The sequence below is a fragment of the Pagrus pagrus genome (assembly GCF_965226575.1).
Source record: "Pagrus pagrus genome assembly, chromosome: 1".
In the NCBI taxonomy this organism is placed as follows: Eukaryota; Metazoa; Chordata; class Actinopteri; order Spariformes; family Sparidae; genus Pagrus; species Pagrus pagrus.
In genome coordinates, this window is record NC_140185.1 from 32,225,222 (window position 1) to 32,801,937 (window position 576,716).

The window sequence follows — 576,716 nt, forward strand, 5'->3', positions numbered from 1 at the left end:
GGACGGCTGCCGAAATGATTCGTGTGATCTATGTAACTACCAATAATAATGTGCACCCTCCTCCTCTGTTTAATTGTTAAAAGTTGGTGCAGTAATGACACCCCAGTACTGATGCATTTCCCCAAATGACAGACAGTCAATAGATAGAAGATCCCTTAATGTGCATCTGCTGCTGAGACACCCCTGCTGGAGGAAGACCAAAGCTCAATGTTTTCCATCTTCCCACATATTAAATGGCTTCTTCTACACGTTTTCCTCAACAGTCATTTTAATTAATGTAACTACATAACCCAAGCTGTAATTATCCCAAATTTGGTGTAAAAGTGGCCAGAGGCGTAGCTGTTATAAAGGATATCTCAATCTTTGATAGCTTAAGAGCTTAATACCTATCATATCATTAAAATAAACTATTATATATAATTAAAAATGGCACATTTGTAGTAAATTAACTTCAGTAAATAGTTATTTCACTGTTAACAAAGCATTGATATATAGTATAATAATACTTGTATGTAAATGGTTAATAAATGTAGTTCATTTATGAACTTTATATGATGGCGATTAGAGTTGAAACTGATGTTTTTAACCTTTACAATTGCTTAATAAATGTTTTATGAACCATTTCATTGATTCTAAACAGTGAAATTACTGAACTAAATCTAATTAACTACAAATTTACCATTTATTAATGATAGTTATTGTCAAATGTTATCCATGTTAATCAGTCCTTTTAGCATAGATGTAAATTTAAATGTTTAATGAATTTATGTAAAAATTGTCCATATGTGTTCTTATCTTTGAGTCCAGTCCTCAACAATGTGCTGCCACTGATGTTATTTCATATGTGGTTATTGGTCCTGTCAAAATGCAGAGATTTATACTATAGTGTCTAAAAGGTTCTCGATGGATGGGAGGGTGTGTGGGGCATGACCTCAGTATTTCTAAAATCCTGGCTACACCCATACAAACGCAAACGTTGCCTGCTCCATTTTTTTCTTGCTTTTCCATCCATCTGTTGAATGCAGCGTGTTAGTCATCCACATCATCCTCTGACAAAATGTGTCCAAACATGTGCCGCTGCTTGTGGAAGTGTATCTCAGCTCGTTAGGACTGGTACATGGATTATCATTCTCTTTTGAACTACACATATTTTCTCGCCACAGGCAATGCTTTTTCCATGCTGCCAGACAATCCAAAGTTTGTCATTTATTGTAAATCAGTGAGGTGGGTCTACAGCTCTGTAAATACATGTTGTCTTCCCTTTCCTATACAAGCAATTTGTGGTGTCACAGTCTGTGAGGATGTGTCTGTGACATGCAGGTAGACAATCAATCTTGAAATTACCTAAATTCACATGCACCATCTCCCATTGGGCCTGCCTTTATTCTGCACTTCTTTTATTTATGGGGTGTTTAACACCCATATAACACATATCTGTCAATTTAACTGCTTTTGCAGTTAAATATTTTCATAAAACAATCCTTTATATATGTGGGAGTCCTTAGAGAATATAGAAAAAATGGTGATGTATGTCAAGATTTTGGATGCCCTCCCACTAGACTGGGATGTATGAGTTATGAATCAAGGGGCCCTCGTGGTGTGCTAGAAAAGTGTTTGAGGCAATACCTCCATCTAGTGATGAAAAACAAGATTACAGGTTTAAGAGGTTTTTTTTTTCTCCAATCATATGCATTAAGGTACATTTAAGTACCTTATATTGATTAATGAAAAAACATGTGCTTTTACCATGAATATTAGGTGTAGTTTTTCACATCATTTATATTGAATTGATTTTACATTTTAACAACACATTCAAAAATGACACATTTCAAGTACTCAGCTAATGTTGCTACAGGCCTACCGATACCATACCTTTATACAGGTACAAATAAAAGCAACAGTACCAGTACTATACATTAAAACATCATCATTATTATGTCATTTCCACACAACATGAGCACCAGAATCGTTGTTGGAGGTGCACATCACTGTGTTACTATACGTCCTCGACATGATTAGATTAATGTCATCACAGAACCAGTCAGCTGTGGTATATCAGCCGCAAGCAGTAACTACAGATGTAATGTTTGTTTGTCCATTGCAGACAGCTATGTCACAAGTGTTCCCAAGGAGGATTCATTCTGCTGTTATGATAATCAGCTCGGCCAGGGAGATGGCAGACAAACTAAATCCTTTCCCCAGACACAACTGCCTCAGCCATAGAGGCATTTAAATCTAAACATTCAAACTCTGCAACCAAGATCAGACAAATCAATCTTGCAAAGATACTCCTCAAATTATTATTTACGTTGCAAACACAAAGAGAAAAGAAAACAATCATCATATATTTTTTTTTCCTGTACTCCCTGTGACCTACTGTAAAGGTGCACTCTGCTGCGTCCGTGTCTCATCCCACTGTGTCCCACTTTGCTCTCACCTGTTCGCAGCTGTGTTGGTGTTAGCACTGCTGCTTCCACTGCCCATGATGCTGTCTCACCGGCTGCTGACAGCCTCTGCCTGGATCCACTCCACTCCACTCCACTGCCTGAGGCCAATGGTCACACCTGTCCAGGTGAGGGACAGACCTGACGGCCAGTCGCCCTGTCCACTGGCCAAGCCCCTGGCTGTCAGTCAGTATTAATGGCTGATCACCCCTGGGCCACGAGGTACAGTTAAGACACTGTGGGAATATGCTCAGATAAATCTTAGAGATGAGCTGGTCGGACGACCTAATGCTTTTAAATGTGAGTACAGCAAGTGCTAAAAGGGAGAGACAATCAATACAATGCAATAACTACAACAGCACAGTTACATATGAATTATGTTGTCATAATATAACAAAAAGACAAACACAAACATGAAATAACATTAATTGGGACCATTGGTGATGGGTAATATCCATAAGAAATCTCTCATGTCATCAAGGGGGGAAATATTTGAAGATGTGTAACTATAGCACATAATGTAATGCTGCAAAAAGAAACAAAAACAAATTAAGACAAAGGAATTTTTGCTTTAGTGGTAAAGTGTATACAAAGTGTGTTCTTAGCTTAGCAAACATTATATACACAGCATATTTACATTTTTGAGGGACTCAACTGTTGATTTCTTTCACAAAAGAAGAAAGATGTTGTAATTCAGACAGCTGAATTATTTAACAATCTGCATATTCAGCTGCAGAAATAACACATGACTGTTGTTGTACAGTTAAGAACAGTTGGACTACAAGTGGAAGATTGTACCCAGGCTACTGCTGTAGTGAACGCTTGATTTGTACCTGGAACACCTTATCATTTTAGGGGAAGTACCAGGCAGTTTAGCTGTGCATGACGAAGCAGCTATGGCATGATGCCAGAATGTTTTCCCATATTTATATAGTGCGGTTAGTTCCTCTTTTCATTTCCTGACTACAGCCACACATCGAGCAGACGGATGGCCGAGCACCTGTTCATTAATCTGTCCATTCTTTAGGTCAGTTCTTAAGTAGATACCTCGAGATAATTAGGGTAAAGACTGATTAGCTCAAAAGCCTAATGGCCATTATCTCACACACACAGACAATGACAGTGTGTCACAGACGCAGAAATGTTTTCTGTTATATTATTTTTTTAAAAATGTTAATGAAATATATAATATCATTTGAATATTAGATTAATTCAGCTTATGCTTAGCTGCATTTGTACAGCATGCAGTGCAGGTCAAGTGTGAAGCACAAATGGAGCGAGCACATTTGTGCCTTCTCTCTTTCTTTCTTTCATTTTTAAAATAATAAATAAGTTTAGACACTTGAATATCAACCAGAAGCTGCTTCCAGAGCATAATTGCACATAGTCACTGACTTAGGCATCCAGACAAACACAAAACACACACACACAGGCAGACGCATATACATGGGCAGAGCCATTTTCCTCCATTTTTCCTCTGATTTCTCAGCAGCAGCAGTGCAGTCAGCTGCAGGTCACATGACCGGCTTGCCTGATCTCACTGAGCATGCTCAGACCCCTCAGTGTTGTCAGGCAAAATATAAGACAGCAGTAGGAGCAGAGAGATCTGCAATAGATAAACACACAGACTAACACACACCAGCTGGATTGCTCGCAGACACACACACACACACACACCATTAGCACCAAGAGGACAGACGCTGAAGAACTGGATTGTGGGCTCTGGTTTTCTCTAATATCCTATTTTAATGGGCTTATTGTCATCTATCGTTTCAGCGGAAAACAGCCACCGAGAGAGAGGGGCAGGTGTGCCCTTTAAGAGGGGGAGCAGCTGAGGCAAGGACAGCATCCGAGTCTCCATCCTCTGTGGAGGTAAGTGTGGATGGATGGGGTAGGGGTGCCGAGCGTGGGGGGAGGGGAAAATCCGCCTGACTGCATCTGTGTTTGTGTTGAATATTATCAGAAGGTGGAATGGGGACGGTGGTGGTGGACGTGGGGGGGGGGGGTTGGAGGGATGGAGGGAGGGAGGGAGTCAGGGAGGGGGGGCACTTTGTCGCCGACTGTTGGTATGTGAGACGACAGAGGCTGTGGGAATGGCGGGGAGTGGGGGAAGCAGAGGGGTGTAGATGCTAGCAGTGTTGAGGACATGGCAGGGCAGCAGGCACATAAAGAAGACCAGAGGAGCTGGATTGGAAGACGTGGTAATGAGGACAGATCTGCGTTCAGTAGGGTGCAGTTGATGTCTGGAAGGGTTTTTCAAGACCAGAGAGGAGCCAGATCGTAACATTAAAAAAAGGAGAGATAATCAGGGAGAGAAAAACACAGTGTTGTGATTATTGTGTACAGACATGCAGATAACGGCTCAATCTAAGGAAGGGTTGAGCTCAATGCCTTGTGTTGAGTGCAAGAAACCAGGAAGAAATTAATAATCTGTGTTCATTTACTTCTGTTGACCTAGAAATAGCATAGATGCCTTCACGCCTGATGGTTTTGTGGAGATCTTGCAGCACCAAGCTTCGTTTCCATCCAGTCTTTGTCTGCACGTCCTGAAAAAATATTAGAAATTCTCATTCTTCTCATTTTAGTTCAATATGCACCACACTATGTACATTTTAATGTGTGCGGTGTCAAATGTGCAAGTCTTGTTAAAAGGACACCACGCTCATTGTTTACATGTCTGACACAAAATGTGATGGGTCGCCATGAAACACATTGTGCTGTAGCTGCCTCTGTTATATCAGTCGTGTTGTTTACCCTCGCTGCTTTTCTTCTGATTTTATCATAAATTCTCTGTATTTTTGTCGTCATGACACCTAATATTACTACTTTTTTGGCAACCATTATTCTGTCGTGTTACATTCTTGAGAAATGTCTTTACTCGACACCCTGTTGCCACCGTGTGCTCTCCTCATGCTAACCCAGGAAATTACGTGGCATTTCAAATACATCCTTCCATTTTTTTTTTGCCAGGCAAATGAAAAACGTCAGTCCAACAATGCACTGACATCAGCAGATGCGCTGTTTTCTCCGTGCGTCTATGAAGGTGCGCCAGCCTTTGGTGCTTCGATATTAATAGATGAAGTTCCTGGAAAAAAAACAAAACAAAACAAAGAAATGGAGACATCCTGGGTACCGAACGTACAGCACATATCTCCCACACATTCTCTCCACAGTGATTAATGCCACTCTGAATGGAGGCAGAGATGGCTGTTGCTAGGATACATGGCAAGGTGAAGTGCAGACCATTTAAAGAAAAAGAGGAGGAGGGCACCATTTACAAAGCATGGCATCACTGGAAATGGCCTCTTTGTTTCATGTTTTCTTCCTTTACTGAACCGCAATTTCTGTTTCCTTTAAGGTTTTTGCGGTTGCGAAGCGTGCGAGGAAAAAGAGGCGGTCGGTCAAAGAGGCGCTCTGGTTTTCTGTTTTCGTTCCTTCCGACTGGAAATAGGCTGCAATGGTTGGCAGTATTCAAAGGCCTAAACCTGTCTGAGTGAGCTCTATGAACAGCAGACCCAATGGTAAGACAGCGACGATCCTATTGCTGTAATCCCTGAATACGATAAGGCTTCGTCAGTCATTCATGTTTTGCTTTTTTTAAGATGTAGAAAATTGTGAATTTAATAAATTAGGAGTGTAGACTTTGCATAGAAACTAAAATGTTGTACTGGCTTAATATAAGTTAGATACTGTACTGTTTATGCAACAGGATCTCCAGGCTTCAGGCATTGCTCAAAATGACAAGAGCTGACATGGCTATTTTTGTAAAAAAGATATTTTTATTGTCACATCCCTTTTAATTGTCAGTACTTCTGACGGGTTCAATTCAGACAATATCCTGTCTCTTTGAAATTAATAGAGCCTTTTCGGTTCTCTCTCTCTTTGAGATGCTATATAAAGCAGTGTTTTTGAAGCCCCTTGAACGAGAGGCTAAATAGGGAGATGTGAGAAAGGATGCCGAGATGAAAGGATGATAGAAAGAGGTTGCATTTTCTTTCCACTCCACTATAATGGCCTTTTCACAATGTGTGGGCCCACAGGACATCAAAGGCCAGTGTTGGACAGATGAGGAGTCGGACGGGGAGAATGAGTCGGAACAGTTCCTGTATGGCATTCAGGTAGAGCAGACTCTATTACACTTTCTACAGTCAATCTATATGTTTAATATGGTAGTGCATGATACTGAAATGTTGTTTTTAAGTGCTGATGCGAGCTAGTATCGTTATCATCTTTCAAATTTCAAAAACAACACCACACCATAATTAAAAAAACATAATAACCTCGGGACTCGGTATGAATATTTTATTCCCTAACAAACAATAAAAGAGCTTCTGAAAGGATGTGTTTTGCTGACTTGCACATCCTACTGCTAAAATTTGTTGGCAGCAAAAGAAGCACATAAGATTTTGAACATTTACTCATGAATAACACTTCAAGGTTCAAAGAAAACAAGCAGTTTTTTTAAGATTGCTGGTCAAGGGGAATTTCTTTTTACCTAATTGTGGTGCCAGACAATAAATCAGAGGTCGCCAAAATCTTTGGAATCATTCTATTGGGGATTATGAATATTTAGACCAAATGTCATGGCAATGTGGTGAATAACTGTTGAGATCTTTCTCTGGTAGGGCAGAACAGATGGACCAGCTCACTGACATTTACATCCTAATGTCTCGCTGCTAGCAGGGCATACTTAAATCCATCTGAAGCAGGATATTCTATTAAAATGTGAGGGGTTTGGTCTTAAATATGATTTTTTTCTCAAAAATATGACACTTGCCACTAAAGTACAAATCAGTTTTAGTACTTTCACCCTTTGCAATCATTTGTAACAAAGCCTCCCCAGCAACACTGCCAAATCCATTTCTGTGGCTGCCATTTCATGTCCAATGCTTCAGTTCCATAGAAGATCTTAATCTGTTACTCATCCTTTTTTACTGTTATCTCCCAAGTCTTGTGATTGAAATGTAAATCCAGTCTGGGGACTTAAAGCTCATTTCTATGCAGTCAGAGAACATGAAAGCAGCATATTGAAGATAAGGATGAAAGCATTAGCTCTGTTCTACTCACTCAGAGCTGAGGAGATGAGAGTCTGACTTCAAGTCTAGACACCAGGAAAATGTAAAACAAACTTAAGTCAACTGTTATTATTAATACTTAAAAAATGCTATGTACGGAGGATAACAGATCTGGTGAGGTAACCCCAGGACATATGATATGAGAGGGTGTAAAACCATCACTGAAAAATAAAAATAAAAAATATAATACAAGAATGAAAAACAATGAAAATTCACTCCTGCTGTTTGAGATCTTGCTAACGCTAACTCATCTCATTCAAAGAAATTGTCATTGCTCACTTTTTTTTGTCCCTGAACAAAATTCTTCCATCGAACATCGTATTTTGTAACTGCAAATATAAAATGATGATATAACTTGATGTTGGATCAGAGCTAGGGAAGACCTGGACTTTCTAAAGGACAGTTCTGACATTTTTCAACTGGGATGTTATTTCGTGATGTGATGATCTGGTCTGGTCTGAAGTGTGTGTTGAAGAAGTGAAAGATGAAACTGCTCAGGTGATTTAAAAAAAAAAAGAAAAGAAATTGTATTTATATAGTGAGTCAGCTGTAACACCATGAGACTATGTGTTGGGATTGAGTGTGTTGAAAACCAGTAACAGTAATAGATAGACAAATAGCTAAAATTAATGTGTGAATGATGGAAATAGCTTTAAAATTAATAGTTACTCAATGTGCTGCATAAAGAGTTGTAAAGGTTAGGCAAATGTAATGGATAAATATCTGAAATAAGCAGCTAAAAGTAATAGTTAACTGGTTCAAATAGTCAGCTAGCTCAAGCTAGCTTGTTAGCTAAAATAATGGATGGTTAAAATAGCCAAAAATAATAGAAAAATGCTTCAATAGTTAATAATAGTCAACACAGGTTGATTCTTAGCTAACAGTCTTAGACAAATGGTGGAAAATGATAGCTTAAAGTAATAAATAAACAATCAAAAAAGTTAGCTAAAGACATGGATAGTTGATAAAGCTAAAAGTAATAGATACATTAGTACAGTTGAAATACAGTTTTTGTAATACAGAGCTAAAAATAATGGATACATAGATGAAGTAGTAAGCATATGGTGATGGATAAATGTTTGAAATAGGGAGCTAAGAGTAAAAAAAATAATTAATTAGCTAAAAGTAATGGATGGTGGAAATAGCTACAATATAGATAGATGCTTGACTATTTAATAATAGTAAACACAGGTTTAAAATTGTTAGCTAACAGTCATAAATAAATAGTGGAAATTGATAGCTTAAAGTAATAAATAAACAATTAAAATAGTTAGCTAAACACATGAATGGTTGATAAAGCTAAAAGTAATAGATAAACAGTTGAAATGGTAAGCCAAATTCAATGGATATGTTTTTGTAATAGAGAGATAAAATTAATGGATAAATACTTTAAATACAGTCGTTAGCTTATTGAAATCGATAAATGTTTGAAATGGGTAGCTAAAAGTAGTAAATAACTGGTTTAAATAGTTAGCTCAAAGTAATGGACGGGTGAATTAGCTAAAAAGAATAGATAGATGCTTGAATAGTTAATTATAGTTAACACAGGTTGAAAACGTTAGCTGACAGTCATAGATAAATGGTGGAGATAGCTAAAAGTAATAAACAATTGAAATAGTTAGCTAAAAGTAATGGATAAATAGCACTACGAATGCAAACTTGACCAACCAACCTAGAAACTTAGTTACATTGAGTGCATTATTAAAAAAAAACCATAATTATTTAACATTATAAACATTATTGTGTCAGAATCCACTTTAAGTAATGAGCTGTGTTGAATAATATCTGCTTCCAAATATTTTTTGTAAATCAGATTAACATGCTGAGCGGTGTTGAGGTATCTTGAATTCATTTGACAAAGCTGTGTGTTTAGGTGAGATAAAAAACAGAGCCACTGCTCCGTAACCTTTCATGTGCTGTAACTGTGAACAGTGCTGCTTGTTACAGGGGAGCTGTGCTGCCGACCTGTACCGCCATCCTCAGCTGGACGCAGATATTGAGGCAGTAAAAGACATCTACACCGACAGCGCTGTCTCTGTTAGGTACAGTACTGACACACACACACACACACTTAAGTGTTTAACAGTTTGTTTTGATCAATTTTGTGTGCTATACAGTACTTCTTCATTTACCACACACTATACAGAGGCATGACTCAGATATATTGTGTGCTAATTTCAGCTGGGCGGTGTCTGGCAAATTAGGAAAAAAATAACCCTTATTTTTCTCCCTCAAGGGATAATCAGTTGAAAGGGTTGGAGTGTAATGCATCCCATTAATTATGATAAACTAACTTTATCTGTTGTTGTGTCTCTAAACAGGGAGTATGGAACAATTGATGACGTGGACATCGATCTTCATATTAACATCGGTTTCTTAGATGTGAGTCAGCAATCCTCTCTCCATGCACACACCTCCTCCGTCTTTGCCTATTACTATTCGAACGTTGACATTTTGCAAAGTAACACGTCATTTATAATGCATCGTGCGCTCATAACTTATTTATGTAATGAGAAATGGCCCTAATTAGGATGCTAACTCTGTATATTTGTGTGTATGTGTGTATGTGTGTGTGTGTCTGACTCAGGAGGAGGTTGCGACAGCTTGGAAAGTTATCAGAACAGAGCCCATTATTCTGAGACTGCGCTTTTCTCTTTCTCAGTACCTCGATGGACCTGGTGAGTAAAGATGTCAGTGTGGATGTTGGTTTTCTGGGAGGGACTTTAGGTATTTGTGCCACTCACTGAGCGTAGGAGGTGAGTACAATATGTGCAATACAAGAGGGAGAGTGAAAGCAAGCGCGCGCGTGTGTGTCTGTGTAATAATGTTAGTCATCTTTCCTCAGAGCCGTCAGTGGAAGTGTTCCAGCCCTCCAATAAAGAAGGCTTCAGCCTGGGCCTGCAGCTCAAAAAGTAAGTCATGTCACCTCTAATGTTTCACAGGGAAATTGTGTATAGTAGATTTCATCGTTTGACCTAATTTTTCCCAGAAATACAAATCACAGATTACTCACTTTGGTCTGGATAGATGCATAATAGTAATCTTCACTCAAACAAAATAATAATGCACAACAACGCGTTCACTGGCGCTCCTCTCTGCCTTCATACAGGATCCTGAGCACGTTCACCTCGCAGCAGTGGAAGCACCTCAGTAATGAGTTCCTCAAGGCGCAGCAGGAGAAGCGGCACAGCTGGTTCAAAGCCGGAGGAACCATCAAGAAGTTCCGCGCCGGGCTCAGCATCTTCTCCCCCATACCCAAGTAGGTCTCTCTCTTTCTCTCTCTCTCTCTCTCTCTCTCTAATGTTGTGTATCCTTTTCAAGGCATGGATACAACCATGCCTTTGTTTTATACACAGCATGCGGCACATTTTGGGCTAGTAACCGACACTCCAGTCAGGAGTAAATGTACGCTGTAAATCATCACTTGTAACATTTTCACATAAACAAATGTGCATCCTATGTTGTATATTGACAGGATACAGTTGTAGGAATGGAAGATATTGAAATTTTTGACGATATCTGATATCTGATACACTGATACGCTACTTTGGTCACCAGATGCAGATGTTTAGGTCCACCTGTGTGGTTCACCTGTGACTATGACTGTGATGCTTGGCTTGATAATTAGGTCGTAAAAAACACAGTTTTATTAGTTACTGTTCTGATTTCTTTGTAAACACTTCACTGTTTCCTAGTGTCTGCAATCACTCAAGGAGGAGAGCACTGATTAATTTTGCTTAAGTGTAGAAAAACAATTGTAGCAGTTGTGACTATTTTAGCGTTATGTTGGCATAATGTTTAGTTATGTTTTGCATTTCTCCACAGGAGGTAGATTTGAAAGTGTTCCTGTAACTCAATGTAATGTTGTCACAAGCGTTGTAAGGAAATGACAAAAGGCAGATTAATTTATTAATTTACAGTTGGTTGGTAATAATCATTTAGAAACGGCCTATTATTGCTTACGGACTGTTATTTTTAAGAATAAATCATATATAGGTGTAGGGTTTCATAGTTTCATGTGCATCCCTAAACTTAGAGACGTCTGTATAAAGAAATATCCTGTTTTACACGTAATGATGTGAATTTTCGATTCAGTTTATTCAGTATTTTCTATTTTATAAATAACTTCTAGATTGTCTATTTAATATTTTTCTTTTGTCTTTCTTTTTCACTCTTAATCTAGAAAAGTGCAACGTAAATGAATTTTATTGACGTACACACTTATACAGCGAGATACAAGATTTCTGAGGGAAAATAATGAAAATAATGAAAATAATAGCAGTAATATGTTTATTTATGTAGCAGCTTTCAAATGTAGACATCACTAGGTGCTTCACAGAGGAAAAAAATAAATAAAAAGCAAATAAGGGACAAAGCAAAGGACATTTAAGTCAGACAACCATCTAAAACAGGAGGCAGAACAAATACAAATACGTATTAAACAATCAGGTCTAAACATACAGGTCTTGAGCTGCTTTTTAAAGGCTCCAAAGTTAAAAGCTACAACCTTAAAAGGACTTTTGTCTTCAGCCTGAAACAACCAACAAATCCCTGATCAGAGGCCCTCAGTGTCCTGCTGGTATTATATGGCAGCAGTAAGCTCTTCGATGTGGACAGGTGCCTGAGCATGCAAGGCTCTGAACGTTATTACAAGAATCTCGAACGGGATGTTGAGTTTTGGTGTGAAGACGGTCTAAAGACATCACAATTGGTGTGATATGAGACCTTTTGGAGGAGTTGGTCAGAAGCTTGGCAGCAACGTTTTGAGACACTTGTAAGTGGTTTATGGGCAGGTGAAAAGGGAGTTGCAGTAATCAAGATAGGAGGAAATAAATGCATGTGTAATCACTCCATCTCAGCTGTGGACTATGTTTTTCAGTTGGTAGAAACAGGAGCGAACAAATCAGTACAGAATCAGGGTAAAAAATGCAATCCATCTGGTCAACTGACTGCAAGCTGTAAGGATAGAAATACTTTGTGAAGGTTGTATCTGCGAGAGATGAACTGTAGCAAAGAAGACAAGCGAGGGAGAGGAAGCTCTGACACAGCAGACTGCAGATTGACTTAAACTCAAAATTTGACACACTCAACCGATTTCCCCAGGGGGGAAGTACTCTTCACGGACTCTGTCTTTCTCTGGGATTCTTTGACAGTTATGGGTGCATGGGGATTGAATCCCGGCCCGCTCGATGGAGGTCAGCTTCACTAACTACTAGGCTGTCTTGACAACCTCACAACTTGACAGGAGTCTCATGTCAAGAGTGTACATGGATAGTGTACTGAGGGTCACGGTGGAAGTGAACACTGGTTCTTGTATATTAGCAGTGAGTGACATGAGCTGCTGCCCAAACAGATTCCAGTTATCTGAGATAAAATAGGTGTAGTGTGAGTGTGTAGTCTCATGCGAGAATACACACAGCTGAGCTATGTTGCTAATACAATTGTATTTCTAGAAACAATAAGATAATAAGCTGCATTTCTGTTTTTGTTTTGCCTTTGAAGCCAAACCCTCCTCTGTGTCATTTTTACAAAAACACCGTAAGCACCTTCTCATCGTAGAAAAATAACGGCTGGTGAAGTAATGCACATAAATTGTTCCGCCTTTTTTCTCTCTAGGTCTCCAAGTTTTCCTCTGATCCAAGACACGGTTTTAAAAGGGAAGCTGAGTGTCCCTGAGCTGAGAGTGACCCGCCTGATGAATCGCTCTATCTCATGCACCATGAAGAACCCTAAAGGGGAGCTCTTCAGCTATCCACCAAACAGCCAGGTGAGGAGCCAGTCTGGACAATTCAGCACCCGTACATGTCTCAGATTTGGAGTCAGATACCATTTCTGATTTTTACACTCCTCACACACACTTGAAACAATGCTGATATAGAAGCTCATGATACTATGATAAGTGCTTCAAAGTCATCCACAACTCTGCCAAATCTTGATGGTAAATGCTGCTGTATCATTCTTCTCTGTTTTAATCCACTGTGACCCTCTTCTCAGTCACCCGCCACCCGCACTGTTCCCACCTGAGCCTTTCCTTACCCCTACCGTAACATGGCTGCTGCGCCGTTTCCCATAATGCTTTGTCTTCACTTGACCCATCAGACTGTGGCTGTCCCGGCGGCCAGGGCCCCAGCGCAGATTACCACGAGGCAGCTGATTGAATTGTTTTTCTCATCCCAGGCGGGCGGCCACTGCAAGAACATCCCTACCTTGGAGTACGGCTTCTTAGTGCAGGTTAGACCCTCCAGGAGAATGAAAGAAAGAGTCCACTTATACAGCCTGTCTTTTCAGAGTCATTTCTGCAGTCCAAAACATGACGAACAATTGTGGTAACTGCATGTGTGTGAGCAACAATAAAAGCCAACCTTACAATCTGTTGGCTGTATTGTATTAGCTGTTTATACGCGGGGGATTGTGCATCTGCTGGTAGCCAGCAGGGACAAAGGGTTGGGCCCACAGTGCATTGTTGTGCTAGCACCTCGTAAACAAGTTAAGACAGCCATAATTGCAGTACACATTTGTAATTTTGTCACAATTCTGCTGCCAAACTAGTTCCTTTATATGGTAGTGCTGCAGGTGAGAGTGATAACAGGGGACACCACTGTGCTTTTCTGTTCACAGATAATGAAGTACTCAGAGCAGAGGATCCCCACGCTCAACGAGTACTGCGTGGTGTGTGACGAGCAGCACGTCTTTCAGAATGGATCCATGCTGAAGGTATCAGAGAGGAGGAGGAGAAACAAACAGTATAGATTAGCTAAAAAGAAATCAAGATGAACAGCACGTACATGAAGTTTTCTTTCTGTAATTTCACAAGTTATATGATCTGTAAATTAATTTTCCGCCATTGTGAGAAGTTTCCAAGATTGTGTACTTTTTTTTTTGACACATTTATGTTCTTGTATGTTTATAAAGCCGGCTGTGTGCACCAGGGAGCTGTGTGTGTTCTCCTTCTACACTCTGGGTGTGATGTCCGGAGCTGCTGAGGAAGTGGCGACCGGAGCAGAGGTGACAACAGATATATTGGATTATTTGTATCTTTTGCTCCCGCGGTGATTCATTGTCGTTTCTCAAAGATTCCCTTTGGTTTTAGATTGAAAAGTAACACAAAACACAAGCGCGTCAAGCAGTGACACGTTAGACTGTAGCGGAAGCTGTGATGATGTTCACTTCTGATTAGTTTATCCTGAAACTGAGACATAAAATCCTTTTCTCCCCAGGTGGTCGACCTGCTGGTGGCTATGTGTCGAGCTGCTCTCGAGTCTCCCCGTAAGAGCATCATCTTTGAGCCCTACCCATCAGTCGTCGACCCCAATGACCCCAAGACGCTTGCCTTCAACCCAAAGGTCTGCACCCTCACTGCTGAAATTGTGATTACTGATTGAATCAATAGATAATCATTCCAGGATGACACATACATTTGTAAATACACTCTGTTAAAACCACTGCTGTGTACTTAATCACAAACTAAACTAAACTACAAACATTTTCATAGCATGGATATTACGAGCTTTTATCTCTACAAGTGATTTTAGACGTCTGTATGTTGTTCCCACTCTCATTGCATACAATGGATGTTTGGCTCAACCGATGAACACAGAAGAAGAATTATGAGAGACTGCAGAAAGCGTTGGACAGCGTCATGTCCATTCGGGAAATGACCCAGGTACAAGAAGGAGATGGGAGGGAGAGAAGGAAGTTTTTTTTAGTCCATGTGACATCATCACTCTATGTTTCACTGTGACTGTATTTAGTTTAATATAGCTTAGTTTAGTATTTACTTTAGACTGTGGTGTTCAAGCTGCATGGGTGGGGTCTTTGTTTTATCGGTGTCAGTTGCAGATTAGTTTATCGTCTCTGTGCTTCCACACTCTTCTTTCCATTGTTGCGTACCCACTGTGGCTTGCCTGCATTTGTACTATGTATTAAAGGAATCATGAGTCTGTTTTTAAACACTTGCTCATTTGACTTTGTGAAAAAAAAAAAAAAAAAAGAAATCTGTGGAAAACCAGAAACGAACTGCAAACAACACATGCTTGTGTTTTTATTTTTTTCGCCCAGGGCTCATATCTAGAGATCAAGAAACAGATGGACAAACTTGACCCTCTGGCCCACCCTCTGCTACAGTGGTGAGTAGACAGGAGCGGCTCGAAATATGGGCTTACTCTGCTTTGAATGTTAACAGGATTTAATTTGATTCGAGAATCTAAAACACAGCACTGCTCATTTGCAGAGAGTATATAAATGATCGTGGACAACATAGCAATGTTAATGTGTTTTTTCATTGAAGACATAAAAAAAAGTAATGTTGGCCCAATTTCATTTAGCTGCATTGCCACACATTGTCATGGCTCACTGGGACACTTGAATTAAGCGGAGCCTTCGTTACATAGTACTACTGTATATGTGAAACAGTAATATATTTGTGTATATAAGCTGCATGTAATCTGATAAAATTACCTCCAGTGATGTCACTCAGTGGTTAAGTTGCATTGTGGTTAATGTAGGTGCCAGGTTTTGAAACCCAGCCCACTTGTTTAGCATTGCACTCCAATAACACTGTTAGTTTCCATCACTATCCATCCAAACTATTCATTATGGACAGTTTAAAAACAAATCATCAAAATCGATTCAGCAGAACCAGAGACATCACCTTCGGAAGTTCGCCCTGATTTCCTCGATTAAAAGCCAATGGGATTTTGGAATTGGATTTTGGATTATTGCCGAAAATAAGCTCACACAACACAAGCATATGATACTTACACGTTTTGTTCAGCAACATAATCTTCACAGATGAACACCACTTTTGTGATTTTGGAAATGTAAATTAAAACTCTACAAGTAAAAAGCTAATGTTAGGCTATAAACAGACTACATTGCGGTCGTATTATATAAATGTCACCGCCACTAAGCGTCTTACTACAAATGACTGTACACGTTTTCTTTAAATCGATCAATCTACAAGTTGTACAGTTAGTAAGAATAGTTTGTAGTTAAAGTCCTGTAAAGACAGAGTAGTGAAGAGATGAGTGTCCATGTCCGGCATGACGACATTTAATATCCGTAACAACTTCTGTAGTCTCATTTAGCCACTTGCTGGCAACCGCATTTTTTAAGACACATAAGCATTTTTTAATTAAATTGTGGGACATTTATTGCCACAAAACAAAACATGCAAATATCTTAAGCCTGTGGTAACCACAGACCTTATGTCAGGCATTGAACAGAAAACTCATTCAAAAAAGCCATTGACTTTGAGACGAGGGAACCGAAGTGCACAAATGCTACCTGATTTCCGGGTTTTATGACTACAGCACTCTGTTCCATGCATCCATCTTCCTTTTCGAAACCTGGTGCCTTCATTACCCATAATGTCACTGAATGACATCACTGGAGGCATTTTATCAGATTACATACATACTTTTTTTCTCATCAGAAGCTCCCCAAGACCTGTAAAAAACTGTGTAAAATTGGTGGAGTTTAATGTCTGCTGTGAATAAGGCCCATTGTGGTTCAAGCAAAGTGGCAGCAAAATGGCTGGCGCTCTAAATTCTGTGTCACATTATGTTATTTATCTTTTGATCCTCTCTCTGTCTTTCTGCAGGATTATTTCCAGTAACAGGTCCCATATCGTCAAGCTGCCTCTGAGTAGGGTAGGGAACCAGAATGTCATCCCCTCAAGTGTCCTCAAATGAGTTTTTAATGCTACATGATGTAATTTGAAGGTTCATGCTCATTCTCTGTCTGTTTGTCTCTCTCTTGCTCTCACTCGTCTCTTATGTCTCATTTTGGTAGCAACTGAAATTCATGCACACCTCCCACCAGTTCCTGCTGCTCAGCAGCCCCCCGGCCAAGGAGGCTCGTTTTCGCACTGCCAAGAAGCTGTACGGCAGCACCTTCGCCTTCCAGTGAGTCTACCCGTTTCCTCTCATTAGCTGACGCAGCAGTCGTACAATCAAAACGCTTATGTTTTTATTGAATGGCTACTTTGAGGCTTAAAACCATTCAGACTGTTATAAAATATCAGAAAATAATTTGAGGTTATTTTATTGCCGAGCTTGTGGCTGTTGGGCACATATAACGTGAGAAATCACTTTCTGTAAATAATTGATCTCAAATCAAGCATAGTGACTGAAATGCATTCATAATTTAGCATTACAGTAATACACTCATGTCAAACATGAACACGTCTCAGTGTAACACCTGGTCATTATGTTGCGGATGGAGGAACCACTCTAGCAGATTTTTATGGAACCATAACAAACAACAGCACAGAGCAGTGGCCATTCTCTTGGACGGAGAAACCACCTCGCGAAGCCAGCACATGGAGCCAGCACTATCTGTGAGATGGAGATTTGTACTGTAGCAGATGGGGCTTTGCTGAATATTTTAGATACACACGGCCCATCTGGGCACTCGCAGGGTACAACTAACTCGTGAGCAGTGCTAACAGTCTCTCTTTGTGCTGGTTAATGCTGAAAATTTAATAATTCTCAGTAGTTAATGCCAAATTTAAATGTCAGCTTGGCTGCCATCATTTTATGTTGATATAAATAGAATCGCAGGAACTATAAATACACGTTCAAAGTCAGTTTAATGACAATCTGTGAGATTTTGAAGGGAATCCATAAACGGCTGCTTTGCGAAATTACAAACTTTTTCCCTGTTCATTTATTAGACTGTGGGAACAAGAACTTCTGCTTCAGAACTAGTTAAATATAACAGCATTCATGACACCGTATTTTATTTTAAGACAGTCCAGATACTGGAGATGGATTCAACAGACAACGACAGCTTTCATCTTCATCTTTAAATACTTTTTTTTTTTTTGAAAGTGATTTAAATTTAGATGACTTTGATGATGTAATAGAATGTCCCAAAATATCCTCGAACACATTTTATAAATAGATGACCACAGTACCTCTTTGGTTGTTGGCAGAAGAGAACTCTGGTTCTTCTCCGTTTTCCAAAATACTTTTTTTATAGTAAAAAAGTAAAAAGACTAATATAACAAATTATAGACTATCTGCAGTCATAAATCATGACATTTTCAAAAACAGTAAATAATATAATAATGAATGAACTAATAGTGAATGTCCACTGACAAAATGTTATCACAACATTCTTGAACAGTATGGATCTGGCCACTACAGGTCAATGGTTGCACACTGAGATCCACGCCATTTATATTCACACAGCACTTTGTTATATCTCTTTTTTCCCATCTCTCCCTCTCTCTACACTTGCTCTAGTGGTTCCCATATAGAGAACTGGCACTCTGTTCTGAGAAATGGACTAGTCAATGCCTCTTATACCAAACTGCAGGTACGTAACCCTGGCAGTCGGCTGGAATTTACGATGCATCTCCTCTCGGACAGTGAACCTGCTCTCGGACAGAGCAGGCTCGCTGTCCGGCTGATTCATTTTTGCAGTTAATGGATGCCAGCTTCCCTTTCGTCAGCTTTGCAATTGGCATTTTAGCGAGCGGGGCACACTGGGAGATTTTCCTGGCCGATGTCGGCCACCTATTTCCCTCCTTCGCCGGCAGCAGCGGACAGCACGTCCCTTCCTGTTGCAGGACAAAGGGAGGGGGCTGTGGTGTCGGCTGTGATGTCAGGAGGCTGCCTGTGTGCCCTGTTGGGGTTAACCACCTAGAGCACTGAGTAGGTTAGGTCTGAAGCTGAAGGATGCAAAGGACAAGCTCCATGATAGTGAGTATAGACTTCCTGTGGGTGATAAAGGATTGATCCACAAAAGGTCAGTAACTGGCACCACTCATTATCTTTTCAGACCTGGGTCAAATAGTAGCGTCAGTCATTCAAAGTTAATTTAAACCTTAAAGATACCGTATGGGTACATTAGACCGAATCGGGACCATAAAGATCATTTCAAGGCCGAAGCAGAAACATTTCTTTCAAATGTATTCCTGTTCGACTCAGGTCTGCATCCATCTGCATCTTTATATTTTTCTGCCAGTGTTTGTGTTGCACTTTGTGACCCAGGCCTGCAAAAAAGATAAATAAATAATCATACCAGAGAAGAAAAAGTGAGCACTAGAGAGCGCCAGATTGTCTCTTTTGCACAACGCAGCTGATAATGACTGCTGGGAGATACACCGCCGTGTATGAAATGGATTAAACACATTTAAATGTGAAATCTCAAGGATCTTTGAGACTTTGACGCCGGCAGTGATTGCTCTATCATGCTGATGTGTTTCATTTACGCCCCCCTTTGTTCTCCAACTTTTGAACTCTCCATCTTTGATCTCGCCTCAGCGCTCATCTCTCTCTCCCTCTCCTCTCCTTTTCACCTTGAGCATTGACACCACCCCCATCCTCTGTCATTGTGTTTCACAGGAGGAGGACTGAGTCTGCCTCCAGCTCCAGCCATCACACAAAACCCCTCGTCTATTGTTGCTTTTGATTTCTTCCAGATGTGCCACGTCCTGACCTCCACCTTCCTCACATTTTGTTCCCAAATTCTCAAGTCGCTCTTTGTTCTTCCTCTCATTTCTCCTCTGGTTTCACGGTGGCGCATGAACACTCGTCCACGTCACACCTGTGGTCCTTTCGTTTTTTTTTTCCTCATTCTGGACATTCTTGTTTGGAGGCTCATCATCATTATCAGTCATCCTCATACTTCTTCATCATCTTTACCTTCAAGTCAGCGCACATGGTCTCATTTCTCATCAGCACTGCTTGAATACCTGGACATTTTTTACATCAAATTTAAGAGCATCACACGATCTTCATTGTGAAGAGAAAATATATTGGTAGCTTAAGGTGTGACTGTGGAGACTAATGGAGTTTTTCCAGATAAATGGAATAATAAAACTATCTTTTCTTTCTTTGGCTCTTTACCATCCACCATCTTTGGATTTTAATGTGTGTGTGGATGTGTGTGTGTGTGTGTGTGTGTGTGTGTGTGCTTGGTCACCAGGGTTTGCCAGGTAAACTGTCACAGAAATATATAAAACAATGACTTTTAGATAGGGCTGGGCAATATGGCCTTAAAGGTGCAATATTTAAGCATTATGGTTGAAAATATTCAAGACTTGACTAAAATTATCAACAGCATGTGGAGGGACAACAGTTATGACGTCCATGTTTTGTGTTGCAATGTTTAGCATGCTAACCAGCTAGCCCTGGTCGGTCCAGGTCCAAAACATGGTGGTGGTGTAAGCACCAACGCTTCCCAGGTGCTCAGAGCTCCCAGCCCGGACCGCTAGCTGCGAGTATGAATTCAACAAGCGTCCAATTCTTACATATGGCACCTTTTAAAATAATATCTCGATAATATAGAATCTCAAAAGCACTACATAAATGCTAGGACCAGGCGACAAAATCAAAGTATCATAACATTTTTGACCAAATACCGAAATATTGACTAAGTAAGTAAGTAATGACTATTTGTACTCTCACAAAATATTAACCCAGTGAGATTTCTGATCAATAATCATTAGTAATGTGGATATAATGACTAAGTGGGTAAAGACATGTAGTAGGACAAGTTGAACAGTCTGGTAAGTTCATAAAATGACACCACATAACTGTAATGCAGCCGATATAGCGTCTGATATAATGATAACAACATAATATCAATATATTGCCTAGCTCTACTTATACATGCCTTTCCATGATTTATCTAGAGTACGACTGGTATGTATGCACTATGTGTGGGAGTGCATCCGTGTGTGTGTGTGTGTGTGTGAGGTTGTCCTGTGCAACTGCTCAGTGACCCTTCCTTCCTTCCTACTCTTTTCAAACCCAAGCTGCATGGGGCAGCGTACGGAAAGGGCATCTATCTGAGCCCCATCTCCAGCATATCTTTTGGATACTCAGGTAGGAACGTTTCCTCCGGCCCCCCACCCTCTCCTTTTATTTTCCCACCGTGTTGACTGCGTACGCTCTGTGTTTGTAACATGGCCTGATTATAATCGTGGAATACTTCATTTTCACCTGTGGGAGCTCTCCATGCAAACCTATCGTCCTGCTCTGTGTTGTGTGTCCATTGTTGGGGTGCTGGGCCTTGGGCCTTTTATCTGAGCTTGTGTGCCACCTACCATACCGTACATTATGTTGTGGCTGTGTAAAATGGGGCTGTCAGTGGATCTGTGTGTGTAACTTTGTACTTTGTTGGCTTTTTATATTGTTTTCTAGAACCATGTAAAAACACTTTACCTTACTTCTCCTTGCATAATTCTGTTGCAACACAATTTCAGAGGTTGGCTTTTAGAGCCGGCTATGGTAGTCTGTGTCTGGTGCTGGTTACGTGGACAAGAGGTCAGCCAGTTGCCAGAAGGACACACTTAAGAGCACTATAATCAAGCCTCAAAGCAATGGCTTCTTATGAAAAACCAAGAAATAAATACTTAAGTTACTGGGACAAATTATGGAAAAAATGATAACAGCGCTACCTGCTGTATCTCCTTTTTTTCTCTCCGTACTGAATGTTGCAGTTCATGTTGAAATATTCAGCAGTAATTTGGGACAGTAACCTTCATACGAAGGTTAGCACTGTGGGTAATAATTTGTCCGTACAAGGAGCTCAAGACCACTAGAGGAAGGTTTTTCACAGCTTGAGTGACTCGAGTTAAGGTCGTTCTGACTCAGGGTTGTTTGCTCTCTGTGTGCTACTTCTTGCAGGAATGGGGAAAGGACAGCACCGCATGCCCACCAAAGATGAACTGGTGCAGCGTTACAACCGAATGAACACCATACCACAGGTGAGGGAAATGGATGTATTACAGTCGCACATGTACTGGATTTACAACATAATAGAAATACTTTATCCTTTAAAAAAGATAGTCGGGCTCCAGATTCACATTATACACAAAGAAGAAAATGAAGGAAGGAATAGAAGCGCTGAAAGATATTGGTTTCCAGTTGAGGACAATTTTTGTAAATTGAATCGAAATGTTTCTTACAATCACTGCGTCTTGGTTCTGACGGTTTCAGCGTTTGTGATCATTAGAGTTAGATCACAGTCTTTACTGCAGCTGCTCTGTGGGACTTAACTGTTGCCTCTTTTTTTCAATAGAGCCGTCCAATACAATCAAGGTTTCTTCAGAGTCGAAATCTGAACTGCATCGCTCTGTGTGAAGGTAATAACGAGCAGAGGGTATGATACATGTTAATGCTGAGATAATAGATACAGATAATGGATACTTTGGTCTAGTCAATAATCCCGTGTATGCTAAGAGCAACATATTGGTGGAGTTTGCGAGGCAATCTATCATAGAAAAATACAAAACAGTTGTGTGAAAGCTGAGATAATAATGGATATTAGGGCTGTCACAATATCAGATTTTCACAGCATGATTATTGTGGCGTAAAGAATTAATGATAGCGATATTACCACAATACCTACAGAAAATATATATATAAAAATAAGGCTCAGTCAAATTCATCTTTAACTTTGTTTATTATCTGTTTTTTGGCAAATGAATAACACTAAAATACAAGTCCGGTGAGGTGAAGTGAGCATCTGTGGCAATAAATGTACACAATTTATAACAAAAAAACAATTAACAACCGTTTTATGGCAGGTGGCAGCCAGACTTAAGGTGCATCACCGCCACCTACTGTCACAAAGCAAGAAGGGACAGAAACTGAAATGATTTAAGAGGCGATGTATATCTACACAATTTTTTCACGTTTATTATTAGCACAATATCAGTATTTCGTTTTTAAATATCATGATTGTCACAGTATATCGCAGCAGCCTGTATGGATATGTGTCTATTTAAAACAATTTTATGCTGTGTTTGTGTTGTCTCTGAACAAATAAACAATAAATTAAAATGATCAGACATAATGTATATGAGTTAACAACAGTTATTATAGAACAATTATCAGTCTCTTTCATCAAATTGGAAAAAAAAAAAACAGTTCAAAAAGCAAAAATCTCAACAGGCGAAAGGTGAAAAACACCCTAACATTAGATCATAACATTTTAAATAAAACTGGGTAATGTGAGGAGTGTATTAATACACAATAAAAACATGTATACCAGTTATAACAATTATAACAATATAATCATCACCGTAACAGGAGAAAACTATTAAAAAAACAAAACAATAACAAAAACAGGTGAAATAAAGGACATCACTAAGGATAATAATTGAGTTTTAGCACGTAAGGTGTAGTTTATTTTAAGTTCGGTTAGTGTATAATACCAAAAACAACAGCATCAGTGCTACTACAACTGAAAAAAATAATAATAGAAAGTACAATAAAAACGTATTTGATACTGTTGTTGTGTAACATGTGTCTCTCCTTTAAACAGTTATTACATCGAAGGATCTGCAGAAACACGGCAACATCTGGGTGTGTCCAGTGTCCGACCACGTCTGCACTCGCTTCTTTTTTGTGTGAGTGTCCCCAACATTCACTTTCATGACTCCCACGGACTGAAAGTATCATTACATTAGGCAGGAGCTGGTATAGCAGCCAGTAAATCTTAAGGTCATTTTCACGCTTATATAACGCATTGTTAATCATTTTAAAAAATGATTGTATATGCTGCAGTTGTCCCATGTCACCCATCATCATTTAAAATTAGCAGTGAGTGATTTGTGCTGATGGGTGAGCGGTGCTGGAACTGCACTCGAGTGGGTCCCTCTCAGGTCATAGCCTTTCAATATGGATGTTTAACACTGTGTTTTCTGGCTCAGCAAATAAAACATGGCCGCTGATGTCCAAGCTTTTGGACACACACTCATTCACCAGATGGCCAAGTCTATTATTATGTCCACTGCTGTCTTCTGAGTTGGAAATTAGATTTGAGATGGCCCGCAATCAAATTTAAATCACAGCTAAATATAATCTAGTTCTGAACTTGTGCTCAGTGTGTGGTTGTATTTTTCAGTTGGAAGAATCAGTTGATATGGTTAGAATAAAAACAAGATGATTTCATGTGTCAGACCTCACGATGCCTCCTCTAAAATTCACTCGCTTCCCGGATTTTGTTGATGAAAGGATGAAAAGACACCGTATCATCATGTCAACTCAGTTGTCTTTGTGTGCAGGTATGAGGATGGCCAAGTAGGAGATGCCAACATCAACACCCAGGAGCCTAAGGTGCAGAAGGAGATCATGCGCGTGATTGGGACCCAGATCTACTCCAGCTAATGGAGGTTCTCCATACGTCTCTCTGGCGGAGGCACACAGGCAGGCAGACAGCGAATGTTTGGGCGAGCTGACCTCAGGCCTGACACTGAAGGCCGAGGAAGCTCTAGAGCACATTATTTCTAAAGTCGTTTTCGTTCTGGTCCTCTCATTTTCCTCTCTCTCCTTTGTTCCTCGTCTCCAAGTGGTTTACGCATTATATGTTCATTTGACCTTCGTTTTGGTCTTACGTGGTTCAAGTCAGTCTGCTTTTCTCAGTTCATGTCACTTTCCAACAGAACTGTAAAACACTGATGAAGAAAAAGGGAAGTCACTGGTGTGGCTCTCCAGGCATACACACACTTTCAAACCCAGGGTCGACTGGGCTTTCTTCTTTCCTGCTGCACTTTTACTGATCCTTTGGACTAATTATCTCTATTTATCATTTCTCTTTGTGAATAGTAAAAAAAAAATTCATTCCAAGTGATAATTAGATCCCTTTGTGGAAAATAAGTGATGGATTTACATGCACATGGAAGTTTGTTCTCTTATTGTGTTTGCAAAGGCATTATCTCTGATCCGTTTATTTAATATTCTTTGACTAATGACATGAATTGCGACGTGGTTATCTGAGGGGCGAGCTCTGCTCTGTCATTTTGTCCTCGTTCGCTCGATGGAGCCACCAGAATCCAATAAGCGAGGTGTGGCTTGAACTCAAGTTACATACACTATAGGCACTTTGTTTTTTGATAACATTATCAAGTGTAAAAATCCAGCCATTAACAGTGTTATGATTTTTATTACAGAACTAAAATCGGTTCTGATTGATGATGCACTTTCAAAACCTCACAACCCCCAAAGGTTAAACAGAGCGAACAGAAGTATAAAAAGGAAGGGTCAAGAACAAGGGTCATACAATTTCCTCACAGTTCCTCTCAATGATATTTCTGGTGTTAACATTATTGAAATTATGTTCTGTGAGGCAAAAGGGCTGGTAGTACTGCTGATCCCACTGCGAGTCAACACTCACGTCTGAAGCTTCTTGCAGTCACCGACGCTTTAAGTTCATTTTTTGGTGTTCGCAGTGGTTTGCTTCTGTTTGTCTGGCCCAAAAAGCTGAAATACGGAACTGGAGTACTACGATTTTCTCCATAGTTTGAGCAGTTTGACATTTTGAAAACGATAAAAGCAGATAAAATGTTGTCGTATCCATCAGCTGCAGGGCTCATAATGTTTTGACTGTGCGTTAATGTTAAACATTCACGAGAGCTGCGGTTCTCAAACGCTGCGAATGAAAATGCATCAAGGCCCAGTCGCAGTGTGTTTGGTGTCTCTCTGCCCCCAAAGCTGTCAAAAATTGCTTAATGGAGGATATTTCAGGCCAACATAAACTGGTTTAACCCTCAACAACAGCAATACAGATAAAATATCAAAATTAAATTATACACATATGACCATCTTCTTACTCTCGCTGAAAACAAAAAGAAACAGAAAACAGTGGATTTGATTTAATCCGTGGACACGTTACATCTGTTGCTTTTGTTTTATGTTCTAAAAAAAACTACCACGATCTGTCCTGTGCGGATATTTTGTTCATCACTTTTTCTTTAAGTGGTGAATATCTCATTTCAAAAACGAATCGCTTTGTGTATGAGCAAACACTACACATTGGATTCACAACCTACAAAAATCCACTGTACAGATAATCATGGACAATTTCACCAAACTATCTACTGACAGTATCCAGTCAAGGAGCTCACATCCTCCCAGGCCCTGACTAATGGACACTGGATGATATAGATCTGCATTAATGTGCAACTCTCATGGTTTCACCTTGGAGAATTGCAACCTTGTATAGCTAATCAAGTTTATCAGTTAGTCATGTACTGTATGTATGTATGTACGTGTGGGTTTGTATTTTCTTGACATTATACTAGACATTGCACTTATTCAACGTTTGCCTAAACTGGAGAAAATGGGCTGTCCTCGGACCTGCGGCAGACGAGTGGTGGAGGAAAATGGAGAGAAAAAAAATATTTATGGAGTCAGTGAGACTATAATATCCAACATCTTAACCAAGTCTGTACTGAGATGGGCTTTCAGTCTCCTGTCTCCTGGAACTAAAAAATTCTGACTACTGAATGGACTTTGAGGCACTGAAAGAGAGCGAAATGTAAATAAGGACATTGGAAAAACTCTGTTGAAATGCATTGCCCAGAAAGAAATGGACATGTACAGCTTACTCATTGTGTTGCGGGACTGTGCTAATAGCTGATGCCTGTTTTTGGCAAGAGATTTGAGCAGCGTGTCTCTTTGAGAATCCATTCCCCCAGCTGTCTGTCTCTGGTGAGTAATGTTTTTCGAGGACGATGTTGACGACAATGGTGGTGATTATGATGATGATGGTGATGATGATGAAAAGAATAAAGCCTGATTTTGCACAGTTTTATATACAGTCTCCTTTTCTTTGATGTCTCTGTGGATAACAGTTTGGCCATTAAATGCAGGATTGTCTTTTGTGGATGAGGCTTTGTGCTCACATTTTGAGCAGAAGGGGGCACCATTACTCCACCAACACATACACGAAACCACCTGAGTCCTCTATTCTATTTGATGTCTAGACTGAAACTCAAACCAGACTCTTTCTTTCTTTTTCTTTTTTTTGCATTCATAACTCTCACATGTATAATTACTTGCGAAAGTTGATGCAATTATAAGTGAATTATAATGTTCTGAGTTCGCAGACCTTTTCCACGTGAATCAGATTTCCTCTGAAGTTCACGTGGTGACGTAAATCAATTATCTGCAATCAGCACTTCTATTCATAGAGGCATTGTGTCCTGCATTTAAAAAAGATTTGACTGAAACGTGCTTCAGAGATATAATTCACCTGGTTTGTGTTTGTCACAAAGCATGTTGGTCACACATAACAGAATATGCTGCTTTGGTGATTCTCACCTGAAATTACTATTCCTCAATGCATGAAGAAAGACAGAATAAAAGTGGGATGGATAATAATCACAGCCTGATTAAAAACACAAAATGTCTGCCCTGCTATCACCACATACATTGTTAATATATGTCCTGTGCAAATGGGAATTATAGGGAGAGGTGCTAGTGGATATAAACACTGAGGTGGATAATATACATTCGTCATACGAACTTGAGCAACACGAAGAATGAATGGTTATTCTGTCTATACACCACATCATACTAAACATTTTTTTAAGGATAAAAGTAAAAAAAAAACAAAAAAACACATCACAGTCTTTAAGGTTGACACCGCAGGTCAAACAGATTTCTCATTTCAAAACGTATTGATTTCCGTCTGGAGGAAGCGGTGCAGGACAGACCGATATACTGCCATGTGCCGCGGCACCTACGGGCTCGCTAAAAACTACATCTGAATGTTTCAATTTATTGCATCACAAATTCATCCAGGTTTACATTGATTCCTTCTAATCTCTCCTGGTTCAAATATGGCCTCAAAGAGAGCAGATCGCTAACAGTTGTTGACCAGCCCTCCGTGCTCACTCCGCCCTCCCTCCCTTGCCGTCTGTCTGTGTCTCTGACCACAGAAACGCTCTCCTCTTTCAAAACCAGCTGAACACATCTGATCTCACTATTCTGCTGCAGAAGTCCGGTCTGATGGCTGTTTTGGCACGGGAGGCCCCGTCTGTGTACCGACAAGTGCTGGGTGTGTAGAGAGCGGGCATAATCACGGGGAAGCTGGAGCACTCATGGGCCCTTGAAAGGCACTTTATGTGTGTATTTGTGGCGACGGTAATTGGGCCCCTCCCTTTGTGAGCTGACCCATTTGACAGGGCCTGTGGCTGGGGCCCTTGTACTGATATCTGTATATGTGTGTGTGACTAGCAGATGATGTGTATGGTTCACGTGTTACTATGATCTCTGAAACCCGGCCCTCATGTTGGACACGGTCCCCTGGTTTGGCTTTGTCCCCCATTACCAAAGCCAGCTGGCTGGCGGCACACAACTGCACGTCGTTCAGATCCGACCTGGGCTTTTTTTCTTGTGCAGTTCAACCGTCCACCACTGAGGGGAGCTCTGGTGTTATTCTACTTTGCCTTGTTTCGACGGCTTTCTTTGCATACTTAACACACACACACACACACTGACACATACGCACTGGGCATTAGAACACACACACACACACGCAGGTAAACACACACTACACAGTGGTTGTTTGGTCAGATAAAGGACTAGTGACGGGAGGGCAGGGGGTCATTGAGGGTGTCTGGCCCTCGGCGGAAGCGACTGCTCTCAACCTCCCTCTCTCCTTCCTCCGTAATAAGTGTGACCGTTTGATTTCTGCACAAAAGGAGCAATTACAGGGAGTTGTTTAATCACCCACACTTTTATTGAGCTTGGGGTCTCTTAGCTTGCAGCTCAGGCCCCCGTCGTCGGCAGCGGCGGGCGACAGGAGTGACAGAGAAGGTCGGTGGTTTAACGGGGCGCGAAGGGGTCTCGTTTGAGTTAAGACTTCGCAGGCTACTCTGCACGCTGCGGAGGCCCCCGGGACAGAGACAAAGAGGTAGACGAGACCAGAAGACAGGCTGGCCAGCCAGGCAGAGAGATAGATGGACTTAGCGGAGAGAGGGAGACTAAAGGGCAGAGTTTGGGGGACACATCAGAATCAGAATCACTTTATTCGCCCAAGTAGGATGAATGTGCAGGAGTTTCTCTCGGCGCTGTTTTGCGGCGAGATACGGCGAGAATTTATGCGGTGACTCGAAACAAAAGAGGTATTCAGGTACATGACAGTTGCACTTGTTGAGCAGGAGGTGTAGTGAATTCCCAGGAGTGCAACAGAAGCAGCGTCTAGTGATTTTAGAGAATACTGCTTAGAGTATGAACAAAGCCCAGATATAATTTCTGAACCTTACAAGCAGTGCAGCATGCGTGGACTTGTGTGTGGACATTGTGAAAGCAGGGAAGGCATACAAAAATGTTTTTTTAACAAAGAGAGAGAAGAAAAACAACAGGATTCGATTTTCCTACTTTACAGTCAGCCCAGAGCCCCAGTAAGCCCAAACTCCCATTCAAAACAGTACCAAGCACTGTCAGTGTCAGTGCTTTTTATTGAATTTTCAGCCCGGGTGTTACTCTATATTTGTGTGCATGCGGAGTGCCTCCTCCTCCTCCTCCTCCCTGGATATGAATGATGGAGTACAAGTCCTTGTCTAGTCCCTCAGAGATGGCAAGGATGGTGGTGTGAGGCGAGGAAGGCGAAGGGGGTGGCGAGGGATGGAAGAGCTTATGGTGGCAGTGTTTTTGGGGGAGACGAAGGAAGGGCAGGGGAGGAGGGGGGAGGGGGTTGGTTTTTTTTGTTTTTTTTTAAATGGCACAAACTGGGAATGAACAGCACCGCTCTGTGGTGACCAAGGGGAGACGGGCGTGGGTGAAGGGGAGGGAGGGCTGCGAGAAGAAGAGGGTAGAAAGAGATAGAGAGTGGGAGAGGATGAGAGGGAGAGGGAGGGAGGAAGGGAGTACACCATTGCTGCTCATAAAGCCAACAGCTGTGTGGGTAATGTTTTGTGACACCGAGCCTCTCCGAGCCCTTCTGTTTCCCAGAGAGCTAGGAGACGCCATATTCCGTCGTCACAAATGGCTCTGTCATTCACCCCCTAAGTCTTAATTATCGCTCCCGGTTTTTTGGCCACGTTTTGCTCAGGCGTATGGATCCATCTGCACGCTGTATAATTCCACTCCGCAATTTACAAGTGGCATTTATTACAATGGCCTCCGCGGCATCTCCTCTTTAACACCGGCAGCCCTTTTCCAGAAAGACGAGAGGGGGAACAAAAGAGCAGTGCAATCTGGCAGCAACAGTGCCCACCCTCAGTTCCCTCAAATCTCTCTCTCTTGTCTTTTTTTTTTTTTTTCCATCTGTACCCTTGCTCTCTGTACGACTATCTCTCTCCACCCCCGTATTACTAATTTTTTCCGCTTCTATTTATGTGTGTGTGTGTGTGTTTTTTCCCTTTGTTATTAATTTAATTTTTATGGGATTCAAAGTACTCGCACAAACCGCCCCCTATCTGCCTCGAAGCAGAGGAAAAGGAAATAGCTGATGTTGATTTTTTTTTTTTTTTCCTCCTCTCCCCCTCTTCGTAATTCATTTTGGATTAATTCCCCTGTCTTCAGAGACAATCCTAATTCTTTATTATTTCCACTTCACAGGCTTCATGACATCCCCATATCCACATATCATATCCAGGGGAAACTTTACACCCTGCAGACCTCCCTGTTTTTCTCCTCTCTCTTCCTCTCTCACTCCCCCTTTCCCACTCACACCTCCCTTAATTTTCTCTCTCTCTCTCTCTCTCTTTCTATCCATTCCTCTACATCCTCCCAACTCCGTCTGGCTCACCAGAGTGAACTTACCCAGCTTCTTACCCAAGCCGCTGGGCTCCCGTCTACAGAGACAGGGACCCAACAGAAGTCGGCTGCCTGTCTCACTCACACACACACACACACACACACACACACACACATCTCCTTCAATCCATATCATAATGTTGACATGTGTGTGTGTGTGCTGCCTGCTCATGTCTCCCTATTCATACGGGAATAAAATGACACAGTGTTCATTGCCATTAAAGTGCCACCGACAAAAAAAAAAAAAAAAAAATCCACATTCATTTGTCACTTGTCTTCCTCTCCTCGTGTCGCGCTCTGCGCCGCTTTTCCTTTGACTCCCCCACAACACTCACTTGTCAATTTCCTCTGCTATTAGAGATGCTCATTGGCAGATGGACTCTCAGGCTCATCATATAGCAGCTCGGCTTCGCCTCCGTTTCTTTGCTTCTCTATCTTTTCTCTCTCTTTGACTCTCCCGGTCGCTCTTTTCCCCTGCCGTCCCTCTGTCCCCTCTCATGTTTTTTCTGCCACTGCATTTCATTTTTTTTCCCTTCACACAACCTCTTCTCCTTTGCCTTATCTCTCTCCCTCTATGCCTTCCTATTCATCTGCATCATTTTTTCTTCTCTGTATGCATCTGTCTCTCTTCTCCCTTTGTCTTTCTTTTTTTCTTTCTCTCTGCTTTGTGATTCCTCTCTCTTTTTTTTTTTTCAGGGTGTGTTTCCCCCCCCCACCCTGCACATGTCAAGTAGTTTTTCAAATAAGCCTTCTTCAGATTTTTAGGGACCATTTTTGCTGCTGCCATGGGCGCCCTCCTTTGTCCCACACCTTTCGAGCACTCACGCACAAACTCATACCCAGACACACACACACACACACACACACACACACACATGCGATGCCCCATCTCCAATTCACTATTAAGTGGGCCCTGAATTTCCCCTGAGCTCTGGTATGGTGGCGGCCGCCTCTGGAGTCCGGCTGTGCTAGATGTGTTGTCTGCTCCCTTACCATTCAATTACCCTCCTGTAATCTGACAGGCTCCTCATGGCCTGCACTGGGACAATCACGAGTGTGTGTGTGTGTATGTGTGTGTGTGTACGTGTGTCTATTTCTGTGTGGATGTCCGCTGTTATATCTGTCTCTGTGAATGTATCCCTGCATTTCAGATGCACACAGAGGCGAGGGGCGCGTTTCACATTGTCTGCTTTGCTTTTCTGCTTCTTTCCTTATTACTCCTCTCACTCAAAGTCTCCTCCAGATCTCCGGCCCCGAAGTCACTTGACATCCTGCTGCACCCGTAGAAACACACACCGACAGAATGAAAGTCTTGGAACAAACGGCCAAAGCCAACATTTTGCTCTCTCCTCCTCTCTGTTGTTATTTTGCCGGTAAAACCTACCTCCACCCTCCTTATCACTCTCTTTCCTCCCCAACTTCGTCGCTCTCTCCTTCTCCATCACTTTATCATGTTCCCCCCTAATCACTGTCCCCATGTTTTCTCTTTTTATCTTCATCTACTCCCTGTGTCTCCCCGCCGCCCCCCTCTCTCTCCCTCTGTCTGTGCGAGGCAGGCTGGCTCTCGGTGTTGACCTGAGAAGGACTGACATTCAGAGGCCGGTCCCCTGCCTGCAGCACTGACATTTCTGCCAGACTTTGATGGTGCCTTTGAACAGAGATGTGTGGAGGGAAGAGCTGCCTGTCTCTCCGCCTTCCAGCAGCTCTAGCTCTGCTTCTCCACCGCTCAGAGTGAGATGTACCGAAGCGGGGCTGCTCTCCCATCACGCGTGCAGGCAACACAGACGCCTTCACGAGCAGAACTGCATGTACACGCACACCTGAACTCATTTACTTAGCCTCGTTTACACAGGCGCTCATTTTCTCACGCGCGCAAATCGACGTTCTCGCATGCACGCATCTGCATCTGAAATCTATGCACTTGTATGTGAAAAACACACACACACAGATGCACAATCACACACCTCCTGCTGGGACGCCTTCAAAGACCTCTCATTGCCCCCCTCCGATAAAACTGGCGCGGGGAAAGAGACAGAGGGTTTTGGAGGGGGACCCGGTTATCTCTCCCACCTCTCCCCCTATCTGCCCAACCCCCTCCACCTCGCCACCCCCCCTGCTGTGGGGCCTTCAAAGACACCCATGTCACTCTGCTAACCCTGTAGCTCCGCTCCTCCTCCTCCTCCTCTTCTTCTTCCTCAATGCCTTCCAATCTTCTCTAACCTCTCCTCCGTGCACCACACTTCCTTTGTTACCGTCTTCTCACAAGGTTACAAAACACAGAGGAGGAAAAAATGAAAAAAGAAGTAGAGACAGGAAATTGCTTGATGGGGGTTGCTCTTCTGACAATCAGTACGGCATGATGTAAAAATGGCGCTCTGTTCCGTTATTCAGTGAATGCCAGTTCTGTGCCAAACTGCCTGCTTTGGCAGATCCCCTCCTCGCTCTCTCTCTGCTGTCACTGAGGGGAATGGGATTTTTCTTTTTCATGTGTTGGAGGTAGGGACCAAAGCATGTGGTGCTGTGTGAGTCTAATTAAAATGACTTGGCTATTTTGCCATGCGATGGTGTCTCAGAGAGGTGGATGAGAATCGAAATACTTAATTTTGTTTCGCTTGGTTCTTCCTCTCTGTGGAGTTGGACTGAGCTGAGCCTTGATGAGAGTGCGGATTTGACAGCTGTGCATGCATGCGGACGCAAATTTGTCTCTGTGTGAGTGTGTGTGTGTCTGTGTGAGTGTGAGTGTGTGCGTGTGTGTGCACTGGCAAAATTTTAATAAGTCCCTTAATTTGTATTCCGTCCTATAGTCATAAATAATTTAACGTCCAATGCAGGAGCATTAAAATGTCCGGATCACAAAGTGTAGAAATTGTGGTGCTCTTGTCAGGCAGTTTATCAGCTGAGTTTGACTTGACTCATGTCTGCTTTATTGATGTTCCTGGAAAGAAGCATGAGACTGATTTCCCAGACCCCCTGATGAAAGATATACTGCCAAAAAAAGTCCGTCTTGTATTATTTCATCCCATTATCTGTCTTTACATCAGTCGTCTTGTGCAGTAAAACATTCCAGCTTTTGTGAGATGAATTCACTTGTGTCTAATGCAACCCAGCCACTTTCAAATGCCTTCTTGAATTAGCTGACATTTTCTTGAAAAGCTCAGATTAATGGCTATCTTTGAAGATGCTCTCACTTGTTTTTTTGAGGAAAACTCTTAGCCAGGCAAAACTGCATGAGAAACTATCTCTGAGAGATTATTGCTAAACCGGAGTTAAAATCTGCTCCTGGCAACTGGGCTGGCAACCCACCTGCAAGAATAAATGTTAGCTAAGTAAGTTTCTGCAGAACCACAGATGTTCAAGCTGTACAATTTGCTAATGTTGCAACTTTAGGTTTGTCTCTTCTCATAATGCTCTGCTTATGCTCTGGTCAGGTTTATGCCCAAAAAACACTTGGTTATGGGAAGGAAAACATCATGGTTAAAATACTTAAAACACGACTGGAGATGATCCGACTTCCTGTGAAAAACACCTGGTTTTGGTTGCCACAAACGCAGCTGGAAGTGTCCCCATGTCTTCTTAAAAACACCTGATTCTGTCGCCACGAACACAGCTTGAGATGGCCCAACTTCCTGTGACAAATATCCGGTTTTAGCCACCACAAACCTGGCAGAGTATGTCCCAAGGTCTCCTTAAAAACACCTGGTTCTGTCACCACAAACACAACTGGAGATGGCCCCACTTCCCGTGACAAATATCCAGTTTTGGTCACCATAAACGCGACTGGAAATGTCCCCAGGTCTCCTTAAAAATATCCTTGAACTGCGGTCGCCCCTTTGGCAGCCTCGTCGCCTGTAACTCTGTTTGAATCAAGTTCATTTGTGAAACTGAACTGCCGATTTTGAAAATGGTTGAATAAATTCTGAACTTTGTACATTTTACATAATCAAACTTCTTAAATTGAACTTTTCTTCATGCCAGCGTTCACACAGAAGCCCAGCTTTCATTTCCTAAGTTGGAGTGGAGGGCAGCGTATTCCTCGAAGGTTGCTAAAAGTGCGTTAACACTCCTCACTAAGTGTGTCGATTTTATTAGCCTAGTTGTCCTTGTTTAATTAAGAAAAGCAAGATTTGAAGATTGAGTTTGCGGACAAATTGTGCCGCGATGCATCTCTTCTTGTGTGTGGAAAGAGAGGAAGTGACAGGTCCAACGCCTTTAAACAGCCCTCTGGCCCAGTGGCATGGCATGATTCCACCTCAGCCTTTCTTGCCAGCTTAGCTCCATCCCCCTCCTTCTCCTCTCTCCTCCCTCCAAGCTGGGGGCCCCAGGGTGCCTGCAGCCTGCCTGCGCTGGGCTATTGATTGGGAACAGGGCTGCAGCTCACCTGCTAATTGAAAGCCGATTGGGGCCCTGGGGCAGAGCTGTAAAACAGGCCCCACGTGGCATTAAAAGCTGAAGGCTGACGGGCCACTGTAAATCCAGAGCTGCTAATAGTGGTGGTGTATATCCATCTGGGTTAGGGCTGGATGAGTGCGTGTGTCCATGCGTGTGTGCTTGTTTTTGTTGTATGCGTGCGCACGTACATGATGTTAATGCATGTGTGGTGCGTGTGTGTGCATCTTAATGTGTGCACATACATGAACTGTGTGTCTTTAAGTGCACGTGCTGTTTTATTACAGATGTACTAATCACATGCATTAAAATTGTGCGTGCAAGTTCAAGTGGGTACATTGGTGTGTGTTTGTGTGCATGTGCTCATCGGCACCACACACACACACACTTGCGCACACTCGTACACAGGTGGTTCGTGGTGACAGTCTGGTCTCCCACGGCACCAGGAGAACAGTCTCGTCTGTAATGGACACATCCTTCCTCTTTTTCAATCCTCCTGACAGCAGCAGCAGCCACAGCTACTCATCCCTGCCTCCCCCCCCACGTCTCTCTCCCTCCGTCACTCTTTCCCTTCCTCTTCCTCTCTCTTCTTCCTTTGTCTACGCACAAGTCACACCTGTGATCCTCCGCTGAGACATCAGCTCTTGAGCTGAGCTTCATTTTTTTCCTTCCCCCTCACATTATTCCTCTATTTTTTTCCCCATGACTGTCTGTCTCCTTTCTCGTCTCCCTTTCTCTCATTTTCGGTCCATCTATATATGTCTATATGTAAGGATGTATCATGGACTCGCATGTGGTGTCCCAGATCATCTCAAAGGTGTGGGATGAGTTGAGGTCAGCCACACAGTCAGGTTTCTCCGACTTGCAACACCCTTCCTTCATCGATCTCGCTTTGTGCACGGGGGCGTTGTCGTGTTGAAACAGGAAATATATTCCCCAAACTGTCTGCCAAATGAAAGGCGCGCTATTGTCTAAGATATGTTTCATTGTACAAAATTAAGCTGACCCGAAGCGTAAAAAGCAGCTCAAACCGACATAATGTGTCCACATACTTTTGGCCACAGAGTATATATCTATCTGTCTATCTACAGTATCTTTCTCCCCTTCGGACTTAGTTTTTCTTCCATTAAATCTCACTCTGCTCTTCACTCTCCCTCCTGCTCCGTCTCTCTGTCTGTGTCTCTCTGAGCAGTGTGATTGAGTAGGGAGGGGTGCTGGCCGTCCTGCAGCATGGCGCATGGAAACAGAGGTTAATTGGATTGTAATTAGAGCGGAGGTGATTAATTGATAGCATCTGTAAATTTGGATGTTTCCATTGTAAATGTGACAAATGAGAGCGTGGCAGGCCGGAGGAGGAAGGGCAGAGAGAGAAAGAGGAGAGAGAGAGAGAGCAAGACACACATGCATCGGAGGAACGGAGGAGGAGGTGCCGAGATGTTGGAGAGAGAGAAAGGCAAAAGAGTTAGACAGAAAGGTTTATTTTTAGTTAGTGGTAGAAGGTGGGGGTGACATGATATAGTAATATATTACTTTTAGGAGTAACAATGTGTTACTAACAGGATTTTGGTAATATACTATGTAGGATACTGCCTGAAAGTGTTTACTGCTTTTTTTAAGAATTAATCCACATTGCGCCACTTCCGCCAGTGTGCCGCCAGAAATAAATCCCCGGAGGAATTTCCTGTTGCTGTTGAGTCAGACTCTGTGTTTTTGAAAATGTTTATGTTGTTTATTTAAACGTACTAAAAGTGTTTTTTAACTGGATTTATGCAACAGTCTTAATGATGTCTCTATATGACCTACATAAGTAAATAAGCCCTTCAGCGAGAAGATTGGCTATTTCTGTACAGCTATTATAGTTATTCTTAATGCCACCGGGTTGGATTTCAACCGATACAGGTTGGCTGAGTCATTAAAATCTAAATGGTTTTTCATGGTGGGGTGGTGACGATGAATTGAGGAGTCACACTGTCTGAGGAAAAAGCTGCTGGTGGTACGTCTCTAAAACAATGTTTACTTTGTTTCACATTCATGAAATTACAGTTTTTACAAAAAGATGCATTACTTCATCGCTGTGTATCCTGCAAAGAACTGTGTCCAAAAAGAAAAAAATAATATTAAAATATGTTCAATGCGGTGGTGCTCGTACCAGTTTTGTCCACAGGGGGCGCCAGGATCAACAAAAAATAACGTTCCTAGTAGCTGCTTTAAAAAGGTCTGGGCTATTTAATTGTTCTATATCATTGCCTATCACTGGATTTCTCAATATTACCCACTTCCGTTTCATAATGCCTAGTCCTACTTCTGCAGTAAGTAAAGTAATGCAAAAGTATAATAGTGTAATCAGTAAAGCATACTCTACACCTTATACTCTATACTCTAATATCATAAAGTAACCTGAGGTTTATAAATCTGACTGAATGCTTGTGTGATGAACTTTATCAAACGGTCAGAAACATTTTATTTGATGTTAAGGAAATGGTAATGCTGATGAGTGTTTGAAGTGATGGTGATCTACTGCTAAATTATATTCCTCGACTTTTATACTCAACTTTTAGGTTATAGATGCTTAAAGCAAACGTGTTTATTAACTTCCTACCTGAGAGTTAGTTGAGAAGATTGATACATCATATCTGCACACTAGATATAAAAACTACTGCCAGTAGTAGAGTCTGTTTAAGGGAAAAGAGTTCAACCTGCCATCACCTCTAATGCTAACAAATTAACACAAATGTTTAGTCATGCGAGGACATCCACATGTACCGCCTACGAATAACGTAGTCGTCCTTACCAGGAAAAGCCTAATGGCAGTTCTGAAAACAGCCTTTCAATTACTATCTGGTCAAAGTGTTGTCGACTAAAACAAGACTAAATCTATGAGTAATAAACATGACTAAAATGTGACTGAAACTAATAAACATTTCAGTCACAAGTCAAACTAATAAGACTAAATCTAAAATAGCTGCCAAAATTAACCCTGGTCCACTCCTGTGCATACAAACTGAGGCCCTGTCCACACATACACAGGTATTTCTTAAAATTTAATGTTTTTTTTAATGCATTTTTGCTTTTTGTACCCATGTCATAAGCGTTTTAGGTCACTGAAAATGTACCTTTTGGAAACTTTTAGTGTTGACGCCTATGTTCACTTCCTAATTGGGTCTTATTGAGGATGTAGCATCATGGGCAAATGCAAAATCAGAGTATATGTTATATTTTGAGTTTGTACACTGACGTTCGGATGTTATATTGTCTATATGTAGAAAGGCAGAAAAGGACGTTGATTAAACAGCGATGGTAACGAGATGAAAACGGCTGTTGACAATGTTTGATAGAAACAGCATTATCCAGGAGGATTCTGAGTAGAGTCACATTCAGTCACCTTTCCCTGCCTCGCTCATAGTATTTTCTGTAACTAAGCAACCAACTGCAGAGTATACAATCTGCTTCCTGTTACACAGCCAGTGTACATGAATGGCCATGAGATATGCGTTTTTGTGTGGGTTATGTGGATGGAGATTATTTCAGAAATGCTCGTCTGGGCTGAGATCATTTCTTTAAAAACAACCCATTTTTAAAATACCTGTGTTCGTGTGTACTGTAGGCCTGAACCTCCTCCCTGGACATTAAATGGTATTTATCTTACTGTATATGTTGCATTTGAAGAGGTTGGTGGAGAGGGTGACTGTACATGTGACAGAGACATTACACACCTTTAACGGCGCCTCTTTCACACCTTCTCCATATGTTACATTTTAGCGTCCATCACCATGTGAGAAATAGCATGAGTCATAATATTATATAAACAGCAGTAAGAGCAGTCAAACATGACTGAGGGAGCAGCGCATGTCACAATCCCACACAGATTAGAATGATTCAATATCAAGGGAAAATATAGCATTTTGACAAAATATACATTTTTCTTTAAAATCGTGTTATCATGTTTTTTTTTCTGATTTTAATCTCAAGATAAGTGCAGTTACAGACATAAGAATGCCCTTCTGTGAGAGGAAGAGACAACTTACAATGTAAGACAAAAATAGCACTGACACTAGAACTGGTACAGGACAATTCATTTTTTGGGAGGTCGCCCAACAGTGGATTTTTATGGCTGGGAATGTGGCAGATAATGAATAGTAGATGGCAGAAAGCTGACATTTTGTGGCATCAGAATTCAGCTGAGATGTAACAGGTGTGATTTATATAACAGAATAAATCATGAAACTCCTGCAGGCTAACAGATATGTTAACTACAGACCTGATTTTGTGCATAAATCAAAAAATTCACAAAAGTTTCTCATGAGTGAACCACTGGCTCGTATATTAATACTCTATTACTGTAGCTCAATGGGATTTTTTTAGTTTAGTTTAAAGCTGTTACATGTATCACACGTAAACCAGTGTTGCTGTGTGAAATCCAATGATATGATAATGCATGATTGTGATATATGTTGTATGAATTATTTGAGTGGGAGGTTACATTAATAGTAAAATCTGTGGCCAGGTGATCAGATAATGTATTAAATATGATCCAGAAAGTCCAGGTTGAATAATACATCCATGAATTTGAAGGCTTTTGAGAATCCAAAACACTATGAGGAACCTCACAAAGGAATCTCTGTAGGAATTTGCCCACGCAGTGCACTGCTTGACCACCTTGCATTGTGTTTATTACACTGGAACCCCCACTGCATCAACAGAAACAGACTGCAGAACAGTCTCGTTGACATGAATGTGGGAACAGCATTTTTTGATGGCGCTCTATCTGAAAAGAGTCTTAGTCGGGTCAACTAGCTATTATGTTCGAGATTATGTAAACTCAAAATCACAATCTGTACTGAATGTGTATATATAGGTCTGATAGTTCTGATGTGCACATTATGTGAAACTGTTACATGGGCAGTACTTGCCATCAGTAAGCAAACGTAAGCTTGATATCAACAATTCATTTAACATAGGGCAAAAAAAGCGCAAATTTTAAATGGGAATGTCTGTTGCTAGATTTTTATATTGACCTTGGCTACACCGACACCATACCCAAACTTAAAGGAATAGTACATTAACATTAACAGTACAGTAACATTTTGGGATATAGGTGTACACATGCTTTCTTACAAAGAGTTACAGAAGATTGAAATCAATCTCATATGTGCTAGCTAGCTTAGCTCAACCACAACTCTTCATTGAACATTAGGACTTGCAGTTAAGTTAGCTCACTCACCGTGGCATTAATAGCAGGGTGTTAGGCTACGCCTTCAGCTGTCTCTTCAGGTTGTTTGTATTATTTCTACTTAATCTATAGCCACAGGTCGTCTCTCAGTCTTCCTTTACCGCATTGTGTTTTCCTTTTTGCCGAATAATAAATAAAGTGTGTCCATAGATCTATTCTTTTTTACCGACCAAATGCCATCATGTCATTTTCTCTAACTTTGCCGCTGGTTTGGAGCAGCATCAACTAGGACTCTGCAGACGCCGGTCAATGAGAAGGATGTATAAGTTACGTACATTTTGACGGACCGCGTGACGGACTTGTGTGAAAAAATCTTTCTAAGATAAATTTTTTAGCTCTTCATTGTCCCGTCTTAGTCGTGGAAAAAAGGTAGTTGATGAACGTTTTTCGTCACAGTTTCCGTGTGCACCCACAGGTTAACAATATTCATAGTAGGGCCCAAGAGATAACACCAAACTAATGCAAGCCATCAAATTAAGGCGTCATCCAGGCATACAGAACTGAACAACCCTGGTTTTCCATCATCTGAACACAGAGAAATTAATAAGGCTGTACTTTTTACAGTCACAATTTCTCAGATCTAATTTCTTGAACAGGTGTCACAACTATGAAAATCTTTTCACGGAGCGTACGGACGGCTCGCGTGGTTCGTTGCTCAACGGAACAAATTGTTCATTAACTGTGGGCCTAATGCTCTAACAAATGTTTCAGGAATATTGCTGCGGAGGTCCACACAAGGATGGAATTAAGCTAATCAAATAAGCCTCCAGTCAGGTCCTATCAGACAGCACCAGACTGCAGCAAATGAGCCCACGTCGCAAAATTTACATTTCATCTTCCCCAGGGGACAGGTAGGGTCCCACCTCGCCACCACTTTTCCCCCCAATCAGCATCTGGCTCGTGGAGGAAGACAGGGGAAATGGGGAAAAAGAGGGATGCGGTGGTTCCTTGCCATGCCATGAAGCTGCTGAACCTCTCTTGCCACTTCCTGGGCACGCTTCCGATGAATAAGGGAGAGAAAATAGAGAGAAGATGACAGCAGGGGAAATATTTGCTGTTGTGGTTGGAGCGCCGCTCAGATCCCAAGAATGAGGGCCGGGCATATTTGCGCAGCTGTCCTTCTCCCAAGCGCTGAGTGTACCAGTGTGTGCCCGCTGGAGTCTATTTGTTTGTCAAAGTCACTATGCCTTCACTCTGTAAGTTATTTGTGCCTTTGGTTGTGTATCACTTTATATATGTGTATATACAGTACATGCGTGCATGGGCGTGCATGTGTGTGTGTGATTGAGTGGGTATCCAGGGAGAAGCAAATCCATCTGTCTTTCTCGGATAAAGATGCCAGAAACAAGGAAGAAGGAGAGAAGAGATCCTGCTCCAAGAGAGGCTGGGGAAGGAAGGAGAGCCAAACAGATGTCCTCCCTATAACTCCTAACTTGTCTCCTTGTCACCTTCCTCCTTCCAGATGTTCAACTTGTCATCTTCCATTTTTATGTGGAGTCCTGGCCCTACAGTCTCAAGAGAAAAGCCACGCGCCCCATGCAAATGTGTTACTTTCTTAACATATTTGGAACTCGTATTCCTGCATTTTAAAGAGACAACTGGAGAGACAGAAAACCAGATGAGTTAAGACCCGAGGCAAACATGCACTTCTCGCTGTTTCGTGGTTAGAAAAGACAAAAAAGGGGCTCATAATAAACATCTTATTGTGTTGTGGTGAACTCGCTGTACTGTAATTTTAGCCAGCTACAACTAGAAGGTTTATGTTTCCCTTTCCAACAGCTTGCTTTCTTCTCGAATTGATTTTCTTGATGTAAATATTGATTTTTACAGTCTCCGAATTGTACAGTGGGGTTTTGTGCTGCTTAAATTTCCATGCCGGTAACCCGACGACCTGCAATCTCAGGTGTCTGAAACAGTGCCGCGATCAAACGACATTTGATCATCATAGATCCTCTAATATATGGTACATTGAGGATTGCGTAGTTAAATAATTCATCAAATGTTTTCAACACTACAATAAGAGTTAGCTTTAAAAAGGTTAATAAATTATGCATTAAGCTTTTTTTTTAATGTATAAATAAAATAAAAACTTTTCTTTCAAAGTCGTAAGCTCAGATTTATGTGAGGGTTTATACTCTCTGCCAACCTTTACTTTTCTTTTGGTCGCTCTTTAATCAAAAGGGACCCTCCTGTGTACTGCTTGGGACAAAAGAAAATACGAAACAAAGACTGACTAAAACTTTTTACTGCAAGGTTGATGGCTTTTTCTAGAGTGAAAAAAGGTAGCACCATTTATCACTGACTCACTCACATTTATAACAGCAGACTTTTCACTTATAAAAGGTTCTGTGGGTTTGTCACTTTTACAATAGGACATCGACCATTAAAGTCCATTAGATGTGAACTCATAACCTGCCAGTCCAAACATTCAACAACTTGGTAACTCAAACATCAGACTAGCCTGTATTTATGGAGTGAAACAGCCTTATTGTTAAGCAGCGCTGTAGGCAGTAACAATTTTCTGAAAATGCCACGGGGCGGTGAAGGTATAAGATGATTAAATAATGGAGCAATATACAATATACGATGCTCGTTTTGCTATAATGGGGCTCATCGCCTGCGAGGAGGAGGGTAGGGGGTTTAATGCGTTGACAGTCGGGCATCCTTAACGGGTTGACTTATGTGTTGTGTAGCATCAACATGTAAAGCAACATTATGTAGAAATCGTTTGATTTGTTGCCCCCCACAACACCAGTCATAAAAATACAAACCCAGGTCAGTAATAATTTGTCAGACGTGATATAGGTGCTAACGACAAACAAAACTCATGACGTCATAACAATGTCATGTTTTGGAAACTTGTATCTTGAAGTAAACGTGTGTAACGCTGTGATCTTACCCTCTCACTGGAGTTACGTAGTGCAGAAACAAGTGACAGAGACACCATTCACCCTATTTCAAGACACAGTACCATCAAAATGATTGTGAAGCTGTTATTCTAAGGTTAAAAAGTTACATTATGTTGCTTTAAATCCAATAATACCTAAAGAAAAGCATATGATTAAGGAGTGTCCCAGTATTGGCTCCATAACATGTCCATCAAGAGCGACTTATCATAAAGGTTAACATTGTACTTGGCTTCCACTAAGCTAATCTTGCTGCTAAGCTTGATGAGAACATTTGCATATCAAAGACAAATGACCCATTATCAAGTTTAAATATGTTAACAGAAGTGTGATAGGTTTGTGCTCCCCGAGGTGTCAAAACTGTGTTTGGCTTTCCCCGAGCACACTTAACGCTATACACACACCTCGTGTGCTGCGAAGCAAACTTGAGACTCGACCTACGTAATCAATGCACTCTGCTTCGCTCCCTCACTCTGGAGCTTGTTAACTTTTCTCTCTGCAGGACTTTTACTTTGAAGTGTAGGGGGTAAAAACGGCCTCACGTTGAAAATGCTGCGCATCCGAGAAAAGTTATATTTATTCAATGTGATAAAAAAAAGCAAAAAAGATATTTCCACCACTATTAATCACAGCTAGAACAATGAAAAATGGCTCATCACCTCTGTAAATCCTAATGTAATGCAATGTATGACCTAAGATTAACGCCATCCTTACTGTTGTTAGTAGCCGTAATAGTGTTTCAAAGTGCAGAAACAGCCCTGATTCCCCCCCAAAAAGTTTGGAAGTTGTTAAAACTTCATAAAAACAGAATGCAACCATTTGCAAATAAACAGTTTTTAAACTTTGGACTGTTTTTTTCAACAGAGTATATTTCCAGAAGGATTAGCAAAATATCACATTCTGTTTGTTTTATGTTTTACACAGCGTCTCAACTGTTTTGGAATCTGGGTTGAACATTGTGTGTTTTATCCAAGTCAGATGTAGACGGTTTTTCTAGGTAAAGTGCCTGTAAACAATGGCACTGAACACAAGGCATTAGGCGCAAATCATGTGCTGCAGATTCGTCCAATATGGACAGACAGTAAATCCTTGAGAGACTTTGTCTCCAAACAAAACACTGAAACCACAATTACCATCGAAAACAACAAAGTTGTCCGCCACTTATTGTTAACAAAAAGCATGCTGCTAATGGTTTGTTGCTTTTTTGGGTGCTGTGTTTAAGTTTAAACTGGTTTAAAATGTATAAGTTGCCCTTTTGATGCAGGTCGTTTGTGACTGACTGAGTGATAAACACCGCTCTGAAGGATAGGTAATAGTTAAGCTGTTGCCTTTGCATTGATATCACTACCAGTGAGCATCTCACACTCATCTCACGCCAAAAAACTATCCCTGAAAGCTTGAGCGGAGGTAGAGACTCTAAAGGGAGCTGTACTCCTCGCTAACATATGACACATGCAGCTTAATTTCCTTTCCTTAAGTTAAAGGACATTGGTGATATCACTGGGACTCTGTAATGGCTTCCAAATGTTTGCATTATCTGATGGACGTGAAAAGAGTCATGAAATATTTTCCCCAGGTTTGCTCAATCTGAGGAAGGACTAATATCACTCCTCCAACTCCTCTAATTTTGGCTGCGGACCTCCCTTTCCCGTTCCCTAATTTGTTGAATCGCTTTGGGCTGATTTCTTTGCACACTCTCTCTGAGATTGTGTCACATATGAGGCTCTGGTCCCCTTGATGGTATTCCCAAATTTATTCAGCGAGGGTTATGAGGGCTGTAGGCCCTGGTTTGCTTTTCTATTCAAAACAGCCCTCTTTCATCTGGATGTGTTCCAGATATTTTAGGAGGGAGTGCTGAAATGGTCTGACCTTGATACTTACGGTAAGTAAAAAAGAAAAATTAGACCAATTTTGAAACAACCTTATATTTCAGACAATGCCGCACAAAAAACCTTGTGTCTGAACAGCTTTTGGAGGTGTTGAATACTGCTTAGATTTTGAGGATTTGTTTTTGTTTTCACATATTATCGATGATTTATTGATGATGAATGATTATGATGAATGATGATGATGAAGATATTGATAGTTTATTCATGAGATTGCACCATGTTGGTCTTCCAGGACCTTAGCACAACCTTTAATACTATTGATCATGCTACTCTAATCAACAAATTAAGACAGTAGGTACTTCTGAGATTACCTTCAATTGATTCATGTCCTTTTAGTCCAATATGAATTTCTCAGCTGATGCTGGATCACAAGAACAGGTCTCTGAATGGTACCTGTTCCTGGTTGATCAGATGCTGCTTTCATCATTCACTGGAGGAAACGGTAGTCAACCTGCAACACAACTTACCCCTGGATCTATCAAACTATCCTAACATCCTGGATGTCATTCAGAGACAGTAGTCAGATACTGAGAAACACAGTCCTCACGGAAATAGACCACAAAAAGTGGTCCACACTAGTAATTTTTAAAACTACATCTTTACTGTGATGTTGCCGCCTCCACATGGCATCAATGAGGTTAATCTGGCATAGTTTTGTTCTGGCAGGGTACACCACAAGCTACAATTTTTTTTCTTTGAACTCTTTCCTTAAAATGTTTCATTGTGAGCCCTATTTGCATGGGACTAGTATTACCAGGGGACCTCATGGGATTGAGAGCCTGCACCACACCTGTGTTTTGTGCAGAGCATTTCCACGGGGTATGTGAAGTCTGTATTTTACTCAAATTTACTGACATTATCCCCCCAAATATGATGTCAAGGCTCCGTGTCACATCATTTTCCCTCTTTATGCATGTGTTACAGGCATAAATACACACTTGTAGCTTGTCTGGATAAAGCAGCAGATGCTTTGTGGCTGTACTTGAATATGACAACCTTTTGCTGCTCCTACCCTTCTGTCATCAACGATTTTAAACGTCAGTATAGACGACAATATCTGTCGACTGCTGCTCGACGTGCTGATTCGCAAAGGATTATGTCATTAGTAATAATACATGACCTCTGCGTATGGTGAAATGTGTTAGGTAATCTGCAGTAAAACTGTTACTTACAGATTCGCGAGATTGCAGATGACCTCCGCAATTATTACAAATTACTAGAGGTGCCCACATAAGTGGGTTATAGACAGGTATTTTGAGAAGTTGCACTTCTCTGTTGTAAGCTGTGGTCAAATCTACTAGTGACATAACTAAGTTACATAAAATATGGCCAGTTGTCCTATATTGTAAAAAGTTATGTTGACAACTTTATTGCTCAGACCCTTTCGATATTTTGTTGTGGGGTAAGCACATAGAAAGTTATGTGACATAATAGGATAACATTTGGCTGCTGAAATATATGAAACATTTGTAGAAAGGAGTTATATGAAGACACGTTTGTGTGACATGAAACACCCTCTTCAGTATATGGTATTCACAGGCTGAACTCTTCTCCAAACAAATGCTGCAGTGAAGTGGAGAGCTGAAAGGAAACCATCCTGTCACCGACTTTGGTGAGACATATTGTCTCTTCGTAATACAGAGAGAATCAGAATGCTCTTACATCCTTGCATACAAAATTGTGCAGAAACAATACTATCGACACTAAGTTTTTTTCTGGTGTTGGATTATCAGTGAGTCTCTAACATTGCTGTCCTCAGAGGCCTCTTGGGTCGACCAGTTTACCAGTTTTCAACCTTGACTGTTCCGGAGTCAAGGTTAAAATCAAGGGACCTTTTTGATTTGATTGAGGATATAATTTCATGGATGATCATCAGCACAATTTTAGAAACGGTCAATTTAGAAACATATTCATCTGTTCCAGTTACAGCACTTAGAGGCACAGAGCGACCTCGGAGTGTAAATGACACCGCTGTACGTGCTGCTTTTAAATATGTCCCCAAAAAAAGATGAAAACTGCAAGTGTTAATACATAGAAAACTTTGGTACAGCCTTTAGAAAACACTGGACAGCGTGATGATTGTGAGTCTTTTCACGAGGACAGCTCTTTCAAAGTTTCTTCGAATGTATGGCACGAAAAGAGAAGGTATGTGGGAGGGGGGTGTTGGGCTGATGTGACAAAAGGTCAAGGTTCGTCCATATATGCTCAGTGCTCAAGTGCTGGTTCATTCACAGTCTTTTGTGCCGAACATCCTTCTTTCCTTCGTCCTTCTTTCTACATGACTATATGATGGCATACAATATATTCTCAAACACAAAAGACAGTTCGACATGAGGAAAAAAGTTTAAAAATTAAATAAAATTTAGTCAGATCCCTTCAATTATTCACATCCTCAAACAGAAATATCCAGAAGGGTCAAAAACTCTGAGATTACTAGTCAAAATACTTCTTGTTTGCATTTGTTAGGAATGAAACACTATTTTATCTTTCCATTACAAATGATAATATCAGCTAAACAGTTTGACTCAAAACTTTAATCTTTAATTCCCCCGTTCTGCTAAAGGTTACTAAGGAGGCAGTGAATGGAGCTCTAAAAACACTTTTCAGAAATCAGTTGTATCCAAAGCGTGACCACACCATCGCAAGATCAATACCTTAATCTTAGTTCCCCGAGAGGTAGAAAAGCAAAAGATACAGAATTTGCTAAAGAATAAATAAATTAAAGACAAACAAAATAACGCAAGACTCCAATCAACATTCATCCTGTCGAGTAGCCCTTTCTAAACCACAGCTCATGAGGTGAAACAAGGCCAAATGCTTGAGGTGGACTAAAAAAATACTTAAATTTCACAGTGGATGACTGGAGAAAAAAAAAAGCCCTATTTACTGATGAATCCATGTTGGAGATTTATGCCAGTAACAAGAGGGTGTATGTAAGGAGAGGAACAGGAGATAGAAGTGTTTTAAACCAACAGTGAGTCATGGTGGTGGGAACATTTAAGTCTGGAGCTGTTTTGCCTCCCCTGGAGTTGGACACCTGCACATAATTGACTCCACCGCAACCAAGGAGTTTGATCTTTGTGGAGAGGGATTCAAACACACCTCGAAGCTTTGACAGAACTACTGGAAGACCGAAGAAGAGCGAGGAGTCCTGACTGTCATGGACTTTCCTCCACCGTCACCCGACCTCAACCCCAGTGAACATTTCTGGGGGCGTCTGAAGATTGAGAAAAAGCCAAGCATTCTGTGACATCACAAGAGGCTTTGTGGAACACTGTCAAGTCGTGCTGGGATAACATGAGTCAGCAGGTCTTGAACTAACTTGTGGAGTCCATGCAAGGTCGACAGCATGCTGTCGGGGACATAACAAATACTAAGATGTTCTGAAATTCATGGACATTTTGCAAAGAGTCAACTTTTCACTCAAAAAAAAAGAGAAAAATATATTATTACAATTGCAACAAGTGTAAAACAGAAGTATTTTGACCTTGTGTCAGACTTTTTGACCCTAGAAATGTAGAGCATTTTTTAATTGTTATTGTTGTGTTGTGTCTGCACTTTGTAAAGGTTTGGAGCTTTTACCTTCTAAAAGAAACTGACTTTGTAAAAATAAAAACTGGTTCTTGATTGAGCTTTAAACATGAGTATTTTAGCTGTAATTGTATTAAATATCTGAAGAATACCTCTCAAGACATTCCTCAGGAAGACAAAAAAAAAAAAATTAATGGCCAACTCGAAACGATCACAGTACATCGTAGCATTACTAATTGTATACATGGAAACACTTTGTGCTTGCATCGTTAACTGCCTGTGATGGTTCCTCACTTCATTACACTTGAGGAAAGCATACACTCTAATGACATCCCGCGCATAACCATTATGCAGCAGTTGTAAATATTTGCACCTGAAAAACACAGATATACCTCATTAGGCTGAACTTAGAGGGCAAAGGACGAAGGAGCTCTCATATCAATAATGTAACGATTGTGTGTGTTTCTGCATTGATATTCTGCTGTGTGAGCGCTGGTGACAGTAGGCGAGTGTACGGATGAATGGGATTATGTCTTTTGGTGTATTGAAATAAGCATTATTGGATAGTAATTCAATTCTGACACGCGTTACAAATTCTTCATTCCTGCTCTATTAGTCGTTATAATTCCTCTCCAAGCAAGAGTCTCTAGCTCATACTAAAAGTGAATACTGGTTGCATGCACAGACACACAGACACACAGACACAGACACACACACACACACACAGTTTATTCTCTTTTTGATATATACATACACACGCAGCCCAAACAAGCCTGTCAAATGCACAGCAGCAGAAGTCCCTCACCACATACACAGTGTGTGGCTGCGGCGGCTCCCCTCATCAATCACGTCTAACACTCTCCCTCACTTGTCCATTTGATATTTGTTTGGTTATTGCCTCTGCTATTATTGTTGCTGTAGTTTGATACATTCCCCGACAGCTCTTATTTCCATTATAAGTCATCAATTAATACAGAGAAATGTAATTATTGTGACAAGGCGTCTAATGCGCGCCGCGGAGATGAGAAATGGATTGTGACGGGGTGTGCTTCAAGCTGTCACACGCAGCGGTGAATTCTCGCCGACCCCTCCTTACAGCACCACTTTTCAAAAAGTCCTGACCTATTACGGAGCAACATCTTTCTAGTCTGCAGGCAGAAGCCCGTCTATCTTCCCGTATACTGTATGTGACTGTGTGCTCATGTACAATGGAGTGAAAAAGGGGGAACATACTGTAATAACAGATGAAGCGAATGAAATTGAGATTTTTTTCCCTATAGTATCTCACACAGGAGAGTATTTACCTGCGAGACGTGGCAACAAAATATAGTTATGTTGATACTGAGATGTGGTTAAAGCTACATGGCTATTACAATGTGCAAGTGGAGAAAAAACAGAATCAATAAACACCAAAACAAACAAAGGAATAAAGCAGAAACATTGCGGTTTGAAGGCTCTTATGTTCCTGAGCCAACTCTCAATACGAAAAGACATGAAAGGCTCATTTGAACGTTTTTTCTTTTACAATGATAACAGGTCCAAGACGTTAGAGCGAGGTTGGGATTTAGCAATAAGCTATTTCTTAGACCTGAGCAGCAATCAGCGCTGTACCTGGCATGAAATGACAGATTTGCTCTTTTTTTAAAGATTTTGGGGGTGAGTGTGAGATTGATTCTTTCTTTTAATCCTCGTTAATTTCCCTTTCCCTTTCAACTGGTCATATTTCTTCACAAGAGCACAATCGTGATTTCAACCACCACCAAATGTGTTAGAAGTAGTCGCTTCATCGGCTATTTTGATGCCTGTGTGAAGTTACTTTTAAGACGCCATAAACATAATTTCTAGACGGCGTCCTACAAAACTTTCTGCCAAAGTTAGAACAGTTTTGGTGAAATCACATCAGAGACTTCTCTGATGTATTCGTGTTTTTGTTCTTTTTATTTTTCACTGCTCGTTTATTTTGATGTCAATTACTTAAACCAATTGAGTTTAGCCCCTTTTGAATCAAAATGTGAGGTCGTTTGCTTTTGTTGCCAGAGGCGCAGTGTCAGCAGAGGCAAACTAGGCAACTGTTTGGCCGCCCAACCCAAAGAAATCTGGTAAAATGGGCCCCTGATGGCCACTCATATCGGCACATTTTGCAATGGCAACTATAAACCCCCTCAAATCTCCCATAAAGGCACTTTACTGCTGCCTCAAAATCAATCCTGTATGTGCTGGTGATCACTGGCTTTGTCAGAGTTATTTGCAGTCTGACAATGTTGGAGTTGTTTCGTTAGTCATTTAGGTTTTAATTGTTCTGTTTTTCACATTTTATGTGTGTATGCAAATTCTACTAATGTCAACATTGGAAACTTTTTAAAAAGTTTTAATTTCATAAATTTTTCGTCGGTGTCAGATTATCTATATCATAATGGTGATGGACGGTGATTGGGAGGTCCCCCTGGGAATTTTTACCTTGGGCCCTAATGGACTCTGGGACCACCACTGTGCCAGACTGACAAAACTGGTGAAACCACATCCACACAGTCCTAATGAAGCAGTTTTTTGAGTTAAAGTTTTTTTTTTTCTTTTTTTTAACCTGAATTTTAATATCCAGTGTTATAAAGAAATACTTAGGGGGCTTGAAAGTCACTTTTTATATGCTTTTTTGTGTAATAAATGTGAAATAAAAAGAAGTACAATAAGAAAAAAAGGGATACCTCTCCTGCAAATGAAAAACTAAACTCAACTGCGGTAATATTATACAATATTATCATTATGCAGAGAGAAAGAGAGAGAGAGCACAGCCTTGTGTTTAGACAACGCAGTGAACTGTGTCTAATATGATTACATGACATTCCTCACATTTCGCACCAGGCCCAGGGGCCATTGTTTGCCCTCATGTTGACCTCTCTTCCCTCAGATGCCCTGGCCTTGACTCCTGCATGGCTCAGTTGCCTTGTCCCGTGCACTAATTCTTCGACTAAATTCACATCTTCCCTTCCTACTCATGCATCATGCTGCATCTATCTCTTTTTATCCCTCTTGCTTAGCCCTGTCCTCTCTTGTTTCATCTTGCCTTATCCTGCCAATCTCATGTCCTTGTTATCCCTACCTCTCTCTCCTGCACACTCCCTCCCTCCCTCTCCTCCCCTCCTTCCTTTCCCCTGTCTGTCTCTCCCTCGATTTCCTCCCTCGCTCCCTTCCCTCAGCTGTGGAGGTCAGGTATGATGCAGAGCCAAAGAGCTCGCCCGTGTTTAATTACATTAATAAAACACCCTGTGAGGTAGAATGACCTCGCACCCCACAACCCTCTCCATACCCTCCACATCCCTCACCCTCTACCCGTCTCTCCCTCCCCGTTGTTCTGCAGGCTTGGGTCTATTGAGGCTCCCTGCAGGCCCAGTCCAATTGGTGCCAGGTTGCATTTCATGGCTGATTGCGAGGCATGTGTTTCTCCCTCTTCGGCATTGGTTCCGCCCCCAATCTCCAGCAGTTCCCGACATGCTCACTTCACTGGAGGTCATGTCAGAGACTTCTCCCTCCCTCCCCGACCTGCTGCAGGTGGAGGACGCAGAGGAGAGAGCGCTGGCAAAACGAGACCCCTCTCCAAACAGCTGTAATGAGGGACATGCCCTTCCGGATGAGCTCCTCGGAGATGTAAACCATCAAGATCACTCTCCTTCCGTTTCGTTCACATGTAGCCCTCCCCGACTCTGTCAACAGGAAGGCCACGCGTTTCCCTCTGCATCTCACAGATTCAATTCGGGGAGGGAAGTGAAACATTCATTTCGAGAGGAGCTTCTTGTTGTGCGCGCCAGGTCTTGGTTCACTTGGCATTGGTGGAGGCTCTCCGCTCCTTGCGTCATAAAGCTGAAATCGGAGGCACACTAAATGCCCCGTGGGCCAGAAGACAATGGTCCTGTGCACATAAATTATGGCAGAAGCAGGATGGCATATGACAAGCAGCAGTAACTTACTATTATTGCCTGCAACCGATGATGACAATTCCCGTGGTAGCCAACAGGTCGGAGCGATGTAATATGCATAGGATTCATGCAAATGGGAATGCCTCAAACATGTGTCAGAAATATCACTGCCACTGGGTAGAAACCTTGTATCTTTGAAAAGCAGCCCTATTTTCACACTGACAACCATGCATCCTTATTGTAGTTTATGAATAGATTTTGTAGGCCTCGGGGTCACACAGCTGGCACTTCCTATAAAGAACCACATAAACCTTCAGCTCAGGTAGAAACATGGAAATTACTAGTTGGACTTACGAGGGTTTCCTGCAACAGCAGGAATCTAATCTCCTACAGCCACCTTCATGATTTTCATGAATAGTCAACAGCCTTACCATAAAAAAGTGGCATCATCTTCCCCAAGAACATTACAGCTTAATGTAGACACATAACTTACATTTCGCCCACAATGGGGAATCCTAACCTTGTTGTGCTCTTTTGGTTATGCTATTTACGTGCCAAATTTTTCCTCTGTGTGTGTATGTTGATACCGTAGCGCCGCCGTGGCATGTTGCTGCCAATATATTACAGGCTAATGGCAAAACCACAAGGGCACTCCGGCACCCTAATGGCTTTGATGGTTGATGCTTTCAGTTAGATTTTGACAGCAAAAAGTAGTTAAAAGCGTTAGATGCTGTGGGCATTGCTAGTCTTCTCAGTGTCAGAGAGCTGTTTTTCTTCCCGCAGCCATTTCTGTTCTCAACAACAGCATTCATCCAAAGAAAGGACAGAAAATCTGTGAGAGCAGAACATGTTGCTCATGTTTATTTGATAAAAAGCCATCCAATGATGAAATGAGATCATTTCATGTCCCCCTGGGTCAGCTTCTTAAATCTCTTCCTAAAACGTGTTTCACAGAAAGGCTTTTTATATTATTTGTTTTAACCTACCTTATCTTTGCTATAAATGCTCATTTTATTGATCTCTAATACCTTCCTCAATTCACAGCTGGCGTTTTTATTGTTTCTCCTTGTGACTTTGAAATACAGTTGGTTCACTGTCTGTGAAGTATTAACTGCCTTTAATAGTTATAGCTACAGTGTTTATTATTATCATCATTTCATATATTCTCCTCCATGCATTTCTCTCGTCCCTTTGTTCTACTTCATACACTCTTCACTGTCTGCTTTGTTATTTGTTTGGAGGGTTTTCATTAGATTCCCCGACTAGCAATTAGTGTTCCTCTCCAAAGCGAAGGCAGAGCAGTGGCACTCAGTGCCCCATCTCTTTATTGCATGGTTAAGTACCCTTTAGACTCACATGGTTATTAATAACATCATTGCTAAATCACACAAAAAAGCAATGCAGCTAACTAGGTTACCGCACTGTTTACTTTGCCTCCAAACATCAAGTTAAACAAATTTACCTTTCCCCTCTTTCTCTCCCTCTGTCCTCTTTCTCTCCCAACCTCTCTTTCTTTCCCCAGTTTGAATGTGGGCACAAAGAGAGGCAGAGAGAGGAAAGTTAATTAGATAGACGTCCAAGGAGGGGGGGCACCTGGTAATGGAAAGGGGCTGTATGGAAACAGATGGCCCAGAATTTATTAACTTGCAGGAGCACTTCAAGGAAGCCACTGCGACCAGACATTAGGCCAGTCACTGTCTGGGTGGGGGCTCGCAGGCGGCTGAATACAGGTAGAGGCTGTCAGAGCCCAAAAATAGAAGGCAGATTTATCTCTGGATTGTTGCAAATGATCCATCAGAGGAGAACAATGGATGCAATCCAGCTCACTGGTTGACGGTTACACCTAATGCCTTTGAAGGCACTCGGTAAGTATACGCGACCAGATAGCAACGTTACAGAGCTTTATGTCAGACATATGTTTTTAGATTTTTCATCCACTATACTGTACACTCCAAAAATAATATTATTAGATTAAATAAGTATTATTATTACCTGTAATTTTTCCATGCAATATTACTGGACAGGAACAATGACAAGGGCTTCATTTAAAGGTCCCATGTATAAAATATATAAATACTGTCGTCAAGCTGTCAGGACTTGTGATGCCACAACTATACAGTCCCCTCCCTTAGCGCCGCACACGGCACGGCGGTGGTAGATGTGGAACAATGGTAGGTGGTGCCTGCTCAGGCCTGTGAGAGCTGACCAATCAGAGCGGACTGGGCTTTTCAAGAGGGGGCGGCCTTAAAGAGACTGGAGCTAAAATGGAGCGTTCAAACAGAGGGTGAATAGAGGTGCTGCAGCAGTGGACAGTATGAGAAACATAATGTGTCTTTTAAACATTTAAGCATGTAAACACACTTTCTAGACACCCAAAATAAAAAATACAAACCTGAAAACTAGCATAATGATGATGTTGAGTCAATGTGTACATATTAAATAATTAGAATTAATACTTGAATAAATTTGAAACTAAATGTTTATGTAGATGTTCCTCCATACCTTTATATGTAGTAATTGAATAAACACATAAGGTTCATGTTTAAGTCTGCATTTATTTAATTAAATCAGACTAAATGTATTTAATTTATTTACATTGACTCAACATGAAGACTTTACATAAAATGTTACCCATACATTTTCTTCAACTTCAAGTCAATGCAAAGACACAAAGAGACACAAGTTTGCATCTATATGTGCCGGAAGACGTGACATTAGCAAATCACTCACTTTGCACAGGGCTTTGTTGAGTGCTTTGTGGAGAGAGCTGGGTGGAGCTGCTCAGAGCAGGCGAGCTGTGGAGGAGTTTAGTGCAGAGCCAGACCCTCTGAAGGAATAAACATCTAGAGTTACATCAGATTCTGCTCTGGTCAGGAGCCATTTACTAAAACTCCTGTTTATCAACCCGACTGCAGCAGAGATACACGGAGGTGACCTCCATTGTGTACTGTGATGTTGACTGCTGGCTTGAGCTGGAGGGGAAACGTACTTAACTTAATGACATAAATTTACAGAGAGGAGCAGGGCGTCAGAAATCACTCTTTTTGACACTATAATTCATCATATAATAAAATACATTAACATCCTGTTAATATGAAACTGAAGGCGATTATCAAAAAGCCCAAATCCTTGTGCTCTCTTCTACACTATTCTGAAGTTTAATATGCTCAGACATATGGGTGAAAAAGAAAAAAACTCCTCTTGAGAGGATAAACACAGGATAAAATACTTTCAGTTAATTGAACTGCAAAAGTTCAAGGCGGCTATCTGAAGAGAATTCACAGCAGCTTGCAGTTTACAGATAGCTTGCTCACCAAAATAATAGCTGTTAACTGTACCCACTCAAGAAACATAATTGTAACTAAATGTTATTACTAATGTAGTTTTAGCCCAAGGTCAACATTAGCAGATTAGTTCATGAAACACTGAATGAAACAATCTGTCTCTAATTTGCTGCTCAAGCAAAAGCCTCGATGTGAGAACAACAAGAAAATAATTCAGCAACACTTGGGTGACAAACGGAGTTAAATAATAATACAGTATGTTTCTCCTCTGCAGTCTTCATCAGGGTTACATAATATATAAAAAGTGAAAACGTTTCATAAAGAGTAAAATATATAAAAGGTTTATGAACTGAGACATCCAGCAGTGAACCTTTATTTGTTCCCTGTGTCAGTGCAGTTATACGGTATTCAATGTCCAACCTTGAGTGCTTGGAGACACAAAATACATCCTTTAGACTGCAAAACAAACATATCCTGTCCTTCCAGCACAATAAACAGCATTATATTGGGTGGAAGCACACTACTGGGAATGGAACATTCTTAGAAAATAAGTAGAAAACAACAATATTATATTGAGCCCCTGAGGTCCTCAGACATCTTAAGAGAGGTGGGCTTCGATTCTGCCACATACTCAGGCTGGAATGTGAATCATATAGACACACACTTAGATATACACTCTGCCCTCAACATATGTACCTCAGCTGGGAAATGGAAAAAGATTCAGCACAAGTAAAGGAGCAAACACAGTTACAGGTGCAGAAAAAGTGAAAAGTATTTTACACTTTTGTGTGACCATCATTTATTTTTGCCTCTTCTTGCAGTGTATTTCTACATACTACCAAAACCCATAATACTCTGTTTCTTTTGTTGAAGCTGTGAATTATGCACATTTTTATTTATTTTTTTCAATCAAATTGCCTCTTCGGCATATGTGTTTGCCTGTGTTTCCTATTTCTGGACTCAAACACAAGAAAGGATCCTCCAAAGGTTTTAGGAGTTGTAAGGAGATGTAGGAGTTTTGATGTGTTGAGCCAAAGCTCTAAAGGCAACACTGCCGATATCAAACAGCTTGCACAACACAGTGTTAAAAAGCTAATGAAAAATAGATTTAGTAGGGAACATGTTACTTTATTTCAGTCTATCCAAAGCGGCGTGATGGAAGGCAACGTGTGCCACAGAACAGCTTGTGTACTAGTTGTGTGGGTTCTGTGAAGCAGCGCTGTTTGTGAGTCAACGATGTGAGCTTCAAATGCCACGCTGCTGATCCTGCCGGGCCTCCACCAAAGTAAAAATAGACTGTGATGACATCTCTGTGGTGCCATAAAGACGCCCATTAACAATGTGTGTTTCTGCTGCTGCTGAAGGGAGAACCAGATCAGCTCACCTCAAGCTGTTGAAGCAGCCTACAGCAAAAAAAAAGAACACAACTGCCCTCCTTGATCCATCAGTTCCTACTGCATATAAGATAAACAAAATCCAACATGACAAAATGCCCAGTCTTTGTAAACAGGGGCTAAAGCAACTAACAAGGTTTGACTGGCTGCAGTGCCAGACTGTGTGTTACATCTGATGGAAACAGAGTGCAAGCTGTTGGTGTAAGGCATGGCATCGAGCCTGACAATAGCTGAGTGCTGTGTAAGCTCCACTGTGCTCTTTCTGTCGAGCTGCACAGCATGAGGATCCACTATGTCCTCGTCTGACTCTCAGAAATATAGGATGAACTTGCGTGGGCACCTCTTTGTGAGAATTAAAGGGCATCATGTCATGTAGATGTGGGACGGGTGACAGATGAGGTTAGAGGTACTGGAACAGGCCCAGGGCTCCTGGACCAGACCTGTGAATTGAGTGAATGTTAACATTTCTTGTTGGAAAGTCCGTCAGACGACTGGAAAGAGACACAAAATGACAACAAAGAGACAAGAACAAAACAACTGCAGTGAGACAACAACTACAAAGACATGTAAAACAATAACGACATATAAAACTACTACAAAGAGACACAAAACACCACAAATCACACAAAAAACGACTACAGAAAAACAGGAAACAACCCCAAATGAGATGCAAAATGACTACAAAGAGACACAAAACAACCACAAAGACATGCAAAACAACCCCTAATAACCACAAATGAGACGCAAAAACAAACATGAGACGAGATGACAACAAAGACATGCAAGGCGACATCAAAGAGATATCAAACTTCTACAAAGTGACACAAAACAACTACAGAGAGATGAAAAAGTGGCCACAAATAGATGGAAAACCTTGCACGAATGACATAACTGCATTGTTTGTGGTTGCTTGCGTCTCTTTCCAGTTTGGCAACTGTGTCCAGGAGCCTGTTGCTTCATAATCAGTCGACGGATATTTGGAGTTACAAATAGCGGCCACACATTGCTGCAGTTTCATAATAGAATTATTTATTTGGCATTCATGTATTACAGCGAATAAACAATGTAACTATCGATGATGTGCAACTAATTTTTGCCAAGAACCAGGGCTTTAGGTTTGAGTCTTAACACATTTTAACTCATTTTACACATATGCCCCCCCTTCCTCCTTAAAACTGTGCAGCAGACAGTGATCTATTGCCGACTCATTTGGATTTCCATCAGTAACTCAGTGTAACCCCTGCAGGTTTTTTTGTTTTCTCCCCTCCATTTTAATACATGCCTCTTTCTGTGGACGCGTGTGTGTCTACGTGAGAGTTTTTCATTTTGTGTTGACTTTGTGTCGACTTTGTCATTTGCACAATCACTGACTAAGCACGATGGTCCAACTTACCAACTGCACTCTGGTCTCATCATCGCTGCTACTGAAGTTACTTAACAGATGTGGGCAGCCTCAGAGTAGGCAGTGTCTCACCGATGCAACTGTAAATCGTAATGTTTTATTTTTGACTATGCTCTGTTTTATCCGGTCTCCTTGCTAATTTCTTTACTCTAGAGGTAATCTATGCTGAGATATTTGTATTCTGCTCTCTAAGGTACATATTTCATTGTCTTGTGCGTTGGTTCAGTTGTCCTTGTATCATTCTTGTCTCAGTATGCACTGTGAAACGCTGTGAGATGTCACTGTCTCGGCGCCAATGCCACTAAGACAAATCCCTGTACATTTATTTGCAGCCTACGTCTACTACGATCCTGAAAAATTGCTGCCACCAGTGAGAACATTACTTTTTTACCATTAAAGCGAGAGGGCAGACTCTTTATTGGCATTTTACTGAGCTAATCTTTCAATCATGCTACCTCACAATTAGATTTTTTATTGTGTCATGATGATTATGAACAGATAACTGATACTAATTTCCCTAATGTTAATGGTTTCCATGCTTTCAGGGGCCCTTCCTCGGCTAGGTATTTAAAAAAAAATGTTGATTTGAATTCCAAGGACACTGCGGTACATCTATGCTTCAGTCTGCTCTAATTGTATATATACAAAAACATCTGTCAAACCATGCTATTGCAAATTGAAACAGCAATTTCAGTCTGATGTTTTCAGATGCTGATGACATTGCACTGATGTTATTGTTGGTAATGACAAGCTCAGAGGGGTGTTTATTTTAAAGGCACTTATGAATACAGCTCTGAAAAGTCTTCTCTTTCCAAGCTGTTGAAATGCCAATAACTTTTTATAGTCTGTAGTCATTATGTTGTCTCTGCCTGGTCTATAAAATATAGACGTTTTTAATCTTCAAGTGTCTATTTAGTCAAATAAAGGTCATTGGTAGCATGGTAACAGATACCACTAGTCATTACATCCAGATTTATCTTGCCTCCATTGTCAGGCACGTCGGAGGCTGTATATATTAAATGCACATATGGCATCTGCTGTCTTTACACTACAGCCCTTCCTTTGGCACTGTTTTTCAGCACGGTCTTTGGAGTCATTGTATCATATGTTAATGAGTTTTTGTTTCATATCGGCACAAATGCCACTGAGACACTTTCATGAACTTTTTTGAAAGAACACTGCCTTTTTTCTGCTGATAGATGAATAGATCAAGGGCCTTCTGGCGTGGTTCTAAAATCGGCAGGTATTATGTGCCATTTTTTGTACAGGTTGCTGTCCATAAGGTTCATTATCAGCTGCAGGTCTCTTAGTCTCGCATGTTATCGTTATGGAATAGGGGGGAAAAATGCTCTGGTCCAAGACAATCACAATTGTCTTGGCCGGGTCTAAACCCAGGATGCAACGGTGGTGCCCCTGCAAGATATTGTCGAGGTGAACTGAGCCTTGAAATTAAAATGGCCCAATCCCGACAAAAGAAAACATAAGAGCTGCTAGCTTGTTTATAGTGTTAATGACAGTTAGGGTTAGAATAACTTGCCATTTTCAGGGTGCAGGTTGCTAGCTCGGAGGTTGTTGTTGTTCCCTGCTGCAACAGGGGTTTTGAAAACAGTCTCACAGAAGAGGCGCCCAATGGCAAGCTTATACCTCCAGTCTACATCCGCTGAGTCAGACTAGCTGCTGGTTGGATTATCTTGCATAACGACTGGAAACAGGGGGCAATAGGAAGTCTGTAAACAAAATCTGATGATTGATATATTTTATAGAATCTTGTATGTCCAATCCATACAGAACCAAGGTGTAAAAACGAGAAAATTCAGAATTTTAGTTAGTGAGCTTTAGAGATGTTAGTAGACAGATTCTGTTACGTTTGGACTGAGACATGCTACAGTAGCTGTTTCCCTCTGTTTCCAGTCTTTGTGCTAAGATAAACTGATTGGCTGCTGGCTCCAGTTTCATATTTACTGCGCAGACGAGAGTGGAATCGATTTTCTCATCGAACTCTTGGCATGTAATTCACAAAATGTTGAACTATGCCTCTAACATAAGGAACAGAGACTAGGCCTCTATGATTTTTAAAGTTCTTACAAAACTCCCCCTCCCTCCCTCTTCTCTTGACTCTCTTTCCAAAGTCTTCTCTCCTGGGGAACCTCGGGGGTAGCCTGAAGACTCAAAGCCGAGACGTTGCCGGCACCCTGAGCCTCGGAGTCGGATTCTATCATCCCCTGACCTCACCGTCTCCACTCACCAGTCTGCTTCTCTCCGCCATTTGTTCTGCAATAAAGCTTTCCACCACATTCTGCTGATGCATGGTCTTTGGTAGTTAGTTAACTGCTGTGTAATTGTCCTGCAACTGTCTCTCTAGTACTGAAGCGTGTGTTTCAACTTTCCGTGCATGCAAGCAGTTTTTTTTTTTGTCTGGGGATATACGTGCGTGCATTTTGGTGTGTTCAAACTTTTTAAAACATCTGCAAGATAAAAAAAAAAAAAAACTAGGTCAAATTATCAAAGTAAGGCCATGAAACAGTACCAGTTCTGGAGTGGCTTTGATACATTTTACATCAAAAGGATGCACTACAATGATATAATAAACCCCTGACACATTATTGCGACTTCCACTGTTATGGTTGAGATAAATGAAAAAAGGGATTTGGTGTAATGCTATTATAAAACACAGTTACTTTATGTGTGTGAAAGGACTTTTAGAAATTATGAACTGCTGCTGCAGATAATGTGCTTAAACAGCCGTAGGTACTTTTGTAATCCATATCAGAGGAATCTAGGTTGACTGAAAAGTGACATCAGTTTTACAACAACAGCCTAAGGGAAGGGGGGAGGAGGTGTGTGCACGCATGTACCACATACTCGCACACAATACACACAACACTTATATTGACACAGCTGCAGCTGCACAGGAGTATTGTAGTTTACTCTTGGACTTAAAAGATTTTTACCCCCAAAACATGAAAATTCAGTCATTATCTACTCGCCCCCACGCTGATGTAAAGTCAGGTGAAGTTGCATTAGTCCACAAAACATTTCTGGAGCTTCGCAGCAAAACAGTGTTGCAGCATTCTCCTTAACAACTGAAGTAGATGGGTAATTGTTTTAAATATAGTTATAAAACATAAAACAACAGGAAAAAAAAGCATAAAATGGCTCCATACAAGAGATCTGAGATCCCAGATTAATTTGAAAAGAGGTTATTGACACAATGGATGGTGGTTGAGCTCGTGCACCCACCTCTAAAAATGGTCTTAATAATATATTTTTTCACTTTTTTTCATTTCTTTTTTTCTTATGTTTTAAAACAGGTCCCCATTCACTTCAATTGTTTAAGATAATGCCGCAATGCAGTTTCGCTGTGAAGCTCCAGAATTGTTTGTGGACTACAAAACACTTGACTTTCCATCGGCATGAGGGTGAGTAGATAATGACTGGATTCTCATATTTGGGTGAACTTATGCTTTATGTGTGCACCTCAGCAGTATTCGCAATCTTAGCAGGAACTTGCAACCACTCTCCGAACACTATGTAGGTTTATTTATATATTTAACTTTTCTTTTTTGAAGACTGTGAGATGACCTCAGTGGCATCAGCCCACTACTGGGTAAACCGCTTTTTAAAATCTTCTGTGAGATCGTTTCAACGAGGGAAAAGTTGCAGAGTTATAATATGCATGATCTACAGCTACCGCCTAACAAAAAGCAAAATGCTGCAAATACATGCAATGGAATAGCAATGGTAGCACCAGTAAAAATCTGTGTGAATGCACTCAGGGGAGGCCTGCACAGAGTATTCTGGGATTCATTAGCTGCCAAAAAGCGGATGAGTCATTGTGGTCTTCCTGACCTCTTATTTGTTTTTCTCTCATTTATTCCTTTCCCTGCGTCAGTGGTAAACTTAAACATGCAGCAAGATGCCTGCTTATCATTCAACAGTACATCAACGGCAGCACAGACGAAACATCTCCCATAAAGGGAAAATAGAGATGTAATCTACCTTTTCAAAATAAAAATGAACAAACCTTAATTTATCGAAAAACATTGTTCAGGCAAGACCAACAATCACTTCTGCATTTCCCCTCCAGCACAGGAGAAAATGAACTGGCAAGAAATTGTGTTTTAAGAGAAAATTATGGTTCCTGAGTGAGTGGTTCTTTATCTTGCAGAGCCTGTGTGGGGGGAACAGTGCGCCCCTCCCTCAGGCACAGACTGCAGTTGAGGTTTGAGGCTGCTCTGGTATTACCATATACACTCACAGATTCACAAAAAAATACTGTCACACCTCATCCCGGCTGTGCCATGAATATCAATGGTGGCTCTTCTTTTGGGCTCACTCGACAAAACAGACAGTGAAAAATGTTCATGCATGACTACGTTCCACCTGGCCCACTCCATATATCCAGTTTAATGGGATAATGAACACACAGTATAAAGGAATTGTGCATGACACCAAGCTGTTATGCACAATGCATGACTTATGTCACTGATTTTTGCTCCTTCAAGGGACTATATTTTTGGTAGCTGTTTCAAGTGGTGTGTCTGTGACATTCCAACAAGTCACCTTGACAGCGGTGTGAATAATTTCGGTGATAAAAACAGAAATGGCACTCACTCAGGACCGGAAAATAGCAGCAATGTGTGAAATACTCTGAGTAAATATTTTTTTGCATTAGTCTGGAAATTATTTTGCTGACACATTTACCACATCCACATCCCCCACAACCCTAATTTCAGTTTGAAAATGGCCTAGTGAGAGGAAAAATCCTCGCTCATTGCTAATGGGCAAATACAGTTTCTTTCCAAAAATAATAAGAATATAATTTGAGTGAAATGTGTCTCTAGGTGTACACGATCCTTGAGGGACTTCTTTTCCTCTGCGTTGCTCTTCTTGCAAGTTCACTTCACAAACACAGCTGGAACTATTCTGGCTGCTCCTTTGTCTGAAAGGAGAGCAATCGGCAGAGGTGCCCTGTGCAACCATCCAGGTGCTGAGCTTGGCACAGACAAGAAGAAGAACCCTGTCAACCTTTCTGATACGCTTGCCTGTGTTCGAACAAAGAGGATGCTTACACACAGGCATAATTGAAGAGATCATGCAGTACCTGCATTTCCTCCTGCCAGGCAGTTTCCAAGTCTTCACAGCTGTGCAGGCAAACTATCCCGCAGAGAAATGACAAAAAACAAGGAAAAAAGAAATCACAAAGCCAATAAGCAGCACTGACACTAAATTAGCTATGTCTTTGTGGGGAAGAATGGCCCTGATGGTATTGACAAGGGAGACCCCTTGTGTTTTTGATCCCAATTCAGAGCAAGAAAAAAAAAACAGAAAAAAAAAAACTGCAGGATTTTTTTGAGATGGTCTACAAAGACATGATTAAATAGAAAATAAATAAATATTCATAACAAAACCAACGCAGTGCCAGATGTTACTGTTAGTTCCTCTCAGAATACTACCATCCCCGAAGACTGTTCACTCTGACAGACATGAGGGGTGAACACACACACACACAACACACACACACACACACACACACACAGAGAGAGAGGCCTGCAAAGTGAACAGCGCATAATCCATCAAAGCTGACTTCTCTACTACCTAGTGACCAGAGAAGTTCATCGGGCACACTGTGACACTCCCCACTGAGGTGACCCACAACAAATGTACGTGCTTATCATACTGGGAGATATTTTCTGAAAAAAGGTGGCCACCCCGTTGCCTATTCACGATAGATAAGACCGTCCCTCTGATAACGTAAACACTAAGCAGCTCACCGAGAAGGCGTTCAAATGTCAAATTTGCATCATTATCGGGGGGGAAAGAAACTGGTCAGCTCATTTACTGACTCATGGGAAATGCTGTTTTTTCCGCTCAATGTTTCAAGATGTTTTCAATCTTTAAAACGCCTTTGATGAAGATAGACAGACAGATAAGGCAGCTGAAATGTTAAATATTCTTAGGAGGCAGCTTTATGCTACTAATGAGCAGAAGCAACAGAACAAACTATTATGTAATTACATCTTTTTTTCTTTCTTTTTTTTTTTTTACAAGCCAATTAATTTTGACCTAACAGAGGTTAAGCATGTCGGTTGAATGCATTTCACGAGGAGACACAAAGTTTTTTTTGTGATCCTCCTCTGATCCCCTTTTCTCTCCATTTGCCAAATTCCACAAGGGGATCAGAGGTCAGGCTCGGTTACAGAACAACACCTCTGGAGGTGTCAGAGACTTCACGTCTTGCTCAAAGACACTTATGCACGACAGATCTTATTAGTCTATATGCTGCCGCGCAGCCCTTATTAGCAATCCTCGTGATAAATTTGCCACATCCTGTACGGAAGAATCGATTATCGACACACGATATGATCCACATAAATGCCGTCATATCAAGGATAATTACTCATATCAGTATGAGCCGGACTGCCCTTGTATTGATGTTATATTCCCATCTGCACTAATTAGACCTTTCGGTGTGCAGAATGCACTGCGCGAGCAAAACACAACACAGGCAGCGCACAGGCTCACTTGCATGAATAACAAAACTATTCTGAAGAGAGTGGCGTTGAATTCATCATTCCCTGTGTGAACTAAAAGGACAGACCGCTTTGCAAATTGTGCAGGAGGCCATGGGAAAATTTGTAGTGCAAACATGTACTGTTAAAATTGTAGCTCCAACAATCTATTTCACGGTCTCTGAATGGCAGCGTTGATTCAGCACCATGGACAGTGACACAAGGCAGCGCTGAATCCTGAGCTGACATCACTCCAAACGACAGAGTTTTATTCTCTCCTTCCTCTTCCCTCTCCATCTATCCACACTGTCTTCACGTAGAAAGAGAAAAGCACGGTTGTTTTTTAAATAGTGCAACCCTCCAAAGGCGTATTGCATTCCAGCACGCCGTCATCTTTTTAATTATTCACCCAAATACAGCTTTGATCCGAGCACCTGACCAAGCTTCCATTTTCTTTCCAAACCGTCCTTTAAAATTAGGTTTGAAAACCGTTGAAGAACACTCTCGGTATCTGAAAAAAATACCAGTAAGGAAAATTCCTGCTGATACATTGGAGAAAAACATGAAACATGGAGAAAGATCATGAGTAAGAAGACTCGGAGCAAATGTGAGAAAGATGTTAGTTCTTGAGGGGCAACACTTCGAAACAGAATCTGCTACTTAGATACTAATATACAATTCTCATCTTTTATTGCTTACTCTAATGTTCTGTTTAGACAAAATCTCAAACCCTCCATGATCTTTGTCAATCGTCTGACGTTGCACTCTGAGTTTCCCTGATCTCACTGTGTCGGGACTTTTGAGCTTTTATCCAAATGCAGGTCTGCTCTATTGCAGACTCAGTCTTTTTATGTTGTCTTTATTCTGGTATGGGTCTGAATTCTAACAGGTATTTATACATAAAATGCCTCCTAACTATACCATGAAAAAATATATAATACATGAGACCAGTTGAGCTCAGGTCCACAGAGCTGTGGTTCTCTGTAACCTCAGGAATCACAGCTCTGTTGGCTTTCCACCCTCCTGGATAGTTAATAGCATTCACCTGGCATCCCCAGTGTAAAATAGGCCCTGTTAGATGGTTCGAATGAAAACCAGCAGGCTCCTGGCTCCTGAGGACCAGGATTGAGAACCGCTGCTGTAGAGAACATTTCTACAAGGCTTCACAGCAGTGTCTTTCATGACTGGTCCTCGGGACTTACAGCCCTGCTGGTTTTCTTTCTAAACATCTGACAGGGACTTTCATTATGCCCAGTGTGCCAGATGAATGTGATCATTTACCTGAGAGGATTGGGGAAAAAAAGCAACTAGCACACCTGTGTCCAGCAGACCAGAAGTGTTATGAGGACAGGGGTCTTTAGTTACATACTCTACATACTGTAAATCCTCCATGGTACAGTGTACAAGAATTACAATTCATTATCTCCGCCAGGCTGGAGGGGATCATGTGTGTGTGTGTGTGTGTGTGTGTGTGTGTCTCACATACTACTGGACCCATCAGCCTTATATTTTTCTGCACATTTTTGACTGTACCGTGATGATTTACACGTTTTGAAAAACGATTTTTATTGACTGTTCTGTTTAATATCATTGTAATGCTGTATACTGCTGACTCCTCACTCTTTTTACTGTCTGGTGAGGGCAGCAAGTCATCAACAACTGCTTCAAGAACCTTTTCACTTTCGAACACTGTGCCAAACTTCGGTATCTCAAGAATCGGTTGTGTTAAGAATTCAAATAAATCAAGGTTGAAGGTTCAAGGGGATTTATTTGTCATAATAAAAGTTTCTAAACTCCTTCATGCCACACAAAAAGACATATATATACACAATTATATATATGCACATATACATAAACACATGGTGGATTTTTTAATTTGAGTCTAGGTGTACTGTGTGTAAATCCATCCACTTTGACAGCGTGTAAGCACCAAGCATCAAGGATGTACACACAGAGTCCACCGCTCCTCGTCCCACTGTAGTCCTGGCACTCTGTCGGCCGCCCGTGGAATGCAACAGCTTGATCCAGGATGTAGAGGTGGAGACAGATCTCTGTAAAGATCTGATCCATCTCCCATCCTGGATCTCTCCGCTCTCCTCTGTAGGGCAGTCCGGCTGGTCAGGTTGGATGGTCGAAAGATCGGAAGTGATCAACTTAAAGTTTGCTTCTCTTTATGCAAAATCCACGCTTTCTTGAATGTATTTCTGTCATCATTTGTTACTATAGTGATACATGTTGAGATGAGTTTCCAGATGAGACCATCATAACGCTTAGACTTCTTGTCTTTTTGGCAGTATCTGCCATTTCACAACATGCGTTACGACATAGCCAAAGGCATTTCGGCCAACCAACAAGGCCACCTGGTCTGTTGCATGTCACATTTTAGCCTTTGTCATGGCTCAAGAACTGACATCAGATGAAAAGTTTGGTCTCATCTTGAACTGAGCACCTGTAGATTAACTCCATACCCAATATGTTATGATTCACTAAAGTTAGGCATGATGGAAGATGGAATAAAATCCCTGTTTTTGTTTTCTTTCTTGACTGTAAGTTAAAATCGCATATCAGCAGCACAAATAAAGGACAAATTCTTTGAAAAACCAGCATCTCAAATGTGAATTTACCAGCTCATCTGTTCCTATTCCTGTTGAATAATTATAACTACAGGTGTATAGCATCACAATGAGTTTAAGTAAGGTGCATGAGCTGCCATTACAAAGCCACCTTTGCCCCCCCCCCCCAAAAAAAAACAACCCCAGTTGTGCCTCGTCGCTCAAACGAAACTAAATGAGCTCACAAAGGCAGCAGAAGTAGCAACGAGCGCTGCCTTCGCACCCTGTGAAGTCCCAAGCTTTCCACTCTACACAAATGTTTGCATTCTTACTCTGCCCTGCGGGGCCCCTCAGCCATCCCGCTCTCCCATTGGCCTGGGCCTGCGCTCATTATGCAAATTAGGCGGTGGGCGGGGCCTATTCGTAAGAGTACGATTCGACGTCACGGGCAGAGAGTGGCATGTGAGGTGGTGGTGGTGGTGGGGGGAGTGGAAGGAGGGCTGGGGGCTTTAAAAAAAAAAGAAAAAAAGAAAAATGAAAACACATACAGAGCATAAGAACAAATAAATGAGGCTGATCCCAAACAAGGGGGCTTAAAAGGAAGAGGAGAGAGCAGGGAGGGAAAACTGTGAGGAGGAGTGTGGGGAGAGAGGAAGATATAACGGAGGGGGGGAGTGTGTGCACTGTGCAGAGAGAGAGAGAGAGAGAGGGAGAGAGGGAGAGAGAGGGAGAGAGAGAGCAGCTCGCCGGCCCATTGAGGAAAGATGGCTACAGTCACTGCAAACGGAGTGCAGCAAGAGAATGGATTCAGCACCACGAACAGCGCCGGCAGGATGAACGGGCTTACCATCGGCCAGAACACCATTCCAATGAAGGACCACGACGCCATCAAGCTTTTCATCGGGCAGATTCCCAGAAACCTGGAGGAAAAAGACCTGAAACCCCTGTTTGAGGAATTCGGAAAGATATACGAACTCACTGTACTGAAAGACAGGTTTACGGGAATGCATAAAGGTTGGTTATTTTGGCATCCTCACTTTTTTGTGCTGCTTCAAGGAGGGAGGCGGGGAGGAGGAGAGGTGTGTGTGGTGGCGGTGGGTGGGGGGGTGGTGTTGGTGTTGGCGGTGGTGGTGGGAGAGAGAGGAATCAAACAGCGTCCCAGTTCAGTTTCGGGGGTGGGGGGGTGAGGAGGTTGGAGGGGGGCCAGGCATGAAAAGTGTGTTAATTTTTGCAGATGTTTGGGACAGAGTGGGAGCCTCCGCACGAGCCCTTCAGACGCACGCATGCACATATATGAGAAGATTTTTTTTGAGGGGGGGGAACACGTGGAGGTGAATGGCTCGCGAGTGTGCAGGGGGTTAATTGTTACCGCGTCCAGCCAATCCACGTGAATACTACAGCTGAAAACGCCTTTGTGTGTTTACATTGACTCTCATGTGCTGCCGCTGCTGAGCATCCCAGTCAGGGGGGCGGGACAGGCAGGCAGGCAGGCAGGCAAGCGCTCGAGTCGGTGGTGTGTTGTTCCTGCAGCTGCAGAAATATCTTCACAACTACAAAAAAAAAAAAGAAACCTTCTGTTCTGCATCACAGAGTCCATTTGCTGCATATTGTCAGAGAGAAATAAAATGCTTTCAGGGGAGCGGAAAATGCGAACCATTATCAGGCAATCAGCAGCGGTGATTAAGGTGGTGCTGGCATGCTGCTTTGACCTTTCAGCGGGGCTATTATGTCTCCCGACTTTTTTTTTTTTTTTCGGACGTCATTAGCTGTGGAAAACACTATTTACACGGGCAGCTGTATTGTTGTGCCGCTCCGTGGGCGGGTTTGCAGTCAGGAAGTACAAAGCAGGATAATAGTAGAGGCTGAGATCCAGCATGCGTCGTCTTCTCTCACCTCCCCTCCCCTCCTGACACCCACCACCCCTCTTTCCTCGTTGTCCAAAAAAAAACAACGAGCGGGCATCAGTGTTCACTTTGTAATTAGTCAGGCAACGGGAAATCAGGGATCGATCACTTCTAATGATAGTTATAATAATGAGTGACTGAGTGCGTAAAGGCTCGGAGGCTCTTTTAGTGACAAAGAAATCATGTCCAAGTCCACAATTTCAAAGTCCAACACAACTTGTGCACTATTTCTATTATATTTGTTTTATATTCAATGTAAAAACAAGTGTGGCAAAATGGGCATTTTAATGTAATTATAACAACCCTTATTTTGAAAGGTACTGTCTATTTTCATTAAATAGGTAATTTTTCATTACAAGCTTTGAATTGCAGCAGGTTTTTATTTTTTTATTTTTCTTTTGTGGCTGAGGGAAATCTAATAATCATCCGAATGTAATGAGAAAGTTACTATTAATGTTTAATTATTGCTCTAAGTGCATTTTTAAGCTTTTATTTTGTGAGGTTTTAAACATTAATTTTATTGAAATCCAAAAGAAGGTCACACTTCCTGTTCTATCCCTGTCATCATAAGATGACCGTACAGAAGCTGCAGTTTATTATCAGCTGAACGACGGTGTTCTGTAAAACAGTATAAACGTGACGCTGCTGCTGTTATTGTGATTGATTTGTTAATTCAATTAAAATAAGATATGATTTCCAATCACACACACACACGCACACATACGCACATGTACCATTGAATTCACAATCAGTCCACTCCCAGTAAAAATGATCTATTCGCAAGGCGGGCAAATTATGTATGATATGTAAGTCGGTGGCTACAGTTCATGATCTTATCGATCAGCACTAGTACAGCGCTCTTGTGGGAGAAATGAGTGTGGGGCTGAGCGCTGCTTTCTTGTGTGTGCAGCCCTGAAGGTCTCCATGCACCACCTGTTCCTCCAGCACACGAGTCGCCGGCGCTCAACCTGCTCCTCCTCTTTCCGGTGTTCCTTCTCCGGAGCCCCGATGATCGATTAAAACAATATTTCTGATGTTCGTGTTGTTTACGCCTGTCCTCGACCATCCCTGAATGTCAACACTCTGGAGGATGGTTGCCTCGGGACGGATAATCCTGTTCCAAAGCCAGACCGTATGCCCGTTCAAATCATCCTCCACCAAGGCCACTCTGATGTATGCATTATGCCCACTTCATCCCACATGACATTCAAAGTCACTTTGGGAGCACAAGCGTGCACTTTTAATAAGATTTCTCCAATGCATTATATGGATGAGTTTTTCTTATTGGCCACTCACCTAAACCATGTTCATGCCTCCAGCTGCGTCGATATGTGATACCTGTGGACCGAAGCAAGACAGTACAAGAGTAAGAAAATGGGATTAGTGTCGTTAACAAAACAGAAGTAGGTATAGTGTATCATCAGCCGTGTCACTCAAGGAGAGCAGTTTTAAAACACTGACTGAAAGCCCGTTCTGAAACCGACCAAAGCTTTTGTGGGAGAGCTGGAGGTAAAATTAATTACTTAACTGTGAAAAGTCCTTCAAAATGCTAGACTAAGTTTGTTCAAACTGAATTGCGCTGTAAACAACACACTGAGGTCAGCGCAGGCTTCTAACTTTTAAATTAAATTGTGATTTAATTTGACAAACAAACCCATCTCAAGGCCCACTTACTGGCTATTGTCTGGAGCTTTAACCGTATCACACCAACTTCATCAATGTCACATGGGATTGTTTCAGAAACAATGCCAGGATGTGCAAAAGACGTCGTAATGATAATAACAAAATAATAAACTTGCTCTTGCTGAACTGTTAAATATTTTCCTCCTCATTTACCTGCTGCAATTAATCTTGATAGCGAAGTTTATATTTGTGTAAAAGTTTTATTTCATCAGTGTGCATGTGCTCTCTATATTTGCAAAAAAAATAAAATAAAAAAATAAGAATTATTTTAAGGCATTTGGACATTAAAGCAGCAGAGTTATGGAAGAGTTGCATTGTGGTTGGACAGCATTGCTCATTAAAACTCCCAGCTGGATCAAGACTTAACACTCAACATCATCAGGTTCCTCCAGTTTATTCAGCAAGTAGATATCTAAGAAATCAAAGGCATTTCACTGCTTCAGCATTCTGAAATTAACTAAATTAATTAATTAAATATATAGTTAAAGTGATTTTAATACATTTTGAACCCACAGATAAGTATTTTGTGACTGCAGCCCCTCACAGCTCTACGGAGCCTTTTTTTTAGCATCTTTCAGCTCTTTGTTTTGTTTTTCTGGCTTCACTCTAAACACTCTCATTGCGTCGATTTTGTCTGCAGTAAGCACCTATTTTCTGTGCAATAACTCTAAAAAACTAACTATACATTAGCCGCCCAGTCGAAAGTCATCTTCCGACAAAGTTATTGACTGGATGTTGGACGCACTGGAGCATTTAGCAGCTAGAGGTCCATACATTTCCCTTGGGAGATGGTGGAGACCAAAAGCAGAGCTTGAAGGAGAGTAAATACTGGACTTAATTTCATCAGGTGGCCAGAAACCCTAAAAAGGCTACCTCTAATTAATGCTAATGCCCGCTAACAAGTTTGTAATCAACTTAAAGCGTGATAATATGTCTGTGTAGTATCCACAGTTTGTTTTCTATTGCTGCCAAGTGCCAAATAAAGAGAATTATGGCGGGGTTTAAATAAGATCTCTCAACAGTGAAATGATTTTCAGCTTGCTGGTAGTCCATCACAGTAATACAGTAATAATGATCGGTGTGTAATAATCATATTTGTCCAAAACACAGATTAGACGAAAACAAACCTACTGTACCCTCGGCTGAGTGTTGAAACATCTTCAAAACTTCACGGATCTCTATAAAGAACAGTCTAGTGAATGGTTTTAGTTCAACCTGATGCCGAACCGCCTGGATGAATGGGATTAATATACACAGACAAGACTGCTGTAGCTGTATAGACCTTGAGTCATTTCCCCCGCCTCTACACAATATAAGGTTTTGCGGTAATCTTTTATCCCCAGTATGTATTTCACAGTGATTTAAAAAGTAGTTTGTGCTCTGTTTGCTTTTACAAAAATGCATAATACGTGAATGGATAGTGGCTTGCTATTATGTCAAAGCCCAGGAGGCTCCCAGTGTTGTAACGCTGTCACAAATTCAATCCAGATTTTTATCATAAACAGCAACACAAACATTTTTTTTTTCAGCCAGCAGAGCAACAGAAGACTGGGGGAGGATGTAATCAGGCTTGGCTCCATGATCCCTAAAAACATAAAGTTCATAAAGATTTAGTGCTCTGCCATAAATTTAGTTTGACTACTACTCTGAAATCCCTCTTTGAGCTCAGTTTGTGGTGGAGAAAGATTTGATTTGTTTCGGATAGATGATGTATATGGCTGTTGGCATCAGTTAGTAAAGCGTACCTAATGGATGATTTGCAGCACTACCTTTTTTTTCACAGCCCGAGTCCTGTGACACGGAATTGCACCATAATTATGGATTTAAGGGCAGATCAAAATATGTCACGTTAGCTCATGACTAATTCATGTGGATTGTACTGCATCAGTTGGAACAGATGTTTTGTGCTTTGAGAATTATTTCTTCAGGCATTTTGGATACCTCGAGGGACTTACTCTGAATATCTGGGGAATTTTGTATTTTGTATTTTCATGTACACTTCAGTGGATTAGCGTAGGTTTACACTGATATCTATTCAAAAGGTGTTTTTTCATCTGTATCCTCTAGCAGATGATTATATCCTGCCTCCGTAGTTGTTAGACACTGTTGCCTTTAGTGTCGGCGTGATAGTTTGTGTGTCGTCAGGGAGCCTTATACAGCGCGTGGGATGACTTGACACTATTGGCGGGCACGGTGCTCGTCAGTGCGCGGTGCAGCCAGGTCGTGCTGTTTAACATCCATCATTTCGCTGAGCACTACATTATCATAATACTTAGTGTCAGTGCCAGAACGCATGCATTGTTCAGACATGCTGAATGTTGGCGGGGGGCAAATCTTTTGCTTGAGTAGCGTTATCTATCAATCCGTCTCTGATGCTGAGAGGAGGGACTCTGAGCTGCACCACACAGTCAGGAAGAAGAGATACAAAGAGTTGTTAAATATCCTCATCCATTCTCCTCTCCTCGGTAGGTCCATGCAGTGTAATTGGCTATAAATAGCCTGCCAAATTGACATAAAAACCCCTCTCAGGCATTAAAATGTCAAAAGTAAACCACAGTAGGGCACTAATATCTAATTGCAAATGACTCATAGAATGTTACAACAAATCTTTGAAAGTGTCTTGTCAAATCATGGACAGTTTTGTGGTTTTGTGTGAAATTTTATTCTGTTGCTTTTTATATTAAATAGTTCAAACGGCCGTGAGGAGTCACAGATCCATGCTAGTATTGGGTTTTATCTATCAGTGCTGTAGAGGAAGTGTTAGGACAGTGATTGACAGTTAGCGTAAGTTGAGTGACAGGTGTAGCTTAAGTCTACAGGTGACCTCTTTGATCATTAGAAAGAGGGCCGTGTGTGAAGCCGACAGCTAACCCACTCTGAACGGCTCCGCTCCAAATGTAGATGGATGGAACGGGCGGAAGATAGAAAGACGCTCCGCAGGTAATAGTGTGGTTAACAAAGAAACATGAAGCGGCGTTCGAGTACTCGCATCATATTTGGCTCAGTACCCATGAGAGGGTCAGGCTGTCGCATTCAGCAGCATCCAGTTGTTTTACATAATTTATTTATTTATTTTTTTTGCTTTTTTGGAAAATTAATTTGCATTCTTTTCCCCACTTTAATGAACATTCTTGGATCAGACGTGCGAGGGGACTGAAGGAGAGCAAATTGCTCATGATTCATGAATTCGGTGCTAATGAATTGAAATTTTATACAAATTTGTTCTGGAGTTATTTCAATTACAGGTATCTGATGCCTTAAAAAAGCACAATTTACTCTTAATGCCTGGATGCATGCAATTGTGAGCACACACTAATTTCCATTTAAAAACAAACTGTTTGAAGTAGCGTTACAGGGGGGAAAGTTCTTTAAGTAATTACCCGAAACGTGTCTCGCAAACGCAAACGCAAATGCAAAGGCACATTTCACATTTCCTGCTTTCTCTTTGAACTAGTTTGCAGGGTTTACTTTTTCATTTGCTTTAAATATAATTTGTTGAACTTTTGTCCCTCACTGAAATTATAGTGTCGTAAATTGTCTTTGATTACCAAAGTATTATTTTCACCCCACTTAACCTGCTCATCACAGGAAGCCACCAGTCCTTCTGTTGAACCAGCACCAAAGCTTTGCCCTTATTTTGCCCATGTTCTCCTGCTCTTCTTCTTCTTCTTCTTCTTCTTCTTCTTCCCTTTTAAAGCATCTTCTCTCCTCCAGTCTTTGGTTCATCTTTGCTTTATTCTAACTTTGATTTACAAAGGGAGGTTGAAATGTTATCTGAGTTATTTACTAAAAAGCGAGGCTGTAGGCTACATTTTTAAGCACCAGTCCCATAACGGTGGTGTGAAGCGCTGGAGCATTAAAGGACCAAACCAGTGTTTTCTCATGTTTTATCCTTTTAACTACAAATAATCTGAAATTAACATTACTGCAACAAGCTTACCAGACGTACTTCAGTTTCCTTCATTACAGTTGGTAACACATCATAGGGAACATCATGTCTGCTTTTCAAAGTGTTTTTTTGTGGTCAACCAGTTTGTATATTCTGCTGAATGACCACAAACCAATGAAGGCAGTATGTTTTTTAAAAAGTCCATTTACATGATTTCATATAATACCAAAGGGACAACGATATGGGATAACTTACAAGTATGAATGTAATCCCATGCCAATTAGTCAACTTAACATTTTAAGCTGACAGCCCCAACCTGCTACCAGCTGCTACCTCCTCGTTACCTCCCCTTAAACGGTATCACTGTACCTCTCCTCGTGTTCTCCGGGCTGAATGCTCATCTGTTCCACAACTGGCTTTCTCAATCACTGACTTCTTTGAGCTTAAGATGTCCCCTGAGCCAGGCTAAAGTCCTGCAGATCTTCCACCACCGCAAAGAAGCCGAAGCAGCCACGCAGCTGGCTCGAAACATTAAAGGCTACAAGGCATCAAAGCCCAGTTTAACAAGTCATTTGAACTAATGGTATCAAACGCTATTTTTTTCTTGAAGCGACGAGACAAATGTGCCGTAAGGGGAAATCGCTTCACTTGGTTTTGATGCTGTTTCACTCGCTTTGAGGATGCTCCTGGACAAGCTGGATATCATTTAATGAAGTATAAAAAACAGTTACTCCAAAACTATTAAAGCTTCTGCACTGGAATAGTTTTAAAGGTGCAATATGTAAGAAGAATAAGTTGGGAATTCTTTCTTATTTTCAACAGAATAAGAAGAAATTACAATTTCAACATTATGTTGTCTATGTCTTTCACTACAGAGATATCGGCCCATACGGGTCCAGCTAATAGCAGCTGCTGTACAGTTAGCAGGAGTTAGCGGTTCCTCTGGGGATATGCTGCCCCCTATTTGTTTTAAGCATGACTTCGACAGGTGGCCAGTTCTTACTCATGCAGCTTTAAAGTAAAAGTACAGGAGTATTTGCAAACATATTATCATTAAAGTATCAAAAGTAAAGGTAGTCATTATGCAGCGGCAGAAATGTGAAGCAGTTTAAAATCTAAAAAAGTACCTCTACTAGTGTAAATATACTTTGTTACTTCCGATCACTGAAACAAAACACATTTTAAAGTGAGGAGAAAAGTTGAAAAGATTTTAAAAATGAAAATATTTCCTGAAATTATAAAATTATGAATTGAAAACGTAACTGTTTCAGTTGGACACTTTTTTGCAGTGCATGTTTCATCGAAGGACCCGTGAGTCTAAAGCTACTTTCGGGAGAGGACAATGGTCAAATAAAACTTTACTGGTAAACTTTGCTGCATGAGTTTCATGAGACGTTTTAAAACTCAAACTACAGTAAATCATGTGGTGAGGTCTTGTCACGCTGTACACTAAACTTCTTGGCAGAATGCAGCAAAGCAGCACAATGAAAAATGGCAAAAAAAAAAGGTTAGGGCAGTGACAGAAGAGTGTCAGCAACAGCCTACGATTCCCAAAAGCCTTCGAGACCGTCTGCCCCTACCCCCACCCCCCTCGGGAGGCCTCGGCTCATGTCCCACAGTTTTGTAATGTCACAAAGGATGAAGAGTGTTTCCCCCAGGCTCCCAAACTTTTCTGCTTTGCTGTGTGGCATGCTGTTTCATCAGTGTCGTTTAGGTGATTTTTCCTCTTGACTAACTGCCTAGTTGTGGAGGTGGGTGAAGGTTGTCGTGAAAAGGGAGCTCTCTCTTGGCCGGGCGCCAGAGTGTGTTGCTGGGTTTTCGGGGGTGATGGGTGCTATGTGCCGCATGCCGGGTATCATCTGTATGTGTGTGTGTGTGTGTGTGTGTGTGTGTGTTTGAGTGTGTGAGTCTCTTCTCTCCCATGGGAATCCTTGGCAGCAGGTGTGACATGTAGTAATGGGAAATTATGCTGCACAGTGCAAAACCTCTTCTGAACGGGGTCACCCACTGTCAGCTCTGCCAAGTGCGTAACAGAGCAAGCACACGCCCTTTAATGAAAGCTGTCACATTAAAGTTAGGGACTTATTTGTTGATGCATATTCATTCTGTTTTCTGGAATTTTTTTTCAACCTGAAGAAAAGTCTCCAGATGTGTGTGAGGGTTTCAGCCCCTCATTAAAGGTTTTTGATTACATGGCAGCACATTGTTTGACTTGACTTGTTCTTGTTTAAAGGTGCACTCTGTAGTTTTGGGGAAGAATGATTGAATGATTTTTTTTTTTTTTTTATGCATAAACAAACTAAATAAACAAACTCTCTTTGTTTCCATGACTGAATAAACTGAATTAAAAAACGGATATTAAAGGACAGCACAGTCTCATACGGTTTGACTTTTTTAAAAATAATTGGCGGACCCTGCCACCTTTCTAGCTTCAAACAGTGTTCTGGGGACCTTATTTTCCTCTGAGAACAGCTTGTTTATTCAGTTTGTATTTTTACCTCATTTATATTGCAAATATTAAAATCACAAGTTTGAATTTCTTCTCCAAAACTACATAGTGCCCCTTTAAGTTGGTCCATTTCCTTCCATTTTCACTGCTTTATCTATTCTTCAAGTTTCATTATTTAACTAATCTGGCTTTTTTATTATTTATACTTTTTTATACCTTAGTTTCTTTTTCAAGTGTCTTGATGTCTCAGATCTGCAGTCTGTTTTTTTTTTTTTTATGAAGTCTCTCCAGCAAAGTATTTTTTTCCCCGAGTTTAAATAAAAGGTTGAATAAATGAACGAAAGACTTTTTCCTCCTCCTTGGTTCAATAACTATGAAAGTGATCATTCATCAGAAAGCAGTATGCCGTTTTTTTTAGTAATTGAAAAAATAAAATAAAATACACTATCTGGGATGACTAAGCATTTTCCATCACCTCTCCCTTTAAACTTCAGTAACACACCAGTTTTGACACTTTTGCTGTTTCATTACGCTCACTCCATTTTATTATATCAAACTGAATGGGGGGGGGGGAAATGACAGACAACAATGTGGCTACCCTTTCATGCTCATAAACAGTGAACATATGCATGAGCTCAGTAATTCTCATCTGAAGGGGTTGTCATATATTGAAAAAAAAAAAAAAAATGTGTACAAATTTGAATCTTATTTCTCAACCAGCATGTTATTTTCTCCGAGGGTACAAAGCTATTAACTTCAGAGAGCCACATTCCAATTGTCAGCCGAGTATATGAATTCCATTTAAATATAATACATGTTTTTTTGGCGATGGCTTGTAAAAACTCTAGTAAGTCTTGCATTATGGCTGGCGTAGACTGGAATTACCTCAGTGAAATCACAAATCTCCGGGTCCATTCAGGAGGGCACAATGTGGTTTTTTGGAAGTCGGCCGCAGGAATTCTTAATCCCCGAACAAACATCGATGGAGAGGTGTTAGGCTGGCCTCACATGGTGCATTTAGAATAGACTTTAATGGCGGAGTTATCCGATGAGGGTTCACTTTGTGCAGTCTAAACGGGCTTACATAAAGATGATGGAGAAAGTTAAAGTTCCTTTAATCCGCTATATGGATTGTGCTTTTACAATCAGTGTTTTAACATTTCGAACATTGTATTTGATGGATACTAAATGCTGAAACCCCTAGATCATCAAAATGACATATTTATGATTTTATATTCTTCAGTTTTTATGTTTTGTGGCCTACTATAAACTCCTTAAGACTACTTAGCATCATAAAAAGCACAACATAAAGCCATTAATTCTCTGTCGCTGCAACACTTTCTCTTCTTTCTGTTATAAATGGTGGTGTGTAGCTGTGAAGCCATTGTCTGGTGGAATAAGCCTATCTCTCTCCTGTCTCCCTGTCACTGCAGGATGTGCCTTTCTAACATACTGTGCCAGAGAGTCAGCACTGAAGGCCCAGAGCGCCCTCCATGAACAGAAGACTCTGCCAGGGGTAAGTGCCCCCGATCTGCCCTCTGTCATAGGCTAAAGCCCCTGGGGCAGCCACCCGGCATGGGAACCTACATTAACATAGGAATTATCTCACACATGTGCACACACACATGCGTGCACGCGCTGCCGAGGCACATGGGGACACGGTATACATTAAGACACACATACAGACGCACACAGAGATGGAAACAGATGGAACGAGTCGCTCAGACTTTCTCAGACTCCCTCTCTCTGCCTCTTTCTCTTGCTCGCGCTCACACACTCTTTTCTTGCTCACTCACCTACATACACACACACACACACACACACACACACACACACGAGCAGCCATACTAAAAGAGCGCGAGTGGCCTATCTCACCTTGCAGTGTCTTATTACACTAATCACCCCGGCGGAGATATTTGATAAGCGCTCCTTCATAACAGCCCGTGCCGTCCTTCCCCTGTCCTCTCACAATATGGCTGCCGCAGACACTAATTGCCTTGAGGAATCCCGCTCTCATTATCACATATAATCAAACAGTAAGTATAAACAATCATTTTTACCATGTATATCAACATCTGGTGTTTTTGTTTTAATTCTCTCCCCGTTTTTCTTTTTTCCTCGCCGTCTTCTATCGTTTTTTGCCTTAGGCGGCCGGGTAACTTTTTCAATTAAAATAATGGCCTCTTCAAACGACACAGGTAAAACGTACGCAGTAGTGGGCTCTTAAGCCCACCCAGGAGGAGACCCTCAGTCAGGGATGAGCTTGAGCTCGTGGTGTCTATCTGTACTTGATGTGTGTGAGGGGGGGGGGGATTCGACTCTCACATCAGGGGAATTATCGAGGTGTGATTGAATTATGCCTGCGGGTCCCTAAGAAGGAGAAGCTGTTCTAGTGCCCAGGCTCCTCGCTGCCCCCTCCACCCCCCTCCTTTTTTCCTTTCACCACATACCAAGACACCCTCTCAGGTAGGGGCTTTAATCAGAGCCTTAGGAGATCCATCTGAATCTCCAGGGAGGGAGAGAGGGGCAGAGAGACAGGGAGGGTAGAGACAGGAAGTAGGAGAGGAAGAAAATGGGGAGAGGGATTGGTTTGACAAAGGGGGGCAGAGGTGGTTGATTGTCTGGAGGGGGGGCTTTATATTGTTCCTCACTCTTGGGTTAATCAGTTGTTTGCACTTCACTGCATTTCATAGGTACTTCACTGAATGTTAGGCACATCGGTACACTGCAGAGAAAGAGCCCCTGAGAGACGGGGCTCCCTGGCTCGTTACTGCCTCCCGCAGCTTCATAATGAGATGATTGTCGTGATGGTCCTGGATAGGTGTTCCTGTCTTTATTGCCCTCATGGAGGGACATTCTTGTTTGTCTTCTATCTAGAAAGAGGTTAATGGCATGTTCTGTGGGGTTTGGGTAAACATTTCCCCTGTACAGCTCACAGCGAGGGGTCAGTGCTGCAATCTCAGGCTGAGCGCAGCCTGCATACAGAGGGCTAATAAAGATGTTCTGCTTTCAGTGTGTGTGTGTGTTGATGCGTGTATGAGACAGAAAGAAAGAGAGAGAGAGAGAGAGAGGGCGAGAGAGAGAGAGAAAACAAGTAGAGTTGGAGGGAGACAGACACGGACACTGGCCGAGAGAGGTGACACTTCTGGACAAGCCTCATTGTCATTGTCAAGGCCTGATGGTTCGAGATGCTCTGTCGTATAATGTTGCCCTCTCGGTGGCTCGTCCACACAGCGTTACAGACATGATTGTGCAGTCCGGTTGTGGCTGTGTGACTGTCAGGCAACCCTAAATGCAAATTTTGTTCCAGTAAGACGTCTGGCATTTAAATAAAAATATCAAGTCGTTCTGACACATGAAACCAAAACATGATGAAAATCTTTGGTGAGCAAAATAATACTTAAAATGAATTTGACGATGGTAAATATCATTTGCACTAGCTGCTTCACAGTTATGTCATACAAGGTTAAATGCAAATTAGAGTATGTGTGCGCTAGAGGATCTCTGATAGTCATCATCTGAGTGTGTTTATCCTTTTCCCTATACAGATGAAGTTACATCAAACTGTTCTGTCAATCCGTATTACCAGGATGGAGTCCTTGTATGGCTTCACGAAGGCCTAAAAGTCTGTGTACCTTTCTTTAAAGCTCAGAAGCACAAAGAACGCTGGATTTTACTTATTTAGCTCCCAGCTTTGATCCAGCAATTTACAAAGGTTTCTTCAAATAGAGTCTGCAGATGCGGGCGGTACTTGAAAAACAAAGCAACTCAAAAATGAAGAGGCTGGGGGAAAGGAGCTGTGTGCATGTGAGTGTGATGAACTTTTGTCTTGCAGAGGTTACAAAGAGCCTATTCTTGTCCCATGTTCCAAGTTTTGTCACTTGTCTGCCACATTAGAGCCTCCTGAAGCTCGGTCGGTTGAGTGAAAGAGACAACAGACCGAGGGAAAGCACTGTTATAATGTCTTAAGTATCATTAGCATGAGATGAATGGGATAAATGGAGAGTTCAAGGGCGACTGAACAGGTGAAGCAGAGACTGTGAGCACTGATTTTCATTCAACATGATACTGCATAATTTGACCATGAACATTAATATAACAACACATTATGCTAATTGCTGTGATTGCTAAAAAGTAGGTTGCATAGAGGTTCTAGGTGGCTAGCTAGCACAACAAATATAGAATGATTTATTTTTTTGCAACAACACCATAGGAAACAATATGCAGTTGTAGCCAGTCCATTCTCACTCCTAAGCAGCTTGGTTAGTGGACCAACACTTCAAACTATGATGCTACAGGTAACCCTCTAGCATCATTTCTAGAGGCGCCCCTCGAGCGTTGTAGTATGGAAAGCGAGACAATTCCACATCAGGAGTTGGCTCGAAGCAGCCGGATGGGTCAAACACAGGACTAACATCCAGGAAACCCAGTTTGTGTGCAAGCAAAAGTCAGAGTTGACTTGTTGTAACTCACATAATGTCAGGTAAGTTACGTAACTGGACTTAGGTTCTTATGTTAGCCTGGATTATGATGTGTCCCTAATCCTAACCAAACTTAAAAGTCCTAAAAGTCATAATAAGTGAAACTTTTGTAGGTGAGTTTTATTTTGAAAGTCTAACCAAATGTTGCTAATTTATTATTGCCTTGCACATGTTAAACTGATGCTAGAGCGTCATAGTTTGAAGCTTAGGGCAACCAAAGCAGGCGTATTTGATGAGATGGGAGTGAGCACGTGTTATTGTTGTGTATTATAACAGCACAGATTTAGAGGAAAGAATAACTCATTTGTGAGCTCAAAGTATTAATTTGAAGGTACAAAATGTCTAATTACCTCCTCTTCTAGTCTGGCTACCTGCGTAAAGTTGTGAATTACAATCAGCTTTGAAATTACAGAATAAAATTAGATTAACATTGCTATCACTGATTATGATTAGTTTTTGTAGTTTAAGAAATGTTCGAGTTCCCTCAGTATACGTTTTCTCCTCATTGACTGAGCCCAGATCATCACAGTTGAAGGAACATGTACATGCCCAGTCACGCCAGTATCTCAGTCAGAGCTCTGTATTTCGACTTACATCCGTCATGTAATACATTCATTGTTACAAAGCGTCTTTGTCTCACTTCTCCTGCACAGTGCAGATATTTTCACATTCGCACACTGTGTGCATTTCACAGAAGGGGGAGACTATAGGCTTAGCAGTGAGACCGCGAGGAGGCGCAGATATGTGTGCGTGTGGTCTCTGCAGGAAGCTCCGACTCTTACATCATCTCCAGATTGGCTGTGAATCTTACATTTTCCATAATTCACATTCCTTTATTTACTAAGTCTTGTACTGTGCAAAGCGCATCTGAATTGCCACCAGGGAATCTGGCTCTGTCTGTTGTGGCTGAAGAAGCGAGCTTTGTTTACATTGTTTGATTAATTGCATATAAAGAGCATAATGAGCTCTTGATGTCCTGTGCATCGGATCCTGCTGCTACAGTTTGTACAGTAAATGTAATCAGAGATGCAGCCTCTTGCCCTTGGTGAGCTCATGGTGCTGTTGTGTTTACGTGCGCATTCAGCATATTCCCCCGATGTAGGGCAGCATGGTACTGCGTGTGGACAGGTTAGGTCATGCCAGTGAATGATTTCTCCCCGGATCTGATTAATTCCTGGGACATTTACATGCAGACTTGGGGCAAATGGTACTTTATGAACAATACATTACATTTCCTCTCTACCTCGAGACAATCTGTCTAGCTGCAGGTAAGGTGTTGATCAATTCTTAATGACCAAATACTTTTCTCTAAATAAATATTATTTCTTGGAACACCGCCTGGCAATAAAGACAGCACGACAGTATGAATAATATTTGCAATTGCAGCACCAAAATGTTTTTTTGTTTTTTCACAAGTGTTTGCCAAATAGCCTCCCAACATGCTGCTATCGGAGCTGCAAACCTTCAAATGAATCCTGCTCTCTCCGTTCAGGGCCACGCCACTTTCTCCTCTCAGGCCAATTAGCTCCTGGTGCTCACATGTAACAAGCATGCTAATTGGGTGCTACTGAAGCTCGAAAGCCAATTAAAAATGTCTAGGAAAAAAAGATCCAGCTTCTCTTTGTCTCTCATTCACTTGTGCTCTTCTTCCTTTCCTACCCTCCCCCCTAGTGCCTTCTCCTGCCTAATCATACCTCTACCACTTTTACTCCCCCGCTCTCTTTTTCCACACTTTCTCTGTGGAATGCGCCAAGTGCGGGGTTGGCGGCCCAACCATATACTTGTCATTTACGTAGAGGTTTTCTGCGGTGGGATCGACATTTTCTGAGTGAGGGGAACCAGCGGCACCTGACCCCTGTATTGATGACGAGGCAGCCAAGCGCAACAGTGAAAAAGATAGGAGAGAAAAAAAAAAAACGCACCAAGTCGTTCTTTCTGAAGTGTTTCTCTTCAAATTTGAAAGGGTAAGCTCGAGGGTATCGGCTTCCACCAAAGTGAGGAGGAAAATGTTTGGGCTTCTCACATTTTTTTTTTTTCTTCTTCTGCCGTGCATGAAAAGTGCAGAAAATTGACTTCAGCGCGTGTCACACAAAAATGGGTCAGGGGAAGATTGTGCAATACCAGTATTATGTGTCACTAAGCACACTGCCATGGACCAATGCATCCGTGTTCTTGACACTCTCTCCTCGCATCACACCACAGATGCGGCCACCGTAGACCTGCCATATGTCTGTGTCTGTGTCTCGCTGCACGCTGAGAATAAGCAACCGGCATTTTTCCCCCCTGTCATTTTTACACATGCCTTAGATAGGCAGTGAGCACGAATGCATAACCGAAAAAAGTTTAATTTGTTTAAGTGTTCTCCAACTGTTATTTTAGTCTTTATTAAAGTAGACTTTTGTTTGCAGAAAAAGTGACTTCTCAGGGGAGCTTACGAGGTGTTAAAAGATGCAAGCTCGCACATGCACACAAATAAACACACTCACACATCCGACTGCACGCCCCGGTATGTGACATTTGCACTAACATGCCAAATCCTTCCATTATTCCCATTTATCTCGAAAATATGTTAATTGAAATATTCTGTAGAAAGAGCCGTGATGAGTATTCGAGGTGAGAGTTTTGTACGATGCCGCATTAGGGCGTCTTATCAGAGGACACACTGAGCCCCTCTCCAGCGGGTCCACTCCTGGAAGACATGCTGCAGTTTAAACTAATTACTCAGGCCACACAGGGCCTTTACCCATTCTTTTAAGGGACAAATTGCGTTCTGTTGCCGATCAATTTGTCCTCTGTGCCAGATTTGTCAACCTCCAGTGCCCCTGAGCGGTTGCCATTATGAAGCAAAAAAAAAAAAGGCCTGGGCACTGGACGTGAGACCTCTGCAAAGGCTCCCCCTGCTCTCCTCATCATCAATTACGTCTATATCATTTTCTTTCTGCTGCCCGCTTTAGAAAAGAAATTAAAAAGGGCCATTGTTTTTCTAATCCCCCTGGGATGAAAGCATTTACTACGCTGCTGCACCGTGCACGGCCATCCTGCCGATTAGGGAGTGAATGGAATCACAATCGAGGGATGCACTCGGCATTGTCTCCTATTATGTGGCTGGTGGCCCTGAATATTGTGCAAAAATTAATTTCGTTCCATCTGATGGGATTTTCAACCTTGGAGAGTACGAAATGTTAATCCTGGCAGGCAGGCGGGTGGCCATCGTGGAATGCCTGGCTGTTTTACTGGCGAATGTGGACAGGGCACAAACATAGTTGATTGTGTGAGAGCCCTTAACCAGCCCATAAAGATGGCAGGCCAGAGGCGCTGGACAAATGAGCAGGAGAGATAGTGCTTTTTAAAGGCCGCAGGGCAGGAGAGTTGTGGTGGATGGCAGCAACCAGGTCCATTTGTCCTCTTGATCTTGAACATATACTGCAATACAGTATAACAGGCTGGTGCCCAGGTTGTTCAGGTGAAGAATCTCAGCTTCTGCATTTATTGAAAGACGGGTTCATGAACAATGTTGCAGTCACAAAAAAAAAGAAAAGCGAGTCTTGTTGACTTTTCCAAGTGCATTTTACTCCTGGAAGTAAGTGTATCCATCGGATTAGGGTCTGTCTATCATCTGTCTGGTGTTTCATTCAATCTGGAAAACAAAACAAAACGAGTGTGTTTTCCTGTTTTCACCTGGGCTAATCAAATGAAACAAGAAATCTCAAAGCTGAAAAAAAACCCAAATCTTATTTGTGTTTTGATGTTATTCTGTTTTGCGCTGCGTTTCTCCGCTGAGCACGTGCACACACTTACCGTGCACTTAACTCGCGGGAACATAACGAGTCAAATGTAATTACTGTACATACAGGCAACATACAAGGGAAAAAAAGTGATAATGTGTGAAGGAGCTGAGACTATTGCTGTTGTTGATTCTCCAACATAACAACGATTAACCTCTCGTAGCCTTTAACTATATATTGCTGATATAAAAATGCCTATATAATTATTGTGCAGGCTATAGGTTGTCTGGTATCTGTCATAAACACCAATCTTAGACGGAAATCATTAAAATGTCCAATAATATTCCATATTTTGCATCACTTTCAGCACACACAGTGAAGACTGTGAGTAAGACTTGCATTTGTGTTTTCTTGTTTATCTGATGATTATTGATTCACTTGAAAACAGAAAAACACCGTTTTGTTTCACCGATGATACACGGACAGATTAGAAAGACCCTCCCATAGGTCGCAGGTTTTTATTGACAAAAATGAGAAACCTTTACAGGATATGATTGCCTGTGTTATAAAATATTGAAAGATGTACCGCAGGTAATGATCGTGGAAAGATGAGTGTCAGCCTCAGTGGGTGCGTTTTGTTTTAATACGTCTTGAAAGCTGGTAAGCCGAGCAGCTCCTTCACACCCTTCCACCTCGTCGACACATTCACTATCTTTCCCTCGCTGACAGGTGGAGTCAGACTCCGCCGTGCATGCTCTCCTGTGCTAATTTATCCACTTCTTTAGCTGTAATGAGGCAGAACTGGTAAATGTGGGGACAGCATTGTTAACATTGCTGCTTCACTGGGGAAGAGGAGAAGGCTGACAAATAGTGGAGAGGGATGGAAATGAGGCCTGGGTGCTGTCATACCTCCAAGACTGATGCTTTTAGTCTTTTCCAGAGGCTGGATTGCTGTCTCGTAGTTTGGCGGCACGCTGGAATATGTCATTTCCTCAACCAATTAAACATCAAAGTTTCTGCTGCATCAAGATCAGGCTGTTTGGCAATAACAACTGGAAGGAAAAATCAAAAACAAACCAAAAATGAATATTTGAGGATGGGATTTTTTTTTTTTGTTCCTCAAAATCATGAAACATTCTTTTTTTGGCTAATTAACTACCCATCCTGTTCAATTTGGAAAGATCAATTTGAGAGGATCAAGGTGTAAATCTAGCTTTTTAGTTGTGTGACGTTCAAAGGATGTCTCTGTCTAGTTTCAGACAATCTGATGTCTCAATGGAAACAGGTGTTGACACCCCACAATGAGCTGGCAACAGAAAAGGTGACAGCTGCGTTGAAAACTGAACAATTGCTTGAGTAATTTTCCTTATCCCCATGATACATTTGTGCTTTCCTTTCCTTTCCTTTCCTTTCCTGTCCTTTCCTTTCCTTTCCTTTCCTTTCCCTCATTCTCCTTCCTGTCAAATAAGTTAGCGGCCTTTCATCGCAATTCACAACTCTTTCTGGCAATCACAGAAGACATCCAGGCAATCTGCATGTATTTGTTCAAAGACAAAACAAGGGGTGAAGAAAACATGCTGTTGCTGAGTTCAGCAAATCACTCTTGCAGCCTGACTTATCAAACACTGCAGTTAATCACACGTGGACCACTTTAAAAACTTGTGCTGATTCGAAAACACACACACACACACACACACACACACACACACACACACACACACACACACACACACACACGTGGTGACACATAAGCAGAGGACCTTGGCGGCACATTTCAGGACTTAAATATGTCATAGGACGTCTGATATTTTTGGGAAGGGATGGAGTCATAGAACGAGGAGAGCAAGAGAGGAAAGAGATAAACTGATGAGTCATCATGAAAGAGAGAGAGAGAGAGAGAGAGAGAGAGAGAGAGAGAGAGAGAGAGCACAGGAGGAGATGCATTCTTGCATAATTAACACCCGAGCATCACCAGGACAAACTCCTCCATCAGCGTGTCCAAAGGATTAACTACGCCACGCTCCTCTTATCTCCCCCATTTCGTTTAAGAAAGAAAATGACCTTGCGCTTGTTTACATGCTGATTAAAGACAGGAGGGAGAGAAGGAGACAGCGAGAAAGTCAAACTGTAATCAGAAGAGTTTGTTAAGGGAAGTATTTTCGGCGCTGGTGCCTTCTCAGCAGATACAGCGAGCCGCTGCCAGACTGTGTCACAGGAGCAACGCAGGAGAAAAAAAAAAAAAAAAAAACCTCAACCACCTGATGTAGCAGCTAACGAGCAATGAGTGGGCTGGGACAAAAAGAGTGTGCGTGCGTGCGTGCGTGCGTGCGTGCTCAGTGCGTGCATGCGCGTGTGTTTGTTTGTGAAGGTGGTGTGTGATAAAAAGTATGTTTGGTGTGTGGGTGGTTCCATTAGTTAGTCTGCCTGTTTTTATTGCACTGGGAATAACTGCTGTTTCTGGGCTCCTATGAGTCAGTCTATATACTATACTATATGTGTGTGTGCCGTGTGTGTAGTGTGTGTGTGTGTGTGTGTGTGTGATGGGAGTGCTCTTGTAGTTTTTTCATGGAGGAACCGCTGTGAATTTAAGACCTTTGAAGTAAGAGCATTTGTGCAGACTCATTTTAGTTTCTTCAAGAGGCCAGTTTAGAGTTTTTTCCTCTGGTTTGGGATGAAGGGAGCTCTATGTTCAGTGTTTTTACATTGCTGTCTGTAATTGTAGTAAGTGTAATTTGTTGGTAAAATCGCCGTAAAGGGCTAAACCAGGAGAGACTTGCATCTAGAGTACCCGAGGTACTGCTGTGGTAAATATTCCAAACATGAAGGCCACTTTTCTCACAACCTTTCTGCCTCTGCTGTTTGTTTCTCCTTTTCCCCCCTAAAAAGTTGTCTCTTCTCTTTACTACTGGAGATAACTTTGTTTTATCATTTAGCACTGGGAAAGCTGCACCTCTTTGTGCCATAAAACCCTTTGTGCAGTAAAGCGATAAAATCAGAGTACCCACAAAATCTCAGTGGAAAAGACTCGATGTGAAATGCAGCATATAGGGGAATACGAGGGTCTCAAGGTAGAAAGGAGAAAGGGCCATGGTTAATATGCTGTAATCAGTGGTAAATGAAAGGATACGTTCATATTTTGTCAAGTCTGTCTTTAAAGGAGACATATTATACTCATTTTTAGGTTAATAACTTTATTTTGGGTTACTACTAGAATAGCGTTACATGCTTTAGTGCTCAATAAACACACTGTATTCCCCCCTCTGCCTGAAATGTTATGTTTTAGCTCCCATCTCTTAAAGGCCCCTCCTCTCGAACACTCAGTCTGCTCTGATTGGTGGGCTCACACTTGCCTGAGACAGCATTGATAACAACAACAGAGCAGCAGTGCTAAATCAATTATTACATGCCAAACTAAACCGCAAACGCAAATGTGTGACTCTGTGATGAGTGATGTCACAAAATCATGTGTTGTAACATATATAACACTTGAAAAATGAAACAAGCTAGGTCTCCTTTAAACAACAGTCAGGTGCCCGTATATGAACACGGAGGGCTGTAATTATTCCTCGTTTATTCCTTTCCTTGAAGAGCTCCTTTTGCTAAATCAAGTGGGCATCTTCCGAAGCTTTTTAAGTATGAAATCCTCTTTTTGTGTTACCATTTGTACAACTACAAAGGGGGGCACTTTGTACTAAAAAAGACTGAAGATTCACAGTTTGGTTGATTAACTGTGACTTCTGAAGTCTCATGTTAGCTTCAGCTGAACTTTAGGATTCACCCATCGCTGTCTGTCTTTCTTCCTTTTTTTCCTCTCCGTCTCTCTCATTGCGTAGTCTTTATTGCTGTCATCTCTCCTCCTTTCCTCATGTCACTACAGTATTGGTCCTTTATCCTCTGCAGACTGTGACTCACACAAGCAGGGAAAGAAAGTCCTCTGCGTGAGGAGAAAAAAAAAAGTGATATATTGTAAACATACAGCATATCAATCCCTCTGCTAGTTTTTTATCCTTCTTTTTCTCATATTATGTTTGTCCTACTTTTCTAAAGGGCCTATTGGACATCTACTGGGGACTATTTGAATTACAGCAATGGGGACAGACTGTTTGCTTGATAGGAACAAGTATTGCATCAGCCTCACTTCAGGCTTTTACCATTTCATGCCAGGCTTCTCTACTCCAAACAGAGATGTATCTAAAAACCAGACACAACTCATTGACTTACTCTTTAATAGTTACAGTAATGTGATGTGAAGCACACAGTTTTTGAAGAGGGATCAGTCATGCAGTCATGAATGATCTGGGGCTTCTTGCTTTATGGTGTTTTTACTGTACTGCCTTACAGTTTGTGTCTTATATTGTGCTGTGTTTACTTGTATATATTTATTGTAGAGTTTGTCTTTGTATTGTCTTGGGTATTTGTTGTTGAGTTTTATGCATTTTAAAGGCCTATCCAGGGACGGGCATTGCAAAACTTAGGCTATAAATGCTGCAGTGTGTGGCATCAGTTTATGCTACACACTTGTCCCTATACAAATAAAACTAAAAGTGAAATATGTAAAGATTTTGAACTATTATCAACAGAATGTGAAGTGCTAGCAGTGTCAACATTATTTCAAAGATGTCTATGTATTGTGTTGCAGTTACCATGCTAAGAAGCTAGCTCCTAGCCACTTTGTACCTCAAGATGTGATAGTCCGTCTCAAGACCATAACTCACCTGGTGCTTCAAGCTCCAAGTGAGGGCAGAGTCACCTAACACGACCCCTAGCTGCACGGTTACCTAAGCTCACCAGCTAACAGGAGCTACAGTTAGCAGCAGTTAGTGGTTGCTCTGGTGAAATGCTGCCCTCTATTTGTTCAGAGTATAAATTCAACAAATCGGCGAGTTCTTACATATTGCACCTTTAAATAAATACATTCTGTGGGTATATATATACTTTTAGAGACTGCAAAAGGTTTGGGGACATTGGTCATGAAAGGCAAAAAAAAAATCCATTATAATAACCATCATTAATAAATGGGAAATGTATAGTAAATTAAACTTTAGTTGATAGAAATTTCCCTGTAAACAAACAATAAAATGCTTTGTAAACCACTTATGAAGCAATTGTTTATTGTAAAGTTGCAGCTGATCTTTATAATGCATCTCCAAACATCAAAATCATTCGGATGGCCATTATAAAGCTGTAACTGATGTCTGTAAATCTTTGCAGCTGCTACATAAATGGTTTAGTGAGCATCTCATCTTTTGTTAACAGTGAAATATCTATTAACTAAAGTTTAATTGACTATAAATTTTTACCATTTATGAATTGATTTTTTTTGGTGGTTACTGAAGTACACGTTTGTGATTAATGAACTTCATATTTGTTATATTTAAAAACTACAACATAAATAACAGAAAACTTGTCTACAGTATTTGAAAATAGTGCACCTATAAAAGCTAAACTCTCAATTTAACCCTGTATTAAACACATTCATTCAAAGGCTTAATTTCTGTAGTTTACTCAATTGGAAATGTAGGATATAAGGTGCAGCCGTACCTGTAAATAACAGCTACTCGCATAACATTTTCTCATCACAGACGGGCAGATAGTAAGACGGAAGGAATCTGAAGGCGAACAAGGTAAGCGATACAGAGGAGTGAAAGGTGAAATGAGGGTGCACAGGCCCCCGCTAGTTTCCGTACAGTCAGACCCGCCACTGCAGAGGAAGGCTCTGACAGTGAGGTGTCAGAAATAGCACCAAGGCTAACACCTCACCTCTTGCTTATTAATGCATCGCTCTCATAGCTGCCTCCCGATCACACACACAAACACAGCACAGTGCCACAAGCAATGTAACACACACCAACAAACTTCGCACAGCACAGTCGTGAGCACACATCTCACCCAAACACACACCCGTGCGGGGACACACACACAGACACATACACACAGACATAAACACACACTCTACATTGTCAGATCAATATTGCATTACTGCAGTATGTTCTCTTCAGAGAGGTTACAGTGATAGGTGAGGGGTGTGGGTAAAAACTGTCTCTTCTGCCTGTACAGTGGCCAGACACATGGGGCAGATCTGAGGAGACTTCACAGCTCTGACAGCCAGTTTCACCTTCTGGCTTCAATGCTGTCGCTCCTCGGTCTCCTCCAAGACTCTACCTGGGGCCTATGATCATCTATACAGCATCTGTAAGGTTTAGAGAGGTGTGTGTAGGTGTGTGTGCTGGTGGCTGATATTCTTTTAGATATTTCTCAGTATCAGAAAGCCCTTGCGTACGTTAGATGACTATGGATTTTGTATTTTCTAATATTCACCACAAAATCTACAGTACTTTTAGTCCATTGTTTTTTAATTGTTTTTTATTGAAGGTTTGGTTAATTTGGATTAAGATTGGGGTCAGTTATTTGAATTAGTCAATGTAAAGATGAGGTGGTTTTGTCCCGATTTGTGCAAATAAGTCAGAAACTTCTGTGAGTACATGTTTCTGCGTGCCCGTCTAGGTTTGTGCATGCACATGTGTCGTCCTGAGGGAGTGGAGTCCTTGATGCCGACTGAAGCCGCAGCTTTTCCATTTAAACTGTATCATTAAAACGGGCAGAGAGGCGAGGGAGACGGCCCCTCCACACCTCATAAAGTGTGAGTGCCATGCCAGGCGAAGTGCCACGCACCGCTGCGTTTACGGCGAGCCAAACGCACTTTTTACACACCTTGTCCTCTCTCTCTCTCTCTTTCTCTCAAATCGCTTTCATTGCTATCTGTTTATATCATATTACTCACTCTCTGCTTTTCCTACTTTTCTGGTTTGCCCCTGCTAAGTATTGACCGGCATTTCAACTGCCCCCTTTAGATGCCTCGCTCTCTCTCTTTTTTTTTTTTTATGTCAAATTTCTCCAACAAGGAGTTGGAGCGTAACATTGAAAGGGTATAATCAATGGAAAAGCACCACTTAGGGAGCCCATTTGATGCATACTGTAGGGCAGAGTTGATTCAAGGGTGTGGATTGAGTCAAGCCTCATTTCGTATCCTCCCCAATTAGTCATCCAGCTTGTGCCCTCTGTAACCCCCTTTTCTGGAGAGGCACGGGGCCAGACGGGCTCTCGTTTCACACTAAACTATGGATGAGTTAATTTTTTTTTTACCCTCTCAATCCCAGCGCTTTTTCTGCAAGAAGATAGAGCCACTTCTTTTTTTTTTTACTCTCTCTCTCTCTCCTCCCTCCCTCCTGCTTCTCACCTTTTCTGTGATAAGCCCAGGCAGACTCCCCTCTCCCCTAACCTCTACATCTCCTTCTCCACCTCCTCCTTCACTCCCTCGCGCTCGCACCTCTCCAACTTTTCCACCCGTCCGCCCATTTTCCCTCCACTATAAATCTCTACCCAAATCCTACTTAAACCCGCATCAGCAGCTGTCCTTAAAACTCCATTATCTACAATTACTTCAGCATTAGGGAGCCAGAGCACACCTGCCCCCACATAAAAGTGCCCTCGCCTAAAAATATTAAACCTGCCCAAAAGGGATTTGTGCTATTTTTTTCCTCCTTTTTGTTGTACCTGTGGTGAGGCTTTGAACCAAAAAATGCCGTCAGTCTGGATGCATGCTCCTGATTAGTGGGTGGGTGTGTGGATGCGGTCTGTGCGCACAGTATTTAGAGTTGGGTGGGTTTCCCAGCGTGATCACAGGTGGGAGGTCACTGGCCCCGCCTGATTGGAGGAGAGTGCCGGCGGGCTGGAGTGTGTGTGGTCATTTGCATTTGAGCCATTGACTGTGCAGCCATGACTAACATTGCACAGTGTTTTTCACGGGTTTCTGCTATAGCAAAAGCAATAATGACACCTATCCAGCCACTATGGACACAGGCTTTTTTACTTAGGCGAGGTGTTGGAGGCTTTCTGTAAGTATTAGTCAGGAAAATTTAAATAATAATAACAGAAAACAATTTAAATGTACTGATGATGCAGTTGAGAACAAAAACGTTCATTATATTAAAAAATGACCTAACTCAACTTAATTATGTTGATGAAGGTTCTCAGTCATCCAGGTCATGGTAATTCTGAGCGAAGAACTTAGAATCAACTTAATTATAGAACAACCTTCACTGAACGCTCTTTTAGACTGAATTAACCCAAGTGTCCCTCATCAAAATATTTAATACATCAATAAAAGTTATAGTTAATTCATCTGGTTTCTCATTAAAGTGAGGATTACAGGGTCATCATTACTGTGAAACATGATGATGGTGAGGTGAAAGTTTGTTATGTTGTATCAGCCGCAACAAATATATATATATATATATATATATATATATATATATATATATATATAATTTTGTATGGTTATTATGTTGTTTTTTTATGAATAAAATTGACAAACTTCTTTTCACTGGTGAGCTCGCAATATACGTACAGTAAATGGTGATTGCAAAAGAGCGTCTGTTTGCTGCACCGCTCGCTGAATTATTGCTGCTCTTTGGCTCCGTTCCCTTGAGGAAAATTCTAATCAAAATCAAATTTCACCCTTGTTTTTGCTATGAGCAGGTTACAAGAACTGATCTGGTAATTAGCTTGTAAGGACGTAGAGTTTAGTGGTCAAACATGCTAATCAGGCTCCGACAAAGGAAGGGGTTCGGGTGTTTGTGGTCACTGTGCCAGACAGATGCCAGAGGAACAAGCCAATTTAAGGCGAACTCGCACAAAAATATGCTGGTGTTGATGATCCTAATAATGGTCCTTATGTGTACTTGCATGTGTGTGTGTGAGATGTGTGAAAAATGCTGCAGGCTGGGGGGGGTGGGGGGGTGGGGGGGGGGTGGCATGGTGCGAGTGTTGGTAACAGACACATAGGGAGGCCGGTCGGCGGGGGCAAGGAGGAGGAGGGTGGTCGAGCGGACTCAGCTGTAGGTAGCCTGATCTGCTCTGATTGACAGTGATGGCAGATAAGGTGCTTGTGGAGAAGGGAATGTGAGCAGAGCTGCAGGCAGAGATAAGGGCCAAGATTAGCACCCTGCCACGTCACACACAGAGAGGCAGAGAGGCAGAGTCCAGCAGAGAGTGAAAGATTGAGATGTTGACGCCGAAAGGTATTGGCTACAGTGAATACAATGGGCAACCAAGAGTAAAGACTGAGTTTATTGTATGTATGTGTCTGAATGAAGACTGTGTGTGTGTGTGTGTGTGTGTGGTTGTTCATCAGACCGTGTCCCAGGTAGCATGCACACACACCCTGTTGAGTGGAGGCAGCTCAGTTGGGGGGGCTTCAAGGAGGAGGGCAACTAATCAGCTCATAATCCAAGCGGCTGCCGTTTCCAGGGCAACGCTGCTGTACATTCATGCGTGGCAAACAAATACACTCTCTCCCTTTTTTTTTCTCCCCGTCTCCCTCTTTATGTTTCTCTCCCACCTCTTTTCTCGTTCTCCTTTGCTCGTCCTCTCACCCCGTTTCTCGTTGTTTCCTCCTTGGCATTGCCTGTCAACGCAGCTCCATTTTCACTTTCTCCTTCTCTTCCTGTTCCCTTCAGTCCCCTCTACCTAACCCCATGAAAATAGACTCATATATCTCCCTCTCCTGCTAATTTTCTCTCCTCTTCACTGTCAACACAACATCCATCCATTCTCCGTTCTACGTCTTCACTCTTTCTTTCTGTAGTCCTGTCCTTTATATTCTCACTTCCTGTCTCTTTAATTTTGGCCTCCTCCCATTCCCCCCCTGTAAACACAGACCCCCCGTCATCCCTCTGCTTTGCCTCTGCTCTTCACTTTTTTAATTTCCTTTTTCTCCCCCTCCTTTTCCCCCTCTCTCTCTTTTTTTTATTTCATCCCTTCCTCCCTTTTTTCCTGTAAACACTCTTGTCTTCACCCCTCCTCCCTCCCCTCGTGCCAGGGGGTCCAAGGTTGGTGTATTTGTGCAGTGATGTTGGAGGCCTTGATGATCACTCTCTAGGAGATGATTATGTGGTCAGGGCCCTGCAGCCTCCTCTCCTGCCCTGCACTGCTGGAGCTCTGCTCTGCTTCTGTGTGTCTCCCTGTGTGTGTGTGTGGGTGTGTGTGTGTGTGTGTGCATGGAAGTACACACCATGTGGATATATGATCATGTGCTTATTTGTGTATGTGTGTGGACATTCGTGCATGAATGTACAGTTCATCTTCCTCTCATTAATCCACTAATATATGCCGCTAATTAATACGCATGTAAAGACTGTTGTATTACTTGCCATAAAAAAGCACGTCTCCTGCAGACCAAAGCCTTAAAGAATTCATGCATATTTCATGTATTAAACATGTTTAATTTCATAGAATGAGGATTTAAATATTGATGAACTGTGCTCATTTTGTACATCATTTTCTGAATAGGTCGTCTGTGTGTTGGTTTGCCTGTTGAGTATGCGTGCAGCCTCTTTGTCTAAGTGTGCGTCGGCCACATGTCTTTCCCCTTGCCGTCTGTCTGCCGTGAAGCTGAGCGCTCCTCTGGAGCAGTGATGTAAATAACACATAACTGTAAATAAACAACACATAACGGTAGCACTCGCTGGCTCTGTTTGCTCCCTTGCTGCTATCTCTTTCACCACCTTTTTCTCTCCTTCTTTTGACCTCTGTCTGTTTTTTTCTTCTTCTTCAGTCTCCCTCCAAACTGCCGAGCCCCACCCCAAAAGCAAACACAGATGCCCGGAGCCCCTGGCATTTTGACTAGCTGCTATATTTTTACCAGAGCGGGGCTGTCTGATTGCTCTGGTGTAAGTGCGAGAGAACTGCCGGTCATGGTGTTCCAGCCAGCCAAATCACCCTCTATCTCTCTCACTCACTGCTGGAGCAATGGCCTGACTGCGCTCATCGCTTTCACCTAGGAGCACAAGCAGAGGTTGGGCTGCGCCTCCATGCCACAGAGACAATCGATTGCTTTCATAAAATAAAATGGTGGACATGAAAGGAGCTTGATAAATGACGGGCTATTTGGCCCTAATTGCAACCCTTTAAAATGTCTCGGTGATGATTTGAGCAGGCTTCGACTGAAGTTACCGAGATCAAAGTGAAGAGAGAAAGATTAAAACGCACTGACTGGCTGCGTCTTAACTGCATGTCTCCGACTCGTGACCCCACATGGCCTCCAGCTCGGAGGAACGGCCGATATTCTGCACCTTACAGCCAAATAAATCAAAGTCTCCACAGAAAGCTGTCTTATCATGAGTTACGCCAGTTCCTGGATCCTGTTGCAGTTAATCATCATCCCTCAACCTCAGCCTCATTATGGCTTACTAGCTCTGAATAAACATAGAAGGATGGTAGTCGAAGAAAAAGTGAGAGTTAGGGTCTTGGAGGCTCATGAGCAGCGCATTTAAGGGAGGCAATCAAAAGGAAGCATTTAAGTGTCAAACACATGAGCTGCAAACACAAGCAAGCCGAGAGAACAAATATTAATAAAGACAGATGGCTGTCAAAAAAACGGGTGTATGATTGGTAGAATCGGGAGGTAGTGTGTGTGTGCTGGGGGGGTGATGGAGATAAATGGGGTTAGATCAAAAGGAGCCATTAGGACGATGGAGGGGAGCAAAGAGGGGGGGAGCGGAGAGGAGAGCGGGGAGCCGGTGCTGGTCTGCCAGGCATCCCCTGAGCCGACTCAGAGACGATGTTTAATCAGGCCTGTGAACCTACGAGACTGAGGTCACCCCGGCACACTCATTAGACCTGATGGGAGCACTGTACCACGACAGATGAGTGCAATCTTTACTCCGTTCATCCATCTCTCAAAACACACACATATAATCACCTCGCACCCCCTCGCGTGGCCCTCCCCATCCTCTCCTGCCCCCGAATGCCTCATCTCTTCACCCTATTATTTGTGTCTACGTACGTGCACACAAGGGCACAAGTATACACATACTTACACATCACGCACGCGCGCATTGGCCTCCACTTTGTAGCTTTGGCCGTTACACGCTGTATGTAAGCAATAGTTGGGCGAGAGCCAAGGATCTCCAGGAAAGATGAGCCTCAGAATTGATAAAGTGGACAAAAGGAAATGACTCTGTAATGGATGGCAGGAGGCTTGTAGGGAACAAATAAATACAAGGCTCCAAATGCGCCATCGGATTAATAGCAGTCACTCGTCCAAAAGCTTCATTTGCCACGGCTCACCCTTAAATACATTCATAAAAAAAACTAAACGCAATGTTCAATCAATGCGGTCTGCCACCTGGAAATGACGATTACTCCTCTCGGACCAAACATGTTTGGAGTCGGGGGAGTTGATAAGGGTTAGATGGGGATGTTTGCTGAAGCTAAGCACACAGCCCTGTATGCTTCCCTCCACCTACATTAAGGAGCAGAGATTTATTACCATGCAAATGACAATCCACGGTGCATGCCAAGGAGTTAATTACATGCCAACCTATCAGAGGAGTTACATGACAAAATAGATTTGGCATTGGCAGATTAGGATGGAATCGGGAGGAGGAGGAAGAAGGAAAAAAATAGAGGGAGAAAAGGTGTTTGCATTGGTGCTGTGTCAATTCCAGTTGAGAGCATTCCAGTTGTGGTCACAACATTTTAGAGATTGTCTGGACACACACAAACAGCCCCAGAAAAATAAACATCAGACAGGTTAGCCTGCAGTATTGTTATTGCATCCAGTATTACAAAGAAAGACAATAAGTATATTGTCTGTCTTTTATTGCCTCTGTTGCCTCTCCCTCACTTCACCAGCCCGCCAGTTGGAAATATCCAAACTGTTTATATTACAGCACTTCTTTTGCTGAATGTTGGTTATTGAAACTGGCAAGGATGAGAACTGTCAATATAATGAGACAATATTCACACCCCGTGCACTCGGTATACAATACAGAGAAAACAGCGTTGCATAGACATCCCAGAGCAAACAAGAATTTCATTGCCATTGTGCAAAAGGAAACTTACCTCTGCAAAAGAAAAGGGGGAATAAAGAGTACTTTATATTTCTCTTACAGGAAGAGCAGAGAATGTCCTATAAATCCTGATCGTGACAGCCGTGTAAATATTTATGTTCACAAGCCAGACTGAGACTAACAGCAGAGGACATTGTGACTGGGGAACTGGGAATGTAGCCTACCCTGCTCGGCGCATTAACTCAATATTCATCTTCCTCCCTCGCTCTATTTCTCCCAGTATCTTCCCTGCTGCAGACCACACATGTATATTCATTACTGACCTCTGACTGTCTCAACTGTGGAAGCCGTGAGCCCTGAAGGCCGGTGTGACGGCACCGTGAAGCCCATCATGAGCGCGCAACGGCGGCTCAATGAGAGGCTTTTGTGTGTCGCAAAAAATGAGAGGTAATGAATGCGGATGCAAGTGTGAGCTGTCTGGAGCGGCCATTTGTATCTTTGTTTGCTTCACTGTAGTTCTGCCAGCTCTCTTTAGGGCAAGTGACTTGTGCTGTGGGTGGACATAGGAGGGGGTGACAACATGGGAAAGGACATGACTCGGTAGGCTGCTGGGGATGCTGCTGGGGAATTTTCCAGTGGCTACTGAGGGGTGGTGGGTGAGAGAGAGGGTGGCAGTTGGTGTCAAAGCCGCTTTTGTCTCATCTTTGTTTCAAAGTGTGCAGATAGGTATCCTTGCGGATAGGACAGCGGCTTTGTGAGGATTAAAACATATAATTTACAAGCAGTTGTAATGGTGTTGATATACTGTAAGTAGAGAAAGATGTCTGGAAGGCTTGTGTGAGGGGCTGGGTAAAGTCTGAAATTATCTGATGCCAACATAATTCTTGGGTTTCCGTACCAATGACCTACTGTATTTCTCTGGCACTTCACATTAAATAAATAATGATGTGTTTTATCTACGGCCCACGACTTTGTCCAAGAAAGCCACATTGCAAGAGGATTGCTGTTAAGTTACGTACCTAAGTAATGCACTCTTTGTCCCCAGAGGATGAATCCTATTGACTTTAGTGATCCCCTGACTTCTCCTCGACCATCACCAGCAGGCAGACATTTTTTTTTTTTTTTAAGCGAAAACTATTGAATGAATTGCCATAAAATTTGGTGAACACATTCATGTTCCCCTCAGGATGAACCCTGCATATGTACATGTGATTGTTGAACACACAATTGTAAGATGGTGCAGTAAACATTAGACCTTCTAAACATCAGCATATTATCACTGGCTGCATCTGATATTTCATACTAACGTGCTATTTAATATGCTTAAAAAGAATGTGAGAGTTTTGAGTATGTCTGAAACCAATAGTGTCTGAACTGCATGCTATTTCTGGTGCATGCTGAGTATAGGACACTACACGAGCATAGATATCCCACAATGCATCATGGTAGTGCCAACATAACAGACAATGACCAGGGTAGCGCTTGCATTACATCAATAATGCTTAAATAAGTGTTAGTACAAGGTGTCACTTTGTTAGGGCAATACATTTTTTTATTTTTAAATCAGCTCATCATTCATTGGCTCTCTGGTACCGGGCAGTACGTCCCAAAAGATACATCATTCTGTTTACTCACATAAACGTATGTTGAACGACAGTGCACCTATTGAATATGTAGTGCATGGTATGCTGTTTCAGATGAAGCGACTGTCATGTTGTGTGCATGTTAGCATGCATATATTAGCATTTATCCCCAAAGCCCAGCGAGCATGGCTGTACACTCTTTGTGCTTTGCTTAAGAAAGATAAGCAAAAATCTCAAATGCACATTTGCATTGTATAAAAAAACTTTGTCTAAATTAAATACAATCCAAAACCAGCAAATTATTATTCACATCAGGAAAAAATCTTATTAAAGAACAAGTAAGCCAAGACAAGAAATCTGAGGAAGCAACACAAAAACTTCTGAAGTTTGGGTGTCAAACCCAGCTCTATATGTGTGTGCGTGTGTCCTTGTGTGTCTTTGCGCAAACATTATTTCTTCATTACCACGGCAGGAATTTGAAAACAATCCAGTATGTATAGTTAGTGTTGGCAGAATGTTAGCGCCTTGCGTATGTTTGTGTGTGTGTGGGAGAGAGAGAATACGTCTATATGTGTGTGGGAGATGAGGGGACTGCTGTGGCCGCTGGGAGACAGGGGGTCTAACGAGGATGTATGGCTGTTTCAAAATCCATCTGCAGACATTTTTCTACCGTCATTCACTCCTTCTGTCTCCCCACAACACACCTCATCCCACCTCTTCACACACACACACACACACACACATATATACACACACACACACACACACACTCCAACAACAATCCTCTGTGTGCCATTACGTCCACTATTACAGCATTCTCCCAGAGCTGACAAATCGGAGGCGTGCTTGGAATCCAGAGCTGCAGTGGCCCGAGCCTCGTCTTAGCCCCTGTAATGGAGGTAAAACCTTTATCAGTCTTCTAAGCTGCCCGGGTCCTATCTCTGCCTTACCTCCAGGTTATTTAGATCCACTTTGGCTTCAAAAAATTCCAGCATAGGAAAAGGTCTCGCTATCATCTCATTTCTTTTTGCAGCTGATTAATTAGCTGATAGTTTAATTTTCATTTAAGAGGGGGAAATGTATGTAATGATTGAGCTTCGGTATAGGTCTCGGTGCTTAGAATAATAGTAAAAGGTATAACGATAAGACACGTACAGTCAAAGACACTCTGAGGGATCTTATAGGAGAGTATTTAAACACAATTTTATGGACTATTGTGAAAGAAGCTGCATCCGAGTCAAAGCAGATTTTGCCCTAAAACAGGTCATCTTTATTTTTGGAGTGTCTGAGTTTCCTTCTATTTACATCTTTCAGTACAGCATTTAAATTGGCTCTCTGCAGTGCTGCAGGTGTTTTTCAACTGATGCAAGAAACAAAATCAATGATTGACAGCCTATTTGTTTTCAAATGATTGCAATCCCCATACATTCAATATATCCCTCTCTGAGCTTGTGTATGAGCAGGAATATACGTCTGCATTTATTTTCAGTTTGCGGTTTTCTTGGATTACCTCTGAATTGGAACAGCTGTACAATAACACCCCCTCAATGTGCAGCATGTTTTTTTCAAAATTATTTGGATGGAACAAAATCTTTAAACCATTTTCAAATCATCATGCTCGTTTTATAAAAAGCCATTTTTTTCCCACACATCTGTGAAGCTCCTTTAGTACCTGATGCCATTTTTAGGATAGGCAGGAACAACACTTGGCAGCTGAGCCTTGTTCTCTCATTTCACCCACAGAGTTAAATAGGAAAATTAGAGCGGAGTGCAAACTGTTTAAGTCATTCATGTCAGTGTTTGAGCAGGTTCCTGGTGTTTTCAGGCAGGTTTGACAGCTCAGACACTTGTTGATTTGCACTCATTTAGTCAGCTGTTTAGTTGTCCCCAACACAGCATGGACTGATTTGGGAAAAAAAGTGAAACAAAAGCTTTCATAATGTACATTTACATGTAATTTATGTTTTTTTTTCCTCTTTGCAGTGTGAAAGTTAAGTAAAGCCAATTTACTTATCTAGCTTTGATTCATAGCGTAAGCTGTTTTCATCCACCTTCACATCGCCTCCCTAAATACCTTATGCAAACATGAATTGACAGACTATTACCATGTAAACAGAAATTACACAGACTGCAACACTGACAGCAAATTGGATAAAATGCTTACTTGACCCAGCTGCACAGCTACTGCTGCATATCCCAACTATATTTTGGATGCTTAAAAATTAAGCCACGGCTGTTATTATTAATTTACTTAGATATGAGAGGTTTGTGGTAATTCTTGTCTCTCTCAACACAGTTAGAATAAGTACATGTTTGTACATGTTTTTGATAAATAAGTGCAAAAATATTCCAAAGCTTGAAAACTAAATGTGTTGGGATATATTTGATTGATCACATATTTGACTAATTTAATCTCCAGGTAGCACCAGGCCACTTTCCACAGAACAAGCAGAAACTCGGTGAACAGAAACGGACCATGGCGCACTGATGTATACTACATACCGGAGAATACACAACATTGCACGCACACAATTAATACTTTTTTTGGAAGGTATTTTAACAACCCAAGTGGCACTTGGAAATAGAGAGGATTATATGAAAGGTCTGTAGTTGTTTACCTGTTCACTTGATATAGCTGAAAATATCTGCAAATTAAATTTCACAGTCTGCGCTTAAACCTCAGCTAATCCAAATATTGAGCTGAGGAGCGCATTTTAATTAAAAACACTGGGATCACAGTACAGAACTAGTCTGATTCAGGTGAAAGGTAAAAATCACACTGGAAGACGGCATCACCCACATCAGACGGAGTCCTCCGAATCAATAAACAGTGAGACGGGCTGATTTGCATCTACTGTACAAACACGATCGGTCTCTTTTACTGTTTGGGAAGAGGAGTGCCGCGCCTCTCATTACTCATAATAATGCAAGTTAGCATATTTTATCAGCCAAAACAATGCAATCCGATTAAAAACAAATTATGACAGCACTGTTTGTTTGGAGGACTAAGACATTAGGCCAACTTATTCAGCTCAATTACTGTATGACTTGTCTGGCTTAATGAATGAAATTGTCAGAGACCAAAACTGTCGGTATTTGAGATGAATAACTCACGCGGCATTAATTTGTCATATTGAGTTTCTTTACCATGCAGCGATCTTCTCGTCTGACTAAAAAGTCAGCAGGCACCGTTAGATTAATGAGGAGTTTTTATCCCGGATACAAAGTAATAAAAGCAAAATGCAGAGACGTGACATCTGAAGGTAACTTCTGATCACACATTGCACTGTTTTGGTGCAACACTTTTGCCTCGCTGCCTTGGTAATAGGTACTCAGCTGCACCTTAGCTGGGTGATGTCATTGTCACCGATGGGCCCGGGGTCAGCATGTTGTGTCAACCTCACAACTCTTCTGTCTTTTCCCTCCTTATCTGCTCTCCCAGGTAGCTGTCTAATCCACCTTCCTCTGCATGTCCGCTTGCCTCAAACTTCTTTGTTCCTCTTCTCTTCTCTTCTCTTCTCTTCTCTTCTCTTCTCTTCTCTTCTCTTCTCTTCTCTTCTCTTCTCTTGCCTTTGATCCAAATAGTGGACAAAGATAGACAGAGGAATAACTGCTCTTCTTGCTCTTTGGGCAAATGTCAGCATGGAGAAGCAGCACACCTTGCCTGATATTACAGTTTTCACTAGATTTCCCCCCTGCCTTTTATTCCCTCTCCTCTTCTTTCATCTCCTCCTCCTCCTTTTCCACCAGACAGTTTAGATTCATTTCTCTCTGATGGCTCCATCTAAACCTGGTGGGGTAAAGGGAGGGCAAAACAGAAACAATAGCAGAGGGCTTTCCTGAGGTCTTTCACAGATGCCAGGTTGAATCAAACAATATCAGCATGCAAGTGAATCACCCCGGACTATAATGTAATATTTGTCACGCGCTGTTCATGTATTCACATAGACATATCCCTGAACGCCACACAGGCACACACACACACACACACACACACACACACACACACACACACACACACACACACACACACACACTCAGCCTCTCAAGCCCCTAAGCTTCTTGCACCCCTGATGGGAGACAGTGCCTTGCTGGTAGTGGTGATAAAGCATTTCCAGGCTGTTCTGCCCAGCCCTAACCTCCTGCCTGTGTCTCTTCCTGCTCCACAAACCCAAGCCCCTGCTGGTTAAACCTATCGATCCCCACAGCCACACAGCTACACCCAAGACAAAGCCTCTCTCTTCCCTGCTCTCTCTCTCCCTGAGTCAGAGACAAAGCTGAATTTTCTTCCATGTTTATTCCCTCTGGTGTGTCAGCAGTGTGGATTTGAAAGATTTCCTGTTCTGATGTCAGCATGCGAGCATGCGTGTCTTGTGTCGATCATCAGTACAGGTCTGACACATTTTTTTCCTGAATGCATATGTTTGCACACACACACGCGTGTCAGTTTATGATGGAAGGCCAGGGCCACGTATATGCCCTCAAAGTCAGCTTGCAATTAAAAGGCGGGGGGAATGACTGTGTTAAAATGGCACTTAAGGAGCCGGGAGCTCAGCTGGCTAGACCCATTTCTGTTAGAGTGGCCGCTGACGACTCCCAATTCTCTCAACCAATTATCTGAGCACTCATCTATGCACAGCGGGGCCACTCCCCTCCCTTGACCAATCAGAGACCTGAGTGCCCGAGGTTAGTCACCATGGCAAATCAGTCCAGCGTCCCAATACAAAGTCAAAGACAGTCTGGTGGACAAGAATGTGAAATCGGTCAGCAATGTCATCACACAAGTATCATTGTTCAAAACACGTGAATAAATAACATTCCAACTTCACAAAAACAAATTCTTGCAGACTCAACTCGATGGATGGTGTAAATGAATCCACTACAAAGTAGTGTCCTACTCCTCTGTCCTCCCCTGAACCCACCAGTCTTCATCTTTACCGGGGTCAAGAGTCCTGGTTGGAGCCACAGTGCATCACCTCAGTATTGTATGTATTCCTAATGTCTCCATCTGTCTCGGTTCGGTGATGATACTGGGGGGCTGCTGAGCCCAGAAAACCTCCTCCTTCCACCAGCAATCCAAAGCTCCTCTGCTAGCTAGTGGTGTAACTGCACGGCTAACTGAGTCAACTACCTGCTACAGTTTTAGCCCTGATCTTTCACTTGCCTACCGTTTTTGGATATCGCTGGTAAAAGAAAACCCAGATCAGGGGCAAATCGGCATGCACTCCTGTGAAAGACGATCGGCATGTGTGAAAGGTTTTGAGCTGTTTTGGGGAGCCAGGAATGAGCCGAGGCCAATGAGGATCAACACAACTCTCCTGTCTCCCTCTCTCCTCTGCTGTAATTCCACAGTAGCTCTCTGAACCCAGTTATATCAGGCATCTGTGTATGAAGCAGACAAAAGCCTATAGACTCCGTCAGAAAACGTACACACAAGCATTCCAACATTTGTAACAGTGTCGTCCTTGCTGAACCACACAACGAGCAAGCAGTTTTTAGTACAACACTAATCCTTGTTGCCCAAGCATCCTAATCCATAATCTAAACTGTATTGTTTTCTTTTTCTTCCTTATCTTTTCGCTGCAAATCAGTGCCCAAACAACTCAGACCCCCTGTCGCTGATCAGTCATGTAGCGTGCAAACCACAATGACAACAAGTCTCCCGACTTCAAGGCACAAAGTTGCGTAGTGTGAACAGGACAGCGATCTGACGGCTTTGAGAGTCCCGTTGCGTGACCAAGCCATTAGCAGCAGCTGGTGACTTCAGTGTTACAAGAGAAAGGGTCCATGTTGAAAATCGCCCCCCTGATACTTTCATCCCGTCCCTAACGAAAAGCTTTAGCTCCTGAATAGAGTGTGAGGTTTGTTTGTTTTTTTTTCCTGTGACGGACTAATGAAAACTCGGTGGACTGAAACTTTTTGTATCGACAGACAGTTCACCAAACTAGATCTACCATAAAAAGCAAAACTAGAAATTGAGGTGGTATAGGAGGTAGAACTGAAAATGGACCCAGAACAAGAGCTGGAACTAGGAAAGTAGAATAACAACTGGAATTTACAATTTAACTAAAACTAAACTTGAAGTAGAAATATTGTAATCACTATAGGAGGTAGAAACAAAAAACTGCAAGTTAAACTACAACTGTAATTAGAACTGGAACTAAAACTAAAATGGAAATAAAATCACTACAGGAGGTATAGAAACATTAACTAGAAATGAAACCAGAAGTTAAAGTTGAACTTGGACTGCTTCTATGATGCAGAACTACTTATAGACCTAAGACAGAGCTAGAACTAGATTGTATGCCGGCAAATTACAATAAAATGTCTCCTTTTTCTGTTGAATACTGAAGAATTCAGTGTTTTGGATCGCTGGATATGTTCAGCTAGGCTCCCTCAAACTAAAAACACAGAGGAAACAGAGTGTGTGTATTATTAAAGTAGATGTTTTATGAGCATTTCTTTTGTTAAAGATGGATTATATTCTAGAAAGTAGCTGCATTATTGATTGAGGTGTTATTAATACAGTGGCTCATATGTACAGTGTTACACAGAGGTGGTGTTGAAAATGTAAATTACTGAGCGTTGACAGACTCCAGTTATGGAGAAAAAAAACAGGTTGGAGTTCACAGCTGAGAGCCCATGGCTAGCTGTCAGATCAATAAGAAGCTTCCACATCATCTCCTCACTTATAGCATGTGAGAACACACCCACTCATATCCGCGGTGCATGTGTGTAGCGCTCACATGCACCATACACTGTCATGCAAATCCTGAAACATTGAGGGGTTATTTCCACATTATATCCAGGGCATCCATTTTATTGGAGGCCTGGAATTAAAACTTCATCCACTGGCGAAGAGGGTTCTGTGAGTGGCAATAATTGAGGGAATATTGCCTGTCTCGAAGAGCGAGCCACGCTTTTACGTGAGGGCCCAGAAAGTCATTTCATTTTTCTGCCCATTACTTTTTCCTTCTTCGTCTTCTTTTTTCTTCTTTTTTTTTTTTTTTTTCTCCTTTTTTTTAATCAAAGCGATGTTGAGCTGGTGCTTTGAGACTGGGGGATAGAGATGGAACATGTGTGGCGGTGGGGCAGATGGAGGAACGGGGGAGAGAAAAAGCACGGAGAGATGAGTAGGACTGATGTGACCGAGGGAATTACCTGAAAGAAAGATGGGGAAAAGAGCGGGGAGGGGGACGTTGATGGGAGTGAGCGGGTGCCAGCATCAGAAGAAGATGGGGCGAGAGTGATATATATGTCAGAGTTGTGTGTGTGTGTGTGTGTGACTGTGTGTGACACTCTCCCCATCTCATCCCACCCAACATGCCTCGCCCTGCTCTCTCCACTCCTTTCCCATCCACTTTCACCCCTTCCTCTCCTCTCTCTCACCCCTTCTCCCCTTCCCTCCTTCCCCCACTGTTTACGCTGACAGTAATTTGACAGGCCTGGGGTTGACAGACTTGAAGCCGGCAGGGTAAGCGATTGTCAGGCCTGGCGTTGTTGGGCAGCTGCTGACTGGCTGAGGAGCTGGCAGTGAGATCGGGAAGCTGCGACTGGCCAGGGGATTGATGGGGAGGCGAGGGAGAGCTGTCGCTACAGTGATGCGATGGAGTGGGATAGACGGCCCTTGAGAGGCCCAGAGGGGGGTTCGGGGGGGGGTGTTTGCAGTGCAACCTCAGCTCAGCCCAAGACGTGCCACCTCTTTGATTACTACTCTGCAATCTTCTACAGACAGGAGCGAGACACCTCTCATACCTCGGCCTTCACGCAAATACTTTTCCCATCAGTCATCAAACTGCACAGGCATATGGACAGTTGCAGTTCTTATTTATTTATTTTTTGACCACATATTTGAGCCAGGCTGGATTGAGTAGATACCATCTATCCAGGCGTAACGACAGACAACCTCACCATGAAAATACGGAATGAAAAAGTGAATTGTTTCAGCAGCTTGTATCCGCTAAGCCCCGTTAGTCACCCCAGTTAAGACTATCTGGAGAACAAATAAATCAATTAAAATGAAGAAAACAAACAAAAAAAAAAAGAAAAAGAAAAAAAAATTGTGCAACTGAAGGAAGAGATAAATAAAGTCAGTTTTTTTTTTGATGGAGTTGAAAGGCAAAGCTAGGAGTGGGGAGCAGAGTGCCAGCTGGACCTGGTGCTGGGGAGTCCCCTGAAGGGTTCGCACGTACTTATGTAACCCGTTGAGATATAGCCAGGTGGGCACACACACACGCATACACAAACATATACACACATACATACATACATACACGGGACACAGTGGATAATCTGCGGGGTCCAAGCGTTACTCATACACATTCATGCAGACTCACACTAGTAGCATACACAATACAGCAGATGCCAACCTGGCTTGACTTCACGAGTGGACAAACAATCTAAACACACACACAAACACAAACACACATGCATATTGTATACACATACATGCACACACACACACACACACACACACACACACACACACACACACACACACACACACACACACACACAAGCACTCTTGGCAACCTCAGCAACCCAGAGGAAATCAGCATTACTTAGGATTAAAACAAAGGGGCCTAAAGCTTTGACGTGATGTGCATGTTTTCTCATCCATCCTAATCTCTTTTTCTTTCTCTGGCAGTCTGCAATCTTTATGGCTTCCTTCTCTCTCCTGTCCTTGCCTCATCCTCAACTAGCACAGTTATTGGATGAGCGAGGGGAAGAGCTCAACTTGTTTTCCTGTTGACGTCAATGTGTTTGTAAAATTGTGCCATGAGGTTTAGTCGGGATTCAAAAGACTACGGCTCATAAAACTCACTCAAAACTTAACTGTGTAAGCTTTCACTTCAAATAAGGAAAAGAAAAAAAAATACCGAGCACACAGTTACGTGGTTTTTATCCGCCATCAGCAATAACCTAGTACGGCTGTACCTGTGGACACATCAGAGGGGTTTATGGGATCTTTATTCCTGATTGCACCCTTGTGAGCTGACAACGGCATAAATCTCAGCGGTGCTTTAAGCAGCAGCATATGCAGCTATGAAATGCTCAGGGAGGTTGTTACAGTGAAAAAAGAGGGAGAGGAAAAATCTTCCTTACATCAGTTCGGCCTACGTGCTTCTCTGGAGACTCCCCCCCAGATTCTACACTGCAAAAAAAAAATGTCTATATGAGATGTTATTGAACTGCATTTGATCATTAAATCTTATTGGTGTTGAAATGAGTGAACCAATTGGGTTGCGGGGTGACATAACTTTAAACTTCCAATGCAATCACTCCAGTAGGTTCAAGGATTTTATTCTGTTAAAAACTGACAGGCTGATCATCATCAAACTGATTATTAGATTGGAATTACGTCGAACTTTCTTTCTGCCCTGTCAGAAAGTTTAAAATTGTTATGTAAAGTTGCTTCATTTATTCATAGACGTAACTTAATAGAGAGTTTATCTGAAGGTAGGCTGTTTGCTTTGTAACCACATTCATCTCTGCTATAGACCAAACAGCCGTTATAGTCACACAGTCGCATCCTCATATCAAAACAACTGAATAGGTCGATTGTCAGCGACACCCAGAATGGCATATATCACTCTTCTCAACACATCATAACCATCGTCGTACGGTCACAGTTTGGTTAGGTTTAGGCAAGAAAACAACGTGGTTAGGTTTAGGAAAACATTGTGGTTTGGGCTAAAATAGCTTCTTCTGTAACTTTAGTTACAAATTTACCTACGATACCGAAGTAACTTAGGTTACAGTACGAATGTGACATATCACTGAACATGAACAGCGTCTACTGAATGAAAGTCCTGTCCCGTCCATCCCCAACCTCCTCCCTATGTGGACTTTGCTAATAACTACCGCGGACGCTTGAGGTCGCCGCCGAACAACAAACGTTACTATGGGTCGCAATTAGCTGCTTTCACTGTCACTTCATCTGTTTTTGTTACAACAATTCATGCAAACTGATCATTGAAAAGCCAAAAGGTTCTCCATGTGATGCAATCAATCCCATTTACATACTGTATTAAAATTACATTTCCTAGTAAAGGAAGCTAATGCAAAATAAATAAACATAACCAATATATGATGTGTGGTTTGTATTAAAAGTAGGTTGAACAACTCCTCTGCCCTTTGCTTTTAATACAACTACGCTGTGTTGATGGTGCTGTGATGAATCACTCGTTAGGGAGGACATTTTCTGCAGCGTACAGACTGACGCTAGTCAACACCGTCATCACTTTGGCTTGTCCCAACCTGCACCTGCTGCTCCTTTGCTAAACAGAGCTGAAACCTATTCCCATCCCTGTCTCTTAATCAACACTGAAACGTCAAGTAAGGCTAACTCATTTTGGCAGAGGTGCCAGGGCCCCATGTTAACATCCTCCCCAGTGTTCAATTGAGCAGAATTCCTCAGGCCTTTATCCCTCCCTTACCTCGCCACGTCTCCTTGCTTTGCTAACCAAAAGCATTTTCTCATATAAGCCTGTCATGAAAGCACGGAGGGAGAAGGTAGGCGAAATTATGTCAAACTAAAGGTAGAGAGGGACTATGGATTTTGAAGAGTTTGCAACAGATATGAAAAAAAAAAAAAAGGTATGAGCTCAGATTTAAGGTGGTTCTTCCAGCAAGATTGCTATATCTTTCGGGAGGGAAATGGAGACATAATCGCACTAAAAATGGTGAAACGAATTATACATTATTTAATTAAATCTTCATATATTCGTTTTTGCTCATCTATCGGACGGTCTCTCCACGCAGTGGTGTTTCTTTAACGAGGACTTTTCTGTAATGGACCCTTAACGAGGAGTGAGCCTCCCTGCCTGGCCCAGCATCTGTGCTCTGCCTTGCTGGGTAGATTACGCCGTGCTTCAGCCAAAGTGCCCATCACCACTCCCTTGCAGCCTGTTACTCCATCCCTAATCCAGCCTGCCGAGATGCTGCACTTTCTCGACTCTCAGGCCATATGCTCACCCAAAGATCAACTGAGATGGGAGGGTGAAGAGGCACAGCTTGAGCCGGCTGCTTTCTGACTTTAGGGTGCAAGCTTTTCCAGAGTGAGTGAGCTCTTCTTCGCTTCCTTGTGAATCTCTCTCAGTGAGGGGAGTGAAGGAAAGCGAAGGCTGTTAATTCATGGCAGCAGATGGAGACGTCAACTCTTATTGTTCTCCTGTGCGAAGTCTGAACAGGACTGGTAAGCCACTGTCGCTAATCACAGCCCTGCACATGGTCCCAAGTTGATATGGTGATTACTGGGGATATGGAGATGTCTGACATTATGGATCCTGCATGCTGGGAGACCAGACTGGGCTTGGGGCGTCGGGGAGCCTACTGGGAGGCAAGGCTGCTCTGGGGCCCAGCATAACCTGGATGCAGAGCCTGTTCCTATGGAGGGCAGCGGGGGAGAGGCTGCCATGGACCCACCAGTGAGCTATGACCTTTCCATAGCCTCTGTCTGATCTGGTATACTGGTGAGATGTACAGCCCTTGGAGGAACAGTAGAGGAGGGGAGGGGCAGGAACAAAGGTAGAGATGGCACAGGAACTGAGAATGAGCCGAGGATGATGAAATCAGGCAAATGATAGCAATTGACCAACATAGAGGTAGCTGTAGTAGAAAGAAAAGCATGCTAACATATTATATTACTATAATTTGTTAGTGTTTGTCTAGTCTATATATTCAATAGAGAAGAGCCTTTAGCTCCTGGAACATCTTGTTATGTGATTAAGATTTAGGATAAGATAACGCTGCCTTTAATTCTATTTTCCAGCAAATCCCAAGAAAAGACCAAAACCAACAGAGTATCAGATTGCTGCGACTTAAAGGTGCAATATGTAAGAACTGGCCAGCTGTTGAATTCATACTCCCAACAAACAGGGACAGCATATCACCAGACTGCCTCTTCTGTATTCTATCCATCCATCCATGACTGTAGCTCACTGTTAGCTTGTTAGCTCATTTAGCCGTTCAGCTAGCCGGACTACCTTGGGTGTGTTGCTGTTTACACCGCTAGTGCAGGAGCTTTGGACTGCTGGGAAAAAGAGGATTTTCTGACCCAGGGCTAGCTAGTTAGCATGCTAACTTTAGCAGATATCTCTGCAACACTACACATAGAAGTTTTTGACGTAACGTCAGAACTTTTATTTTTTCACATTCTGTTGATCAGCTTTTTATGTTTTACACTAAAATTCTTACATATTTCACCTTTAACTAATGATGGAACATGACATACAGAGCAAAGGTGATGCTTCGACAACACTGCTGGTCTTTCACTGAAACAGACATTTACTTGGATTCATCGTGGACTGGGATTTGTTGGTAAATAAAAAAAAATACTGAATGTCGCCAATGCACAACATATTAAATGCACTGCATCTGAAGCACTATGCAGCTTTTTCTCAAATCTAAATACAGATTTGAAGTGATGTACACGAAAAATCTGCTCTTCAAAGTTGAATTGTATCCATTTTTCTATTGTCGTTAGGGAACCAATTTCAGCTCTTGTGAAATCGTCACCATTCATCTTGTGTTCAGCATCCTTGCCTTACACTGGGGTGACTGAGTTTGAGTACCTAGCAGAGCCTATTAGCTCATTGTGGCTCACTATTTGTTTGTCTCTAAATAAACAGGACACTCTGACTGGGAGGTCAGACCTGGGAATGCAGGCAGTGTCAGCTTCCATTATAGCTCCCCTCTCCCTTGCTGCACAGCCACTCGGTTACCTGGCCCGTATCCTTTCTTAGGGAGAAATTCTCACTTCTTTGTCTCCATCGTTATATCGCTCTCCCATCTAGTCCCTCCCTTTACTCTTTCCAACGTTCTTTCTTCCTCCGTTTTTATCTCGCTCTGCTCATCAAGTCATGTTGAGATGAAGAAATCCTCAGATGATTGCAGCACTTGCGTTGGAGGAGAGCATTCAAAAGTATGTGTGGTGGGGGGGAGGGGAGGGATATGTGGAACATTTTTAAAGATTGAAAGGTCAGGATGGTAAATTGCCTCTCTGTACATGAGTCTCACTAGTCCTTTGACTATAATGTGTAGGATTAATCCATTCTTCTGCCCTTTGTGCACACAGTGAGCAAGAGACTGTGTTATATGTGATGGGCTGATTTTTGGAACATTCTGTGAATGTTTTCCCCTCCCTCCTAAGTGCTCTTTCAAAGAGTAGGCTTTTCAAAGCTAAAGCAAAGAGAGATACTGCTTTGAAAGGGCTTTTAAAGAAAAAAAGGTGAAACGAAAGTCTGTGTTTATGTCGGTGTTTGATTTTTTTTTTGTAAGAGAAAAATATCAGTTTTGAAATATGGCTGTAAATGTATTTGAATGCCATAGAGATGCATATGGATGGGTCTCTTTTCTGCAGATGCTCCTGCATATGTTTTTTTCCTTCCCTCTCACTTTTCTGTGAACGACCGAGGCTGATATCTGTGGTGGGCTTCATTTTCATATAATTGAATCGAGGCCCTTCCCACTGCGAGGCAGGATTTGGTTAAGCTGAAAGTCCTCCTTGACTGCTGTTACCTCTGTGCAGATTCGGTTACAGCTGTTACCACAGCAGCAGCCTGCCAGGGCCTGTCTCCGCGGATACCTCCCCTAATTACTGTGTTTATTGGAAATTAAAGATATACCAGCTAATGAAACGCGGCAAACATTACCGCCGATGCAATGTCATTAATTCTAGCCTGGCTCCCATCTCCCATGTGAGGCAGAGGCGGAAAGAGGTGCTGCATATTAGCATAAATATGAATTTTAGTCAGCTGGAAAGCACTTGAATGAAGAAAAAAAATAATGAAAAAGGTGTGTTTTCATTTCCCTCTTTATTTTCAGGATCAGGATAAATAAATAGATGATGGTGGACTGGGCACGGGAAAGGAAGTGGATGCAGATAACATTGTGAGCTTCTCTTTGTATACGGGCACTGAGCTGTATGGATGTCTGTCAGGAGGAGGATATGGAGGAGGGCACTGGAAAGCCTCCCGGTATCAAACCAAAGCCTGTAAGAGACCAGCCGGTCCACCATGTCAGTGCCACGTTTTGCCTTGCCTAGGCATTACAAAGTATACGTTGTTGGTCAGATTAGCAAAAATAAATATTCAATGTCTAGTTAGCATTTCAAAATAAACATTGCTGAGCAACAATCAGGTGATGATCACAGTTTGCTTAGGTTTTCGCAACAAAACTAATTGGTTAGGTTTAGGAAAAGATCATGGTTTGGGAAACAATCAACACTGAATGGTTTCACACAGGAAATTAACCCCAAACTCCTGTGTGAAAGTCGTACATTTGACACATCTATTCCCGACCTCCTCCCTACACAGACTTTACCGATCTTTATACTCTGCTCGTCTATTACTTTCGTCATTATCGTCCCCTGCTGGTACTACACCTTCATAAAAGTGTGTTCTTTTCATGTCTAGGCGAGCCAAAACTTGACATTGACATGGTATCCTCTTGTGGATTGGCAGGTCTATTACATGCTTTGGTGTGAGTACAGGCTTTGGACAGAGACATCTGTGTTTGCACCCTCCAGTTATGCCCCCAACCCCCTCTCCAAGGCAGCAGAGAACACATATAGACTGGAGTGCATATATCATAAACACCCTCGGGTCTCAGGAGATGGCATTGAGCTGCTGCCTGTTTGGGTATTGGTAACGTGCTAGCACTTTAACAAGTCTATATTTATGCCTGTCAGCTTCACAGCACAATGTTTTTTCCTTCAGCCGCTTCTGTATATTTTGCATGTGATAATTCCCTTTATGTTACCTTTTGCGTTTTGCTGTCTCAACTGTTAACAATTTTAATCTTTAAATTCAAATACAAGAGCCGTGAATGACTGTGGGTGCCTCATATTGCCTGATATTTTAAGTTATTTTGACTTTAGTTCATTGCGTTGTGTGTCCAGAGCAGAACATGAAGTCTGAACGTGTGAGCATCAACTGTTTGGGTCTAAGCTACTGCTGGCCGTTGACTGTCATGCCCATTGCCTTGTAGCCCCTGTTTAATTCCCAGCCTGGATCCTTTACAGCACTGTTTTAGTGCTCTATCCAATTGATGTTGATGCTCCTATGGCTTGGTCTGACAAGGCTATCGACCTCCTGCTCCAATGCACTGCATCTTCCCTGATTTGGAGTCGTTAAACCGCTATCTGCATTAGCAGAACCCTGTTTTTTGTGTTCAGAGGAGTAAATAGTACAATAATCAACGACACAGACATGCAGTGAGGCAGGGTGTAGATAAACTGAAAAAAAAAAGAGACATTAGATGGTTACAGCCTTATTCTCTCCTGAATGATCTAATTTCCGTCTTGTTTTTGGATAATGATGTTTATAGACTCTACATTTTATGCAATCAAGGGACAGAGCATATGAAGAATCAACAGTTGAGAGCTTTTAGCATTTCTAGCTAATTAGCCAGCGAGGACCCATCATGCCCCATATCTATTTAATGTGTGTCCTCCTGCCCACCCGCCTTTACTCCCAGGGACTTTGAAATGACAGGCTTTTTAGTTTCCGCCACTCCCGTCCATTTGCAGTAAAGCTTGTTCATTCATGGGTCAGCGTGGGTCACTAGACGGGTCCCTCTCACGCACTCATACGTATGCAAGACTTACACACACATCCACACTTTGGGGAATATTAGGTTTAAGGGCAAGGTTGTACTGTAGGCAGCACATTAACAAGATGTTCCACTTCCCTCTGTCTGGCTTAGCTGTTTGTATGAAAACAGCCCCAGTGCTCCCCCGTTCACGCTCTACCCTCTCTTTCCACCTAAGGCTGCCTCATTTTTCTCTGCTACTCCTCACATGTTTTCATTTGCGTGTTGCTACAAAGAGAAAGAGAAAAGCCAGGTTTGTGCCAGAGGAGCATCAAAGATGCGAGAAGAGAAGAAAGCAGGAAAGTGTTTTCAGTTTTCTTGTGTTTTTTTTTTTCTTTTTCTCTCTCCTGCGCCTCGTGAATGGTGCCTCCCCAGAGATCAGGGCTGCTGGTGTGTCATTCAGAGTGGACACAGGAACTCTGGGGACTTTCCCTTTACTCCCAGGGAAAACTTGTGAAGAACTTTATTTTTTAAAATCAGACTGGCCCTATCGAGAATCCATCCTTTTCTCTTGCCTTTGTTTTTATTTTGAAAACGTGTAGATGGTGGTGTAAAGAGAAGAGATCAGAGGAACGTGAGAGACAAAAGATGCAAGATCTTTTTGTTCAGTAAAGATACCGTCTCCTCGCAGAGAGTTCAAGGATATGCATCAGAGGCAGTTTCATGTTGGGCTCTTTGTTGTCTATTTGACGCTTCACAGCTAATTACGCTCCCCGTAGAAAGTTATAGTCTCTCTGCGTCTTTAAACAGTAAACACAACCATCCTGTCTGTACATCGCTGTAAGCTAGCCTCCCCGCGGTGGCTTGGGGGGATTCCTCGCCTATCAGTTTTGTCCTACACACATTTCCTTGTGTGCAAATGTCCTCTGCACACCTTGGAGCTGCACTGTAATATGATTAACGCAGAAGTCGTCCCAGCAGTGGCCCATGCTCCTGCGCTCTGTGCCTGCCCTTTGGACTGTCTGCAGCTGCAGTGATGAAACCAAACACATTTATCAGCGCCACTGATATTAAACTGCACCAATTTCATCATCCTACTGCCAGGCACCACACCCTGAAAAAAATAAAAATAATAACAGCGAAATCCAATTTGATAAAGCAATAATTGGATTTACAAACATCTGAGGAGAGATGTGATCCCAGATTATTTATTTAATGAAGTCTTGTGATATTGGCCATATGTAAATTGTTAACCATGGGAAGTGTTTTTAATAAATCCCCTGGTACATTTGCAGGGAAGTAGTGAAAGGAATACATTATTAGTGTTTTGTGTTGGTGAGGCAATGCTTGTGTGGACTGTCAGTGTCGTTGGGTGTTTGATAAAATTATCAGCTGACTGATGGTTATGAAGGATGGCCTGCGTGAAAAGGAAGCCGAGGGGCTGAAACTTAGGTCTGTTTAAATGCTCCCAGTCAGTCAGCTCATGAGTGAAAGCTCTCAATAAATAAGCAGGCCAGGCCAGCTATCGTGACAGCTCTCTGAGGTAAAGATGGGCAGAGGCATGTAGAAATGTCCTTTTTTCCCTCCATCCATCTTTGCCACTTCTTCACTGTTTAATCCCTCTATCTCATCTGGGAGGAGTTGAGATTGCACGGCTCCTTCGTTCTTATAACTTAACTCCCAATGAAACTTGTCCCCGGTGACTGTCGGCTCCTCACAGGCTTTGATTAAAGCCATTCTGCCTTGGGATAGCCAGCGTCTATATGATGATGGCTCATTCTAAAGGCAGGCCTATAATGGCACGAGGACTGTGGACTGTATGGGGCCCTCAGTGCAGAATGCATTAATCGCCCTGATGGCAGAAAACATAGACGCCTCGCGCAGTTTGACTTGTGCGAATGGCCTAGAGGGACTTCTCACACGCCCTCGATGGCATGCTGTCTTGGAGCTCAAAGCTCGTCAAAGAGCACGAAAGTGAAATTTTAATGAGGTACAGTATGCATTACCCCCCTGTGTGATTTTATCCATGTGATTTTAAAAGTGGATGCCTGTGGATGCTGTCATTGAAATTAACAGCAGTGCAGAGAGCTCAAGTGCTCAAAACAGCGTCTGACCTCTGTGTAATGGCACGACGGGACCAGAATTCTGTCCTTTCTCAGATTCTTCCCTACGACTTCTCATCCAATCTCCCAGCAGGTCGAGGATGATGGACAGACAGACACATCCGTCCATTTCGTCACCTTGCTGCGGTAACCTCGCTGCCATCCTCTCCGGCTGTATATTCGCAGTGTGACCTATTTTTATCAACACATCCCTATCCCACCTCCAGGCCAGATGCGGCACCGCTCTGAGGGACATGGAAGGAAGATCGGCTGTTTACCAAGCCTCCGTCCCCTCCATGTCTTTAATAGAGGTCGCAACAGCATGGTCCCTCTCTTTCCAACACACAAACAAGGACACATTTATACATGCTGAAGAACCGAGACGCACAGCTCCTCAACATGAATTAAGATGCAGACTTGTGCTTTTTTATTATTTTTGAACATGAATCTCTTAAAAGCAAGCCTTTCTTGCTCACAAGCTGAAAATGGCATGACACAAATTAAATTGTTACAGTTTATCAACCCCTGTAGCCACAATATTTGTCTGTTTTGATAGGTAACTACCACAAAGTAAAAGTTTGCCTCCCTTTAAACTTATCTTAGTAAATATTGTGACGCTTATATTCGGATCTCAGAGTGAGAATCTTCCCATTTAGCAAATGCCCTCCCATCCCATATTCAGGCGAGTCAAGTGATTAGCCTCTCTTCATGCTCAACTTATTTATACGTTCCCAACAGATCTTGTTAATTTGTGGTTACCAATTTCCCAGTTTGTAAAAGATTTGTAATTCTAAGAAATCTTGAACAAAAACACTTATATCTGAGAACTGAAACATTTTTTTTTTTTTCCATCAACCTCTCCCACCACACAGAACCCGGCCCTGTGGTCCAGTGCCTCAGTGCCGAGACCGAAGCCGGCACGGAGACAGGCAGAGGGATGAGTCTCACTTTGTTAACAGTCCCTGGCTACAGCACAGCCCCTGTCGCCTGCTTTTGGAGGGTGATTTTTCAGCCTCCAGGTGTTTACCTGCAGGATACGCATCCCTCCTGAGAAACACATCAGTGTCACACACTAGCTGTGGGCAGGCACATCGCTCAGTGCTGAGTGAGCGAGTGAGCAAGACGACGAGGGTGGGGCTGGCGGTGGCAAACAAACAGAGAATCGAGGGCAGCGCTGCTTTGTGTGCAGCCCTGCTGGAGCTCAGACTCATTAGGTATGAAGCCATCTCAGAGCAGGCATCTGTATCCTGTGAGAGATCCCACCAGAGACTGCACTGAGAGAGCCATCAGATCTTCTACAGCAGGCCCCTTTGAACACAAACTACCAGCCCCCCCTTCCCTTCCCTCATTCCAGCTCCCATCTAAACACAGAGACAGGATGGAAATTTAATGAGAATTCTGTGCTGCTTAAGCCTGCTGCAGCTGCTGCATGGAGCAGAGATAGGAATGTTTTGTTCACTTATTTTGCCCTCCGTGTGCAGGCTGCGGGGTGAAAGTTGCAAATGGAAGGGGGAATAATAGATGAGTATCTGCTTGCATCTGATGAAAGGTCTAAGTGATACAAATGTGTCCCATTTCAGTGATCCATCCAGCCCTGTGTCATCGCGGTGATTTGTGGGAAAGGTCGTGCAAGAAATGACTTTGGCTGAGGAGGCGAATCCCCTGTTTATGTTTGTTGTGCCTGGTGCGGCGGCCCGCAGAGCGATGGGATGGGGAGATGGGCGTCTGGTGCAGGTGGTGTTTTTGGAGGATAGGGCTGATATATCATTTGCCAAGGTCGTACTCAATTAGGCTATTTGTTGAGCATAGCTGCATGAGGTTGGTTTAATCAACCGAGGAATGGAGACAACAACGACAAAAGAGGAAATAAATTAGGCATGGCCAGGCCACACTCTCAGGCACGCAGCAGCATGCTGGAGAAATGCTCCATTTAGCTGGCCATCTCCTTTCCCAGAGAACCCACTGTCCTCACACTAACAGGAACACACGCACTCACACACACACACACACACACACACACACACACACAGACGTACCACACACAGGCATACACACCTTTCATTTCTTCTGTGACTTTCCAATGCGATCGAAACAAGCTCTTTGAATCACGACAGGCTCCCCACAAAAGGTCAATTATACCAGATGGGCACATTTAGTAAATAAATTTAAAAAAGATTCGGGGAGAAAAGTGGGAGTGACTATCGCTGTAATGTGTGGCATACATCAAACAAAGTGGCACTGCCATGACAAAGAAACAACATTTGTTTACCCTGATTAATCCAAGACCTTGAGGGGTGCTGAAGCACCTGTGTAAGTGGGTACAGCCCTGGAGGAGAGGAGTCAGACTGTGTTAATAGTGGAGCAATCAGCGGCCATTCAGGTTAATGGGCTTTCAGCTAGTCGGCCCTGGCTAATGTGTGATTTGGAGGGTCAGCCCATAGCTCAGCAGCAAACACCGGTCACATTCAACCTCGCCACACGTTGCCAGTGCAGGCTTTAGCTTTCCCACCACACCCTCAGGCTCCTCAGCTGCTTATGACAGTAAATATTTGATTAAATAAATGAAGGTTGATTAGCTCTCAAATGCCCGCCAATGAACTGCATTGTGCTCAGGTGCGGGCGGCTTGGGTTTCAGTTTCTTACTAAGGGACCGTCTCTAAATTAACGTCTCCGTTGTCATCTGTTCGAGCTGTAAACTAAGTTAAAGGGTGAGGGGGAGGATTGGAGGGCAACGGCAGATGATTTATTTGATTGTACAGAAACTCCACAGATAATGTGACAGCCTTGCTACAAAGATAAGGAGTAATTCATCGATCCCGTCGCTGAATTTCCTCGCACATACCTGTACCTTTTCTTTTCTGCCTCTCTCTCTGCCTCGCTCTTCCTCACTTTGCTTTCTGCGAGACCTCTTAAGCTGTGACATTTCCGTTTCCCTGGAGACAGAGCGTGCCAGGCGGTTGCTATAGCAACTCCCTGCTCTTTAAGGCCCGCACAGCATTAGCCCCCCCAACCCCTCTACCCCATACCAAGGATGGGGAGGGAAAGGGAAGGGGGGTGGCTCCAGAGAGAAAGCACACCTGCTGGCTTCCTGCTAATTGGCTATTTCTCTTTCGCACTACTTCCCCGTTTCTGCTTTAACTTTTTACCCCCTCCCTGGATTGCCTCTCTCTTTTTTTTTCTTTTTCTTACCTCTGTATTGCTCCCCCTCCACTGTGGATATGCTTTCTCACTTTCACTTCCTTTAACTCTTCCTTGCACTCTCTTTGAAATCCACTCTGGGCTTCTTCTCCTTCTTCTTCTTGTAGAGCCCCACCACAAATCTAGCCTCTAGCATCTGGCATTTATCTTCATCTGACCCTGTCAGTTCACTCTTCCTCTACCTCTTTATTTCATCGTCTAGTGCAACTCTTTCATATTGTCATCCTAGGGCCCTGTCACTGTGGTTCTGACCCTTGCATGTACCGTACTTATTACCAGTTACTTGTCATGTTGGTGATATAACAATTTAAGTTTACTCTGATAGGTGGCCCTGGCTCAGAGCGTCAGGCAAATGTAAAAGGTTAAATGTAATCCTTTGTCCTTCCACCCAAGCATCCTCTTAACATCTGAAGACGGGGATAAATCTCCCTCGCATGCACATCGTCGTGCATTTCACCTTCATTCAAGCTCAGTCACGGCGTGGGTGAGTGTAAATTACCGGTGGGGGTGTGTATTAGGGCTACGGTTAGTTGGTTAGGCCCATCTCCTACTGGTGACTGATCCTCTCATTCTCGTGAGACGGCCATAGATTAGAAATCATCATCTCTGTCTCCCTCACACCCGGCCGTGTCTCCGTCCTCATCCTCATGGATCTTTGTGGCTCCTCTCCCTATGCACACCTCCATTTGGCAAACCGCACGGCCAGTATTTCTCATCTTTCTCTGTATGCCGTGCTGCCTGAATGCACCCACTGATTGAATGACATGTTTGCAAAGTGATGTTTATGGTGTGCAATGTATTGTTTGTCCTGCTCTGACCGTTATGTTCTCTTGTTTCTGTACAACATCTGACTGAGCACATTTGTAACTCTGCAAGTTGATATCATAAAGGAAAACGTGCACTGTTATAGTAGGTGAATACAGAGATGCTGGTGCTCATTTCTGTGCAGGAGTCTGTTTTTAATGCGATGCTCAGGGTGTTTTCTTCGGCGGCGCTTGTCACGGGGAGGCTTGACAGGTGGCCAGACCAGCCTGTCACCCCATAGACTGGTGACATTTGAGCGATATGAAAATGACTTTGCTTGCATGACGCCGGGGTTCAGCGATTACTATTCAATTAAGTCCATGAACAAACCTTCTGTGTTTTCCTGCTGATAAAGTCATAGCTATTGACTTGTGAGCAACGCGAGTGACGATTATGAAATCTGTTTGCTGCCACACAATGAATGTTGAGCAGTCTGCTTGTCTATTTGCCAGGAAGGAGGCCAATAGATGGTTATATCAGTGAAATGGGAAAAGGGGAGATAAAACAATAATAACAAAATCTAAAGGCTAAACCCCGACCAATACTGCTATAAATGCCACATTCTGGCTGGAGGATATTGGCTGTCATATTCTTTGTAGAGGTATATTTTTTACTGCTGTCAGTTTCTTCACATCATATATGTTGCCTTGGGCACATTTGATTCAATGGGACTTATTAGCGCTGAGCCGTTCACTCCCATAAAGGCAAATTTTGGTGGGCAGTAAATAGATTTGAAACAAAAAGGACAGAATGTGGACACGAAATGCCCCGTGACCTTTTTTCAGTTTCTTTCTGCCCAGGCCCAGTCCACCTGGCCCATTTAGCTCCAGCACCTGGAGCTCACGATTACACTATTGATCCATTGACTTGCTGGGCTTCATCTGTCCAACCCATCCACCTTTGAGCACTTCAATTATCAGAGCCATCACAGCCACACTGCTGCGAGTGGCAGCTTGTCCAACACTGTAATCTGTCAGGGAATGAGATTCCGACCGCAACGTCATAGCGCCAGACGCTCCCCCATAAGTCACCTTGATCATGAAGGGCCGTCAGCGGCTGACAGGGTTGTGAAAGGGCCCAACTAGCCTTAGAGATCACTTCAGCTCAGCTTCAGCTTAGCTGCACAATCTACCCAACCCTACAGGTGCAGATTTCAGAGTCTTAGATACCATGTTGGCAACCTCAAAGGTGTCATGGTCAGTAATGTACTTCATATGTTCTGAAATGTGGTTTGGTAGCTAGGTTTGGCCGTGTTTTGTGTTTCCCTATACTAATGTTTATTGTTTGTTTGCTTATTGGGTTTGTTGGGCTCATTGGAAACCTGACGTTGGTAATAGAAGCCTTGGGCCATTGTTTTGTCTCAGATTTGGTCTTTCCCTGAGGGAATGATGGAAATGTATCTAATTTAAAGTATTTTGTTTAGTCTTATGTGTCATTAACTTGATCTGAAAGTTTTTATTTAAGATAAAACTGTAACATTTTATAATGATCATCATTAAAGGGGCACTATGTAGTTTTGGAGAATACATTTAAACTAAGAATTGTAATATTTACAATATTAATGAGGTAATAATACAAATTCAGAAATATGTATTATTCCCATTACTGAATAAATAAGCCTTCCTCAGGGGAAAATAAGGTCCCCAGAACAATTCAAAAATTAATTTTAAAAAAAAGTTTGTTTATTTAGATTGTTTAAGAATGAAAATCAATCAGATTTTTCTCATCTGATTAAATATTTCTTACCCAAAACAAAATAGTGCACCTCTAATGAATGGTATATTGTATCAAGCAATTGGCTTGAGATTAAATATAGTATTTAGTCACATTTATTTAAATGTTTTAATTCATCTTAAAAAGTTGCTGGGGTTGACTTATAAGTACACTTTTCACTAACGTTTAAGGTACATGAGCTGTTGATCAGTTAAATTAATTTCAAATACTGATAATTGTTTTGTGTATTATTATTTTTTTTTTCAGAGAAAATGGAAATGATTCCTAATATTGAACAGAGAACCTTTTATGTGAATTGTGCAAGATATGAGTAAAAAAGTAAAACTATATTCTCTATAACTGCTCTGTATTCATAGGTCGAAAAATGTCCAGTGTGCCAGTTTGCCTTCAGACACACACGGACACAGTAAATGTTCCACATACAGTACAGGCTCTCTGTGAAAATATTATGGATTTTGCCTCAAGTATACAAAGCAATTTTCATGAACAGCTGATGAATGTTTTCTCTGCAAGTAATTGTAAAAGTGGTTGCCAAACCATTTGCACCTGCTTTGTTTGACACTAAATATGTCCTGGTTCCGCTCCGGGTTTTTCTTGGTGGAATAACAGAGTTATAAGCCAGGACAGATTTGGCTCTAAACATGTACAAAATCTGTGAAAAAGGTTTGCCAAAGACCGACAGCCTATCACCAGTGTCATATCGGAGATAATTTATTTAGTGCTGCCAAAAAGCCTATGGTTACTAAAACAACGTCCAATCATTTCCTAGCGAGGTTTCATGCTCGTGCTACAATATAATTCATGTGGGGAAAAGAAAGAAAAAGGCGACACATTTTACCACACAACAGAGGAGCAGACAAGGTAATGCATCACATCCACATTGGTGACAACGAAAGGTAAAACCAGACAAAAACCAACAAGACCCAGCTGAAGAGGCACACAGTCCATGCTCTTCATTCAGCACTTGTTTTTGTGACTTGTATGTTTACATATGTATGCACAAGACTTTCATACAATTACTCTTATGCGTATTCATATCAACAACCAACATTGACTCACAAACAATAGGCATGCATCAGACCCTTTGTTTTTCAAGAGAGACGGCAGACGTGATACCACAAGGACAGGTTTTCACAAGCAGTCTGTCCGGCCTAAACTAGCTGGCCGGCGGGGGACAGGATATTGATCTGAGATCCAGTCTGAGCTGGGTGAAACAGCACGGCCATACCACCGCCCACGCCAACACATAGCCGCTCTATAAAAAGATCGGATTCCTGGGGAAAGTAAGGCTGTGTGTGTGTGTGAGAGAGAGAACGAAAGACAGAAAGACAGAAAGAAGGGGAGAGAGATTGTGCGCATGTGTGATGGTGTGAGAAGTGGAAAGAAAGTGTTTGTGTGTGTGTGTGCATGCATGTACATGTACGTCTGTGTGTTTGAACGCCCCCCTGCCAGGGTGACTCTTGCTGACAGCCTCAGGGTGGAGGTTTGTGACTCAGAGCTGCAGTAATGGACAGAGCTAAGCTGGAAGCGAGGCCAAATGGACTGCATTCAAGGCAGAAATTAGTCACCACACGTCTCTTTTTGAACACAACACAATGGTGCTACTACTTTTTTCACAGAAAAATGAGTAATGCCTGTGGTAAATCTGCAAAGTACAGTTTATCCATTGGAGGTTTCAACTACCTATTGACCCGAGAAGGATTTGTAAAAAAAGATGTTTGTTTTGATATTTGAGGAGAGGAAAGAAAGAAGTTTGTTCCAGATAGGTGGAAGGACGTCTCACCTATCATCACACTGCTGGCTGAGTGTTTATTTTCTCAATCTTTCTCCATCTGGGATGTCACAGATTTCCCTGGGAGGAAGCTCACAACAGTTTTTAGTCGATTAGATTTTTTTTGTGTTTTTTGCTTTGATTTGAATTCAGATCAAGCTGTATTCACTCTGCTGAGATTATACTAACTAGAAAAATACGACATTTTCCCGAGTGCATTGCTTTGCTGAAACTTTGGCCCATTCATTTGTTTCATCTACATAATGTCACTGAGCTGTAATTACCATAACAAAGATTTGATGTCCTCCGGTGACATTGCTCGGAGTACAAATTCAAACTCAATAGCTCTCAAATAACGTCTAATATAAATGAGAATTGGCTGGGATGTTGACAGCTTGATGATATGTAGCAGATAAGGTGGAAAATACACTGGATTAGAGCTATAATCATAGCAAAGTGCCTCTTAAAGAACCACAGAAGCAGAGAATTGACAGACTCATCTTTACACTGTAATTCCAGTTAGCCTTGTCCCTCTCTAAAGGAAAGGACTGAGTGTTTGAGTTTTTTTTGTTGCTTATTCTTCCGCAGTGTACATTTATCACATTGACTGTAAAAGTTTTCTTTTATAGATTCTCCAAAGTGGCTTGTTAGTGTTTTAGAACTTCAGTGGATTTGTAATCAGAAGGAGACTCGGACCATAATAATCCTTTTTCACATACACAGAGGTTACGGATCAGCTCCTATAAATGTGAGTATAAACAGCAAAGAAACCATTTTCTGACTGCCCAAATGAAAACAAGTTGACAATTTTTTTACTCCTTAGAAACTTAAGATAAATGTGTACATTACATTTCATGAGTTCATTTCATTTTTGGACAGCCATATTGCTATGAAGGTAGGGAGAAACCTTTTTCTATGGTTTTTGTTTGCCATGCATGGTACCTAGAATAATTTTAATACAGGACATTATTTGCAAAACTGACCACAATGACTCAAAGTCTTATCTATCAATCCAAATATTAAACACCCATAGTCATTCATTGTATAGTAGTATACGTAGGGAAACAGTATATAGTGAAGCAGTAATGTCATTACTGTATGCATCAAATGCTAACCGCCCACTGCTACCAATAGCACAAGCATCTATACCCTGCACAAGTTCGTGAAGATATTCTGTGGTTAAAAACTCAATTTCACTGAAGGTTAAAAAACATACGATAAATGCCAGGGACAGAAAAAATAACCAAGTCAATGTCAAGAGATCAAGTAATTCCTTTAAGTCGTAAAGCTCGAGTGACAAGGCTAAGAAAGGAATTATCAAGATGAGCCTGGCCCTACTTTGCCCCTGTCGTGCTTAAACAGGCACTTTGCTGTGGAAACTGCTCTAAGCCACTGTATTTTCTACCTTATCTCCCACGTATCATAAAACTGTCAACATTCTACCCATTTTCATTTATATTGGATTTTATTTGAGAGCCGCTGAATTTGAATTTTGTTCTGTAAGGGTTCAAAGTCTTTGTTATGGTAAATTCCATCTCAGTGAAATTACAAAGGAGGGGAGCACGGTGGCTCAGGGGTTGGCACAGTCGCCTCTCGGCAAAAGACGGTGCCCCTTTCCTTTCTGTGTGGCACTTGTAAGTTGTCATTGTGTTTGCAATGGCACCTCGGGGTACTCTGGCTGACGCTGACGTGCAGTTGTTGACCGTGTTTGGATCGGCTGTGTGCTTTCCTGCCTTTGTGGATATGATTCATTCCCTTTGGGACCCTGAATTGAAACAGCAGTATTGCTTTTTGTTTCCTTTTTAACATGTTCCTAACAGTGTCATCTTGTCTCGGATCTGAGTGATGGCTGACAATCACTTGTCCTGCCTGTGCCATCCGTGTGCCCTCGCAATGCCCGGTGCTGTGCCCTGCTCAGGTGTTGCAATAGATTGTCCTCGTTGTGTCACAGGAGAAAGACTCCACCGTGCTCTTCTCTTTCAAAGTAATGCAGGGATTAGTATCTGTGCATCCTCTCCAGCCTTTATATCCAGAGCTAACACCTTTACCATGACACCAGCCACACAAAACTGACACCGGCTGAGCCTTGTAGCACACACGCGTGCAGCACGTTCCACAACATGGGCACTCTGACTGCGCCTGGGTGTCAACACTACCCAACTCAATTACTTTAGTCTGTAGCGCACCACTAATCCCCACCCCCACCCCTCCTCTACCCCGCCACCATTATTCCTGTACATCAACAGATTTGCATGTACTTTCACGCCACTATTTAGTTTGCTGTTTATTTTTAGAAGCCTACGCCTAATTAGGGGGAGCTGGTGTAGAACACAAGCATAAACGGCAACATTAGTGCTGGAGCTAATGAGAGAAGATATTGTGGGTAAAGCTCAGTAATTTCATCCTGTACTCTATTATTATTCTTTCATTATCATCTCAGCGGATGGCTGACCTCTCTACCTCTCTTGCTCTCACACTCTTTATCTCCCTCTCTTGCTCTTGGCAGAGTTGGGCTCCCTCTTCTCCCAAATGAGTGGCTGTTCAGGTATATATAGTAGCGTGTAAACATGCAAGTGTGTTTGCTCATGTTGGCATGTTTGTGTGCATGCTTGTGCATGACAGGCCCTTCTGACAAAGTGCAAACAACAATGAGCCACGGGGAGTGATGTGAGAAAACCACTGAGTCGTCCCCTGCACACCTATTTGTCATACCAGCCATTATATACAAGCCCTCATCTCCAGTCACCCTCCCCCATTGTTCACCTCATTGGGAAAAGAAGACACAGCAGAGAGAATCAAAAGTAATCAGTGTACGTCAGGGACGCTTCATAAACCCTATGCCTGTGTTGCGGCAACGATTTTTCCCCAATCATTGGCTGATTTACGTCTCTCTGATTTTATTTTTTACCGTGATAACACTCATCAGTTACCATAATGCACCTGGGCATGCTCCATGCAGAGGCTGATGATTTTTTGGTGCGGGGTGGTGCGATTAGATGGAGTGGTAGGGTGAGGTGGAATGGAGAGGTATTACGCAAATTATCCGTCACACTGGCAATGTGTCCACGGAGGCAGAGCAGGGGATGCATTGCTCTGGGCAGTCAGCTGTGCTGGGCTCGATGTGAGCCAGACTTGTCATGGGCTCATTATCTTTATCAATTTGCTCTTACCATAGGGACAGTGGCGAGTAGACAGTGTTTTAGAAGACAAATCACTCACAAGTATAATACACTGGCGCCTCTATTAGTATGTAAATACATGCATTAACTCTTAGATATTTTCTTGCCTTCTGCAATTTTGCCTCATGCAGAGATGAAAGAACCTCAGATCCATTTTTCCGTTGTCATTGTGACCAATCTGGCGCAAACTCGAGAGTTGTTTTTCACAAAACTTTATCCGATCAATGTCATTTCTATCTGTTTCACAGTACTTTATTTCTTGATGACAGTGGTGGTACCCAAAAAACAGAGAGGAGGAAAAAGTTTCCACCGGATCATCTTGTGCGCAACAGAAGATGGTCTGTGAGTTGTCATCGGTTACCTGGTCAGTGGTGGCAGGAAGCTGTAGGGCTGTGTGCCGTCACGCCTGTCTCCCCACCGGCCCTCTCGGGCTGGAGCCCCTCTGTGCTCCTCTGCCTAATCAGGCTGCTCAGTATGCAGAACAACCTCCCTGACGGCCCCAGCGCTCAGCCCCCAGTCGCTGACCTCCCCTAAAGCTATGGAGCCGAGCTGGGCTGAGCTGTGCCCAGTCAGCCGCTGCCAGATGTCAGATGGGATGGATGGCAGAGATAGTTATGCAGAGGAGGAACAAGCAAGCCTGGATCAGGTAGCTTTGGCAAATACTTTTTTTACAGTTTGCCTACCGGGGAGCCAGATGGGTGTTAGTTGTTTGCCATATAAGACAACAAATGAGTGTCAGAATGTGGAAACATCCACAGGAAATTGTCTGAAAAGCAGTCGATAAATCACCACATTTACTCAAGCTCTGCATTTATATAAACAACTTCATATAAAAATGACCCTAGAGAGGGAATGATTGGAATAAACTACCAAACTGTTTTTCAAATAGTTAAAACCAGCAACGCCGCCAACAGCTACAACAGTAAAATCCTTTTTAATTATTAATATCTAATATTTAATAATAAATACCTTACACAGCCCAATTTTCTGTGAAACAAGTACATTTATTTGGTACTTTAAGTTAGACAGCTGCGAAAACTTCGGTACTTTTACTGAAATTTGGATTTAAAAGCTGGAATTTTTTTTTTTTAACTTGTAATGGCATATTTTTAGATCTTGTATTGTTGAGTAAGAGATCTGAGTATGTCTTTCACCTATGTTCTCCTTGTGTCTGCTAAAATACCGCAGCACTGAACCATTGCAAAGATATTTCAAATACCAGATCTAGGGTCCACTTTTTGCAAGTTCAATTAAAATTAAAAAGAAGTAAAAGTCTTCTTCTTTTTGCTGAAACTAAAACATACACTATTAATGAAATATTCTGTTTAATGAGTTAATGAAAACTTGCGTTAGTCCCAGTTAACACTGAGAAGCAAATGTGGTTCACAGCTACGGAAGCAGCAGGAGTCCTTTTACTTTAAAAAACAGAAGATGGACTGAAAGATGGTATGAGCAGCAATAGCCGCCATACAAAGATAATTGCAGCAGCTACAGAAAGACCAAATCTAAAATAGAAAATATAAATTATAAAACAGAATACTCACAAGCAAGCAAGCGTGTGAAAGATAATGCAGGCATCTCTGATCCAAAACTTGGACAAACATCAGAATTACTCTTGAAAGATAAAAACTAGGCTTATTCCAAGTTTTTTTTAAAAAGAGTCGAGGAGTTGCCAATGTTGCTCCTTTATGTTTGAACTGTTTGGTTTTACTACTGTGTATTAGTGCATTGCATGAGCTGCAGTCAGAATTGACTTGACTCTTTAATTCTGTGTAGTTGTGAGCTGACTAGGCTGTTGCTATTGATTATCATAGATTTGCAGATTTGTTTTTTTTGATACATGTATCTCCGTAGACATGTTAGCCCTGAAGTGCTGGCTGAAATTCTGTTGTTCTGTTAATTGTAGTTGTTTCACTAGCCTCAGTAGAACAGCCATTTGTTCGGCGACTTACCTCAGAAGGTGTGGTCAAAGTCAACAAAATCCAAAGTCATACACCCAGGCCAGGGATTCAGCTGATTAACATTGCCTTAAGTACTTTACGCTCCTCTGAAAGACAGAGTGTGCTTTTAAGAATTACGCTGGTTTGTTGAGTGTTCGACTCAAGTAACGACACGCAGGTCACATTATATGTGCACATATTGAACATGCACAGTCCCTATCATTCACACACCCTAATGAAGATAGGGCTGATGTAATCCAAAGCAACACAACGCACATAACCACATACTGATGTTCACACACTTGCTATATGTCAGCCAATTTCACCAGAAAATCACATTTAAAAAAAAACACACAAAAAAAGTCTCCTCCCTGGGAATTCAGAAGTAGATTTCCTTGTCTGCCTCTCAACATGTCACACTTTAAAAGGAGTCTGGGTATTGATCTCCAGGAAGAGAGTCTGTCAGACTTGCCGTGTGCCTGCCCCCGGCTCCCGGCTCAGCCAGAGCCCAGAGAGGATGTTATCCCCCGGGGCTGATTAGAGGCATTTCGCTGGGAGACTCCCAGGTCACTCTTTAAGCTCCTTCCCCCCTCCTGCAAGCCTGCCATGTCAGACACCCGAGACTCGGGGAGATGACGCCTGAGGAAAATGACATATTTTTTTATAGCGGTTACCTTCCAGTTACTCCTGTTTTTAGCCATTTTGTGGTGTGTGCGTGTGTCACAGAAAGGTCTGAATTAATTACTGCTGTTAGTCTCAGGTTTCCTGTGTGCGTGTGCGTGTGTGTGTATGTTTATGTGTAATCTTTCACCCGTCGGTACTCATTGTGACCGCTGTGCTCTGATTGATCACATGGTCTGATTCTGTCAACACGGCTACCAACCCCACTCACTGCTGCGAGAGAGAAAGGTAGACAGTGAGAGAAGGAGAAAGAATAATCTGTTTTCATTGATATTACATTGTTTTTTTTTTAAATTTGACAATGTTATATGGATGAAAAATGCTTACTTTTGGAAGAATTTGCTATTATCAAAGCAGCCTCTGAAGTCTATTTTATGTTTCACAGGCAAAATGTAATCTATAGGAGAGAGAGAGAGAAAGCAGATTGAGAGAATGGTGTTGATATAACGTGTGTGAGAAAGAGGGATGAGTTATAGGTGTGAGATGAGTGAGGGAGGGGGTGGGAAACAGAACGAGGAAGGCACAGAAAAAAAGTCTCTTGGCATTTCTGAAGCACTCAGAACAAGTTGCTCACATTTGTCTGCATCTTTCAACTGAGCAAACATGAACAGGCAAGACTTAGGTAGCCACAAACAGTTAGAGCAAATGTGCCCTTGTAAAATCTCTTTATTCAGGCAATAAAAAAAGAAAATAATTACTACTAAGGTTTGTCTAATCTTAGCAATACAAAATGTGGACCAATAAGAACCGAGCCTCTTTCATATTTTTCTGTGCAGTTTCATCTTAAAGTTGCAGTAGTCCTAATTTATCAGTCTAAATTACAACGTGGGGCTGAAACAGATAAGAGTATCAATAACTAGATGAAAATTAGGTATTACAAAAAAACTTCATTAGGTTTCAGAAAAGTTAACATGTTAAATATCTGATGGAAGTACTTAACATAAATTAAGATAAATTAAAGGTATTTGTAAGTCACGCTACCTAAGATTACATTAATTTACAATATGTTAATTTTATGTAATGTTTATTTAGGTGATTAGATAAGCTACACCAACTACGAATGGCTCGTAATAAAAACTCATTTATGCTCCCTTTACGTACAAAAATAGATATGTCCGTTTCAAACAATATAACCGTCACTGCCCACGCATTTCCATGCGTCCTTCACGTTGACATGGTTGTTAGGCAATGCAACCAATAGAGGGCGCTGCTTGGAGTCACACTGGTCTCGCACGGACATCCACTTTTCCTCCGTCACCATCCAGCCTTCTCCCAGTTGTTCTGTAGTTTTTCTGTGCAAAGTGAAATAACATCATACAGATGTTTAAAACTTGCTTGAACTGTGTCTACACTGCTACACTGCCCCCCATGTCTACCAGAGGTACTGCTCCCTTGGTCCGCGTCTGTAAGCTTTCAGAAAACGTGCAGAAATATGGACAAAATGAACGCAGAGTACGGACAGAAGGCTCCGCCCGTATCTGTATGCATATCTAACATTAAGCATAAATGATTCTTAAGCTGCTTGTAAAGACAACCTGTGAGGCTGTTTATAGAGGACAGTATGACTATCCTGACACCGTGTTACATGAATAATTCGTATCAAATTTCATTGAGGTGTTGTTGCCACTCTGTGCTGAATTTAAATCGTCTAGTGCAGCTTTAAAGCCATGGGAAAGACACCACGCTTTGAAGGGAGTTTGTAACTGAATAAGTCTTGATGGAGCCTCCATCAGAGGCCCTGAGGTTGTGGTGCCATGCCTTCTGTCTCTCAGCAGGTCAAAGCAGGGACAGGGCGTCTACCCGGGGGGCAGACTGACCTTTACCTTATTGAGTTAAGCGTGATGAGATTACCGAACAACCTGAACTGCCAGGCCCATTACCACCCTGTTCTCCATTAGTGACCTCTGGCTGAGACTAAATGTATACAGTACGTGCATCCGGACTACACAAAGACACACATCCACACTCGCGAAGGCAAGGTTACATGTAATGAACCAGACACATGTACACACAAACACAAGCATAACCAGGCGTGACCACTGAACACATACAACTACGTATACACACGGACACACACTTTGGTTTTGTCCTTTAAAATGTATCTACAGCATGTATGAAAGGTTGAAGTGCATGCATACATGTATGTATTTATGTATTTATGTGCCCATGTAGGTGAGTGTTTAGTTTAGTATGAGTACAAGTCTGTATTTAATGTGCAGCAGAGCCGGCCCGCGGGGCGAGCATGCTCTCTCCTTCTTTCGCCTTGTCGCGTTTGTCTGTTCCTATCTGCCTCACAGCCTCCTCTGCCTCCCCCACACTCTGCCTGGGGAGTGATTAAATCAGTGTACGCCTGTCCACAATCCAAAGAGATTGGCATACACACACCAAGCACACACACACACCACAAACACCCGCACAGTCACCTAAACAGACACTCGCTCACACACAGTGAAACAGTACAGACCCGAAAATACAGACGCATATATTTACCTACATCCCTCAGACAAGCATTTCAACACAAAACCTCAAATATTTATTCAGTCTTAAACATGGTCTGCCACAAGATCACATTCTCTCAGCCTGTCACACTTAGAGCCAGTATGGCAGCTAACTTGCTGTACTTACAGCCGTGTGAGTGTGTGTGTGTGTGTGTGTGTGTGTGTGTACAGAGCCATAATTAAACATGTCCATATTAAGTCATGTATGATCTGTCCATGTATATCTCTCTTGCAGTTGGGAGGATCTCAAACAGGTTGTGTATGCGTGACAGTATGTGATAGATATATTCCATCTGTATATCTACGCTCTGTGATCACACCGGACCATTTTGCCTCCTTTGTATGCCTGGTTGAAAGTGTCTCGATAACCTACTGTATGTGTGTGTGTGTGTGGTGGAGCATCCTAATGTATGTGTATTTCCATGTGTGCTTTTCTTACAGGAGGGTTCGCCCGTGTGTGTTTTGCGCGCGAGTGTGTGCCTCCATGCGTGAGCGTGTGCATGTGTGTGTGTGGCAAGGCGTCCTTATGATAAGTGACTCCCAGGCTGATTAAAGAGAACTCTTTCTCTCCATAATGAACACAGGAGATCCATCAGCCATTGCCTTTGAGGAAAGCCTGGCGCGTCAGCAGCTAAAGTGCCTGTGATCTCTCGGATTTCAACCAACGTTGATTAACTTGGCAGCATATTAAGTGGAAAGGTATTGAGCTGGCTGGAACAGCAAAAAAACACATCACCGAGAGTTTGTCTGCGCTGGTATGAAGTCATATTTGCATATCTGAGTTGAGTTAAAGTGCTTATGTTTGGGAATCAGTGCAAATATGATTAGAGTTTTTCGGGTCAGCCGAGTGGGTCAGAGTATTATCAGGCTTATGTCTGTTCAGGTCTAATGAAGCAGGGGGAATGTGTACTTACATTCGCACAGAGTTTGCCCGTTTCACATATTTAACAGCACATTTACACATATCTTGCATTTTGTAGTTTTTAAGGTTAAAAACACTCTGAACTCTAAAAACACTGAATTACAGGATATATGGGCTTACACTTGGAATGAAGGATACAACCATCATTATAAGTGCACGTAAATGTCGGTCCCATTGGGTTAAATGATGCAATATTAGCTTAGTGCTTATAAGGATTTAAAAAAAAACAACATGTTGTTTAGGGCTTTACCAAATACTCCAATATTACAGCTTCCTCTAAATTGCATATGTTTCAAGGGATTAGTTGTGTCATGAAAGAGACATCAAGTGATGCACGATAGTGAGTTTATTGGGGTAAGAAATGTTGCTGAAATATCCTCTGATGAAAGGTACATTTGAGATTGCATACATTCATTTGATTTAAATTCTGCACAGCAACACTTTATCTACACAGAGAGTTCAAAACAAAAACAGAATGATTTCATTAAAATTCTCCCATCACATGGCTGCTCACACCCATCCCTGGACGAGTCAGGGGGGAATAAATAGCTCAGTATAATTAAACATTTCCCCCATCAGTGCAAAATGAAAAAGTTCTTACATAGGCAAGAAGCTATGTCACTCATAGGAAAATTAGTCAATCTACAGTAATTAAAGAGGGTCTGGTTTCCTTTAATCTTGGGTTAAGGGCCTGTGAAGCAGCACTTAGGAGGCTTCAGCTCAAACTGCCCTCCAAAGGGAAAAACTACGTCATGGATTTCCGATCTCTCTCTTCTACAAATACTCAAATAATTCACAAATAATTTCGAAAAAAAGGTCTGCCCGACTCCAATACTGGTTTTAACCAAACCTACTGCTCATTCTGTGTCTGAAGAGAATCAGAAAACAGCAGGAACAAAACGTGTTAAGAACTTAATCTCGTGCCTGGAAAACAAATACTTTTTGTCTTCATGGAAATACAGTAGTTTTCTATCAACAACTGCTTCTGGATAGTTATCCTGCTCAGCTCAGTTTGATCTCCTTTATCTTCACCGTGACAAAGGCCAGTCAGGTAGAACATTTCTGGATGTGTCTGACGGTCCCCAGACTTCTGGAGGGGTGATGCTATGAGTTAAAAAATACAGGGAGGGCAAATTGGGATTCAGTGTAACTGTTCAAAGGTAAACTTCAATAAGGCAGCAAGGGGACTAGTCCTCCTCTTTTATCATTTATTGGCCAGTGCTCTCACAGCCTGCTGGGAGTTGTCCCACTTATTCCACCATACACACCCTGCCACGTAGGTGAACCCTGCTAATATGGGATAGGCCCCTGCCTCTCCTGCAGCCTGCCGCCTGATCTGATATCAGGCCAGTGGGAAGGTTTGCTCGCATTTCCACTCCAACTACATTTCCCAGAAGGTCTTACTCTTGGCTATGCTGAACCCGGGGGCACGTTGATAGAAAAAGGTCCTCGAATCTGATTCAGAACTAAGTGGAAAAACATGAGGAATGAATCAGCCTTTGTGCGCACTCATATTTCATCTCCAAACACGTCAACTGTAGCAGGCTGTCCTATTTTGAAGCCGAGTTGCGAGAGAATTCTTAAGAAGTAGAGGCATTCAAATGTCTCCAAGTCAATTTCATCCTCCTTTTCCTCTAGTCAGTCATGGATTGTCGCTCCCCTACCATCGTGGGTAATTTGTTTCCTCATGTTTACAACATCAGACATGGCTTTTGATTATGAATTTTTGTGTTTGCAAATGAACTCATCATGTCAGCTGTAGATGACATTAAACTGAGCCCTTAGCTTGGTGAAATGGACCTAGATGTTGAGCACTTTTGATCGCTCTACAAAGTGACCGACTCTGTCTGACCTCTGGGAGGAAGGGTGAATATTGTCATGTTGTATAGCGCACATCCAAATCTCCTTTTCCTTTTCAGTCCCTTCTTGATAGGCCTGAGTTCGCCTTTGTTGTGTGGTATTCCACTGACACTCTCACCCTGGATTAAAATCTTAATTAACTTGAGTGTCAGTCTGCCTTCCTGTAGTTGAAAAGGCAAAAAGGGGGAGACTAAGGAGGAGAGGGGGCAGTGGTACATGGGATCATGGGACACTCAATAGTCTATTGGAGGGGGCACCATTAGTGTGGCTGACACTGCTGCTATATATGCTTCTGTCTGGTGTGTCCCTCCCCCTCTCAACTCACTCTGTCTCTCAGTTTGTTTCTGCCTGTCTCCGTGATGAGCCCTCATAAAGGAGAGGTTAGGCTATGGGAGAGGGGAAGATGTAGTAAAACAGGCTTTGGTCAGACACAAAAACAGCAGATCTCTCTCAGGGTATGACCTCATGTCGTGAGGCTGACATGGCCAGAAAATAAAACATTTCCTGCAGTTTTACTTGGGAGGGTGGACGGAGAGAGAGAGAGAGCATGAATGCTAGCCATCCGTCGTTGCCACGGCCGTAGGCTCTGGCCAGTCGGCATGGTCTGATCGTGTGGGTCACCTTCGTGACAGAAATGACACGCCTGATCAAAGGCTGGCCATTTGCCGCTGGGATGCTTCAGTCTTTGCGCCCAGCTGTGCCCGCCTGCTTGTCTGACCTTGGTCTCGCATCGTGAGGGTTTGTGTGGCAAATAATGGCTAATCTGGCCCCAGCTAGCGCTCCTTTGGTGTCCCCTTCATCCCTCGTTTCATCTTGGCATCCTGTTTCACAAGGCTATATGAGCTCCGGGCCTTTCCGGGGAGCCCTGATGAGGATATGTAAGCACGGCTGATTGGAGGATGGACATTCATCTCAGAGGTGGCCAAGATGGGCGGTGGGTGGTGTTTGGGTAAGAGGCAGCATGGATGACAAATTATATATCTGTCAATCATAAGCTGTTAATGACAAGACGACAGCTTGACTCAGCCTGAGTCCCAACTCTGTCGCTTCTTCTGTAGAGGAACTGCATGAAGGGCTTTGCCTGAAGGGGGCGCTACGCTGGGCTCTCATGCTGAGCCGTCTGTACAGCAGCCATCTGCCCATGACGGCTGGACCTGCCATAGACATTAGCAACATCACTGCCACTTTGACAACTCTCACACCAGCTGCCTTTATCTCAGCAGCTTTGTTTCTTTGTCAGTGTGAAATACCATTTGAATTCCAAATGGAGCATAAACAACCCATAATCTGAGTACAGAGAATAGTGTTTTTTTTTCCTACCCTAGTATGACAGAGCTTTTATGTGCTGGGGCTATTCTATCAGCATCCTATGAAAGCCCCAATGTTTTTTCTCCTCTAAGCCCTCAGCAAGTGATCCAATGGGCCTCCCACTGTAAATGGCAAATGTCTCTTCCCATGTAAAGCGCTCATTGCTCTTTATTGAGGATCATTGCGCTGGCAGTATCTTTTCAGCCAAACATCAGCGTTACCATTCAAATGCTGAAATTAATTCTGCAGCCAGGGTAAAAAGGTGAACAGTCATAACAGTAAACTCTCTCTCGCTCTTCTCTCTCTCTCTCCATTTCCCCCTTTTATATAGCCAGGAGCAGTTTTTTTTTTTGCTTTCTTTTCCTTTTTTTTATGGTGGGCGAGAATGTCTTTGCATCTGAAATGTGCATTAATGCACCGCTAAGGTCAACTCGGCTCATTTAAAAAACAAAGCATTCAGTGAGTTGTAGGTCCACAGGTCTGCTGGCACACAGGAAAGATTTATTGTCTGCCCTGTACTTGTGCTGCCGCTCCTCGTTACCAGCCAACTCTGACCCCGTCCTGCCGACACCGCAGAGACACTTAATCGCCACGGACAACTTCTGTATGAATACATTTTAGTCATTGTGGTGCACCATGGTGCCCGGACTAGTGCCCTGGCATGGGTTGACACCACACACAGCCGGGAGGGTTGGGGAAGAGAGGCACAGAGGGAAAGAGAGAGACATCTGCTCTGGTCACCCACCCTGCTATGCTCTATTGTACAGGGACCCGCAGCATCCCTGTGGTTTACTCCACTCTCTCCCTGTATGCATGAGTGTGTGTACTGTTGGAGGAGAGTGGAGATGGAGGGTGGGCTGGAGAGCACACGGGAGTAAGGGGATGCTTTGCCATATGGCCGATTCCCTGCTCGGGTTGAGAGAGAGAAGCAAAGAGAGTGTGGGCACGAGAGACGAGCAGAGAAGGCAGTGGGAAAAATGTCTGTTTTTATACAAGCCATTTAATCTTTCACTGGTTGGGATCTTATTTTCCTTAAATTCGAGAGAAAAACCACCATTGTTGCGAGATGATCTGACTTGATTCCAATGTAATCCAACTTTTTCTCTGGATAAGCTGACATTATCCTGCCACATTTCAATATGTAACAATATGAGCTCCTGCAAGTTCTTGCAATCATATTAAACTAATTGGTAAACAATTGAAACACACTCAATGGGAAAATAACCAGTGGGGATTTTTTTTTTTTCAAACATGGCACGCCAGTTAAATTGAATTGTTAATAGGATTATTTTTTGCAGTGTGGGCACGAGAGGCAAGCAGAGGGCGGGAGCCACAAAAAGACCTTTTATCTTGCCATCTCCCCCTCTCTTCAAGAACGTGCCTGGAAGATGTAATGCCAACCAAAAACCCTGCCTCTCTATGTAGGCCAACAGCAAAGCAATGGAGCTCTGGGGACAGGGACTCAGAAGATTTGAACTTTTTAAATATATGGTTGTTCATTGTGTGAAAATGGACAGGAATACAACCATAGGGGCTGAACTGTCCTTAGTAGTTTACCAGGCAGCATTTTCTGATTTCTAACAGGTGTTATCAACGGACACAGACCAAAATACCTGTAGACGCAAGAGGATAGACCTACAACCGATCAGATCAAGAAAATGCGAGACATAGAAATACGCTTGTTAACATGACAGCAGAAAATGCACAGCTAAAAGCACAGATTAATAGTCCAGCTCCCACTGGATCACAGTCTAGGGAAGTTCCTTAGCTACTTATTTTAAGACAAAAAGCAGCAGAAAATCACTGCCTGTGTCTGTGTTTGTATTGAGGTTGTTATAATGATGTCATCTCAGCACTGCAAGCAAGCCAGCTTCCATCCACGGTAACCACGGATCCAGTCGGCCAAAAATCCCTTGAAAGTCAGAACAAACTTTTAAATGAGGCCTTGTAGATCTATAAGATTCAGCAGCCCAGATAGCAAAATTGTACCAGACACGTACATCTCGTCAGCATACCACGTGGAATGACGGCACTTGGCCGTTCCACTCCTGTTTGCCACACCTAAGCCACAAACCGGCTGCACCGTGGCCCCATGTCAACCAAGAGTGAACAGAATAAATCAGGTCTGGGCAAGATCCAGCCAGAATAGAAAAGGAACGCCAGGATAGAAATTAACTTTGCTATCTCTTCCTCAAACCCCATGACGCTTGAGGTAATGTTTTAAACTAAAGTTAGGAAGAAACAGGCAGAGGTGGAAATAAAACAGTGATGGTCACATAAAGTAGTGGCAGGATTGGTGGACGAGGAACGGTCTGTGTTGAAGGAATGACTTCCAATTTAATAGCTTCAAGAGGGCTCTTTGGTCTACAGTATATTCTCCTTTAAGGACACTAAACTGGTGAAAACATTCTCCAGAGGAGTGTTTCATCTTTTGGACTTGGTACAGATCAAAATAATGGTATCAGACAGTGCTCCTACAACAGTGTTCAAAAAGACGATAGACTCTGCTATGGCAAATTATAAACTTCACTCGGTGGTACTTGTTTGCAGCCTTTTTACCAATCACATGTCAGCAGAGCAGAATTATTTCTTTACCCACAATGACATTAGGCAGCTTAGCTTTGGCTTTCCATCGTAATTATTGAGCAGCAAAAGCAGAGCAAGACAGCAAAGCAGCCATTCCTATTGCTCATGCTGTATGATCTGCTGCATTTGAGGTCAAAGTTAATATTACTGAGTGACATGTTTCATCATTTTAATAAACTTGACAAGAAGTTGCGGGGCAACGTTGGAAGTATCTTAAAGAACTCATTGCTTTTCAAAAAATAGTGATGATGGGCTTTTTAGGAGGGGCTGAAAATCAACTGCCTCTTGATTTGAAAAATTTCAGCATCCCCAACGAGATGATGAGGCTGTTAAAGGACCCGTTCCCCGTTGATGTCGATGGGGAATTTGCTGTGACAGCAGAGCAGCTGATTCCCTCACTTGATGAGGCTCACGACTTTAAATAATTGACATTCAGTCATCAGATAGCTTCAAAATCACTCTCTGCAGCTGCAGCAGGGTCTGAACAGTTCTGGATCAATGAAATCAGCAAAGACATTTTCGTGTACAGGGAGGGTTACGTTTATCCAAATGTATACATTGCTTCATCCCATTCCTCATGATTGGATGGCTATGTACAGAACTTTGTAAGTTGTAGCCTAGTTTATTTAGTTTATGATTATACTGTCAGTCATTCAGTTTTTAAGAAAATATAAATTGTTTATATATTTTAAAAGGATTTGAAAGCATTTAAACTGGTCTAGGACGCAAAATAAATGATCGTAGTGCAAAGTAAGAAGTTATTATATTGGGATTTTTCCTTTTCCTTGAGGGAAAATGTTATTAATCCAAGATTTTACAATAAACAAACCGCCACCAACAATAAAACTTCGCTCATATCTTATACTGAACACATATGTTCAGTATGCTTGAAACAAATGAAGTCAAATATCAGAGTTTCTGATTTTGAAATGTCAAGATACAGTTTCTTATAGACATTTTAGACATATTGCTGATTCACTAACCCAGACTTACAGCAAGTGCACCCTAACCTGACACCGTGACATGTAACATTTGATGCTGCTGTGCACTGGAAATATTCTGACTGTAGAATGATCAGAGTGAAGGACAGACACACAATAGATTTTTTTTTTTTTTTTTTTTTCTGAGAGCAGCAAGGTGAGAAAAGAGACAAGGAGATTCAGTTGGGAGAAAAGACGGAGACATTCAAAGAGGGAGAAGCCAATGATGCTGCTCATGCATTGGGATCGCCACGCCCACTGAGCAGCCCGGGGCTCTGGAGTGAAGGAAGGATTTCATCTGTTTTATCTCCTCTGTCTTCTTTTTTTAGGTTACACAGAGCACGTCCCTTTTTTTCCCTTTTCCCTGCTTCAGCGAGGCAAAGATCTTAATCGCCCCTGACCGTAATCTACCAGAGTGGAACGCTTTTCTTCAATAGACAAAAAAGGAGCTTATAGATGCTGCACCCTGCAAGGGTATAACATCACAGGGTTATCCTCTGGCAAAAGGGGAGGGATGTGTAGTGTGTGTTTGTGTGTGTGTGTTTTGTCCCATCGCAGTGACTTGTCAGATGGCGGACGGTGACAGGCGTGGGGAAAGAGAGGGAGAACAAGGAATATGTCACAAGTTCATACAACTTCTCTTTTCCTTTCTTTTGTCTTCATTTTCTTTTGTACTTCAGGAGGGAAACAATTAGTTGTGTGCGCACCGAAGATCATTTACAATCATCATTCCCTTTAAGTAATGGTGAGCTTGGGCTTAAACACCAAACAGATGCAACATAATGTTGACACTCACAGCAAAGTGGAAATGCTTGCGACACAAAGGACAAGTGTATCAGCAACCCAAAAAAGTTGTGGATGATTTTATAGGACGCTTTTGTTGACATTTCTTCAGGCAATACCGTTGGATGACAGCGCTGCGATACACAGCCGAGTGTCTACCTCTAAAAGCCAAATATTTGTTTTGTTTTAATCTCCTTGCAGTCTGATGGGTTGACATGTGACAGTTTAGAGCGTTTGAAAAGTCAACTTATTTCTTTACAGTTGACAATTTAGTATCTTTTTTTTTCTTCTGGCATCTGATTCTTCCTTATGTGGAAAAAAAACATCCATCTGGTGCTTGGAGCAGACTAAAACTGACACTATATGTTATTTGCAAAGCGAACTGCAATCACAGAGAGATCGTTTTTGTTGCCACTGCCAATCCCCCTTAAAGTTTCTCTCTCTGTCTACTACTGTGTGTCCTCGCTTCTCTCCTTTCTCTTCTCTCTTTTTCGTCTATTATTTTACTTTCGACATGCCTTGTTTTTTTTTATTCCTCTCTTTCTATCCGTCGCCTCATTTTATTCTCGTTGCCTTTGTCACTTTCTCCTTCTCTGTCTTGGTCTTTTCCTGTTCTTTTGTTTCGTTTGTCACTTCCTCTCTCTGCAGCTTTTTTTTTTTTTTGTCATTTCTTTCTTGGTTCTTGTCTTTTCGCACACCGTCACACACACCGACACACACACACACACACACACACACACACACACCGACACACACACAAATACAGACATAAATAAATCCCCTTTCTGTGAAGTCCCTGAAGTCAGAGAAAGAATATGATTTCCAAAATCCACAAAAAAGTCACTTGCACAGAATATTCACAGTGCATTATTTCACTTGAGAAGTAACACTCGCCCACCTAGCCTAGAGCTGAAAGCTGGCACATCAAACTTTCCAAGGATTCATCTGAGGTTTAGGCACAGTATTTAGGCAGAGGTGTACATAATATGTGGCTCCGGTGGCTCTGTGAAGCGGGGCTGTTACATGGTGAGGAGAGAATTTTATCCCAAGAGCTTTGTGTAATCCTTATCTCAGTATACATATTGTCTCTTTACTGGGATGCTTCAGTTTGCCGGCCTCTCCTGAACGCTGACGTGACTAAGCAGTGGATAATTCAGTGTGTATCTTTATGGTATAGTCTCCGATATTAAAATTTGAAGGTTACTTAACTTTGCATCAGGAGTGTGTTTGTACCTGTCCTGCTGTTTGTCATTGTTGCCTTTAGAGAAACAAAGATTTTTATCATTCTTTTGTGTTTGTTACACAGCAACACTTTGTTGTCACATTCGTTTCGGCCAGCGCTGAATCGGACATCGCATGCACCACGATGACGAGCCTCGCTGTGATACTTCCTTGTTAAGCGCTCGTGTTGTCCGTGTCTCTGTGAACAGTGTGGATCGGCAAATTGGATAGAATCTTATCAGGCGTAAATAATGGCAGCTATCTGTAAATAGCGTTGGAGCAGGGGAGCAACAGATGCTGCTCCTGGTGAAGGAGAAAAGCCTGCTCTCCTCCACTGAGCCTGCTCCCTGCACGCTGCCACTCACGTATTTGGCTCCCATTTACACTGATCTATATTAATTCCTTGGAAAAAAAAAAGGGATGAATAAGGAAGTTGATTAAGGAAATGAAAATCTATTATGCTGAGCCGAAGCTCAATGTGTTCCAGTCTGTTTCACACTCTGGGATTTTTAAACCTTAATGGCTATCCATTTAGTCACAGATCAGCGAAGCAAAGCTGGGGTACAATGTTTATTTATCCATCTACTTATTCTTTTTTTAAACATTTAACCTATGGCCGTTAAGACCGAAGACTTATCAGCTCCCGGCTATCGAAAAAAAAAAACCACTGATGCCTGAAAGACTGATGCCATATCCCAACTCCTAACCTTTCATGTAGGTGTAGCTTCTCCGTTGTTGGGAAGTAATGGATTTCATGTAATTGAAATTGCATTATGATATAACAACATATAACGTGTAATTAGATTATAGTAACACTGTGAATGACTACCTGATTACACTTTTGATTAAGTCTTTAAAGTTTGGTGACTTTTTTTTAACATCATGTGTGTTGCGTGTTGTGTTGCATAACATTATGTACGTGACGTTACTTTAATACGTTAGTAATTTAAAGGAAACCACCGTTGACTTCTGGTTTCACACTGGACACGAACAGCGGTTTAATGAATGAAAGTCCTGTGCTTCATTAATCCCACCCTCCAGTCTCTTCAGTCTTTATACTACTGCTCCTCACGTCCTCCATTGCAGCTGTAATAATTTGGTCGCTGTTGAACGACAAAGGGAAATTTGGGTCATAATAAGCTGCTTACATTTTTTTCAACCTACATGGTTGTTTTTCTGATGAGGCAGGCTCCACAGTACACCTGTAGTATTTGTAGTAGAATGTGTATATATATATATATATATATATATATATATATGCAAATCAAATTTGTATGGCTTTGTCCATTTTTCAGTATACGTGCAATGTTTTCACTGTTTGATTTGGAAAAAGTCCAAAAATGTTCATATTAGATTTTATTTTTGCTATCCAACAGATTATAATAGCAATTACAATAACGTACTATGTTATTTGTATTCAGTGACTGACTACATTATAAATTAATCTGACCCGACCCCGAGTCTCTCTACAATGGCACCCTATCTCAAATTCTGCATGAGTACAGTCAACAAAAACCCAGTGAGCTACAGTAGTTTGATGAAATGTACCTGGCATTCATCAATAGCTGGAATGAAAGCTAACGCCTTCCCGTGTCCACCGAGGCTTGTATCCTCCCATTGATTTCTGGCCAGGCATTTGCTCACCCCAGCCAAGGTCCAAATGCAATTTAAGTGTTGTGTGGGGACGCATTTCTACCGTAGAACCTGACATGGTGTGGTCAATAGCCCCAGGCAGTGAATGAGCTCTCAAGTGGTATACAGCAACAGCGAGACGCATTTCCTCTTCCAGCTCACCTCACGCCTCCTCGTCAAATTAAACAATAGAGACTGGAGGGCTTTCTGGAGGCCTTCAGCATGCTTTCACCCTTCCATCTCTAAGAGGACAAGGCAGGCCAACGACAAACACGGCTGCTCACACGCGCATGGAGGAAAAAAAACACTTCAATTATTCCATTTAAAATGGCATCTGCTCTCGACCCTCTACTTCAGGAAATTAAATTTCTAAATGGACCACAGTTATGGCAGCAAAACAAAGGCGTTTGATGATTAAGGGTGGATTTTAATAATGCCAGATTTTCTACACAGGTCTGCAGAATATGGGAAATGAATGTAATAATTTCCAGGTCTCGAAAGGTTAGCGAATTGAACAAAAAGCCCGGAAAAGTATGGAGAAAAAACTTTTCAATGATCGTATCTTGTATATTTAATGGGGTTTTTGGAGCCGCTGTCATGTTCTAATATCTTCCGATGTTTTTGTGTTGTGTATAACAAGATACTTTAGAGTGATATGGCTCGTATAACAAACCGTCACAACAGCTTACAAGGATTTTGGCCACTGATGTTAATACCAAACGTATGCCAACATGAGCTGCTACTAACATAGGCCGGGTTGAAAAGTCTCACAAAGCACATAGACATGTTACAAATTACACATCCTTTGTTTGAGTGTGTAGACAGGCACGAAGGCCGTCACCAGCCTCAGCATCCAACCCCTCAGCCGCGAGAATAATTGCCCGAGGAAGCTGATGGACTGTCAGGAGTCACACGGGCTTGTTTCCTCTGTTCTCCTCTTTTCTTCCCCTCTCGCCGGGTGACACAGACAGACGCTACGGAAGCACCTTGTGTTCGCCATGCATGGAGATAAACTGCATATTGCATTCTGTTTCAAGTGTTACAAATCTCTTGCAATAATATAATAAAAAGATGTATTATTCATTGCTTCTACAGTGATGGGAGGGGGGATGAAATATGCATATGGCGCGTGCGCTCTTTCAAAACGCCGGGCGACATGTGACGGGTGATGAGGGAACATCACATTGTGTCTCTGGTGTCATCAAAAGCTGGAGAGGGGAGATTAGTTGAGGGAGGACAACATGGGCAGATATAGGGCCACTTCATGGCAGGCAAAATGGCAGTGATATTTGGAGAGCGAGGAATGCTGGTGTAAATAAGCATAAATTTTCAATCTACTGTATGATGAGAATCCATTTGTGGTCCCCAGGTGTGACAAACAAAAGGTTTGGATGTGTTTGTTCCAGATCTGTCTAAATGGTTTTGCTTTATTTCCCATTGAGATAGGGTACGCGGGGAGTGTGGGATTGGGGTGCTGGGGGTGCCAACCAAGTAATTTCGCTGCCTACACTCTGCAGAGGGTATAATTGCAGACCTTAAAAACACCCATTCTGCTTTGGCACGTGTGAAAAGCTGGGGGGATGGAAAGGCAGGAATTGTCGGTCATGTGGGCACACGAACAGAAGGTGTGTGCGTACGTAGTATGTGGGACAAGCATGGTTGCACATTAGAATGAGATGTTCATAACGCATATGCATGAGTAGTACGATACATATACAGTATATTATTGCAGAGGAGTAGTGGGGGGAAAAAAATGCCTCCATTGTTTCATTCCAAGAAACCTCATCACGACAGAGTATATTTATGAGGTGGCGTAAAATGCACTAGATTTTTAGGGAACATATTCTATTTTATGTTGCTGATTTCCAAGTGTTTTCCTGTTGGCCTGGGGGTCTGTGTGAATGAGTAATAGACAGAGTAATGGCTTCATCCTCGCCTGGCTAAATTTGTTTTTCTTCCTTCTGCCCTGCAAATACAAAAAAAACTGCCAAAAAAATGATAAATAACAGCCACCCAATTACTCTGGCATCACCGTATTCAGGAATTTATGTTTACATTATCAAGATGTACCACTGCTCTGCATGACAACACCTTGCCACAGAAACAAATGGCATTTACATTTCCTCTGGGTGGTAGCTATGTGCAGGTTCCTATTCATTTAGCCAGTTTGCCTCCTGAAGTAATGGGAGGCCCTGACCTAGAGCCTCTCTGTCAGCCCATTAGCGAGCGTGGAGAGCATTGCATCGGCGCCTCTGCTGTTCTGCCACTCACAAACACCCCCTAGAATCAACACAAACAAGCCCAGAACGCTGCCCCTCCTGCTCACACACACACACGCACACACAAACACACACACTCACAGCCAGGCAAGATGAAGCTGGGGCATTGATTTTATAATGATGCCCTGGCTGCTTCCAGCCATGGAGGAATTGAAGCTGGCTGAGCTGAGCTCTTGGTGTGTGGAGAGTTTTTTGGATGGGAGCCCTGCTGTTTGCTGGGACTAGTCCGGTGGAGAGGCTAGGCTACAGACGTGTGCAGTCGGTGGATCCAGAGCATGTAGAACATGGAGAGGCAGCCGTGCCCAACTTTACAGAAGCACCCCGAGCCAAGCGTCCCTCCTCAGCACACACAGACCTGCAACTGCCAATCAAAGCAGCCTCGGGCGCTGCCACTGCCTTGTGCGCATAAATTAGCATGTATTTGCATAAGAATCCACTCGTTTAGCAGACCCACTTGGCTCTCCCCCCAAATGGCATTTTCTCGCTCCCCCCCTCCCTCTATCTCTCACTTTTCCTCTCCTTATCCCTTTACAAGCACCGATAAGAGCTAGAAAATAGTGTGTTAACCCTTTTCATACCAAACCTCTCTTGACACAAATTACACGTGTGCATGCGTGATTGAATGTGTGCATATGCTTGTTTGTTGTGGGTTTGCAAATGAGCAAATTGAGCCAACAAATGAATCAAAAAACAAACAAACAAACACAGGTACGCCAACATATTTCAGGATTGTACAAAGTGCACTACAGTTTCTTCTTCTGAAAATTGCTTTGGTTTTAACTCTGAGAGCCCTTTGTTGTTGGAGGAAAAGTTCTGCTTTAGCCATTACCGGCACCTTTAAAACGTCTTGCTTGTGTCACATATCATTCACCAACATGGCTGCATTATTCAGCAACAACTCTAAAAGCCTTGTTTCACACGCCTCAGCCTCGATAGCCCACGGAGAGCAGTGGTGCATGCATACCCCTCTAAATTACAGCTTAGAAGACAGGAAAATGCAGTTACTGGTCAGCAATGGTTACAAGGAGGGTGAGCCAGACAGACGAAGACAATGAGAGGACATAAATTTTTCACCATGAACAGTCAATCAGGACACCATACAGCAGGCCTGGCAGGGATTAATAAGTAAAGAACAGAGCGCTACCCATTGCCCTGAGCACAAGTTTTGGGATGCAGTAATTGGCTACGATTGTGCCTTCAGAGTCAACTTGAAGCCGCGCACATGAGCCTAATGAAGGTTTCTCTGACTTTGTTGTACTTTTCTCGCTCATTCTGCTTACTTTAAGCGTGCTCCACAGATCTCATCTGGTAAATTATTGAGCGTGGTCTTTGGTCCGTAAAGCTGGCCAGGGTTGTTAAGTTCTTTGCTCCCAGCTATACTCCACAGGTGATTAGTAACCATGGATGTATCAAACAATGAATGAGGTATTCAAACATTGTGCCTCATTCATCCTAATGAATACAGCTTGCCAAGCACATACAGTATAGTACGCTGGAAAAATTAATCCTGCTCTCGTGCCTGTAATGCATGCGCTTTCTTTGGCTTGGTGCGGCCAACAACTCGCCCACATAACTTGCATGAAAAAATCTTGACACGGTTGTCAGTGGTTTTTGAATGCGTGTGGTCATCTGGAAAAAGGTATAACTCTGACCACAACATCCACGTTGCCGCACAGAGAAGCACTATCCCTGCTTTTTTAAACAGGCTAGTCACAGCAAACGAGGTATTAGACAAGTTGATGCAGTTGCAGCAAGCACAAGGGACACACAAAGCATTAGCTCGGAAATTAATGGGAATGGAGATTGCTTATGGAGGCTAAATTGTGTCAACAACATGGACACTTCTGCCTAATCAATGTCACAAACACATCAGAGGTTTAATTGGACGGTGATTTCTTCCACCTTCCACACAGTCACACACATTTGTGACTCTCATTTAACTTATGAGGCAGAAGTTATATAATGGCAAACACGTGCATCTGTGTGAGAGGTGGTATTATTACACACAAATACACATTCACATGGCAGCTAATGTGAGTTAGAGGTGTGGTCAGGTGTGAATCCATGTGGTAGGTGGCACAATATGGAGGGTGTTTGGTACCAGCTTCCTGCTTGATAACACGACAGGAGTCGGTCTCTGCAAGAGGTATTCTGTATCACAGACGCCAGATATACGTGCGTGCATATGTGCTGGTGTATGATAATTATAAAGTGATAAGATACAGCGCACTTTTAAGTTAGGGATATTTATTCCCTGAGGACAACAGGCACATTTTAGCTCAGTCCATGTGTTTATTTGTGTGTCTGTGTGTGTGTGTGTCTGTGTGTGTGTGTGTGTGTGTGTGTTTTTCATTTCACGTCCAAACAGCAGCTCAAACCCCAGGAGGTTGTGCAGTCGCTCAGGGGGCCGCTCTCCCTCCCCGTGCTCCCTGCTGGTCCAGGCAAACGGCTGAGCTCCCTGTCACCATCTCCAACCTGTGTTTCCTTCCTTTCCTCATATCTAATATGAGTCACACACACTCAAAGAAAACACACACACCCAAAGGGCTTAGACTGCCCTGTCTCATCCCATTTCCTCAGTGCCTTTGATCCCCAACCCTCCCAAAAATACATTGCCCCCCTTGCAGTGTTAACTTCCTGCCATGCTATTTAAGCTTCCTTGTCTGCCTGCAGCGACCACAGCTTTGGCGCTAGCTGCTGCTGTCTCCTAATGACAGCGGTGCAACAAGAACAGGCTGGGGGGTGTCGGACAACAGGAGCAGGACAAAAGGCCCTGAGGTGCACCACAAGATAAGAATGGCTCATTACAGCTGAGGAAGGGTTAATGTTCACAACCGGCTCTGAAGGGCCCCTCCCCAAATGCTGCTGCTTGTTATGAGAGCTAATGATGTCAGCGGAGGGCCCTGCTTGTTGATTAGCCTAAATGGAGGACTAATAGAAGTGCGTGAGCGTAATTAATGACTGAAGGGGAGCCTAACGAAGACGAGAACACACCACTGTGGTCGTGGGTGTTCCCGGGTTAAGCGTGTCCCCGGACAACATGGCAGGGCACCTTATCAGCTGGCCGCGCTATCCCCATGCCATCCCATGCCATGCCCTGCCATGGCATGCCACGACACCCACTCCAGCACCCAGACAGGCCAGCCTTTGTGGCCAGGCCTAATTAGCTGTCACAGCAGGTGGAGCAGGGACCAGGGACTGCTCTGTGGTCTGCTCTCTGACAGGACAGGTCCCCGCAGAGCTCCCCCAGACACTGACCGCACAGGAACAATGTGTGTATGTGTGTGCGGGGGGCTCGGAGTACACGTGCACGAGTTTGACAGAGACAATGAGAATAAAAAAAAAAGACATGGGGTGATGGTGAAGGGTATATCAGGACGAGTGTACACACACTCCCTCACAGACAAGCAGAGGGAAGCTCATTTTATTGCAAATGTGGGTAGAAAAGGTACAGTGTAGGTGTCTGTAACCGGAAAAGTTTAATTACATTTCAGTTAAGTTTTGCCCAGCACTTCTTTAAAAGATAGTTGGCCTTCACCTTAGCAACTGCAGCTCCCAGATTAGAGCACAATAGAAACAAATAATAATAATTCCATGTGATGGAAAAGTAAAGTATTTCTCTGGAGTTAAGTAAGTAAGTAAAAAATAAGCATGTGCTGGCGGTTGATTTGCATTGGTAATAATGAGAGAAGCGCAAGAGCTTCTCTAGAGGCAGAGTTCGGTTTGTCCATTTCTGCCAATGAGTCCCTCTAAATTCAACACACTGGACCTTTAAAAACGGTGGTTCGACCTATCTGATGCTTATTTTATTTACCGTGTTGTCTGCTAGCATCTTTGATAAACACAACTTACCCAACAGTGACATCTCACTGCCTGTTGGACTAACTGCTACTGCTAGCTTTTGGTAAACTCAAGCTGTCATTTTCTTTAGTCCGTTCACTTTTGTCAGTAAAAGTGTTGTATGACAGCATCAAACATGCATTGTGCTGTAGATGAATAAGATGTATACACTAAATACATGTTTGTCTACAAGTTATTGTAGACAAACATTGTGATTGGTGCCATGCAGAGTATGAAAAGAGGAGCTAATACAATGTCTGTCAGAGTGCATAACAAACACATTAAAAACAATACAGCAAATAAAGACAAAACGACACTGTCATCCTCAGTGACAGATGTGCAGGTTGAAGCAGATGTGTGTGTGATTTATAGCACATGTGAATTAGATGCAGGAGAAGCCTTAGATACCCTGGAGACTGAACATACAAAAGGTAAATAACTAATCTTAGGTGCAAAGATGTTTTCTCTGGGCAGATCTGTGGCCATAAACAATCGTTCAGCTTTCCTCTCCCTTAATAGCGGCCCATTTACACGCTTCCTCCGAGTCTTCAGACCCCTGTCACCTCCCTCGCAGCACAATACATTACTTAGTGTGTTTCCCTCCAACCCCCTGCTGCGCTTGTCCCTCTTCTGTTGCTTTGTGCATGTGCATGCAGGGAAGATACAGTGCATTCTGATGCTCCCTTCTGTTTGCTAAGGCCTGTGTAAGCTGCAGTAATACTTCTTTACTGATAGCTCCGCTCACACACGCACGCACGCACGCACGCACGCACGCACGCACACACACACACACACACACACACACACAAAGCAGCTCTATACACTCGCCTGGTTTAATCTATTACCATTTTTATGTGGCTCAAATATTCAGGCCGTGTTAACCAATGCATCATTATGAGGCGTATAACTGCAAAAGCCAAAGGATTTATGGGCTTAAATAAATTATGTGATACGATAGTGCAAGTTTTATGAGTAGCAACTTTGCAAATATTCTTTTAAATAATAATAATAAAAGAAAAATATCCTGTTGCTGGAAGATGTGAGAAAACGATTCCTTTTCTCTACTAGTTAAAGCCCGCCTTTAACTGCACATCTATCCAAAGCTACTCACACTATACCTATTCTTTACAATCATCTCACACACATTACATGAATTGATGGGTTCATTTGTGGCATTTAAGCATCATGTTTTTTTTGTTTTTTTCTCCTTCTTGCATTGCCGCCGCTATCATTTCCCTCCGTGTCGTACTTGTGTTCCCTTAATGTATCCCAAATCATTTCTATTGAGCAAACTCATACACGGTGATGGCTAACGTTACACTCAAGCACACACAACAGCATACACAATGATGTATTGTGCATTCGCAATGTAATATGTTTCACACATGGTCACTATACATCACCTCTGATGTTGTGTGAGTAGGTCTATTTGATCCCATTTGGCAGATGGATCCAATTGTCCGGGCTGATATTGGCCCGTGACAGAAAGCAATCTAATGGCAGGCTCATTGATGATGATGAGTTCTGTTCCATTGCACTGAGATCCAGTCCAATTTCAAAAGCAAATTCAGCCATTCATCTTCCAAATAATTGTGGCACTTTATCAATTGCTCCCAGTCTTTTATCTATCACTTCGATTGATGTGATCATTTTCACAAACAGCCTTCTGTGCTAACGGCATCTTGGAACACACTTGCAGGATTGTGTGCTTTTGTGTGAGTGTGTGTGTGCTTGTCTGTGTCTAAAGGCATCTCTGCACAAGTTTGCCAGAATGTGTTTTTGTGTGTGTGTGTGTGTGTGTGTGTGTATAAATGTAGGCATTCTCTTTGCAAGTATGCATCAGTGCGTATGAGTCCATGTGCTTGGTGATCCACATGCCTGCATTTGTGTGTGTAATAACAGTCATGTATTGCACATTACAACAATACATCTGCTGTTCCATTATTATTATATTATTTCTGTGTTTGTTCTGCTGTGTGCATTTATGAGACCATTTAACTACGACAGTGTCTGTTTGATGAGCATCTTCATGCTCGCGTTTACTATTACTATTGGCAGCCAGTGAGTGTGTGTTTGTGGGCAGGTTTATGAATCCGTCGTTCCTTTGTGTGTGTGTGTGTGTCTTGTCTCATGCATGATGAGTGTGTGTAATACAATATACTTCACTGTGAGTGTGATTATTGTTGGAGGATTTTTTGGTTCCTTGGAAAAACATCTAATACTGAGACCTAATTAGTCGTGATAGTAAGAAGAGCAAAGACAAAAATCCCCAAAACACCTAATCATACCGTATTATAATGAAAATTAGTAGAAGACTTAAGTGAGTTAAGTAAGCGCAGCTCAGTACAAATCAAAACAAAACTTTGTTGAAAGTGTATCTGTTAATTGTGCAGCAATTCAAGAGAAGACAACTATCATATTAGAACATTAAAAAAAGATACATTTTTAAGTGATATATATTGCAGCATTATCACTGAATTGACCCATACACATTTCTGCTGTCGAGGTTTTTTATTTTTTTTTGTTATTTTTGACTTTTTTTTATCATGATAGATTGACTTTACATGGAATACCAGCTGGTTCTGCTGTTTTAGTACAATTTGCACGTTTACCTGCTACAATTGAGAGCGTTTTCGTTGCGGTGACACCGTCTCTCAGGTAAACACAAGAGCATTTGTACATTATTAACCCAACTCTACCCCAAACAACGTGCATCTGACACACTTTACACTTACTCTGAGCCAGTTCTTGCAGTGATCTGACATGGTTGATCTCATCTGATGTAATATGAGGCACATCTAACATACTGGCAGGCAGCTTCATGTGTTAATGTATGTGTTTATGTGTATGCAAATGTTTGTACCACTGCGTATGTGTGTCTTTGATCATACTGTCACTTGTCACTTTTTTTGAGTGGGTGCCTCTGTTGTTGGCTGTCAGGGTCTTTCTGTGTATGTGTGTGTTGATAGTTATGTGTTAGATGGTTGTGATAGCTTGTTACTTGTGTCACTACATGTGAAAACTTAACTTTACCCTACATTGAGAGACAAAGAAGTCTACTCTCAATATGCATAGGGCAACAACAAAAAAATCCCAAATGCACAAGGCTTATTTTCCACAGACAGGAGTGTAAGTTACAGTTTATTCCTCGCAGTGTCCACCTAGTTCCACCTGAGATAGGTGGTACAGCCTGTAGTGCTGTATCGCTGACACAACATCTTCGTCCAATCCATCACTCGTTGTGCGAACTTTTCCCACACAGTTGATTTGAAAGAGGATCCTTTCGCTCCAGTGTCTAATTTAACTCCAGTGTCTAATTTAACCCATAGTCACGCCATCTTCTTCTTCGTCGTCTTCTTCTTCAGAATGCGGCTCAGGCGGCTCTGACCCAAGCCTGACTCAGTTAATGTAAGATGAAGCACTGGGTCCTGACAGGCCTTGATTCAGGTTGGGTATCCATGATCTATTGTGGATCAAAACGGTTATACCCTTCGCCTATTGATATACGCCCTTGAGCGAGAGTCAGATGTATTCTTTGTATCATGCATGCACTGAACCGTGACGGTCCGGGACAAATACATGTACCGTTACACCCCTAATATGTATTAAAAAAAAAAAAAACAACATATTGACAACAGACTGTTCTCATTCCCAGGTCCTCAAACACCTTACTCTCTTTTGTATCTATTTATTGAAATATATGGTTCACAGGCTCGCTCCTCTGAACCTGTCCTCATACCTGGTCCGAAGCCACACTCCACTGGCTGCCTGTTTGCTATACACCCCTCTGTGATTTTGTGAATTTTTGCAGGCCATTTTAAAGTGTGTGTAACTGTGTGTGTGCATGTGCTCTGGGCCCTCAGTACTCAATTGTTGGATGTGGTCATTGCCCACAGCAGAGCGAGTCCAGCTCCAATTCTCCCCTTCGCTCTATGCTCTGCGATTGCTCACCGCTGACTCCTCTCATCAGCATTGTGGTGTGTGCGGGCAGGAGCGCCGCCCCAGCCGGCAGGTATATGAGAGGTGGTGAGCAGGATATACACTCATAAATCTGACAGATGCATGGTGTGTCATTACCTTCCACTTATTATTATTCTCCCACTCCTCTTTATACTGTGAGCCACTTTAGCTGTTTTCCCGGCCCGGCTCAGGAACATTTGTACCGTGGCCTTGCAGGGTGATAGATGCTCCTCAGGAGGTACCAGGCTATTGGTGCGATTCGTGCTCTCTGTTTGTGTGCAGGGCTCAAGTCTGGCCATTTAACCTTCTATGTTTGGGCGTATGCATTGTCGGCAATGTGTGTGTATCACTGGGGTTGTTTTGTTTTCACTCAGATCTCATATAAATACACAAACATATTCTGTTTCTCCTGGAATAGTTGGAGTTCCACATAATCTCTCTATTAATTAAGGGACTGCCCAATTGATTAGCCACCGATTGTTACTGGCAAATATTTGTTCTAAATATTTTAATGGGTGGTCTCTATAAAGGCTGATCAGAAGAGCTGATCAGAAAAAACATGGGAGACGGTGCCTTTAGGCGCTGCTAAACTGACAATGCACTGCAAGGCTCTAGACCAAATACCGCCTCATTGTCCCCGAAAATGCTGCTTGGGAAGAACTGACAATTGCTTAACAAATGACAAACTGAACTGACTACTACTGTCTACACTTAAAACAACAGAGCACATCTTCTCATTCTGCTCCCATCTCTCCACAGTGCTGTGTCAGCTAGTTATTATCTTCTCACTGTCACTTTTGATGAAAATTTGGGTGAAGTTTTGTTTCCTGAACAACTGAAGTAGATGCAGACTTGTTTTAAAACTTAAAAAACAACTGAAAGAACATAAAAATGGATCCATACAGCTCAAACGGGGGTAATCCAAGTCTCTGGGAAGTTTGAGATCCCAATTTTATTTGAAAACATGTTGCTTACACCTTTTTTAAAATCTGAGCTGTAGGTAAGCTCAAGGTGTCAGCATACACCCCGTCTCAAGTACTTGCAAGAACTTGACCAAGAGCCATTTTATTATTTAGTCCCCAGCTACTTAGGTTGTTTGGAGAAATGTTGCAACTCTATTTTGCTGTGAAGCTTCAGAAATGTTTTGTGGACTGTGAAAAACTTCATCCAACTTTCCATCGCTGCGGAGGTTAGTAAATAATGACTTAATTCTCATTTTTGTGTGGAACTCGAATTTCAGCTGAATTCAGGGTAAAAGTACTTTGAGTTTGGAGTTTCAGACACTTCACATCATTTTACTAAACTTGTGTCAGACATGGCAGTAACCAGGTACAACCAGGTGTCTGAGTTGTGGCTTTAGGGAACAAAGACCTTAGTACAAACACTGAGACAACTGAGACTGAGACAGAATTTCCCCAAAGTCTGTGAAACTAAATTATGTATCCTATTTATTTTTGAAATTATATACATTATATTACAGTTTACAGGTAACTTTTCATTTCATTTTAAAGGTATGTCTTTGAATCTATCAAAATATAATTATTTATTTTTTAGCTTAACATTTTGATGACGTTTTCATCAAAAAGTCCTTTTGATCAGCAATCAGTACAGCTTCCAGAACAACCTTACCTTACTTATTATTAAGTCTGAAGACAAGCAAAGGTTTAAGAGTGACTATTACGTCATGACATGCAAAATGAAAAGTAGAACATAGCTGAACGCCTGCGCTCTTGTTTTTTAATCCCTGAGACTCTTGCATCCATTATTTCTCCCTCTTTTTCTAACTTACACTAATTTCTCCCCCCTTTTTCTATCACTTCCTTCACTATTCTCCTTTTTAAATGCACAAATATCTACCACACACACACACACACACACACACACAGCCTCGGCATGGTGTCCCTGCGGCCCACAGAAAGAGAGAGAGCGACGGGGAGAGGGGGGGGAGCAGCAGTCGCCTCACAAGAGCAGACCTCATAAAACTCCCTGTCACTTTGACTAATTTGTTAGTCTTGTCTCACTGTGTCGAATCGTCACCCCCCCTCTTCCCCCGATGCACCTCTACCCCGACTCTCCCTGTCCTTCTTTCCACCCCCGCACCCCCCCTCAACCATATCCACTGGAAGAGGAGGGAGGGAGATAGGGAGGAAAAAAAGGGGGCAATAAATGTAATATAGTGCGCTGGCCATTGGTTGCAGTGATCTACACAGCAATCCATCTACAGTCAAAGGAAGAACAGAGGCTTTATGGAGCAGAGGATAACATGATGGCTCGATTTCTCATCCACTTTCTGCCTCTGTCCCACCTCGAGACGAGGCCTGCTCGGCACCCGTGGAGTAAAAATAAAAATAGGAAGTGGGAGTGGGGCTATTATGGATGCAGGCTGAGCTACAGTCCACCAAGACTCGATTGGGTTGGACTGGGCCAAGTGAGGTGGGGCGGTATAGATTGGTTCAGATGTTCAGCTGGGCCTCTCAGAGGACCCAAGAGCCAATACCGGATTCATAGAGATAAATTAAAAGCCAAAATCCAGCTCCAGGGGGAATCAATTGCCAGGTAATTATGGAGAACGGGACAGAGATTACAGAGACAAAACACAAACACAGAGATGTTCCCCTATGACGCTGGAGCATGACACCAGGGAATACTGTGTTAGCTGAAAACAAGCAACATTTTTCTGCCGTTGCTGCCCCCCCTCCCCTTCTCAAACCGACCCCCGGTACCTAGTCTTTAAATAGGAGCCCGGGCTCAGAGCTAAAAATAGGTCGCATTTCACCGCCAGCCACCCTCTGCTGAGCTGTCAGCGCCCCTTCTCCCTCTTCTTCACAGTGAGGCAGACACAGCCCTCCTTCATGTGTTTTCGAGGGAGACAGGCAGTGTGTGATCACTCCAGCTCGAAACGCATCTCCTCCAACACACGGCAGGCCCAACCTCTCCTGACTCGCTGGCCTCACAGGGAGGCTGCTGTGAACTCACGCACCAATTTGAGAGAAAGACTCATTCCCGCTGCGCTGGCCCTGTTTCTCTTCCACACAGAAACGAGGGGCAGGATGGCCTGACGTGTGAGCGATGGGTGATGGAAACAGTAATTTGGACTGTACAGTACAGGCTGTGCAGGATCTGGGAGGTTGCTTGCCAGTGAGATAGGTCTAGAGTGAGATAATTGTATTTCAAAATGCAGTTTTTTTTTATGCAGAGGGGAAAAGGGGATGACATTACCTGAATGGATCCTGATTATATTAAAAAAATCTAATCTGGACAAGTGTCAGGAATGTTTCTCTTCGTATACATTTACTGGGGGGAAATTGTTTTATCTTAAATTAAAAAAGGAGACACACACACACACACACACACACACACACACACAAACAAAAAAGACCAACAAAAACTAATTACAGGCTTACCATGACACCTTAAAGTGAGTACTGACAGAAATGCTAATTCCATTCAATGGAAAAGAATACTCTTAATTCCCCAAACCTCCGAGGGGATGGATAAAAATGACAGGGGTCGGGGTGGGTCACTTATCGTGGCTGCACAATGTTGAAAGCTTTACGGTTTTAGCGTCCCTATAGCTCCATTTGGAAAGATGTTTCTTTGTCTCAGCCATCGCCACCGGCTCTGCGTTGGCTCTTTAAGAAAAGTCAGTGTGCATTAAACATCTTTAATTGAGCTTAAAAGGCTGTAAATGGCATCAACAGCTCCAATGAATTCACTGACGGCGAAACCACAGAATGATAATGAGAGGCATCAAACAATGGATGACTTAACAAGAGAATGGTACCTGATGAGACTGTGTTTGATTTGTGAGAGGAAATGACAGGAGGTGAAATGAAACACTAGCAAAGAGAAATTAATTAACAGTTATTGTTATTACTTTTTCTATGTAGTTATTTGTAACTTTTCACGATGGAAGGTCACTTTATTGGAATTAATGTGTCCACTTAGCTTAACCGTTATGAACAAGTACAGGTTCTCACCAAGCCTCAGGTTACAGTGGGGCAACAGCAGCAAAAACAGTACTGTATCCTGTGTTTCAATACATTTCAAATAAAAAAGAGGGCTTGATTTGTAGCTGTGATGAACCACATGATGTGGTAGAGCAGGAATGTTCGTAACTAGTTCACTTAAATTCACTTTAAAATTCTACAATTGCCACAGAGAAGTCACGTAAACAGGATTATGGGGGGGGGATTGTGAGGTTATGCAGGACATCAGACAGCCGAATGCTCAGTCACAGTTTTGGCACTTGTGGCTTTGTTGCAGCCAAAACAAAATGAGTGTAACTTCATTAATTTTCCAAGTAGAACAAACTAAAGGCAACCACAATGACAATGTGACACTTTCTATGTTATTTTAAACATTTATTGTACTGCAGAGTTACCATTCACATATTGTTAAATGAATCTGTGTGAATCTGTGAATTGTTACAGATGGAAAAAAAAATGTGTGACTATACATACAGAATCTCCACAAACATATATTCATCTTAGATAGGATCATCATCTGCCTTCGGCACCCTATTTATGGAGACAAACATTATGTCTGTGCCTTTACCACTCCGCAGCTCCGGGAGAAGAATATTTCTCTATGTAGACAAACTAGTCTTGACTCTTTCCTTTCTTTCCTTCATCTGGTGAGACATATTCGTCATGTGCATCTGTGGCACAGCTGTTTAAAGGTTATGAGATGTGTAATGCGACTGGCTGGGAAGGTAATGATTCATCACCACACCCTCCTATAAATATCCCACTTCACCCAACACACCTGTCAGGCATGAATGTTCATTGACGAACAAAAATAGCAGGTGTGCCCGGATATGCTGTTAATGTGCATCATGTGCTCATGACAACACTTGAGCAGATAGCTGTAAACGTGTAGTTAAAATATGGCCCAATATGGCAAAGTTATCATAATCATCTGTTGGTTCATTTAAATTGTACGCATTTAAGTCACTGTCTTTCTGACTCTGTGACTTGACATTTATTGCACAAGCGGGACCTCAAGTTCTTTTTGTGAGTTTAGGCCAGTGCTCACTTTATCAAATAGCTGCTCAGAAGATAGCATATTGTCTGTTTGTCTCTGGTATAATTAGTTCTGTCTGATGAATAAATTATTACAGCATAAGTGTTCAGTAATCACAGTTGATTAGCATGTCCCTAAAATAAATAAGTACTGCATGAACTAATACGTTCTGACGCTTCCAGACTTGTGTGTGAATGAAATGAAAGGTAACAACTGACACTGAGTCACAAGAAAAGTAAACACATTTGAATTCACTCTACTTACTTACTTGAGTTTAAGTTCAAACCGGATAATGCTAGTCATCTAATATTAGATGATAGATTAAAACCATTTTTGCATATTTCTTTAGCACATAAACCAGCTTAATTAGGTGATTGACTCTATTTCCCATTACCAGAAGAGTGCCAGAATGAGTTTTTTTATTTTTTTATTATCAGATTTGACATCACAAATGTGCCAAAAAACAAGGAACAGTAGAAAGCAGCATGGCTAGCGACTATGTTACGGTGCTTACTTTTTAATATCTTTTGCTTTTAATTACTCTCTTTCAAACTCAGCGCCAATTGAACGATTTTCACAGAGGTCAGTGGAAAACTAATCATCATGCATCATAGCATCATGACAGAAAAGGGGCGAAAATTAACTTGTCCACCCGGTAGTCATGTTTCCATCACAGCTGGTCTGAGCTGGAGCTGATAAATACCTGTGACTACTTCAGAGTCATTTCACTCTGGAACGAATGCCGATTGTAGCCATTCCCATTCAAGACAAAAGACAGATGTGAATAGGGTGAAAGTGTTAAAAACATAAAAGATGTTTGTGAGTAACAGCCAAAGAGACTCAGGAGTTCACAGAGTGCTCCTACCTTTTGTTCTGAGGGAACATTTTTCTGTATTTAGAGTGGCTGGTAGATAGCATTTCTCCTCGCTTGCTTTGTGAGCAGTGGTATTCACAAAGCATGGTCAAACACGGTCAAAGGCCAGCCGTGTCCTTGTCTCCCTTTCTCCCCACTGCACTGTTATCAATCAGACAGACTAGCCAAAGACAGATGAACTCAAATGCATCCACACACAAACACACACACACACACACACACACACACACACACACACACACACACACACACACACACACACACAGACATACACTCTGAAACTTACACAAGGTCCTCTCCTGGAAAATCTAAGCAAGTTCCTCTCTTCCAGACTGTTGGTTCTCCACCCCTCCATGACTTCAGCTGACTTTTATTCATCGTAACAGAATGAAAAATATAGATTTGCCTCTGGAGATTAGAACAAAGAAAAAAAAAAATGAATGTATGGACATAAAGGAAATAGAGCATGAAGGAGGGGGGAAATATGAAGAGGAAAAAAAAGTGAGTGAAAGAAGGAGAGAGATAGAAAAAAAGGGGAGAGATGAGGAGAAAGAGAGATGGCCTCTCTAAGTGCAGCAGCACACAGGCACAGAGCTGTGAGTTCCCAGGCAAGACAGCATGAGCTGCCTATTTGTCAGCATTGATCAACCCATTAAGGGGCTGTGGTGGGAAGCATATTGGTTTTGGAGGCCAAAGGGGCAGAGAGAGACAAAGATAAAGCAAGACGGGGGGGTGTTGAACTCCTTTCAGCCTCGGCAGCCACACGTCTGCAGGATGAAAAAGCCTGTAGTCTTCCCCATCCAATGTCTATGCAGTTCATTTTGCAGGGCCCAACGGGAAGGTGGTAGATGTCATTTGTCTTACAGCATCTCCAGAGGCACCACTGTATGTGTTATCTTAGCTTTCTGCCGCTGCAATGCTAATAAGGAACTAGCTTTTCAGACGGACAGAATGTCACTTGTGCTCTTCCTTAGTGTGTGTGTGTGTGTGTGTGTGTGTGTGTGTGTATGTGTGTGAGCAAAGGGTGTGTGGTGGGGTGGGGGTGGGTCCTGGCCCTAGGGGAAAGCAGGCTGCCTCTTCGCCCAGCCTCTGATGAATTCATATAATTAACTCTGCCTTGATCTGTTGGCTAATCCTGCACTCAGTAATAAGGGATTAAAATGTCACCTAAGCCACCTGCTGTTATTGAGCCCCTAGACTTTTTGTGCCTGTGTGTGTGTATGTGTGTGACAGTGAGAAAGAGAGAGAGGAAGAAAAAGAGAGAGAGAGAAAGAGAGAGAGAGGATAAAAGTAAAGTGAAAGATTTCTGAGCTAGAAATATTTCCTGTTTGCACAGGAAACTGTATGTAGAGGACACTGTAAAGTAGCTCAAAGAAGCAGACATCTTAACTACAGCCATATGCATGCAAGTGCTATTCACAACTCCATAGTTTGGCATCAAGCTGAACTCCATAATTTGGCAGGAAGCTGGAGCAGAAGTTGCAGCAGACTCGCTCTGAAAACTCATTGTCACACTCACTAAAAAGGGACATGAAAGTGGGACATGCTGGAAGGTGGGAGTTGAGAAATCTTTTTTCCTCCCCTCTCACTATGACCTCCTTGGACCAAGTAAAGGAAAAAAAAAGAAGAAAGAAAGGAGTGCCAATTGGTTGGCTAACAGCCCGCAGACCAACGGCCAGCTTGCCTCGCCTGCCTGCCGGCCACCTCCGCTCGGTTGCTTAGCAACCCCAAGTGTACTTTTGGGTTGTCTAATGACTCTTGTTGCTGCAGCGGCTCAGGGGCTACTAATGAAGCCTCCTGACCAATCGCTGCTGTTTAAGACCTGGAAGCTGACTGATCACTGGACAGGGATCTTGGGACTTCAGGCTACCGTAAACCTCTTATGTGAGACAAATTCTGCCCCCAAACCGAGCTGCTGTCAAGACACACTCACACACACACACTCACAATATGTGCACACAGCACACCTTAACTTACTGCTCGCAATGCTCCAACTGACCTTAATTCTCTCCACTGCACACTCACATACATCAATGCCTCATCCTACTTGAACTTTACCTCAGACTCACATGTAAACATAGTCAGTGCATTATTGATGGCTGTTATCTAGCCAAAAATAGCAGGAAAAAACTGTCTCCGTCTGGCTCAGGCCATACAAAGATGAGAATAATGATCCTACATGTAAGCCCCCCTTTAGCCCCTGATTTACACTATAAACGCAAACCATCGGGACTCTGTGTGCACTCAGTAAGCCAGTAATGGCTGTAGCTCAAACATCTGGATTCACAATTGGAGAGAAGTATCTGTCACCTCTGCTTTACTTTTATTTTAATCAAACTGTTAAGGACACATTAAATGTGTTCTTGCTGTTTGGCATTTTGATGTTCACACAGAGTGACTAATAGTGAGTCAGCAGGTTAGTGCCTTTCTCAGTGATGCTTCAAACCATAAAATATCTATCACCTTTGTAGTCCATTTCACATGTACAGTATACGAACAACAAAAGGTCGGTTTTCAGCATGACAGGCAACCAGCTGATCAGTGACAGATATATCCAATTCTGTGCCATTCAAATTTACATACATGCCCCCCCTCTCAGTTTTTACATATGAGCAAAATACGTCACAGTTTGCATTCATATCTGTGTGGCAATAAGTGTGTGCCCATGTCCATTTGCCTGGGCATGACTGCGCCTGTGTCTGTGCGCATGTGTTGCGTCTGTCATCTCTCTAAGCTTTGTTCCAGTGTCACAGCATATTGCCAGACGAGTACATTACATCCCCAGGGTGTCACCATGTATACGCTTGTCTATACATGTCCAGCAGTCTTAGGTCTATATTTGGCCGTGGTCAACTGCTGTCAAGTGCTGCGTCGCCTGAGGGCCCAACACCCACTGTGCTGCCCTAGCTGACTGATCTGAGGGGGCAGTGCCGTGTGCCATTCACTGGCACTCACATGTTGGACCTGTCCATGTGGCCTAGTTAGAATGATAGTCACCATGCCAAATATAAAATACAATCTCAACACCAACCCTTTTCACCGAGGAAAGAGGGGATATTATTCCGGTTTCAGTGAAGGCACAAGATTGAGTGTTTTTCTGTTTTCATATTCAAACTCCAGGGAGTGAGAAAAAACGAAACTATAGACAGGGGAGCAAAAAGAATCAGGGGAGTTTTTATTCACGGCAGGCAGTTTTTAAAAGGGGTTTTTTATGTTAGCTTGGCGATGTTTTGCTTTCACCTCACTATAGAATGGATCTTCAAAGGTTGTTTATCGATTCCCTACTGTTAACCTTTCACAAGCTGTTTCAGAGCTACACTGTTCAGTGGCTCTCAATGGCTGCCAGGAGGAGGAGGAGGAGGCTGGGGCAGGGTGGGGTTGGTTGTCCAGACCAGTGGCATATTGGTTGTGAGCTGCAGAATGGGGTTCTGGGCAGAGAGGTGAAAGAGAGGAGGAAAGAATGGAGGCAGAGAAAGAGGGATTGCTGAGGGTCAGGGATGAGCAGGATATGGCTGGTGACTGGGAGTCTGGAGCCAGGAGGGGACAGGAAGAGCAAGGGCCAGCCTGAGAGGACCTCTCCCTGTGGGGCTGGGAGTGGCTGATGTAATGGCATTAATCTCCAAGTGCCATCTGACACCCAGTGTGGCTCCGTCATTGAAAAGTGCTAATTCTGCTGAACTGTGAGGGGAATTCAGGCATCTCTAGAGGCAGTGCCCTGGATTAATTAAACACGCTGGCATGGAGCAGTGCACAGATTTATCTCTTTTACGGCATCGTCACTGTTTGATTTTTGCGTTAACTCACAGAGCAGGACAAACTCAGGACACTAACGTTAGGAACACTGCCACATTTCACTTGTTCTCTTCCCACTTCGCATTGTTGCAGTTTCTCCTATCGTTTTGGTGCTAACCTGGGATTTCCCTTCTCTTCATTCTCTCTTTCTTTCTTTCATTCCCTCCATCTCCCTCTTTCTCTCTCTCTCTCCAGATGAACCGGCCCATCCAGGTGAAGCCAGCCGACAGCGAAGGACGAGGAGGTAATTAACCTTCTCCTGGTCTCCATTGCACACCCCCCTTAAAAAACACACACGCAAACACACAAATACACTGGAACAGCGCACACGCAATCCTTAATATTCTGCTCTCACTTGAGACACACTGGGAGTTGGTAGAGTAGCCCGTAATATAGGTCACTTGCTTCTATTGACTTCCCATCTGTGCCAGCAGAGGGGCTGTCTCAGGTTCACAGTCACTGGGAGTGGTTCAAAGACAAGACAGAGATACATGGAGCGAAAGAGAGAAAAATAAAAGAGAGAGAGGGGACAGGAAATAATGGGAAGTGGAGGGTCTTTATCCTTCATACAGTAACAGTAAAGTCTGTTTACAGGTGAGAAACAGTGGAATATGTCCCAAACATACAAAGACACGGAAAAGGCAAACACATGCAAACTTATAGAACTCCCCAGAGCTATTAGTTTTAGTAATTTAGTATTCAATGATTGAAGGGAGGAGACTGTCTTATACCACTTTTACCAAAATTAGCGTGTATTTGCGGGTTTACCCGTTTTGTTTTTGTTTTACTTGTGTGTCGCGCTCGGCTCGCCATCACAAATGCGCTGGAAAAGCAGGGAACAGTAGAAAGCAGCAGTTCATATAGCTTACCAGACTACATCCAAAAGATGTTACAACGTCTTTTGGAAAGTCTTAATCAATTAAACTCTAGAGCTGACAATGGAAGTTGCCAAGGAGTAAAACAACTCACTTCTTTCTCAACACTCGGGTGTTGTGTTTTCATCACAGTCGATCAGAGCTGGAGCCTTTAAACCGCTGTGACTATCGCAGAGTCAAGTGACGTGGGATGTAATTATACACATTCACACTGAAGACCAAAGCCAGATTCTAGTGGGTGTTAGTGAGTTTTTCTTCTCGTGTGAAAGGGGTATACGTTCAAGTACGAGTTTGGAGCCTCTTTGTGTGTAGACACAGTATTTGTTTTTGTCTAGAAATAAGAGCACAATGAATTGATTGTCCCTGTTTCACTTCTCTAAAATCAACACACATATGTGACCACTGTAAAAACCTACCTACTTCTGTCTACCTACAGATTGGCGACAAATTAAATGAACAACCTGAATGAATTAGTTGAGAAACATAAACGGAGGCTCTTATATGCAGTGGGGAATTTTTTGCTGGCATGGTTTACGTCCACTTGTCGCATTGGATCTGGGGTTCCATGCAAATCAATACAAAGTTGTACTGAGTGGTCATCTTTATCCTGTGATGACACATTTCTAACCTGATGGGAGGGGTCTCTTCCATGATGACAATGTCCCCATCCATAGGGCACAAGGAGTCATTGAATGGATAGATAAGTTTGAAAATAATGTAAATCATATATGCTACGGCCTTGCAGTCACCAGATCTCAAACTAATTTATCACATACGAGAGACTTGGGAACACAGTGTAAGACACTAGCGCTCTAGAGATTTGTTAAATCAATGCCAAGGTGCACTGGAGCTGTTCTGGTGGTACATGTTGGCCCAACATCTTACCAAGACAGTTTATGTTTGTCTGTCCTTCAAATCGTCACCTGTTTAAATCTACCTTTTGTTCCGTCTGTTTCATGAATAGTACGGTCACATGATTACACTGGAATTATATCATTGAGTATAGATTGTCAAGCCACCTACAAGTTATCTGAGTCAGTTTCAGTCAGATTCATTGTCTGACGTGAGACTTACAGTTGAACTCTACTGAGATAATGTATATGTATGAGTGGGTGCAATTCTACAAGTTTAATTAGATCATTTTTTATTAAAATAAAGAAAAACCTGTCCGTTTAAAGCAGTGAAATGTGCTTTGACATTGTACCAACACTCTTGCACAGCCGCCCCCCTTCATCTTTAGTTTGACTGACATGGTGATTGACTAGATCATTCTGAAGCCATTTGTGACTAACATCACTGAGGTTAATGCAGATTAAGCCAGTTAAAGATTTACATGGGTGGAATTGGATCTAATTGGACTGGTCTGTGTCTGCCCCATGCTTGCATTTCAGAGTGGTGATTTAGACTGCCTAGGTCAGATTAGACTGAGCCACTTCGTTGATTTATGTGGTCAAGTGTGAATCAGATGGCCCATTTCTATTGCCACACACACCCCCATGTAGATCTTATTTTTTGTCGTGGCAGCACTTTAATTAACGGCCATCTAAAAACAGGCAAAGTCTGACCGACAAGGCCTGGGTGAGAGCCAATCGGCATTCTCACCAAGATAAATTGGATCTCTGGGCTTAAGAGGGGAGGATGGATGGGTCCCAATATCAATTACTACCCTTTTTCAGCAGAAAGAGAAGGGAGATGAACAGGCAGTGTGAATGAAATACAGAGGGCTCTTAGGCTGGCACAGCCCCTACTAGTCTGTCAGATGAACTTTCTATATGGGAGGACAGGATAGGACACAGCACAGAATGAAATAAGACCAAGCAGACAGGCCCCAACAGAGATATTGAGCGTTAATGGCAACAGGAAGTCAGCAGACAGGCCAGGGAAGTAAACCACAGTCGCGGCTGACAATGAAATGAGATTTACTATGAAGGCCTGTGGTTAAAGGAAAATAGACAGCCCAGCGAGGGCTGGCTAAAGGAGAGAAAGTAGCGAGGGATTCATCTGGGGAAGGCTGAGGACCAGTCAGGTACACCAATCCCAGTGGGGCCTCTAGATTGTCAAATTCAGGGCTGAACCGGGACATTTGCACCTCTAGAAAGGAGTCACATTTATCACTACCAAGACATCAGCAATTATCTGTCATGGGAACTTGTGCAGGGGTCTCGATTACGTGCCTGTGCAGGCATTAGAGCCCATTACTCCATTTGGGGGCACTAGTAGCCCCTCTTTTGTTCACCATGTCCCTCAGAGACATCCTCTCCCCAGGGACATAGGAGTGTCAGGAGGAGAAGTTAAACTAGAGCTCAGAGAATGACTAGGGGGGCCCTGGCGTTGCACAATCCTGACGCTCGGCTGCCATTGTGGATCACCGAGCCGATTCTCTGGCTGTCTATTACAATGACTCATGTCTTATTTTATTTTTTCCCTGGATTATCAAGAAAGAATGGAGCATGGGAGGGGTGCTTCACAGCCTTTAAATCTATTTCTGTTCCTTGAGTCAGCCGACCTCTTCCCCGCAAAGTCCACATTTATCTGATGTGCTTAACACCACTATTTTTTTTCTGCCCAGTTCTATCAAACCATGATTTCAACTTGGAGATATTGAGACACAATTGAGGCATGAGTCTTGCTGCTCGCTCGCTCTGTGGTCAGTGCAGGAACAGACATGCTACTATATCTCCACTTGAAACCAAAGCAATTTTCTTCAACTGTAAAGGGACAGAAATGAGGAAAAGTAGACGTCTCTTGCGCTCTCTCTCTCTCTTTCTACTGCTCCCTTTCTTTCTCTCTCTCTCTCCCTCTTTCTGTCTCATTGGTACTGCAGTGCAAAGGGAGAGATGAAGCGAGTGATAGAGAGAGAGGTGGGGATTCAGTACAAGGCCCATGGAGGAATGCGAGAGAGCGAGAGATGGAAGACAAAAAGAGCGAGAGGGGAAGAGACGACAGGATGAGAAAGTTAACGGAGGGTGATGGAGGCAGCTGAGTGAATCTCAGCAGTAAATCATCTCAGAGCCGCCCCATCCCTATCTCCTCCTCGCCTCGCCAGGAATCTTTTTCCCCCTGACCTTGTCTGCCGCTGTGTCTGTGAAGAAAAGATGGGGCCAGATTATCTATGATTGGAGATGGCCATTATCTAAACACAATCTTGGAGCTAGGTCCCACTCCTCGAGCCACTGCTGTGAGACTGGAGACCACACTGATGAGAAGAGAGATGATGGGTCAGCCGGCAACACCCTCTCCTTTTATTAAGTCTGATAAGATGGTTTCAACACTCTCCCGAAATGCCCGGCAACCTCCATCAACATCGACTTTTTCACAAAGTGCCACTCTCAGTGCATTTGTCTACGCACAGTCTCTTTACCCTACTTGTTTATTAGCTCCCCATACTTTTATTTTATAGGATACTTATACAGTGCCAGGAGCATTTCAATCCCTGCATCTGATACTCAGCAGCCCTGTATGAGCCTTTTTAATATCTTGCCTGTTCCTTTTGTCTGTCTGGCTGAGGGGAGTCTTTGTGAATGGGTCATGTTTGTCCTTGCCAACCTGCTGCTCTTCAGAAGGTTGACCCCAACCGGGCACAGAAGAGATTGACAGGGCCTTCAGATGTTGCGCCCTGTGCTGTCATGCCCCACCCCAGCAGGTAGGGAAGAGTGAGGGCTTCTTCCGGCTGGCTCAGTCTGGCAGGCCACAGGGGAGGGGCTGTCTGGAGGCACCTCACACCCACAGAAGAGCGCGCTCCACTTTACATGCAAATGAAGCCAAAAGATCCCTCTGTGCCTCTGGACACGATCGCGCAAAACTCTGAAAAGTCAAGAAGAACCCTGGCAGCGCTTCATATGTGTGTGCTGAGAAATACACACAGAGACATGGGGACCTATGGACAGACAAAAGAATTCAGGGATTTCTAACAGTGACCATTGCAGAGTGGTTTTAAATGTTTTAAGATGTTGATTTAAATTATACTTTGGCAGAGCTCCATTAATGGGCCTTGCCAATAGAGAAGATATTTCAAATGTCGAAGGGCTTAAAATATTTCTCAAGTTCTCTTGATTGTTCTGATTCGGTTTATAAAGATGCATACCAGAAGGTTTAAAGCTCCCCCGACTCCCTTGGGTAAATGGATGTGACAATTCAAGTGGTATAAGTAATGCATTTACAAACACAGAGCTTGTATCCTCTCATCGTGCCTGATACGCTGACAATTTGAATGTTTGTTCTCCTCTGATTATTCCATTTACCACCTCAATATACTGGATAATCCACTTGCATACATCAGATTGGGACCAGCAGCAGGAAGGTTTAGTGTGTGGTTGCACATCATTGTCACTGGGACGGGGTCTAATTACTTTTGTTTGCTGGGTAGGAATTAAACACGAGTTAGAGGTAGAATTAAGTAGTTGACGGTGTAACGCAAAGGCAAAGTGAATGCTTGAGGGGCTTGAGAAATGCAGATACATATATCATGCAGGTTGTTTTATAATCACCTCACTGCCATTACTTTACACTTTCTACATTGACTGAAGTGAAGTGATTTTTGAATCCCAACTTTATATCAAGTCTAAATAAAGCTATTACTGTTGCTACACTAAAACAGGAAAATGGTTAGGTGGGTGTATAAATATGAACTTCAGTAAAAACTGTATTTAAATCAAGCAATGTTTCTTATCATTAATACTAAATCAAATGTTTTCCTGTAAATGAGAGTTGCTTATACTGCCGATCCTGGTGAAAATGTAAATCCCACTCCGCAGCCATTTTGCATTTGTGGGCGACTGGTTATAAGCTTTAAATATTGATGTAAGTGCTAACAAGTGATGTTTTTAGCATTACTTAGTATACATCACTGAAACAACTTAAAAATGTTCTGAAACCCAGCTGACCATCTGGCAACCTCTCTGGTGCACCTACTAAAATCACCACTTACAACATGACGTTCAGAGATCTGGATTTGCTTTGCTTTGTATTAAAACTGCTACGTGGAATCTACGTCCCACTCTTTAAACTGACTTCGGTAATATGGGCACAGTTGATATAAACGTCAAACAATCCATAAAAATGTACCAAAAATTTTACTTTGAACAACACTACTTTGAAATATTGCACTGGCTGAAATCATTGGCGAGACAGCAGAGTATTCTCTCCATGGAGCAATTCCCATAGTAAGGAAAGCTTGTGGACATATTTCCAATACTGACAAGTAGTTGCACAATGTGAGACACATGTCTATGTTGTGTTAGAAACTTTCAATGAAAGTGCTTCTATTCTTCTTTATGTTATTTTACTATGGTTCAATGTATGTTATGTGGTTAAGTAACTGTCCTTAATTCACTATGCATTCAAAGCCACTCACAATCTCTCTCTGCTTCTAATGTGAAGCCAAAAAAAATATGCTTACCGTATATTTCCCAGATACGACAAAATAAAATTATTTTTCCAACACACTTAATGATCAAAAGTGTTATTCCATGAATTTTCATTCCGTGATCTGCCCGATCTGGTACTGATTTTAAATAAAATTTAGCATGTGCTGTTATTTAAATATAAACAAATGTAACGATATATTGATCCCTTAGAGGAAACTCAGTTTGTTGGTGTGAAGCAATTTCTTCTGATTTTTGAGTCTCTGTTTTTGAAGCAGTGCTATTCATGGCACTTTCATGGCAAATAACATTTCTTTCACTAATAATTACCCTATTAATTATTTAGTTTTCTAAATGATTAAATAGCAGTGACTTTCAGTGATTGCTTGTCGAAATAATAACTGATGAACTGTTTTAGGCACTATTTATTTCACAAGAAAGATAATGATAATCTTTTAATGTATCCATAAAAAGTGGCACGGAGGTAAGGTTTCTGTGACTAAATGAGACTTGGGGGAGGTGAATTATCCCCTTAAGTTATTTAGGGGAGGGAAATTAAGTCTAAGTTGGGGACATTAAAGTGTTGTGGCCAGAGAACTATTAACTCCAGCAGTTATAACAATGCTAGATAAAAAAAGAGCAGAGCATTATTATTTTTTTCACTCCATGCTGTGCAAATGTCTAATGCTCGTTATCTAAAAAGACCTATTCTAAAAGCAAATGCACCTTTTGATTCCACACAGATGCTGCATTCACACAACTTGAACATAGAGTAGATGATGAAAAACAAAGTCTAGCTCCACGTTAAGAAGCCGCTCCCAACATTTTGTACACCCGGTCTGTACGCCTACATGTGTGAGCGTGTCTGGTGGCGGGCCTCCCAGGCAGCAGCGCACCAGCATCAGGCTTTTCTAATGAGACCATAAGAAGCACAACTTCTCTGTTGTGCTGCCTGGAACATTACTCTGCATTTGAAATGCACCCAGCGGCCTAGCAGGCATCTTTTATCGTTGGATGCAGCTGTCCATGCTTTCTGAACACTTACTACTACCAAGCTTCCCTGACTACTGCCAGCGGGCAATAAGTGATAGAATCATGAAAAAAGAAAAAAAAAAATATATATATATATTTACCACGACACAGGAGCGGGAGAGTAATTCTTAAAAGAGAATATTCCCATTATTGGCAAACAAAAGCAGAAACTTTTGAAAAGTACACTTCACAGCAACTGATTCTTTGCTTGGAGAGAAAGAGCGGGGTGAGGGATGACAGTTAAGGGTAAATAGAAAGATACAAACAGAGCAATAGGGAGACAATAGCAGAAGAAAGGGAAAAGGAAAGCACAATCTATATGCACATACCGGAGCCTACAACACAAGTAGCACTTTATTCCATGGAGAGAAGCATCAATCTTGACAGCATATGGCGGCTGTGCAAAATCCATTAATTTTTAATATACCGGGCGCTGAAATGAAAAGGCTCCCTGAGACAAGCAATTGTCAGATGTCAGTAGTGTTTTGATAACTTTTTTGATCTCCCTTTTTTTATTTGCATTCATAAAACTGGGCTGTCCACATGCCACCACAGTTTGGACATGGCTGGAGACTGACATGGAACCATTTTCCACACAATTGCTCTCACCTCCAGTCAGGAGATGAGGCACAGGGGAGGGCACAAAATACATGTGGATTACTTTGCATGCAAGAGAGAGCGATTGTGCAACGGCTAAGGCCTGACAAAAACTTTATATGCCCTCACACAAATGTACAGTACGTAGGCGTTGGTATACTGTATTCATACACTGATCAGCCACAATGGTAAAACCATTGTCAGGTGAAATGAATAAAAATGATCATCTCGTTACGATGCAGTGTTCTGCTGAGAAACCTCAGGTCCTGGCAGATACCACTGGACAAGCACCACCCACTCACACACCAAAGTACACCCCATCATGGGGGCCACGCCACACAGCAAAAACTTCTCAAAAATGGCCGTAGGAACATAATAAAGAGCTCAAGGCGTCAACCTGGCCCTCAAACTCCCCACATCTCAATCCGAACGAGCATCTGTGGGACACGCCAGAACAATTCCAACCCATGGAAGCCCCACCATGGCTCAGACTTGGCACTGACCCATCAAGGCATGGAGACAGAACCTTTGGGGGTGTCCATTATTGTCTGGCATCAGGGTGTTGGTGGTAGATCCTTTGACTACTGAGGGTTGTGAGATGGAGTCTCCGTTGATCAGACTTGGATGCTTGATCGGATTGGGATCTCGGGTATTCAGAGGCTACATTTAACTCTTTGTCACATTCCTTTGGACATTCCTGAGCCATTTTTGCAATGTGGTAGGGCCTTTTAAGGTCTGTGTTAGGTTTTGGGTTTCAACAGTCGAGTGGCATCCACATGAATGCCAGGACTCAAGGTTTCTCAGCAGAACATTGCATTATAACGAGATCATCAATGTTACTAACTTTACCTGTTAGTCATTTTAATGATGTGGCTGTGTATACTTTACGTTTGGGAAAAAAGAAACCATGTGTTGACATACCAAAAGAAAGAATGTCTTTATTTTCACCTCCATACACCCAGACCCATTTTTTAAATAGCCTCTGTTTCCTTGAATCTGCTAATTACATTTTAAAGTATAAGGAAGAAATGCTCCAGAGGTACATGCATTAATTAGTGGTGTTTGAGGATGTTATGATACAAAAAATCTAAGTGCTGTTGCCAGGCTTTTTAACTACCACACACACACATACACATACACAAACACACACATGCCCACACATTATTATTTTAAAGTAGTGGCAAGGTTTGAAAGTGCAGATTACAAAGGTCTCTTCAGAGTAGAGCAGAGAAGTGCTGTAGAGCTCAAATGTTCTCCAGCTGTGTGGCTCAGCTCCGTTAGAGGGATAAGATGAGCCCCTCTCAATGAGAGATAAGTACAAAGAGGTCAAACAGTCAGTTCAATGAGTTTTGTCATACTTCTGTATCCTCAGTCAGTTCCATAGGAAGGTCCTCACCCCTCTTAATGCAAATACATGACTATACTTGAGAAGAGTGTTCTTTTTTTCCTCCTCTCCCCACTTTTAATGGATAACTCTTTGGAGTCGTGCAGTCATCTCCTTCTGCAGAGGGTGCATTACGAGATATTTATTCATATTCATAAAATGCCAATTTAACGCTTGCGAGTGGCCATAGGAGATGAGCGGGAACTGGCAAAATCCAATAAGAGCTTCTATGGAGACAGGTGCAAAGCGGACTAATTAATAGCAATCTATACTCTGGCCAGGGCATGCAGTGGGCCGACTGAGACACTCTTAGGTCAGGCAATGAAAAGATAGCAGCTCCAAATTCATTTTCTCACCGTGGCTCTCCCAAAGGAAGGCTCCCAAGTACACTCACACTTCCTTTAATGCCTTCACTGGGGTGTAATTTATTTTTGCGTTTGCCAGCACATTTGGAAAGTTCATTACTTCGCTCATGGCTCGTTAATTAGCCTTGTAAAGCCGCCATTAGATCTCCTCGGGCCAGGACCAAGATGAGACTTTTGTCCCAAAACATTAACACACTGCAGGAGGCCTGTAAAACCGCACTATGCCCATTTACGTCGTAACAGTGACACCTCAGTGAAAATGAGAAAGATGGAGTGGGAATCAAGGCAAAGTCACATGTGCTCTGGATGGGCTGTTGCCTCATTTCATGTTTCACCTTTTCTGCCATGGACAGGGGTCAGGCTCATTTCTCCCGAACACCTGTTCGGGGCTGACTTTACAGCGACGCAGCTCCTCCGCTGATGCCCACCATCCAGCTAGATGTCTGTCCTCCTGTCGCTCTTTGCTGAATCCCAGTCGACAGCATAAGTGGCTGTGTCTGTGGCGATCTCCTCAGGTTTCTCGTTCCCTTCCAACCAAGGAACTCCAAGAGAGGAGGAACAGTAATGAGCAGTGGTACCAGGCTCAGCTGGCAGGTTTGAAAATTCCTGCTGTGTGAGGCGTGACTACAGGAACATAGACTGACACCACAGCTACAACACCAGCAGTAGAGACCAGGCAGCATGGCCTTATTGATTATGCAGGTGCTCATTTGTGTGGCCAAGCGGGTAGCAGGCACGTGTCTCATTTGAACTTTACAGGAATGGAACAGGATCCGATTTCCCCGCTGCAAAAAGGAGGCCCTGGTGCTTTATTTTTAGAACAGCTGCGTCTAATGGGGCCTGGCAGGTACAGGAGGCGTCACATCTGTCGAGGCCCAGGTGATGCTCTCGCCCTCCGCTCCTCCACGCTCCTCGCCCGCTCCCTACCAGTCAAATGACTCACACTGAAGATCAACAGTGTCATTTCCAATAAACTCTTCTTCCTCTTCCTGCCACTTTCCATCAGTTCTGGCGATAGGTTCTTGCTAGTAGCCATTTCATTCCACAACACAGCGGAATAGGGGATGCATAATGTAAAAGATGTAAAGAAGATGAATGCTCTGTCTAATGCCAGGGCACTGGGATGATTAATTAGAAAAATCCAGCTTTCTGACTGGCCGGAATTTAGTGGTATAGAGCCCATACATCTGTGCCAGAGTGCCCCCGTCTGGAGCCAAAGAGGATACTATGATATACAGTAGCAGTGAAGATATTGGTGTAGGTAGAGCTGCCCTTCAAACTTAATGAGGAGCAACACTGCAAACTTGAGTATTGCTTGGGAAATTGGGAAAAGACAGCGCTCAACGTCAGTCCAGATGTTAAATCACACAAGATTAATCAAACATATAGACTGTACATTGGAGACTGCCTTCTCACTTAACTTTCCTTGACCACTTACCCACGACCTTTCCCTATTGATAAATTTACAGAAAGCTGTCAGCTTGGTAGTGAGAATGTAGCCCAGTCATACTTAGAACTGAGTTTAAGTTAACTTATTTTACAGTGTCTCTAGTCATACGCAAGTGGCCAGTAAAAGCCCAGATATCAAACTTGTCTTGTCCCAGATCTGGCCCACACTTGATACGTTCATCCGGCCCACAAACCACATGGAATGATGGCACTCTGGCGGTCTACTCATGTTTACCAGACCTAAGCCACATGTCAGCCAAGAGCAAACCGAAGAAACCAGAACTGGCCCAAATCTTGGCGACAGTTCTTTCCATTCTTGTGGGCTGGATCTGGCCCAAACTTGGACCAGTTCTGGTTTATTGATCTGATCTCCCTCCAAAGCATTTCACCTCTCCAGTCATTTTTGACTATTGTTGTCACACACACAATGAGGTAATTTATTCAACTAATCAAACTACATATTCATATAATAAAAAATGTATAGCTTTGTCATTCTTTCATTACAAAGCATAAGAACTACATCTTGTAGCTTTCACTGATGCAATGCTTTGCAATACTTTTACAGTAGAAACACTGTTCTTCATCACCTGGCTGTAAAAGAAATCGGTTATGGCCATGGTTACTTTGGTTGTGTCGTGCAGAAAAACAAATCTCATTTTAACTTGGATACAACTCATATTGAATTATGCAGTGTGTGCACAAAATAGTGAGAAGACAAATTCTTTCTCTGAATTGCACTATGTGAAACTAGCTCGATTGTAGTTATTTATTTGTTGAAAGTGTTGGGAGTTGAAAAATGACTAATCTGCAGACCTTTGGCTGATAATTATCCTCAAACAACTTTTCACTGAAAAGCCTCATCTGCTATTTCGGGACAGCCAACATTGGCCGAAGAACAGAATCATATTCATTCTTTAATTCTACTTGACTAATTTTGCAAAGTCACTGTTCCTTGACTTAAAGTTTCCCTTTGGCACTCATACTGTAGAGTTGTGACATTTTGTCTCTATGCAACATATTTTAGATATTATAGTCAGCAGAAAGTGGAGTGGATGAGAAAGTATAGACTTACACTGGCTAAGAGACGCTGTCTGGCTTTGTTACTTTTCTTGAGTTTATCATTGGATAGAATGTGGTGCAGAGTTTACTCTTGCTTATTATAACTCCTGCTCCTTTAGTAATGAGAAAATGTACTACCATGTTCTTGTTCCATGTTCTCTTTCAACTCGGTGACTTAAGCATCCAGACGATCTAACAGTTTGTCTACCTGTGCAAAATATTCCCGCTCTCTTTCTACCTTTCCCTGAAACCCACTGCGCTCCGAACATCATCTCTATCAAACGTCCCTGTGGCAGACTTGAATAGCTCACTAGAAACAGGAATACATCTCCCTCATACTAGGGCGGGGTGGCACACCACACAACAGTAAGATCAACAACAATAACAGCAGCAGCGGCAGCTAAGGCTCAACACAGCAGACTGCTGATAAAAGTTCAGCTCAGCAGAACGGTGCCATCAGCTGTAGCATTTGTCTGTTCTCTCTTCCACACTCCCTCCTTCCTCCCCCCTCTTCTCTCCCCCTTCCTCTCTTCCCATCCAGAAGACAGGAAGCTGTTTGTGGGAATGCTCGGCAAGCAGCAGAGCGAGGACGACGTCCGGCGGCTCTTCGAGACCTTCGGCCAGATCGAGGAGTGCACCGTCCTGCGAGGGCCTGATGGGGCCAGTAAGGGTCAGAGCCCACACACCTCCCACTCTTTTCTTCCCCCTGTCTGTCCCTCTTGATCCCTCTGCCTGTCTGTACGTGTGCTGTCTCTCTTTCTACTCTTCACATTTTTAGAACCATGCCTCACACGCTGCGCACTCATTGACATCGTCTACGATCCACTCTGCTCTTCTGAATAACTCATCCTCCCCTTCAGCTATTCTGTTTTTTTCACCACCTCTTATGCGCCTCGCTCGCATTTCTTTCATACCTCATTGTCACTGTGCTCCGACACCTCCTTCCTCTCACTTTCCCTTTTCTCACTACTTTCTGCATTTTCCTTTTTTTTTGTTCTCACCCTACCTCTCAATTCCCTCTCCTTTTTTCTTTCCTTTTCCGAACTTCTACTTACGTCGTCTCTTCATCATGGCAGCTCCTCGCAACCTGGGCTTGTACTCAACAAATCCATCACACAACACTTCTTCTTTCTGTTCACCCCTTCAACTCCCCCCTCCTCCCCCTCCCCCTCCCTCTCCTCCTCCTCCTCCTCCTCCTGTTATCTGAAAAGCGGAGGGGTGTAATCATGTTTGTTTCCCACATTCCCGTCATCCCTCCCCAGAGACACCATTGGACGATAATGTCCTACTGTAAATAAAGCAGCCAGGCTCTGGGTTTTGCTGCTGTCACTCACTGTGCGGCAGATTTGCCCGCATTCAGGAACAGCTTAGGCATTCATGTCTGTGGCTTATGTGCTATTTAGTTAGTAGAGCGTGGTCAAATTAAAGATGGCTGTGAAATGTGCGAAGCAGGTGGGATTGTTCTGAGGCTACCCCATCATCCTTTGATGGGGCTCACAGCCATATTTGGAGCGATAACGCCGATGATATTGCTCGGAACCTCAACCTTCCTTTCTCTCCGTTGACTGTGATTTATTCTCCTATATGAAGCGTCTGAATGTGTGAAAAGGATGTGTGGGAAGGCAAGGGAGAGGGATGGATAATGTGCGAGCCTTCCGAGTATATCAAAGAGAAAGGCTGGCTATACTGAACCACACACCTATCTGTGTCAACATCTGTTCCTCTCACTGTTAATCCCGGGTCTATTGCTCTGCGTCGCCCCACCGGCCCACTACCTTTCTTTCTCCCTGGCCTGTTTCCTTTTTTCGCTGTCTCCTGCTCCCGCTCCGGCTCCCTCTCTTCCTGTCTGCTCAGATGCCTCAAGCTGATTGACAGCACATAAAATGAAATAAGGCCGGTGCTGTTGTGTCAGACAGAAGCTAGTTTTCTCCCTCATTCGCACTTTCATTCCTTTTCACCCTCCTGCACCCCGCACACCTCATCTCTTTCCCTTTCTCCTCTCTTCACATGCCATACGTTTCCTGTGTTGGTATTTGTCTCTATCATAGCTGGCTTGATCATTACCTCTTCTCCAAGTTTTCACTGATATGAAACAGAACAACTGTAGAGCAATGTTAACTATGAATGCTAGCACCAGACAAAGGTCTCACATATAGGTATCTGGTCCTATCACTCGCTGTGCAACAGTCCCACGCAATCATTACGGGATGTTACGGCAAATTATTTTGCCAGCCGCCTCGCTTGGGATGAGGTTCGCGTAATTTGAATGAGACAGACCTTGAAATTGACAGTGCTATCTGTTCCATGATGGAGGCTTTGTCCCCTGTTGATGTAAATTTATGCTACTCAGAGGCTTTTCAGCACCCCTCTTCACCCAATAAAAAGGCCGAGAAGTTTAACATCCATCTCTCTATGGCACTGCTCCTCAAAGTACTTTCAAAGTGCAACACTTGCTGCCAGAGTTGAATAGAGCCCCGAATTGTCAGGAAAAATAGAGAGATGGCTTTTAGGTCTATAATTAAGTTGTGTTATAAATGTCACCCATCCAGCGGGATGGAATTCATGCATACATATTATTACCCCGGGAATTCAAAAGGCAGTGCAGATCCTCGCGCTTGAAAGCAATACAATCTCTCTTTTTCCTTTTTCCCCCAACTCATTCTGAGCCATCAAATTCAAAAACTCAAATGTGCACTATAATTTATGAGGCTGTAGCACTTCCAATTCTTTGGAGATGTTGTGCTCCATGTCCCTTAACTTTTTTTTTCTGGGTCAGGAAAAGCATGAGTACAACATTGGTTTTTTGGGGGGAGAAATTGGAGGACATTGTATGTTTGACATGACTTTGCCACTGATGGTGTATGCCAAACCCTGTAGTTTTGAGTGTCTGTCTGGTTGGGTTGAGCTGCTGGGGTCACCAGGATTCTGGCACAATATCTGATAGCCTTGTTAAGGAACCAACAACAAGTTATGTTGCCTTACAAAACCAAAATGCCTTTGCAAGACCAAACTGCCCCTTTATTATTTCAGCTACAAAGGTTAAATGTGTTTGTTCCTTCAAAGACAAAGTCGCAGTCAAATGGCACACAGTAGGCCAATACATTTCAGCTGGACAAATGAAAACCTTTCCGGCTTCTTCCCGGAGGGGTGTTCAAGTGATGTAAAAGGGTGCTTAGAGTGATGTGACAGAATCAAAGTCTTCTTTGACTTATCTGTTTGCCTCTGTAGATCTATACGGCTTTGAGGACATTTGACAGTACAGAAAACACATGGCCTTTACTACTCACATTTCTGCACGAATAGTTTCAGCTGCTCACCCTTTTATTGTGTGGCTGGAATGTGAATGAAAAGCCTCAGGTGAAGGTGGAAAATTGTACTCCATTGATTGTGCACATACTGCGTGTCCCTCCATTTAATGGTTTTGATTTTGTTAGGGAATTACTAATAATTTGTTTGTCTGGGAAGCCAAGCTGACTCCTGAGATGTAGATGTGATTGGGTCACTACCAGACACAGAACATCTCCCGAGCCTATCAATCAGTAATTGTTTTTTTCAATGAATCATCGCGAGTCCTATGAGAATATTGAGTGAAATGTATATGAACATGTGACTGTTTTAAATAGGTATCAGCAGTTCTCAAGAAAGCAGGGATTGAACTCAGGAAAATCCTGCCTGGTTCTAAGACACTGGTGCTACTCGATTAATAAAAAGGGGCAGAATTAATCCATGAGTTTGTTAATTAGGTATCTCTTGACTTAACACATGAGCTACCTGAAGGCAAGGATAAGAATAGGACATAACAGAATACCTTGTGCAGTCTATGACGACCATAAAGCTTAGAGAAATAGCTCCTGTTTAATTTAATGGCTTTTGGAAAATTACCACATTTCAGTTCCACTGTATTTCAGTCCACTAGCTTTCTCTTTATGTTTTAGTGGTTTAATGTCTGTCCTTACCTACACACTGATGCACTATTTAACCATGTGATTAGGATATGTAACCTTCCAAAAAAACATATTGCTCATTATTATTATCTACTTAAATCATTTTTAACATCATTTGAAATGTTAATGCAATGAGGCTCCAGAACACTGCTGCCAACAGCCGTTCCCTTGTCTTCCGGCCAACTTTTTATGTTGACTTTTCCTTTTGTGCATTAACTACACAACAGATTTAAGATGATTTGAATGCCCCTTGAGCAAAGCCCCCCCTCCATCTGAAATTATATGCGAGCAAAAGATTCGGTTAGATAGGCAGATTATAATACTATGCCTTTGTCATCATAATCTCTTTTATGAGTGACTGCACACAAATCACAATGTGTAAATATTAAACAGATTAATAATCACAAACAAGTCAGGATAGTAAATGCCTTGGCTCTATGCTCCAAAGTGGAGGGGGTGGAATTAGAAATGGGCGAGGGACAGGATGTTCCACGCAGCTAATGCCTTCACTACAATTAGACTGATTTATTCAGAGTTATGCGCTGAACACACAAATGGCAGAATATATTTACAAACCAGATAACATGAAAACAATGGTAATGAATGGTGTTTTCCCCCATATTCAAGGCCATCTCCCTGACGCTGTACCCCTCCCTTCTGTTTCTCTTGTTTTTCTGTGTATACAGGCTGTGCCTTTGTCAAGTTCTCCAGCCACGCAGAAGCGCAGGCCGCCATCAACAGCTTACACGGTGGACAGACTATGCCTGTAAGTAACGGACTCTAAAAACACAGAATTAACTTTAGTGTCAACTTTATTTCAATGCAGTGGCAGACTATTGCTCTTCCTCTCAATGGGGTTTTACAGAAAGTTTTGCAAGGGATGTGATGCCACTTGGGTGTTTATTCATGCCACTTGTGTTGCCTTTGGTCCTGTTTTTTTTCTCAAATGTTTGAGGTAGACTTGGATAAAGTTTACAGCAAAGGTTGGCAGACTTTTGGATTCAGTTTTCTGCCCTGCCAAGAGGCAGACACTGACCAAGTCTTCTTTTTAAAGTTTTCTATTTCACAGGCACATGCCCACTGGAGGGTGTATGCTTCCTTTTAAAATTCAGTACTGAATGTGTTTGTCTCTGGAAAAAATCTCATACATTGAAGACAGTAACACACACACACACACACACACACACACACACATACACATTAAAGACACTAGAATATCTTTCTATCTTTATCTATCTTGCTTCTTAATATCCATTTATGTCTATAGCATGTCGATACAATATACCATATAAGTACATATATACAGTCACCACAGCAACTCTTTTCAAAGCACATCAAAGCTCCACAGTCTCACGTACATTCTCGCTGTGTGTTCTCGCACACAAAAGATTCCCACAGTCAGCATCCACTACCTTACAGTGCACAGCTGCATATTTTGTATCTGTCTTTTCACTCAATATCCATTTCCTTCTCCTGCTACTGAGGCTACCTTGACAGCAGACAGATAGAGAATGTTTACATTCACAGTCTTATAAAGAAATGATTACTTTACAGTGCACAAGAATCCTTGAATATGTCTTTGAGAGATACGTTGGCTGCATATGTAAATATAATTCTATTTATGTATAAGGTTGAAACTAAGGCCGTGGAATACTGAACAATATAGTTCAAGGATAGTATGTAATGCCAGGAGTTATGGTTGCATTCTACATAGTATTTCCATATGCTTACTGTAAAGATGGTTAAGGAGGAAACTCACAGAGAGCCTTAAGATAATGAGATGCGTATATGTGTGCCAGACAACAATCACCCAACTTGCATGTCCTGAAGAAAGATGGCATCCCATTGGAAAACTTTTTTCTGGCCAACTGCAGACTGAAGGTTCAATATTCACAATATTTTAAAAATATGAGAAAGAGAAACAAAAGTAAAATAATAACTGAAAGAATAAAAGTTGAACAATTGATTTAATTGCAACGACATAACATTAGCTTGAAGGAGTCCTGTAATGATTTGATGTGTGTATGTGTTAGGCAGGTTGTTCATAATCTAGCCAGAAGAATTATGGGATGCAGCTTCGATAATATTGGGTAAAAACTCTCTGATACAGTTGAGTGTAAGACAGGTTACTTTTGTGCATGTAAGAGACAAGAGCTAGACAGAATTTTTGAGCCATGTTGTAAACCAGAGCAAACTAAAGCATGGATGACCATTTTCTGATTGCTTATAGATTGAAATATTTCTCACTGCATGGGGAAATAGTCCTCTGTGAAAAGTTAATAGTTTGAACAGCACTCTTAACCTGTTCCTGAAAACTGAAATGAGTGTGAAATTAGTGGCTTTACATTGGGAGACAGTGTGTCATCTTCATGGTGGAGCAATTTAATTGTGGTAGTCGGCACAAAAAGATTATTCCAGAATTGGTGTAATTAACTTTTGACACTTTATATGCTGTTTAGTAAGTGTGTGAGAATGGCTCGACAGGTAGTGTTACCTACATATAATATGTGTGTCATCAGCATAACAGTGAAACTTATTCGTTTGCTCTAGATACGTCCAAGTAGAAACTGGATGAATACTGCAAATGTCAAAAAATTAAACTGGATTGAAAACCCAGAATCTCAACTCTACTGAGGCTGAGGATGAAGGGTAGATATTGCTGTAAATATTTTCTAAAGGAGGAGTAGAAGTGGGTAAAAACTTTTTTCTGAGACCAACTGCACGTTTAAAAAATAAATAAAGCCAGTGGTCCCTATCGCTATAGATAATAGATAAGATTCTTACATTGAGGGGGACAAGTGTCGGCCTTGATACACATGACAGCCTCTTCCAGCATCACAGAAAGAAAATGACTGAAAAACAGCTAATTGCAGTCGAATTATTAGCAGTGACAGTTTGGCCCCTGTCAGGGGGCTACTTTTTGTTAAAGAATATTAAACATTTAAAACGCTTGAAAACACTTATCAAGGGAGGCCTCATTACAGTGACTAGAAGGAAGGTTAACAAGTAAGTCAATAATATTGAAAAGCACCCTAGAGTTAGGATGGATCTTCAAAATGAGGTCAGATTAATAAGCCACATTTGCTTCCTTAACTGCTTGCCGATATTTCAGCATTAAGTCCTTCGTGATATTGTGAGACACTTGCAGTTTATCAGCCTCCCATTAACTTTTAGCTTTTCTACATTTATTCTTCATAGCCTGGGCATCACCTACCCGAGGCAAGGGTATTTATCTTGATATGTTGTGGAATAGTGTTGAGCTGTAATACCACTGCTGCTCACCCCAGTTGTAATTCAGACTGCATAGGAATCACTTCGTTCATTTTACAGACATAGGACGCCGCTGACGATATTGACCATTACACAGAATCGCAGGACGAGTCTTCACATGCAATGCAAGAAAATGATGCAAGAATCACTCTGGGCAACCGACTGTATTGCACTACACAACAGATGTACATTTAAATGTGCTTTTGAGTGACGTGGAATATAGTGGAGCAGTAAGATAGAAGGAATTGCAGAGTACCGTAGGTAACAGTGTGTTGGTCTAGCTTGATATACAGTGCTTGAGAGATGCATTCGTTGGTGCTGATTTGTTTAGTTGAAGAATGAGGCCATCAAACCTGTAACTCTTGTCAAGCTGCAGTTAATTACATACTGAATATGCTTCTTTCAGTCTCGAACAAGGCCACCAAAAAGGCTTAAGTAAAAGAAATGATGAATTACGAAGCATCTCCCTGCCAGTGCTGTGTGAGTGTGTTGAGTACTGCACAGCTGGACACACACATGAGCACACACTCTCTCTGGCAGACATCCGCACCTTCACACACTTCACTGATGTTCCGCAATAAATATTTACGGACGCTTCCTGGCAGCCAGATAGTGTCCTGGAAGCCAGATGTAATTTACACATCTTTTTGATGCCGCCTCATTTTGCATTACATTGAAGTAGTGAGGGAGGGAAATAAGTGGTAGAGTCAGTTTAACTTTGTGTGTGGTTGTTGTTGTGCTCAGTGGAGACCAAACTTTTTGGCTTGCAGACCGCAAGGGTCAAAAACAAGTGGGCCGCGAGCCAAAGAATAATCATGTTGCACACTGATCATGCAGAATCATGGCAGGCCTCTTACTGAAATTTGATTATAATCAAGATATTTACCTTCTACTCAAAAGATCTTGTTGACTCAATCAACAGAATATGTTTACATCCAGGGGATTTACATAATTGGACTCCTCTGGGGCTGTTTTTGGCTTCCTTTTGCAGATCAACATTTGGCTCATGCGGACTACTTTTGCGCACTTTGTGTATGTTTGTCGTGCTGAAGCCCTGGCACAGTTGCATTGAGTGGAGCCATTGAGCCACCTGAGGTCTGCTGCGGATGAACTGTCCAATGCAACATACGGAGCCTCAAACAGACCTGGGGCGTATCGAGAGCCATCCAAAAGTTCATTAATAATCTATATTATCCATATCTCTCTCCCTCTATCCCTGCACCTGTTATCCTCCTCTCCCCAAATCCAACTTCCTCTCAGATTAATAGGCAAGGTGGCCATTAGTACCCAACTAAGGCTTTGGTACCAATGGGGGATGCAGTTAATTTGGATAATATCACTGCCACATGTCGTCAACAACAGACTAACAGGAGGCAGGATTCAGAGAGTGGGCTGCTCTGCTCACTGCCTGCTGCCAGCTGTGAGGTCTGGATGAACCTTGAACAAAGAGTTGTCTCTCACTCCCTCGCTGTCTCTCTCTCCCTCTTAATGTTCTCTCTACAGCATCTGTGTTACCTGGCACACACGCTCATGCCATAAATAATACGTGCACCAAAATATGCTGGCCCAAAATGAAAGGCTTTAATGAAGCTTAAGGGCAAGGGATGCCACCGAAGGGCATGTGCTGATAGATCGGGTCATAGCTTTAATTGATGTTTATTACAGATCGCAGGTTGTTCCAAAATTAACTTAAAAGGCGATTGGGCACAGAACAGGCACTCTCACTGGTTCAGTTGTTGAATTACAGTAAGGCTGCAGAGGCACAGGTGGCAAAACTTCAAATGGCAGGGCCGGGGGCAGGCAGACAACACCCGGGCAAATTGCAGACATTGTCATGTTCGGTGTCACAGCATGGCTGACAGGGTCTGTGGAGCTCGCCGGTGTTGGCAGGGACAAGAGCGTGCATGTGTGTGATACTATAGTTCTGGATTAATGAGCGATAAGACCAAGCCAGAGAGCATAACGCACAAATTCATCAGACACCGCTTGAAACTTTTGTAGAATCTCTGCAGGCTTGCAGCTGACATACTACATGGAGTGTTTTTGTGCTCCTTAGAAAATTAAAATAAAAAAAAAATGTAGTAAACACACCAAGTGCAAATACCGTTATGAATGACAGTATTCTTCTTCTGTGTCTTTTGGCTCGATGCAGCATGCTCAGCAGCTGCAGCAGTATGTGGTGGACAGCAGGGCCAGACCAAGACAGCATCATCCAGTGCTAATGAGAGACAGTCCTCCCATGAGGCTAGCAGAGATGTAGCAAGGTTCAGAAAGTTGAATAAGAAGCCCACAGGGGGTTCATCCAATTACCAAACAAACTTGTTATGGTGTATTCAATTAATTTCTTACAGATTTTTTGATTAGCACCTTTAGAGTCTGTAAGTCTGCGGAAACCGGAGACAACTTTGAAAGTTTCATTTGTCATTTAAAAGTAGCAGTTACATATTTGCTGAATGGGGGAGGAAGAAGGTTCTTATCACATTTGTTGTTAATCAATAATATGCTTTTCGAAATGACAGTTTTCCCTTCAATGAGCGTGCTGTTAAATTATATTGCTGTAAGCCTCTGTCAAGGATAGAAGATGAGTGTCTGTTTACCTGTTGGTACGTACTTAACACCAGTGTCTTTGTATCACAGTAATGCAGAGATAAAAGCATAATGCCATTTCACTGGTGTAGTTGAGTTCTAATCCCTCAATTACCGTTGTGTATTTTCCCATCTACACATTTTCGCGGCCTATACAAAATCCAATATGGGAGATTTTCACAAGTCAAGTGTGTTGTTCAAGGAATTAGATTAGTTTCTGAACCCGTGACAAATTCCTTAGTTGTACCTGTCAAAAGTGAAGGCTCCCTGTTGGCCCTTATCAAATTCAGCAAATTCATTTTCTCTCCAGGTATGGGAGTCATGCCGGTGGAGGTTATTATTCTGTTTGTTTGTCAGCTTGTGATTTTCTGCTACCAGTGAGGAGTGGCTGTTTTGCATCCAGTGCCTGTTGTCTGCTGCCACCTGTTCCTTCATTACCTGGCCACATATTACTCTTTCTATATGTGGATAGAAACTCTTGATCCGTGTGGGGGATCACACTCAAATCTTTCGCTGCTTACGCCTTGGATCTAGTCAGAATAGATGAGATGCTTGAGATGTGAGGATATGAAATTCTCCTGTTCAGGGTCGAGGATAAGAGAAGATTCTTTTTTATATTTATTTTAGAGGGGATATTTTGGCTTTTATGTTATGAAAGTCAGAAATTCCCAGCTCTGACATGAGTGGCAGTGCTGACAACACCTGCAGAGGCTGTTGTAGTGCTTTAGTGCTGCTGCCAAGTCTGTTCAGTGTAGACATGGCAGACTGGGTCTCCTCCCGTGTTGTCGTCTACGGCAGAGCACTCTGCTGGGAGAAGCCAGACCAGGCCAGGCTCTTGAGTCATGGTGCAATGAGTACAGGCAGCCTCCGGCTTTCATGGTCCCAATGCTCACAATGCGTGTTCTTCATGAGGTATTAAATGAATGTAAGAATACACAGATACACAAAGCAGAAAATGAATGTGATCTAAATGCCAGGCCCCCATGCTGCAGGCAGGCTTGTGCAACAACGCTAGAGGAAGATGTTTGCTCAGCTCCAGTCTCATTAAATCCAACAGCCCAGTCCTGTCGACTGGCCCACAAAGTTGAGAAAGAACTGGAAAAGGTCTGGAGGTGGGATGAAATTAAATTAGAAAGGGAAGAACTGCGCCGTTAACGCCGCCACGTCGGAGTATTGATTTAACTAATTGAAATGGCATCGAGGGAGAAACACCAGATGGGTCTCCTCTGGCCTGAGGTGGGGTGCTGGCTGGCTCTGATAGGATCCCATCTGAGACACACTGTCCCTGGGGTCCAGGCTGATGCCTTCGTTCATTCCCCTGCCTCTTTCTCACACTTATCTACAGCCAACACACTCTCTCGGTTGTGTTAATAGAAGGTTTGTTCGACACTTTTCACATGGGTTAGTCGAAAAGCTTACTTGCAAAAACTCTGAACGAGAACTTATTTCTTTTACTTTTTTTTGCATATTTTGAAAGAATAGGGAAAAAAAGAACAACAACAGTAGCTGAGGGAAGAATAAGGCTTAAGAAAAATGGTGACTGATGTTAGGGTAATGTAGAAAAAAATCAACAAAACAGGTCAGGTTTTGGCAGGATATTAAATATTATGTAAGGTTTGTTGCAGCAGCCATGACTAACAAATGCACCAAGCACGAGACTCCTCTGGCAAACTGCCCTCTCAATGGCACTATCCCTTAGCTGTTCCTGTTTAAAATTTCATGAAGCACTTACAAAAATAGGACACACATTTTGTATGAATTACTACAAAATAGCATGAAGTAAGGCTGCACAACAGCAAGACTGGGACTGTGTTTGTTCAGTGGCTGAATTTACACTCTCTCACTGTGCGGTTGCAATATTCAGCTTCACGGGGCATACGTTTGTTTGCTTCTATGATTTTCTGTTTGGATAGCTCTGCTTTAGTAATGTGCCACCTGTAGGTAGCACTCGAGCTTAAACTTGGACCTGTAGAGCAGCTTGGTCTGGCTTTGTTGACTTCAATTTCTTATACAGAGAGTAACATAAAATTGTGCTCAAATAAACAGGTGTATGCACTATCACTCACGCCCGTCAGCCTCGAGTTTTTCTGTCCGTGTTCGCTGTAGTTCACCCACGTTTTCGATTCGTACAACCAAAGAAAATACAGAAATCTAAATCAAAGCCTGAATTTGTACCGACCCTGTCAGGATGAGACATTTTGTGAAAGATGAATCCAAGTTGTGATTATGGAGTCCTTTTCTCCCCATGTCTTTGCTTTTATGATCGTACTAATCATATCCTGACTGCCCCCTGGCTGCCTGTGTCCTTCTGTCCTGGTGGTGCTCCGTGCTCTTTCCCAGCATGCACTGCCTGTAATTAAATAGGAGCCTGGTCCTCTTGACAGTGTCTGTGGCTGCTTTCTCTGCCTGGCAGCCTCCTGAGCCCCTCTCTCTCTGTATCTATCTCTCTGTCTCTCACTCACACACTCTCGCTCTCCTTGCCTGGATGTCACATGAGGAACTGACTCTGGACTCTGTCTCTCAAATGATTTAATTGGATGCAAACTCAGGAGCGCAGACATCAATACGGAACTATATCTGCCATAAGGCAAAGCCATTAGTCAATACTTCGCCCTCCACATGCCGAAGGCTTTTGTCAGACCTAATTACCCAATGCTGTATTCAGTGGAGCTTCACCAGTGGGGGACTGGGACTCCTGTGGGATCTGGTTAGGATCACAGTTCACTCCCAGTGTATACAGTGGAGTTGGAAAGTTCACAAAAGCAAATATCACTCACTATTCTCTTCCATTTAACGCTGACAGCTAAATGACTGCAGTCATAAGAGGTGAACATTCACTTATAGAGATATTAAGTCTTGAAGGCTGCAATGTTGTGTACACTGGACATCAGATGACAGCAATACTCACCACTGATTCTCCTGTTTTGGTAGTATACTCACACTTGTTTTTTTTTATTAAAAGGAGGTTGATACACTGGTACAGATCAGCTCTACATATTTTTATTATGGATCCAACACGTTGTTGTAGGTCATTTCCCAAGGGAAACACACACATTGTGAGGAAGCTATTTTCAGCTGCACTTTAAAAGATGCTAATGTAATGCATGCATCCAGTAACCTTGTTTCTAAATGGGTTATATTTAGGTTATGGTCAGATTGATAGTGTTCGATATGTTAATATAGCTACACACTTCCTGTTAAAGCATCACATATGTAAGCCAGTCAGTGGAGTTAGTATTGATGAGATCAGTACTTTGACTTTTGTTTTAGCTTTAGGAAATTCATATGAGCTTTCCAAACTGCAGTAGTTACAGAATATGCATTAGTTTTTCCCAGTATATATCTGTTAATTCAGTCCAGTTAGCTGGCCGGCCAGTGGCAGGTGCAATCTGCAAAATGCTGCTGATTGAAGAAAGTGTGTCAGTTGGATAAATTGGTATTATAAATTGTCCTACTTTGTTGAAACTCTGACTGACTGGATTATTCTTTGTTTATTTGCTTTAGTTAATCTCCAGACAGACATTAAAAAGTGTGATAACACACTGCAGTGTTCATATGAATAATAAAAAAAGAAACTGAAAAAATGTCTCTATCCTCAAAACTTTGTGTAAATATGGAAGTTTAGTTATATTTTACTAACCTTGTAAATGTACATGTCTCCGCAGGGTGCCTCGTCCAGTCTGGTGGTCAAGTTTGCAGACACCGATAAAGAGAGGACCCTGCGCAGGATGCACCAGATGGCGGGCCAGCTCGGCATCTTCAGTCCTATGACCATCCAGTTTGGGGCCTATGGCGCCTACTCTCATGCTGTAAGTCTCAGCCCGGCGGGGGAGGAGACGGTGAGCTTTAAAAAAGAAATGAAAAACTGTTGTGATTTGAGGTTTGAACTCACTATCTCTCCCACTAGGCATGCAACACTCCCGGCGAACGACTCCTTAAGTGATTCACGCTTTTAAATGGCTGTTGGAGTCCGAATTTGCAGAGGCTTTAGAAAAAAATGCTGCACTGCTTTTTTGTATTGTGTCTTTTTATCCCTTCATTTGTCCAGGGAAGCTGCTTATCATGTATGCTCAGCGCTACACTGTTTTACTTTCATACAGTTGTAAGCACCCATTTCATTTTCCCTTTCCATTCCCACATTTCCTGACATGGGCTGTGAGTTTAAACTGCCAACCTGAGCTCTCCTCTTTAACATTTCATCTATTTACATATACCTTTACACTCAAAAAGAGGAGCAAGTCATTACCAAGAACCCACATCCCCTAGCCCACTACCCCTTCTCCCCCACCTCCCATTTCATATTCACACATGAAAGTCACAGCCTGGGTTAGGAGTGTGTGAGATTTTGCACTCACACAGTAGCTAACAACTCACCCTGACAGGTGAGAATCGCCCACTCACGCACAATCTCTCCACCAACTCTGCACGCAGCCCCCTTTTTTCTCTCACACGTATACATCCATACAGATAAACATAGTCTGTCTCTGGCTTGCGAAACTCATCTCACCGCATAGCCTTTATATTGTGTCAGTATAATGAGCACAAGGCCAGAGTGGTGTTACAGAATCCGGGAAGCAACGCTGCAGGGCAACACAGACCACTCTGTTCAAGAACAAGGCATGGGCCAAGCAAACAGAGATGTGAGAGTAAACATGCTCTGGTCCTGCGGCTATTTCACCCTCCTTTTCCTTCTCTGTCCTTCCCTCCATCCCTCCCGCCATTCGCCTCTCTCCCCACTGCTCTTTAATCCAACAGCAGATGATGCAACAGCAAGCAGCCCTGATGGCAGCAACACAAGGGTCCTACCTGAACCCCATGGCAGCCATCGCTGCCGCGCAAATGCAGCAAATGGCAGCTTTCAATGTCAACGGCCTGGTGGCTACTCCCATGACACCGTCCTCAGGTATATACGCTAATGGGCACGAACTAACTGGCACAGGTGCAAGAGCAGAGGCACATGCAAACACGATCACACACATGCAGGGCTTCTCTCTCCATTTCTCACTGCTGCCCTGGAACATTTTCATCATTAGCAAGAATTATAGAAGCAGTAGTAATGTATTCATTCAAGGCCTCTCTGCCTTTGCCCTTGTTACATTTTTTAAGATGTGGGCTCAATTTTCTGAAGAAGCAGACATTGCCAGTGTTGAATTAACAGAAGCAGGAGTCGTATATTGAGTGAGGCATGATTGGAGAAGATGTACAGCATTCCTTGACACTCATTGGCAGCCACATTATAGTCCCTCTCTCTCCTCCTCCCTCTCATTATCTCTCTCTCTCTCTCTCTCTGTCTGTTGCTCTCTCCCTCTGTGTCTCTGTGACAGTGTGTGTTTTCTGGGAACACAGCCAATCCGATGACTTTGGATGCAGAGTCCTTGGCTTATACAATATAAGAGCAAAGATTTGTGTGAGATAATCCTGAACCCCAGTCTGAACTATCTTTCTGGCCCTTGTCATGAGGAGCTTTGATGGCTCGACACTAAGTAGGCAGGCCGCCTGAAGGCAGGGTCATTGCAAATGTATTAAATAAAGTGGCTTGACGCTGTACCTGGCATTTGTAATCCACAAGTCCTACATATACCAGGTAATGCCTATCAAACATAATCCTACATGACTTAAATGTCCTTCACCTGGATTAGACAAATAATAAAAATCCATCAGTACAAAAGGGCACTGACAAGGTGACGGACTTGGAATGTCAGCACAAGGAGGACGGGCGGTTAGAAGAGGCCCTGCGTACAATATACTGAACACTGTGGTACCTTCAAACAGACAGTTATGTACCCAAAGTAGACTAACAAAAATATTCCTCTTAACAAGAGTATTAGAATGAGGAAATATTCAGAAAATCAGAGTGCTACCTTTATTATGTTCTATTATGGAGATGGATGAGTGCTTTTGCCCCTTCAACACCCTTACACCTTAACCAGTGTGCCACCTTGACTGATTTTAGTAGCTGTACCATTAGTTCAGACAGAATTGGTATCAAATTGTACCAAAATACACCCCATCGTGGGTCAAAGGGTACACATTTTTGCTCATGAGGGCCCATTACGCGCCTGTCATACATTTGTAGCACATTTGTGAGAAAGTGACAAAATATATCTCTCTTGTACCTCTATTCTGAGTGTGCAGCATGTGAAGCAAGCCCCCTGATGTTTCCATAATGACTCTGTTTCTATATGCAGGCACCAGCACACCCCCGGGCATCTCTGCCACAGCCGTGCCCAGCATAGCCGCCCCTATTGGAGTCAACGGATTCAGTGCCCTCCCGCCTCAAAGCAACGGGCAGCCCACTTCTGAGCCCATCTACACCAATGGTATTCATCCATACCCAGGTGAGCCGATGGAGGTTTACATAAAAGGAACATGAGATATCTCTGTAGTGTCTACTGTCATGACTCTGTTGCTTTGATCTTGATACTTCGGATTAGCTGCTTCTATTGTGATTTATGAATGTTTGATTATTCTAGTGTTGCGCTCGATCTGAAAAAGAACATCACCTACTTGCCACAGTGCAACTTCAACATGTCGGTTGTGACACGTTGAATTATATCACTGCTGGGGCGGCTTAAAAGTTGACAAGAGTCCTATTTTACTTCACACTCTCATTAGATCTTTGTCTGATTTGAACTGAAGCGTTTAAGACTTGAGGGTCAATCAACAGTGTCTTTGGCAGATTTCTGAGCAGCCAGCCCTAGTATCATGATGAATCCATCAGTTCATCCATCAGTCTATTATGGTTAATTTGATGTGTCTCAGCCCGTCCTCAGCTTCTTAATGTTGTCTGGGTCTGATTCCTGAAGAATTGACAGACACACACACTCCCCGTTTCTGCATTATGCAGAGGCAGCTGCAATTGTAATGAACTACAAAGTGGTTTGTTTGGCATGTTGTTAATATTTGATGCAAACATCTGGGGCGAACAGGCATTTTGAAGAACTGAGATATGACAACCCAAATATCTCCCACTCCCTGTGTGATCTTACCCCCTGATGGTTCTCTACCGCTAAGCCAATTTCTGTCGTGCTCTTTAACATTCTCTTTCTCTCTGCGTCTGTCTTGACCATTCTCCGTCCTCTCTGTCTCTTTCGTTTTCATTTTCCTCTTTGTCACACCCCCTTTCTCTGTCTCTCCTCTCGTCTCTCTGCAGCACAGAGTCCAACGGTGACCGACCCTCTCCAACAGGCTTATGCTGGCGTCCAACACTACGCAGGTGATCCGTCTCTCCTACCTCCTGTACTCTCTCACTTCCTCCATCTGTCCCTTTCCCTCTCCCTTCTCCCGTTCTGTTTGTCACATCAGTGGACACTATGACAGGTAGAGATAGCCGGACCAGCCAATTTCCTCCCGGATTAGGCTACTTTACATTAGGATTGCAAAAGGGATTTTCAGTTGACTTGATTATACACCCACACACAAAAAAAATCTTAATTCCAAAAGCACACCGAGAGCTGAGGATCTGAACCTGCCATAGCCTCCTACATGAGAGATGACATAGACCTCTCATAACCACTGCTCTCTGCCTGACATCAGCTCTCGTTAACACGGTGTAAGTCTCCCTCTCTTTCTTTTGTGTGTCTGCTTAGTCGACCCGCACTCCACTCCCCTTTTTGCCATACTCTTTGTGTAGTGATCTGCAGCCAAATGAGCCCAGGCTCCCAGTCATAATGCAATTTATTTATGCAATGTCTAGAGGACGCAAATGAACAATGGAATAATGATTTGAGTTTTGTTGTGTCAAATATGAAAATGGAGATGTGAAAAATTCCACTCTGGTTCTCCCTTTGCAACAGCAGCCTACCCTGCCGCCTATGCGCCAATCAGCCAAGCGTTCCCCCAGCAACCAACCATCATTCCCCAGCAACAGAGGGAAGGTAAGAGCGAGCAAGCGCGCCCACCCAAGATAAAAGGTGATAATTGCCATGTTCCATTCTAATGTAGCTGCGCTGCTTTGAATTAGCGAGGGAGGGAAAAAGCTGGCTGGGGAAAATGTGAGAAAAAGGCTCCCCATTTAAAGAGAAGAACATTAGCAGTGAGATGGAAAGTTACTCTGTCATTATTCAAAAACTGCACTAATTCAAACTCGCAGCGTTGGACTGCTTAATCAGTCCATTACAATGTGTTTAAGTGGTTATAAATATTCATAAGATTAATTAGCTGCATGCATAATCATTTATTACCATTCCTAGAGTAGTGTTCGTTCTTATGCCACAGCATCAGATGTAATAAAGCATAGGATATACTGTGAAGGTAAATCACTCTTTTTGACGCCATTCGTCACTCTCAATTATTCATCTATATGATTGTATGAGACAGTGTAGAGTGGCATGAATATTCAATATAGGAACTCTGAAATTGAGTGTTTCCAACATTGCCTGGAGGAAAAGTTAGTTTATGTTTGCAATTTTTTCACTAGTGTGAGTGCATGCCAGGGTCACAGCACAGCACTGTATGGATTAAGTACAGACAGACACAAACTTATCCCCACATGTCAGCAGCTTATTGGCTTTACATGCAGGCATAATTTCACACTATATAAAAACACACAGTTGTTAAGGACGTCCCATCTCCCACTGCTACCTTGGAACATTTTAATCATTAGCAAGAATTATAGAAGTCCGGGTAATACATACACACTCAGACACAGCCACACGCACTGTCGCTCTCACACACATACACTCACTGACACACACATACACACATACAGAGCTATTCTTGGTTGAGCCAGTGGCCTGTCTGAGTTCTGGCCTCCTCTGGGTTTTGGCTGCCTTCCCAGCCTGTCTCAGTCCACTGCCACAGTCTGCAGCCCTGCCATTTAACAAGAGACACCTAAACCTGAATAAACAGGCACAGCCAGGCCTCAGCTTCAACCTCCCTCTGAAAGATAGAAATTTCAACAATACAATCTCTCAGGCAGTGTCTGCTTGCATCAACAAAGAAAACCAAAAATATTGATAATACAATTTTAACCAGATAAATATTCATTGTGTTCTTTCAAAATATGTGTCCTTCTCACATCAGCAGATCATCTAACAGTTGGCAGCAAAACTATGTGTTATGTTACAAATGTATACAGCATCACATTGCTGTCAAATGTTTTGTGAATTAACTTAAAAAAAAAGTGCTGCAAAAATAATTGGGTTCAGTACATCACCAGTGACTGTAATTTCATAAGCAGAATCATTCCTCAGTGTGGCACGAGTATCATTTTTTCTTTCAAAATCTGGTGCCTACATTACCCACAACGCAACTCTAACTGCCAACAACTCAGTTGGCGATTGGTTTGTTGTGCTCATGGCTGCTAATGTAGCCTCGAGCCAGTAGCCTCGATCAGAGATGAGGAGCAGGCAACAAAGGTCTGGTAAGATCACTTCTATCCAACTCCATGCACCAGAATTTTTTTCATATTTAAACTTTAGACTCACTCACTTGAATCACTTTGTCAGATTTCACACATCTCCCTCTGGAGCCACAAAAAACTTTATACAACTTTATCTACATATGCAGTAATACTCCCAAAGAGTTGCAGGAGTTCCCTTTTCAAAATTGAATACAAATAATAAATTATGCATACGTTAATCATATCAAGTTAATTGTCATCCTAAATTGTGCATGCACATCATGCAGCCACGTGTCTGGTATCAATAATGCAGCCAGATCAACTTGTCAACAAGCACGTCTTGATCGTTTAAGACTGTGCATCCGTTTTAGCACTTTCCCGAAAACGACCAATACATGATTTTCAGGGCCGATGCTGACAACGATATTACGGAGTAAAAAAAATCCCTTTTCTACATTCAATACATCGGCCGACATAAACACATTTCTTGCAATGATTCCCCAAACATGGTTATCAAACACTTGTGACAAAAACACGTAAGAAAGTCGGGATGTTTTGCAGTTTGACAATATGCTTTATTGTCTAAAATGAGATCAGTGCACTCAAACAGGAAACTTACTGGGAACTTAATAACTATAAATTACCCCAAGCATATTTTTCTGCATTATACCAAAAAACAACAACATATAGGCACATATCGCACAACATATATCTGTGATAGGACAATATCCGCCAATAATATCAGCTGATTGATATATTGGTCGGGCTTTACTTTTCATGGCCATTCTGTAAGAGGTTAGTTAAAAGTCTTCATTGCAACATTTATTAATTGACAACCTTGTACACATAACCCAAAAAGTGAAAAATGTTTGTTTAAACATTTTGTGCCACAAATTCCTTTGCTTAGAAACTGCCAAAAGCTCAACTGCCCTTTCCAATTAAAATAACAAATAGCAAAAATATGAGTATTTAAGATTCAATAAATCTTAGTTGAAAAACCCAGTGTTTGCACAAGTATTCTTTGTAGGGTAAAAGTGCAAGAGGTCTACAAAGTGTATGCCCCTATACCCATGCTTTTAAGCAGTAACATTGTAACTGACATGCAGCAAAAACAGAGGAACATAATCACCTCTCTTCCACACAGCTGAATGGACAGGTTTGCGATTTTTTCATGTAATCACCAGCAAGTGATGTTTTGTTTGTGAGAAGTTTAGTGAACAAGTTTGCAGCAAACCCAACCTATCAACTGTCTTTACACACACCAGTTGGAGACATTTCTTTCTCAAACAAATCACTTCTTTTCAAAGCTTAAATTCTCTAAGACACCTAAACATAAACAGACAGACCTGAAATTCAGCCTTTAACAGCTAAAAAAAAAAAAAAAAAAAATCCTCATTCTGTCAACCTGTGTGTTTGTGTGTGTGTGTTTGTGTCCTCTATCTCGCTGAGGCACTACAGCCAGCCACCACTGCAGCCCTCTTATCAGCCGTCTCACCAGCCCCAGTTCATCTCGTCATGCTATCACCCTGAGCAATGAGACAGGAGAGAATGCAAGCCAGGCTGCAAGCATACTGTCCCCGAGTCCATCACATCTCTCTCTCCTTCTCTCTCTCTCTGTGTCCGTGATGATCTCTCTCTCTCTCTCTCTCTCTCTCACTCTGTCTCTCTCCAGTTCATTCCTGTCTTTATCCAGATTGGCCTGTACAATATGTGGCAGCTGGGTGGATGAGTGTGGAGGGATGGAGAGAGATTGGAAGACAGTCCTACTGTCACACAGTAATTGGGACAAAAACTTGGCTTATACTCTGCCTCCTCCTCCTCCTCCCCTCTCTCTTCCTCTGTCTCAGAGTTTCTCTCTCTCAATATAACCTTCTTAATCTTTCTCTTTCAATCAACCTCTCTGTTTTTTTTTCTTCCTCCTGTTGTCTCTGTTTTTATCACTGGCTGTTTTTCTCTTTTACTTCTATCTCTGCCTCTGTGTGGCTGCATTTGTGCTGCTATTGCAAGCAAATATTCTGAGACAGCAGTCAAATTTAACTGCATTCGAACATTTATTTAAGTTCCACCTATCTATACATATATATATATCTATTGTATATCCAATTATATTCATACTGTATATGAAATGGTGTTCTTGAGAGGGTACGAATGGAAACCACAAAAAGTCAGGTCTTTTTGTGGTTTCCATTCGACAAGAGCTGGTCTTTTGAGAATGGACTCACACATACACACCCGCAAACTCAATATGAAGCCAAAAGCGTTACTTATGACACTTGAATAAAGAGATTAAGGTGTGCTGGCAACACTTTGTAATAACCATCATTAAAGATTTGGGAAAGAAAGTTGAATCAGAAGAGAAAGATCTTCATTGACAAACTAAATAAATAAACTCTCTTTGTTTACATGGCTGAATAATCAAACATTTCATACTGTTTTACTTTCTTTATATTTGGCAGACCCTGCCAGCCCTTTGTAGTTTCAAACAGTTTGCTGGGGACCTTATTTTCCTCTGAGAACAGCTTGTTTATTGAGTTATGGAAAAGATAAATATTTATATATAATATATTGTTTGTATTATTACCTCATTAATATTGTAAATATTGAATTCTGAGTTTGAATTTCTTCTCCAAAACAACATAGTGCCCCTTTAATAAACATTACATTTATAAAACAACTAAACAGAAATATTTTGTTAAGAAGTGTGCAAAAAATCTTCAACTTATCTGACAATGTTGGAACCCAGAGAAATCTGTAATTGTATTTAATGGTGAGTTTAATTTGGTTGTCTGTCGCTGTAACTTCCAGGGAAACATTGGATGATACATCAGAGAGCGAGGAAGGAAGTAATCCAATAAAACGAGACTTAATGTGAATTAAATTTCAATATATATGACTTCATCCATGCACATTTCTGCCTGAGTCACGTAGATAGGCTTTCATTGGCGATGGTGGTTGTTAAACAATGAGGAAAACAACTCCTATGATCTCACTCTACTTCACAACATCATCAAACTCCATCTTTTGTTTTCACTTTTTAGATTGAAAGAACTCCTGGCTGCACATATTGTACTAATACAAGTGCCACAGGTGACATGAATAGGTGAATTTTGTGTTTAAATGGCTCCTGCGTGTCTTGGGTTGTTATCTTGATTGCTTTATTGAGTCATTTCTCCACCAATGTTATTATGGTCAGTCTCTTTCTCACTGGGCGTCCCTGTTTGTGCTCCCATGTAACCCTCCTGTTGTCTTTCTCTCATCACCAGGGCCAGAAGGTTGCAACCTGTTTATTTATCACCTGCCCCAGGAGTTCGGAGACGCGGAGCTCATGCAAATGTTCCTGCCTTTTGGCAACGTCATCTCTGCCAAAGTCTTTGTGGACCGAGCGACCAATCAGAGCAAATGTTTTGGTGAGTCACAAAAAAATCGACAGCGAAGAAAAATTGAAATTAACAGAGCGACGCACACACACTGCTTCACACAGGCGTATCTAACAAGGATGGTGGGGCTTAGAAGAGAGAAAGAAGGGGAGTGTGGTGTGAGAGGGTGGCCGCTCTAATTGCTTAAAATCAAACAGGCCACAGCCACCATGAATCCTTCATATACTTACTGACCCAAACATATTTCCATTTGCTCTACCCCCATCTCCCCCCCCCCCTAAGTTCTCCAGCTGGGCAACCCAGCAGCATCCCGCCACCCCTCCCCTCCTATTCTCTCGCCTCCCACACAGCAAACCAGTTCATCAGGGTGGAGGCGGTGCAGGTGGAATCCATGGGCTTAAAGAGATAATAATAGACTGGTGTGGGCCTTGCTGTTGATTCAGTTGGACAGCAGCACCCAGGAGACAGGCAGGCAGAGGGAGAGAGAGAGACTCCCAGCATTGGCTTTCTTTCACTTTCTCTTCAACATGGCATGTCTATGAGGCTTTCTCTTCCCTCGTCCACCGAGCAAATCTGTCCATCCCAGGACCGTCTCGCTCTCCCCCTTTGTGTGTTCTCCACTAAACATATGCCTCTCGCTATCACTATCCGTCAGTCAACAAGGGGGAAGGACAAAGGGGCGGTGACCTCATCAGTCTCACCGGCTTATTTTCCAAGGCTAGTAATTAAGATCTTGGCTGAAAAACAGCAATTTAACCCATGATTCTTCTGTGGGTTTTTTTCTCTCTCTTTTTTTTTTTTCTTTTACTCATTTCTCCCTCCTTTTTATAGCCGAGGCCCCAGGGCTCTTTTGTAAGACGTTAACAAATTAGGCAGATGATGCTGTGCATTAAAGGGGATAAGTTATTAGGCCTCCAAGAACTTGGAACGCTTCATCTTAAGAATGTGTGAGTTTAGCCTCGATGACGTGGTTAATGTGCACCGTAGACTCATGGACATGTGTAGATATACTATCTATACACAGTATACAAATGTAGAAAAAGGATAGATGGATGGACTGATGAATTGTACATCGTAAAAATGAACAAATTTGGCTCGCACAAAACTTAATTTTCTCAATATCTAAAGCATTGCAATGATGGATTGTAAATAGACAGCATTAAATATGAACTAACAGAAAGCCAATGACCCTACTGTCAGCTTAATAGATAATAAAGACCTGCAGTGTGTATTCAAATCGGACAAATTGAAAAACCAATATTACAAGTTAATTATTCATATCTATAACACAACAATCAGGTCCGTAATCGAGCATTTATTTAAGCAGGGTTTTAATTTCCCAACTCTCCTTTGGACAGCAAAACAGCATATTTGAATTTGATAGTCCACTCTTTTTCCAATTAAAGTAATAAAAATAATACCTGAAATTCATCTCATCTAAATACAGCTTACATTCTGCAAAAAATGTCCAGGTTGTTGGTATAAAAGTTCACTTATCTGCCATACATATAACAGTATCTGAGTAGGTACAGAAATGTTAAATATTTAGTTAATATTATCAACATTTTAAAACGAAATGCTTCCGGCAAATCACTTGCCACAGCAGAATGATTCTTGTGAGTGTCAGAGTCATTTTTGCGTACATGCCGTGATATCTCTGCAGCACAGGTGAACTACTTTATAGGATTTTGAGAGGAGATAATAAGACATCACTCTTTGAGATGGAGTGTTTACAGAGAAGCTTGGAAATTTGAATATGATGAAAAGGTCACTGGAGGAGCATGTTCTTATAAAGGATGTATTTCAGGAGTAGGATTTGGAGTATACTCTTAAGGGATGCATCACTGTCAATTGAGACGGATGTCTGTTTAGTTGAGTAAATGTATTTCCACTATGCTAAAATGGATACGAATGTGTGACACGGTGTGATATTAAGCACTCCTGCAGGCGAAATGAATGAAATACTTGGACTTACTATTTTACCTAGAAACTACTAAAAAAATTAAGATGACAAGAAAGCACAAGTGACCTGGGTACGAACATAGTGTGTGATGTAAGATAGTAATGCTTAATTGAGTGAAACATATGGCAAATGTGTAAACCCCACAGACAGACAGTCACTGTTGAAGAGCTATATGCTTGTGTTTAATTCAACCTGGGACTCTATGGATACAACATTAGTCTTAATCCTCTGCGTTTAGTCACTCAATATTGACTTTTAAAAGTGATCAAAGCTTACCTTGTTAAGTGGAATTAGCTGGATTTAGCTTGAAAATGAATTTCAAAAGGTCTTCTGAGAATGGACTCGCACGTACACACCCACGCACTCAATATGAAGCCCAAAGCGTTTAAGATATGATAGAAAAAATATAAACAAAGAGATGCAATTTACCTGAAGGGCTTCTGAAAACACTATATAACTATTTTCTGCTGTTGTTTCTCTTCTAAAGCTTTTTTGTTCTTCACCTCTTTCAAGTCAGGGCAAAGTTGCCTCTGCGTGTTTTCTTTCAGCAGCACATTCATGCATATTTACTGTGCACGGATTCACCATCCTCAGCTAATTCAATACTTTTAAACAGACCTTAACTGCCACCATAAAGCCATGTCTTTTCTATAAAAGAACAAGCAAATCTCCTATCAACGCTTGCAAATGTTAAATAGTTGTTGCAATAAATAAATGAATAAAAATGTATTGAAACCATAAATATGTTAGCACGGGGACTTCCCATGAGAATTTCTACCCACTGAGCAGGTTCAATTGATCACCTGGAGGTTGACTAACTCGTTCAAAGGGAGTTCAATAGTTGAAGCAGAGAGGGGGATGTTCAGTTCTTTCAGTCTAAGAGGTATTTGAACCAGGACTTCACCCAAGCATTATTGCAAAAACAACACTACATTGTCACTATCTTTTTAGGGCAATGTGCACTGCAGCATTCTCAGCTGCTCAACCTGGTGCTCGACTTGTAGTTTCCCCTGCTGTCACCCAATACAGTTTGCAACTTTGCGTGTGTTTGCATTAAAAATGCATAACTTTACAATGTGTACAGACATTCTGTTGATATGGATGGCTGCGGTGAGAGCCATACCTCAAACACTAGTAGCGCTCGGGGTATTGAGTTGCACAGCCCCACACAGTCATGCTGCATCAAAGATATGAAACATCAGCCAGTCACTGAGTCTCGAGAAAACAGCTTAAACTGGAGACATGTTCAAATATCTCACTCTGCTTTTCAATTATTTCACACGGACTCAAGCACTCAGACTTTGCAGCGCTGTCTTTGTCCTCTTCTTCCTCATCTTGACCCCTAGCATCCTATCACCCTTATGGCATGTGGATGTAAATGTGAGGTATGGAGATTCGTTAAAGTCAGGGATAGCGAGTGTGTGTGTTTGTGGGATTGGGAGGGGGATCACTGCCAACTGACAGGCCCTTCCCTGCTCAGTTTGTTTAAAGGGTTTGTAAAAGCAGCAGCCTTATCTCACCCGCACTGACAAAAGCCTGCCCTCTCCCCCCAAATTAAATTGGACCCATAGCGGTGTGATCAAATCAGCTGGCAGGCGGAAAATTCGGGCCGTCAATCACGGAGGTGTCTGATAAGAGCAGGCAAGGAGTCCCGGCGTGGAAAGCTGTGGGCTCATTCCGCCTCGACACCCAGGTGATAACTCAGAGCAGCAGGCACCTCCGTCCTACACACCTTGCTCCTAGCATCTCGTCACGACCCCCATGCCCTTTACTCTTTACTCAGATACATGCTCAGTCACACACGTACATGAAAAAACACACGCGCGCGCACGCAGAGCTGCCAGTCTTGTATGGCTCAAACACTCAGGTAGCGTTTACAGACACCGCTTTGCTCTAAAAAATCCACACACAACATGAGACTCACTTTTTTCTCTCTAATCTTTGAAACACCTTTTCATGTTTTTTGTTCTCTGTTCAAGTCTAACTCGCAGTTTCTAATAGCTCTTCCCCGTTTGATTTTTAATATCTGTGTTATTAGCCTTTGTGGTGTTTTATGTAATCTTTTTAATTCAGAGATTTTCAATTAATCTGCTGAAAAGAGAAAACAAAGACCTATTGTTGTGTCATTGTTGCGAGTTAAAAAGGGTCCTCTTTTTTTTTTTCTTTCATCTCGCCTGTCTTTTCTCCCTGTCTCTTTCCCTCTCCCTTTCTCTTCCTCCTGTTTCTCTCTCATCTCTCCCCATTCTTCTCCCTTCATGTGTTGTTCCTTTATACCCACTTTCCCATTTTCCTCTGCCCCCGTCTCTCTCCCATTCTGTGTTCTTGTCTCAGGCTTTGTGAGTTTTGATAACCCGTCCAGTGCTCAAGCCGCTATCCAGGCCATGAACGGCTTTCAGATAGGCATGAAGAGGCTGAAGGTGCAGCTAAAGCGGCCAAAGGATGCCAACCGACCTTATTGACTCGTCTGCTGTCCATACCCAGGTATAGTAACACCCATGCCAGAACACACAGTGCCTTACTATGCCAGGGCATGCCAGTTCTCAAACCAAACTGTCCACTTCACTTGGATAGTTTAGTTATTGTTGCTGCAGTGGATGTGAATGTCTGACAGTGCACTGCCTCAAACCTCAATTCAACCACGAAGCAAAAACTACAGATTTGCAATTCATAAAAACAACAACAATTGTATGAATAAGAATTGTTTAACCATTTATAACAGGATTTCTAAACGCAATTAAAATAAACAGCAACTTTTTAAAGTGTGGACTTCGATTTCCAAAGAGGAACAATTGACTACACCTACTTTCCAGCCTTCCTACCAGTGGAAAACCTCAAGACCAATAATTTTTATAAGAAAATTTGGATATTCATCAATATGACTCCACAAATTACCTAGTTGAGTATTAAATGTGGTCGATAGGAAAGCAGTTAATATTCCAATTCTTATTACTTTGTCCCCAGGAGCCCTGATATGATTTTAAATTTGTATTCTTTCAGGTCAATGTGTTTTTTTTTTTAATTTAAATTTTTTTTTAATCTATTAACTGTGAAAGTGTCTTGGTGCTACGTAGTTTCCCGACTGTACCGGCCCTCCTCACAGAATCAGCCCTGCTCCGTTGAATTGTTTTTGTTTCTTCTGGGATTTCAAATCTAATTTGTACCTGCAGGATGCTCCACTGCAAATTGATGACATCATCAATACCCAGCTGTGCATAATTACCCGTCCACTGAGGATGGCGTTGAGAATCGATGCGAGTTGTTAAGCTACAAATTCATAAAACCAGATAGCAGTAATTTCTCTCCAAAAATAGCTCAGCATAAGGTTTCTGTCAGCTGCTTAGCAAAATCTCAAGGTCCTTTCAACTGAACCTTTACTTATTAGGAATATTTACTGAGGGGATGCAAAATAATACAATAGAGATTTATAGTGCAAACAACTTTTTATAAGACTACTGATGAGCATGATGAGTAAATGCAGGATGTTTGAGAGAAGAGTCTGTGCTCACAAAAAATAAAATAAACAAAAATATGCTTAATGGAAAAGCACTTACTCACCCTACAAACTGCAGTGGCTTGTATAACGGTGGAGAACAGCACCAATTCCAGAAAGCACCATTTGGTTCGTTCAAGTGACACTTCACCGATCTGTTCTCAACCGGAACATATTCATATTCTGTCATTCTTTGTTTGCAAAAAATAGCAAAAACACAGCCTTTACCATGGTTATTCTGCTCCGGACATTTATTCTTCATTAAGTGCATATCCTCATGTGTCATTTAAATAAACTGTAACCTTTTGGCAAAGCAGCACTGACTATGATTTTATCATGCATAATAGAAATTTACACAACAACATGTTCTTTGTACATTTTTAATAAAATGTAAATAGATAACTGTTTCATTCTATTTTGCATAAGAAATAAATGTTGACAATCATTTTAATGCCTAATTTATTCTTTAATAACTACTCTATTCTATCTTACTACTACTTTTATCTTATATTCTGCTCTACGCAGCTTAGAGAGATTCTTTGCTGTTTCGTTGTTTTACACAATGACACTGAAGACTTGAATCTAACATTCATGTTGGACATTTGATGTGTGTCTCTGGGGAAAGTGTTCAAAACTATATAAAAGTGTTATAGTGCAATATGTAAGAATTGGGCACCTGTCGAATTCCTACTCAAAAATCATATCACCAGAGTAACCACTAATTGCTTCTAACTGCAGCTGCCGGTAGCTATTAGCCGAGATGGCTGTGCAGCTAGCTGGACTGTGAGTTTGGAGCACCAGGGGAAAGTTGGTGTTTACCCCTCTAGGATGGGAACTTTGGACCAGGATGGGCTGGGGCTGGTTAGCAAGTTGACTAAACTAGATATTATTTCTTCATATTCTCTGAATAGTTATAATTATTTTTTTATGTTTTCAAATAAAACTCATTTGAATCTATTCCAGTGTTTACAGATCCGCAGCAACAGAGCTAATTTAACATTGAACACATTAAAATTGAATTATAAACTGCTGAAATGAAGATAACCCCTCATTGAATAGATGTGAACTATGCCCACATTTATCTGTTGTTGGGGTTAGGCTCATTAAAATGTTTTAATGGTGCTGATTTTAATTAAGTGTGCCCTCACAAAGTGGAGCAAACAAGAGATCCTTCAAATGTATGGTACCTACTTGTGTTGATAGTATATCTGCCGCCTGATATCTTCAATAGCCAACACTTCCTCTTTTTTTGCCCTTAAAAACTAAGAGCTTTCATGCAAAATAATAAAAAGATGCTTTACTTAAAGTGGCAGCCTCCTTCAATAACAACTAATTTCACAGTGTCAGGCTTGATTCAAAGAATCATCGCCCATCTGTTACAAAGTGCAGCTGCCAGTGCAAAATAATATAGATGCATGCTCTCTTCGCCCAATTGGCTAGGCAACTTTTCATTACAATAACATAAGCCTAGATTATATCCCTCCATAAATAAAAGCATGGTAATACCATTTGTTTGTTTTAGATTTGACTCCTTAAAAGCCACAAGATGGCATTAATGGAAGGTGGTGTGCAATACAAATGATAGATGCTCCCTTTATCCCTCGCCTGATAGCACTTGAATAGAGCTGTGTCCTGCTAATTGAAGAGAGGCTTTCAAAGCAGACACCCTGAGAAAAGGGGGGGCGGGGGTGGTGGATGGGGGGGGGTTGATTTAGCACATCAATGAGGTACAAATGGAAAATATCCTGCAACAGCACTGAATGACAGGACAGTCATTGAGATGTACTCAGAATGTCTCAAAGTACAGACATTTTCCACAATAACATTCTGTCACTTTATCAGGACGTGTGTGTGTGTTTGTGTTTGTGTGTGCATGTAGGTGCATGTGTGTGCGTGTTTTCATGTCCTCCTTCGTCTCTGGTCTGGTTCAATCCACCTCTGTGTTTCTCTTCTGTTATTACACCACTTCTGCTGTTGAGTTAAGGAAACCCGATGGACCAAAACCAAGAGCAATCCCATGAAAACATTAAAGAAAAAATACGCCGGTGGGGCCTCTCAAGCCAGCTCCTGGTTTATAGATTCTTAAAATCACAAGAGATCTTATATTAAAAAGAAAAAAAGGTTGTATTTGAAAAATTGTACCAATCTACTTCTAATTTCTTTCTTTCCATTTATTGCCTTGTATTGCGACAGACAGTACATTGAGTTCTTTAGCAAAAGACCGAAATACAGTAAGTGAAGTTCAACTGTAATTGCTTCATTTTCTAAACTCAACTACATTATAACGATGAAAAACTTTGATGAAACTTGAATTATGATTTTTTTTTTTTCTGTGTTCCTTGGGTTAAAACTTCAGTATGTAGATAACTTCAGGAGCCCCCCTCCTTTTTCTTTTCCTCTATAATACTGACGACTTCGCTTTGAAGTTGAATTAAAAACACGATCAGACAGCATTCTCCTCCGCTGGTCTCAGGAGCCCTGCTACTCTGAAATTGCGTTCTGTGTCTTAAAGATAAACTTAATGCAAAAAAAGCTGAAGCACTCACTGTACGGCCACCCTCATAGCAAACAATGCAAGGCAAATCCAATTACTGTAGACAGGACAAGTTTCTGAAATGTGCATTTCTGCCTTAAGGGTTATCTTTGTGAATATAAAAACATCAATTCAACCTTTTAACCTGCAATGTTGTCAGCCTGAGAATATTTCACCACCACACTGAAGCGCAAGAAAAGCCCTTTTTTTCGTGCTGTGTTGAGGAGTATTTGTTCTGTTATTTCTGTTTTACATGTCAATTCTTTTCTTTTCACTTTTTATGGTAATGACCATAATAACCTCATTTGATTTGTCAGGCACAATAAAGTGAGAGTGTGGAACAAATATGGAAAGGGTGCTTTGAATTCTGACTTAAGGAAAAGAAAATCCCACTGTTTCTTTCCTTCTTTTGCACCCCTACCAACCTGGCAACCTGACACGGCCAATCACAGTGTGAGGTGGCCTTTCTCCGCTATAGCCACAACTCCCCCCCACCACACCTGTCATGGGGCCAAGTTCCCACAGCTGTAAGTTGAACCCATGGTGTCATTTTCTTTTGGATGACGTCATGTGGTGGGACTGTGACTGCGTTGCATGACGTGGCGTTGATTGATATCTCTAAACTCTATCTTTACATTCTGCCCTCCTTTTATATCTATATATTTATATATATATACTGTATATTGTATATTGGCAGTTTGTGGAGTGCAGTATAACGATGCCTTTTCTTGGCTGGTACCTGTTGTACATAATGTAACTGACGTGCTGACTGGTTGGTTGATTATAACTGGAAGTGGCCTTTAACCCTTTGTGCTATTGTACCGTGTGCCCTTGTGATGTTTTACTTTCTCTTGTGGGGTTCATGTGTATGGATGTACTGTACTTTCTATTTCTCTATTTCTTCACATTTACATCAACAGTGTTTTTTTTGTTCTGTTTTTTTTTTTTGTCCAGCAAACTATGATTTTTTTTTTTTTTATGAAAGTCTGAATCTTTGCAAAAAGGACCTTTTTCTGCTTCCAATCGACAGCTGTTTAGTGGAGAGATGGCCGAGATGACCCTATGTTTGTGCAGCCAATTAAATCTCCACCGTTCACGCAGAGAGCACAGGCAAATGTTGACACTCCACTTCTCCCCTGATTCCATCTGCACAGGGAGTACTTCTGCAAGATTGTTTTGTTTGCCTAACATGAGAATCACTTCCCATTTATTTATTTATGAGGGTGCAAACCAATTACACCGTGATAGCAGAGCTGCAGGCAGCGCTGCAGACCCGCATGGCCGAAATCTGTCCACCATACATCCATACTGTGCACATAGATGTATAAGCAGCATGCAGAATAGAACAAAATACAAATACCTGGGATGAGTATTTGCTGCTGCCTGTTGTTTTTCTAGTATGATTGCGCCACCAGATAAATCTTGTGTTTCTGTTGCTTGTATTTAAGATAATTGTTACTTGGTGGGTAAAAAGAAAATGCAGCAAACAGATTCAGAGTGAAAAAGGTCCTTTCTTTGCAAGTGAGTTTGTTTCTATCCCTCAAGGCCAAACCCTGATAAGAGTTAGTCGTTTTCATCGAACTCGTTCTGCCCTATTCTTTCAGAAGCCCTGCAGGCGACTCGCCCTCCCGTAGTCTATCTATTGAACTCAGGGGGGTGTCTAGCCAGGCAAGCCGGGAGGGATGAGGTCTTTCTGGCATCAACTATGCCTCTTAACTGCCAGGTGTCTTTTATGGTGCCATCTAAGTAGGTGGCAGTGTTCGGGGGGGGGGGACAAAAACGGACAAAAACGCTTGCAAAAAAACAGAAAATAAATTCTTTATCCTCTGACAAAGTTGGGGGGTGAAATTGCTGTGATGTTTTGAAAGAAGCTGTTTACTTGGGGAAAAAATAGCTATTTTAAAAAGCCAACGTGTGATTCTTCTGCTCCTGTCTGTGGTAGACGTATATAGCAAGAATCACTAGTGGCTCATAAAAGAGGGCATCTGTAATCGCGACTGTTAGTGCTTCATGCTGCTAATGGCTCAGCCTCGCTTTGGCACACATAAGAAATAAGTTAGAATCTCCGCTCCCACATCTAAAAAGCAGATCTATTATGAAATGGTAACAAGCTCATTTACAGGAATGGAAAGGTAGAACAAAGAGCGTCTGGGCGCGTGTTCTCGACACAAAGTCGGACCCTTTCATGTTCACTCCCAGAGAGTGATTTGCTGTGATTTCGTAGCCTTTCTTCACCCACATCACAGCTCACAACATATTAGGGATGATAGGCTGTAAAGTAGATCTTTTATATCCGAAAGCTCGCCAGCACGGACACATTTAGTGACAGAGCAGCATTTTAAGTCAACACAAAGGCAGGTGAGGTGCTAGGTTGTTTTTTTTTCATGAGATCCTAATTAGAGGCTATTTCTTTAAATATGTACCTTTTGTTCATAATGGACAACCATCAGTTTTTCTGTCATAATCGTGGGCACGCACACTTGTCACGTTTTCTTTACGTTTCACTCTAGTTCTTTTGGTAGTTTGTTTTCAATGAATTAACAATGAGATGAATGACGGCAACATCTCAGGCAACATTCAGCAGTGCTTTTTCTTTCATGCAGGGAGATGTAGTCAGTTTAAATTAGGCCTTCCTTGGATTAGCGCTGTCACAGTGTAGATGTCTGTTCCATATGGTTAAAACACAAATCTCCCACCCCACCTCTAGCCCACTTATTTCTGGTTTTGATTGACACACTCCTCTTTTTTTTTCTCTCCTCCCCGTCTGTTTCTCATGCTGTTGGCTGTGCCTGTCAGTCTGTGTGATAACCGGGAGCCAGCAACCCTGAGCATGTTTGCCGCAGCCTCACTGAATCCACTCTCCTTATTCTCCCCCTCTCTCTCCCTCTCTCTCCCTCTCTCTCTCTGTCACAGGATGAAGGGCCACAACACCTTATTTCCACAAGTGCAGTAAAAGTACAAAGACTTCTTGCTCTGCTACATATCATGAAGGAAGGGTGGTCCCTTGATCCTGCTGGAAACCCGCCGAAAGATTGGGTGACTGAGAGAGGGATCCCAGAGTTGTTTTATTTTATTTTATTTTTTTCTTTCTTCGCAAATGCCTCTTTTTTCCCTGTTTTGCTTTGGCGTCTGTGGAAGAAGATTTTTTGCAGAGACCAACTTTTTGCTGCTGTTTTTTAGACATGATGGGGAAAAAAAACCTTTATAGACTCATTATGCTCAAAGCATGCATACTGACACAGGATATAGATAAACACACATACACACAGATAACAAACCAAACATACACATTTAAGGATGCTACACTTCAAAAAATTGAAAAATGAAAAAAAAAATCTACTTTGTACATGTATAAATACGTGCAAATGCCAACTCAAGTACTGAAGCATACACATGCGTGTGCGCGCACACACACATACACACAAACACACACACCAGCCTGCTGCCATTTTGGTTTTTGTGCCTACACAGGTGTTGTGCTCTGTGACAGGGCAAGCTCTGGATCAAAGAAGAAAACGAGAAGAAGAAGAAGAAGAAGAAGAAGAAGAGGAGAGAAGAGAAGAGGAGAATCCAGGATAATTTACATGCATCATTCCTTAGGAAATAGGGACCAAAGGACTAAACGCTTTTTAAAAGAATATAAATATATAAATATATAAATATATATTTAAAAACTCATACCTTGTAGCTGCAAGTATTACAATTTACTCGTAGTCAAAAAAATCATTAAATCAATATCCAGTGGCCTACTGTAAGTACGAATAAAAGAAAATGGAAATAATGTATAAAAAAAGACATGGAATCGTAGTATAGGGGCTGATCTTTTGCTCTGGATGCTGATTTAGCACCAGGTTGTAGAATAGTAAAGTAGATTAGTAAAAAAAAATGTAGATTTGCTAATTTTTGCTGTTGTTTAAAAAAATACTTGAAGTCGTAATGAAAAGGGAGGCAAAAGGGGGGAGGAAAAGGAAAACATTCATCTTCCCCTGTACGCAACGAGTCTCTTTCTCTTGGATGTTAAGGTATCAGCCACTGGATATCTCGCTCATCATGATGTATAAGTCACCGCACTCTCTTACAGCTATGAACAGACTGTTGTGGAAGAAAAAAAAAAGAACGAAGAGAGAAAAAAAAAAAAAGACTGAACTTACTAATGTCTGTGCTGGACAGGGTGCAGATGTTTGAGGCTCTCACTAGCCTTTGTGTTCAAGCGACAATCCACTGTAAAGACCAAGCGAAATGGACATGGTGTGTCTTTTGTTTTCTTCTTTTCTTTTCTTTTCTTGACCTTTTGTATTTGCAACAAGGAGCGTGAGTTATGAAGCCACAAATTGTTAAGAGGAGATGGTTCTACTAAGAGAGACGGACAAATGGATGGTCATACGAGGGGAACAGATCAGGAGGAGGAGTAAGGTGACAGCTACTGAAACTGCCAGCAGAATGAACTCAGAATACAAACGAATTGGGCCAAGTGGCGTCAGAATTCTGTCACAAAACAAAGTATGCCCGTTGTAAACAACCAGGACTTATATAAGTGACATGCCAAGGATATGCGAGTCCACTGGAGCTGCTGCAAAACTCCAGATTGAGAAAAATTGCCTCGTGTCTCTTGGCTGATACAGACAAACAATTCTCTGAAGACAAACTCAATTTACTGTATTGATGGCAAAGGGGTGCAGGCTTTTAGAGCTGGTTTGAGCTCTGTCAAATATAATGTAAATTTCATTATTAACATGTTCCCTGACCTGCTTTCTTCATATATTATACATAGAGCCTATGGAAAAAAAAAGCTACAGCTTAAACAGACTATATCTAAATTAGATTTAACAGTCACTCTTTACCATATTTCAGCTCGCTTGTAGCCACTCTGACACTGACGCCAGGCAGGACAGAGCAAAGCACTCCAGTACTGTCATGTCTTGATTTACAGTCCTGTAGCCTTTATTTTTGACTGTTTTAGGGGCTCTAGATACGGGCTCTTCTCTAAAAGCAGATCAATATGTTTGGAGTCTAGAGGGAGGAGCGATGCTGTTTCAATCAGTCTGAACACTTCCCAATTTTCTCTGTCGAACACCAGCTCACATCCGTACACCAGCCCTTTGAGCACTGACAGCTGGCAATGAGAGGCACGGCTAGGCAAGGAGGAGAGAGGGAGGTGAAGAGAGGATGTCAACAACCAAACATGACATTGAGATCCTTTAAACCAATGCTTCTAAAACGACTTAATGTGTAAAATTAGATGCTGTTATCAAGCTCTTGGTGACACACACTAGGTATCTGTGCTACATGCTTTCAAAAAACAGGATTAAAGTGTTTAAATGGGACTGGAGTGTGGTAACTTAGGCTCCAGTCCAACCAGTCCCTTTTTGCGACTGAGAGTCTTCTCTTTGCCGTTTCCTCCCTCTTTCTTTAGAGAGAAAAGCAGAGCAGACTTATTTCATATCACTGAAGGGGAGACTGATAAAATGTGCCAGCAGATTCAGTGTACTACAACATTCTTTGTCATTTAGACAAGCAGAAGGTCTTGATTTGAGCCCTTGATATCAGCGTGCCATGCAACCCCCTCTCTTTCCCCTGGCCTGAGAGCAGCCATGCCTTTCCAAAACCTCAGCCCAACTGTTCAGTGTCTCTCCCCATGGAACAGCATTTTCGAACCTGGCTAATGTCTGCGCTCACTACCCTTCAATTATCTCCTGCACCGTATTAGACATGCTATTTCACCTTTCCCTCTAATCACACTGTAATCACCAGCCTCTATACATTAGCAGCAACCAAGTGAAAAATCACTGGGATAATCACTTGGACCAAATGACGGGAGAGATGGTCCCCTGCATGCACATGGATGACAGAAGGAAGATTAGTGAGAATTATGTTTGTGCCTACTCCCTGGCAAGTCTGCCGACAGCTGACCTGGCACCAGTAATACTGCCAAATTTACCCGAAGAGGCGACGGAGGATGTGGAATAAAACCTTCCGTATGATAGCAAGGTGTTAATATTGCAAAGTAGATTGACGTTACCAAAAATTACAATAAAAAGGTGTATGGTAAAATTTCTGAAACCTTTTATTCCATTTAGCACAAACCTTGCAACAATAGTTTCTTAAAAGTGGGTCGAAACCATCAACTTTGCTGGAAATCCTCAATTCTGCAGAAGCAGCTGCTGAGAGGACTGTTATTGTGCTTCTTCTTTCAGCATGTAATTGTGTCTCAACTATCTCTACAGAGAGGCCACAATTTTTTAGCAAAATAACTTGCTCTACACTTCTTTCTTTTCCTTGCTTGTATCCCTGCTGGGACACCTGCAAAGCACAGTATTGTTCAAAGCCTGAAAGAGTATTTGTGAAGCACAGTAGTTCTTCAGATTCAAAATGATGCCCGTCAAAATGACAGCTTTGTTAAAAAAATTGCCTTCAAGTACAAGTAGGGTAAAACCCAGTCGTCCCTCCTCAGCCCTTACTCGGACGTTAGGTGGAAATGCGGTGAGCTACGTGAATTGTAGTGATGTGAAGTAGGTCAAAACAAAGCCATGTTCTGCAAACCGTGTGTGCTCATTACTCATGTGAAGCTGAACTAATCGATGGGAAATCTAATGTTCCATGAGCAATGAAATTTCCTGCGCTTGTCTCGGCCATCTTTGGAAGACGTTCTGCCAGTGAGGCTCTGTCAGGCTGAACATGAACCTTGCACGCCTGCTCCGCTGATCTCCTCTGGCTTGTACCAGATGCTGTACTAGTTCCCACTGCTAATGGCAGGTTGAGTCCCCGGTGAGCCAAAACCCAGCCTAGCCTAGTATCCTGCTGCCTGCTTGGCTAACAGTGCAGTGTTCATGTAGCATCTCTGCTATGCCAGGGCTAAATTAGGCAATGGGAAATCAGCACTTCAACACTTTTAACAAGGGTGCTCTTAGTACTTTTACACCCCGGGGATGGTGTTACTGAAGTGACGTGCATTAAAACCAGAAATAGCTACGAAACACACTCCGAAAGTACTAGAACAAGAAGAGATTGTATTTAGATCTTTCAATTCCCCCGTTTTATTGACAAGACTCTCTCCCAGCCTCAGTCTGGTCTGTTTTTTACCATAGTCCAGGCCATGTTTCCCCTCTAAGAGCAATGACAAATGTCAACCCAGCAGGCACTCAACAAGCTGTTGCCAAAATTTGATATTTGTCCTCTAATTTACAAAGAGAAAAATGTGACTTGGCATTTTAGCCGAAAGGAATTAGTATGAATCTAATTAACTGTGAGAAAATAATATTTAGCACGCCCGGCAAAAACCTACAAGGACATGTCAAAAATTATGCTCGTACCCCCAATAGCTTTAGCTTTCTGTGGCAATGCTGTTTTTATTTGGAATCTAAGAATCCGGTATTCAGTATACGGTATACCCAGTTGTATTACAATAAGCATTGAAACCACTTGCTTCTCTGTTGCTGATGAACGTACCCACTCTAATCATGCATCATTAAATTAAAAATTGGGGAGTATATACTTTAGTTTACCTATTTCCTCAGTTACCACTACACCACTGCTCACAAGGTCAGTACTCTAGACGAGCATGCATCCTTAGAGGGCCCCAGCCAATGGCGGGGCCATGCAGAGAACTGCTAGAGCATGTCTCCAACCCCCTGGGTGCATAACACTCACCCTAAAATAGCAGTGATTGTCAAGGAAAGGAAGTGAAATGTAATTGACTGAAAGTGGAGAGATAATTAAAGGAACCTGTTGGACAGGAGGGAAGAAATTAATGCCTCTCATTTAATAGCTGCTTTGGGAGAGAGATTTTCCGTCATCTCACTTTAGCGCAGAAAAAAGGGTTTTTGCTGTGGAAATGGGATTTTGTATGGGAAAAAAGGTGGAGGTGGAAATAGGCACTGGGTGGTGGGGGTGCTGTGTGCTAAACTGAAACTCCACAAAATCGCTCCCAATACTCAGGGCATCAGGCGCCATGATGTCATGATTAGTGGAGAGGTTCAGAGCCTTGCCTTACCCCTGGTCCCGATTGAGGTCGAGCAGAATCACAAACATGAGGGCAGATCGCATTGCAGGGAGTGCTGAGCCAGCAGAAGGGCTGATGAACCACCTAAATTGTGCTTTGGATTTATAGTACCATTATCCAATTCCAAGAGTAACAAGCAAACAAAAAAAAAAGATACCATCGTCCACCTAACAACGAACAGTGAATCGCTGGAGGTGTGCGATTATGTTTAACAACAAGGCTGACGGTAATGAAGACAAAGACTTTTTTTATTCCTTAATGTAAATAGCCTATAAAATACAAAAACAGAGGAAGGTTGTATAGCAGCTTGTGTTAAGAAGCCCAACTCTGTGGGACAATGATGTCACTATAAAATGTATCCACAGCAGTGCAGGGATCTCGGAGAGTTTTAGTCATTTTTAAGCCCCTTAAGTTTGGGCTCCGAACATGCATCCAACAACCCTAAGTGTCGGACCAAGGCTTAGAGAGTTTTTGACTTAGTGTCAAACCTAAAGCCACGGCCCCGAAGCGATCCGTTAATTAAGATTCTGTGTACACAGACATGTCATGATTTTTCTGACAGAAGAAAGATCGCCTGTGCGGTAATTGGATTAGTCCAATTGGAGCTGATGAACAGATATGACAGTGACAGTAGAGTTCATCCATCTGCATGCTTACCACTTGTCAGTGTGACAACAAAAGCATCAGCCACCATGAATCTTTTTCAAATTCTTTGGAAGTGAAAGTTTGGGCTCAACAACATTCAAGGAAGTTAGTTTTACAAAATGAAACTCCAGGTAACAGTTTGTTCAACATGTACATACGTCATTATTTAATACCCACATGTACATGGTTAGGCTGAGATTGGAGGAAGGGGGCAAACAAGAGTGAGATTATCGTAGAACCCAGCAGAAGCTCCCAGCCTGCTTGGCCCAATCTGCCACTGCTCTCCTCTCCTGACCACACAGCTGCGTTATTCCTGTACATACAATATAGCTTATTTTTCAATTCTGTTAAACCTTCTTTATAGGCCGTACAATAGATCATGTTCAAACGTTTAAAAAAAAATTAAAAGAATAGTTAATATATTTCAGTGAAACTAAGAGAAGGAACCTATGAAATAATTTATCAAAAACAGAAGATAAAATGTTATTTCTTGTATAGTGAAGCACTGATGTTCAAAAATGGGATTTTATACTCATGTTAGTAAATGGCTCTTTATTTTTCTCTCTTTTGTTTTGTTATTATCTGTTGAAGCTGGGATAGACCCATTGTCATGAGGTTTATTCGTATATGCTTTGATCATTACTCTTTTTTTTTTTTTTTTTCCTCTTATTTTTTTTGGCAGCACAATCCCTGTACGAAATCCCTCGTGGACGGGCAAGTTCAAAGAGATTTTGCTCACTGAAAAGCTCTTAAATCAATACAAGAATTAACAAACTGCACTGTAAAAGGGTGATTGATGGTTCTGGTCATGTGGATTCAGAAAAAAATGAGTCCATTGCACAACTGAGTTCAAATGAATCAGCATTGCATGTTCAAAAAGAATCTCATTTGAGGCCTTTTGTTGTTTTGAGAAAAAAAGACAAAAAAGGACAAAAAAAAATAATCAAACTTTGCAGTCAGATTGGTTTTGAGACCTATGCTGTCATATCTCATTGTCTTTAAGCCATGAAGGGTTCCCTGTCTTTCTTTGTCACAATGTCATTGTGGTTTTTTTTCTTGAGTTTTTGAAGGATTCATGGTAATCATTGACATATCTCTGATTGTTTTATCTTCTCTGTTCTTACCTATGGGATGTTTCTTCCACAGTTTATTATCAAATGTGACTCCATTTACTGACAACATTGTACCAACAGTACCAGCCACATTACTTTCCTCCAGTCAGGCTCATTTGTTCATGTGAGGGGGGAAATTCTGCCTTAAACCCAGCCTGTTCTCTCTTACATTACTACCTGTGAACAGTGCTCAGACACACTGTATTCTGGGGATGCCAAATGCTCTATCTTCAAAAGGTCAAAAATCTGTTGTGAAGACAAACACTTTGCCAGAGTCAGTTTTGCCTCAAGCCCATTCTGACACAAATAAGGACGTGGTCATCCACCTCCATTTCCATTGGTTACAAGGACCAAAATGTAAACAAACTCAGCTAACTGAGCAGTTTGCTCCAATCAAGCATCCAATGAGAGCCTTTAAAGAATTCACATTTTATCATAGGTAATTTTGCACCGTGGATCTTTGTATCATGAATCATCACATTCCCAGCTTCACTATCTAATTTCATCCTCTTCAATTGTACTCATGCAAAATTCATTTATCATAATATATTTGGGTATTTATATTCACAATGAATGGAATGATCATTTCCTTTGTTACTGGACTTGAACAAACTGATTTACTGTTTTCTTTTTGTTCCAAACAGAGATGTAATTTGAATAAGCGTTGGCTCGGGTCCGTTTCCCTGATTCGGGATGATATCTCCCATAGTGCTCCTGAACTCTGTAGTTCTCTAGTTCATTATATTCTGCTTAGACTAAAATAAAGCACAGTCCTGTAGAAGATTGAGCCTGCTTTGTCCTTTTTATCTATTCACATAGCTTGATTAAATAATTCCTGAAGGTTTGGATCTATGGTGGCATGCATGCACGACCCGTTTGCGAAGATGTGAAGTGTTCGGTGTCCTCTTGTCACTTGGATTGTGGAGAGAATGCATTTAGGACATGTCATTGTATTAATTGAGCTAACAGCGCTAACCATATCCGAATACCAAATTAGATGAGACGGTTAGTAGAAAATCGTTTAAAAAGGGCGAATAATGCATAATAAATGGAAGGGAGATTGGAAGAGGGAGGGGAATAAATTGTGAATTGATTAAAGGGAAATGGATATTCAGCTCTTGTCTCAAAGAGGTGTTACAGTGGAAACAAAATCAGGTGCAGTGGGTGCTGCTGGTTAACGTCTGTGAATAAGAAGCAGGAGGTCAATCGATTAATCAGAGGTTTTCCTCCTGCTGGGTTTTATCGACAGAGACGTTACGGTAAGGCGGGTCAGGTCACATTGAAGCCTATGGTCAGTGTCCTTTTTATGGCCCCGAGTCTCCTCCTCCCTCATTAACCCTCAGAGTCAGTCAGACGCCTCAGAGCCCATTAGAGTGGGTGGAAAAACCCATACGATATTGTGTCCCACAACTAACCGAACCCCCCTGTGCACTATGGGTGAGATAATTTGTTTCTTCAACTTCAAATCAACATGGTTCAACAATTTCCAGCAGCCACAACTGTCCATCACAACAGAGGGAAAACATCAAAACCCTCTGACAGTAATTGTTCCCTGAGCAGAGGATGACACCCCAGGGAACATCAACGACCACGCCATCCCAAGACACCAAACATCATTTCTTGTTTATGGGCCTCTCTGGTAACGTCCGTGTAGCAGCATTGGTGTGGAAACAGATTTATGGTTGCTAAATTTGCAGGTGATAAAAAGGCAAAGAGTGGCCAGTCGGGGCACTAACTCTTGGCTATTCACATGTTGACTCCCGTGCCGAGTCTCCAGGGACCCTTTCTCATTGTGCGGCAGACACTCCATGATTCCACATGACAAACTGGATTGTTCCTCGAGTGAGTCCTGCTGAATTATTTTGGTCCTTTCGATTGCATCTCCCACCCCTGAGATTTTCCTCTACTGTTGCCTTTGAGCCATAAGCCTCGACAGCCACCGTTGTCGATACTCAATCTGTTCTGTAACCCCTAAAGCTAATGAAATGTGCTAACAGGGGTTTGTTTGTTTGTCTCCAGGAGGGGGGCCAAGGGAAAGAAAATGGAACAACAAGACTCTTTTGACAGTTCCATTTTTTTTCCCAATGTTTTGGAGTGAGGGATAATCATGAAGTATGGATTGGATAGGGGAAAGTTATTACATTTTGTTGTCTTTATCCTTGTTTGAGTTGTAAGAGAAAAAAAAGGTCAGATTGTTCCAAACATGATTCTTTGCTGTACTCGGGTTTATCCTCAATTCTGACTCCTCTACTCTCTCAGTGTGGGAAAGGAAAAATCGTTTTTCTCACTTCTCTCAACCTTGTATCCCTGTAAATCTTCAGTGTAAATTTGACAAGCACACAACCTCGTGTCCGGCTGGAGTGTTTCTTGTGTGTATTTACTTTATTGGTGATGTTGATTGGGATGGGATGGTCTTATAAAGCTCAAATATTGCAGCTGACAACACGGGCACACATGAGGGAAAAGAATGTTTAAAAGATCCGTTTCAATTCTTCTATGGCCCTCAAACAAGTGTTTTCAGGATTTTAGAATTACATCATTCAGATCATCAACAAATGTACTGTGTGTACAAAGGGCAATGTGTACATTTTTGTTTTTTCATTTTATTAAAATTAAAAATACTTTTTTTTTTTTTTTTTTTTACCTGAACAGGTAGCCAAAATACTAATCATTAGTGACAACAAATCTGCAAGTTCGGTTACACGTCACACATCTTTTGAAACTGTACCTTTAATTAGAGGTAACGTATCCGCATTAAAATGTCTATAAATCGCCTAGATCTTTGTGAGTTGAGTACTTAGACTATTCCACATTGTTTCTGACAATGTTTACTCAAGGCAACAGTGCATTTAATTTGGTTGCCTTTCACTATAACTTCCAGGGAAACATCACATGATACATCGGAGATTGAGGACGGAAGACGGAAAACATGACTAAACGTAATGTCAATGAAACTGAATATATTATCTCTTCTCTTAACAGTCTTAACAGTTCTGCCTGTGTCACGTTACTTAGATTTTTATCACCAATGGCTGTTTGCTGACAATAAAAACAACAACTTCCATGATCCCACACTTCTTCACGTCATCAAACTACATCTTTTCTTGTCACTGATTTAACTGAGAGACCACATAGCGTCAGGAATAACATGCTGTTTGATTAAAGCTGGAAGTTAAAAGTATTTACTCTTTTTCCTCACATGGAATGTTTGATTACATTTATGATGAAGCAAACCAATTTGATCATGTCTGCCCTGTTCTTTAGCAGCTGACACTAATATATACAGTAATGGAAAGAAATGCACTCACCACCATTACTTTCATACACTTTAAAATTCATGCCATGCGCCTCATTATACCAAGAGATGGCTTGTCTGTAGGTAATCGTGAATAATGGCCTTTCAACTTCTTAACTATGTCCTACACAAATATTTACCACATTGACTTATCACTTGTCACTTACCATGCATTTAGCATTTGACTTTTATCGTCCATTAATCTATCAATGCATCCATTAGGGACACTCAAGCATTCGGGAGACTCTGCACACTCCAACGGGCCTATTAGCATGTTCTTTAATGAAAAACATGCTGCAAACACCAAGTATAAGCTACGCCACTCAGAAACCTGAATGTGCTGTCTTTAAATTGCAGATTTGCATAGTACAGCCTTTGTGCCTCCTCTCCTCCACTTCTTTTTTAAATGATTATAAAAAAAGAAAAAGGTTTTGTCCCTGAAGGAGGCTCTGAATGGCTATGACAAAGGGTGGCAAATTTCGATTCCATCCCTCTTAACATGCAGATTCCTGAATAACAAAAGACTATAACTAAATGAAAGTGTGAAGAAGACCTGGGTAAGCAAAGCTGCACAATCCCTTTGATCCTATTATGTATTACAAAAGCTTAATCAATATCTAATCAAGGGGAATACAGCATGCCATGTCTTACAGAGCTCTTTGCTGTCAGAGGTGAGGTTGCCATGGTAACTGGACAGGTGTGGAGAGCTTAGGCTGCAGTGGTATTGATGGAAATTAAGAAGCATTGATGAGACTTGAAGATGCTGGGATTGAAAAGGGAGATAATTAAAGAGAGGGATGCAGTGGGAGATGTGGAGGGACAAAAGAGATTCGGGTTGGAGATACAGAAGGTGATGTAGACAGGTGTAACTCTCTGTTTTCCACTGGAGCAGCAGGTAGCGCATTCGCTAAGACTTCCTCCCCCTACCACCTGAGACAACAGACAAACTAGGCTTCAAGAGCAAAAATAATGTCTTATAGGTGAAATTAAAGTGCAATTACATGGATTCATTTCTTCACTTTAACGGGTGAACTGCAACTCATTTGTCAAGAGCAACCTGACAAAGGAAACCACACACAGCAACAATTTCTTAATTTGAGATAGCGTGTCCCTCAGAGGTACCGTAAGGCAGGAACTGCTCAATAGAATACCACTATAGTCACTACTGTTTCCCACTGTCGCTCTGACGGCAACTGTCTCCACTCACCCTCGACATACATCCCCATGCCGCGTTTAAGAGGTCTTTATCTCTGCACCACATGACAATAACTTAGCTGTGTTCAGCCTAACAGCTTGAAACAGAGTTAGACGTCTAGGTATACAGAGAAAGCAACAGCACTGCTGTACAGCAGCCCGCAGAAAAGAAACACCACTGCCACCAATGTAACAGAGTGCCTTGGGTTCGCCTAACTAAGCTGGTCTAATAAGAAAATAAAAAACGGGACACTGAGCAGCAAAAGACTTATTTTCATTTTCTCTCCCACGTGTCACGAACACCAACAACTCCTCATATAGCAACTCCAAGGTGACGAACTACTTTTTGTGCTCTCTGGTGGGGGGCCTTTTAAGCAATCTAACAATGATACAGGGCGTCAGCCATCGGCTATGGACGATGACGCCAACCTTTCTTGAGATATCTTTTTTTTTTTCTTGATCAAGCCAGTTTAAAGAAATATATTAAATCCAGGACACCACATATAGTGTTAGTGCATTATGCACATTTGGAAAGTAATTTCATTCCAAACTACTATCAGGAACTCAATTTAATGTAGCGGGCCTTATTCCTCTTAAAACCCCTGGCTTATCCAACGTCTAATATACCTCAAGGTTAACACAGTTCCTCTGAATTTAACTTTACCAACTGCTTTTCTTTCATAAGTACGAAATGAAATGGGAACACATAGAGAGCATGCACTAGCCTCCATTTCTATATATCAGTTCCCTTCTCTCTCATTAGAACTAATTCACAGGGTGGTAAAACTGCAACACAGGAAGATAAAGCAAGTGCAAACGAGTGCATTTAAAAAAGGCACCAAAACATCTGAGTCATAGACGACCTGAGCAGACTGAAGATGATGTCACCGCGGCGCACAGACTGTGCTCCGGAGGGAAACTTGTCGAGCGGCGCGTCTGCACTCTGTGTGCTGCCCAACCCTTGACTCATCCGAGCGGCAGGAGTCCAGCCAGCTCTGTCCATTCTGGCCCTCAGCCCTGCCCAGTCCCACAGAGAGCTGTCTGTCAACACCTGATTAACACTTGAGATAATAGGTCATTAAAGTTCCCCTTCAATCAATGAGACCAATCGAGTAATCAAGGCCCGAGATTGAATGAACCCAAACCAGCGTGGAGCCCGGTGGGAGCGGAGAGCCTTTAATCAGTATTGGAGAGAGTGCTGCTTTCATCTGTAGATGTACGCAGAATAAAACTGTTGTGGTTAAAGCCACGCAGGGGCAAATTTTGTGATTCCTTTTCTTCACTAGTGTGGAGATAGAGTTTCATGATCCTTGAGCTGTCAAAATCTCTTAAAGATCCAGGGCATCATTTCAATAAAGCAAGCATCAAGAGTACTTTCTTCCTTTTTATGTGGGTGCTCGTTTTTCACCCATCAGAAGTAAAGTACAGTAACCTTAACATCCCGTCTTGTCTAAAAAGGTTTATATGTCCCCCAGGCTCCTCATGCTGTCAAAAGCTCCGCGACACACACATCCCACTCCCCAACCCCCTCGTTTCACTGATGAATTAGCTCTGGCCTTTGTTTAAATCTCTCTTGGTATTTGGCGGGTCAGTGTTGTTTAACCCGCCACCTTTCAGCTGTGTAATTTCATCCATTCTCATAAATCAGACTGAAGTGTCATTACTTTCTGATTACTGTCTTAATCACACAAATACACAATTAATGCTGCTGATAAGCTTCCAAATTACCACACATGGATAGTTACTCATTTCTGAGACATGATATACACACATGCTTGTTTTATCGGACTATTGTATCACATGTTTTTTCACAGTTTGCAATTATGTACAAGCATGCATACAACCTTCGACCTCGGATATTGTGTGATTGTCAGTGTGAGTGTGCATCACGCGTGTGCACGGGCACTTGAGTGAGTAGCCAATGTTGGCTGACAGCTGAGCTGAGCTGAAGTGAAAGCACGAGGCCCAGTGACAGAGAGAACAGAGGGATCAAGCATTATCATCAAAAACGACTCCAGTGCTCCCTACTGCGGCCTCACAGCTTCCTCCAGTCAAGCTGTTGGTTTGTTTGTTCGTTTGTTGTGTCAGTTTGAATGGTCCATCTTTTTGAATCAATGCACTTTTCAGCTCCTATTATTCGATGGGGAAAGAGATGAGCAGAGGACGAAAAAAAGGTTGAGATGAGAACATAAAGGTGAGGACATCACCTATTTTTCATCTTTTCACATCAGTGTTCGGATCGCTGATCCTCATTAACATCTTCATTCATCTGAATGTGAGAAAATCCATCAAGCCAGAATCACATTAAAAAAACATCTACATTTAACTACTGCTCTGCTATTACGTCAGCTCAAGAGGAATCGAGGCATCCAGACATGTTATCTCTCCCAGTAATTCAACTGTGGTTTGCACCTGTAGGAACTGGCACACATGATGCCAGTGTGGTTCATAAAAAGACATATCACTGCGGGGAAGTGTGCCTAATTCTGCTCTGAGAGAAGCTCTCGTAAAGAGACATTGTGGCTAGCCTACTAATAGAGCTGTGAGGGGAGAATGATGCAACTCGGAGGCAATGCTTTAATTTGCCCTTGGTTTCGCACACGCGTCTAGGAACAGCCACTCTGTTCCAAAGCTGATTGGCCCGTTTACCTTTAGACATGGGCCAACCAGTAGCCTCCGAGGTATGAGGTAGCTGGATTTAGCAAGTGTTCAATTTTGTTTTTCTGTGTTCCTTTTCGGCCTGGGTAGGTCAAATGCGGTAGATGCAATCACGATGATTGTAGGTGTAATGCTGCTGGAGTCTTTTCTTCCTTAACATTCTTCAGTGCATACGGGGCTCCTTCCCTTCCACATTACTTTTAAATGTTTAAAGTTCATTCTTATCAAAAGATGTTTGCGGTTCAGTCCACTGGGTCCAGGATGCTATTTGTGTCTATGCAACCTGTGCAGCAACAGAGGAAGATCAGAGAAGCTACTTATTAACCTGTTGCTATGACTACGACGGTAGGCAATAACTCAGAAGATGCTTTAACCCTTTCTGCCACCCCCGATCAACAGACGGACGGATAATGTTCAGAACGTTTGGATGATGGAAGAATCAAAGCCTTCATAGTTCCTTTCCATGTGTATCTGATTTAATCTCTTTTTTCTCCAACTGTATTTAACCAAGTGCGTGTGTGTGTTTTTGTGTGTGTGTGTGTGTATGTGTGTGTGTGTGTGTGTATTTCTGTGATACATACCCAGCTGAATGTGTTTGCTCCACAAACCAAAGGAAGTCATAACCCGTGCACCATCTGAGTGACAACAGAAACAAAGAACAAACACATTTGTCCTTTTTGTTCCCTCCTTCAAGTATTGAGAATGCTTTATTGCATATGCATAGATGTAGCACATTTGAAACAAAGTCCCGCAAGCCCAATCAATCTGACGTACCCACGTGAAAGGGTGCAGATGTTTTTCATTTTTTCTGCATACCTCCAAACAGGGACACTGAGCAGTGACAAATGCTTTCCGCACGCAGGTTGAAGCATGAGTGTGTGAACTGATTTGAATTGATGTTATTCCAGGAGAAATCAATGCATTTCTTTAACAGCTGCAATTACGCCCCTCACGTCAATTCATCAAGAGATTTGCATGAGGTAATTGTTGGCGCCACGTCTACTGATGCATTTTTATTACGTTTCAATTAGGAATTGAATCCAATTAGGGAAGTCATTCCAATCAAGCAACAGGGGTCTCTCCTCAAAGCAAAGTGTACTGTATAAATATGCTGCTGAGCTGAAGGACAGATACTGAGCCAGAGGTCCAGCTGATGTTTATTCCAAAACTATTTGGAAACTATTGCTCACAACGCATTTTTAATAAAATGAACTGTTTACAAAAAATGGAGCAAAGCAGTCTCTTGCCACCCTTTTACTTTAACACTGATTATTTTTTTCCTAATTTGATTCTTTATTCCAGGGAGAAAGTGCAAACCACAAACTAATAAGCAATTAATTTCTCATGTTTTATTTCATTCCTTTTGTTTATGTTTTGTTTGGCTACATAAAGACATCAAAGCAATCACGCAAGGCAGCCAACAATTGAGATTTCAAATTCATTAACGTTCATTAATAATAACAAATTGAAGAACATTTTAAGCACTTCTTACAACTCTTATGATTATTAAATTACTTTGGTCCTGGAAGAAATGAAGTAAGACGGAGAAATGAGGCTACAGACGTAAAACTCAACCAACTCTGACAAAATTAGGTGTTTGTGAGCTGCAAATATATTTCAACCGCTGACAGTGGATGAGTGATGTAGATGGCTTTTCAACTCAATGTAAAGTGTTGCTCCTGATCATCTGTAAACCCTCTCAGATGAAGTCTCAAAAGAGATCAAAAGCTCAACCTCTAACTAACCCTGATATTTGCTCCCTCACCAGATGACACAATATCGGTGAAATACACACACAATAACCAGACCTGAAAGGAAAATTCACATGGGCTGTTGCACACTGTTTATTTGCTTGGGAGAATTATCTTCCTAATAACACTGTCAGAAGCAATGGGCACGGCAGAGCTGCACTACCTATTCAAAGCAAGCTGAGAGAGCCCTGCTTTCCAGTCATTCTATGACATCATGCTAATATCTTTTTTTTTTTTTTTTTTAAATAAAACTGCTGAAAACTTGTCCCGAGGTCGACAGAAGAGAGGGCGATGGTGGCTGTTTTGGCTTGCAGAGGCACTGTGCCTTTGATCTCAGAGCAGAGCAGAGCTGAGCGAAGTGAGCCGAGTGGCCGTGTGCACGGTGCTACTGCCCCCTGGGGGAGAGGCGGGGGATTAATCGGCACTGGGAGCGGCAGATGGCTCCTGCAGCTTCAGCACCAAAGAACACTCTTTCTATCCACCAACAAGGAAACTCGTGAGAAGTAAGCGCTCCCATGGGTTTCTATCATCACCATACTAATCGGATCAGAAAAAAATGACAGCTTGTACAACTTAGGTGCTTTTATGGCCATGAGTACCAATAAACAGAGAGCTGTTACTGTCTCTGTATACAACATCTGTGTGAACACATCCAAACAGAATCATACCAGTTTCAAAATGACAAAACATATATTTTTGATCTAATGTATTAAAAAATAGCGAGTATGACTTTTCGTTTATGTCCGAGAGAAGACACCTAACTCAGAACTGCTGGCCACACTCAAAGTTTCCTTCTTATTAGATTTTTTGTTCACATTTTTCCTCACTCCCGAAGAAAAGAAAAGCCTGCACACAAAGGATTCAGTGATTGAAGTCATCAGTGCACTTTTTTATATTTCTTTCTTTTAGCATAATAGCAGGTTTTTCACAGAGTCAAAGTAGATACCTCATCTCCCTCTCTTTTCTACTGTCACTCTGTCTTTCACATGCAGCACAAACACACACGTACAGAAACAGACGCACGCGAAGACAGACACACTAAAAATGTAGCTGAAGCAAATGGGGGTGCGCAGATTGCCCACTTAGACTGTTACATTATCCTTTTTGTGTTTACTTTTCATTCTCTGCTCTCATTTTCAGCCTTTTCTTCGGCGCTGTCTTTGTGCAGCCTCCGCTCGTACAGCCTCTGTCAGGTGTGTGCGTCTATTTCCTCTCCTCATTGTCCTGTCTCTTGTCATCCTTTCACCCGTCCCTCATCTCTCTGCCATCATCAAGGACCCGCTGGCCTCCTACGAAGCGCCAGTGGAGACAAGGGTCTGTATCTCAGCAACGCACCTAGCAACCGCTCCTCGTAACTATGGATTATAACCTGTTGCCAAGGGAGACAGAGATGGAGGATTGATTTTTTTTTTTTTTTTTTTTTTTTAGGGATGAAATTGAAAGTGAATTAGATGCATGAATAAACAATGCATCACGACAGGGCACGCTAACATTTATGAATGGTGACTTTATTCATTTACAGTTAGCTTTATACCATTTTGATACACACTCATTGGCCACTTTATTTGGTACACTTGTACAATGTTATGCTATCTAGTACAAATTCTGCCTTTACAAAAATAACAAAGGAAAATAATGTACAGTTTTGATTGCCGCCGCCAGAGAGCTATTAATTTAACTGCATGTTTATTATTTAGGGTTGTAGAGATCTGGTGTTGAACTGGTCTGTGTTATACTGAGAGGTGTTTCTAGTATTTTGTCCACCCCATTTCAGAGAGAGGCAGAATATTAGAAACACCTTTAAATATAATGCACTCTTGTACAACACCGCCACCCACTACAACATCAAAAATAAACAAAAAGAAGAATTATTACTTTTCTGACAGTGTCAACTGAATAAATAAAAGTAGAATCCATGGCCAAGGTGTTGTTCTGCATTACACTGTAGAGGTGTGCCTCATGAAGTGGCCAGTGAGGGCGTAATATGATATAGATTAGTAAAGATTAGCCAACATATTAGCACTGAATCCTGTTTTTAATGATTTAAAGTGCTGTCTGTGGGACCCTCTGAAAGTAAATAGTTACGGACTGTACAACTAATTTTTTAGTCATTCATTTTATATTCATGCATTTTAATGACATGTAAAAAAAATAAGAGCTTTTGTGGCCACAAACTCGTTTAATCAACGAATGATAACTCATTTAGCTTAATAAATCAAGTACAAGATATACTTGAGGCAACTATATTTGCATGTTGCTCTTAAATTGAATTCAAATATTAACAGTCAGTATTTTATTAAGGATACACAGAACTGATTTGGATTTAGATTAGTCCGTTGATATACTGTATTTGAGTATCACCTCTTTTATCTTAGTCTTTATTTCCATGTTTTGTCCTGAATTTCCAATATTGGTTACCTCATTAATTATATCAAAAGAAAGGATGGCTTTAAGATTCAGATTTTCCCCCTGACATCTCACTGATTCGTTTTCTTTTAAATAAACACTAAACCCACTGAAAATTGGTATGTAAGTTGGCACACTATTAGGAAAAGAGAAGAGAGCTGTAATAAGAAAAGAGGACACACACACAGACACACACACACACTCAGACCGCTCAGACACACACTGACACAGTCCCTTCTCTCTCTTCGTTTTGGTGCTTCTCACCCATTCTCTCTATCGCCCACTCTCTGATGAGTGCTTTTACATGGCCACACAAACTTGTCATTAAACTAACCCACTATTTTCCATCACCTCTGAGCTAAATTGCCACACTCTGCCTGGCATCCTGTGGACCAGCTTGTGGATATGAAAGCCCACAATTCCCCTGCTATCACCTCTCTGGGCTCTTGCAAGCGCACTAATGATAGCCTGCCACCGGAGAGCTGGTGGAATGGAGCCGTAATGTCCTTGGAAAGTGCAGGCTGGTGCGCATGCTGTGGGAGAGCGACCTGCTCTGTGTCAGGCTCGCTCGCTCTCTCTCCCGGTGTGGATAGCCTGCATCCTCCGGCCTCCGTGTTAATGGGCAGATCCTAGCTTGAACCCTGATGGCTGATGCTTGTGATGGGGGCCTGAATCTGACAGAGGTCCGTACCATTAGCACACCAGTGTTCAACAGAGACTGCTGATGTCCACATGAGAATACACACACACACACTCGCACACACACACACACACACACATACAGCTGCCTTGACTCCACACAAAACTGGTAAAGTTCTGTGGTCTTGTGTTTTAGCTGTAGTCTTACTGAACCTCTCCAACTACCTACAAGAGGAAATGATGTGTACTATGTTCGCATACAAACAGAGAACAATACTATACAAATCTGTCTCCATTAACACACACACACACACACACACACACACACACACACACACACCCATTGAATTCAAACAGAGAATTTTACAACTTCTATACATGTACTATGCTATTACACCTTTTCTGTACAGTATATGTTATATCAACGTTATACAACGCTAATAATATAGTTATAATAATCTTTCCAGCATGTCATTCCAAATACATGCTGCTCCATTACTTTCAATTTATTCATTAAATATTTAGATGTTATTTAACATATTTATTATTCTACTTGCAATTTCTTATTAATCCTTTTACAATTTCTTAATGCATTTCTTTTATCACTTTTTACTTATATTGCAGTTTTTGTTTATATGAATTCTTAATAATTATACAAAAACTATTTTATACCATACTACTGTATATCAGTATACTATATTATACTCAACTATACTGAACTGTAGCCCTATACTTGATTGTGTGGTGGTAGATTGATATTGAAGCTTTATCTCAATGTTAACAGGTTATCATACATGCCAAAGTATTCAGGATAACATGGTGAAGCTCTGATGTCATTATTTGTTTTGTGATATTTTTCATACTTTACAAGAACACTATCTTATAATTAAAAAATATATTTTTTTGGAAATGAAAGATCTCATAAAGTGACCGATTTTAATCAAAGTTTTCTGTGAACCACTACATTTTTACATGAATATATACATACATAAATATCACGATGTAATACGTGGTCCTATATATTTCATTCTACCAACGTAGCCCAAAAAAAAAAAAAATCCTCCCCTTCAACCTAACATCTCCACAAACATCATAACTGTGTATCATCTGTATTCTGAAGACTGATGGGGAGGTTCAGTCAGAGAGGCACTGAGCAGGTCGGGGCTCAGTGTCTTGCTCAAGGACACTTGGACAGGACAGGAAACGTGATGTTACAGTAACATGACACCTATTCTAATTAAACTCCTCTGTGCACGCTGCACACAGTAACTTTCAGTCAATCGATTATAAGGAACAAACTGCTCTTACTGTTTTAGATTCTGGCTGAAAAGGTTTTTAATTAAAGCTGTCACTAGCCATACTTGCGTGTGTGTGTGTGTATATATATATATATATATATATATAGACATACATATACACACACACACACACACACATATATAAATATATATATATATATATATATATATATATATATATATATATATATATATATATGCAAATACTTATATACATATACATCTACAGTATACACACATAGACACACACACGCACACACACATACAAACATATATATGTAATGGTTTGTCACAGGGACATGTTCAGCAAACAAGTCTTTAAGGACAGTCATTAAGTTTCTCAGTATTTCTAACAGACGGGGAAAAAACAAAACAAACAAAACTATTTTGCCTGAGGAAATTAAAGTAATTCCCAGCCTGGTTGGTACAAGGCTTTTGTAAAGAGCCTGCCCAGGAACAAACATTATTTAATATGTTTATTTTTCATTTCTGAAGGAAAGGGAACTACTCAAATTTTATTCTTCAATCTTTTGAACTAGCAGAGAAGATGAAGCACGTGAAATCAAACAGTGACTAGGAGTCAAAGGAGGATTAAACGTAGCAAAAATATTTTATGTTGATTAAAAAGACAAAACAGTACTCGTTATTTTCAGTGGAAGAGGGGACAAAAATGCACATTTTGTCCCTACATTTCAAAAGGCACACAAGGGGAAAAATCCAATCTCTATGATTTACCACCACCTTGTGGTTGCTGAAGGATACAACAAGAATAATATAAAAAAATAGTCTCAGAAATAAAATGCACGGTACCCTGAGTATGTTATAAGCACACTGCTTAATATGATGACTTTTGCACAAAACTATGCTACATGATTTGCAGTTTGTCAAGGTACTGTATGCAGTGTGATGCAATTTAGTGTAATATGTTTAGTTTGCATATTTGTAGATTCCTGAACAAAAATCCAGGAATTTCGATTTTTTGCTTTTTACACATAATCCGATGCTTTAATATCCCCTTTATTATTGTGTGCATTCATGTCTGGCTGATAATACATTATGTTTTCTAACTGTGAATCAGCATAAACAAATGCAGTCTACCAAGCACCAATTTCTTTTACCAGGTTGTAATATGCCATTCTACCACTGGAGGGCAGTAGGAGTCTGTAGCAGACACAGAGTGGACAAAGTACAGCAGAAGCCCTCCTGGGAACAAAGGATTAGTTGGTGGTCCAGCACAATCAAAAGACTGTTGTATGTAAATCGTCTAAATCCACTATGGGAGTGGAGGGTTTTGCCAGGCTGATTTCATGCCCGGTCAACCCACTGGAAGGGGACCTCAGGCCAGCAGAGCTGAACAGTTATGAGGAAGAAAAGGGTATTGTAAAAAGTCAGCCACTGACACGAAATCACTTTCCTCTGTAAATGTTTTGTTCCTGCAGTTTACGTTTGGGGATATTGTTTGGCTTTGGTCCTTGTCTGTCCACACTCAGGACTCACTTTTAATTACATTTCAGTACTGTGCTGAAACATCAAGACAACAGCGACAGTTGCTCAAATATTGTACAACAAACAGCAGCTGACAGGTAAAAGTTGTCAGCTGTATAGTTAATAAAGAGAATCTCCGTGACTGTGTAGGCTAAAACTGTAGGCCTCGGTTTCAATGTCAGTTTCCTGTTGCAAAAAGTCAAATTATGATCCAGGCAACGCATTGCCATTCCAGTCAGACCATCAGACACCTGGGGACAATGGGGGCTTTGCAGTGTGGGTGAGTGAGTAGGTAAATAATTTGGGAGAGGAGATAGGGACACAATTAAACTGACACATGTAAATGTTGGCTAAATGGGACGTGTGGAGGAGAGAGGGAGCCTTCTCAAGCAGCTAATTGATCAATTAGGTAAACAGAGGCCTGCTCCTGGAGGGGTGCTGTGGTGGGGCTGGAGAATGGGTGGGAGATAAGGCAAGGTACTAATGACTCATCTGCGGCTAAAATATGAGCCTGGAGATGATAATATAGCAGAAACAACCGGAGCTCCTGGTGGTCACTGCAATATACTGGAAACCACGCCAACAGTCTATCATGGGAGTGTCAGAATGCTTTATGTGCATTCAGTTTCACACTCAAAGCAGTATTTCAGGTGCATACAGGTACAGTATGGGAAGCTATACATTTCTTTTTTTTTTAGCCCTGTTTTCATATTGCATTTTAGCTTTCAAAGGCATAGTGTTTCTGCTACTTACGCTGCCAGTGTGCTTACTGTAGACACATAATTTAGCCCATTCACACAAACAAAGAGACATGTTTGTGGAGATACGGATGCTTCAGCCTTCGCAGATGCTTGCTGGCTTCATCGAGGAGAGTCCTTCACACACCAGATCCCGGTGCATGAAAGTCCGTAATTGGTCCAAAATATCACAATTTGCTTTTGCTGCCTTGTGGACAAGCGTTTCCAATTCTGCTGCCCGCATCCCTAGCTGCCATGGAGTTTTAAGTAAACCAACAATACAAAGCCTCAGTGAGTAAGTACAGAGGAGTAGACACAATAACAGGAGGACAGTACAATGTATAGTACACCGGCAAGACCACAAACTGCAGCCTGATATATTACCATAGAGTTGCCACAGAAATAAAGTATTAGCTTCACAAAGGTAAGATTTATTGCAGGGTTATTATAATGGATTGGATAAGATGATACAAGTGTCCCTGTATTGTGTGCTCTTATTTGTATGCAGTTGAGCTTTGGTTTGATTTCAAGGCAAGTCCGGCCTTTGTATAAGTATACTGCCACCTTTAGATGTAACCTCAATGTCATACTGTAAGCTCTGTATGTCAGGATGTGTTGAGTGTTCTCTGTTTTAATGCAAAGGCCTGTCTACTTATGCCCTTTGCCGCTGTGTGAAGTACTTTGTCAGACCTTATTGCTGAATGTGCTGTACAAATAAAATTGACTTGATCCGACTCAAATATAAAAAGGTGCATAACAGCCTTTCTGTTCCAATTTGAAGATTAAATGTCTTTGACTTTGGCTTACTTCGATCATATCTTGCCTCATAATGGGGCTCTGTAGAGGTGCATTATCCACACGCTTCAGAGGAGGGTAATACATTGACACGAGACACGCTCTGATGTTCCAAATATGTGGAGTAAGTGGCGCTGAACGAGACGGGCTCCACTGCTGACAACCAGGTGGACAGGTCCCCACCCTCATTCCCTCCGTCTTTCATTTGAATAATGCATGCTAATTACCTACTTGCTGAGAGCAGAACTGTCACCCAACAGGCCCCAACAGACATTTCCATGCACATACAAGCACGCACACACCAGCATGCACACTCACTGGCACACACACACATACACACACACACACATACAATGGCTGTCACTGCAGTAGTTCTACTAACCTCCTAAACACTGGCACATTTACAATAGAAACTTCAGAGGACCTAGTTGATAAACTTGAGGGAATTCCTCTAACAAAAGCACCTGTCAAGACAGTATGTAGGCTAATGATAGACTACATCCACCACTCTGCTGGAGGAGCTGAGCTTGGCACTTCTTATGCTTCACTATTGAACAGCCGTTTATACTGAAAGAGACCGACAGCAAGGGTGATAGATGGAACTTTACACTGAAGTGAAAGCGCTGTTACTCTGAGTGAAATTATTTATGCCAACAGTTATTTTTGCAATGTAAAAATTTAGTTAGTTTACAACATAATTACAACCTGTTTCTACAACCCACGATCCAAAACAGTTGGGATGCTGCGTAAAACGTAAATAAAGCAGAATGTGACACTTTGCTAATCCTTTGTGACATATATTCAATTGAGAGCAGCACAAAGATGATACAGTATATTTAAAAGTGCAGCAAGACTGAGTCCTAAAACCCAGAAATCAGCTAGCATTTTTGCACTTCCAGTTCCCTCGTCTCAAAGTTAATGTGTTTGTTGAATCGTTTTTCAGTTAAATGCCTGAAATGTGGTCTGTAGTTAACACAAGCTTAAGAGAGTTTCATGTGTTTACATGTCTCAAAAAAGGTAGTTAACAAGTGGCTCAACGAGACTACAGAAGTTGTCAGGAACATTATCTCCTCACTAGTCCGTCCTCACTAACTTGACAACTTGTACATCGATCAATTTATAGTAAAGTGTGTATACTATAGTGTATTAAGATACTTAGTGGTGGTGACACTGAAGTCATGTAACCACGGATCTGTGAGGATTATCTTGCGGAACAAAACATATCATGAACTTGGGGTTAACTCTGCAGCACTCTGTGTTCATTGATTTTTGTAAATATTTGTTTTTTCTTAATTCAAACAAATGGAGACAGTAGCAACAAAAGACTGAGAAAGTTGTGGAATGCTCAAAAAACACCAGTGTGGAACATTTCACAGGTAAACAGGTCAATTGCTACCAGATGATATCATGATTGGGTTTGAAAGGAGCATCCTCAAAAGGCACAGTTGTTTACAAGCCAGGATGGGGCGAGTTTTACCACTTTGTGAAACTCTTATTAAAGGAGGGATAATACTACATGGACCACTGGTTAAACGGTCAACATAGTTCCTTTGCAAATGATTGAATTCTGTTTTTATTCATGTTTTACACAGCGTCACAACATTTTTGAAATCGGGGTTGTAAAAGTACCAAAAAAAACGTACCAATATACTGAACGCCAAGCTTCCAGTGCCATTATCCTTGCACTGCAGACTTGGCCACTTATTTCTAACTTAATCTGTAATGGGTTAATTTAGAATATACCTCAAACACCTGACTGATAAAAGGATAAGCGAAAAAAAAATTACAGTAATGAGAGTGGCAGCAAAGGAAAATATAATTCAGAGGCATACATGTACACATACACCACGCACATGCAAATAAGCATGAACTTTCACACATCAAGGATCCCACTCGCACATGAAAACACACTCATAATTGAGCATGAACCAACACATATGCATACTCTGGCTCTCTCCCACACGTGCACTTAAATATGCACACTTCTCTGTAATATAGTCCTAGCATGGAACTAATGCTCATACCTTTGCTGAGTCGCGCACCACTTACAGTATATCGTGGGAGCTCAGAGGTTTTTCATCCCATTCATTTGAGGCTTGGTTACACAGAAAAATCCTCAGTTGGCTAAACCTGCAATTCCACTGATGAGCTTCCTGGCTGCATACCCAATACGGAGGCAAACCGTGTGTGTGTGGGTGTGCTTTTTATGAATTTATTGTGCATACATGTGCCTGTGCGTGTTTGTGTGCGTGAGAAGACAAATCGCCAAACAGAGCTGCCAGCACTCGCTTCTCCAACTTCCATCCCCACAACAAAAACTGTGGCAACCTGGGGCTAATTTGACCCTCCTGTCTGACTGTCTGTGAAAGGCTCGCCATTGGTATGCAAGGCATGGTGTGTCCTCAACAATAATTCGGGGATAAAATCAATGATGCTGCCAGTGAACGGCCTGTGGTTTTTACTGGCTCCATCAGTGACTTTTGGGTGGGTGTGTGTGGCTCTCTGACACGGAGGTTTGACAGATCTTCAACAGCTGTGTTGGTGGAGGGCCATGTGCGAGTGGGGATGAGGATGTTGACAAGGCTGTCCATTAAAGCTGCGAGTGACACATGAGCAGCAGTAAAGCTGCTCTGTCCCATCCTCGTCATCACTGTCACCAGTTTGGCGCTGTGGAGGGTTCAGCCCTGCATTAATGGATTCCTACTTGACGGATTCCACTTGATCACATCTCAGTTGAATCTCCATTAAGATGTCAACGCAGTGGTTAATGTATTTGAGATTTTCCCCCTCGTCCTGCTAAACCGTTATTTATGACACTTATTAGGAAGCGTAACCCGGCCATCAATTAATGTCCTGCAGGCATGCTAAGCAATTGGGCCCATTGGCGTCAGACCAAATGTACTGGAACGTCCATTAATACTGCAATCCACACGCAAGTGCACACATTCAAATGAGCACATTCAGAGACACGCAGATGTTCTTTAGGCAAAGCTTTGCTACATGCATGTTTGCAATTCTCTCAAGTTGCACTTTGAGAAAAGGTCTAATGTATCATGAAAAGCATATAAATTATCTTCATGCTTTTACTGCATCATGATGGTGAGACGCAATTTTAATGTGTTTTTCTCACATAGGTTATTTTTTGTTGCTCAGTACTGATACACGAAATTCTGACACATTGTAATTTCTGGAAGCGGGATCTTTCAGTTGGAAATTTGTCATTTCCAGAAGACTCTCTATTGTTTTCCTATATTGTTATTCCTAATAACTGTTTGCATAAATCGTGTCACTTACATCATGATCTAGTCATCTGTAAATGAAAACATGTATTTCTGCACGACTGACTGGAGAGTAAAAGGTCTCTTGGGGAAAGGTCAGCTGATGAGATTGCATGCAGTGAAATGTCAAAATTCAGTGAATTTTACTCTAAAGTATGGTATGCAGTTCCATTTATTGCAAGAGAGGTTAATACACTGACAATAAAATGCTTGGTGCAGCAAAGTACGGTGGCATTTTGAGAGCATTTAATACTGTATACTGTCCTTTCGTACATACCGATTTAATCTTTCTTTTCAGCAACTGTGGTGCAACATTAAAATGGGAATTCCAAATACTTAAAAAATGTATTTCATATTTATTTCAAGGCCTCTGGGAGTGTCCTTCTCACCTCATTTACTTTTCAAAGCACAGCCATTGCTAATTGTCTTCCATCATGCCAGAAAACAATAAAAGCAGTTTGCATTTGGACTAGTTCAAGCCCACACTGTGTTGTAAACCACACTGACAGACATATAAATACAATGTAAGGATTTTGGGTAACATGGACCCATGGGGGCAAATTAGTTTATTCTGATGACTGACATCAGCACATCATGCTGCACTTAAATGAACTCAATGGTTTTTGTTTATTGATCTACTTAATTTAATCTCTGGAGGTCTAAGCATCAAAGAGTAGCCATCTTTACCTTATCCATTATACATAACAAAAAGGGGATTGTTGAAAGAAGAACAAAAACATGATGGTGGAAATGGTTTCTAGAATTCAATGATGAATTTGGAAAATGCCACATTTCCTAACAAAATGAGGTTTGGCTGTGTACCACACCAATCAGAGGAAATTTGTAAGTACGCCAGTTTCCATTTGGAAAAAAATAAGTGCTGTAACTCTTTCCCTGCATTGTAATTCAATGTTTTTTGCTTACAAACCCAACAGAAAAACAACCAGGCTATAATGGGACATGGGAGGTTTTGAGAAATGATTCCCTCTAAATCCACTTTCTTACTGTAAATGGAGTTACTTACCAGCATGTGTTCTAGAGATCCTAGTACCTGTTGTTTGCCATTTTTTCTCAAACAGACAGCAGCTAGGAACAAGTTACAATGAGGTTATACTGCCATAGCTCATGCAACGCAGCTCATTACTCATTTGATGTGGTATTAGCAGAACTCAACTGCCTGTAGGATGAAGGAAAGGAGTAAACACATGGTGTCTATTGAGCAAACTATGTTTGGTGCCTGTGTGTAGGAGATGGAGAGGCTGAGTCTATGTACCTGTTCACCCAACCGTTCCTCATAACTAAGTGACTGAATAGCTCAGCTGCCAAAACAAAATACAGTATATCACCACTCCTCAAATGACCCTTGTAGAGTACCAGTGACAGGTGTACTGGACCTTTGTCATAGCAGACCTTCATCATCACATTGTTAACGTTTTGAGTTCGTTACATAACTTAAGGTTATATCATGTACGTTATGCAGTGTTTTGCCTGGGTTTGTTTAAGACTAAGGTGCATGTATTTGGCAGGGGGTTTGGGGATTCTTCTAAGAAAATCATAAGTGTTTCAAATTAAAAGTAAATATGATGTCCCAACATTTTGGACCATTTTATCTGTGCACAAAAATTGGAAAAGCAAGTCTGGGGTCACTGGGGACTAACTACAACCATTACATCTGAGAAAAGTTATTTACTTAGCTCTGATGCTCTCCACATTGATTTTACATTAAATTGGCTGAGGTGGTGCCCACAATTTCTTGGGTGCTGTGCCTAGGCCTTGTAACGCTAGGTCAAACCCTTATCATTGTGGACTTGGTTTCACAGGAGACACGAACAGCAGTCTCCTGGGTCAAAGCTTGGTTCTGTTAGACCCATCCATCCCCCCGAGCTTCCTACAGATGCTGATATTGTCGCTCTTTCTACTACATCACCTGACTTCCTCCTTTGCTCCTGTCATAATTACTATGGCTATTAGAGGTCGCCAACTAACAATAAACAAATATGGGTCATAATAACATGCTTTCAGAGACATCTGTTTTTCTTGCGAGGATGGGCTGTGTATACCATCAAGGCACCAAAGGCTTTTACCGTCAACTATTTAGGTTAAATCCAAATTAAGCCTCGATCTAAAGCAACAGACTTATAGTAAATTATCTAAATAACTTAAAGGAATAAGGAATCAATACATGTTTGAAATCGTTGTGTCTTTAAATGTGTAGATAATCTTAATATAATGAATAACAAAATGGCCTAAATCTTGATCACCCAAATCATATTATTAGTATTATTCTGTGCTAGACTGTGTATTTCGTATGCTATCAGTATATATGTTAAACATCCAGCTCAAGTTTTTCATCAAGTATAGCTCTATCTATTATCTGGGTGTCTTTTTGAGGGTGTAAACCACAGAGCTTAAAGATACTGAGGTTTTTTGACAGTTTTTCTCTCTAAGACAATCTTTCATTCCCTCAGAGTAACAACAGCTTGTCCCTGTTGTGAAATGACATTCACCTCCCATGATGACTGCTGAGTGTCTGCAACAGTTTTCACACATAAACTCCAACATTTTGTACAGAATAATGAACACATTCAACCTGCTGTCGTGGGTTAATCCCTGGTCACTGCCATTCGCACGGGCCCTTGGGTCTACCACTAGTTAAACACACATCACTCTGGAATCAAAAAGGACCATATACTATATACATACAAATACATTTACTATTTAGGGCTGTTGAACATGGAGGTGTATGAAAACTGGCACAGCTTTATGGGATTTGTATGCCACATTTAATCCCATCATAAAACAACCTACTCTCTACAATACTGGGTCTTAAGGGTAACATCCTTTCACGATGTCATAGTAACTGTATACTGTAGTTATCCTGAAGTTTGGATGTGATTACATTTTAGGTTAGAAAAAGCATGGTGACCTCTACAGATTGAAAATAATTATGTAACCGTCTGAGAGGGGTATTTGATGGTTCAACCAAACAACTAAATCATTTTTTTTAAAACAAACTACTGATTAGAAAATTCTCAGATCTTTAATTGGTGCTTCAGTGGAGACAGGTGTGGTTACTGAAAGCTGTACTTTAAAAAACACATGGAGTGGTTGCATCAACTGAACAACAAATACACAAAAACATGTTTTGTCAGCTTTAGGTACCCACTGCCTATATAGATTATTCATGCCATTAGATCTGCATCTTTTCATTCATTAGCATCACTGGTTAAATGTTTGTTTTAACAATAACAGAAGTTAATGAGTGTTCTGGGAAAGAGGATCGGCACTCCACTGTGTTGTTATTAACTTTATATCGCTTTTAGTGGAGAGCAGCATCTCTGCTGACATGCTAGTACTGGGGCAGGCCATCGGTATCTAAGACAGGAGCACGGATTTCAAACTGGAACTGATTGTGGATCAAGTACTTTTCTTCACCTGACCCAGAGATAGCTGGTATTTCGTGTTGCAGTGTGTGTTGGGCAGCCATGTCTTGTGTGCTAGTGCTGGAGACCAACTCATGTTAGTCTCTGGGTGACGGGGTACAGTACAAGCATTCAAAAAATACTTCACCTTCGTCTTGAAAAGGTAACTTAAATTATTTTTAAAAAGTTTTGCCTTTCTTGAAAATAATCTACAAGATAATCCACAAGAAGCAGCTGTAACAACATAACTTTATTAACAACGTCCAAAAATTGATTTTGGCATTTGTGAATCAATTCAGATTCACATAGGGTAAGAATCTTATCTCATTCTTAGTTGAATCATTTTTTTCCCCCACCTCTAAAATACCATTCTCATGTTGTACGCTAAACGGGGCAGGGAGACATTTAAACAAACAAGATGCAACCATTTCATTAGTGGGCTCTAGAGGTGCTGGTATGCAAATTTTGTTACCTTTAGACAGAGCCAGGCTACTTGTTTATCCTTCTTCCCAGTGTTTGAGCTGATTTAAGCTGACCAACTGCTTATTTACCATTAGCATTACCATATACTCATGTCTATGAGTAGTATCAATCTTCTAATCTAATTCTAAAAGCGAGAATATAACCTTAAATGTTGAACCTGATAGTTGCCATTGAACAATGTTTTATTGACAGTGAGCAATGGCATAAGTGTGTTTATGTGCAGTCTCTGGCCTGTTGGCAGTTTTAGAGCTCAGTGCTGCTGATGTCTCCTTACTCTACCTCTCAGTCCGTGCATGTGTGTTAAAGGTGTGTGTATACTTGTGTGTATGTGTGGACCCATGGCCTGTGGGGCAGAGGGCTCTGTCAGGCCCACGACTGAGTGATGAATGTGTGTGCAGAGAGGGGAACCAGGTGCCAACTGCACTGACTCCTCTTCTTCACACTGACTGTGTGCTTGTCTGTGTGTGTGTGTGTGTGTGTGTGTGTGTGTGTGTGTGTGTGTGTGTGTGTGCGCGTGTGTGAGTGCACAAGATAGGGGGAGAAAGAGATAGAAAGTGTGAACATTATGTGCATATGTCTACATTTTAAGTACGTGCATGTGAACATAACCATGCACAAGTTTATGTAAGTGCATGTGTATGTATCTTCACATATAAATGTGCGCCTGTGCACATGCATGTGCGGGATCCTGCAAGATACTTCTCTCTTTCTCATCTCCCTCATCCTCGCTCATCCTGACACCCCCCATGCCCTCTCCGTCACACTGCTGCCTCTCATCACAAACCTAATCGTCTCACCCCCTCGGCAAGTACGTGCTGTGCGAATTAAAGCGCCCCTGCCCTCTTTTTCTCTTTCTTATTCCTCTTTGTCTTCCTTCTCCTCCTCTTACCTCCTCATCCTCCTTCTCCTCCTCCTATAATTTTCAGCTTTTGTATGGAATGGGTGTCCGACTTTAAGTGGCCACAGCGCTTCAATAATGTGTTTACTTATCTCCATTTAGCTATTGAGCTTCTGACATTTTCAATTTATGTTTACAAATTGCGAACATTAACATGTAAATGTGGAGGATGCCTCACAGGGCTTCCGTATTCATTGAAAAGGGGTCATGAAATGGGACAACAAACCAATAATGGCACAGCTTGTTCCGAAACATTTGTTGTGTAGCGCTATTCTGCTGCTAATGGGTCTAGATATGCATAGAGAAAATTGCACTCACAGTGGGTACAGAGGTCATAGTTTAAACTCGTTGATTAGGAATATGAAGTGTTTTTCCCCCCACAAATATACAGTGTACATATATAATAAAAATCTATATACATATAATGAAAAAAGTCATAGAAATAGTCTATTTAGAATGTTTTTCAGAAAATCTACATTTAGGCAGTAACCATTTTCTAACATTAGGGGTCACTTTGTCATTGTAGACATTCTTGCATTATTGGACACAAGCCTTCGAGACTTCAAAATGAGGAAGACGTTTCACGCTCGTGTTAAATCACATTTACCAAGTTCTTGGTATCGCAACTGCTAAGACACACACATTGCTGCAATAGTGACAGATTTCTCTGCTGTTTTTTTTTTTTTTTTCAATGTGTGAAACTAAAAGTAAAAAATTCTTAAGCACTACTCCATCCAGCTGAGCAGGGACATAATGTAATGCTAAGAGAAAGAGTGTATCAGCTACCCGCTCCTCTCAGAAGGCTTTTCAATCAAGCAAGAAGCCCTAATTCATTTTCTCCTCAGAGCCACAGTTGGTTGCAGTTGAAACCACAATTACATGGACAGACAGAGTGACTTAATGCTCATGAAAGGGAAAGAAAAAAGGCAAACTCTATATTCAGGAGTTCAAACTGCGTTTGGTGCAAGCGTGGCTCTGTAGACTGTAACAGAGACTGCCTGTGGCTGGGGAGAGGAGTAAGGCAGGAGTAATCTATAACTGAGAGGCTAGTAATGAGAAAGATGTGCCAGCCGTCTGCTCACTGTGATAAGATGAGGAAGTTCCCTCAGGGCCTAAAGCATCTCTGACCCAAACAACAACAAAGACAACAAACGGGTTACTGCCCAAACCATTCCCCTTTTTTTCTTTTTCATTTCCATCCATCGTTTCCATTCCTTTCAGCCTCTGTCTCTCCTTTAGTATCCTCTCTTCCTTCTCTTTCCATCTCTCTGAAGCCCTTTGTCTACCACTTTTTCTGTCGCTACTCCCCTACTGTCTCTCTCTCCTTTTATCTCTCTTTTTTCAATATCCCTCTCTTTCTCTATTCTTCTCTCACTCTCCATTCGTGCCTAAATCCAACTCCATACAAAGCCCCGCTGCCATGTAATCGGTTTCATCAGCGTTTTTTATTAGCTAAAGAAGAATACATGGTAATTAAGGGGAGTGCGGCCAAGCGTGACGGGGAGAGGCTTCACCCTGCCGCTGATGTGGAACAAGAAGGAAAGAAAGAAAAAGAGGAGGAGACGGAGGGGAGAGGACGGGGTGCGTGGGGGCAAGGACGAGGAAAAAAAAAAAAAGAAACAGCAGAGAAAGGGCAAGGAGGAAAAACGGGAGAACAGAGAGAGGGAGAGATAAGGAAGGTTTGAATGGCGACAGGAAATGAAAGGCTGGAGCGTGAGGGTCACAATGATTTTCGTCGCACTCTCTGTTGTGTGGAAGCGCACGCCGTCGGAATGGAAATGAGACTAATGTCCTGTTAATGTGGTCCGAGTCACACTGCACCAATACGAGGACCTCGGCTGCCATCATCTGCCTAATCCCCTGTGTCCACTTAAATGGCCCATTCAGGACAAGTGCACCATGAGGGTGCTATCGGAACGAGGACTCCGGCGTTGTTCCATGCTAGGTCGATTTTTATGTTCTTCAGACTGGCTGAATGATACATGTGTTAATGAAGTAGACAAGAGATGCTCGTCGTTGTAGAGTAACTTGATATCACTGAGGAGCACTGGGACTGATCAAATCCTAGTCAGACTCTCGTTGTATTCCTTTTTGAAGTGCTCTTGACATCTTAAATGGTATGCCAACATTTTGGCATCAAAGGTCCGAAGTGAGTGCCATAAAATGAGCATTTCTACAGTTTCGTATAGCGGTGAACCTCCCTAAGCTTTGCCGTAATTAGCACATATGCTTAAGGGCATACTATGCAGGATTTTCCTAAAAGATAATGTAAAGACTTGAAGGCCCATATTTATCAACATTGTGTTGAGAAATGTCTAAATTCTGCCTTATGAATAATATTTAGAATGTGCATTAGTATAAAAAAAAAATCTGCATTTATATAACATGCGCAGGACGGTCATGCTCATACCAGTATGTAGTCAGTGCTGATAAATCCAACCTCACATTGTAACATGCAGGTGGCCAAAACCCCCAAGGTGCACAGGACTTAGATGTGCACAGGAATGGCTTTTGTGTGTTTAGTTTCTCACTCCAACGTTAGTCCTAAATAACGGCATAAATCGAGTAACATCTGTTTTTCGAAGCAGTAGCTAATGAGCCACGTTACATTTCAAAATATATAAATACCTGTCACAAATGTCTCATCAATTCTGACACCAAATAGGCTACATGTCTGTTACTAATTAGACAAAATTACTAATTGATAATTATTGGATTATTACAGTCACACAAATTCACAAGTTGATAAATTCTACACTGTGTGATTTGTCCGATACTGTCACAGTTTGGTGCACTATCGCAGGTTTGATTGAAACACTGGAGCTAGAAGACCCGTCTGCTTTTGTCGAAATCACTTCGTGTTACATTTTTGGAACTGAAGCAATAAGAGCGAGCCATGGATAGGACAAGGACGGTGTGTTGGTGTTGTTCCCCTCCACCAGTATTTTATTATTTTAGTATTTTTCTGTGATCGGGATGTTTCTGAATGTTGAGTCTCATTCCCAGGTCATCAAATAATAACACTTTTGCCAACCCAAAGCATCCTGGGAACAACATCATCAAACGACAAAGCCAACATAGTATGCTTTTAAATTGGTGGTAAAATGCTTGTTTGTGTGTGCGCAAGTCCATGCATTTTCCCAACTCAGGATGTTCATTTCACACACAGCGAGTTGCAGCAGAAGCCAGTGGACCAGAGAGACCCAACTCAAAGTATATTTCCTGAAACATGCCGACCGTTCTGCCGCCAAGCTGTGCTAACATTAATTTTCTGCTGAAACAGCCACTGGCCTGCGAGAGCAAGTTTGCCCAGAGCTGAAATATCAATTATACTGTTCTCCCTGGCAGAGAGCGCAAAGCTTTAATCTTCACACAACCAATCAAAATGTCGTCTGGACTGGACTGAAAGAGGGAATTGTTGGCTACGCTTAAAAAGGGCAGCAGTTTCAACCCGTCTAGTTAATATTGTCACAAAGGAGGTCTGTTGGTGGACCGCTTTGTTGCCACGTTCTGCTTTTCCATGTTTCTTTCCCTCTCTCTCCCCCTCACATGCCACGCATGAACACCCACTTGCTAACACAAAAGTGTTCATCCATATATTTTCTATACTCGCTAAAGCAAATCCCAGCATGCACTGGGCGAAAGGCAGGGAACACCCTGGACAGTCACTGGTCTGTTGCAGGGCTAATACTCAAAGGCAGACAGCTGCATTCATACTCACATTCACACTTACGACCAATTTAGTTTCCAATTCACCAAACCTTCAGGTCTCTGTACGGTAAGAAAACCTGGAGCATACAAATCAGTTTATACAGATATGGAAGAGGCAAACCGACTCGAACATCAATGAACACACACACGCACACACACAGTCTACACTTATTTTGATTCCTTAATTGTAAAGGTAACTTTAAACGCCTGACAATAAACAATGGCTCAAACCCAATACCTTATCTCACACTAGCCCCTTCAAAAAGAGAGTGTTAGATCTTCAGTTCTAACTAGTTCAAACATGGACACTGTAGAGGAGCACACAAACACACACACAACCACACACATACCACCCCTATGCCGACACACAGGCATTATACACCAAAACGTCCTCCCAATTCCTCTGTCTTTTTCACACAGCACTGGCCCCCACCGAGCAGCAGCAGCAGCCTTCCTGGCTGGCATGTGAAGACTGTAATTTTCCGCCACACTTCCCCTGCTGTTTGCTGGCTCTTTCCTTGGTGCCGTGGAGATAGCGAGCGAGCGAGCGGTGAACAAGGTGCGGGCCTCGCCAGCTCTCCTGCCTCCCTGCGATTATTAATGCAGCAGCAGCCAGCGTGGCCGCCAGGTTAAAGCAGCAATCAGCGCGCACTAAATAAGATCATTCACAGCCTCTTTAAAGGCAGACAGACAGAGCTGCAGTGAGGCACACACACAAACACGCACACCAGCAAGCACATGGATGAAAGAGGGTGCAGGTGAATGAAAAGAGGTACAGTGCACACACACACATACATACCCACAACAGCCAGAAGAGTGGAGTTGATATTAGACAATTAAAGGGTATGTATCTAAAATTACACAGAAAATATGATCATGTATCATGTTAGTACCATTGTATATAATAGATACCGTGGACCAGAGAAATTAATGGTGATATAATTAAAGAAAATTGAAAAAATGCAATTTTCAAACCCTATGAGCCATGATTTAATCATTCTCAATTTACTCAGCTGGAGTTAATTGATGTTTATTTTGTGAGTTGGCCAAAGGACAAAAAAGAAACTCTTGGCTGTTACCTGACTCATAACATTGTCTGCATTATTTAGGCTCCGCCAAAGATGCTTTGTCAAGATGATACAGCACTGCATAATTTTGATATTTGGTATGGCTGTCGCTTTTTGTTGTTCAAAAACACAAGAGCAGAGGAGAGCTTTTTTCTACAATATATATTTAAAGGCTTTACATTGGGACAGTGGCTCAGGCTGTGAAGCTAACATTAGCACAAGTACGTTTGCTTAAGTATAGTGCTGAGCTGTCAGCAGTATCTAACATCAGCCAGATATCAAGATGTGACTTGCCAGTAATATTGCATTATCACCATAAGTGGGAATTATGCTGCTGCTGTTACTAACTAATACATATAAAGCCACTTTGGAATGTCAAGATCTTATTTCCACAGTAACACAGGACAGCCGAAAGGGTCTTTTTTTATATATATATATATATATATATATATATATATACATATATATATGTAGAAAACTAATCAGGTTTACTAAAAACTTTCTCTCTGACTGGACTGCTGGACTGACAAAAAGAAGGGCCTGCAAATAGGTATTTTACATATACAGTATATACATATTTATATATACATGTAAACACATACATTAATATATATATATATATACACACACATATACATACACTTTATAGGCACACTGTACATCAGGCTGCTACCAAAAAGCAGCTGAAAATATGTTGCTATATTAAAACTCATCAAAGAGACATGCACACAGCAACATACTGCACACACACACATAGGAATAGACATAAGCGAATGTATGTACATTCCCGAATGAGCAAAAAAAATTCAGTAGACCATTCAATCGATATGTCCTGCAAATAATCAAGAATTGATGGCATACCAATAAGTATTTTACACAATATTGATAATTACTCACCACCAACAAACACATAAGCACGAATACAGTATGTAATATGTATATAACAAAGTATGTCATATATTTTGTTTCCTTGTTTGATTTGAAATGTGCTCTTTCTAAAACTAACTCCTTCGGGGGAGGTGGTTCTTGTCAGCCGGTGCATGGGGAGAATGGAAATCAATGGAAAGGTGGTTGAAGTGTAAACAGATTATTAACACTGTGTTCGGTGCCCATTTCACTGTATTACATACCTCTATGATTCCCAATAGATGACCTGAAGCACAATAGATTTTCAGGCGTAAGCTCTGCAGAAATCCATTGGTAATTTCAGCCGGATCAATTATCCACTCAAGCTCATCACATCCTCAGTTTGGCTTGTTTTGATGTGCTGCTTTGTGCAACAATGACAAACTAGTTACTATAGTTGAGTAGATATTCAGAGAAACTACACTGTGTTTTGAAAACTCTGTGGTATTAAGTTGTTTAAAGCTGCTACCTGCACACGAATCAGTTTCTTTTCAAGAAATATAATTCACTTTTCAACATTCATGTAGTGCTGAGCCTGTCATGAAATTGTGTGGACATTCTGAGAGGTCGAGCCTTCTGAACAACAATTGTTTTTGGTAGTAAATGATCCATTAAGCTATTTCACCCACACCAAAGCAATTCAATTAATTTAGCGCAAAACGTCAAACAAATTATTTACTATCACTTATTTACTATTAGTCCTTCCTAACATGATGCGCCAGATGGTTTCTGTGCTTAGAAACTGCTTGGAAAAGGGAAGACACATAAAAAAACACTTGGCAGGTGACTGGATCAACTATCTGATGAACTATCACCATCTATCACTGGTGAACTCCAATCAATCAGATCAACAATATGGGAGCGCTACCAGCAAAGCCCATTGCTAAATCAAACAAAGCCACACGAGAGAGGAGCCAAAACAGCTTTTCCATCGAGAGAAGCCTTCAGTGCCATTCTTTGCTTTATCAATGAGACATCCTCTCCAGTTCTGATATAACTGTTGCTATAGAAGCATGCTAACTTATTGGGGAGCCACCATTGTTGTTTTCAAATGAACAGTCACATCGCTCACTGGTCATCACCTAAACTATGGACACTGAATGGTTCAACTACTGTGTGTTTTGCCGCAAGCACATAGCTAACCGCCTGTCAAGATGGTTTTGTGAGATCACATGGTCATGTGATCTTGCGAATCCACCTGCTCCGCATGGTGAATTCCTTCCTTCATGCCTGTAGATTTTAAATTACAACCACTTAGGTTGGGAAGTAATGATTAACATAATTCCTATTTAGTTATGTATGGTGGTGTCACAGTTCAATATGCATTTTCAAGACAGCAAAAACTGGAAGCGCAATTGATTAAGTAACTAACGTAATCAATTGCGCTATTAAGTAAGTTAGCATGTATTTGTTACATAGTATTTACAATATAATCAAAATCAGTTTCTGTTTGCATGAACCAATGGTACAGGCAAATATCAGTGTTTTATTTTGATACTGAAGAAAACTGGAATTTTAAAATCAACTTAAATTAGCTCTAAAGCAATTTCTTGTAGGCTTTTTTTCTATGATTTGCTATGTTTTATGTACATTTATTCGCATTGGACAAATCGAACATAATACCCTCGGATAGTGTAAGTCACACTGAATTATGGGTGTATCATGTCTGTGTGTTCAGATTTGACTGAGTTATGACTCAGAGGATAAGTGCTATTTTTGACACAAATCACAGCTATCCAGCGCTAAGGGTTTTTATCATAATTACCTCTATGAGCTGTGTCACACCCTCTGCGACTGCTGCTGCTGAAGGCTTTGTATGGGTAAAATCTGCAGGTGAAACTATAGTAACTGACTCTCCATTGTTTTCAGGACACCAACATGCACGTGTCTCCTTCACCTGACCCAGTATCTTTGCCCCAGGTCTCAAGACTCGCCGTTTGTAAACGCCTAGAATAGTCCATTCTGTTGAGATAAGCAGACATCTAACTGCTGTTCACTGGTCACATCTGCAAATGCAACATGCTATCCCGTTTTTACAGATATAACTAATATTAACTGCAATGTCTGCTGCTGAATGCTTTCTACTAACAGTGACTGGGGTTGCAATACTGAAGTGCTCACACAAATTTTATGACCAGGTTACTGCTCTGTCCAGCAAGCTTTTGGCCTCCCTCTCACACTGACTGAGCACATCTTTTACTTTGGCCTCTTTGCTGGTATTATGACAGCCACAGAGTCACTCTTGAGACTCTGAACTTCCTCTGAGCTCAGCTATTTCTGTCTACAGAAGACACTATGGGCACCCGTCTCCTTATCCGTGATCCTCGGATTACTGGTTTATTTCATTTCCGTCTGACCAAGCATTTATGGTATAAATGTACAGATCACCCTGCAGCTCTTGTCTATTCTAGTCCCACTTCAGGGGAAGGTTTCTGACAATTACACATTAATAATCATATATTTCCTAGTGAGCAATGTTTGCAAAATAGCAGATTATGCATGCTGAAACCTATAGGTATATATGATTTGGACAAGGTGTTGAGAAAAAGGAAAAACAGGCGTTAGACAGAAGGGGAAAGGGGATTCTTTTAAATTGCAATCAAAATACTATATAATTTTCGATTACTTTCAGTCATTTTTCAAGGAAAAAATCTTGTTGATTTGCTTTGATAATAATACCTGCATTATTCAATATAGTGTTATCTATAATGCTTCCCAATTCCATAGAGATACAAGCAACAGTCTGGTACTGCTATGGCATGAAGGATTGAAGTGACAAGAAGCTGTGTGTCTGAATTCAAGTATTCTGAAGAAAGCCACTGCTGACATGGTTTTCAACAATTTTCACTTTATCAGACAGTAAAGAATTGGGATGGGATGAGATGGGATGGAAATGGATTGAATGGGATGGGACTGATGAAGAGGAGGACAAGAGGAACAAGGAGGAGAGGCACAGGAATAAACACAGAGATGAAAAGTAAGCCATTGTTCGTTGTCTAATAATCTGATGTGCATTCAGAAACGTTAAGCTTTTGTTCTATTTGTGGATAAGCCAAATTTCACACTGCAGTAACCAGCATTTCATTCTTAACTGACTTAACTGTCTCATCTAATAAAGTTGGTATTGTTGAGAAGACGGCTGAATAAATCACACATGTTGGAGCTTACTCATACTGACATAAGTGCTCATTAATAAAGACTAAATAATTAATCAATTTGAGTATTATTGATGAAAAAGTACCATGCACCATGTATGTGGATATCTTGATATTGCCTTGTTTGTATATCCAGAAAGAAAAGATCATAATAAAAGAAAGTAAGAAAGAAAGAAAAAGACTAATCTTATGAAACCTATTGAGCATTGTCTCTGTACAGAATGCACTCCAAACCAAACTATAATCCAGATATTAGGGCAGCATGAATATTCAAACACCCTGGAAATATTGTTCTGTCTCTCACTGATGTTTGTATGTGAGTATCATCTGAAACCATAGACCGTTTAATATCATTTATAGAAATAAAGTCCTGGCCTAAAGGTTTCTGTTTCAGACAAATGCTGTTCCCCCTAAGATTTAGCTGCTTTCCACATAAACTTTCAAAGTCTTACTTTGCGTTTAGAAACTCAAAAACCTTTATAACAAATCATCTAAGTAACCAGACATGGTGTGGCATTTACACCAAACCCTGATGTTAAGTGAACAGATAGAAATAGCATGTGCAGAGGAGGTGAAGTGTGGTAATTTTTCAGTACTCTGCACTTCTACAAACATGATGGGATCGAGCGATTGACAGGAGAGGGAAAAAAAAGAATAGCATTTAGACAAAGAGCGATGTTGAGTGAAGAGATAGCGTGAGCAGGATAGGTGGTGGAAAAAAAAGGGGGTTGGTGATTGTGTTGAGCCATCCATGGTGAGAGAGTGAGTGTTTTTCCTGCTCTGAGAGGGGAAGAATAGTCGCCGGGCAGATAGATGGGAGGAAAAAACGCTGCTGTGGCACTGATAAAGTGACTGAGGACCACTACTGCCACACTTGGACAATTCCAGACACAATCTTCTCCCCTCTTTTCTTTTCTTTCTTTTGCTGCCAACCCCTGTTCTTGCAGGCATAATAATGGCTGTCGCTGTCCCCTGCCCCTCTCACTCTCTCTCTCTCTCTCTCTCTCTCACACACACACACACACACACACACACACACACTATATATATACGTTCGGGGATCTGTCAAAGATGTGGCAAAAAGTAGGTGGAGACCCTCTTTGGAATATAGTGAAGCCCTGACAACCTTTCATTAAACAGGCCAAATTAGAGGTTTGTAAACCCGCTCCCACCACAGCCACCCGAGCTCATCCACCTCCACCTTATCCTTCCTGGCCCCAGCCTGCTGATTGTGTATCTTAGCTCTGTCAGAGGAGGGTTATCTCTGAAGCTTGTGAGCCAGAAACAGTTTCTGATCTGCACTCGCACATTATCACTGGGATGTAAAAATGCCTTCAGTCTGTACACCACAGGCTCAGCTGAAGGGAGGGGGTGGAAAAAAGACATTAGCACAAAGGTTCACAGTTGACGGCATGCAGATTTGCTGACGCCTGTAATAAAATAAGGCCAGCCGGGTGTGCAAGAGTTGACATTGCATATAGGTGTACAACCGGGCATCTGCATAAAGAGCCTCTGCTTCTGCCAGCAGCCATCATGGCCTCGACAGATTAGAAATTGTGTGTGTAAGGATTCACCGCGAATAATGAGAAATGAGTTTTAAATTGTAGCTCAGGCACAGTGAAAAAATGAGGCCCTGTCAATATGTGGTGCGTGTGATGCAGAGAGAGGAGGGGAAGGAGTGAGAGAGCGCGTTAGAGGATTTAGGGGTGAGAGAGATAGGGAGAGACTGAGACAGGGGGAGAGAGAGGATGAGGGATCAGGGGATGACTTTGTTTTGGTTTACTGCTTATTACCATCATAATCCTTTGTCCTGTTTTCCACTCTGCAGTCCAGGCACACCTCTCGCCTCGTCTCCGCGTTAGACACTGTGATTGCCTTGTATTTAAGAAGCCTTCTGTGAGCCTCTGTTCCGACAAATGCTTTTCCAATACCAATCACAGCTGAGTGCACCTCATTTGAATCTGTGAAAGGGGTTTTGATTCCATCAGCAGAATGCTCCTCCAAGCGCGGCACAGACCATTCAATACTGTGGCAACGTGTGAAAGCCTCAGAATATTCTCACCTAGTATATGCGTACACTGTAAAGGGTTTTGGGCGAGGGCTGCCTAGCCTCTTCAAACCGTGTTGTTCATTAATCCCCCTTTTATTCTCTACACAGGGCCTCATTAGCTTCTCTCCTTTATGGCATTTGGAATTTGTAAGCTGTGCTCCATGTGACTTTCAAATGTGTGATGAAACAGAAGCGTTTTACTGGTCGTAAACTTTGATGAGGAGTAAAAAAGGGCTAATTGTACACTCAGTTTTAGTGTTTGATAGTGTTTATGCCACCTGGTCAACATCGAATGTCTATGTATACTTGAAGTGTGTCTGTATTTTACTGAGTCTGACTGTGTGTGGTACAGACCAGCTGCTGATATCTCCACTGCAGCAGCTTGTTGACCTTCAAACTTATCGGTGCATATCTGTCAGAGCAATTGCCTGCCTTTTGGTCTGTGAGGAGTTTGGATAATGCATCCAAATTAAAATCTTTTGTAAATCCCATTGCTTGATTGCTTGAGAGCCACTGAGAGTTGTTCAACATTAATGGTGAAGGACTTCCTGATTCCCAAAGTCATTTTCTCTTCATTATTCAGGCGTGTATTAGCACCTCTTGTTTTCCGCACAGAGATAACACCATCCTACTAAACTGCCTCATACAACACATTTAGCTGGGGAGACAAACAGGTCATGTGCATCCTCTTATCTGCGTCACTGTGTCCCTAGCGTCGGGTTCAAATCAAGGTTGGGCCCTTTATGCTTGTGGATCAAATTTAATGCTACTCCCTCGCTATTATAACGTCTTTTTAATATCATAACCCAAGATGTTGCTTGTTTATAAATTGTCCCACTGCTTCTTAGGATGACTTACTGTCAGGCTCGGCAATATGGCCTTCAAATAATATTGCAATATTTTTAGACTATATCGAGATAAATGATATATGTCTTGATATTTAGAAATCAAGGCAACGCTTACGCCATATTATGATACAACGATATTGAAAATCTAAGACGATATAGTCTCATATCACAATAACGCTGTAATATCGATATATTTCCCAGCCCCAGGATGACTAGGGGGTAGGCCAGTGCCAGTTGCAATGGTAACAAAACACCAAGTTCATTGATTAGATGTCAGAAAAAATAGAAATAACAATCCAACAGAAAATATCATCATACATTGAGCAATCATTTACATACTACACTTTTAGCTACCTGATGTGCGAGGTAGAAGCGACATGTCAACTTATATCTCCAATAGCCGCACCTGCTGCCTGCCATCATAAAGGGAACTGTGTGAGGATGCTGAAGGAAAGAAAAAGAAAAGTGTGCAACAAAGGGTATGCACATGATGTCACTGTATGCGTAGTTGCCAGGGTCACCTACCCGGTGGGTGGCAAACACAACAGACAGCATCTGCTATAATGTATTCACATGAAGAAAATTGCAAAAATGATGAAAAGCTATTTTGCAACAGACTGCACAAAGAAATTCTGAATGAATTCAGGCAGAATTATTTACACCTGCTGAAGAGAACAGAATATGTGTGAGGTAATACTTTCCAAAGGGCTGTGAAACATGAACTAACCCAGAATGGTTTTCAGAATGAAACCTAATAAAAATCTAAATATTTTTTAGAAAATTGTCCACGACAACTGCCATATTCTTTGAAGTTCTTCTGTTTTTGACTAGGCTGACAAATCCCGTATAAGAATTGGACAAGCCTTTTCACTCAGTTGCCAGTTTATTTCGTACTGGCTAAAACTAATGTAGAATAACTGACATTCCTGCAATGAATCCTACATTCATGAAGGTTATAATTTCCAGGTTTTATTGAACTTGTTTCAGAGGTGTTGATTCATAGTTATTTTGGAGGCTGTAGATCGTGGAGATGCCTCTGATTTTAGTCTACTCGTATTGATATAAATGGATTTAGTTAGTTATAGGTAAGTGTACCTTGTGTGTGTATATAAGCCTCCAAGCTCTGTGCCAGTGTTCAGCAACATGACTTCTGGCCAGAATTATTCAGAATAAAAGCATCTTAAATACAATCATGGAGGCTGTATTTGTTCCTTGTGCCAACAAATAGACTTAGTGATTAATTGTAAAGTGGACAATTTAGTTTCAAAAGACCAATGACTTATACTTACATGTTTCTGTCCACATTTTGATTGCCACAGACGACTAGACAGTATGTTACGTTTTCCTCCTTGTAATTAACTTCTGTCCATTCGTAGCAGGTGTAGTGAGTTTGTTCACTTACGAGGTCAGTGCCCTCTATATCAGGGTATTGATAAATATGACAAAACTGTGAAAAAAACAAGTGCAAAAAGAAAAATGTCCCAAAGCAACAAATATTGTTTAAAGTAATAAAGAAATGTGAAAAACTATCTCCAGACAGCAAAACTAATGGCATTATCACTTGATAAGAGACACAATCATAGAAGTTATCATGATGCATGACCACCCTTTCCCCACCTCTTTTTTGTTTTGGATGCAATTCCAGTCACATATGTTGCATGTTTTTACGTCTGATGAAGTGGTTCAGCAGTAGAGGTGTGAATCTTCAATGGCCTCACGATTCAATTACAATTCAGCTGTCAATGATCAGAATGCTAAACAATTCTTGATGCATCGTGAAGCCTCTCAGTGTATGGCATCCTCAGTGATTTTTATTAGTGCACATGGCTACTTTTAAATTATTTAAATTCCCCTCTTATTCAGAAAATTCTTCCAATAATCAGACAACAGCAGTCTATAAAATAAAAGCTGTATTGCTCTTTTCAATACATAAACATTCCAAAAACAAAACATTTATCCATCTGCATTGCCTTTCACGTTTGTCTACAATTACATTGTTTTCACATGGCAGCTTTAGGATAAGGCATCTACTGACTCTGCTGCACACACCTCTCTCAGAGTTGGATGGCAAGGTTGACAGCGCCTCCTCAGATCTTGGCTGATTAACTGTTATTTTTTTTATGGCTGCAGACATTAGCTTCAGGTGAAAATGGCTAACGTGCTTAGTAATGGTTGTGAGTCAGAGGTCATGCTCAGCATGGGTCTCGTCCAGTTTTTGCTTCCCAGCAAGTTCATAAAATCTGACATGTGCCCCGAGATGTCGGTTTAAAAAATACTCAACACTCAGTTTTTTTTGTTCATCACTGTTCATGATCTCTGCCTCCCTCCGACATACCTCCTACACAAGTAACGTTAGCTTAATGTCTGCCCACAATTCAAAGCATGGGAGCAACTTTGCAATGTAACTTTATTGTCCACCTGAGGCCGGACAATCAACGATCAACATAAGCTGCAGGCTCTCGATTATGCTCTGTCTCGGCATTGATGCAGAATCCTCCACATCCGCATCACAATACATCTTATGATTGAGAAATTTCCACACCTCTATTCAACAGGAATACAAAAGTAATCATGTTATGAATGTATGTAAAGCATGTATCTATTAACTTAAGGGATATAAGTATCTGACATTTTACGGATCATTTTATTTCATCCGAGTTACAATGACTTACCAGACATAGCGTCTGCCTGTTATATTTCCTTGTCAGCCCCGCTCTGCTAAAACTACCCGGTATATTATCCAAAACATGAACATGTTCAACTTGGGAGTCAATACAATGAAAATCCAGTGAAACAAAATGAAATGCCGGTGCGTTACAAATACAATATCCGTCGACTGCATTAATATTTCTGTAATATCAAACACAATTTCATGGTTGACATGGTGGAAGAGGATTAACACCCAATTTATATACCTTTAAAGGGAACACAGTCTGCTAATGCTGTAGCTTCTAATCCTCCCGGCACTCCGGGCATGGATGTGTTCAGTCTGCTAGCTTGACTCCGAGTATGCAGGCTGGCCTGGATAGCTGATGACTTAAGTAGTGACTGAGGGAGAGCAGAGGCTACAGGGAAATCAAGAGTTGTTGTACCCAGCAGCCAAGAGAGGGACTTGACAGTGTCAAAGGATTATGTACTGTGGGGCTAACAATACTAATGGCACTTCTTTTGCATTATGATAATTGCCAAGACAAAATTGCCACCTAATTTCTCCCTGTTTCTAATTATTGGGCTCTTCAATGCAGGCAGGCAGTGGGAGCAGAGCATTGGCAGGCAATTAAACTCCTGCAATTATGGCTCTATTGTAAAGCTCAGCTTTACCAAGGATTTGGAGGGCAGAGAGTGATTGCTCTCCGATGCAATTAAATACAGGATAAATCTGGTGTGGACCTGTGAAAGGATCTTTTAAAGTTCGCTGCTGTGTTTTCTAACAACCAGTCACCAGCCAGAAAACCTGAACAAAGTCTGTTAGGGAGGCAACTTGCCAAATGAGCCACACCTACTGAGCTATAGCCACACGTCTGTCACAGCACCCCCACTGGACACACATGCTTGCAACTGAACCACTTTCACTGTGGATCAAAAAAAAGAACAACAACAACCATTTGCATGGAGAGCATTTCCAGGGAGGCATGCTGGGTAGGATTAGTGCTCCTCTTCCTCTAGCGTGTCGGAGCGAGCAGTGACCCGATGCAAATGTGTGCGCTAGGAAGTTTAGAGCTATGAACTGTGGGATACAGAGGAGCGAGGCCATCTGGAACCTCAGTGACAGGAAGGTGTTTATGAGAGACTGGGGGGAACAAAGAGCCACAACCTACTTTGTCTCATTTTGTTGTACAGAAGCCACTGATCCAGTGCACTGGTGCTAAAAGGCTGGTTTGGGAGCCACAGGAGGGAGATATAAATTGATCAATAAATTGGTTTGAGGAAAAGTAATTTCCACAGCTGCAAATAGTATGATGTCAAAGCTGAAATGGAAGACTAGAAAAATGGTGTATATGACAAGGTTAACAGTCAAAAACACAGTACATATTGCCAGATTAGGATACAATAAAATATAATGGAGTAGAATAAATAGCAGATGTTGAAAAACCAAAAATGACCTGATCTTGGTTTTGAGCTTTCCGTAGTCTTTGGCATTAATTTATTACTGTAAGGAAAATCAAGCTGTCTAGTTGTATCAGACATATCTTTAATGAATCATCAGTAATGGAGGACTGAGGGCAGACTTTTTTTTTCTTCTTTTTTTTTAAGATTTCTAGTTGATGAACTGGCTGGGCAGTATTTGCACTTGGCTCAAACCGGACCCTCCTGCATGCAGACTCCTCATTTGCCCAATTTGAAATCTTGGCAACAGGCAGCCACAAACACAAAAAGCTGCCACAAAACACAAAAATCCTGGAGTGCGGTCTGGAGAAGCTGACACTGTACCACGTCACACCTATTATACAGTAATGGTATGCATTTGTTACCTTTGTAATATATATACAGTATATTGACAGAAAACAAAGGATGCTAAAGATGTCTTAAATGTAGCTGTACAGCCCTTGATTTAAAGTGCAGTCATTAATAACATTGTGTATTTAAGGCAAAGTTAGAGACAGAGTTAGTTAGTGAACAGAGTCAGATATTTCCCTTCCCCTTAGTGCGAATATTACTCCATTTTTGAAATAAGCGTAAATAAGCAACTGTTTAATTAAGCTGCCCCCAAGTGGCCAAAGAAATCTATTGAGATTTCAGTCTTATTAAATGTGGTGAAACATGTGGTTTGTATGATGAGGTCATAACAATACAGTGTGTTTAATAATGCAGGTCCCGGAGTTTCATTTGAACGGACGTGTATTGACCGTGTCAAAAACGCAAACAAAAGAAGAGCAAACGGTGAATCTGCGTACAGACACTGCACTGAGAAGATTTGTGGCATCACATTGTTTTAATAAAGAAGAAAACAGTGTGGAAGGATACTCATGCTGAACCTGCCATGAGCACCTGCGATTAAATCTGGAGCCTACAGTGGGAATGATTTTCCGTGCACAGGACAGAATTGTATAAAGCACTGCTGACTTGATGACATGTTGGAGGTGTGCTGATTTGCACAAATGGCTGCATCCTTTTATGCTATTCATTCTTATTCATAACTTGTCTGTAGACAAATCCAACCCCAAAATCAATGTATTCTTGAGTAGAATTGTTCACTTTGAGTGAACAATAGCACCAATAATGCCTTGGTCAGACTACATGACTTTCAAAGTCATCAGACTGCTGTACTGTTCACACTACATAACTCTCTGCCTTGTTGTACAGTCATAGTGGTTTGCACACTGAATCAGCAAGACAGGGACACCTATTACAAGATCGCACATGTGAGACGTGACACAGGAATTATGCAGTCCAAACAGTCCAAGTATTTTGTGTGCTGATTTGCTGTGAAAAACCAGCAAAGAAGAAGAAAGGATAAGAGTGAGAGGACGGATTAGAATTATTCATGCACTGAAAAGGTAATCTGCCTGCTTGTATTGTGTTTCAGCGAGAAGGGCACTGTTACAAATACTGAAAAGATTGTGTGTATGTATTCTGATAGAGAATAAAAGCTTTACTGGTTCTGCTCCATATACATAGATGCAGCATAGACTGGCTTCAGAGAGCTACTGCAGATGACAGCAGAGCAGAGAGGGTAGAAAGGAAAGGAGTGTCTGCTCTCATTGGCTGTAGCTCGTTCCTTGCTCCCCAACCCGTCTGCGACTCAACCAGATGTTTAGGCTGCTAGATATCTAGCAGGTGGCTGCGACATGTCTGCAAGCTGTCCCCGAGCTCCTGGATCATGTCTTTGAACAGTTCACACATACCGATTGTTGTTCACGGGAGCACACCGATCTGCCTATGATCCAAGGATTTTGTCGGCAATCTCAAAAAACATCGGCAAGTGGAAGATCAGGGCTAAAATCTTGTAGTGTGAACTTGCCAAAGAACATCTCTCCTCAGTGACATATACATTGCATTTTCTGCTTTACAAATACATCTCTGATACAACTGTATGAGAGTGATCAGTAAACAGGGAGTGAAAACTACTATCTAAAAAGGGAATTACTAAATGCACATGGGAACGCTGTGGCTGAAAAACCAAATGGCAATTGGTAGTTTCAAATATCAAGTTTAGAATGATGACAATCATACAGTCTGTTATCCGATGAGTCAATTACATCCTGATTGGAACCCAATGCCGATATTGGATTAGACCCCTCTCTTATTATATTACTGTTTTACGATCAAAAAATTGCATCTTCTGCAATTGTGGTATTGCACATGGCCACATTGCGAATTCGATGACATTTCAATTAATTGTTACGCCCAAGTAAGAACATACTGCCTTAGAGCTTCAAACACATGACATTGCCGTAAGTAGCTCTGTCCATTTGTTATCCTTGAAAATAATGCTTTATATTCAGATCAAGTACTCGTTGGTCTGTTGATTTTTCTATACAGTAAGCAGCCTTACATTCCCAAATTGAAAGCTACAGAGTTAGTGAATACTTGCTCCGAGGCATTCATTTAGTTTTTGCATTTGTTTCAACATGGCAAATTATTTCTTGATATAATTGATCGCATTTTTTTTCCATGAAGTCCATTAACTTTTAGCCCGAGGACAGACAAAACAGAAGCACCAAACGCAAATGTGATTATCAGCTGCTGCTGCCAATTTAAATTAGAGACAGTGCCGTTAATCAAAGCGTGTGCAATAATACACCAAAAAACATAGATCAACAGGGTTCAGCACCACCCAATTCAATTTAATGTAAAACCAAAAAAAGCCACTCTTTTATATCATAGTGGTTCTTCAAAAACATTGAAACATTTGTTAGGTGGTGCGCTAGCTTTGTAGAGCTGTTTAGTTGATGAAGCTAAAAACATCACATTCATTGACAGGCCTCATAAATCAAGAGTTGGCATACCATATGCTTTCACTTTTTCACATTCTATTGCTCAGGGTTTTTCTGAGTGCATAAACTTTTTCTTTATCGCTCCTGGTAGTATTGCATATACTGTATTCAAAGCACTTCTGTCCCCTTCTACCTTTGGCTCCATCTTTTTCATGCCGTTCCCTCTTCTCTCTCATGTTCCTCTTTCACAAGCATCTTCAATGAAAGTTTCCTGCCACTGTGTGTGAGACACATCTGCATTGCAGTGCCGAGGGGAAAGCAGTGGCTGGAGGAGAGGAGATGTGTGTGACTGGCTTGAGACGGAGGTGCAAAAAGAAAGAATGAGAATAAGGAAGTCTGACCTGTCATTTACCAAAATAATGGATGCATGAGTGACAGGAAAACATCACTTCACGCATCATTTGGTATATTATAACAGCGTTGTTCTATATTTATTTTTTGCCTTTGAAGAGAAAACATGCCCATTTAAACGTCCAGAGAGCTAATACAAACACAACCATTTGCACCTCAAAGTGCTGTCACAGGGAAATCACAGAGAGGGTCATCCACCCCCACCTCCCTCCGAGCCTCTGAGCCTCCCTGTTATTAATGGCGTCATCATTTTTCCTCTGCTCACTCTATTTCCCTTCTGATAGTGGGGCCTGCTTCATCGTGTTCTGCCATGTTTCTGTAATTGCTCCAACACCCTGCCTTATGCTGAGCATATAGTTTTTTTTGTGTGTGTGTGCCCATCCAGTGGGCGTGCGCGCGTCTATAAGTGTGTGCATATGCATGTGTGTGTGTGTTGCTCTGTCCCCCCACCAGGGCCGGCTGTGAGTTTGTGGGGCAGAACCAAGCCGCGGGCGAGCTCCACACGGAGCGAAATGACAGCCTCCAGGCCACCATTGGTTGATGACCGTGAAAACACTTGCGGTTAACGTAAAGTGAGCGACCGGCTGTCACAGTGAGGCACCGCCGCTTATGTGCAGCCCTGACAACAGCACAACAAGCCCTTCTACAACCAGACTCTGCAGTGCTGCAACCAACAACAAAGCCCCAAAATTCATAACAGCAACCACTTCAGACATCTGAAGTATATAGCAAACAGGGAGAGGAGCAAGACACAAGCACTACTATTTGTCACAGTGTTTTGGAATAAATGGCTTTTCTTTACTTAAATGCTGGTGGGCAGGAGTGAAAACCGAACGAACCAAGATAGGGAGGTGAGCGTGCAGGAGAGAATGCCTGGACCGTCACAGATGCCAGCCAAGGTCAGATAAAGTGAGGAGTAAGTGCTTAGAGAGCTACGGGAGCAGAGGCCAGATCTGTGGAGGAGGTGTGAAGGAGTGAGTGACCAAGCGTGAGCGCCGCCGCCTCTACCCATCATTAAATGAAGCCACTTAAAGGAAAAAAGCACTCCACTCAAAAAGGTCAATACACGGCACTTCTGCAAAACCCTGATGGTATTATCTGGCCATCTGGAGGATAGTTTTGCCTTTCAGGGAAACAAAAAAAGTTGTGAATATGTGTCTGAAGACAGTTTGCTCAGAACCCTGCATTGTATTGTACTTGTAGACACTGAATTGCTTAATCTATCATATCCCCACAAGCAAACAGGTTCCTAAAGTTAAACTGAGAAGCAATAAATTATATGCCAACATCATCTAGTAAGAAGGGATGATTACAGAGCTGTTTTTATCATCAATTTTAACCTCTCTGTGGTTAAATCAGACTTCTTTTACCCCCTGCCCTTTTGCATTTCTGTCTTGCCTTCTCCTGCTCTAACTCTGAACACACACACACACACACACACACACGCGTGCACACACACAAACACAGTTTATTATGCAGTAACATTACCAGATCCCCTTAGGCAGCTGTGCATCTCTGTATGACTGATGAGGGTAATTTCTCCCAAACAACAGAATGATCACTTTGGTGGTGAGCGCCACACAGACCCTCCCTCCTCCCCTGTCTTCCCTCTCCTGTTTTTCTTTTTAGCTTACAAAAAAGGCAAGAAAAAAAAAAAGATATTTGGTACTACGTCTCCTGCAGTGTCTGGAATGGTTCCAGTGGAGATAAACAGCTCTCATACGCAAAAGGAAAAAAAAGGTAATCACTCCATGGATCCAGTCAATCTACTGAATCTTTGATGATGATTCCCGTTCAAACTCTGCTAATAAAAGACATTCGAATCAAGCTTCCACTTTGCCAGTTGGAGCTGGAGGTGTGGGGGCTTCCCCTTATTTTTTCCTTGATTACCACAGGGATCCAATATAATACACATGCCACTGTGAATTAGCCTCACAGTAAGGACTGGCCTGAGCCACAGTGAGTTTATACTGCCTGTGTACTACTGTGCACCATGGGATACACTGAGAAGAGAGTAGTTAGGACTTGTCTGCCTCTCTCTCTTGGCCTCATAGGTTCAGCCTCAGTGGGCTGTCTTTACCTATTCTCCCATCTGTCAGTCACACACAAAAACAAATCCACCTGTCGACCAGGAGACTGGGCTGAGCAGGACGATGCTACAGCTGTCTGGGCCTGACTCTGTGCAGAAGGGTGCGAGCCAGCGCCCTCCACTGGTGATGGAAAGCCTATTAAGATGCTTATTACCCCACCTGTCAGCACCATCTCCTCACCTGTACAGATACGGCTGGCTAATGAAGACAGTCACTATTAATACAGCACCTTGAGCATGGAAGTCATGCCTCTATGCTTTTTGTGGTCCTCGTGTCCTTGATCACAAGGGCTCTCCAGCCTTGTAACAATATAACAATCCAAGCGTTAAGAGACAGGCATTCTTACCGCGCCACTTGATTGCCTCAACAATGAAGCTATTAATGCTGCATTATGTAAATTGTAATGGTCACAAACATCTAATAGGATAAAGGCTAAGTACAGTGCAATTTAATGCAGCTGACTTTCAGTGGCTCTTTGAAGGATGTTTTCAATTATAACAGAGCTAATTTAATTCATTGTTTCGTAGCTGAAAATGCATTTTTAAAGGTTGACTGAGTCTCTATTTCAGAACTCAGGTTTAATCAGTCATGTACATTGAACACTGGAACGTCCTCTAAAGAGATTGACAAAGTTGCCGGGGATCTGCGTTCTAGGTTTTAAAGGGACACAGTAGCCCTGCCCTTCTCTTTTTTTCCTCAGATGGCAGGCTTCAGTTGTGGAGGGGAGGGTGTTCATCTAAAAGATGAAAAGACCTGCGCCTTTAAGAGGGCTGTCTCCCCTTTCCCTCATGCTCCCCCTCAACCACACAGACACTCCTCCTGTGAGCATTTGTGAGGCAGCTCCTGTCCCTTATGTCTCTTTGTGGGGAACAGAATAGACTTCCCAGAGCATCACTGGAGACAAGACAGAGCTCTGGGGAGGACACCCCAGGTGCAGACCTCCATGCAACCCTGGCCTCAACTGCTGTGGATGTTCAGATGAGCAAGAGGAGAGGAGACGCAGACCCACTCAAGCTGGAGTAAAACATCCAGAGGTCCAAAACAGGAGGTGGAACAGCTGGACAACCCAAGAGGTCAATTTTGAGTTGAAGGCGACATGATCATCAGATCACAATCAACAACGCTGGACTGGATCGCTGAGAAAAAGGTGGAGTCTTGATATGAGCTTTTAGTTTCTCTGTAGAAAAGTTTTGCTAAAGAAGAATCAACAAAGTACTCCATATCTTTTGAAGCTATTAAGAATAAAAGCACCATATGAAATGCATACAAACGAAGGAAAGAGGATGATTTAGCTTAGTTTTTTTAATTATTTTTTTATCCATCTCCAGAGCAAATAGTCCAAATAGTCATTTATGTTATGAAATGGAGATGCTCTTTAAAGAACATCTTGAATGGTCCCGACAGTGTTCTTAATTCACCAGCCAGGCGTTTATCTTATTTCTCCAGCTCTTCCGGAGAGGGAGCATTAAAGACTTCATTGATAGTGCTCTTAGGGAGCGGGTAATATTTCTTATATGAAGTCTTGAAACTTTACAGCTGTTGACTGAAGGGAGAGAAAAGTACCACATTCATAAGAAAATGATGTTGAGCTGTTTTCCATGTATGTATCTGGAGTAACATTGCGGTGGAGCACTGAGGACAGAAAAAATGTTCGCAGGGTGCGGAGTGGTCAGTGGCCAGAACCAGTACCTTACCAGAGACGCTGTCAGCACCCTCCCAGGACTAGAGGTGAACAGACCGATACGAATGGAGAATGGTGTAACCCAAGGGATCGGCTCTGTCTACCAGGATCAACCATACAGCAATGCTGGCCAGCCAGCGGTGGTGAATAATGTTTCCAGCCCGCTAACACCCCTGCCAGTCCCTCCCCCTGCACTCAAACTCGGGCAGGAAGGGTTCAAGAAAGTCTGTCGAACTGAGGAGGACAGCCCTTGTCCATTTCCAGGACTGGCCTCGGGTGTACTGGAAATGCGCGTGAAGGAGGGAAGTAAGATCCGCAACTTAATGGGATTTGCCATGGCACGGATGCAAGGAGAGAAGGGTGTAAGTGGGGGAGGACTCAGGCAAGTGGTCTTCACTGGGTCAGGCCGCGCAGTCACAAAGACCATCACCTGTGCTGAGATCATGAAACGGAAAGTGGGCTCTCTGCACCAGCTGACCAAACTGCAGTACAAAGTGGTGAAAGAGGTGTGGGAGAGTAGTGAAGGTGGGACATCTGAGATGACGGTGCACAGGACTGTGCCCTCCATCAGCATCCTTCTCTCCAAAGACCCACTGGATCCCCAGGAACCAGGCTATCAGCCTCCAGAGACTCTCAGTGCATTGTGGGAGGAGAGAGAGGGTGTTGAATCCTCCTCGCAGACAGCATGCAAGAGACCTCTCGGACCTTTGCCATACAGCAGTTTCCCTCACTGTAAGAGAGCGTGTTTGGGGGAAGGAGTCTCAGTCCACCCTCCGCATTGACTGGCTGAACCGGTGTCAAACAGTGGAGAGGATTGAATCAGAGGAGTTCATTTGGCACTGCCCTCCACTCAAGCACAATGCTGAGACAATCAGAACACTCACTCAGACAGAACAGTGCTTTCTCAGAAGAACTGAGTACCAATTCCAGCCTCCAGAGGTCAGTTTGACTGGGACCTAAAAGCTTGCCTCTGTACATACAGCATTTAAGGGATGTGTTTCTCGGCATGTGCAACATGGTGTCTCACATCCACAAATCTGTGACGATGTGTGCTCCCATGCTATAAAATCTTCGACAGATTCACATCCCATTTCACACTGACAAAGAAAAAGCCATGAATAGCACAGGTTTCAGATTGCAGTAAACTATCTACAGCCTGTGGATAAAAATCATTCATTAGCACCATGTTACAATCATCTCTATTCTTCCATGTTCTTAAGTGTAGCCTTTAAAAAAACACAAGTAGACCCAAGGACATAAAATAAAAACAGCTTAAAGCCATTGAAGGTATGACAAATGCAAAACATACCGATTTTGTCTGATTATTAAGTCTCATGAAAACAAAATTAAATAAATTGTTTTTTCTTTCCCAATGGAAATTTTGTTCTGTATTTCATCTTTCTTACTCACACATCATTGAATTTGCAAAGCTCTGATTGAACAGAAAATCACAGTGTGCTGATCTTTTGATAAGAATAACTGCAGTGAAATTTGTCTGTAGAAAAAGCTGATTTAATGACAAAGCTGTTGATAAGGCACAGCTCCTAAACCAACCCAGCCTGACAGATATGCCTAGGGCAGAAATACAGGCACAGATTATCATTAAGATAACAACGAAACATCACACAACACAGTGGAGAAAAGGATTAAAACTAGGCTTGACAGAGCTTCGCACTACACTGTTCCTGCAAAATATGAAACACGCTATACTCCTTCCCTTTCAGCCAATAGGCCTACCCACCCACCATATCTATTGTATAGTATAATGTACCTCTTCTGCTTTGATCTACCATTTCTCAAGCAAAATAATATGCTGAACAATGTGGTCTAAAAAGAGACAAGTTTTCACAGTAGCACTATGCACATGTAGTTAACTGACATAAAAAAAAAAGAAATGGCTGCCGACTTCCTCAGGTTGACATTCTTTTATGCATTGCCTCTCTGCGTTTTCACACCATTTAGATACTACTTTAGCTGCGAAAAAAGGTACATCTGAGTAATTGCTGGAGCTTAACTGGGTGCTGCAGACATCTATGGCAATTGGATCAAAATTCAACTCGGAGCAGAATGCACAGTGGTAAAGAAAAAAAAAAACAGCTGGGAGGGTATGTACTGAATTTAATGGATTAAGGATCTCAACATATATTTCTTTAAAAGTTATCCTAAACAAGACAAACAAAATAAATCTTCCTGAGAATAATTTTATGCGAAATACTTAAGAACTTTTTCCACTTAATCAACCCTGTCTTCTGGGGATAATAACTTAGACAAGTGGAACCTTGTCTGGAGCTTTTACTGTTGATCTTAATGAAAATCTGCAAAAGCAGATGTCGGCCTCCTAAAGTAAATTAATCAAAGTGACTGCTAACTGGGGAAACAATTCTGTTGCAGCTTAAAAAGGAGAAAAAAGGAGAGTTCAACCCTGTGGCATTAGCGTTCAAATTCGTCTTTCGAAGGAATATGAATCGTAATATTTCATATAGTGGTCAGCCAGAACTTTAACAGTCTATGGCGGACATAGTGATTAACCTCCCTCTCGATCCCATTAAATGAATCAGAGCACAGCAGAGCATCCAAGGTTGAATAAGAAATGCTGCGACTGCAATACAGCACAGATGTAGCAAACTGTGTGTCCTCAAGACTGCTGGAAGGTTATCACTTCATGTCGTTGTTATCACAGAGTTAACAGCTTTCACCCAAGAGCCTATGGGACAGTCGGTCCGTGATGCAGGTCAAAAAGATAATGCCGGTATAAGTAAATTTCAAATCGACCTGCATCTGTTATCAAGCATTAAGAATTCTGGGCCAAGTGTAAAATGCAGTGGGGGTAATTAGGGATAACGGCAAAGCGTACCTGAGTGAGAGAACAGATAAAACATACTGACAAAAGCGCTATCCCGGAGCTAAATCCAATGTGGCTGGCACGAAATAGCATGGTGGAGGAGTCAACAAAGTGCATTATAAGAATGTGGACAAGGTTATTCACAAGCTCAGAGTCCATTTTGCCAATAATGATTGTTTTCAAAGTTGCAGTCAAGGTGGATTTGGAGGAGATGCAGGCATGGGCCTAAAATGTACTATCTGTGTTTACCTTGAACTATATGTATGATTAGTATATTTTAACCAAGTGCTTTCTATGAGAGACTAGATGAAGGAAAACAGGTAAAATCTTGACTACTGACCAAATTATCCATACACTCGATCTTGAAGGAGATATAACTAAAGATTGTTTAGATTAGACGTGGATTTTTCAAAACTGGGTGAAACTAGTGATGCCCTTTTTTCCACCTTGTGTAAATGTTTGACAATTTTTTTTTTTTGATTGGTGATAAAGTTAACAAAACAAACTAGTGCAGACAGAATAACAAAAATAAACAAACAAACAAACAAAAAAACATTTAACAACAATGAGGAAGACAAAACGGTCAAGGATGGTCCAAAAATACAGACAATAACAAGCAGTTAAACTAAATGTGGTAAGTGTCCAGAAGGAGTGATTATAGTGATTAGGTCGAGTATACAGTATGTGTTTAAGTATGTCTGGGTATTTGTATAAGTGGCAGTGTCATGTATTGATGTGTGCAGTCGGGAGTGTGACTTCTGAGTGGTGGGAAGAGTAAAGGAGAAAAGGGGTGAGAGAGAAAGAGAAAGAGACCAAGAGAGGGGGAGAGAGGGAGAAAAAGGGGGAAAAAAGCATATATATATATATATATATATATATATATATATGTATATATATACACACACACACATATATGAGGCCTGGGGTGATTATAGTCATACTCACTCTCATTACTTTAGTATAATAATGATACTAACAATAATAATAATAATAATAACAACAATAACAATATTGATGATATATATATATAGTAATAATAATTATAGTAAAAATAACAACAACAATAATAATAATAATAATAATAATGATACAAAACTGAAAAGAGACGATGATTCTTACAGGCAAATTGATATAGTATACTAACAGCTATAATGATGATGATAAAATGATTTATATCTGGCAGTGAGGAGAAGGGCTACACAGGGCCCTCGGAGAGTTGAGCAAGAGCCACCCCCCCAAAACCCCCCAGAAATTGTCTATGTTAGAATTGTCTATGTTGGACAATTTCAATTGTAACTGTTAACTCAGCAGGTATTAAGACACATATAATGGTTGAATGGCTGCAACAAATTGTATTTTATTCAAATGATTACTTTAAAGGATGATAAAGCCAAACTGTATTTTATACCTTTGAATACCTTTGAACTGAATACCTAATAATATCTTAGTAATATATATAGTATATATAAATATGTACTATATGTAACTATCTTAGTAATAGTTATATATTTATATATATATATATATATATATATATATATATATATATACACATATGTAACTATTACTAAAATATAGTATTATATAGTAATGTAGTAACTATTACTAAGATATAGTATTATATAGTAACGTAGTTAATAAATCTTTAATAAAGGGCAACATTAAGTAAAGACTGACTGATCATAGATATGGCGGACACAACAATAACCCTTCTATTTACCAAAGCCATTAACTACATGCACTGAATGTGAATAAATTCATTTTGAAGTTAACATAATGAAAGCGTTGGCACTCTATTTTTCCTGCCTCTGCTGCTGCAGCAGATGAGAGTGAGGTCTCTGGGATGGTGTGGGAGTTCGCTATCTCCCAGCCTCCAGATGGCTCCGTCTTCTCTTATCTAGAAGAATGGGTGCTGCCTCAATTTTTCAACTCGCCTTATCTGGGAATCCTTTAAATTGAATATTTACTGGGCCTATGTTTTCTGCCTGTGTTAGCCCTCTGAAGTCGACATTCCTCTTGCTTGTCGAGACAGGCCAAAGGTTTTTCTCACTCATACACTCTCTTTGTCTGCCTTGTCAAGTAATGGGACAGTGATTGATTAGGTGATTGTCAGGAGAGAATGGAAGGTTAAGCAGTTAAGCAGAGAGCAGTGGAGACATATTAACGAATGGCCATGGAGGGAATATGTTCAACAATAGAAAAACGTACATTACCCAAACATGACATCAGACAGACCTCCATTTTATGTCAGGAGTAAAATAGATTAAATTAATCACTTTCCAAACAGTCTATTGTTTTCTGCACAGTGTACACGAGAGGTTAAGAGAACACTTAAGCAGCCATTGAAAACATCTTATTGCAATATGACTGGCTGTGGTCTATCTGCATAAACAAGCTGTGCCACAGCTACTCCCTGGTAAGTGTCTGGAAATGTCTTTTCAAAACCATTTTGTGAAATGCCTCCATGTTGGATTAATCAGCGCAGCTGAGGATGTAATTGCTGTGCTGAAGTCAAAGCTGTAAGAGCAGATAATGAACACTGACTACAGGGCTGCCAGAAACCAGGGCGAAAGAAATGGGAAGTTCGGAGACCAAAATGTCTTCAGCACTCTTTCAAAAGCCCTCATAGAAAATGAGGGCACACTGTGTTTACACTAAATAAAGACTGATAAAACATCACCTATGACTTAGTTCTTACTAATGTGGAGATGTTGTGACAGCTTCATACTGCTGTTAAAATTTCAATCAAATTGGGGCAAATCAATATTAATTTTAAGGATTTTCTCAATCACTTAAACTTATTTATGCATGTTTTGATGTGCTGAGTAACATGCATGCATCTGTCAGTTCTGTGTATTATATAGGTATTTGGTTAATTTTCTTTCATGATGGATGGGCTTGCAAAGGTGAAGAAACCCAACAGGAGTTTGTTCTGACTGTTGCTGCCCTCTGGTGGAGAAATACGTTTAAAGGCAAATACAGAGAAAGCCTCATCTCCTTGCTCAAGGGTCGTACTGTTGATATATTTGACAAGCATCTCTGATTGTGTGCACTAGAAGGTAAGCTAAATGGTCACATAACAGCATTCACAACAAGCAAACAGCAGCTATTTTTTGTCATTTAATGGCAATTCTAATACTAGCCCATCAAAAAGTGTTAAGACTCTATTTTACCCTTTTATCATCATTGCCTCTCCCTTGCAATAATGGGAGGAGTTCAGACTCAATTAGCTTAAAATAGCTGAGGCATAAAGAGATCTCCTATATTTTGAAAAGCACTCATTATAATCTCTTCCATCTCATCTCTTCCAAAAAGGTGTTGATGAGAAAAGGGAGAGGGTACGCTTACAGACTGATATTTGCGAAATAAACCACAAATGGAAACACACACACACACACACATTACCGAAGCTTATGTCTGCCCCAGCAAATATTAGCTTTGTTCTGTTTCAGTAATGCCCAGTAAAAGGTGAAGACGGGACAGTTCAGACTTCAGGAGGAGCATGATTAACATTATAATAGTGAGCAGGAAATGCTGAGTCCCTCTGGCTTGTCGAACCTTTGCCCTTTGACCCCTGAAGTAAAAATGTGCCCATGTGCAATATGACAAAAATGTCATTCTACTGTGATTAATATGGTGACTGCACGGCCCAAAAATATTGGCCTTGTTCATATGTAAAAGAAAATGCCATGCATAATGCTGGCAGTGCTCTTGGGTTGCATATTAACATTCCTTAGTGTTCCACTGAGTACTGATAGAGTGACGAACAGCTGCTGCCTCTCGGTGTCATTGGTGTAATTGGATGCCCCCATTCCTGTGCAATCAATATAATCATTGACAAGAAGGTACTGTGGTTTTCTTAAACATCTTAACCTTGTGGAAACAGCAAGGAACTTAACATTTCTCTTCAAACTGTGCTACAACTTTAAAGTATTACTGTTTTTTATTTTATGGTTTTAGACAGTAGCTGTTAAAAGTGCACTAAAAAAAGCATGTTTTTTTTGGTTTAACTAAAAATGTTCAGCGTTTTATTTCATTTTATGTTATATTTTTTGATTTGTTTTAGTTACTATATAATAAGTAGGCTCCTTCCATCCATGTCTGTCTGGTTATCTAGCTAGCTAACAGCAGTTACCAAAACAGAGAATTCCTTAATAATGTTGAAGAATCGGTCTCCTGATTACGTTTTGTAGTGCCCAGTGTTGAACACAACAGAACTAAAAGTAGCCCCATTTATCTCACTGGTATTCATGAAAAGAAATACCTGAGGCTGGTGACATTTCCTGATTGAGTTGTCCTTTTTCCTCATTATTTATAAAATCCATTTTCTCAAGTGGTTCACCTGATATTGACATATCCCCTGCATCCATTCTTTTCACCATATTATTTTTTTAAAAACATCGAACTAATACAACTCAGGTTTGAAAGTGGGGGAAGTTTATCTCTTGTATTGCCAGTCGCATTCCACACCAAGGTCGACAATATGACTAAATGATTTGGTTAATTTGAATTCAAACAGTGTCAGCTGGAGGTCCACTCCGCACAGTGGGAGGATTGGTAGAGTAATATCAACACAGTTGTGATTACTCCATTGACGCGGTAGGGTGCTCCAATCAGAGCCGAATCACTCTCCTCATTACAGACTACAAGGCCAGATCTCAGTGGGTGGACCAAAGAATCAGCCTTCGTATCTTCCCACTGAAATTAATTGAAATTCATTTGTGGCACCCTGATGCTCCCCATCAACACCAGGCTCATTCACATCTGTGCACTCCACCCTGGATTCATTAAGAACAAGCACTCTGCAAGTTTCAAAGCATGTAAAAGCACAGGTTGTATTCAGTGGTGTGGACCTCGGCATTCAGGCCAGATTGTAAGCTGCAGTGCACAGTATCAAATGTATCTTTCCAGGAACGACTCTTGTTGAGGCAAAGCAAAGTAATCTGACCACGTATTGCTCCAGTGGAGTGGCTCCTGAATGTATTTACTCTTGCAAGGACACTATGGGATTTAGGGTCTCGGGTAGCGATAAGTGCAGGCAATGAATACTCCAGCAACAAAAGTGACAACTAGCCTGCTATTATCCACACTGATATACTGCATGGTTGCCATCTTTGTTTTGTGTGACATGCAGTCCTTGAAGTCCAAATGAACAGCTTATCATATTGCATACAACACGCACTATTTACAGAACACATGCAAAAGCTTTCCTCTCTCCAAAGCAAACCAAAGTACAGCTGAAGCACAAAAAAAACAAAACAATTATCACAAACACATTAACAGCTAATGCATTTACTATTCCCATCACTACCCCTAGAAACTATTCAGACCTCCTATCGCTGAATGCTTAAAAAACAAACTCAAACGCAGTACTGTGCCACTTGTGTTAAATTTGCTGATCTGTTGCTGTTTATCACAGAATAAAAAGGGCCATTTATATGATGCTTGTAGATAGCAATCCAGGAACCTCAAAATTCTCAATATTTATAAATAAATGCACCATTATGGGCAGATCTTGTTGAACTGATCCAACCACTTCAAAGTAGCACAAAGGTCCACAAACTCCCTAATGCCTGGACCACCCTTGGCTGTGGTGCTTAAGGAAGCAATAAAAAGTACAAACCGAACCTGAATCTCCTTTCAGGACCTTGATATCCATGATCTGTAGGCATGTGATGGGCAACTTCTTGTGTTTAACCAACCTGTGACACCTCTCTTCCCTACAAGTCTGTACACTAGAACCCATTATTGGTCGATATTATCGGCTGTTATTGACCTATTACCGTTATTTTGGTATCAGCATATCTGTTGCCCGATATGTTGTCGAGGTGTCGATCTGTATGTATACAATATATATTTTGTACTTCTGCCTCACTTCTTGTAGGCCAGTGTTGCTCTTTTTGCAGCCAGCCGACCCCCATCCACAGTTCCACCTGGCTATGTATAGATGATATGTTCCAGCCACTAAGTTAAGCCTCTATTGAAGATAAAAAAGCATTTCTAATTTCAAGCCGGACACTGATAACAAGACTTACCCCTGTTTCCAGGACTTTCTGTTTGGTCAAACCTTCTTCAGTTCAGCTGTAACACTGAATGATGTGCGTGCTGTACAAAAAGAAGAGTTGAAGAGTTTAACCTTGGGCTCGAACAAAGATGGTGACCAGAAGTGCCTTGATAGCTAAGATGTTAGCATCTGCAAAATGATTTTTTACAGGTTCATTTTTACTATATCAATCTTTTTCTCTGTTATACATTTTCACATTTCCATCCTTATCATTGTATTTCGACTTACTTCTGTCACTTTCAAGGCCATGCTTCCGTTTGGTGTCACTTCCGTCTGCCATTTTGTTTTGGGTTTTTTTCAAGTTAGGCTAGCAAAAGCGGCTTGGAAATCTTGACAATTATTTTTGAACAGCGGTTTTTGACGGCTCGTGTTGTCAACCACATTTTTTAAGCAAATAATACATTTTACAAAGTAAAAGTGGTTCAGTTACTCGAAAGTCAAACGTGTTAAATGTAAAAACACCGATAGGAGGAAAGTACGGATGTCATCTGAACCCAGAGCCTGCTCTTCTTCATGGGAGCGGTTACTTTAATTAGCCAGCAGATGGCAACGTCACAGCCACAGGTCCCAACGGTGCTTTCAAATGCTCCTCGTTAATTCTGTACTCCTATCTAGGCAACGCGATTAAATAATAGTAAGCAAGTAGATAAATACCACTGAGCATGATAAGTATAAAAAGCAATTCCACTGTTTTCCTTAGTGTCGTTGTATCCCTTCAGAAATGTCCGCGCTTTCTGAAAGGGGCGATAATGCCCGAAGTTGAAGTCAACCTAGTGCACAAACCTGCAACATAATCGCGACTGCCATCACAGCATCAAATCATCATGAGTAATTTTCCGACAGGACTTGAACGCAGCACCCACTACAGTTGCCAGTTTGTATAGGTTTGTTCTATATTTGTCAGGACGGAGAGCTGGAAAGTTCCCACTGTGTGTATGCAGTCGTTCAGCAAGGTGATCCACAGGTAGGTAAGTCAATTGTTGCTTGAAATGAATTGTTTCCCGCTGTTATATTACTCTGAGCTTACTGGAAATATGGATGCATAGTGTTACCGTACAGTGCGCGTTCTCATAAATTAACTAACACGTCCAAATTCTTTTACAAGTCTGTTTCTGTGTCGATTTACTGTGCCTCTGTTCTAATAGATCAGGAGAAAATACGATCCCATCATTCCTCAGGGCATTTTGATCTCATATAGTGTGATGTATTCCAACAGTAGGACTTTAAATATGCATGATACTGAGCATCCTGCTATCATTTTATCATGTCTAGCTGTCACTGTTATATTTCTGTAATACTCCTAAAGGGACTCATCTGTGCTGTGATAATTATTTCCTCTCAAAATTAATTATACAACCAAAATAGTCAATGTTATCTATATGGCTTATGGTATATTTGTGTGTGTGTGTGTGTGTGTGTGTGTGTGTGTGTGTGTGTGTGTGTGTGTGTGTGTGTGTGTGACCATGCAGCTGTGATTCTTTTGTTATCAGATAATTGCAACACACTGTTGTGTTTTTTCTCTTCAGAACATGCCCGCCAGGAGGAAAACCTTTGAAAGTGCTTCAAGCAGCTTCTGGATGAAGTCCCTCGGGCATCTGGTGGCAATCTCCTCTCTGTGCAGCGTGATATCAGGATACTCTGACAGACAGAGAGTACATGACTTGATGTACAAGTATCCTCTTATTGACGGGTAAAGGATGTTTATTGTCTTGCCTACACGGGAGTTCCACTCATGGAGTAAATTCATTGAATCCAATTTGAATTCCTCTTCTTCCTGTCCGTTTGTCCTCACCCCCTTTCCGTCTGTAAGTCATAATGACCTAGCTCTCCAGCTGAGGATACTTCATAACAATCGCCTGAGCCAAATTAACCTTCACAATGTTTCCAAAGTGGCCACGGACATCACCCGTCTCCAAGCTGGCCATGTTCAGGCACAGGTATTGTAATTGAATCACTCCTGACACTGGTCTGTTTTAAGTCTGTATGGATTGCTCCAGACAGTAGCCCAGTTAAAGCACGCATTGACTTCACGTGAGCATCGACATTTTGGGACCTAAAGGGGACCACGTTAATAAAAAAATCAAACCCAGAATGACAGCCCCCTCAGTAACTTAAATGCCTCTCCTGCTCTCTTGTTTTCCCGTCCCTTTGTCAGATGTTTGCAGTCTATGTGATGTGTGGGGCCCAGGAGAAGGACGCTGTGAGGCTGACGCTGGAACAAATAGATGTAGTCAGACGTATGTGCACCGAGTACCAGGACTTTCAGCTGGTCACATCGGCCCAGGGTATAGTACACGTCAAGATGGGACTGCGGGCTATTTACATACAGCCATCACTTTGGAGATAAAGGAGAGATCTTTTTTTATTCAGATGATTACCTTCAATGTTATTACGTTTTTTTTGTGTGTCTAATATGAATGTAACTCCTCTATAATCCTGTGATTTATGAATCCATTATTTGAGTAAAGTAACACTAACAAGTAGTTTTAGAAAACATATACAAACATTGTGATTCGTTGTATACACTGTACATTTTAAAACAACTTAAAATTATTGCTCTACTGTAATTTCAAGATAATCCCTTTCCTCGATCTTCTTAAGTAAAGTCACTTTGTCAGATTTTACAGTGTATTCAGTGTCGACCTTCAGACTTTTTTTTTTTAATTCGCCAGGATTATACCTTATTTTAGCTTCTGCCTGAATGATAACACAACTCTGAAACAGCAGCTATTGGTTTGGCTGGAGGCATTCATTTTGGTTAATGTGTTCACTGTATGTGTGTCTGTCATTGCAGAAATAAGGAATTCCAAGGACAGGCAGAAGATAGCCTGTCTCATAAGTATTGAGGGGGGCCACTCTATTGACAGCAGCCTGCCGGCCCTGCGGATGTTTTACCAGCTTGGGGTCCGCTCCATGGCCCTCACACACACCTGCAACACACCCTGGTAATTAAGGGATTTTTTATTAATTCTGTGTCATAGACCATTTTTATATTGCAGCAAGTCAACATATGTGAATCACTTAAAATTTCCCATACAGATATTTGAATATTAAACATGTCATGTTACTGTTCAAAATAATTTGTTTTTTAAAAACATTTTGTAATGATTCTCTCTTCCATTGTTAATTGGCTCAGGCCTGTGTAGAGCCATGCTTTTACCACAAGCTTTTGGTGCTATTTTGAATATGATTACCTTTGAGAAAAAGGGTTTATTTACAAGGTTGACTGCATGGAAAGGTCAAATGTTTTACATTTTTTTCCTTCCGTGCAACTGAACATAATGGGAATATTTGTACTCTCTCTCAAAGGCTATTTCAGATCCCGTCAATGAAGCATTTTTTGGATGTGTTTTATTACGCAAGACTTCTTCAACGCTTTCATCACTCGTGGTTTTGACAGTATTCTTTTTCAATGCAGGGCTGAATCGTCCTCAAAACTTTATAATGTCTATCAAAGACAGAACAACAGTTTGACAACCTTTGGGAAGGTAAGCTTAATCTATTATCAAGTACTGTGCAGGATTGTTTGGGAAGGTTTTCGAACATAACACTTGTTTTTTATTAAGACAAAGAATTGTATTTAACAGTTGTTTCAAATTGAAGTTATTGTCACTGTTATGCGTGTTGTGAGTTTATCTGTGTAGTATTGGCCAACAAACATGTGAAAACTGTATTATTACTATGACTTTAATTTTATTTTGTGGTTTTAGTGGAAGTAGTAGAAATAGCCGTGGGTGTTTTGGTTGCTGCAGTGAAAATAGGATGATTTTAGGATTTGTATTAAGTGCAGATACTCACTACATTTTCAAAACAGGATTTTTACTTTACTTTTCATGCATTTTAGGGGAATTATCAATTATGTTTATTTTGCGTCAGTGCACAGTGCCTTCCCAACATCGCAAGAGTGATTTCAACCTATCAGAAGTAGCAAGATGAAACAACGTGAAAGACGCAATTTATCTTTTAAGTCATTTTTAAATGACATCGTTTGGTTCCATCTTAATTGTAAGCATTTGCTACTTTTCTTTGTTGTTTATGATAATAATTGAAGATTCTTTGGGGTCAAATTAGAAGCAATTTGAAGACGTCACTTTGGGCTTTGGGAAATTGCAATGAGCCTGATAGTTTTTACCTTTATGGACTAATTTATTAATCCTGAAAAAAATCGGCTGATAAAAGGATGACGAAAATATTAAATTTAAATACATTTTATTTGTTTAGCCGATAATCATAATCACATTGCCTCAGTGGGCTTTACAAACTGTACAGTGAACGACATCCTCTGTCTTTAGACCCTTGATTCGAGTGAGGAAAAACATTTAACCGGGAAAAAAAAGATGGAAGAAACCTCAGGAAGAGCTACAGAGGAGGGATTCCTCTCCCAGGACGGACAGACGTGCAACAGATGTCACATACAGAACAGAAAAACAAAATCACAGTTTACAAATTGCACTGACAGAATATCTGGTACAAATTATATAATATGTGTTAAGTGTGCCGAGGAAGTAGAGGAGGGTGACAAACAAATACTTACACAATACCCTAATCAACAGCAATGTTGTCGGACTTCCTTGATTGCTATCAGAACAAGTGTGTTTACATGTGGATCTTCCTTACCATTTCCTGTTGTTGACTGAATTATCCTCTGTCCTTCCTATGATATTAAAAATGGCTGCTTGAATTGTTTTTTTCAGGCTGTTGTTGAGGAGATGAACAGACTGGGAATGATAGTGGACCTCTCTCACACTTCTTGGGACACAGCCTTGGCCGTGCTGAACCATTCCAAGGCTCCTGTTATTTTTAGCCACTCATCTTCCTTCTCCATCTGTGACCACAGCCGCAACGTACCTGACAGGCTGCTGCACGAGCTGGTGAGAAAAACAATTCACTGAGCGATTAATTGCTCCTTTAATTGCTTGACTGAATGTCTATATCATCACTCCAATCACTGATTATTAAATTATTTAATTGTTTTTCGAGTTTTATTTATACCCTTGACAAAGAGCGTGCAATCTTTTTTCATTGTTAGCCTTTTGTGTTTCAGCAGGATTAAAAATGTATGAACAGATTCCCCCCCCCATTAAACTACTTTTCTATTTCAGCCCATTAACAGTCTCTATATGGTAATTGGATCTAAATCTGAAGGGTATATTTGCTGACTTTTTATTGTTTCATATCCTCCATAATTTCCAAGAACATGTTTCTTCCCACACTTTCCTCTCCAGTCTCAACCATAAACATAAACATGTATACACAAACATGAAGTGCCTGATAATGACCTACTGGATAAAACCGAATGTCTACAATAGATCAACTGCACTTAGGATAATTTCGCTGTAGCTGGCTGTCAGTTGAGTTGGCTTTGTGGTTCAGGAGCGGAAGGAGTCAATAATCATGAATGTTCTTCTTCCAACATAATGTAACCACTTACAATAAATGCACCATTCTTTACTGGATTTTTATTACTTTTATTGTGTTACAGACTTACAGTAAACTCCTTAATCTTAGTTATTACAAAGTCAATGGTCAAACTGTCAAACCTGAATGTGCTGTCTGACTTGTGAAGTATCAGTATCAATGAGTATGAGTTTTGTGCTCTGGACTTCGTCTCCTCTCTTTCCATCCTTTGTCTGAAAAGCTTTCATTAGTCTGTGACCTTATTTAGCTTCAGTTGTTCACACCGAGTCAACTAACTTCTTTCCCCCACTTGAGACTTGAAGTTCTGTTTATCTACGCCGTACTGAGCCTACAATAGAACATCAATCTCCTTCCCTGTTAGTGCTTTTTGTCATTTACTATAATGAGAAATTCAGTTCAATCCCAGGGTACAATAATTCTCATCATAAATTCACATCACAGATAAAATTACATCTTGTCTTACTGTGTGAATGTGATAATCATAGGTGGTTCGGGGTAGCTTGTTGCTTTAAGTATTTTCCATGCAAACTCAGTGTACTGCACACAATTTTAAACATTTATTTGAGTATAAAATTAGAAACATCCATTGGGCGAGTTACAGTGCGCACATTTGGCACGTCCAGTATGTGACTGCAGTAGATAAAGACTGAATATCTATAAACTGTGGTAACATGGATATATTTCTCCATGTTTCTCATTACGCCACATGCTGTGAGTTTACTGCAGCAAATGGTTACGGGGTGTTTGAGATAAGACAAGCATACGACTACAGATATTGAATGTAAATGAGAGGAATAAAGGCTACTTGTGTCTGAATTTATGAATACGTAGATTATTGTTACATGTAGTTTTTACTGCTTTTCTACATATGCCTTCTTGTGTTTTCGTGTGTTGCGTTTCAGAAAAAGAATCGAGGGTTGATCATGGTGAATCTCCACAGCAATTTCATTTCCTGCAGAAATGAAGCTAACATCTCTAATGTTGCTGGTGAGGCTTCCATGTTGAGTTTTTTTTTTTTTTCAGTCATGAAGTGAATCTGTAGTTTGCATTTCTTATATATCAGTTGATTCATTCTTCCGTCTGGGTTTTACAGACCATTTTGATCACATTAAGAGCGTGATTGGAGCTGAGTCGATAGGAATTGGTGGGGACTTCGAAGGTGCCGTGAAGTAAGAAATATTCACTTGCAAACACTCCATACAGATAAATTGAAGCACTAAGTTAAATGGCCATAGTATTTTCAAAAACAAAATCTAAGAGCGGTGATCATCAGAGACACAACTTACATATAGACACAGAAGCCAAAATAAAACAAACCTCATGCTCACACTTGTCTCTGGCAGTTTCATTTTCCAGAAGTTGTTGTTGAACCAGATCAATTTTGTGCTTTTGTTTGCCTGTCACGATATTAGCAATTTGGCTGTCTCAGTTGTCAACAGGCTGAAAAATGGCAAAAATCAATAACTTTGTACCTCTAGCAGGCATAAAGAGAGGGCTGCTGCAGTAGATTTGCTGTAGAATGGTGGATGATTGAATTTCTTTGTTGCGAACACCATCGAGTCCAAAAAGTAATGTCACAAAACAAATGCTGTATTAATATGTATTGACTAACACAAAAACTGTGTGAGTGCTTTCATTATTTTTGAAAATAAAATGTGTTTTTCTTTGACAGTTTTCCTCGGGGGTTAGAGGATGTGTCGAAGTATCCCGCCCTGATCCAGGAACTCCTGCAAAGGAACTGGACTGAGCATGAGTTGGCCGATGTCCTACGGAGGAACTTCCTGCGAGTGTTCGAGGAGGTGGAGAGGGTGAGAAAAATGATTTATGTAATTTAGTAATTTGACCCTAAAGATGGAGACATTACACTCTTTCTTTAACCTGAAAAAGTTATATAGGTAGTGCATCTTCTTCTTGCTGTCTTTCTGAGAAAATCAAGCAATCCTCAAGTAATATTTTGAGAGGTTTAACTTATTAAGATGGCTTGATATATTTAATGTCAATGTAAGATATGTGTAAACCTATTTTTAGAATTATAAATGCTCTTATGTCACAAGATAAGATAGATATTTAAAAGTTCAGTTTCACTCATAACTCCGTTGTGATCAAAATTGTAGTTACTGCACTTTGGCTTCATAGCGCAGTTTAATTGAGGATAAAAGCTGAATATTTGGTATATGAAGTCCACAGTAAGTACTATTTCATTAGGATGTATCAAATATTTAATTTATTTTGCATAGGCATTTCCTTGCCTGACACATTCCTGAGACATCTCAACTCTTTTGTCTTAAAGATCAGATTGAGAAAAACCTAAAATGTTATCTTCACACTGCACATTTGAAAATATTCCCCACTTAAACAACAGCACAGATGAGTTCAAAAGTCAAGTCGAAATTTGATATACAGTATCTTTATCGCCTCCCTCTCCTGTCTCACTGTATTTCCCACAGGTCCGTGATCAGCTGAGCGCTAACCGGCCCAGTGAGGTCCAGATCCCTCTAGAGAAAGTGCAGAACTCCTGCAGGCTGGTCCTCAGACGTCCTAACCCTAAAGGCCTGCCCTCTTCCTCCCGAGCCCTTCATGGACCAAAAGGTCTGCTAATCCTGGCCACAGTCCTGCTGCTCTCCAGCACGATTATGATTGAATGAATATTTAGAAACTCAGACCTGCTGCAGCTTCTTTTTTCCCTTGTGCATTAAGTTTTAATGTAAATAAGAATGATTGAGATTGCTGGAGCCATTTGTGGGTCATCCCAGCACCTCCTCAGGTCAGTAAAGATAAGAGAAGATTAATCACTTTCTCACCACCAATACAAACAATTATTGAATGTATGACTCCATTTGGGGGAAAGGTGTATTTTTCATTTTTGTCTGCAAAGGTCTTTTATATATATTAATTGTTGACCAGTGGGCAGTAAGTGAGGTCACTAGGCCAGGGAACGCTATAATTAACAGTGCAATTTAATGTACAGTGTTGCATTCTAATAGTAATAATAATATCACACTTACTAATTATTGCTATACTATTACTCAAAGGTGTTTTATGAAGCGCTTCAACAAAGTAGTCCAGGGTGAGAAATTTATAAACAGATGTTATTTTTATTTTTTCTTACAGCATAATAAGAAATCATGGAAGCTTACAAAAAAATAGTGTGTAATTTTGTGTTAACTGTTCTGCCCTTTGGCCAAACAGACGACTGCCTTTGTTTTCCTCATTAAATATTTACACATGAAAATGACTGAAACATAATCTTTAACCCAGAGCAGCGGTTAGTCAAAGCAACAGTGTGAAAACCTGCCTTGTTAATATTTAGATTCAGTACTGTACGCCAGCAAAGGTGATAGGAATTTGCTTTGGTGAGCTCACTTTGATTTCTTCATTAACTTCGTCACCATGTGCATAAATCTCACAATGTAACAGCTCTTGAAAGTTAATACTCGTCATAACTTCATTAAAAATACTGTGAACATAAAGTTTCCATATAAAGAGTGTATTTGCCAGAATTGTAGTGAGCAAAAAAAAAACCTATATCTGGATTGCTGGAAAAAAGAAAAAAATGTTTCTATCAAAATTAAAGGTGAAGCAATGACCAGCACTTTTCTTAGCGTTGTGTTATTAGTTGTTTTAATAACTGCACACCTTGTCATGGTTTATCCCTTGTAAAACACAGTTGGTTTGCACAGACTGTTTAATTTACATAAACATACGGAGGTCTGGAATACTAATCATGTTCAGCTTTTTAGAAAAAGACCTAAAAGCAACAAAGCAGGGTCTGAAAGTCATAGTTGTAATCCTTAAGATTTAAGTTAAGTAGTAAAAGTATGTTCTCCTTGAGCAGTTGCTTTGTCAGAAATAAAAAGGGTGGAAAACTTTGATATAGAAAAGGATTTTCAGAATGTGAATACATTGAATGGCTATTGCAGAAGCAAAATGAAAACTATAAATACTAGAATCAGAAATGAGATTGGATTCTTACAACCCGTTCACCCCTGGTATTAAAAATGCCAAAATCTATATCTGGGCATGTTATCTGGATAAGGAAAAATGCATGTTAATTGCAAAGTGTAAATGCGCCGTGAACGGAACGTGATTGGATCTGGAGGTGTTCTGGCGAGCATTGTGTTCGGATCTTAGGTTGGTACAAACACAATCAGTACAACGTGCTGGCATCTGTATACATCATAACACTAATACAGATATTTGCTCTTTTAGCTAAATTAAATGTAGGTCATTGATCAAATTAAAAAAAATGAACAAGCCTGTACGATGAAAGAAACACAGCTTTAGTTACTGATTAAATGTCTACTCTGCGCCATGAATGTGTCAAAAGTTGCGTTAATTAACAGAACTGTGTTAAAAAATAGAAGCGATGCAGGTGGAAAATGATGCAGCTGATCTGCTGTTAACAAAGCATATATTTTATCTAGTCATAAAATAGCCCACATGGCGGTTTCTGCAACATACCAGGACAAGTTGACTCATATCTTTATACAAAGAAAGGAATAACTTAATGTATTTTATATGCCAAATTCACAAGAGGGGATAAATAAGAAGATTTTGTTGTACACATAGTTTCACAAAGTTTATAAAGTTTCCCCTGACTCAACAAGCCATGATTTGTCAAGGGAGTCTGGGGCCGATTCGCAGACGCCCCTAATTCCTCACGGAGGACAGAGATCCGATCTCAATGTGGATAACAAGAACGCAATAAAAATACCAGGTTTTATATGGAAAGGCAGGATCAGATAGTTTTTTCTTCCAGAGAACGTATCCAGATACGGATCACTTTTTAATACCAGGTGTAAATGGGGTGTCAAGGATAAAGATTACGGATTCTTCCTGTAAATTAAACCCCTTTTTATGTGCAGATAAGCTTCTCGGGTTTGCAGCAAAAAAAAAAAAAAAAAAAAAATGCAACAGTTCAAAAGTCATTCACATACAGTTTTTTTTCTTCTCTCAACAAAACCAACACAAAATCTGTCCATAAATTATAACTCTCTCTAAAAACATGTCAATATCTGGCAATCCACGTGTACAGTTTTGGATTCGGTGCCACCTACTGTGTACAGCACAACCAACGTCAAACACTGTGTCGATTATCCACAATAGCATTTTCTTTACCTCAGTGGGGAAACGTTGTAAAAAATAAATAAATAAATAAATAGAGATGTGCTTCCAAAATAAAGAGCTGCAAAGAGAATACAAATCTGGCATTCTATTAAAACGTCCATGTACTCAGGATAGTCTGCCAAATTGTCAGAAATGAGGAGGTATTTGCGACCTATAAATAAGAAAATTTGTGTGTAAAGCTTGTGTTTGACAACCTCACACAGAAGCATTGATTTCTGAAGGAGAAAAAGTAACAGCTTACATTTGTTAAGAAGGGCAGAGCTGTGAACATACAGGTGGATATGTACACTAATATGTCCCGATATTCTACAAGAATAGAATAAACCACTTTTGTACTCAAAAGTCCATACTTCACATAAAAAGTGTCTAATTCATACATCTACCCAGAACTGTCTGGCTGCAGAGCCGGAGTTGCCGTGTGTTCAGAGGTGGAATGTTTTGCGTTGAGTCAGATGCTCCTGTGTGGCAGCCAATAACAGGTCATGAGTAGATGGTGATAACCTCCCGACCTCCTCCCCGGACCAGCAGCACTCTTTCCAAGCCCTCAGTCAACACCTCCAGAAACTCCATGTCTGAAGTACAAGTTAAAGAAGTAAAACCAACTCAATTTTGCGCATGTAATGTAGCTCAAAATCTTTAAAAATGATGCAACACCCCTTTTGTTTTTATCATATTGGCAAAGGATACAGTTCTCATCACCGTCCGTGTTCCGAGGCGGCCCCGGCATGTTGAGCAGCACTAAGCGAGCGTCATGCGATCGGTTGACTATAACCTCGTTCAGCTTCACAGCCGTGTGCATTCGCCTCACATTGGACTGATCCCTGGAGTGCAGCAAGGGGGGAGAGACGCAGTGTGAAATTGATTTGTGCTAATAAGAAACTTTATTGGACTTTCTCAAAGCGAGCTCTCGCTGTGTCGAACACACACAAAGAGAATGGGAAAATAAGGTGAAAGGTTTTACTGCCGTAATGAGGAGCGTAAAGAAGAAACCGAACTCACGGTTTGAGGCTCATGAGCTCTCTGAAGTTCTCGGGTGCGTTGTTCCTGTTCCTCCTCTCAGCCTCACACCTCTCTCTTGTCCACGTCATCTGAACCTTCTCTGGAGGAGCCTCCACCACCTCCTCCTCCTCATCTGAGTATAGACTTCCCATACGCACCAAAGAGTGTCTGTCCTTCACCAGCTGGGCCTGTGAGTGCCAGGGGATTATTATTATTAGGCTCTTACGCAGGTATGTTACAAACCCTGTTACGAATAGCAATTAACTAGTCGTGAAGATTTGACACATAAAAAACATGAAAATAATAATAAGAAATAAACATACCTCTCTTTGTCTTTCTGCACTGGACAGCCTCATTTGCCTCAACATCTGGGACCTCTGCTCCATCATTAACGTTCGCTCGTAGGTGTACGCTGAGATGTCACTGTCATGCTACAAAGTGCAAACATCATTTTAGCGGTGAATCCAAATGAGACATGCATAAATCAGCTTTGCAATGTAACTTTACATTTGAAACAAACATCTTTATGGCATCTTGAGAAGAACAATAAACATGTTTTGATTCGGTGTACCGCAATGGGCATCTGGTTTCAGTTTCAGTTACTTTCATGCCGAGCTGTTTCTAGCAGTAAAAAGCCTTATTTTTATTACTTGTTTTTAAAGAGGGATTCTTACCATCTCCACCACCTCCACCTCAGCCTCTATTCTCAGCTGGTAAAGGAACGTGGCCAGATCTTTCTTCATCTGGATGCTGTTGTCGTCCATCTGGGCCACAGTGAAGATTCGCATCTTGCATTTCCTCCAAACCTAAAATGCCAAGAAAAAACAAAAGAACATGTAGTGCCACAAGCTAAAAGTTGAAAAGAGCAACACTCTTCAAAGGAGAAGGCCCCAAACATAAAACTATGTAACGAACAAAGACTATTCAAAGAGAGCATACGAGTTTGGAATGACTGCAGTTCAAAGTCTGTTTTGTTTTTCTTGTCAACAAAGTTAATTTTGAACACACGTATTAGAATTTACTCCGTCTGCTGAACATTCTCAATGCGTCCATTGTACAGTACAGAGAGTAAAACCACATCATTTTTACAAATTTTAAAGTAGCTTGTTAGGAAAAAAAAACCTCAAACATATCTGTCATCTCACTTTATGCTGTTTGAGTAGGAAAGGCAGCAGCATTAGCATCCCTCCATCATGGACGATCCACCACACGTCAATGTTGCCATCTGTGAAGCGTTCATGGTTGCTCGGGTAGAAGGACACATTTTTGGGCACCATCAGGGCCAGGTGGGCAGCTGTGGTGCAGCGGACTGTGTCTGAGTAGAGGTGAAAACATGGGGGCATGGATATTAACTGTGCTGTATAAATTAATACTTATACGGATTATTCACATGAGCTTTTTCGGGCCCACAGCTGCTAAAACTACGCATTCATTATAGCTGTTTGTTTAGTGCATGAGGATTCAAGTGTGAAAACTACATACTTTTGCCTGTAGATGGTATCGAATCAGAGCTGCAGCCTTTAATAGGCTCATCTTATACAAACAGTAATTCAGTGAGTCTCTTACTGATAAAAGTCTTCCAGGCGCGAGGGTCTTCGCTCTGTCTCCAGCCATACGGCCAGCCCATCACCACGGTGTTGTGCTTCATGCCCCCCAGACCACAGGACTGGATCAGATGGACAACGCCATCCCGCACTTTAGATGCCACCACGACCTGGCAGAAACCCTTTACCCGCTCGATCTCCATCATATTCTTAATGGCCTGGTGGACAAAATGTGGGTGAACAGAAGTTAAGAGCAGATAAACCAAATGGAAACAATCATAAACCAGAGATAATTAATGCTAAAAGGGAAATTATCTAAAAAGCTTAAATGTCTGATAATTGTACATGCCTTACATTTATTTCTACAGTTATTGTCACATAAACATGAGCAAATGTTGCTTCATTTATTGAGTTCTTTACCAAACACATCACATTATGAAAAATGTCCCTGCATCAGTCCCTTATTTTATATGAAATGGCTCATTGGCGCCAGATTGTAGAGACAACAACAATCTGTTTCCAGCCATGCCCTTTGATTAAAGTGGCAAATGATTAAAAAAAAAAGTTAACAGTTGCTGAAGATCGCTGAAAATTCAACTTGATGCATGCGTACGCTTCATTGTGCTTTTCAATTTACAAAAGGTGTTCATTTGTAACAATTAGCTGCAACACAGTACGATAGAGAATTCTACAAAGCACGCTCAGCACACATCCCTTTGCAATATTCACCTGTTCGGCTGCCTGCATCTCCCCATAGCTGTCCAGGAAGTTGCCCTGGATGACAGAGCCCACGATGGTCAGACCCTTTCCTGCCTTCAGCTGTGAGGCAAAGGTGAGCAGGCGAGGATATTTGACATGGAGGTCCTCGTCCAGCTTCAACAGCACCAGCAGCTGAGGTCTGTAGAGCACACAGTCAAAGACAGTCAATAGTGGAGGTGTGTCTTTGCACACCCTGTTGAGAGACTCTGTGAAAAAGCATTATTTTCATTAGATGCAGTTGTGTAGAAAACATCTATGAAAAAGGATTAATTTAACGGTCGGTGTCATTGGATGACATTCAGTACCAAAGTCCAGATGAGCAGGATCAATGGTTGTAATGTGAAAGTTGCTTAGACATTAAGGTTACATACAACTGTTGCTTCTATATACATTTAAATCACAGAGAAACGTCTTAACTGATGAGATAAAGTCAAAGACCTGCTGCTGAGACACTGTATACATCGTAAATAGCTCTCCCTTGTCTTCTCCACGAAATTTATTCCAGTTTTGACCTAGATGTGAAGACATATTTTGACCTCCAGACAACAAGTGCTTACTGGCCTGCCTTGTTTCCATTTTACTGATCTATTGCCTCCATTCATTCATCGTTCCACTATCTAACCTATCAATATAAGCTTTTATTTTGTCACTGTCATTGTATGTTGAGTAAATGCCAAAAGAGGAAGTACACCAGAGTTATTAACACTGTTCCAGCGAAAGATGACACACCTACTGACTGGAACAACAGGATAGCAAGCATGTTTCAGAAACAAAATCCTCTTAGTCACGCTACAACTTCCCATAACTGCATACACACACGCAGATTTACGCATTAATGACCACCTAAGACTCTCATGTTGCATTGTGTGACATTGTCATTGAAGTGGAGGATCATTTTTGCAGGAGATAGAGAATTTATTTCATTTGACCATCTGGAAGATGTATCGTATCTTGCCTATACAAGCCTGTGGATGATTTGTTTAATGCTGCTGGATTGTGGATTTCTTTGTGAAAGATGTGTCTTAGTAGCTAATGTTAGCTTAAAAATGCTAAATCTGCTAACATAAATTAACAAGCAGCTTCGAGCACAACACAGAAGTTCCACAGAGCCCCTTTAAAATGATTAAATATTCACTTAAAAATATCACTTCATATCAGATAGTACAATGATAGCAATGTGAAATATTTGCTAATGATGAGGGTGACAGTGAGGGATGATTGATACTGCTTCATTTTAAGAACATTCAGAGCATTTCCTTTGGGTGTAGCTTTACCTCCAGTTCTTGGTGTGCGGGGGTCCAACCTCTAGCCGTAACAGGGCGTATCGAGCGCCGCTAAGGGACAGTCCTCTTATTCCGTCTCCCCACTCCTTCTCAGCTCTGTTGTGTGATCGGAGGAGACGAGACACAAACATAAGGAACGGCAGACAATTTAGGTAACCGGCTCTCCCCCACTGTCCTTTTACAGATACGCAGAGGTCAGACAGAAACAGAGACAAAACCATCATCACCCCATGCCACGCAAATGCTAATCAGACTCCAGACATACCCTTGGTACTCAATGTACTTGTAGATCATCCCAGCGATACCCATGGCCACAATAGCATAGTACCAGGAGGAGATGAACATTAGAGCCAGACACATACTCATGCCAAGGAAGGACAGAGCCCTGTGGGTGCAACACATAAAGGCTGAAGTTATGTTTTTGCATACCCAGTTGACGACAACTGGAGCATAAATCTTACAGTCTGGGTCTTGTAACAGAAAAGCCGATGGTTTGAATGCCTGAGACAAGCCTGGACAATTGGACAGGGACGAATGAAGTGTGCTCCCACCCCTTGTAAAAAAGTATGGTGGAGATACACCTGTACTCACCAGTGGTAATATTTAAACCTTGGCCTCCAGTTGGGTGTGCGTAAAAGAGTCTGAACTGCACAGGCTAAGTTTACAAAGAGGTAGCACATCAAGAAGAACCTGTTAAATGAAGACAAAGATAATTTTCAATACATTTGACTTGGATAGTGTCATAACATCAGGGATGAAGTTGGCTTTAACAAAACAGGGAAATACAGACATTCATACGTGCTGTTTATACTTGACATCTATCATATTCTTGGCCTGTGTGCTTACATAGAAAGGATAGGAGCCACCATATCCAGTGAGGCAATAAGGATGCCCAGCTCAGCTATGAGACCAGTCAGTAGTAGTGCCCATGTAGGCTCTCCATTGGTCTTTCCATGACCAAACACCTGAAACAAAACATGCAAAAAAAAAAAGTGCACATGCGGTTCAATGCAAATCACTTCCTCTTTGGTACTGTATCATAGTCAAATATGCTTGCACGACAGATATCACCAATGCAAACATTTCCAAAGAAATGCAATGAATGCTGTCATATGTTCTGGGCCTAGCCAGAAGCAGACTACGGGGTAACTTAAGTCTCTGACTGTAGGACGTCAAGTCTGGAGGAGCCGTCTCTGCGTTATTGTGAAATGGTGTTGCTATTCAGATACAGTAACCTGAGGTGGTTGCAAAATGTATTATCAGCAGCATGTCCCACCCTGAGGAAAGGAATAATGTTGTCCTTGGCAATAGCCTGCAGAAGTCTGGGAGCCCCGGTTAGGGACTGCAGGCCCGCCCCAACTGTAGAGAAGAAGGAGCCGATAACAATGACCCACGGAGACGGCCAGGAGAGCGTCCCCACCACCAAGTTTTTTCTAACAGCGTCCCCAAACCTGCAAGCAAATGAAGTTATCTTATTTCTATTCTTAGATTTTACTTTGCAGTGAGATGATATTAGCACACAAATGAACTTACTTGTCTCTAAGGACTACTCCCTCAATGCAAGCGCCAAACAGGACAACAGAACTAAAATCTGAATACAAGAGGTCAAGGAGCTCACGGTGACACAAAGCTGTAAAGTTTATCACATCTGCCTTCCTATCTTGTTCCAAGGAGCATCGTTGTTAGTTTTATTGTGTGTAGTCACCAAATTAAGGATACAAACAAGTGAAGTGGTAGTGATAGCTAAGATAGTTCCCACAGGTATGGACTTTTGAGCGTCACGGAGATCACCAGACCTGTTGGAGCCTGCCATGATACCTAGAAGGAAAAATAGGTAGTAGATTAAAAACAAAGGACATGTAAAAACTGTTTAATCCTGCCCCCTAGTGGCTGGATTAGAGAGAGGTTTAAAGCTTTTCTGTTGTGGTGCTAGTCTAAGCAGTTTTGGATATAATTTGCTCAATGTTTTAAGAATTAATGTAAAAAAAACAAAAACTTTTTTACAGTTTACAGTCTTTATTTTTTTGCCACAACAGCACATCTTAAGGCTTATGACACTGTCATACCTGTGGCCGACGGGAAGAAGATCCCCACCAGGAGTGTGAATGATGTGGCGATGTCTGCGGACACGTACATGCCAAAGTTCTCCATGGCACTGTGGGCATCCACTGACTGTAGCCCCGGTTTCTCTAAGATCTCCCCTTTCTGCTGGTAGGCGCCCCACATGTTATCTAACAACAATCAACAGACATTTTAATCACTGGCAACAAAATAACGTGATTATTGATTTGTACAATTCTTGAAAATGAAGGCATGATATCCAAAACACAAACTGAACTTGAATGGGTACATTTAAGGGTATCCATAAAAGACTCACCTCTAATAATCCCACTGCTCAGTCCAGGGATGCCCTGTATTTCTGTCACATTGTTCTGCATGAAGTAGTCATCACACTGAGTGCTGCTCATGTTCCCTGGCAGACAGAACCTGTCCCACAGCTGGCTGGGCCCTGTGATGTTTCCTGTTACCACAGTCTTAGAGCACACGTCAAAGCGATCTCTCACCAAAGTCCTGTTTCCCAGCATGCAGATCCTTCAGCAAGAACAGGGACAGAAATCAAATTAGTACATTGATAATTGTATCAACTATCCTCATCACTGTCCTTAACAGTTAATTCAGTTTAATTTCAATACGTTGGATGAACTGGCATCAGGAGAAAATGTCTATTTGACTGAAAAATCACACCGCAAGTAACTGGTGCCAGATGGGAAACAGAATCATAACAAGGCAAAAAAAAAAACAACTAAATAATATTGGAGAAACATTTCTCCATGTGGAATCAACATTCCTCTCACCCCATAATTCTATATTAAGGCCCCCATAATGCCCACTACTTCCTTTTAAGGCACATGTTTATTGTGGGAACCTTTCGCTGCAGACTCACGGGAATTCTGGCGGATGAGTCATGGATTTGAGTGCCCCGGCATAGATGGAGACAATTGAGATAATGACGCAGGCGAGGAAAAGAGAGGCCAGCTTGTTGACATATTTCACTCCTACAAAAACCACCACAGCCATCAGGCTGAGGCAGATAGTGCCGTAAACTCGCATATTGTTCAGCATGGCACTGTCGCTCCCATGGGGGTCCGTGGCGTGAAATATGGCCGCCTGGGGGACCAGATATTTCTGAGAAGAAAAAAAAACATACAGCAGGACAGTTTATTTATATATATACATAAATAGAATGCATGTAATGGGATACAGAAGAATGTTTAGGGATCATATCTTTGCATACAAATGTGAGGTCAGCAGAATAATATTTTTGCAAACTGACCAGGAAGATTTCGATGGCCCCCAGTATGTACATGGCAGAAGCAAAGGTGGTGCCCAAGTAGAAGCACAGCCCCACAGCTCCACCAAACTCAGGGCCAAGGGAGCGTGAGATCATGAAGTATGCCCCTCCAGCTGCAATAGTAGAACAAACTGTTAGACACACTAAAAGCTGCTGGAAAGCGCATCATATTTACTACATGCTGTGAACAACATAGTACATTTCTGCTGCCCCCAAGTGGAAGAACATAAAATTTAACTTCTAAATCTATTCAGAACTGCTTTCTCCTTTTTTTAAAACTACTTTACACAATAGAACAACTACCTACAAGTATTTAAGCAACATAACGTAACTTTTGTACCTTAAAATAACAGCTCAAAATCATTTTAATGGGTACAATATCTTGTAATAGGGGTGGCTGGTGTCTCTGTCTCAGCCACTCCGCCCCCCTATCACTAGTTTCTGCACTATGTAACCTCAGTGAGAGGGTAGGATCACAGCGTTACATTCAACACATAACACTGTTATGACATAGTGAGTTTTGTTTGTAGGTCGCACCTACATTATGTCTGACAAATTGTTACAGACCTGGGATTTGTGTTTACGACAGTGGTGTTGCACTCAGAAACTGTGGGGGGCGCCGAATCACACAAAATGCCAGTTTTTACATAATGTTGCTTTAAGATACTGCATGTGTACACATACCAGGAATTTGACTTTTTACATTGCTCTCAGTGTTTCCCCACACATAAATAGACATACAGCGCTTACTTGAATGTATATCTGCTGCTAGTATGATGTTATGTATGCCTCATTTTATTGTATTGCTGACTAGGAATTAATATTATTTTAACTATTATTTAGTTATCTTTTTTCATTTTGAATTTGTGATTTTTCCTTTTTTGGGGAGTCTTCATATTTCTGTTGACTTCTTGTATTGCTTGTGTTGGTATTGTACTGTTTCTTTTGGAAATGTCAATAAACAGGTCATCATAAAAAAAAGAAGGTACAAGTGTATTCAGTATCAACACTATGAATACACTTGTATCAGAAGGTTCAAATTATTACCTGGAACAACACCATTAGTAGCAATGGCACTCATTGATATGGCTGTGAGCATCGTCTGCAGAGGAAAGGGGGAAACATGATTAGTACAATAAAGGACCCACATGCAGACATCATGGCAAATTGTGGGTGTTAAAAATCGAGCACAGCTTCCACCTAAGACAGCATACTCCGAAACATTTAGCATATGTAGGCTGAAATTTAATAAAACCCCAGTATTTGATATGTAAGAATTTGGTAATGTGCGCATACTGAGTAGAAAACACAAGTCGAAGTGACATTTTTTTGGCGAAATAATTGCTGATGCTCATGCAACCATGTGGATTCGATTGACTGGTTTGGCAATAAAAGCTGGCCCACATTGTTGGTGGAATCAACCCAGTGTAACAGTGGGTGTGTGTACTGTACGATATGTGTGTGTGCGTGTACTGACACACGAGCAGCACATGAGGACAATCAGGAGGGACTGCATGATGCCAGCCATCCCAACAATCCACGTCAGTCGGAGGAAAAGAATGACACCGAAGATGTTCTGGAGACACGGCAGGTAGACTCCCATCAGAGTGCCCATGTTGGGAGACTGACAGAGGGAAAGAGGGAGAGAAGGAGGGGGAGGCGAGGAGAGAGAGGGGAGAATATTGACCATGACATTTCAGGAAACAAGTGTATTGATCATTAGCATTGATTGATGTACTTTTTAAAGGTCATTCAATCACGTTATCAGCTCTTTCCATGTATACCAGGTCTTGCACAGCCACAGCCTGACTGCAGAGCGTGCAAAGGCATAAGCAATCAATCAGCAAGTCTTAATACTAACCTAGAATTTGGATAGCAAGCCAGGGAGAGAGCCAAGAGTGGAGGATAAAGTTTCTAAACCTCAAATGACTTGATTGCACACATGATAAAAACAGTGAGACGTAACGTTCCTGACCTTGGGGGTCTTCCTACGTGAGGCCTGAGCGCTCTCCTCTTCCTCATGCTCCTTGGCGCCCTGGGTGATGTTGGTGTAGCTGACCAAGCGGCTGAGCAGGGAGGAAACCTTTGGCCGGATGTCCAGCTCTTCCTGGAGGGGAGGAAGGGGGAAGAGGTTAAACAACCTAATCTGGTGTAAGAGTTATGCTCTGGTAGAAATATTGGGATGTACAAACAACAGACCTCAAACAAAGCCAGATTCCTGTCATAGAAGTCATTCTTCTTGCCCGCAGCATCGGCACTGCTGAGAAATGGACTGTCTTCTTTATGATTCCCATGTCCTATTAGAAACAATAAAAACAAAGACAATTTGAGCTACAGGCTCAAACAGATATATATTTTCCTGCCAAAAAAAAAACAGGCAAACATCATTTTGAAGGAAATGTCAGCGGCTTCCAGGTAACACAAATATTGTAACTGCAACATCAGGTTCATGTTTTTCCCTGATATGACGGAGGCATGATTTCTATGAAGTTTTGTGCAACCTGCAATGAAATCAGCATCGCCCTCTCTTGAGAAGATGCTTATTCACTGGAACAGACATACAGTAAAGTATCCAGCAGTGTTGGTGTTGATTCAGAGCCTTCTTTCATGTAGCAAGAAACACAAATCTAGGTGAAAGCAGAATTAAAAGAATTAAGAATTAAAGATGCGTTTTCGTTTGCATTAGTTATATTATTATGAACAACTGCGGGTGTACAGTTATGTGGCTGAAAGGGTCACAACAAGTGCAGGCACACGTCACTGTGATTCTGTCGCATGTGGTAAAAGAGTGTCATGGATGGCATTAAAGGTGCACTATGTAGTTTTAGCCACCTTTCTAGCTTCATACAGTGTCCCGGAGACCTTATTTCCCTCTGAGGACAGCTTGTTTATTCAGTTGTGAAAAGATATTTGTCAAATAAATATTTCAGATTTTGTATTAATGCCTTGTTAACATTATAAATAAATATATTATAAGTAAAGGTATGACCTTTAAGTTATGTAAGGTGTCAGTGGAGATTAACAGACATATACAGCAATTTGCATTCAAAACAGAGTAAGATGACCTGTTTGAAATTCGTAAACAGTTTCTAGATTTGGAAAAAGAACAAAACATTCCATGTGGCAAATTAAAAAATCTCATATTGTTTGAAATGTGGCACTACTGAGATAAAATCTCCACGAGGAAACAATAAAACAGCCCAGCTCCATTGCCTGAACAGTAATTAATGAAAACAAAGTATACCAGTAAATACAATTCTCTACTCCGGTAACAGCCTTTCCACGGAAATCCTTTTCAATATCCAGTCAGACAGCTTTTAAATGTCACTTTTAATTACAACTCAAGCATCTTCATAATCCCAATGTAGCAGTAAACTCTTGAAACCCAGTTCATGCACTGAAGCAGCAGCGAAAAGGCCAAAAGCAGCACAGACTGGCACAGCAAAGTCCAGGTGATAAACAAGCATATAATTCGATTTTACTCTCATTAACTTCTGCTTTTGAAGAAAAGAATCAAGCAGAGATGAGCTCAGTGCCCGGGGGCAATTATTGCACGCAAAGTAGCACTGCAAACCTTATCACACACATTCACACTCAAAGACATGCACATACCTCATTACCTAGAAGTTACCTAACCTTGGGTTATTAGAGCATGTAAACTTTGACAGCAGCATCTCTGAAGCCAAATTAATCCTGCGACAAAAAGTCTGCCAACTCACCAAGTGGGCATGAAATAGAAAAATATTCTCAGCTACATAAAAATAGATCAGCTTTGTTTGCAAGTGAGTTGGTTGAGCTTCAACAGTGGTCTTCACTCACCTGTGCTCTGTGTCCCACTGCTGCTAGTATCACTGTGGGTAAGCATAGTTATGCGCTGTGTGCAGACTGCAACACACGACTCTGTGCTCTAGCTTGGGGAATTGTCGATTTCTATCCGGGACACCCGGTCACCCAGGGTGAATACTCATTCAGGGGCCTGATCTAACACATGGTGCACAGTGAGGGGGGTGGGAGGTGGGGAGTGGAGGACACAGTGGTAACTCACTGACTCACACACACACACACACACACACACGTTTGCTCATGGGGATAAAAGAGCCTTGGGTTGAGGGTTTCTCAATTTACTTTCAGTCTGGATAAATCTGGATGTATTCTCAATTATAAATTGTCTTCCAAGAATACGACAATAAGCAAAACCATCACAACAACTTGTAAAATGTCAGAAGGATGCAAAAATCACAAGAAAATAAAAGCATCAAGGTCAAATTCCTTTTGGCGTGTCACTCCAAACCCTTCACAGCTGGATTGCAGCGATGCCTGGAAAGAGATAAGAGTAAAAACAATGCCAACACTGTCCTCTAGTGTCATCTCACTGTCATTGGCATGAAATAATAATAATCAAGAAACTGTGTTTAAAGCTGCAATGAAGGGAGAATACTGCAGATGAAAAAGAGGCACAGCTCAACTTAAAGAGACATCCGGCATTTTGGGAGCCATGCAGATGGATGTTGCTCCATAATTAGCCATGAAATAAAGTATAGTCAGATGTTTCCTGTTACTCAGCCTGTGCTGCTCCAAATACTCTGTTCCACATGACTATCCTAATGCTAAAACCTAAAATAGCTCAGCCACAGACCAGCACAATAAAAGTCACTCGAACAATCGAGCTGAGGAGACTGTGGGGGTCTCCTGTTAATAACCTGACATTAAATGTCTAATTAAAAAGATTAAAGATTAACCAGCTTGTTATGAAGGCACACGGGAGTCATGCAGCGCGCACAGAGCAGCACAGAGGCTTTACAGCAACGTGTACCAACACGTCACCTGTGCCCCCACCTGAACAGCTCACAACCTCTGCCAGAAGATCAAAGATTGTCTGTGTTGGAGGACTGGGAGGGTGCATCCAGGTAGAGAAGTTGAACATGACTTTTACTTTCCACTGACTAACAATCTTCTAACTCTTGCGAGGACTTTTTGTGCTGAGTTTTCTCAGCAAAGAGTATAAAATGTTAGTGTTGTGGCGCACTGGATGTTGTGCTTACAAGACAATTATTTAAAAAGCACACACCCTGTTAACAAGCCTTTTAGGCAGATTATAAGCACAATTTCAGCTATTCTATTTATAATTGCCATAATGGTCAGGAGCCCTTATGTTCACACCACCAAGGCAATAGATGTAGAAGTGTCAACGCCCTTTCAATTGAAGCTCCAGTCTGATGAGAAAAGTCCAAAGCAAGCGTTTTGAGGGACTGCTGATGTGTCAGGGCTGTCTGGGTACAATCTGCTGTTTTTACACCTAGATTGATTCGTAGAGACGATGCTACGTGGTCAAGTCTTTTTCAAAGTGCAAAGAATGTCACAAAACAAGCAAGCTCTGAGCAAATCCACACGACAAAATCAATAATATTTTTTAGTTATTGGTCCAACAAACAACTTTCAGAAAAAGGCAAACAGGTCATCGGTTTACTTCATCTAGGCTGCTCTGTGTACTCTCAGTACTATTTGGATTATTCAGTGTATACAGTGATACAGTGGCATTTTCAAAACCACTAATGTTCGAGAGAGAAAGGAACTTCACAGTAATGTGTCTGCACTTCATAAAGCCGATTAGAAACGGAAAACAATATCGCTGCCCATTAGCTTCTTAGGGTTTGAAAAAGCCTCTTTGCTAAACTTCCTCTTTAATAAACTGTTAGGACTTAACAGAGAGGCAGGGAAGTCACTCAGCTTAGCTCACTCTATTCTTTGCAGTTAGTTGGCAGGAATGTTCTACTTATTATGTATTTGGAGGCGGTGTGTGTGTGTGTGTGTGTGTGTGTGTGTGTGTGTGTGCGTGTGTGTGTGCGTGCAGTTAATAAGAGTATAAGTGTATGTGCATGTCAGTCGCTCCCTCCGCTTTTATACACTGCATGCCTTCTAAAAGGAGAGCGAGATGTGAGTCTGGGTTGGGCAAACATGATACAACTGTTGCATGGCAGCAGCTCAAATGGTTTAAGGGTAAACTTGTTCTGTATTGCCCACTGTATTCAGCTCATTATATTTTCCTCCTGAGCCTGTAAAATGATTCTCCCAGCACTAAGAGCCACGTTGACTCCTTATAACTGTCTGCACTCTATGTGCAATGGCAAAATAGTGAATGAGCAACCATTCCTTCAAGTGAAAAACGTTGACATGATTCATTTGGGGGCCTGCTTTGAAACCTAATATCTATTTGTCACAAGCAGGAATTGTGGGAGTCCAAATTTAGACAAAAGCAAAGCCCAGCTGGGTCTTTATGTGTTAGCATTAGTATACAGTGCAGAGCTAACCCAGCTAACATTTTGTTAGTCACAGTATGGTGCATCAATGCGGAGGCATGATAACATTAGGCATGGTATTTGTCATAATAGCAAATAATATATAACTGGGGCATGACGAGTGCAGCTATACTCCCACTTTGGTTCAAGCTGAGGGCAAGCCAATCAAAATATGAACCATATTTACATGTAAATGAATGCCAATATGTTCATGAAAACATATGTCTCAAACTCAAAGTGCAAGCTTAATAATGAACTGCCCGGGGAGACACACATTTTCAAAACTGTTGGGGTCCTAATATACTTCCAGCAGCGGCAGATTCAGGATGTTTGTGGGGCAGGGGTGAAAAAAATAAAAAGGGCCACCCGTGCACAGAGAGTTGTGACATATTTATGGTGAGAGAGGGCAATTTACCACATTTTGTCCAATGGAGGGGCACCCTAGAGGCCACTTCATCATGTTTTATCCTCTTTTTTTCGAACATGGGGCCACCAAGGGGGGCGACTGTGCTCTACCAGTGCCTTCCACCAGTGCCTTTGCTCTGATTGACAGCTCCCACTTCCCACAATGCATTGTAACATCAAATTAGCATATTTTTTCACTGACTAAAGCAACATTCATACCCTTTTGTAGTGCACATCTAAATCCGGACAATATCACTCAGAAATGTTGTTATTTACATGTATGGAGAGATTGGTACAGTTAAAGTATACCTATGTAGTATATAGTGTCAAGTTGGTCATGAAAAATCAAAATGGCACAAGGAAAAAACATGTTTTGCTTCTTAAAAACTGCTACAAGCTTTATATATAGTTGTTTGGTATCGTTGTACTTGCCTGTGGCTTGAAGCAATGTAATTCTGCTGAAGCGATAGGCCAATGTTAGCTGTAATAACTGTGTTTCATGCAGAGCTGCATCTGAACAGAGCAGAGGAATGCTAACCTGCTGAGTCGTACAGCAAAACATATTAGCTTTGATGTGTGCTAATGATGAGGAAAAGGACGGCAGTTCAGCCTGATTACCTCAGGGGGTGAAGGTGGGCGGGAAAAGGTGCATCGTACAGAACAGCAGACTTCCGAAAGAGACTCAAATTAATTAAACGCATTTTGTCAATGGGTGTAGGACTACTGACTGAACAGAGTGTGTGGTTTGTACACGAGAACTGTCCGTCACTCTGTCTGTATCATCTTAGCAGATATTGCTTCACACACTTAATGAAGTTTATGCTGTACATCTGCTGCACACACACTAATGTTTGGCTTTGCTCCATGTACAGATCAGAGATCCTGTGGTGCAGATAAACAGTCACTGCCTCGTTTATCTACACATAATCTACTGAATGTTCATATCATAAACAGCACACTACCATGAATGCAAACAACAAGATGGTAAATATTTTTCCCTTAGCGACTTCACACTTGACCATTAATTAGGTTAAAGTGTCAGTCATACCCTGTCGTGTCCACAGCGGGTTGGAAAGTAATGAGTTTACCCCCCGTACATTGATGCATTGCAACGTGACTGACAGCCCTTCTCTCGACAATTCTGTTATGGGGATCCACTGTAGCTAATGAAAGCATCGTTAAAGAAAGGTACATTTCAGATATCACATTGTATATGATACTCACTAATGTTAAAAAAAAACTTCAAGAAGGACGGAATATTCAACATTTTCTGTTCAGGCTTTTGAATTTTCAATAAGGTCGACCAGCGGGGATAATTTAGTTCCACGTTTCACATTCATCATACCTCTGATAAAAACTGAAATAGAAATCATTCATATGTGGCCACTAAACTATTCAGGTTTACATGGATGTTACTGTATATGTTTTGTACTGATCTCTGTTTTATGTCAAACGTGAAGGTGTGAAGAAGACCTCGGTACACCCAGGAGAAACTGAACGCATTGAATTGTTAAGAGATCCTCAGGGAGAGCTGGAGAGCACACTGGAAAAACAACATCTGGCTGCTCTGCTTGCCCTGTTGCCACTTTGATGCGAATGAGCAGATAGAACAAAGGTGGCAGATGATTGGACGGCAATGACAGTTACATCACAGGAAATAACATGTGACGGCTAATCTAATTAAAGCACGATCCTCTGTATCATCTATGATGATCTTTAAAGATGAATAAACTTGAGGGGTATGTGCACTCGTGTTTGTCTGAATTGGTTCTGACTCTGTCATCAGCTCCACATTTCTGCTCCGCCACAGTGTGTTTATCTCTCATGGGTCATCTGAGCAGCGTGCCAGACAGCATGAAAGCAATGGTCACCCTGTTCTCCTGAATTAGAGAGGGGACACACTGCAGCATTCTCCAAATCACCCACTCATTATATCATTTCTCAGAGGTAAAGATAAGCAAACACACATTTGCACTAAATGTTTATATTACGAGCCCAGATACAAAGTATGTTCTCTTCTTTCCAATAACAACCAGAGTAGTGCCAGTCCAATTTAATTCAATCAGGACTAATCCGATATTAAATTTAATAGCCCCGTGTCACTCTAAATTTTAAACCACCCATAACTGTCGAACCATAATTTAAGCTAATCAGATCTAGGATATGCCACAGATTGTACTCAGTCATAGATAACAGCAAAAATAAATTAAATAGAATACAACTGATGTTTTTTCATCAAGATCCATGCATTATTCCCTGAGAAATGAATGAAAAAATAAATAAATCTTGCTACAATCTTGCACCTTAAAGAGAGTTAAAAAAATATTCCTGGTTCCGTCCCTTTATCCGGATCAACACCAAGAAACAATGACGTCTATTCTTGGCCAAGACCCATCCTCCATTCAAGTGTTGTGGAAATCTGTTCAGTAATTTTTGTGTAATCCTGCTAACAAACTGACCAACCCACCAACAAACAAAACAACACAGCATAACAAACATTACCTCCTTGGAGAAGGAAATAAAAGAAAACAATAGAGCTTACACTTGGTTAAAATATCTACTATGGATCATACTGTAATGTGTAAGTTGTTGCCTGTAGAACACAGTTGTGCCGTTTCCCACAGCTCTTGGCATTTTAGCATCTTTCAGTTCATAGTTGTGGTTTTGGATGTATGAAATGAGAGTGCAACTGTTTTGGTTCAGTCTTACAGCGCTTGTCAACACAGTTTCCAAACACAAGTGGCTTTTACTGCTGAACATAGTGGAGATATCCTTCTCAAGAGTTAAGGTAAAGACCAAACGCTTAAACTTACAGAAACCAGAGTACAAAACAGTTCTGATGTTACTACTTGTCCTCCTTGCTAGATATGTCTAAAAGTGTGCTCTCATGTCTACTTCACAAGTTAAGATTGTGATAATATGTCATTGTGGTGTTTACAGTTCGATTCCCTGCCCCCAAGTTGTCAAAAAGTAATGAAATTTAAGCACACACAAAAAATAATGATAATAAATCATTATTGTCATAATACAATAATATAATAGTTATCATATATGTGTTATGTATGAGGATGTGTTTATGAAAATTTGAAGATAAATGAAGTGTCTTGCTCACTTTTCCTCCTTGATCTACCAGTGTATCAATAATTTTTAACTATAGCATAAGGGTTGTGATGTTACCATAAACAGATTGTACATAACAAATCATATTAATCATGTCAATAAAACTAATTATAATGCATTCACACAGACAGAAGGTGACCAAGAGAATAATATAAGGTTTCCACTTGTGACCTATTTCAAGAAATGTCCCTGTATTTCAATGGTTCGGACTTTATCACAGCTGGAGACAGAGTATCTATTAAGAAAAAAAACTTTAAAGATCATCTACAGTAAAGTATAACATAATATGTCAGAATTGGGCACCTGTCAAATACTCAAAACAAATAGGGGACAACATATCGCTTGAGTAACTGCTAACTGTGGCTAACTGGGAACTCAGGAAGTGTTTGTGTTTACATCACTAGCACAGGAGCTTTGGACCAGGATGCGCCGGATTTAGCTGGTTAACATGCTTAGCTCTGACTTCTACAAACAAAAATGAGGGGGACAAAGTTTTAACCAGCTATCGGTGACATAAGAAAGCTCAATGTCTAGGACTAGTTGTGTTCGAACAAACACATATGCTCTCCTTTTTCACGTTTTAAAAAAGAAGCAAGAAACTGAGAAGAGCTCGTCTCTGCAATGCTTTCCTCCCTGAAATGTGAAGGCTATTTCAGGGTAGTTGCTCCTGAGGTACAGCACCGTTACAATGACCACAGTGTTGGTCCAGTCCTGTCCTGTGCTGTGCTGAACAGAGCTGAGTTCATAGGGGTGAAACAGACTCGGCACTGTGTCACTTCCTCAATGCTGCAGACGTCACACTGTAGCTGACACATGTTCCATACCCGAGCGAGCCCACCACTCCCATGATGAAATCATGCGGTACAGGCAACCACTCTGGCACTGTTAAACCACAGTGAATACCGCCCCACCCAACTTTGTGCTGTTTAAATGGGTCATAACGCTGCATGTAAAACTAAAGTTGGAGAAATATTATATATAATATGTACACAAAGTATGTTGTACATGTTCCAAACTGCTTTCTGGACTCTAACTGATCTAAAGTCGGCTAAAATAACTCTTATCCATACTTCAAAGATGCTACGCAGTTAACTCCACTGACTTGAACAGCTGTTGCGGTTTAGTTCCTACATGTGTTTGAAAGGTAATGGTAACATACTGTGTGCCCGTTGACCCTCTCGTCATTCATCATAGTCTCACTTCCTCTTTCTTCTCCTCCTCCTCTCCCTCACCATGTTCACCTCAGCATGCAGCTATCCCCTCAAATGGGATGGTTGTTGTTGCTGTTCCCCGGCTCGGGGTGAGTTAGTGCAAATTATGACAGCAGGAAGACGAGGGCGACGGCCACAAGCACATGTGTAACTCACCCATAAAACATTGAGGGTTACATCAGGACATCTGCTTTTTTTCCTTTCCCTCTGTCGTTATAACCTATTGTAAGGGCATGGCACAAAGTTAGCCAACATTCAAGCAACTACTTTTTTTGCACTTTAAAAGTCCCATTACAGTATCTTAAGTGTATTAACTGGCCCTGGAGGGTGACTTCCATGCATTCCAGAAATATGCAAGCAAACAGCTACGTCAACATGCTGACATTCCTACTTGTGACGCTTCAAATATCTGTCCTTGTGGTCTGTGGCTCACTGAAGCACAGCTCATCTCATCTGCATGGCACTGTGTTGATAGATATGCACTCACACATTAATGCACTAAAACGCAGAAATTCGCACGCATCCCGTCTTTACACTGGAGGCTTATTAACACAGTGACAAGTTCAATGGGTCGTCATCCTTGCACTCTGATCTCATGGCATTTGGTTGTATACAAAGTACACAGTCAGCCTCGCATTCCCTGCTAGACAGTACAGTAATATAAATGGACTGCCAGTCAGTGTGTGGTTTCTGTGCCCTCTGGGCAAAGCGTAAAGCGTGGGTGCTTCATGTTGAAGGCCACACCCATGTGCGCCTTTTATTAAAAACTCTGTTCCCCCAGTTGGTTTACTCCCTCAGCCAACACAAATCGGAGCTTCTCTCACATAATCCCACAAGCGCCTCTCCTTGTCCTCCTTTTCTCCTCTGTTTTCTCTCCCACCCCCACCCCCCACCTCTTTACATGCTGATACAGTGGAGAAACAAGTGAGTGACAGTGAGAGACAAGCTGAGGCAGAGGAGCGAGGAGGGAGAAATCTGCTCCTGTGTTGTTGAGCAGCCAATCTCTGTGAAAGGAAATCCTCCCCTGTCACAAAGAGAGCTCCATCTTTTGTGCAAGGAAGCACTTGGGGCCTTTTCTTGTCGCGGCTGTACCGGCCCCCCTCGCAAAAATCCCACCCCCGTTGTGCCTTTCCCCACGGTTCTCACCCCTTTCATTGTTTTCCCTTTGTTACTCATCTGTCCCTGAATTTATTCAAACAAAATAGGCAAGAAATACTCCAGAATGATAAGAGAACTGTTTCCACAACTTTACTGAAAGTGAGCTGTCACACACAGACCTGCCTCCTATAGGAAAACTGCTTTCTGGCACGGGAGAATTGCCATGGTAACCATACAACCAGCTGTTCAGAAGGCTCTCAGGACAAAGCAACGCTTTACCACGCTGTGCTTGGTCCAACTCACCAAGTATCACTTTTAGGACACACCTTACAACTTCCAAATTAGTCACGTTGTTTCCAAGCTGAGAGATAAAAAGCTTAATATAAGTTGTGAGTCTTACCATCAGAGCTGACAGTATCTTGATGATCAGGGTAGTCCTGTCCAGTGTCCCTGTAATCCACCCAGTTAATCCCCTCTAGACTGTCGTAGCTGGACTGAGCTTGATCCTTCACCGGTACCACTGTGAAGTGAGGCATGTTTTCATCACTCTCCTCTGCGTCTCCAGCTCAGACTTAACATAGCAGGCTAGCTGTTAGCCGGCCTCAGTTCAACTCCCACTAATGGCAACTACATTCCACTACACTGCGCTCACTTCCTCTGGAGGGTATTATCATACTCCCCGCCCATAGGCCAGCCCCTCACTGGGCTTTCTGTGTGAACAGAAAGGGTATGGAGGTCCCAGGGATGCATTTAGGGAAGACGCTCACCCTCCCCAAGGGGTAAGAGTGACATGTGGGGCACAGCTCCAGCTGAAGAGTTAGCTTTGTCATCTCTGAGTCATGCAGAGTGAGAGGGTGAGAGGGAGAGGGGTGACCCCTTTCTGCTGTCTGTGTCATAATGACAGCAGACAGAGTGAACCTTGTCTATCCAAGGTTCAGACAGACAGTCCTCTGTGTATGCAGGCCTTTCCCAAAACACACACACACACAGCGACGTGGCAGTTTGGAAAATAATCAAACTACATTGGTGACGGGGAAGCACAGAGTGGAGGAGGGAGGGGAAGAAGCAGCTTGTCAAAAAGAGAGGAAAAGTTAAATGGACCCAACCCCCATTCCAACAGCTCAACGTGTCATTACAACCTTTGACCCCGCGGTCAATCAGGATCTGAATTGTAGCTTTGTCAGCAAATTTGGCTGAATCATTCATTAAAGGGCATTCAATTAATGTTTGGTATAATATATCATAAACTGAGATGGTTAAGGAGCTGTAGAAGATCTAAAGCATGACTGAGCAGTAACATCCCTAACAGAAGCTGTAGTTTACCCTCCTTTCCCCCCCAAGAATAGTAGCCACTCTCGACCATAATAGCAGCACATCAAAGACTCTCTAGTAAGGCTGTTATTAGAGGTCCTGTTTAAAGCAGGTTTAGATCTTGCCGCTGCTCTGTTTGGATAGCAGAGGCTTTGTAGACTGTTTGTGGGTCTTGGGTGATTTTTCACTCGGTTCTAGAAACATTTGAAGACATAAACAATGGAAAATAATCCATGAAAGAGCTGCAGTGTAAGTCACTAACTTGGCTGAGGTGCAGGAGGGACAACCACACACGTATAAAAATATACTTTCGGGCATATGAGGCAACCCTGTGATAGAAGGGGAAAATGACTAACTCAAGTCTAGATCTTCCAGTAATTAAGCCCAGCGAGAAACAGTTGTGTATTCATGGCTACAATTACGATAAGTTTAATTATTGAATAATGTGCAGATTTTTTTAATTGTTTAGACCAAAGACTCATTCATTTACAATCATAAATGACAAAGAAAAACAGTGAATCCTTAAATGCAAGAAGCTGGAACAGGCAACTGCTTGATATTTATGGTCGAAAAATGACTGAAACAACTAAACAATTATAAAAACAGTGCGCAATAATTTTTTAATAACCAAGTAATTGACTTATAATTGCAGCTCTCTACTCCAGTCAAGGTTTATTTTGTTTTTATAGCACACATGGCCTACAAACATGGAAAATACTTACAATACTATCATAATAAAATTCATTTGTAATACAGCCTCGATAATCTATTCGAGCATGTTAGCTCTGATGAGACGATTGTTCATGTTTAATGTAAAATTGTCGAAGTTCAATATGCAGAGGATATTGGCACGTCGGACACTGTTTAACCTGAGAAACCTTGGTGTGGACACATATGCTGTTTTGCTGTACATTAGAGTAACGCCATAATGTCACAGGAAACTGTATCTAAATACCCTTTTGAAAGTCTGAAAGATAAAAACCTTTAGACTTAAAAGATGATTCATTCCTATCAATGCTTTAAAATGGCCTCTGGAGCATCTCGTAAATTTGTAAAAATCAAGATTCTTCACTAATCGGTACTTTTACACTTTTACAGCCCCGCAATAAGCAACACATTGTCCTCTCTCTCCAAACAGTCAAAGTCTTTGAAGTAGTCAAAGTAGGCCCTAATGTCTTTTCCTGACTGACTTGCTGGCCTGGCAAAGTATTACACATGGGATGCCATCAACCATATAAGGTCATTTCCTAGACTGACTAACCCATGCAGTGCTGTGTACAAGCGAGGGTCAGTGAGCAGCAGGCAGGGGAGGCAGGCCCTGACGCACTCTTTCTTTTCTTCCACCACAATTACTCAGTCTTGTGGAAAGACATGTAAGCAGGAGAGGGGGCAGGTACCAGGAAACATGAGGCCAGAGAGGATCGGCATGTTTATAAAGGAGAAAGGCATTTGAGGATCTGGTGGTGAAGGCACTGAGGTGGGAGACTGCTATGTTGCGAGCTTCTCACATTTGTCCTCAACTGTCCCTAGGGCACTTATGAACCTAACAGGTGTGGCCAGAGGTTCAAATTGAGGTCAGGTCACAAAAAAAACAATGGGGTGTACTTCCTGCAGAAATTACCCTGTATGTTTCTGTCAGTAACTGAATAAAATGTAACAAAAAATGAGATAAAGACGACATTAAGATGACTAAATGTTGTTTTCACTTGGTTCCAACAGGTTCCACCTCGTCTGACTTGTGATTGTGCCTAACCCCCACTAGATGGCAGCCTTACACCTTAGGCATCCTGCAAATGCAATTGGTCTTTTCAGCCTCTAGATATATTTTAAGTGACCTCTAGGTGTCAGACTATTAATACCTAATACATAAATTAGCACTGTGTATGGTCTGACATAACCTGCCAATTGACATTTTCTCTTAAAGGCACTTTATGAATGACAGAATCTGAAGAGTCAAACTACAAGAACATACATTTTGTGTTTCTTAACTGGTTTGAATACAAGGCTGCTCTACCCCTCCAATCTGTGATGTTAAATAATGACCGTATAAAGTATTTCTCATGTGTATTAAAGCTTTTCCCACACACATCCTGTCCACCATCTAAGAATTTCATGAGATAAAGAACGTCTTTGAAGACCATTGTCTAAAAGAGGGTGTTTCTTTGCATTTTGAATGAATGCTTCTTAGCTGCATGGCTAAATCTAATTGGCTGTGAAAGCACCCCTTGTCTTTGTACTAGTGACATTGATTAGGATTTTCTAATGCAGTGCCCGAGGGGACTTAAGTCGATCCAATTACCTTTGGCTGCAATCGTTAGCTTGACGTGGCCCCGGGTCCCTTTCACTTTGTCTCTAGCACTGAATATCTGCCTCTGTGGACAATGAATGCCACGCAGCCTGACTTCTGTGGTGACTGAAAGGTTGTCCATGGTATATATTGTCTCCATAGCTGCTTTCCCCGTTCAATGCAGCTAGACTGAGAGCAACCTTTGGTGGCTTCAGTCCGTGTCACTCTGTGGGTCTCATTCCTGTTACTACAGGTGGTAACTTTCACATCAGTCTCGTTATTACAAGAGATATTTAGTTTGCCAGGGCCTCTCAAATTATATTTTAACCAGCTGCCTTTGTAACTTAATAAAGCATCATACAACCCAGTTTGTTTTGTTCAACACTGTAGTGCTTCTCTTCCAGGCATAATCACTTAACCTGTTCTTCACCTGCACAATGATGATTTAAATACAGTATTAGTGTACTCAGGAATGGCTACATTTCATTTAGCTCCTTTGGTTTCAAGGTCACCTTATGTGACTGTCACACTGTTGTTGCCTTTAAAGACACTTGAGTAAAAAGGAGCCATTGTTAATATAATCAGTAAACACTGTGATTCACCTACCATTGCAACTCAACATTTTTACCGTGAAAAAGACCCACTGTTGACAAAATGATTTCTTTTACCGATAAGCTTACATTGTGAAAGAAGCAGCTTTAAAACGGTGGATACATTATTTTGAGCGTCGCAACCCCTGCGGGATGACTCATTTGACTATCATAATTTGAGGCATTCGGTCCAATAACATTTGGAAAGTCTAGAAGAGCTGTAAGATGAAATAATTAATTTTTCTATTGAAGTTAGCTGGGCACTAAACTGGAAGTTAGCCGGCTTGGTCGGCTGAAGTCTGCAGTAGGCAGTGATGCCGACAGGTAAGCATCCTGCGTCTCTGACACATTAAGATCCGAACCCTAGATGTACCAGTGTTTTGTTTACAGAATTGCGATCTGTTTTTTTATTATTTAATTTTCAGATACATTTTCAACATACATGAATATAACCATGATTAGAACCATAAAACATCAAAGACGAGCTCTATAAAATGACATAAATCACAAATTTTATTGGGGAGCCACTAACGTTCCCAATCAAAAGAACATCTTGTTTTTAATGTGTAAGTTGGCTCAGAGTTGTTGCCGTTTCCCAGACGGGGATTGTGGGATGGCTACAGATACAGAATATGTAGTTGGATGAACAGTAGAGTTGAGACTGATTTGATATCGGTATCGGTCCCCTGATCCTGACCCATTCACTCACAGTGGTGCTGGCAACCGAGGATGTTAACACTATGCAGGGCTCAACATCAAGCAAGTCAACTCTATGTTCGGGCAATTGAAATGCCTCATGCGGTTGACAGATATATCCACATGGGTCAAATTTACAAAACTACAGTCAACTGTGTGTCACGGTCATTCACAGTTTCTTTCTGAGAACCGTCTCTGCTCTCCTCTGCTGCCTGTGTGTGTGTTTCATGGCAGGAGTCCAGACAGACATGGAGCGGGGGAGGGACACAGACGTTACTCGAGTTGGTGACACGGTGGGCTGTTACGTAGCTCTGTTGCAATTGTTTGCTTCTGAGAAAGTTAAACATGTTAGATAAAGTGAAATATACTCCCATTTCATTTTCAGCTGGCAGTTTGTTTTTACAAAAGCCTCTGCCCAGTAATCTGCAACACTTTATTTTGAGGATTTGTTTGAGTAAGAGAGATGGTGTGCTCTAATCAGGTGCATTTTGGGAGAAAAGGAAAGAGTTATTTTATGTTCAGTTATAGTACTTAGAAAAAAAGAAAATCTTACATAGTCCATCCTTGCACATACTGTAGTCCTACAATTACATGTTAGGCATCTGACATTCAAATCTGTTTCATGCCACATGTTCTCTGGTTGTAGCAAAAGATCTGTCAGCTAGAAGATTTTGACCGACAGCCACTAGAAAAAAATCATGTTTCCTTAAGAAAATAAGTTTAAATGAGCTACATGTGTCTTCAAAGTCTGCAAGGACTTCCTTTTTTCTTTTGTGTATTGCAGAAAAAACTATAAACTGCTTTATGCCACAAGGACACACACACACACACACACACACACACACACACACACACACACACACACACACACCATCCTCTCAGGAAATCTACTGCTGATGGACATGATAACATTAGGACCATACTCCTTCTGTGACAGATTGCAGACTAGGAACCAGCTCAAACTGGATTACAAATAAGAGAGTCAAAGAGAAGGTAAAAACCGGGAGAGAAAATGAGAATGCAGACGAGAAGAAGAAAACTGAACCATTACCAGACATCTGGAGAGGTAGAGACATTGACCAGGGTTCTCCCCTCACTCACCACAGGATGGGTTTGTGTTTTCCCTATCTGCTCTGCTTTGTCTTTGTAGATAGCCGGTGCACTTCATCTAATCGCTGTACTTTTTTCAGCATTGCGTAATGTCAAACAACAACACTGGCCAGCAATCTGTAAACATGAAGCTTCTCCATTTGAGGGTAGGTTCCACATTTTTCCTAGAAATTATAGCAACTAATTGGCCTTGATCTCTGTCTTGGTTTGTCTGCAAAGTGAATTATGATGTTGATCAGCTGTCTGAATTCAATGAAAATGTTGGAGCCGACTGTTATCAACTTGGGTGACATTAGCCATGTTTCCATAAAATGTGAAGGGAATTGTTTGAAAGTTTGCAAAAAATCAAAGAGATCTAAATGTGATTCTGTCAAGTTTTTTTAGCGATGGAACTGGGCTACATAAAGCATATGTGGATGTGGAAGTAAACAGAGGCTAGAGGTAAACAAACCAGGAGACTAAATGGAGAGAGGTCTTCAGGAATTACTTTCTATAGGGCAAGTTGTAATTGTTCTTGCATGTCAGCTAGCATTGGCCATGTTGCACGCTGTCCGGATACGACAAAGAAATGCAATGATGATAATGCAGGCAGCAGACAGCGGGATCAGCTGATCAGTCATGTGAGTTGAATGTTCGCTACATGTTTCCAGACAATCAGATATACATGTGGATAAATGGGCTACAGTAAGATTTAGACAATACATTTTTTTAATATGGGATGATTCGGTGCAATTTAATGTGATGCGACTTAATGCAATTCAGTATGATAGGATGCTATCTGATGCAGTTAACGTTAATGTAGTCAGTCATTTACCATCTTGGATTAAAGTAAGACAATTCTGTAAAAGTGGAAATACTTGGGAGTCCCTGGTCTTTAATGAAGTATATTTATTTATTAAGTAGCACGGTGGCACACTGGTTAGCAAGAAGGTCCTGGGTTTGATCCCTGGTTGGGGCATGGGTTTCCTCCAGGTGCTCCGGCTTCATCTTAAGGCCCCTACACGCAAAACTGACAATATGAGAATTAGCTGTGACAAAGGCTAACTGTTTAGCATCGCCTCATGTCTCCCTTATCTGCAATCTGCATTGTGAACACACTGCAAAGACTACAGCTGGCGGCCTGAAAGGAAATACCTCTCCATGGATATACAAACCACATCACTTTTTTGATATCACTCTTGCTAATGTAGCCGCTCCTAAAGGATAATATGTATAAAAAATGCTGCAAATTAAAGGCAGAGGAGAAACATAAGTACAAATTGCACTGAATGGGTTCCATGTTTTTTTTCTGCGTATCTTTTCTGCACATATCGACTTACCTGAACAGCCAATGAGAGCCATTTCTCTCACCGACGAGCGGCCACTGATTCCACATACTGAATCGTCCAAAAAGCCTCCGACAGGGGCCGTCCAGTGCCAATGGTGAGGGACACACTAGTGTGTGAGGTCCTATAGATCTGGAGTTGGTCCCCGGGCCCTGTACATTAGTTGCCCTCTACTTCCCAGAAATGTATTAAATGCCAAGAATAAGTTTCACTACATTGTACATTTTATAACTGTATAAATGTGATAAATAAATATTATTCTTCTCATATAAAGACAAAGTCAAATGTATAATTTCACTTTTTTGGGGTTAAAATGTTCCATTTTAGTTTAGTTTCATCTCAGTACCTGCTTGTATCTGCACTCTCTGTCCTCCTGCCTCAAGTGTCTCTCGGCAAGCTGTGGGATGTGAATGCCAGCTGTGGCGAATTGGGATAATTAGCAGGCCAGTCTGCATAGTAGGGAGTACTATGAGTTACCCTGTGTGGTATTATAATCCTGGGCAACATTAAGATCCAATCATGGGGCACTATTGTACTTGTGAGTCTGTGAATTTGGAGGATATTACAGTGCGTTACAGTGTTTCTGCCCTGTAGAGTCTCTTAAACCTGGCTGCTCTAGAATGCAAGTTTTGCAAATGTAAATTGGTTGGCTCTCCCATTTTTTTTGGGTTGACAGCTGAGATGTTGCCAAACTGGAAGAAAAGTTACATTTGGTTTTGCAACCAGAGCAGCTTCCATTGTTGATGTCTTAAAAAAAACAGACAGAACATTCTGCGTGTGCATGCAGAATCACCTTGTTTTGGTCTTTGGTTGGAAGTATTATGTGATGCAGTGATTGCTTCACAACACTCATCATGCTCTGAGACCAAAACACACCCAGCTCTGTGCTCTTTAAGGACAGCCAAGTGAGAGGAGACGTCAAGCCCCCGCTGGTCCCGAATCAGTCCAAAGTGTGTGTGTTTAGTGGGTTATTGAGCCAATTCATTTGTCAATCATTCTGCTTAAGACCTGTTTTTATGTGTAAAAAGGTCAATAAGACAAGGTCAAGGACATGTGGAAAGTTCATTAGCTACAAGTCAGCTTGCGCGTCAAATCTGACGAAACATTTAAAGCAGCATTGCATCGATGTAAGTCTACCGTGTTTGATGTCTTGCCCCTCCTCCATAATTACATACGCTGAAAATGTGTGCAGCACTGGTGCACAACTGCAGGAATATATCAGCAATCGCCGATTGATGGGCTGAGGGTGGCCGGTTGGAAAATTTTAACATATCGCCCAACCCTAATTTATAGGCTTATGTCATATTTTCATGTCCTGTATCAACAGTAAAACTCTTTGTAGCTGAATGGACGACAGACAGACATCATTTTTCAGTCAATCAATATTCCAATTTAATACATGACAATAGAATATTTGGAATATTTGCTTGTCACGAAAGGTGTTGTTTTCTTCAGTTTATTCCCAGGTAAACGCCTTCGCCTTCCTTACAGGGATCTGCAGGGACAAAGACAGAGAAAAAAATCAGTTATGTCTGATATCACACATCTTATTTTTATTCTTCAATCAGACAGGTTTTAACTGAAGCACCTTTCTTGGAGTCAAATTCGAAGTCAGGTTCTCCTGAGAAGCCAAGGCAGGCTGCCTGCTGCTTAAACTGTTCCAGGTCAGAGTCCTTCAGGGTCCGCTCTTTGGCTGGAAACCAAAAAAAAAAAAAGAAATGATGCGTCTTGCGTTGCATGTACTGTGTTGAATATAAAATGTGTTATTTTCTCTCTGTGACTTGTTCGTTCCTACCCATCAAATGAAGAGCACGACTGTTGATCACATCGTCCACCTTAATAGTGCTTTCATAGTTCATAGCGCGAAAGTAGTTGTCGAGGCCTCCGACGGTGCTGTTGCCGCTGAGGACCAGACAGCCGTCACAGCTTGGCAGCACATGGTACCTCGTGGTGGTGTTGCCGACTGAGGACAGAACAAAGTCAGAAAATTCTTATAAAACAACTACTCTATTCACATTCAAACAGATACCATGTATCTAGGCCTTAGATTGAAAACCTAAGAAGATGTGCAATAAGTGTTCTGACTGTGTTAGTCTGTTTGAGTCATGACTGTAAAAGGTGAAAAAGAGTCTTCATACTGTACACATGTAGCTGGGTCTGTGGCTTTAGATTTTGGCATTGAAAATATAGATATGGATTTAGGAAAAAATTCTTCCAAGTGTATAGTCACTGAGCTCCTTTGAGCTAAATGAGCTAAATCATCAGCATGCTAACGTGTTGATGTTTAGCAAGTATAATGTTTACCATGTTCAACAGCTTAGTTTAACATTGCGCAACACACATTTACAATATATAAACAGCAATGATTGGTTAATTTGTCAATACATAGAGAATATTTACTTTAAAATATTGATCATAGGTATGTTTTTAAATGTTTTATCAACTGTGTCTACTCTTCATATCTTCCAGTATCATGTCAGATCAGGTAACTTACATGTCATTGTAGCAACGTTGCCATCAATAGTGTAATTGACTGTCATGCCATAGCAGGATCCATTTCTGAAAAAAGACAGAGCAGGAGTTGAGTTCATCTTCTTATTAAGGACTTCTTGTCCAGGCCTTGATGAATTTGTTAGTTGGTGTGCCCCTCCCCTCTGCCCCTGCATTGTGTGTGATTAAGGGTGAGCCAGTGGCATTGGCATAATAATCTAAGAATTTGGGCAATGTCCTTGATGCAAAGCTTACTTTTGATGCTAATACAGATGCTATATGTATAAAGGCAAACCAATGTTTGTTCTTTTTAAGGAAGTTGCAGAGTTTTAATGTGGGCATCACACTGATGATAATGTTTTATTCTGCGTTTATTGTTTCTGATCTTTCTTTTTCTGTGATTTGCTGGTTTGGAGGTCTGAGTCTTAATAACAAGAACAAACTGGTCTGATCTGTATGAAGTGAGGGCCATCTCAAGGGCAAAGACTATTGTTTTAGACTCTCACAATCATATAGGCCTACCGTTAGAGATAAAAAGCAACCCGCTCCACTCTTCCTCCTCCTCCACTCTGCCCCTCTCCTGAATTAAAATTCAGCAGCAGTGGTTATGTTTCAGCAGCTGAGGCATGCCACTGCTAAGTGCATAAAGGCAAAACACTGTATTGTTAAATAGTTACACAACTTGACCGTGGACATGATCTAAAATGGTTACCAACTTTTATTGCTCTTACAGTTTTGGTGAACTTAAATTAAGGTTAAGCAGTTATTGGTGGTTTAAAATTTAGCGTGATACAGGGGTACTGAGATTGATATTAGATTAGGCTTGATTGAAATAAAGGGGACTGGCAGAGGTATACACTCTACTGACCAAATTCTAGTTATTGTAGCGTCCGTCAAATAGCAAAATGACGGTGTGCAAGTAATGTACCGGAAACACCGACTACCACGGCAAGCCTACTGTGCTGCTTTGCTAGTGCCTTTGATGTCTCACCACTGGTCGGACTAACTGCTAATTTTGTGTAAACTCAAGCTTTCATTTTCTTTAGTCTATGTAATTAGGTCTTCACCTTAATTAATACACTTTCAAATGACATCACGGAAAAGAAATTAAATTATATGTAAGCCAAGTGGTGCTGATGTTTTCTACTCGCAAGTTATTGTAAGCAAACTTTGTGATCGATCGTCTTTGATTGTGATATTAATCAAAACTCCTGGGCTTTTTTTGCTTTCATGTCAACAGGTACATCTCCATGAAAACTGAGTATCCACAGATGAATACCAAGGCCAACATTAAAGGTCCAATTTGAAAGAAAGTTGATTTTTGAGTCTCATTCCCAACTCCGACCGACCCAACCTACAATCCCAAAATGTCAAATACACTGTGGGATTGTAGATGGAGTTGGGAATGAGACAAATTTCTTACAGACTGGACCTTGAACTAACCACATTATTTTGTTGGGCCACAGGTTATGGTGTAAAGCAGAACCTATTAAGGACCGGAACATCTGCTGTCTGGGAGTCTGTGTTACAAAACGGAGAATGCTAACTGACTAACAGCATATAAGCATATAAGTGAGCCGAACGTCAGCGGTTCCTATCCTTCTCTGTATTTGGTTTTGGGAAGTTTGACTCATACTTCATCCTCAGAAGTATCCAACCTCTGATTTATTTTTGTCTAACCATATGATTACAGAAGCTATCATGTCGTGTATTTGTACGGTTGATGTTGCACTGTTATCTCACAGCTTGTGCTCCTGATGTATGATGACTTCTTTGTCGCTGGACGGTGATGCGATGGTGTTCATCCAGTAGCCATCGCTTGCATTCAGGAAGTTGTTAGATATGGCACTATCGGTGTAACCCATGATGAGGTGTGTCATGCCGAGGAGCTGCAAATAGACATGAAATCAGTTAGTGACAAACATTAATAGAAGAAAGGCTGAGTAATTCTGAAAAAGAATCGTACTCTTGTTCAGTTAGTCTTTAATTAGATAGTTCATCTTGTATATCATATCCTTGCTAATTTTTTAACGATTTAAATAAAGGATGAGCGACACTGAAGAAAATGTAGTGACCATCTGAGGCAGAAAGAGGCCATCGCTGATTTTAAAAAGGACCCATCTTTAGCAGCATGGAGATGCTTTTTAAAATCCAAACAAGAAACATAGCAGCTGACATCACAATTCTAGTTGCATATTTCATTGTGTGTATCCTATTAGCGATCCAGAGCAAAAGTCAAGCTTTTAAGTTCGAAAGATTCGGATTGCACATTTATTGTGGTAATTTGTGATGTGAAAACTTTTATGGCAATGCCATTTTTGGCAAAATTGCCCAAACTAAACATCTGGAAAACAATGAAAAACAATCAAGTCCACATCATGATAAAAACGTTTTTTTAAACCTGTTTCCCAAGTTTCAGCACTTCCCTAAACAAAACAGAGATTATTGCAAGTGGTTGCCTTGATAGGAAACAAGTCACAACTTGGAAAATGGGTTAATAAATATTTTTAGCATTGTGCAGTGTTGCACCCTCAGGGTTTGTCACGAACTGTAGCTTATTTATCTTTAAGAGAAATGTACGATTCAAGCTTACATAAATGCAATGCTAATGCTAACACATGAGACACACAAAACTGAGGTTGAATGCCTCATTGCTAATGCTAACCTGAAGGTGCAGGCAGGAATCAGAGAAGGACTTACCACAGAGGGGTCTTCCAGAGACAAAGGTGTGACTAAGGGTTTGCATTCTTCAGGTGTCAGAGCCGAGACACTCAGAAACAGCCCCGCAAACAAGAAGATACTGCTGAACTGAAGATTCATGATGCTGCGGTTGGTTGGAATATAGCTGAACACAAACACCAAGTGGGAAGTTTGACTGGACAGACCTCAGATGAAAGCTGCTCAACTGAGATCACTGAGCCGGTCAGCCTTTATAGAAGCCGCTGTAACAGTTACAACCCTCTAGATTTTGACAATATTTACATTTTTGATCCAGAGTTGGGTAAGCAATGTTTCACCGTCAGCTTATCTCTGTTTGGTCAAAAGGGATTTTAAGGTTTTCTGTGTAGGAGATGCAGGAGTTCATCAGATAAGATAAACCTTTATTGATCCCCAGTGGGGAAATAATGTTGTTATAGCCCAATGACACTAGTGAGGACAGACAAGCATAGAGAGTAAAGAACAAGATAATAAAGTTATATACAACTTAAATAAGAACAAAATAGAAACTTTATATTTTGGGACAAAATAAAACCAAAGTGAAAGGATGCACCATATGGATTAATTTTAACAGATAACTGATAATTACCTGCTTCTCAATGCTGATACCGGTAAGTTAACTGGTAATGTCACATTTTTGCATTTTAAATAGAAGTTCATAACCTGTAGTTTTTGCACACCTGAGGGTAAGAAAGGCTAAGATGTAGTGAACAAACATGGATGATTCAGTATCCCATAGCTCAAACTAGATTTTTATTGTGTTAAAACATTTAAACTTTTTCCAACCTCTCTTGTGGATCATGTTTTGCAAATTACAATCATCGTATCTGAAACTGTAAACAGTCTTCTTCCTCCTTTTTCTTCTTCTCCTCCTTCCTTTTTCTATTGGGGGATCACAAACTAGGAGTCGACTGTTTTTAATCGGGCTGATACTCAAATAATCAAGGAGATTGATAATTGGAACCGATATACATTTGCAGTAAAAATAATAATATTAGTGCCAAAGCTGAGAATAACCAGTGATGGAATGTAACTACAATTTACTCAATTTTGAGGTACTAGTATTTCCATTTTCTACTACTTTATACTTCCACCCAGCGCCAAAGTATAGCATTTGTTTTACACAAAAAAACACTGATACCGTTAAATGGTGAATGCTGAATATCGGGCCCCAATAATCGGTCTACACTTGTTGGAAACCAACTTTTAAGGAGCATACTACCACCTGCTGTTCCTGTGTGTGAAGATGCTACACTTGTTAAGTCAATGAGAGAAATTTGGCTTTGTTTTATCCATTCATCAGCTATAATTTACGATAAATAGCCAATAATACATCTGCCCAATATTAGATGTGCTAGTATGATTAATAGCAGCAGAAGCAACTTGTCTGGTGGTCTAATTAATGGGGATGCAGGGATGAAGTGGAAGCGCTTGTCTGGTGAGAGCCGAGCGTCTGTCGGTGTGAGCGTAGCATAGTCAGGATGGTGTATTCACAAATGCTCGTGCAAATTGGTAGTGTTAGTGTCCTTTGCCGGTACCATACGTTTGCAGAGATGTTTAATTGCTACAGTCAGGTCCTTTGGCTTGCCAGTTACATCTGGTTTAAAACCAAATGAACTGGTGATTTTGTCTTCTTTTTTGCAATTTGCTCCTCCAAAATTACATCCGCTGAAAGTGCGTGCAGTGCTGGTGCACAGCTGCAGGAATATATCAGCAATCGCCGATTGATGGGCTGACGGTGGCCGGTTGGAAAATTTTAACATATCGCCCAACCCTAATTTATAGGCTCATGTCATATTTTCATGTCCTGTATCAACAGTAAAACCCTTTGTAGCTGAATGGACGACAGACAGACATACATCATTTTTCAGTCAATCAAAATTCCAATTTAATACATGACAAAAGATCAAAGATACAGATACAAATCCACATGTTTGATGTTTTGAGTCACTTTTCTTTTCCTTACTTTCAGTTTGGAATATTTAGGTTGATGCCTTCGCCTTCCTTACAGGGATCTGCAGGGACAAAGACAGAGACAGAAATCAGTTATGTCTGATATCACACATCTTGTTTTTATTCTTTAATCAGACAGGTTTTAACCGAAGCACCTGTCTTGGAGTCAAATTCGAAGTCAGGTTCTCCTGAGAAGCCAAGGCAGGCTGCCTGCTGCTTAAACTGTTCCAGGTCAGAGTCCTTCAGGGTCCGCTCTTTGGCTGGAAACCAAAAAAATAAAAAATTGCATCTTGCATTGCATGTACTGTGTATATAAAATGTGTTATTTTCTCTCTGTGACTTGTTCGTTCCTACCCAACAAATAAACATGATGACTGCTGATCACATCGTCCACCTTAATAGTGCTTTCAAAGTTCATAGCGCGAAGGTACTGGTCGAGGCCTCTGATGGTGCAGTTGCTGCTGAGGACCAGACAGCCGTCACAGCTTGGCAGCACATGGAACCTCGTGGTGGTGTTGCCGACTGAGGACAGAACAAAGTCAGAAAATTCTAATAAAACAACTACTCTATTCACATTCAAACAGATACTGTGTATCTTGGCCTTAGATTGAAAACCTAAGATAATGTGTGATAAATGTTCTGACTGTGTTACTCTCTGTTTGAGTCATGACTGTAAAAGGTGAAAAAGAGTCTTCATACTGTACACATGTAGCTGGGTCTGTGAAAATTGAAAATGTCATTGAAAATAAAGATATGGATTTAGGAAAAAAATATTTAAAGTAAGTCTTTTTGTATAGTCACTGAGCTCCTTTGAGCTGAATGAGCTAAATCATCAGCATGCTAATGTGTTGATGTTTAGCAAGTATAATGTTTACCATGTTCAACAGCTTAGTTTAACATTGCATAACACAAATTTACAATTTATAAACAGCAATCATAGGTTAATTTGTCAATACATAGAGAATGTTTACTTTAAAATATTGATCATAGGTATGTTTTTAAATGTTTTATCAACTGTGTCTACTCTTCATATCTTCCAGTATCATGTCAGATCAGGTAACTTACGTGCCATTGTAGCAACGTTGCCATCAATAGTGTAATTGACTGTCATGCCATAGCAGGATCCATTTCTGAGAAAAAACAGAGCAGGAGTTGAGTTCATCTTCTTATTAAGGACTTCTTGTCCACGTTGGCTTTAAAAGTTAAGACTCCTTCTACTGATGAAGACTTAAACTACTGTTAAACTACTATTTCAAAGTGAAGATGCTCTACCTTTAAGCCAACAGAGACAATAGTCCGAGTCCCCATGACCAACAACTCTTCAGTTCAGGGTTGACAACTGACAGTTGACTTGAAATCAGCAAACTTGTTTATTTCTGTTGTCATTTTCAGTCGTAACTCACATTTATATGAAGTAAAACACACTGGTACAACCTATTTATTAAATACATTTAATCAGAGTGTTGGCTGTCTGTAATATAAAGTCTATATAAAGAGGGTGCTTTATGCAAACAGATGCATGCATTCAGCCTTGTGACTGTGAGTGAAGATATTTTACAACCCAAGGTAGAAGCGAGCCAGTAGGAGTCAGGTTTTTATTTAGGTTCTTATCCAACTATAAGAGACAACTATAAGTCACATCATCCGCCGCCATGGACTTCACTTTCACTGCTACGCCGACGACACTCAACTCTACATCACCACCAAAACCATCGCTCCAGCCATTCTCTCCACCCTCACCAACTGCCTTACCGACATAAAAACCTGGATGAACCACAACTTCCTCAAACTCAACAGCAATAAAACTGAAATCATAATCTTTGGCCCAAAATCCACCCTCCCCACCTCCCAGAACTTCTCACTCTGCATCGATGGCCACTCTGTCACTCCCTCCCCCCTGGTCAGAAACCTTGGCATCTACATGGACCCCACACTCTCCTTCAAGTCACACATAAACCATGTCACCAAGACATCCTTCTTCCACCTCCGGAACATAGCACGCCTCCGACCCACCCTCTCCTTCCCGGCCGCCGAAACACTAATTCATGCATTCATCACCTCCAGACTCGACTACTGCAATAGCATCCTGTATGGTTTCCCCTCCTCTATTCTTCAAAAGCTGCAATATGTTCAGCATGTTCAACAGAAGCTATGATGTCGTGTACTGTGTTATCTCACAGCTTGTGCTCCTGATGTATGATGACTTCTTTGTCGCTGGACGGTGATGCCATGGTGTTCATCCAGTAGCCATCGCTGGCATTCAGGACGTTGTTAAATATGGCGGTATCGGTGTAACCCATGATGAGGTGTGTCATGCCGAGGAGCTGCAAATAGACATGAAATCAGTTAGTGACAAACATTAATAGAAGAAAGGCTGAGTAATTCTGAAAAAGAATCATACTCTTGTTCAATTAGTCTTTAATTAGATAGTTCATCTTTTATATCATATCTTTGCTAATCTTTTAACGATTTTAATAAAGGATGAGCGACACTGAAGAAAATGTAGTGACCATCTTGAGGTAGAAAGAGGCCATCACTGATTTTAAAAAGGACCCATCTTTAGCAGCATGGAGATGCTTTTTAAAATCCGACCAAGAAACATAGCAGCTGACATCACAATTCTAGTTGCATATTTTCATTGTGTATCCTATTAGCAATCCGGAGCAAAAGTCAAGTTTTTAAGTTCGAAAGATTCGGATTGCACATTAAATTTAGTAATTTGTGATGTGAAAACTTTTATAGCAATGACATTTTTGGCCAAATTGCCCAAACTAAACATCTGGAAAACAATGAAAAACAATCAAGTCCACATCATGATAAAAACGTTTTTTAAACCTGTTTCCCAAGTTTCAGCACTTCCTAATCAAAACAGAGATCATTGCAAGTGGTTGCCTTGATTGGAAACAAGTCACAACTTGGAAAATTTACGATTAAAGCTTACTTAAATGCCATGCTAATGCTAACACATGAGACACACAAAACTGAGATTGAATGCCTCATTGCTAATGCTAACCTGAAGGTGCAAGCAGGAAACAGAGAAGGACTTACCACGGAGGGGTCTTCCAGAGACAAAGGCGTGACTAAGGGTTTGCATTCTTCAGGTGTCAGAGCCGAGACACTCAGAAACAGCCCCGCAAACAAGAAGAGACTGCTGAACTGAAGATTCATGATGCTGCAGTTGGTCGGAAGATGAACACAAACACCAAGTGGGAAGTTTGACTGGACAGACCTCAGATGAAAGCTGCTCAACTGAGATCACTGAGCCGGTCAGCCTTTATAGAAGCCGCTGTGACAGTTACAACCCTCTAGATTTTGACAATATTTACATTTTTGATCCAGAGTTGGGTAAGCAATGTTTCACCGTCAGCTTATCTCTGTTTGGTCAAAAGGGATTTTAAGGTTTTCTGTGTAGGAGTTACAGAAGTTCATAAGATAAGATAAACCTTTATTGATCCCCAGTGGGGAAATAATGTTGTTATAGCCCAATGACACAAGTAAGGACAGACGAGCATAGAGAGTAAAGAACAAGATAATAAAGTTATATACAACTTAAATAAGAACAAAAAAGAAACTTTATATTTTGGGACAAAATAAAACCAAAGTGAAAGGATGCACCATATGGATTAATTTTAACAGATAACCGATAATTACCTGCTTCTCAATGCTGATACCGGTAAGTTAACTGGTAATGTCACATTTTTGCATTTTAAATAGAAGTTCATAACCTGTAGTTTTTGCACACCTGAGGGTAAGAAAGGCTAAGATGTAGTGAACAAACATGGATGATTCAGTATCCCATAGCTCAAACTAGATTTTTATTGTGTTAAAACATTTAAACTTTTTCCAACCTCTCTTGTGGATCATGTCATGCAAATTACAATCATTGTTTCTGAAACTGTAAAAAAACATCCAAACCAATGACACCATGTTTGGCTGTCTAGTCTACAATGTGTGGCTCTACTGAGGTGCAGCAGTTTGATGTTGTCACAACAGTCTTCTTCTTCCTTTCTCTTCCTCCTTTTTCTTCTTCTACTTCTTCCTTTTTCTATTGGGGGATCGTAAACAAGGAGTCGACTGTTTGTAATCGGGTAGTAATCAAGTAATCAAGGAGACATAATTAATAATTGGAACCGATATACATTTGCAGTAATTTACTCAGTTTTGAGGTACTAGTATTTCCATTTTCTACTACTTTATACTTCCACCCAGCGCCAAAGTATTGCATTTTTTTACACAAAAAAATACCATTAATCGGTGAATGCTGAATATCGGGCCCCAATAATCGGTCTACCCTTATTCGAAACCAACTTTTAAGGACCATACTGCCACTTACAATTCCTGTGTGTGAGGATGCTGCACTTGTTAAGTCAATGAGAGAAATTTGGCTTTGTTTTATCCATTCATCAGCTATAATTTACGATAAATAGCCAATAATACATAGAACTGGTGATTTTGTCTTCTTTTTTGCAACTAGCTCCTCCATAATTACATCCACTGAAAATGTGTGCAGTGCTGGTGCACAGCTGCAGGAATATATCAGCAATCGCCGATTGATGGGCTGACGGTGGCCGGTTGGAAAATTTTAACATATTGCCCAACTCTAATTTATAGGCTCATGTCATATTTTCATGTCCTGTATCAACAGTAAAACCCTTTGTAGCTGAATGGACGACAGACAGTCAGACATCATTTTTCAGTCAATCAATATTCCAATTTAATACATGACAAAAGATCAAAGATACAGATACAAATCCACATGTTTGATGTTTTGAGTCACTTTTCTTTTCCTTACTTTCAGTTTGGAATATTTAGGTTGATGCCTTCGCCTTCCTTACAAGGATCTGCAGGGACAAAGACAGAGAAAGAAATCAGTTATGTCTGATATCACACATCTTGTTTTTATTCTTTAATCAGACAGGTTTTAACCGAAGCACCTGTCTTGGAGTCAAATTCGAAGTCAGGTTCTCCTGAGAAGCCAAGGCAGCCTGCCTGCTGCTTAAACTGTTCCAGGTCAGAGTCCTTCAGGGTCCGCTCTTTGGCTGGAAACCAAAAAAAAAAAAGAAATGATGCTTCTTGCGTTGCATGTACTGTGTTGAATATAAAATGTGTTATTTTCTCTCTGTGACTTGTTCGTTCCTACCCAACAAATAAAGAGCACGACTGTTGATCACATCGTCCGCCTTAACAGTGCTTTCAAAGTTCATAGCGCGAAAGTACTGGTCGAGGTCTCTGGCGGTGCCGTTGCCGCTGAGGACCAGACAGCCGTCACAGCTTGGCAGCACATGGTACCTCGTGGTGATGTTGCCGACTGAGGACAGAACAAAGTCAGAAAATTCTAATAAAACAACTACTCTATTCACATTCAAACAGATACTGTGTATCTAGGCCTTAGATTGAAAACCTAAGAAGATGTGTGATAAATGTTCTGACTGTGTTACTCTCTGTTTGAGTCATGACTGTAAAAGGTGAAAAAAAGTCTTCATACTGTACACATGTAGCTGGGTCTGTGGCTTTAGATTTTGGCATTGAAAATAAAAATATGGATTTTGGAAAAAAAGATTTAAAGTCAGTCTTTTTCTTCCAAGTGTATAGTCACTGAGCTCCTTTGAGCTAAATGAGCTAAATCATCAGCATGCTAATGTGTTGATGTTTAGCAAGTATAATGTTTACCATGTTCAACATTGCTCAACACAAATTTACAATATATAAACAGCAATCATAGGTCAATTTGTCAATACATAGAGAATATTTACTTTAAAATATTGATCATAGGCATGTTTTTAAATGTTTTATCAACTGTGTGTACTCTTCATATCTTCAAGTATCATGTCAGATCAGGTAACTTACGTGCCATTGTAGCAACGTTGCCGTCAATTGTTAAATTGAATGTCATGCCATAGCAGGTTCCATTTCTGAGAAAAGACAGAGCAGGAATTAAGTTCATCTTCTTATTAAGGACTTCTTGTCCATGTTGGCTTAAAAAGTGAAGACTCCTTCTACTGATGAAGACTACTACACTACTAAGAATACTGTTTATGTTTGAAAGTTCTGAAAAAAGTGGAACCAGATTTTTGGATTGTGTTGTTAAACTACTATTTCAAAGTGAAGATGCTCTACCTTTAAGCCAACATAGACAATAGTCCGAGTCGCCATGACCAACAACTCTTCAGTTCAGGGTTGACAACTGACAGTTGACTTGAAATCAGCAAACTTGTTTATTTCTGTTGTCGTTTTCAGCCATAACTCACATTTATATGAAGTAAAACACAGTGGTACAACCTATTTATTAAATATATTAAATCACAATGTTGGCTGTCTGTAATTTAAAGTCTATATAATGCAAACAGATGCATGCATTCAGCCTTGTGACTGTGAAAGCTGAGTGAAGATGTTTTACAACCCAAGGTAGAAGCGAGCCAGTAGGAGAATATCTAACCGGTAGAAGGAGCGTGAGTCACAAGCTGTAACTTCCCGACTGCAAGTAAATCTAGAAGCTGGGGAGGGAGTTGGGAATGAGACAACTTTCTTACAGACTGGACCTTGAACTAACCACATTATTTTGTTGGGCCACAGGTTATGATGTAAAGTAGAACCTATTTAGGACCGGAACATCCGCCGTGTGGGAGTCTGTGTTACAAAACGGAGAATGCTAACTGACTAACAGCATATAAGCGAGTACAAGTGATCCGAACGTCAGCGGTTCCTATCCTTCTCTGTATTTGGTTTTGGGAAGTTTGACTTATACTTCATCCTCAGAAGTATAAGTCCAACCTCTGATTTATTTTTGTCTAACCATATGATTACAGCAGCTATCATGTCGTGTATTTGTACGGTTGATGTTGCACTGTTATCTCACAGCTTGTGCTCCTGATGTATGATGACTTCTTTGTTGCCGGACGGTGATGCCATGGTGTTCATCCAGTAGCCATCGCTTGCATTCAGGATGTCGTTATAAATGGCGGTATCTGTGTAGCCCATGATGAAGTGTGTCGTGCCGTAGAGCTGCAAATAGACATGAAATCAGTTAGTGACAAACATTAATAGAAGAAAGGCTGAGTAATTCTAAAAAAAGAACCATACTCTTGTTCATTTAGTCTTTAATTAGATAGTTCATCTTTTATATCATAACTTTGCTAATTTTTTAACGATTTTAATAAAGGATGAGCGACACTGAAGAAAATGTAGTGACCATCTTGAGGCAGAAAGAGGCCATCACTGATTTTAAAAAGGACCCATCTTTAGCAGCATGGAGATGCTTTTTACAATTCGACCAAGAAACATAGCAGCTGACATCACAATTCTTGCTGTATATTTCATTGTGTGTATCCTATTAGCAATCCCGAGCAAAAGTCAAGTTTTTAAGTTCGAAAGATTCGGATTGCACATTTATTGTGGTAATTTGTGATGTGAAAACTTTTATGGCAATGCCATTTTTGGCCAAATTGCCCAGTCCTATGTCTAAACATCTGGAAGACAATGAAAAACAATTCAGTCCACATCATAATAAAAAAGGTTAAAAATATTTTTAGCATTGCACCCTCTGGGTTTGTCACAAATTGTAGCTCATTTATCCTAAAGAGAAATGTACGATTCAAGCTTACTTAAATGCTAATGCTAACACATGAGACACACAAAACTGAGGTTGAATGCCTCAGTGCTAATGCTAACCTGAAGGTGCAGGCAGGAAGAAGAGAAGGACTTACCACAGAGGGGTCTTCCAGAGACAAAGGTGTGACTAAGGGTTTGCATTCTTCAGGTGTCAGAGCCGAGACACTCAGAAACAGCCCCGCAAACAAGAAGATACTGCTGAACTGAAGATTCATGATGCTGCGGTTGGTTGGAATATAGCTGAACACAAACACCAAGTGGGAAGTTTGACTGGACAGACCTCAGATGAAAGCTGCTCAACTGAGATCACTGAGCCGGTCAGCCTTTATAGAAGCCGCTGTGACAGTTACAACCCTGTAGATATTGACAATATTTACATTTTTGGTCCAGAGTTGGGAAAGCAATATTTCACCGTCAGCTTATCTCTGTTTGGTCAAAAGGGATTTTAAGGTTTTCTGTGTAGGAGTTACAGAAGTTCATAAGATAAGATAAACCTTTATTGATCTCCAGCGGGGAAATAATGTTGTTATAGCCCAATGACATCGGTGAATGCTGACTATCTGACTACCCAATAATCGGTCTACACCTGTTGGAAACCAACTTTTAAGGAGCATACTACCACCTGCTGTTCCTGTGTGTGAAGATGCTGCACGGCTTTGTTTTATTCATTCATCAGCTATTATTTACGATAAATAGCCAATAATACATATATCTGCCCAATATTAGGTGTGCTGGTATGATTAATAGCAGCAGAAGCAACTTGTCTGGTGGTCTAATAAATATTATGATTAATGGAACATTATGGAGATGTTGTATCCGTAGTCAGGGCAGTGTTAATATGGTATATTTAAAATACATTATGTTACATAATGTTATAGAAAGGATATGAGATATAATAAAGGTTGTGTGTAGTAATAAATAGTAGTATAACAAAGGTTATAGTATAATACATTCATTTAACATATGGTGGTATTGTACACCATAGTCTAAAGTAAACATTATATAAAGTGTAGTCAAGCATTATGAATCAGAGTCATAAGTACACTTTGTATCAATCATTCACTGATTTGTTGAGTTGACCTTGGCCACAAATACACTGAGTATACAGGACAGCAAACGGCTGCTTTGATCCAGCTATAACCCCGCTGGTCTGTGTCATGTCCTCTCAGTTATTTACTGGGGTTCTCGCTACAAATGCTGCATTCAAGCTAGGGATGTTAATCATTAATCGATTAATCATGGTTAAGAATTTAACCAATTAAAAATGTCTTAATCGACAATCAGAGACGGGCACAAATACATCAAAGAGTATCTTACAGTAACAGATTACAAGTTCATTCAAGTTCATTTGTTTTATTTGGATTTGAATGAATATCTGTGTCAGTTTATTGTAGTTTAAAAAGATGGGAAAATATCTGATTTAGCTTAGACCTAATTTGCATTTTGCATTTTCAAGTTAAGTTCACATAAATTAATCAGCTCACACATTCAATTCTAACATAAAAATACAAACCTATAGTGTGTTAATGAACGTACAGTATCGCTTACTGTCTGCATGCGGACGGGTTTTTCAACATGTGCCACAGTTTAAGTGATTTTCCAGTTTATGTTGTAAACACATTTTTTTTTAAACGCAGCATTATGTCTATTTTTAAATGTGAACCTCACAGTAAACCTCCCAGAAGGATTTCTATCTGATTTTGTGGTCCGCAGTGGAAGTGTGTGCGTGTGTGTGTGCACAGTTCATGGGGCTATGTTTTTTTTGCATATGCACAAACGCATGTAAGAGTGCATGTTCTTCCCTAAGTGTACAGACTATAGACCTTTCACACATAAATCTGGGAGTTTAAAAGTACTAAAGATGGTGCTGACCTTAAAAGCTACATTGTGACAGTAATACAAAAAATATCAAATAAATGCCATTCAACAGTCTGACTCATGTTACTTATGTTTGGCTAGAAAAACAATATTTGTTTTAACTGTAGGATTAAACTCACACAGTAGAAGGGGCCACAGATTATCGATTTAACAGCTTCTACTGCATATACCTCTCTATGAAATACTGCTTTACCACAAAGTACATGTTTTGTTTTTCCAAGAAACTACTCATTCATGTGTCACTGTCCAGGTTGAATGACCAGGGTCAGAAATGTGTACAAAGAGTTCTGAGAAACTGTGGCCATATGTAATCATATCTTATCGGGGAATCAATCAGACTTTGGCATTTATTAGATTTGTGTCTGTTTTCGCCTGGGAGACAGGAAACAGGCGCTACTTTTTATGGAAATCTTTGCTACTATAGATTAATAAAGATGGACTGAAACCACAAATGGGGAGGAAAGGTTCACATGGTCTTTACAGTTCCCTGATTCTTGTGGAGGCTATTTGGACTTAGTCCAGATTCTTTGCGGTATTCACAGCTGTAGGAGTGGCCCAAGAAATAAACAGGATATACGTCATCCACAGAGTGTGCCCATGGGAGGAGAGGAGTTTCCTGTCTTTGAGGAGTGCTGGCCATCATGCCATGCCCACAGCCGCTCTGTGGTTGCCCAGTGTCCAAGCTGGTTACACCAAATTTGAAAAAAGACCTGAATATGACTTCTTCTCACCTCTTAACTGTAGAGGATTATAGAAGTGTTGCGCGCTGTTGCTGTGTTGCAATAGCTACAGAATCAAATTAATTTCATAACTAAAATTTGGCATCCAGAAATGAAAACATTTCAACATCCATCCAACAAACCAACATCCATCAACACAGAAGAACAGTCACATGCCAAAGTACCACCCCCATGTTTTTGTTAAACCTCAAGCATTGTGGTTGTTGTCGCAGTTGGACATCATAGTGGAAAAACTCATCGCTCATTGAGTTTTCCTGCACATTTACAAGAAAAACAATATTTCCCATACCAAAGAGAAGCACTGATGTCTGACATTTTCTGTTAACACAACCAGAAGCATCGGATTTGAAAACCCTGTAACCCTCACCCTAACACTATCAATCCGCAACATATCAACAATAATAAATGGATCTGTGATGTTTACTTCAAGCTGTATACATAACAGATGCAAACAAGAAATAGCACTTAAATTATAGTAGTGTATACAGTAGGCAGATCTCGTGGGACACGATCAGAGACCTGACACTAAGTCGGTCTGAAATCTGAAGGGATGCCACGGTGACATCATTTTTCCATTGGTTAATAAACTCAAGACAACACCATTGTTATCGATTAGACGATAACTATCTGTAGAGCGCTGTATTAATTTACTTCTAATGCAAAGCAAACATTTCCTACTGCTGCAGCTTCACATTAAACGCAGTTGGCTTTAATGATCAAGTAGTCACAGGAAATGCAATGTGTTCAGTGAGTTTAGCACTCACCACTGTCGTTCACCAAATTGGGTCTTCAAAACAAGCCAAAGGTCATTTTTAGCATTGAATGGCAGCAGATGAATTGTGAATATTTTACAGTCTCTGGAAACGAGATGGAGTTGTTTCCAGACCCCCCCCCCCAAAAAAAAACTCTGGACTCTGAACCCTGACCTTTCAGACTGACTGTCTTTTTGCACTCACAACATTTCATTTAATTTCACATTTCAACAACAACATATCATACAGAAACTTTTTGCTACTATTTTCTTACACATACATGGTAGATTCTTATATTTTATTGTTTTTTTTAATGTCAGTAAATGTCTTTATCTGCTGTGAACTTTATTGTTTGCTTTAGTGTTAGGAAATGTCTGTCTGTTGTGCTCGGGCACTTTATTTCTTTCACCGTGGGATAGTGATGAAACGTCTTTTCGATTCCTCTGTATGTCTGGTACATGTGGAGAAATTGACAATAAAGTAAACTTGAAATGAAGAGCTGCACACCTCCAACTTATCAGTGAGGAAACCAACTCCTTTTCCCTCAATGTCATCCCGCTCCCTTTTAGCATTGGACTTAAATTGGCCAAAAGGGCGCTTTTCTTTTTCGTGTGTGACAACAAATCCTCTTACATTGTCTCATTGGTCAACTCTCGTGAGGTGAAAAGTGATATGTGACTCCTGCCTCTCTGTGTTGACACAGAGGACACGAGTTTGTAATTGTACATTCTGTTGTCCGACTAAATCTTTTCAAGGAAGTAAGACCAATGATGGGAGCCCTGGGCAAGTAGTCTAATCGGTGTATGCCTGACCACCGAGAGCACTGACTACTGTGACAAGCCATACTGTAAAATAATGTTGCATTTGTACTATGCATAGCAATTGTTTTTCATAAGACTTTCGTAAGCATATGATAAAATGGTTCTCTTCATGTTAGTAACACTTCAGGTATAATTCTCTTCTAACAGAGGATCTTATAACTAACCTTTCCATAACAGCACATTCACTGCTCCCCTTGTGTCAGGTTTCACCCCATGAAGTGTTCCTGCCAACCACAAAAGGTTTTACTGCTCAGTCACATGGATTATTCCCTTGCAATTGGATTATGAGTATAGAACAAGTCCTCAGTCTGAAGAGGCACATTAGAGAATGGCTCTCCTTTGCCCCAATAACATTAGTGCTGCACAGAGCCGCCAATTAAGAAGCAGTCTGTAGAGGTCCGTCTTGACTTTTATTGGCTAAACAAATTTGATGAAAGTTTGTGGTTTTGACCTTTTTGTTGCATTAAGGTTGAACTGGAGGCATTGAGAAGCGGAGATTCGGTAGAAAAAGGCAGACTATTCAGGCCCTACTTCACAACAACAGATCAAAGGTGTGATTATTTGCTTTGGAAGTGTTCATTAGGTGGTTCGAAAGGAGAAAACTCCATCTCCCTATTTAGTGAAATCATGTTATTTCCAGTTGGCAGAGATCATTAAAACTCTCCTGGTCACTTTATATCCTTTGCTTAAAAATGTTGCTGCAGAGCCAATGTGAATATTATTACACTGTGGATCCCCATACATCTGTCTCTATTCCTAGTTTTGCTAAACAGCTTGAATTGAGACCAACAAGTGCTTAACAATGGTTTCATCAATGTTTTTAAAGAGCAATCACACACCCAGTGAAATTCTTGTTTTTTTGCTGACCTCATCGGTTCAACTCCTCATCTTGATTGTCACTTTGACAGCCCTATTAGCCATTATAGGCTGTTACAGCTGTTGTAGCATCTCTTTTTTCCGTTTGAACCCAACCGTCTTCAACCAGCTTTAATCGATGAAACGTTTCAATGGGCTGAATTGACGATGATGAATGATGGTTACAGTGGTTACAGACCTGCAGTCTTACTGTAAGAATACTAATTCAAGATCAGCAATGATATTTGTACTAGTCAGTATTCATTTCAAGACATTTTTAATGTCCTCATTTTATGATTTTGTTCATCCGGCAACCCAACACTCATCAGGGCTGAGGTTATGGCAGCAGGCTAAGCACGATAGCTCAGACTTTCTTCTCCCTAGCCTGATCCTCCAGGTCCTCTTGGTAGATCCCAAGATGTTTTCAGGCCAGATGATATATGAAAATCTACTCTTCTAATTAGAGGGCAAAAAATGGAAACCATCACCCCATCTTTCAGTCTGCAGGCACTGTCCCTAACTTCCGTGCGACCTTGAAGAGGAAGGGGTGTGTCGCCTAAGACAGCTCAACAATGTCCAGAGCTTTCAGCATCCAGGCTAAGCCTTGCCGCCTCTTCTGAAGTCGTCAGTTTACCTAAACCTCTTTTGAGGTCAACAAAAAGTCCTTCTCCACGGTCTCCCCAAACTCCTCCCATACCCCAGTTTTTCGCTATGGCTACTACCAAAGCTGCAGCATTCTTCAAATAAGCTTTAAAGGTCTCTTTCGTCAGCTTGCTTCAATGCTGGTTTCCACCAGAAGTGTCCCAAAAGTATTGAGGTGCAACATCCTGCCCTACCACAACTCATTCGTTATGTTTCGTGCTGATCCTTTGCAGGTTCGTGTGGAGCATCTATCAGCTCACAGAGGTGAGATGCAATCAGTCAGAGCTACTCAGATATATACAGAAAACGATGTACCAGGAACTTCTTGCTGTGAGGCAACCACTTCGCCACCATGCCAACACCCAGCCTTGGCTTATCTACAGATGATGGAGTGCTTGGTCGGGTCGGAGTGGCACAGGCATTACACCGGCTTTACATAGTTTTGAACTATCTCTGGCATTTTCCCTAAGTTGTTTGGATAGGATCCAGGTTATTTTACTCCCTTTTACTCCTCCTGCCCTGGCTCTACACAGATGTCAGATGCCCACCAAGAAGTTGCTATTAGTGCTCTGAATTCAGGCAGCTTAAAACCTCCCTCTTCAATACACTGTATGTGCCAACAATATTTCTTTATTTCGGTGGTGATACAGCTCAGACAATATGTTGGAGACCAAAATGTAAATCATTAAGCCTTTGGTGAAACATTTGGATTTTTTTGAAGATTTAAAGGAACAATCCAAAGGTGCACATCTTACACTACATTAAGTGTGCAGCATACATAAAGACCGACCTTTAACCAGTGATTAAAGTACAACACAAGTGTTGCAGATAGTACTATGATAACAGATATGTAGTATAGCTTGTTGGAAATCATTTCTCCTTGCAGTAGAGTAATTGTTGACCATGGAAAACGGGCTTGTGTGCAGCAGAGGATCGTGAACAATGGTAGCTTAGTGAGCAAAGGTGCAAAGAATGGACATAGAAGGCCAGTGTGCCCGTAGTACAGCAGGCTGACAAAGGGAGAGACTGTGGAAAGGCACAGTCAGCCACTATGAGAAGCCCCTCAGTCAGCAGTAAAACTAAACAGTTAGTCAAGAGGGTCTCACACCTGAGTCTCTAAAAACTGACATTAAATCCGAGCACATGGTCTTCAAGTGTGTGTAGAAGAAATTCTTTATTATCATATTGTGTATACTTCAGACTTCTTCATAGATAGTTGTCACTCACGTTCAACAGGACATTGGTATTGTACACAGTATTTTTGTAAACATAGTCCAGGAAAGCGAGGGTTGCGTTTGTTCACATTCATATGTGACAAAGTATCCCAGGGTTACATTGAAGAATATTTTTTTTCTAAATAGTTCATCTTAGCTATACATCAAACACCATGTTATGACTGTGGACAGTTACGTTTAAAATACTTTACATTCACGTTTTGTTATAAACAATTTGATAAATACAAGATTAGATATAACAAAAGAATATATTTATATATTTTTTATATCTTCTTATATATTCCACATATATTTGATTTTTTTTCTCTGTGGCTTTATTCCTTTTCAGCAAGGGTCTGTTATGATTCAAGGTTAAAATTCAACTTCATTCCAATAAATAAAAAAAAGTGAAACAGAATAAGATAATTAAAAACATTCCTAAAGGAACATATTGGCACTTCTATGGTGATGAAAAAAAGTGTAACATCACAAATGAAAAATATGAGTTGTTTTCATGCATTTGACATAATTGTTAATACACAGTGCAGTGAAAGAGGCCTTTGACTGGTATCACTCCACCGTGTCCTGTATATTAACTGCATTTATGTATGGTTGGCGACAAAATCCCAATACACACACACAAACACACACACACACACACACACACACACACACACACACACACACACACACACACACACACACTGTCTCTCTCTTTCTTTCTGCTGCTGTCTCTTTGGAGGAAAAGACACAGGTTACAGTCACATAACAATAATACAAAATTGTTTGTGACAGATACTAACAGCCATTTGTTTTAGCTGAATTCTTCACCTTCAGTAAGCAGCCAGGCACTGACCAGCCCTCAGTCTTTATTTGAGTTATTTTAAAGCTTTGCAATGATGCATGCATTATTCCCTTTACTGTAACAGAATGTGACACGAAAGCATTATATCAGGCCTGTTTTTCTCTTTGCTAAGGAGCTTGACCTTGACGCGCATTTGACCTCCAGCTCTTTGACTCGAATAACAAAGGACTCGGTCAAATCGAGAGATTGCCATCCACAAACTGTGGTTTGATTTAGTCGGTTCCTGAGTCAACACAGTTTTTTTTTTTTCTTCCTGTACAGACTGTAAGAAACATGTCGTGTCTCGCTTGATAAGGCACTGACACAGATACTCTGCCAACAGAACAACAAAAAAACACAGACTTTGTAATAATAAATAATCATAGGTCTAAAAAAATGTTTAACCATTGAAATATTTTGGTTCCCTGTGTAGTAGTACACAGGGAGATGGGATTGTTTTGGTTGTTATTTTACTTTCTGTCCCTTCCAGGACATAATAATCACATAAAGTCACATAAACAAAATCATAACCAAAGTTATGATTAATTAAAATAGTATATAAAAACCATTATGATTACCATGGAGGAACAATAGTACATTTTCCCCATGGGATGTCCTTCCCTTATGCGCTGAAGCTGTAGAATGGTATTGAAATGTTAAAAGGCGTAACTCTGAAATCAAAGTGCTTGAAGCTACTGTTGACAACAAAGACCTTGGCTAGTAAATGCACAGGGAGAAGAAGGGAGGCTGCGCAGAGCGGTTGGAGCCTGTTGCTCTCCGTGTCTGTCCGACCACTGGTGGCACACAGGAGCTCCAAGACGGGCTGGATGAGGGAGTTCTGCGTGTTCGTCATCAGATGGCTAACCAATGTTTGAGCTGAGAAAGCAAAACAATGTCAAATCTACTGTATCAGCAATAGGTTGTGCACAAGACAATTCACAAATGACAAATGTGTTTAAATCCACATTAATTGCAGCCATTATCCAGATCAAATGAACACTTACCTTAAACTGCCGCACATTTCCTTCAGCCACCAAATGATGTTCATGTTCTGGAGTGATGCAATATCCTATCCTCTGTAAAAGTAATTACAACACGTCATTCTCAACTCTTGTCACACATACAGTAAATCACACTTGCCCTTTAATATATCTCAACATCTCATCTTAGCACTTTTATCTCTAATTTGATTTGTAAACGCTCGCCTTCTTTAAATTACTTTTCACATCTTCATGGGAGAGGAGCCAAAGCCCACAAAATACTTGAGATGCAAGAGGGAATGCTATCAAATCTAACACAAGATATTATCTCTGACAAAATATGTATATTTGGAGCCTGTGAGGAATCCTTTTCAAGAACCTCAGTTGTGTTTATTCTGATCATTATGTGGATGAGACAGCCAAAACTTGATAGGCGGTGACAGGAGATTCCAGGAAGCATGCGTGGCCTGAGAACCTGAGAAGAAAATCTTCGGCCTTGAGTACAAACCGGAAATGCCAATGTGATGTGGGAACTGTTGCAGTAGAGCGAAGCTGACACTGACTGACTGCTGAGGGATGAAAATGGTTCTCTGGTGCTTTTGATGATTACAATTCTTTCAAGTGATCATTTTATCTGAAAGTGTACTCACAGTCCCGTGCATCAAGTAAAGAGAGGAAAGTTCACTCATAAAGACTTCTGCTTTCAATTTTTGTTTGAGGATAAACAGTTGTACCAGTTTGCAGCGATGTCAGTTTGCATTGTGTGTAAGAGCCTAATTTATTGTGCCATATATCTCAGCACAAGTTGTTTTCACTCAGTGCTTAGCATCTTTAATGAACATCCAGTCATTTAAGTCAATATATTCATGTATATATATATATATATATATATATATATATATATATATATATATATATATATATATATGTATATACATGAATATATAGCATATTATATATATCATATATTCATACATTCTTATCAGTGAGACAAACACGTTTGTTACTGACCTCTTTGAACGTTCCCGGTAAGCTGAGGAATTTATATATGGCGTAGATGGGCACAAACAGCATGGAGGACATGGCTATACCCCAACCGACGAAGTTAGACCAGTAAGGGAAGACGTACTCATCATACTTCAGGCTTGATGATGTCAGCGTACTCGCCACCACCACGAACTGTGATAGAGAGAAAGAAAGAGAAAGGACAAAATAGAAACCAACACATGAAGAGCGGTACATCTATTAGCATTAGTACTGATTGTAATGTTTTAAGTGTACATCCATGGATGCTACAAGAAAAACAGCTAAATGAGGTGGAATATAATTGTCAGGGTGTGGTGTTGTATCAGTCTTTTTGCAGTCGCATTCCTCATCTCTTATGCTACGAGCACAATGGAGAGTGATAAAAATGCTCACTTAACAGACTGGACTCTGTAATTGTTGCACTCCTTTTAGTTGGCAGTGTATTTTTTTATAGTGCATTTGGGCAGTACCCTATGTACCAAAATATATCTGTAAGAATGGTAATTTATTTTTACATTTTTCTCACAATGCAGAATGTCTCATTCTCCTGCTTTGTAGCCTTGTTACTGCAAACTTCCACTGTTTTCCAGATGAGGGTGTAGACAGCTGTTTGTATTAGAGGAAGCACATGGCTGTCTACACACACTCCTGCAAGCAGTGGATGCTGCCATGTGCTTACTCCACACGTGGAGCCGCACGCTTCTCATTTCATACATTGTTTTATTTGCCAGGGAGGAACTAGCCAGGAGATGCACTGAGGTTAAAAAACTGGCCTTCCTGATCCCACCTTCCCTCAGGGTACAAGCCAGAAGCACCAGCACTGATGATTGAATCTTGACTGCTTAATACTGTAGGGCTGCTGATTAGAAGAGTAATATTCAGTCATGGACTTATTCTCTTGTAATATGGAAGTCACTAATTGCTGCCAACACAGCCTCTGATTGGTCAACAACTCAGGAGCCCAGCCTCTGATGCGTGACACACTCAACCCAAGCTAACATGGAATCGCCAGTGGACGGCTGTCAACCATGCTATCAACACCAATAACTGTCTTCTAGAAACTATCTCCGGAAAGACAACGCAGTTCAAGGCTGGATTACAAAGTAGCTCGAAGGGGCCACGATTGCACCGGAGTCCTCTTTGGAACAGCACATGTTTTTGTTCTGGGCAAAAAAAAGTACGTCTCTGGCAACGAGCTCTCCAGAGATATTTAATGTTAGAAATGTTATGTTTTAATTAACATTGTTGACCCCATAGATAACTTCTTTGTGTCCAGTGTGTCAGATCGTTTTCATCAGTGCATTAGACATCGCTTGTATTTTTCACTTTTGATTGGATAACTACATGTGGCATTTCACATGCCCGAACGCAGATTTTACTTGCCCGGGGCAGGCGTTAATGCTGAGCCCTTCATCACTGACTGTCTCTGTGAAGTTGGAAATGATCTAATTCCTAGTTTTGAACAAAGAATCTTGTGTAATATTATATAGTGTTGAAATCAATTAAAGCGTTCAGTCTTCCTTACTGGTTGTTGACATTCAGAATCACTATTTGCCGTAAGCGTTGTCATTAACAGGGGGCTTGCTTATTCTGTGCCCCGTAAAATAAGTATTCAAATAATTTTATATAAACATGCGACAACTAGAAAGTCTTTAGTTGGCAGCAGTCCTATTTCTCTGTGTGCCACCAAGCTTGTTACAAAATAACAGATTTTCCACCTGCTAGAATGAATCATACCTTTATACAGCTTGCAGACATTTGTGAATGACAGTTACTTGAAGGCATCAATCATTAAACCAGTTTAATTATTGACCCTTGAAACATTTATAGCCTGTCAAGGATATCCAGCCCACTGTAACCCTTTCAGTGTTGTTTCTAAATCCTCTCACCAGCAGAAATGCAGGGCTGACAAATTTCCAGCACAGCCTCCAGTAAAGTCCTGGCCTGAAGCCCATCATTCGCTGGATATCATCGCTGAAGCGGTCCACACCTGGAGTGAGCATCAAAAAGTTACACAGCAAAGGTTACTGAGGAGAGCAACGTTATACACAGTCAACATTAAATCAATGTAGACAGGAAGCAGAGTCTGTAAGTCTTACTGGACAATCGGAGGGACCACAGCACATGATGGCCTACACCCTCATAGCTGACATAACTTGTCACGTGTCTTATTTGTTTCATAATCTCATTAAGACGCTACCATGCTGTTATCCATATTTACCATTTTGTTTTGCTGCGGTCGCACAATTTGCCCGCACGCCTTGAAATGGGCCCTTCTAGTTATTTTTCCCCCCCTGTAATTTAACCTTCCCTTCTCATTATGTAGTAGATTAAGACAGTGTTTAAAATCTTAATATAAATGTTGTAATTAAAAAAAGAAAAGCTAAAATATTGTAGAATTTCATACCGTAAAACCAAGACACTCCAATGGCCTCGATCAACACACCAAACAGTATAGAAGTCCCGGCTGCATACTTATCTAACAGGGTCAGCACGTAGATGCCACCCTACAGAGAGGGAAAGAGACAGAGGGGAGAGTGTGTGAGTGCGTGTGTCTTCACCTTGGAAGATAAGGAAGCAGTCAATAAGCAGTGGTCTCTGAACATAGACAAGTCTCTCATGGGTCATTAGGAGTTACCAAGTGTACCAGAAGTTTGGTAAATTCAATACTTGTTTTGTATCCTGAGCGGTACACTCTGTATCTTGTACCGGGGGAACTAGTGTGAGAATGGCGTCTTTCACTTTCTCAATAACCTCATTGATTTGATTAAGGAAAGAAACCATGTGAATCAGTGAAGTAATGATTTTCTGTCTGCAAAAGTCTGTCAAGTAATAAAATGTATACATTGTGCTGTTACCACCATGTGAAAGAAGCATGGACTGCATAGAAAATTTATAATTTGCTTCCGGGATACAGCTTTAACTAATTTCTAAATCGGTAACAGTGTGTGATGCCATAGCATTTTGTTCATTTCATTGAAAAGATTTCTTTGACATTTGCAAACATAACATCTTGAGACCTGATTACTTCCTTCCACGCAGCAGTGACATCATGTTATGACACTACAGGCCATCCATACATCGTCGTATCATCAATTTGTATAGTACTTGTTATTATTATTAAAGTGGAACTCTGACAAGCACATAATTCAAGTACTGAGTGTAGATACTGACATTAGTAATGCAGAGCAGGGCAATCAGGAACGTCCCAAAGGCTGTGGCGAAAGTGAAGAGTTTCCTGTTTCTTTTGAGGATCTTAAAGTCATCTGTCAGGCCTGTGATGACTGCCTCCATGCCGCCCATCTGGTGGACACAAACAGAGAGAGACACAACACAAAATCATTTATAATTGTTAGTATTCTTGAGCACATATGTAGAAATGTAGTGTGCTTTAAACTGAAAAGCCAGGGTTATAACATATGTATACTGTAGGGCTGTGCAAACATGTCTTCATCCAGAACCAGCACAGTATGGTGTCACGCTTCGGTGCATGCAGTCATATGAAGAATACGTCCGACTGTGACACTATGATGAGAGCATATGGGTAAGAGTACAACTGTTCTGATCCACACTCCAACCCAGTGAGTGGTGTTAATGCACCTAAAAGCTGTTTTCCTACCGCCATTAAACAACAAAAGCACCAGCAGAAGCAGAAGACACAATTAAACAAGATGAAGAAAACACTGATGTGCTATGAGCTCTGACGAGTTCAAACGATACGGAGCTAGAAGACACTCGTGCATCTGCTTCAGCTGCGCCGGGTCGGATGAAGAATGTGTGTGGCCATTGTCCGATAGTTGCATGTTGCATTTTTCTTCCCCTTTTCTAAGTTATACAAAACGGTAGCCCTAAAACTGAGGTATGTACCCAATTAAAAGGAATATTGGAAAAATATCCAATATCCTGGATGGACTTCAGCATCATTAGAAAGTTAAAAATAGAGCATGATACACATACTGAGTACATTACAGTATATACTGTTATACTGACGTGGTCTTGATCTGACCCACTTGATACATTTTTTAAGTAATTGGTTGACATTCCCTCTGATGAGTCTACCATCCTGTGTTTAGTTAGTGCCCGAGTGAGTCATTGGGCAGTTTAGTTAAATTACTGCTGGCTGTTGAAACGTCAAAGAAGGAAGTTTTTGTTACAGCGGACAGTTTACAGTCACTTAAACGCTGACCACACTGACACATTGTTTACTCTTCCATTACTTTACTCTTATTAAATTTTACAATCATCGCAGAACAGAAAATAATTAAGCTGGGAACACATCACAGACATTTATTCAGTGGGCCTTATTTAGAAGACAATCTACTGTTTTATTTCTAGGTCGTAGCAGACTAATTGTTCAGAGGACAAGTCGAGGTAATCATTTAAAGCAAATTGGTGCTTTGGGAGGAAAAAAGTGTCATTTCATAGAAATTAACTTGCACAGTGAGCATGCGATGATCATCATTCTCCAACAAATGTCAGGTTTAATGGGAAAAACAGCCAAGCTATCTAACATGATACATGGGTATCATTAGCATTCTGATGGGGCCTCAACGTATACTGTGCTCGGTTCTGTACGTGCACGGTAAAGGCACTCAGTCAAAAAACAGGTAAAACAACACGTTAAAAAGATTTCTACTTCTGGTCATAAGACGTAAGAGATTGCAGTGTTCATTGGAACTCACCGCGCTGTCAATGCCAAGAGTCAGCAACATGATGAAGAACACAATGGCCCAAAATGTTGAGCCAGGCAGTGTAGAAATTGCTTCAGGGTAGATGATGAACACCAATCCTGCCCCTGTACATACAAAAAGAAAAAAAATTCTCATATGTCTGTTTTTTTTTTTAACATACGGGTTTGTATCCGGATCATCAGCACTTACCCTCTGTTGCCACATCTTCTATTTTCACTCCGTGCTTGTAAGCCATGTAACCAAGCACAGAGAAGATGGCAAACCCTGAGAAGAAACTGGTGACGCAGTTCACAGTGCTGGTCAGGAGAGCATCCCTAGAGACAGGACACACACAACAACAAAAACAAGTTGACAAAAAAAGCTTCTTTATCCGTACATTTTCCATTCCTAACTTTAAGCCATTAAGAGACATTAAGCCAGTATAATTCTTTCTTCCTGTAAATATATAGTCAAAATGGGGCCATGTGTTACTTGACGTCTTTGCATGGCTTGATCTTCAGCCAAACACTACTTTAGAGGGAATATTTGGGGTTAATGAGAAGCTTTTGTTCTCTGCTCCTAATTGGTGGTTTGATCGGTCATTAGAGAGCCGTTCTGTAGCCGTAAAAATGCAGTTGTCTGACAGTCCAAACAAGTTCCGGTTGACCTTGGCTACCTCCTGGGCTGAGGGAGCAGAAATCTCTCAATGAAGCTTTTTCTTCCCTCTGATTTTATAATTTCTAATTTAACTTCAGTCTGGTCGATTAGGTCATCGCACACACACTCAGTCACATGCAGATGCTGCTTCAATATTTCAAACGTATGCACTAATTACATACAGAAAGAACAGTATATTGACAGTATTGTGGAAGCAAACATGGTCAGACAAAGTATCGCTGAGGCAAAATTGTAATAACTAAATGTGCTTATGTTATAACTAAATTTCAAAAAATATTTAACATAAACTAGAAGACATAACTTACAATAAATGGCAGCAGTGCTGCATCATCATCTTTAACTCTTCCGATTGCTTTGCCAGTTTTCCACCAGTCAAGGAAGAACAGTTAAACCTAATAAATGTTTTTTCCATGGTTCCTGGGGTTATGTTTTCCTTAGGTGTGATTGAAGACACACTGCTACTAATGCGGGTTTCCTCTATCTGTGTGGGTATTCAAACAAAAGTCTGTGTTCAGTGCTTGTTTTTTCTGATATCAGCGGTTCTCCTGGGCTTCTGCCTTTCACCCAGTTCAAATTTTTCATTTGTCAGTCAGGATATAATGCAAATCCCACCTGCCAGCAGTCCACACACCTCTAAATGGGGTGTGAAAGTGGAGGAAGGCATGAGGCCCTGTTCGGGGATGAAGAAAGTGGAGGAAGTGAGAGAGGACAGGACCATAATTCTTATAACATACAGAACTGAACGGACCTCAGTGATGTCGCTTTTGCATTGTATACTGTATTTAACCTGTTGAGAGAAAATGTACTTGACATGAACCGAGCTCCAGCTAAACATGTTTTGTCTGCTGGGTGGTGTAGCATTTTTTTTTTTTTTACAAGCATGATATGCTAAACTGCTGTTTTGCCAGCAGCGTCTGTCTCCAACAGCACCACTGCAACCTATTAATGTGGAAAAAGATAAGCCAAGCTCACAACCTCATGCCTGCTTTTTCTGAAGGAGAGTAGCACTGTGACAAACCAGTCAACATATAGCCTTTGGCTATTATCTGGCATCCCTTCCTGGCCTGCACTTTATCTGTCCTGCTAACACCTGGCCATTGGGGTCAGCTGAGCAGATTAGCATCACCTCTGCTGCTTCGTGATCCGGTTACATGCTGGAGACGGCAGAATGCATAAAACCGGCAGGATGTTATGTTGCTTTGGGCTTGTTTTGGACTTAAAAAACACAAATACAGCGCAAGGTCTTACCTGTAGCAGTTGTTGTCAAATTTGTTATAACTGGCAAAAGCAATGAGCACCCCAAATCCTGCTCCTAGTGAGTAGAATATCTGTGTGGCAGCATCAATCCACACCTACGGCAAGAAAAGAGAAGAAAACAAGAAAGCTTTTGAATTCCTAAAAAACAAATATGCTTTCAGGCTAAAAAACACAGACAGAGACTGGGATGACTTGAATGTAAATGCAGACCTCCATTATGTAGGCCAAGCTGTATGGCTTTCTTTGAAAAACACATATACAAGTATGTACCTGTACACTTCTTATTAGCCATGAATGCCTGGCTCTGGTTTGCAAAACATGTAAATGAATTCTTCACATAGGTACCACGAATGCTCTGCAAAACAACTGAACTTTTGCTCAACCCTTACGTGTATACATCGGTTCAGCTAGTGGAAGATTGTATCTGAAATATGCGTGCATAGGGTACACTCATTCATGTATATACATTCAGTATGGGAGGCACCATAGCAAGCATTTAACCCCCAGAGCACGAGTTAATCCACCCAATAAATTACAGTAACACATAGATACTGACGTAAGTGTTACTCATAAACCCTCAGATAAAGGGATGGAACTGAAAGTCGTGGGATGAATACAAAACCAGATGTCGACCGTTTAAACCTGGGATTTCAAACACTCAAAGCAAGGATCATTCATTTTTTTGAGCTCAGTTATCACACAGTGAACCATTCAAAATCTCCCCAACACCCATGGGTGGGTTGAGACCAACATGCACCGTCTCTGACCTCTAGATTGTTGAGCCGCTTGAAGTCGATGTGGAGGTAGGCCCTGATGCCGTCCATGGACCCTGGCAGAGTTATGCCTCGGATCAGCAAAACAAAAAGGACCACATAGGGCATGGTAGCAGTGATGTACACCACCTGAATACACACACAGACCAAAACGGATTAGAGGGAAAAAAATTACACCTTTTTGCCCAGTTTCATTGAACCATTTTCAACATTTCTTAAGAAAACAAATCCCACCCCACCACGTTTCCTGTCAGACTCCAAGAATGTTAAGGTTATGCGCAACCTCAATACAACGGTTTACACGAGCTGCTTCACAACATTTCTGCAAAATGTCTCAGCTACGAATTCTGGTACAGATATTACAGTTGGTTCAAAATGATTCAGGTTCACATTTTTTTAGATCGAAAGTAGTAAAAATCTAGAAAGAACAGTTGTTGTTTGGTGGTCCGAGCCTGTACCTTCCCTGAGGACTTGACACCTTTCCACAGGCTGAAGTAGAGTATGAAGACCACCACGACCAGGCACAAGGTCAAGTCCCAGCGAGGCGGGCCCAGGTCGTGGATACCCCTGCTCTCATGAAGATGTAGCACACCCCGTCTGCAGAAGGATACACACACACACACAACGATATATATATATATCGTATTATGATGTCCAATTCCCGGAAGTGCAATTCTTCTATGGTATGGCGTGTTTTTTTGGCTTCATCTTAACAAATTCATGTTTTTGTCGAACAGGCCCACCCAGATTCTGCAGTCTAAACAAAACAGCCCGGACTGCCTGAGGTGAACATGGGAGTAAGCATGGGACATGAACTGCAGCGCTCCGCCTTCAGACTGCATTTCCAACATGTCATTACAGTTAATCATCGGCCAAAGCATTAAATTAAATGACTTCCAACAGATGAATTAAACACTAATGTCGATTAACTCTTTTTCCTGTAGTAAAGGCATCCGTCTTTTTCAAAAAGCTGGATCACGCAGCCATCTGTCGACTGGCTTTTTAAAAGTGAGTTAATTATAATCTCTCTGTCTCCCAGCTGAACACAAAATACTTTGAAACTGTCAGTAAAGACCTCTGGTATTGTTTCGCTCTTCACCATTGTCCTCTAGCCAAACAGTTACTGTCAAGTGTTTAATCATGACATAATAAAACAAAGGGAGACAAATGGTGTCTCTTCCATCCCTATCTAAATATTGTTCCCAGCTGCAAGCTCATTCTTTGAATGTGTTTTCAGGGTATTTGAGAAGGAAGTGCAGTGCAACCTCAGTTTACATTTTTGGAGTACGGAAAAGTTAATGGGATTCATAGCATAAAATTCCTGAGGCCACTTTCGGACAGAAGCTGTCAGTATGTTGTCCGTCTGGTGACTTTACGGACCTGTCAGCGTGTCTTCTCAGTTGAAGAGGGACCAGAAAATGGACTTAATACGTGATGATATGCTTTAAAGAATAGTTTGGAACCGTGCTTATTTGCTTCCTTTACGAGGTTGAGATAAGATTGATATCTACCTCAGCTCTACACGGAAGGGACAGAGCTGCTCGACCTGAAGGAGGGGGCTAGTCTTGTTCTATCCAAAGTAAAAACATACCAACACAAAAGCATGAACTGAAATTTGGGGTTTGGGGGTAACAAGCTAGTAATGTGCTGGAACTACTTCTTGGTGCTGGAGCAACAGCTAGACCCAGAAGGGGTATATATCTTTTTCTCGCTCTTTTTTTTTTGCTTGCTTCTGTTTTAATTGTCTTAAATGCAATTTCTTTTTTATCTTGAACAATATACTGTCGGATTTCGCTTTCATCGGGTTTAAAAAATGCAATTTTAATGTTTTCTTAACGTCCTATTTTAATGTTTTTCTCCACCTCCGTAAAGCACTTTAATTGCCTGGTGTCTGAATAGTCCAATATAAATAAAGTTGGCTTGCCTTTCTCCAAACAAAGTACTTGTTAGACAGTCAAACAACGTCTGAAACCACCCGTTAACCTGTTTGTTATAGCTTTCTCTAAAATCACACTGTGATTTTTACATGTCTGTTTATGTATGGTTAAAGAGGCAAGCTACTTTGTGTCATTAAGACAGCTTTAAAACTGTAAGTGGGGTTTTTTCTTTTTTTTTTCTGGAACAGAGCCAGGCCAGTAGTTTTCTGGTGCCTCAATTCTTATGCTTAGATGGGTTAAAAAAAGAAACACCCTGACTGCAGCTCCATACTCCGCACAAACATGAAATTGTTATAAATCTCTTCACCTCACTGTTTGCCTTATGGGCCCGTGACCTTTTGAGAGTCCCAGGAAACGGAAGAACTAAATCAAAGACTAACTACATCTGGAAATTAGTGCTTCCACTGCATCTAAAGCAAACCCTTAAGATTAGACAAATTACACCAATAGAAACCATCGGCTTTGTTTGAGAGTTAATGTTTGGGGGAAGACAGAAAATACACCACGGGGACAAAAGTGGTCAAAAAGGCCGGTAAAGAAATAAAATCTGCCTGTGTTGCTGGAAAAGACCCTGAAGTCAAAAAGTACCATGATGTGTCTTCGATAGCAAGAAATATGAGTTATTATTTATTATTATGTTTTTTCTAAATAGCACTATTAAGCTGTTGTTTGAGTGACACTGGTATCACTTGGGAAAAATATCAATTCTGGTTGAAGTTTTCATCAAAGAGACATGATGAAATTTAAAAAATACTTCATGTTACTTTATTGCTCATTTGTGTTGAGTCAATGTGACATTATTGGTTGTGGTCAGCAGCTCATGGTTTCCATTTTAAATTGGCATCAACTTTAATTTTTAAATAAGCTTTTTATGTTATTAGCGTTCACAAGTGCAGGGTAAGGCTGTTCCAAGGACATAATCCACGCTTTGTGAGATTGCACTGAAAAACACTGTATTCATGAGGCCTCTTGCAGTGACAAAGATCTGTCTGTCCACTGAAGACTCATGATGGGCAAACATGAATCCATTTGATGTTTTAATTTGTTGGAAGTCTCTCCAAAGCTCATACAACATCTGTTTCTGACTCGACTTGGACTACTACCCATGGCAGCAATGGACTGAACAATCTTGCCTCTGGTCTGTAAGGCCAGTATTAGTCTGGTTGGATGCATGGTGTAGAACTGACTCTGGACTAGGTGGACTTTTGTATGGACATACAGTATGAATGCATTTATGATACTGTAAGTTGGCATTTATCACTGTTGTGTGGATTCATAGGTTTGCTAAAATTACCAAAAAAAAAAAAAAAAAATTGCTTAAACACTTTAGGTTAATCAAGCTAACATTTAGCCATATTTTAAGCTAGCACTAGAGGCCGAAAGGCGCCACAAGTCAGAGTGTATTTTTCAGCATAAGTGGTTGTTTTATTTTGCTAATATGCTCTTAAGGATTGAACCAATTACGTTGTGAATATCAAGTATTTGTTGTTTATATCAAGGTTATTGTAGGGCAGCATTTTCCCCCAATTTGTGACTATTGTATCGATATTTCACCATTTATCCATATTTATCCTGCACTTGTGTGTAACCAATAGAGGGCAGCATACGCCAGCTAATGCTGCATTTATTCACCACTCTACCCATCATACAGTGTGCTGATATAGTAGAGAGACCAGAACTGTTTTAACATAATATTAATTTATTATTTATTTTTTATTTCCAGGTATCATTACACATGCTAACTGAACTGAACACTGCTAAATCAGGAATAAAGTCCCAGACAGTGTTGTTGGGAAAAGACTGCCGGCACACCTTTCTTCATCATAGTGGGTCGCCTGCAGCTTCTGACAGAGGACAGGAATATCTATCTGCAGAGCACCTCTGATGGAGCGTACACACAGGACCCCAGACGCAAGTTGTATTTTATTTGGATATCAGTATTCTTGAGTCTAACATTTAAAAGCACTCTACATTCTTGCATTTCTCGTCTCCTCGAGAAAGATTCAGTTAAGTCGGTAGTGATGTCATGGGTTGATAAACAACGGAACTGGATTTGGATCTGATACTCAGGTTGCTTACACGACAGACGGACAGAAAAACATGAAAACTGAAGTATGTTCAGACTTAGAATCCGCTGGGACTGAAGGATCTGTGAAACTCCTCTTTAGCATTTAGCTAACTTTGACTGATAATAAATTCAAAGCCATACGGTCTTTGGGGACGCAGATAGCAAAATTTCGGGTCCATGCTCTGATCCGGACACCTCGTGTTGGTGTTGTGTTGTAATGCCCCAAGGCCTCCTTGTATATCTGATAGCATTGATAGTGCACTTCCAGTAAATGCACCCTCTAACATCAATCCAAGTCCCCTTGGCCCAGTTACTCTAAACACATTTACTCTTATCGTCACTGAGCGAGCTGGTTATGTTGCTATCCTAACACTCGATGTTGCCATTAGCAGGGCTCTGTATACTCGAGGCTGGCACACTATTGCTCGCAGCCTGGTCTTAGTGTTGGTTACAGAACGAGAACCAGGGCATGTGAAAACTACATCAATAAACGGCCTGGAGAGCTGAGGATCAAAACACAGCTGAGGGGGTTCTATCTAATTCCGACATTATTTACTTAATTACAAATGATTCTGTCCTTGTTATTTTAAAAGTAATTCTTTCAACAAACATGTTAAATTACGTGTGAGATTGAAGTGAAAGCAATCTTCTCGAGTGTCTGGAGAATGAGATCTTTTGGTTTAAATGAGGGCTATTTATCAAGTGTAGTTTTCCTTGACATAAAATCAAATGTGGTCACCTCAGGCTTGATCTAAAGAAAAAAGGATGTGTGCGAATGAAACAAGCCGATCCCGCTCCCAAAAACTAAACAGTCTCTGACATACATGTCCTCTTAACTGATTATGCCTGTAAACAGAGAGGCCAGTGCCTGGTTTGAATTTTCGAGGCCAGGTTATGCTCAAAAACAGCTTGTTCATATGTGTGTATGTGCTGTTTTGAGGTAACAGAGACCTTTTAGACACAACCTTCCCAATTCCTTTCCTGTGGGTAAGGTGTGGCGGGTGGAGGGTTTCCAAAGCTGTTGGACCATCTGACAAGCACCCATCCCAACTGTTTCATGATCTCTATACCTTTAGACATTGAGACAGCTTTATTCTGTCGAGTTACACGATGCTGACATTTACCGAGTTAACATCTAGGAGGTTCCTTTGATCTCTTGAGCTTGCACTCGTTATCTAATTAATCACAGAGAAATGCCCAAATCTCTTGTTTTCAGGTCAGGCTGACCTCTTCAGCCTTGTAGAAGAAGTAATGTTTTTGTATCTCCTTGCAAAGCCTCTTTCACCTAGAAACAGCTGTATTACATTCATTAATCAGGTAATCAAGTAGTTTTCACGTCGACTTCCTGTGGCAAACAGTGCATAAGTGCAGGCTAACCTCCTCACTTATTTGTCGCCATGCCCTATTGGTCCTGTTTGGGTCTTATGCTCCATGTGCATTTAAACAACACAGAAAACACGATGAGTGTATGTCCGTAATTTCAGACTCCTAATGAATGCAAATGTTTCTACGTGTCTGCTTGATTTGCAAATCAGCGAAATGGATGTAGGCGACTATAAACTAAAAAAAAATGAATTACACTTCATGATCACACAGTGTGGTTGTGCGGATCATTAGTAATTCATCTTGGGTAATAATTGAGCTCAAAAAGCTTGTATATGGTATTAAGCTTGGCTACCGAGCCCGAACTCAAGTAACTAGCAAAACTAAAGTAAGTCTGAAAGAATGTTCAATTATACAAAAGGTATGTCTCACTGTTGAATCTTGCTACAAACTGCAATCATGATAGCTTACGTTTGTGGATGTAGAAGATTGTAAGGAGGTGAAGCAAGAGAAATATTGACTCAGTTGGCCTCACAGCACATGCTGTGCCTTGGCATTGCTCCTGTGCTCAAAGCTATCTGTATGCAGGAGGATTTATTGTCCCCTACAGAGCATAACCTCTTGCAAGATCTGTCCTAAAGCATCATATTATATTCAGTTGTGTCTGTGCACATCGACACATTTTTTTTTCTTCATTTGGTGCTCTGATAGTCCACCTGGAATATATATAGTTTCCCTTCTGATTTTATGGGCCATGTCTACTCCTTGAGCAACATTGCATCACCTTTCTGAAAGTCTGTAGTAATTCACAAGCCCGACGCTTTCATGTGAACGCTGACTTAAACATATTACTGTTTTATAATGTATCAAGTTTGAGGGTTCCTGGAAGTTGAAAAAGATATCCAGGGATACCGATTAAATAAACATACAGCCCAGCAGAATAGGAGTGGAACTTTTGCGGGCTCAATTATTTGCTCGGATGCGACCGCCGTGTATTCTGTGCGTCATGCTTAGCATGTCTCCCTTGTACCGTCCAAGTCACTTCACAGACTTCCTCTGGGCTGCACAGTCAGTCTTCACAGAAGCTAGGGAAGCACTGGCTGTCTTTGAAGTATAAACAGATGGAGCTTTTTTTGTGCACTTCAAAGAGTGCATTTGAACTTTTTATAGTGCAAACAGTTATGACGGGGTAATTTTGGAGTCCTCCTCTACTTAGGTTTCAGTGACTGGTCGACCTCTTCACATGGATAGTGGTTCACTTGTTTCATACTAATTTACATACTGTGCTCATATTCAGACAACACTCCCAAACACAAGAAAGCATCACTTCCACGTGAGGCTGTTTGTCGTTGGTTGGACTGTAGTTGATCTACTGACTCAGCTTTTTTTTATCAGGTATCCCAGTAAAACAAACACCCACATTAAACATTGAACAAAACGGCAAACATAGATAATCTTATGAAGACAGCCGCTACATGCAGGCCAGAGCTTTGTGGATGTTTCGTGAAAATACTGCAAAGAAAATCTTTAGTAGCGTCTTTCAACAAAACAGTACTAAAGATTGTTTTTTTAAAATGATCTCAGAATAGATTCAGCCTTCCTGTAATAACGGCGTTGTTAAAGAGTTTAAATTCTTGAACACTTGTGATGTAGATTATTATGTTTATAAAGTGGTCCTTTTGCATTTTTTCTCAAGTCACATGTAGAGTTAGTTAAGGACGGCTCTACACAGGTCACTCTCTGCTAATTAATCGTATTGAATTTCAGAGTTGACTCACTCGTAGTACTCCGCTGCCGGGGTGATCTTGTACTTGGCGTAAGACGTCCCATTGCCGATGATGGAGCTGTTGATGGCTTTGGGGTCGGTGCAGTTGGGACTGTTCCAGTAGTTGTCACATCTGAGCCATGGCAGCTCGCTGGTCATGGAGGAGAACAGGTAGTAGAGGGACCAGGCAATGATGACATTGTAGTAGAAGCCAACATAGAGGGCTATGAGAATCACTGTGTAGCCCACACCTACAGGAGGAGCACAGAGTTATTAGTGAGGAAGAAGAAACTGATGTGTCAATACATGCTGCATCCCAATATTACTGATACTAGCAGATACACTTAAAAATATAATAATAAAAATGAATAATAAATGTATTTGTTGATAACCCAAACATACAAATCACAGACGGCAGCAATAGATCTTAACGTTGAAGCCATAATGATGTTATTAAATCTTGTTCTCTAAGAATGCCTCCCACCATTAGCTGTGTTATACAGTATATCTTTATTGTTAAAATCGCCTAAGTGCAATTTTGTTAATTGTTGATTTAATTAGCGGTTGTCATTTTTGCCTCATTGATGTCTTGTTTACTTTGCAACATATTATCAGTCCCCGTCACTGTCTCATCATTGCCTTGACACATATCTTCCCCTTAGCTGTCCAGTGGAGGGTACATTCACATCATCATTTGTCAAACCTATCAAAATCTTAAATAATGTTCACACATAGCCCCTGTGCATTAATGCTTTCTTCCATTATTTCGCTGGCTTTTTGGAGAGGTAAATTTTGGGATGAGTTGTTTTGTCTCCTCTGGAATCTGATGTCCTCGCACGAAAACAGAGAAGCCATAAACCCATCACCTAGGACGGAAAACAAAACAAACCCTCCCCGGCGCCGAGGCCAACAAAAGCATCGCCTGGTGCTGATTCAGTAGTGCGCACGGAGTTACTTGTCTGACAGTTTTTGAAACATCCTGCATCAGATATTAACCTGTTGCAAAAGAGACTTCAAACTAAGATGAAGTCGGGTCTAATATGCCGTTCCAGATGTGTTGGTTATGCTGTTGATTATGACCCGGCTCGCAATACAGGATCCTGACAGATTGTGAAATCGGGTTGTGTCACGCACACACGGAGAATATTAACAGCTGTTCTACTCTAATCTCGAACAAAATTTGAAAATAATAACACAACAGAATGTTTTAAGATCATCATGCCAGAGAAGGCACTGCAGCATCTTACATGATCTCTCTGATGTGATTTCCCTCAGGGGGAAGCAGATGTAAACAAAATGGAGACGGTAGCGTAACAACTTGCGGTAGCGACATTGATACTTTGCAGCGAGAGAAAAACAAAAGCAGAAGCAGCGAAAATAATTTAGTCTGGATGATGACGTGTTTGGAGAGACGCGGTCCACACTGTTTGTCTATTCTTCAGCGAGAGGTTAACCGACAGTTATGTCAACTGTAGTATGCTAGCCTAACGTTAGTCTCGAGGGCTTGGGTTGGGTTGTTGGGTTGTTCACCGTTGCATGGCCACACCCTCGGCTGCTCTGCAATATCGCTGTCATTGGCTGATGATTGTGAAAGTACTGATGTAACGACAACTGTGGTCGTCCAGATTTTATATCTTAGACATCAAATCTGATATTTATCGGGGCGGCCTCGATGAATGTGTGAGCAGTTTGGGAGATTTAAGACTGGAGCTGTACACCTTTCACAATACCAGATAATCTGAGCCGACCTTCGGGGCTAAACAAGCTCCCAGACCAGATTTCTCCTCAGATTGTCTGGAGGGGTGAATCCGAGGTTAAATCTGGTCAAAGCCCTGTAGTGTGACTCCAACCTAACTTCAGACATTGTTCCCTTGTACCTACATTTATGTATCAGTATATACTGTACTGTACATTCTGGGCTGTAATCTCTCTGATGAATGGTGTTAGATCTCCTTTTCCCAATGATCTGCAAAACTAAGCCAATGCTGGTCATAACAGTTTAAAAGCTTTTTGAAGTTTTGGATTTAGAGCTAAGTCCATGTCACAGGGGGAAAAAAAAATCATTTTATGCAAGCTTCAATTTAAAGTTTAATCAGTCTTTATTGACTTGCAGTCAAATTGTTTTCCTTGGCATGCCACGGACACTCACCTGCTTTGGTTTTGCTTCATTTGAAATCGACATTTGTAATAACACAGTCACGGGTATGAGGTTGCGAGGACAAGCGGAGAGAGATCAAAATATACAAAGAGGTGAAACGGAGAAAGAGACGATGCGACAGAGAGATAAGTTACGGAGGCACTTGTCAACCTACGAGGTGGAAAGGACAAGAACAAAAGGATGAAATGAAAAGGGCAAGACACTGGAGTGAAGCAGAGAGGAGCATAAGAGGTTAGAGACAGGCTGGAGTAAACAGACAGCCGGGTTCACGTCTGTGCGTACTTGTGCGTATGTGTTTGTGTTAAAGCTCACCTTTAAAGACGGGGCATATTTTCCAAACTGTAGCTGCCCCTTCACGGTTGTACTGGCCCAAGGCGAGTTCCATGTAGAACAATGGCATCCCCGCGATGACCAAGAAAAGGATGTAGGGGATCAAAAAAGCACCTGAAAAGAGAGATAATTACATTTCATGCTGTACATTTTCAGCTAACTCCCTTCTAGCATGACTTATATATTGCTTGGATATTGTAAAATAGGTTCTCATTGTGGGAAAAAGGTGAAAAGAAAATTCCAAAAACAGAAAAAGGGGGAAAGGGTGGTGGTTGGGGGGTCTTGACATTGTTTCCACGCTGAGTCGCACGTCCACCAACAAGGATTTGACCTCTCATAATTGAGTTTTTTTCTTGACATTATCCGACACAGATGACACATTCTCTCCAGTGATGAATACATTTTGCTGAAGGCCAGTATGATCGACAGGTCGGTGTTGGAGTTGACCCTTTGGGGGCACCAAGCACAACATGTTGATTTTCACCGCATGAATGGACACGGAGGCAAACAGAGGACGGGGCACACCTTCCAGTGAGCACTCTGTTGTCATGAGTGTTGAAGGTAAAACAACACTGTAGATGGTCCTTTGTTGGTTCCACTAACACGCTGTACTTGTTTCTCCCCTCACTACTGTGCAGCTTCAGTGATCAATAGGCTTGAAAACAGTTTCAGTTACTCCTTTATTCAGACTTACAGGGCAAACCTGAGCTCACATGCTGATTTTCAAAGTTTTAGCCAGGCAAATAAACCTCAAAGTATATTTAGAACTGGATAAAGGAGATGTTCATTTCATTTGCAAGTAGATGCCAAAGTTTTCCATGAATCATCTGACAGCAGCATGAAATGTTACGGGTCCATTTTCTCCATCATGTAAGCCTCCAAGTCTCTTGTTAAATATTAACGGATTTAAAGAGCTGAGAGTACAACATTTAAGCAGTTTTAAGATAATGATTTAGATTGTGTCAAATTTAGGGAAACATTTGAAAGGAAAACAGAAATATGTTGAAGAAAGAAGACTGTTTAAACAACCTGTTGTTTTCGTGATTTTTACTACACACAATCTGCTTTTTTAACCCATTTAAAATGATCATTTTCATAAAAATCGTATATGTAAACTGTATATTCCAACACTTTTTATTCAATGAATCGTGGATTTGAACTATGAATGGCAGGGGACACTGTCGCTTTTCATTAAATTCCAACAGATGTTTCACACAGTATCCCCCTCCATGTGAATGCCTTGATGAAACGAGGTATTTCCTTAATCATGAACGCTCAGTGCACTTCCCATGAATACACCTGGGACTACTAAAAACTCAATTAAAGGAGATCAGACCAACTAAAATTAGAACAGCGACTTAGCAAAGTAACTCACATGGAATCTAAAGTAACAGTGCTGCAGTCTTTGCTCTGTTATTCGGTTTTAAGACATTTGAAACATTTAAAAGTAAAGAAATAACGCTCATGAGCTCTAAATAAAAGAAGACAGGACACCAGTGAAGAAGAAACTACAATACTGGGAATTGCTGCAACTTGCAGTGTACCTGCAGGACCCATCACGCTTTGTATTTTCTACTCCTGGCGGTGCGCCATAAAAACTTTGTGATCTCTTCTACATGTTTAAGCATCCGTGTACGCACATTAATCAATCAGTAACGGTTCTTACCTCCTCCATTCTTGTAGCACAAGTAAGGAAATCTCCAAACATTGGCCAGGTCCACCGCGAAGCCAATGACCGACAGGAGAAAGTCTATTTTCTTGCCCCAAGTTTCTCGGTCCTCGGATCCGGGAGGACCTGCGCGGTGGCCAGGAGTGGGAATGATGGAGGAACTGGTGTACTGGACACCATTCTGGTCCTTCACCAGTATCAGTTCTACTTCTTTTTTCTCCACATTGCACTGTTTCAGCGGGGCCACCGAAGAGAGCTTGTGTTCTGGCATAACCTGGATATTCATCTTCTCTGGTGCGTACGATGCCCACGCCGGCCCGGTGCTCTCACGGCCCCCTGCGTGTTCTGGCGGAGCAGATGGTCGGAGTCGGTGCGCTTGGATCAGGACGGCAATCCCGCTGAGAAAAAACGGAGAAGGGAGCGCTCTCCACCGAAACTACAGCTGATGCCTCCGCGGACATGGGCTGGAGAGGAGGAAAGAGAAACAAGACAGTTTGGAGAGGTTTGGTGTTTGTGCGTAAAGTTTCAGTACAGTTACGCACAGCGAGGAATACAGGTTACGACTGCCGGACGGGAATAGGTGACATTATTCCCCCTATTTCAGAAAGACCCTATGCCTACGTGCTACTAATGCCAGTACAGCATTAAGATAAAACATTGTATCTGATGCAGATCAATAGCAGGCGTCAAGTGAAAGACACTTCACAGCGAATTCCTCTTACGTCACTGCGCGCACTGAGCGCATTGTGCGCCAAACAGTGCACTCACCCGCACTTCTACTTAAAACATTACTCAAAAGGACAATGAGAAAGATAAATAATTATAAGAATACATCTCCGTTACTAAAGAAATTTTAAGTTCTGCTACTGCAAGCTTTTCCTCCGTACATGGTAAAGCTAGGGACACCTCTCCATGGCCCGATGCTGCTGTTGTCCAGATGCATCTGAGGGAAGACTGCCCATTCTGAACCAACTAGACTCGCCTTCTTCAGCAGGGACGATATAAAAAAGCGAGCTTTTAAATCGGTTTCCTCTCTCTCTTCCACGTGATATTTTATAATTGAGCACTTTCTCTCCAGCTTGATGTCGTCTAGGGATGATCGCATTTTGTCGGAGCTCAAGTTCCAATAAACTTGTGCATCTGCCTCTGCACTTGTCAGAAGAGGGGTTTTAAAATGAATCCACGTTTTTTGGAACACAATATGACACCTTACTTTTTCCGTAAATCAAATATTTTGCTCAGAAAGCATTGATATGAACTTTATAAGAATGTTTATTTAATGCAATTTGGCTTTTCAGTAGCGGAGTGCAAAGACAGATCGTGTGTTTGCTTGTCAGACTGGCGCTTTAAACATTTTTACAAGAGACATAAGATCACTTTACCTTCAGCTTTATTTACTACTTGAATTTTGCCTCCAACAAAACTTTTTAATGTTTTAATTTGGACTTTATCTGTTTCTTCTCTGTACTAAACAGATTGAATTACAGTTTTCTAAGAAGCCGTATAAAAGCATTGTGTTCCATGTGTAACTCAATTATGCAGCAGCTTTTGCCAGTGGCAATGATTTCTATTAGATATGGCTGATCAGTTCATCCTATTAAAGTCAATGAATGTCCTCTTTGCTCTCCAGTGCTTGTTTTATAAAACCCTAATAGGGCTGGTTTTGGGCATTTTGTTTGTGAAGATTGAATAACTGCAGCGATGGTAAAGCAAAGGAACAGGTAACAAGGAAGGATAATGTGTTATTACTGTTGTTTTCTCCTGAATTAGTTCTATTCTTTTGCACTTTTTGTTGTATTGTCAGATACCTCAAACCAAGAATGACCAATGATTTGTGTTAACATCAAGAGATTTTAATCTCGGGGGACGTCCTGGTTAAATAAAGGTTAAATAAATACAAAAAAAAAATCAAAGTAATGTACAGTAGCATAGTTTGATGGAAAGAATTGACTCACAGATGTAAAACAGGTGCATATTGTAGGTGACATACAGAGAACAGACAATAACTGCACCTCTAACCTGCACCAGCAGGACAGCTCAAGGCAAAATGATATCATCCATCACCTTTTACCTCAATCATCGTGGATCCCTGCTTCTGGCTACGCACAATTCTTGAGACCTTCCTTCTGGTTCTTAAGGGTCGGGCTCTCCCGTGTTGACCTGAAGATGAGAAGCTAATTGAACGAGACGCAGCCTCTCAGCAGCCACAGTATGACCCTCTGGATTTAACCCGTGCGTCTGGGTTGGGTCACAGAAAATAAACTCTACTTCTGCTCCTTTCAGTCCTTTTTACCTCTGTACTTCTACTTCTTTACGTTACCTCATTGTAGGGCAATCTTAGCGGGCAATAACCCCTCCACACACAAACACAACACACCCCATTATGACCTTTCACCCACCTTCTCTGAGTGTTTAAGTGACCTCACAGTTTCAGCCATTGTAATGCCCACTAACCTCTGCCATTAGTGTCGACCCTCAATCATAAAAAGCTCCTTAACGCCGCAGCACAAGTAGGAATGACTTAGAACGACCATTTATGAGATGTTTTATTACACAACAAAGACTTTCCGGAGTGTGCTGTATATGTCTGAGCCAGGATTCTAAACTTTGGAAATATCTCAAGGATACTTCATTAAAGTGACATTTTGACATTGAGGACCATTCCTTATTTTGTCATGCCGCAAGCTTATAGTAGCAGGTCATTGCCACATGGTAATCAGGTCAAGGTATTAGCATTGAGTGGAGTTTTGTTTTGCTCCGCACCCCATTAAAACTCTCTGGTTTAAATCTCTCCAGGCCTTACGAAAGGAGGAGTGTCATTAAGCTTCTCTCTCTGGGCTTTACTAGTATCTACAAAGATTTAAGCACCTCAGCAATGTTAAGTCCCTACATGTTGTATACATTCAGTGAGGAGAAACAGCACTGTGAGTCAGGTGTCCCGTCACAGGGAGCAACATTTTCTCAGTAGCATTTAGCACATCTGGGAAGTGTAGTGGACATTTCCCATCAGAAGGTCAGCAAAGGTAACACCTACTCTCCAAAATCGATCTGCTAGAATGCGGTGCCATTGTCCTCAATTTCTTTTTTTTTTTGCAGTCTCCTTCAACTATATATCAAAGAGTTTTATCTTTCAGTTGGTTACACCCCTTCAATCCCCAAGTGACTACTGAAAGGAGAACACAATGGGGGGCTACACACGAGTTGAGTTTGAATGGTGGGTAGTAATTAGGGGGCACAAAAAGGGAGGCTTGACAGCAGGAGGATTGGCATGATTGCTGTTTGAACTGTTGAGAGTGCTTGAAAGAGAAAAAAAGGAGGCTGTGATTAACTGTCAAGTCTCACAGGAAGACTCAGCCTATAGATGAGATTCAGAATAAACTTACGTCTCCTATAGGAGGAGGCACATTTTTAATTTTCATACAATTTTTGTGTAGTGGGACATTTTGTTGCACATAAACACTCTAACACATCAAACTGGGTTCCTGCAGTAGAAATCAAAAGAAAAACAATGGTGATAGTGATTGAACATGTTTTTCCCTCGTCTTGAAGCGTGTAGTAGGATGAGTGTGAGTATGCTGGAAAAACCTAAACACTTCAACACCTTTGTTGGCCTACTCACTGACAAGTAAAAGACAAATTTTCCACAACCTTTTACTGACCCATCCCTGGATGTTACACAGGAAAGGTTGTTGCATGTCATCCAAAAATACATCTGGAAAAGAATCAAACACCGAGATGTGAAAGAAAACAAATCTGGCCTGTAGATACCGGCGTTGGACCACTGATGTTTTATACGGTTGCATAAACCTTGCCCTCACCAGAGACCTTCATTTTCCCTATAAACCATCACACAGGAAGTGAGGAACAATCACCTTCCTGAGAGAATAATAGACGAGAGAAAATCAACAAGGTGTCATCGGGTGCGATAAGGAAACGTAACAATGAGGTTTTGAGGAACTCCCTGTAGAGCTCCAGGAGACAGCTTGCCAGGTTGCAGGAGTCAAGAGTGGTGCAAGATGCACGTGTTGTGTGGGTGTATATTTGTGAGAACATACCTTGCATCAAAAATGTGTAAAAAAAATTCACACCATGCCAGCATCTATAGAAGTGAACACCTATCAGAACCAACTGTTTGTACTGAGCAGCTGGATGGAGGCCATGTCTGCTCTGTGAGCGGACAAAAGCAGCGGGTCCATCTTTACAAAAGATGGCTAAGCTGCCCAGTATTGTTCAAATTTAGAGAATTTTATTGCAAATTATACTGGAAGCCCCAAAATACCCAGTATGTCATGCAAAATCCTGCAGAGAGTGAATATAAATAAGACTGCTGGTCCAGATAATATTCCTGGCTGTGTAATAAAAGTATGTGCCAAACAGCTAGCTTATGTCATTATTGACATTTTCAACATCTCACTGTCACAGGAGACCCTGTACCTAAAAAGTCGGCTGTGTCTAGTCTTAATGACTACTGCCCTGTGGCTCTCACCCCCACCCTGATGAAGTGTTTTGAGAAACTGGTTTTCCAGACCACATCCCTGCCAGCCTGGACCTCACTAGTATGCTTTCAGAACCAACGTATACACAGAGGATGTCATAGCCACTGCCCTCCACTCAGTCTTCACAGACCTCGAAAATAACAAACAGTAATGTCAGAATGCTGTTTGTTGACGTCAGCTCGGCATTCAATACAATTTCACCCACAATACTCATCAGAAAACTTTACCAGTACCAGATTAGTTTTTCTGGTGTTGTAAAATGATAAATGAACCTCGAATTAAAAGGGAAATCTAAAATGTTTCCATTGGATGATGAAGGACATGAAGAAAAATCTTTAACATTTCTTCTCCTTATCCAGCATTTACAGGATTTCCACTCACCTCTTAGCCTGAGCGACAACTTTCCCTCACTTCCCCAACCCAGTGGTTCTCAAACTTTTTGTAGCATGCCAGCATGATAGTTTCAGCACACTTTTCTCAATGTATTTTCCCTTTATAAATCCTACTCCTTCAACTTAGTTTAACTCCGTATTTTTCCCCTTTGTCACCCGGCCCCACCTGCTGTGGATCTATACCCCCCAAGGGGGCCAGCACCTGACTTTGAACCACTACGTTAACCTGTAAGCAAATGTTAATGCTGTGCAGACTGTTTGAAGCAGTACATCCATGTTCGTCATGCATGTACGTCAGGACAAAGGGGGGGTCACAAGAGTGTATATACACGCCCAGGTATCCTGTTGTTTTTAGCAGGAAGGTCTATTCTAAAGGAACATAAAGCCGAAATAACTTCCTCTTACCCAACATTCCTTAAATATCCTCACACTAACGAAGCCCAATCACTTTTCACTTGTTTCAAATTGTCTGTCGAACTATTGCACTAACAATAAATCAGACTGTTGTGCTGTGTTTTTGTAGTCATGCAGGGAAAACTTATACATATACTGTTTCTGTGTAAAAATGTACTTTAATTACTTTAAATTAAAGTAAAACCCATTAATATTCTATAGTATGTAAAATACAGCAAAACTTTTTGAAATAAATGGCTGACTGAGTCTAAACTTGTGGAGTGAAATACAGCCAAGACTGAGCCTCATTTTGCCCGAGACAGCTGGGCTACCTGGTTAAATTGAGGCACACAGTAGTGTCACATCAATTTAAGAGCGAGGCCTGTCGGTTCTGACCTTTCCTTCCAGCCTGGCACAGAGAGTCCCTCATCCGTATGAGGCCCGTGTCCAGCATGAGTCCACAAACAGAGGCTGCTCACTCACTCAGGTCCTGAGGAGACCAAATCAGATTACCAACACATATCTCCCACAATCTACTGCGACAGGATCGCCCCCCAGGCGGGGCTGAAATGGATACAGCAATATACAACAGCCATGCAGAGGCAAGAGGGAGGATGGCGGGGTGTGGGACCAAAGAGGAGAGCGGGAGCTGTGGGTAGGGAAGGAGTCACACTGTTGTAAGCGCGGCAACAATGTGACTTAATTGATTCCATGCCATCTCATCAATTTTGATTAAAATGAAATGAGCCTCTGTACGTTTGAAAAGGTTAAAACAAATTGAAGGTGGAAATCACAGCTGGTAATCACAGTTTGTCTAACAGCGTGCTTTTAATGAAGCGGCCCGCTCTCCATCATTCATTTCAGCCTCCCGTGTGTGTATATGGAGCAAGACTGTGCACTTTTTTAGTGTGTGTGTGTGAGCACACTGGCGTGAATTGTTTCGGAGAACACCATATATTACATTTGTATTAGAGTCATGGCCGCCTTACAGATGAACTGTTCTCCTGACAGCAGTTATGCCAAAATGGATTCACGGAACATATGTTTTGACCAACACGAAGATGGTGTGGTGGTTAATTTCTCTTCCTATTCTATATTATAGCCTTATTTTTTTTATTGGCAGAAAGTTATTCCACGACAAAGGAAAGCTGTGACTATCTGATGAAAATGTTTAAACTCTGCACAATGATTTACATGAAATGTGCACAAATTTGCTGCTATATTGACAGAATAGACGAGCACATACAGTGACAACAAAAACAAATATTCACATGGTGAAGAATCATATTTCATTGTTTCCAAGTACTTATATGTCCATTTTTATATTGTTTCTGTTATGATAAAATGTTCCTTTAGCACACCGATACAGTATCTCTTCTCCCCACCTTCTAATGAAAACAGGTTCGTTCACACAAAGGCCAAATGAAACAAGCACCCTACAATGCAGACAAGCCAAACGATTGTAGTCATAAATCACGTGCATGCAGTTATTTTCTTTAAGATATTGTTATTGTTTTCTATGCTTTGAACAAAAAAATTATAGATTTCTTGAAATATGTTCATATAAGATAAGGTGGTCTCTTTATGTCCTCCTGGTATGACAGTATAAAAGCTGATAACAGAAATGATTCACATGAGGCCTCTGACATCGAGGCTGAGATATCTGCATGAGAGGCCACACAAACTCTGAAGACACCCTCAATGCTATCTTGAAAATAAAGGTATGTTCTTAAGCTAATACAAACACATTTTGGGTCAGGTGATAAAGCTGACAAACTGCTCACTATTTGGTTAAAAGGTGTTCAAGCTGACAGGGTAATACTTAACATTTCCCCTCCCGCTGGGCAACCGATAGCTGATCCCAATGATTTTTTTGTTTTTTTTAAAGCTTTCACAGTAAGTTATATCGTATGTCTCTAAGGCTAAGGCAATTGTTGTGGATGTTGATTTTCTTAATGCACTGGACACTCCAGTTCATGGTGAAGCTGCGAGGCAGAAATTGCATTCTGACTTGAAATGGATGACATGACATAATTGCTCCCCTTTTACTCCAGATGGTAAACTGCTCTGTGAAAGACTGAATTTTTCCTAACACTTGATGCTCATATCTGTCCTCTCTTGGGGAAAAAAAGAGACAGTGATGACACTAATGTTGCCCACTATTGTCCTTTCAGCTTGCTTAACAGCGACAGTGAAAAGATTATTACAAAAGTTCTGCCAAATTCATTTAATGGGCACATTAATCCACCCTGAATCGGGTTCAATACAGATAGATTACGCTTCTCTAATACTCAGTGATCGTAAAAACAGAATTAACTCTGATAAACTGTCCTGTTTGCTGTTATAACTTTGGATGATCTGCCAGCTTTTGACCAAATCAAGTGGAAATAAATGTTTGCTTTTCTTAAAAAGAAAAATGGCTTTGGCAGGAACTTTATGATTCTGTTAAGAATACTTTATGCTTTATCCCAAATCCTCTGTCTTGAATAACCATGACAGATCACCCTTGAGCTTTCTGCACCAGAGAACCAGATTGGTTTGGCCTTTCCCCTCTGTTCTTTGCTCTAGCTCCCAAACACATTGCTTTTTTATTAAAGCCAGTCTCTAAATCGCTGGAATAAGGTGCGGCACATCTGGCTGTGTCTGGCCTCTTTCTGATGACCTCGACTGTTACCCCTTTTGAATGTTTAGTGATTTATATCGCCAGAAAGCCAAAGCTACTTTTTCAATTATATCATTTGGATTTGATTGGTAAGCTAAAAATCAGGATAGATAAATGGAAACTCGTCCTTCCTCTTTCCTCTCGGCCGTGTTAATGTTAACAAGACGTCAGTGCTCCCTGAATTTGTTCAGCTTTTCCAAAACCAAACGAGACTTTTCTCTCCAGACAATAAAAGTCTTTGTGGTTATGCTCTTTATCTGGACAACCATGTCCACCTATATCTCTAGGGCACGCTTACAAAGGTCCATTGCTAAAGTTGGATTGTCCTTCCTGTCTTACCACATTATTATGGGCCTGTAATGCAGGAGCCGAGGTTTTCTGGAATCATTCTCCAGCTGTGGCAGAGGAGCAGCCTCTGCCCCAGTTGGCCTGAGACTGAGACTTGTTATGCAGCAAAACTTTCACAGGGGACCTCCTTAACAGCCAATTTCTGTTCCCTAAACTAAATCCATCAATCAAACAACTGAAGGATAACTTTAGTTTGCGTAACATGTTTAAGATTCCAAGGCAAATCAAGGGCGTGCTGGGTCTTTCAGGGCTGTCAATTTCTGTTCCTATTTGTCAGAACCCTTGTTTGAAGCCGGGCTTGATGGTTTGTCAGATAAGAGCCTGTCTTCTTTTAAGGATCTCTACATTAACACCCATTTTGTATCTTTCACTCAACTGCAGGTGAAATTTGTCCTCCCTCTTGGTCACTAATTTTTTGATATCTGCGTAAGAAATTTTGTCAGGGAGTCTCTGCCTCACTCGGATGTGATGCTCAACAACATTTATGACAAAATGAGGAGAATCTCTATGTCCAAACATTTAATTTGACAGTTTTTTTTTGGGTCTTTTATCTCTGGCAACCCCTTCTCTCCATATTAAGGGGGTATGCATTGAGATTTCTTATGAGTTATGGGCGAAAGGGTTGAATAACATCAAGGCATGTCCTCTAAATTTTTAGACTTTAACTCACTCAGTTTAAAGTGAACTTTTCCAAGACAAACTGAACATAATCTTTCCTTCTGGCTCTGTTACCTGTGATCAGTCAGACCCTAGGTCATCTTATCTGGTTTCGCCCCAGGCTCAAGAGTTTCTGGGATGACAGTTTTGATTTGCACAGCGACATATCAGACAGCTAATCTCCTACAATCTCTCTGTGATGCCAGGTTGCTCTGGCTACATTCTGACTCTTCTCCCAGCCCTCATGTCATGGTCATAACAAAAAGGGTTATCCTGAGAGGGTGGGAGTTGGTTTCCAACTCCTTGCTTTAAATTTTTTTTGATTACTTGAAATTTTGGTATACTCACATACTGTCACATCCTGAGTTTAAGATCTGGGGACACTTTCTTAAACATGTAAGGAGGAAGAAGTGTCAACCTGAGAACTAAATGTACTGGTACTGTACTTCGATCATCCAGGATTTCAGCTTTCTAGCCTTCCTCTTGGGCCTTCCACACTAGGTCTTGGTTCTATGGACTCTAGATTCACAAGCACAATGCGCTTTTTCTGTGAGCTGGTAGTTTGCTTGTTTCATTTTGTTCAACTTTATCTTGTCTATTTGTTTGTTTTTGGGCTTTAAAAAAAAGGAACATCTCATAATTTAGTATATATAACAGAAAATAAATCATCCATATCTTGCCTTACCTTGTGTTTTCATGTGGGAGTTCATGAATGATTAAATCAAACATTTGCATTCTCTTACCTTACCCCAAAACATGCCACACCTTGAATCTGATTCTTTCTCAAATCTCATTGTCAAGCCCTAACATTAATTTAAGGGACAGGTCAAAATGCCAAGGACCGGCACTCACAGGCAGAACAAAAACACAGAAAATGGAAATGTAATGGACAACTGCTGCCACCTGGTGGTGGTTTAGAGAACCAGAGTTACAGCCGTGGCCCCTTAATTGAACCTACACCTCATTATAAACAAAAAAAGTCATTACAAGTTCCCTCAGTGGTGAATATAAATACACAGGCAGAATTACAATCGTGTTCTTGTTTTATTTTAAAAAGCAAACGTTGCAGTGATAACAACAAAAAGAAAAAAAAGAAAGAAATCACATAATTGCAATGCACCTTGCTAAATAAATAACAGTGGTGCTAGTTAATCAGTAAGCATACCCCGCTGGAATATGCTGTTGTGAAGAAGCACTGTTTGCCTTTTTGCTCACAAATTGCCCTATTTTCAGTGGTTGATTTGCTTTAGTAAACTTAAAGCTGTGTGAACATGCTGCTGTCTCAGCAACAACAATCTTCAGTAGAAATGCAAATGGATACACATGCAAAGCAAACCTCTGGCTAATTATACAGCCGTCTTACAAGGTCTGTGTCCCTGAGCGCTGGAAAAAAAGTGTAATGCACAGCATGTATGCTTTTCGTAGACATAGCTTTAATACAGAACATCTGCGGGGTTGCCAGATTGGAAAGATCTTACTAAAGCTTACTGTACACTAATTATACTGCAACACAGAAGCACAAGGACTCTTTGCTTATATTTAAAAAGGTGTCGGTTTGGCAATTTTTTTTCACTCATTTACAAAGGACCACAAAGACAAAAGGGAGGGTACACAAAGCTGCGTTCATCTAAGTCCAAGCAAAGGGTAAAACTCAGGCTATACAGAGAAGTATGTATCCATGTCAGGAGGCAGTTTACAATTTGGAAAAAAGTACATCATAAAACACTAACATTAGAACTCTAAAGATCGCAGGGTTTAGACACTTAAAACATTTTCCGGTCATTTTTGAATATATTTTCATCCTTTGACCAGCTTTTCAATTGTTTTTTTTTTTTCTGACACACACACACACACACACACACACACACACACACACACACACACACACACACACACACACACACACACACACACACACACACCTTTAGGAATAAGAAGAAGATATTTTCTTGTGCAGTGGCTTGGGAAAGTGGTTCTTCGAAATCTCTATAAGGCACTAAAATTGAAAATAGAAGCACTCTTAAACCCATCTATAAAAAAGGCAAGCACATAACCTATAATATGGCTCCGCTGTGGCAAATGACTGGAATTTGCTAAAAGTCGTTGGAGGGCAGATGACACTTTTCAGTTTTCCTTCTCAGTGCAGTAGATACAGTGTTCCGTCTCTCGGAGAGAGTTCACGGTCATCCTCGTACTCAGTCATCTTTTTTGTCAGAGGTGCTGTCTTCCTGTTTATCCCCTGAACTGGCCAATTCCAGATCACCCGGCATTGCCTCCTGGATCGCTTGATATCTCTGAAGCTCCAGGTATGTGGTGAAGAGCTTGGCGTACTCCGGGTGGGTCATGGCAAAGCCTTGAAATTCACCTGAAAAAGAAAAAGACAGGAAAATATAACATCCTGGTTGAAATATAAAAGAGGATTATAAAACCGAAAATGTAGCCTTGCCTAATGCAAGGGAGAGTCTACTCACTGAAGGTGATGAAACCAGAGCCGTCAGCATCGATCTCCTTAAAGAGCTTGGCCATGTTTAGATCGGACACACCCAGAGCCGAGCGCAGCAGAGCAGTAAACTCCTCTCGGGTGATTCTCTCATCCTCATCTGTATCAAACAGCTGCAGGAGAGATGACAAAAACAGAGAAAAATGTATTTCACTTTCAAATGCATGGTTAGGAAAAATAATGGTTGTTTACAATGTGAAAAATGGGTGGGAGGGTTTGCAAAAAAGCCTAAACACAAGTGGGTAATTTCGCTTTTATTAAATTAGTCAGACAAAAATAACTTTTCGGTAACGTTACATAAACACCAGAACTGCTTGTCCAAAACCACGTTTGACATTATGGCCGACAAAATGACTCCATGTTCTGCACAACAGACACACATTGTTAACTTGACATTATCCAAGCCTCTCTGAAGGCTGCCTCTGTTCTTCCTACAGTGCTGCTGCTGCTGCTACTGTCTGCTCAGTGCTGATATCAAATAAAAAACAAGGCAGGGCTATTTTGCTTAAATTTAGCACTTTTTCTTTCATTCCATTTGGATTTTTTGTTGTAATTTTAATATTTTCTTTACATATGTATTTTAAAAAGTAAACATTATATATGCCGTAGATCTATAGAGATCCTTTGTCACAGGTTCTAGTTACAGCATCTCATAAATATCCACTTTACACGGTACTACAACTAATGTTAACCAAGTGGGGTGATAAAACCCAGAAATCAAAGTATCCAACTCTAAAAAACTATCAACAGGAAATGTATGATTGAATCAAATCAGTGTGACCAACGTGAAACATTTCTGATACAGTGTTTGATTTCACGCCTTGAAGAATTCAGGCTGTTCTCACACAAAACAAGTCCCAAGGAGGACTATCTCTCGGATGGCTCCATAAAGTGGATACCATACGTTTCAAACATGCATATCTCTGTCTTCTGTGTATCTGTATTCAGCCTAGTCTTGTCAATAGTATCACAATATGGATACATACTAATACAGAATATTTGCAATGCTTTGTTTCAATGCTCAATTATTGCAGATACTCAAGTACTTGAGTACTTTTCACTCTTCTCTCCGACACATGCACCACTGTATGCCCACATAGTCCCACCTCCTCCAGAAGTATATTAACTTAGATGCTGTTGTGCTTAACTCACAGTACATAAGCCATCTTATATTTATCCTTGATTAAAAATCTGAACTTGTATGCCCTCACTGTTCAGGGTATTGTACAGAAGATAGAAATTTCTTTATATTCTGCAGACCCTCAGACGAGCACTGCAGCCTCAGAAGATTCCCGGATTCGTACCTGGAAAGCCATTCGAAGAACGTCTTCGGTGTTAGCTGGTCGACACAAGATGGTCACGCCGATGACGTACTCTCTAAAGTCTATGGTGCCATCTCCGTTCTGGACAGGGTCAAAGACACAGAAATAAATACACTAGAGACGGTCAATGCACAGATTATTATGATGGATGTTACTTTACCCTTTATGGTCTAAAAATATAGAATTTTGTTTTGAGTGTTTAAGGGAGTAGAAGCGTGATTTCTAATAAGACTGGAAAATAATGAGACACAAAGGTTCTGAGGAAAAAGGGACACTCAGTGAAGTGGATGTTAGAGGCTGTTTTTATGCTTTAAGTCTTCTCTTCCCACTCAGACCTCTGGTACAAATACCAGGGAAGGAGGCCAGATTAGTTGGATCATAGTTTCCTCTTCCAGGCTGCATCAATCCTGAACCCACACCACGATGACCCAGTTTTACTTTCACTGGTACACATGATACGCGGTGACGTTACGTGTGTGTGTGATTCTGTAAATGGAATATTATGATTGTTGCCATTACATTTCCTGTAGGATGTGTCACGGCCATGGTGCACTAAAGCCAATCCCAACACCCTGGCTGTGTGTCAACGAAAAGGAACTTCACTATTTAATTGTCATTTATACACATGTCTCTCACTCTGTCAAACAGTGCAAACAGCTCCTCGAGGGCTGGGTTGACCGGTAGCTTCAGGAAACTGGCAAACTCCTGGATGGTGATCCGTCCTCCTTTACAAGAGCTGGCCATGGCTGCGAAGCCCTCCAGCTCCTTCCTCAAATTGTCCCACTTCAGACTGAGGGAGCAGGGGACAAGGAGCCATACGTGTCATTGTTAATGTCCCTGCCTGGGGATGCCAACAGTGTACTTAAGTGGGATGTTCTTACTTGAGTTTACGGCTAATTTTGGTGAACTCAACCAGGCCGGCCTCCATCGGCAGCGTCAGATCGCCAGCTGAGATCATCAGGCGGCAGTCTTCATATGTGTGGTCTGTCACTGGAACTCCCAAGGCACTGAAAGAAGACAGTTTGCATAGAAATATGCTCAGCTCAAGTGTTTGTGATGCTTGATGCAGCAGGCTAAGAACATACACAATGTTTGGACTTATGATTGCTTGAATTTAACTCTTGTCCATCATCTAAAACAGCGTAATTTATACCACTCGACGCTTACTTAGTTTTCTCCTCAACTTACATGAACTCCTTGTGTGTTTAATATTTAATGTTCTGCGTGTCTAAGCATAGATTTTGTGTGTTTTTTGCTGAAGCTACACAAAGTAGCACAAAGTGCATTTACGGCCAATGAACACTTACTGGGCCATACTTTCTCGCACTCTACTGGCAAACAGAGACGGGGTTTTCTTCTCCTCCTCTGTGGGGATATGTGGCGGCAAGAACTGAAAAACAGAGCAAGCGGACGTAAAGGGACGATCAAACGGTAAAGAAAACTTGTAAAACTTTGCGTGGAAATCAAATCCGGTGATGCAAGAAAGAAAATGAAGGTTGCACACTTTCTTGGGTTAAACTCAATAACAGGGAGTGACACTGATACTACCAATAAGGCTAACATTATTTAAAGGGTCAAATGGAATATAATATAAATAATTATGTTTTCATCAGTGTATAATCACCTGAAACTGAGAATCATGAGCTTGGAATGAGTCTTTTATATCTACGGATGGAACGGGTCCACCATGTTGCACAGACATGTTTCTACAGTAGCCCAGATCGGACACAAAACACTGGCTCGACAGAGGGCCTTTCGCAAGAGAGGGTGTGATGACGGGTATTCAGTTTGTGAAACCATCATCTCAAATCAACACCATATTAGGATGTGAACTTTTCTGTTACCTCTATCTCTACTGTGGTGTACAGCTGGCTCAGAGTCAGAAGCAGCAGCGTCCTCCTACACATAACACAAGCAGGACAGTCGGTTACATACTGATTCACAGGTAGCGACAGTTGTAGCAATATAAGGCAATAATATTGCAGTTACTGCGTTGCAATCTTATTTATTGACCAAGAAGAAGTAGCAGAAGACACCGCCTTCACCACATTATACACACTTTAGGTGGAGAAACCTTTCAAAGATACACAAGTGCTGAAAGCATACTCACGAGCTGAATCCCTGCCAAGTCCAGGTCACTGTGTCCTGGAGGAAAAGAAGAGGGGAATGCATTAAGCTTCATAAAACACTAACAGTGGGACAGACTAGTATACATTCTGTCGTGTGATACAGCTACGCTTCTATGTGTTTCCAATCAGTCTCTATTTGTCAAGTCTGACAGTTCAGCAGGCCAAAGCCATAAAGACTGTGATGGCGAACACAACAGGATGTCAACAACGACGTGCAGATTCCGCTTACCGATAAACGTTTGCCTGGAGGGCAATAAACAAATTGTTAGTCCTGTAAGTGGACATACTGTGCATTTCCTCTTCGACTCTGCCGTTATTTTCTATGCAAACTAGTAGAGCACGATCTGCCACTGTGAACTTTGCTCCCATCATGTGAGATGAAATACATCAACGCTGTATTACAATCACTCACCAGTTTGTTGGGATATCTCATAATCACAGGCTGCACAGGGACCCCTGGGATAAAGGCACCTAAGACACATTATGAAAAGAACAGCCTGTTATTACTCATCATGAATGAATGAACGCTGACTAGTTGTATGACAAACCAAAATGAATTCTCCCACTTGCCCTCCAAAGCAGTTATGTGGGCATCAGTCAGTAATAAGTCAATGCACAAACCACATCGCATAATGAATGAATGGAGCAGTGTAGTATCAAGTGTTGCTTCTGCTGTGTAGCTCTTCTGCTCAGTGGATCAGTTTTCAGTGAGTGAAAATGGAAGATGTGCTACACGTAATAAACGGAACTGTGAGTGAATAGCGGATTGTTTTGTATTTTTTTCTGTCTGTTATTATTTCCCTTGTAATTGACAAGTTTTGCTGCAAACGGGGAACTGACATGTTGTATCTTACCTTGTTTGAACGTGATAAGACATGAACGATTCGTACACGTTCCCTCTGGAAATATCAGCACCTGAGGAACAAAGCATCAGAGTAAAGGTTAAGATCACACGCTGTGTAATTTTAATCAAGTATGCGATCTTAAGATACCGCTGCTTATAACAGGCTGTGTAAGTATGCTGTACTTGTGTTTGAGTCAACACTGTGTGCACTCTCAGATAGCATTGAAAAAGGGAACCACAATTAAACTATGTGGTCTTCTGAACCTGACAAATGAAACTGTGAAACCAGGCCAACATCCTGAGACACTGGTTTGGGTTTTCTGTGTTGATAAGCTTAAAAGTTTTATCTGTTGCTACAATCCGTGCAATAACAGGTTAACATCAGGGCCGATTTTTGCTTGGAGGATGTTTTTTTTCGTGTTGCGACGGACCTGTGGCCAGTGGCCGCCTGACTTGGCTCTGCTGGTGATCTCTTGGATTGTGTTCTTCCTGGAGTCCGGATCCTTTCTGGACACCAACACTGGCTGGAGACAGCGCACAAACCCTGCAGAGAGAGCAGATTGTCTGTTCTCTCACATGTTTTTCATTTGCATTAAATAGTGCCGGTCACTTACTGATCATATGCACACCCTTACTTCTCAAAGCACATTGGTAAATATTAGTTATGATGTCTGACAACAGTTAATGGGATTTCCAATGTGTTAAATCAAATGATATTCTATCCTGGAGGATAATTACTTTTTATTACTCGTTTTACGAGCCCTCTTTAATCTAGAAAGACGGTGTGAAATTGTGCAGTCATATGAGGATAAACAGAAATTAACTAAATGACACGCTGGTTTCACACTTCTGTGTATTCACACACACAATCAGGAGGTCGAAAAGACCAGGAAGCCCCCGCAGACAGATACGCCCTCTACTTTCCTGTACTGAACAAACAAAGCAAAATGGAAAGTTTCTCACTGCCAAAGATGGGTGTAGCCAGGTTCTCGACACGGGAGACGGTGGAGGGCAAGCCCGCAACAATGCACACGATCCCATCAAAGAAGGTGGAGTGGGGGGCCACAGCCAGGATGGGGGCATCGCTGCTGCCGACCTGCTTGCCCTTGATCACCACTCTGAAGCCCATGCAGAAGTAGTACGCTCTCCCCAAGGCAGCCATCACTCTGCGACACATGAACCTAGAGATGACCGGCATATTTTATGATTCAGTCAAGGCGATTATGAAACACTTTTAATGGAAAAATAGACTTGAGTTCAAAAGGAACAACCTTGTTTCACACTGGGATCGGCCATGTTAAAAATGTGTCGTCACACAGCAGTGCAGGGTATGAACTTAACCAGAAAAGCATATTTGACATGTTTTTTTTTAACAAAGTGTTTTAGTAACAGGAAGAGTTACATCATTCTGTACTTTCCTGTAACGTTCCAGTTGCTTCCCCATAGAGAGAGAGAAAGTATGAAATTATAATGTAGATTGAGACATTGTGACAAAATGATGAATAGAGATATGAAACTTTTTTTTCCCAAAGTACACAAACCTATGAATATTTAAAGACACATCAATCTTTCTGCTCAATGGGGCAGGAAGTTGAATGCAACGTGCTGCAGTTTTGAAAGCCCAGACCAACACTATCAGCTGATCAAGATGTTACAGCGAAGATATTGCCCACTTAAATAGGAAGTAGGCACAAAGAGCAACACTGGCTTCTATTTAGAGTTCTGTCTAACACAAGAATGTACTGGACTCTCACTGTTTCACAGTATCATGTACCATGATACTGTGAAACAGTGAGAGTCCACACAATTAGTATTATTATTATCTGTAAATGGAATGAAAACAGAAGTTTTTTGAGGGGTTGAGCAAACGTTTTCTTACAATTCCACATCATATTATGTCCTGACAGACTGAAAGTTGCTTTAAACTTCAAATATTTTTAATAACACCAATAAAGGTAAAATTCAGTACATAGTATGATAACCGTCAGTTTTTAAACTACGCTACACCTTGAAACCATTAAACCAGTGCAACCCGATCTAAAAGTGACTAAGTAGATCCTAAAATGAGGTGTTGATTCACAGTGGGATTAGTAATACACACCTTTTTTTTCTTTTTACAACACTGGGAATCATTTGCTTTAACCACCGTGAGAATGTCTGTGCTCGCCTACAGCAAAGCAGTAAATTGGTGAACCTAGATAAGCTTCCCCCTGGTTTCCGTCAGTACCTACACCATGTTTGGTCATTACCACTGAAAATCTGTGATCTATGGTCTCAAGAATGTGCTCGCTGCACCCAGTTCGATACTCAGAGGTAAAATACAACAATCCAACCTTTAGATCATTTACATTTAACGTCAATATATGAATTTCTACTCACTTTAAGTGCCTTAAAACAGATTTACATACTGTGTTTATCATAGTGTGTAGATAGACATATTCAACTGGGTTACCCATTCAGTTCATTTACGTAATATATATTATGCACGTATCATTCATAGTATCTAACCATTAGATGATTAAAAGAGAACTGCTCTTCAGTTCCTTCTACAAAAGACCCGCTAAAACCACTTGACTCATTCCTTTTCCAAGAAATGGGGGGAAGTGAGCTTGAGTAACGCTCGCGGTGCAGATACGATCGAGAAGAGCATGATTCGGCAGCAATACACGCAGCTGCACATTCTTCAAGTCATGTCAAGAGCTATTATTTTGAGAATATGCTGTCATAGCAGTAAACCACAGAACACACTGCTTTTACTACTTCTTGCTTTAGTGGCATTTACTATTGTGGTTCAGTGAAACTCAGTATATCCTTGTTGAATCTCGACGTATTCCTCCACCAAAAGCTGTGTTTACATGCGTACATACATCTGTACGTGCACTCGGGCAGGCCAAGTTAAACAAACAGACCTGTCTGTACATGTCAATAAGGAAGCTGTACTGTGCAATCTTTTAGTTTTAAGTCATCGCTTGATGCTGATCCCCTGCAGGCCATGGTTTTCGATGCCAGTGTGGTGATTCTGGTGTGAGGTGTGGGTATCTCTGTGGGAGACAGTGTGTTGCACTGGGATGTGTTGGTATACTAATTACCGTCTCCAGCCTGTCATTGGCTCCACGGCTCCTTTCAGAGGATGCTTGAAGGTTATGATGACAGCCACTGGCCATGTCACCATGAGAACCAGGGACAGGAGGATGGCGCGAACTGGCACCAGGAAGATCCCCAGGAGGACGCACTGCATTGGGAAGAGGAGGAGCACACATGAGTTTACAGGCCTGTTTATGTATATGGCCTGTACCATAAAGGGAGGTCTGCTGTCAGGGTGAACTACAAGCCTGGCGTGTTGACATTCCTCAGAGCAGACACATGCACGAGTCTGGACAGCTTTCTAGAAAGCACACAACGGCTCTCATTGTTTGTGCTGCACATAACGAGGCTTTACAAGCCGATTGTCAAAGCCTCGCTGCAGAAGATTATCGGCCCTGGTTACACAGCAGCCTGTGTGTGTGTGTGTATGCGCGCATGTGTGTGTGTGTGTGTGAAATCTCACACATCGGTTGAAACACTGTCGCCCAAAGCGATGCATGTATACATACATATATTCTTGCCTTTACATGACCACTCAAGTCAAACGTCATACTCACTTTGATCACAGCAGCTCTGGGGAGTGTGGTGTCCTGAACAAACGGGTTGATGACCGCGGGCAGGAGCAGGGACTGCTGCCTCGGCAGGGCGAACACTCGCTGTGGCGGCATTGCAGTCCAGTGAACGACGAGACGGGCGAATGCGTGTGTTTGTCGGAGGCGCCGTTATGTTATCATGTCACTTCCTCAAAAGGAGACCCCGCTCAGTCATTTAGCCCTCGGTATCGGACGATCAGACGGGGCCGAGCGCAGACGCGAGCAGGCGCGGAGAGCAGACCCGGACTGGCGTCAGGCTCCACCTACAACGCGGTCGCTCCTGCTGCGCCTGCTGCTTCTGCTGCTGCGGGGGTCCGAGTGTGATGTTTGCAAGCCGTGCAGGTGGATTTGCATCAGTTTACATAAACGGTGTTGCCACTGTTTGTAGGGTGCCGTCATGACAGTACAGGTATTTCTAGTAAATCTGGCAGGATAAAAAAGCTAAATGGCATTTCAGGAGCTGTCAGTGCGCATTGCATCTGTGCAAATGCTGACGGGGGGTTTGATTTCAGACATGCAAATCTGTGCAGGACATGAGACCACAGATACTGGAGATAATGCACGAGAAGCGACCGTGCAGCGTGTTATGAATGTATGCCATAATACCGTGTTTATACATTGGCCTACATTTGCGAGCTGTCATGAATGTCCACTAGATGGCGCAGTTTCACAACAAATTCTCATTTAATCCAGCTCTTAAAAAACAAACTCCTGTCCCCCCTTTTTTTTTTTTTTTTTTTTTTCAGCAGTGGAAAGTCAATATTTACTGAAGTGTAGTATTTGCATTTCATGCTACTTCACACCTCTGGATTCACTACTGTAGTTTTTACTCCATTACATGCAGTTTACAGCTTCACTACAACCAGATTTTTCATAAAAACATGTGCTCATAAAATATAATGCAGTTGTGAACTAGCTCACAGTGTATAAAGGAGTTAAAACTTGCTCCACCACTGCTATAACATCACAATCATCCTTACACATAGACGTATAATGTGTACAAATCTAAACACTAGGGGCCACTCTACCTGCATTACAAGTATTTTTTTTACTTTTCGATACATAGAATTGTGCTGATCAATCTCACAGTATGTACTTTGAGTATTTTACATTGTGGTTTTATTACTTCTATTCAAGTAAACGATGTGAAAGCCTCTTCCACGACCGTTTACAAGCACAATTGTTGATTGGCCCGTGATTGTTGTGTATTAATCGCACAACTGAGTGCTGTTTGAAAGTACGTATCACTGATCCGCAATATATTGAACATCTTTATTGATGACAGTAACAAAGTGCACAAGCATTAAAAACAACACAAAACACAATGACTGTATTGTTAAAAAAACCCAAGAGAGAAACAAGACTATAAAAAAAAAGATTATTAAACAATACTACTGCGGTACTCTTGCCATGATTCCATCATGCAGCAAACCAATACAGCCTCTGGAGGCAACCTGTGCCTTTTAATCTTTCTGTACCATTAATGAAGGGAAATGCAACATGGAGTCGCCACGGAGAAGAATTTGGTCTCCATACTGAGCAGTTCCCATGTATAGTCCTATACAAAGTGCTAACCAAATGAAGAATAATGTGTGCCTGCGAATACTACTTTCTGACATCCAGAGGATAATATAGAAATGTATATATACGTATAGGACTATATGCAAAAAGCAATCTCTAAAGCACCATTTTCGGTCAAACACATTGTGCAAAATTCATTTTTTCAAATGTAGTGCACAACAATGAGAAAATTAAATCAAAAGTGAGACATTTATAAAAATGCACTAAGCACACTGGACATAGAAGTGATTCTAAGCCAACATGAATTCCTCATATGGTCTAAAAACAGCTTTTCAGAATTAAATTTGCATAAAACGGCAATATCTCACAGCACAGTATAGCACTGCGTTCAATGCAGTGTGGACATACCTGATGTCTGAGTTTCTTTTTTAAAAAAACAAACAAAAAAAATTATAAAACAATTAAAAAAAGGGGGTACAAATGGTAATAAATCTGCATCAGCATAAAAAAAATGAAACGTCATTATCACACAGTAATATAGCAAATATCCAGTCGCCTATGTCAGCCTGTGTATAAGGTCCCGAGGTGCCTTTCTACAAAGCTGGAGGCTGGTTATACGGGCTGGAAGGAACACGTCTCCCACAGAAACGTGCAGAGTTACCAGGATAAAAACTTAGAACAGTGTGCACTGCGGCGACCGCAATTTGTGTGCGATACTACGGCAATGTCCTCACGAGGCCAGATGTCATTGGAGGAATTAAGAGACATTTTGGGGAAAATGCTCAACAGCCGAGCCAGTCCTTTGTGATTTCACCCAACTTGACGATCTTCAAGCTGCTGTCCTCCAGTTTGAAATAGTGGTCACCTTTGAAGAAGTAGCTGTAATCTGTGAAAGACAAGCACAATGTTTGCTGTAACGATGTGGATTTAAATGTTCAACCGGGCGCAGCTGAAGCTGATGTCCCGCCTCTCTCTCTGAATCATGCTGATCAGCGAGCATACAGAGGCACCTCTGTAGAGCGGCACAGACTTTGCTTTATATAAATGTGTTTGTTCACTGTGTGGGGAAGGGGCTATGTGATGCTTACAGTAATGTGTGTAAGTTAGGAGAGCGGTAATGGAAAAATCCCTGGTTGCTTGCCATGCACAAAAATTATTTGCATCCCAACCTCTAACCTCAAAGATACATGAAGAGAGGGACGGTTTCAGCGGATGTTTACTGGTGGTGTCATGACGAAAATTCACCGACAAGTATTTTTTGCTCACAAACGAGTAAAGCTAACACGAGCCATCAAGCGGTAGATATATAAAAGAACCGCTCTCCCTCTGTCTTCTGTGAACATCAGACCGCAGATGACTCCCTAACTTCAGACCTCCTCCCCCCTATTTTTTTTTCTTCATCATTTTCTTTTTAACAGTCAGTTCCCCTAAAATGTTCATTTCTGGGATATGACGCTGAAGGGTGTCATTGTCTGTTGGGCTGTGGATTATGAGAAGTTTTTATTAGTAGGGGCACGGTGCCAGACTCACTGATAGAGCTGACTGGATTTGCTTTCATTGTGACCAGAAGGAATGGCAGTCTGAAGACAGTGAACTACCACAGAGCACCAGCTCTGATCCAGCTGTAATCGAAGCAGCACAGCCGCCACAAAATCCTTCTTTCCCTGAAGTCTCCTTAAAGATTCAAACAAGGTTGCAGGCCCAGGATACATCCTGCTATTTTGTCTCTATTCTTCAATTTTAAACCAATACAGTAATTATTCCTGGTTTATCCTCACATTCTTGTATCCTCCTTCAGAGACTGATTGCAATTATTTCATTTTGTAAAAGATTATTTCATGTTTATAGTATTAATATTGTCAAAAATCTATGTGGTCACTGGTTAAGTTTTAGCCATGCTAGCCACACTGGTCTGGGATAAATACTGTCTGTCTGTTTATCAGTGGGACTACCATTTGGTCCTGACTTAAATATCTCACTATCTCTCCAATCTAATCTGTATTCCTAACTATTAGTTTGATTTCCATGAATTGTTGTAGAAACATTCATGGTCCCCAGATGATAAAGACCAATTACTTTGATCGTTCCCTGACTATTATATCAGAGCCACCATGATGTTCATGTTAATATCTTAGAATGAAATGTCACAACCACCTTTGGATGGATTGCCATGAAATTTGTTTTTTTGTCCCTTTGACATTGATTCAAGTGTCCTGAATGAGATGTTTTAATTTGTCCAATATTTTGGTACGGGCTTGCAAAACTTATTCCCGTCATCCTCAGATCTAGTTTTTTTGTTGTTGTGCTAATGAATGATAGCATGCTAATATGCTAAATTAAGATGGTGTTAATGGTTGAAGTTCTCATGAAGTATACTATATGCCAGTATCAGGCCCATCACTGGCAAAAAACAAAAAACATTGAAGGCTTTTTTAATACTATTTTAGAGTTTGTTACTTCCTGTAAAATCATTAAAAATGTTGATGACTCATCCTGCACTTGGGAGCGTATGTTTATTTTTCATCCAATCAACGCTGTCTTTATTTCATGACACTGAATGACAATATTTGTATATTCATATAGAGATTGCAATGTGGTGATTATATTTTGTTCTGCAAAAACCATGTCAGACATCAACTAGAGTTCCTGTATGAATACATGTGTTTATACCTGCAAGGCCTATAGGCCTACAGTAACATATTAGCATTGTCATTGCGAGCAGGTTAGCATGTAGCTTAAACCACCACTTTGTCTAAGTACAGCCACAGCGAGCCTTGAGCACTGCTGTCTTCTGTCATGCTGTAATGACTTGGCTTGGAAAGTAAGTATGTGTAATTTTGCATGATTTGTAGCAAAGGAGCATGCTGCAAAACCTCTGTTATGGTCCTTTCATTTTCAGGTTTAGTCCATGCATTCATAGCGTGTGCTCTTCAAATCACATCAGCATCTGGATTCATCATTTAAAAGAAAAGAAAGATTTTTCTTTTTACCAATGTTGTTCAGACTGAAGGCAGCATCGATGCCGTCTGGGATGCCATTCCAAGAATCAGCAATGAGTTTGGGGAAGCCAGGGTCCATTCTCTTACTCTCTTCATCGTATCTGTAAACATAGTGAAAGTGCATTTGTATAATCCTTTAATAAGTACGAAACAATTCCCTCCCACACCCACACACACACACCACTCATACTTTTCCATGGTGATTAAACAGTTGTCAACACTATAAATTCCCATGTTGTGCAAGGGCTAACAGGCCTGTTGTGGTTTACAGTGCAGATTAGGTCACACCAAACTCTAACTAGATCCAGACGGAGCCAAGTGCTGCCTGAAGGAACTGATGGCATCAACAAAACAAGATAGGCTGCATCAGACAAGGGTTTAAGGTTTGCAAATGGTTCCAAGCAACCCTCCTCACCTCCAAAATTTGTCATCAGCAAACAGGTAAGTCTTCCTGTTCTTCCTAAAGTTGAAGACGGCGTCGATTTTCTGCAGGTCAGTGGGGAGTTCAAGGCTGGAGAGCCTCTTGGGATAGCCTCTCTCCAACGCATCTGCTTTGTAGACCCACATCTCGTTGCCTGGGAGGAAAGAGGAAGTAAAAAAAAAGTAGAATCATAGTGAATATAACAATTATGACATATATTTGATTGATGAAAGGGCATTATTTCAACACTGAACTGTCTGACCGAGGTGTTAGCCAATATTCCTGAAAATCTGTTGACCAAATATCATATGAGATCATTGCTTAATCATTCAGGGTAGCAAGTCTCCCCCATAGCCAAACCAGCTCTGCTGTTAATGTCTTCAAGGCTGACAAATATATTATGTAAATTTCATCAGTATTCAGGAAGGCTGTCATATAAGTAAAATGCAAAAAATGTTTCATAAACCACTAATAACTATGGTGGAATATCTCAAGTTTCCCAAGAGTGCACACTGCACACAAGAGCGCTCAGCCAACATTCCTGCTTCTCCTAATGTTTCAGTTCGTAGAAACGGCTGACCGTTAAGAGAAAGGCAGAGCGAAGACACCTCTTCATTACTCATGGAAGTGGAACTGTCTGTTTGTCTGATCACCAGAGAAGTACAGGGAGGATGTGAACAGGGTGCACGGGTCATTTAAAAAGATATTCGGCGAGCTCTATATCTGCTATTTCCTCCCAGTTTTTTGTTTTCTCCAGCATACCTGCGAAGAACACCGTTTTCTCCTCCACTGGGTCTTCATAGGCAGCGTCAATCTTGGAGGGCAGGTCCGGCCAGTAGGTGGCCACCAGCATGGGGCCGTTGGGCTTGCTTCTGAAGTTGACTGACCTGAACAGGAACCTGGCACAAAGACAGTGAGTGGGTGAGCGATCATAAGGGTTGATGAGCTGGGGATGAAATGAGAGTGAAAGGGGGCACAGGGGGTGATGAGGAGGTGGGGGGAAGTGTGTGTCTGTGTGCGTCTGTGTGTAAGAGGAGGTTTTAGTGCAAGTGCTTCACTGGCCGAGCCAGCCACAATGGCCTGATTCATGAGCATCTGGTTCTCGTTAGGACTAAGGCTGCCGACGCCAGCGGAACAAGACCTATCTTGCCCGGATTTCCAATACACAGCTGCACAACAACGGCAGCTTCCCAAACTCTTTTCCACTGACCTATTTCTTGACAAGAAAACGATCTGCGATTGAAAAAAATAGTTGCAGTAATGACAAAGTGAGGAATAGAATAAAACTTTACCAACATATATACATATCCACAGTGTTGTATACATTTGTCAGCATTAAGGAAGAGGCATATCTTAATCTGAAGTAGTCATCTAAATTGCATTATTTTAGCAGTGTTCTTGTGGATCAACACCAACAGTATCCAGAGGGCTCTTCTGTCTTTCCTTCCTGTCTCTATTTAATTTAGAACCAAAAATAAATAAATTATCTGACAAAGCGGTCGCATAAGTGGACAGGACATAAAGATTTGTCCAGACCATTTATGAGACTTCAAACCTTCAAGGAGGTAATCGGTTTAATCCTGCATTTGTTGCTGTCCAAGTACTGTCAAAACTGTGTGGTAATGCAGGGTGATGTTTGAGGTCTGTAATGCATCACGATGCGACAATAATGTCGCTCTGACGAAAATATCAGCAGGCATGCTGTCCGTTTTAATGTATTTTGTATCTCAAACAAGTTTTAAGCTGGAATGTAAAGAAGTGATTTGTTGTAAACGGTCAAAAACAAAAGTTGAAAAATCGAATGACAAATCGTATCCATCTTGCTGCTGTCAAGTAAAAAGGCTTATAAACTAGCTTTCTGTGAGGTTTAAATTCTTAAGAATTATTGTATGGTCAGTATTTTTTTCTGCAATATCCATTTACTTTGTTTCCATTGAGTAATTACCTTTCTATATGGTAGTTTTTAGTGACAGCGCAGTTGCCTACGTGGCACGAGGTGTGTACAGGGAAAGCCATGCATGTCATCCATCACAATTATATCCTTACTGTTCACTGTCTTCACACTGTCAGAGCTGTAATAAGTTACTGCTAATGCAAATAAACCATTTCCTACTGCTGCTACTTCACATTAAAAGTGTTCACAATGGTGTCTTTTATTGTGACGCAGCCACAGGAAACCACTATCGGCATGTGGTTGTTAGATATTCTGTCTATTAGAGGGCATTAACACACATAAGTTTCCTTGCAAGTAGTAATTATTAAAGCAACATTATGTCACTTTTTTTAGACCTTAAAATAACAACTGGCGTGGCGCCAAATTGCACAAAATGCCAATTTCTACATAATGTTGTTTTAAGCTAGACACTGGTAAGCACTGTGATGAGTAGGAGGGAGGCATCACTTCTGATATTGTGACGTTAGAGGTTAATGCTAAGAGGTTAGCACATTGAACGTGAGGTTGTGATTCGGAAAACTTTCCTGTTCATCAGATGTGACATAGAAAGCATCTTGTTTTCACGTGTTTTCAGGGCAGAAACATCATAACGGAGACAGAAAAGTCCATTTATGGGAGATCGGCAGGATACTGAATGCTGTAGTTTTATCACCCTTGGCGTCGTAAGCTTGTCGTTAGCTCAATCTACACACTTAGCGTAAAGTTAGCTACCTAGCTAAATGTCAATCAAAACCAACGTTCGGGGCTTTGTTGTCTCACAGCACAAGCGCTTTCATCCCGCCGCTTGTCAGCACGCAAGCAGGGACACGGGGCCGAGGGCAGAGCGGGGTTACCATTGTAGATTCATGGCCATTACTCATCATCGCCAACATATCAATAAAAAAAAACCACACATTGGAATTGTAATTGCAGCATTTGATTAGTATTTATTTCTCCACTATTTGAATTTGTTCCAACAGCCCTACCTTGCTGTGGTATGTAAGTACACTTGCTGCTACCATGGAAACTACTGTTCCTTTATCAAATCCACCAGGATTGAAATCTTAAGGATTACAAGTTAATATATTTTATATTGCAAACAGCCTCTGTATCACATGCATCTACACAAGAACACAGGTTACTTTAAAAAGGCCTAGTCTGTAGGTTGACCAAACTGTATCTATGAGACATACTTTATAATTACCTTCTCCTTAATCCTCCAGACAGACAAAGACACAGTTTTATGCTGAGCTCAGGGAGTGCTACGTGCATGACTCACTGTATCATGTCAAGATTTGTCCTACATCACAAATATGCTGAGGCAGGAGAGAGAAGGGGGGGGATCCTACTTTTACAACGGGGGAGTCAAGTGAGCATTAGCCCTGGAACCTAGAGGGGCAACACGTTTTCTCTGAAGCTGAACTTGGCTTGCACCGGAGCTCTACAGCTTACAAACCTGTCACGGTCTTGAGGCAGCTCATTAAGCCTCTGCCCTTACCGAAACTTTACTAATCTCAGACTTCAGAGAGATCTACTATACTGTACATTCACCTCCTTGAGATTACTCTGTCCTCAATTTCTCTCCCTTGCCTTCACATCAGTCTCGTCTCAGCCTTTTTTCTTTTCACATAGAAACTTAACTTTAAGGAATATCAAATCAAAACTTGCTGCATGAAAGTATTACACAAAGCCTCGGGATGATTACACAAGAGAGCCAAAAACCCAGTGAGCTGCCAAACATGGAGCAAAATAGCCTTTCAATGTCAAGAAGCTCTTAAATAAGTCTATATGCATGTTTCTGCTACTGTATATGCAGACCAGTGCGCCTTTCCTCACCCGCTGAAAACTATTGCTCCAGATTAAGATAGTTTAACATCGGTTGAAATCGGCCAGGCTGCAAATGCCAAAAGATTGGTGTCGCCCCCTGACTCGAAGAGAATAAAAGGAATATAACGTAGATTATAGCTACCCCACAACCCCCTAAATGACATTTTGGCATATGTGTGTTACAATTAATGATCATAGGACAGCAATCCTGGGTCATTATATGCACTTACTCAAAAATAAACAGTTCAGATGACTATCAGGTACACTCATCTGTTGGTTTGATACTTCATCAGTCTGAATTTTTGGCTACTAGTGCATTATCTGAAGTGTCTTGTGATTTTCAGCCCAGCTTGATTTCCAAAAAATGGGCCAATGTTTGGCGTGCACTGCAAAAGAGTGGGCCACAGCAAGGTAAAAAGCAGGCTTGTGGCTTGTTTCTCCCAGTTTCTAACTCAAGGTTCTCCTAGAGGAAACCAGGCTAACTGAAAGACTACACTCTTCGGTACGGAGGTATGCTGGTCTGTTTGCTTTGGACACATTTCCAAAATGGCCATGACAGATATACAGCTCTGTTAGCCTTCAAATTGCAAGGAGTCTGTGTTTCTGCACAGCTAGAAACGTTAATACATCATAACTTGCACGGATGCTATTTGTCTTTTTCAGTTCCTTTTCTACCACGTTATTGCTTCAGTTCAAAGTGACCCTCAGGAGAATTTTTCTATAACCGACTTCAGCTGTTGTGATGAAAACATTCACCTCCCTACGGTAAAACACACTGAGTCACAAAGACTGTTGACAAAACCGCAGCGCTTGATGAAACTCCTCTTCTCCACAGGGTCAGCCAGTAGACACAGTCAGCTTAGAAGACTTTGGATTCACTGGCGCCGGTGAAAGAGAGGACTGTGTTTAGGACTGATGACTGTTTTGGTTGTCACTGCATGAGTAGAGGACTAGTTTGTTTTTCCCCTCTCACTAATTGTCGCATCACAAAAACAATTATCTAAACCATGATGTTCAAGTGGCACAAAATTACAATATGGGAAAAGTTAATTAACAAGAAGCCTCACGTGTAGCTGCTGATGGTTTACAGGGAAATGATTATGAAATCCGGTTTGTGTACGCTGCCTTATTTCACTCGCATGATTCATAAAATCAGAAGTGGGCTATCGGGTTCTCCTTTTGACGTTCTTCCTGGAGATCACGGACAGGAAATTTAACCAGACTTTGGCAGTGCTTGCAAGTTTCAAGAGAATCAAACTTGGACTTAACATTGCCTTTGTGACTCAGAGAGCTAATGAAAACACTGTAGCTCGCAGATCCAAACAACATGGACTGTGGATGGATTGATTGACCCCATTGTACCTCATGTTTTAATATGGCATATATATGTAATTGAGCTCAAAACATTAGGGCTTTTTGTTTGATTCGATTACCTGTCCTTGAAGAAGAAGGTCTCTCCTCTGATCTGCGCTACAGCATCAAAGATAACTGGCTCTTTACATATGTCCATTGGAGTGACCGGGCCCTGGGTTGGAGTGAAAGGCTTGTCTGTCGAGGCACCTGTTTATAAGAGAATTACCAGAATATTTACACACTCACAGTACATTCATCTTTCCTGACATCGAGTGAGAAAAACATTGCTTTTGTTCTGGTATTCAGCTTAATCCCTGTCGAGGAAACTAGCCAAATGTGACATTTCATCTCACCGTAGAGCTCCTGGATGCCTTTGATGTCATCGTGAGAAAGTCTGAAGTCTTTGGTGTAAGTGTAAATGGGGGCCATCAACGCTCCGGGGTCCTGAGAGTGCTCCAGGCCAAGGGCATGACCAAACTCATGGGCTGCCACCAGGAACAAACTGTAGCCTGAAACACACAACACAATCGGGAAACTTCACTTAGAACAGTGAATACCTCTTTATAAAACACAGATACTTTACAGAAGAAAATGGGTATTGGATGATATGGATAAGTCAGTTGGTACTTTTGGAGTCTGGACAATTCAGACTGACAACCTAAACCTGACGTAAAGCTTTATCTTTCTGTTTATTGGGAATGTACCTGAAGTAAGGGCGACTAAACCTACCTTGATGTCACCCATTGGTTTGCCATTTCCATAGCCATCTTGTTTTTTTGGAGAAAGAAGTGGCCATATGTAGTCGAGAGTGTGAAGCTGAGGAGCGTACGCATTGTTACGCCTGAATCCTGACTGATAGCAACGCTAGCAAGCGAAGCCACGCCCTAAAGCATACTCGGCTTTATTTGTCTATTTCACTCTAAATGGGACCACAATTTACAGAACGAACATTATGATGTGTTAAAGAAGACTTGAAATTATGAATTGAAACCATAAAATCATAAGGAAACCGTTTACTTAGATAATAAATCAAGTGAAAGGTAAGGCCATTTCCTCATAAGCTTACATACAATTTGTCTTCTTTATGAAACCAGTGGAGTCGCTGCATGTGTCTCAAGGGTAACAAATGACTAATGCATAGTTTTTCTGTAATTGTCTAAACTATCTGGCGCTCATTATTCTGTCTTTTGTGGCAAATCCACTCGCCAGACCTACAGCAAGAAAAACCCACAAACAGTATTCATACCTTGGTCAGGACAGAAACCCCATTTGCGGTCATCGTCGTAGCTCTTGCTGGCGGCGCACCACATCTTGCCATCGCTGCGTCCTGATGAGGTGCAGGACTCATAAGTGTCTCCCAAGAAGGTGAAGGGGAAGACACAGGGGCTTCCCTCTGCGTTTCCTCCCACTGTTGACATGGCTGCAGGAGGCAACAAACGGTAAAACTGATGTAAACGAAAGTGAAATGTGCCGGGAACTTAGTTCCCTTCACTGTCTGATGAACTCATTCATACGCCAAGAATATTTTCTTCAGAACAGTTTGGTTTGTATTATGTTGTGAAGAGAGCGCAGATGATGTTGAAACAGCATCATGAAAGCATTGGCACAACACACATGACATCAATAACTAATCCACTGGGCACAAAACCAAAAAGCACCCGCCCACTTTGATTTTCTTTCAAAGACAGATAATTTTTCAATCTGGCAAGACTGCTTTTTGTGCTGTTTGTGCAAAAAAGTATATAATTTCCTTTTCAGCAAAAGCTATCACACGAGGCTAAACAACGAAGCTTCATTCCTCATCAATTAGAACCAGATGAAAGTCGTACCTCTCTCTGTCCATCTCACTGTACGTCTGTCTCCCTCCCTACTACACTGCCTCGACCTTAAAACCAGTCCCACTGACAGAATGGAAAATAAGCCCTGCCACTGCACATTAAAATACTTTCACAGCCACTCAGCAGACCACGAGCAAGACTGAAAACCCCAGCTGGAGCATTCCTGCAGACCAGCACCCAGCAGGGCACCATACACTGCACATCCAAATAAACACAGCCAGTAAAATGCACTGTATGCGTCGAAAGCAAGCACTTAACCCACATAAACAGAGGACAATGTAAATAACAGTATGCACATCTGAGGTTGTCTGCACTAAAGAACAGGAAGAATCCATTTTTCAAACTATTCGGTGATAACTCATATGCATAACAGGCTGTAGATGTCACCACCTACCAGTTTCAGGGCAGAACCCGAAGGTTTTGTCGCGGTCATAGTCCTCAGTGGTGGCACACCAGCGGTAACCGTCATCCCTGCCTGAAGTGGTGCAGCTGTCATACTTCTCTCCCTGAAAGTTGAAGGGGAATTTACAGGCAGCGCCCTCTGCGTTGCCGCCCAGGGTGAAGAGTACTGTAAAACAAATATTATAAAATACAAAGAAGTGTTACAGAGAAAGTATAAACATTTTACACAGCATGTTTTCACGCAAGTGTCTCAGACCCCTTGACCCCTGAGGGATGATGTAAGAGCAAGGGGCTCAGAGAAGAAGAGAAATATGAGTTAGGAAAATAAATGGAATGATTTTTTTTTCCTTCTTTTTACATCAGTACAATAGCTTAACAGAACAGACGGCACCAGCACAAACTCGTGTTCTCATCATATAAAACAAGTCAGTACATGTGTACTTTGGCGCTGAGCATCAATAGACATGTGATCATGTTAGTACCATGGACAGCAGCACAACACAGATAAACAAAATGTTTAACAAAGCCCAGTGTTCTAAAGTGGGGCAGTGACTTGGAAAAGAAATATTCCACGATCCACTCCAAACAAAAAAAAAGACAACACTTTCCTGGCATACTGTTCAACCTACTTTCTCTCTGTCCAAAATCAGCAGAAAAGCTTTGAATATAGCAAGAATCTGATATGAAGAATTACTTTGCCAGTATAGGAAACACTGCTTTAATTTCAGTCCAGTAAGATGCAAGTAGGGCACGGCACCAGTGCTGCTGAGGTCAAATGGGGCCTCGGCATTAAATATACGGACACAAGAGCGTGTTGTTACGTCAAAAAGGAAGAGAGAACCGCGGGATAAACTTACATTCATGGGGACAGAAGCCATATTTGCCGTCGTCGTCGAAGTTGTACGTGGTGGAGCACCACAGGAAGCCGTCGTCACGGCCCTGAGATGTACAGCTGTTGTACTCGGTGCCCATGAACAGGAAGGGGAATTTACAGAACTCTCCATCAGCGTTGCCAAACTTCACCTTCACCACTGTTAAAAAGATTAAAGCTCATATTGACATTTTTCCACATTTTAGCTGGAACTTTTTTTTACTGTAAACCTTTTAAGTGTCAGTTATTTTTCCAAATCAATGTAAAGGCGACGTGATATTCAATATGATAAACTCACAAATTCAGGATTAAGGTGTTTTCAATCTAATAAATGAAATAAATCTTGCAAAAGCACATAAGTGCACCGAAGTGCTCTGAGACAGAGTTTATAGATTATTTCTGCACAGATGATGAAATCAGAGAAAGAGGATATGAAAAATGGGGAAACACACAAAACTATCTGGGTCAGGGCGTGCAAATAAATGCATGCAATAGAGGTTTTTTTTTTTTTTCTATTTGGCTTCCAGATGGCTGAGGTTTGTCATATCAAGTGCCAGAAAGTTCAGACAAAGTTAAAAAAATCAAAACAAAGTATTTGAAAGTCAAATCAAGATTTGGGTTACGGCCCTGTCATCTCACAATCGTTAATCGAATTCCGTCAAGTGGTACTTTTAATTTGTTTTGAATAAAAGTCTGAGTATGCATATCATGCATCTTTCGACAAATTATTATAAATATATATATATATATAATATAAAATATATAAGTTATATTCTGTTCCTGCATGAATCCGTTCCTACACTTGAATGCACTTGAAGTGTTTCTCCGTTACCTTGGCCGTCTCCCAGCGTCCACTGCTCATCATCATCGAAGTGGGAGTCTCCTCCAATCCCTGGCCCTGGAGCAAATGCATGAGCCAAGAGGCCATCTTTCCCGTCGAAGGGGTAACCATCTCCGTGCTCTGTTGATGACATCATTCAGTGTTAACACTCCAAGACAAAAATCCGAGGTCATTTTCTTTTTACAAACAGGCACAACTGGTTCAGCAGTGAAGCTCCATATATCAGCCAGCCAGTAAACGGTGTGTATTTGTGCCTGTATTAAATATTTCTCGCTATTTTGGTCTCTGAAACAACAGCCTCACATGCTCTGAAGTGGCTGCTTCTGTTTGTGTTCCGCTATAATTATCAGATTCCTGCTCGACAGGGTCAGCTGTGGCTAGACAGACTGATGTTATGACACTGTGAGCGAATATCAAACGGTTGTTTTCGTTGGAATGACCCATGTGAAGACCACACTTCCCATTATTGTATAAAGTGTTCCTTAAATGTAGGTTAGCCCGGTGGTGTGGAGTCACTGTAATAACATGTTGGTTATTGCTCCTTCACCATTACTCAACAAGGCCGTGACCTTCTGCTCAACTCTTTTCCTGACTTGGGTTTCTGTTTATCCTTTCTGAAGTGGAAGGCGACTTCGCGTAATCATTACTTTGTTATTAGAGTGCTCAAATAGTCTTTCTGGGGAAAATATTTGAATTCTAACCCGAAACAACATTTCTGTGCCCCATTAAGTGTATCAGCATACTCTTCTGTTTCTCATATCCCAGAATTGAGACAAAGAAGACAAATGTGACTGCTACAGCAGGGTTCTTTGAGGGCACGTGAGGACATCTTATTGTGAAAGAAACCTGATTTCGTTATTGGAATTTGAGTTGCAAATATAAATGATGTGAATCCAAGTGGTGTCAGGGCCCTGAAACAACAGTGCCACCTGCTCATCAATACTGACCAACAATACAGAGATAAACTGTCAATAGTTCAACCGACTACACTTCCCCCCCCTCTGTCTGAGAGGCTCTGTTATACCCTGAAGACCCGGTCTGCTCTGATTGGTCAGTTCACACACGCCTGAGCCCGCAGAGCCATGGTGAGCGGTCACCATGTCTCTGGTTGGCTCTGTCGTGTTTTCAGCTTCCAGTAAGCTTCACTTTTTGTGCTGACTATGGGCATAAATCATGCAAATAAGTAACATGTAACACTGACTGACGAGGTGTTTCAGGTACTTCAGGAGCAGTTTTTTCTGTGGGAGAAAGGAGCTCCCATTTGTAGGGACTTTGGGCTCTTTAACTTTTGCATGCACACAGGAACCTATACAACACACCGATGGAAAGGAAAAACTGAAAACACATAACGGGTCTCCTTTTAGTACAGTAACTTATAAATACAATTGTCTATGACTCTTTATACAAGTATTACCATTGCGGCCAAAATTAATCATGATGTCGGCCTCTCCGTCCATGAGGCGGGTGAAGGACAGCGGAGTAACGTCACTCCATACTTTGAAGGCTCTGAAGAAAGCATCATTGATGACTTCCTCATCCAGGTCGGGCGTGTAGCCGAGGATTCTGTAGAGTTAACAAAGAGTCAGTTTCATTCTATAACGAGACGAAGACGGAAAATAAAAGCAAGAAATGTCTTAAAAACAAAAGGTGCGTGTGAGCAGAATTATCACGAGTTCTCTTTCCTCTACTTGAGGTCGTGGAAAAGAATCCAGCAAACAGATTATGAATCATGTGGTGAAAAATGCTCCTGAAACATTGTTCAGCCACAAACCCTGTTGTATGCCTGTCTACGCAGCCCTCCCCTAAAAAACAGTCTAAGATCTCGTCGTTGTTATTGTCTTTGGCTCGCAGCCTTTCCTCACAAAACACACTGTAGGCAGACGGGCTGGAACGATCAGGGCACGCACAAAAAAACGCAGATATAAATAAACCAATCCCACATTGTTGTAAACCTCAAACGCAGCGACAACAAAAGACCTGACACATACTGTGTAGGAATGCTGGTGTTAGCAAGACACAAGATGCAAGCTGCACAGTGACTGTCTGGATGGGGGTGGGGTGGACTGGTGGTGGCTGAGGGAAGGGAGGGTGGAGAGGGTGGGGGTCAGGCAGGGCCAAGCTGTGGTCCATCTATCAAAGCAAACAGACTCTGGCTTTGTACTTGTACTCATCGGACGCTGCTTTGGGAATTACATCCAAACTAGCAGATTGTAGGGTTATTGAGTGAGTCAGACATATTGGCGATGGTGTTTCTCAACACTTAGGGTTTTATTGGTCAAGTTAGTTTACCTTCCTGCGACTGGCAAGCATTTGTGGTACATGCATCTAAAAGAAACTTCAGGCCAAGGTGTAACGTCATCTCCCTTCTTATAGGCCATGTACTTAAAACTTCCATGATGTCATCATCTAAGCATTAGTGGGACCCTCTCCCATCATAAAAACAGCACATGCAGGATCAAAATTAACACCCAAAGTGCAGGAAAATCCAGTGCTTCTTCAGAAAAACTGTGCAGGTAATGTAAAAATCCCCTGACCTGTAAGTGATGTCTTTCTTCTGCCACATGGGTTTCCTGTGGAAGAAGTTGTAATTGGCCACATCTGGGACGCCACAGCGGGGCTTTTTCATGATGTCCACAGTTTTGGCATCAATCTCTCCAGTTTCTTGCAGAGCGAAGAACTTTTGCATTTTCTTCAGGGTGTCCTTGAGCACCATAAGGTTACATCTGTCTTGTGGGCATCCATAAAACTTATTCAGATAGTGCTGAGGGAAGAAACAAAGAACATTAGACAAATATGTAAATAAATAAATAATGTACAAAATATTCCCCAAACAGTTCAGCTCTTATAACTTCAGCAGTACAAACTGTTATTCAACAGCTGTCTGACACTTTTTAAACAGTTTTTTTATGAAAAACAAACTTACCAGAGCAACTTCTTTGTCTGTTTTGGGAGTAGTATCATCTCCAGGAAACCTGATAATGGGCGAGGGGGCAGCATATGTTGCTTGAAAGGCGATGAACTGCACCAAAAACACTTTGAGAACAATCCGACGACAGCTAAATATCGTCGGAAAGCCCATTTTCTCCTGTTTTACTGGATCTCAGCCTTGGTTAACGTCGCTCGCTCTGCGCTGCAGTCTTTCCACCCCGTCAGCTTGGGTTGCCTCTGCGCCTCTGCACGGTTTTTTTTTTTCCTCCTTAACGGGACATCCTGCACCTCGGCTCTATGAACTTTCTCAGTTCTGCTTGCACATGCACTTTTTCGCCCCGACAGCTTTCTGCGCAGTCTCCAGGTTGGGAAATAGGAGCGGGGGAGCCCACAGACAGGAATAATTCCCTGCTTACTCATACGTTTGGGTTTTGCGCAAACCTCGAATGACTGAGAGGGGAAGGACGGGATTAAAAAGGCTATACTGTCCAGCAATGACAACTAATTGCAGATGTGGCCACATTTTATTGTCTTTCTCTTGTTCACAAACTCATCTAATGCCATCCAGTGGCGCAGGTGGGTTAAATGCTGTGCTGGTGAAGAAGGTCAGTAATGTCCCACCTGCAGCAAGTTAAGAATCAACTCTAAATCTCTATTTTTCTGGTGTGTTGCTGCACTGTATGTGTTATGATGGAAGGGAATGTTGGAGTTGCTCTAAGGATTTATATTCTGGACATGTGTCAGGGTTGGAGCCTGCAGATAGTAACATGCACACTCAGAGGCATGCAGGGTGATTAGCTTCATATTTAAAGGCCTGGTTGCAAAAATAATTGTGTTGTGCGGTTGTGATCTGTTAATCTTTGACCCCCTGACTTTAAAATAAAATGCTTCTTATTTGAGGTCACCCTATGTGTTCTCAGCTCTATTATTGAAAACCACTGTTTGCACATGACTATATAAAAGCTAAAAGTGGGTGTTGCCTGTGCATCTATGTATTTCAATGTCCTGCCTTACAGATGTTTCATCACTTTTTCAACATCAGGAGAAACCCTTGCCACAAGCAGTTCCTAAAAATCCTAATAACTTTCACCAAATGTGTTCAGGGACCTGTAGGTGATGGTGATTATACTTTCCCAAACTGGTCCCATCCCTTCTCTTTCACTGGGATTGTTTGTTTCCCTACATTATCAAAGGAACAAATGAATCCTTCTGCCATTCATTAGCTCATATAACATCACTAACTTGTATTACTTTGTCAGCAGAGAGACACACAGCCAGAGGCAGGCCAAAAGTTATTTAAAGTGATATACTGACATCTGGTGGCAAGATGTGGAAATCCACCTCAGCATCAAGTTAAAAAGGCACCAGTGAACTGAGGCCACAAACCTGGCAACACAGGTCTACCCTTTAGTTGTTGTGGTGCCATGATTTACTTTATCTTGAAATAAATAGATAAAGTTGCTTATCTGATACATTTCCTTGTACCTATACCTACACCAGATTGGTGTTGCAGTAATTTCCAACTGTAATTGGGAGATTTTTGCCATTTAATTTCTTCACAAAAGCTTAGAGAATGAAAGGTCGCACTCTGGATGAGAAAGAAGAAAAGGACATGAGTGTGGGGGCATGAATAATTTGAAATGTTAACACCATTACATTGTCTGATCATTGGGCTTCCAAGAACATTTCCAGAATGTCCGTATAGCTAACCTAAAATGATTTCCTCTTTATTTTATCTATATTTCATCAGCTGTTTGTTTGTATGTTTTACATGCTGTGTTACCTGTGTGAAGATGCTCTCTTCATAACTAAATGTAAGTACTGTTACAACCAATTATATTTATTTTTTTTAGTCATATTTTTAAATTGTTTTTCCACTGTACCCTGGGACGGTACTGTGCTGTGAAATCATCACCATGTGCTGCATGAAATCATATCACTGACTCATCACACACTCATGTTATTCCCTGAAACAAGGTCCTGATCACTGCCAGAACTTCAGACTTGTGTATATCGGCTCGGGGGAGGACTCATAGAATAAGTCATGATAGGATATGATTCACGACACATTGCAAGACAATCACCTTTGTATACATCACGATATTTGTCTAATAAATGGCAGTGGGGGCCTGAAGGTTAGACAAGTGAGCTCGGTAGGTAAAGAAGAAGAAGGTAAAGGTTAGAGAAGCAAATCTTTTTCTGGAGGCCCACCGGTTCGATTCCCCAGACCGGCAAGATAAATCTGGGTGGGGAAAGAGAGAGGGCAACACTTACCCCTCCCTCATTACCACCACTGAGGTGCCCTCGAGCAAGGCCCTAGACCCAAACTGCTCCAGTAGAGGTGGTCAGTGGCCGACAGATCAGACTGTGGTTGTACTGATCAGCTTCCAGGTGCTAAGCATTGCTTTCTGTGAGCCCTCCCCAAATGAATAAAGATTAAATAGTGCAAGTGTTATGTATTTATCATCATTCATACCTAAAAATACAACAGTTATGTATACAACATGTTTAAAGGAAGGATACAACCTTTTTTTCACTCACCCCTTCTCAAGAGGAGACAAATTGGGGACAAGCTGTAGAGAGTAAGCTGGTTGATGTCGCAGCAATGATCCATCAGAATCACTGCCCTCTGGTGGCTGACATACGCCTTTGCATCTCTGTCTGTTCTGAGGCCCTTGGAGCCAGTCTCCTTCACTGACACGCAGTGTACGGCATGGATATAGGATTAACTCTAACTCTCTTTGACATCTCTTTGTTTCCGCTCTCATGTGCTGTTCACAGTAATCCAGTATGACTCTTTAATAGAGAAAGCTGAAAGACTTTTTTCGCAAAGACATCTGACAGATGGATAGCTCGCAAACAGGATTTTGTGGTATATCTAGCAAAGCAATTTCCTTTCCCTTTAGCCAGAGTACAGTTAATTTTTCATAGCCGGGGCTGCTGTTGGTGGTTGCAGAGTGAATTTAACATCCATTTGCCAACAATATCCAGGGCCTGTCACTTTGGAGCAGGAGCTTTATTTCATGCACTGATACATGCTGCCATCTCCTCCAACTGACACACTCGCAGTGATCTCTGGCAGAGCCGGGGAACAGAATGGCTACCTATTAAATGTACATGGGCCTGCCTCTCCAAATAGAAAACGCTGAGATGTGAGAAGTTGAGCCACAGCTACAGTAATTGAATGCCTTTGTGCATATGAATGCAATTTTGCAGGCGAAAGTGGCATAAAGAGATTGAGATGATAAGGTTTGATTTGCATGTAAATTGTTTTCTTTTTTTTCCTGCCTCCCTTGAATGCTTAAGCTTCGTCTAGATTGAAGCACCTCACGATGTGTGTGTGTGTGTGTGTGTGTGTTTTGATGGAATAGTGTTGGCTTTTTAAAAAATGTGTGTCTTGTTGCTGTTGATTGCTTGCATATCTTCCATTTGTATTTGTTTGTTGCTGTGATGGCTGGTTTAAACACAATCATGGTTTCATGTAATGCTTCACACTGGTAGAGCTGATTTGCGCTTCAGCATTTACGCCGCAACGTATAAATCATACATGTCACCTTCATTACGGACAATTTCTTTTTAGTTTGGAAGACTTTAAGGGATTTTTTTTTTTTACATGTATTACACATGCAACTTAAAGGCACAGTATGTAATTTCAGCTGGCAAGGTTCTCTAAATCAAAACAAAGCATAAGACGTAAGCAGCATTGGACTATACGAGTTGATGTCTTCAGTGTTAAACCACCACCACTGCTAATAAAAGTCTAAGTGACTGTGAAAGAAATGTTGACAGACTAGGTAGTGTTGTAAAATCTTATTCATGTTATTGTTACTCAGGTCCGCCGACGCCCTTCCTCATTCTCTGACGTGTCATCTGAGAGTTAATGGTGCAGTATGTAAGAATTGGCACCTCTCAAATTCATCCTCAAAACAAGTAGGGGGTGCCACATCACCATGGAAACTGTTAACTGCCATTAATGGTGGTTGCAGTTAGCTTGTTAGTTCAATTAGCCGTGCAGATAGCGGTCAGGACTGGAAACTTGGACTAGCACAGGAGCTTTGGACCAGGAAAGGTCTGGTTAGCTGATTAGCATGCTAACTTAAGTAGATAACTGTGTAATACAACACATAGTTTTTATATTTTTTATATTTTCGAATAAAATTCTTACATATTGCAACTTTACAGCTGTGGGCAATGATTTATCTTGAATACAAGTATGGATTCCTCTGGGTTTAAACATTGTTTGGGATCATGCAAATACACAACTCAACAGAATATATTGCAAAGATCTGACTAGAAATGTGACATATTATATCTTTACTGCAATCTTGCAATATGCTCGCTCTGGTCCTAAACCGTACAAACTCATGTCATTAATTATGAGGATGAGTGGCTTCCTCCAGCACGCCAGCATGGCCTCCTCTTGCGACTGGGAATGGGACATTCTGGACATGAAGGCCAGCCGTATCATAGCTCTCCAGCTGGCTCTGGATCTTCAGGCCCACTGATTGACCCCAGTCCAGCTGAACAGACCGCAGCCCTGGATGTCACCCTCTTCCCTCACCCTGGTCCTCTGGCTCTTGCGAGGACCCAGACAGATTCTCTGATGGGTCATCAAACCAAACTGGCCGTATGGCTGGCTAGCACCAAGGTCATGAATGACAAATATCACAGTCCCACCGCTGCTCTCCTCTCACTCCAACTCAGAGTGCTTGAGAGGAAAGAGAGCATAATGTTCTGTGCTGTTTGGTCCGGGCTTGAATACATAGTTAGCCTGAGTGTGTAGTTAATACTGACACTGAGTGGTTTAGAATCAGTCTATTGGCATTGTTTGTTTTATGTGCTTTGCAGGAGTAATTAAGCAATGGTTGCTGAGTAAATGAATGCAGCAACAGCCCTGTCAATAAATCTGTTTCAAGATAACTTAATTTGGCTAAGCACTGTGTTACAGAATACTGTGACACATATTATATCACTCGGTTTGAAACATTCCGATGATGAATTATTGAACATAAATCCATTATCTTGAACATATTTTATTTATGAATGCACCAAGACACTGGAGGACTTTAACACTGCAGGGTAATTATTGTTCCACATTGTGTCACCACTCTTCTCTCAGATGCAACTGCCAGAGCAAACTGCAATGAATCAAAGAATTGCGAGTTTTGATTGACATTTTGTGTGTGCACAAGGCCCAAAGCGACATTAGCCGAATTGCTTTATTTAATGCTTTCTCCCACATTCTGTTTCTCTTTTAGCACGCCTTGTAAACACTGATGCAATAATGCATTCCATTATACAGAGGAGAGGAGATGAGTGTCTCTCGTGGCTCCTCTCCATCTCAATAATAGGTCAACAGCTGTATTTAAAAAATTAATCACATTCTTGGCAGTTGCAAAGGTTAGCCACGACGCTCTGAGATGCAATATTGGAAGCTCAGATCAGCAGCAAATCTCTGCAGAGATGAGGAAGAGTTGCCTTTGATGAGTACAGCATGTAAATGATTTGTGTGTGTTTATAGGACACGGGGCTGGCCCTGCCTCACTCCAAGACAGCGGCGTCGGCACCACTCTGTGGCAGAGGCTGGCAACAGCAGATGGAAAGAAGCAAGAGAGGGGAGGGCTGACCTGATCCAGCACTTCACAGTTTGTACTCTCTCTATACTCAGCTTCGTTTCCCAGTCTATTTCTGCCTTGTGTAAGTCTGGTTTTGTCAGGGTGCTGAATTCTGGGAACCGTCTTCTTATTTTAGCGTCGATAAGTCCACTTATATTTAGGTATCTGGGGGAGTTTGCTGGGAAGGAGGGTCGTGAATGGACAGAAGAGCCCAAAAAATACCTCTTAAATATACATTTTACCCTCAAACATACAAAACATAGATCTAAAAAGTTTGAGACCTACATACTCATTAAGGCTCCTAATACCCACCTTTAACAAATGGACAAGACCTGTTATAGTTTTATTAATAAAGTAATAAAGAGATTCATTACCCAATTCTTTGTGTAATATTTTCTCTATACACACTCCTTTTTTCCTAGAGTATATGTTGTGCCTGTATTTTTACACATATTATTACTAGTATTATTTTTTTTATGTGTGTTTGCATATTTCTATATATCGGAGTTGATATTTATGTTCTTAAAAATGTTTTATTTGCTATAAACTTATATTGTATAAAAATGTTATTAGAAAAGAAAAAGGGAAAACAAAGAATGTATTTTTTTGTAATGTTACTGATGAAAAGTAAATCATTTTTTTAAAAAGAGAAAAGAAGGTCATGACTGACAGTTATCACAGAGGGAAATTGTTCACCGAATACTAATGTGGCTGTTTCAGGACCTCTGCAATAAAGTACACACCTTCCCCAAAATATCCTCAGGACTCTCAGGTTGTAGTTGTCGTAATCACAAGTTAAGCTAAACAGCTTCTTGTTGGTGCTATGTCTTCTGATGGAGTCATCACTGGCCCGTTAGTGTAATCTTCTCAGAAATTCAAAATTGATGCCATTCTCACGTCAAAAACAAATTACTCTCCAAGATATCTTGAGGTACGAGGACATAAAGATGAAATATGAATGTCTGCCTCAGATTGCTTTTAGTAATTCTGAAATATTCACAGTGGTATTTTGGGAGTGCCGCGGCTCTGACACGAGGGGATGAATTTTTGATCCGTGATCTGATTTGGCCGTCACAATAAAAGGATAGCCTCGATAAGTCAGGAACATTGTTACCTGGATTGTTGGATGAAAATGAAATACTGCATGATGCAAGTGAGTGAAAGGGGAGTTGAAACGCTTGCCGTCTGTCTGGTGCTCTTGACAGTTCTGAGAGCTGTGCCGCTGATGAGCTATTATGTTGTTTGCACATGTCGGCTTCGGAAGCTTCTGTCTGTCTACAAGTTCTCTTTTAGCTTTTAACCCTGCAATAATAACCACTTTGCACCAATGTTCATCTTTCACTGGGAAGATTTTTTTTTGAAAATAGTGTGTTTTATAATTTGAGGGTCCCACCTCAACCACAGTTTATACGTAAACACTAGCTATTTTATGCTAATGGTGACTTTTTTCCCCTTGGAGTGTAATTAGGAATGAAAAAAAAACAATCAGAGGATAAGTAATCGTCTATTAAATGAGAATGAGGAAAGTGTTTCCAAAACAACAGAGATCCTCTGGGATATCAGATTGACTATCATTTCCTTTCACTCATTAGAAGCAGAAGATGGCCAGGCCTGGCAACATCCTTCCTGGCTCCTCCAGCTTTAAAGCTGGCAAGCCTCCCTTTGACATATTTCATTGCCATTCAGTGTGCTCACTTGCCAGGCAAGAACAGTTTCAAACCCAGTTTATCATTTAATTTCATCAAAAGGCCTTCATTCAGAGAAAGTGTAATACACTCAGGTAAGCAGCTGCAATCTGATTAGAGCACACAAGCAGACTAACAAGGTGACTTTGATTTGATTTGATGTGTACCTTTTGGCATGCTTACTTTATGTAAAACAGCACATTTCAACAGCTGGACTTAATTTCTTCTTCTGTTTCTTTGCTATTGCTCTCCCTCTCTTAAATTCAAACACAAGTCTCATTTGAAGTGGCTGAAACAAATCCCCAGCGTCACCTTACTGAACCTGCTTCCTGGAAGATAACAGTAATGCCTTTAAAGCTCATTCATTATTATGGTTTGGGCCCACCGTCACAAATTCCAGACAAAAGTGAATTTCCTATTCCCTGTCAATAACAAGCTCGATGTCACCTCTGAAGCTGAGGGAGCATGATTCAATAAAGTTTTCTCTTTTTTCTGTTTGACCCCTTGTCACCCTGCTCGTAACAGAGGGTTGAATTACAGTTTTTTTTCTCCGGCAAATACCCTGCAGGCTACCTAGAAACACACTGGATTGACTATCTTGTATAAACCTCAGATAAGACAGCTCAGTCACTGTGTAGCTTTGTCCTCTGTAGAAATAAGCCGCATATCAAACATTAACCATGACATATTTGCAGAGGTTGATTGGTAACATGACCATTTTAGCAGGCACAAAGACGAGCCTCCGAAGCTCAGACGTTAGTCGCTGTGACACTTGCTGAGGTTAATGAAAGAAATCACATTTTTAAAGGTGCAATATGTAAAAAATGGCCTCCAAAAAAACAGGGGGCAGCATATCACCAGAGTAACTGCTAACTGCTGCTAACTGTAGAGGCTGTTAGCTAATAAGCTCATTTAGCTGTACAGCTAAATAGGACAGGCTGGGGCTAGATGGCTAGCATGCTAACTTCAGTTGATATATCTGCAACACAATACATCAATGTCTTTTGAAATAATGTCAAAACTCTTATTTATTTGCATTCTTTTGATCATTTAAGTAAAATGTTTTAATAATATTTTGTGCTCCTCGCATTATGGCTTCTTTGACCATGCCTCCAGTGTCTAGACCTCGTTGCATGAAAACAGCATTGTGTGTGATGTAGCAGCAGAGGTGTGCCGATGTATGAGCCAGTGTTCAGGCCGTGGAAGCCGTTGCCTCCTCCTATTGCTGCTACCTGTGATCTGAGTGTTGTCGGGCCGTGTCTGCAGCCCATAGGCCCCCTGTGTTTTAAGCACCGGATAGCAAGCGCGCCGCTGCCGTCGTCCATTTTTGCAGGATATTGAAAAAGACCTTTGTCAGGAAGCTGAGGCCCACCGGCCATTGGGGAGCAGTGATCGTGCTGCTCCAAATTACCGTATCACCTTTCTCTCTTCATCCTAATAAACAACAAAGTCAGGGCATCTGATGGGTGACACTCATTCAACGGGCTCTTTTGCTTGAAAGAAGTAGCAAAGAATGAGTAATCTCCTGCTCTCTGTTTGATTTTCCATCAGAGTGTATTTATTGCAGTACAAAATAATATATAACACATGGCAGGCGGTAACATATCTCCCTGAGTGCATTGTGTTGCAGCATTGAAATGTGGCTAGAAATGAATCAGTGCGCAAGGTAGCCCCGTTGCTATTACTATGCAAACCAGATAGATGGCTTACATTTAATTTATATAATATTCCCCGTAGAATCATTTTTATTACGGGGGAGATCCTGCTAGGAATATTTGGCCTATAAAGAAATTAACTTTGTCTCTTTGCTAAGTACACCCATGCATCAAGCCATTATCTCCGTGATAGATGAATCATATTTGATATTACGCAAGACAAATGTATTCATATTGCATATTTTTCTAATTTTTCCTGTCTGACCATCTGTGTGTGTTACGTCTTACCAAGATTAATCCGCTGATCCTATCGGGATAGAGGGCAGGTGTTTTCTTTTCTTTTTTTTCCCCCCTAACACACAGTAGTAAGTAAGAGCTGATTTCAAAACATAATCCACCACATTATATTTTAGATCTTTGTAATATATCAGGGACAGTGATTTCCACAACTGGGCCACATGAGACCTGATTTATTCCGTATTATTATTTTGTGTGTGTGTGTGTTACGACTAAGCAAAAGGGGGCACACTGTGACCAGACAAAGTCATATGTAGAGCTGATATGTGAATATCAGTGACATATGAAATAGTACTTTGTGTCCTCGGATCAGTGTGCTAAATCATTTAAGCAGAATGACCCTTGACTGGATTAGAGGGAGGAGGGTGAACCGGGGGGGGATACTGAGACCTGTTTGGCTGGAGAGACCGAGGGCAGAGGTCGCCCTCCGCTATCGTCACCGTTGACCCAAATTCCATCCATCCTCCGCTACAAAGATCTGATGATTATTTTTCCAGGAAATTGCCGCATTTGATCTCACCTACACCTCTTTCCTTTACCTAAGTGGCTCTGGGTTAGGTGTGATTGAAGTCGGACGATGATTTACACAGACAACACTCACCTAGCACGCTGTTCGGCCTGTTACACCCTCTGTCTTACATGCGCCCTCTTAAATTCACTTATGTAGAATACTTGTCTTTCCCAAGGCGTTAGACAGAACGAGTGGATGCACAGACAGATTGCAAACTAGTGTTAATGATCAGCCTGTCAGGCAGAATCTGTATTACTTAATCTCCTGGTCCTGCTGTACATGATCAAAGCAATGCAAATGCGACGGAGTATTGATTTCTACAGCAGCCGTGCTCTTGCACTTATAATACTCCTTTTACTCCAACCCACAGTTTCCCTCCACATAACTGTTGTCATTATAGCAGCCTGGAACAAACAATGCTGCCCTTGTCTATGTTTTTGTAAATGTTTAAAGCTGTTTTTTTTTGTTGTTGTTGGACAAAATACAAGTGAAGATATCTTACTGGATGTTATTCTGTAAGTACAGCCAGCTAACACTGCATATCATATGCAATGTTTTTTCAAATGTTTTTTAAATCTGTATATCTCATTGCAGATATGAAACTTGTCAATTGAAGATCAGGGGATTAAAGGAGATACAGAGCTGAAACAGATGGTTTGCTGTGATGTGTCCTGAATGCTAATCCTGTCAGCATAGCCGGCTGTGATTGATACATTATGACATATTGTAAAGGTTATATTCATCTGTGATGTTGATCGTCGCCTCTGTACTTTCTAAAAACCCTGTCCTCACAAGTGATAGGCTGTCCCCAGGAAACAGGACATTACAGAGACGGAGTTGTAATTGATGCTGTTTTTATCAAAAAGTCTGTCTGAATTTAGTTAAAATCCGTGTAACTACTCATGAAGAATGTTGCCGGACAGCGGTGAAACCCATTTAAAGTCCCATTCCTGAAATGTGAGCAGCCACAGTGAACTCTCTGTCACAATGAAACATGGTGATTAAGACAGCCAGTGGGAGATGAAAATGAATTCCTTCAGCTCTGAAGAGGTGTTGCATGGAATTGTCACAGGTCACCCTCCAGGCGCCGGGCGTTTGCAAAGTAATTCATCCAACGCATTATCCCAATAATGATAAATTTCAGGCATTATGAATTGAGATGTTTCCTCATACAAGACTTTAAATGATATTTAGGTAAAAGGTCTCAGGATCATTTGCCTTTAAAAAACAGGCTCAGGCTGCTGTTGCATACTCGAGAATCTGTTTAATCTCCAAAAGCAATTTGTAACACAGAGAGATACAGTGAAGTCTCTGCAGGCCATGTCTTGTATCATACTAAAACCATTTTGCTATTTATTTTCCTTTACAGTTTTTGGTTTTCTTTTTTTCAACTAATTTAGATCACTTAAAAAAAATTAAACACACTGGACTACTTGAACCTGCAATCACTGATTTTCTTTGGCCACTTGGGGGCAGCAGAAACAAGCTGTGAACTAAGATGAAATGAGTTTTTTTTTTTTATAAAATAATTTTTTTTTATTTTAGCATAGGCTACCCTCAGAAAGGCTCAATAACAACATCAGAAAGCTACTTTTTCAAAATAAAAGAAAGCATTTGTTTATCAGAGCACACACATACGAACATAGCACAGAGCGGCTCTGTGGAACTTCTGTGTTGTTGTTAGTTTACGTCAGCTGACTCCATTTCTAAACTATCGTTAGCGGCTGTTTCTCTCTGTTAGCTGAGTGGAGGGAGGCAAGGCACCTGAGAACGTACACAAAGTCACATCCTTCGGACTATCGCGGAAAATCCAACACGAGACCTTCACTAAGAAATCCACAGTCCAGCAGTGTTAAACAACTCAAACAAAACATCCACAGGTCTCATTTTTTACATCACGTTAAAATTTGCTCTCATATAGCCGATAGAAAAGTGATTAATATATGTCATACGCTATAAATTTTTGCCTAGAGCCCCTTTAAGAATGATTCTCTACAGAAAAAATACAACTGATGGGGACTTAGATACCATAAGATACCTCATGTTGGCGCATCCATGTGAACACACAAACATTTTACCACCTTTGACGATGATATTGCAAACTTGTTAGCTTAATGTGAAAACAGTTGACTATTTACAGATCAAGCAGAAATGGAGCAACACCAGCATTCATACTGAGTCGTGTCTCTTTTAGCTTTGGTTTGGTTTCTACCAAGTTCTTGATTATAGCTGCATTAATTTTAGCAAATCAGTGGCTAGTGAATGTAAACTTGGCAAAATTGTCATCCAATTCAAGGTAGCATAAAAGATTAAATACTCCAATCATAATTATTATTATTATATTAATATGTATTACTTCCAAATAATACGTTAGTTGCAACTTAAATTGTTTTTCTAAAAGGAAAAAAAAAGAAAAATCTAATGCGAGCTTCTTTTGGACATTTCTGAACTTCCCATCTTCTTCTGCATGCAAGTATGATTCATTTATGGAGACTCACTGTCTTCTTTTTGCAGATGTTTAACCACTTCTCTAACTACTTTTTGTTTAGTTTGCAGCAGATTAGTCATATTTCACCAGCAGAGCTGTTTGGCTGATTAAGTTCGAACAAAAACAGAAAGGAATGTTGCAGACTAAGAGCACCTATCATATAACATCGTTGTTTATTGGTCCCATATGATTTTAGGCCGGAAATCTTTTCAGCAATGCTGTCTGCTAAACTCACACCCAAATAGTGGCTGCGCTTGTGTGTGGATGGCACCCTTCAGTTTTCTAATTGATGGCTACTGGGTGCAGTCCGACGGAAGCAGTCTGCTGGCAAACACACGGGAGGAAACCACTGCCAAGACAGCTTTTCTATCAGATTGCTCTTTGAACTTCAGGCTTATGAGCTGCTGACAAACTCAGACTCTGCATGGCGGTGTACTGCAGTGCCCCTTGCCTTCCTTCCTCTGCTCAGTCCCTGAGACCTTGTGGAATCTACAAAGTCAACATGAGAGTCTAAAGAAGGGAAATATCCTGCTGTTTTTCCCTCACAAATGTGTCCAATCTTTGGCGCACTGTGATTCCGACTTAACTCTAAATGGAAACAGTGTTGTTTCTTTTCTTTCACGCCACCACCTAGCAGCAGAACAGCGTGTCAGACCACTTTCCTCTGGATAATTTCAGACATGAGAGACCCGTTTCAGCCCTCTCTTGCCCCCCTTTGCCAGCGCGGCCTGGCCTTCATTAAGCCGCCTTATTGGTTGCACATGGCCAAAGTGGACTTTGTGTTTATCCTCACGCAAAAGGTGCTGAGGAAATTGCTGAGTCTTCTGTCATAAGACAAGTCCTGAGGGCGATTTCCTTGGCTTGCTTTGCACGCGTGGCCTGGCGTCAGCCCGGTGGCAAGGGGAATAATGAGGCTTAGAGTGAGCAGGGCTGTAAGCTTGGCAGGTCCTCATGCCTCACAGAAAACCGATATCTACAGCGGGCCGGACACGGAGCCCTGAGGGATCTCTGATGCCGTCCTCTGGGAGATTAGCTTTGCTACCCTTTGCCTTGTATGCTTCCTTTCTTAATTCACTAAACTAATAGTGCGCTCACACATCAGGGAGAAAAGAAGAAGATTAAATAATCACAGAAAGTGGCTGCTGTGAAGATTAGATGTAGTGTGGTAATTTTTATGATTAATGACATGAACAAAAATATGGCAGGCCTGAACCGAGCATAGGCCAGACCCAACGTAATGAAGTCCATCTGATATGTTCATTAAATTATGTGTGTACTGGCAGGCATGCAGAATTTGGGCTTTTTTTTTATAGAAAAGATATTATATGAGACAAGAGGTGAGCTCAGAAAATATGATTCATGCATCATAAAGTACCTATCTAAAGAAATATATTACTGTGAAGAACATAACAAGGCACAGATTTAAAAGAGAAATACACACATGTATAGACGCTCTATTATTACGTGTTTATGTGTCTTTCGATGTGTGTGCTCTTGTGCACTGGGTGAAGATGAAAAGTTTTTTGGACTTGTAACCCCTCTTCCCCTGCCGGTAATCACCCCAGAGCCCTGTAATCCCTGGCGCATGCAGATGCCGCCGGGGGAATATTACTGTTCATAATATTAATCTGCTCTCAAATTCCTTTCTGTTACCAAGATGAGGGGCCTCGTGCACCATGTTCTTATGGGTATTAAGTGTGCTACAAGAGATTCATCGAGAGGTAGATTCTGACTCGTCAGGGATCAAGCCCAGCCTGAGGTCGTATCGCCGCTTTAAGGAACACCCGTGAGCACGCAAAACCCATCTCCATATTCTCATAAACAGCCTGACATGAAAGACGCTGTGCCACAGCAGGGACACAAATCCACACCCAGCCCACATGAATCATGTCAGCCTGATCCAGAGGAGGGTTAAAGCCTCTTTAAGGTGCTCGGTCCCCGGCTGTGATACCTGACTTAGCAGCAGGTAAACCCTCGTGCCACAGGGCTGAGGAGAGCGGCATTGTCTCCATCAGCTGATCAAAGGCACGGCAGCGCACCACCACTGCACACTTCTGAAACCACAGGAAAAGAAATGAATAGGAACCCGCCAGATGGATTGGAACCTTTTTCCCATTCAGCTGCTGTTCATCATCCTGTACCTGGAATTTGGCATTGTAACATTTGTTGTACATAGCTTAGCGCCAGGGTGGATTTGTGGCTTTTCAAAGGGCCTCGGCACAACAGTGTAATCACACTAAGCCTCTGGGAATTTATTATTAAAAACATGCAAGGCTAATGACCACAATTACTTTAATCACAGAGTAGCTGTCTTTGAGGTGTGGAGACACAGACTATTTACCTAATAAGAGCTATTAAGCACTCTGATGACCCTTTTCCCAAATGACAAATTTCTCCGCTTCGCTCATTTGTATGCTGATGATGCACAGCGTCACTTGAGGATATACTTTTTAACAAGAACCTCACAAGTTCATGAGTTGAGAATCCAGTCTTATATATATATATATGCCTCGCCCTGTCCTTAACTGGCACTGTGTGTTTATTAGTTAATGTTTCTTTTCTTTCTCACCGTCGTGCGCAGCCTGAGATGTCTGAGCAGCTGTGGAATTGGATGCAGTCCACTGTGTCACCGGGAGTATTTATGCAATCAGGAAGCGAGCAGGCGGGGGTGCGGTGGTGCCAGTGGCGTGTGAAATCTGCCGGCTGGATTGACGCTTGGATGACGGATACCTGTAAAATACATTCACGCCTCTGAGAAAGACGGATTATTTGTCTAGTGTAACACAAAACACTCAGCAACACTGCTGAGGGATCCCATCCTCCCCCCACCCCCCCCCCACCCCGTGGTATAAGAAGAGAAACCCTGTCTGAAGTTAGGCTGAGGTAAAATGAAGAGAGAGGCCTCCACCGCAACATTCAGATCATTTTGATGTCTGGGAAATGCACATTCAATTATAAAGGCAGCGTCGCATGTAAAGCTGTTTGTTCTGTTCCCCGAGCAACAGCCAAACTGAGAACTTGTAATGGAAAGTCGCTCTTTTGAAACAGTGAGCATTTACACGCCAGGTGTTTGTGTTCTGCCTTCACAGGAGATTGGATGGAAATCTACATTATTTCTACATTATGTGTCTCCGTGTCTGATCTTGTAGAGAGGAACAAAGAAAGATGGAGGAATATGTAATGCAGCGTATTGATCGTGTTCGCTGGTGTCTCTGTATCGTTCTCCTGTAAGTGGTGTGGCGTGTTATGACCCTTAGCTTCCCTCTACAGGCGTATTAGTCACCATTAGCCGTTCTAAGGTCACCTTGCAATGAGCCGGCCGTCCCTGTGGAGGTGACACTGTCAGAGTGTCACTTGGCATGTGTAGACTTGTATCTTAACCTTGACCAAAGAAAATGTCTTTTCCAGTAGTTAAAGATTTCCAATTGGGCCCGAGGCTATAAAGCCTCAGGGATCTTACTGTCCAACCCCCTCTGCTTATCCTGCTGCCTACCCTGTTAGCTATCAGTATAAATGCAGACCACCAGTCATGCATTAAGTGCATAATTATTCCATTTCCAAGATAAATCTGGTGTATAGTGTCATATCCATCATGGCTGTCACCTCCTACATGGAGAGTAGGGCACTAAATGAAAGCCTTTTTGCTCATATGCACTTCTATATAGTCATCAATTTTGAGCAGTCTATTCATTGTTTGGTTTGACAGACGTGAGCTAATAATGAATGATCAAGCAATGCCCCTCAAACAAGAATAGCCAGCATAAGCATACACAGGCACTGAGGAAGAAGAAGAAGAGGAGGAAGAGGAGGAGGAGGAGGAGGGTGGGTGTCATTCCACAACAGAGACGGAGCTACACAGGCAATCCTCTTCTGCATCACCTCTTATTTTTTTTTTTTCAAGGTTGCTGTTCTGGCAATGGGGACAATGTCAAAAAATTTGTAGCGATCAATATTTCTGAGTATGTCTGATCAAGAGGAGGACCAGTATACAAGTGTTAACAAAGGGCCCAGGCCATACCAACGCGGGTTTACAGCTTGTATACACTGGGATATGATGCGAAAACAGTGGTTCAGTCCTCAGACGGTGGCCAAAGAGGAGCTCTGATCCTTGTCCCCGCCTTGTTTCACAATAAATAACATTGCTTGTTCCACTCAGGACGGACATGGAAAAGAGATTTAGGCCTTGACCAAGGGATGATGTTTATTTTTTTGCTTTTATTATGTGTTATTCCGTTTAACATGGGATTAGGCATGTTACTGCTGGTATAAAGCTGAAGTAAGGCTTCTGGGCTGATTGGAAGTAAAGCAGGTTATGTGATGGACATAATAAGAATATTTGGGCAATATTGGGGTTATTTTGAAAGGCTTAGTTGAGGACAGCAATCCAAAAATGCATTGCTTTAACACCAGTTTTCACTGGAGACATTCGGGTTTGAAGAGCTGTCCGTCCATTGAGTATAGAAAAACACTGCTTTCAAAGTAAAGGTATGTCCTTCTGTAACTGCTGTGACATTATCTCTCTTTCTCTTAAATTGGCAACCATTTTCACCGCTACGATTGAATGACAGCTGAATACATCACCTTGTGGCCGAATGTTATTCTGTATCTGATAAAGCACTCTTTGTTGGCTGATATTAGTCTATGACACAAGATGCATTTAAAATGTATCCAGCGTCTCTGAGGGGGATGTATGTGCCACATATTATAGATACCAGTTTAGAATAATGTTGCCTGCCCTACAGAATCTTACAATAGATAGTCCAAAATGCTGCTTTAGGCTCCCCAAACTGAAATGCGAAGATATGTCATGTGTTACATGCCTGACTGCCTCCGTTGCATTTACAGTAATTGATTCTTTTCAACGATTTTAAAATGCCGAGGCCCCTGGCGGCATTGCATGTTTAAAAGGAGTGCAGGCATGTCACGCATGGCTTACCCCCACAGATACGTTGCTTTCTTGTAATTCAATCCGGCCTTTCTGCACCTCACCAAGGTGATTAGCTCCATGGGACACAAGTGCCGCTGGACTTCCTCCATCGGATTAGGCTCATTGACTATCATTTTCTCCGTGTAATCTCATGCATAATGACACACATTCACATACTCTCATTCTTTATCTGACTTGGCTTTGAAAATGTGGGTATTATTGTTTTGGGTTTTTTTTCTTTCTTTGTTGTGCTTAACTGACAGCAATAGGGCTACTACACTGTTTGATACAAAGGAAAGATGCAGACACATGAGCTAATATTTGGTAAAAGTTGAGTCAGGACCTAAATCTGACTTTCCGGCATGTTTTCTGTATATAAAAATACTTTGCTCAATGTGTTATTTCTGTAATGACAGTTTTTTTCAAATTTGCAGTAGAAGCACATTGAGCAAAATCAGCATTTAAAAAAAACAAAACATTGAGTGATAGCTAGCTGGTGAAATAACCACCAGTATCTGTCTATGAATAAAAGCTATGATATTTTAAAGATCTTTTCACTGAGGTATTCTAAATAACTAGATGAGGTTAGCCATGAGGTTGTTATCCTCCTGCATAATGTAACTACCTCAGCAGAGTAGCAGCAGGCGCGTTTTAGCTTTATCTCCAGTGGAATTCATGTGTTTTGGTGTGAGTAAGCTTCCATTAAATCTCATATTTAAATATATTAAATGTAATTTAGTTTAGTAGTCTATATTGATTCCAGTATATTCATTTAATCCCCTGTTGCATGGACTGTAAAGAATCCAACTAAATGTACTTTTCTTTTTAAACAAACAAGCTAAATAAAAATGAAATAAAATAAAATCTAAAAGAACACATTTTGTTAGTAGATTGTCCTACATTTCCCACTCGCATCCCTTTATGACTATCCGAGGGCAGTTCTGGAGGTAAAATAATCAGCCTAAACAGGAATAAATTGAAGGCATCACAACTTTTCTGTCTTTTATGCAGAACAGCTGATATCGAAGGTGATCTTTTTTTCCAATTTTCAGCAGTTCAAGGTGTGTTTCTGCTAATTTATTCTTCCTTTTGTTGTGCTGGCAATATTGCTGTCAAAAAGACCTCACCCACATCATACTGTATTTTAAAAAGCAGCCTCATTGTCGACCAACCAGCAAAATAATGCACACACAATGCAAAAGAAAAAAAAAAAAAAAAAGGACGCATCAAATGCACTACAGCTCTGCTGTTCACAGCCTTTATCTGTATTGTGCTGGTAAACAACAGAGAAGTTATTTTAGAAATGAAGCAATTAAGCGGATCCAAAATGAACACAACCCCCTTGTAAACCAGCACATGGCAATGTCATTTGCATGCCTTTGAATAACTAATCTCTGAGGGGAGTTCCTTCAGATGGAATTCTCAATGCCATGCGCTCTTTGTTTTAAACACGGCAAACAAACAAACAAAAGCGTCCTGGGTCCAGAGTTACTTCAGCTGCCCCCCTCTCCCTGTCCCGCCTCTCTCTCTCTCTCTCTTTCTCTCTCGCTCGCTCTCTGCTGTCAGATGACCTACAGCTGACTAACAGTGGCTGTAAAGGCCATCGCTCACCACCAGCAGGAAGAAAAAAAAAAAGATGGCGGGGTACCTTCTTATTAGATAAACAGAAAGAGTGAGAAAAAAGGAAAAATAGCGTCTCAAGTTGAGTGTAGATTTTCTTTCTTTTTTTTTGGTCTTAATTAGAATCACCATCCATCATGGTCACAGCATTTCTATTCATCCAGCTGATTGGGGACATGACAAATGAATGTGGGAATAAACGGAGTGTCAGGCCAGGGAGGGAGATGGATGTTCTCTCAGCAGGGAGGAGCGGGAGAAGTACAGTTAGCGCTGGCAAGTGGCCAGAGCTTCTGGGCTTCATGTCGCTCCACACATCACCCCAGGGGCCATGAGCGGGAGCATTTTCCCTCTTCTGGACCCCCTTGTTACCCATCTTTCTCCTATTTATTAGTAAATTAACACCATGTCTCCCACCTGCCCCGAGTCTCCTAACTCACCTCTGTGACCTGAAGTATCTGGGTGTCAATCAAGGAAAAAATTGAATTCATGCAGGCGTGCAAAAAAAAGCCTTTGGTTTCTTTTCACAGCCCTCCGCGGCGTGATGGTGCGATGTAGCACGGATGTACGATGAATGTTAAGAGTTGTACCAGTTGTTGTCTGGATGTAATTATAAAGCAGAAACACTGAACATTAGCCGAGCCCTAACAGTGAATAGATTAAAGACAGTTTAGCACAATGCTGTGTTTTATTCTGCCTCGCTGTGTTCTCGGCAGGAGCTGGAGGGCCACTGTGCCCATTGATGTGTAAAGCAGAGCGAGCGGCGCGGTGCAAAAGGGTTGCCGAGTTCAGACTGAATTAGACACCATTAGAAAGTGTTTGACTGACATACTGTAAGCTCCCTTCTCCTTCAGACATTATTAGCAAACTCACTTTGATCCTATTATACGGCAGACAATTGTTATTCTCGAAATGAAGAAAAAATAATAACGTTATAAAGATTAATGCACCCCTACACCTCATTCTTCCATCCGCCCACTTTTGCATAGACCCGGCTCTCATATAAATTTGAATTGGTTTTTCAATTATTAGAGTGCCTCAGCTCTCTCTGGCTAAACAAAGAATTTCCATCAGATCCATTGAGATGAAGTTAGATTATGCATTACCGCAATATCCAATTTAATAACTCAGATTTTCCTTTATTGTTTTTTCTGTTTGCATTGTATTCCTTTAAACGACTTAACCAGGCTGGATGGCGGGGCTGGCACAGACAGCAGTTATGCAGCTCCGCCTGACAAAGACGTACACAGGGCTCACACCGATGACTGAGAGCATGAATAAATACAGGCCCTCCTCAGTAAGGATGGCAAAAAGTTGAATTCATTGTTCATCCGACTTAGTGGAGCAGAATAAATGTGATTAAATTAATTATAGAGTGAATCAATATCTGTGTCAGCTCAAATAGCTTCAAAAATAACAGTGTTCATTGTCAGTTTGTCAGCTCAACTCCTGTTAATCACATTTTAATCACATTTTATATTAGGAGCTTGCACTCATTGTTCCGTCACTGTATTTCCTTTATGGTACAGTTGGAAATAGTTTATCTACAGTATATTTAAGTGGTTGTATACGCCGTAAGTGTTTATGCACTTGTTTCCTATGTGGCCCAATCTTTGCACAAGAAGATCTCCCGGCTCCATTTTTCTAAAAGCGAGCACGTCAATGGTGTCATTTCAAATTTGAAGAATTATAGTGATTGAGCTGCATAAACAACCTGCAGAGGAAGTCAGATTCCCTGTCACATCCCGACGCTTTAGTTTGAAAACAAAGAGAGTGGAAAAAGGGATTGTGATCGCAGCGCCGTGGCATATTGGAACAAAAGCCCAACCTGAATGATTTATCTTTTTTCCCCTCTTTGAAGCGAGAAATGCTGTCTCCCCACTGCCTCTGTTTGAGCTGCGCTGGTGGAGTACCTGGGGAGGGCAGCGCCATGCAAGACAGTAGACTGTGAAGCTCTTGTCCCCATATTTAGTCTATGCAGAGAGACAGTGCATACAAAAGGGGAAAGGGAGTAACAGCGGTTCTGGCCCGAGGCTATCTTGTGCAGGGCTCCCTGAGCTTGAACAAAGTGCGTGAGACATTTTCGAAACACAGATGCATTTTGTTACAGAAGAAAAGAATAGATGAGAAGTAATGGCAACTCATGAAAATAAAAAAAAAAGGGAAAGCTCTGATGCATACCATGTTTCAACAAAATCCCCGGGTGATTACATCCTATTGAAATATCCAACACGATTGCCTGCTTTGGCTTGCCAGTATTAAAGCCGAGAGGTAATGTTAAATAAGGCCATTTGATACAAATCTGTCACTTGACACCCCCTCTGGTACTGTACAATGCATGATATAAGAGAAGAGCTCTTGAAATCTGAGGTGCCACCCCCGTAAGCCTGCTTGTATGCAGGTCTAAAGTTTTCATTTATTTATTTATTAGTGCATTTTTGAAAACTCTGATTCCTCTTTATTTATAGCAGAGATATTCTGAAGACATCTGTTATGTTATTAATTTCACATAATTCTTAAGCTCCTCTATGCTTGAAATGAGGCTTCATTCAAGCTGAATTAATGAAACATGATTGTAAGTCCCTCACGTGGAAGAGGCTGTCATACAATATTGAGTTGCTTATAATCACTGTGTAATCTCACTGTCTGCCAGGGGAGGGCGGCGCGAAAAGCCCTCCGTAAAACAATGTCTTGGGGAGATCAGAAGCCTTTGCCTGGATCTGGCAGGATGAAAAGGCAGGGAGTCTGCAGCGAGCGAGGAAAAATGACTCATTGGTCGACAGCAGAGAGAAAACTGCGGATTTATGCAGTGTACCCAACCACTGTGATATGTGCTAATTGTTGAGATCAGAGTGCTGCGTGTTTGCCTGAACTCAGGTAATTGTGCGTGTGAGCGCCTCGCGGTGCACAGAGAGATGCTCACATGTGACGCAGAGTTTAGGACGCCCACTGCCATGACTGACAGCGTCACTAACTCCCAAGCTAGCAGGTGAGAGACCCGTGGGTGCGAGCCACAAACAGGACTCGCCATGACAGGAGGCTGTGGTAGGTCCGTGCTGGCATGAATAATAAACAGCAGAAGCAAAAATAGACACATCTTCACAAGTCATTTTTTTTTCAGCTTTAACAGTGTTATTTGGAGTGTGCTGTGTTTTATCTGGCGCGCGCAGGCTGCTGGGGCTGAATGCCTCGCGCTGAAGGTCTCAGGTGTTTTGATGTGTTTAATGTCAGCGGCGCGGACAGCGGCAGCCACAGCACTTTATCAGACAGACAGCCCCTGTTGCCAGGGGTCACCAGTCACGGCACACGGGATGACTGGGCTCACACTAGGCCCGTTCTTGTCACATCGTGTAGCGCTTGTCACACCTTGCAGTGTCATCGCTTTACTTGGCAAGACTTGTAACACACCTGCCCCGCGAAAGACAAGTCTCCAAAATAGAGACATTTTGTAAATCGTTTTGCAGTTGCCAAAACTCCACACGGCGTTCAATCTGTGTTAATACCCAGTGACGTGTAATGTACTTCATCACCTACATCAGTCAAGGGAACGCCGGGCTTTATCTGCCATCTCCATCCACCACTGCTGCTCCAACCCAGCCTAATTATCTTTTAGCAGAGCAACACAAGAGGAGCGAGTGACACAAAAAACACAGTTGAAATTGGGATAGACCTCATCATTGTTTGGCTGCGCCCACGACTTAATTAAAATTCGCAAGGAGCCCGGCTCCTTTGTTCCCTCTGTATTGCAGCATTGTTCATCAGAAGTGAGCAGGAGTACAAATAATCGAGTGCAAACACTTCCTCCGGTGAAGCTAGCCCCTTTCTCTAGAGGTTTACCCTACTTTACTTTTCAAACTGACAGAAATGGGTTGTCTCAAATCTGCCACGGCATCACTTCATTAAAGAAGTAGCCTGCTTTAAAACAAACAAACAATACACCCACCCACCCCAGTCCCACGCAACCTCCCCTCCCGAGCACCATGCACATGCACACTTGCCACCCAACCCATCCAAAATGTGTCACATCCCCAGCAATCTGTAATTTTGGACTCGAGGGGTTAATTGCCTGCCATGGCATCAAAGGAGAGTTTTGATGTGCTTTTTGAGGGCTGTCTTTAGCCAAGTTCGGGAGTAGAAGGGAGAGAGGAGTGAAAAGAGGGGAGGGGTGTGGTGAGAGCAGACGGAGAGGAGGGCACATGAGATTTCACTCGCGGCATAGCAGCGCAGGCGTCTCCTCAGGTAATCCTGCCTCTCAAAGGCATTATTGAATTTTCTTGTTTTTCTTCTTCTCTTTGTCAAGGCAGGGAGGAGAGAGTGTGTGCACAGGGAGAGTCGGGGAGGGGGGGTTAAACAGAGTGAGCCTGACTTCTGAAGGGTCTGCAGCGGGTGCTTGATTCTCATTCACCTCTGCAGATCCACGTCAAAACACAGCCAGACCTTTTAAGGCGCCCGGCTTTGAAGTGAGAGGAGAGCCTCAAATCCAAGCTCTCCGCCACATATGCCCAGTCTGAAAAATTAGCAGCCATGTGCGTCTCCCTGCCCCTTTGAAGTTCCACGGACCGCTCCTCTCCCCATGTTCTAACAGAGAAATCAGAAGGTATGCAGCCTGACTCCCAGATTAAGGATAGTGATCGTGCTGGATGGTAGCGCAGGCAGAGTGCCTCGTCTCTGGCTTTTGTTCAGTCAGACCATGAAAACCTCGACCTTGTTAACACTGTTTACCTAACTCTTCAGAAAAGCTCTGCAGAGTTGAAACAACTAGTAAGACAGTCGGTTGTGACAAAACCCCCCTGTGATCTGCCCGACGTGGATCTAAAGAGGTGCGTGTGAATCAAACCAGCCGCCGCACTCTTCTAAGACACTAACTGATTGTCTTTTCTTTACCAATAAAGCCTGTGGAGAAGTTCCCCTAACTGACAGCCAGAGCTTTGTTGTTGATGAATAGCAAATACGAATTAATTATTGCTAACAGATATTAAGTTTCTTCAGATTTAATCAAATGTGCAACACAAGGGCGGGATTAAAGGACAGAGATTTGCCCTGAGGGACACAAGCAAAAAAAAAAAGAGCAAGGGTGTAATAGGACTGGAGAAAAGTCCCCATAAGAATATTTCTAGACGTTGCTTCATCACTTTTGGCTAACCTACTTTGTATAAAGTAATTATGAAAATAATTTGCATTCTCTTGACATAATGCAGCCCTCCTCTAGTTGCACAGCACTTTGGGAGACCCCTCAAGAAAGGAGTATTAACCACACAATGTGCTGAAGCTGCTTATCCCATTGTAATCTGACCTGATTGGAAGGGTTTGATTAAAAGCGAAGGGGGCCACACGCCTCCTAATCCCTGCTGAGCAACGCTCCATGACCTCAGCTAACCTCCTCAAATGCCATACGGCCCCCTCCTGTCAAGACGGCTCAATGCACAGTCCCAGACAGTGGAGTGTGCTGTGCTGGAGTTTAGGGCCACTAATCCCCAAGCTTGTCTTGTCCCTTTCTCCTCTTATCCTCGTCAATGAGACTTTCTCTCCTCACAAGAAGATTTGGGAGATGACTGCTATTTTGGTGCTGGAAAGTGAAATGGCCCCGAGGGGCTGTATAAACATTGTGGCTTAGCTGCTCACCGTCATAAGAGAGGCTTCGAGACTAGTCTCCATACTTCTGAGGCAGGCAAATCCGCATCTTGTTATGAGGGAATCGGCTGTGCTAAAGCCTTGCTTAGTGACACATCTTGTTGTCAGAGGGTTTGTCTAAACAGGTATCACAGCTGTAAGCTGTCGTATCACTGCGCATCATCGGCATCCTCTGAACTTACTGTCATCACATCATCCACCCAGTTCATGCGGAAGCCTCAGTATCAGGGGTTTCAGTGAGAAACATCATTTTAGTGTCAGTAACACAGGAATAACATCTGGGTGTGAGTGCACCTGTGTGTGTTCAAACAAACGTGCATTTAGGCAAACCCCCGTCCTCAAGAGCATCTTTAAGGCGCCTCCTTTGCAGCGAGTGTCGGAAGTCATCTCTAAAGCCCCTCAACTGCCTTCCGTTTGGTGTCTGACTACAATGAGAGAAATTGTCAGGTAGAGATGTGTTTGTGTGTGTGTGAGTGTGGGAGAGATTAGGGGAAGGGATCAACTTGCTGTCAGTGGCAGTCTCAGATGGTTTCCTGTTAGTGAGCGTAGAAAAAGTCAGTGTTTGTGTGTCAGGATATACATTTTTTTTTACATGGTTTGCATGTGTGTTCATACATGTGTTTGGAGGTAGTGTAGTGGCGCTGGTTCTCTGCGGGCGGCCTGCCGCGTGGCTCTGATCAGATCTTATCGAGTCCAGAGAGGAGGCTGTTTCGGAGCGGCGCGCCTGGTTCAGGTGTCAGAAAGAGACGGAAAGAAAGATTAATGGCCCCTCTGAAATGAGGGCCTTCCTCCGGTTACCCCGGCCCTGCCTTTCAGGGAGGGGTCCGCTAACTGACCGGGGATCGCCTGGGACAGGTAGGGTGATTTTTTTAAAGACCTCTCTGCTGATTGGTTTGGCGTGTCCTGTGGAGGGGTCACTGAGTGATGGAGTGGCGAGGAGACAGCGGACTGCCTTCGTTGGCCTCTGCCTCGAACAGCTCCCTCATTCATAGCTCTGTCTCAGGAGGCAGGCCGTAGATGAAAAGGTCCTAATAGGTTGTCAGTGGATCTCAACACTCAGCAGCTCTCTTTATCTAATGAGGGTATGAAAGGAAACAGTTTGAATAGCACCAAATCCTGCTTCTTGTTTGGCTACTTTTTTTTTTTTTTTTTTTTAAAGGTAGTGAACAACTGATGCAAAGCGGAAACATGTTGACACACAAGACGTGAAAGCGCTTACATCTTCACAGCATTCAATAAAGACATCATTTTTCAGAGAATGATTTAATTGTTAACTAAAGATCAAGGACAAGAGGAATAGAAAGGAAGTCTTTTTTCCTGTGTTTTTGCTGTGACACTGCAGGAACTATACAGGCTTATGGCACCAAACATCATTACGGAGTTTGTACAATAAGAGGGTTTCAAGTAGTTCCTCTCAAAACATCAACTGTTCAGTAACGTGTTTCAGTTTTTTGTTATATAGATAATAGAAACTTTAAGGCTCATAATTTTAATTTGGTTTACTACTAGAATATGTTTACATGCTTTAATGCTCAAAAAACACATCAGCTGCTCTGTTTTAGCTCCTGTCTCTTTAAGGCCCCCCTCATGAACACCCAGCTCTGCTCTGATTTGTCAATTCATAGATGCCTGAGTCAACACTGCTAACAACAGCAGAGCAGCCATGCTTCTTATGTGCCAAACTAGTCTAGCTGATATAAATAATGCAAATGTGTGACATGGTGACGTAATGTGATGTCACAAAGTCAGGGAATTAAAGGCGGGACTCCTCTTTGGGCAAGAGGAGCTTCTGTTGGTGTGGACTTTAACTTTCAATAGCCCCTTTTAGTTAGAAAATGCCCCACATTTGCAGCCAGGTAAAGGCTGCAATCTGCCGTCTTGTCTATGTGAAACGGAGGTGTAATATTCCTCCTTTTCAATGTGCCGTGACGTGAAGCACGAAGTTGGCCGTGAACAGTGACGAGTGATCTGGTTATTGACGATTCTCTCGGCTGTGATGGTTGGCATCTCCCGGATCTCAGCGGCTTTCTAGTTGCTCATCTTGACGTCTGCGGATGAAGTGATGAACTGACTGCTGTGATCAGCTGTTTACTTCTTTTAAAACCCCCGGCTGTGGGTCACACAACAATGCACGTCATCAACACCTCCGCACATGTCACGCAATTGCCGGCACAACTGACGCCTTGGACTTACATAGCAATGGAGGTGGCAAAAAGTGTACCCTCCACGGCGTCATATTGGCGGACCAAAACAGACCCCAAATATGCAGCGGTCTGTCTAAGTTCACGGACTTAGCCGCAAAAAGGACAGCCAAATTGGCGGGTTGCTGTCCAGTATAAAAACACTTAATGACTTTTACATGCACAAGAATGTATACAAAACACTGAAGGAAAGGGAAAAAACCCAACAAGCATATTAGGTCTCCTTTAACTTGAATCTGCTCAAATGTATTTGTCTGCAGGCTTGGAACATTTTCTCCTCTGTATCAGTCTCAATAGCTTGCTCATTTGCAGGCAGGTAAAACATACAGGTTTCCCATATTCAGCAGTGCTTCTTAAGCAAATAAATGATTTAATGAATAATGCAATTTAAGACTAAATTAATATGTTATTATGTGCCTGCCCATGCCTCTGGGGCCTATGAAGAGGCTGAAGAATTGTGAGCGTTGCCAGATTTGTGAGGCACCTCTTCTGAATTGCATATTCAGTATGTTGAAGTAAGATTTAATTAGGGGAAAACCACTCAGGGAGAGTTTTGTTTTTATCAGTATTGACGGCAGGCAGAGACAGAGGCCTTTGGCGGGAATATGTAAGAGTCTCCTGTATTGTAGCACTCAGAAGCACCAGGCATCTCACCTTACACGTTCACACTGGATCAAGCACTGAGTCTTTTGTGCTCTTCAATCCAAGCACTATTAGCAAGTCCCCACCAAGGCTATTTTGTGTTATGTCAGAACAGGCTATTTTCCTCTCCCTGATGGGCTCAGACACTTTTTTTTTTTTGGCTGTCGTCACCGTAGCTATAGACCTTTATTGCATAAACATGTTGACAAATGGTTCTTTGTAAACTTTGTTGCTGGCGACATTTATTCAGTAACAAAGCAGTTACTTGAGCCGGCTCCCTGGGCTTGCTTTCCATTCAGCCTAGTGATCATTTGTCTGCACGCCAGTGGCCCCTGGGCTGCTAGCCCACCCATGACGGGGGGCTCCATGAAGGAACTTATTTATAATTGCAACTGAGGAAAGGTTTCCTAAAAGCATTTTTCGCTTTAATGAAGTTTACTGGCACCGGTAGGCTGGTATGTAGCCAAAAGGTTTTAGTATTCTTTAGTAACGTGTTAATATGATTTGTCTTGGCAACAAGCAATAAAGTGAAATTGGCACAAAGAGTAGCCATGAGCTGGAATCCCAATGCCAAATTTGTCATCCATGTTTTTACTTTGAGGTGGGGTTGGAGGAAAAAAAATGTAATTAAGGCCATTGTTGCATTTCTCTGTGGGGGAGCATTTGCTTTGGCTAAGCCTTGTAATTATGAATGATATCCTCTTTGGCCTGCTTTACTTTCTGTCCCGGCTGCAGAAATTGGATTTGTTCCACACACCCCTGCAAGACGCAAGATAATCTTTGACCTGAATTGTCGTCACCTGCATTCGATGCTCGCAGCAATGCTTTTCCCATTCATTTAGCCCATTCACTTAAAAGCTTGCCATCTCATAAGCGGTCGTGCTAACACAAAAAAAAAAAAATGACCGCCCTGCCTGCGGAGAGGCTGAGTGATCCCATCAGCGTTGGGTTACCTGGCTGGGCCCCTGCTCACTGTACCTGTTGAGAAAGACATTAAGTGCAGAGGTATGCTAAGGCAGGAGGGTGGGATGACCCCTGAGGGTTTGGTTGACGGTGTGAAGGCTCCTCCAGGCCTGAGTGCTCGCTCTCTCGCTGGGTGTCTCGCCTGACCTGGCCAGTTAGGCCCAGCACAGACCAGGCTTTCATTCCACCCAGCCCTGCGGCTTCAGCTCCTAATAAAGCTACCATTTGATCCCCTTGAATTTCTAAATCGTTCTCCCTTTGATTCCCTCTTCACTCGGCCCGTGTTTTTCCACTTTGTTCTGAACAGAGGGTCGGGTTTCCACTCAGTGATGGAGTGTTTGGTGAACTCTGTATAACTGTGTATGTGTTCGGGAGCCTGTTGACAAGAATTATGGCTCATCGAGGAGGTCATTTCAAGTGAAGATATCACACGACTGATTTTATTTTTTTGACACCAATTTCAACATCAACATTATTTTATCTAGTATTTTTCAGGTTGGGTATTTACGTACAAGCTCCATGACTTTCTAAATCTGCTTTATTAGCGCCTTGTTAAGGCTGTCACGTGTTTGATAAATTATTTGCTTTCTTTTTCATGCATTTGTGTAATTAGTTGCATCAGAAACATTAGTAAGTAATACCTGTAAAATGAGCCTTATAGTGAGGATTTGAGCGTTGTTATTATTATTCCAAACGCAAAGCAACAATATATCACTCAGATTAGTACATATAAATAGGTGCAATGAATAAAAAACAGCTCAGAGCACACACACTAATATACAGAGAGTTATGCCTGTTTGAAATTTACAGTAGCAGCTAAATGTTATGAATAGACCTGTGGACTTCAGAGGCCCAGAAAATTATAGGTTTGTTTTAAAAGGCTGATTATTCTCCGGTGTAATGAGCAAAGTACACCCATAAATTTGCTCGGCTGCCTCGAGGCAGGGCCCAGTGTGTCAGGACTGCATGGTGTTTTCTCTTTAACACCCCTCTTTAACTGCTGAGGATGGTGTTTAAAGGAAATTACACCCCAGGTAGCAGGCACTCCCAGGCTTTGTTAATTGAATGCCCTTTTCATCACTGCTGTCCGACGGGTTCCTACTGCGAGCTTCGTTTTCGAAATAAACGCTTTGAATACGCAAATTAAAACACAATTATTGTATGAGCTGTCTGTAATCAGAAAGGTGGAATAAATAGTGTCTGACCCCAGTCTTAATCTTTGCTTTGAAATACAGCGTTTACCCTCAGGTAGAAGACTCAGATTGTAAGAGTCGTTCATTCATACCTTTGGCAGTTAAATGACTCAGTGCTACAGAAGTTATGCAATATTACTGTCATGCTACAAGTGAATATTTAAGTATCTACCATGAATATGTGATGTATGTTTTGGATATTGTTATTTAGTTAATGACTGACATATCGCATTGTATCATATCTTTACACATTGTGTTGTATAATATCATATCATGTAGTATTGTTTTTTATCCTACTGTATCCGCATGTCTCGTCATGTTGTATTGCATCATACATTGTCACATTGTATTTTGTGGATGTGTTGTTTAGTTAGTGAATGGACAACCCAGTTTACCTCCTGAGCTACAGCCGCCATGTTGTAATGTCTCATGCTGCACCATATATTGTATTGTAACGTGTCATGTTGTATTACAGTGTATCCAGACTGTTCTCCCAAGAATGACAGCATCGTTTGTTTCAGCAAGTGCCCCAAAATTAGAAATATATTTAAGCCACAATAGACCACCATTCTATCCTTTACCAAGGGGTCATTTTTGTTAACCATGATGATGAAGCTTCCTTTACTGTAACAAAGTATTTTTATCTAACGGATGTTCTTTCCCTGAACCTAACCAAGACGTTTTTGTGCCTAAACCTAATCAAGCCTGAAATATGGTATTTTCACATCATCAACACTTCTTGTTACATTAAGTCAAGTGGTGTTGTTTCATATCATATTGTTGTATTGTACTGTACTGTTTTGTGTCATTTTGTGTCTTAATTAAGCAGAGATGAGGGGGTTGAATCTGCAGCTATCATGAGAACACAACTAAACTCTGACACTGACATGCTGACAAAAAAACCTACCTCAAGAAAAGTACAGTTTAAAGGTATGATCTGTGTAGTAGACTATCGTCAGGATTCGAAGGTAGCTCCAAAAACATATGGGGAAGCAGATCACCACAGTTACCGACAAATGCTGCTCTTTTCTAGCTTTACGAATGGCTGTTGCTAGCTACCATTAGCTAATAAGCTCATGGCTCAGTTAGCCGTAGAGCGCGGCAGCCGAAGAGTAATGGATAATGGATCACAGATTTTTTTATGTTTTGAGGAAAATAGAGGTAAGGTTATGTTATTTCTTGACATTCACATCACAATATCACCTCTTGCCGGTACAAAGTGATATTACGAGACAGGATGGGGCAGGGCAAGCTGTTTAGCACGCTAACTTCAACAGCCATCTCTGCATCACAGTACATTGACGTCTTTGACATAATGTCAACATTTTTTGAATGTTTTAAACTAAAATTGTGGACGCATCCCACATATTGCTCCCCTAACATTCACCATAAGTAACAACAAGAAAAAATGTAAATACATTTCAAATGTGTAAAATGTATGTCAGCTTTGTGCTGTTCGAAAATGTTTAGGAGTAAAACTAGACGCCTCCCTCTGGAATTTCTGTATGATCCTTTTCTCCTTTGCGTTCTCTGCAGCCCTCGCATTGAAGTCCAAATGTCAGGGGAGAATTAACTCGGGCCCCGCTCACTCAGATCACAGAGAAAGTATTTCCTGACATGTGTTGGTGCCCTGGCCTGTACCCGTGCCCGGCTCTGTGTGTGTGCCCGTGGCACTCAGCAGAACAGGGGGAAATGAAAGAGCTCTTATGCTGGTGCCAGTCACAGATGCCCAGCACCACCACCCGCCCACGTCACCGCCTGCTCTGTCTGCATTCCCCTCTGACACTGTCCGGACGGGGCCCTGCACAGACCTGCAGGTGGCCCCATTAGCAGGGAAAGTATGTCAGTGGAGCTGCCCAGGGAGTGTGAATGGAGCAGGCTGTTCCTGAATTCTGGCTCCTTAGGAACCAGATAGACAGGAAGTAGGACTGTACAATTAAAAATCATGGAAATACTGACTATTGCAGTTAATTATTTCAGCTACATGGTATTACTGTAGTGTAGAATCTCAAAAATCAAAATGTTTTATATTTTTTACATTTTATTTTATTCATGCTAAGCATTTTTAAGCATGGAAAGGAAAAAACAAGACAATCTCTCTGCACACATATCAAAAATGATGTCATAATTGCAGCACTGAGCAAACGCTGCATATTGCAATACAAGTTGTCGGTCAGTTTTTGCTCAGATACAGGGGTCCTAGGTGTGAGGAAGAGGGAGAGGAGGACCTGTGGGAGTGGGAGCTTCTGTCTGTGCGCCTCTTGCAGCGCAGCATCCAGACTTCAGCCTAGCCAGATCCAGGCCCGGCCTCACAGCTATCTGTTCCACAAGCTGAGATCAAAGTGTCGGTGCTGGCAAATCCGCCCGGGCTCCGGCACAGCCTCGCTCCAGCAGCTGCCGAGCAGGAACAGCCCCAGCATGCCTTGTTGAGGTTAGGGAAAGGAGCTGAAAGATTCATGGGCTGGATGTGTCATTAACTCGCTGCATGATTGATGTCTCTCATGACTAATAATGTCACGATTCAAAAGGAGACAAGAAAAAGGCAAATATTTTCTAACACATCATTTCTTGTTCGTTTTAACTCTGCCAGAGACAGACTGCGAGAAGGCTTTCTGCCTGTCTCTCTGTTGCAACTCCCTTCCACTCTTGTCTTGTGAGCTCTCCAGGACTTGTTTGGCACTTGGGAAAGGAGAGAGCGATGATATCATTGATAAGATTTTTTGGATCTCGGAGCAGCTCGCTGGGTGGCCCGTTAACTACTGTATCCTCATGTTGCCTTTCTGCCACTCTCTGTCTTTTATTTGTGCAATCAAACAATAAATATTATTAATAAAATAAGATTATTACTTGTACTTTTAGTTTTTTTTCTTTGCCTACCCATTCAAGCTATGTAGATTTGTCTTTAGCATGTTTAACTGGAAAACATAACATTATATTATTACGGTAGCTTGGGAAATCAGCATGATTGACACGACACTACATTTCACATTTTAAACTTGTGCTCAGTGTCATGAAAAAATGGAAAATTCGTTCCCATGTACACAATTCCTGTATATTGAATTTTGTCACTGTTTCACAAACTGCAGTGAGTTGATCATAAGCACATCAAACTCTACATAGGCTTCACTGTACCACCACAATGGCTGTTTTATCTCAATATGTTGCACCTTATCATGCAGTATTTGATAAGAGCATCATGCATTGCACTGACCCATATGCAATACTATTAAAACACGTGTCAATTGTCAACACAAATGAAAATGTTCCTATTTTTTCTGTCAGTAACTTGAGTCTAAAAAAGCATCTAATCGCCTTTCATAAAACCCTGATTGGTCAGAAAACTGCGTGATGTGACATGTCATGCTGTTGGCTGGTACATTCTGTCCAGTCGATCTAATTTATTTCCCTTTTCAATAAAGGGCCTCCTGAGGCAAGGTGGTGCACAGAGACAGACATGTGAGCCTTTGGCCGTCTGTGAGTGTCTGCTCATTAATTAGGCCAGGGAATTCCATCGGCCCTCGTTCTGAGGGGGAGCAAAGGTACCAGATGGACTCTTGGAGGGGTGTTGAGATAAGAAAAACAAAATGGACAGAAAAAAGGGAGAGAACGACAGGCAAAACACACACACACACAGCCACACACACACACACACACACACACACACACACACACACACACACACACACACACACACAGCCACACACACACACACACACAAACAATTACACATTGTCAAAATTGTCATGAAAGATCAGCCAACCCCAACCTACACCCCCCCTCAACCCTGCGCCAATCGCGTTCTGACTATATGACCTAATAAGAATCAGAATTAAAAGATGTAAAAATGTTATCAAAGCGCTATCAAACTGAATTTGTGTTCTCCTCTGGAAAAAAAAGGGCATAATCTGCCATAAAGCCAGCTAGGCTGTGTTTGACCCATAAATACCCTGTTTGCATTTTGCCACAGTAAATCCTCCACCCTCTCCTAGTAAATGCCAAGTCAAAAGAAGCTTAAGAAAAGATAGAGCAATGAATTTGTCGCTCATGAATACAGTTAATGTTGTTTTTTCACGTCTCATATGTTACTTGATTTGATTTTCTGTTATTGTTATTTCAGCTCTTAATCTTCTGGGATTGGAGGGCGAGTGTATCTTAGCCGGGCTCATAGACAATGAAATTACCAGCAGACTTGGCACTTCAAGCAAACACTAAGATGTTTACTATTTTGCTGTATGAGATTTTAACCGCAATGGTTGTTTTTGACAACCTATCAATCTGCCACAAGCAGCAGAAGTGTAAGGATAATATTTTTGAAATAACAGCAGCGCCCTGTCAGTGATTGGCTGAACCTTAATACGTGCTTCTGGCTTATTTTTTGTTTTGCTCACCCCAATTGTTCTTGCCCATTTCCCATTGTATTTCAAAAATTGTGTCAAAATACAATGCTGGGGAAAATAGGGAGATACAGCTCAATAATTTTGAGAAAATCATTTCCATTTCCATTCTTGTGGCAGGGAAGTGATAAAGAAGGATGGATTGATCAGTTGATGAATTATGAACAGGAGGGGAAATGTGCAGGACTGAGAGATTCAGATAAAAAATGGAAAAACTGAAGATGACAGAGGGAGAGTGAATGGGCCGAGAGATTGAGAGAGTGGGAGAAAAAAAGCTGCAGATAGATAAGAGTCAGCGAGAGCATGGAGGAGAGTTGTGATAGATAGATGAAGAGGGAGAGCGAGGGAGGGAAGGAGCTTCTTGATTGCCGGTCTCAGGCAGTTTGACTGGTCGGTGACAGCATGCTCCTGCTCCGACCATACGGCCTGTCTCCTTAGCTAACAGCCCAGCTGCACGGGGAATGTCCCCGGGCCTGACATTTTGACACGGGCGCCACGTTGACAAATAGCTGGAGTTTTCACCTCCTGCTACACTGTCTGCTTCCTGCTAAACCAGCCCTCGCTGACTGTATGAAGCGAGGGGGCGGGAGGGCTGACAGATCTGCTGTCAGGCCGGGGGGCTGCTGATCGAGGTCTCTGTGGGTGGCAGACTCCTACAAAGAGGGAGGGGTGGGGTGGTGCTGGCCACTGACAGCACACTTGAGCCAGTTTTTGGGCTCTTTGAGCATCGGTGACTGTAGTTATATCGCACCCTGCCCCATTCCAACTACCCCCCCCCCCAAAACATACACCCCCTAACCCCTTCCCTAGTATGCTCCCAGCTGAGAGGGCTTGTCAGTTTGGTGTTGGCGAGGCAGTGGTGTAATCACAGCACAGCGAGGCATTATAGAGTGTGCGCCCAGCTCTCAGATGAGGTGTGGTCACGAGATGGAGGTGTTTGTCCGTGAAAGGATCTGAGCTCCAATTCAGAACTTTTTTTCTATCTTTTTTATCAGGTTTTTAACTGTTTTTATTGATGATATAAATGTCAATTTTATTTGCTTTAAGTGGCCCCACATTTGAGAAAGGACTGTCATCCTCACTGAGACAAATTATTATTTTATTGTCAAGCCATTGTTCACTACCCAACCACCGGAATAAATGATGCCAATGTACGTTTCTGCAAATATGCTGAAACTTTACATTACTTTATGTTGTAACTTTACACTCTTTTATGTTCAATTTTAAATTTTCTGCTGCGACAACACTGTGCTTATGGTCTGGTTAGGTTTAGGTAGAAAAAACACTTGGCTAGGGTTAGAAAAACATCACGTTCTAGCTTACATGGTTCTGTCGCCACAACCCACAGCTGGAAAATGTCCCAATGTCTCGTCAAAAATATCCAGTGGTTCCATATATATTATTAAACGCCATCTCGAATGGAGGTCTCTAATAAAAATAATAATATTATAATGAAGAATGCCCAAATTTTTATTTTATTCTACGATCTGTGCTACAGTCCCAGTTATGACAACCAAAGAAAAACAGGAACAGTATTTATATACCTAATAATTATCAACAGTCAGTTAGGTTTCCTTTTGTTTTCACAACATGTACTGCTCCCTCTCTGACAAAAGGTAGGAAATTAATGTATTTGTATTGAATCCGCGCCTCCTTTTTGCCTGAGGTGTCTGCATGTACCAGATGTCTTTCACGCAGTCTTGAATGGGATAAAACGTACAGGTGTGCGTGCATGCTTCTGCCTGCCTCCGTGCGTCTGTGAGCGAGTGTCTGTGCGAGTTGGCCGAGGTGACTGTGTTGTGCCTCGGTACTGGTAGGAGCTTTAAGTGCTGGCGGTTGGCTGTTATTATGGGGCTGTATTGATTAATCCCCTCGCCTGTATAACCTCCAGCTCACTTTGAGGTGTCCCCAGTGTGCCTTGTGCCTGTGCAGAGCACACGCTGTGATTAATGCCCATCTCCTGAGTCTACCCGCTACAGAGCACCGTGTCAGGCCAGATTTGTCAGCTCACAACTATAGATTAGTCTACGTCTCCTCCTCAACTTTGGAGCCACCAGTGCCCTGTAGTGTAAATCTGTCCCCTCCCTCCCCTTTCACTCGGCACCCTGTCCCTTGGGTGAGAAGATGGCAGATGCATTAAACAATTCACTTAATAGATAAGCTACAATACGCTTGACTTTCTTTTCTCATACCCTCCCCTCTTTTCCCCCCATGTCCTTCCTCCCTCTCTTCCCTCGTATCTCCCGCTGTCGAAATGGAATTGGATCAAAGAAGGAGAGAAGGGGGTTGGGGTGGAGGGAGGGCTCCTCATTGGGTTTTGTTGAAATATTTATAGGTCAGGGTTGACTGGTTAAATTGAATATCTATGCTGATCTCACTTGCCTGTTTAACTTGCGCCTAGGCAAATATGTTTCCTAGGTGATAACCTTTTATGTACCAGTCTGACTTCATTGAAATGCATAGAGATAAAAATGTGTCACACTTCACAGCCAAGCTAGGCAGCCACTGATGCTCGATTATTCAAATGATAATTGACCCCCACCTGTAGCTTGCTTATATTCAGTAGTCAATCACTCCATCCGCTGTTAAGATATGGAGAAAATACGTTCTGTAATTTACATTACAAACCACTGGTGAATGTCAAGTACCCCAGGCGAGCCATTTGTGAGGAGAAGAATGGGAAAAATATATGGCCAATTATGATTTCCAATCTTTTTAATAATTTAAATGCTGTTGATATGTGAATTACTGGCAGCATAGCTCTCAGTCCTGTGCCCTGTTTATTTCCTAGCAGTGTTATTTTCTCCCTAACAAATGACTTGATGTTAATCTTCATATATAATTTTCATTTGTCTGATATAATGGCTTCTAGTGGCTTGCTGTCAGAGGCTGATAAATTGACAAGCAGTATCATAACACTAGAGTCAACAATGCAGAAGCATTTGCTGGCCAAGACAGGGGCTTTTTATTCTACCATAGGGCACTCATGGTAATGAATGAATGCATATTCATGTATGCACAAACACACATGCACACATGTATGTGAACACATTCAATCATCTGATACTTTTGCAATGCAGCCTTTGATCCTCATCGTACCTGTTCAGGGTATTTCCACCAAACCACCAATGGCTTGTCAGTTTCTCCTCGGCGTTACTCTCGGCGTTACTGTCTGATCTTTGGGAGCGTGAGCAATGTGTTTTAATGTTGTCGGTTTCATCTAAGAAAACACACGATACGGATACAATTTGCATAAATTTCCAAATGGAAGGCGTGAAAGCATGCTCGGCAACTGTGCCTGTTTGTTTAAAGTCAGCCAAAGCTCTATAATTAGCAGTGTTTAATTATGGAAATGGCTGCCGAGGAGAATTTCAAACACACTTCTTCCCTGGATCATTAGTCACAGGGGCAAAAAATGAAATGCTTTCAGCAATGAAGGGTTCATATTTCAAGCTTATAGCTGCTAAAAGGGTGTACTCAGAAAATCAATTTTATGAAAGTCCGTTCAGCACTAAAGGGAGTTCCATGCAACTAAGCAATTTTGAAATAATGTCGGTGGGGGCCTGATTCATGGACGGTAACAGGACTTTGCTCTCCTTGCCTGGGACATTATCCTCTAAGCCCAGGTCAGAGGTCAACCTCTGGTTTAAATCAACCTCTGTTTAGCATAACTCGATTCTTAAAGCGCTGCTGGCAACCCCACACTGAATAGATAAGTAGTCCTCTGCAGGCAGAGATCATGCCAGATCAAAGCTGCTGAAAGCTGTCTGACGACTGAAGTGGGTGGGGAGAAAGTTCAGGTAAACTATGGGAGGAGACCTAACCTTGACCTCATGAAGCCCTAGTTACCCTACACCACAACAATGATGTCTTAACCTTGGCCACAACCTCACACACGGACAGTAAACACACAACTTCTGCACGCCTCCCAGCACACAGGCGCCCTCCACGCTATAAATCCAGTCCCCGTTGCTCCTTTCATAGCCCCACACATTAAGCTGGGTGTCATTCCCCGGTATGAAGGATATGGACGACACATGTGCGGGGGACTGCCGGAGACGCATGGGAACGTCAGGTCTCCCAGGCTCCGCTTAAGAAACCACATCACCACCGCGCGGCGCCCACACACTCTGTGGGAGGCCCTTGTGCTAATAGCTTGTTGTGGGGCTTTGGTGTGTTTTGGTGGCGGTGACTATACAGCAGCAGTGGGGACATTTTTGGTGGGTCGTTTAAGCTGGGAGGTCACATATAAAAACGGCTACAGCTGCACTGGGACGGCTGGCCCACGCTCCTCGCAGGGGATTCCCATTAGGCAGATTGATTGTTTCCTCTCCTCTCCTCCTTTGATTCATGTCTTCCATCTGAGCTCTAATGAGCCAGCGGCCGTATGGCACCGCTCAGGGCATCTGTGCATCAGCCCCTGTACTGTACATGGCTAATGGGAAGCACATACTGTACTGTAAATGCACACGCGCACATACAGTACGGACTACAGTCACACCTGGGAGATGTATTGTCTGTCCGTGCTGCTTTTCTTTCAGGTTTGGTTGCATTCACCGACCTCGTCCCTTCACGTTACGAACATCAGGATGACTTTTACAAATCTACAATAACTTCCTGTTTGATAACTTAGTTAGCGTCACAGTACTGACCTCACAGAACAAAGCAGACTTCAGATGAGTGTAGATGGGCGCTGAGCACGTGCACACATGTTATTTATTCTGCCACAGAAAGGAGGGGACAGCTTTACAGCTCCTCCACCACAACCATTATTTACAGCCTCAGCCATCCATATATCCTCCATCATCCACTTTTATGGTACACACAGAATGATAATTATGATAACAATAATAACTACCCATATAAAATACCCTTTACTGCACTTGGGAGTATGAATGAGCCCTATTCTTTACTAGATACTCTATGTTCCTCAGTGGAGAGTTAAAGCAAGCACCGGTTTCCCTCAAATGAAACTCAGCCCAGCATCTGATATTGATTCACGGCTACGTTTTGGAACATTTTATTCAGGATAATTTTCTACCTTGGGAATTTTTAGGGGTGTAAAGGCTCCATAGCGAATCATTCAGCATGTTTGAAGATGCCGTATAATCGTTTTTTAAAGCTAGAGTCCCTCCACTTTCATAGTGCAACTGAAGGTAATACTTGCTCTCCCTCTGTGTGTGTGTGTATGTGTGTGTGTGTGTGTGTGTGGTGGTTTTGCACATCAAAATGAGCTGGAAATGTGTATATCTCCATCTGCTTCCTTATCAAAACATTTTCTATTTGCTAAGAGGAACCATAAAATATTATTAGGCCTCCCTCCTGGCGGAGTGGCGTGTCAAAGATTTTTTACCTCGCAGCTCTAGACAGACATATTTGCTCTGAAAATACGACATAAAATAGAGTTTCTCGCAAATTTTCCTCGATCCATGCGCCTCAAGGCATCTTAGTATTGTTTTAATGTTTCAATGCAAGTTGAAAACAATGCAAATAATTAAAGGTCTGTGTGGGAGAGAGAAAAAAAGGAGGTGATGCAAAGAGAGAGTGACAGAGACATACTGTAGTCATCGACTGGAAGAGAAAAAGAGATAGGCCAGAGGGCAGAGCGGCGTTTCAGCGTCGATGAACTGCAGATGAACTGAGCGAGTGGAGGCAGAGTCATAAACACATGCTGCTGCGTGTTATTGATTGGGGAGAATAAATGAATGTTTGCTAAACATATTAGATCAGAGAAGACACCGCGCTCACGCTGATCACGGAGATCTGCAGGGTGGCCCAGGGTCTCATCTGTTTGTGTTTGTTTAACTGTGTGCATGTGAGCGCTGGTATGCACTTTAAATGAGTACGTGTGTGTGTGTGTCTGTGTGCATATCAGAGTGTGAGTTGTTTTGCATGTGTGTGAGATTCTGTTCAAATGTGCACCTGCATTTAACGATAAATCCAGACTTGGCCCCCGGAGCCATTTACAGTCTCAACTTGCCCGTGATCCCACACACACACACACACACACACACACACACACACACACACACACACACACACACACACACAGACACACACTCTATCACCTCACCTCGATTTGTGCCGAGACACCTCAGGTTGCCTCCACACTGTATGTGGGGAGAACTGTCTCTAGAGGTCACTGCAGTTCCATGGGTGACAGATGCAGCTGAGGCCAGCAACAACATCCTGTGTAACGCAGCCACTTAGACAATAGGCATGAAGTGGAGGGAAGAGGCAGAAGCTGAGAGAAACCAGAGAATATCACAGCCAGTTTCACACTGTCAAATAGCCACACAGAGACAGTCAGACATGCACCTATGAAACAAACAAACCTCACAACCTCGCAGATCCAAATCCACATGAGGCAGCGCTGGGTGCTAATAGCAGTGATTTCACACTGACTCTGAACACTGCATGGCTGCAGCTACATGTCTGCTGCTGAGCGAGGTGGGAAATGAAATGTATCCAAGTCCACATTCACGCAAGTACTTAATAATGAAGTATGTTTTTTGAGGTACTTCTGCTATACTTTATGATTTCCATTTTATGCTACTTTATACTTCTACACCACTACATTTATTTTAAAGCTTTAATTTCTTGTTACTAGATTTTTAGATCAACACAAAATATAATCCAAACATAAACTATGATATACTGTTCTGGTTTAAGGTGAGGTGTGGGGGGAAAAATTGATTCTTTGATGCATCACTAATAAAGATTTTGTCTCGAAAAAAAAAGTCAATAAATCCCAACTGTTGACATTGTGATCACCTGTAATAATTCTGTGAGACCGGGCTGTAGGTTTCGTCTCGCTCGTTTCTGAGCGTGAGCAAAAATAATGGAAGTGAATATTTTAGTTATGGATCATTATAAATATGACTTGTTTTAAAAGAAGCAAGTAGTCACACAGTGGGGGGAAAATAATACAATTATGTATAGAAATCAGATTATTGATGCATGTTGATGCATCAATAATCTGATTTCTATTAAGCTGCAATTAGCTGCAATTAATAATCACATTGCAGCTCCCTGAATTGGAATCAAATCAAGTTGTGAGGTGTCGAGATGTAAAAGATGTATAAAGTTGATGTATAAAGTAGGTAAAATTAGCCCTTCCTTTATCAGCTTCAGCATTAAAGTGATTAAAATAAAAGTATGTATCGATACTTGATCCTAATCCAAAAAATAATACATATTATTTGAAATGGGTCGTGATTCTGCTTAATGAGTATTTTTACTTTGGTTCTTAAAGTATATTTTGATGTTTACACTTTTGTACTTCTGCCAAAGTAAAATTTGGCATTCATTACTTTTACCACATTTCCACACTGCTATTGACACTTATCAATGAGTCTCACAGCTAAAATTTAACACCAGTTCAGTGTCATTAAGTGCTGTATCATGTCATGTGCATAGCTCAATAAGTTATTTAACTCTCTTGGGAAGGTTTTGAATGAGTAAAAATAAGGATTTCCCAGCCATGGGCGGCTCCTCAAAACACAAAAGCGGCCTCATCCTTTCCTCAGTTTTGGTTATGCTTCTCAAACTATTATTTCAATCTGCTACAGGAGTCGAAAAAGGGGAAAACATGCTGCCAGGCGCCTCTCTCCCACTAATTCTATTACACTGAGTTATTTTTAAAAGTTCCTTTTCTAAACATTTACTGTCAGTAGTACACTGGGAGCTGCTGTTCCATATGCTTTGTTTGTATTGTGGTTGTGGTCGCAGTGGGGCTGAACCCGCCTGCTTCCAGTGAGCTAGTGGCAGCTACGTGGTCCGCCATGCCAAGTTTAAAATTAGTAACAAATTTAATATGTGCTCTGCTGGCATCCGGTGCCTTTTGTAGAGTGCAAAATGCTCCGATAGTTTGTCGTGGGGTCTCTCTGGAAGACCACAACCAGGCCCAATATAGAAACTCCAATTGGAGGACAGGGGGGGAAAAAAGAGGGCGAAATCCAGAGCAGATGCGGATAACGTCGACAGTGATCAGGCTAAGAAAGCTGAAGCACTAACACAGGACCACCAAGACAAACTTTCGCAACGCCCCCCTCCTGCTGGCAAAGGGGAACAAGCGTTGCTTCGTGCTCCTTCCCCACGGCCACAACCTCAAGCTCGAACTATTAGCATGACCTAAACGACAAAACCATGCTCCTGTTAATGGCATAATCGTGGAGGGAAGTGATTTATGGCTTTCATTTTTAAGGATCACTCTCCCCATAACTCCTAATATGGAGGAAAATATCTGTTTTCACTAAGGGAGCCCTCCCATAATGCCTTATAGGCTGTTAAAGCACGGAAAAGAACATATTGGTGTCATAAATCTAGATTTCAAACGAGACAGCATAAAACATAGTGCGGGATTACATACGGGGACAATGGTGAAGAAGTTGAACCAAAAGCAAAGGATTACAGTACATCTCGACTGGCTCGGATATGAAGTCTGGAAGTTTGAGGTAATTTCTATTAATAGTGCTTCATCAACGGATCTCTTCTTGGCTTCCTTTGCCATCCATCACATCCTCAGCTGCCCACAGTAATATACAGAGGATTTACAGCACATTTTTAAAATGGATAGGACTTGTCTTTACTTTTGACTAGGTAATACAAGTTATCCACAAGTTTTAAAGGGATTTAAGTTCACAGGATGTGGATAATTTGTAACTGTAATATATCAGTTTTCATCCTTGTTCTTTCGCTGCGTGCGTGTAATCTATCACGATATACAATTTCTTCAAAAAGGACATAAAAACCAATTTAATGTTTAAAGTATCCAACGACTGGAATCAGGAAGTGGATTTTATGTTAGAATAAGATTTCCTTGACAAACCTTTGGCTCACCTCACCTGGCATTTTCCCCCCTTGGTCATGACAGCAGACAGAGTCACAGGGCTGGTAATTCACTCTACTGTAGTTTGGCCTCTGACCAGTAGAGGGAGGTCATTGATTCATTTCTGCCATGTTACAGCAGGGATCTGCATTTGCCTCCTCTGGCTTCTTGATTATGAGTGATTCTAAAAAAATGTGTCAGTTATTATTTTTAGACAACCGCATAATGCAAGCACAGTGGGCCCTTTGAAGGCTCATTTATTACGCCAGGAGATAAGCGTGTTCCAGCGGCCAGATTCCTCAGGAACAGGTCACCAGCCCTGATTAAAAGTGACTCCGCGTCAGGCCATAAATATTTGTCAGCCCACCTTTGAAAGGCAGGCGAGCCGTGGCTTCCCTGCTCGTTTGCCACATGAAAGTGCAAATGGAAACACTTAGGGGTTGGGAGCTGCATCAGTCATAGCTGGAATAAGATGGCCAATAAAAAGGGCGTAATTATGATGCTCCATCATTTGACACAGCTCGGGGGTTTGGGCTGTTTGCCTGCATGCTATAATAGAGAGAGAGAGAGAGAGAAATCCCACCCGTGAATAATGGGACCTGTACTTTTATGAGCGTACTGTGTTTAAGAGTGAACTTTGAAAATGTGTGGTCTGTGTGTCACCTCCCTCTGCTGCTCTCCCTCCTCCCCGTCCTTCTCCACCTCCTCCTCCTCCTCCTCCTCCTCCTCCTCTACCCCTCAGCTGTTTACCTTGCCGCTGTAGAATGTAGAACGTGTTTCGACTGCCCCCTCTTTGATGCCTTCTTATTGCTCGGCCACGTCACGACTGGCGTGCCACCACCACAACAACAACGCCATGTTGTCAGCCGCGCTGGCTAGCTTGTTGTGGGGGCGCTTTATGGCCCATGCATTGAGGCCGCTTGGTGTGAGCCTGTTCAGTTTGTGATAAACAAAGCCATTTTTCACATTTAATGACCTCCGTACAATGTATTTAAAGGATTTGATTCAGATTTACAGGGCCATGAGGCTCTCCAGCGTCTTAAATTACTTTTTGTTTGTGATCAAGAGCCCTGTGTAGGTGATCAACACGACATAATTGCTTCAAAGTGCACTTCTGTCATTTTTAGACAGTTTGCATGCATAGGTTTTTGAGGTCAGCATTGTCACAGTAATGATACGCTCTGTAATCACGGAGATACTGTTCTTGGAAGTGCCTCGACATTCCTTGGTGTGGCTGCTCGGTATATGAGGGCCTTGAGTAACAGTAAGCAGAGCTGATGTAGACATCAGGCAGGTGTGGAGACTCCATTAGAGCTAGCAACCATTTGACTTGCACACCAGTGTCTAATCCTACACAGGAGCTTCACACAGAGAGGCAGGCCCCCAAGCAGAGCCCGGTGGAGAAGAGTGCTGTCGACGCCATACTGTTACACAGCCCTGCTGTGAGTTTTCCTCCTGCCCGCATGATGCCAATGAAACTAATGTAGTGGAAATACTCTGTGTTCAGGTGGAGGAGGCTGTTCATTATAGGTGCTACTGCTACCGCTACTCATTGTGCTGCATATCTGTGAGGAAGGGGGGGGGGGGGGGGGGGGAACAGTCAGGTGCAGAGTCTCCACGAGAGACGAGCTGCTGGCGTCACATGCTGGACTTCATCTGTCAAATGTGCAGTGGTGTTGGCACAGGCTGAGCTCGGGAAATTGGAGACATAAATTGAAGAGAATTGATAATGCTGCTGCTACTTTGCAGAGTACTGTTGCTGAACATTGTTGCTGTCTGCAGTCCAAATGAACTGCTCCCGAGGCTGTCACCGATATAGCTTCACAAAAATAAACCTGCTGTGACACGGTTCTTCTCCAAATCATCTTAAATCAGCCCAAACCAAAAGTTTGACCCTGAACGTGATTTGTGACCGCGTAATGTGAAGTTGCTAAATTATGTGTGTGGCTCCGCACATGTTGTTAAATATGTATGGGAACAAAAAAATGCTAACAAACATAATAAAATTTTACAGTTTCAGCATTCCTATAAAATTATAATATTGTCATCCTGTCCATAAAACTCTGAGACCATAAAAACACCATAGAAAAGTGAGAGAACTGTGTTTCAACAGGGGGCACTATGCTCCAGATATATACTGTAGTTTTGAATGTTCCTTCAAACAAGAACAAGAAGAACCGTGGGACCTCACTGTTACTTTATATAAACATACCCCTGAATACACATGCTGCGGTCCTAGCTACATTATGCATGTCCACTATGTTTTATATGTGGTCAAACTATATTTTACGAGAAAACTGATTTACACTATTGCTGTGTACATTGGGCAAGGTTCAATTTACATGTTAAAAAGTTAGTAAAAATGAAATAATTTGCTTAAAGCTATGTTAAAGCTGCACTGAAAACACCACAACAAGCTCTCCCCTACATCTCTGGAGTACTCAGTTGCCTACTTTCACATCTGGTGAGCATAAAACAGCATTAGATGAATTTAACAGGTCCAATATTCACTCTACTTTTAGCTCTGTTTTTGTCGCCACCAACACATGAGGAAATATCTGGGCCCTTAGCTGCTAATAGCTCTATTGTGTTCACCAGCAAGTTACAAACTTCTGGGTCTGCACCGGTTATGTATAGCTATTTTATAAGCCTATGTAAAGTGTGATTATAAGACTAGAGATGCTGATTAGCGCAGCTCAGACTCAACCATGAAGTACTGTTGGTTTGGAAGCAGGGAGGCCAAATAATGACCTAAAAGAAGGTAAAAGAGGTGATACCGACTTCTTTTTCATAAAAACAAACTTCAGCAATAGAAGGGGTGTGCAGCCATTGCCATCTTTTTTTGGAGCCAAAAACTACCATTGCTGGGGAGGATATCCTGATGGGATCTGACTGAGAACCTTTGGACACACCGTGGTAGCAACTTGTCAATCACAAGGTAGCCCGACCCTAAAGCATACCCTACTATATCTTCTATTTCACTCTAAATGGGCCCTTAATTGGGTTAATGAAGATCATGCAGTATTGAATAAGACTTTAAACAAGTGATTGAGTCCATAAACTCATTAGGAAACTGTTCACTGAGATCATAATTCAAGTGAGAAGTAAGTTGATTTTTACATTTTTACAAGATTACATACAATCTAACGTCTTTTTGAAGCTGGTGGAGTCGCCTTCTGCTGGCCATTGGAGAGAATGTAAGTTTAAGGAACTTCAGCATCGGCTTCACTTTTCAGACCTGGAAAGCTTCGTCCATATTTTATCCAGTCAATGTTCAATACACTGCCTCTGTCAGTCACATGAGCCCCGCCTCTTCTTTCGTGTGATTCACAGGATTGCATATGACATGCGTTATGTAACTAAAGTCTGTTTTAACTTAAGCAAAAGCTCCATGGCTTGTAGAAACTGCAGAATTTGGGATTTACACCTATTTTGTGGTCAGGCTATGACATGATACACCCAGTTCAAAAGTCAAACGGAGACTCAACAGCAGGCATTAAAGGCCAACAGATGCCCAACAGAAAAGGGAAAGAAAAACAGAAGGAGAGCGGGAGATTAAAAATGAGATGCGGGGGGATTATTAAAAGGGCATTAAAATGACACAGAAGATTATTCTGATGTTGATGACGCCAACCTTAGGTTAGCGACAGAACGCTGCCAGTTCAGCAGACAAACATGAAAGAACAAACAAGATAACAGGAACAGGAGTGCACACGGTTAAGCGCTCCATGTGTACAATGCATGGATTCAGGCCGCACATGAAGGCTCCTCTCGTTTATTTAATTGTGTTTCCTTGTTGGTTAGCCTTTTATCACATGATCGGGGCTTCTTGACCTTCTTATTTCTGTATGTGGTCAAAGTAAACATGGTAATCTTTACTAATGTTATCCTCTGATTACCATTTGAACTCCTTCCGGTGGTTACAGATGGAGTGAGATTGGCTTTGCCCTTTGGTTTAGCATTTAGCAATTAAAACCGGGCAAGCAGCAGCAGCCATCAAAGCATACATTTAAAGCTTTGTAACTGGGTGACTGTGACTTTAGCATCACTTAAGCTAGGGGGCTAGCCAAAAAGAAACTTCGACATTGGATTACAAGCCTTTATTCTCATACTACAGGCCAAAGAAGTCTCCAAGAAGTCTACACAAACAAACAAGGCCCTGGGAAATGGCAGCACTAGCATCACTTTGTGCCATGCTCCAGCCTGGCACATCGGGATCCGGTTGGGAACTAATGTGAAGAGGGCAAAGGTGCTGGAGCAGATCGCTCTCCCTCGAGCGCAGAGCCAGTGATGGAACGGAGGCCCGGATTCTTTCGGACACGAACTGCACAGGTCAAACACGGGCTACAGAAAGAAGCCGGGGTCGCAATGCAACATCTATCCAAACTGCACAAAGCCAGCTTTTCATCCCCTCCCTGGCCATTCCACCAAGTCCATAATTGTCTTTGACAAAACTCATTAGCGGAGACCTTGTAGCAACATCGGCAATCAGAAATTCCATGGAGGGAGACATGCACAGAAACAATGTCCCACACACATTTCATTGCGCCTTTTGACAAAATGTAATGAAGTGTGTATATTGTCCCCCTCATCTGAACTCTGAGCCACTGGTACAAAGACTTTGTTTTATGAGCCTTAGCTGCCCAGCGTGGGACACATCAAATGGCACCTCCATGCTGGCTCTTTTGTCAGACTAGAGGGCAAATTATTGTTTGAGATGTTGTTGTTGTTGTTGTTGTTGTTGTTATGGTTCCTATTTATACAGAGGGGCCACTGCTATCGTGTCAGATTAATTCATATCCTTTTACGTCACAGGCACATGCTCATTAAGTGGGAGTCTGAATGTAAAGTGCATATGTGATGGATGTTCCTGACAGTGCTCTGTCAGAAGTTAACCTCTCATTGACCTGTAGTATTATAATGTGCATTGTTAAACTGGTTTTAGCCCTTTTGAGACCTTTGGAGACCTCTTTGGTTAAGAGAAATGACAATAATGCTTCGCTCCCATGCCCTCATATTAGCTTTCTTTATCACACCATTATTTTTAAAGTGTATATGTTGCATTTTGATTTAGATACCTCTCTTAGATGTGCAGTAGCACAAATCAAATTGTAATTTAACATGTGGATTTCTAAATAACTGGTCACTGCACTCATTGTCCTCATTGTAAATTGCCCTTTCAGTGGACAAAAGATGGTGAAGTGCCCTCTCTTAACTTCGAATATATAACAACTTTCTGCACGCTGGCACCAGCCCCCCGCATATTTGTGGTGCCCTTTTTAATTTTTTTTCTCCCCTGCCTCTCAAACATCCTGAGTCCGCCACTGAACTCAGAATTCATAAAATTTGCACATAAATGTGTGCAAGCAGAAAGAGTTGAGCTACAAATAGCTTCCTTGATTATAAAGCGAGCATTTCAATCTGATATTCCAAGTAACTGCATGCTTAATTTCTTAAAATATCACTTACAACAACTCTTTTGAAAACACCTGAAGGCAATGTGTGCCACCCTGCACATCAGGGTCGTTTCTATTGATTTAAAAAGTTTGTCTTAAATTTCTGCACTGTCATTCGAAGCACTGATTACCACTTCTGCTTCTGTGAGAGGCTTAAAAAGTAGCAGACCACCATGAAGAAAAAACTGATCAGCAATATAATTCTTCCCACTCTAAAACATCTGTAACGCACAGCAGAAAAATCCAGTTTGAAGGTGACCTACAACATCAAAAAGTAAAGAGAAAATAAGTATGCAGCTGTCAAGGATCTTGTGTTTTTTTGAGTCAAATGATTCACTTGATGTGAGTGTGTGCTGTGAAGTGTCGCGCTGCATTTACCTTTTGTTTGAAAGTGAGGATGCAGGTTGATATGAGGTAGCACCCATCTTTAAATGATCATGTTCTGAATTATAATTCTGTTCCTTAATAATAATAAAAAAAGCATTACATGTCCCAAACATTGACTCGAACAGAACACCTGCCATTCCTGACAGTCAGCTGGCCTATTGACTTGAAAAGAGCAGAGGATGCAAGCAGCAGAAAAGATCAATGATCCATGACAGTGGAGGTGGTGGAGGTGGTGGTGGGGGTCGGCTGACTGTACACTTATGGAAGTGTTTGATAATAACAGAGATATGAGTATTAAGACACCCACTGTTTTCATACAAGGGGACGGTCACAGATTAATCATGTCAAACCTATTTAAGAATTCATGTTTACCATCGCTTGTTTTTCTTCTTTTTGCATATTTGTGCCTCATTCACAGATTATCTGAAATCTGTTTTGGATTATGCAAACATGCTCTCATAGGCACCCGTCGTCGTCTCCCCCCCTCCCTAATGAAAAATGTAATTTACCAAGAGGGAAGACGTGTATTAGGGAGATTTAGTTGTGCATATATAGGCTACCTAAGCAACTTATTATCCTGTAACATTGTAGTTTGCCACAGATTTCATGTCTCGCCTCAGATTAGAGATGTCAGACAAACAAAAAATGTCTTGTGTTCGACCCCCTCCCCTTGTGTCCACCACCACCGATAACACCAAAATTATGCTAAACATCTATTTTTTTTCCCATTTAGGTTATTGTATTTCATGTATTCAAATGATGTTTTTCTCCCTATATTTTATGAATGCAGTTTCTGATCCATGACATCCAGATGAGCTTCAGTTTACAGATGTGTCTCCTGACTGCAGCTGCTTCAGCCACATTTAACGCACTGTGTATAGGACAGACTAATTGACCTGTTAGCTGCTTGGGGATACACGCAGCTACAGTATATGAGCCCATCACGGCCATTATCTATGCTTTCCCCCAGGTACATCTCCATGGTGGTAATCCCATTGCGCATGCATCATTACCTTCAATAGCATAAGGCAGCTTCCCTTTTACAGCCTCCGATTTAATTAAATTTGGCTGTAAATATTTGATGCACACCTTGCCTACATTTTAATGTAAAGAGCAACGCAGCGGGCGTCATGACTGATTGCTGTTGAGGAGGAGGATGCGGTGGAGGAGAGGGGCTCACTGTTAGCAGCTTGTCACTAACAGGATGACTGTTACAGTATCGGCCCCGCTGACTGATCTGCACTTGGAAACTTCATCTCACATCAGGTACATTTTCCCTTCCACACATTCAGCTGAAAAACTATATTAATTATATTATTTTTAGTTAAGAAAATCAGCTCCTTGGATTAAATCTCCTACAGATGACCTTCAGTTGAAAATAAATCACGTCATATATCACAACTGTTGAGGACGCCATGCGTTGGTTGGGTCTCTGTAGGAGAAGGTTCACCAGTGATTCAGACTTTTGAATATTCTCAAAATACCCAAAACACTTTTTTTTTTTGCTTCCAGCCTCACGCGGATCATTTATTAGGTCTCAGGTTAACACACAAGGGAAAAATTGTACTGGAGGAAAAAATCCAAATAGGACTAAGTTATTATTCCTGACCTTCCTCATCCTCATCATGTAGATTTCCCCAGGATTTACCAAACCAGGCTCCGTGCATTACGCACAGCCCCGCCATTGGCCAAGGACGCATAGGATGACCAGAGCGCCTCTGAACTGAGCCCGAATTGCCCTAATGCGAGGGGAAGACTTTTATTACAAGCATAATCCCGCAAGTACGACCTCAAATGACGCTTTGCGAGGTTGTGGACTATTTGCAGGTTTTGTTTCAGTGGTCGCCAAATCCAAATCTTTGCCTGTTGATTTAAAAATAAATCTGGTTTCAGGAGATTAAGTCGGACAAGGAAATACTGATTTAATAATATATTTTTCAAACAATTTAAATGAACTATATTACATGTAAAAGCCAGCGTACCCCTCTTTGTTTTAGTTTGACAAGTTGTTGAAAAAGTTATCGGTGTTTTACATCGTTTAGAGTGAGATAACTTTCACACAGTTGTCAGGGTGAATGTGTAGATCGCAGGACGGCGCGTCAGAGTCAATATCTCCGGCGCAATTACTTTACACAGCAGCTTTTTTTTTCGTCGTTTGATTTTTTAAAAGTTTGAAATGTGAGGATCAAAAAAGTTTGTTCGGAGCGTCAGCAGGAATCAGAGACTACAGTGATCATCTTATTACAGCCGTCTGCAGGGGGAGGCACAAGAGCTGTCCCATAACGAGATGGACTATAGGCGAAAACAAGCCAAATCAAAGGGACTTTGATGGACCATGTGAATTTTCTCTGCCGGGTTTGATCCAACAAATGACCTTTTAATTAACACAATGTTAAGTTAGTGCAGCGGCTCGCTACACAGGGGACAAAAGCAGCATTCATCCCTCCATGTCCCTGCCTCGTTGCTCGGCCTGAACAGTAACAAAGTGTTTGATGCCACTCCTGATTAGATGCTGACAATGGGGAGATGATGTCCCCCTTTCTTCCGCGACTTGTGGATTTCACTCACGTCCCCCCTCTGAATTATGACCTTCCATCAGCGCCGCGGCTCCGTGCGTCGAGTCAAGACGATCAACTTTGATCAGACGCGCAACCGGCAAATGTTTTAATTGGGCCGATCGGCTCCGTAAATAAGCACGACACACAAGAGAGAGAGGCGAAAGCTCTTGGAAAAAAATTGTATTCTTAGAAAAAACTGTCATGAATGGCAAAACACAGAAGAAGCTCACATTTTTTTTTTAAACACAATGACAAAACTCTCCGGGGTCCACGCGTAAAACATGGATGGAGGAGGAGGTGGGGTTGGGTAGGGTTGGGTGGAGTGGGATCCAATCCTTTTATGATCAACTTTAAAATGTCCGACAGGCTTTTTTCTCTTTTACATCAGGCAAAAAGAAAAAAAATGACACGAAGCCACAGCAAAACATGTAACAACATACTTAAAGGAGATACGAAGTCAACCAATGGACACGTTAAATAATCAACAGACAGACAACAGAATAACAAAATAATAAATACACAGAAATAAATAAATAGGTTCGCTACACTACACGATTGCCACACACAAATTCCTCCGTCCTTTGCATCTAGAATTTTTTGCATAAAGTCTTTACCACCATAAAAACAAAGTTGTGCAAAATGATTAGCCACGTCCACAGTTTGACAGCTCTCACTGCTGCAGCGCCAGGTAGCTCCCATGTGTCATATTGAGGCCGCTACTCGGCCAGTGAGTCCTTTAGTGCATAATAAATGTCCCATTATTTATTGTGGTGCAGTTTTCCAGCAATCTAGAGGGAGAGAGGGAGAAAAAGACAGCAGGAATTAAAATAAAGTTTTCCAGAATGAGAAAAGAAAAACAGTCTCAGGGTGTTAAATCTCAGAAAAAGGGTCATTAAGGTTGAAAGAAAAAATTTTCATATTTTGTCTCATTTTATTATATGGTTATTACAAATTACATTTGACAAGATGCATAATAGAAGCTTGTTACTTTTCATTATATTTAGATCAAATAAAAAATGTAATTCAGCAACGTATATTTAACAAAAAGTGCCTGTCAACATGTGCATCCAGTGTAAGTGTTTCATGATGTTGTTCTGTGAGTGTGTGTGTGTGTGTGTGCGCGTGTGTCGTGACTCCACTGGTTTCTTCCAGTTCACTGCAGACTCTCACCTGCTTCACCTCTTCATCACCGGCCTGAACGCGGTGACCTTGTCATCCTGCGCCGTCCCACAGGCTTCACTGAGGTCAGATGGCTGTGTCTCTGCTTTGCCACCAGAGAACCCTGCACACCCAAATAAAAAAAAAGCAGATCTGAGGAAAAAGCCGTCTCGGATGCAAGTTGGCAGAAAGTGTCTCGTCATAACCTTTAAAAAAAAATGGGCTTTTATACATCCTGCACACGTAGACATCTAAATCATATTTGCTGGTGTGCCCGTAATGTATCGGATATGTCTGAGATTTAAGGCTAATGTTATCCCTTGTAATATGTTGAACACTGCAGGTATAAGAGGACATACCTTCAATGGTGGAGTACTGACACGTGTCCTGGATTGCAGCATAGGATGAACAGTGCAGTTGCAGGTCCTTGTGACTGTAGCTGCCAGTGCCATAGACTTTAGAGTGCAAGGATGAGCCCTCAGAGAAGGGGCTCTCAGTACCAGCTTCGTGGAGGCCTCTCATGCCCCCACACTGTCCAGAAGTAAGCCTGCTGCTCTGGAGCTGGCAATCCCCGCTCGAGGTGCCTGTCCTCAGCTCCGAGCCATGCTGCTGAGGGCTCAGTATGACCCCCGAAGCAGCCGTACGAGCCAGAGACCAAATCCGAGGCTTATCCGACGTTTCAAAGTGTGACAGGGACACGGTTCCCGTGAGGCCGGCCGAAGAGGTCGCCTTGGACACCACGGGATCCAGGAAGTCGGATGGGAGAGGAGGGAGGGTGGTGACGCTTTTGATGGCGCAGGGGAACGCGTGGAAGCTGTTAGTTAAACTCAGGTGCAGCTCCGAGCTGCAGTCTCTCTTTTGAGGGGCTCCGGACACCGCCATGGCCCTCTGGAGGTCCTGCTCATCCGCAGCCACCTTTTCACAGTCACTGTCCAGCTTGTCACAGTCGTCCTCGTCCATGTCCTCCAGATCACTGAGGTGCAGATCCTTCTCCTCCTTGCAATCACTAGAATCTGCATGGATGAAAGGGGATATTTAGGTACCATCGTTCAGAAAATGTTTTACCTTTTTGTTCCATATGAATGGCAACTGTATCTCCCTAAATTTAACGCAAGAAACAATATTTCTGGGTCAACAAAAAGCAGACAAATGATTACCTTTGGTGAGACAGTCTTGGTCGCTCTTGTTGAGGTCGTCCTTCCTGTCGTCGCTGGCCTTGTTCTTTGGCGACCAGGTCATCTTGTTCTCCTTCTTTAGCCTCCTCCTGGCGTTGGCGAACCAGGTGGACACTTGGGTGAGGGTCATTTTGGTGATGATGGCCAGCATGATCTTCTCTCCCTTGGTGGGGTAGGGGTTCTTGCGGTGCTCGTACAACCATGTTTTCAGGGTGCTGGTGGTTTCACGGGTCGCGTTCTTTCTTCTGGCTGTGCCATTAAAGTCCACCGTCCCGTATCTGGAGAGGGAACATTCACACACAAACACACACACATACACACACACAGACAGACAGTCGCCATTAGAGCAGTTAGTGAATAACATTACACTCTACTCTCTCAGACATCCTATACACTCACTCTCTGCTGTTTGAAATATATACTGGAGTTACACTCTGACCTTTGATCTGAATGCGGCACATTGCTCCTATGAATGGCTGCTTTTAATGATCAGTGGTAGAATACATTTTGGCAGCTCTGCCAACTCTCGTATTACATAAAGAAGACAAAAATGAAGGAAAACGTACCTGTCATATTGATACTGTCCAAGTGAGTGGTCATAAGGATAGTATGCAGCCGTCTGAGTGATGCCAGAGTGTAAAGTGCCTGTGCTGTCCTTAATGTCATACTGTGGGTTCTGTAAAAGACACAGAAGGTTGTTATAAGTGTGAAACATTCATTATTTTTCAGCATTTTGATATTTGTAAAACAATCTCATACAGTACAGTAAATCACTCTAAGCAACGGCCATTTTAGCTAAAAAATAATTCATAATTATATCATTTTGTGTCTTTTTAAAATGTATTTTAACAAGTTTAAAGCAAATGTTTTACATAATCTTAGAATCCAATTTTTTTTAGGATTGTATGATATATTTCCTTTGGTTTGTTTTTACTTTTTAACTGTTTTCAGGTGCAATGAATAATATTTCCAAAGACATTACTTTTTAGCTGACTTCTGGTGTTTATAATAAGAGATAACACAGGAGGAAAAGTTTCAGCTGCACTGCAAAATATCCCATTTAACAAGTCATTTAGTCCTTTATCCACTTACATCTTACTCAAGGTAAACAATTGTGACAGTGGAGAAATATGATTTAACTTTTTTTTTTATATTCTCCAAATGCTAATTCAGCCACACACAAGTGCCAGTATTTCTGAAACAAGGCAGAATGAGGAGGATTACTTTATAATAATAAGAAGAATTACATTTCGAGGTCCCCCTGCATTACTTCTTCACTGCTTCCTCTCACCTGCTGCAAGTGACAGGATTTTTGACTTGCTTTCATGGGGAAGCAGATAAGACCGGATGCTGGATTAAACGGCTTGTCGGGACGGATATGTTTGCAGTGTGAGATAAATTGATGAACAAAACCCCGGCTGATCGATCAGCATGAGCCCCCCTCCCCCCTTTAGCGCATCAAGATGAGGCTGAAGTGAGCCCACCAGAGAGGAGTAGATAGCGGATGGGTCCGTGCTGTAGGGGAAGTAGTTGGCGTAGTTCTGGCTGGCGGCGGCCGCTGCGGCGTAGGGAGAGCTGTACATCCCCAGCGCTGCGTTCAGCTCCGTCCGGCTGCTCGCCAGGAGCCGGTTCTCGTAGGACGGGCAGCAGAAGGAGGCAGCGGCGGCGGCAGCGGCGGTCTGGGAGCCGCCTGTCCCGTCAGAGACCGACCTGGAAATCGAATCGCAGCAAGTCGTACTGGGGTTTGCCGACACGAAAAACTGCATGAAGAGAATCGTGGATAGAAATGGTCATTTGGCTGTTTCAGCTCTTATCTGGATGTGTGATAACTCTGTGGGTGATGCACTACAAAAATATACCTGAGTGAAGTTGCTCAGCCTGGTGTTGAGTCTTAAAATGTGAGCTGGTTTCGTTTGTTTTCATTTATCACAAAGCAGGTGTCATTAGCTTAACTTGTGACCTGCCCAAAATCAAGGTAAGTCACTCTTTCAGAGAATTAAAGGAATGAGAGAAAGAAGCTTACACTGTGAATAAGTTTAATAAGTGATGTCCTTTAATCGTGTCTAAATAAAAATAGAATTAACACTACAGTAAATGTTATTGGAAGTATGTTTTTTCAGTGGGTAGATGTGCGCAATCCGTGCGTAAAAGTGTCCTGCTCCAGTTTATAACGGTTTGAAATTTTTCATTTGTACACAACATAAGAAAAATAGAAATCAATGTCAATGTCAAGCAGTATTTCAAATGTAAAATATTGAAGTGTGTATATAATCTACTGAAGGATCACAAATATAATCCAGATAAAAGTTGGGGGATAACTTTTCCATGAGAGTAACTTTTGTCCCCTGATCGACTTGAACTTCCTCGAACTTGTCATTAGGCGCAACAATAGTGCCTTAAAACGTAAATAAAGCACTTCAATCTCGTTTTGAAAGCTGTCAACGTGATGACATTTGTCTCCAACACGTCCCAGAGATTTCAACAGAAAGTTTTGCGAATGTGTGCAGCATGCGCTGCAGCCCAATTACACCTCGTAGCGAGCAATAGGTGACATTCATCTCTATTGTCATCAGAAAAACACGTGAGTTCATTCATAATTCAGTGTAATTGGACACGGCTGCGTGTATATCGATATTTGGTTCAACAACAAAAGCAGCACGCGAAAAAATAGCTGTCAATACTGTCAGAGCAGTCACACATGGAGGTTTCCTACAGAGGAAAGTGTTCGGACTTTACCGAAATAAAAGAAAATATGCACCAATAAAAAAAAAAGAAAAGTCAAGTCTATGTGTGTGCGTGTGTGTGTGTGTACACAGAACTTAAGAGAAATAAAAAGCAGTGTCTTACCTGTGAAGTTGCATTGTAAGGGTATCCAAATTGCGAGAAAGACATAGCTGCTTCTTTTGTTACCATCAGCAATATTCTTCACCCTTGATCGATTGCAACCAATTCTACTTCAAATCCACCGTCTTACACACATTTCCACGCACGGCCTTTCGCTCAATAATAGATGACTTCACTCATAGGAGGGAGACTTTAGGCTGGCACCAGCTGCAGATTGTTTTATATGAATGAATAATCCCCCCCAAGGACCCGATAAGAAATGAAATTAAGCGTCATTAAGTGCAAAAAAAAAAAAAAAAATTGTTGTTGTGTTAGCTGAAGGAGGCTTAAAGGATAACGTAAGACTTGCAAGATATGGACTCTGCTTGTGCTATTATTTGTGGCTCTATAGTTCTTTAGCATTCATCCATGCAAGGGTATCAGCGTGACGTCACTGTAATCCCGGAACGGCAGGGTACCAAGGATAGAATAATGTCTTTGCCAATCACGTCCAACGCAGGGTTTTCTTAAGGTGCACTGTACACAGCCTTGTCCCGCTTTTTGTAATAGAATTCTTCACCGATTTGCTGCGATAAAGTGTCGGGAAATTGTTTTATTGTTCATCATTATTAGTTTGTAGCACGGCAACACATGGAGAAGCCTCTGTGAAGTTAAATAGATTGGAGGGGGGAAAAAAAGAAATAGAAGATGTTGTTTGGCTGTCTGGTGAGTTATCACACACTCGACAGAAGAGATTACTTTTCTTTTCACTCAGTTAAATAAGAATCAGACATGTAAACTATAAAGTAATTAATGTCAGAAAGATTGTAGTTCTAAAAATTGTTTCTTTTATTTACAATCCATCACAATTAAAGCTGCTTTAATAAAGACATGTAAGCTTTTTTTTTTTTTTCCCTTCTTTTTTTAATCTCGACCTCTGTTCGCCTCTGGCACACTGGCCAGAGGTCCATCCCGGAGTTAATGACGATGATGTTTCTATCTTTCTCTATTAGAGAGAGGGGCAGTCCCAGCAGGAACGGTTAGAGGGGTTTTTGGCAGGTCAATAGACCAGTGATTGATGCGCGCCTGGAGACCTACGTGACCATTACGCGTAATGCGTAATTGTATCAATTAACAAATGGATACATGCCCTTGTTTAACCAACGAGTAACAGAGTGAAAATATGCCTTAGAGGTGAAATCCGAAGAGCTGTGCTAGAAAAAAAAAAAGAGACAGTGGAAGCCCTGCTCCCCAGTCTAATTAAATATCCGTGGATGGGGGCGACGAGAATTGCATTTTAATTGAATGATGCTCACTTGAAAGATGGGTAAGGAATGATGCTGCCTCACAGTGAATGAAACGGGAAATAATTTTAAGCCTTATTAGATCAGCAGCTCAACCATCACCAGTTCTCTCGCTCTCTCCTATAAACATAAACAAGCTGTGCCCCCCCTCCTCGTGTGATGTTGAGCCGGGACAGGGAGGGAGGAGGGAGGGGGTCTATTATTTCCCCCTATACGCACTATATTTGTATTGACAGTGACAGCGATGATGAGTCCTACTGAGTCATATGATCCGCCTGTTTCTGACTGTCTAGGGTTGTGTAAGGTTTCCGTTGTCACGACTGATACCTTGTGCCAAATTTGCCGGTGTCCTGCCTCTCCATATCTGATGTATGGCGCTTCCTCCCTCGGAGACCCGTCTGCGATTATGGGCTTTCTCTCCGAGGGGCGCTAAAGAGCCGCGTGTAGCAGATGAAGATCTCCCGTCAGGAGATTTTCCACAGAGATAAAGTGGACAGAGTGGTCATGGTCCGGGCTCTGGGAAGTAAACACCCACAGGCAACAGCAACTCTCATGCACACACCACGTCTTTGGTTCTCAAGATTGCTCATTGCTTCTCACAGACAACTAAGTTACAGCAGAGAACTTGTTAGATAACACGCCAGGAAGCATTATTCCACATGTTGCCAAACCGTGCCAAAGTATTCTTTGAATAAAATGTGCTTTAATTGTCCTTTTCTCCAACTTGTTAAACCTTTCAGTGTTCAGTCATTTCTCCTGCCGTGATATTTCAGGCTCAATCTGCACAAAAACATTTTTTAAGTGGCCACAAAAATGCGAACAGGGCCATAAACTTAAAATCAGTTTTATCCAGAAATAAAAGACACAAGCCACCTTTAATATAGCATGTCTGTTTTTTCCAAATACATTCTGGTGGCATGAATGAAAACATAAAGAGGAGTTACTGAAGACAAAAAGTGAAAAGGCAGTGTACGTGTGCTGTATTTTGGTACAGGACCAAATATCTGAATGGGCAAAACACCAAAACTTCCACATTTTACGAGATCAGGACAACAGCCCTGTGTTCAGCTGAACAATTACATATTCAGATAATGAGTTTCAGATCATTTTCTCAACCCTGACAGGACCAATTACTCCCTCAGTTCAGAGAGATTCAGAACCACAACATTTGGGGATACATGGTTTTAACTGGATGGTGACCAGAGCTTGACATGGAATTACACACTTTTCAACAATAAAATGTACTGTTCTTAACTTTACTGTAATGATGGATATCAGAACTTATCCATAGTCTGTTGGGGCCCAAGGGAAAACATTCCCAGGGGACCCCTCCAACCAGCATTCGTCACCATTATGTTATAAATAATCTGACACCAACGAAACGACAAACAAAATCCAACCCCTCCTTTTCTTTTATTTATGTTGTCATGAGTAGAATTTTTGAAATTACATAAAATTAAAAACCAGAAAAATTAAAACCTAAAATTACAAATTAAACAACTTCAACAACACATTGATTGTGGCGGAGTGTCTTTATAAGGGGTTTAAGGGGGGTTATAGTTGTCATTGCAAAATGTACCAATATGATTGGCCATCGGGGACACCTTTTCCCAAATTTCTTTTGGGGGGCCCCAAACATTGGCCTGCTCTGTCCCTCCGGACGTGAGCCTCTGAACTTATCTACAGAGAATGGTCAATTTCCAGCCTAAACCGTTGTTCCATGGGAGATTGTGCACACAGAGAAGGTTGAAACAAGCTAAATGTAATTGCATGCCGGTGGTCGATGCATTTCTACAAGGGCATGCATGATGGCCCAAGTGCATATGGACAGACTCATGCATAATGCATGTCCAGCAGTCAGCGTGGATCCCACTGAATCAGGCCCAAATGAGCACTAATTGTAATGGCAGACTGACCACAGTGCCCTTCCCTCTAAAATATGTGACAACCCCACAATGAGACATTTTCTTTACAGTGTTTTGTCTGGATTACTAAGTGATCACACTGGAACAAGGTTTTTGGTTTTTTAAGCAGCTAAATGGCCGACGATGGTCATTAGTGATTCCCCTTTTTCAAATGTTTTTTATTACTTCTGGCAAAGTCTGCCATTTTAGAAGTTAGCACGATAGAGTACTACCTTCCCAACAGTATCCTATCAAAGAGAGCTGCTTCTCGAGCAGCAGGATGTTGTTGCATCCATGTTTTCCACGTGCCTCACCCTCGGATGTCTCCTGTCTACGTGAACCACCCGTAAAACATGTTTAATTTATGTCAAATGTGGGTTGTGGTCAAAGAAATTTAGAGAAAAAGGTGAACAAAACTCCTATGATCTTCTTTGGAGTTACCACATTTGTTGGGGAACAAAAAGTTCAGATAATCACAAGGAAGTATTGCTCATGAATTCAGTTTCATTTCCAATGTTTAGCCTCCCGCATAGATGCATTTGCATGATGCAAAAAAAAACTAAGCATGGCTCTATTTGAAACAGGCTGCAACAAACTCTGGCAGTCGGAGTTTGTAGACATACCATTTGACCCATGACTGCTCATGTAATAGAACATTTAACTACTAGCAGACAAAGGCATTCACCCTTATAGTACATTCACTCACGTTATTTTAGAATAAGCAAGTCCAAACCTCCATTATATCTTGTTCTAACGGATCCATGCGGTTGCTAATGAGACTGAGTAATGCACGCATCCTCCATTAGAAGCATCACTGGGTGGAAAAAGAAAAAAAAAAAAACCTGGAAAGGTTAAGTCAACACTCAATAGCTCCCAGCCCTATTCTCCTACTTAATACATTTCCTATGCTGACTTAATGAACCACACAAAGCCTTTCTGGTTTTTCATCAGATGGGGGGTGGTGCTGGAGGTGGAGGTGGAGGGAGGGGGGGGGCTGTATGAAATGGTAATAAGGGCAGACAGACGGAGAGACGGAGGGAGAAGCCCGAGCCGAGCAGGGGATGAAGCTGCACCTACCTGGAGGTGTGTGATCTCATTAAAGCCAAATTGGTATATGCCAATAAATCCAAGGCACTTGTGATCTGGAATTATTACACACACGCGTACGCCGCATGCACACAAACTTCCCCCCTTGAAGAGTCTTATTAGCACTGCAAAATTATCACAAAATGGAAAGAACAGTAATAAATATTGTAATGAGAAATAATAAGAGCAGTGGCGGATGTGGTCACGGCAGCAGTGGCTGGTTAACACCAAAACAAACATCTCCAGGGCCGGTGAATAATTACATCACGCAGAGGGAGTCATTAAAGCTTCATCAAACAGAGAGAAAAGGGATAGGGCGAGTATGACATCATGACGACTGTCTCAATAAATCAATCCGGAGTGGAGAAAAATAACTGGATGTCATGACGGTACAAGTTTGATTGCTGTATAAGTGGGGCCACTGTGCCGCGGCGTGCTTTGATTCTCAACAAGACAATGTGTGTTTTAAAAAGAACATAATTACGCGTATTTCAATTAGGTTTTGTTTTCCACAGTTTCCAACATGAATTCGTGCATTAACGGACAGGCATAATTGGTGTTTCATTTGTAACCCTGTCACTTTGATTGCTTGTAGTCAGATGTTTAACTCAAACGAACCCAAGGCAGTTTTGTGTTGGGAGCCGCATATCCCAGAGGCCCCCGGGGCTCCTGGGAGAGGCAGAGAGACAGACACAGAGGGGAGAAAGACGGAATGAGAAAGTGTGTTGTTTGTGTGTGCTGGCTGGCAGAGTCCCCTTGAGGCTCTACTGTAAAGCTATCATCAGTGGTGGTGTCAGGGATTTGTAGCTTGTCACTGAGAGAGCGAGAGAGTGCTGGCAGTGACTCTGGGAAATAACTGCTTATGGAGCGAGGAGCCTGGCTCGCACAGCTCGCGCTAGTGTAGGTGTGTGTGAGGGAGATAGAGGGAGATGGAGAAGTAGTGGGGAGGAATGTGTGTCTATTTTCTCCCCGGGGTGTCTGCAGATGTGTGTGCGCGGACGGGTAGGCTGTAGGTCGATCACACGATGTGTGGATCCATGTGCCGTCTTTCATCTCGGGGCCTAAGGCTCTTTGTCTATGTGTGTTCTTGTCGGGCGAGTGGTGTGTGTACATGTCTATCCAGGGTGTGTCAAAGCTGCCGCGGTGGCGTAGCGTGGATTCGCGTCTGAATTAATGTTCACATTTGGACCTGAATATGATCGAGTATGTATTTTCAGTCAGCAGCAATAAGGAGTCTGTGTAGGCTACCTCCCTGCTACTATACCCCGTGTTTGTGTATGTGTGGTCTTCGCCGAGATGGATGCTGACTTCAAACCGAACTTTCCCTCAAGGCGGAGGGCCAGCAGCAGCAAAACGCTGCTGTCGGGTAAATACATGTATCTGCAAAAAAACAAGCTCCTCTGGAATGACGAATGGAGGGCTCATTTTCTCATTGACAACCATGTATTTCTGAAATCGCGCGTTGGCGGTTGACCAGGTTTCGAGGGCCCGAGGGTCATGAAATTCACTCAACTCATAAATGATCGTGTCAGCGTTCAAACGGAGGAAGAAAAGGGAGGACGAGGAAAATTGCAGTTACATGCTTTCCATCTGACTGCAGCTGCTAAATCCACGGCAGCATTGTGGCCCATCTTTAGGGCCCGCAGAGGCAGAAAGACAGTTCCTATTACTGTCAGTCCAATTACCGGCCACAGCACAGCCACCGCTGTCAACACCAGACAGGTCATGGTATGTTCTGGCATCTTTTCTCTCATGTATAGCCATATGTTGTAGACGTGGGAACTTATATATTATTCAGCACAGATCTGAGCTAAAGGAAATCAACATCTGATATAATCTACTCCGATAACATCATGCAAAGTAGAGCAGGAAGTGATCAAAGAGCTTGTGTATTATGAGCTATGAAGGGCATTTACAACCCAGTGTATATAGATGATAGCCTGCTTTAAAGGATATACACTGGAAACAAGACTTTTAAAGAAAAAGACAACACAACACAGAAGTTGTTGCAATGTTTCCCCCATGGTTTTATGTGTCCTTGTGGCAATCCACCGCATATATACACCCAAGAAGTGGGTAATGTGATGAGAAGTGGTCTAAATATTGAAACACTCTCCATTACAGACGACCGTGCTCTGCTTCGAGCGTGTCTGCTGAGCCGCCCCTAGTGTTGCACCACACGGAGACAGAGAAGGCCCAGCCCCATCTGGTCTTGGTTCAGTCTGGTTTACTGCAAAGTGGTGCCAATACAAATAGCTGCGCTTGATGTTTGTTTGCATAAATTGTTTTGAAAGGCTTCACCATGAGTTTTTTTGGGTGGATTACGGTGGGGAAGTTGGGGAGCCAACCGTGGTGGAATAATCCTTCGCTGAGCTGACAGTTAGATTTGCTCTTCTTTAAAAATAAAAAAAAAAGAGAAGAAGATTGTTTTGGATTTTTCTTCTCGGTTCCTGGCAGCGAGTCTGGACTGTGAACTTTTCAGTGGGCTGCGTGTGCGCGAGTGTGTGCGTGCGTGCGCATATAATGTGGGTGTACGATGATGGAGAATGCTGAGCTGCTCTCTCTTCTCTCGTAGCATAGCAGTGTCAATTTCAATAACATCAGTGTAGTGTTTAACACATGCTAAAAGTTCAGATGAAAGTTCAGAGGCCCGGCACAATGTAGGGAAAACGTCTGTCTTCCTAAAGCCCTCGTATATACGCTTTGATTTCTCTCCCACAGGTCAAGGCGAAGGAAGGAAAAGCAAAGTTATGTAGTGAGGTCAATTAGGCTTGTATTACACCTATGAAAAATGTAAGTGAAAATGTATCTCCCATTACAGTAAGGACACTTTTTTTGTTTGATTGTACATCCTGGTAAAAAAAAAGACATAGCAACCAATTGGTAGTCATCATCACTTAGCTCTGGTTTTGCTTTTGGGACAAGAAAATTGGCCTGATTGATTTCATGTCCAGGTAAGTGTGCCAGCTCAGCGCTAACCGGTACCAGACAGATTTTTGTGTAAGCTGTATAGATACCCAGGCCCCTGAGTCCGAGCCAGAGCCCCCCGATAGGATGGAAATCGCAATTCTACCAATGACAGTTCAATCGTTAGAGCCCTCTGTTCCTTATTTGCTGCTTAGCCAGTGGAGGTCCCTCCATGGTCGACTCCCAACTCGATCCAGATGCGGCTAAAAATATTTTTTTTCGCTGCAACATTTGTCTTTGTCTTCGGGCTCCTCTGCAGCCACATCGTGTCAGGCTGAGGAGCTAATGATGGTGTATTTTCTTGTCCGTGGACAAAAACCTGACATCCTTAACAATTCGACACACACACACGCACACACACACACACACACACACACACACACACACACACACACACAAAGCCAAGAACTACTTTCCTTATCTTTATGTCTTCTCCCTTGTCTTAACTAATTTCTCTTTTTTTCACTTATATTCTGCTGACAAAATTATATTTCTTTGTGTGTCTTAAGGTTGTGAGAATAATAATAAAAAAAATTCCTGAAGTGTATTCTGAATCCTGAAAGCACAGACTCACACTAAGAACCAGTGTCAATCAACATGATGTTATGCTTTTTGCTTCCTATAAAATATCTGCCTCATTAGTTGGATTTCCACTCGGGCATGGTTATTTTTATTTCCCTTTCATTTTCCCTGTTTCCAAATGCAACCTCTATCAGCAAGCCTGAGTTGTTTCCGTCTTTCTCCGTTGCCCAATGTGGATCCACCTTAAGACCCCCCCAAAAAAAATACAGAATGGGGCTCCCTCGATCCATCCGACTTAAAAGCAGATGTTACATGGTTGCCAACATCAAAAGGTCCTGCTAACTGTAGAGAAAGTGAAATCATATACCTCTGATTAGCCTTTTCACTGGTTAATGTAAACGAGCTTAGTACATGGTTGCTGAGTGAACCCTGACCTTGGCCTCATGGCCGATACATCATCAGATTACAGGGGAAAAAAACACACTTTTGTTTCAACTTTGCCTTGTTAAGGCTAATTTCTGATTTGCAGATTGTCAAGCTTACTTTGGAGAGAGCAAGAGGACTGGATCAGATCTCCACAAGGCCCCCTGCTTCGGGCTAAAGCGGTCGCCTCTCAATAAGGGGGCAGTATCCTTGAAATACTATAACTCGGCTCCTTTTTGGATCCTCCTTCCCTGCTCAGTTCAAGATGTTTTCCACTTTGAGGTTGCGATATCTAGAACGTGGACGTGCCTTTCTTTTTATCTCAAGGATATTTATTCTGAGAGTGATAAGGGGTAATATATGGAGAGAAAAGTGGTGCAAGGGGGGGAGGGGGGCTAACGGCATTCCTCTTAAATACATGGTGAATGAGGGTCCTTCAACAAGTGTTGTGTTTACTTTGCTTGTGGGAAAACAAATCGACACAGGCGGCGTCTGAGGGGGCTATAAAACAGCTCTTTGGTTCGGAGCACGGCTTAAATTCCATCGGCAAGCGCAGCACTGTCACCCCAAGGTGTTGAGAGTAAATATACGGTGTTACCTTTAGGCTAAATAGGGGAAAAAACACACAGAGATTGAAGTGCACATCGCTGACAAAGTAGCGTGAGTGTTTTACCCGAGGAGCAGCAAAAAATGAGAACAAATAATAACACTCATAATTTCTATTTGTTTTTAGTGCTTCTTATAATAAAGTGCACACATAACAAAAATATATACTTGCACCTCAGTTGCATGAACAAATAATAAGAAGCTCACGTTATCATAATTAAATACTGTAATACAATGACTGGTGCATTAGTGCATTTCTGGTGGGGGGGTTAACTACTCACTCCTAGGGAAACAATACGCTAATCAGTACTGTTAAAGCTGTACACCATATGGAGTGAAATCAAATGGAAGAAACAGGGTGAGAAACACCCTGGCTTTCATCAGACCTCAACTGACAAATATTTTATCAGTATTTTTTATTTGAAGCCAACTTCATCTTCAAAGAACTTCAACATTTATTGATATTATCTAGTTGTTGTTTTTTTTAAACCGCTCAGTGAACTACATCGTCTCGCTCAACATACTTCACCATCACCAACATGGCCAGAAAAAGTATTATCAAAGGTGAAAATCACAATAAAACTGGCCATATTGACGACTGCAGTTATGTAATGCAGCAGTTTGTCAGTTCTAAGCTAATATAAGGGACCGTCTCTACAATGTTTAAGTTACAGGTTTTGGTTGACCACTCAACGAGATGATGCCACTAACACGACTGTCAGCTGTGTAGTCTTTACATATTCTCATGGTCTTATATTTCATTAGTTTTATGACAAACTGAGACTTTTTGACTTGGAAAATTATCTTTTAAATTGACATCTTTATTAACATTAATTCATTAACATCTTATGGCACAATTCAAGCAGGAACAAATACATTTATTTTTTCTACAAAATAAGGTTCCCGTGGTGGTCCGCTGGAAGGTGCTTGACTTCCGCTCGCTATTGATATGAGCAGGCAGGTAACATAAGCTATTTATTGACTGACTCCTCGCTCTGTTGGTCTTTGTGAACACTGAAAACACTCAGTCTTTGCTTTAGATATCAGGATATCAGAACAATATACACAGTTGTTGCACTTCACTTCCTAAAAATATCTTTGGCAGAGTGTACAGACTGACACAAGCTTGCAACGCACGGTTAACAAATAGCAGCCAGCAGTTTACTTCAGTAGTCTGACGAGCTCATCAAATAAATGATAATATAGTTTATGAAATAAATGTGGAGCCTGATATCATTGATCCTGCCCATGATTTTCAGAGTTGGGTACCGGCAGGTTGTAGTGACTGAACATTTTATGACACTGAGCTTGTCACAAATGGTGTCTGCACTTGTAACCTAGTGCCCCGTCAGATCAAACCACAAGCTTTTCTACCAATCTCAAATTGATGTTGCTGTTAGTTTCATTAACTTTGTCTCTTTCTTGTAAGCCTGTATGTCTAGTGACTGTTTTTCTCTCTGTGTGTATACACTGCAGACTGTGTGGATGTAGTCTGTGCTTGACCTTTGTCAGTAGGAGAGCAAAAGCAGTGGAAGAGTGATACCACTGTGCAGTCCTTTAATCTGCTCACTTAGCCCTGGCTTTGGGGCTCACTGCGCTCCGCTTCATCTGAAGCTCCGTCATCACAAGCTGCTGGCAGCATCCTCCCGGACTAGAGCCCAGCTGCATCCACATACATCCCTGCGCCTTTCTCTGTATCTGTCCCTCCATTCCTTATTCTCCCTCCTTCTGTCTGTTGCTCTATTTTTATTTTTGTCTCTGTTTTTTGTTTTATTTTGGCACTCAGCATCACCCAACCTGTTGTGTAAGTTTCATCTTGGTAAGCACTGTAGCATCCCACTATTATACTATAGATTAAGTGCATATATGGGATGAGCCTGACTGCATTAACATCCAGCTCTCTCTCTCTTCATCTCTGTGCTTAACCTGTCTCGACCTTTACAATCTGCAGAAGCACTACAGAAGTCCAGGTGAAGTGTGTATCCTGAGACGGGCACCTTTCCTGACTCCCACACAGGAGGCTTGTAGATCAAGATCCAGTGTGCAGGATTTAGTGTCCTCTATTGGTTGGGTTGCAGATCGCAACCAACTGAATACCCCTCATCTCACCTTTTCCTACTGTGACTGCTGAAAACAATCCAAGCTGCAGTATTTGAGTAGTTGGGAAAGAGAATGTGTTGTTATAAGGTCATGACAACACACAGATTTTTTGCGTCAGCTAAATATACACTAATGAAAACATAGTTACAAATATTATATCCCATTGCTGCCAATTGTTCTATCTATATTTTACATACTGCACCTTTAATTGAACTGATTCTGATGTACTGCGGTAAAAATGGGTATAAAATGTAAGGATAAAGAACGGGACAAATTCATCTTAAAGTTTCCTTTTCATTACAGCGACATGAAAAAGCATTTAATTCTTCTGTGAGCAACATTTGTAGAAATAAGTAACATCTACTCGTGCTAAGTAATTCAGAGCTGCTGTGTACTTTTCCTTTCTTTTGGATATTGTTAGAAGCAGTTAATTAAACTTTTATATGCGCTGGCTTATAATAAGATTTGATTTGACTTGTTTTTTTTTCCATGTAAGGAACATTTTAATACAAGAATGCTCTTCCAAAAACTAACTTCATATAAACACAGAAAACATACATTAGCAAACAACATCATATATTGTTCACACATTGTATTTAAACACATCGTACTTTGAAACCAGTCACATACTTAATTAAACTCAATATATTTTGAGTATTACACTTTAAGATTGTTATTTTTCTCTAGAAAAGGATGACCTTTATTTGTTTGAATTTCAGATGAACCAAGATACTGTAAGCTAGTATTGTCTACACACTTGGCCATGAGGCGGCTGGGCAGGGTCATCAGGGACAGTGGTAGGACTGAGCACTGAGGCTGAAGTCTTGTAGCCCCCAGTCCTCCCCCAGGGTGTGAGGGTCCTTGCCAGGGGCTTATCGCTTCACACACATTGTCATTTCCTATACGCTCTCCGTTTCTCTTCCTTCCACAACCCCGCAGCCCTTCCTCTCCTCTCTCTCCGTAGCACCTCCTCAAGCTGTCGGCACGCTGGTTCGGAGGGTTTCCTTCAGGAAGGAGGGATCCATGTTCCGACCACAGGCTGATAGAGGGAGCATGATAACCTCTAAGCCAAGTGCTACGCTGCCAGCTGACATGAAGCAGATGTCCTCCTGACCCCTTTCTCTTTGGGAACAGGACACCCAAACACAAATACTGAAGGGCTTGAGATGTCGGCAGGGTCCCTCTGCTACTGAGAAGGTGTGACGTGATACTTCAGACCTAATGATCTGCAGGAATAACATTAGCTAACAATAACATTCAGAACTTCTATCAATCTATGGATGTTATTCAAGCATGCTATTGGCATTAAATCGTGTGACAGACAAGAAAATTAAAGAAATGTGTTTGTGAATGTTGAAGAAAAGAAGTTAGTTACAGAGCAATGTGGATGTGTTTATTTTGATATTATTTATTGGCAAGTGTCTACAGTCTTTGCATGATCTGTTTCTGTGTAAATATGGACTTTCAAAGAAATGTTTTATTCTACTTTAGCATCTGCCCGAAGATAAGAGTCTGCCTTTTATGGTAACAGCAGCTCATTTACAGTGTTTTTTCCCCCATTCATTAATTGTCTAGAATAAAATGACAAAATGCTAATAAATAAACAAGCAAGAATTTAAAACAAGCTGAATTAAAGGTGCAATATGTAAGAATTTTAGTTTAAAACATTCAAAAAGATAATAAAATTATCAACAGAAAGCGAAAAAATAAAAGTTTTGACTACATATCAAAGACACCCATGTATTGTGTTGCACAGAAGTTAGCATGCTAACCACTTTAAACCTCAAATGGTGATAGTCCGATAATCAACAACACCAACACTTCCCCAGTGGTTCGAGTTCCCGGTCCGGGCAGAGCCATCTGATAGGAGCACTAGCTGCACAGCTGGCTGAGCTAACCCGCTAAGGGCAGCTACTGTTAGCAGCAGTTTGCAGTTAGTCTGATGATACGCTGCCCCCTACTTGTTTTGAGTTTTAATTTGACACATGGCACATAGTTCACCTTTTCGATCATTTTATAGCTTAAAACAAACAAACAACACAGAAAAAGACTCTTGGCAGTGAAATGTGACAGTTTAGCCCCATTGATGTCCATTGAATACCATGTATCTTCCCATTTTTCAGTTCAACCGAAGGATTCACTGTTCCTTTCATTTTCCTACGTGCACAAGGCAAAAACAAAATCACCAAGCTGATAACAGATCTGTTTTTCTTTGCTCACGACAAGCTGATGTTTTGAGAGATACATGGTTTCTCCAGGAAACAGCGACGCGCCGGTCTTTAGTAATTTACAATCATGAGGATATTGTCTGACGTGCTTTCTTATCAGCAGAGATAAACTCAGACAAATCCAGCAGCCCTGACGTTTAATGTCACATACAGTTTTAGCACTGTACAGAGACCATAGGAAATTATGTAATGTATGTCCCCACGCGTAGGTTATCTCACTCACACACACAGACACACACACACACACACATCGGTCAGCCTCTCGGGGAGAAAGGTGGAGTTGAGTGTGCACAGAGACCTTACAGCCCTGTGACCTCATTATTATTCAGAACCAGCGGTGAGAAGACGAGTGCTGCTGCGTTCCCAGTACAGCTCACCCCCAGCACTAGTAGATGATGTGCACGGATGGGGGGGTTGCGGTGTAGGCAGCAGCTTCCCCTGAACCGCCTCTCCTACAACTGTTACACACACACTGACACACACACACACACTCACTTCCTCCTGGGAGATATGCGGCCTCTGCTTTCTGTCAGGGTGTCCTCAGCCACGGACCCCTGGGGCCTCTCGCTTGGTGGGAATCTGGTCTTCTCACTCCATGGATGCCCCCCTCCCTACAGATGAGAGGGAAAACAAGACCTGAGAAAGACACTGCTGCTCATCCTCTGCTATCGTTTCCCATATTTCCTTTTCTATCTCTCTCCTACGCCCACGTTCCCTTCTCTTCTTCTCTTTCTTCTGCCCAGGCGGTCGATACCGTTAATTGGCTCACTCAGTCACCGGTACATTGATTGCGGTCACTAATAAAAGGGCTATTGATTGGCACTTTGTTTAACACTGGCCCATGCAGTGAGAGCTGCCCTCTAATACTATCCTGACAGCAACCTTTTCCTGTTTGCCAGTCTCTTAATGTCATAAATTATGTCAGTCGATTAAGGAGATATTTCTTCCGTCACGTTTTCGCCCCGTCGTTGAGAGGACGGTTTTAGTCTGTAGCTCCTGAAGAGAGGAGAGAAGTGGCACCTGAGAGCAACAACCAGGCATCCTGGGTATAAGGCTTGTTTGCTGTCAACACACAGTCAGATGAAAAGATTGATCTGAACTTCATGTATTCAGTACAAAGATATATTTATTTATTTAAAAGTTGGATTTTTAACACATTGTATTGTGTTTATTTCAACTCCCAACCAGCATTGTTAATACCTGCAGAACCACAATAAGACAAGACAGTACAGAAGTTTGGTAGCAGTACTGTTTTTGTACAGAAAGTACATTATTACATAGCAGCAATGTACCACAGCAGGATAATAACGGGCCTTTAAGTGACCCGATGCTGATGTATTCAAAATTGCTTCAAGTGACATGTTTTATGGTTTTTAAATGAATGTAGAAGTTTGTACTATTGACTTTGGTGATTTTGCACCATAACATTTTGGTCACTTTTGATGCATTAAATGAAGGCACACATGGTACAAATGGTGCCATATGTGCCCATGCAATCTTATGTGAAGTCTACTGTATATAGTGTATAGTCTAATTTATGTTATTTTCATTTATGTGTCGGAAATACAAGATATAACATTGATTCCCAACCAAAAAAAACACACTTATTATTAGAGATTATTAGAAGCGTCACAAAACAGAATGGGAAACTTTTTGGGGGGTGAAAATTAATCTGAGCCTCACAACGATTTAAATTGTTAAAAATGTCATACACACACAAAATTTAACAATTGAAATTGTTGTGAGGCTGAGATTAATTTCTAATAATTAGTGTTTTTAAAACATTCATTCTTTGTGGTTGTATTGTTTGTGTTGCATTTATCTTTTGCCCTTATCACCTTTTATCCTCTCGTAAAGGACTTTGTAACAATAGGTTTTAAAATGTGCTCTATAAATAAAATCTATTCTGTTCTAATTGTTAACAAAATGCAAACTTGACTGAACCTATGGTGAAAAAAGGGCCAACATTGACATGTACTTTTAAATTGATTCCCAGTTGGAAAATGATGGATAGTGTAGACAAAGCTCACCAGGTGTGGTAAAGCGGGTACCTCAGACAGAAATGGTTGGCAAGCACTGATGTACAATATGTATATATACATACTGTACAGCCTTGGGGTTGTAGGGGTATTAAGGACAGACAAATATGCAGTGCTGCTGGTGTTTTAGAGAACAGACAAGCCTCAGCACTGCTTTTTACCTCCTAAGTCACTCTCCTGTTTCTCACCCAGCCACCAAGGAAATTTAGCACCGCATCATTTGGATCCAAATTGCACCATTCTCGGCACATTGATTCTCTGAAATGTTACGTAAGGCAGGAACATTTCACAACATTTGCTGATAATTGGCTGCCTCAATTAGAATGGAACAAGGTGATTTTCACTTTACATTTCGAGTAGACATGTCTCACCCTGTGAGGAACACGCAGGTTGACAGGAAACAGCCGGCGCAATATTCTCAACAAGAACTCAATATCTAGTTTTATTGCAATTAGCTGTGCGCTATTCTTCACTGAGCAGTCCTGAAGCTCCAGTGAGTCAAAGGCAGGTCTCCTGAGTAAGACGATGAAAACTGGAAATGGGGTGTAAGTACCTCCATGAGAGATTTAATTATGGCCATTAAATATTCAATGATCAATAGAATTTGTTTTAGCCGATCAATAGGTGGCCGGGCCTGAGAAGGACAATGTGCATAAGTTACTATTTGCATTTCAAAGCAGCTGTCACGTGGCCCCATTGGAAATCCATACCATTTTGTTAGGCTGTATTTCATATTTAGCTGCTTTATCCCCTTATCACTGACTGCTATTGATTCCCTTCCCTTTATTTACTGCCTGCAAACTGCCTTAGGTTTAAAATGTCAAAATGTTTTTAGGGAATCCGATATACCTCCATCTGCCTTCCTCATCTCATATCTCGCTCTTTATTTCTCTCCCCCACTGTCTCTCTCTCTCTCTTTAATTCCCTTGTTTCTCTTTCCTCTCACCCCCTCCCTCGCTCGCGCTACCCCTCTCAGTAGAGTTGGAAATTAAACCCTGTCATCTTCCCACCCACCGTACACTTCTCTGCTCACTCGGGTGTGAATCTGCACATTATTCAAATAAATATCTCAGGAGTGTCAGGGGAATACTCCGAGCCACTTCAAAGACGCCCACCCACCCCCCAACTCTTCAATGTTGCTTGTTCTCGCTGGAGTCCTATTTTGTTTACCTGAACCGGCTCTAATGGCTTGTTTTTTCGCAGCACCTATCACACGTTCAAGAGCAACATTTAGCCAAGTTCAAGTGCACCCGTGTTCAGGTCTCACCGAGGCTTTGATTGTTCTCCAGCACTGAATGTGATGTTTGGTTTCGTCCGAAAACATAGTTTCTCTTAGTTTTCCTTGCAGTCTTTCATCTCTCTCTTAACCCAATGCTTAATTTATCTTATCTAGCTTTGTGCCTTGTTTCCTATCTTTCACTGATTTTCCTATGCCTCCCTTCTCCTCCACTTTACTAATTCACCTCATGGGCTTCCCCAGGTGGGATATTGAGTAAAGATGCCGAGCACGCAGTGTGTACTGAAAGATGAGAAGCGAAATGCTTCCACCGAAGGCCATGCGTGTTATGATTCAGTGTCTTTTTGTTGTGTTTTATTTTGAAATCAGGCCCTGGTGTGTCTCTTCTTCCTTTTCAATTTCTCCCGTGTGTTCTTCCCTCTGTGTTTTTCCCTTCGTTACCTCACCTGTCCTCTTCCCTCCTCACTCTCCTCACCTGTTCCTCGTCTTGTCATTAGTGTGTCTGTATGTAGTCTTTGTCCACCCTCTTGTCTTTGTCAGTTCGTTCTGTCATCCGTCAGCCTCTGTTTGTGATGTACCCCGTTACTCCGTCTTGGTCTGTCGTTCCTTGTGTCTCCCATTTGGTATGTTTTTTGGTTTCCTACTTCTTGTTTTGATTTGAACTTTGTTTTTTGAGCCTTTTAGTTGCTACTTTGCATTTTGTCTTGTTTGCTTGTGGGTCTAGGATCCCTTGGTTTTTGTATTTAGTCAGCTTTTGTTAATAAAGCTCGCTTTTGTTTCCCCCATTTCCTGCCTCCTGCGTGTGTGTGTGTCTGCTTTTAGGTCCTAAGATATAACCTCACCTTTACAATGCAGGCATAACTCTAAACTTATATTATGTGCTTGGGTTACATCTGCACTTAAATCATATGATAATTTCAGTTATACACATTGATATTTATAATGTAATGGCATCAAGGCTAGATGCTATAGGATTTCCATGAAGGCTGCTTCTTTGTGTACATTATAATGGAAAATAATATACAAATTTGAATATGCTACTACACTTCAGAAATATCCCTGAAGGTAAATATGTATATGTTGACGAAAAATGGCAATTGTATATATCAGAAGTAAAATATCATCAGTATCATACGCAGAAATGCACATGTACTATATCGAGTACATAAAGGTGCATATTTGCCAGACAAAATAAAACCAATGCATCAATTTCTGCATAAATATTACCTTGAATTAGATTGCACAGGTGCTACAAGCTGTCTATGCGGAAGAATCACAAGATTAATTCTCCGATGATTTGTACAGGACAGCCTCTCTATCTGTGAGCATGCTTACATCTATCAGAGCAGCCCCTCAGCCAGGAGACCACAGAGGTCAGGGAGTTAACCTTCAGAGGACCGAGGGCTGCATGAAGCATCATCAGTGCCATCAGGACACATGGCCTCAGCACTGCTGCACAGCTGGGGCGAAGGAAAATTCAGATGTGCTGAATGGGTGTGTATGCGTGCAGTCATTCGCTTGCACATCTGTACGTGCCTGTGTGCATCTGTGTTGGTAGTGTAAATAAGAGCGTCTGCTTGAGCGATGGTCAAAATGTTGCTAGCAATAACCTCAAAGGCAGAAGGAGACACGAGCTGGAGAGAAGGATGTGTGGCATCATCGTCATTAGGAAGTAGTCATTAAAATAGTGAAATGTTAGTACAAGAAAATATAAAATATTATACAATAAACAATTATTATTATTAATAATAGTAAAACTTGTATAGCTTCCAACTTGCATCCATTCATTATAAGATTTCTGACAAACCAAACTTGAATCTTTATTTCATATTCTACTGCTTATAGAATAGAAAATACACAGTAAGGAATACAGTGCTCAATTTTACCCATATAACAGACTGGTAAGACAAGTTGTATGATTGTATGTAGGCTTAAATCTAAAATAACCATTTACATATGGTATGTTTATGTCTTTTGACATCTTTAACAACACTTTTTTGTTTGACTTGACTCGAATTTCCAAAATTTAAGTACTACCAATACAAGCCTATTTATAATATATTAATATGGTGAGAATCCAAGCCAACTTTCTTTCACTTTATTTAGTGAATTTAAACATTATAACACCACCTAATCAGAATTCCTTTATTGTCACTGACGGTGCATCCACACAACAAATTAAAGTGACAAAAGAAAAAGACAAAAGTAAAATAAAAATAAAGAAGTATCAAAAAAAGTCAAGAATAAAAATATGTCCAAAAAAAAAATAAAATGTCACGGTCCATCTAATGTTAAAAATGAAGAAGCTGTTATGACCTTTAAGTTATTAAATAAATATAATATGATGCATATGAACTACAGCCTCCTGCCATTGCAAAATGTGAATGTAATTGTTTTTTGTTTGGTTTTGTCTTGTTTTTTTGTTCTGTATTGTCTATAAAGTCAAAGTAAAGTAAAAAACAAAAAGAAAAGTTGGTGATGAATGCAGTGGATAGAAAGTGAGGAGCACATGTGCAACGTTTCTGCGCAAGATGACTGATGCTGTAGGTTAGCATCATTACATCACCTGTTTTTAGCTACGCTGGCTAGGTTTAGCAAGCTAGCCTGTACCTCTGTTAACACTAAAGCTAGCCTGGACTTGGAATATTGGCCTTTTAAAATGTACTGTAGGTTATTGTAGCTAATTTTATGTCTTAGTCCTTTGTCTTTGAACAATACAGTAGGTCACCTATTTAGCTTATTAAATGTTGAGTTACAATGTCCATAAGGTAATGTTAATTTACTAGTGCCAACATGCAGCTTTACAATTCACTCGCTGACTGCCTAGCTGCCTAAAAACCTCAAGGGTTTTCAATTTGCAGTAATGTGGAGAAAACATATTTGCATCTGAGAAGCTTTAACCAGCAAATGCTAGGAATTTGTACTTGATAAGCCTATATATCTATCTATCCATCTATCTATCTAATGCTAAAGTCTTTCCAATCCTGTAAATTTCCATGATCCACACTCTTGCTCCTCCAAAATGCACGGTGTAGGCGTGATTATACACGGTGAGAGACATCACTCACAATTGGGCCGGGACACTTCAGCTTGTATGTTTAAATTGCTCCCAGTAGTATCCTTAATCTGGGTGGAAATCAATATGGCTTTTACTGTCACATTGGAGGGGCGGGGACCATGTATTGATGTTCAGATGTCATTTCAGGGGGATTTGATGTTTCTGTCCTCTCTTCAGTGAGGAGATGGCATGATAGATCAACTGATGGTGTCTGCTTGCTTTCTCCAGGGTGTTACTGGAGCCGGCCGTTGTTTGGAGTGAAATAGCGGATGCAAAGTTGAGCAGGAACGTGCTGAGATTACAAAGAAAAAAAAGAGGAGGAAAGGTTTAGGGAAAGATGTTATTGATTAATTTTTTTTTGCCAGGAAAGCTGTTTGAATTAAAGCCTGATATCTTAATGGGGTTATCATTGTAAGCTCCAAACCCAGGACAAGGGCTCTGAACAGACATTATCAGACACGGATGACAGCACACACACACACTTAATCATTTTATCGGGACATTTGATCAGTATAGAAACTGCTTCTGCTCCCACTACAAAGTCAAATTCGGTTTTGGTTTTACTCTGCCCTGGTAAATATATTTTGTCATCTTTATTCACTGTTTAATGATTCTAAAATGATGGCAGTGATGGGACGGCACCGTTGAGGTGAAATAGAGTAGGGGTGGAGTAGTACAGAAGCTGCGAATGGAGATTGGTGAGGTTATAAATACACAGAGAGAGGGAGGATGGAGTTTGGGGTCATGAGGGGTTATGCATAAACCAGATGTTATTAGCAGTGGGTAGCAGTCAACCATAAAGGTATGGGAGGGGATGATATATATATTCAGGATAAATATTTATACATAATATAAGTCATAGTCATCATGTGTGTGAACATAATTTAATCAGTTTGCCCACCCACCCTGTTTTGCCTTTTTAAGGATTGAATGGTTGAAAAGGAAGGAGCCACAGTTAGCCGGCAGATGACAGGTGCTTACTTCAGTTTGGATGAACTCAAACCTGCAACATGTCATCCAGGTAAGCATCATCTCTTACTGTGTCATTCCTGCCATTCCTGCTAGGCCTTAGTTCACAGATTCGGAGAGGTGCCTTAAACCTTAATTCCTTCTGAAGGCCAGGAGGGGGTGCCTTGGTTGGTTTCAAAAAGAAGTCTTGGATAGAAGTCTATGAGATAATGACCCCACCTCTCACTTGATCAGTGTCAGCAAACATTTTCCTAACAAGTTTATTGTCTAAAACACTAGTTTGAAGTTTTCTTGAACACAGCATGATTTTCGTTTTGTATGGTCATTTTGTACTGGAAATTACCAAGACAGTGACTGCAATAGTGCCAAACTCAAGAAACGGTTGTCCACAAACCAATCCTTGACATCACGCTTGGGTTTAAACTTGTATGGAACTTGTGCACAAATTATGCGATTCCAACTTCGTGCACTGTTGATCGATTTATTGTTGTCTTTTTTTTAATCTTCTACCTTAGCCATGCCACAGCAAATTAAATTGTATGCAACATTAGCACTAAACAAACTACCAAAATCCTTTTCACAATTTCCAGTCTTGTTTCCCGAAAATCCTGGATGTTACCTACATAGTGCATAATTGGTTTCATATTCATAGTTTTAGCTTTTCTTCTGTTAGTCCCCATCCCTCTCTGTCCCTGCCCCACTGTTTCTCTCTGAGGAGTCTTGCCTCCTCCCTGACAGCCTGTGAGCCCTAGAGTCACATTTCAGGCCTGGCTGATACTTAAAGGCCCATAATCTGCTCGGCGAATGGCTACAGTGTGGCGGCCTGAGCGGAAGCAAATTATTCGCTTTAAGGACTCCTGCTGCTGTGGGACCCGGGGCTAGTGGCTGGTGCCGTTAACGTTAACACACACAGTGTGTGCAAGCCATCATTATTTATTTAGCCCGTTAAGTGTTTAAAGTGGAAGGGGTCCACTGGGACACGGCTTGGTTGATGAAATTATTCCACATACAGTACATATATATATGGTTAAATTCTTCAGGGAGAAGAGCAAGGGAACATAGAAAGATGAAGCCGTCCCTACAGTTTTAGATGTAAGGTCTGATCACATGATAACAGACAGGGGGTGCTCGTATACTTGGCCGACATGTTGGTATTACTGACCTCACAACGTGGGAGGAATTCACTGTGATGTATTTACTGTGAATGTTTCCTGGGCTGTGTGTGAGAGATAGGTAGACAGCGTATGTGTTTGTGTGTGTGTGTGTGTGTGTGTGTGTCTGCTGCAGACGAGAATAATATGTGTAAGTGTTTGTGTTTGTGTCTGACACGGTGTTACCAATTGCCACTTTTACATAATGCGACTACAGCAAACCTGAATTGTTTAGAAAGCCCTGGCTTGAAGATAAATATCGATATCCTCCAGCATTCACAATGTCACCGGCAGCACTGATTCACCTTGAAGCATGTGTGTCCTGTGCAGCTGTGTTTCTGTGTCCAGGTGCATCTGTTTGATCACAGTAATAGACAGAGGGGATAGCATATTTGTTTTCTCTATGTGTGTGTGAAATAAGGAGTCCCAGCATTAATAAGTAATCACTGGATGTTGGCCCTCCCATAACATGTTGGGCCACTAGCACTTGGCCCCAGTAATGACACCATTACAGGACCGAAGTCGCCAGTTGTGAGTTTACCTCTGGGAATCTCTTCTCTGTCTCCACTGTGCCTCACCTCCTCTGCCTCACCTCCAACTCGCAGTGTAACTGAAAATGCAGCTGCTTTTTTAACCTGTGCTCACTATAATAGCCATCAAAAATACACAAATAAACAAACAAGCCACAGTATGTTGTGGTCATCAGGTATGATGCATTAGTCTATATAAACATGCGGTTATACAAGATAAAATATTTTTTTGTTTTTTTTAGGACAGATATAACTGAAGAAAAGTTCTCATGTGCAAAAAGTATATGAATGCAATCAATATTTGGGAGGATGTTGCGTGAATGTGTAATATGTTATAATAAAGACAACACAGAGAGGAAAAAGAGAGAAATTCAGGTACTATTTATTAGTTCATATAAACTATGGTGATGGCAAGTAGAGACAGAGAGAGGGATGGAGAGAGAGAGGGGGACTGAACAGATTGAATGGCTAATGAAATGGGTACCTCCAGGCCTGAATAAATTCTCTGGTCTGGCGATCCCCCAGGATGCTGGCCTCCCAGGGAGATTAATGACCACTGGGCCATGGTATAATGAAGTAGTTTGCCTTGGCAATGTGCTTGTGAATTCATCACAGTGTCCACAAGTGGGCTGGCCGAGCACAACATCTTTATAAATCCCCCTCACTCTTCTCTCCTGCTGCTGCTGATTTATGGTTCCGCCACCCCCAAATGGTTTGGCCCCTCTCACCAGACCCCGCCCTGGCTGACCATCACTATCCTACCGAAATCCAGGTCACTGCACTGATGGGGAAGAAATGGGAGGCTAATCAGATAATGGGAGGTGAAAATGGGCGAGAGTGAGTCGGAATCTTCAATCTCTCAACCGCAGCTCTGCCTGTCTCTGTTTCCTTATGTTCGTCTTGCATGCACAGTCCTGGTAAAGGTGATCCATTCTGTTTACCGTGTGTCTTAACTGAATATGTTAAGTCATCAGCATTCACATCATTTACTCTATTCAGTAGTTACCTAATTAAAACCTGATGATAGACCATAATAAAGAGGTGATTGGAAAAATGTGATCATTATTGATTTAATAAAAACACACATGAATGAAAACACATCAATTGTTGACATCCTTTTTCGTTTGGCTCAAAGGTCTGATTTTGTTATAAGATAAGAGAGAAATGGGGCACTCAGGTACCAAAGAGGGGAAAAAAAAATGTGACCATCGAGGATTCAGGTTCAGTCCCTGGCAGTGGTGCTTTATGACTTGACTGTGTGCCCAGTTAACAGTATTGGCAGGTGGGAAGGGAAGGTTGCGTCAGCGACTCCACCTGGATAGATGGGTCACCTGTGTGGAAAGGGTTAGGATCTGGAGGGAGGACGGCCGAATCACAGTATTTTTTTGTAAAGTTAGGTTATTAAGTTAGGGGATTCAAGGGACATCAATTTATTTAGGCCAACATGTACAAAACGTCAAGAATGTTTATATAATGTAAATATTTTACATACCATGCAAACCAAAACAAATTGATTACATGAAATAGATTCAGCCCTGCTGCCCATTGAGGACAACTCTCCTTATTTATAGGTATCTTGACAGCCATATAAATAAATCAAAATGCAGTTGAGAATATCATAAAGATACAGGCTAATCCCCAAGTTTTTTCCACAAAACTTGGGGATGAGGGCATCAGCATAAAGCGGAGGAAATGCCAGTTTCCTGAAGAGGCAGGTAGTGCAACCGTACCACAACAACGCAAGTGTATCACTAATTGTGTGACTTGAACATCCACACTGATTTAATCCCCCTGGTCTCTGAAGGGAAAACCTCACAATGATCCACACATTAAAACTTTACATTACCAAACTCTCACATCAGCATGTGATGGATGCTGTGTACACCTAATTGATAATAATTGTTGGATATCTCCAGTGAAAGGTCCTAAATGCATTCCCAACAAAAGCCAGGCATTTGTTATAGGCCTGTGCCCCCTGTTGCAGAGACATTGTCAGCCTGTTAATGGCTGAGGACTGATGAGCCCCAGTGTTACACAACTCTGTCAGGCTCATAAAGCCTGTCTGCTTGATAACTGGAGCTCCATATGGAATAGTGGCAAGGAAATTAAAGGAGAACAATAAAGCATATTGAGGGATATTTAGATTAAAATGCATTTAATTGGGTCTCGCCTAACGCAGTTGAGATGTGTTCTCACATAGCCGTCCGTTCTGCGGGTGCCCTTTTACTAAAACTAAATGATGCTGCTGTCACGGTGTTTGTAGCCTAACCTGGTAAAGATTATTAATGAGTGCAATAAATCCAAATTGCATAATAGGAAGTTATGAAAAAAGGAATGTCAGAGTTAAGTCTAATGAGTATTTAGTTTGTTTACCAAGAGCAATCGTCACCCTGTGCCATGTGTACTTAGTAATTGTCAAAGGCTTTACATCCCCATTCTTTCTCAAGACAGCTTATCTTAATCTACAGTGTCTTATTTTTCTTGGAAAGGGATGGATGAGTCGAGTAATTGTACAGTTGACATCGGCTTAGACAACATCATCCCCTTAGTCCCCAGCTAATCCTACAGAGTGATAACAATAATGGGAAAAAAGAATGGAGATATTTTTTCTTACAAAAGAAGATATGGAGTTTAATTTGTAATTAGCTGCAGAGGTCAAAGACTTGATCCTCCATCTGAAGGTTATCCTCCCTTATTTTTCTTTTTTTCCTCTCTTCTTCTTTTTCCCTTTCCCTCTCAGTAGTCAACCTCTGAATCTGATTATGACCTTGTTGTGAAGAAGTCAAGTGTTAATTGTGTGCATGTGTGTGTTTTGTGTGTGTGTGTGTGCTTAAAGGAAGATCAGTGAATAAAAATGGGGATATTTCCCTCATGATTGCCTGACAGTTTACAAAAGAGAGGTGTGTATTTGTGAGCACTCGGGGTTGTGCACGCGTGTTTGCCGACGATTGGAAGTGTAATTTATTTTGGGGGGGTTATGACCCTGGACCCTCATCCACCCCCCGCCCCATCTGCCCCGCATCAGACAGCTCTGTGTAGCCCCTTGGGGGCTTTGAAGAAGCACAGTTGCCCTCTTTGCCCGTATGTGTTTGTGTTGGTCTATGTGTGGAAAATCAGACCTTTTTGCTTGCGTGTGTATGTGTGTGTGTGTGTTAACGTGGGCGTGTGTGCGTCCGTGCTAGTATTGATCCCCCCCCCTCCTTTCTTATAATGAAGTGGAACTACAGCTCCATTACGAGCTGCTCTGTCATTGGCTGGAGGTAATATGAAATTAGCTAGCGTGCCGTGAGCCTGTCAGTATTGATTTCGCTACCCAGATTACTTGTTACAAAAGAATAGAGCTGTCTGTGGCATAATTGAACAAGTTAACTCCTTGTCTCATAAAATGTAGGCCTGTATTGATTGTTACAGGGGAGGGCTCAGTGATATGCAGAGAGAAAGTAAGTTGTATGGGTGTTAACTGTGAAGAGGTGCTGATGCTTTCTTTTCTTCCCCGCCGGTGTCACCCTGACACGTGGATCAAGGCGTTTGTTGCTGAGTTGCAGGATGGCGGACAGCAAATGAGTTGTGTTCCATCAGCGTCACGTTACAACACACGTTTCTTGTTTTCCCTCCTTCTGTCATTTTTCATTTCATTTGCCTCGAGATTTGCCTCAGCCCCATTTTCAATTTATTACCATATGTAAAAGGTGTCAGAGCTTGACATTGTCAGAGCAGATTTACTTTGGTTTATCGTGAGTGACCTGTTTGTAAGTAGAGCAGCCATTGCTCGAGTTGTGATGAGGACTGATGATGATGGCCGCAGAAGCCTCTCTATCTCACTCTTTTGCTCCGCTGATGAACTGGAGCACGCTGGCCCTCTCTAATCACACTTGGCAGATTTGTGCCATGGAAAGTGAGGTGTTTAACAAGCGTCCCGGTCCATTAATTAAGGGCCTCCTTAAGAAAAAAGGGGAGAAAGTGTGTTCAATAATTTACATGAGCTAAAGGCAACTGGAACAGCCTTTGCCCACAGAGAGAAGGGAAATATACTGCGGTCTCTGGGCTGTATACATGGGTGAAGCCAAATGGTTTCTTAAACACCTGCACACACAGACACACACTCCTCCCAAGCTGCAGTGTAATGAGCCTTTAGCCTGTTAACCCTAGCCAGCTAATTCTGAACCAAGGTGCTTCACGATGCCTCTGTTGAGGGCAAATTCTACATACTTATCTCGGGTAATTAGAAAATGGGGCTCAGTCAACAGTAAAAATGGACTGTTTATTCAGACAAATTTCCCATGATTGTTGATGAAAGAGCTTTGGAAATTGAGGGCTTCTCGGACCAGGTGTTGGGAAAAGGAGGGGATGATAAATTGTTTGATGTGGGAATGATGCTGTTGTCCCTAAAACAGACATGGAAGGTACAGCGTTTCCCCCCTCCAACGGGGTGAGGGATTAATGAAATGCTCTTCCACGTGCCGATTTCCTGCACTCCACTGCTGAGTGATAAGTGGCTAACCAACGAAGCCTGTAATTACAATCTTACAGAAACCGGCCTGATCTGTATATAAATCTCACCATCCAATTACAAGATGTAATAATTCTGCACTCAGGCTGGTAATGAGGTCTAATACTGGTGCATGTGATAATCCCCTCTGGATGCGGGCTTGATCAGATGTTGGCTTTGTAATTAGACTGGCAGAAAATCATTATTTCGTGTTCGGAAAAAAATGAGGTTGGTGGGAAGTTAATTTTCTCCCCATTCTCTGAAGCGTAGACAAGAATTTAATGATTTAATCATGATTGTTAGCTATTTTGCAATCAATTTGTAATGATTGTGTCGCAACAGAGGCTTTCAGGGAGAAGGGCCTGTAAAGATTGAAGGTGTCATTGATATGGCATGGCTCTGTCAATAGATCTATACAGTGTAACGCTGATACTGTTGAAGAGCGGGTTTATACTTACTGTATATGCATGCGTGTTAGAGAATGTGTACATGTGAATAATTCTGTTTTTATCTGTTTGTAGGTTTGTATGCATGTACTGACTGTGAGAGTAAACCATAGGCAATCTGATAACAGCTATCTAATTGTTTAACAAGCTTGAGCAGAAGATTAGTTGCCTTGTTTCATTGTGTTTCCCTTCATTGTCACGGTATTCCTTAGCTTTCAAAATGGATCATGTGCAAGATTTCTTTGTAAACATCCTGGTGGACAGCGTAAACTTAACTAACTAACTAACTTACCCTAACCTACGTCATAAACAAAAAAGTCAGTGGCTCAGCATTAAAAACTTTAGAAACTTTTGGTAAACAATTAAAAAGGATGTCATTGTGAGTGAATGAACAGCGCAGCTCCACCCGCTTTGCTTGAAGGTGGAGCCCACAAACATAGAGCAGACAGAGAGGTCACAGCGGAGACAAACAATACAGACTGTGTTTTACTGTACCCAACGGCGATTCGGCTTGCAATCCATATATAAACTTGCAGTAAAGCCATGTATACTCTGCTCTACCTCTGATGTGTTTTGCACAGACTTTCAGTGCTCATTATGTTAGTATTGAATGGAGTTGAATGTATCTCAAATTTAGTTGAATTCTTGTAGACTTTGAGGCTGAGACTCATCAGCCCCTCTTCTCTACCAGCTCTATCTTAGTCACTGAATCTCCTCACACCAGCAGCAGAGAGAGGATGAGTCATGCCACAGGGCTGTCAGCCACTTTACTGTGAAGGGCTCGCAGCGTTTTTGAGCTGTGGAGGTCAATAGCTTCAGGTAACCTTTAATTAGCCCAAGAGTATGTCAACTTATGCCAATGATTTTACTTTGCCTATACATGCTTGTCAATGAGGAGACTAGGTAATTAAACAATAGGTAGATATTAAACAATGAACTGAGATTATTACAGACAAGTTTACAATAAATCAACATATTCTTTCTTCTAAGGAAGGTAAAGGCTCTCCTATATTGGGATTGTATTAGAAAAGTAAACATGTCAGTGTAGAAATGTACGTCTTTTTCTTCTTGATCTTACATTTTTACATTTGTACGATTAATATTATATCACACAAATAATTATTGTTAATCTTTACCAGCCCTGAAATTGAATATTGGTACATCTCTAAATTGCAGAATTTCACATTATGTAAAATGTTTTCTCTGCAATCATATGAAACATTTGTTTATCTAACTTTTGTGAAGCAGAAAAAAGGCTAAGTAGCTCACTTTCATGTTCGGGACCCTACATACGTTAGGTGGGTTAAGATGTAGAGGAAATTCACACATTTAAGTTCATACATTTACATTTCTTTGAGGTTTTTGAGGTTTGCAGATTGCAAGTGTTAATTAATTATAATTAAATATATAGTTTAATTATTTTTATTGTCCATTTGGAGCTGATATAATGCTCTTGATCTTTTTTAAAATGTATTTGTACGATTCATATTGCTCTTTGAGTCTTATCGTCAAACTTAATTACAATATGCTGTGAATGAAAATAGCTTTTGTAGTTTTGTTCATTGCTCATCACTGGACACAAGACACAGGGATTGTATCCCCTAACCTGCTAAATGCAGATATAGATAAATCCAGATACAGATTCAGTTGATAAGTCAATTGATACTCAACTCACATTGTTTGGCCAGGATCATTTTCTCTCCACTCTGAATGAACCAGTCAGTTTGATGGTCTTATTTTCCAAGGTCGTATAGATTGATTTGTTTAGAATATTGAACACTAGTTGTAGCATAACAATATAGCAGTGGGAGCAGACTAGCACTAAAAAGTGCCACATCTCAGTTTACATTTCAGTCAAAGCTCGAAAACATTTCTCCAGAGGTTAACACTGTATTAACAGCTTCTGCTACCGTAGCTCCATGCAGTGTTTGATTGGAATACCTCCTGTTTGATCATCTGAAGCTACTTAGTTTACTGGAGCGTTCACCATGCAGTAGATTTAGGCAGTCCTGTGGGTTTGCACTTGGCTCATCTCTCTCCTAATCTCCTGGTGATTGCCGCTGAATACTTTATTGATAGGGAATTGACTTCACTCCTCCGAGCCGATTTCTATAATTGATACTGTTTGAAGCTACTCCCGGGGGATGGAGCATTCAAAGGCTGGCTGCTTTTTTGATCAATTATATTAAAGTGCAAACTTTAAAAAATCTGGATTGAGTCAATACCGCCTTCTAGTCTACTTTAATTCAGCAGTGTTATGCAGGTCTCAATGAAAACAGTGTGTCCAAATGACTCAAATTAAGTCCACTCAGTGATAAATATTATAATTGATTTATATACAATGCTATTGTCTTAAGTGTGACTGTTCTAGGTGCTTCACACTGGGGAGTAAGAACAGCACTGAGGGTATACAAACCATATAATTACAGTTGCTTGAGACTTTCCACATTTAACAAAGAAAATGAATACAGTTGGTTGTTTTCAGCAGAGTCAAACTACTGGGAATAGCAGTGTCAAATGTTTTGCTGTTTTGGTAAAAAAAAATGAAAAGATAAAAAAATCTAAATGTCAAGGTACTATCTCTTGAAATATGTATCAATGTTGCTCTCCTTTTTCCAAGTGTGGATACTTTTTCGGCAGCTTTTGTGGTTAGCCTTCATCCTGGATACCCAGCCTCACGCCTCCAATTTCCACTTCTGCCCGGCTGAAGGCTCCTCAGAGACGCTTGGCTGGAGCTCTGGGCCACTGGGCCTTTGGACCTCTGAGTCCTCCACTTCTGTGCGTCGGATAGAGAAAGAGGGAGCTGCTTTACCCAGCCCTGCCCATTCTCGGCCCCAGTCTGCCTCAACCATACACTCCCACCTGCTCGATACCTCAGAGAAGCTTTCAAGTGCTCTTTGAAAGGGAAAAAAGCAGAAAGGGAAGAAATCAGAGACTGTACTCTTTCAGGCGCTCAATAGCATGGCACTAGCCTCTCTCAGCTCCCATGGCACCACTCTCCCGCCCTCTTCTCTGTTCTTGGGTGTTTCACTCAATTTATTTTTCTGTATTTTTTTTCCTTCTTCTTCTTCTTCTTCTTCTTCTATCTTCTCTCTCTTACAGCCTTCCCCTGACTGGCTTCTTGTCCCAGACCCTTGGCATTTTTCTTAGTGTTAGAGCTGCATTAGCCATAAACCAGACGATTACTTTTGCAGCTGGCATAAAGAAAGAAAGAAAATGAGTGAGATGACAAATATGAATGGAATCATAGTAGTTTTTTATTTAGCCCATGAGGAAAGAATAAATGCAGAATGAATACATCACATCTATATATTACTGTTGTCATTTTGGCAGTTGACAGGGAATCATAGCTGCCACAAAAACCTGCTCAGCTGCACCCCAAGGAGTAAATCTTCTCGTGTCCACTGCCCACTGGCCAACACAGCACAGGACCCAAGTTAAATAAAATATTGCCATCAGGCTATAAAGATAATTAGTCTTGTCTCATCTCCTCCCTCCCTTGCAATTAAATGTGACCCCTTTATGTTTTATGGATGCCAGCATAAACCCCTTCACTCCTAAAATACCTTGTAGATATGAGAGGGGAAGTGTATTGTAAACTAATTGCTCCACGTTGGACAGAAGCCACCAGAGATGATATTGTAAGTTGGCATTATTGATGTTATTATTGGATGTGTGTAATGAACACACACATACACACATACGTACTATAAGAGCATCTATGAATGTAAACTGTCAAAACTAATTCCCGTCCCTCTAACATCTTCACTGTTATAAAACAGAGACAGTGCTTGGGAAAGCTGTGATTTGAAGACATAAGCCCCGGGCTCCTCATTCCACTCTGCTTCTGAACTCCCCTTATACTCCCTGATACCGAGACACATTATAAAGTCCCTCCCTGTAGCTCTCCTCTTATCTTTGCCTGCTATAAAACTATCTCCGAGAAATAGGACAGGGTTAAGGTTTGAAGTAATCTGTTTCTTTTCATTCTTCCATGAAACATATGCCTACTTTGTAACAAGGGGGAAACTAATTATAGACTTGTACAGGAAAGATAATACAGTTGTAGTGATTGCTTTGTACCCAGCGCTGGGGTTGTGTGTCGACAGTGTATGTGTACAGTAATGATGGCTTTATCTAGCCCCAATACTCTTATACAAACCTACAAAGCCCTGTAATTATGTTAGATGCCCACAGAATGGCAGACGCACACTGGGGCACTGGCCATTGTGAGGGAAAGAAGCACCAAGTGTCTATTAAAACTATTTCACTCTATGATTGTGTTTCGGTACATAGATTACTGCGTGGGCAATGGCATGCTTGACTGGCAGCAGGCATGCATGCAGTACAAACAAAGTCAACACAAATAAATACATGGAAAGCTTTGTTTGCCAAGGCTTGCAGGTCAGATCAGTGCAGCAGTTTCCACTCCACAGTCTTTGCAGACTGTTTACACATAGGTGGATGGCTTAGACGCCTGTCATTATGTGTAAAGATTGAGTTTATATGTTGAACAATGAAAATACACCCGCAATGATTATAGCAGGTGATCATAACACTGGAGGCAGTGTTTTGATCTCGTTTAGTTTATTTTTTTCTGAAACCATGAGTATAATTATCCATGTAGCATCCTTAGAATATCTGTCAAACCGTATAAACTAGTTCACCCGCTCCTTCTGCAGCAGTATCCCAGCCCCTATCATTTAAATCTTAACCATCTTACAATAGGCAGCCTCTTCACTGTTCAGTATGCAGAGGGAATACCAGACATAGTACAATGTCTGTGTAGATGTGCATGTTTTGTGAGTTTTTGTGAGCATGTGTTTCTGTGAGTGTTTGATATATATATATGTGTCTACAGCTTTGTGCATGTGCATACTGTAAATACCATTCATTCCCGTTTGCGTTGCTGTGCACTGGGCTTGTGCAGAAGATTTTGAACCCTGAGGTCCAGGCGAGATGAGGAGGCCTCTCTCCGTTTCTCTCACCCTCAGTCATTTCTCTTTTTTCTCCGTCTTTTTTCCCCACTTGTAGTGAGTCAGGCAGTGCAGCGTCATCCAGCCGTGAAGCCATTTGGCAGCGAGGAGGAGGAGTGGGCCAGCTTAAGGTCAGTCTGAGGCACAGACAGATATATACGTACATACAGAGAATCATGCCTCCATTAGCTGGGCCTCTGTTTACCATGGGGGAGACGCCAGGGATTTGGTGGCATATGCTGTAGCCCCTGGCAGCCTCGTGACAGAGCACTTACTGTAGAGACGGCAGGCCAAGGCCTGGTTAGGGGCCACCCAGAGGCTTTGTCCTGAGGCAATGCTACTGGGCCGGGATGGACAGTCGGGATGATTGGTTCTCCTCGACTGTTCTCATACTAACCTAAAAGCATTTTTTTATGCCTGTAGAATGGGCTTCAGACAGCACCAGGGCAAATCTTCGTAAACACCACGAAAGACGTATTTCTTTCTCGCGTCACAGCCCAAAAGTCTGACCTGTTTGTGGTTTCTGTGTGTTGACTTTAGGAAAACTTGGCAGTAGTACAATAACGGTCGGAGAAGGAGACCATTTAACCCATATAACCTGTCATAAACTCAATTTGGTATTAAACGCTTGAAGAACAATAAAGAGGTTTTATTGTTGTTGGCCTGAGTAGTAGGTGATGCAATTTTGTTTTATCAACCTCCAGTTTTCCAATTCCACATTTAGTGGGAAATTTTTTATAAATCTGTTGAAATTCTGTATCCCAATGTGAATATGCATATTTAATGATTCAATTAAGCAATGTCATGGTTGTGTTTTATTAATAAGATTGGGGAAACATTTGCAAACTGCAGTAATTTGTATATTAAATCTCGTCTTATAGCTTGGCAGAACCCACCATACACAACAAAAGCAAAGCGGAAAAAGCCAAACAATAGAATTATTCTACTTATATAAGGGGTGTTGTTTAAAGATAATTCCATCCATGTATTTTTGATGAGACAAGAGCGATCCATGAGTGCTGATGTACAGTAAAACAAGAGTGGTTCATTGTGTATTACAAATTATTGTATGTAGCTGCGCAGCTGTAGTTATCTTCAGCACTTAGCCTGCAGCCTTGTGTGTATAACAGAACTGCAGCTGTACGGTGCAACAGTACTTCCTCTCCCGCTGTTTCTTCGCTATGTTCGTTCCAAAGAGAATGAACAGAGTCTTTTGTCGGTCTAAAAGTTGGATCTTCCTTTGCTCTTGTTAGTGACTTTCAGTGGCCAATATTCCACTGTATGGAAGATGGATAATAAGTGTGTCTGCTTTTTAGCTGGGCAGTTTCAAGACAACTTGGTGTGAAGCTGTCTTCATTAGAACCCCGTTAGACCTTGATTCACCTGACTGACTGACAGACTGGCCGTGATGAGGCTCCATTAGACTGCTGCACAACTCTCTGTGGACTGCCCATTTACCGACGGGCCCTCTCTCTCTCTCTTTCTCTACCTTTCTTTCTGTCTCTCTCTCTCGCTCTCACTTGTTCTGTCTGACCAGGCTAACCCCTGGAGCCCCCTTAACCCACGGTGGTTGAGAGCCCAGTCAATCAGACGCAATGATGTTAAACTCCTCTCCAATGAATACCCTTCACCAGTCATCAGAGAGATTGTCTGTGTCTGGCGGCTGATTAGGAGTTCATTTCAAGTAGGTTCATCTCAATTCACAGTCTTGTCTGAAGGAGGGAGCTTGCTATTCCATAGCATGATTACTTTACCTTTGAGCAGAGACACCTGTTATGAGATAGTAGCATGGCACACCAACTTTTATACTGCCCCTTTACTTGGATTTCTTCAAAGCAATGAAAACCATGTGTACAGATAAAAAACTGATCACATGAATTTCCTAGCAATTTCTTTCTGAATGATCTCAGAAGTGATTGGATTCTTTGGACAACAGTGTTGTCCTATCGTCAGCATTAATGTGAGTGAAAAAGAACATTTGTCAAGTGTATTTCTTTTATTGAAAAACCCTGCTGAAACACTTTAGTCTAAAATGACCCTTTTTTTGGTATAACAACAATGAACAGAACTCTGCTCACAGAGACAAGCCCATAAAGTGAGGTCCTTGTCAAGGTTGTGCCAGGACAGGTAGACAGGATTTGAATTACTGTTTTTGGAAACCCTCTCGTGACACACTTTCAAGGAGAGATGAAAATGGCGTATACGGCATCGATCTTCATAATGCACTTCTCCCTGTTGCCAGAGGGAGGTGGGTGGTGATGGCAGGTTTGAGGTTAATCTCCAGAATATCTCGGTGTAAAGAGGTTAGCGGGCAAAGGATTTGATCATGCTCGGCCATTTGGTTTAGCATTGAAGGATGTTGGTTGCAGCTGTGTCAACCACTGAGTGCCCATCAAGCCCGACAAGTCAATAAGCCCCCATCACCTCTCATTGGTTGCCCAGAGTGATGCGACATTGGAGAGACCCAAACCACGTTCTGTTCCTCCCCCTCCCCCTGTCGTCACCTGTCAAGTGATATATAGGCAGCAGGGAATCAGTATCTCCTTATAGCACTCAACAGTCCAGCCAGCAGCACTCGCATCGACAGCCTTCAAAACTCTTCCACTCTAAAGTGTATTATCACTCAGCCTGATGTGATTGCGGGCCTCTCCTGAGCGGTTTGTTGTGGTGTCTCTGCCAGATTGCTGCTACACCAGGTTCTCCTGTAGTCAGACAGCTGTGATTTGCAGCAGGATGAGGGGAGCTTAAGACAGACAGCAGCTAAAAACATTTCACAGCAAACAAACCACACTTCACTTACCCTTGGATGCAATCTTTTGAATTAACCTAAGGGCGACTGTAGTGCATGGAGAAGGAGGATGTACAGTTTTTGCTCAGAAACAGCTTTATTTGGGTTGTCAGGTGAGAGCATAGAGGGAATGATTTATGAGGAAAAGGTAAACTAAACTACCTTGGTAAAGAGTTGGTGTGTTTTAGGAATATAGTGTGGAATGATATTATTACAAATTTGATTATAAGAAGGCAGTGAACTCCATTTATTTACATAGGCTGTATTGGTGGGTAGCTCAGACAGTTGGAAGTACTTTTGAAGCTTGAGGTCAGCAAAGTCGAATTTGAAAGCTGTATCAATGCTCTCTGTATCTCTCTGGAATGACTTCTTAACATTTCCTTCTCATATCAGAGAACATTAAATATATGCTGAAGAAAAGAAATGTGAACCAACCCTTTCTTCTCCTCAGTTACACCCTTTCTTTCTCTGTATCTCTCCCTCAGCTCTCGTCTCTGATTTTCCCTACCACTTTATTGCTCCTTTCCCCTCCTACACTCCGCTTGCCACATTCTCTATGTGAGATAAAAGGTGAATTCTAGAAAACCCTCCCTCTCCCTCTTGGACTGCTCCCGTCTTTATACTCCTCTTGGTGCTCGGAGTGTGGAAGACGTGGGGAAGACGAGAGATAGAGAGAGAAGAGAAGAACAAACAGCCGGCTGTGATAGTGAAAGCAGACGGTCAGACTCTGGCACCAGTACATTCTTTATGCTTTGTTGTGTAGTTTGGGCGCTTTGGGACCAAGCTTGCAAGATACCGTTGGATACTCTCTTAACAGGCTTATACAGTACAAGACTCTGTTTTATGTGGAAATAAAAGCAGTGACTGTAAAATCCCATTTTAAGACATCACAACATAAAGAGTGAATTATAGGGCCGATGAACGGTCAGACAAACAACTGCTCTCTCGGAATCGCTTTTATTCTCTAGCTCTCTTTTATATCTGCAATATATTATATATACTGTCATTTTACCAGGAATTGATTTTTTCTTCTTTAGCAAACTATAAATAATATGTTACAAGGTAAATAGAGAGGAAAGTGATTATTTGATTCTCTGACAAAACCATAAACCAGTGTCATCATTATTTATTGTAAGAGGCAAAGTCCTTGCGATATGTTACGAGATAGACATCGGAGCTGACAATGTGCCTTTACTCGCACTCTTTATATCACGTACGGATTTGGATCTGTAATCACAAGCATTTGTGTGCTTTCATAGTGTAGGCATATTTATTGGGCATTGACTTTTACTAGACTTACGATTGGTTAGTCTCAGTGTTTGCAATTTTACTTTGTTCACATACTTCTGCGTCAGCTGCTGCACACATGGTTGAGGTTTAGTTGGCGGCACTCCCAAAGGTTCGATCTGGTACGTCTTTCTATGGGGGAATCATGCAGCGGTTAGGGTTTTAAGGCTGTGTGATCAGGTGTGATGTGTTAAGATGTTACAGCTTGGATCTGGTGTGACCTAGGACCATGAAATATGTTTTCTGCTTTGAGCTTTTCATCTCTTTACTATAACAAACAGAGTTTGATGTATATAAAATTTACTGCGGCCTGTGAAACCTCAGTTCATTCGAACAGTCTTTTGTTGGGCAACAGTTTTCCAGATGTTTTCCCATTGAAATTGGCCTTTGTAGTATAGGCAAGATGTGATCACAGTGTCCTTCCTGCTGTGGGGTCAGCATTCAGTACTTTCAAGTTAAAAATATTATCAGTAAGAAATATATTATGTGCATATGGTTTTTGAATTTTGATTTTTTCCCCCTATGACATTAACTTATTTCATAGTCAGCAGGCTTTGTCTTGAAATCCGTCAAATGAAATTTACTGTACTGAATGGGGAAAGTAACAACTACAGCAGTTCCTCACATGCTGAATACACATCCGCTGAATTGGAGAGCAGAATTCAAGAAAACACGTGGACTGATCTATTTTTAACATGTGCAAAGCCTGTAAAGTTGACAACTGCTGTCCCAAAATGTGGTGGATGTGTAACTAGACCAGTTTAGCTCCGTGTATGGGTGAGTTTATTTAAGGAGTATGATGTGAACATCAGAATTGTGTTGCTATGTAATTCTGGTTTGTGACAGTCCCAGGGCACTGTGTCCCAGAGCCACATAAGCATGTGCACAGAGGAATAAGACCTCCTAGACAGACCCCATCTTGTGGTGAAAGACTCAATAACATTTACCTCCACACTCCTGAGCCTCCCATCTCTCACAAATGGTACCCACAGCCTGCATCAGCCTTTGTTTTTTTCCCATTAGATTTGTTCACTGTATTAATAGTGTTTATATGTCACTGTTACCCACACTTTCTTTTGTCCTCCTGCCTGAGACATTTAACTGTACATCAAAAAATGTTTATGAATCTGCAGTTGTTGAGCAATCTGCCTACTTGCAGGATATTGCCACTATTTCACTGATAAAAAAACAATCACTTCAGAAGGGTAAGGATGAATAAATTATGTTTGCTCAGGTAGATGAGTCACAAAGATGTGAGTCCACACTGTCTCACTCTAAATAGTGTTCTGCTGTGCCGACAAATGTATACCTTTCATCACATAAAGATAATCACTGGATTTGCGGCTCATAATTAGACCATGTTGTAGTTTTACTGTGTTTATTATAGTCCTACAGAACAGGGTTGAGCCAATGTTTTCCTTCAAATTTTTATGGTAAGTAGCATTGTGGTTGAGAAGAGGGGCAGTCACTTTGCCCCTCTGGTAGCAGCATAAGGATGGTGGTGTTGATAAGTGGGTGAGTCCATCTCTTCTTTAAAAATACTCCGAGACTGTTTAGATTTCTTACACTTTGGTCCATGACATCAAAAAACTAATGACTGTACTGCCACCATAAGATTTTTGTAGAGAATATATATATATATATATATATATATATATATATATATATATATATATATATCATTATATTCTTCTTCTTCTTCATTATTATTATTATTCAAATATGGCTCGTCTTTAATTGATACTCCAGTACGATGCTACCTTTCACAGTTTCCTAACAATAACATTGCTTCACCAGATCATATGAGGACACAAAGTGTCCACTTAGATGTCAGAGCAGTTATGGTCACAGTATGTGTTGTGATCCGCCATGTCAAAAGGTTAAAAGGCATGATCAGGCATTTGCAGCCGGACATCCAAGCAAGCTTCCTGGCGGCCTTTTAGTACCTGTACCTCCTCTGGGATCTCTTTCCACATCAGTATTCAGGTCCACTACCTCAGCCCCTTCTCATTTCATCCACCCCTGGATTTATTTTCATACTATGGGGGTATGATAGCCACTTAATAATTCATATTTAGAGTGTATACCCATGCACTGAGAAATTCTGATTCATCCTCCTGAGTAGCTGCCCACCCTCTTGCATCATTTAAGCCTCCAAGTTCTAGCTGTGGCTTATTCGCTCAATCTGCGCAATGCTTTTTAGAGTAGAGCTGTCAAAATTCTTAGCGTAAGAGGGAAGTTTGTGTGGGTGGACAGGCTCGTCTGTTTTCTTTTAGTCAGCATGCTTCTTTAAAGAGCAACAAGAGTCAGAGAAAACCCAGTCAACCAGGTCCAGGTCAACTTATAACTTAAGACACAAGCTCTGAACCAGCAGGGTGGCACCTGTGGCACCCCTGAAGTCTGATCGAACCTGCAAATGGTCTCACATTACATTACAGCAGCAATGTAGAGACAATGAAAACAAAGAAATCATATATCCATATTACATCATCGTGATATGAGACTAGACATCATCTTTAATGTTGTATATTGTAATATTATGGTATAGTATTCCATAAGAGTTTTCTGGTATTTTCCTGGTTACAGAACCAATAAATTGATGTAATTTACTGAACTTACCAGACTTTTCTACTTGTTCTCATACATGCCTTTACCCAGTTAGCCATTAAATCCACATTACTGATGATCCCAGAGATAATAACTGTCATTTTACTGGCAAAAGATATGAACAGTAGAAGTATTGTAATAAAACATTCTGCAATTTATGAAAGTTCAGCCGTTTTATTACTGTAATGTAAAATGGCAAGAACTTCAAGACGTGTGATAGCCTTCCTTTCTACTTCTTTAAATGAGTAAACGCTGATCTGAGAAACTGGCACATTACATTCAATATTCAAATGCTGAATTACCAAAGCAACATTTGTCCGTGCCTGAGAAGATCATTTGTATTGTCTAATCCATACATCTCCACGGTGGAGCGGCGTAGACAGACAGGCATGATGGACCGTGAACTACTGTCACGGCTAAATTTGTTGGACAAGGCTACGGGGCAGTGCTGTTTTTAGAGGGAAAACTAAAAGATAATATATGACGTTATAGAACATTTTCACAACAAGTTATCTTTGCCGTCAGTTTCAAAATCCCCTTGCTGGCAGGGCTCTCAGTCGACACTCAACACTCACCGGCTGATCTATTCTTATGAAATTGAGTGAAACAAAATGTGAGAACAAAGTTTAAGTTTGTAGAGGCCGATGTTACCTGTTATGTGTGACCATTAAAGCTTTACGTCATTTATTTAGACAGTTTTGAGAAACATTGTGCTATCTTGTACTTTTTATCATCTTGCATCTTGGTTTCCCAATATGTTTTCTGATGTGTGCATGTGTGCTTTATTACGGTAGACATCGTCTTTTTCAACATGTTGACCAGCAAGCCTTTTTACGAGTTACAATTACATGCCTGTTAAAGCATTGCGTGAATAATCAAAACGTTGGCTTACAGAATGGCGGCACTGTATATACTGTAGACTTACAGTAATTCTTTAGACTCAGTGAAAGAGCCAGAAAGGGAGAGCTGTTTGGGCTTTGCTTTTTACACTATGTTCTTTTTCAAGTCCCACTTGTCAAAGAGAAAAAGATAAATATAGTTTATGACAAACCAAAATAAATGGGTGGGTTCAGAAATGCGCAGAACAACAAGCCGCAGAGGAAGATGTGGCCTAAACAGGCCACATACAAACAGCCTGCCTCTGCCACGGAAATAGATGCTTACATGGGGAAAGAAAATAGTTGTGACACTGTCACAATAATTAGAGCTGGAAATGTTGTTAAGAGTGGTTGAATCCTCTCGTACAAACCTACCTGATAATGAATGCAGTCTTAACTGGGGCTGTGTGTGCAGTTTTGACTGTGGAAAAGTGGAATTTTATTATTTGGCTTCATTGGTTGTTCATAGCTGTGTGTGATCACGAGTTAAATATAGTAAGCAATGAAACACAGTGGTCAAATTTACTGGAAGTGTTTTAGTGCAGTGCTACATAACCTTTACTGCACCTCTTAGACTACGAGTCAAATGTGCCTTAGCTGTTTTTTTTACATCAGATAAAGGAACTTTTTATGTCCATTTATTCACATGGCTACTTCTGGACACTATAAAGATGTGCAGATTAGGGAAAGTTGGTTCATAAATGCATGGTTACTACATGCAATGCAGCAATGGAGTCTACTGTACAGATGCACATATTATGCTCACTGACGGTATCAGGGAGAATAACACTAGCCTGCCACCTAACCCATTATCTTCTTAAGGGATTTCCAAGAAATGACCAGGAAAAAGTGACAGATGGAGTGCTAGATCCCACAAAATTGGTGCCAGGCCCGATGTAGTTTTTTCAGCATCCTGGCATGCCAACACTGGTGGTTACAGAGCTACAATTAGCAACTGCTGTTGATAGCTGCTGCAATTTGTGATACCAAGTGGGGGATGTTTGAGCTCAGAATATAGTCCAGAATATAGTCCACATTTAGTCCTTGTAATTTCCACTAGGAGGTCGACATGAACAGGCCATCTCTATTTAACAGACATAACTTTCAATTATATTTATTATATTTACAGTACTTAAAATATCCTTTTTTTTATGCCATCAATTTATTGGTAAATCACATGTAGGCAGGAAACAGTTTACTTTGCTGACTAATCATGGGTATTTGCTAGCACTTGCTTAGCTGTCAGTAAACACAGCATTTGTCATGATGGCAAAAACTGAAGCGTAAGGCCAACATTGAAAATCCACACATTAAGAGGCGTAGCATGTACATAAACTTGGGAGCAGTAAGATCGGACACATCCACTGTAGAAACAATTCTCTCAATTTTACAAGCTTCCTCCATCCGCAGTTATGGGACTATTCAATGTAACAGTGTCTGCTGAATGAGGGGGAGCAGGAAGAGGAGAGGATGGGAGGTCTCCAAGGAGAGCACTGCCCGGAGGAGGCACGATTAGGAGGTGAAGCAGTCAAACGCTCGCACCAAATGTGCTGGCACGTCATGATAACCCCAGGCTGTTCTAGGGTAAGAGAACTGACAGGCAGACTCTCCTTATGGCTGACTTCAGCTGGATTGTTTATCATCTCCTATATAGCCTGGCTTGTGACGAGCCCTCTACCCTCCTTCTGCTCATTTAGAGCCTGCACACATGGCCAAGCCTGCGCACCGACACACAGCCATGTGGTAAAACTCTCAGTTGTAGCCACTGAAAAACATGCTGCATGTTTGCTGACTGACGTCCCTTGGCTTCATCCCTGATATTAATATGCTCGGAAAGATCTAGTTTTTCACTCTTCAGTAGCTGGAAACTTCTACCCGTGTACTCACAAACGGGTTCATTTTTGTTAATGAATGCAGATCAACATGTTCTTCTTACTAACCGACTACCTGATGAACTGTAGTGATCTATTTGTGCACCTCACCATCAGATGTGTAATCAAGACGGAGCCATCACACATAGCTCATTTGTCTTTGTTTCAGATAAGCCGTGCACACACAAATATATGCATACACAGCCATGCTCGTTGTGTTATGAATAGATGCCTTGGAAATAGAAGAAGCACCTGATTGCCTGCGGTGGTTATCTTCATTTCATTCAGCAGCTTGTGTCAGCTGACAAGATGGCCGTCACTATGAAAACACCTTGGGTGTTACAGCTGCTGAATGGCTCCTTTGTTTTTGCATTCTTCTGTTGTGTGAACACTGTTATGGTTTCCGTGGCTGATAATTACCGAAGCAATGTGGGCTTTTTTCGGAGGCTCACAGAAATGCCTGCCGGGCCTGTAACCTCTGTCTGTGTGTGTGTGTGTGTGTGTGTGTGTGTGTCTGTGTGTATGAGTCCATGTTTGTGTAGACCTTGACTGTAATAGTAGCTGACACCTACTTTAGTACCTTTCAAGCACAAAGAGGCTATAATCTGCTGAAGTTTTTGACTCGGGAGAGGAAGAACAATCGTCTTGGCACAAATGGATCGGAGAAGGGTTTTGTTTTCCCAGAGATAATTTGAAGCAGGTCAGAAATGAGAGCATCATAATATGATTGCCAGGTGAATTGAACGAGGCCCATGGGCCGGGGGCCCTCTTTGTTTTTCCAGCAGCGGTGGCTGGGAGCGTTTGATGGATCCTAATTGAACACATATTTATTGTGCTAGGTTCAGCTGGAGTGTGACGGGTATGATGATGCCTCAATTAGAACCATTAACAGGATGATTATGCTTGCTTTTCTGGAAAGTTTTTTCGTGAATGAGGAGGTTTTTTTTTCCCCTGCCACTGTGATCCTGCTTTCAAAGCCAAGTGCCCAGTGGCCATCTGGGAAAATCACCTCGTGCTTTGACGAAAAGGATGATGGCGGCTTGATTCGTCAGTTGTCGTAGAGTCACAATGCAATAACAATCCTTTTAGCCTATGAAAGAAAAATGCCAGGACGTGTGAAACAGCCAGGAGGGTGAGGAAACTGTGCTTTGAGATGTCTGTCCAAGAGCCAGCGACTGAACACAAAGTTATCTTCACTCCTGTCTTCAGGGCAAAATGTGAGCAGTCACGGGGGGCATGCTAGAGTGTCAGAGCCAGTGGAGAACTTATAGCTTGTTTAAGGCTTAGGAGAGTGTTGTGACCGTAGAGGCCTGTGTAGCAGCTGATAGGTTTGAGTGTGTCTAACCCTGTGATCTGTGTGCTAACATTGGCCTACTGGGGTAAGATCAGTTCCTCAACTCTCTGCCTTTGTCCCCTGTGAAGGGAGGCTTACCCAAGGACCCCCTGTTTACTCTGGCCTGCACAATGGCGAAGTCTAAACTCCCTTTGTAGGGTGGATTTAGGCTAGATTTACTTCAATTTGATCTGGGAGGGCCCCTTTTCATCAGCCTGGAGGTCTAATGCCCTTAACTGGCTTAACCTGGCTCCCCCTGTGAGCCTAGGACCCTCATGCCCACAATCTCTCGCCTCTTTGCCACTCCTACTTATCCCCCGCTCTCCGCCTCGCCCTCAGGTCCCCTGAGAATCCTCAGCATCACTGGGGTTTGACTGTGGCAAAGCATGCTGGGGCACGGTTGGTGACACCTGAAACTCATGTTTAACATGTCATAAGCATGCTAAGAATCAGCATAAAACATACATTGTGTGGACTTCTCCTTTTAGCACTTGCCACAAATGTAGAAATGCCGGACTGCAGCCTCAGCGGATGGATGCTCTTTTCTTCGGTATTCTTGAAACTGTTTAGAGTTTAATATCCACTGTAGTGGCTTTGCTCATGAATAAAGATGAGATGTCGGTATACTCTTTTAACCCGAGAACTCGGAGGTCTCCCAGATAGGAGAGTGCTCTCCCTGCAAGTGGAGGCTACTCTTTCAGAAAACAAGATACAGTCAGAAAGTGATAAAAGTGTGTACTTCAGCATGCCTTTTATCACAGCTGTCAAGCATCATCACGCACTCTGTATGAGGCTAAAGCTCATCTGTTGCATTTGCCCCTCGAGCACTGATATTCTTTTTCCTCGCAACCTGACTAATCTCAGTTCTTAGTAATCCGAATGGACCGTCCTTTTGGAGCATGTAGAATTTCTTGTTGGCTTGAACTGGGCTTCCCGGTTGACAAATCAAATGGCGAACGTGACAAAAAGCACAGCGCCACGATAGAGTGATTTCCGAGATACCCTGCCCGTCTTTAGTCCTCATCTTTTGACACAGCCAGAGGTAGGCTAACCACAAAATGGTCTCCCGTTGTTGCTATGTGCAATTTAAACCCTGCCTCCCAAATTCTGTATTCATGAGACGAAAAAATATTCTTTTCAAAAAGTTGTTTTGAATTGCAAATTTTCCCAAATCAGCACCTCGCAGAACACAGTGGAGGAGAGTAAATGCAGGGACAGTATGGCGCTTATCCCTACCCTTGTAAGCTTCCCCACACTGACACACTGGCTGCCAGACTGTACTCTGACATATGTGCCCAAATTGTCATGGCATAATTATGTAACCTGGACCATCCAGATTATTCAAATGCCGCCTGAAAGTGTCATCTTCAGTGCCGGTGAGGCTGTTGAGACCTGTCACCTACTGAATTTGAAATGGTTAAATTTTGAGGAGGGGTCTCACTCTCTCTCTCTCTCGTTCTCGTTCTACCCGCTCTCGTCTCTCTCTCTCTCTCTCTCTCTCCCCTGTAGCTCGGCCTAATCCAGAGGCAGAGCGTCACTGCAGCATCAGTGTTACCTTTGATGGGCCCGGATTAAAGCAAATCTACATTCCTTTGGTGGATTTCAAACGCTGCCTGAACAATGATGCCAGCCAGAGGCGAGTTAATGAGGCCTGCAGTGGACTGGCAACGAGTGACTTTAAAATCAACCTGATTAGGGGCAGAGATATTATCTGTGCACCTCCCTCCTCCTTTTGCTCCTTCGCTCTCGCTCTGTGTGTCGGCCTCTCCCTCCCATCTCACAACTCCACTTTTTGCCTCTTTTCCTCCTTTCAATATTCCAAGTCTCCTCATTTTCTCTCTCTTTCCCCACTCTTCTCCTCTTTCTGTCCTCTCTTCCTCTCTCCCCTTTACTCCTGCTCCCCAGTGAGTGAGGCCTGACTTAATTAGTGGGCTGGAGTGTGAATGTGCCTTTCACAGGGTGTTAATGAAAAGCTTTGCGCTTTCCCTTTCAGTGTATTAGTGACTGACTGCAACCCCCCCCCACCCCCACACACACACACCCTCTTTGCCTGCCTCCTCTCCTCCTCCTCCTCCTTCTCCTCCCTCCACTTCTCCTCAGCCCTTCTGACCGGAGGGAGGTGTTATTACAGGGGCTGTTGACTCTGCGGCTTTAGGTTTTGGGTCTCTGTTGTACTGAGCTGATAGCTTAATTAAACATGCAAATCGGATCTATCGAACACGTCTTAACAACCATTCTCCGTGTAAGTGTTATGTCGTGTCAGATGGCATTTCTTTGTGTTTGAGCCTTTTTTCTAAAATCTAATTATACAATGCCAGCTCATGTGAACACACTGTTCCACCTCAAGGTGAATTAAATTCAACATATACCTGATTGATTTTGGTGAAACAGTATATGTACAGTGGTGCAGGTCATTGGGGAAATGGCACATCAAAATCTGTATATTGTGGCTGTATATTGTCCTATCTGTATTTAAAGGTAAACATATATTTTCATTTTGAATGGAGGGCCAGACAGAACCATATTTAGACCCTTAGGAAGTGCGGTGCATTTTAAATCACACTGCATGCCACTAACATTTCAAGAAACCAAATTTTGAGAGCCCGCAACCACACAGTGTAACAATAGTAAAATAAGCTAACATATTCATCTGTCACCAGTAGTATTCATGTATAAGCATGCTATGTCAGTGCTACTGTCACCACAAGATTGTGCTATGATGGCTATGCAGGCATGATGAATAGTATTTCACCAGGGTTTAAGCAAACACTCAAGATTGATTGATGCTTTTTGACTACTGATATGGTTGCACTGCAGTAATGACTAATTTGGGCCAACTTGGGCCTCCTCTTGTCTACAACCCCCAGGCAAACCACGGCTCAGTCATAGAGAATATGTAATCTTACATACAATACAGCGGGTAGCTTCACCCATGCAATCTGTTGCTGTCCCGGTGTTTTGTGTTAAACTATGATGTATGAACAGTTGACAGTTGACTTTTAGTTACACTTTGAATGTACTGTAAAAAGTTTTTTTAGGCACTTGTCGGGCTGCACCTTGTACACATTGCATCGCTGTGATATCTAATTAAGGCAGGTCAGTACTGGGTTGGTGATTATGACAAGAAAACAAAGGAAGTTTCATGTAGTAGTCAAGCAAATGTGGAATAAAAGACTTTTATTTATGTGATGGAATAAATTTCAGTCATGTCTTATATGTAAACTCGGTGAAACACGGTGTCTGAATTTGGTTTCTGAAATTCTCCACCTTTTCACCATCTTCTTAAGCTCATATAAAAATGAAATGTATTCCACTGTATGTAAGTAAGTAAGGAGAACAGACACCGTTAATAGGAAAAACAATGAAAACAAAAATCATCTGTGTATGGTGATGATGATGTGTGTTTAGTTACATAATGTATTGATGTATACTTGTATTTTAAATGTAGGTAATGAACATCTTTTTATTTCATTCAGCTACACATACAGTGCAAGCAAACTGATTACAGCTGTGTTCCCTCTCCTTGGGGGTCTCAAACATAATCCAATAGAAATCATAATTCACTCACCTTTATCTACTGCATTATGGGTTGAACTGTCTTAATATGAATATGTATGGAGCTTGTGCTTGATGGTGGCACAATTACAGTAGAGTCTTACATTTAGCCGTCTCTACTGTCATCTGCCAGTCAGTCAATAATATTTGATGAAGCTGTCTCTCCCATAGACCGTCTCATGGCAGCCCCCAGTCAGGGAGCAAGCTAATCCTGTGTTGCAGGGATGTATAATGATATCCCAGGGCGCTATAGGATGTTTCTCTCTGTATGGTGCCAGCTTCCTGGGCCTCTGGCGCTACTCTTTATGGGCTCTGGCCCAGCCCCAGCACCCCAATGCCAGCCACAGCCTTTAGGCGTTGGGCAGGTTTTGTAAGGCCTTGCCTTGTCACTTCCCACCAAGGAAAATACAAAGCAATGACACAAAGAGCAATTTCTTGGCCATTGCTTGTCATCAAGCTAATTGAGAAAGGAGGGTATGTTTGGAGTCTGGGGATGGCAGACAAGCAGAGGGGGGACTTCTTGATTGGCAGTGGCCATGTGGGAGAAACAAGTACTTATGTGTGTGTGTGCGCGCGTGTGTATGTGTTTGTGTGTGTCCATGTCCATGTGTGTATGCGTCTGGGTCTGTGTGCGGGATAATCCTGGAGAATCTCTCTCTTTGAAGGGGAACAGATGTAGATTTACATATGTGGAGGGTCCCCAGCCTGTGATGAGATTAGCTGGTTGGGATCTTTCTTCACAGCAACTGGAAGGTGCATATTTAATAAATGCCTGGAGCTAGGCTGGGGCGTGCGGGGCTCGGCCCTCAGAGAGCCACAGGACAAAGGCAAACGAGGCCCATGGCAGGCTGGTCCATATGGGAACAGGGTTGCTTACAGATTGCACCGGCCTTTCATTGGTTGTGAGACGAGGCTTTAAGGGTTTATATACAGAGAGAGGGGAGCACTTGGCGGGCCACTTATGCATCCTCTCCACAACGAGAGGTAATAAAGGGATTTTGAGCTTGTCGTGGCTCATCTGTGTGCTTGTTTGCTTGCTAGGGTGCTTGTGTGTGTGTGTGTGTGTGTGTGTGTGTGTGTGTATGAAGGAGAGAGAGCTTTGTGTGCGTGAGAAGGTAAATGTATGTGTAGTGTGCGCATGTAAGTCTGTGTGGATTTGTGCATGTCATAATACACCCAATTGTGTGCTTTTAAACATAAGATTGTATAAAGCAGAATAAACTGTTTAATTCAGCAAAAACATACCATGAACAACAAATTTAAGACATCGTAATATCAATCTAAATAACTCAAACCTAACACAAGAGTGGCTATAGAGGATGTGAGACTTGATTTGTACTTGTCTGCTCATATTTCAGGCAATGAAGAATCTCAGTTGTTGGGTTTCTGTTGCACAGTGCATTATCCCTGTCTTGCGTCAGGTAAGGTTGTCAAGTCTTGTTTACAAAAAGAACAAGCAGAACAAGTGTCCCCATATTTCTCCAACTTCCCTCTGGACTGCTACAAGCCATTTGACGAAAAATAGAGCAGCATTCCAGCAAGCCGCAGTAGATGCGTGTAAACCACAACAGACATTAAAGCTCGTGTACATCTGTTACGAATTTCGACCTATTAATGGAGAAGTCGTCATATGCTCATTTCAGTGTAATGTTTTGGAAAGTCACTGTTGTTCAAGAGTTTTCTTACACAGAAACCCAAGTTAATAAGTTTTAATCCTGAAACAAAGTCACAAGTGTAGTACTTTTCTTAACAAGTATCGAGACATCTGTGAAACTTTACTTTGTGTAGCCTCATTGTTATCTTTTCTCTCTTTTCCCCTCATGTTTCTCTATTGATTTTTCTTTCAATGAAAGTATAAAAGAATATAAAACATACCCCAGAAATCCTCAATCTTGTTCTTAGACTATCCCAATGAGCTGTTCCCTATTCAGTGGGGAGGCAGCTCATCTTTTTAAGGGATTGTGGAAGAAAGGAGTTTTGGAGCAGTCTATAATTTCCATCTCTCTTTTCTGTTACTCTCTCTAGGTTTTCCCCTTCCAGTTTGTGGGGGGACTGTGTCCACTCAGTATGGTTTGATCATCTGTGTCTCACAGGGAAAGGGGAAAGTGAGGTAGAGAGAAAGATGAGAGAAGAGAGCGATAGAGAAAGAAGCTGGACTCTCCCTGTGGTACAGTCTTCCCCAGCGCAGACCGGCATAATTCAAAAATGTGTGTGAATACGTAGCGCTTTACCTCTCAAAGGCAGTCACTGAGGGTAAAGTGTAGCACCAGATCTCAGCTCTGAGGTCTCTGGCTTGTTTACCCCACGATCTAGTGTCGAGTGGAGCTGAGAGACACATTTTTCTTTTTCTTTTTTTTGGTCTCTTTCACTTCCACGTTTGGAGATGCATTATAAAGAACAAACAACATGAATACGGGGGGGTTGAGTTGGGCGGAGGTAAATGGAACCATATCACTACAGGGGAGGAGGAGGATGAGAGGCTAATGTGAGGAGAATTCACAATACAGCAAAGCGAGGTTTTGAGAGAATTTGGGGTTAAAGAATTGCAGCGAGAATGAGGAGGAGGGGGATAATGATGGAGGGAATGAAGAGGAAGGAGGAGAGAGACAGATCGAGTGCACGGGACGGCTTGATTGGAAGGGGGTACGGTGGTTGGGTGGGGAGGGGGGGTGGCCTACCCAGCAATCTCAGTGGATGTGGCAGCCCTCTGTGGACCTCCTCACACAGACACCCCAGCTAATGAATCAGACCTGGTTTCTACCAGTCAGAAGAACTCCGTCTCTGTGCTCACCAGAACAAAGCACACCTCCATTAATATTTTAGCGTTCTTTTTATCTCAATGCTAACACCGCTCAACATGATTTTTGTTAGGGAGACCGTGAAAGAGAAATATTGGGAAAGATGGAGAGGGGGAAAGTGAAAGAGAGAGAGAGACAGACAGACAAAAAGACAGTCAGAAAGACCTTGTGTTCTCAGGATTTCAACTTGTCTGGTGTAATAGTCCCATTGGTAGAAGAGTTGCTTTCTCTGTGCCGCCCAGCAGGACATCAAAGAAAATGCCTGATATCCAAACTACTGTACACACAGTAGAAACATTTGGACGAGTCCAACACAGGCAAACCTGTCAGTACAATTGCATTCTAGCCAGATAGAGGACTTGTCTGATACCTTAACTACAATGCTTGTCAGTGCTGATATTTACATGGGTTTTTCATGCAGTATATGGCTCCCACTGTTGAATAAGTCACTCGCAGCACTGTTCATGGCAGAAACTTCAACTGTCTGAAACTTTGCTACAAATGTAGCCCCAGCAAAAGATGGCGTTCTATATTTTGAGGAAGCTGATCTGAGATTTCCCATCACTTACTCTGATCTCTCATCTTACACTTGTCTCCTATCTTTTCCCAGTGTATGCCTAAGAGGGGAGAGCTGATACTACTGGGACACTATCTTTCTCCTGCTTTGTCTTTCTCACTCTTCGCTCTTCACTCTTCCTCCATCTCTTTTCTCGGAGGCACGGGAGAGGATAGCTGCAAGATTCCCATCTGGCCCCTCTTAGATTGTAACCACAGGAACATCTCATAATTTTTTCCTTAATTGAATTATCACACCGCGCTCCTCTGGGATGGCAGTCCGCCCTAATAAAATAGAGCGAGGTAATCCATAAGAAACTATTGGGGAGGGCAGAGGAGACGCTTAGCCATGCCTATTACAGCCACAGACATTTAACACACTTAATCTACTATTAAATGAAATCTATTATTTTTTAACGTATCCCACGAGAACCTTCTACCCGACCCATTTGTAATCACCTCATAGGTAACATTAGCAAAAAAAAGAGGAAAAAAACAAAGAACTAAGTCATTACAATTCAACATGTATTCTACACATTACAGTAATTACTGGGCAACAATGGACCCTGGCTCTCTGAGTTAGCTCGACAGAGAGAGATCCACAAATACAATAGGAAGGCCTTCCTAGACACCCTGTCTCAGACACGTAGATTAATTGCTTCTTTGTACCCAGAAATGGAGGAGCAGCGCCTTTACCTGCATGCTGCTGCCAGGGGCGGTCGGCCCAGGGGATATGTACAGGGAAGGAGGAGGACTGTGGTCGTGTGCAAGGGGGGGGGGGCTACATCAGCCTGTTTTGGGGTGTCGCATAGAGCCTGAGGTGGAATAGGTGGTGGGGTGATAGTGAGGGAGGGGTGAAGGGTGCCGTCAGGAGATCCTGGGGCAAGCGGCCGTGGGCATTCGGCTGTGAAAAGTCATTCAGAGGGAAAACGCCGGGCATCCTTTATTTATTTGTGTCTGAAATATTTATCTGTCACGCGGGCCGTTTTATAATGGGGCTGTCAGTCTCCTCTGCCCACTCAAGGGTGCGGACATGTTGCCCTGAGCACCCGCTGTGGATCTCCCGTGAATAATTGCTGGAATTTCACTTTTGGGAACGTTGCACTCTGACCCTGAAGCTTGTTGTTTTTCTGCATCAAGAGAAAGGTAGAATGTTTTAAAGTATTTACCTTGGCTTGGCTTTTTCATCCATCACGAACACACACACACACACACACACACACACACACACACACACACACACACACACACACACACACACACACTTCCGTATACTCTCCCACACAAACATTCAAGTTGGAAAATAAATAATTCATCCCTTTACTCCAAGATGAAAACCCAATCAAGCTGAAAATCCCTGTCTTGCTGCACCTCTGAGCTGCCAGTGCTGCTGGTTAATGTGATGCTCACTGTTCTAATGCGCCGTTGTGTCGACACTCAAAGCGGCAGCCTCTTCTAAAGGAACGCGCGCTCCCCAACATTAATGGTAATTTTAATCTGGTGTAATCGCCTAAATGAAAGCCTACTTGTGTGTTTCACAGTGAGCTGTAACGTTGAGTGAACGACAGGAGCCGCCATCTTTTCGAATTGTTTCATCACCGTTTTCTCTTCAGGGAGAGTCGTGTGAGTTTGAAACCCTGTCAGGCGGATAAAGAGACTAAGCACACAACAACAATACAAATATGTTTAGTCGAGGGCGGAAGTCGGCTGTGATTAAGGGCGGGTCAGGTGGGAGCCCTGTATGACACAATGCATCTCATCTGTTCACACTGAATGGGTTTGGCTAACGTAGGCTGGCTTTCTCAAGCTTTTTTGCATGTGCACCATACTGGACCATTATTGAATTTACTTCTTGGGACTTATTGTGGCTTGTTCGCAGATAATATTGGATTTTAACACAGGTTCTGTCACAGATGCGTGCGCATTTGCCCTCATGGACATACACGAAGACAATGTATCCAATATGTGCAGGTGTAAACACAGAGGTGCCAACTATCTAAATGCCAACATATGCACACAAAGGTATACTGAAGATGCTTACACACAGGACACGTGCACATGTCTCAGATATAAACACTCACAATTAGGCAAGTGAGCCCAAAACACACGTACACAGACACACATACACATGGACACCAAAATGCAATGCGTGTAGTCTGTGCATGCATAATTAAGGTGTACCTTGTTTGGAGAGAGTGCATGTCGCCTCTCAATGTGCACACCACATCCCCAGAAAGAAGCTTTGAATAATGAAAAGTGTCACCTATGCAAAATGCAGGAGATGAGTATGCCTGCCTGTGAATGTGCTTTGTGCATGTTTTTGTGTGTGCATACTTGTGTATATGTATGCTTGTGTGGTTGTATCCTGCATATCTGAAAATGTGCACACAGGTCTGTGTGTGTGTGTGTGTGTGAGTGTATGTGTGTGTACACATCTATGTGTGCACATACGCAGACAGACAGAGGTGTCTGTAAAGGTGTGTCTGTCTATGATGATGGAGAGGGAGGGCTCTTTGTCATTTAACATAGTGCTACTAGGACACTGAACCATATGTGAGTGCACGGAGCTGACAGCTGAGGCCCAGTCTTCCCTCGTCCACCCTCCCACATCCTAAACCCCAACCCCCCTGGCATCCCTCCTTCTCCCCGCCTATCCTCTCTGACTGACAGCTCTTGTTGTCCTGTGAAGCAGAGGCACAAACACAGACATGGTCCAGGACGTCTGTCGGGAGCCATGTCTTCATCACGGTCTTTGTGCTGATGATGAGCTCTGAACGGGATAGGGTGGAGGGAGCTGACAGCTTTAGCACTCACATGTCCACATCTAATTCAACGCCACTAATACTTAATACTACTGACTTAAATTAGATGTAACTCTTGTTCGTGAATTTTACCATGTCCAGGTGACGCTATTGCCACAGCAGCATATATCTAATTGCAACACAATGAGAAGGATTCAAGATTAATGTCTTATCTGTTGTAAAACTGTATGTAACACTTTAAATTAATTTTATTGTAGAACTAAGAGTAACAATCAACATGTAATGCAGCTCCCGGGTCAATCGATTAAAAAATATTTCACTTTATTTGGAACCGTTGTCATGCTCTTATTTAGCTAATCAGTGTTAAATGTTTTGTAAAACCCAGTCATAGATAGAAAATGCCTGTCAGTGAGCAAAGGCCCATTTGTTTTATGCAAGATGAAACAACTGCATAATTTCTTGTTTACATAAAAAAAAAAGTAAACCAAAATGAGGCCAGCTATATATTCATGATTAATGCCGGTCACTGAGAAGTGCCTCATTAATCCACTTGAAATGTCTCATCCAATGCTGTCGTTATGATTTTTATTAATCATTTAATATCATGGTGTTCAACATCAGTGATGCTCTTGTAATATACTGTACTCTATGTTCTACGCTTGTCTCAATAAATCCAGCTACTTCATTCAATGGTAATTAAGGGCTGAGCATCAACAGCCATGTCTTCTTGTCACTTCTATGTCATCCTCGGTCCCAGTGGTCAGTGGATGAAAAGCCTCACTAGGATTCTTTGATGCTTTAATTGGCCTAAGGCACACCAGAGATTGTGTAGCTGTATGATAAATAAAACGATACATTTATTTGATGGAGGAGCACGTGCCATTGCCAACTATAGGACTGGGCTGACACTCTAGAACAATTTAATTAACGCTGTTATTTCTGTCTTAATAGTGTGATGTTTACTGTCATTATCGGATTGTAAGAAAAAATGTATGGTACAAAAGAAAGTTCCCCTTAAAAAAGAGAGAAAATTGCTATTTTGGATGTAAGATATGGAAAGTCAGTAGGTGAGATAGTCTCCAGGTACAGCATGGCAGTGGGATTCATTGTTACGGATGGAGGAATGACCCCGCGGTGATGGGTTAGCAAGTGTGCTGGAGCAGAAGCAGGACAGGGAATCAGGACAATCAAATGGAGTGGATCTGTACTTTACAGGGACAAAAGCAGCGCAGATAGACTAGAGAATGATAAAGGAAGATAAGGAGATGGATTGTGCCCTTAGTGTTCAGAGGCTGAAGTTGGCCCATGAATTAGTAAAGTGGAAAAGTAGCTAATCGTGTTCAGGAGCCGGTTCCAACATGGGGGTAAGAGAAGTGGTAAGCAGAGAATCGGGTAGTGGCCGAGAAAACTTCACTGGGGTCATACTACCCCATCACAATCTTATATCATTATTATTATAGCACTTCCAAAATGTTAGTTTTTGCTTTTGGGTAGATCGTGTTCTTTCTTTGGATGGCATCAGGAGGGCACAGTTTGTAATAAGAAAGTGGATTAGGGGACTCATAATTTAAGGTTGATTGACTCGAGTTGCAATATTTGAAAGTAAACCAAATTTTTTATATTTAATCTTCACAGTCGTCAAGTAAGAGGTGATTGCTGTCATAATATTCATATTAATGAAACCATATATGGAATTTGCAGAGTCCCAAAAACTATAACGACCAAAGAAAATAACATTGGAATGACATAAACCTGAATTGCTTTGAAAGAAATAATATAATACTGTATATATAAGAGGAAAACAAGGCCATGCAATACCCACAGCTTTGCAACCAGTGATTACACACCTTTTTCAGCAGTAACGTCTTCATTTTTGTCAAATGATTATGAGGTTATGCCAGATAATGTTAGGCTGTACTAGGTAATGAAAGAAACAAATTCCTACAGACCAGCTGAGCAATTTCACCCTGGGGTCTTTTCATCTTTGCGACTGAATTTTGATTTTGCAGAATGGTATGGTGATAACCCACGGCTGTTTACACCTCCCTAATGTGAACAATTTACTCTTGGGTGAGAGGGGGAGCGATGGAGGCGTAGAAAGTGAGGGAGAGAGAAAGAGAGAGAGAGATTCAGGCTTCTCACTGCCCAAAGCGGCTTTTTGATGAAAATGGAGGATAAATGTTTATTTTTCTTTAACTGTGCCACAAGGGAGGGTAATTGTAATTATTCCTAAGAGCAAACAATGAAGTTAAAGCAAGCTAATGATGAAGGGATCTCACTTCCTTGCCATTTAATAATAATTGCGACCTGGGTCATACATGTAGTCTGGAGACTATGCATCAGAAACACTTTAATCATCAACTGCAGTAAATATTGAGGGATTTGTTTAAGAACTAATATATTCCCAAAATAGAAGCGATGAATTTCAGAAACAAATCATTTGCACAATGATGTGTCTACGGTGATGTAGAATAAACCCTATTTCTCAACCTTCCCTGATTTAACTAAGTACAATGCCCCCCCCACAACCACTCACTGACAACAGCTACCTTAAAACCCCACCCCATAGGCATGGACGAGACATAATATCTAATTAAGTTTCAGAGCTGCATTTTCATTTGTTAATCACTTAAGTGCTTCGAGGATAACCTGATATCCAAAGGTCTGGTCCCAGTTGCCCAAAATGTCAAAATGCAATTATATGCATGATTAGCCTGACCTGTTTCTATAGCACCCTCCCTCCCTGCGTCTCGCTGCTGGAGAAGCTGACAACTGCCGGCATGTTTATTTTGATGAGATTAGGTGTGGAGGAGGCCCCCACTGTGTGCAGCAGTAATGGCACCCCCATCTGGTCACTGGCAGAACTAACATCAGACCGCCTCTAGTGAACGGAGGGGAGAAATGGTGGGAGGGAGTAGGATAGAGCACTTGCTCAGGTGGGGAAGATAATCTTTCAATCTCTGTTTAGCCTTAGGAACTGTGGGGAGGGGAAAAAACCTAGAAACAAATGGAAAATAAATAAATAAAAATAAAACAATTTATGCTTCTTAAAGGATAATATGATCACAAATTATTAATCAAATCATCTTGATCCGGAAGGGGGAGGGGGGCGCTTTACTTTGTGGTGCTTAGCAGAGCAGCAATCCTCTCTAATCTGATTGTGTCGAGATAAGGCGGCTTTAGCCTCACCATTGTGCTACTCTGATTAAAGGGGGCAGGAGGCACACTGCTTTCCTTGGTGGTCATGGAGGCAGGTGAAAAACGCGTACACGCGCGCACACACACACACACACACACACACACACACACACACACACACACACACACACACACACACACACACACACACACACACACACACACACACACACACACAGAATCACATGCAATTGCTGATACCGATACAGATGTGCATAATCACTCGTATACAGTCACAGACATGCGTATACACGTAGACAACATTTGCAGACTCAGATTAACACACATACAGTATTTTTTGTAATTATTGCATGGATGGTTTTTTTCAATGTCATCTTAGATCATGTGCACAAAGACAGAAAAACAGAAACATATCGACTCATGCTCAAAGTATTGAAACACTTAAAGCAAAGCTATAAATGTTGGAGAGTGTTTTTAACAGTACTTCTATGTATATGTCTCTTAATTTGTTAATTATTTCTCTCAATAAATCCCTGCAGTATTAGCCTGATGAGCAGTTATGAACTCTAATATCATTACACTGTCACACACACCCCATACTCATAAGCAAATATACACTCACCCATTCACACACCATTTCAGAACTTTCTCATGCCATGTGTCTCATACAGTTCCTATGAAGTTGGCCTGCTTAGCCTAATTGGGTGTAGATTTGAGTTTGGAGTTCATAGATTTGAAAAGGAATATCTGAGGAAGTGTGCATTTTGACAAAGGCTGCAGGCTGGGATGTATGGAGCCCATGTGTCTCTGGAGAGTGGCGTCAGGTCCCTGGGTAGCCCATTAGAGAGTGTACCCCTTCCCGACCACCACCCCCACCCCCAGCTACACGGCTCCCCATACCGAGGGAGACCACAGCAGCCAGACGCAAAGGAGAATATTCATGTTACACTACCGTGTGCGTGTGATCCTTCAGTCGGCTTAAGCACACACAGACGTGTACACAGGCATGTACACACAGACAAACACAACACTCACACAGCCACTGATACATCTGCGCACACACGCAAACATGAAAAAGGCAGCACCCCCAATGAATGTTTGAAATGAAGAGAAAAGGAACAGGCTTAGTCATTTTAAACATCAAAAATAACTACATCAAGAGAACTTTTGGATTATATTGCATCATCCACTTGAAATAGTACACAGAATGTTGAAACACAGAGGAAATCACCAGCTGGTTTCATCTGAGTTTGTCTTCAGGATACTTCGTGCAGGCACAGTTGGGCGTCCGAGGCCAAAGCCAGCATGGGAGAACTTGGACACACCAATGCAAGGGATCTTTCTAACAGGAAAGGCTTTGATTGGTGTCTAAAGCCAAACAGGCATTTTACAGTGCCACATCAGAGGGAAGAAAAGATTGACCTATGACCAGGACCATTTTCACCTTGCCACAGACCACCTGGAAAAGCAATGAGTTAATGTTAGCCACCATTTATGCAGCCCCCTACCATTAATTTTGGAGCAATTCTGCTGTCACTCAACTCTCAAACAAACCTCAGTGTTTGTGGAGATTTACAGTGGACATGCAGAATGTTAAGCCAAGAGCATTTTATTAATTCGGTACAAGTAGCTGTTGTAGAACGTCTGTGCTGTACATTTTTGGCCTGGACTTAAAAGGGAAGTCAATTTTTTTTTTTTTTTAATGAGCTGAACATCCCAAACAAAGAGTCACAGCTGTGTTGTACAGCTTTAAAATACTACACATGCAAGATGCAGACAGTCTGCCAGACATGTTTGATGCATTCCAGACCAATAATTGCTCAAAATTGATGAAAAACCAATGTTTTGTGGTTGGTCACAGCTTTTCAAAATGATAATAAACAACAATTCAAGTGTTCAAACATTTTACTCAACCCCAAACCGCCCAATTGGGTTGAAAAACTGCTCAATCTGGCAACACTGGATGCTAACCAACTGTGTAAAGTCACCTGGTGGGAATATATTGTATCAGTCTGCTATGAATTAAGTGTTTGAAAATCACCTGTGTATAGTCTAGCTGATTACAAATGATTTTTGCCTTTTGATACATTATCTTGGTACATTAACTGTTATGTTTCCCCATATTTGTAATCCTCCACCATTTACTTTGACCCCCTTAGCGCTGGCCTATTGAACATTGCAGAGAAGAACAGTATTAATGACAGCCCAGTGCCTGAAAATGATGAAATTCAGATTAGTCATCATCTAACACCCCCTCGACTCTGACTTGTGTCGACTTGATGTTTGCTCAGAGGCTGTTGGCAGGGCCAGTTGTTTGAGGTGCTGTGGGCTGCGAGGCTTTGAGTGTGACCTCATGTTCCATTCTGTTTCTATGCCGCTGTGCCTCGGCTCTCCGTCCTCCTGGGCTGACACTTCACTGTAGCTCCAACAACTGCTGTGGGACACTGAACATCTGTAAGCCACTGCTCCGACTCACTCAGCCGCCTCTGCGCTGGGCTGCTGTGTGTGTATTTCCAGCACAGCTTGCGAGGTTGTGTGCAGCATACTTTGATGCTGGTCCTATTTGGTACAAGTTGTGAGCCACTCTGTCCGTGTGTGCACAGCATGTCATTGCTACAGGGACTTTTTATGTGCAGCATGTCTGCGAGAGTAAACAAATTAGCAAACTACTGTCAAATACAATGAGAGAGAGAGAGCGTTTACTGTACGTGACACTGCTTACTAACTGAAAGTGATGCTTTGTGTGTGTTGCTTGTTTGGGCGCCCTGTTTCTGCTTTAGTTCTACTAAGTTTCGCTCATCTGCTCATCAGCTGACGTCCTTGACATTTGTTTCCCCTTTAGTCAGCAGTCGACATGGATGATGAGAGACTTGTATACGAGGTTGAGAGGCAGCACATCTCATATGATTCACAGCTGAGGAAATTATTAAAAAGTAAGAAAATTATAGAAGTAATGAACAAATAACTTGGAAAGAGAGAGAAATCACAACTGGCGCCAAGAGTAAATCTCATTCCCTCCTCGCACCGCGGCTTCGCTCATAGTATTTCTGTACAACTTCTAACACGCTCCATTCACTGGGGTTTGATCGCTTGCTGTACGCTAGGCAAAGGTGTGATATGTGTTTTTGTGTTACTCCTTCGCACGCACACAGTGAATATGTCTTTTAACCGACACTACGATGTTGGTTGCAGTTGCCCTCACATTTCTGCAATATAACCGGGGCAGGCCCTTTCCGACGGAAAATGACTGGATTGTTGCCACTCTTCGCAGTCAATCATGTGACTCAACAGTTCTCGCTTTTTCTTTTTGTTGTGTCGTGTGAGAGGAAAAACAGTGAAAACCTTTGTAGTGAATTCAGCAGAAAAAATGTTTTATTAAACGCCTTATGTTTATTGACTTCTCTTTCATGTCAGTTCTTTTGTTCTGCCTTTGTAGTGGCAAAAGATCTCTGTGCATCATCATTTGTGAGCGATCTGAGATGTCAGAGGTGTCCTTTTGATGTGGAGTGCAGACCTCATACGAGGCACCACCTGTGCAGCTCTCGCAGCGCGCCTGTGAATGTTTTAGTGCGCTCGCATATGTGTGAATAGCTGCATGTGGGTGTAGATCTTTTTGAGTGTTTGCATGGAAGCATGTCTGCACGTGCAATTATGAGAGTGTGTGTGTGTGTGTGCGTGTGTGTGTGTGATCACAAATCAACCAGCTCGAGGCTCCAGAGGGAGCAGAATGGGCGTTAAACATCACCGTTCTTCTTTCCTTACCTTACCTAATGACTCCGGTAATCACGACAGTCTGATTCTCATTGCCGGTGTGTGTCACTGCCTTTGATCCCAGTAATTCCATACACAAGTTCAGAAAAACACAAGTTCGCGACACATTAACACAAATACACACACTATCAAATAGGTTTTTTTTGTATCTCAGTGCTGTTGCCTTGTGTGTCATCATGCATCAAGCACATGACCTCAGCGGTAGTCAATGAAGAGAGATAATGGAGTCGATGTGCACAAAGAATAGAGTGATCATGACGGCGAAGCTCAGCAGTCACTTATGCAAGTCTGAGTCAAGTCTTTAGTGTTTAGTCATGAGTCTGAGTGAAGTCTCAATCTGCATAAACCGACATAAGTTATTTCTGTAAAAAATGCTGTTGATTAAATCATGTCATATTTAGCTGTTGAATTTCCCCTCATAGCAGAGGCTTATTTCAGCGACACGTAATAAATACCACAAGTGTGCTCAATCACATCCTGTATTAAACTACCATGCAATAGGGAAGTTGGTGAAGCTTTGGGTTCTTGAGGTCAATGATTATAACTTCACAGGGCGCGAAACATGAAAATATCATTGCAATTTAAGATCAGAGGAAGAGGAAGCTATAGATTGTATTAATGAGACTTTTGACTGTCTCTTTCCAACCCCCCTATTTCTTGATAAGGTGTAAATGGTCAAATCAGATAAAGTTGATCTTCATTTCTGCATCATGAGCAGAAATTAGTTGTTTCGTTCTTTTCTATTTCCATGTATTAAATGTTTGCCCGTGTCATGTGCAACCCAAAACCACTCGCACTCTGTTTTGCAGATGATTATTATTCATAGGTCACAAATCTAAAGTTCAGGTCAAGTCTCAGAACATAAGCTGTCAAGGCCTATTTAAATGAGATGTCCGATTGAACACATTTTCTGTGTGCTCACAACAAAATTAAGGTCCTAATCCCTGAACTGACACACACAATATTGTGATAATTTAAAAAGATTCACTACTTTTCTTCCTTTATAGTCATTCCTCACACACAGGCCCTGAACTTTTAAAGTCTATGTGTATCCATCCAGGGACCGGATGCCATCCCAGAATGCACTGGTTGAGAGGCAGCGTACCTCTTGAATAAGGTTGCCAACAGGGTAACACATGTAGACAGCCCAAACATTCGCACTAACATTCACACCTAGTGTGTAGTCAGGCTCCAGTTCACCTAACCTTTGACTGGAGGAACTGGATATGCTCACAACACAGGACCTGTGTGGTGACAAAACACTGCCCCACTGTGCTGAGTATAATGCTAAATGAAAATTATAGAGAAAAACATGTATCATACTATAATTGATCAGTGATGGCTTAAATAAGTTGTCACATGGAATCATTATTTCTTGCAAAGTCTGGCAACACTTTACTGTTGCCACCACGATAAAAGATAAATATTTTATACTCAAGAGAGATGCCATCCATCTCTCAAAAACATGTGACAAGTTTGTATCTCAGAGAGGGGTTTGGTAAGTTTTTTTTTTTTATCTATCTGGGTCAGCCTTTTACCCCCTCCCCCTTCAGTGTCATCTGAAAAGAAGCAAGGCGACAGCTTTTTCCTCTTTTATTAATGCTTGTTAACTAATTACTTTTAATTTTCTTAGAAAATCCCAGATTAATAAGAATACTCATATATTTATAACATGTTTACGCCACCATGTTTACTCAAATGCAAACAAGCCCTACGAATAAACTATGCCTTAACATTTTAAATGAGGCTGGTTTGTTTGTGTTGAATATCTACAAATGATCTTTTAAACATGCCATTGGTAGAACTTCTCTAAAGCCACTCCAGAAAACAACTAGAAAGAGGCTACCTGGGGACGATTCCTCGAGCGCTGCTAATGAACAGAGGAAGGGAGACAACAAACGTGTTTTCTTCTTTAATTCTCATGGCCTCGGCTGTTTGATATAAGATGTATGCCAAGACCTCTTGTGGATTGGTGCGGTGCAGAGGGGAGACTATAAAAAGAGCAGCTATTAGACGGAGCGTGTCGTTAGTACGCATGCTAAAGTAACACTAACTCTGTGACACATGGACTCTTAGCATGAATGCGGCGATAAAAAGGTAACAGAGCCTTACCCCCATCTGTTTGGCGTTTATCAAAAAGCAAAAAACATGCGTCGTTCACTACTCGGTCCAACTTAGTGCCTTCATCTTTTATTTTTGTCTCTGTAATGATTTGGCTTTTTGTGCAATATTCTTGTCTCTCTGCTTTACTGTCTGTAGCAACCTGCTCAGTTTGAGGGTGAGCGTTAAAAGATAACATCAGTGTTATTATTTTGTATCCATGTGTTTGTACATGTGTTTATTAATGTTGATTAATCTCTTTGTGACTTTTTGTTGTCAGATTTAGCATATGACACGTCAATGATCTCTGTCCTCATCTTTTATCGTCTCTCTCAGAAAGATGTTTTATTGTTTTTATTATCTACTGTTTTCAGTTCTGTTAGAGACATGCTCGATAGACTGGGAAATGCAGGGGACCTCCCAAACACACACACACACACACATACACCAACACGCTCCTCCACCGTCAATCAGCCCTTCTCCATCCTCTCTACTGCCACCTCCTCTACCACAGGGAAAAGGTCCTGCTGATTAGAACAGGCCTCTCACTGAGTGCCATCCATCATCATCTAACCTACTGGTCCTCCCTTCTGATTACTCTGTTTCTGTCTCGCGCGCGCACACACACATGCGCACACGTACGAGAAGCATAAACACTCACACACGCAGAGACACACACAAAATCTGAATAGTTCACATTGATTGAATCAGGATTAATTAGCTATGAGGTAATCATTGGCTGCAAACAAGGCTGTATGTCAGGAGAGTTGACATTTAGTCGACACAGGAGAGGAAGAAGTGTGGGTGTGTGTGTGTGTGCATGTGTGTGTTTGGGGGCAGTGTTGCCGCTGTTTGAAGCATTGCACAGAGTGCTCCTTCACTAACGGAGAGAGGGTCTGACTGAGGCCTGTTTGGTTGTAAAAGCAAGCTGACAGCTTTGTTAACAAGTCCGAGCAGATGAGAGGGATTATTTTATTCCATGGCATGAGGACGGTTTCAGCAGATTTGGATTTGGATTTGTCGGCTTCCAGTGATTCACTTGTGATTTTTCATAAATTTGCCTGTAACACAGAATTAGGCAGTCCTAGCTGTCATTATTAGAATTATAATATCTTTCAGGTGACGCTGTGTCAGGGAGAGTTGCAGTCATCTTGCATCTTTAAACCTTAAAATAACATAGTAGTACTGGATGTAATGGTTTTGAAAAATAACTGAGATTTTTGTATGAGATGTCATGATAAGTAGGGAGACACTGTGGTCAATATTTCAAGGAGTCTCATGACTGTTATTTATTGTTGTTTCTGGACTTTCTGTGCCAACATCGGGAGGAAATATAGATGAATCCAGTTTTATTTAGTATGAGATTTGATCTGTTTCAAATTACACTAAGCAATGATTAAATTTCCCCAAAGTAGCGAGTGTGGCTAAAAAGCAGACTGATTCTATAGTAACAGAACTCAAAAGGAAATTTTCTTATACCCTCTTTCACACAAGCTAAGACGAACTTAATTGCCCTGTTATTCAAAGTCGACATAAACAAAATAAAATTCATCAAAACAATCTTGGTTGGTCTACCCCAAAAACCACCAACTCTGATTTGGTTGAAATAAACCCTTATTTCACAGAATTACATGTGAAAATATTCCTGGGGAAAGTCCAGACATAGCGGAGGTACAGACAGTGGCTCTGGAGGATAGAGGTGCTCTGATCTGGCAAGAAGAGAGCTCAGAGTTGATTTTCTAAAAACTTTGGGGGTTAAAAAGTAGATTCAAGTAGATTTTTGGATCCACATGCTGTTTGTCCCTGCTGCCCTTTCTGTCGTTGCTGTCCTGTGTGTGCTACTGTGTTAACTGGCTGAATGAGAGTCTGTTGCTGTGCAGTCGCTCTCACTCCTTCTTCAGAGACAGAGCATTAAACGAGCAAAATAAAATGACAAAATTGCCCTAAAAAACCGACTGGCCACTGTCTCAGCCAATTGCCAAACGCATATATAATTGTCCGGTTGCCCATCCCTAAAACAGATGATATACATCTATGTGAGTGTGTGTGTGTTCATGAATGAATGCCCACAAATACTTTCTTTATTTTATTGTACTTGCACATATTCCTCAAATTCTTGATGCAGTTTGGCATGTGATCTACGCATTACTTATTACTGGGTCACAGCAGTGTCTGAAGGTGTATAGTCTTTCAGTGAGCATGAAAAGACTGCTAAAAAAAACTTCACTTACATTTTATCATAATTATTTTATCCTAGTATTTGTTAACTGAACATGCAACATGAGGTCAAAAAAAGCATTTTTCGAATACATTTCAATTATACATCTTCAGAGAACGCTCTGTGCCTGTGTTTGACATTTTTCTCCATAGCAGAACATGCTTCCAGGATGTGGGGGGAAACGTGCTAACACAATAGAGCACCAAGCTAATTATGTTGCTGTCAATTATTCATCGGTAACTCAGGTTTGCAAGCTCGCAGACACATACAGTTTCCTCTTCACCCAGTGTGTCTTAAAGGCTTGCTCACAGGGACCACAGAAGAAGTTATAGACATCAATATTTCATAGATAATTATTACACCAAAGCCACTGACTTTAATATTCCTGGAAAGGGGCTTGTGGTGGGTTTCGGCAGCTCATTGTTGTTAGTGACACACCAGACTGGAAGAATGTCAGATGAATTAATGAATACAGAAGGATATGGATAGTCGAACCACTCCTCCTGCCCAACCACACATATGCATGCAAGTGAGCAGTACATGGACACACGGCAGATCATAACTTACTGGTTACACTTCAGTAACATTGTTTTGCACATTAAGATTTGATAGACATATTTCTCCAATGCATAAATCATCTTTTTTTCAGTTTTTAAAATAATTAAGAACTTATTAGCAATATGAGCACCACCTCACATTGGAAAGACTTTGATGTCGCTAGTGTGTGCTAGCAAAGAGAGCTGCGCACAGCTGTTGGCAGGATGCATAGTGATGAGGTCACGTATCTACTGTTTATGTGGCTTTGTGAGAATAACTGTAATATGACAATGGTGAAACAAAGTAAGCTTGTTTTAGTAACGTTATCGTTAATAGACCGAGGTTATATTTAATCCTATAACTAACATATTTGGTTTCTCTGTAATAGTAATTTTGTTGACCTGAAGTTGCAGTTATCAAGATTTCCTTGTAATGTTTGTCTTCATAATAACAATAAGCCAATGGCAAGATATAGTTTAATCGCAAGGTTGACATAAAGTGTAACATTATATGCCAGTTGTTCTATTCACTGCTGTGGCACCAGACGACAGAGCAGCTTCTCATCTCAGACCATCAGACTCCTCAATTCATCTTTAATATGAAGAATTACTTAATGTAAAAATAACTATATAGAAATAACCAATCTTCTCGTTAATGGTTTTGTTTGCTTATGTACTGTAGGTCATACACAGGCGCCAGTATTAAACTAATACTGTTTTATAACCAATTAAAACAACATTAGTAGTTTAGCTTCACGGGCTCTGCCTTGGGATTTGCATTGCAGTATTTATTTTGCACCCAACTGATGAGACGCAAACACAAATGTTAAACCAAATAAATAAAATAAATACGTAACTTAATGAAAAACAAAAATAAATAAATTAAAATCTTTTGACAATTAAAAATCTCTGCTCTGTTTGTCCAGCTATAATGAGTGATAACACTAAGAGTCAGAAAACTGTTGGCAAATGTAGGTATTTGAATGCAGCAAAACAAAAAAAAGTAAGGCAGTAATAGACAGCTGGCCTCAATTTATGCATCCCGTTAGAAAACAATACAAAAATAATGCAAACCGCCTTGAGAGGGCAAGCAAAATATACAAATGTCACCCTTTTGTCTGTCATGTATTGTCCCCCCACCTGACTCCACCATTAACCCCCGGGGGGCAAAGCTGGGTATTTGGAAGTGGGCAATGTTAGTTTAGTCCTGCCTCTGGGACTAATCACCTAATGAGGGCATTAGAAGAGTGTTAGGGTCACAGTGATTTGTATTAGCGTGTGTGTGCATGTGTGTGTGTGTGTTTGGTGCAGGTGGTATCCCTTGACATAGAGGGACCCCAGGGGAGATATTGAGGGGACCGGAGCAGGCTCGAGGGCCTAAGCTGTGCCCAGTCAGAAACTGCTTGGACGGTGATGGATACCTTGCCCCAGGGAGAATGGCCACAAGAGCACTTAACCGTAACCAGGCAGAGACAAACACAGACACACACACAAATGCTTCACAGACAGAGCAAGATCCAAGTCCCAGACACAGAGCAGACACAGCGCACAGCGAGGTGGAAATGAGATGTTTAGCTTGATGATGCGTGACATCTGTAATGCATTCTAATTCTCCCCATCGGAGCACTAGTCCTTAAGAATGATTGATGATGTTGTTTCATCGTCTCAGTAAACACAGCTTAATAAATGAAGACCATGTCTGATCATCCTTGAATGGAAACAACACTTCAATGATTCAAACAGAATTCAGCATTGTCCTAAAACCACAATATAGCATCACGTCATTTCACATGCATTTCACTCGAAGAAAGCTGAATCCGCCCTTTTCTCAGTGTTTGTTTTCATGCAGCACCATTTTAACTCATTTTTCATTATTTCATACCAAGGAACATTGAACATTTACTTCCTTGTGACTATGTATATGTACTTCTGCCAGCGATGTCGGTGTGTGTGTGTGTGTCTCTGTCTCTGATGTGTGTCATTATGTTTGCCTTTGTGACTGAGTTGCTTGACAGTAAAACTGGTTGTTTGACTGTTCAGTAAACGGTGCAGAGAGTAGCAATTTCACAATCATCACATCACGCTTTGCAGACAGCATTATTACAGATGTGGTGTGGCCAACTCTGCTATTATCATTACTTAACCCCAGTGCAGTTGCCCTGAACATAAGCCTACCATTAGCATTAAATGTTAATCGCCCATGCAACCAGCCAGCTTGGTGTCTAGGCTGGCAACAGTATCGTATTCCAATGTATTCTGCATATATTGGATAGCTACCGTGTAATTGACAAATAAATTTCAAATCAGGTAGACACTGGATGGTGTTTAGAACAAGGCAAGCATACAGGCTACAAGGAGCCGACACACTGAAGGTTTGTGTGTGCAGGTGAGTGTATCTCTGTATGAGTCCTTTGTTGAAAACATTTGCATTTTGGGTACTCGTGTAGCTTGTGCATTCACAGCAGGCAGGCTCCTAGCACAACTTCAGCTACACTTTTGTATGCTAAATTCCCCACATACTGTATACAACTCACCTCTGTGAATTTCCTCTACGGTATTGAACTGCTGCTTGCACGGTGCTTTATCCATACAGTATATTCTCAAAGTATTGATGAATGCAGCAGGCACCATGCACTCCAGTGCAGCAGCAATGTGTCAATATCCCAAGACATGAGTTGACATACACACCAGTACGGTGAGCTACTGTAATCCTCAGGGGAGGGGGGCATTGAATACATAGCACCACAGCCCTAGCTGTCAATGACATCAGAGGTTCTTGTGAGGTTCCTCCACAGGAGACCATCATCTCATGGGACCCGGAAGATTACAGTTTGGGTGTATCAGCACGAGTAGAACTGTATTTTCTCACATGCCGTGTTTGGTATAAGTAGAGGTTTTTTGCCATCGGATGATTTTCAAGTAAGCTTCATGCAGAAAAACCATTATGTTATTATACATAATATCATTCTAATAAATCTAATGTATCTGTAATATACATTTGTTATTAACGGATAGCATAAAGGGAACTCATAGCACATTTAAAACTATGTATTAGTGTAGAAAACAAAGTAGCTTGGCGGCAGCATTTCAGTGTGATCCTTTTCCTTCATCCAATTCGTCAATTGTGGTTTTAGTCAGTTTTCCCTAATACAGTGTTGACAAAAGCATGAACTACTTTTGTTGTTGTTAGCTTAAAGAGGGGGACTGCTTAGTGTGGTGCTGACAGCTTTTTAAACCAACGTGAAATAACCATAAATAAACCAGCTCTACCAAGCCACAATTCTGTGATGGCTATAATATTGTGGTCCGAAGCAAATTACAGCAAGTAAATAAGGTCTCTTATACTGTATCATAGCAAACAAGTCATTGGTCTTTGGTTATGGATAACCTAACCATGACTTATTATGGCAAAAATGACTAGATTTGCTGAATTACAAACCTTTCTAGAACAACGCCATGTAGACTAAACTCTCTACTCTACTCTCTACTTTCTGTTTATAGTCATTGTAACCATAAGATTAACTTATTCCTTAAAATGAGGATTTACAATCACCAAGTCATGGTTCAGTTTTGCTGGTCTCTTGAAAAGTGGATCTTGGATCTTTCTGTGTGTTTTCATTTGTAGACCTACACTGAATACGTAAGTGTTTCACCCAGTTCTAGCACAATGATTGACTGAATTTCTCCTCAAAGGAATAGTTAGACACAGCATACGTGCTATTTCTTGCCAGGTGCAACGACTTATCCTGGTCTCCACTGGTTGCCTGGCAACCTCACTGTTATGTCAAAAACCCATGGCTGACAAATAGTCTCACACAAAAATCCTCATAAAACAACTGAAGCACGACTTGTCTTTGTTTTTTTTGTGCAGGATTATAAAAAAGGTTATATTTCGTGTTGATTTGTCAGTTGGGTTTGAGAGTCCCGCCAGCTGTTTCCACCTATTTTCAGTCATTATGCCGACCTAAGCTAACTGTCTTTTGGCTGTAGCTACGTACACAATGGACAGACAGAGAGTGGTGTCAATCCTCTCATCTTTTTTGAAGAAAGCACATTATCATACTTCCTAATATGTCCTCCTATTCTGTAATAATACATTTACAATCCTTATAAGTTAACTACTTTTGATAATAGCACTATTTTACTTGCACAAGAACATCTTCTGCCACTTAGTCATTTGGTGGTTACACAAGCTTTAATCAAACAAATGTAAATGTTTTATTAGTGGAAAACACGAAGCAGCATTTGTTGCGCAGTGTCAAATAATTACTGTTTTCAACAGCAGTTGCTATTTGTTTACTTCTTGTAACAGGGAGAGATCTACGTGCCTGCAAGGGCTACTGATTAATGATAGGAAGACACTCGTAATAACCTTGGCTTAACCAAAGCAGCATCTACCAAAATAATGCTATGAAAGGTGCAGATAGTTGATGTGGTGTACAAAACTGACACTGTTTAAAAAATCAGCACTTGCCAGCCACAGGGACATTCTCCGCTAGAAGGATTACAGACTAACAAATTAAAGGAATAGAGAATGACAATGTGACTACACATGCTTGCCTTTAGTGTCAGTTTCTTGGCCCAAAGCCCAAAATGAAGAAACCAAGGAAAATGCATGACATGAAAGTTCAGGTTTCGTAGAACAGTGGGTAGCTTATTAAATCCTCTTTGATCCCGCTGTCTTTGATATCTGTGCTCTCATAAAGAATTCACTTTCAGTAGTAAATATAGGTAGTTCAGAGAGACATCATGACACACACCCCTCATTCCCTTACAGTCTCTTTAAATTATACAAAACAACCTTGGAAAATATGCAGGTTGTAAAAAAAAAAAAAGAAATCAGCCAAAAGGAGTGGGAATATTCAGTTCCTTGACTTAGTTACATCTGGGGATTTGGGGGATTTGCAGGTTATTAGGATATTGAGGTTTTGCGATAAGTTCAGAACAAGTTCACCAGAGCATTTAGGAATGCTTTCATTTGGACAGTGAACAAACAGCAGTGTTTCTCTCTACATAATTCAAAGCAATATATAATGCATGGTTCAACGTCTCTGCTGAGATTTTTTGGATCATTTTCAGAATAGTAGGTAGGTTAAATATGAAGGCAAATGCTGTAGACTATTTGATTTGTGTTCTTTCCACCCTGTTTTCAAAGAGGGCATAGACAATACTGTGTATACCTACCAAAAATGAAATCTCATTAAGAAAAACCCCAAACAAACAGCTAAAGGATTATACTGCTTCTTATGTGAGTCTGATTTCTTGTATTTATCACCAAGTGGTTGAACATAGATACTGAGACAATGATACTACGCCCACAAAAGTTTGTTGGTCAATCAGATGTTTGAAACTTTACGTGTGCACTTGTTATTTGTGTCCATGTGTGTGCTGTTGTGTGGCTGAGTTGACAAATGTGGCCAAGTTAGCTGGGATGAAAAGCCCTCTGCCCGTGACCCCTTATCCAAGTTGCCATGGCATCTCTCTGTTTGTAATTGTCCCAGTTTTCTGGGTTGAAAATAATGACCAGCATCTATCAGGGGCCTGCCATCCCTTCCTGTCCTGTCCCGAGCTATACCCTGACCTGGCAATGCCACCCTGCTGAGCCCACCTTGCCCGGAGGCCAGGCCTGTTTGTTTGCCTTGCCCAAAGTATGACACTGTGCCGCGGAGACGGAAAGGTCGTGGCTGCCCCTGACCTGACCTCTCACCCCTCCTTCTGCTTAATGCCAGGGCACTGGGGGTGTGATGACTTGGATAACACACATTTACTCGCAGTTAGATAAATGAGCATGCACGCACATACTTCAGCACACAGATTCACACACACACAAAAAGAAACCGAATTAACCCACACAGTCAAGCAAACTTTAAGAAGTGATCTTTCTTGCTCTGCTTCATTTTTCATCCGTTTGATGGATATAGGTACTCTAGTCAGCATTTGCTGTTTTTTGTCTGGGAAAAGCAACAACAAACAAGGTTTCCACAACAACGATCGGAGTCTTTCAAAGAGATGACTCCGCTTGATGTCTAAGTGAAAGTTTACTTAATTGGCGCTGTAATCTGCCATGTTAGCGGAGCCAAAAAGATTCAGCCCCCGCATCCTCATTAAAACAATACAAACCTACTTTTGAACAGTAAGTTGAGGGATTGATTAGGAAGACGCCTGTTCTGATATCCATTTCTTTCATTGTTCTCCGCTGGCTCAATACGGCAGGCATTTTCATGGTGCATTCCAATTACCTCGGTGCAGATCAAGAAAGGTGCCAGATTAACTAGAGAAACCTTGCTAACACAAAGAGAATTCCTAACTTAACAAGATGTCATTTCTCATTGATAAGCACTGTCAGAAATCTCCGTGGCTTCTCTTTCTGAATAATTAGGAGGTTTGGATTTGAATACATACACAGAGACTTCAGGAATCGTTAGATACAGCGTGCAATGCTGTGTTTAATATTTCACAAATTTCCCTTTTTCAGTCGAGCCCATGAATATTTGTAATGGGTTCTTTCAACTTCCTTTTTCAAGCTCTTGCTCAAGAACATGTGAGGTAAAGAAAGTTTAAGTATATCCGGATTTGATATAGCGTACAGTGTGTTGCGACTGGTAGAACTCCTCTTGACATGCGAGTTAATAATTAAGATAAGTTCACACGTTGCTATGCTGTAACGTTAATAGTGTGTCATCCCTTTTCCTTTCATGGGGTTTTCTTAATGTTAATATTACAGTACATTGTTAAGATTTTGTTCGTAAAGTTTCACTAAGCACTTACTTTCTGCACACTGCACTGATCCACATTTATGGTTGTCCTGCTTTGGTAATCATTATGCCGTATTTACTGTCCTTTGTGGCCACCAGCCTTTGTTAGCAGAGTTTATGCTTCTAATGGGCATCAGGAGCCTACAGAGGCAAAGATCCACTTCATTGGGGCCACTTTCTTTCATGTCGCTCACCACAAAATCGTCTGCACGGAAGATTTGGCCTCACACGGCGCCCCGTTGGTGTGCATTTGCTGCGAGTGTCTCATTTTTGTGGAGCTCTGGGGGCATTTTAAGTGTCATCATTTAGGCTTCAGCAGCCTCGTCGAAATGAGGAGGGCCCTTATGATAATGACCATCACCCTTCCCTGTATGCTAAATGACATTACATCTTTTCCCCTCAATTTGAGATTTAAAATAGATTAGTTTCCCCCTGAATAATGCCTGTTAGTAATGGAAACTCTTGAGAGGCTGGGCTGAAAATACACATTCACACATAGGCCCACACACACATACATCATGTTATTATCACACTCCAGGGGAAGTCTTATTAATCTTCAGAGTTTTTTTTTTTCTTTTTTGCCCTTCTTCCTCATTTGGAGGCAGCTCATGAACAATTCAGCTTCTGCCTGCTAATGGTGTTTCACAAGGCTCTGTGGGATATCTTTTATACATCAATAAGGGCAATTATCAGCTTAACTGAGAAAGCAGTGTCGCCAGCTCAGCCATGCCCTTCTCCTCTGTGCTCTACCAGTGTAGTGTCTTGACATGCTTTAGTAAAGCAATGCACCAGCACTGCCAGAATTAAGGGTTACGCTTACCGCTGGGCCTACCCATTTAAAGCAAAGCAGAATAAATATCTCAGTCCGGCACTTAACTACAGGTTAAAAAGTGTGACAAACAGCAGCAAATTTAATTGAGCAACTTTAACATTACATACATATGAGTTCTTTTTGTATTCATGCTTTGAGCAAACACTTTATTGATTTCATCGTAGATGTAACTGTAAAGTGCTTTTGAAACTGTTAGCTGTTTATTAGACTATTCGAACATGGACTGTTAATATAACCAGATATTAATTTATTATTTTAAAATGTTTTCTTGGGTTCATTTATTAATTCATATATGTTTTAACTTTTCAGTTATTTTCTGTTGCCACTCTCCTGAATAACAACTGAAAGCACTTGGCACAAGAGGGCACTACAGCCACGCATACCCCCCGGGGATGCCACCCCACCCCACCCGATCCCAACTGTCCTGCCTCCATGCCTTTTCATTGTTCAGAAGGGATTGGTGTGGGGGGGTTGGCAGCCATGCACAGCTGGCAGCATTAGCGGCTTAACCCTTGATGCTAATGCTAATATAGGATTGGGCATGGAGCAGACATTGTGAGCCATATGACCACTGGCGGGCAGGAGTTGAGAGGGGCGAGGGGTTGCTATTGGTGAGCTGATCCATGCATGGATTAGTGGGCAACATGGCAGAGTTAGTCCACTGGAGAATGCCACCACTCGGGTTCAGCTCCCACTACGCTAATTAGATCAAGGCGAGGAGATGTTGTGTATTCGGGATTTAAGACTGTTAACACAGTCAAACGCTGCTCTGTTGGGTTGGTCACCATTTTCTTCAAGTAACATGTATCAAACGATTGAGCTCAGAAGTCCTGATATTTTCCTTTGGAAAGGACACGTCCACTCTTTACGTAGTCTCTCCAAATTATCTTGTGCTGAATAATCCTCAAGCCTCTTTTCTTTTAAGCAGTTCAGCAGAATCTCCCAGTCAATTTGAAACAGTGCCCTGTGGCCTTTCTGCTCTCCCATGCTCCAACCCTCATATCTCTGCCACCATCTCTGCCGGTGCCAAGCGTTGCTTCATCCTTCTGTTTTGCTGTTCAGCCCCCTCATTGGCTGCCCAGCCGTCCTCATCTGGTGAGACACCAGCAGCTGGCCAGACAAACCTAAGGTAGTATGGTGGCTGTGGAGCTCAGTTGCCCTCAGAGGCCCACAAACCTTTGTGCTCAGTTCCCACAGCAGCTCCAACCTCTGTTTATGAACAAGAGGGATCAGACCAGGGCTTATATTTATAACCACACCACCATGACCGCCGCCGCACCATCACAGTAATCACCACTGTGCATTGAGCCTGAGTGGAGCAGACACTTGGCCCGCTCCAGATGGGCACCGGCCAGCTTGGCCCCTCAGCCCGGCAGCTCTGAACTGAAATCATAGATGGGCTTTGCCCCTGCCAGCTCTGAACTGGCACACCAGTTGTTGTGATCTAGTAGAGGAAAAAAAAATAGGGAACATGATGATAATGTTTCAGCTTAATCATTTGAAAGGTCAGTTTTGCTTTGTTCCCTGTTGCGCTTTGTACGGTGATTTGTGAGTGCAAGGTCTCAAATTGCTGGACTAATGTTCTCATGGAGAGTGTCTGTGTCATACATTTTGGCAGACTGTATGATTTTGTTCTAGACTGATGAATTTAAACGACTGCCAGAAATGCTATTTATATTTCCAAACCAGAAAGATTAAAAGGCTTAGTGCTAGTCAGCTGTTTTTATTTTTATCTCTTTCTATGTAGAACTACTGATCTCTTCCTTTGTCAGCTAATTCTGGTTTTCTTTCTCTTTCCAAAATCTCTTTATCCAAGTCTTATTTGAGTCAAACAATTTGTCGCCAGACATGGGTATTTTACAAGGTCTTGGAAAACATTTCATCCTTTTAATTTAAACAGATTTCTTTTCCAGTCTTGACCCCTGGAAAGATGCCGTTGTGGTGGCTAGAAGTGGGGGGAAAGTGAGGACCAGTCTCACCACACAGCCCACCACAACAACCTGACAATACTACATTTCCTCACTGTTAGTGATCTAGCAGACTCATCTAGCCAAGGCACATGAGCAAACACATCCCTTAAACCATCTCTCTGCATGTCGAGGTCAGCTCCAGTGGTCCCGAGGTGGAGGAAAGTACACTCCACTGCGCCAGTTTAAACTTAGCCCACACTGACATGCCCATTTGAGGTTTTAGGTTGCGTTTCAATGGTTTTCTGTGGATGCCTTAAAAAACGCCCATGGGGAGAATTAGTGGGAGCTTTGGCAATACAGCAGAGCCACAAGTAGGTGAAAGGCAAACAGAGCTCACAGATTGGCGATGTCAGTCAAACGGCTGTAGAGCACTAGCCATTAGCTCATTAGCAGTAGGCTTCATGCTGGGTTTGGCTGGTGTGCACAAATGGCGAGGTGATGATAGCTATTTTGCTGTCCAGACCGAGAGAATAAGAAATAGTAGGAGTCTGAATAAGTAATGGAAATTGTGTCAGTTCTTCTGGACTAGTGGAGCTTATAATGATGTCATTTTATGGGCTCATTGTTTCAATTATACATGGGTTTTAAAGTCAATAGTGATCTCAGCAATATTATCAATACTTAACCTTCCATTTTCCAAGAATTGGCTTTTGTTCTGTTGAGCCAGAGTGCAAAAAAACATTTTAAAGCGCCGACACAAGGCCTGAAAACCAAACCTGTTAAGGATTACATTGAAGGCCTCAGCATAAAGAGTAAATCCCCTGGGATTGACTGGCATCAGCCAGACAGTATTGCTAACTTTCTGGATCTCTGTAGACACAGTTCACATTGACCATTGTCCATCTGACAGGTGGTGTCTATGCAGCTCAGCTCTGCTTTGAGAAAAAGTCTGCCCAAGAATGCCATTCACATATTGTGACTTTTTATTGAGGATCTTATTGAACAGTTTCTTTCTGAAAGTTACAGTATCTGTATGAACATGAAGTTAGATGTTAGATTTATTTAGATTGGTAAAAGGTGCATAAATCTGGAGAACAGAATGAGAATTGCTTATTTTGATATTCAATTAAACCTTATTAAACCTAATTTATTAGTAAAATCAAGGTGTAAAGTGTTTAATTCAAGTATTGTCCTAACAGTGTTCAGTGAGAACACCAGAAGGCATATCTTCCATGAAAGTGAAAGTTTAAATTTCAGCAACATAAGTGATTGTTGACTGCAGGAAGTGTAGCCCACACCATCATCATCATGCAAAAACAAAGTCTTCAAAATCACCTTCCAGTTCAGTTTGGCATAAACCAGGTTTGGCTCCTCTCTGTTTTCTTTGTCTTGTATCATTGTTTTAGTATCGCTGATCCACAGCGCAAAAAAACTCCTGTATTTTGAGAATACAGTTTGATTAGGGAGGCTAGAAGATCAGCAGCAAGGCAAGAGTTGCAAGCTAGTATGCAAGCAGGTGTTTGCTAGCAATTCTTTCCGTCTATAGTCTGTAGATTTGAACGGACCTCATCGCTGCCTGTCTGGGAATGACAAAGGCATGTACATGAATGCAGTCCAAGACCCAGTTGTCTTGTCATTTGTCTAGTGTGTGTGTGTGTGTGTGTGTGTGTACAAGGTTTGCAAAGCTCGTGGTGTCAGCTTCTGGACGTGTGTGTGTGTGTGTGTGTGTGTGTGTGTGTGTGTGTGTGTGTGTGTGTGTGTTGGAGTGTAAGAGAATGAGATCAGGTTACGCTAGGGATAATCCTCCCAAAGCCGTTTTGTTCAGGCCTAAATCACTGGATATTACCCTACCCATAAGTGATTTTAATTGGTTGTCTCATATAACACAGACTCCCGCCTAACGCTAATGCCGCCCTGTAATTGGCTGAAGGCTGCCTCTGCCTGTTAAGTTCATGGGACAATAATGGTTTAGGTGGCAAAGTTACTGGATATTGGAAGTGATCAAAGGATCAGACTCTTAACTATCTCAGATTCATTGTCTGGCTTTGGTGCTGTTTTGGGTCTAGGAGGCTGAGGGTGTGTACAATGTGTGTGTGTGTGTGCGCACGTGTATGTGGACTTTCATGGGGCATGCGTGGGGTGATTGTGAGCTAGTTTGTGAAGGGCTCGTGTTCATTGGCTAATTCTGTCTCGCCTGGACTGCAGATAGCACATATTGTCCTCGTGCCTCCCACCTCCCCTAATTGAAGACTTGGCTCTCCAGATGATTCCAGATCTCTCAGTTACCATAGTGATCATGGTGGCTTTGATAACCACGGATGGCTATGATGCCACCTCCTGCAGACTCCATTGACCACAGTTTGGCCGGCCATCTGGGGTTCTAGCTGGCTGGCTAAAGGGACTTTGGTGCATGCTGGTTGGCCGCTGGCATGTTCAACCTGCCACTTGGCTTGTCCATTATCCTCTTTCAGCAGGGGGATTCCAACACAGTCTCATATAATTTTGTAATTTTGTATTTTTGAGGACAAACTCATAGCATATGTTGTGGACACAAATAATGTGAAGATTATATGCCTTTACCATTGAACGATTATGAGGCAATAAGCCCAATGTTCACCTCTTCCCTATGTAAAGAGCTATGGTTTTTACGGAAAATGAATGGACTAAAACAATTGTGATACAGCTTAGGTAAAATCAGTGGTCAGTTTTTTATATGTAGTTTAATGCTGTCATCATCTGATTTTCTTCCATCCTGTTTTAAAGGGTATGTCATTTTACCCTTACCCCTTCACTACCTTTTGGGGAGTTGTTCCAAAGCAAGAATGACTCTGAACTGGTAGGAAGTTTCGATTGGACCGGATGCTCTTTAACACTCTCTAAATCCCAAATAGCCTGTTGTTTTATTGGGTGCAATCCATTTGGGGTGGCATTGTTTCTCTCCAATGTTGTATTGAACTTGTGTTTTCTTCTAAAGAAATTTTCATTTAATAATATTTTGGATTAGCAGGATGGAGTTAGGGTTGACCGGTTAGATGAATATAATTGATGACTGTCTTTTTCTTTTTTTTCTGTTTTGATGGAGTTGTGCACAAAACATACTATACAGTACATATTCTTCATCGGCCGAAGCTTTGAAAAGATTACAGTATATCAAATCTATCTCCGCAGTCAGTCACTTCTGCTGAGACTCGTGTGACTAAGGGCAAACAATGACACACGACTGTTCATCCCTTCCTCTCTTCCCATTGCTCTACCTCTTGCCCTCACACCAAACCCTCTTTCTATTCGCATCTGTTGCAGACAAGGCTAAAAGCATCTATTTCTCTCTAATCCTCTTTAAGAGCACAATGGTGGTGCACAATTTATTTTTGTGAGGCCATTTGTCCCAGACAATAAGCACTAACAGGCTAGACTCTGTGTTGCTCACTTGCTCCCCCAGCCTCCTACCCACCCACCCACAAAACCTCCACTACCATCGCACAGGTGCATGTGTGCATGCCCTGACCTTGGGAGCAATGCAGAGCTTGTCTTTATGAGGCCTTGAGACATGGCATTTGTGGCATTTAACCCCCTCATCACTCTGTGACCCCCATTCACCCCCTCCCTCTGCTTTGGTACTGTCATTCTCTTTCCACCCTCCTTCCTCTCTGCCCCTCTCCTCACATCCTACTCTTCCTGCATATTCATCCTCCTCCACCTCCCTTGCTTCCTTGTTAAATCTCCTTCTGTCACTGACTTCAGCCCTTTAACCTGGCAGGTAAACAGCCATGGTCCAGGTGTGTGTGTGTATGTGTTTGTGTGTGTGTTGGGGGTAACCAGACAGACACAGAATGTACCCCCTCCTCCCATACACTGGGCTCGCTTTGAGAGGGTAGAAAGATCTTGACAAGGTCAGTGAGCTTTGTAGCTCATAATTACCCATCCTGGGTGTACAGTAGATATGTCAAAGCAGCTGGACCACGTAGGGTTCACACTATATAGAAGGAGATGAATCTGTAAGCTGAAAATGGTCCAAATAGATCTGTAGTTTCTCTGGTATCTTCATTCAGGCTGAACCCTCTCTTCATGGTTTTTCACTTATTTTGCAGAAAAAAATTCACTTTGTTTCCATGACTATCCACTCCATATCAGTTAACAGTCACAAAGATATATAAAATCACAATGTCTTGCCTAGGTTTAGGCACCAAAACAGCTTGATAAGGGAAAGATCGTGGTGTGAGTTGAAATAAGTACTTGGCTAAGGTCGGAGAACAATCCTCATCACAGTTGAAAAGAAACCAGCCTTGGCTGTCAGTTGGAAATGGGAAGCAAAAAGTGGTCTTTCATGTCAGACGTTTTGTTGTCCCTTCCTGCTCCTGTGGACTTTTGGCTCTATAAAAACCCCATGCTACTTCCTCCTTTGGTCTCAATGGACAAGTAAAAACTGCAACTGAACGCAAACATATCTTGTTTTTGGCATTTGCTTTAACAACCGATGGCCTGAAGGGGGGCACTGTGGAGCGCACATGTCCCCCTTTTTTTAAATTCATGTTAAATAAACATTTTTTCCATATTTATATCCTTTCTACTTAACCTTTCTCTCTCTCAGCTGCAGTACTTCTCTGTCCCAGGATTGAGATATTATGTTGTTACAGTATTGTCCGCTTTTATTTTAAATCAGTTCTGTCAAAAGTTTCTTCTCATTGACAACAATACCAACAGTGAAAAATGATTATGCAAAATGGATGTTTGCTTTGACTCCTTTACTTACCACTGTTGGTGAACAACAGTCATATATTACATGTTCCCTTTGAAGCAGGTGTTTCTTGGGGGAAAAGTTTAAATTGAATTCATTCAGAGGAGGTTTCTCTCACTGGTAGAGGTTAATGTCTCCATAGCTGTTGCTGCTGTTGGTGGTGCTTTCAGAGATGTGTATCTGATTATGGCACACACCTTCCCTCACTGCTGTCCTTGGTGGATTCCCAGTAAAACAGCCCTCACTCACCTGATGATTAACAAGATTTAAGATGGTGGAAGCCACATGGGGCCTCATTACCATCGTAAATACTTATCCCACTGTTCCATTTTTTCCCGATTTTCCATTTTTCTATGGCATGGTGGGAAGAGGAGAAGGTAGAGAGGGGGTTAGGAAAGTACACAAGATGCTGTAAGAGGAGGGGAGTTTGTGGTGTTGTGGGAATGCAGACCCACCCTTCTCCTCCTCCTCTCTCCTCTCAGGTTAATTCCCAAGATATCTTCAACAGGCTCCTCTGCGGGCCCAACAATGGCCCCTTGGCCCACCACTTCCCAACTCCATCTCCCTTGGCTCACTCTCAGTTTTTTCTACACCGACTACAATTACAGTTATCACGCACAGGCACAACCATTAATGAGGAACTATGGAGGCAGCAGAGGAGGCTGCACAGAGAAACAGTAGGGGAAGGGTGTGTGATTGTAAGACCCTGAGCTAATCATAAAATGTTGTTGAATCAGAGGCAAATAGTGAAGAATAATTGTATAGTTTACAAATATTCCACAATTGTATACTACATTTTATTTCATTTAAACTTTGCCGAGCACAAGCAGCAAAAAAGTTTCATCAGACAACAACCTTTTAAAAACTATCCTACTGTCATATATTGTTTGAATGAGGACAGAAAACCTTGCTTTACCCTGTACGTTTGCAGACTTCTGATTTTATGTCACAGTCCTGTAACTGTAACAGCACAAAAGGGAACAGCTTGAGCAAGCCGACATGAAAAAGTCTACGAACAGATGGGTTGAAACAATAGAACTTTAACGACATGTGATACATAGTCTCCTGACTTCTTCTGTGATTTCACAAGATGCCAGTTCTCTGTTTTTCAAAGGGAATACTCAAAATGCTTATATCAGGATGAATCAAGACAAAGCTACGACATGACTCCTGTATCCAGTATGCCACTTTATAGACATACCTGGTGTTTTGATCTCCACTTGTATCTACGTCGAAAAAAAAAAGATTAAAAAAATATGGGATATGTTTTATTTTAGTGTAGCTGATAGATTCGACAGACAACCCTCATTAGACCAATCTTTTGAGTTGCAGGTCACATGCGAGTCCAAACGCGTCAGATGAATGTTTCTTTTCTTTTTTTTGCCATCTCTCCATTTTTATGAGGTGATTTTTATATATATATAGACTGTCACGTTGTAGGTCAACTCATGAAATTTCTCAGAAATAATATCAGGTGACAGTACAAATATAAAACCTAAAACATCACATTTGTTGTTACACTTTTGCTTTACAAGGCTATAGCTTTGACTCGTGTGTAGATTCACAGTCATTACTGTAGGCTTCAAAGGACCTGCATCTGCTGTCATGTCAGTCAAGAGAGCAGTAATGATACACTTGCATACCGCATTTAATAGAAGGTTGCGTGCACCTTTATTTATAATACACTAGCATTCCTAATACGTAGTATCGTGTCACATTCTAATAAAACAACCCGCCTCTTCTCATATGTGTCGGATCTTTTTGTCACCATCTTCACCCCAATGTACTCTTGTTAAAAAGTGTGATAAGCCATAAAATAGATGCTCTCTTTCACTGGTACCAGTGAAGCAATGCGAACATTTCATCTCTTTTGGGGATAGAAAGCCTAAGGCTGCATCCTGTTTTGGCAGCTGTAAAGATAGAATCGCCTCTTCTCCGCTCCTCTGGCACTTTGCCTTCTGGGGGAAGAAGCTAGGGGACAGGTGGGGACCGACTGGCCCATGCCAGCTGACCTGTCAGCTTTAGACCCTGTGTGTTTGAATAAAAGGAGGGAGGTGACGGGGGGGCAGTTTGGTGAGGGGGTGATGGGCTTTGGTAGGGTATGCGTGCAGCGTCTGTTTTGTGTGCGTGTGTGTGTGTGTGAGAGAGGGAGAGAGAGAAAGGAAAAGAGATGGAAGAACAGAGGATGACAAGAGAGGCAGACAGAACAGGATGGTACTGCTGATGGAGATGGGATGTGACAGTTCTCCCTGGGATTGTGTGATTAATTGGGATCAGGTCACCTCTTCAATGTCTGGACAGTAATGCTATGCAGTCTCATATGGCTATTTACATACAGTGGGCTCCCCGGGCTACACACACAGACACACATGCACGCGCTGGGGAAACAAAACACATACACACACTCCTCTATGTGGAATACTGTCATTATTTTTAGCTCCGATACTAGTCCAAGTTGTTGTAGTAGCAGCAGTGGAGCTTGTTGGTTTCCATGTTGTATTCAGATACAACTTTTTTTTCTTGTTTTTCTTTTTCATATTTTCCTTGTGCTGGAACAAATATATGTACTTGACAAGAGCTCCTACTAAGAAAGTGGTTGTCGGTGCTGAAGTTCCTGTGTTACCTTTTGCAAACTCTGTCTCAAAGCACCAGCCCCTCTTTCAGAAGAGGGGATAAGATAGCATCCCGACGGAAAGCGCAGATACTAAGAAGACACACGGCGCTGAATAATTTATGGCCCAGCAAAATAGAGACAGCCACTTGAAGTCCTGAGTAAGTAGGAGATATAGACAGTGGTGACATATCAAGCCACAATAAAGACACAGGGAACAGTAGAGAAGGCAGGGGGAAAACGTTCTGTGAATTTCCTGAGTTAAGAGTTTGTTTTGGTTTCCCTGCACTAGCTGCCTCGCTGTTTGAAAGTTGTATTGCTCTGCCTTGTTTACCAAGTCCTCTTGCTGCTTGCTCTGTCACACCGGGGATAGTACCCAGGTGAGCGCTGCTACACACAAGGAAGAGAGAAGCCAGTGGCCCTTTGATTCCGGGCCGCTGGTTCCCTCAGATTAGCTATTCTCTCTATACCCTGACGAATCCACTGGCATAGCAGCCACTGTAACGGAGGGAGACACCTCCCATCCCAATCGGGTGGCAGAGGCATGGTGGCTTTGCTGGCTGGCTGTCTGACGGCCTGCCAGGTTGGGTGCTGGCTGCTCGCATGCTAGGTGGGTACGACATTTAAGACTTGGCCCCCGTTGGGCACAGAGAGAGAGACACCCCAGACGGCCTTTGGAGCTGCCAGGCCCCTCCAGTCTCTCCCTATTACACCTCAGCAGCACTGATGATGGCAGGTCGCGGTGGAGAAGCTGTCCTCATGCCGCCCGTCACATCCCTGCCACTTTCATCTCCTTACTCACTTCAAAAGTGACATCTGTCATCGCTAAGAAGCTCGGAAGCGCCGTGTTCCTGCGATGTGCTGCTTTGATGGTGATTTGGCCCCAGGCGTTTGTCATACATAACTTAGGTGAAGAACAATGTGATATCAGACTTGGATTTTAAAGGAGAAAAAGAGTCTAAGTACACTACAGGCGGGCAAAATCAAAATCGCTCTAACCACTGGAGGGAGCGAATCAAAGTGCAGCATGAGCTGGTAGAAGTACTGTTCGTTGCTCGTATCACAGTCTTGTCAGTTTTCTTCTTGTTCGCCTCGTTACTATGTCCCCATCTGCGGAATGAAGCATCTGCCAATGGCAACCGTTCAGCCATGTGCCATTTGGAGAACTTTGTGAATGTATGCTTTTGCTCTAAACCCGCAGCATGCTTGTGCGACAACAATATTATCAACAACACAGCTTGTCACCAGGGTTCACGAGGTACATGCTGCATTCAGACATACCGCAAGTTTAGTCTGAAGCACATTTGTCTGGGTTAAGTAAGTGTGTTTTTGATGCTTGTGGAATGTGGATTTTTAGTGTGTGTTTTTGTCTGAGCTCTGCAAATGTGTGTGTGTGGTTCACTGTGTGAAGGTGTGCGGCACAATGAGTGTTGTGCATGTACATGTGGCTATTTGTAAAACTGAGTTATGATGACCCTGACAATGCTTTTCACCAGAGCTGTCAGGGACACGTCTTACTCACTGACCTTGTTTTGGCGTCAGTGATACTTGACCCCCATCTTTAGCAATGTCCAAATCAACTTGTGTAGTCTTCATATCTGTCAGTATAACCTTTAGACCCAACTTCTCTCACTGTCTTTTTCAACCTCGAGTTCTCATTGTCTTTTATTTGTTTTTTGTCTCTGTTTGTCTTTGCTTGCTGTCTTGTTCTCCCTCCTTCATTCTTCCCCCGTCTGGGGTTAACCCAAAGTTCAGCCATCCCTCTTTCTCACCTCTCTGTGACTGACAGGCCTGTCTTCCAGATGGCTGCCAGATTGCCAAGCTCCTTGTCAGTTCATATTAAGCTTTGTTTGATTAATGCATAATTTAAGGGCCCGTTAAGTTCTCTACAAATATATGTGTATCTAATTAGCGTTGTTAGGCTTTGTGACATCACCACCTAACTATTTTTTTTTTCCTTCACTGCAGTTTTTCCACTTAGCGTCAGCTAGGGTAAAAAACCAACGCGCTCCACCTTTCTCATCTCGTCCCAGTCTGTTAACGTAAACTGTCAGTGGAACTGACGTGGAACAGGATGATTAGACTTGTTTACCTCTCACTTTCGGATACACACATACATATTTGGAGGAGACTAAACATTTTTTGCATCTGTGTTTGCGTGTGTATGTATTTATGTGTTGCTTTGTATGAGCGTGTGCCAAGCCACAAGTGATTTGAACAAAACAAGGGTCAGACGTGGCGCTTACTTACACAGGTCAGTTTGAGTTGGTTCATCTGAACGAGCCTTTTCAGCTCACCTATTCTTAATACAGCTTAACACGCAGATAGGACAATGTGCAAAAAATGTCTTATTTCTTTAGCAAACAAGACTACAGCTGGTATTGTGTCTGTAACAGGTGGATGCTGTATACAGACTAGCTTAGAAAGACCCAATGAGCCTTAATCATCTTGCATGTATCACTGTTTTACTGACCCTTGCCCTACACAGACTCCCTAATTAAGACACTGTGAAATGCTTTAAATGTGTATGATTAATACTCTTAATTATTAATTATATTTTATATTTTTTTCTAAATACCATTGTTTGACATGTTCATATCTGTGCCATACATTGGTCTTACTTACTTGGCTAGATGGCTATGGTGGTTCACAGTGAATCACATTTGGAGGTTCCTAGTTATGTTGAGTTATGTTGGCATGCATTTGCCTAATTAAAAGACCACAGAAGTCAGTAATCAACAAGTTTTTCACTGAATGTGGCTTTTACAGATAACAACAGAAGCCTCTGGTTCACTGGTCTTGCATTGCCATATTGCCACAGCACTGTGTCAGTGCAGGGGAAAGCTCTGGCTTGTTTATGTTTCTTTAACTATCATCTTGGTTGGCGCCCGTCATGCAATAATGGTGCCCCTGCGAAAGAGTTTCAGGGAAGCTAGTTTTGCACGTGGGGAGGCGTGCCCTGGCATTTAAAGGGCTAAAAGCTGCTATCTTGTTTACATTTGTACTGTTGGTAGGTTAGGTTCAGGGTAACTTGCCATTTTCAGCATGTACTGTAGGCTACTAGTTAGGAAGTTGTTGTTTCCCGTAGAGACAGACATTTTGATAACCCTAACACCCAGAGAGTGGACGGGGAGGACAATGCAGAATGAAGTAATCAGCCAATGGCAGGCTTCTACCCACAGTCTACATCCGGGGAGTCAGACTAATGGTTCACCAACCACTGTTACCCGAGGTGCCTGCTCACACTGAGGACAGATTGGATTATGCTTGAATTGCTGCAACTTGATAAAGTACATTCCTCAGCACTTGTTTGACTGTGAGTGTGCTCTTGTTTTTGTGTGTGTGTATAGTTTTTGTGTGTGTTTGTGTATCCCTTAGGCATTCTTGTGTTGGAGTTTTACAGTGCTGTGCTATAGGCCTCACTGCTGTGTATGATTGATGCTGTCAAGACTCATACCATTATGTTTATTATTCATCTGTTCCAATGCTATCACTTGAGGGGAAACAGAAGTTACAGACACAAGGTTGACACCATCAGCATGGTACACACAGAACACTCACACACTCGGCCCATCTTCTCATCCCGGCTGTCAATCACTGTCTTAAAATATGTCTAGAAATAACTGAGCATCGCTGTCCTCAACACCTGCAATTAAAGTTGAGTGATCCTTAACCTGACACTGCTAATCAGCCAACAGTGAAACTAACTGCAGTAAGACAAGTAGGACTGGTTGTGTCTTTGGGTCCTTAGGAATAACGATTCATTGAGAGTGTGTTGGTGGAGTTGTTTAAGGTTTTCAAGCAACAGTAGCAGGGTGATGGTGAGGGGACCAAAGCCAGGCCAACCTAGACACAATGCCCCTGGGCTGACAACACACTGGTATGTGGTCAGAGCAGAACAGCCTGCAGGTACTAAGGAGGAACAAAACACTATCTGAACCATCGTGCACACACACAGACACACAGACACTAACACACACACACACACACACTCTATATGATTTCAGGACAATGATGGTTAATTTCTGTGTTGTTGTCACAGCAACATTACACGAGTACGATCCCCGCATAATAATGGTGGCACGGGATATTTCTGGACACAATTCAACTTCTGAATAATGCTGGTACTCACCAATATTATTGGACAAAAGTGAAGAGTTCAGAGGCTTCATCTAGTACCTCAATGACAAGGAAGAAAGGAATAACTGGAGAAAAGATCTCCCTTTACATTAAATGGACTAATGTTTACCAAGGGATTTTGCAAAAGACTTCTCTAAAGTCATTTTTAGTGGGTGTTTAACAGCGGAGATCCTTACCGACACAGCAATGTAAAACCTAACCTGTCTGATTAGGACTTTAGCATCACAGATGTTATTGTTATGAATTTATTCCATTTACTCTCTGAGACGTGACTCCAATGTAGCCACTTGCTACTGTAGTATAATCATATTGAATCCAAATTGCATCCAAGACGGTGACACCAAAACACACTTTAGGTTATATAATCATGACAGACCAATAACACCACTTCCTGCAGCTGAAAAATAAACACAGTTATGCTACATGTGGTAGCTGAATGTAAAATGTCACATTCCCAAGTACTAGCTCATCAAGTTCAGCGCCAGTACATGAGGGAGGCGGGGGCCCACTTCAAACAGCGTCCTGATGAAAGCGTCGCCTCCATGGCACAAGCTGCAACTTTCATTTGTTTAGCAAGAGCACTGACAGATCTATCAGTCATAAATATCCTGGAGAGAGTGATGGAGGAAGGAGGAGAGGAGAAGAAATGAGGGGAAAAACAGAAAGGGAGGGGTGAGACCTTCAGACATTTGGTCGTGTGTGTGTGTGTGTGTGTGTGTGTGTGTGTACTTATTTTCCTCTTCATTAAAAGAAGATTCAGGATTCAGGCATCTGCTTGTCAGTGCCTGAATCTGTCAGTGTATCTCCAGTAGCTGTCATTGAGATGTGGCCTTAAGAATGATTTACACCCCCGCCCTCGCTCATCACAATTGTCATATAAGTTTGATTTGTACACATATATGTGAGTAAACCTTTCTTACCCACACATACATACACACACATCACCTGCTTTTTTCCAACCACTGCACACCCCATGCTATCTACACGGAGCAGAGGGCTGCGGTGTCAGTCGCACGCCGCATGCATAAATCATCGCTCGTCTTGGGACTAACATTTTAATCAATGATAGAAACATGAAAACATTGTTTCGCGCTAATCATCAACACTGTGTTTGATCTATCCAGAGCTTTAATCTTGTCTTATGTGGACAGAACCGCGCCTGTTGAGCACGAGGAGCATTGTTGTAGGTGCATCACAGCACTCTTAGCTGTGGACAAGTTTACACTGATTGTTTCATGTATCTGGGCCTGGGCTCCTGACGCCTGCAATGCTTTTGAACCTGGCCTTTTGTGTCCTCCAACAGAGCTTTTGTTCTAGATGAAACAGACTATGTATGGTCAGCACTGAGCTGTGTCTGCGCCACCACATATGCACACACACACCCCAACACACTGTAGGCACCATGGCAAGTTGTAGACACATACTTGTGTACAACAGCATGCAAACCCATGCTCCCACATATTTATGTGGGTGAGTGTATGTGTCCAGTATGTGTGTGTATGTGAGCGGGGGTGGACAGGGGCATCTGTTTTTTTCTCAGCAGTAAGACATCCTACAAAAGTAATCTCAATTACAAGAGAGACTTCAGAATTAAAGTTTCATCTTACTGTAACACCACGGCCTCTTCCTAGCACATCAGAGCACTGCTGTTTTCTTTTTAACAACACCACCATGTTTGCTGTCTCCGAGGGATTAAGTTTACTTTTACTTAAAAAGAAATTTAAAGCAGGAAGGAACTTGCTGAATCCAGTTGTTCACACAAACAACCAGGTTTATATATAATGTTGAAACTCAAATCCTCTGCTTGTAGTGATAGACAACGAGAGCTACATTCCACGTTACATTTTGGGTATTTTTAATTTTATATATGCACACATTAGTAAAGTTCGGGTTAAAGTCACCCTGGCAGTAGATTTCCGAGACAACAGTAAAAGCCAGGGAGAAAAATATTTGTTTTAGGATACATGTCCTATATAAAATGACGTTATATAATTTTAGTATTGAGGAAATAAGTCCTGTCAAAATAGTTTAAGAGAATCCTTACATGCCAGTGCAGTCTCATTTGCAGTTTTCACTTATTTGTAAATCTGAATAAATGTATATTACTTTAATATTATTCAAGTATTATTCCTTAAACAACAATTGAGCGCCCATTCGGAGGAAAAATGCACTGCAATGGTTCAGCATCATTAAACTCACTTGTTTTAATATTCTGAATAAGAAATCATGGAAACAACTGAAACATTAGACACAGTTAAAAAATAAGCATACCCGTTGCCCTAAAAATCTGTTTCTTAAAAGCTGAATGTGCGACAGCGACAATGTGGGCCTTTGGTTGTTTTTTTTTCTGATGTGGGAGAATCTTGGTCGCGCTTGTTCCGATGGTAATGTAACAAAAGCTAACACCAGAAGCCTTTGTGCTTGGATGTGTTCGAAATAAAAGGGAAAAAAAGGGGGACAGCAAGATTTTCTACCAAATACTAGGGTTGCTGCATAAAAAAGTAAATGAGCATCCTAATATCGGGGCCTCTTAATTTTTCAGCAGACGTGATGAAGTGAGTTTCGACTGATGTTTCCTGAAAGTGGCAACACGTGTCCCTCTTACCCGGCTGGTGCAGTCCTCTCGTCTACAGATGTGTCGCTTGATGTACCCATCGAATGGCACACTGCCACTTAATAAAATATCACTCTTGCTTTGACAGGGAAGCCTTAATTGAGTCCCTTGTCAGTTTTATCAAACTGTGTGTTATCGTCGTTTGAAACTTTTTTCCTCTCTTTCCCCCTCAGTCTCTCTCTTGCTCTTATGGAATATGCTAGCAGTTGAATCCTCTGTAACCGGGAGAGAAGGGAGGGGGAGGGGTTGAGGAAAAAGTAAAAAGTGAAAGAGAACAACACTGGGATTGAAAGAGAAATAAAAGTAAGCGAAAGCCAGAAAAAGAGAGAGAGAGGAGGAGAAATGGCCAAGAGAGACGGTGCTGAGAAAGAGCCTTCAGAGGCTATCTTGTCATTGGATTCATAATTCAGGTTCATGATTTTAATTTCCCTCTGTTCTTATCAAAGGCCGGTGGAGCAGCAGGGGGAAGGCTCGTAGTTAGTTGGATAACTGCATATGAGATGAGCTGCAGGGCTCTGTCACAATGCCTGGACGACATAATAGGGATGGAAATGTGCAGAGAAGAACAGAGTATCCACTCACTCACTGTGACTTCCTCTTTCAACTACCAAAAACCCACAATCATACGTTGTTTACAGAAACCCTTTTTTGACATCTTCTCCCTTTTTCCTCAGAAGCCATCATCCCCCAAAGCATATTCAATCACACACAGACAGAGAACGACAATATGCGCGTGTAAAGCCCCTGCAAAAATACAGCGGATGAATAATGAATATTGACTGTGTTTGGATGAAGCCTTTTGATTTGTTAATATTTTCTTGTATGTCTATAATAAAACTGCTGTTCTATCAAAGTGTATGTGTTTACTGCAATGTAGGAACATTGTCACAAACTAATACAGCCACAGGGCCAGTGTTTTAGGATGGTAGGCAGCTTTCAGAAGTTTGTTTAAGCCAACTTGAGTGTCCATAAAAACTTAAAATACCGTACAAACTAATATGGTCAGCGTGTGCCGCCGCTGCGTTGTGTGTGCTGCACAATCTAGAGGGCACTGTAGCAGCCTGAGTGTTATGCTCCCAACGCTTTCCTTGCTTTGAAGGCACATGCTACTCTTCACACACACACCACTGAATATGTTTTGATGTCAGTTTCTTTTTCTATTTTTCTTTCCTCCCTCATCTTCATATTTTCCACTCTGCTACGCTGTTATTCTCCCTCTCCTCTCTCTGTTTTTCCTCATTTCTGACTCTCTCACCCTCTCCTTTCCCCTCTATCTTTATTTCTTTGGCTTTGGTGCTTACAGGACTCACTAGTGCCACTGAACTTCTCAGTCAGCCATTTGATCATTAATTTATCACAGTTCCAGCAGTTTGTTTGACAGGTGCAAGTGCTTTCATCTGACTAGTGCTAGGCATTGCTGAATGAACAAGGTAACCTGGACCTATATGTTGAGTAAGCAGGTGAGCTCGGAATTGGACGAACCAATCGGTCTGTCTGCAGAATGAGCAAGTGCAGCGACATGGCCTACTTGCTAACTTGGCAAGCGAAATGTAAACCAAGTCAGTTGTGCCAGCCTAGCGAATAGCTTGCACAACACCCACAATAGTTGCAGGAGTCAGGCCTACCTCACTCACAAAGCTGCGCTTGCTTCGATGGTTGTGTACTAAATAGCAGTAGCATAGGATAGGTGAGGATGAAACTAAATCTCCTCTTGTAGATGTGTCTTCATACAAGAATGGAGACAAACTCATTGCTCTCATTTAACATTTCGGTTTTTTTTTTCCACGTGCACAATAACAGTGACTCATACCTCATAAAACTTCTCAGTTAAAAAAAGAAAAAGAGGAAAATTGGTTTGACACTGCTTAAAAAACAAAAAAGCAACCTTCTGTGACAACACAATATGGATATAAATACATAAAACAGACGGGCCTTAGTTGCCAGAAATGTTGCTTTCTGGCTGATGTCAGGACCAAAAACAAACTCTGAGACCAACTGCAGTCAGTTTGACGACAGGGAATCCAGCACCGCAGTGGTTTATGGAGTTTAGCTGCTGTTGGACAGTTACTATATACTTGTTCGTTCATGCAGCTAACATCAGTGGTCCTATTAGCTGACTAACTAGGCCCCGGGTTGCCTGGTGCCAAACCAGGGTACTGTATTCCCCGTCAGCGTATTGGCAGCAGTCGGTCTTGCAATGTGCGGCCATGATAGGCTCGCCCTTTTAACCCTTAATCGGCTGTGCTTACTGTAAACTCAGTCAGAGTCAGTGAATTTGACATGTAGCTGCATGGCAAGGGCATAATTCACATTAAGCAATAATTCTTTTGGCTACTATAAATGTCAATCGACATGCTCATCGTTCTTTCCTAACCTGACTGTTTTTACAGGAAACATGTAAATATGTGGAAGCAAATAACACTCCGTCTTCTGCTTTCTGATGACTTGAAATAAAGACAGTGAGGCATGGAGACATAAACATCACCAACATCAGTAACCATCAACCAACAGTGTGTCTCTACAGACCTGAGTGTGGATGTTACACCCCCCAAGCCCTCATGGTGTCTTTCTGTCTGTCTTCTCTATTTCTGTCATTTCATCTTCAGATTATTAAAAACAGACCCTCACCTCTCCAATATTCACTTTCTTCTGCTCTCTAAACTCACCAAAAATTATATTATTTAAGCATTATTTTCACTCAGATGCTGAATAACGTTGTTTATGTATTATTTATATAAATACAGTGTATACTGGATGCTCTGAAAGACCTGGAGGCCAGGGGACCTCAGAGCGGAGCAGTGTTTGCTCACCCGTAACAGCCTTTCACACCTTTTTTTCTTCATCCTTACCGCCAGCACCAAAGCTGTGTGAACTCTTGTAATGTAAAGATTTATTTGCTGGTCAAGATTGAATCACATTGCCTGAGCCTTTTGCAATGTTGAACAATCGTACGAAACCCATAAATGTTCCTTCTATCTTTCTTTCCTAGTAATGCTCCAGTTCTCCTGTGTTTTCTCTTTTTTCAGCCTCTTTCTTTCTTTTCCCTCCCTCTATCCCCGGAATCAAGGTCTGCTGGGGCATTTTTAAGACAGAGGCTTCCTGGACTATTTTGGTATCAAAGCTTTGAGGCAGCAAGAGGCATGCTCTCTGAAGTTGACATGTAAGGAGAGGAGGGCCTTCCTCTCTCACTGGTTTGTAGGGGGCATTGGGAGGGAGGGGGCCACTCAGTAGCCCTGCCAGGAGTGATCTCTACTGGGAATATGAGCCTCAAACGCTCGCCTTCAAGCCCAGACCATCCCGAGCCATTGGGGAGGCTTACGTTTCATATGTTTGGTGCACAGTTGACTGTATGGCCGTATGGTGGTAGGACTGGTGTGCATACATTCACGTGTTTCACAGTTGTTGTGGTGCTCCTGAGTGTTGTAACATATCGCAATTGTTTCCCACATTTTACATTTTTAACTGCAACAAAGCTTCACAAAGCAACTCCATACACTGGCGGCCCCAAATGGTAGCAAGATGTATCTGTTGTTTTTTTACAGTCCAAAACATTTTCTGAATGTGATGGCAATGAAACACACAGGCTAACCAACTTTTGTTTTTTGCTGTTGGTGATGGTGTGGCATTAGTGCCATTCCAGCTTTTTCCCAATTTTTACTTGGGAATTAATCACTACAATCAGAAACTGTTTTGTATTTCGGTCTAGATGTTCAGTTTATCACTTTTGAGGGAACAGTATATTATTAGTGACCCTTCTTGAAATTATAGACTAATTCGGGCATGCAGGATGAATTTCAGTCTCTCAGATGGTGGAATGGTAGTTCTGTTTCCCTTTGCAGTTCCATTTTCAGGCTGATTTGATGTTGTATTTTCACATAAAAATCTTGCCTCCAGCTTTAATGTGAATTTAACCAGCTCCAGCCCTTTGTGGTCGACTGCTGTCCAGATGACCTCCTCTGTTTTCCTCTCCATACTGAGGAAGTCCAGCTTACAGTGGATCTGACTGTGAAACGGTCTGACCTGGCTAGTCTCTCTACCAACACACTGCTCCCTGATTCATCTGCTGCCAACCCCTTCAAGTTATTCATCTGGAAGAAATATGCATTCATCATTGTATTTTTAATCACACCAAATAGATAGACAAAGAGAATGCCGTAGGGAGAGGGGGAGCAATCTACAATTCCCAGAGCTCAGATGGTATTCCTGCCCTGCATCGCCAAACATTCCCCAAATTGACTCTGAATGAATTTATTTTTAATGTGTGGAAGATGCTCTACCACAGAGAATAGAGATGCGTGTGTGTGTGTGTTATGCTCTTGTCTGTCTGCTGTGTAGTACTATGTTTCCATGTGTCTTTGCCTTTTTTGTATATTTGTATGTGCATGTATCAGTAATGCAGTTGCACACTGTGTACACATTTACCAGTGTACATTTCTGGAGGTGTGTTTTTTTTATTTTTTTTATTTTTTTATTATTTATTAAGATACTGTGCTGTTTTCAAAGTTTCCCTTCTCACAAACCCACCACAAAACTATTAAAGTCTCCATTGCATAATCCCTGTTTGACCCATCTGCTTCCCCATCAAAGCCCAGTATTGTAGTGGAGCTGTTTGGCCTAGCCAGCCCCGAACAAATGAGCAAGCTCATCCCTCCATTCTCTATTCCATTGTATTCATTAATAAATTAATTTATCAGCTCGTCTTGGTTCCAGCCTAATTGAGTCCCATTGCAGCCTTCTAAGTAGGACACGTACGGATCCGACAAATGGAATGGTATCCGGCCCTCGGTCCTCAGGGCTATGCCTTGGCCCTGTACCCTGGAACACATTGCTTTGTTAGCTGCGCCGCGTGTGTGTCTCTTTGTGTGTGTGTTTGAATGTGGATAGATCTGATACCTCTTTCATCTGCTTTGAGCTATCTGTTGATTATCTCTGTGCTGTGCGGTCGTATTCTGTGTTAGCGGGGACGGATTGGAAGGTGGGGGTCGCTTTGGGAAGATAGGAAGAAAGAGAGAAGTGCAGAGGGAGGCAGGGGGCTTCCTGTTACCCCATCAGAGATGAGCCCCCACAGTGTTGTGGGTCTGCATATACACATACACAAATGCACAAGTCTGTGCACACACACTGCAAACAGATGTGGGCTCACAAAAAAGGGAGGGTCTTCTATAGCTTAATGCCATTACATTAAATTTTAAATAATGTTATGCAAATCAGAAATGACAGGAGATTATCTCCTTGGGACCTTGAAAGGGATTCGTCAGTTCTTATTCCAATAGCCCTGGAAAATAGCCCAGACGTCCTGAGTGGAGAAATATGGCAGGGCGTGACGGAGACTGCCGCTGCTGAAAGAGGAGACCGTGAGAAAAGGCCCCAAGTGTTGGCTATTAAAATCAATTTGCCCAGGAAGTCAATGAAGAGAAATCCCTTAGTAAAGGCACCTCCCAGGACAGCTCACGGGTCCTGGAAGAGGGGCACAGGCGAGGATGGAGGCTGCGAATGCCGCATGCCAAGGTGAAAGTAACACACGCCAGAGGAAGGAGGAGACAGGGGGAGGCAGGGAGGGTGAGGACTGTCTTTCATGTCTTCCCCTTGTGCCTGTTTTATCTCGACAGCCCTGCCGTATGTGCAAGATAGTTTTAAAAGAGCTTGTCCCAATGTGAATGCTTCCGTCTGCAATGCTTCACAAGTTTTTCTGTTGTAAGAGTTGGATGTGGAGGAGAAGCGGTTGGTTTGCAGTGCGATGGAGGTCCTGCGGTTTGTTGTCCTTCCGAGTGCCAGTACATACTGACATACTGTATGCACATCATGTTGGGGGATGTAGGGGGGCTTCATTGCTCATCACGTGACTCCTCCATTTTCCTCCAGTACTGTCAACATCCCCAAACCACCCACCCACCCACCCCCCCTGCTTTTCCACTCTCACATCAGGCCACAAGTGCGGCAGCCATGCTTGCAAAATAGTCAGTCTCAATATTGTGTTAGGGACAGAGCCATCCATTACGGAGAAAACAAAGTCTTGTCTGTCTCCAGTGCTTTGGGCCAACAATTAAAGACATCACGCCAGCACAGGGGCACTGAAGGGGGGGTGGTGTGGGGGAACAGACCTTATCAGAGTCGTCGCATCAAATATTGATGAACCTAATTGAGGTTCTTAGGCACTACAAAGCTTCCTGAAGAGTATCTGTTTTTATGGCAAAATACAGTCCTGGTCTACCGGAGCAGACAGCGAGAAGAGTGCAGTCTTGTGTGTAAATTGCATGTTATGTAGACTAACTGCAGGCAATTGCATGTTATTGAGATGGAAGATGAGGCAGAAACTTGTACCAATGAAATTCTTCTCCCACAGACGGAAAGTATGTCAACACCAAGTTATTGTAACAGACACTTTATTATGTTATATCTCAAAGAGAAATGCATGAGGAAGATTTGAAATTATGATCATGTCATGATATTTTTATTCTTCTCTTCTTTTTGAATATTCTTCCCTATTCTGTCAGAACACAGAAATAGCATCTGGGCTCCCTTTTGGTGTATATGTTTTCCCATCCCTCAATCTCTCTCTCTCTCTCTGTCTCTCTCATATTGAGATAATGCAGGATTACGTTTCGATCTTTTTTGCTTGAAATCTAAAACTTTACTGCTGCAGTTCTTATCCGTCTCTGTCTCTCAGTGCTGGTCCCTGGTGACACCAGCCTGAGAATGGCAGCTTTAATTTGCAGGAAAACAAGTTGAGAATATTGATTTCAAAAAGTGCTCTCTTCTCCCCTTGGAAAAAAAAAAAGCAGAGGGAAAAAAAAAAAAACCTGTCTGCTATGTGAAAACCTGTAGCCTTCAATTAAGTGGGGCTTGTAGGTGTGTGTGTTTTCATTTGGGCACGGTGTTCACTTGAAATGACACATTAAAGGCTGTGTTTTACTTCAATCAGACTGCGAAAATATACACACAGACCTAAGTGTCTCTTGAAGGGCTCCGATGTTGGCACACACACCCCGCCACCATACAGTACCAGACAGATGGGCGGTATTTATCTTAGAATAAGAACCATGTTCTCCTGCTCCAAGAAGGGAAAAGACTGCCTTTCCCACTTCTGAAGAGGACACGTGTCCTGGAATTCATGTCAGTTGATGTTCACAGGTCTCAAGTCTCACTTCCCCTCCCTAAGACTTTTTGTAAAGCACAATAATCTCATACAGCCTTTTGTCCGCATGCACAAAACAGAAATCAGAGCTTTGCTCCTTGGCTCCATCCCCGTGCTGGACTGTTGAACCACTGCGTTTTCTATTTATTTTGACTCACAATAAACCTACAGCGATTCATTTGATCTTATTTGGTGAATAGTCAGTCCCTGTGGTAAGGCTTATCCCCTTTAATGCAAGGCCTATTTGGGGTTCTGATCTGGTGCTTAGGGCCAGGCAGAGTTGAGTATCAACGCAGGGACTGACTGGAGCTAGTGGTTGTAACACGCCATCCCAGAGGCTTTGGAAGTCATCCCGCTAATACAGACATGACTAAAGCTCCCTATCATCCCCCGCAGAATGACACGGCATGGCTCCAAGACTTAACTCTTACAAAGAGCTTAAATATCTTAGATGTGTAATGCATAATGGAGGTGTGTTCTGTACTTTGGGGCGCAGAGTATTCCCATCGCTATACCAGGCTGTACTACAATAGCATGCTGGCTTGTTCGTCGTATCGCACAGCAGCGTCAACAGTGAGAAGTGCATGCAGGTGGCTGAATAATTAAAGGATGAAAGCCACAATAATAATAAAATTGCATTACTTTTTTTGTAAATAGGGCAATTTGTGTTGCAGTGTTCTCCTCTGTTGAGTAAATCACACCCGTTCTCCTTCTCTCTTTGTTTCTCTTTTAGTCTCTACCACTATCCCTGTGTGTGTGTGTGTGTGTGTGTGTGTGTGTGTGTGTGTGTGTGTGTGTGTGTGTGTGTGTGTGTGTGTGTACGTGTGTGTCTGTGTGTGTGTGCCATGTGTTCCTCTGTGTTTGCATACACTGTGTGCTCAAGTTTGCTGAAAAGGGGGTTGGAAGCTCCCCTAGTGGCTCCTCCAGAGAATTACCTTAGAGAGTACTACTCTGCTCAGCAGCAAACACACTAATGGCACGAAAAATAGCAAACACATTACTTTTTTGTTTCCATATCAGCGGTCCAACTGTGCACCTTCTATTTTTGTTTGCTTACATATATATGTGGAGGGGAAGCTTGTTTGTGAAAAGTAGTGTAAGCTCAAAAAGGGTGTAGCTATTTAGTGTTTGCAATTCAAGTACAATGTTCTCATCAACTACTACTAAATAAAATAAAATTGTTAAGGGAGAGAGTTGTGTATTTTCATATACATGATTTTCAACTTGCAAGATGGTAATTTTTTTTCCTCTTCACAACCACTATGATTCAGCCTAATATATTCTGTTTAGTACTGAGAAAAGTAGGCTGCCAGATAGAGCCTCGGAGAGTAGAAAATAATGTGATGTACTCTTTTTTTAACTTAGATATTAATGTTTTACTGTGTTTAGACACTTGGTTTAATCCATGCAGTATTTGCAGGCCAAGCCAAGAACCACAAATCTAATAGCACACCTTGTTATTAAATGTTAATCACTGACTAGTCTTTTCGGCCAAAGTACTGAAAACATAGTTCCCAGTGCTGTTTGTCAGGAGGATCTGAATATGTGCGTCTGATGGCAGTAGATAGCCTCCCATTGAGATTGTTAGCAATCCGATTCATGAGATCAAGATGAGATATATGGAAACAGGTTATACGTATGCCGGCATGTGTTTGCATACGTAAATGTGTGTAGGAACGACTTCTTATGGGTGTGTGCATGTGTAATGCATGTTAATTGAGCCTTTGGCAAAGTGGTCCATCATCTCTAGCGTCCAACTCGTGCTATTATGAGCTCAAAGAAGCGAACGGTCTCCCTTGGCAGGACAGAACTGATAAGACTATGATGCTTGTTATCTACGCTTCACCTTTCATTTGTTTTGATCTTTAAGCGGTCTTTTGTGTGCGTGTGTGAGAAAAGGGAAGCAGCGAGAGAGGTGCCGTCCTGATGTGTTTGTTCTAAATTGATTACCTACTTGCTATTTTTTCATCATCTTGTTCTTCCTCTTTGAATGTGCTGCGCTGCTGGCCGGCTGATTGTATCAGGAAGCGGTCAGAAGCTCAGCATATTTCAATTTCATTGGATTTAAAGAGGACTGGGAGGAGGTGTGCACATTAGCGCCTCAATGCAATCGCATTTGTCAGCATGATCCTTTTTAAGTGCATTTCAATTAAGCCGTGATTCTTTGATTTTATTACGCCCCGGCCTTGCCGGAAAAAATGCTCACTGCTGGTTGAACTCTGTCTAATGTACACAATTTAATTTTCTTAATTGAGCTAACATGCTTTTCATATCCTAATTCCTAGAATAATCTTTGATTCCTGTATCTGCTGTGGCAGGCTTTTAATGAAAGAGGGCAGCCTAAAAACATCTGTTAGACCCGTGATTAAATCATCCGCATAACATCTGCATTTATGAGGGTGTTAGCATGCTGCCTGGCCCTTTATCTATTTTGGGCAATTATCTAGTGTGACTGTAGTAATACAAGATATTAATATAGATGTGTTTGTGTGGTTGCCCCCTCTCCTTCACACTGATGACTGTCATCTGGCTTTGTTTCCACAGAGAACTCTGGCTATTGATACAATGCACCAGAAGTCTCCTTTAAACAAAAGGAGGGGGAGATGCTTTGTTCTTTGTTTGAGCTGTGTGCGTAAGCTATTTGTGTAGACTCCTCTTCTGAAAGGTGGGAGGCATGTTGAGCAAATCCTGTTTCCTCTTTGGCAAGTGGTTAGGTAATTGATTAAGCTGTTAAATACACACATACAAGCTCGCACACACCGTGCTCATGTGCATCCTCGATCGCACTAACACATGGATGTATTAGACAGTGTTTCCATACCTGCTGGCTTCACACAGTGTCGCTGGAGTACCAGCAGAGAGCCTTCTAGCCCACTACAGTGTGAAACAGAGTACCTCTTCTTTCCGGTCCTCCCTCCCTCACCACCTAACATCAGACCCACTTTTATCAAGAATCACATGGAATAGGGTATCAAATGAAAGCCATCGCTCTACCTCCTTAACCGCATCTACCTATCCCCTTCTCTTCTTCCTCTCTTCCCCCTGTGCCTCCTCCTTCTCCTCCCACGTCTTCCTGGTGGCATGGTCATCCGTCCATTAAGAGGGGGGTGAGTCAGTCACCTGCCGTTTGGCCCCCTCATCGTATGACACACGGTGGCACAGCACGGCTGTCATCGCGTCACCGGGCCTGGATCAGGTGACCAGATTATCTCCCCGCCGGCTTCCATTTCCCACATTCTCATGTGCTACACTGAAAACAGATCACGCACAATCAGGATGAAACCAGCCAAATGACTAACTAGTACGAGTCCTGCTATTTCCCCAACATGTGTCAGAGAAATGCTCAGGTCAGACCTTGTTGACTCAAAGGTCTTGGCATTAGGTCTAGAGTTTGATGGGCGATGTTCCAAAGTGAGTAATGCAGCTTGTCAAGCGTACACCTCTCTGAGCTGAAAACCATGTTGTTTGGGGTGTTAGCATGGCCTGGCGGTTAGAGAGATTGTTGGGTATCTGGAAGAACACAGGTTCAATCTTAGGCTGCAGCGACCACTGTGACCATCCTGTTCAATTGTCGGTAACCGAGGCATGACAAGGTGGTGCTTGTCCTGTGGGTGACATTTCTACTTTCTGCTCGGATCACTTGGAGTTCTGTGTGACTTCTCTACCTTTTGCTCTGTGATGGCCTCTAGTGTTGCAAGAGGTAATCTCTCAGTACCCTGGTGTATTATGTAAAGAGCTTTCTGAAAATGCCCTTCGGTGACCATGTGATGCATCAATCATAATGCATCACAAAATTTTAAAAGTCTTGCAAGTACACATGCAGAAGCAGGAATGTTTTTTATGCAAAATCACTTTTTGAGGCTTGCTTGAACAGAGTTGGTGTTGTCAGTTAGAAAGCTAATGAGCCACTGCCCCAAGCGCTCTAAAAATCCAACCGAAGTAAATGTGTCAATCCTAACATTCAAAAATTATGAATGATTGCAAGTAATTGTGCAGTTGCTGCTGATTAAAGCCCGCTTCTAAGACGTATGAAAGGTCAATGGGTCAACAAAGAGGAAGGGAGTTGTCTAAGTTCAGCCAGATGTTGTTTATTTTATTGTGTCACAGCAATGTCATGTCATTCATTACACGCCTCTGTGGTCGTGGACAGATGAGTGTCTTCAGACCGTAGCCACACCCAGGGATAAGGCTAATTGCTGCTGTACTGCCATTGTCTTTAAAGCCCCATTTTGTGGCTGCCGCGCTAACTGGTGCAGCAGCAAGGAACACATGGATGCACACTGGCAGTGCCCTTCATGTGGTGGGTACAAGTTTTGTTTCTGATTATGGAACATGATTTTGTTTTTTCCTTCTCTCATCTTGTGTTTTTCTTGCTGTCTCTCTTTGTGCCTGGTCTGTTTTAACTGCTTGGGTTTGGCTCTCCATGGGCGGTGCTGTGTCCCCAGTGCCGGCATGGAGGTTGTCTCTGCCTTACTGGTGCCCACATTAGGGAAAAAAACTTTCCCTAACCACTGAACCCACCCAGAACCTTTCTGCCTGAGACTCGTTTTCCTCCTCAGTGAGTGACTTTTATTCAGGGCATGCAGAAAACTGTTAGCCAAATAATAATCGGGAGGGTTAAGCTTGAAATTTAACCATAAGAGTAGTACAGTGATATCACCTCAAGGTATGATGATTGACATTTTTAAACATCAGTATATCATTCAAAAGAATTCTCATTAAATGTTTTTGGCTCTGTGTGGTTAGCATTGCAAAATAGGAATTATCTGCTCCGTCTGGCTGTGCTTGATGGTGCAGATTCCCCCAGGACCGAGCCTGTGAGAACTTCTTGTCTAGATACTCATCTCTTTAATGTGTAAAATGTTTCTGACAGATGCTCCAGTAAAAGTCCAGTGCCATCAACTCATTCTCCCTCTTGTGCTCTCCCCATAGACAAATCTCAGAGTCGGTTTGTATAGAGAGAGCTCAAATCCTTGACCTGCCCCCTTCGTGGGACCTCTCCTGGTGGAGTGGAGTGTAGTAATCTGACCAGCGCACTCTTTGCAGACACAGTCAAGTCCCCTCTGTTGTGCTATTATCAGCTGAGTGTTATTACCCCTCTTTGCACGGGAAAATATGCCTTGATTTCCATCGACCCGTCCTCGAATCAATGCTTTTAAAAATCTGAGACACCTTTTACTTAAGAGCAAAAGCATGCATTTTATGTTTTGACATGGTCATATTGATTGGGGTGGTGGGGAGACGGGTGGAGTGGGATGGGAAGGGGGTGTGGTGGGGGACTGTTGACCTCTCTCTGGTTCTCTCTCCTCCAATCTTCGCGCGTCTCTCTTTTGCGCTCTCAGTCGCTGCCAGTGTCTGGTAACACTGCCATCCTTAATGGCTTTCCTGTGCTCCATCTTCGTCCCCCCCTCCCCTACCCTGCCCCACCTTCCCTCTCAGCCATCTCTTGGTTGCATCCCCTCCACCTCCCCCCCCCTGCCTTTCCTTCCCCGCTCTCTTCTCTTTGGAGCCCCCCTTGCGCTGTGCACTTTTTTCCCCCCACTAATCAATACTCGGTGCCCCCCCTTGTCCACACCCCACGTCACTCACATTTGGCTCACTGATAAATTATGGATGGGGCCTCTCACATCACATCTAAAATTTCTATTGTGTTTGTCAATGGATGATCGATACTTCACATCGCCTCATCCTCAAAGCTCTCCGTGCTCCTGCTCTCTGTCCACTTTCATCCCCGGTCTCTTCTAACATTTTTTGTTTGTTTATGATTTCGGTTCGCTGGAAGTGCTTCGGGTGCTGGGGGTCTCCAGGGCAGCAACTAACAAAAAAGTAATCATCAAATAAATGCATCCTCCCTGCTCTCTTACCTCGCCTCTTCGCTCTGACACTTTCATCCCTTACCTTGCCTTTCCTCCCACTCTTTTCCCTTCCAAAATGTCGTTAACATGTGTTGACACTGGCTTCAGACAAAACACCCGAGTTTGAAATCTGCGGCTTGATGCGAGTTTGTGGATGTGCACCCGCGTTTGACAAAACCTCATAGGCCTCCGTCTTCCATGCTCATCGGCAGCCTTTGTCCACCCCCACACCCTGAGAGCTGTGAAGGCAAATCAACACTTGGGTGGATGTTTGAAGAGGAGAATTTGAGGAATGGAAAGGACTATAAACAGACAAAGATGCCCTTAGCTGCCATTCCCGACTGGACTTATTTAGCTGTCAGTGTTTTCTCTTTAATGTACACCCAGTATGTAGACACTCCTAACCTTCGCCATTAAAAGAAAAAGAGAACCCCGTTCGCTTTCGCACGCACCATGTCTCAGCTTTTGTTTCTCACACTTTATACCCTCAACTCTCTCACTTTCTCTCTCTCGCACACATACAAACCATGCAGGGTCAGAGCGGTGCTGGGGGTGTAATTTAAGTGGCGTTGGGCTTATCACAGCCTAAGGTTCAGCTGTGATCTCTGGCCCTGAGCAGCACCTGCTCCTCACACTAGATCTCACCTCCCACCTGCTGACGAGAGAAACTATGCTGCCTAATAACTTTAGCGGCGGCTCTCTGCCTCCTTTTCCATGACCACTTAACCCCTGACGCGGCCTTTTAAGTGAAGGTCTGGTATGTGTCTGCCAGCCTCAGCTTGGCAGCCGAGCCTTTGTGCCATTACCTTAAGTAACATGCAATCTCTTGTCAGCAGCGAGGCAAGAAACTACTTTAAACCGCTGCTCTTGAGAGGAGTAGTTGGTCCATTTCTTTGTTTTTACTTATTAGGGCAGCAGTGAAGCTACCACAGCAACAATAATGGAAGGCAATAAGAGCCTGACATGCAGCAAAAAGTCCACTCAGAAAAAAAGGCAAACTGAAAAGCAAACAAGTTGGTTATTCTGCAGAGATCTGAAGGTTTATCTACGTACTTTCTGAATTACAGAGCAGGGTCATAGTAGCTCACAGAGAGGATTGAAAAAGGGCTGAGACTGTTGGTGCTCAGCCTTTTTCAGAGTGTGATCTGTTTCCTGTCTGTCTGCACCTCCGCTCCCTCTTCATCAGTGGCAGGGCAACAGTCTCACACACACCCAGTTGTCCATTCCAATTGCCCTGCCGTGCCTCCACCCTAACCAAAGCAGGCGAGGTGAAAATCTTCAAGACCAACCTCCATTTCCAGACTGCCGTGGACACGCCTTACTGGCTTACACAAGGAGCCCAACTTGACCCTTGCTACATAGATAGACACACACAGACGGGCACAATTATCTTATATAGACTCGTTCACGCACGCGCGCACACACTGCCCCATTGACAGACAAGCCACAGAGCAGCACGGCATGCCAGGCAGGAAGAGAATCTCTGCCTGAGCAGAGGTCAATGGCTTTTATCTTTAGTGTGTCTGACCTCAGCGTGGGTCTTACTCATCTGAAGGTCTCACATGCGTGAGAGTAGCCGCTAGTAAATGCTTGGATTATGGATACCAATTTCTGACTGTGAAAATCAGTGTAGCAGATTGTACCTGTAACCTAGTAAAAGAGGCAGTCGGGTGAGTTGAGATTAAAAAGATCACCATGTACCTAATACATTCGGTAAGTTTGATTCCCCCGAAGCCACAGGTCAATCATCAACCTCGTGCACATGTCCAAGTGTTCTCGAGTGACTCTGAAGCCCTGCAGATCAGTCACTGTTCTGTAAGTCAGTCCGATAACAGCGCGAGAAACAATAACTCCAAAAATGCAGAAATGTTTGTTCAGAGATAATGCTTCATACCATAATATTATACGATATTTATGAATTCCAGTTCAGAAAAAAAAAAAAAAAATCCACACAATGAGCAGTAATGATTGGAATGTATATTGTACTCAGTGGTGTATCTCATCTATTCAGCAATGATTGGACCATTTACTTGGCAAGCATTTCAATTGTGTTTGACCTCTCTCAGAAAGGCTGACATTGCTCCCTTTAACTCTTCCTATCGCTCTTCTCTTCCTTTCTGTTTTCCATCTTGCACACACACACACACACACACACGCACGCACGCACTTCCTGTTACACTTTCTCGCCAACTGCTTCATTCTCAGGCCCGAGTTCTGTGGAAAAGGTGGTGTCATCCTCCGCTCTCGGCCGTCGGTTCAGATTTGCCTCCGAGTGCAGCAAGACTTCCTGATTTGTGTGACAAACACAAATGCCTTTAAATTCCCCACAGCCCCGGCTCCTTACCAGCCTCATACCTTGTAATGCATTATTCACATCCTCTTCTTGCACCCACCCCCACCTCGCTCCAACCCTCTCGGATCAGGAGAAGGACAGCCACACACGACTTCCCTGGCAGAAAATCCATACGGCCTTGATGTCTTTGCTTCAAGTGGGCAATTAATAGTACTGAAAGCCGGATCTATTTTCTCTCATAATTATAGTTAAAGGTGAGGACATAATGATGCCATTAAATGACACTGGTAATTTTTTTTGGCAAGGAGACGATGATCGTGAATGCATGTTATTGGTTCTGAGTCGGTTACGGCCTCTCCAGAGTGCCAGTTATGAGTTTCTAAAATTAAAAAAAGAATACTTATAGTGAAGCATAGTGTGTTCCCTGTGTTTGAGGAAACTTGGGTGCACATTTTTGGTGACAAGTTAGGGCGTCCTCCCCCAAGAAAATCAAAAATATGCAGTTTCACATCGTTATGGACCATCATTGTTACCATACCGCTGTACAAAAAGTTGGAAAAGCTAGAACAGATAACTCAAAAAACTTGTTAAAGAAGTCTGCCGGGGATTAACTACATCTGTTAGGTCTGGTTAAGGTCCTTCAGTTAGTTTTGATGCTCTCCACTTTGATTTTTGCATTCATCAGCTTAGGTTTGCCCCAAAACAGCTGGGGTACTACACCTTATTACAGCAGGGACAAACCTGGATAGTGATGGATGGTATATATATACATGTATATGTGCTCTCCTGTCAGGCCCCCCCCCTTTGACCTTAGGGATCCTGATGCCCTCTCACATCATTTATACTGGTTGAGACATATTAGATATCAAGGCAATGGCAGCTGTAAACCCCAAACTACTCCGCTGACTGCTTGACATGCATTCACAATTTCTCATAAATGTCTTCTAGGATTACAATTACTTATATTGCTGCTACCTTCCCTACTTCTCTTGCTAATAGCATAAAGGATGTAAAAAGAGACACTGGCTTTTCTTTTGTGACTTTAACATGAGTGGCAGCTCAAATTGCACGCCTGTGTTGACCGAGCACACTTTCAGCCATTTGTGCGGTTTCGTCGAGTTGGTAGATTTCTTAACGTCACCCGTGTACCGCGCCAGCACATAAGCAAGCTAAGCACCCCATGCTGCGGCCGCGGCCCTCGCAGTCTAACCTGTCTTCCTGCCGACTCACTCCCATGCGCTGACACCCTGCTGCAGCTGAGCGCAGGCCCGTCTGCTTCTTAATGGTGAAAAACGAGAGCTGTCATGTCGTAATCGTGTAATAACCGTGCATGGTGTCACTTTCAGCAATTAATGGAGACGCTGTGACTGGGCTGCGTAAATCCTGGCTAAGTCGGCTGCGGCAGGGTACAGTGGAGCAGTGGAGGAGAGTCAGAGAGGCTTATGTTAGGGTGTGTTGGTTTATTTTGTCTGCGTATGTGTGCCTAAGGGGAAGAGGTAAAGATTTGCATGTGTCTGAGTGTTTTTAACACGTGATTGTCAGAAATAGAGGGATTAAAAGTAGGTGTAGGTGATTAGTTGCATCCATCTGTTTGCGTACATATTTGTGTGGGTATATATGAATGTGTCAGTGGCTAAAAAGAAGAGAGAAAGCTGAACAATAGTGAAGTCTGTGGGGTTTTGGGCCATAGTGATGACTCTGCAGACTTTTTCGCTGCCCTCACTGCCCTGGGTGCCACTCTTGAATGTGTTTATAAATCAACAAAGCCATAAAAAATGATCTTTAGTGGAAGGTCACACTGGAGAAAGATATCAGAAGGTTGAGAGATTAGGTATTTTTTTTACATCTAGTCTCTTGCCTGCACCAGTCCAAACAATACAGTGCCAACATGTTAAAAACACATAAAAAAATTTGTGTCAGATTAGAGGTCATAACATACGTCTCAGTATATAATATATCGGTGAGATGATATATTGTTAAATCTGAAATGTATTTGTGAGTGAGAGATTTAAATAAGCTAAATCTTTTAGTTGTTTTGATGCTGTGCTTGTGACATCTGTGTTGAAAGTTTCAGAAGCAAAGTTAATTTTTAAAGTTGTTTGGAAGTCCGTCCCCAGCCCTAGTAGTTGCGTTCGAAAGTATCCACACCATGCCTAAATTGTCAGACGAGGGTCTAAGGGGGGGCAGTGTCAGAGCAAGGGTGTGAGAGGGGCCCATAAGGCTGGTCTTTATAGAGGGCAGACAGATGAGGTGAGCAGGGCAAGCTGTCACTGAGACCAGAGTAATGACTAGAGCAGTCTGCTCCTGCCAAACCCTCTGATTGTTTTAAATTTGTTGGGGCGTGGGCGGTCTCGGACTTTACGAGGTGTTGGGATAGCATGAAGTTTGTGTGTGCGTGTGTGTGTGTGTGCAGATTTATGTGTGTTTTTTTCTCTAGATAAACCTTTACCCTCTGTAAAGAGATCTAGATTATTTTTTTTTCAATGCATGGTATCCTTACAAAAACACACATCATTTATTACCACTCTTAGGGAATTAAATCAAATTGAATTAGTACCAGAATTGTTTGTCTGCACGTGAACACACACAAACACACACGTGCACTGACTTTATCCTCTTGTGGTTGGTGTGGGGAGTGGACAAAATCAGAAGTAAAAAATGTTCTTTCACTGCACTTGACACTCTTGGATCTGTTTGAATCATTCCCTCCTTTTGTCATTATAACACACACACACACACATTCTCTCTCTCTTCTCTCTCTCGCTCACACACAGACACACACACAGACATATGCCAAATCGCTCTATGGCCTACATTATACCCTTCTTGAGACTTATCACAATTTCTCTTTCTTCCCTTGGCTCATCAGTTTACTTACAAAATAGATTTTGTCAGGGTTATTGATGTATAATGCATTGGCACCAGTGAGCTTATTTTCACTTTAATAATATTGAAATCTTTTTTAATATTATGTGATTTTTGCATAGATCTTTGTGACAGAATGAAAGCAGTATGGAGATGATCAAACAGCCGCTTGTTTCAGGTCACGTCTCCTCAGTCTATCTGTCAGAGCCGCTCCAGAGAGGGTTAGGGGAATGAGAGAGCACTATGACTGGAGGGAATTTCTCCAAAACAACGCCAAATCACTCACTTTTCCTGCTCCTCCCCATCCACCATTGAGACGTGTCAGAATCCAGCATCTGTCACAGTATCCCAAGGCAGCCTCTAGATCCAACGACGAACTGGCGCCTCTTGTCTTGTCACCTGTTATCTTTACCATGTCTCGGAGTTCTGCGTCAGATCACTCACTGCTTTTCTTAAAAAATGCAGGGGTGTGTGTTTTACAACACGGAACGTGCCGTGGCATCTCTGCAGTTCTATTAAAGTTGGCGGCCCATAATGGCTGGAAACAAGTAAAATAGGAAAAAGTCACTCAGAAAATCACGCCTCTTTACGATCGAGTCAAGTCGGTGGTTCGGAGAACGTGTCTTAAATTAACAACTGGATGTAAACCAGCTACTTACGGGGGAATGACAGATGACACACATTTTCTCAACAGTAAAGCAACAATGTCTCCTAGAAATTATGTTCATGTGTAACTGATTTGCAATAGCAATTTACATTCAATGTTTAGTGCCAAGGCAGAAAGTAGTGTAATGTTCATGGCAGAGGAAAAGGAAAAGTGTGGAGCTCTGGTAGATGAATGTTTAAGTCGGCCATTAACCATCTGCTGACTATACAGCTGGATGCATGACTCTGATGTTTCCCTAAAATCAGAAATACCTTGATTGTGCTTCGGTCTTTTATTGTAAAAGTTGACAACGCAAAACCATTCTGGGGAACATTTTTCAGGCACATTCAAAATATTCATATTTTGGTCATCTGTGTGGCATCACCTTTACCGTAGAAATTTTAGGTATACAAAATAGCTTCACATTAGCGTGGTAAAAGTGCTGAAGCTAACATTTGTTTCAGATTAGTTTTGACAACATGCAGTGTTGGAGCCAAAATGTGCATTTAGCCTGTGTCATTATTTATTATTTGTTTTGGCTGCACACGTCTTTTTGGTTATTGTCAAATCCGGTATTTGGCACCTGGGTGTGGTGACAAATTATTTACCTGTTCACTTCTCGGTGGGATGAGGGTGAATCAGGCTCCGACATTTTCTGTTGACCTTCACGTCTTGCTTTGATTATCATTGCTTGTCAGTCTTTACTTCAAAATAAACAGTTAAACGAATCTGGACATCATGGATTTGTTGGAATGAGACAGATAGGAGCCAACTTAGCCTCTTAGCGGCTTTTAAATGGATGGTAGTCGCTACGTGCAGGTTAATGTTTAAGACCTCTGTAGCAGCAGCCGTTTGCACACTCAACAAGATCCTCCTTCAACAGCCACATATGACATGGAAAGAGTAGTGAGTTATTATTACCTCATCGCAGAAGGACATTATATGGACTGGGGACAGAATTTTTAGTACTTTTTGAAAGAAAGTCTTTTCGAGAACCAAGAAGCGGCTGCTCGTTTTCTCTCACTCACACGCACTCACATTCATTGCTGTAGATGACTCGGCACAACACACTTCAAAGCTGCAATAATCAATATGTGGCCACTAGGTGAGTGAAACACATCGGAACAAGCTAAAATAACACACATCAACCACCTGTCAGATTACAGTTGTTAACGATAACAGGTTAGCAAACAATTTCCTTCATTCACATCCAGAAAACACAGACCAAGACTTCCCGAGCAAATCATATACACACATGAAATATAGATCTGAGACCAACTATACAGTAAATGTGTGTTTTGTAAACCAAAACAGTGAACTTAAAGAGACAAAAAGCTCCGCTTGATAGCTACTAATGTTTCCAGCATCAATTTAAAAATGTCAAATTACATATTACATACAAATATGACATATAAATATTGCTCAGTTTAAGTTTCAGCAAAATGAAGGCAAAAGTTCAAACTAGAGTTATGAAGAAATTTCACCCAAGTTGTTGCTCCTACGTTCGGGAGGTGAAAATCAGAGGTGCTTTCAGAGTTTCCTGCAGGGAAGGAGACATCTTTGTCTGAGCAGCTTGTCTATGACTCCCCCATGCGGCTTCCTCTTTTGGCATCCCCTCTGACAGGCAGATTACATTTGCTGTACAAAATCGTTGTAGGTACAAGCATACAGTATGTACTTTGGATTAATGGGGAGTGATATATGTGTAAAGAGTAGTGTACTTTCTAAACCCCGAGAAGTCCTGTGGTGAGTGCGAGGTGCTCAAGGTAAGGATTAGCAGAGCGCTTGTGGCAACATAACATCTCTCACAGGTGTTCTTTAGCTGAATTGTGTGTGGGGGTGTGGGACTGTGGGTGACACCTAAGTATTATAAATTACTCTAAATAGCAATAATCATGAAATAATATCCTATTTAAATTATTATGCGATTAAAATGTATTTTTAATTTCGTCTCTCCGTGTGTGCGTGCATGTTTTTGCATGCATGTCTCTGTGGCTCTGTGTCATACTGTCAGCATTTGTTTTCAGAGTTTTACACAATGTCACATTCCTAAAGTTGTCAAATTGAGTCCACTGAGGTACACAGTAAAAAACCCACAGGCATACCAGTGAGCTTAGACACACCACAAATATCCACCCTGAGATATAACACAGCCCTAAAGTCAGGAAATAAAATGTCTACTGAGTGATACGATTTTGTTTCTGTGTTTGCTTCTTTGTATCCTTTGTTTTTCTTTCTTGCTTGCTTTTCTTTTTTTTCCCACCTCCTCCTTCAGTGTCCCTGCAGATTCCCCTGCTGTCGACTCTCGTCACATTCCCCAATCTGTTAGCCTTCTGATACCGGGGCCAGACTTGAAAGGAAGTCTTAAGGACGAGAGCTTATACACTGTGCCAGATTTTGTTAAATAACTACGAGATGTTGGTGCCAATTCATCGGTAATTGTCCCTTCTGGCACAGTCTGTTGAAAGTCCTGGAGAAGCCTAAGCTCAAGATCACTGCAAGTGTTAATCTTCTTATACTTAAGGTATCAGGTTTTCTTTTGATGTCGCTAAACATGTTGACTCCTATCTCAGCGCAGAAGGCAATCCAGACATAGCTACGAGCGAGATGGGGGTTTGTCTGCCTTCTTCTTCCAAGAATCTCATGGTTTATGTGTTCCTCTGCTAGCACTCATTATGGTGCTAAAATAAAGCAACAACAAAATGAGAGGAGAAAAAAGGAAACGGGAAGAAAGGGATTGATTCAGCGCTAATTGTCCTTTCCTTGGTGTAATTTGGCCTGCTCTTATATGGTGTAAAATACCCTAATTTATTTTCAATGAGACGAAATCCAATTTCTCAGACTAGTCAGTATAATACCTCAAGGTTATTTCCAAGACCTGCTTTGTCAGTGGGCTCCTTTCAAGATCAACAGAGAAGACACTTGTCTCAAAGTGTAAATGATTTAGTGCCTTAATTAATTTTCCTGTCCTCGGGGTGTACTGTATATGTTTTAGGTTACTATGATGCAGTCATTGGTAGATTGCATACTTACACATAGCAGTGTTGATGACTACACAGATCCATGTACTGGGGAATCTGCCCCAGGGTGTCAGGTGGACAAACCCAGGAAAGGTGCACCCTCTTGGGCCCCGCAGTGCTTGGCACGTCGGGCCCCTCGGGTGCTCAGGTGAGCCTCGGTGATCAATCACTTAAGCTTTTTGTCAGGCGAGATTCTCCCATCAGTCAGTCAGTCGTTCAGGCAGGGCCTCAGGTGGTGGGTGATAGTGCAGAGGCTGTGGGATCAGGGCGAGCTCCCACATGTGCAACAACACTGATCCCACACACAGGTGGAGATTTGTCATGGGCTGGTAGGAGCTCATCTGTGATTGAATTTGGTGTTTGAAAAGTGACATGTGTGCACACACACACACACACACACACACACACACACACACACACACACACACACACACACACACACACACACACACACACACGCACGCACGCATGCATGCATGCAGAGAGTAGATGCATGTGCACTCAAGAGAATGTGTGGGTCTGTGTGCATTTGAAAGTCTGTAAAAGTCCACACATAAGAACTTCATCTACATGTGTCCGTGCATTTATGCATGTATGCCAGCGCGCAAACATGCTTATATATAAATAATATAACTTTTTCAATAAAAACAAAAAAACCCAGACATAAACTTCATTCTTTCTTACTCACGCTGCAATCAAAAGCAAATGTCTGCCTGCCTGGAGGGACTCTTTAAACATGCGTCCTGGAAGATTTATGGCAGAGTTTAGAACTTAATTGTGTGGGTTTGTTATTGGAAAAAGACAGGTGGGGACTGAGCCGAGACATGTTTTATCAATTTGGCTTTGTGTCTTTTCGATGTATCTTAAAGTATTGGCGTAATGCGACTCGTGTTTTATTGTAATTCCGCTTTTGATTTAGAGGTGTCTGTCTTTGGCAGACTGCGGGGTTGAATGCTCCCACTGTGAAGGCTGGCTGTGGAGAAACTGGCTGGAGGTGATTAGGTGTTACGATGTACTGGTGTGAATTCTGTGTGTGAGACGTCAACAAGTTCATCAAGAAAAGAACGAGGGTGGAGAAAGAGACGGTGATGAGCCTTCACATACTCTGATGCAATTTAATGAACATCCCATTATGTGTTGTGATTAGAACTCAAAGGGAACTATGCCTTTGTCTTTTGTTTTATATAGTTGGTACTAAAACTTATAAGACCACATAATTTAATTAGGTACATCCAGGACCCAAACAAATGAGACGTTTTGCATGGTAGGAGAAGCAGCATTTAGTCCACATTCATGCACACGTGGAGATCCTGATACAGTAAGCCAATCTAGACCAAACTGAGCCGGACAAAACCCATTACGGAGCTCAAATGACGCTTGGTGGGTAGACTGGCATCAGTCAAACCCACAGGCTGCCCCCGGGTCACACCAAAGCTGGCACTTAGAGTTTTAACACACAGACAGCACACACATTATCCAGCTAATGACGGAATTACAGCACTGACTCACCATGTAGCTACATGTAAGCGATGGGGGGACGGCAATAGATTATCGTCTGAGAAAAGAGGCACTTTCCCAGGAAAAGCAGCTGTCAGTGAGAAAGAGAGAGGGAGAGAAAGAAAGAAAGGTGGAGATGGACATAAACTCCCAAGAATGGAGGCTTAGATGATTGTAATTATGACTCTATAAAACGCTCAATACTGTCATTATCATTGAGTCATATGTCCATGCAAGAGAAAGGGATGTTTAAAGGGATGTGTCATCAGTGTCTGAGGTTGAAATGGGTAGGACAGGTTTACACTGGGAAGGAATAAGATATACTGTCTGTCCTTTAAAACTGGCACAGTCAACAAACATTTACAACAATGTCCAAGAGGACGTAATGGATTATGGTAATTGTGTGTCTGTGTGTGGGTGTGTTTATTCTGCGTGCAGAAATGTGCATGTTTTCATTTGTTACTCAATGCTTATGTTCCTCATATGGGCACATGTGGATATGGTTAAATGTTTACATGCTTGTATGAATGTGTACTCAAGCTGTGGGTGGATGTGTACGTGTGTGTGTGTGTGTGTGTGTGTGTGTGTGTGTGTGTGTGGAGAGAGCCTAAAGTGTCTACGCCTTAATACCATGAAGCTGTGAGTGCGAGCGCAGTGACTAAAGGCCTCTATGTTGCGGTGACTCTGTATAAACGCTGTGGTTGCTCTGTTTTCTTACTTGGGTTTCAGAGCGAATGTCTGAAAAGTTCATATTTTCAATGGCAACTCTGAAGGAACCATAAATTCACAGGGTGCTGTATTTTTATCCTCTTCACATAATGAAAGTTCCAGAGGACAAAACAGTCCCAGCGAGGGTGGGGTAGGTTGTGAGAAAGCAGTGTGGGGGTTGGAGGGCGGGGGTTGATTGTGGTTTCTGGGGACATAAGAGAAGGCTGCAACTGTACTGGACATGTAGCCATTTGGGAAGAGCTACTCTGAGACGTGTTCCCCGGCCTGTGCTCCCTGCACACACAAAAAAGAGCCCTTGAGCAAACAGTGAGCGCGATGTCTGTCGGCTTTTCCAAGTGAAATCCAATCGAGCCGGGTCTGAATATTCTCAAGCAAAACGGCTCCAAGTTCAATTACACATTACAAGCCGCATGACAGTTTCCATTGTGCAATACTCAATCTAACAAGACTGCGCTAAATCGGCCAGGCACCCCTGTTCACACTGGAGTCAGTGTGCCGAGACAGGAGGGAAGGGCCCTCGACAAGAGGCCCTCTTAACTACTCTATTATGGTAACACATACCTGTAGAGAAGCGGACACCTGAGACCCGGAGCCAAGCAGCTAGAGGCTACCAGCTAACACAGCTCCCCTCTGGTCGCACCCTCTTGTACTTGAATGTTGTCAAACTGTTATGGTTCTAATGCTTTTGTGTTGATTGTGGGAGTCGGAGTCAGGAGGAGATTATCTGGCGGCCCTATAGCCTTGGGCATAGTTCTTGTAATGAATCTGAAAAATCCTTCCCTTTTATCTCTGCTTAGAGGACAAAGTTTCACTCCACAGTACGCAGATGATACAATGCTCGTATTGATGAATATCATTTAATCATCAGTGACACTTCACAGGTCGCAGGCAATCAAGCTGGTTTGCTTAGGCTGTTCCAGGGTGTAATTCACAGCTCATCCATGTAACCTCCTTTCCCCTTTGGTGGCTGAGAGAGGAAAAGAGAAGCCCCTCTCCATAGTTAGATCACTGTGGTGGTGGTGGGAATGCTGGAACCAACCCTGTTAAAACTTGAAAACATTCCCTCTTCAAACCACCATGACTGAGTAGATTAGGCCCCCATCCGCAGGAAAACAATCTTATTTCCTGAAGATATTTGGGGCGTTTAATTCCGAAACAATACCGGCTGGCGCACTGAGCCTCTTTTATTGCATGCTTTTTTATTACCATTCTCGAAGTTATTCAAATAAAGTAAATGAGTGGTTCAGGGAGACGTGTTAAGATGCACACCAAATACATTGGTGTCAGGCTTAATTATTCCCCCAGATGAGTCTTTTCTTGTGTCTACACCAATTAAAGTCAAGGGAATAGAATCAGAGAAACATGCGTTCCTGTGTACGCGGTATAGCCTTTGTAGGAGCCATGTCATTGATGACACACGGCTATATGCATATTTCATTGGGACATGCATATTTTACAGTGTAATCCTTGGCACACCACTGCTTTTGTTCGCAGTGTGTGGAGAGGCCTGAAGAAACAGAGGGGTTTCTTTGTGGGTCGTGTAATATCAGTGAGAGAAAAATGGGAGGAATCTAAATGTGTTCAGACAGTCAGAATCAATTCAGTGTTACAGTGAAGTCTTTAATAATCACACCGGAGTCTGCAGGTGAAGAAAGTGGGATTTTGTGCACATTCCTTACGTTTACATGCACACAGATTACACTATTTTTGATAGGGGTCATGTAAATAGCATACTCATTTAGATTAGCCATGTAAACAGCCTAGTAGGAATGCAGTCTTTTTCAGCGACTGTCGACTGGACCATGAGCTCAATGTTAATAGATAGACCTTTTTTTATACTCACTATTAAACAAAGCAGAATGGATTATCAATTTAACATTTTAATCCATATTTCATATTATTCCATGGCTTTATAACAGTTTGACACTATTGACATTACTGGAAGGGTCATTTTCTATAATTCAGTTACCCGTCACTGCGCTGGGCTGAAATGAAAGATCATCCACAAAGAGCACTTACTCACAACAACCCAACACAAAGTCGGTGGCTGCAGCAGACTATACAGGAGCCGAGCGAAAGCCAAATGTGCTTGTGCAGCAAACATGATTGCATGTGGTAATTTCCTGTGCTCTGTCTGCACGGTGTTGTGGTTGAAGGAGTGATTATACTGTGCCAGAGAAATGCTAATGTATGTGTTCACAAGAGACATAACATCCAGACACAATTAAAAGCACAAACAAGTGTCAGCCAGTGTTTGTGTTAATAACTGGGTTTGGTGGAGAAGGGAGCGAGAGGGTGAAAAACAGAGGGAGAGAAAGAGAGAGTGCGGTCACAAACACGTGTTGCCTGAGCTCGATGGAGGAAAAGAATGGCAGCACTTATAAGTGGAATCCAACTGGAGACAAGGAGGGGAGTTGTGTGGCCGCTGGGATAAATATCGACTGTTAGACCACACACCCCCTCGCACCCCCAACTCAAGTGGCTCCCCCCAACCCAAAACAGTACCAAGCGTCTAGTCACGGCAAAGTTCACAGGAGTAACTTCAACCGTATCACTCACATCTAATAGCCCTGGCTACTCATGCTACAAGCACTTGATCATTGTGTTGTGCTAGGTGCCTCTGGTCCTGCTTCCTTCAGATTCAGCCTCACCCATACAGACGGCAAAGACTGAATTCAGTAATACTTTGCCCCAGCCGCTGGTCAAGAAATGCCTGCGGTCAGAGTATGCTCAAGTGGAAACATGAGACCGGACAAGTTGATACAAGAATAATTCTGTACTGAATAACATATATGACTGACAGGGAGATCAGAGCGGTTAAAATGATTTTTGTGTCTTAATCACCACTTATAAGTAAAGTCTTTGATGCGTACACACCCCGAGCATGTTTCAAAGTGTTCGTATTAATTTGCGAACGTGTGTATTGTTGTAAAATACTCGTGCGCATGTGTATGCAGACACATGTAGACATGCACACGGGAGATTTGAGTGCAGATCTTTATCAACAACTGACTGACCAGTGTGAGGGTTTGATAATACTAATGAGGCTGGGAGTTCTTTCACTCTGATGTTTTCTTTATTGATCCGGTAAGTACATCTTAATTGGTCTAGGTACGCCAGAACCTGAGTAATCAGTACTCGCTGTATTCACACATCCCTTTTCGAAAATGTCACATGTGGATTTTGGATTTTCACACGTGAATTGAATATTTTCATATGAGATTGGCTATTTTCACATATCAATTCTGAACTGGACACTTTCACAAACAACATGACATTGGCTCTTTTTCATATGTGCATTTTACATAGAGATGATATATAAATAGTACGTGCTAACAATGCAGCTATTTACCTGCGGTGTGTCTGATTTTGAGTGCCACGTATTGTCTTACAGTGACGCTGCATTTGGGGGCGATCGTGCCAGATGTTGGTGTCTGATCGCCTGCGGTAAAAACATGACACAACACGAATCAAAAACAGATCCCTCTCTCTTAAAACACTATTGCTCATTCATTCAGGGGGAGATCACATATCGTGTTCGGCTGTTGCCAAAACACAAAGTGTCTCAAACTAGTCCAAGATACCAGCCCGAGATAGCTCTGCTTATCCATCTGTCACCATACAAAGAGTTATCTTTTCTTGTTTAAGTCACTCAGGCTCAACGTCTAATCTGAAGCGCGTGTTTGTGTGCGTCTGCGTGTGCGTATGTGTGTTTGTGTCACTTCCATACATGGCGAAGCACTCTAAACAGGCTCTGGGTTGAGAAAGAATGTAGCCGAGCCAAAGCCTCAAATATTTCCTCACCACATCATTACACCCTTTCTCCTGCCTGCGTGCTTTCAACTTGATGTCACTGAATATTAATTGCTCCAAAAGCCAGACTTATTATCTATGTTGGCATATTCTACCTGGCCATGAAAGCCTATTTTGATGTTACAGGAGACGCATTGCATGATACATGGATTTCTGAAAGCGTATCTGTCTGTCCTGCGTATCCGCGGTATGTACCTGTGTTTGCAGTCTGTATCCTTTGTCCTCCAGCATCCGTGTGCCCTTTGATAGTTTCAAGAACAAGCAAGGAGCTCTCTCTCACAAGGTCAAACGCTTAACTATCACACTATGCCATCGATGGCTGGTGTCTTACAAATCATAAGTATTGATCATGGCAGCGATCACACTGAATGTAGGGCAGACAGTAAAATCATATCCACTTAGGCTTAATAGCCCACATTAAAGCAATTATGCACACAAAATAGGACTGTCTAACAGTACGCATATTATGCTGGTCAATATATCTTTTTTTTTTCTTTTATACTTAACAATTTTATCCATGCACTTTTGATAATGAATCAAGGTTTTACTTGCTATTGACTGCTTCAGGTGGAACAGTTGTAATTGGTTTGGGCGACCCCTCATCATCTCGACTCCCTGTTGCCTCGGAGGTAAAACCGCTCCAGTCGATGACATAATGTGCGTTGGGTTTTTACTGTATATGTGTGTGTCAATACTCATGTATTTACTAATGACAGTGCGAGTGCCGACTGGTGACCCGCTAATGAAGTTGGCGCATCTGTGAGTCAGTCAGCAGGTCAAGGACTGAAGGGTAATGCACAGTTGTCCTCTGCTAGAGCACTGGCACAAAGCAGTTAAGCCATTTTCAGTTTATTTGATGTAAACAGTTGAAATTATGACTACAGTGTACTAAATGTTTTCAAACCGTGTTTAATCAGGAAACATCAGCTAAGCTATGGTCTCGGTTGCACTGGAGCAGCTGGAGGTTAAATGCCTTGCTCAACAGCATATTTATTGTGCCTAATGACATGAACATTTTGATAACATTTCCTGGAATTTATAAGTAGCATTATGGACCCTTCTTAATTCATCACAAACTTAACTTTTAACACAAACTTTTACTTGTTCAGACCATGTAATACACAAACTCAGACTGGATACAACTGAATTTGGGATGGGGATTGTTTTTTTTTTAAAGTTTTTATCACCTTGGCTCGGCTCGGCTCAGCTCGGCTTTGATCTAAATGTAACACTTCTAGTGAACGTGCTAAATTCCGCACGCGAAGTGATGATGTGTTATCAACATCCAGTGGTGGCACGTACATAAGGAAGGAGTTTGGGATGCAGTCTATTCAAGGACGTTTTATTACTGGACACAGTGTTGGAGGCGGAGCCCCGTTCATTCCTCTGAAAGCTGCTCAGTGGTGTTTTGAGGCCAAAAAAGCTCGACTTCCCAGCTATGAAAATACCTGGATCGCCGACCAATCCAGCTTACGTGAATGGGGATAAAATGATTTCATCGTGTGGCTCTTCTAGACTTTCCAATGTTATTGGACCGAATTGGCTCAAATTATGACAGTGAAATGAGTCATTTCGTGGGGGTTGTGATGCTCAAAAGAATTTATCCACCGTTTTACAGACGCTTCATTCACGATGGGCCTATTGTTGTTTTCAAACGTGACGTCAGTGACGTACAACGTAACTCCTGCGGGATAAAAAAAACCTGTGTAGACCAGCTAATTTTGGTGGAAAAACGGTATTTAAAAACTCAAATCACGCTCTGTGGCAAACTCCATCCATCTAGCACCTGTAAGGCAAAAGTAAACCATGAAAAATGTTTGCAAATACTGTTTGAACAAGGTCAGCTCCACACACATCCACTCCATCCAGAGAGACTGAAGCTCATGTGTGTGGAAGCTGAAGCATCATTCATTAAAATTCCAGGATTCCCACAGGCGACAGACAGTGTGATTATAACCTATTGGTGATATATGCAAGTGAACCTGTTGACCGTTGGTCCAATGTGTTTCCAATAAGAGAGAAAAAAATGTCTTTTTTTAACTTGCGGCACAGAAAAACTTACATTCTAGAAATACTACCAAACTGCATAATGGGAGGTTTTAACTGTTCCCGTTTAGCATACGGTATGCAGTACAATGATTCCTGCTATATGCATACTTGTCAGAGAATTGAAACAGCTTGTGAAGCAAAACACCCACTTAGAAACTTCATCTTTAACGCCATTTTTCACTCTGTTGATTCCATCTTTTGTTTAATAACCACTTTCCCCATCCTCCTTTTTATCTGCTTTAGGATGAAACATGCTCATGAAAAATTTATCGCCATGATCTGCATATGCCGATTCCCCTGATTGGGTTGCCGTCTCTTGTTTTTGAGAGAAAGGAATGAAAGCAATATCAGACAGCGCCGAGTGAATCTCAATTTCTCCTTTTTGACAAATGCATTTCATCTCCGCCCTGTCAGCGGAAGAGGTTATCGGAGCCGGAACTTCCTCCACCTAAACCTCTCCATCCACTCCATCACACATAAAGACGGAGAGAGCAAGGGAGGGCGATGAATATTTAAAGCACTTTAACTGGTAACATTTAATGTTAAACGCATGAGAGCCGAAGCAGCGCTACATTTGCGCTGGCTTGTCACTATACTTGCAAAGACTTTATATGGCTTCTAATTTTAACTCCAACTTCTGGGGTTATGATATATGGGCAAATTACATGCATGTTATTTGAGGGGGGAAGCTGTGGCATGTGCTATTTTGCACTGCGCACTCAGAAAAAACCACCATCGGCGGAAGGGTATGCACACTAGAAAGAGACAGAAAGTGAGCTTTCTCTGAAAACTTATGTCATCAAACACTTTCATTATCTAACGTTAACACCCAGGAGATCAACATTGCCTAGAAGATATGGGGTTATAATTGCTTTTATTGGTTTATTGTGTGAGCGAAGGAGCTCTTTGATGTATTTAAGGGACCATCCTAATGAATCAGTGAATGCAGAAACAGCCTATCCAGGGAGCTGATCTCAAAGAGGGTGATGGTGGGGGTGGGGATGTGTGTGCGTGCGGTTGTGTATGTGTGTGTGGTGGCGGTGGCGGTGGTGGGGGGGGAGCTGCAACAATGCGTTCTTTAGTTGCCGGCAATGGTGAACAAGCAAGGACTTAATCAAGCAGAGTCGGCCATAGAGCAGTGGATAGGAAGGCATGGGGTGTAATCAAGTGTAAACATCCTATACAATGTCGAACGGAGAGATGCGTGACCCCAGAGTTATGAGAGCAGGCTGGATGGAGGGGGTGGGCTTATTTAGCAAATATGTAGAAGTGCTTTTGACCCCATAGTGACCGCTTCACAAGCCCACCGACACACACAAACCCGTCAGCCCATTAATCATCATTTGTGATGAGAGCGGGCCTTGTTTGAACAGAATAATGCTATGTGCGAACACCGCGCCGTCATTTTTCAACACGGCTCTCGCTTCGTACGTAGATTGTGTGCTCGGTGATTTTTGTCGACTCATTACTAAGACTTTGTAGCGGCTTCCATGCTTTTTTTTCCCGCCCCTCTCGCTCTCTTTGAGGCCGGTGCATGGGGGGCTGTGAGAGATTGTTGTGTCGGCGGCGGCGGAGGGCAGAAGAAACCGTGTGGATCTGGTTACCCCCCGGCTTTTCCCACAAAAGTGATCAGAGACTGAAAGTTGAGAGCATGTGTACCTCGCAGCAGGTTTACTCGCATTTCCAGTTTAACCTTTTATTAAACTGTCCATTGTGCTCCGGCTCCTGCCCACAGACCCTCCGCTACATTCTCATGCCCATCAGGTCATTCAGGTTAACAGCCAAAGGGAGGCAGCAGGGAGGAGGGCAACACTATCTCATCTCTGCCCCTCTGTCGCTCTGGAGCCTGCGCAACACATTGGAAGAAAGGGAGAGAAGTATATACTACAACCGTTTGATGAGCAGTAGGGCAATAAATTCATTAATCATCATTATATGCCTCATCAAACTCTTTGCCAGCCTCTCCATGGGAGTTACACAAATTAGCCAGTGAAAAAAGCAGTAATTTTAGAGGAGCTAGGTAAGTGCTTTTTGATTGCTTTCTTGAACAATGCTTCCCCTGACAAGCTAATAAATCAGATCTTTCTATACTTAAAGTGCAGCTACTGTGAACCCAATCTGAGCTCCCCAAACAAAAAAAGGGAGGCAGTGTGGGACAAGAGGTTTTACTACAGCCCGAGCTCTTTCACAGATTTGTTTTGGATTCCTCCTCTTTATTCTGCAACAAAGAGGCCCGAGTACAAAGCTTTTGATAACTGAATGAACTGCTGTTATGTCTCCAGATGCAACCAGGGATTTTCTCATATTGGATCAAAATAACCTCATGTTTGACTTGAGATGAAGAAACCAGAGCCAATAGTGACCATATGGTGCGAGATTCAATTAGCCGTTCTTTTCTCCTTTCTTTCTTTATGTTCGGCTAGTCCGGGTTCAAACACACCAACTCATGTGAGATGCAAAGGCGGACGCATAGCCGCAGCTCGCGAGCTATACAGCCTATACAGAGAATCCTAGCTGGCAGGTGATGCGTACCTACTACAGCGATCACATCCTTCCATCCAGATGGCCATTCCATGCAAGACCAACAAATCATCCATCAGACTGGAAACGGCTCCTTTATTGAAAATGAGGTCAATAGAAGATTTGAGCCTGGTTTGTGACTGGCCATGTTAGCCTCCTTCAGGTATTAGCAGCTCTCAGTTAGCATTAGATGGGAGGTCTCATGCGGGAAGGGATGCAAGTTGGAGGGGCTGGCGAGTGGAGGGGGGGTAGTTAGGGGTGGTCTTTATCTGTTTAAAGCCCCTCTCTGATGAGATTACCTATTGGAGTTGGCTGTAAACCACTCTGTTAATCAGGGTGCAGCAGCCAACACACTCCCACTGGCATGCAGCCACTGCTTGATTTTTTTTTTTTTTTTTTTTTTTTTTTTTTGGATGGATGGTGGTGGGCTTTGGGAAGAAAAAAGAAACTACCAAACATTTCTCATTAGTAATCATCTGCTTTGACTGTAACATTCAGGTGTCAAGTGTAAGCACGGACATGAACTTAACTAATTTGTTTACCTCCATGTTTATGTTTAGATTTGGCCACCACCTAATTATCCTTCAGACAAAACCTTCAACTACCAAAACCAGAGCAGCCAGGGTGGTGCTTCTTGATTGGGCATTTTTTCCGAGCTGCATCACTTGCAGGCACTTTGCTAAATTGGCATCGACACATCGTCGCACATGGGGCCCATGCAGCTACCTTACCTCATTGTGTGGGAGCGAGGGCCAGTCTGGAGCAGAGAGTTTTGAATGAGTCCAGCAGCGGCGGCGTCTCCTCTTCGCCCCTCCTCATTAACGTTCTCTCCACACACCGCTGAACTGAGCGCCGCTCAAAATAACTTGGGGAAGGGGGGGGGAAAAAAGGCAGTGCCCCGTTTATCTCCATCTTGGGAACTGATCCAATTAAGTAAGTGCCCATTTGCATCCATCAGACTCCACCAAACTGGGAGGAAAAGTGGAAAGCTCGGAGCAAACAAAAGGGCCGGCAGCGAGAGGAGGTCCATTTGTTGTGCAAGGTGGTTTGGAGAGGGTAAAGTGTCCCAGATGAACTGGGGATGATGGTAATGTTACAGGCGGTGTATGTGTGAGCGCTCGTGTCGGAGCAAAGTGTGTGTGAGCACGGGCATTATAGCAGTCATTAGGACAGATATCTGTGTGGTAATGTGGAGCAGATGTTGAGAAGAAAGGGATCATTTAAAAAGGGCAAATGTAAATAAACAGTCAGGCAGCTCGGTACCCCTGCTCCCTCCTGGACCCTCTGAAGTCACTGAAAGAAAACAGTTCATCAATCTTCATCACAACCATTAATGTTGTAATATTAGAGGGCTTTATTATTGATGCCCCTTTTAATGTTTCCTCACAAACCACATCTAGTATATTATTACCATTTAACAAATGTGCAAGTTACATCTGCAGAGACGCTGACCCTGGTGCAGCCCAGTAGGAAGAGATCAATACTACACGGCTGTTATGTTATTTTAGATTATCTTTAATGCGCATGGTGTGACGGAAGCTGCCGAGCGGGATGCTGCATTGTGTGAGGTAGCAGGGCTGTGTCATAAAACACAAGGCATTAGTCAGTGTTTCAGGAGTGGCTGTGCTGAACTTGCTCACCTTGCGAGCAGAGCGAGGGAGGAGCCAGGCGAGGACACAGACACGACCTGTACAGAGGCACAGGAGGAAGAACCTGCCGGTGTCTCCACCTCCAGACTGGATGCACACACTTACTGCTCTGTGGCTGTGCATACCTGAGGGGCTTTGGCGTGGAGTTGTATCCCCCTCCTGCACGTGTGTGCGTTGTAATGCGTGTGCGTGCGTGTGTGTGTGTGCGTGTCACCTCCTCCAGGGCAGGGGCAGAAACCCCCAGTGTGGGCGCCAGTGAGCCCTTACATGGCCACTGAACACAGACCCTTTGCAGTCACAGGGTCAGAGGCTCACGCCACACTGCTGTCAGAGCAGATTGGTCAATGAGCAGCCCCTTTCAAGGAGTCAAGGTGCTCGCAGAGTAGAGCTCTGTGGGTGTGCATGTGTGTGTGTTTGTGTGTGTCATGTCATTTATATATTAAAATGAGACAACTTGTTTGCATAGCTGAAACATTTGGAATTTAAATTCCCACCTTTTTTTAAAAAAAACAACCTAATTTATGTTTTATTTTGCTTAATGAACACATTTAATAATCCATCCATTCCCAAATAGGCTTATTATTGTTTGCCACTGGAACTGAATCCCTCAATTCTCCCAACCTGAACCCCTGGCCTCCGAGGACTTCATAGTTCATCACTCTTCGCTAATGTTTTTCCCCCCTTTTTCCCCTTCATAGAAATGTTTTATTTATGTTGGGGGGGGGAGGACACTTAAACCATCTCACAGCTGAAAATTACACGTGTAATCTGTCCCAGAGGAACTCCAGGGAGAAATAGAAAAACAGTCCGTGAAGTGCGGAAAAATAGTGGTAAATCACTCTTTGCCACCTTATCTGGGTCGCTTTACAGTGTGTTCAAGAGCGTTTTATAACTCCACTTAACATGAACGTTGGAGGTGCCAAAGGCTTGAGACTCATATTACCTTGACATGATTTTTTTTTTAGGGTTTCCTAAAGTGGGTGAATGGACACACGTTTCAGGAGTCAATTGTTTGATTCAAAGTAAAAATTGAATTTGTTTCACAGGCTGTTATACCCGAGCGCAGTGCATACATCCTGTCGACTCCAGTCTCAGGTCTCATGCAGTCTCGCCAGAAGACTAAAAGCTGAAATATTGTGTCCTTAATTAGCCCTCTCATTTAGGGAATGATGATGATTAAATAGCCATGAGGAGGTACTGGAGTCCTCACTGCAGCTCACTAAAGAACAGTCGCTCACTTCTTTGCATTTCAGAATAAATGAAGGGAAGAAAGAAAAAAGTGATTCCACATATTCTTGTGCCACATTATGCAAGAATTGCAAAAAACAAAAAACAAAAAAACAAATCAGAGCAAGAATAAACTATTTGTTATGGTGAAATGTAAATAAACTTAAGGAAAATACAATGTATATATCATATAGAGAAATAAAAGTGTGCCTGCCACAGACGCACAGCTGCTCCCTGTAAAACATCCCACTGTTTGTTTTTTATTTCTGCTCGGTTTTTGAAGTTGAAGGCTATTTTTGAAGAGGAAACGTGAAAATCCAGGGAAAACAAATATCTCCACAGCCGACTGCATTTCAGTCACAGATATGACCGACCCTCCTTTTCTGGGAGAAAAAAAAAAAAAGACGCTCTCCTTTTATTTCAGCCCCCTTTTATACGGCATTTGGCACCACCACTCATGTTTCTGATGATGCCCCCCCCCCCCTGTAATAATCTGTGCAGGTTAAGTACAGCGGGTGTCTATTTACGCATTTGAGTTTGAATTTGACCCCCACCAAGCTCGTGCGTGTTGTATCGTGTAGCAGGACGTTTTTATCTGTGGGCTGTTTATACGGAGTGGCGTTCGGGCCGCTGAGTAAATCCTTCAGTGATATTGGGAGCGTGTTTATCAACAGGTTCTGGTTTCGCCCTGTGCTCTGACATACAGTAGCGGTTTTGAGAGGCGTTCACGGAGCTGTCCAGTGGCAGGTGTCTAATCTGTTTGCTCCCAAGTTTTCTTCACAAGTCTGCCCCCGTTTGCAAATCTCTTGCCAAACTACTGATATCTCAGGCGTGTAGTTTTGCAGGAGGGTGCGTTTTTGGATAGTGCCAAAACCAGTGATGGCTGAGCTGATCTCCTTTAGATCATCACGCAGGTGTATTAATTAAAAAACAATTTAATTACGCATTTTAAAACGTCTTAATGTACAGTAGGTATATATCCTTCTTGATTACGCAGGTGCTGTGAATTTTGGGTGCAGTTTTATATTTTAAAAAAATGCGTAAAGTTGGAGTTTTAGCGGTCTAAACATCGCCCCTATTACATAGCGGACAACTAAAATTGAATGTTAGGTAATCGTTGGATAACGTGGCTTTACCTCTGATAAACCCGCCCAAGGCTGCACAGATAATTACAATAATAAAGGGATCATACGGGGCCACAGATGCCAGACTTAACTTTCACTTCATTAGATCCTGGCGTTCCCAAAAGTGTCGAAAACAAACAAGAAACCACGGTTTACTCTTGTTATTCATTAGTCTTATATTAGCACTATTTCCAGTCACCCCACTGGAAGTCTCCCTCGTGACACCCCAACACACCGAAGCACACACACATAAATGTCGAGTCTACTTTTAGAGTAAATATGCACACATGAAGAGAAGCTGTTGCTTTCTTGTTTTTTTTTTTTTCTGCAAATGACCAAAAATAGGCCTACAACTGTTTTTATGTCACTTTTATTTTTTTTCCTTTTTGGGGGGGCTGTTTACTCGCATCAATACACTAATTATGCATTTATTCGATTTCAACACATGTGTCGGGAAAAGGTGCATTTCACTGTGTCAGGTCCAGGACCGATATTTAAAAGTTAATCAGAAAATGTAAATTACGCATGAGTCGTGGCCCTTGTAGGCACACGTGCAGTCAAAGGCCTTTATATTCCGTTTTGGAAAATAATAATAATAATAATTAATATGACGACAGTAATAAGAAGCATTTTTCCCGCCCCAAACAGTCTGCGAATCTGCGTCTGAACGCTCAACAAAGTCGGAGTGAAGGGTGCAGACCTTATCCTCCTCTTTTTCTCTTGTGCTTCTTCTGCTGTCGGATTATTTTCCCCTATTTTCACACGTGGGAACGGTTTCACCCCCTACTTAGTATTCTCACATTGTAGCAATCCCAACAATGAACCGACACGCCATTCAAAGTGGAGGGGAAGCCGGGGACCAAGTTGTATAAAGTTGCAGAGGAGCATCTCCCCTGTAGGCTACACCGAGTCTCTCTGATGGAAAGTGGGGAGGGAGGGGGGGTGCTGCAAAAAATATTCTCTCGCTCCGCTTCCTCCGGTAATCTGGAGGGTTCACTGGCTGGCTTTTATCACGCACAGGAATAGAACAAGTATAATCAATGATCAAATATGTAATTTTTTTTGTTTTTAATTATTATTTTTCTTCCTTTTTCAGACGAGGCCTTTTAATGAACACTGAGCTGAAATACAGTGACATCAAAGCTGTCGCGGATTCTTCAATATATGATATAAAAATACATCTGCTATATTTGATTTAGCTTTTCCACAATAATAATAATAATAATAATAATAATAATAATAATAATGGATTACAGTGCAAACTCCAGTGCTATTTTTCTCCCACTGGTTTTGTGATTTCAGACAGCTGGGGGAGCAAAAAAAAAGCTCAAAAGAAAAATGTTGAGGATCTTTGGGTTCAAGAAAAAAACAAGCAAACAAACACAAAATCATCTCTGCCTCAAAACAGCATTGTACATTTAAAAAAAAAAATAATAAGGTCAAATACTTTAAGCTGTGTCAATAGTGAGGAAGACAGTCAGACATGTTTTATCACGCCTGCCCATTTGTTTGGCAGTTTAGATGATCATCCACCCAGCATTTCCCGTCTGCATTTAAATCAGCAGAGTTAACAACATCATCAACCGACTCTGCCTTTAGCTTGTAACTCCACACACACACACCCTCCACACACACACACACACATGCACACACACACAAACCTGAAAAACCTACTTGACATATAAACGTCACAGTATTTACCCAGTCTCTCTGTCTCTCTCTCTCACACACACACACACACACACGGATGATTTACACCGCATGGAAACAGTGTGTATATTGTCCCTGTGAAACATTACTTCTTCAATCAATTCCGAGAAAGAAAAAAACAACGCAATTTCTAATAAAACTCTAATACTCTCTGAGGGGACATTGCATCGAACAGTTCAGATCCCCCCCGGGGATCAGCAGAGAGAGGAGGGGGGAAAAAAATCCAAAACATAATTATGCTATTTAGCCGGCTGATGTGTCGCAATCACTGCTCCAGCACACTCTGTCAGATTAAAATAGAGGGCCCCCGAATAGAGGACATTAAGGCTAAGGGAATTATATAAACCTCAGGGGAGATTTCAAATTGGAGAAGGGGAAAGTAAACTATAGAGATTAATGGCAGCCATAAACAAGAGCATGCTGTCCCACTTCAGTGGAGGTCAACAATAACAACATTAATAATCATAATAATAATCGTAGTGATAATATTAATAATTCACTGCACTTCAAAATTAACTGGAAAAACGAATATTTTAAAAAACATGTCGTGTTTTTGTAAAAAATAAATTTAGGCTCATGGCCTTCACCTGTTCCATTACTGTGGAGGCTTCAGGATAATACTAATAATAATAATGATAATAATAATAATTTTTATAAGACAATATGTTTCTATTTCTTTCATTCTTGAGCTTAAACTTAAAGAAATCATCAGGAAAACAAACAAACAAACATAAAACCAACACCTGTCTTTCTCCAGTGTGCCTGGGAAATATCACTCTCTCTGTCCTGCATGTCGCTCATGTATAAATATATATATAATTTTTTTTTTATCCACTTGTCAAAGTTGCTATAATCCTTATAATAACTGTGATCACTGTGTGCCCCATTGGCTCCACTTCTTCTTCCTTTTTCTTTAACTAGGCCATTTGATCAGGGATGGGTTTTCCGTGACGGATTAACAAAAGAAAAGTCCCCCTGAATTTAGGAGCAAGTGTGACACCTACCTGCAGAAGTTGGAAGAGTTTAGAGGACAGTGCCTGCACGGCTTACCGGCTGCACACTACAATAATATCCTGCCTGCCTGTCTCACACTGTGTGCATGACAGCGCTCCTCCGCTTCTCTCCAAAAAAAAAAAACCCCACCAGTGTTTCACATCTAACGCGCCATTAAGGAGCCTCTCCATTAATGATATATAATAGGGCAGTATGTTCTAAATGCATGGTCGCGTCCCTTTTTAACAGCTTTGCCACGCCTTGGAAAATAGTAATGAGGTCTAAATTTGGCATAAAATCGAGCTCATTACCCGAGTTCACCACCTGATTGCTCTGCATAAAACACGAAAGGTAATTGGGTTAAATAACTGCGCCTCGGTGTTGTTATTATATCAATATCCACTGTTGGAAACGTGCTCAAGTATAAAAAGGGAAGGAAAAGGAAAAAGGAGGCCCTGGTTGTAAAGGAAAAATGAACAAAAAAAAATATCTGGGAATAAGCCATAGACCAAAACATACCTCCGTGTTGTTTCCAAAAAATTGTTCATTCACAAAAACAACCCTTTAAATATTCGCACCAGCCAGAACCAAACAGAACCCTTTTATTGTTCAGATACTCCAACACCCCTCCTCTGAATGTAGGCCTTCTCCTTTCCAGAGCTCTCAGAATATTTAGAGATGATGATTACCACTGAAGCATCTGTCACGGTGCAAAATTTAATTAATATTTCGTATAAATTAATTGGCCTTGAAGCACTTTAGACACATATCAGGCAAAGCCAACTGCTCCCCCCCAAAAAAATAATCGCTTGCACAAAGATATTTTTTTTTTTCTCCATAATTTACTTCAAAGATAGTGTGTTGTCCATTTTAAATACAAAAATGCTACATTAAATATACATGTTAGTCTTTAATACAAATAGACTCAGGCGGCTGCAGCGATTTAAGACCATTCTTGTTACATTTTTTTTTAGGATTAACCATTCAGAAACTAAAAATTTGAGGATAAGCATTTACTCAGAAAATAACTGTTCTCAGAATTTTGCTTCATCATTGTTTCTTTTTCTTTTTTTTGTCTTTTTTAATGCAACCACAAAAAAATAAATAAAAGTCCGCGGTGAGTGGAAAATATTCAGGTATTAAATGTTTGACATACCTTTCTTTAGTTCATAAGGGGAGTCTTTACAAAGATCTACCTGCGTTTGGCCTCTGACTTTCTGGCTCTCCCTTACCAAAGCCTCTGCTCTATTTAACACAGTCTGGTTTAATCCATTGAAATGTGCCGTGGAGCCCGTGGTTACCGAGCCGTGGTTACTGTGAAGGTGTCCAAAACTGCCACCATAGTTCGTGTAGCCGGGGTAGAAAGGGGAGGTGTAGTACAGAGGCCTGGATAGGACCGTGCTGTTGGGGAGCGGGCACTGAGGGGAGGACCGTGATGGAGACGCGTTGGTGCCCATTACTGCGCTCTGGCCCAAACCGGGGCAAGCCTGTGGCGCCTCGCCGCTGCCCTTACACCTGTCTGAGGACGTGGCGATCTCCGCAAGGGACCAGAGTTTGGGTTTGGGGGCTGAGGGGGGCGAGTGGATAACAGAGGTCACGTTGCTGGTCACCGTTCCCGGTGCATGGCTCAAATCTGACGGCTTGTCTTGTTGCGCAACGGTCTGGTTCCCCCGGGGCACCGCCGAGGGAGACGAAGTGGTGGGTTTCGCGGAATCCGGCAGCAACTCTGTAGTCCGCTCCTCCTGGTCTTTTAACTCCGAGTCGCTCAGAAGGGGATCCGTGTCTTTGCCGTGGTTTTCCTCTTTAAATCTGTCACAGCCTATGTCCCCTGGGTTCAGCAGTTTATGATCTAAAGCACAAATAAAACAAAAAAGGGATCAGAATTACTGCCAAATAAGCGGAACATTAAAAAACGTTGATAAAAACTGGAACACGTGTCGCAGGTGATCGTGAGTCAAGCGAACAACCACAGCAAACTGCGCTCGGATGCATGAAAATAATTAGGCTGCTAATGCACGTTTCCTCTAAAAACAGTAATTACGTGCGTGCTATAAATCGTCCTCATAAAGACGCGTGCCAGCCTTAAAAAAAAAAAAAAGGTGAACTCTCCCCAATTTTGTTGCCCAAACGCGAACAATGTGGTGCAAATTAAAACTGTGAGCAGTGCAGTATGTCGGCTTATTTAAAATGTACAAATGACATTTTATTATTTATATCCGCATGAAATGCTATCGAAGTTATTCAAGCATTCAGTGAGCGTTCAGAAGTGGGATATAATTATCATACAAAGGCGATATTTTCCAGCCGTATATCCGGCGCAACACACCAGCTGTATCCTTATTATGCAGTTAAAGATAAATTGACTGCTAAACACTTTGCGTCACCAGCAATTTCAGCCCCTGAGAAGTGAAACGAGGGGAGTTCAAGGTGATTATTATTTAAAGCAATTGTCCCATTATAAATAATATACCACCATTAACCAGCAATCAATTTTGCACCCTGAGTGGAAACGACTGCGATGAAAAATTGATGATTTTTTTTTTTTTTTTTTTTTTCCTCTGCACCACCGACCTGCTTCT

At 41.9% G+C, this 576,716-nt stretch overlaps 14 protein-coding genes and 2 long non-coding RNA genes across 44 annotated transcripts in view; 5 read left to right on the forward strand and 11 right to left on the reverse strand.

The window, feature by feature from the left end:
- Positions 1 to 4,016: 4,016 nt before the first annotated feature.
- Positions 4,017 to 27,073, forward strand: LOC311260834 (protein mono-ADP-ribosyltransferase PARP6; the record flags this gene model as incomplete). Of its 9 annotated transcripts, none has more annotated exons than XM_084359084.1 (23): positions 4,017 to 4,316; positions 5,803 to 5,965; positions 6,485 to 6,562; positions 9,452 to 9,561; positions 9,841 to 9,901; positions 10,107 to 10,197; positions 10,365 to 10,431; positions 10,629 to 10,778; positions 13,136 to 13,286; positions 13,619 to 13,750; positions 14,138 to 14,233; positions 14,432 to 14,524; positions 14,737 to 14,862; positions 15,117 to 15,182; positions 15,578 to 15,645; positions 17,121 to 17,169; positions 17,312 to 17,424; positions 18,769 to 18,841; positions 21,288 to 21,357; positions 22,162 to 22,241; positions 22,556 to 22,619; positions 23,804 to 23,888; positions 24,546 to 27,073. In XM_084359084.1, the coding sequence occupies 22 exons, from the start codon at positions 5,963 to 5,965 to the stop codon at positions 24,646 to 24,648; spliced, it is 1,929 nt and encodes a 642-aa protein (XP_084215210.1). In that variant the 3' UTR covers positions 24,649 to 27,073. The 9 variants fall into 9 exon arrangements, with proteins under 9 accessions (XP_084215210.1, XP_084215212.1, XP_084215215.1 ...); XM_084359086.1 differs by having other exon boundaries at positions 15,120 to 15,182; XM_084359089.1 differs by having other exon boundaries at positions 13,697 to 13,750.
- Positions 27,074 to 68,545: 41,472 nt separating this feature from the next.
- Positions 68,546 to 218,267, forward strand: celf6 (CUGBP Elav-like family member 6). 10 transcript variants are annotated; one of them, XR_014623070.1, is made up of 14 exons: positions 68,547 to 69,037; positions 79,382 to 79,464; positions 165,290 to 165,338; positions 177,760 to 177,888; positions 181,849 to 181,928; positions 190,684 to 190,857; positions 191,774 to 191,921; positions 193,207 to 193,356; positions 194,172 to 194,234; positions 194,815 to 194,895; positions 199,625 to 199,768; positions 204,033 to 204,182; positions 208,177 to 208,251; positions 210,638 to 218,267. XR_014623070.1 is itself a non-coding variant. In XM_084359159.1 (13 exons), exons 1-12 carry the CDS (start codon positions 68,788 to 68,790, stop codon positions 204,158 to 204,160), a joined length of 1,476 nt encoding a protein of 491 aa, XP_084215285.1. In that variant the 5' UTR covers positions 68,546 to 68,787; the 3' UTR covers positions 204,161 to 204,182; positions 210,638 to 218,267. The 10 variants fall into 10 exon arrangements, 9 of the variants coding, with proteins under 9 accessions (XP_084215285.1, XP_084215288.1, XP_084215289.1 ...); XM_084359159.1 differs by lacking the exon at positions 208,177 to 208,251 and having other exon boundaries at positions 68,546 to 69,037; positions 194,818 to 194,895; XM_084359162.1 differs by lacking the exon at positions 208,177 to 208,251 and having other exon boundaries at positions 68,546 to 69,037; positions 190,684 to 190,827; positions 191,777 to 191,921.
- On the reverse strand, positions 190,773 to 274,055 carry LOC311260932. Of its 2 annotated transcripts, XR_014623073.1 has the most exons (5): positions 273,751 to 274,055; positions 273,494 to 273,563; positions 227,493 to 227,747; positions 225,209 to 225,262; positions 190,773 to 190,862 (listed from the first exon to the last, which is right to left on the reverse strand). It is a non-coding gene; the product is annotated as an uncharacterized lncRNA (long non-coding RNA). The 2 variants fall into 2 exon arrangements; XR_014623072.1 differs by lacking the exon at positions 227,493 to 227,747.
- On the forward strand, positions 263,784 to 265,995 carry LOC311255484 (ribonuclease P protein subunit p25-like protein). Of its 2 annotated transcripts, XM_084350004.1 has the most exons (2): positions 263,784 to 264,082; positions 264,593 to 265,995. In XM_084350004.1, exon 2 carries the CDS (start codon positions 264,682 to 264,684, stop codon positions 265,396 to 265,398), a length of 717 nt encoding a protein of 238 aa, XP_084206130.1. In that variant the 5' UTR covers positions 263,784 to 264,082; positions 264,593 to 264,681; the 3' UTR covers positions 265,399 to 265,995. The 2 variants fall into 2 exon arrangements, with proteins under 2 accessions (XP_084206130.1, XP_084206129.1); XM_084350003.1 differs by having other exon boundaries at positions 263,784 to 265,995.
- A 214-nt stretch (positions 274,056 to 274,269) lies between the features above and the next one.
- Positions 274,270 to 283,187, forward strand: dpep2 (dipeptidase 2). Of its 2 annotated transcripts, none has more exons than XM_084360921.1 (11): positions 274,270 to 274,490; positions 275,049 to 275,212; positions 275,333 to 275,459; positions 275,678 to 275,807; positions 276,317 to 276,467; positions 276,941 to 277,010; positions 278,217 to 278,393; positions 279,843 to 279,927; positions 280,034 to 280,109; positions 280,613 to 280,748; positions 281,388 to 283,187. In XM_084360921.1, exons 2-11 carry the CDS (start codon positions 275,052 to 275,054, stop codon positions 281,583 to 281,585), a joined length of 1,311 nt encoding a protein of 436 aa, XP_084217047.1. In that variant the 5' UTR covers positions 274,270 to 274,490; positions 275,049 to 275,051; the 3' UTR covers positions 281,586 to 283,187. The 2 variants fall into 2 exon arrangements, with proteins under 2 accessions (XP_084217047.1, XP_084217048.1); XM_084360922.1 differs by having other exon boundaries at positions 274,270 to 274,486.
- On the reverse strand, positions 282,018 to 304,833 carry slc12a4 (solute carrier family 12 member 4). Its single transcript, XM_084360910.1, has 24 exons — positions 304,535 to 304,833; positions 294,204 to 294,301; positions 293,980 to 294,111; positions 293,482 to 293,628; positions 293,052 to 293,106; positions 291,987 to 292,117; positions 291,597 to 291,838; positions 291,030 to 291,244; positions 290,719 to 290,883; positions 290,372 to 290,470; positions 290,186 to 290,243; positions 289,929 to 290,103; positions 289,499 to 289,617; positions 289,244 to 289,342; positions 288,918 to 289,037; positions 288,644 to 288,748; positions 287,340 to 287,508; positions 286,633 to 286,828; positions 286,212 to 286,381; positions 285,741 to 285,872; positions 285,390 to 285,497; positions 285,067 to 285,254; positions 284,755 to 284,888; positions 282,018 to 284,639 (listed from the first exon to the last, which is right to left on the reverse strand). The coding sequence occupies exons 1-24, from the start codon at positions 304,668 to 304,670 to the stop codon at positions 284,548 to 284,550; spliced, it is 3,285 nt and encodes a 1,094-aa protein (XP_084217036.1). The 5' UTR covers positions 304,671 to 304,833; the 3' UTR covers positions 282,018 to 284,547.
- Positions 304,834 to 310,999: 6,166 nt separating this feature from the next.
- LOC311255973 lies at positions 311,000 to 311,885 on the reverse strand. Its single transcript, XR_014622425.1, has 3 exons — positions 311,800 to 311,885; positions 311,448 to 311,626; positions 311,000 to 311,137 (listed from the first exon to the last, which is right to left on the reverse strand). It is a non-coding gene; the product is annotated as an uncharacterized lncRNA (long non-coding RNA).
- A 1,012-nt stretch (positions 311,886 to 312,897) lies between these two features.
- Positions 312,898 to 316,808, reverse strand: LOC311259160 (uncharacterized protein). The gene is made up of 6 exons (XM_084356087.1): positions 316,644 to 316,808; positions 315,687 to 315,832; positions 313,948 to 314,012; positions 313,249 to 313,416; positions 313,042 to 313,146; positions 312,898 to 312,948 (listed from the first exon to the last, which is right to left on the reverse strand). Exons 1-6 carry the CDS (start codon positions 316,761 to 316,763, stop codon positions 312,905 to 312,907), a joined length of 648 nt encoding a protein of 215 aa, XP_084212213.1. The 5' UTR covers positions 316,764 to 316,808; the 3' UTR covers positions 312,898 to 312,904.
- A 1,757-nt stretch (positions 316,809 to 318,565) lies between these two features.
- Positions 318,566 to 321,825, reverse strand: LOC311254214 (uncharacterized protein). Its single transcript, XM_084347854.1, has 6 exons — positions 321,663 to 321,825; positions 320,793 to 320,938; positions 319,680 to 319,744; positions 318,969 to 319,136; positions 318,770 to 318,874; positions 318,566 to 318,676 (listed from the first exon to the last, which is right to left on the reverse strand). The coding sequence occupies exons 1-6, from the start codon at positions 321,780 to 321,782 to the stop codon at positions 318,630 to 318,632; spliced, it is 651 nt and encodes a 216-aa protein (XP_084203980.1). The 5' UTR covers positions 321,783 to 321,825; the 3' UTR covers positions 318,566 to 318,629.
- A 1,554-nt stretch (positions 321,826 to 323,379) lies between these two features.
- LOC311254385 (uncharacterized protein) lies at positions 323,380 to 324,547 on the reverse strand. The gene is made up of 4 exons (XM_084348113.1): positions 324,462 to 324,547; positions 323,755 to 323,922; positions 323,549 to 323,653; positions 323,380 to 323,455 (listed from the first exon to the last, which is right to left on the reverse strand). Exons 1-4 carry the CDS (start codon positions 324,505 to 324,507, stop codon positions 323,409 to 323,411), a joined length of 366 nt encoding a protein of 121 aa, XP_084204239.1. The 5' UTR covers positions 324,508 to 324,547; the 3' UTR covers positions 323,380 to 323,408.
- Positions 324,548 to 333,064: 8,517 nt separating this feature from the next.
- On the reverse strand, positions 333,065 to 355,581 carry slc6a2 (solute carrier family 6 member 2). The gene is made up of 15 exons (XM_084343094.1): positions 355,490 to 355,581; positions 354,600 to 355,066; positions 352,916 to 353,047; positions 350,459 to 350,696; positions 343,811 to 343,949; positions 343,347 to 343,481; positions 342,571 to 342,674; positions 340,855 to 340,979; positions 340,657 to 340,769; positions 339,149 to 339,277; positions 338,382 to 338,481; positions 337,864 to 337,964; positions 335,960 to 336,127; positions 334,973 to 335,044; positions 333,065 to 334,844 (listed from the first exon to the last, which is right to left on the reverse strand). The coding sequence occupies exons 2-15, from the start codon at positions 354,886 to 354,888 to the stop codon at positions 334,821 to 334,823; spliced, it is 1,869 nt and encodes a 622-aa protein (XP_084199220.1). The 5' UTR covers positions 354,889 to 355,066; positions 355,490 to 355,581; the 3' UTR covers positions 333,065 to 334,820.
- An 8,994-nt stretch (positions 355,582 to 364,575) lies between these two features.
- On the reverse strand, positions 364,576 to 374,316 carry lpcat2 (lysophosphatidylcholine acyltransferase 2). Its single transcript, XM_084355872.1, has 14 exons — positions 373,987 to 374,316; positions 373,435 to 373,577; positions 371,309 to 371,526; positions 370,777 to 370,889; positions 370,356 to 370,416; positions 369,914 to 369,972; positions 369,483 to 369,517; positions 369,217 to 369,271; positions 368,680 to 368,762; positions 368,254 to 368,379; positions 368,009 to 368,162; positions 367,355 to 367,453; positions 366,022 to 366,163; positions 364,576 to 365,915 (listed from the first exon to the last, which is right to left on the reverse strand). Exons 1-14 carry the CDS (start codon positions 374,095 to 374,097, stop codon positions 365,746 to 365,748), a joined length of 1,569 nt encoding a protein of 522 aa, XP_084211998.1. The 5' UTR covers positions 374,098 to 374,316; the 3' UTR covers positions 364,576 to 365,745.
- A 964-nt stretch (positions 374,317 to 375,280) lies between these two features.
- mmp2 (matrix metallopeptidase 2) lies at positions 375,281 to 391,302 on the reverse strand. Its single transcript, XM_084363397.1, has 13 exons — positions 390,952 to 391,302; positions 390,563 to 390,789; positions 389,443 to 389,591; positions 388,020 to 388,148; positions 387,174 to 387,347; positions 386,309 to 386,482; positions 385,323 to 385,496; positions 384,430 to 384,585; positions 384,157 to 384,283; positions 379,726 to 379,862; positions 378,958 to 379,117; positions 378,534 to 378,643; positions 375,281 to 376,429 (listed from the first exon to the last, which is right to left on the reverse strand). The coding sequence occupies exons 1-13, from the start codon at positions 391,105 to 391,107 to the stop codon at positions 376,326 to 376,328; spliced, it is 1,977 nt and encodes a 658-aa protein (XP_084219523.1). The 5' UTR covers positions 391,108 to 391,302; the 3' UTR covers positions 375,281 to 376,325.
- A 50,941-nt stretch (positions 391,303 to 442,243) lies between these two features.
- irx6a (iroquois homeobox 6a) lies at positions 442,244 to 447,379 on the reverse strand. Its single transcript, XM_084361730.1, has 7 exons — positions 447,187 to 447,379; positions 445,824 to 446,099; positions 444,906 to 445,015; positions 444,322 to 444,617; positions 443,524 to 444,177; positions 443,177 to 443,288; positions 442,244 to 442,794 (listed from the first exon to the last, which is right to left on the reverse strand). Exons 1-6 carry the CDS (start codon positions 447,250 to 447,252, stop codon positions 443,182 to 443,184), a joined length of 1,509 nt encoding a protein of 502 aa, XP_084217856.1. The 5' UTR covers positions 447,253 to 447,379; the 3' UTR covers positions 442,244 to 442,794; positions 443,177 to 443,181.
- Positions 447,380 to 464,117: 16,738 nt separating this feature from the next.
- LOC311260473 (uncharacterized protein) overlaps positions 464,118 to 576,716 on the forward strand; it is a 125,762-nt gene continuing 13,163 nt past the window's right edge. The window contains exons 1-5 of one of the 8 annotated variants that reach the window (XR_014623019.1): positions 464,118 to 464,201; positions 464,884 to 465,072; positions 467,561 to 467,657; positions 479,256 to 479,328; positions 535,687 to 535,801. Coding sequence is in view for 2 of the 8 variants with exons in the window: in XM_084358308.1 (XP_084214434.1) it covers positions 467,567 to 467,657; positions 479,256 to 479,328 (164 nt within the window). In the remaining 6 variants the exon portion in view is untranslated. Of the gene's footprint in view, positions 464,202 to 464,883; positions 465,073 to 467,560; positions 467,658 to 470,017; positions 470,325 to 479,255; positions 479,329 to 491,470; positions 491,901 to 512,726; positions 513,093 to 535,686; positions 535,802 to 576,716 lie in introns of those variants that run through there. The other 7 variants (XR_014623021.1, XR_014623023.1, XR_014623020.1 and 4 more) reach the window with 7 other exon arrangements.
- The window catches only part of irx5a (iroquois homeobox 5a), a 4,208-nt gene continuing 2,125 nt past the window's right edge, over positions 574,634 to 576,716 (reverse strand). For both annotated transcript variants that reach the window (XM_084350386.1, XM_084350385.1), the window contains exons 2-3: positions 576,709 to 576,716; positions 574,634 to 575,986 (exon numbers count right to left, since the gene is read on the reverse strand). The exon at positions 576,709 to 576,716 is cut by the window's right edge and continues 398 nt beyond it. In XM_084350386.1, coding sequence (XP_084206512.1) covers positions 575,277 to 575,986; positions 576,709 to 576,716 — 718 coding nt within the window. In that variant the 3' untranslated portion in view covers positions 574,634 to 575,276. The remainder of the gene's footprint in view (positions 575,987 to 576,708) is intronic.

Excerpts from the sequence above, each read along its gene's own strand:
- LOC311254385 (XM_084348113.1), bottom strand. The coding sequence starts at position 324,507 with ATGACATTCAATTTAACAATTGACGGCAACGTTGCTACAATGGCAC. Across the intron at positions 323,923-324,461 it reads CAACGTTGCTACAATGGCAC|TCGGCAACATCACCACGAGG; the intron begins GTAAGTTACCTG and ends TTCTGTCCTCAG. Across the intron at positions 323,456-323,548 it reads CGAATTTGACTCCAAGACAG|ATCCTTGTAAGGAAGGCGAA; the intron begins GTGCTTCGGTTA and ends TTGTCCCTGCAG.
- LOC311255484 (XM_084350003.1), top strand. The coding sequence starts at position 264,583 with ATGTTCGCAGGGTGCGGAGTGGTCAGTGGCCAGAACCAGTACCTTACC.
- lpcat2 (XM_084355872.1), bottom strand. The coding sequence starts at position 374,097 with ATGCCGCCACAGCGAGTGTTCGCCCTGCCGAGGCAGCAGTCCCTGCTC. Across the intron at positions 371,527-373,434 it reads CCAATGACAGGCTGGAGACG|GTTCATGTGTCGCAGAGTGA; the intron begins GTAATTAGTATA and ends GGTCATCTCTAG. Across the intron at positions 370,890-371,308 it reads GGCTACACCCATCTTTGGCA|GGTTTGTGCGCTGTCTCCAG; the intron begins GTGAGAAACTTT and ends CTCTCTCTGCAG.
- dpep2 (XM_084360921.1), top strand. The coding sequence starts at position 275,052 with ATGCCCGCCAGGAGGAAAACCTTTGAAAGTGCTTCAAGCAGCTTCTGG. Across the intron at positions 275,460-275,677 it reads CTGGCCATGTTCAGGCACAG|ATGTTTGCAGTCTATGTGAT; the intron begins GTATTGTAATTG and ends TCCCTTTGTCAG. Across the intron at positions 275,808-276,316 it reads GCTGGTCACATCGGCCCAGG|AAATAAGGAATTCCAAGGAC; the intron begins GTATAGTACACG and ends CTGTCATTGCAG.
- LOC311259160 (XM_084356087.1), bottom strand. The coding sequence starts at position 316,763 with ATGAATCTTCAGTTCAGCAGTATCTTCTTGTTTGCGGGGCTGTTTCTG. Across the intron at positions 315,833-316,643 it reads CTCTGGAAGACCCCTCTGTG|CTCCTCGGCATGACACACCT; the intron begins GTAAGTCCTTCT and ends GTCTATTTGCAG. Across the intron at positions 313,147-313,248 it reads TCGTGCTCTTCATTTGATGG|CCAAAGAGCGGACCCTGAAG; the intron begins GTAGGAACGAAC and ends TTTGGTTTCCAG.
- irx6a (XM_084361730.1), bottom strand. The coding sequence starts at position 447,252 with ATGGTAACAAAAGAAGCAGCTATGTCTTTCTCGCAATTTGGATACCCT. Across the intron at positions 445,016-445,823 it reads CCGCTATCTACTCCTCTCTG|AACCCACAGTATGACATTAA; the intron begins GTGGGCTCACTT and ends TGTCTTTTACAG. Across the intron at positions 443,289-443,523 it reads TCAGTACTCCACCATTGAAG|GGTTCTCTGGTGGCAAAGCA; the intron begins GTATGTCCTCTT and ends TTGGGTGTGCAG.
- celf6 (XM_084359156.1), top strand. The coding sequence starts at position 68,788 with ATGGCTACAGTCACTGCAAACGGAGTGCAGCAAGAGAATGGATTCAGC. Across the intron at positions 193,357-194,171 it reads TGGTATTCATCCATACCCAG|CACAGAGTCCAACGGTGACC; the intron begins GTGAGCCGATGG and ends GTCTCTCTGCAG. Across the intron at positions 194,235-194,814 it reads TGGCGTCCAACACTACGCAG|CAGCCTACCCTGCCGCCTAT; the intron begins GTGATCCGTCTC and ends CCTTTGCAACAG.
- slc6a2 (XM_084343094.1), bottom strand. The coding sequence starts at position 354,888 with ATGAATATCCAGGTTATGCCAGAACACAAGCTCTCTTCGGTGGCCCCG. Across the intron at positions 350,697-352,915 it reads AATATGCCCCGTCTTTAAAG|GTGTGGGCTACACAGTGATT; the intron begins GTGAGCTTTAAC and ends CTCCTCCTGTAG. Across the intron at positions 335,045-335,959 it reads TACCGGGAACGTTCAAAGAG|AGGATAGGATATTGCATCAC; the intron begins GTCAGTAACAAA and ends TTACTTTTACAG.
- LOC311254214 (XM_084347854.1), bottom strand. The coding sequence starts at position 321,782 with ATGAATCTTCAGTTCAGCAGTCTCTTCTTGTTTGCGGGGCTGTTTCTG. Across the intron at positions 320,939-321,662 it reads CTCTGGAAGACCCCTCCGTG|CTCCTCGGCATGACACACCT; the intron begins GTAAGTCCTTCT and ends GTCTATTTGCAG. Across the intron at positions 319,137-319,679 it reads CAACGTTGCTACAATGGCAC|TCGGCAACACCACCACGAGG; the intron begins GTAAGTTACCTG and ends TTCTGTCCTCAG.
- mmp2 (XM_084363397.1), bottom strand. The coding sequence starts at position 391,107 with ATGGGCTTTCCGACGATATTTAGCTGTCGTCGGATTGTTCTCAAAGTG. Across the intron at positions 390,790-390,951 it reads CAGACAAAGAAGTTGCTCTG|CACTATCTGAATAAGTTTTA; the intron begins GTAAGTTTGTTT and ends TTCTTCCCTCAG. Across the intron at positions 385,497-386,308 it reads CGGGTTCTGCCCTGAAACTG|CCATGTCAACAGTGGGAGGA; the intron begins GTAGGTGGTGAC and ends TGCCTCCTGCAG.
- slc12a4 (XM_084360910.1), bottom strand. The coding sequence starts at position 304,670 with ATGCCTCACTTCACAGTGGTACCGGTGAAGGATCAAGCTCAGTCCAGC. Across the intron at positions 290,104-290,185 it reads GGAGTAGTCCTTAGAGACAA|GTTTGGGGACGCTGTTAGAA; the intron begins GTAAGTTCATTT and ends ATTTGCTTGCAG. Across the intron at positions 284,640-284,754 it reads CACGGACGGTGATGAGAACT|ACATGGAGTTTCTGGAGGTG; the intron begins GTATCCTTTGCC and ends CTTGTACTTCAG.